Here is a 576,716-nt window from a genome sequence, read left to right as displayed (position 1 = left end):
TATTGTCCAGGTCTTGCTGCATGTGGGCACAGACTGCTTCATTATCTGAGGAGTTGCAGTAATGCCAACCCCACTGTCTAATAAATCATGAGATTTGGTAAGAAATCATGAGTTCTTATTTTTTGGTTTATAAAACTCATTAATGGCTTTATTTAATCTGTAACAGGTCATAGCTCTTTACAAAACTATTCTACTGCATCTGAAAATGCTTTACTAAAATCCTTTAAAAAATCCTACCTGTTCTCAACACGCAACGCAACGACCACGCAATGCAATCCCTGCAGCTGGGGAAAAAAATCCAAAATACCTTCCCATGGAATCAGGATTTGCGATCTCCCCCAGTGAATGCTAATGTGATTGGTGATGTGAAAACACTGAAAGATAACCGTACAGGTTCAGCAACATGCCTGTTGAATACTTCACTGCACGACACCTCCCTGCTTTTCCTGGAGTGGGATTAGGCTCGAAGGCTCCTGTTGGGGACACTGGCACCGTTTCAGGTGTAATTCTCCACTGCCGGCCTACTCACTGCATATTTGCTGAGTGTTTCAGGGTCTTTTTTCTCCCCCTCTGCTGTTCTCTGCCTGTCTGCGTGGACTCCGGTTTGAGAACTACCATTCACGACTGGATATGGCAGAGCCGCAGAGGTTTGATCTGAACCATTGGTTGTGGGATCGCCTAGTTTTCTCTATAGCATGCTGCTTCCGCTGTTTGGCATGCATTAGTCCTATGTTGTAGCTACACCAAGTTGGCACCTCCTGTATTGGTATGCCTGGTGCTGCACCTGGCATGCTCTTCTGCATTCCTTATTGAACCAGTGTTGCTCCCCTGATTTGATGGTAATAGTAGAGTGAATATGCTGGGCCATGAGGTTACAGATTGTAATGGAATACCCTTAAAACCTATCTCATTAAACCAAGCTTTTAATCACATGTCTCCTTTGACTCAGCATCCATTTGTCCTTCCACCACTGAAGCACCTTGGGATGTTTTGCGACATTGAAGTGCTATATCAGTGTAACTTTTGATCCAGATTTCTCAACAATTTTATTGTTTTGGCTCTTAAATAAGTGGGGGAAATTGTCAAAGAACTGGAGGGAAAATATAGGGAAAATGTGTAGTACACTAGAAATGTCTGCTCGCGAGCTGAAAACACTGGGCCGTAAATTGCGGCCTCTCCGGGTGCATACGATGTGCGCAAGTGTCCAAAGAGACCCCACAAGTTCCTTTGCACGCCTAAACCCGGCACTTCCAATCTGTCACATCTCCGGGAGAAGGGCCTTTGCGGGTGGAGATTTGGGCTATTTACCCAGCGTAAGGCCTGCTTTTACCAATGTAAGAGTTTTAAGAGATAGAAAAATTAAATTTTTATCACATTAAGGTAAGTTTATTTTTAAACCTATTAAAACATTTTTTAAACATTTTCAAAAAAATTATTGTTTTCCTGAAATATTTAATTTAATAAAATTTCAATTAATTTTAAATATGTGAGGTGTTTTTTTAAATTTATTTTGTTATGTTTCTGTGTTTTTGGGGGTATTCTCATTGCTAATAATGGGAGGTCGTGCAAACGGAACTTACAATTATTATCAATGAGAATATTACGTTGTGATTGGTGGTCCAGGCCCACGTGATCCCAGGATGCGCTTGCATTCCTGGAATGTGTGGGCCTCTGCGCTGGGCTGTGTATCTAGGCCTCGGACAAGAAGTATTCGTTCCTTCGGGACCACCAGGTACTTTCGTTAAAAAAAAAAAATTTGGTCTGAGGCATCTGCCCGCAGGAAGCCTCCAACTACAATTTTTGGCCCACTTTTTGTCAAGTTTCAGAATGTAAAATGAAAAAAAATGTTTCCATGTGACTGGATCTTGGATGTTTTTTGAGGTAGCTGAGGAAGTGGGAGACCACTGTATATCACGTAAATCGGTTTTCAATTTTTGAAATTGCCTTTGGATCAAAAAGTGAGGACACTTGGCAATCAGTCATTAACTATTACAAACTGAAATATGTTACAATTATTGAATTAGACTTTTACAAGCTAATGAATCTTTTTCACAAAACCAAACCACGATCCAGCAATCGAGGGAACTAACCACTGGAGGTTTTGCCAGCCTCATATTAACCCTTTCAACACTAAAGAAAAGTTCAGTTGAGAATAAAAATAAACTTAACAGGAATACATTTTTAAGAATGCTGTGAATTTAAGAGGTGCTCAGTCTTCTTGTAATTCTATTTTGAAATGTTTAGTATTAAAAAAGGTATTGAAAGCACTTTCTTGTGTATGCTACATTCCCAGAAAGCTTATTTAATTTCAAAGATGATAAAGGACTTTCAGTATTTGATGGGCTAAGATCTGTCCTTACTATTCTAGCAGTCAGTGATGTATTGGAGTCACTAATCTGACAGAATATCGGGCCTCAAAAGTCCAGACCAACTCCACAGTCTCCAAACTGGTGGAGAGCACAAAAGGATCGCTCGACAAAAACACCAAGCATGAGATCCGTCGTCAACTAGACTGGACAATGAGCTCAACCCCTCCAGAAGGCCCCACCGCCAGCAGCACAGGTGAAGTGAAGGAGAGTTTAGACGCAATAAAGAAAGGGAAAGAGGCCACGGAGATGGTATCCCACCTGTAATTTCTTAATCAACTAGGCCCCGGGGTACTTCCATGTCTGGCAAAACTGTCCACCAAAACCATGGAATCTGGGTGTATCCCAAAAGCATGGCGGGAGGAGATAGTCATTGCCATATTCAAACTGGACAAACTGACCGATGACCCGGGAAGCTATAGGCCTGTATCACTCCTGTGCACGACCTACAAACTCCTGGAATGTATCATTCTCAGGGGAATCAGTCCCCTTGCCGAGACAGTGATCTCCGAAGAACAAGCGGGATTCCGCCCAAAACACAGTTACTGCGACCAAGTTTTGGCCCTTACAATGCACATCTTCTGGTTTCCAGAAGAAATCCTGAGACGCAGCCTTTGTAGACCTGTCATCAGCCTATGACATGGTCTGGATTGAAGACCTGATATTGAAGCTCGTAAGGATCATCCCCTGCCTCAAAACACTATGCCTACTATGGATGTTGGTGAGCAATAGACGGCTACATGTCCATTTGGGTGACAAAGTTAGCTTGCCCTGGTTCCTCAACAACAGACTGTCACAAGATTCAGTACTCACACTGACGTTCTTCAATGTCTACATGGGTGACATGCCACCAACGAAGTTGCGTAAATTTGTATACGCAGATGACCTGGCCCTGGCAATGCAAGCAGCCACCTTCAATGACATCGAGTCCACCTTGAACGAGGACCTAAACACCATGGCAAAATATTTTCAGAAATGGAGGCTCAAGCCATAACTCCCCAAAACAACAGTCACTGCATTCCACTCTGAAAGTGACCTTCTGCCCAACACTCTGCAATATGACCCCACTCCGCCCTGTTTCAGGGTGAAGCTGGACCAGACGTTAACCTTCCACGACCATTTGAAGAAGGTAGCTGCCAGACAATTGTCAACCTGGTCCAGAAACTGGCGAGCACAAGCTGGGAGCATCAGCAATAAGTGCTACGGACATCAGCAATGGCCCTTGTGTACTCCGTAGCTGAGTACAGTACACTGGTATTGATCAGAAGTAGCCACACTCAACTTGTTGATGTCAACTGAACAATGCATTGTGGTATATCACTAGAATCCTCAAGTCGACCCCATGCTGTTGCACATCGCTGTTCCATCCATTTGCCACGATGTCGCAACCCTCCGGGAAGTCCAGTGAATCATGGAAAACGAACATCTCCCCATCCACCAAGATCTCAACAACGTCCCTTATCACCACTTGAAGTCGCCCAAGCCCTTTTGGACCTATGCGTTTAACCTTCGACAATGCGACTTCAACCCTGTTGATGCTTAGAAAATGAATGGAGTTCACAAGAAGTCACAAACAAACACCTTGTGAAAGACCCGACATGGAAGATCCCTGGCTTTGATCGTCCACAAAGCTTATGAGCAACCCTAAACCGCATCCGCACAAACCATGGCAGATGCAGATAGTTGATGTACAAGTGGAGAATTAAAAACTCTCCAGTGTGCGACTGTGGTCACCCAGAACAGACCATGGAATATATAACAACTCAATGCTCGATTCACAAATATGAAGGTGGCATGCATCACAGCAATACACTCTGCTACTCCTGCCGCAATTATCTGCTTTAACCACCTAAATATAAAATTATAGTTGTTGCATCTATATCAATATCTATATCTATATAAGCCATACGAAGTAACAGTGATGTATCAGCAGCTGTTAATCACACTGCACAAAAAATACAGGCATGAAATGCTCAGAAGGCCCTTTGGAAATGTGAACACCAAAAATCCAACCAGTCCTGGTTTATTTATCACTCAGTGAATGTATCGTAAATTAAATCTTAAACTATAGCAAGCTGCAAAGTTCCTGTTTTACTGGCCAACAACATAAAATTGCCAAGATGTGTCTAATGGCATTTTCCCTTTTTAATTTTTGTTTGTTGATTATGGTTATAATTATTTATAATTTTTAATTCTATGGTTTGATTTCACTAAATAAGTTCTTCTCTTTTGTAGTGCTAAGTGGTAGGATTCTAACATGTTCTTTGGAATAAAGTTTCCTCGGAGAAATTTGTGTCAGCATTGCCTCATAGCATTTGATGTTTTCTTCCAGCATGATTTAGAAGGTTACAATTGGATTCATTTAAATTATTACTGTAAACTTTTGTGTCACTATGGAGCATAACACTTGTACCACATTTTTCTCATTTTTGAGAAAATATTAGTAGCACTCTCACCATTCTAGATTTTACATTTATTCACTCTGGATAATGGTAAAAGAGAATAACTTGTCTCACATTGTGCACATTATTCTATTATATTTGGAAGGTAGTTGGATATTTTATGCTGAGACATTTAAGCTGAGAAGCTTAGTGGTTTCAACAGGATTCTAGAAATTATCTGTTAGCAGACTAATAAAATTGAATTTGGAATATAGCCTTTATCACAAAACATTGCTTTGTTAATTATTCACTACACTGAATCTAAAGCTATCTATACCTGTGGTTTAAAAGCCATAGAACAAAAGAAAGTTTTGCAGACTGAAATTATTTATATGTAAAGGCCACTTTCTCTCGAATGCAAACCTAATTTTTAGAATGTTATGCTATAATGCATTAAACAACAGAAAAGTCAGTGGTTTTCACATTTCAAATAAAGTTAAATTATTTGTGTACCAGGCTTGTAGTTTTGTTTTATATTCTATTTAAACAATTTTACAAAGCAGCGTTGAACTACAAAATCCTACTACTTAGATGTAAGACCTCAACAAATTAGTTTCTATGACATAAATTGGAATCTCACAGTAATTAAGTTGAATTATATAATTATGGGGCACTGTCTGACAGCTCAGTTAGATTAAAGCCAGAATACTATATAATTTCAGTAAGTGAGATGAAGAAATCAGATTATAATTAATTTCTTGACTACCCGTGCAATATTCTGCCAATATGTACCTAATGGATTTAAGCAGACACCATAGGTTCCTGTGATTTTGATTATATGTCTTGGCAGGAGATTTGGGGCTAGATTGATGGAAACCTATGCTACTGTGCTTGAATGACTTGATTTTAATATTGGAAGCAGACAACACAAAGAAATCATTCAACACTAAAGCTTTAAAAAATAGTATTTTGGGGTTTACTGGGTCAATAGTTTATGGATCCAGCATTTAGTAACTCTATGCTGTTGTATCTGTGCCAAATGATAAGATTTAACAGTATGCAAACCACTTGTTTATATACAGTCCCCACCACTTGCACTTTCCCCTGCTTATCCTGGGCAGTCACCTATATCAGGAAAATGGTGCTCACCATTTGCCACAACCCTAGGCGTCAATTACAAAGATGCTGCTTAAAGAGCACCAACTATTTCAGGCAGTTCAAGCAGCTGCAGTGCTATTCACAGTAAGGGGACACATTCCAGCTCAGATTTAAAATAAACATATTACAAACTTTTCTGTTACTAATGACAAAGGTGAGAGAGTGAACTCGACCCATTTAACTCAACCTCTTACAGACATCTTCCATCTGCTCATATCACTGTCTCACCATCTCTTGAATGGTCCCAGAGTTTGTAGAGAATGTAGAGTTCGGGTACACAAGGCATTGAGTAATGGCACTGAGATATTTCGGCAGTAAATGGAGAGACGGAGGATGAAGATTCCCTCCGTACTGTCAGTGCAGCTAAATTTCTTGCTGCCACCTCCAGGATCTTGACCATCGTATAGAGCAGGCAAATTGCATTGACGCCAACAACGTGCTTACTATATGCAGTGGAAACTGTATCTAGAGTCTATAAACGCTCTGAAAAACTCTTATGGAAAATGGTAAAACATTTCATTATGTACAGTATTTAAATTAATATATATTTGTTACAGTCAGAGCTGTCAAATTGCAACCCTACACAACTATTGCGTGTTTGTCTCCAAAAGAGAGATTATTTTAAAAACCTAAAACTTAAACATGATTTTCAAAATTGTTGTTTTAGTCTACTCACCGAACAGCTCAGCATTTTATCCTATTAGTGACTGAGCTGTCCAGACCAGGGAGGCCACAGGTTCCATCTGAGTCCATGCTAATTGACTACATACACATCTGCAGTAAGGAAGTGTACATGTGTGGATGTTAGATGAGGATGGCCTTGGCCTTAATTACTCCGCTTCTGTGGTGAAATAACCTGACAAACATTCACTGTTGAGGCTTATACGTGAGTAATAGCTACTTGAACAATGAGCTAGAAAACAACAAGCATCTTTGGAATGGTCTCCCTTTGGGGTACGTTGGAGTCCTATTTTCCAGAAAGTGGGTACCTGCTATCATATTATCCACCCCTATATAATAAAGAAAAAACTTGCATTTATATAGCACCTTTTATGTATGTTATATAAGTTAGCTTTAAAGACCATTTATTGTAAGCTATTCCTAATGAGAAGAGAACTATACAGCATAAAATAATTTAGTGCAGGTAAATAGGAATATAAAGTCTTTTTAAATAATCCAGATAGCAATCTGTGGTTGAATTTAAGAATAATGGCCTGGAATTGGCGGTCCGGATGACTGTGAACTGGCAGCGTTCGCCATCATTCCACCTTTGAAACTGATTGTAACTTCGGGATTTGGTTGCATGCATGGGCACATCCAGAAATCCTGAAGTTGCCATCTGTCATTCACTGCTTCGACACTGGCTGCGCTGTGCCCCACCCCACAGAGCCAGTAATCAGTGAAATCACTAAAATCATGGAAACTGACACAAAACTTTGGCTCTTCCACAGTAATAGTGCTGTTAAATTCCCCACTAAAAGTTAGATCCCAGAGAATTAGATGTAACTAGGGTTTTAACAGCATGTTATTGCTAAACAAATTTTAATATTGTGCATCTTTATTTCAGTTTTTGTTTTGTATTTATATAGCTCCTTTAATGTAGTAAAACATCCCAAGGCGCTTCAACGGAGTATTATGAGATAAAAAAGTTGACACTGAGCCACATAAGTAGAAATTAGCGCAGGTGATGAAAAGATTGGTCAAAGAGGTATGTTTTAAGGAGCATCTTGAAGGAGAAAAGAGAGGCGGTGAGGTTTAGGCAGGGAGTTCAAGAGCTTGGGATCTAGGCAACAGAAGGCACGGCCACCAATGGTTGAGTGATTATAATCAGGGATACTCATGAGGGCAGAATTAGAGGAGCACAGACATCTTTGGGGGGGTTGTGGGGCTGGAGGCAATTACAGAGATAGGGAGGGGCAAGGCCATGGAGGGGTTTGAAAATAAGGATGAGAATTTTGAAATCAAGGCATTGCTTAACCAGAAGCTAATGTAGGTCAGCAAGCAAGGGGAGATGGGTGAGCGAGATTTGATGTGAGTTAGGACACGGGCAGCCGAGTTTTGGATCAGCTCTAGTTTATGTAGGGTAGAATGTGGGAGGCTAGCCAGGAGTGTGTTGGAATAGTCAAGTCCAACACAGGTAACAAAGGCATGTATGAGGGCTTCAGCAGCGGATTCCCTATGTGAGAGCTCCAATCTTTGTTTTGCTCTCAAACATTTTTTAAAAGTTAGTATTTTAAGAGCTTACTCATTTCCTTGTTCGTCATTAGTGAGAATTCTGCCTTTTGATTGGCTATTTAGACGGTTTTTTGACATCATAATAGCTCACACAAAGGAATCCTCATTACAGTCCGTTGATTTGAATTGAATGTTGGAAAACCCAAACTTTCTCAACAGAGATCGCGCGATCTTTGTGCGAAACTTATGATGGGGTCAGCGACGAACACTTCGCTTTGCCTCTGACCGCAAATTCCAGGCCATTATCTCTTAATCCCATTAAGCTCCTCCATATCCATCCCATCCCAGAAAGATTCCTTTACCCGCATATTTTTCATTAGCAAATGACAGAAATCTAAATTGGGAGCTTTGGCCTGCTCAATACTGTAACTTCAGTGAGGTGGAATGACAAGCTGGAAAGAATGACGTAGAATCAAAGTACAAAGCAGGAGGCTTCATTTCTATTGAGTAACGTGTGACTTTTAACAGGAAACAGTTCTGACTTGAAGGATAGGAATTTTTGGACATACCATTTTATTTTATTTCTGTGATAATTGACTAGTTAACTGCAAATATTTTCAGAAATACATACAAGCATAATATATACAAACTATTGAATAAGCTGCATTATTTCACTGTAAAAAAACAGTCCTCTTTCAGATGATACATTACTATTTTACTTGGCTGCAACTGGCCATTAATGACAAAACTCAGTACTAGTTGTCCATAGCCTTGCAGGTTAGCCAACGTGCATTAACTACATCATATGGAAGAGCTCAGCCCAGAGAGCTAGAAAATGTCACAAAGGTTGCAAAGATAGTCATGACCACAACAAAAACAATTAAGCAAAACTTTCCTACTCTGCATCACCATTTCCTATCCTCCGCCCAAACTTACACTCTCGTTTCACCTAAATTGGACATATGGTAGCCTACATGCTCTTCCACCTCCCTGTAACCTCACTGTGTTGAAATACTTCTAATCTCCTAGTCTGACTCATTCTGTCTAAGGATCTCAAAACTGTAAACTCCTTTATTCCTTCCATTTTTGCTTCCTCCTATAAAACCCAAATTTAACAAACTAGTTACTGCATGATTTATCTCATCTCTCTTTTTTTCAGCCTTGTACTATAAGCTTTGGCCCTTCTTTATGTTTCAGTTAAAAAAGGATGTAGAATTTTAGTTTTGTGTGTTTAATAGGTGTATCATTGTCCCTATACAGGCCAACATAATTACATATTTTGTGAACTCCATTGTGTAAATTGATAGGCGTGTCTGCATCAAATATAAACTAAACTATTAGGTAAGAAATGGATAGAAACTACGGCAAATGATCAGCGTCTAGGATAAAGGAATAATATAAGATGGAATCTTTCCTATGTGTTACCAATAAGTGGAAAATGTTATCCTTTGATAGCTGAGGATGTTGAAGAGTTAACTGCATATTTGTTATTGAAAAGGTATTGGATACACTCGGTTAATAATGAACATTAAAACAAAGATTGTGGTAGATATCTCGGGTTCCATCAGATAGTAGGAGTAGAAATCGTTTTGTGCACTTGGTTAGCGTTGTGTATGCAATAACTCAATAGACTGAATACTGTAAACTCCGAACAGGTACAAACCTGGCTCTACTTTATTAGGGCCCAAAGTGATTACATTACAAGATGGCTGGCCTTTTATACCTGGGCCGCACACACGTACGCACAGCCCAATGACCTCCGACAGTGGCACCACCTGGTGGCTAGTAAACCCAAGCATACATACATGACAGTTAGAATATCAATAATAGTTGCAATCTGAATAATGAGAAGAAACAACTAAATTGTGCACCATTTGCTTTGAATAAGATGAACAGAGGATTATAGCAACAGCAAAACAGAATGCACTGAAAAACAAATTGATGGTTTACAGATACAATCATGTTTATAATCTGCACGGACTCCTAAATCCCACTCAAAGGCCTGGAATTGTTTCAAAATATCTGCCTTAATGTTCTTTGTGATGTCACCCTCTGAGACTGATTATACTTTAGTGTAACGTCTGTATTATAATGAGGTGCTAATTGAAGAGATCCTGTGGAGAAGCTGATTAAGGCAGTGGGGCACCTCTCACATTGACCAAACACTAATGGTGAAAGAGATCTTACTTGGCTCCGCTCCCAGTGCGCAATGACAGCGGTGACAAAGGAAATGCTGCAATGATCTAGTCGCCCTCTTCACAGCCGTCGCTCTCCTGCACCAGCATGCGCTGTACCTTGAAGTGGTATGCTCCACGCTGCTCTTCCTTTAAGGCCCCGACCTGCTGCTGATGGTCCTCGCAGATTGTCACCAAAATCCAGGTCACTGATTGGAGCGCTAGCAGGTACATCAGGACTGGCAAGGTCGGGGCGAAGGAGCGAACGTGTTCGGGGCCCAGAAGAGACAAGGGCTTAGGGGCAGCACGGGCCTGCCCACACTGCGATATGTGTGCTCATCATAGGCAGTCCCGCGGAATCGAGGATGATTTGCTTCCACTCCTAAAGTGAGTCCTTTGGTGGCTGAACAGTCCAATACGAGAGCCACAGACCCTGTCGCAGGTGAGACAGACATTTGTTGCGGGGTGGGGGGGGGTGGGTGGGTGTGGGACTGATTTGTCGCATGCTCCTTCCGCTGCCTGCGCCTTTTCACACTCACGGCGTTGAGATTCGAAGAGCTCAATGCCCTCCTGGATGCACTTTCTCCAGCTAGGGCGGTCTTTGGCCAGGGACTCCCAGGTGTCAGTGATGATGTCGGACTTTACCAGGGAGGCTTTGAGGGTGTCCTTGTAACGTTTCCGCTGCCCACCTTGGGCTTGTTTGCCGTGACGGAGCTCCGCAGAGAGCAATTGCTTAGAGAGTCTCTTGTCTGGCTTACAAACTATGTAGCCTGCCCAATGAAGCTGATCGAGTGTGGTCAATGCTTCAATGCTGGGGATGTTAGCCTGGGCGAAGACACATGTTGGTATGCCTGTCCTCCCAGGGAATTTGCAGGATCTTGCGGAGACATCGTTGGTGATATATCTGTACATCGTCTATGCCTCTGATCCATACAGGAGGACGGGTATTACTACAGCCCTGCAGACCATGAGCTTGGTGGTAGATTTGAGGGCCTGATCTTCAAACACACTTTTCCTCAGGCGGCCAAAGGCTGCACTGGCGCACTGGAGGCGATGTTGAATCTCCGCATCAATGTCTGCCTTTTTTGATAAGAGGCTCCCGAGGTATGGGAAGTGGTCCACGTTGTCGAGGGCCACGCCATGAATCTTGATGACTTGGGGGGCAATGCTGTGCGGCGAGGACAGGCTGGTGGAGGGCCTTTGTCTTATGGATGTTAAGCGTAAGGACCATGCTTTCATATGCCTCGGTGAATACATCCACAAATCCTGGAGTTCAGCCTCAGAATATGCACAGACGCAGGCGTCGCCCACGTACTGCAGCTCAATGACAGAGGTTGGGGTGATCTTGGACCTGGCCTGGAGGCGGCGTAGGTTAAACAGCTTCCCACTGGTTCTGTATAGTTCCACTCCAGTGGGGAGCTTGTTGACTGTGACTAGGTCCGTGTAGCAGAGCTGGTCTCCAGTCGTCTTGGATAATCCTTGCCACTGGATCAAGACCTAGCTCTGTCAAGCCCGTGTAGTGGCTGGTGTGTAACGGTCACCACACATTAAAAAAAATCCACACACAGGCATTTTCCACCCTTCAACATGTAATTCGGGACATGGAATATTGGGTCCTTCATTGAAACACCTGTGAACTCATCCCTTTTTAGCGTGGAAGCAAGTCATCCTCGATACGAGGGACTGCCTATGATGATGGCTGCAGTGAATTGGCCAAAGAGGCTTTCACAGCCACTTAAACGAAGATGTGTAATTACAGGTGGTCACATGCATTTCAAATCACATATGGGAGTATTTATAGAGCACAATTTTTTTTAAAACAATGCCAAACTAAGCAGAGCTCAATTTTATTTTCTGCATACATTATTGTACAGTTTGTATGGTTGTTTTTGCCCCTGTGCTAAACAACTCACCACTAATATTCTTATAGTTCTGAGTTTTATTGTAGTCTTCAATACAGTTCAACAACAACTTGTATTTATATAGCGCCTTTAATGTAGTAAAACATACCAAGGTGCTTCACAGGAGTGTTAAAAGACAAAAAAATAAATTTGACACCAAACCACACAAGAAGAGTGACCAAAATCTTGGTCAAGGAGATAGGTTTTAAGGAGGGTCTTGTAAGGACAGGATCACAGGTCACACACAGATAAGGGTCTTAGGATTTGTAAGATATTTTATTAAAGAGCTACAGTTTTTAAGCATAATCAGATACTACATATGGTTAAGGTAGGTATAGACATACAACCTGCGACAGTTGAGAGAGGTCTACGTGGAGTGAAGCGACCAGACACACAGATGCATGGTGAGGCAGAGCGGTGGTCTCGGATTGGTGGATCCCTGCAACCTGCAGCATTGGTCACCTCTGTTGGGCTGTTCCTGAAGTTATAGGAGGTGTTAGGCTGTCAGCCAGCATTGATCCACCTCAGAGGTTAAGACTTAACCAAGGTATTAGGCTATTCATCCATCCTAGGAAAACATCCACCCGTGACCGCCTGTTTGCCCCTCTCGGTCACCCATTTTTATACTTTATTTCGATGGGCTGGTGGATACCTGGCGTCAATCATCTTTTACCCATCCTATAGTCCAATTACAGGAGAAAGTGTACTTATGAGGTTATTTTCTTCCTTATCTCTGTCTGAATGTCTTGTTGCCCTTTCAAGAGACAGCTTGTTTATCTTTAACGCTCCTTGCAAAATCTTTTATCGCCATAGCTAGGCCTTGAAGGCCTGTTTTTCTGTCTTGTTTTGCTGTGACCTTAGCTCTCTGTGTTTGGCTGGCACAAGTATTTCTTTTATAAAATCATTATTTCTTTTATAATTTGCAATTTCTTGGGTTTAAAGATTTCTTACAGTCTTTAAGGAGGAAAGAAAGGTAGAGAGGCAAAGCTAGGAAATGCTGGCACTCCAATCGAGTGGTGTCGGCAAACTGTAAATGGGAGCCTCACATTAGCAGCTTTGTAAGGTTATTCAATTTCTTCCTACATTACTACAAGATCTGTGGTGTCAGATTCTTGGCATTTACGTGTTCCGGTTCTTATGCACACTGTTGCCAGACTGTCATTTGCACCGATCTGCGGCCATCTGCAGCAAGCAACACCTCTTCCTCCTTCCCCAAGAACTCCATGATTCTGTCCAAGAAAAGGAGAGGCCACTGGCAGTAGACATTTTGCTTGCAGGTTTGACATTGACCTCTCCCCTTGAGATGCAGACTGCATTAAATTGTCAGGGCTCCACCAGATTTGCTGCCGCCACTCTTACCCTCCCCCGCCCCGCCCCCCCCCCCCACCCCAGCCTCCCCAGCCATGGGACAACTACCAATTACAAGTGCGAGTAGCGCTGACAACTGTCCTTCATTTGAGGCACGCACCTCAAAATAGCACATGCATCATGATAGCTATTTTGGGTACCTGAGAGGGCAGATGGGGGTCTCAGTTTAATGTCTCATGCAAAAGACAGCATCTCCAACAATGCAGCGCTCCCTCAGTACAGCACTGAAGCGTCAGCTTGGATTATGTGCTGAAGTCCTGCAGTTGTGCTTGAACCCTCGGTCTTCTGACTAGAGACAAGAGTGCCAGAACTGAGCCAAACTAGCACTTAATAACTACAAATATAGAACCCCATTGTGCCTTCTTTAGAATTGTTGACGCAATGGGAATCGCACAGTAAAGCAAAAAATAGCATATGGTAGAGCAGTTACCACCAGCTGTAAAACAAAATCAAAAGATTAAAATTGGCACAGAGTTCCTGGGACTTTTAAATTAAGCTTTGCCTTTTCCTTAGCATTTAGCTAAGCTAGATATCTGTTGCATTTGGGCCTACAGTCAAGGTAAATGAGGTGCTAAGAACAGAAAATATAGTTGATAATGTCATCTCATTATTGCCGGCTCATTTAAATATGCATGCAAATTTTAAGGTGAGCGCCTCTGTCGAAGAGAAATTACAGCGAAAATTGGGCAGGGATCTGGGATAGCTAATTCCCACCACATTTCTTGTCCTGTCCCCACCTGGCACAATACCGAGCTGTACAAAGGAAATCTTGGCCATGTTAGGTTTTCTATCTTAAATTCACCTCATTGTGTTTCACCCAAAAGTTAGAACATCTCTGACCTGGTCTAACCACATATGATATTCTAACAGTGCATTTCTAAAAATGGTGTGCATATATTTCAGCAATTTATCAATATCTGTTTGGATGTATCATTTGAAATAATGGAGTTTGCATTATATCAATGTATGTCCAGATTAAATAGTAAATACAATTGTGCCTAAATATGAATTACAAAACATTGTATTCTGCCTTTGAGATAGAATTATCAAGAGTAAAGTCGTATGCCAACTCCTTTGTTGAAAACCCCAATAAGATTTACAAATTAAGGATTCTGTACTCATTACCTTTAACAGAAGATCACTCTTTTCCAATCAAGTAAAAATTATTCTTTGACAAAGAATCTAATTCTACTGGAGTCACTCTGTCTCCAAGCTTATCATTGAGACATTTAGAGCTCAGCCTATTAACAGGCAAAATCAGCAAGACCAAAATTCAAATCTGAATTAATTTGTGTGCATTGAAAACTCAAAAGCATATATTCCATTAACCAGCCCCACTGTTAAAGCTTCCATGTGCCTCTGTTATATTCCCAATGGTTTACATTGGAATTCACAATGCAGATCACTAGCAGGCATGGATTACTTGTCGTACAAGACAGCTAAACATTAAAACTCCCGAATAGTTTAAAGACTTCCCACTTTTTCAATTCTGTGACTATGCATTACTTGTTTTCCACTTAGCCTAACAATGTACGTGTGTCATCTTATTCTTAGGATAGGACTTTCACTAGTGTGTACTATCACCTACTTTATTATACTTCACATGTATCTGGCACTGAAGCCTGCTAGACTATTAAAACATGCTTGCCCTTGTCACAATTACATCATTAATCAATCTGGAAGGCTTGTACCTAGAGTCATCTATGAGTGATAATCCATATGATACAACTCAGAAATAAAGACATTAGGGCTGCTTTTGGAATTGAAGAAACTGGAAACAGATTAACCTTTGATCCACAAATCTTTACTTTTTCAGCTGACAGAACAGTTGCAATGTAATTTTAAAACAAACGTTAGACAACATGTTTTAATATTCCTTTTATGATGTATTTTGTGTATTTTTCTGCAACCATTTGTCGGACAATTTGTGAGATTCTCACAATATTTGATAGTATGAACTAGCTCAACAATGATTTTTCATTGATCACAGTCAAAGGGTGAAAATTACAGTGAATGCATTTCAGAGCTGTCCAGACCAAAGGCCTTTAATCTCTCTTCCTAAATGCAAGGTGCAGGTGAACAAGTCACTCTTTCTGTCAGCATTAGCGCAGACGTTTCTATCAGATGTTCCATGTTACATGATGGTTAGGGCCACTTGGTTTACATTGACATTGTTTTCCATTATATAGGATTCTGGGATTTCAACCAGTGGTTTTGGGAATTACAGTCCATGATTTTGTCTGTTTTCCCCTTTGCATTATCCCAGTGTGATATTTTAATTGCCAAAACCAGTCATCTTTGTCAATTCCTTAATTGAGATTACTAATTTCATTCAGTTAATTACAAATTATGGACAGCTTTGTGCTGTGGGCTTGTGCTTACCTGCCCATTGGATCGCACCAGGCCCAAACTCATTTAACTAGAATTCAGACAGGTGGTAGAAAATTACAACTTTCATCCCACCAGTCTGTGCTGGGGTCAAACCTACATTCCAGTGCTGGAAAGGACGGTACACTAACAGTCCCCATTAGCAACATTTTTGTATTTGTCTGTGTTATGCATTGCTCTGTTGAACCCGATTTATAACAGATTATTGCCGATATTCCTCCCAGCATTGTCCTGGAGCACATCGGGTACAGCGTGTCAGCAGGTCACTGCTTCGGGACGGACCACTTTCATGCCATGTGTAGATATCTATGGTGGAAGACCAAGATCTCAAACCCGGCACCAAGCTCATGGTCTACAGAGCAGTAGTGATTCCTACCCTCAAAGCCTCCCTGATAAAGTGCAACATCCCCACTAACACCTGGGTGTCCCTGGCTAAAGACCGCCTTAAGTGGAGGAAGTGCATCCAGGAGAGCGCTGAGCACCTTGAGTCTCATCACCAAGAGCATGCAGAAATCAAGTGCAGGCAGTGGAAAGAGCGTGCGGCAAACCAGTCCCACCCACCCCTTCCCTCAACGACTATCTGTCCCACCTGGGACAGAGACTGTGGTTCTCGTATTGGACTGTTCAGCCACCTAAGAACTCATTTTAAGATTGGAAGCAAGTCTTCCTCGATTCCGAGGGACTGCCTATGATAATGATGATATGCTTCGGAGACATGGGCTATGAACAGTAGACACCTCAAAGCACTGGAGAAGTACCACCAACGCTGCCTCCGCGAAATCCTGCAAATCCATTGGCAGGATAGGCGTACCAATGTCAGTGTCCTCTCTCAGGCCAACATCCCAGCATCAAGGCATTGATCACGCTCAACCAGCTCAGATACGGGCCACATTGTCTGCATGCCTGATACAAGACTCCTAAAGCAAGCACTCTACTCTGAGCTCTGCCACGGCAAGCGAGCCCCAGGAGGGCAGAGAAAACACTTGAAAGACACCCTCAAAACCTTCTTGAAAAAATGTAATATCCCCACAAACTCTTGGGAATCCTTAGCCCGAGACCGCCCAAAGTGGAGACGAAGCATTCGAGAAGGCGCCAAACACTTTGAGTGTCTTCGTCGGGAGCACGCGGAAGCCAAGTACAAACAGCGGAAGGAGCGAACAACAAATCAAGCACCCCACCCATCCGTCCCTTCAACTACCACCTGTCCCACCTGTGACAGAGTCTGTAGATCCCACATCGGACTCATCAGTCACCTTAGAACTCATATTCATGTGGAAGCAAGTCATCCTTGACTCCAGGGGACTGCCTCAGAAGATCTATGGCGGTGATAGTGGTGGAAGCGTCTAATTTAAATATTGTAGGTAAGTGCAGGGGCACTCTATTGGTGCATCAGGGAAGAAATCCAGGTATTGCCTGTGCTTTAAAGGAGCTGCAGCAGCCTTAAAGGGAATGGATGGAATTCCCTTGACAGAACCTGATTGGCGTTGAATTTTTCAGGTAACGATCGCAGGACTTTCATGTGGATAGATGACTAATGGTAATTTTTTTAATCCATATCGCAAAAGGTAGGGGTGGCAGTGTCAAACAAGGCCTTTATTATTAACTGTAAAAGACTAACGGCATTATGTAACAAGTACAGAAGTAACTAATGTGCTCAAAGCAAGTCCCACAAATAGCAATGAAATAATGACCAGATAATCTGGTTTTGTAATGTTGGTTGAGCGATAAATATTGGCCAGGATACCGGTAAGATACCTGCTCTTCTTCAAATAGTGCCAGGTGATCTTTTACATCCACCTGAAAGGACAGAAGGGGCCAGAAGTTTAACATCTCATCTGAAAGACTGCACCTCTGATAATGCTGCACTCCCCCGGTACTGCCCTTGTTGTGTATCTGTAAAGCATGCACTCCCATGTTCCGCCACCAGGGAGCACATCCCCTGAAGTCCCAAGGGATCCCAGCATCCCTTTGGAGCACTGTATATAAGCTGGCCCGTAAGGCCTGTTCCTACTCTGGAGTGTCTTAATAAAGACTGAGGTCACTGTTACTTGAACCTCCCTGTGTGCAGTCTCATCTGTGTTAGGAACACAATAACTGGCGACGAGTATATGAATCCAATGCAAATATACAGCAAACTGTGGGCACACTAGAGAAGTTCTCGGAGGGTGAGGACTGGGAAGCCTATGTCGAACGGCTAGACCAGTACTTTGTAGCCAACGAGCTGGACGGAGAAGGAAGCGCTGCAAAAAGGAGAGCGGTCCTCCTCACGGTCTGCGGAGCCTACAGCCTCATGAAGAATCTTCTGGCTCCGGTGAAACCGACATAAGTTGTATGAGGAGCTGTGTACACTGGTTTGGGAGCATCTTAGCCCTAGGGAGAGCGTGCTGATGGCGAGGTATCGGCTCTACACGTGCCAGCGATCTGAAGGTCAGGAAGTGGCGAGCTAAGGCGACTTGCAGGACAATGTGCGTTTGATGGCTACCTGGAGCAAATGCTCAGAGACTTTTTGGTACTGGGCATTGGCCACAAGACCATCCTACGAAAACTTTTGACTGTAGAGACACCGACCCTCAGTAAGGCTATTGCGATAGCACAGGTTTTTATGTCCACCAGTGATAACAGCTAACAAATCTCTCGGCACACAAGTGCTAGCAATGTTCATAAATTAACTGGAACTGTGTTTGCGAGCAGAAATGTACAGGGCAGAAACCACGTGTCTGCAATTGCCAGCGGCCTCAGGTGACCCAGATGACTCAGAGTCCGCAACAAAGGATGAATGCAAGGCAATTCACACCTTGTTGGCGTTGTGAAGGCTTCCATTCAGCCTATTCATGCCGCTTCAAAGGGTATGTTTGCAAGAGCTGTGGAACAATGGGGCACCTCCAACGAGCTAGCAGATGAGCTGCAAGCTCTGCAAAACCTGCTAACCACCACGTGGCAGAGGAAGATCGGTCCATGGTGGATCAAAGCAATTTCGAGCCTCAGAGAGAGGAGGCAGATGCTGAAATACATGGGGTGCACACATTTTCGACAAAATGTCCACCTATAATGCTAAATGTAAAATTGAATGGCTTACCTGTAGCTATGGAACTGGACACTGGCGCTAGCCAGTCCATCATGAGTAAAAAGATGTTTGAGAGACTGTGGTGCAACAAGGCACTCAAACCAACCCTGAGCCCCATCCACACGAAACTGAGAATGTACACCAAAGAGCTTATCACTATCCTGCGCAGCGCCATGGTCAAGGTCACCTACGAGGGCACAGTGCATGAACTGCCACTCTGGATTGTCCTGGGCGATGGCCCCACACTGCTTGGAAGGAGCTGGCTGGGCAAAATGCGCTGGAACTGGGATGACATCCAAGCGCTATCGCATGTCGACGAGGTCTCATGTACCCAAGTTCTTAACAAATTTCCTTCCCTTTTTGAGCCAGGCATTGGAAACTTTTCCGGGGCAAAGGTGCGGATCCACTTGGTCCAAGAGGCACGACCCATCCACCACAAGGCGCGAACGGTACCTCACATGATGAGGGAGAGAGTGGAAATCGAGCTGGACAGGCTGCAACATGAGGGCATCATCTCCCCAGTGGACGTCAGTGAGTGGGCCAGCCTGATTGTTCCAGTACTCAAAAGTGATGGCACGGTCAGGATTTGCGGCGATTATAAAGTAACTATTAATCGTTTCTCGCTACAGTACCAATACCCGCTACCTAAGGCAGACGACCTATTTACGATGCTGGCAGGAGGCAAACGTTCACCAAGCTCGACCTGACTTTGGCCTACATGACGCAGGAGCTGCAGGCCTCACCTGCATCAACACGCACAAGGGACTGTTCATCTACAACAGATGCCTGTTTGGAATTCGGTCGGCTGCAGCGATCTTCCACCGAAACATGGAGAGCCTACTCAAGTCGGTACCACGCATGGTGGTTTTTCAGGACGACATATTGGTCACGGGTCGGGACAACGTCGAGCATCTACAAAGCCTGGAGGAGTTCCTCCAGCGACTGGATCACGTAGGGCTATGGCTGAAGAGGTCGAATTGCGTCTTCATGGCAACAGAAGTGGAGTTTTTGGGGCAAAAGATCGCGGCGTAAAACATTCGGCCCACATACGCCAAGACAGAGGCTATCAGGAATGCGCCCAGGCCACACAACATTTTATGCTCCACCAACTGCTTGTATTGTATAACCCGTGTAAAAGACTTGTGCTAGCATGTGATGCGTCGTCGTATGGAGGCGGGTGTGTATTACAACAAGCTAACGTTGCAGGGAAGTTGCAACCTGTCGCTTATGCCTCCAGGAGCTTCTCTAAGGCCGAGAGCGCCTACAGCATGATTGAGAAAGAGGCATTAGCATGTGTGTTCGGGGTAAAGAAAATGCATCAGTCCCTGTTTGGCCTCAAATTTGAGCTTGAAACCGATCACAAGCCCCTCATATCCTTGTTTGCTGAAAACAAGGGGATAAATACTTAGCCCGCATACAAAGATGGGCACTCGCTCTATCAGCGTATAACTATACCATCTGCCACAGACCAGGCACCGAGAACTGTGCGGTTGCTCTCAGTCGGCTACCATTGCCCACCACGGGGGTGGAAATGGCGCAGCCTGCAAACTTGTTGATGGTGGCGCAGCCCACAGACTTGTTGATGGTCATGGAAGCGTTTGAAAATGATAAATCACCTGTCACGGTCCGCCAGATTAGGACTTGGACCAGCCAAGATCCTCTGCTGTCCTTAGTAAAAAAAACTGTGTCCTGCATTGGAACTGGGCCAGCATCCCCAATGAAATGCAAGAGCTAATCAAGCCGTTCCAGCGGCGAAAGGACGAGCTGTCCATTCAGGCAGACTGCCTGTTGTGGGGTAACCGCGTAGTGCTACCCAAAAAGGGCAGGGAGACGTTTATGTCGGATCTCCACAGCATACACCCAGGTATAGTAATGATGAAAGCGATAGCCAGATCCCACATGTGGTGGCCCGGTATCGACTCTGACTTAGAGTCCTGTGTACAGCAATGCAGCGTGTGTGCTCAGTTGAGCTATGCGTCCAAAGAGGCACCACTAAGTTTGTGGTCCTGGCCCTCCAGACTATGGTCAAGGATCCATGTCGACTATGCGGGCCTGTTTCTCGGTAAAATGTTCCTGGTGGTGGTGGATGCTTTTTCACAATGGATTGAACGTGAAATAATGTCGCACCGCCACTGCCACCATTGAAAGCCTGAGGGCCATGTTTGCCACCCACAGCCTGCCTGACATACTGCTCAGTGACAACGGGCCATGTTTCACCAGTGCTGAATTTAAAGAATTCATGACCCGCAATGGGATCAAACATGTCACCTCGGCCCCGTTTAAACCAGCCTCCAATGGGCAGGCAGAGCGGGCAGTACAAACAATCAAACAGAGCCTCAAACAAGTCACAGAAGGCTCACTCCAAACTCGCCTGTCCCGAGTACTGCTCAGCTACTGCACGAGAACCCATTCGCTCATAGGGGTGCCCCCGGCTGAGCTGCTCATGAAAAGGACACTTAAAACCAGACTCTCGCTGGTTCACCCCAACCTGCATGATCAGGTAGAGAGCAGGCAACAACAACAAAATGTAGACGATGGTCGCGCCACTGTGTCACGGAAAATTGATCTGAATGCCCCTGTGTATCTGCTAAACTATGGACATGGTCCCAAGTGGAACGCGGGCACGGTGATAGCTAAAGAAGGGAGTAGGGTGTTTGTCATCAAACTAGACAATGGACAAATTTGCAGAAAGCACCTGGATCAAACGAGGCTGCGGTTCACAGACTGCCCGGAACAACCCACAGCAGACACCACCTTTTCTGAGCTCACAACACACCCCCAAAGGATCAACGACACCACCCCGGACCAGGAAATCGAACCCATCACGCCCAACAGCCCAGCAAGGCCAGGCTCACCCAGCAGGGCCAACAACACGCCAACCCAGCGAGGGCACAGCCAACACACCAGAACAGACATTTGTACCGAGGCGGTCCACCAGGGAAAGAAAGGCGCCCGACCGCCTCATCTTGTAAATAGTTTTCACTTTGACTTTGGGGGGGAGTGATGTTGTGTATCTGTAAAGCATGCACTCCCATGTTCCGCCACCAGGGAGCGCATCCCCTGAAGTGTCAAGGGATCCCAGCATCCCTTGGGAGCACTGTATATAAGCCGGCCCCTAAAGCCTGTTCCTCACTCTGGAGTGTCTTAATAAAGACTGAGGTCACTGTTACTTGAACCTCCCTGTGTGCAGTCTCATCTGTGTTAGCAACACAATAGCCCTGAAGTGGCAGTCTGGATTACGTGCTTAAGTCTCTGGAGTGGGACTTGAACCCACAACCTTTTGACTCGGAGAGATGAGAGTGATACCCACTGAGCCACCTAATAAAAAGAAAGACTTGGATTTATATAGCGTCTTTCACGACCACCGGACGTCTCAAAGCACTTTACAGCCAATGAAGTACTTTTGGAGTGTAGTCACTGTTGTAATGTGGGAAATGTGGCAGCCAATTTGCGCACAAACAAGCTCCCACAAACAGCAATGTGATAATGATCAGATAATTTGTTTTTTTGTTATGTTGATAGAGCGATAAATATTGTACAAGACACCAGTGATAACTTCCTTGCTCTTCTTCGAAATAGTGCCATGGGATCTTTTACGTCTACTTGCGAGCTGACCGGACCTCAGTTTAACGTCTCATCTGAAAAACGGCACCTCCAACATTGCAGCGCTCCCTTATCACTTATCACTGCACTGGAATGGCAGCCTACATTTCTTTTGTGCTCAAGTCCCTAGAGTGGGACTTGAACCCATAACCTTCTGACTCAGAGGCGAGTGTGCTACACACTGAACCACAGCTGACACTGTAATGAAGAAGAAGAGAGTCGTCATGGTGTCATGGCCAATATTTATCCCTCAACCAACACAATGGACTCAAAATTGACCAGGAGTTGCTCCGTTTTTTTTGGAGCAACTTGATTTTTCTGGGGTATCTTAAAAATCACATTTTTCACATTCAATTTGCGCAGTGTTAGGATTTTTTTAGTTTAGTTTTTTTTTTCAAAAGGGGGCGTTACCAGCCACCTACGCCCATTTTGCCCGTTTAGGCCACTTTGGCCAGCTAATAGTTGCTCCAAACTAACTTAGGCCAGCGCATGTGGCCGCTTGTGAAAACCCTTGTGGAGAGTTAAGAAATCAGCGGAGAGTTAAGAAATCAGCGCAGGTAGGTACATCAGAGGCCAGCAGAACTTAATGACTTGACTAAAGAATGTGAATAGGATCAAACAGCTATTCAGGACATCATATGACAAACTTTGCAAAGTTAATTTACTATACAACTGAAGCATTCATGGAAGCTTAAACTACAAAAATAAAAGAAGTAAAAGATAGTTGAATTAAATTGCCCTAATCTCACAACTAATTTAAATAACTATTTGTTTGCAATGATTATACTGGGCCAAAATTTAGCCCATATTATTTAAATAAAGTCTACTTCAATAAATAAGATGTTCTCTCAGTGTTCCTCCGTCACTTATGTTCTTCTTTCACAATAGCACCAGGTAAATAGGCTTGACAAATGGTCACCACTATTCACAAGAGACAAAACATATTTAAATAATTTTTTCAAAATATCCAAATAAAAAATAGAAATAAGTACGTCCTACCCTCCCTTCATCTTCAGCCCTGGAAGGCAGCGGGCCGGCCTGTGCGGTAGGCCACTCGGCCTGGGATAGGGGCGGGACGCACCAGCAGCCAGTATGATGATGATGATCGGGTCCTATGCTGCAGCACGCATACTGAGAGGCTGGGGGCAGGAGCTACTGCGCATGCGTGCACACTCCAACGCGCATGTGCAGACGTCCCAGCACTGTTTTCAGCGCAGGATGCTGGCTCCGACCCGACTGGTCACGCTGCGCGAAGACCTGGGAGAGGCCAGACAACGTCCAAAGTGGGGACCCATTTTTTCGGAGCATTTTTCAATGCAGAAAAGCGGCGCATCTCCAGTGAGTGCGCCGAAAAAAGGGGTGGGCCAATTTTGAGCCCATTATGTGATAATTTGTCTTATTGCTGTTTGTGTGACCTTGTTGTGTACAGATTGGCTTCATGCTTCCCTACGTTACAGCAGTGACTGATACTTCAGAAGTACTTAATTGGCTTTGAACTTTTCAGTGCTTTTCGACATCTTGAGGCCACAAATGTGACGTGTTCTTTTGTTTGATCATTTCAGTACACTTCGCTGATGTAACATGTGTCCCACTTCCTTTTCCTTTGCAGTAGACACCATTTAATAGTAAAAATGGAGATGTGGTGGTGCGGGGGGTGGGGGGGGAATTAAAATTGACTGCAGTGAGCTATGAATTTATGATGTAGCTCATTAGTGCACTATGTTATTTTGTTCGCTAACTTTTTAGGGTTACCCATTGGCATAGTGCCAAATTTACGCTTAAGAACTTGGTCATTGCAGCTTGGAGACCCATAAATGTAGCAGTGGAAAGATTTAGAACAATGAATAACAAGCAGTGTCGTGCACTCAGCCAGCACTGAATTTTCCTGGCTCAAATGCCGTTGTGGGGATTTCCTACAGAGCTGTTGATTGACACTCCCATAGCTGACATATGTTGAGCAGCTCTCCGGTGTGAAGGGAGACCCCAAAATGCAAGATCTCCAGAGAGACAAAAAATAACAATGAATCTACTAATTAGGTGTTAGCCTTGACTCTGTGGTAGCAGTCTCGCCTCTGAATCAGAAGGTCGTGGAATCGAGCTTCTATACAGAGACTTGAGTACATAATGTAGGCTTACACCTCAGTCGAGTACTAATCAAGTGCTGCACTCTTGGAGGTGCCATCTTACAGTTGAGGCATTAAACTGAGGCCCCATGGATATAAGAGATCCCAAGGCACTATTTGAAGAACAGCGAGGAGTTCTACCAGTGTCCCAGCCATTTGGTCATTAATCTCATTGTTGTTTGTGGGTCCTTGCTGTGTGCAAAATTGCTGCCACATTTTCCTACATTATAACAGTGACTACGCTTATTGGTCATGAAACACTTTAGGACGTTCTTAGATTGTGAAAGGTACTATATCAATGCAAGTTCTTTCTCCGTTAACATAATAACAATTTGATTCATGTTTGTTTCATATTACTTTATGCTGAAAGTCCTTTGGCAAATATTTTCCTTCCTCTTTTACCAGTGTTCTAAATCTTTCTGCCTGAAACATGGCTTCCTTATGAATTTTAATGTTCAAGCCCTTTTACCAGTAGAAGATAAACCAAATTTAATGGAATGGAAGTACAGAGTAATTGTTTAAGGAGCAATTGCTGAAATTTTTTTCCATATTAACTTTATTTTTCGTTTTTTTAAAAGAGAACTGATGCCATTTATTTATGGTTGTTACGATGCATGATTTCATCTCCCTTACCAATGGGCAATTTAAGTTACTGGTAAAATACTGTAGAATCATAGAATGTTACAGCACAGAAGGCCCATCGTTCTTGTGCCAGCTCTGTGAAAGAGTGTAGAGAGTATGGGCCCAAGTTTCCACATGATTTGCTGATTTTTAGGAGCAACTGGTGGAGAACGGACTATCTTAGAAATCGCAATTCTCCACATTTTTTTTTCTGCAGTTCTAGTCAGTTAGAACAGTTTCACTTTGGAACAGAATTTTTTCTTCAAAAGGGGGCGTGTCTGGCCACTGACGCCTGATTTCAAAGTTTCCACAGTGAAAACGTACTCCAAACTAACTTAGAATGGAGCAAGTGAAGATTTTTGTAGAACTGAAAAAACCTTTTCTACACATTAAAAAATCAGGCGCAGGTTACAAATTAGGCGTCCAGAACGAGGTCGGGGGAGGGGGAAGGGAAGTCATTAAATTCTACAATAAATCCTTATTTATACTTATACAAATAGTATACAAATAAATCCAACCTGAATAAACATTTATAAGCAAAGAAAAGATTAAATAAACCATCTTCCTACCTGTGTGAAAGTGCTTCAGTCAGCTCAGCGGTGTGGCGTCGTTCCCGCAAACGGGAGGGAGGGAGGGGCAGTCGGGCAGTAAGCAAGCATTTGTGCAGCCTTCCACTTGAGGTGGAAGCCTTACAGTCAGCTCAGCAGTGTGGCGTCGTTCCCGTGAACGGGAGGGAGGGAGGAGGCAGCCGTTCCCGACGGCGGGCGGGGGGGGGAGGAGGCAGTGAGAAGGCTGCAGGAAGTCTCAGAAGTTGAGCAGACAATCCCGACGGCAGGGGTGGGAGAGGCCGTCGGGAAACGGCTGCCTCAACTTCTGAGGCTTCCTGCAGCCTTCTCACTGCTGCAAGAAGCCTCAGTGCTGATCATGGAAGGGCAATGTGCTTTTATTAAAAAATTTTCAAAAATTAAACAGCTACAAAGAACTACAAAAATAGGCGAGTGCCAATGTTTCCTTCACACTGCCCATGCGCGAACGCTCCAAAGCGCACGCGCAGCGTTGCCGGCACAAAAAAAACTAATTTAAATAGTACCCGCCCCCTCCCACTTACAAAATCGGCGCGAGTGGTAGGCTCCGCCCCCTGGGCGCCGCGCCAGGCAGACATGGAGCTGCAGGGCGCTCCAGAATCGCGCGTTTTTTTTCAGGCACTGTTTTTGGCGCGAAAAACGGGCGCCCAGCTCGGAAGGGCGCCCGTTTTGTAGCGTGTGGAAACTTGGGGCCTATAATCCTCACTTTAGCAGGAATATGTACTCTATGCAGATACTAACTATCAAATATATCTTCATGCTTCTGCACAAGATGATGCAGCTGTCACCCCTATATATCCAGTAATGTTTTTTTTCTATTTTCTCATCAATTTTGTCCCGTCTTCTCTTCTGAAGACTTGCTGGAATACATAATCACTGGCACCAGGTGCCATCCAGTTCCTGATTATTCATATGTGTGACTTGACAGTGAGTGTCAATGAACTATTCTAGCAGGCACACAGCAGGAACCCTGGCTGATTATCCTAAGGTCAGTTGTAGTGCCCCTACTGCCACACCAGCTAAGACCAGCTAATTCAGCACAGACCAGCAATTAAGCCTGGGACCAACCTATGGCTCGACATTTTTTGAAAGGTGCCATCATGTGAGTTCCTCTTGTAACATTAAAGAATTATCATAGAATCATACAGCACAGAAGGAGGCCATTCAGCCCCTCGTGTCTATGCCTCCTCTTTGAAAGAGCTGTCCAATTAGCCCCACTCCTGCTCTTTCCCCATAGCCCTGCAAATTTCTCCCTTTCAAGTATATATCCTATTCCCTTTTGCAAGTTACAATTTTTAATTATTCGTTCCTGGGCTATGTGTGTTGCTGGTAATGCCAGCATTTATTACCCATCCCTAATTGCCCTTCAGAAGGTGGTGGTGAGCCGCTTTCTTGAACCGCTGCAGTCAGCATTGAAGGAACTATGATATATTTCCAAGTCAGGATGGTGAGTGACTTGAAGGGGAAGTTGGAGGTGATGGTGTTCCCATGTGCCTGCTTCCCTTGTCTTTCTAGATGGTAAAGGTCACAGGTTTGTGAGGTGCTGTCAAAGAAGCTTTGGTGAGTTACTGCAGTGCATCTTGTAGATGGTACACACTGCAGCCACAGTAGGTGATGAAGGGAGTTAATGTTGAAGGTGGTGGATGGGATGCCAGTTAAGCGGGCTGCTTTGTCCTGGATGGTGTTGAGCTTGTTGAGTGTTGTTGGAACTGCACTCATCCAGGAAAGAGGAGAGTATTCCATTACACCTCTGACTTGTGCCTTGTAGATGGTGGAAAGGCTTTGGGGAATCAGGAGGTGAGACACTTGCCACAGTATACCCAGCCTCTGACCTGCTCTTGTAGCCACATTATGTATGTGCCTGGTGCAATTAAGTTTCTGGTCAGTGGTGACCCCCCCCAGGATGCTGATGGTGGGGTATTCAGTGATGGTATTGTCGTTGAATGTCATAGGGGGGTTGGTTATACTCTCGCTTGTGGAAATAGTCATTGTGTGGCGCAAATTTTACTTGCCACTTATCAGCCCAAGTCTGAATGATGTACAGGTCTTGCTACATGCATCATTACCTGAGGAGTTGCGAATGGAACATTGTGCAAACATTAGCGAACATCCCCACTTCTGACCTTATGATGGAGGGAAGGGCATTGATGAAGCAGCTGACTATGGCTGGGCTCACGGCATTGCCCTGAGGAACTCCTGCAGCAATAAGCCTTCAACAACCACAACCATCTTCCTTTGTGCTAGGCATGACTCCAGCCAGTGGAGAGATTTCCATTGACTTCAATTTTACTAGGGCTCCTTGATATTTACTTCAATTTGACTAGGCCTCATTGATGCCTTCCACGATCCTTCCAAGAACATTGTCCTGATTTTTAAAAAAACGTATATCACACTATATCTGCTAAAATATTTTTATTGCAAGGTTGTTCATTACCTTACTGAAAGTTACTTACAATACAGCCGTGGGGAGAAATTGGTCTCTGTAGCGTCCATGAAATAAGGGAGAACCAGTGGATGTAGTGAATTTGGATTTTCAGAAGGCCTTTTATAAAGTCCACATAAGAGGTTAGTGTGCAAAATTAAAGCACATAGGATTGGGGGTGATATATTGGCATGGATTGAAAATTGGTTAACTGACAGGAAATAGAGAGTAGGAATAAACGGGTCTTTTTCGGGGTGGCGGTCAGTGACTAGTGGGGTACCACAGGGATCAGTGCTATGGCTCCAGCTATTCACAATGTATATAAATGATTTGGATGAGGGAACCAAATTTAGTATTTCCAAGTTTGCTGACGACACAAAACTAGGTGGGATTGTGAGTTGTGAGGAGGATGCAAAGACGCTGCGAGACGATTTAGATAGGTTGAGTGAGTGGGCAAATACATGGCAGATGCAGTTTATCCACTTTGGTAGGAAAAACATAAGGACAAATTATTATTTAAATGGTGATGGCTTAGGAAGTGTCGATGTACAGAGGGGACCTGGGTGTTCTTGTACAGCAGTCATTGAAAGCAAACATGCAGGTTCAGCAAACAGTTAGGAACGCAAATGGTATGTTGGCCTTCATTGCAAGAGGATTTGAGTACCGTAGCAAGGATGTCTTACTACAGTTATACGGGGCCTTGGTGAGACCGCACCTGGGGTATTGTGTGCAGTTTTGGTCTCCCTACCTAAGAAAGGATATACTTGCCATAGAGGAAGTGCAGCGAAGGTTCACCAGACTGATTCCTGGGATGGCAGGACTGTCGTATGAAGAGAGATTGGGTCGACTATGCCTGTATTCACTAGAGTTTAGAAGAATGAGAGGGGATCTCATTGAAAGGAATAAAATTCTGACTGGGTTGAATAGACTGGATGTGGGGAGGATGTTTCCCCTGGCTGGGAAGTCTAGAACAAGGGGTCACAGTCTCAGGATACGGGTAGGAAATTTAGGACCGAGATGAGAAGAACTTTTTTCACTCAGAGGGTGGTGAACCTGTGGAATTCTCTACCACACAAGGCTGTGGAGGCCAAGTTACTGAATATATTTAAGAGGGAGATAGATAGATTTCTAGAAACAAAAGGCATCAAAGGGGTATGGGGAAAAAGTGGAAATATTGTGTTGAGATAGAGGATCAGCCATAATCATATTGAATGGCGATGCAGACTCGAAGGGCCGAATGGCCTACTACTGAAAAAATAGGAGTTGGGGACCAATCTCCGGGTACAAATTTTCCGCAACCGATCCCCACCTGGAAATTGGTAGCTACCAATTTGCCAGTCAATGACTTCTAAATGCCTAGGGCATCCACCTAAAACAGGAACTCAGCCCCTTGAATATGCTAATAATGGTCTTAAGTCTGTTTGATATTTAGTTGCCAAATTTGGCAAAAAAAGGGTAGGGCAAGCGCTGCATCTTAAATATACCACTGGAGACTGCCGAAGAAAAGTACGTTTTCATTTTCTTTACCTTTTACTGTGGAGCCAGGAGGAGCAGAAGAGCTCATACTGGCTTCACAGCAGTACTGAGGGCCGCTGCCAGTCCGCGCTTGCACCCTCCTGTTCACCTTGTCTGGTTCTCCCCCCACCACCCAGTACCACCTGTTGGCCAGTTTTGCATCCGAGTTGGCCAAATTTTCCAGGGACCCCACTGGCGAGCTGGAGCTTTTTAAAAAATTTGTTCTGGGATGTGGGTGTTCCTGCAAGGCCAGCATTTATTGCCCATCCCTAATTTCCCTTGAGAAGGCGGTGGTGAGCCGCCTTCTTGAACCGCTGCAGTCCTTGTGGTAAAGCTCGCCAGTATTATGTGGATGAAGGCCCAGGACTCAATTTCCAGCGAGCCTCAGGCCTTCATCTTCAGGCATGTGCTGTAGGTGCGCCGCCCACTTCTCACCGGTTTCTGTATTTGAACCATACGGTAGTACACACAGCCACTACTTTCTCTGTGCCATATAATTTTCTTTTAAAAAGTTTTAGTTTCTTTCCTGGCTTCGTTACTGTGCAGTCTGTATCAAAGTGTTTATTTGTTGCCATAACATAAATCCCTGAGCACTGCTGGCTGAGCTGTGAAAAGGGGCACTTTTGCTGCTTGTGTGCGCAACTGCTCCTATGAGCACTGCAAGAAGGCTAGAAAGAAGAACTCTCTTTGCCAGAAATTAAAAACAAAACAATTTATTACTATGCAACTGAAAATAATTACTAAAAACAGTGTCAAAACATGACTTGTGAGAGCTCTTTTCAGTAAGTACACAGACCTGATCAAATACAGCCAAGACTGCATTGCTATGAACTTATGCTGTGTCAATTTCTCACCAGGGAAGGTTCACATGGAAATCTGAGACCTTCCAAAGGAGTTTCTGCAGCAACAAGGGAAACATTGATTTTTAACGTGCTTTATAATTCTAATTTTTTTTCCTGCTGTGAAACAGCAGCAGATTGACATGCAAATAAATTCTCCTGAATTTGAGCTGCATCTATAAGCACTGGATATGTGGTAATCTCAAGATTTCCTTATCAAACACAGTACTGCATTGAAAAATATATGCCATTTTAAAAGGAATTTATCCCCATCCACTTGTTTTCAGACTCTTTGGTCAAATTGTGCTGTATTGTATTTTGTCATCACGGAGGAAAAAAAAACTCAATTCCCGAGCAATGTTCCCTGTAAGCTGGGCCTTGTTCTGCGCAGCTTGTTTCTTTTACTGCGCAGTCCCTTTAAATTTCTGCATATGCACAGTACTTACAATGGAAAAGCCGATGAGTGGCCTGTGCAGGACCTTTCCCATTACTGCGTGGCCGTGCAGCTTAGAGGGAACATTGTTCCTTAGTCACCGATTCCATCCCCCTTCTTGACTGAACCAGACTATTCGCAACCTCAGCGCCCAATTTGTCCCCCGAGCTGAACTTCCAACTCCATATCCTATCCATCACTAAGACCACCTACTTCCACCTCTGTAATATCGCCCATCTCCACACTGCCTGAGCCCATCTGTTGCTGAAACCCTCACCACACTTTTGTTACCTCCAGACTTGACTATTCCAATGCTCTCCTGGCGTACCCTCCCGTCTTGCACTCTCCATAGACTTGAGTTCATCCAAAACTCTACTGTCTGTAACCTGACTTGCATCAAGTCCCATGCATCCATCACCCCTGTGCTCGCTGACCTACATTGGCTCACTCAAATGTAAAATTCTAATCCTGGTGTTCAAATCCCTCCATGGTCTCACCCCTCCCTATCTCTGTAACCTCCTCCAGCCCTACAACCCTCCCGAGAATTCTGCATTTCTCCAATTCGGACCTCTTGTGCATCCCGGACTTCTATCACCCAACCATTGGTGGCCGTACCTTCAGCTTTCTAGAGCTTTAAGCTCTGGAATTCCCTCCCTAAACCTTTCCATCTATCTCTCCTCCTTTAACAGGCTCCTTAAAACCTACCTCTTTCACCAAGCTTTTGGTCACCTGTCCTAATGTCTCATTCTTTGGCTCAGTGTCAATTTTTTTGTCTGATTCCACTCCTGTGAAGTGCCTTGGGATGTTTTACTACATTAAAGGCTCTGTATAAATGCATGTTGTTGATCTTGCTACTTAAATCAAAACCATTTGGTAAAAAAGCCCATCTTTCCTCTCCACCCCTACTAACAGTAAAGAGCAAAATGCATCTGTATGAAGTAAAGTACAAAGAGCAGGAACTAGTATGTCAAAATAACTGTAAATTACAAGACTTAAATAGATGCAAAATCCACATGTTTAATATGGGTCTGACTGAAAAGCAAATCGACATTGATTCCATTGAACAAAGCACAATGACGCGTACTATATTATAATCAAAAGATAACCTGGTTTTAAGTAAAATATCAGCATTTTTATTCAATCATATAGAGCAAATTAATTAGATTACACTATCAGAACATTTGTCTTTTGATCATATTGAGATTGAGAGAGTATTTATAGTGCAGAAACAACATCCAATTATGGAAACCTGTACTTTGTTTCACTGGAATTATTGATGCAACATTTGCTGTACCAGTGACTATAAAGAGCTGTGACTATAAAGAGCTACTGAGTTTAACTGGAGAACGGAACTTGATCTGAACAGTGTGGCTCATCTTTGGCAGCTGTGAGCCATGTGGTTGCTGGCAGCTCTTGAGGTTGCAGAAGGGTCTAATATGACTCACCATCAGTACAGTTTCAATTCTGGAGAAGAAAGGTTTAGTAAATAGTTCTGATACATCTTGTGTAGGGAGTTGAAATAGTTGCTGCTTAGTTACCCATGTTAATCAGCAGTTTGGCTATATTGTCAACATCTTCTGGACATTTAATTGTAGATATGATTTTGAGTGGTCGAGGCCTATCATACCTCTCCTGTTTGTTTTTAATATTTATCCTCCACCTCTGTGGCTCAGTGGGTAGCACTCTCACCTCAGAGTGAGAAGGTTATGGGCTCAAGTTCAAGTTCTACACCAGATCACAATCCTGACTGATTTGTTCTCCTACCCAGCCCAGGAGTGTCGAGGCCAATTGTAGTGCTGTTAGTGAGTTAAGATGGCTGCCAGGGTGGCAGCTCCCCTGCCAAAACAACTTTACCCTTGCCGTCTTCCGCCATCCGACAACTTTTCACCCTCAACCTCCTCCCCTCCCACTGTCTAAACTTTCCCTAGCCTTAATAGACCCAAATAGGGTGTGCATTTTCAAAAACTTTGCTTTAAACCCTAATCCTACAATCCCCATAAATTCAGGCCTACCTCAGGCGCGAACCTTCCCTCCAAAACTCCACGCCACTCATCGACGACAACGACGACCAGACTACCAGCGACGACCGAGCCTCCTGCAGCAGTGGCCTGAACATGGACCTCTTCCCTCCTTCGGCGACCTTCTCCAGCGACCTTATCCTTCGACATCGACTCAGCTGCCCCACCCCATCCCCGATCCTCGACAACGCCAGGTGAGCCTCCGACCAGGCGATTGGGCCTCCACCACTCCAATGGCGATCAGGCCCCTCCAACGATGATCGGGCCCCCTCCAATGGCGATCGAACCCCTCCGACAATCGGGCCCCCTCCCATCAACAACCAGGCCCCCTACAACGACGATCGGGCCCCCTCCAACGGCGATCCAGGCCCCCTCCAACGGCGATCCAGGCCCCCTCCAACGACGATCGGGCCCCCTCCAATGGCGATCGAACCCCTCCGACGATCGGACCCCCTCCCATCAACAACCGGGCCCCCTACAACGATGATCGGGCCCCCTCCAATGGCGATCCAGGCCCCTCCCAACTGCGATCGGGCCCCCTCCAACGGCAATCGGGCCCCTCCCAACGACAACCGGGCCCCCTCCAGCGGAGATCGGGCCTCCTCCAGCGGCAGCGGCTGGGCCTCTCCTCCGCGGCGGTGATCGGGCTTCCTCCCCTTTGGCGATAGCGGTTGGCCTCACCTCCTCCTTCAACTTCGGCTGTACCTCAACTCCTCAACGGTGATCGGACCTCCTCCCCTTCAGCGACGACTGGGCCTCTCCTTCCTCACAGGTGACCTGGCCTCTCCTCCTCCAGCACATGGTGAGTACCATGGCTGTGACCACCCACACTGAACTCCAGCGGACTGCTGACCCTCTCAACGCCTGCCCCCAACCAAGCAGCAGACCACTTAACATCAAGGGCGCTACTCAGCGCTGAGCTTGCGGCCAACATCTCGCCGAAAGCAACTAGGCTCATACAGCAGTGCCTGGTCTCCAGTCGTCCTGGACCCCTTGCCACTGAACCAAGACTGTGCTCAGCAAAGTCCGTGTGGTAGCCGGTGTGCAACGGCCACCCCATGTTCAAAGAACTTACGCACAGGCATCTTCCACTCATTTAACATGAAATTCTGGACCTGGAACGTCAGGACCCTCATGGACAACTCCAAAAGCGACAGGCCGGAACGCCGCACTGCCATAATTGCCCGGGAACTTAGACGCTTTGATGTCGACATCGCTGCCCTAAGCAATACCCTGCGGGCAGGGGAAGGCCAGCTCAAGGAACAAGGTGGAGGTTACACCTTCTTCTGGACAGGGACACCAGAGGAAGAACAACGCCTCCACGGAGTCAGCTTCACCATCAAAAACAAGCTGGTCGACTGCCTCAAAGTCTCCCCTGCGGGGCTAACGAACGTCTCCTGATTCTCCGACTCAACCTATCCCGGAACCAATGCGCCACAGTCAGCAGTGCGTACGCCCCAACACTCGATGCAACAGATGAGACCAAAGAGGGTTTTTACTCCAACCTCGAAAAATCCCTGTCCCGTGTCCCCACGGACAACAAACTGATCCTCCTCAGTGACTTCAACGCCAGAGTCGGCAAGGACACAGCCCTCTGGGGAGTCGTGATCGGCAGAGAGAACGTCGGGAAAACTAACTCCAGCGGTACCCTACTCCTGACAAAATATCTAGAACAGGAACTTGTTATCACAAACACCTCGTTCCGTCAGAGGGACAAGTGCAAGGCATCGTGGCAACACCCTCGCTCCAAACACTGGCACCTGTGCGACTATTTCATTGTCCGAGCCAGGGATCGCAAGGATGTGCGCATCACCCACGCCGTGACAGGAACTGACGACTGCTGGACGGACCACCACCGAATCCGATCCATCATTGACATCAACATAACCCCAAAGCAGTGAGGGTAGCAGAAGCAGTGCTTCAAAAAAGTCATTGCCGGGGCACTTAAAGACCCAGCTAAGAGAGCCCTATAAGGTCAGCGCACTGCGTGCCTTGATGACCCCGAGACGCAGAATGCCTATAGCGCTTCATCTGCCCTCCAGGATGCCATAACCAGTGCCTGCGAAGAGACGCTCGGTCACTCAACCAGCGAACACCAGGACTGGTTTGATGAGAATGACCAGGAGATCCAAGAGCTAATAGATCGCATGCGCAGGGCATTTCTGAGTCTTAAACAACAACCCAACTCGGGAGCAGCAAGGCAGCATTACAGATGGCTTAAGGCTGAGGTCCAACAAAAATCTCGAATCTAAAGAATAGGTGGTGGATGGAGAAAGCACAGGAGATACAGCAACTGGCCGATAGAAACGTAGCAAATAGGTGCAGGAGTAGGCCATTCGGCCCTTCGAGCCTGAACTGCCATTCAATGAGTTCATGGCTGAACATGCAACTTCAGTACCCCATTCCTGCTTTCTCACCATACCCCTTGATCCCCCTAGTAGTAAGGACTACATCTAACTCCTTTTTGAATATATTTAGTGAATTGGCCTCAACAACTTTCTGTGGTAGAGAATTCCACAGGTTCACCACTCTCTGGGTGAAGACGTTTCTCCTCATCTCGGTCCTAAATGGCTTACACCTTATCCTTAGACTGTGAGCCGTGGTTCTGGACAACCCCTTAAGTATCATTTGCCAATGTGCCGTGATGTGCAAGGATTCTTCATCGCAGTCAATGCCACTTACGGCCCAAACATCCAAGGCCCCACATCACTGCTGGCCAAGAACGGGGAAACACTCATCAAGGACACTGAGGCAGTCAGGGCCTGCTGGAAGGAGCACTTCGAAGATCTCCTCAATTGAGACTCTGCCTTTGACTCGAGTGTCCTCGACTCCATCCCGCAGCATGCTACCCGCCACCACCTCAGTGAAACCCCAACACTGCACGAGGTAGAAAAAGCCATAAAACAGCTGAAGAACAACAAGGCTACGGGAGCGGATGGAACCCCTGCTGAGGCACTAAAGTAAGGCGGAGAGGCACTGCTGCCGCGAATACATGACCCCATCTCTCTCATCTGGAGGGAGAAGAGCATGCCGGGAGATCTCAGAGATGCAGTGATCGTGACCATCTTTAAAAAAGGGGACAAGTCCGACTGCGGGAACTACAGAGGAATCTCCCTGTTATCAGCCACTGGGAAAGTCGTCGCTAGAGTCCTCCTCAACCGTCTTCTCCCGGTGGCTGAGGAGCTCCTCCTGGAGTTACAGTGCGGATTTCGTTCCCTACGGGGCACAACAGACATGATTTTTACAGTGCGACAGCTGCAAGAAAAATGCAGGGATCAACACCAGCCCTGAAAGCTGGCCTTCTTCAACCTTACAAAGGCCTTTGACACTGTCAGCCGTGAGGGTCTATGGAGCGTCCTCCGTTTCGGATGCCCCTAAAAGTTCGTCACCATCTTCCGCCTGCTCCACGACGACATGCAGGGCGTGATCCTTACCAACGGATCCATTACAGACCAAATCCACGTCCGGACCGGAGTCAAGCAGAGCTGCATCATCGCCCCAAGTCTCTTCTCAATCTTCCTCGCTGCCATGCTCCACCTCACAGTCAACAAGCTCCTCGCTGGAGTGGAACTAAACTACAGAACCAGTGGGAACCTGTTCAACCTTCGTTGTCTCCAGGCCAGGTCCAAGACCACCCCAACTTCTGTTGTCGAGCTACAGTACGCGGACGACGCCTGCGTCTGCGCACATACAGAGGCTGAACTCCAGGACATAGTCAACATATTTACTGAGGCGTACGAAAGCATGGGCCTTACGCTAAACATCCGTAAGACAAAGGTCCTCCACCAACCTGTCCAGGCCGCACAGCACTGTCCCCCAGTCATCAAGATCCACGGCGCGGTCCTGAACAACGTGAGCCATTTCCCTTGGGAGCCTCTTACCAACAAGAGCAGACATTGACAGCACTGCCTCCAGTGCACCAGTGCCGCCTGAGGAAAAGAGTGTTTGAAGATCAGGCCCTCAAATCTGCCCCCAAGCTCATGGTCTACAGGGCTGTAGTAATACCTGCCCACCTGTATGGCTCAGAGACATGGACCACGTACAGTTGACGCCTTAAGTCGCTGGAGAAATACCAACAATGTTTCCGCAAGAACCTGAAAACCCCTTGGGAGGACAGACGCACCAACGTTAGCAACTTCGAGCAGGCCAACATCCCCAACATTGAAGCACTGACCACACTCGATCAGCTCCGCTGGGCAGGCCACATTATTCGCATGCCAGACACGAGACTCCGAAAGCAAGCGCTCTACTTGGAACTCCTTCACGGCAAACGAGCCAAAGGTGGGCAGAGGAATTATTACAAGGACACCCTCAAAGCCTCCCTGATAAAGTGCAACTTCCCCACTGACACCTGGGAGTCCCTGGCCAAAGACCACCCTAAGTGGAGGAAGTGCATCTGGGAGGGTGCTGAGCACCTCTCGTCTCATCGCCGAGAGCATGCAGAAATCAAGCGCAGGCAGCGGAAAGAGCATACGGCAAACCAGTCTCACCCACCCGTTCCCTCAGGGACTGTGGTTTTCGTATTGGACCGTTCAGCCACCTAAGGACTCATTTTTAGAGTGGAAGCAAGTATTCCTCGATTCCAAGGGACTGCCTATGATGATGATAGTGGGAGCTTGCTGTGCGCAAATTGACTGTTGTAGTTTCTACCTTACATTCAAAAGTAGAGGCTGTAAAGTGCTTTGTGACATCCTGTGGTCATGAAATGCAAGTCTTTCTGCCTGCTGACAGTAAAATTAAGAAAACCTGGCTAGTTCTAATGGTTTTAACTTTTGAGTGTGCATTTGTCTCATGCAGCCTTTAATCTGGTGCTGTTTTGATTTAATTGATACTGCACCAAGTATAAGCTGCTGATGCTGGTCTCTAGTAGTGTAAGCAAGAGATGGTCCCATGTTATTTTTGCTTCACATTAACATCAGTATTGAAAAGATCAGCCAGTCTTATCAGCTCTTTGTAATCTGTCGAAAACAAAATGGCAGTAGAAGGGTATTAAATAGCACATGGAGTCTACATTTGAGTATGCATTTGAAACTCTGTCACCTCCCTCAGTTGTGAGAACGCAACATGGCTGTGCACTCCCCGCTCACACCGATGTCAATTCTGCACTGTCAAGTCCAATATAACAAAAGCACAAGTGTCAGATAAATGCATCTGCTTCTTTCAAAATCCAGTTAACTAACAGTTACAGCTTTGTAGTATATGCAAGCACTCTAATAACGACTCCACGAGGTAAGGGTATAGTACTTGAACTGTAGTGACCTTAGTCCTTTATTGCAGCTCCTAGAGTGAGGACACCAAGAGGTGAGCTCTCTTTTATACTTGGTTACCTGCAGTGTACAGGTGACCCTTAGGTCTCTAGCAGTAGCACACTCTGGTGGTACAAGTATGGTGTATACAGGGTGAAGCTACATTCAGTGGTCTGGTGTTACAGTACATACATTAACATACATACATAACACTCCCTCCTAAGTCTTTCCCGAGTCCTTATTGTCATGACATGGGGAGGTGATCAGTAGTGTACAGTGGGAGGTTGTGGTGAGGGTTGAGTGGGTGCTGGGTGTGATCCATGTGTTCATGGCTGCACATATCCATTCTCCCCCCCCCCCCCCCCCCCATATATAGACCATGTGGGTATGTCACTGTTGGAGAATTACGCAGTGGTGGAAAAGTACATGTTGTTATGGGTAAGGTTGGTTGGGTGGATGAGGGCGATTAGTGGTGGGCAGAGCCACAGGGTGGTGTGGCCTCCTTGTCCTCCATTGGGGGCTGTAGGGTCGCCCTGCTGCCCTTCAAAGTGGTGGAAGTCTGGTCATCCCAGGTCCCGCCGGGAAAGCTGGAGGGTCCTGGCCTCTTGCTCCCGTGCTGGCCCTGGTGGCCAGGGTGGGTAGGGCCGATCTGGGGCAGGTTGCCAGTGGTGGTGGCTGTGCTGTCCATTGACCGCTGTCCCTGCAGTGGGTCTGCTCCCACTGGGTGTGTGTGTGTCCTTCCTGGGGCATCACATTGATCTCGGAAGCGCAGGGTATATGGTCAGGTAGCCCGCTGGACCTGGGTGTTTCCCACGGGGGGTTTCCTTTGGCATTGTCAGCATACATGTAGAACCCGGTATCAATTCTCATTCTATCATTAGCATACATGATACATTGGCTCCGATCACAACTAGCCGACTCGACATTGTTATTTCTCTTCACACTTTCACATTTGTCAGTTACAACGCTTTCTTGTGTACTATCAGTATCTCTGTACAAGGTTACACTTGGATACCTGCCTTTGTTAGTTACATTTGTCTCATTACATTACCGGCATCACCGTTCAACAGTACATTTATATACCAGCATTCATTAATTAGACTTTTATCCTTAATATCACCGGCATCGCTGTGCCAAGAGTAGAACTGTCCCTTTAATTGTTTTGGGTTGCCGGTCTCCTTTAAGAGGGCCTTGCAATCTTTACCCCAATCCGGTTCGCCGCTCAGTAACACGTGTTGCTCACTCAACACTGGTCTGCTCGCGGCCATCTTGATTTCAGGTGCTTCAACTCGTGGTGCGGGCACCATCTTCTTTCTCTCCCCAGGTTCTGCCACGGATGCCGGGAATCTACCTTCTGCGCCGATCCTCTTCCCTCAGAGTCCTGCCACCGGAGCCTGGAAGGTGAGGTCTGGTTGTTCAGGTTGGATCATCTCGCCGTTGAGTTGTGCAGTCTGTGTCGTCGCCACGCAGTCGAGTCAGACGGTAGGATTTTCAGATTCTGTGATGAATCCAAGTTTGGGGCCGCATAGGATGTCGATCGCCGGGGCCTGGAGGCCTTTGTCGCTCAACAGATTTGGATTTGCTTCATTCATCTTCTTCCCAGCAGTGTTGGACCATCACTGGCAACGATCCACAAAGGAAGCTTGTGCGTCGCGCCGCCATGGAACACCTGGACCTCCACACTGCCAACGACTGGGATGGTGCCTTTTGTGTAGGTGAGCAGCTTCGCCTGGATTGGGGACATTTTGGATCATTTGGCGGGATTGTCCCAGAGTTCCTCAAAGGCTGTCTGATTCATCAGCGACTAGCTCCCCCCTGTGTTGATCTCCATCGAGGCTGGAACAGCATTGATTTCTACTTCCATTTTCCACGGGGAGCTCTCGGTGGAGCAGGTATACACTCCGTACTCCTCTTCCAGGGGCTGAGCCGCTTCGTCTTCATCAGCGCTGGAGCCCGGGTGATCGGTGATTCAGCGACTCGGTGAGTAAAACTTCTACACATTCGCTGAAGGTAACCTTTAGTGTTGCAGCCTTTGCAGGTATAGTCTTTGTATCGGCACTGGTGGGCTCTGTGGTTTCCTCCACAGCGCCAGCATGGGGCTAGCTGGTTGGCCCCATGTGGCGGACTTAGGGTTGCGGGACTCGGGGCAGCAGTCTTGCCTCTGAAAGTCGCCATTCGGTTCACTGTACTCATCGGGTTAGAGTCCTGGGTGTGAGTCATCATCCTTTTGGAGTCGCAGACTGAAATCATGAATACCTGGCTCACTTTGATTGCCTTCTGCAGGGTGACCGTAGTGTCCGCAGAGAGCAGTTTATGGAGGAGGCCCTCGTGGCCGATTCCAATAACGAAGATGTCCCTTAGTGCTTCGGTGAGCTGGTCGCCAAAATCACATGGTGCAGCCAAACTTCTCAGATCTGCAGCATATTTAGTAATATCTTGGCCTTCAGGTCACCGGTGGGTGTAGAACCAGTGTCTGGCTGTGAGGATGTTCTTGTTAGGTTTGAGTTGTTCATGTATTAAAGTTACGAGTTCCGCATAAGTCTTGGTTGCCGTCTTTGCTGGGGCTAGCAGGTCCCTGAAGAGGCCGTGGACATTGGGCCCACAACTGCTGAGCAGGATGGCTCTGCGATTGTCCACCAGCGAGGTCGGTGAGTCCCCAGCCAGGTCGTTCGCAATGAAAAAGTGTTCTAGCCTTTCCACAAAGGCATCCTAATCTTGCCCATCAGCAAATTGTTGGAAGTTGCTTAGGTTAGACATATTGTGCATGGAAATTCATAACCTGATCGGCAGTTGTCGTATATGCAAGCACTCTAATAACAACTCCACGAGGTAAGGGTATAGTACTCGAACTGTAGTGACCTTAGTCCTTTATTGCAGCTCCTAGAGCGAAGTCACCAAGAGGTGAGCTCCCTTTTATACTTGGCTACCTGCAGTGTATAGGTGACCCTTAGGTCTCCAGCAATAGCACCCTCTGGTGGTACAGATATGGTGTATACAGGGTGAAGGTACATTCAGTGGTCTGGTGTTACAGTACATACATTAACATAATACATAACAGCTATAAAGTGATCTAATTCCGCTTTTTTTTAGAAGCAATTGGTGAGCACAAAATATTTTCGGGTGAAGATCAGTATTCTGGTCTATCGTAGTCCATTCTCCCAGAAATCTTCCCTCTATTTTAGTATCCAATTATTTCTTAGAAGATTGCAGTGGTTTCATGTCCACTACCCTTCCTGGAATCCTATTTCATATATCGATCACTCTTTGCGCAAAGAAGGACTTTCTGATATCAGTCTTAAATATTTTTATATTTTACTAGCATTAGTCCATTAATATAAAGTGATATTCCGGGTTTACATTTTCCATTCCCTTAACATTCTCTTCCATGCCTCATTAAGATAATCTCATCAATACCTCCTTTCTAGGAGGAAGCATTGACGTTTTTTCTTAAATCAGATCTTGGACACTAGCGTTCAGCCTTGTGGCTCTTTTCTGCACTGCCTTTAATGCTTGAATGCCCCCTTGTGTCTCAATGATGAGGACTGAATGCATTACTGAGGGTGTATTCCAATGAAAGCATAATACAATTTGGTCACAACTTCCTCTGGACTTGTATTCGACTGTTTTGTCAACATCCTATTGGCTTTTATTGATTGCTGCTCAGCAGTGATTGGACATGTTGAGCATCAAGTCTGCTCAGACTCCTAGGTCTCTTTGAGCTTCATCCTTAGCTGTTTCAACACCATGGAGTACGTGTCACTTACTTTTCAGTTGTCTACATTAAATTGCATCTGCCATTTTTCTGTCCACTCCCCACTTAGGCATTTTATTCAACTCATTCTGTAATTTCTAAGCTGCTTCCTCTGCTTCCAGTGTTTGGATGTCTCTCTCGGTGACCATGATTCTACACAGTATTCAAGCTGTGGTATAACCAAAGCACTGTACAGTTTGAATATGCCGCCTTCTGACCAGGACGCTAAATGTTTTGGCTGTAATGTTTAACATTCTATTTGCTTTTTTGATGAAGGTGCACCTCCTCTCTTGATCACTCCACTACCTCTGCTGCCAGATTGCTTCTTGAACATCCAATCTTGGATGAGCTGCAATTTCCTTCAGTTAGGTTTGGTCTTCCCGATACTTATCATCTTCTCCCCCTTTCGCAAACTCTACACTTGCTACTGATTCCTTATCTCTCCCCAGCTCTGTCTCAGGTTGGACCAGGCTGTTCCCAACCACACCATCCTATCTGACCCTGAGTTGAGTTTCCAAGCCATATCCTCTCCATCACAAATACCACCTACAACCACCTCTGTAACATTGCCTGTCTCTGCCCCTGCCTCAGCCCATCTCTTTCTGAAACTATTCTAATGCTCTCCTTGCCGGTCTTCCAACCTCCATAAACTTCAGCTCATCTCAAATTCTGTTTGATAATGTTCCTGTGAAGCGCCTTGGGGGGGTGACTACGTTAAAGGTGCTATATAAATACAAGTTGTTGTTGCTGCCACTAACCTATCCCATACTGAGTCCCACTCACCTACCACTTCTGTACTTGCTGATCTACATTGATTCCCGGTCCCTCAACACCCCAAATTTTGAATTCTCATCCTCATGTTCAAATCCCTCCATGACTTTACCGCGCCCCTTCTGTAACCTTCTGCAGCCCTACATCTCACCCAGAACTCTGAATTTCCACCAACTATGGACTTTTGTACATCCCAAAATCACTTCACCCTGTACTTTCAGCCATCTAGACCCGAAGCTCTGGAGTTCCCGCCCTAGACCTCTCCGCCTCCTTTAAGACCCTCCATAAAACCTATCTCTTGGATCATGCTTTTAATCACTCCTACTTGATATGACACTGGATTTCTTGTCTACATTTGATGTTTTATAGTAGAGGTAATAAACATTCTCTTTTGCCACTCCCACGTCCGTAGAACACAATGAAAACTTTGCATTAAGCACACAAATTGTGACGCCATATGTATATGATGTACTAGTAAACTTTCCTTGTGAATAATCCAATGTGCTGATCTCACCGAGCCATAAGTATGCTGCTTATTTTATGCAGCTTAACAAATGAATCTTACAATTAATTGTAAAAGATTATTAATAAAAAAGAAAAAAAGCAAGTGTTGCATATATATAGTGCCTTTCATGACCACCGTCCCAAAGCGCTTTACAGCTAATTAAGTACTTTTGATGTGTCGTCACTGTTGTAATGTAGGAAATAAATCAAGTTGGCTCTAATTAAGAGATTAAAAGGGAAATTGGAACCTTGGAAGTATGAAATGAAAATGAAAAAGCAGGAAATACATAAAGCTTTTCAGATAGTTTCTAATAAAGTATCCCAAACAAAACATTACACGTCTTTTTTTCTTTGATGTTGTTGCACCTGCTGTGGGCACTCATCATTTTCTGTCAAAACAAAAACAGACTGCATCTTTATGGTTGGGTTGAAGACTCGTCACACAGCTTACCACTCTAACTTATTGTATCCCAGGATCTCAAATGTCCCTCGGTCTTTTCTTCTTCCTACAATTAAGTTAAGCAAGGAGAGCTAGAATGGTTTTGTTTAAGGTAAATCGTGTCTGACTTACTTGATTGAATAATTTGATGAGGTAATAGAGAAGGTTGACCAAGGTAGTGCAGTAGATGTATATATGGACATTCTGAAGGTATTCAACAAAGTGCCACACTTATTAAAAAGTTGGAAGCCCATGGAGTTAAGTGGAAAATGGCGATATGGTTACAAAATTAGCTCAATGACTGGAGGTGGTTTGCAGTGGTGTTCCCCAAGGATCAGTTTTAGGTCCATTACATTTTGAAATTTTTATAAACGATCTAGACTATGGTGTAGGGAGCAGCATTATAAAGTTTGCAGATGATAAAAAACTTGGCTAAGTAGTAGATAATGATGAGAATAGTTATAGGCTTCAGGATGACATAGGCAGGATGGTTTAATGGGCTTTGACGCTGGGGATGTTGGCCTGAGCGAGAACACTGACTTTGGTGGGTCTGTCCTGCCAATGGATTTGCAGGATCTTGCGGAGGTAGCACTGGTGGTACTTCTCCAGCGTTTTGAGGTGTCTGCTATATATAATCCGCGTCTCTGAACCATATAGGAGGGCAGGTATCACTACTGCCCTGTAGATCATGATTTGAGGTCCTGGTCTTCAAACACTCTCTTCCTCAGGTGACCGAAGGCTGCGCTGGTGCACTGAAGGCAGTGTTGGACCTCGTCGTTAATGTTTGCTCTTGCTGACAGTAAGCTCCGGAGGTATGGAAAATGGTCCACATTGTCCAAGGCCTCGTCGTGGATTTTGATAATCGGGGGGGCAGTGCTGTATGGCGACATCATCCGCATGCCCGACACAAGACTCCCAAAGCAAGCACTCTACGTGGAGCGTCGACATGGCAAGCAAGCCCCACGTGGGCAGAGGAAACGCTTCAAGGACACCCTCAAAACCTCCTTGACAAAGTGCAACATCCCCACAGACTCCTGCGAGACCCTGGCCCACAACCGCCCAAAGTGAAGGCAGAAATCTGGGAGGGCGCTGAGCAACTCGAGTCACATCGTCGAGAACAAGCAGAAACCAAGAGTAGACAGCGGAAGGAATGTGCGTCAACCCAGGCTCCCCGACCACCCTTTCCTTCATTCACTGTCGTCCCCACCTGAGAACTCACTTTTAGAGTGGAAGCAAGCCATCCTCGACTCCGAGGAACTGCCTATGATGATATGGGTTTAATGAGCAAAAGCATGGCAGATGGAGTTCAATGCAGAGAAGTGTGAGGTGATGCACTTTGGGAGGGCTAAGATGGGAAGACAATATACCATAAATTACACGATCTTGAAAAGTGTAAAGGGGCGAAATTGGCCGTCCACCCATTTCTTAGTGGTATGCCGGTGGTCTGTTGTTTCATACTGCTGGGACGGAATGTGCGCGATTTTCATCACTTTTTTGTCAGCGGTATGCCGAGTGGAGTGCAACAGCCGAGTGGAGTACAGCCAGCGATGTGCATGTGGTGAGTCAGTTCGCGAGTTGTGCGCACGCGCATACTGCTGTGAAACTCCGCCCCCGAGAGGCACAGACAAGAATCCACAGAGACTACCGACCTGAGAGCGATGTGCAGATATGTGGGGAGATCACTGCTGGGGGGGAGATCGCTGCTTGGGGGGAGCTCGCTACTTGGAGGGAGATCGCTATGGGGGGGAAACAGATCGCTGTAGATGGGGGGGGGGGGCCGGGGGAAGATATTTGGGGGTGGGAGAGAAGGGGGGGTGAGAGATTTTTTTAAATTACAGGTAAAGATGAATACCGCTGATTGAAGAACAACTCAAAACCACCTTTTCCAGGGCAGTCTGCAGGGTCGGCGCTATGTCTTGGTAAGTGATCAATTTGGCGATTTTGGGTGGTATGTCGGCAGTGTGCATGGGCGGACGGTATACATAAGAATTTTCTGAATATACTGAAGAATTTTCCGCCGGGCGGTATGTTGGTATTTTTCGATCAATTTGGCGATTTTGGACGATATGTCGACGATCTGCGGGCGGTATGTTCACCAATTTCGGTCCCTCAATGAACAGAGAGACCTTGGCATCTATATACACACATCCTTAAAGGCGGTAGGGTACGTTGATAAGATGGTTAAAAAAGCATATGGATTACTTGGATTTATAACTAGAGAAATAGAATATTAAAGCAAAAAGATCATGCTAGAACTTTATAAATCACTGGGTAGGCCTCAGCTGGAGTATTATGGACAATTCTGGGCACATCATTTCAGGAAAGACGTAAAGGTCTCAGAAAGGGTACAGAGGAGGTTACCAGGATGTTACCAGGGATGAGGAGAGGTTGGAAAAGTTAGGACTGTTCTCCTTGAAACAGAGAAGGTTAAGAGATGACCCAATAGAGGTTTTCAAGATGATGAAGGGTTTTGAGTAAATAGGGGAAAAGTATTCCCTGTGGCGAGTGGGCATTAACTGCAGGTGATGGATTCAAAATTATTGGAAAAATCTAGAGGGGAGATGAAAATTTTTTTCACTCGAAGAGTTGTCGGGATCTGGCACGTTCTACCTGAAAAAGTGGTGGAAGCTGATTCCATAAATCATTTTAAAAGTGAGTTGGACAGGTACTTGAAGATGAGGAACTTACAGGGTTATGAACAAAAAAGCGGGGATGTGAGACTAAGCACGACTGCTCTTTCAAAGAACCAGCACAGGCACGACTCACTGAATGGTCTCCTTCTATGATTCCATAAATCTTCAGGCTTTTAAAGCCCAAACTTAGTGCCTTCTAATCACTATATTGTTATTTATCAAAGGGAGTCAATTTTCTAATACTGAGATTCAAAGTCTCAAAAAAGATTTCCAGGAATTGTAAATAAGATTACAGAAAGGACAGAAAGGGTGAATAAAGGGGAATCAGTGGCTGTATTGTATTTGGACTTCCAGGAGGCATTTGACAAGGTGCCACATAAAAGGTTACTGCACAAGTTAAAAGTTCACAGGGTTGGGGATAAAAATGAGCATGGATAGAGGATTGGCTAACTAACAGAAAAACAGAGTTGGGATAAATGATTCATTCTCAGGTTGGCAACCAGTAACTAGTGGGGTGTTGCAGGGATCAGTGCTGGGATCCCAACTATTTACAATCTATATTAATGATTTGGAAGCCGTGTGTGACGTAGCCAAGTTTGCTGACAATACAAAGATGGGAGGAAAAGCAATGTGTGAGGAGGACACAAAAATCTGCAAAAGGCCATAGACAGGCTAAGTGAGTGGGCAAAAAATTGGCAGATGGGGTATAATGTTGGAAAGTGTGAGGTTATGCACTTTGGCAGAAAAAAAATCAAACACCAAGTTATTATTTAAATGGAGGGAGATTGCAAAGTGCTGCAGTACAGCTGGACCTGGGGGTACTTGTGCATGAAACACAAAAGGTTAGTATGCAGGTATAGCAAGTGATCAGGAAGGCCGATGGTTTCTTGGCCTTTATTGCGAAGGGGATGGAGTATAAAAGCAGGGAAATCTTTGTACAGCTATACAGGGTATTGGTGAGGCCACACCTGAAATACTGCGTTCAGTTTTGGTTTCCATATTTAAGAAAGGATATACTTGCTTTGGAGGCAGTTCAGAGAAGGTTCACTAGGTTGATTCTGGAGATGAGGAGGTTGACTTATGAGAAAAGGTTGAGTAGTTTGGGCCTCTACTCATTGGAATTCAGAAGAATGAGAGATGATCTTATTGAACTGTATAAGATTATGAGGGGGCTTGACAAGGTGGATTCAGAGAGGATGTTTCCACTGATTGGGGAGACTAGAACTAGGGGGCATAATCTTAGAATAAGGGACCGCCCATTTAAAACTGAGATGAGGAGGAATTTCTTTTCTCTGAGGGTTGTAAATCTGCAGAATTTGCTGCCTCAGAGAGCTGTGGAAATTGGGACATTGAATACATTTAAGATAGAGATAGACAGTTTCTTAAATGATAAAGGAATAAGGGGTTATGGGGAGCGGGCAGGGAAGTGGACCTGAGTCCATGATCGGATCAACCATGATTGTATTGAATGGCGGAGCAGGCTCGAGGGGCCATATGGCCTACTCCTGCTCCTATTTCTGGAAAGCCTGGAAGTTTTGAGAAAACTTTTCCCCCAACTAATATTGTATTGTTATCCTAAACATACAACATAACTGAAAACCAGCTTCTCTCTTCCATAATTCCAAACTTCCACCCTTCTAAATGTGAATTACCACACTGAATCAGAGGATGAAAATTATTACTTTTATTCTGTAGTACAGTAGTGCAGAGATAACCATTAATATGAATCAAAGGTTAGAGTTCAGCAAGGTTCAGTTAGAAATTTTCATTTTTATTGTCTTGTTTTGGTTATTGTTGTATCCATCTGCCTGCTGAGGAATGGAACTTTTTAAAAACAATTTCTTTACTCCATGTCAGCTGAAAATACACACAATTCAGGTATAACATTGGTTACTTGCTAATTAGAGCTCCCACTACTTTTCTAATAAATAACCTAATCCCTATCTTCACCAGAGTAAAATATTCCTTTCGTAAACTATCTATCTTTGAGCCTTTAGGAGACAACCAACTTTCGTGCCACTTGGAAATTAGTATTTATTGCTAAAGCTCATTGTATTTAGGATCCTGAAAATTGTCAGAGAAATAGAAGACTTTTATCACATAAGTCTGGGGTGGATTCATAGAATCATACAGTATTGAAGGAGGCCAATCTGCTCATCTTTGCCAGAGCTACCCAATTCATCCCATTCCCTTGCTCTTTCCCCATAGCCCTGCAAATTTTTCCAATTCAAGTAATTATCTATTGCCCTTTTAAAAGTTATTATTGAATCTGCTTCCACACTACCCTTTGAGGCAGTGCATTCCAGATATTAGCAACTCACTGTGTAAAAAAGAAAAATCCTTATGTCGCCTCTAATTGTTTTGCAAATCATCTTAAACCTGTGTCCTGGGGTTACTGCACCTTCTACTACTGGAAACAGTTTCTCCTTATTTACTGTGTCAAAAACCTTCAAGATTTTAAACACCTTTATCAAATCTCCCATTAACCTTCTCTGCTCTAAGGAGAATAACCCCAGTTTCTTTACTCTTGCCATTTAGCTGAAGTCCCTCATCCCTGGTACAATTCTAGTAATTCTCCTCTGCACCCTCTCTAAGGCCTTGACATCCTTCCTAAAGTGTGGTGCCCAGAATTGGCCACAATACTCCAGCTAAGGGCTAACCAGTGATTTACAAAGGTTTAGCATAACTTCCTTGTTTTTGTACGATGTCTCTATTTATAAAGCCAAGGGGGCCATATGACATTTAACAGCTTTCTCCACTTGTTCTGCCACCTTCAAAGATGGTGTACTAACACATTAGAGGGAGCAACGTGTGGCGGTATACCACTGCAGGGAGCAGCACGTGCTGCTGCAGGAGGGCGACGGCTGCGAAGAGGGCGACTGGATTTGACGTCACCCAAATCCAGGTCACTGATTGCAGTGCGGACTGGCGCTGCTAGAGCAGCGAGGTCAGGCAAAGGAGCGGCAAGAGTTCGTAGAAGGATGTGATTGGAGCCCAGGAGAGGTGTGAGTTTGGGGCCCAGAAGAGGCAAGGGCCTGGGGCAGCACGGGCCAGCCCACACTGTGATATATGTGCACACTAGGTCCATGCAGCAGAGCTGGTCTCCAGTCACCTTGGTTAATCCTTGCCACTGGACCAAGATCTACCTCTGTCAAGCCCATGTGGTAGCTGGTGTACAACGGCCACCACACGTTAAAAAAAATCACGCACAGGTGTCTTCCACCCATCAACATATAGTTCGGGATCTGGAATATTAGGTCCTTCATTGAAACACCTGTGAACTCACCCCTTTTTGGCGTGAAAGCAAATCATCCTCATTTCGAGGAACTGCCTATGATGATGATGACATACACCCCCAGGTCTCTCTGTTCCTGCACCCCCTTTAAAATTGTACCATTTAGTTTATACAAATAGTTGCAGTTGCCGGAAATCTGAAATCGAAACAGAACATGTTGGAAATACTTAGCAGGTTAGCCAGCATCTGTGGGGAGAGAAACAGCTAACATTTCAGGTCGATGACCTTTCTGCAGAACAGATTTAGTTTATATTGCCTCTCTTCATTCTCCCTACCAAAATGAATCACATCACACTCCTCTCTTAAATTTCATCAACCATGTGTCTGCACATTTCACTAGTCTGCCAATGTCCTTCTGCAGTCTGTCACTATCCTTCTCACTGTTATTCAAAGGTTAAACTCCTGCCTCCAATTCAGGAACAATGCTTGCTCAAGCCTGCAGTGTCCCAGATGAATGAAATGAAACTCTTCTGCAGAAAAACCTGCCTTAATGGACAAAGAACAATTGAAATAGCGTTCAAATATAAAAGGCCATAAATCTGTTGGTTAGTTAATATAGATTTTTCTTTAAAGGAAACATTTTTATGTTAATATGCTTATAGTACTGCAGCAGGGATATTTCTACAGCTCAGTTAGAGATCCAGTGATTAGAATGTCTTGCCCTCTCGTGCGCTACCGATACACTGAGCCTGGCTGTTGGCTTTATTAACAGCTGCATATAATTCAGTTGTATGTTGTGCAGTAACTTGCACATCTCATAATGTGAGATATCGGTGTTAGTGTTGCCTGAGTGACTGTATGCAATAAACTTATGTACAAGATTGATGAAAGGTCCCATATTATACATAGGAGGCGTGTCAGAAATTGCATGACATTTAGATGTTAATGTTTCTAAGTAAAGTTGTTTTACTTGAATGGTCAAAGCCAGTGAGTCACAGATAAAATGTAAATATATAGCCATAAAAAAGCTCCGGGATACAGTCGTTTAAAAATAATAAATCTGTTGAGTAAAATTTGTTTTTCCAATTCTATCAAAGGGTTGTAAAACAAAAGATTCAATTACTTAAGAAAGTTCTCTTTAAATCAAACAAAAAGCCAATGAGAGAAAATGCTAAGTCAGATCGAAAGAGCGAAACCCTGTCGCCAAGTAATAGTTTCAGCTGAATTTTGATCAGTCACTCCATTGTAATACGTTGCTGCATGAATTTTAAATTACTCAATGGTTCATGGCATGTTTGATTTAATTATTCATTCTTTGTTTCACCAGTGATAGTGTGCAAAAGATCGTTTATTTTTTTAAAGGTAGGCAGGTGTTTTCACGTGTTGACCTATACAGATGATGTATTGATTTAATGGGCCTCCATATTTTGTCCTTCCTTCTTAACATTCTTAACTCCCCACTAATTCTTTTGTGACCATCTTAAATTTGTACCTTCATGTTGCGGTCTCATCGACCAGTGAGCAGTCTATCACTATTTGCCTTATCGCAACCCTTCCTAATCTTGAAAAAATCTTATCAGGTCATTTCCTGTCCAAAAAATCCTATTTTTTTTCCAGGTTATTTCATAACGGAAAATCTACATCTACAAAGGCCTTGAATCCACAGCTTTCTAAAGCAGAGGATTGAGTTACAGTGCTTCTGTTTGCTGGAACGTATTTATCAATTTCTGGCTTTACAAAATTTCTGGTTTAAATTTGGCCTCTCAAGTTTTAAACAGAGTGTGAATTGAATTCTCCTGTAAAAATTAATGTAATGTTATGCTGACAATACCACCTACAGAAACACTTCCAATGGAATGCTGTGACCATACACATTTTATATAAAATGTATACATGGATATGTTCATTAGAATAGATATTCCCATAGCTATTCATCTACTGCTGGGGAAAAAAGTATGTAATATAATACATGTGACGGGATGCTATTTATCTTCAGACATCACAACAACTTGTACATATCTAGTGACTTTAATGAAGCAAATCTTCAATAGTTGCCTTACAAGGTGGTGGTGGTGGTGATGGGCAGAGGATCGGCGGGGGGGAGGGAGGGAACGGGAAATAAGCTCAAGTCGGAAGTAACCAACCATGTTGTTGAAGAGATCATTTTGAGCAGGTTTAGAAGATGTAATAGATGTTGCAAGTCTGAGGGATTTGGATAGAAAAGTCTGTGCTGCAGCTAGGCAATGTTTTCAGGCTCTAGCACTGATAAAGCATGGAGGGTAGGCGAGCACAGTGGACTAAAGTCCAAAGAGTGAAGGCTGTGAGTTGCGATGTAAGCCAAGGAAGGATAAGTTAGGACGGGCATTCTGAAATTAAAGGGAACTAGAATGTATTGGCATTCAGAGCAGACGGAGTGGTATGTCAGATTTAGTAGGTTGTGAACAGCAAAGTAATAAATGAGTTTGAGTTTATATATGGTGCAGATCGTGAGACTGAAGAGGAGGACATCAGAAAACTAGCTTGGAGGTGATAAAAGGCATTGATAAGGGCTTTATTACCCTTGTTTGTTGTGTCAATTCTATTGTGCTTGATGTGACTGCCACAATAACAGTAAAACTAGAAAACAAACTTCCTTTAGTAATTATACATCATACAGACAATAGGAAGTGTCTGGTCATGAATTTAAAGCTTTATTTTAATCATGATGTTAAAATGACGTTCCTAAACTGCTTGTCTCACTTTGGTTTCATAGGAACCACTTTATTCAAATGCTTTTTGTTAGCCATTTTATTCCTCTTTTTAACTTCAGACATTGCTTCTAGTGAGGAATTAGTTTGTGGTTTACTATCGATGTAGATGCACATGACTTTATTGTGTTGGAGTGAATTCGCATTTTTGAGAAATAGGTAGCCAGTTCAAAAACTAGTCAGAAAAAAGTCAGACATTGCTGCTAAATGGAAGTAAATTAGATCTGTAGCAAAACACAAACCTTAGGAACTGCAATAAAAACCGAAGATGAGCTCCCCTGATGTGCAACTGAGCCATACAGACCAGAGTTCCCAGGTTCGATTGGCTCTGTGGTTACTTAGTCTATCTCAGCTACAACAGTATTTTATATTTGGCTGCAGCATCCCGCAGGCTATGCCTGCAAGATATGTATGGAATTGTTCTGGAAAACCAGAACATTTTGTGGGTGAGATTGCAGCAAAAACAGCTAAGAAATGTGAGCAGCAGGGCCTACTGCTACCCCGCCCCACCCCCATCCAAATGTTGAATATCCTCTGCCCCTCTGCCCAATTGACAACTGCCAACCCGTTCTGATCTGCCACATACAAATGCCGGCAGAGGTGCAGGGCCTGGGTCCCAAATTAAAGGTGGCCATAGGCTTGGGTAGTGGCAATAATGGTCTCAAATGTTGTAAATGGAGAGAGAGGGTCTAATGGTGGTCTCCTTTCCTTCTATTTCACCCTGATTACTTATCTTTGTAGACCATGGTCTCGGTAAAAGAATTACAGCAGTCTTCGGTGCCATATTGTTCCATTAATTTTGCCTCACACCTCTTCTGGTGCTGCAGAGGTGGTCCTCTTTTGTTCTTCTGGGGGAGCCACTGGAAGAATCCCACCAATCGCCCACGATGATACATAATGATGCCTTGACCCAGAAACATGGGTTGGTGTCATGGTGAGGTCAGACTGTTGGGCGAAAATCCCGCCCCAACCATTAGAGTTGGGAAAAAGAAAATCCAGCCTTGTATGTCTACAGGTTCTGCATTTTTTTTATTTGTGTAGGTTTGATAATTACCAGGCAGCATCATTGGGATACATTGATTGGAAATTGAGAAACTTATAAACAACATATACAGGTACTCTCAAATTCAGTGACATGTTTGTTATGCAGCTTTGCAAAAATATCTAATCTTGAGTGTTCTCCCTACTCTGCCTAATACATTAGCAATTTCTTTACAAATCCTGAAATGCAATTGAATAATGACTTTAGAGACTGGATTTGGAACAGATTTAAAATATTCACAGGAATAATCCATTTTAGAATTCAAATGGAAATCATTCAAGAGTAAAGTCCTGTTATCGCCATGACTAGTTTGTAAGCAGGGCTTCTGTCTGAGAAATCTCAATTCAGTGAGCTGTAAAACTGCTCTAATTGTTTGTGTGAAGTTTGGCAAGGCAAAAGCACTTGTGAATTATTGAAAAGCAGATAATAGGGTATTATGAGCAATTAAAAGGATCTTAATTAGTCTGGCTGTAATTCCTGATTTTGTTCAAAAAGAACTTATAGCCAGTAGTAAATCCAACGAGAAAGTCGAGCATGCTTAGGCTTTAGCCATTTCAGTACTTTTTGTTCTGAAGTAAAATGGAATCCTAAAAAGATAATTATTTCCAAGCAACAACTTATATTAAATAGAAAGTATTATTGCCTGAGATAAATATTATATTGATGGCTTGAGGCTATGGAAAGAATTATGTTAAAATTTACTCTCATTCATAGTCAGAGAGAAAATTACACCCTTGCGATTTAATATGATGTAAGCTTAAAGCAATAAAGCAACTGTTTTTCAAGACTTTAAAAAAAATCTGGATAGTTTATTTCTTAGTTAATTTTGTGATGAGTGATGTCAGTACTCCGCAATGGGATAGTTCCACTTTCAGCATTCACTGTTGGCATTAAGCAGTGCCAAATCAAACAGAGTAGGGGTCAAATACAGAATAAAGTTCCCATACTGTGCCCAAGAATCTGTCTTAATCTCAAAATGACTCCCGACCATACCAGTGCCACATTTCCATCTGGCACAGCCATCTTTGTGGCCTCTCTGAGCAAGATTATCAATTTAGTGTCAGTTAGTGGGAAGATTAATGTTGTGATTATGTGTCTAGTTGATAGTGGATCAATACTGCCCAATCTTTCTGTATTGGCACCATTCAAATTTCAAGAAGTAAGTTGACTGGGACAGACCAGTTAGTCTAACATCTGTCATTGGGAAAATGCTGGAGTCCATTATTAAGGAAGCAGTAGCAGTGCATTTCGAAAAGCATCATTCAATCAATCAGAGTCAGCATGGTTTTATGAAAGGGAAATCATGTTTGACAAATTTGCTGGAGTTCTTTGAGGATGTAACTAGCAGGGTGCATAAGGGGGAACCAGTGGATGTGGTGTATTTGGATTTCCAGAAGGTATTCGATAAGGTGCCACATAAAAGGTTACTGCACAAGATAAAAGTTCACGGGGTTTGAGGTAATATATTAGCAAGGATAGAGAACATAGGAACATAAGAAATAGGAGCAGGAGTAGGCCATTTGGCCCCTTTAGCCTGCTCCGCCATTCAATAAGATCATGGCTGATCTGATCATGGACTCGGCTCCACTTTCCTGCCCGCTCCCCATAAGCCTTTACTCCCTTATTACTCAAAAATCTGTCTATCTCCGCCTTAAATATATTCAATGACCCAGCCTCCACAGCTCTCTGGGACAGAGAATGCCATAGATTTACAACTCTCTGAGAGAAGAAATTTCACCTCATCTCAGAGGATTGGTTAACTAACAGAAAACAGAGAGTCGGGATAAATAGGTCATTTTCCGGTTGACAAACAGTGACTAGTGGGGTGCCGCAGGGATCGGTGCTGGGGCCCCAACTATTTACAATCTATATTAATGACTTGGATGAAGGGACCGAGTGTAATGTAGCCAAGTTTGCTGACATACAAAGATGGGAGGAAAAGCAAATTGTGAAGAGGACACAAAAAATCCGCAAAGGATATAGACAGGCTAAGTGAGTGGGCAAAAATTTGGCAGATGGAGTATAATGTGGTAAAGTGTGAGATTATCCACTTTGGCAGAAAAAATAAAAAAGCAAATTATTATTTAAATGGAGAAAAGTTACAAAATGCTGCAGCGTAGAGGGACCTGGGGGTCCTTGTGCAAGAAAGACAAAAAGTTAGTATGCAGGTACAGCAAGTAATCAGGAAGGCAAATGGAATGTTGGCCTTTATTGCAAGGGGGATAGAGTATAAAAGCAGAGCGTATTGGTGAGGCCACAGCTCAAGTACTGCGTACAGTTTTGGTCTCCGTATTTAAGGAAGGACATACTTGCATTGGAGGCTGTTCAGAGAAGGTTCACTAGGTTGATTCCGGAGATGAGGGGGTTGACTTATGAAGATAGGTTGACTATGTTGTGTCTCTGCTCATTGGTGTTCAGAAGAATGAGAGGTGATCTTATCGAAACATATAAGATAATGAGGAGACTCGACAAAGTGGATGCAGAGAAGATATTTCCACTCATAGGGGAAACTAAAACTAGGGGACATAGTCTCAGAATAAGGGGCCGCCCATTTAAAACTGAGATGAGGAGGAATTTCTTCTCTCAGAGGGTTGTAAATCTGTGGAATTCTCTTACCCAGAGAGTTGTGGAGGCTAGGTCATTAAATATATTTAAGGCAGAGCTAGGCAGATTTTTGAGTGAAATGGGAATAAAGGTTTATGGGGAGCGGGCAGGGAAGTAGAGCTGAGTCCATGATCAGATCAGCTATGATCTTATTAAATGCGGAGCAGGCTCGAAGGCCAAATGGCCTACTCCTGCCCATATTTCTTATGTTCTTATGACTCGCTCTCCAGAATTATTCCCAATTAAGTATTATACAGGCATTAGAAGGCAATTGGAGGAAGAAATCAGGCATAGTTATGGATAACAGAGGACGAGCAAATAAAATGCAAGGATACACAAAGATGTAAGAAATATAAGAACGAGTATGGTAGTTTATTGGTTATGTTACTGGACTCAGGAACCTATTATCAACAAGGGCAGACATCGACGACAAGATTCAACACCGCCTCCAGTGCGCCAGCGCAGTCTTCGGCCGCCTGAGGAAAAGAGTGTTCGAAGATCAGGCCCTCAAATCTGCCACCAAGCTCATCGTCTGCAGGGCTGTAGTGATATCCGCCCTCCTGTATGACTCAGAGACATGGACCATGTACAGTAGACACCTCAAATCACTGGAGAAATACCACCAACGATGACTCCAAGATCCTGAAAATCCCCTGGGAGGACAAATGCACCAACGTTAGCGTCCTCGACCAGGCCAACATCCCCAGCATTGAAGCATGGACCACACTCGACCAGCTCCACTGGGCGGACTACATTGTTCGCATGCCTGACACAAGACTCCCAAAGAAAACGCTCTACTCGGAACTCCTACACGGCAAGCAAGCCCAAGGGGGGCAGAGGAAATGTTTCAAGGACACCCTCAAGGCCTCCTTGATAAAATTCAACATCCCCACCGACACCTGGGAGTCCCTGGCCAAAGACCGCCCTAATTGGAGGAAGTGCATCCAGGAGGGCGCTGAGCACCTCGAGTCTCATCACCTAGAGCATGCAGAAACCACGCGCAGGCAGCGGAAGGACCGTGTGGCAAACCAGTCCCACGCACCCTTTCCTTTCCTTCAACGACTGTCTGTCCCACCTGTGACAGAGACTGTGATTCCCGTATTGGACTGTTCAGTCACCTAAGAACTCATTTTTAGAGTGGAAATCTTCCTCAATTTCGAGGGACTGCCTATGATGATGATGAATCTAAGTTCAAATTGCACTATGACAGTTTGAGATTTTGAGTTCAGTTTTTGTTAACAAGCTGGAAATAAAAGAAATCTGGTACCCTGTATATGTAAAAGTTACCATAAAGCTGTCGGATTTTTCATAACAACCCAATTAGGTCACTAATGTCTTTTAGAGAAGGCAACCCTTCCGTCCTTTCCTGGTCTGACCTATATGTGATGTGGTTGATTCTTAACTTTTTTTTATTTGTTCATGGGATGTGGGCGTCACTGGCTAATTGCCCTTCAGAAGATGGTGGTGAGCTGCCTTCTTGAACCGCTGCAGTCCGTGTGGAGAAGGCACTCCCACAGTGCTGTTGGGGAGGGAGTTCCAGGATTTTGACCCAGTGACGATGAAGGAACGGTGATATATTTCCAAGTCAGGATGATGTGTAACTTAGAGGGTAATTTGCAGGTCATCGTATTCCCATGTGCCTGCAGCCCTTGTCCTTCTAGGTGGCAGAGGTTGTGGGTTTGGGAGCTGCTGTCGAAGAAGCCTTGACGAGTTGCTGCAGTGCATCTTGTCGATGGTACACACTGCAGCCACGGTATGCCGATGGTGGAGGGAGTGAATGTTTAAGGTGGTGGATGGGGTCTGCCCTCTGAAGTGGGCGAGCAAGCCATTTAGTTACTCCAATTTCTCAGGGCAACTAGGGATGGACAATAAATGCCAGTCTTGCCAGCGACACCCACATCCCAAGAAAAAATATATAAAGTAGATACAGAACCAAACTCAATATGAGAGAAGATATTGCCGGTTATCAATAACTGCAACAAAAATGCAGTAAGTTTCAAAAAGTTTTTGTAATGAATGAGCTAAAATTATTTGCAGGACAGTGAAAGACAATGTGTAAAAATTAGTATTTTTTTCCCATTTAAAAATATGATCTACGTTTAAAGACCACACAACCTCCATGAATGAAATGATTCTCAATGCACTACCCTTTTCAGAGTGACACTAAACAATCTCACATGACATTGCATACAGGGAGTCAAAGTCAAATGTGGTCTTCAGGTGACATGTGGTTAGAGCGAGGTGGATAATTGGACCAGAGTGCACCGATGTAAGTCAGTCCCCATTTTAAAGTCATACGTTCTGCCCATATTTTTATATTTACTTTATAAATTCTTATGTCCACATTAATAATGGGAACTGCCGATGTCAACCTATCATGCTGCAATTACATCCTCCTGCCTCCACTGGAGGGAGCGTGTAATTACCGTGACAAGTTTACTTAGGATGTAGAAATTTATAATAGAAAAAGTTAACAGAAAGTATCATAGAATCATACCGCACAGAAGGAGGCCATTTGGCCCATTGTGCCTGTGCCGCTGTCTGAAAGAAAATTAGCCCCATTTCCTGCTCTTTCCCCATAGCCCTGCAAAATGTTACTTTTTAAGATGAGATCCAGTTCCCTTTTGAAAGCTATTATTGAATCTGCTTCCACCACCCTTTCAGGCAGTGCATTCCAGATCATAATAACTCGCTGCACAAAAAATATTCTCTTCATCTCCCTCTGGCTTTTGTGCCAATTATGTTAAATCTGTGACCTCTGGTTACTGACCCTACTGCCAACGGAAACAGTTTCTCCCTATCTACCCCATCAATACACCTCATAATTTTGAACATCTCTATTAAATCTCTCCTTAACCTTCTCTGCTCCAAGGAGAATAATCCCAGCTTCTCTTTTCGTTCCAAATAACTAAAACCCGTCATTCCTGGTACTATTCTAATAAGTCACTTCTGCGCCCTCTCCAATGTCTTGACATCTTTCCTAAAGTGTGGTGCCTAGAATTGGACACAATACTCGAGCTGAAGTCGAACCAGTGATACATAAAGGTTTAGCATAACCTCCTTGCTTTTGTACTCTGTGCTTCTATTTATAAAATCAAGGATCCCGTATGCTATTTTAACAATTTTATCAACTTGTCTTGCCACCTTCAAAGATTTGTGCCTGTGAACCCTCAGGCCTCTCTGTTCCTGCACCACCTTTAAAATTGTACTATTTAGTTTATACTGCCTCTCATAATTTTTCCTTCCAAAATGCATCACTTCACAACTCTATGTTAAATTTCATCTGCCATGTGTGTGTCTATTTCACTAGTCTGTCTATAGTCTGCTAATATCCTCCTCACTGTTTATTCCAAGCTTTATGTCATCAGCAAACTTAGAAATTATGCCTCCTACACCCAAGTCCAGGTCATTAATATGGGCGTGCTTATTTGTACTGCCAAAATGGCTACCATGCTCCACCCTTTATCTATGATTGGTCCCCTTGGAGGATAAGCCACACCCTGAAGTTTCACAGGAATGTGTAACTGGAACCGCCTATCCCAAGGTCTCACTGACTGCAAATTGCAACTTGATCCACTTTGACTTCCTGGAGCGACAGAGGACAGAGCTCCCCAGAAGGCAGCAAGGGCCAGCCAAAGTACCTTACCCCAGTCCAAGTGCATGCCTCCCCCAGCCAAAGTGCCTTACCCCAGTCCAAGTGCATGCCTCCCCCAACCAAAGTGCCTTACCCAAGTCTGTGCATGCCTCCCCCAGCCAAAGTGCCTTACCCCAGTCCAAGTGCATGCCTCCCCCAACCAAAGTGCCTTACCCAAGTCTGTGCATGCCTCCCCCAGCCAAAGTGCATCCCTCCCCCAGCTGAAGTGCCTTACCCCAGCGCAAGTGCATCCTGCCCCCCGCCCCACCATAGATGGGGCAGGCATTGTGTACGGATTGTTAACAGGTTTATTGGATATGAAATGAATAGTAACAGTCATGACTTCTGATATCATCCACTCCAACAATGTCCCTTGTAGGGGGTTGGAAGAACATGATCCGAATTCCCCCCACCCATGTCTGTGTCTCTCTGCCAGCCTCTCTCTCTCTCTCTCCGCCAGCCTCTCTTTCTCTCTCTCTCCGCCAGCCTCTCTCTTTCTCTCTCCGCCAGCCTCTCTCTCTCTCTCTCTCTCTCTCTCTCCGCCAGCCTCTCTCTCCCCAACCTCCCTCTCTCTCTCCCCCAGCCTCTCTCTCTCTCTCTCCCCCAGCCTCTCTCTCTTTCTCTCCCCTCAGCCTCTCTCTCTCTCCCCAGTCTCTCTCTCTCTCTTCCCGCCCCCCCCCCACCACCGCCTCTCTCTCCCGCAGCTCTCTCTCGGCTCCAGGCCGGCCACACTCGGCCCCAGGATTGCTGGGGGGTGGGGATTGTCGGAGCCTCAGGTTCTGCTTCTCAGCATCCCGTGGAGGGACAGGGATGGGGCTTGACGCATATCTGTCAAAAAAAGTGCAGTACAAATAGTTATATCGCATTAATATATATCAAAAATACCAGTGGTCCTAATAGCGACTCCTGTGAGACCCCACTATTCCTCCAGCCCCCGCCAAAGAAACATTCATCACTTCTTTCTGCTTTCTGTCTCTCAGCCACTTTTGTATCCACACTGCTCCGTCACTTTAATCTCAGGGGCTTCAGTTTTGTGAACATGTAGATGTAAGGTTTTAAAGTATTCTGAGTGGATCTCCTGTGGTGCTACTCATGGTGAGTCAGGATTTGCTATTTTATACTGTAAGGGATGTTTATGGATGTAGGGTAAAACATCAGGGCCACTGCTTTATAGTAACTAAATAAATTTTAATTTAAAAAAAAATGATATGGGGCGAGACTTTTCATCAGTTTTGCTTCGCTACCGCCCACTTACCATCCATTTTAATGTTGAGATGAAGTATAATGTCCATTTGTCGCCCATTTCACAAAAAAATAGAAACTAACGCCCATTTATCGCTCATTTATCACCCAGCGTTACTTTCGGCATCTAGGTAACGCCGAGAAATAATTAAACTAACCGCCCATATTTTTTTGCTGTAAAGGCTCAGAATAAACAAAACTAACGCTCAAAAACCGCCCATAATATTGCCAAGCGTTGCTTTCGGCAAACTGCCCATATATCAACGAAAATATCGCTCGCCCAAAAAAAACACTGAGAAAAAGTTGCACTCACCTGACCTTAACCCAGCGGTATGGATGCCATTTTGTAAATCGGAGGACTTTTCATTTAAAAGACTGCTTCAAGTTCTGGGGAGTTTTGATTAAATCTGTGAGTTCTTTTAAGTTGATTTGAAAATCTGAACAAACATCTTATATTGTGGACGAATTGAATTTATTTTATGAGTTTTAGTAGGAAAGTTTATTGTTTGTGAAGAATAGGTATAATAGTGATTGTTATTGTAATGGGGCCTGTAATTTCTCAGCCTGTATTGATGACTACTCACATGCTGCAGACTAGAGATGGGAGAAAATATATTGAAGAGCATTATGTGCCCAATCAAAGAGATGGCAGACTGAGGAGGAGGAGAACTTACACCCGACGAGCTTACAGGGAGAAGCGGTCTTACCTGGACTTGACCGCGAACAGCAGTTATCATGGGCAAATTTAATCTACATATAGATTGGGCTAACCAAACTAGTAGCAGTACGGTGGAGGAGGAGTTCCTGGAGTGTATAAGGGATGGTTTTCTAGACCAATATGTCGAGGAACCAACTAGAGGGCTGGCTATCCTATACTGGGTGATGTGTAATGAGAAAGGACTAATTAGTAATCTTGTTGTGCGGGGCCCCTTGGGGAAGAGTAACCATAATATGGTAGAATTTTTTATTAAGATGGAGAGTGACACAGTTAATTCCAAGACTAGGGTCCTGAACTTAAGGAAAGGTAACTTCGATGGTATGAGACGTGAATTGGCTAGAATAGACTGGCGAATGATAATTAAAGGGTTGATGGTTGATAGGCAATGGCAAACATTTAAAGATCACATGGATGAACTTCAACAAATGTACATTCCTGTCTGGAGTAAAAATAAAACAGAGAAGGTGGCTCAACCGTGGCTAACAAGGGAAATTAGGGATAGTGTTAAATCCAAGGAAGAGGCATATAAATTGGCCAGAAAAAGCAGCAAACCTGAGGGATTGGCAGAAATTTAGAATTCAGCAGAGGAGGACAAAAAGGGTTTAATTAGGAGGGGGAAAATAGAGTATGAGAGGAAGCTTGCTGGGAACATAAAAACTGACTGCAAAAGCTTCTATATATATGTGAAGAGAAAAAGATTAGTGAAGATAAACGTAGGTCCCTTGCAGTCAGAATCAGGTGAATTTATAATGGGGAACTAAGAAATGGCAGACCAATTGAACAAATACTTTGGTTCTGTCTTCACGAAGAAAGACACAAATAACGTTACGGAAATACTAGGGGACCGAGGTTCTAGCGAGAAGGAGGAACTGAAGGAAATCCTTATTAGGCAGGAAATTGTGTTAGGGAAATTGATGGGATTGAAGGCCGATAAATACCCGGGGCCTGATAGTCAGCATCCCAGAGTACTTAAGGAAGTGGCCCGAGAAATAGTGGATGCATTGGTGATCATTTTCCAACAGTCTATTGACTCTGGATCAGTTCCTATGGACTGGAGGGTAGCTAATGTAACGCCACTTTTTAAAAAAGGAGGGAGAGAGAAAACGGTTAATTATAGACCAGTTGGCCTGGCATCAGTAGTGGGGAAAATGTTGGAATCAATTATTAAAGATGAAATAGCAGCGCATTTGGAAAGCAGTGACAGGCTCGGTCCAAGTCAGCATGGATTTATGAAAGGGAAATCATGCTTGACAAATCTAGAATTTTTGGAGGATGTAACTAGTAGGGTGGACAAGGGAGAACCAGTGGATGTGGTGTATTTGGACTTTCAAAAGGCTTTTGACAAGGTCCCACACAAGAGATTGGTGTGCAAAATTAAAGCACATGGTATTGGGAGTAATGTATTGACGTGGCTAGAGAACTGGTTGGCAGACAGGAAGCAGAGAGTCGGGATAAATGGGTCCTTTTCAGAATGGCAGGCAGTGACTAGTGGGGTGCCGCAGGGCTCAGTGCTGGAACCCCAGCTATTATCAATGATTTAGATAAAGGAATTGAGAGTAATATCTCCAAGTTTACAGATGACACTAAATTGGGTGGCAGTGTGAGCTGTGAGAAGGATGCTAAGAGGCTGCAGGGTGATGTGGACAGGTTAGGTGAGTTGGCAAATGCATGGCAGATGCAATATAATGTAGATAAATGTGAGGTTATCCACTTTGGTGGCAAAAACACGAAGGCAAAATATTATCTGAATGGCGGCAGATTAGAAAAAGGGGAGGTGCAACGAGACCTGGGTGTCATGGTACATCAGTCATTGAAGGTTGGTATGCAGGTGCAGCAGGCGGTGAAGAAGGCAAATGGCATGTTGGCCTTCATAGCTTAGGGGATTTGAGTATAGGAGCAGGGAGGTCTTGCTGCAGCTGTACAGGGCCTTGGTGAGGCCCTACCTGGAATATTGTGTTCAGTTTTGGTCTCCTAATCTGAGGAAGGATGTTCTTGCTATTGAGGGAGTGCAGCGAAGGTTCACCAGACTGATTCCCGGGATGGCAGGACTGATATATGAGGAGAGACTGGATCGACTGGGCCTGTATTCACTGGAGTTTAGAAGAACGAGAGGGCATCTCATAGAAACATATAAAATTCTGATGGGACTGGACAGGTTAGATGCAGGAAGAATGTTCCCGATGTTGGGGGAGTCCAGAACCAGGGGTCACAGTCTAAGGATAAGGGGTAAGCCATTTAGGACCGAAATGAGGAGAAACTTCTTCACTCAGAGAGTTGTTAACCTGTGGAATTCTCTTCCGCAGAGAGTTGTTGATGCCAGTTCGTTAGATATATTCAAGAGGGAGTTAGATATGGCCCTTACGGCTAAAGGGATCAAGGGGTATGGAGAGAAAGCAGGAAAGGGGTACTGAGGTGAACGATCAGCCATGATCTTATTGAATGATGGTGCAGGCTCAAAGCGCCGAATGGCATACTCCTGCACCTATTTTCTATGTTTCTATGAACACGTGCCTTAGGAGACTGCGCTTCTGAAAGGAGGTCATCAGTTAGATATGCCAGCTCATTGGGAGATCTGCAGCCTAACAGCATCATCAGGACCGCACTGTCCGTTGAGGTCAAGGTAACTGCGGCACTTTCCTTCGATGCATCGGGCTCCTTTCAGGCCTCAGCTGGTGACATTGGCACTATCTCTCAGCATGCCACACATTGCTGCATTCCACAGTTGACTGAAGCCCTTTCTAAGCTTCCCTATGTCCAGGGAGGCACAGACTGAGAGGGCTCTAGGATTCTCGAGAATAGCAAACTTCATCAAGGTGCAGGGAACAATAGACTGTACGCACATCGCCATGCGGGCACCTTTTCAGGATGCAGAGGTTTTTCGGAACCGAAAGGGATTCCACTCCCTGAATGTGCAACTCGTTGTCGACTACAAGCAAATAATCATGGCAGTAATTACAAAATTTCCAGGCAGCATCAATGACGTGCACATCTTGTGTGAGAGCACTGTATCTGACATGTTTACCAGTCAGCCACAAGGTCAATGTTGGATGCTTGGTGACAAAGGATATGGCCTCGCCACCTGGCTGATGACCTCCCCCCTGCGTAAGACCCAGATAGAGGCCAAGAGACAATACAATGAGAGCCACATAGCCACACGCAATATCGTCGAAAAGATCATTGGAGTGCTTAAGCAGCGCTTTAGATGCCTGGACTACTCAGGAGGTGAATTACAATACCACCCTGAGCAGGTAGCTCAATTCATGGTGGTGTGCTGCATGCTGCATAACTTGGCTATCGGGAGGGGACAAGAATTGCCAGAAGGGACTGCTGGTCCACCTCAGGAGAGAGGAGAAGAGGAAGAAGATGAGGTGTACGATGATCTCGGGGCAGACAATCAGGCTGACGTTGAAACCATGCCCGCACCCGCTCTAGACGGCAGGAAAGGGCCAGTGGTGGTTACATAGCTGCAAGACTGTTACATCAGCAGCTCATACATGAATGGTGTACATTACCTTGGTGACAGTTACAGTTAAAGTTGATTTAAGTTAAATTTAATGATCCCCTTTCATGGTAAGGGCTCACCAGTTTTTAACTTAACAGTTATCTGAAAACAATGCACAACAATGTTATGTTAAATAATTTTTTCTTATTCAAAAAACATCAAAGAACATAACAGTACCCCCCTCCCTCACCCCCACAACAAATTTAGAACATTTTCAATAACAATAACAAATGCAACAAAGTATCCCCCACCCCCACAACAAATTTAGAACACTTTTAATAACAACAAAAACAAATACAACAAGGCAACCCCCTTCCCCAAACCATTCCAACATTGAACCACTTGATGATAACAACAACAACAAACAAATTTTAACAGAAAAAGTATAACAACTCCCTCCTTCATCCCTACCTGTGGCCATACACCTCCTTTCCTCTCCGCCCCCCCCCCTCCCCAGGGTCTTTACCCCACATCTTCCCCGTCCCCTACCAACTCCAAGCTGCTTTGCCGAAGTGCTCCTCAAATGCTGCTTCGTTGGGATGATGATGACAGATCCATTATTTGGTCGGATGCTGGAGAGGAAGCTTCCGAGGAAACGTCCAGAAGCCAGAAGCAACAGCTTCTTCCTGGCTTGCATGTGTCTCTGGCAATGGGGGTGCGGCACCTTGGGGTGCAGTGCCGGATTCCGGGAACACTGCAAGGAAGTGGTGTTGTTGCTGCTGCAGGCTCCTCAGTGGAGAGGATAGCCTGCAGCATGATGGGTGAGATTCGAGGCTCCTCACCTCCAGAAACACGATCCACCGCCGCCGGATCAATACCTTGCCTCGGTGCAACTGGAAGGACCTGCGCTTTTGGTTGATCTAGAAAACATAAATACGGTAATTAGAGGAGAAGGGGGGGTGCTACGGTCACAGGGGAATGCAAACACTACAGTCATATGCACAAGAGCAGCACTACTACTATAAAAATAATCACAGACATCACATTTAATGAACATCATGATACTACAAAATCTGCATTACAATGATTTTCACGAGCCCATCATTAATTACATAACATTTCATCAATAAAATACATCATATATCATCAATCATATTATATGGATATGAGTGGGTGTGGCATTTATTGACTTTACATCACGCAATGGTCTATACTATTCTCACGTGGAATGAGGACAGGTTCTGATGCTGCACGGGTGGGTGACCGGTTATGGATACCCATGCGAGCCAGCGCCCTTTCTTCAATATTGGTCAGCTCACAAATTATCTGCTGCTCGGCTCTATTCTTCGAAAGCTTCTTCTGCAGTTTTCTGTGCCTGGACTATGGCGGATGGCGTAGTTGTATGCGAACAATGTGAGCGCCCATCTCTGGATGCGGGCTGATGCATTCGTATTTATTCCATTTCGGAAAAAAGGTATATCAGTGGCTTATGGTCAGTTTCCAATTCAAATTTCAGCCCATCCAGATATTGATGCATTTTCTTTACCCCATGAACACACGTTAACACTTTTTCAATCATGCTGTATGCTCTCTCAGTCTTCGACAGACTTCTGGATGCATAAGCAACCGGTTGCAATTTCCCAGATTCATTAGCTTGTTGCAATACGCCATATGACGATGCATCACATGCTAGTACCAAACGCTTACATGGATCACACAACACAAGCAATTTGGTTGAGCATATCAATTTTCTAGCTTTTACAAAGGCATTTTCTTGGCTTTTGCCAATAACCATTCGTCTCCTTTACGCAGTAAGGCATGCAGTGGTTCTAACAGTGTGTTGAGACCCGGTAAGAAGTTACCAAAATAGTTCAGGAGTCCTAGAAACGACCGCAGCTTCATCACATTCTATGGCCTCGGTGCGTTCTCGATTGCCTCCGTCTTCGAATCGGTGGGCCTGATGCCGTCCGCCACGATTCTTCTCCCCAGGAACTCCACTTCAGGTGCCAGGAAACCACACTTCGAGCGTTTTAACCTGAGCCCCACGCGCTTGAGTCGACTAAGAACCTCCTCCAGGTTCTGCAGATGCTCGACTGTGTCCCAACCTGTAATAAGATGTCGTCGTGGAAGACCATGGTGCGCAGGACCGACTTCAGTAAGCTTTCCATGTTTCTCTGGAATATCGCCGCGGCTGATCGAATCCCAAACGGGCATCTGTTGTAGATGAAGAGACCTTTGTGCGCGTTGATGCAGGTGAGGCCCTTCGATGATTCCTCCAGCTCCTGCTTCATGTAGGCCGAGGTCAAGTCCAGCTTCGTGAACGTCTTTCCTCCTGCCAGCGTAGCAAAAAGGTCGTCAGCCTTTGGTAGTGGGTATTGATTCTGCAGGGAGAAACGATTGACAGTTACTTTGTAATCACCACAGATTCTGAAGGTGCTGATTCCCTTGAGGACTGGAACAATCGGACTGGCCCACTCGTTGAATTTGATCGGCAAAATGATGCCTTCTCATTGCAGCCGGTCTAGCTTCATCTCTACCCTTTCTCTCATCATATACGGTACTGCTCTCGCCTTGTGATGGATGGGTCGCGCCCCCGGAATTAGGTGGATCTGCACTTTTGCTCCTTGGTACTTCCCGATGCCTGGTTCGAACAGCGAAGGGAACTTGTTTATGACCTGGGCACACAAAGTGTCGTCAGCGGACGAGAATGCTCAGACGTCATCCCAGTTCCAGCGCATCTTTCTCAGCCAGCTCCTGTCGAGCAGTGTGGGACAATCACCTGGTACCATCCAGAGTGGTAGTTTGTGCACTGCTCCATCGTAGGAGACCTTTACAGTAGCACTGCCAATTACTGGAATCAGTTCCTTTGTGTAAGTTCTCAGTTTCGTGCGAATGGGAGTCAAGACTGACCTTGAGGTCTTGCTGCACCACAATTTATCGAAAGTATTTTTGCTCATAATGGACTGGCTTGCGCCCGTGTCCAGCTCCAGTGACACCGGGAGTCTATTTAATTCAATCTTCAGCATTATCGGGGGTCACTTTGTGGTAAATGTGTGCATCCTCTGCCTTCTCGGTCTGAGGCTCTGGTTCGTCGTGATCCGTCGTGGATCTGTCCTCCTCTGCAACATGGTGGTTTTCAGGGTTTGCAGCTTACCTGCACATTCGTTGGAGGTGTCCCATTGTTCCACATCCCTTGCAAACGTACCCTTTGAAGCGGCATGAATGGAAACATAGAAACATAGAAAATAGGTGCAGGAGTAGGCCATTCGGCCCTTCGATAAGATCATGGCTGATCATTCACCTCAGTACCCCTTTCCTGCTTTCTCTCCATACCCCTTGATCCCTTTAGCCGTAAAGGCCATATCTAACTCCCTCTTGAATATATCCAATGAACTGGCAACAACAACTCTCTGCGGTAGGGAATTCCACAAGTTAACAACTCTCTGAGTGAAGAAGTTTCTCCTCATCTCAGTCCTAAATGGCTTGCCCTTTATCCTTAGACTATGTCCCCTGGTCCTGGACTTCCCCAACATCGGGAACATTCTTCCTGCATCTGACCTGTCCAGTCTCGTCAGAATTTTATGTTTCTATGAGATCCCCCCTCATCCTTCTAAACTCCAGTGAATACAGGCCCAGTCGATCCAGTCTCTTCTCATTTGTCAGTCCTACCATCCCGGGAATCAGTCTGGTGAACTTTCGCTGCACTCCCTCAATCGCAAGAATGTCCTTCCTCAGATTAAGAGACCAAAACTGAACACACTGTTCCAGGTGAGGCCTCACTAAGGCCCTGTACAACTGTAGTAAGACCTCCCTGCTCCTATACTCAAATCCCCTAGCTATGAAGGCCAACATACCATTTACCTTCTTCACCATCTGCTGCACCTGCATGCCAACTTTCAATGACTGATGTACCATGACACCCAGGTCTCGTTGCAGCTCCCCTTTTCCTAATCTGCCACCATTCAGATAATATTCTGCCTTCGTGTTTTTACCACCAAAGTGGATAACCTCACATTTATCCACATTATACTGCATTTGCCACACATTTGCCCACTCACCTAACCTGTCCAAGTCACCCTGCAGCCTTTTAGCATCCTCCTCACTGCTCACACCACCACCCAGCTTAGTGTCATCTGCAAACTTGAAGATAATTACACTTAATTCCCTCATCCAAATCATTAATGTATATTGTAAATAGCTGGGGTCCCAGCACTGAGCCCTGCGATACCCCACTCGTCACTGCCTGCCATTCTGAAAAGGACCCATTTTACCCGACTCTCTGCTTCCTGTCTGCCAACTAAATCTCTATCCACGTCAGTACATTACCCCCAATACCATGTGCTTTAATTTTGCACACCAATCTCTTGTGCGGGACCTTGTCAAAAGTCTTTTGAAAGTCTAAATACAACACATCCACTGGTTCTCCCTTGTCCACTCTACTAGTTACATCCTCAAAAAATTGTAGATTTGTCAGGCAGGACCGATCCCGTCACTGCTTTCCAAAGGTGCTGCTATTTTATCTTTAATAATTGATTCCAACATTTTCCCCACTACTGATGTCAGGCTAACCGGTCTATAATTACCTGTTTTCTCTCTCCCTCCTTTCTTAAAAAGTGGTGTTAAATTAGCTACCCTCCACTCCATAGGAACTGATCCAGAGTCGATAGACTGTTGGAAAATGATCAGCAATGCATCCATTATTTCTAGGGCTACTTCCTTAAGTACTCTGGGATGCAGACTATCAGGCCCCGGGGATTTATCGGCCTTCAATCCCATCAATTTCCCTAACACAATTTCCTGCCTAATAAAGATTTCCTTCAGTTCCTCCTTCTCACTAGACCCTCAGTCCCCTAGTATTTCCGGAAGGTTATTTGTGTCTTCCTTCGTGAAGACAGAACCAAAGTATTTGTTTAACTGATCTGCCATTTCTTTGTTCCCCATTATAAATTCACCTGAATCTGACTGCAAGGGACCTATGTTTGTTTTCACTAATCTTTTTCTCTTCACCTATCTATAGAAGCTTTTGCAGTCAGTTTTTATGTTCCCAGCAAGCTTCCTCTCATACTCTATTTTCCCCCTCCTAATTAAACCCTTTGTCCTCTTCTGCTGTATTACAAAATTCTCTCAGTCCTCAGGTTTGCTGCTTTTTCTGGCCAATTTATATGCCTCTTCCTTGGATTTAACACTATTCTCAATTTCCCTTGTTAGCTACGGTTGAGTCACCTTCCCCATTTTATTTTTACTCCAGACAGGGATGTACAATTGTTGAAGTTCATCCATGTGATCTTTAAATGTTTGCCATTGCCTATCCACCATCAACCCTTTAAGTATCACTCGCCAGTCTATTCTAGCCAATTCACGATGATCACCCCCGCAGCGCCAACAAGGTGTTAATAGCCTTGCATTCATCACCCTTGATGGTGGACTCTGAGACATTTGCGGACGTGCAGCTGCAGGCATGTGGGGCCTGCCTGTACGTTGCGATTTGAAAACAACATCACTTTGTTCACAGTACCTGTAGCAGCACTCGTGCTGAGAGATTTGCTTAGTATTATCACTGGTGACAATGAACGCCTGGGCTATCGCTGTGGCTTTACTCAAAAGTTTGCGAAGTATCACTTCATGGCTAATGTCAAGTACGAAGAAGTCTCTGAGCATGTGCTCCAAATGTCCTGCAAGGCGTCTTAGCTCGGCGACATAACTCGCCACTTCCTGGCCTTCAGACCTTTTGTAGGTGTAGAACCGATACCTCGCTATCAGAACGCTTTCCTTCGGGTTCAGATGCTCCCGGACCAATGTGCACAAATCATTGCACGATTTGTCTGTGGGTTTCGCTGGAGCAAGCAGATTTTTCATGAGGCCATATGTTGGTGCCCCGCGGACGGTGAGGAGAATTGCCCTTTGTTTGGCAGCGTTCGCTTCTCCTTCCAGCTCGTTGGCCATGAAGTATTGGTCGAGTCGCTCCACGAAGTTTTCCCAATCATCTCCCTCCGAAAATTTCAACAGGATGCGCAGTGTTCTCTGCATCGTTGGGTTCGTCATCTGTATCTCGTCGCCAGTTGTTATGTATGACTAAAGAGTCTGACTAGGTACTGTGAGCTCAAAGTAAGGTATGACCATGGTCTTTTATTGCAGGTCTCCAGCGTACTTCTCCGGCCTGTGAGGCTTCCTTAAGTACCAGTGCTCCCAGGGGATTGTGGGATCCCTTGGGACTCCAAGGGATGAGCTCTCTAGTGACTGCACAAGGTATATACAGGTTTACACAAATATAACATTGCCCATGGGATTTTACTGCTGCTTTGGGGATTAAATGTCACAATTCTGCCCATTTTCTGTGAAAACTGTAAATCAGTGGCTTTTATATATTCCTTTACCTATGTATTTGATTTGTATCCCCTGCCATTTTTAAAGCTGAGAATATACAACAAGATTGTATGCGGAATGCACCAATTAGAGGTAGATACCTGGTATTTAGCAGTGTTGAGGAGGGGCAACCAGTTATAGCTGTACTTTAATAGCATTGGGGAAAGGTCCTCGCCCTTGGTAGCACTAGAGAGGGCTTCTGGCATTGGTAGAATTGATGTGGTGATTCTGGAGTTTGACAGTACTACAGTGCGGCTCCTGGGGTTTGGCAGCGTGAAGTGACCTATGATCTAGCATCATTGTGAAAGGAGAACGTGGGATTTGACAGGACTGTAGAAAGTGAACCTGAGGTTTGGGACACTGGTGGATCTGGGGGTGTGAGCCACATTCATCAAAAGTTATCTGGAGCCACAGGCCCCGATAATAACTCTGAGCCGGGAAGAGAACGGTGGGGTGGATTTGCAGGCAGGAAATAAGGGGTTCCCGCAGATTTTGGCGAATTTAACGGCAAGAACGATATAAAAAAAATTTTTAAACAGGTTTCCCGCCCGCCAGCCAGCCAAATTGACAGGCTGTCGGGCGGGAAAGCAGCTGGAAAGGAATCGGGATGGGTTGGGGAGTTATCTGGAACTTCGGGGGTTGGATCGCAGGGGGAATGGCCGATCAAGGGGTTTCAATCGCCATGGGTGGGAGGGCTGGCCGATTGGGGGGCAGAGGGACCAGGAAGCTTGGTAAGCTGAGGGAAACACTCCTGCAATTAAAGCACTTCCTGTCTCGCCTTCTTTAATCTGCCGCATTTCCCAAGGCCCGGGAAATCTGACCTGCAGTTGTTAAAAATAAAAGTGAAATTAAAATGGATGCAAGCAGCCTCATTAAAATATTTTAGTGACCAACCTGCCTCCTGAGACTGGATTGGTCGTCTGACCAGCGTCTGTTAAAGGTGGGTTGGAGACGTATTTCCCATTTGTTATATTTAACCACCCATTTACCCTGTGGGTTAACATTCACCAACCCCCACCCACCCCCCGCCCCCCAACCACCCTTCTTCAGAAATTCTGCCTCAGGAAATGGTTTCAATCACACAGCTATTTTATGCGCAATCATATAGCTTGGCTTAACAGCATCATCACTTGCGTAGTGAGCATTAGTAAACATTAATTGCTGCTTTTCAATGAATGTGCTGACTTAGAACATTTATTTTCACGTAACATTCCTGTCTACTTTCCATATTTCTCACCATGTATTGCTTCATAGTATCTTTAAATGTTGTATTCTTTCACCACAGCTAACTGCTTTCCATTCATCCCCACAAAAAAAAACGAGTACAAAAGTGACAACGAAGTCTATTCACACGGCTTAAGAAACAATTATTTTTGCTTTTGAAAAGACTCGATTTTCTTTTGTAACAAGGGTACTGAAACTGATAGGAATTGTTTTTCTCAAATGAATCAGTTGCATGGGTTCAGCTGAAGCAAAATCACTGCTTTACTTTTATATTAAATCACTGAAATAGATTCATTGCTACCATCAGTGAAATAAATGCATTCAAATAAAAGCATATCAATGGATTTCGGCACGGACACATCTGCCTCTCAAAGATTTATGGATTTGTATCATTAAAATCCTAGCCATCAGTATAGTCTCCCCCTCCAAACTCATCTTTCAACCATTCTCCTTTGTCAGACCCTAAGCTCGGGAATTTGGATCCGTTTGTGCTGTCCATTAAAACCAGTTTGGAAGAAAAATTGGCAGTCATCTCGCTTCCGCCCGCTTCCAGCAGGTCCTGCAGCAGCCGCCATTTTGAGCAGTCTGGCAGTGCTACGGTTGCCTGCAGTTGCTGCAGAAAAGGAAATGAGGCAGATTATGATGTCAATGAGTGTGCAATGCTGATTTGCTGCACGGTCTGCCATTTTGGACATCGCTGCTCCTTTTAACGCCCTCTCCAAATCACGAGCAGGTGAACATGTGTTCAGCAGCAGAAAGGACCCCCGTCCCCCCCTCACCAGCAACTTGCAGCTGACTTGCATTTTTATTTTTATTGGTTCTGTGTTAGTTTGTGCAACTGTTGGGAGCTTTCTACAGTTATTAAAAGTTGCTAAGGTGACGGGGAGCATTGCTTCTCACTTAAAGGATTCTGCTCACACCACTTGTTCCCAGTTATTGGGGCTCCACTTGCAGTCCCCCTCATGCTCGAGTATGACAGGAAGATGGAGCAAAGGCAGCAGAGAAGAGGACAGGTTGGTCACAGGAGGAGGGGTAGGAGGGCTCTCAGCAAGGGGCCTTATCCACCTTGGGTGTTCTAAGAGCATTTCTCCTACCTGCAGTTAAGCCAGGAGCAGTGTATTAGGAGGCTCTGCTTCACCAAGGAGGTGGTCACAAAATTCTTGCCACTTCTTTGTAGCAGACCTGCAGCCTCAGAGCAGGGCGATGACTGCACTGCCAGTGGCCCTCAACGTCACTGTGGCCCTCAATTTTTTCGCCACCGGATTCTTCCAATCTGGAGCAGGAGACATAGCGTACATCTCCCAGTTCATTGTCCGTCGCTGCATCTGGAATGTCACAGAGGCTCTGTACTCCAGTAGAAGGGACTTACTTCATTGTCTTCTCTCTGAACAAAGAGAAGCAGGAGGAGCGTGCATGTGACTTTGCTAGGATATTGGGCTTCCCCATAGTGCAGGGCGCCATCGACTGCACACATGTGGCTATGCAGATGCCGAATATCAATCCTGAGGTGTTCCGTGACCACAAAGGCTACTACTCACTTCATGTGCTATGGCTGTGCGACCATATCACGATAGTGAATGCCCGGTATCCTGGCAGCAGTCATGATGCTGTCATCCTATGCCAGTCCGGTGTGCCAGTAATCTTCCAGCCGCCACGTCAAACCTGAGGGTGGCTGCTCAGAGACAAAGGCCATCCACTCTACATCCGGCTGATGAACCCCACCACTCGTGGCCAGCAATCATATAATGGCAGCTATGCTGCCATGAGGAACTTCATTGAGCAGACCATCGAGGTGCTCAAGCAACAGTTCTGCCCCCCGAAACCGGTCGGGAGAAGCCCTCCAGTACTTGCCAGAGCAGGTGTCCCAATTTGTTGTGGTCTGCTGCATGCTCCACAACTTGGCTATCATGAGGGCACAGCCCTTAGCACCATGGGTTCTGGGACCATCTCATGCAGGAGGAGGCAGGAGATCCCTGTTCAGGATGGGCTGACCATGAGCGTCTTATCAAATATCAGTTCCAGTGAATGAAACTCCAAATCCCCATTGCTCACCACTTCCCCATCTCTTTATCACGGAACATCACAGTGTTCCCTGGGCACAATGTTGAAATCAGAGCCACCACAAAACAAACATTCCAAAGGTAATTTATACATTTATCAAATCCAAATCGCCCGTATGCATTCCCTTAGTGTCCCTCTTTCCTCTTCCTTTCCCTACACCAGTACTCCTATGAAGTGCTTTCCCAGTGGCTGTAGCATGGCTGGAGGAAGGCTGCTGACTTTCAGTGGGGGAGACTGCAGATGGCCTTGCAGGACCTCTGGGCCTAGAAGGTCCGGCTGTAGACAGCGCCACCTCAGCATGGGCGGCAGCTGTCTGGGTTGGCTGGATGATGGGCAGCAGTAAGGGCAGTGGTAGGAGTAGGAATGCTGTCATCCTGAGAGAGGATAGCATGTTCTTGCTCCATGGTGACACTGCCACTTCCCAAGGACAAAGCCGCAGCATTCCTAGTAATCTGTTGGAGCACAGATGGCTGGACTGCTGTGAGACCCGACAAGCCCCATTCCACACTCGTAAACCCAGCCACGATGGCAGCAGTCTGAGCTTCCACTGCAACACTGAGACATTGGGTCGCTTCCGCCTGTACTGCAATGGAAGCTGCGACATCGCTCCCATCACACACAGCATCACGGTTGAGTCCACAAGGTCTCACATGGAATTCCCCATCCTGGAAACCATGGGCTCCAAGCTTTGAGCAAAGCCCCATGCAATGTTGGAGCCAGACTCCCCTATGCTCCTTGACACTGAAAAGAGGCTCTCTGGCAGGCTTGCCATTGCACCAAGCATTTCTGTGTGCATGCCCAACACTATTCTTCTGGAGGCTGCCCCATCGAGGTCGTCACCTGAGTCCTGTGCAGCAGAATTGGTGCACGAACTCACCCTCCGGGAACTGCCACCTGAGTAACTCTTTTCCCCCAGGCCTGGCTGCAGCCCACTTGTGCCCACCACGTGCAGAACCCACCTCTATACAACCCTCTATAAAGTCCATGCAGTGTCATTGTCTGAGCTGGTGCCTGCGAGTGTCAGATGCAGTGATGGTGTCTCTTCTCCTTCACTCTCCTCCTCCATCACTTTGAGGACTGGCTCTGCTGGTGGGACTTCTTGGGTATTTGAAAGAAGAAAGGCACAAGGGTAGGGTTGTAGTGAGGGGAGGGGGGAAAGCGAGATATCTATGGATACACCATCACCAGCTTATGTGAAAAGAGATTATGGGATGAGGGGAAATGGGATGTGAGAATTAGGTATGAACATCCCGTCATCATCAGCAATGCTTTCAACTTCCCTGCTCGCCACGGACTCTGTGACGTCCTCTCCAATGATCTCCAGCACTGCTTCCTCCAGCTCTGTTAGGTTCTGCAGACGAGCTTTCCATCCACCTGTCTGCTGCTGCACTTGGTGGTTATGAGTGACCTTTGCCTGCATGAGAAAGTGAAGTATGTTGGTGAGTTTGGTGCAATGTCTTTGGATGATGTGCCTGCATGGTTGAATAGCTGCCAGTGTGTGCAAGGTGTGAAATGTGAGTGTGAATCTTGCAGCAGTGGTAAGTGTGTGAGAGTGAAGTAAAGCTATGAATGTAAGGTGTAAGTTGTGATTGCTAGAGATTGTTGGTGGGGGTGCGGTGCATTGAGAAGTATGTGATGCTCGTGGTGTAGATGGTAGGATATGGCATTTGAAGATACATTCACTCACCTTGACCACTCGTGTGAGGTCATTAAACTTTTTGCGGCACTGGATCAAGGTCCTGGGGACAACACTCGACGCACTTACACATTCAGCTATCTCCTCCCACAGACTTCTCTTGTTCTGCCTTAAAGGCCTCCTGCCCCTCTGCAGGTAGTTGATCTGATGGCATCTTTGAACCCCCAGGTCCAAGGCGTCCTGTGCCAGATCAGAAAACCTCCTTGCCCTCTCTCTCTTGGCTGTTGAGCCACAGCTTTCCCATACTGCCAATGAGGTGCTTCTGCAACAAAGAGTCTCCCCTTTAAGAAGTACAGAGTACTAAGGCCAAATTTTATTGGCCAGTAGACTGCACCCAATATTGGCTCCCCTGTTGAGTGCTAAACCGATCAGTAGCACGTTTAGTGCTGAGATCAGTGCTGCAACCATTATAATGAGCAGGCAGCACGAATTTTGCGAATACATGGAGGAGTTCTTCAGCAAATTATTACAAATGTGATACTCTGAAATACTTTTGAAAATTAATCCGTGCTACTAGGTCAGCTGGCTGTGTTCATGTCATTAACATCAATGAACTTGTTTTTTTTTTAAATGTGTACTATTAAATTAGGAAGTCAGTTCAGACTTCAGAACAAAGTCAGTGCCCCAATAGTTAACCTGAACCTGACTTTCCAAATGGGCAACCCACAACTCAACTGGGACTGCTTCTATTAAACGAGTCCTGTAGGAAATTACTTCCTGCCAATTTAGCTATTGTAAAATTGAACTATTTTGTAAACTGAGATGGTTACACAGACCCCTTGGTCACTTAATTATGCAGTATCTAGAATTTGCAGGAAATAAAATATCTGTTAACAGATGCCTGCTGCATAAATCTGCCTTCTTTTTTTTAAATGTTACTCAAGTCAAACAACAATAGAGAATTCTGTACCTCTGTCATGCGATTTGATTTATCTGCAGGGAAATAGTTACATATTAATACAGATGCATGTGCTTTGATGCAGAAGAAAGCACTGCATTTAGAAATGCAGATTATTTTCAAGAAAAACTTTGCATCAGTTTTGTATTCAGTCCCGTGTTTGAAGCCTTTGGTTATAACTTGGGTGTGCAACCAGATTGTATGAGCGTGCTGACAGTGTATATTCTGAGTTCAGGCACTTCGACAGCTATTCAGAACTGTGCAGAGAACACAATCACACACTGCACCCAAGTCATTTTGTATCTATTAGTGTTGGATATCTGGAGCTGAGGCTGATGCATTTTAGAAATATATATGGGAACATGCATATATAGCAATCCACTGCAATTAATGTTTTGTTATTAAAAACCTGGATGTTGCACAATAGTACAGTCTGCGATTTAATTGAAAAACTTTGTTGTGAGTGAGCAATCAAGGTTATATTTACTCCCATAATAATGTATTCTAACCACTGATTTTGAATAGATGAAAAATATAAAAACTAATCGGTGATACAAACTTTGTAATATATGCTATTCAGTGTAGTCATTTACATAAAATACCTATACTGTGCAGTAGCTCTTCTGCTTTTTAAAAGAGTAGTTTCTGTGGGCTCAATTTTGCCCAAAGCCTTTTTTTGGCATATTGCCAGAGTTAACGCCCATTTTTCTCGGCCAGAACTACTCCAAAAATAAGTGTGCCAAGTTTCCCCGCTGTATTTTTCAAAATTGGAGCCGTGCAGTCTGTCCAGTAGCCTAAGGGGCTGGAGCCTACTGTCTGCACCGAAAAAACGATGCCACCCCTTCTGCGCATGCGCAAAAAAAAAAGGTTTTTAGAAACATAGAAACATAGCATGCGTAGTACAGCTCCTGGTCTGCAATCAGCCATTTTTAAAGAACCAGTTGTGTGTGTGAGAACGTTGAGTGCTGTGTGAGAACTGTAATAATCATTCGAAAAATCGGAGCTGCAATACAAGATGCAACGCGGTGCCAGGACCAAGAATTTCTTACAGGATGAACTGGAGGCACTAGTTACTGTGATTGAGGGCAGATGGCACGAGATGGACACCAGCAGAGGTCACATAAAAGATCCACCCAAAGAAATGAAGAAACACTGGAACCAACTTGCACAAGATTACTGTGCAATGGTAACCACCCCGAGATCTGGAGGCCAGTGCAAAAAGAAGTGGCAGGACCTTGGTCAAGTATTTTGTGTAAGTAATATTTTCATTTATTCAACGGAATTGCAATTATAAATGTGACCAGCTGTATATGTTCCATCCAGCAGAAAGACACCCTCTCTAAAAAGTTATATTTTCACAGAGGAAAGTGGCACACAACAAACAGGAAAGAACTCGAACAGGAGGCCCGGAAAATTTGCACCCACTGGCACCCTTGGAAGAGACGGTCTTGCCTGGAGAAAAGCAATCAGCACTGCACAAGCTGGGCCCACACTCGAGGGAGAGGGTAAGTCCTGCAAATTCATAATTCTGGCTTTGCTAAATGTAAAGTACGGCATGGCTTAGCCATGCTTCAGTTTATGGGGATGTCTCTATAAGCTACGCTTTGGTTGATGCAATATGCTATCATTCATCGTGGTCCTTCAAATCAGCCTGCTACCTGCGCTGCATGTGCCTACTCATGCCACCCTACCCCCTCTGCTGCTAACCATTTGTCTGTTCTGTTATATTTTGCAGAACTTGAGGCCAATCCTGATGATGCAGAAGAAGATTCAGATGAGGACGAGCCTGAAGAGGAGAACATCTTCCAATCCCACCTTCCAGATCAAGAGCATGGTGGAAGGGGAGTGGGAGGAGATGGATGAAGCTCCCACTGTTATACTGACTTTGGAGGAGGTGCAGATGCCGCCCATTGAGGTGCCAGTCCCTTCCCTGGCTAGTGATTTGAGTGTTGGTGGGACATTCCATGGTTTCCCACTGTCCGAGGCTGGGGATTCCAGTGGGGTGCAGTGAGGCATACCCAGGGCCCCTCCGTCCGAGGTTGAGAGTCCCAGTGGTGGGGTGCAGCGAAGCACACCCAGGGCCCTACCGTCCGAGGCTGTAGATTCCACTGGAATGCTGCGAGCCACACCCAGGGTGAGGAGGGGAAGGAGAGCTCGACCACACTCTCTTGAGGTGCAGGATCTAACAGATGTGGTTCACATGATGGCAGTGAATGCGGAGAGCATTGACCTTACATGATCACTCCTGGACACCATCAGTGGGGTGGGTGATGAGGTATCGGGACTGTCGGGAGAAGTAACAACACTCTCACAAGAAATGGAAACACTGTCCGGGAACATGAGGGAGGAAATGTCTCAGTCAGCTGAAACCATGTTGGTGCACATGAGAGCGGAAATGTCGTAGGTAGCTGATGCGCTGTCAGTGAACATGAGGGAGGGAATGTCGCAGGTAGTTCAAACACGCTCAGTGAACATGAGGGAGGGAATGTTGGAGGTAGTTGAGACACTGTCAGAGCACATGAGGGAGGGAATTTTAGAGTTAGCTGCTGCAATAAGGGAACATGCCCAGACCCCGCGCCCATTGACAATCAACTGCCACTCCCACTCCAATCCCCACACCAGCCTCTAAAGAGCCCCAAGCCGGGCCTTCCATATTACCGGCTGTCCCTGCCCCCCCTCCCCGCCCCCCACCATCGACAGGTGCACATTACTTGAGATGTTCCAAAGAATAATCTTGGTACCAACTCGAGAAACACTGCACCACTGCCTGCAGGCAGGGGTGGTGGAATCACCAAGAACAAGCATGACGGGCGGTCTTAGAATAAAGTGGAGGAGAGATGGGTGCAGCCTTTCTTTGCTGCTGTTTTTGTTGTTATTGTTGTTACTGTTGTAACTGTTCTTCTCAAGTTAAAAGTTTTTTGTAAGTTATGTAAATTTACAAGTTTAAAAGTTAGTCAGTGATCTTAAAGTTTTTAAGTGATCTTAGAGTTTTCAAGTGATCTTAAGTGAAACCTTTAATGTTTGATACCAGAATATATTTATTAAAGTTAAGTACGAGCAAATATTTGTTAAACTTTTGAATAAAATATATTTTAAATTATAACTGAGTCATTTCCATTATTTGTTCGATTACTAACACAACTGTTTGAAGTAAACAAGAATTATTTCCATCATTTGTTCCATTAACACAACACAACATTACGGAACAGATCCAAACAGTAAACATGGTCCATGTGGAATAGTTGCCGCTGAAACTTCAGGCAGCAAAGCGTTCACGGATGAGCTGCTGGCACCAATCGGTTAAAGGGGCATGACGGCCTGCTCTCCTCCGCCGTCGTACTCCGCGTTTAGGTAATTGCATGGCTTCCTCGTCCTCGTCCTCCTCCTCCTCCTCCTCCTCTTCCTCTTCCTCTTCCTCTTCCTCTTCCTCTTCCTCTTCCTCTTCTTCTTCCTCTTCCTCTTCCTCTTCCTCCTCCTCCTCGTCATCTGCATCTTCCTCATCATTATCATCAGCCACTCTCACCTCAGGTGAGTCCAGGCATTGTAAACACTGTTTCAAGATGCTAATGGTCCTTTCTATTATGCTTCGCATCGCACTGTGCGATATGTGTTCCCAGTCAGCTTCCGTCCGGGTTACGTGTAGGGGCGTAATGAGCTAATTGGTGAAACCGTACCCTTTGTCTCCCAGTAGCCAGCTCTGCCCTTCTGGCTGCTGCTGAAACTTGGCAGATATAACGCTCTCGCGTAGGATGAACGCATCATGGGTGCTCCCAGAGTATCTTGCATCAACTGACATGATGCGATGCATGTCGTCACACACGAGCTGCACATTAATGGAGTGGAAGCCTTTTCCGTTCCTGTACATCTCGGAATCCTCCAAAGGTGCTCGCAAGGCGATGTGGGTGCAGTCAATGCGGCCTCTTACCTTGGGGAAGCCAGCAACCCTGGAGAAGCCCACAGCCCTGTCACGCAATCTCCTGGGCAATCATGGAGAACTTTACATAGTCATTCCTCCGGGCATATAGTGCAGCAGTCACCTGCCAAATGCAGATATGTGTTGCATGTTGAGAAATGACGCACACATCCCCAATTGTAGCTTGGAAAGATACGGATGCATAGAATGAAAGTGCAGCTGTAACCTTCACTTCAACTGACAAAGCAGTCCTCCTGATGCTTCTAGGTTGCAGGTCTGCATTGACCAACTCACAGATCTCAGTTACAGCTTCTTTGCAGAAGCACAGCCTTCTGACACAGTCTGCATCACTCAGGTGCAGGTACGAACGCCTGTCTCGATATACCCGACGTGGGTAAGGCCTCCTGCCCAGCACCCTACAGGCTCTGATGTTCCTCCTGTGATGATGTTGAATCAATTGCCTCCTCCACAGCACCATGATGCAAAAGGCTTGCACAAGGTATGGCATTGTCGGTATTAAATTTTACCTTTGCAAGAAGCTCAAAACAGCAGGCAGGCAGGACAAGGTTCTTTGTTCTCTCTACCCACAGGTCTGTATGGACCATACCCAGGTCTGAGCAGGCGCAGTGATCGGGAACCCAGCTCCCACCTCCCCAACCCCCCGGGTTACATTTGATGCGTAGTGTAGTCTTGTGATGCCTTCCGATCGCCTTCCACAGCCCCTCAGCCACCTGCGCTTGATTTGATGGCTAGTGCAGACTTCTGATGCCTTCCGATCGCCTCCCACTGCACCCCACCTCCCCGCCTCCCTCCGGGCTTCTCTTGCAGCCAAGCCCATGTGTCCGGGGGCGGGACCAATTCTGCCGGCCGATGCTCCAACTCTCGAGCCCTATTGCAGATGTTTGGTGGTGGCATATCAGTTGAAAGAATATGAAAAGTTACAGAATTCCATCAAACTTCCATTTACTGCGTTATACAGTCATAAAAATAAATTTTTATTATGTACATTTAAATCATCTTGACTCCCTCCAAAACTTCGCTGAAAAACAGAGTGGCGTCTTTCTGCGTCGATTTTTCAATGTCGCTGCTTTTTCTTAACTCACCAGAAGGTTTTTTGGGAATGGTCAGATACGCCGACCTCAGAGAAATTATTTGAGGCAAACTTCCATAATTGACAAAAACTGGCGCAGACATCGGGTTAAGCCCCATATGATGCCAAAAGAAAACTAACTTAAAAAAATCGTAACTAACACAGTTACGCTGGCGCACATTCCTTGGGGAAACTTTAATTTTTTAACTTACGCCAAAAAAAGTACCGCGCACCAAAAAAATGGCGCCAATCACTGGGGAAAATTGTGCCCTGTAAGTGTAATATTTTCGTATATGTCAGGATTTCATTCATTCATTTATTGACATAGTGAACGAGTACTTCTGCGCACATGCACGCGTCAGGGGAGCCTGAACACCATGAGCCCGTTGCGCCCGCGCATGTCACCCACTGTTCCACCGTGCATGTCACCTGATGTTGCGCCCACGCGTGTCACCCGATGTTGCACCCTTGCATGCACCCGGTGTTCCAACGCGCATGTCCCCCGATGTTCCACCATGCATGCGCCATTCAATTTACGTTGAATGACAAATACTTTTCACTTGTCCAGTGAATAAGTAGCTGCCAGAGTTGTAACTCACCATAACTTCATATGTGATTTTTAAAAAATACTGGTTGAACCTCTCTTATCCGGGACTCCCTTATTCTGCACCACCAACACCATTCCTGGCTACTGGGTGGCGCATGCGCAGAACTCTGCCGGTCAAAATCCTTCCGTCCCCGGTCACGGAACATACACCCAAAAAAAAATTGTACCACGTACTCACCAATGTAATCTTTCTCCTTAATGTCGGGGTTATCGGCTGCCCCTGCCTCGGCACCCTGCTGGAACTCCTGCAGCCACAGTCCTCGGGCCAGCTGCTCCTCCGCTCAGCGCTCCCTCCGGGAGGTCAGGCCAGTGGGCTGCGTCCTTGGGCCTGCTCGGGCCACATTGATTCTTCAGGCCACGCTGACTCCTTGGGCCCACTGACACTTCGGGGCCCGCCAGCCCGCCAACTCTTCATGCCCGTGCCGACTCTTCGGGGCCCGCTTGGGCCACCAACCTCCTCTTCCCCTCCCCTCATCCGGCAAAATCCCTCATCCAGCACAGGCCAGGTCTTAAGGTGCTGGATAATGGAGGTTCAACCTGTGCTTGGTGACCTAATATCTTTTTTTTAACTGTCATTACAAAGTTTATGGATATTAGGAGAACATTTCTCCAATTTTGTTCCCTCCTGAAAGCATGTGGTGGGGTATCGTACCATGGGTGCTAACTGCCACCTGCCCTCCGATACCTCATCCTAGATGGACATTCTTGTGTGAACCTAGACAGCGAGTGTCAGCAGGCTCTTTGACCATGAGCAGCATCACAGGCCCAAGGCCTATCATGTCCTCACCTTGTGTTTAGACAAAGGGACACCGAGGTCAGTTGCAATGCCCCGACTGTAACTCTGGTTCAAATTAGCTAACTCAGCTCAGGCAAGAGATCGAATCTGGGACATTCCTAATCTGTGGGAATCAGAAATCCTCTCTCAGAAATATACCACCTCTTAGTGTTGGTGCAAACAGTTAAGGTGATGTGGTCATCTTTGGCAGGAGGGGAAAAAAGTCACTTGAGCAGATCATGCTGACTTTTAACAACCATATGTACGCAATAAAAGTTGAACTTGTTTGAAAATGACCCAGTATCTTAATTTACATATATACTTGGAAAAATATGTATAATAAGATGGGCAAAGAAGATATCATATATCTTGCTCTTTCAAGTTTAACTCAAGCCACGTTTAATTTTCTTTCCAATTCAACCTTTGTTACCTGCATCAGTATCTTTCTTGCAGATCCTTTGATTTGACAACCTTTATCGCACTGAGGTCACAGTAGGTCAACTGGACACTTGAAGAGCTCAAAGAAAAATGCGAGAATGCCTATTTTTTCTTCTAACTGATGACCTGGTACAATAATAGGGAAAATCACCCTTTAAAGTTAAAAGCATTTCCATAAGTGAAGGATATGCACGACAGGAAAACTGGATCCCGTACAGTTAATTTTGATGAGATAGATAGCATTCTGTAAATAAGAACTTTAATAGCTTGAAAAATTGCGATTGTTGAAATTTTTGTCAAATTGATAACATGGACATTTTTAACATCTTATAATGCAGTCTGTAATTGCTCTGTATCTAGGATCACAGCCAAAATTTTTGTTTGCTGTGCTTATGGGCAACTCCATAAAAGTTATGGGGCAGAAATCCCGGCCTCCCCGGGTCCGTATAGAGTTTCTACGAACCCAGGAAGGCATGGAGTTGCCCATAAGCAGAGCAAACAAACATATTGGCTGTGATCCTAGATACAGAGCAATTACTCCAACTTACGGAGTTCGCATTAGTATGAATGAGAATATACTATACCTGCCCAGAGCCGTGTGACTCCAGCTCCAGGCCTGCGCACGTCCTGATGTGCACGTGCTGCGATGCGAAGTCAGGGGAGGCCTCAGGACCGGGATCTTGCGTGGATGCAGCAGCTTCAGGTAGGTGCGCTTCTTCCAGTCGAACTCCCGCGGGAAGGAGAAACCGGGATTTCGGCCAATATATTCTAAATCTGTACCTTTTCACATCGCTTCACAGATAACCAAAGAGGGGAAAAACATTGGTTCAAACATAAATTGTTGGTTTTATTATTCTGGATGAAAGTTTCTTAGTTAACTAGATTCATCTACAGTCAACTATTAGCACTTTTATGCAGTGTTCACCAATGTTCCCTGTAATTTTTTTGGAGCACGGGCCCTTTAACTGGCCGCGCAGCCCAGTCAAATTTTTTGTGCATGCACGGTTATTACCATTGTAAAGCAGGTGAGCGGCCTGCATGGGACCTCCAGATCTAACGGGAATGTTGGTGTTCATTATACTATGTAAAGACCCTATCAGTGAATATTGATTTATGTCCACCAACAGCTGCTGCATTTGATAAACAATGGTTGTAAACATTTCCTTGGTTCTTCCAGAGTGCCACTAATAACATGGGCATGGTTTATACTGCAAACTGTTGCCAGGAAAGTTTAGATTTGAAATACACTTGTACAGGTTGACAATTTGTGGTGGTTTAGTACTAGCATTAATACACTATGATTTTTCCATTCTTCTTTCAAAACGTGTTGATGACATTTAGTTCTTAACACACTTGGGAGCACTGGAAACCAAAGCTGGACATTTGATTCACTGATGCATTTTAAATAATTACTTAATAAATAATCATCTACATACAGCATGTCAATAGAGAACGCCTAGAGGTGCCTGCCCCTTGAATACTTTTCCAACAAAGACCAAATGAATCCTACCCAAAACCCAGTATGTGGACCATCCACATTCATCTCTTTTTCCCATTGCCAACATCAATTACATTTCTGATGAGTTCTGATGAAAGATCATCGACCTGAAACATTAACTCTGTTTCTCTCTCCACAGATGCTGCCTGACCTGCTGAGTATTTCCAGCATTTTCTGTTTTTATTTAGATTTCCAGCATTCGCAATATTTTGCTTTTGTATCAGTTACATTTCCATTGTTAGTGTGTGAGAAAGAAACTTTCTTGTGATCATTCTGTGTTTGTGTTTTGTACCAATATAAGTTATTTTGCAATAGCAATTGTATAACTCCAGTTTATCAAATATGGTTAGAAGAGTTCAATGGGGCTGCTGCTCACAGGAAAAGAATGACAAAAAGGAGCAGGGGATCTATCGATGGAGTACCTGTACAAGATTGCAGCAGAGCATATCCTCTAAAAATGTTTTACATGACTGCTCAAAATAGTAAGGAAAGAAACCCAGGAAACTGAGGTGGTGGCAGGTAGCATGCTGCGGGATGGAGTCAAGGAAACTTACGTCAAAGACAGAGTGCTAGATTTTCCAATATTTTTGCATGCATATTGCCCATTTAATGTCCATTTTAATGCTGAAATGAAGTGTAACAAAATGGAAAGTAACGCCCATTTCTCAGTCACTTATCGCTGAGCGTTACTTTCGCCATGTACGCAACGCTGATAAAAAATAATACCGCCCACCCACTTTTTTTGGGTGGAAAGATCAGAATGGGTGAAACCAACGCCCAGAAAATCACCCATCCTTACTTTCGGCACCTTGCACACATCTCGCCGACAGTATCGCTCGCCAAAAAAAAACGCTGTGAAAAAGTTGAACTAACCTGAACTAATCACAGCGGTATGGACGCCATTTTCTAAATTGCAGGGGCCGTATGGCCTACTCCCGTTCCTATTTCTTATGTTCTTATGTTCTTGGTGCTTAGTAGGCTTTTTGCTGCTGCTGAATCTCCCTCGTGCCTCCCACAACAGCCAGACAAGTACACAACATAGCCACACACACTTTCAGTGCCTCTGAGCGCTCGCTCTCTCTCTCCTCTTCTGCGCATGTCATGATCACCCTTGACCTCCTGAATCGCAGGAATCGGGCGTTGCCATGCCATTGCTAAGGACGGCCACACTTTACAGCAGAAGGTCAAAAAAATGTAACGCTACCGGCCATTTCATATCGCTCACGGTAACGGCCATTTTCAAAAATGGAGACTAGATGCTTTGAGAATGGGCAAGAAGCCGGCGATCTGAAACCCTTTTTTACCGCCCACGCTGGAAATAACGCCCATTTTTGGGTAATAAGCAAATACTAAGTTGGGTGGCAGTGTGAGCTGCGAGGAGGATGCTATTAGGCTGCAGAGTGACTTGGATAGGTTAGGGGAGTGGGCAAATGCATGGCAGATGAAGTATAATGTGGATAAATGTGAGGTTATCCACTTTGGTGGTAAAAACAGAGAGACAGACTATTATCTGAATGGTGACAGATTAGGAAAAGGGAAGGTGCAACGAGACCTGGGTGTCATGGTACATCAGTCATTGAAGGTTAGCATGCAGGTACAGCAGGCGGTTAAGAAAGCAAATGGCATGTTGGCCTTCATAGCGAGGGGATTTGAATACAGGGGCAGGGAGGTGTTGCTACAGTTGTACAGGGCCTTGGTGAGGCCACACCTGGAGTATTGTGTACAGTTTTGGTCTCCTAACTTGAGGAAGGACATTCTTGCTATTGAGGGAGTGCAGCGAAGGTTCACCAGACTGATTCCCGGGATGGCGGGACTGACCTATCAAGAAAGATTGGATCAACTGGGCTTGTATTCACTGGAGTTCAGAAGAATGAGAGGGGACCTCATAGAAACGTTTAAAATTCTGACGGGTTTAGACAGGTTAAATGCAGAAAGAATGTTCCCAATGTTGGGGAAGTCCAGAACCAGGGGTCACAGTCTGAGGATAAGGGGTGAGCCATTTAGGACCGAGATGAGGAGAAACTTCTTCACCCAGAGAGTGGTGAACCTGTGGAATTCTCTACCACAGAAAGTAGTTGAGGCCAATTCACTAAATATATTCAAAAGGGAGTTAGATGAAGTCCTTACTACTCGGGGGATCAAGGGTTATGGCGAGAAAGCAGGAAGGGGGTACTGAAGTTTCATGTTCAGCCATGAACTCATTGAATGGCGGTGCAGGCTAGAAGGGCTGAATGGCCTGCTCCTGCACCTATTTTCTATGTTTCTAAAGGTGGAGGTTCTAGCCCATGGTGTGGAAGCAAGTCATCTTCGACTCCAGGGGACTGCCTAAGAAGAAGAATTACTGTAACTGAAGCCATTTAAATTTAGGAGTAGCGTTAGCATTGCAGCATTCACCATAAACTACAAAGCTAGATAAAATGAAAATGTAATTGAAAAAAAATTCAACATTTTAATTCTGCTTGCCCTGTCAACCCCTTTAATTCCCTATTCTCATTTCCTTCTCTAATTTTTACTTTTTTACCACCTAATAGCGGAAGGCTATTTAGCTCATCTTAATTCCTCTACCCTGAAAGTCTCGCAGTATCTAATTGGTTCTTAGATGATAGTTTCTTGCTGATGGTTGGCTGCCCATTCCAACGGCAACGTTTCCCCCATGACTTTGAGGCCCAGTATCATTTAATTCTGGCTGAACAGGCATCCCAATGCAGCTTGCCGGATTGAGATCTCAAGCCCTCGAGCCATATATTGTGCCTGATGTCATATGTATATTATTATTTATGCATTACAAGTCTGGTACATTTTAGATTCATTCAAGATCATTTCCTGATTAAAGTCAGCTCATTTAATGCATGTGCTAATTGATTTTGCAGGATTTAGTGCTGTTTTGTGATTAATTATGACAGCCTTTTCCTAAACTAGACTAGTTTATTACATCTGCATAGTTCTGTTGAAGTCAACTACTGACAGAAATATTTAATATTCACTTTAAAAAAGGTTATTTTGATACGTTAGTATGTGTGACAAGGGTTTGGTTGCTCAAAAGAAACCTCAGTCTTCCATAGCATACTTTCTTTTCATTCTTGCCAGCAACTATTAATTGTGTGCCATATGGGGAGGCTCATTTGTACTGCACATTTGGGTTACACCCAGTTTCATGCTTACATTTTGTAAGATAGTATATTAAACGTGTCAGGAAAGTGACTTTCATGCTGATCCAGCGTCTGTTAGATGCAATTATTTCATCCTTTTGTACAAATTTTAAAAGACAGTATCAATGACTTTTGAGTTAATATCAGTTCTCTTTTAAGCTAATATTTTAATACAAGAATAAATTGCAACACTGTGCTTGTTTTTAATACTCATGCAGCACATGATATGGAAAGAGCAGTACATGCTGGTTATTTACCGCATTTCATTAAACATCATTTAACTGTTGCTGGATGGGTGGTAATTGCACATACTGACATGGTATTGCCCCTTAGAGACCAGAAAGGTCCCAGGTTCTTTGGTCTGTATGAAGTTAGCTAACCTTAGCTGAGGCAGCAATTGGGGTACTGCAACTAACCTCCACATCCCTTGGCAAGGGAAAGGAAGAAAACAAGTCTGTTCCTGCTCTTGATCACTATCCAGTTACCTGTGCTGTAAAGTGTGTGTATGTAGGGATATAGTGAAGCTTGGCAACACCTCAGTTTTAAAATTGTCATCCTTGTTTCCAAATTCCTCTGTGGCCTCGCCCTTCCCTATCTCTGTAATCTCCTTCAGCCCCACAACCCCACGAGAAATCTGTGCTCCAAAAGTTTAATTCTGGCCTCTTGAGCATCCCTGATTTTATTTGTTCAACCATTGGTGGCTGTGCCTTCAGCTGCCGAGGTCCTAAGCTCTTAAATTCCCTCCCGAAACCTCCCTGCCTTTCCTCTTTTAAGACATTCCTTAAAACCTACTTCTTTGACCAAGATTTAGGTTGTCTGCCCTAATATCTCCTTATATGACTTGGTGTCCAGTTTTGTTTTATAACACTCCTGTGAAACACCTTGAGACATTTTACTATGTTAAAGGCGCTATATAAATACAAGTTGTTGTTGTTTTTACACACTGTTGAACAGCCTGTTGACACTCATTGTCTAGCTTCATTAATGAAGAATGGGCACTGGAGTGAGGAAGCAGAGGACTGCCGACACCTGTGGAACCCTACCCTGGCATGAGTCAGTACAGGTTGAACCTCTCTTATCAGGGGCTCCCTTATCCGGCACCACCCCTCGTCCGGGACCATTCCCAGCCAGCAGGGTGGTGCTTGCGCAGAACGCACCCGTCAAAATCCTACCAATATAATCTTTCTCCTCAATCGGCTGCCTCCTGCTCATCACCCTGCTGGAACTTCTGCAGCCACAGTCCTCAGGCGGCCGCTCCTCACCACAGCGCTCCCTCCGGGGGGTCAGGCCGACTCTTCGAGACCCGCCGACTCTTCGGGGCCTGACAGCTCTTTGAGGCCCCCTGCACACTGGCTGACTAACTGAATGACAGTCGATCCAGCCAATCAGCGCATACACATACTTACCCCAGCAACAGCACTTAAAGGTACAGTCCACCCAAACACGTGACCACCCCTCATCTGGCAAAATCACTCGTTCGGGACAGGCCAGGTCCCGAGGGTGCTGGATAAGGGAGGTTCAACCTGTACCATCATGTCTGTTTTTGCACTTACCTGACTTCAGTTGTAGACAAAACTAATTATCAAATGCAAAAATGGTTCCAAAGAGCAACTGTTAAATAAGCATCCAGTACTCCAAATTCACAATCTTCAAACCTCATTATTCCGTTATTTTCAACAGTTCCAGTCTGTGCTTTCAATGGTCACTGGTGCTGCTGATGGTTTGGCTTTCTTCTGCCAGAAGGTCCATATCCACAAGGATTCCCATATTTACAGGGGGAAGAAAATCTTTCCTTGTAATAAATAGAAAATAGACAGAAAATAGCAAACTGGTATTTCTTACGGCCTCTTTTAAAATGGCTGCTTTCTCAGAATACATGTTTTCATCGAGAACTTCTGCAACCATTTTAAAATATAAAAATTGTGTTTCTCACTTATATGGGAGCAAGTGCTGAGAATGGCAGGAAACCAGGGGATTAAGAGGTGCTCCATTTAAAAATATTCCCACGGTCTTAAATAGGAAAGCAGACTGAGAGTGAGAAGAAACATGAGCAGAGACATTAAGGAGATTGGAACTCAAATATAGGGAATATTCAGTAGATTAGTCTCCATTTGGGTAAGCAGATATAAGCACGGATGACTAGAACTATGGATATCTCTGTGACCCAGACGGTTTGAGCTGAAACAGGAAGCATGATAGTTAAAGACAGACATAGGGATCATTAAAGGAGCCAGAATTCATAAATATAATTTAATCTTTAATCATATTATCTTATGTTTCATTGTTTCCTTGCTTTTCTGTCTGTGTTCTTACTCATTTGTACACATATGTATATCGGAAAAACAGCAAAGGAGTACAGTGAGGAAGATATGTAACGCAAATCTTGTATTGTATTGAAGTATTGTATTCAATTCTGGTCACCATGCTACAGAAACGTATACAATCATTTGACGGGTGTTGTAAAAGGCAACAAGACTGTTCTTTAATGTAAAGGGGGTCAGCAATGAGGAAATTTAAGTGAAACTGAAGCTCTACTGTCCAGAAAGAAGTCATTTAAAAGGGTGTTCATTGGGGTATATAAAATGTTATGGTATAATTAAACAAGATAAACCCTGAATATTACTTAAAATAACAGGAGATTAGGATTAAAGGGCATGCATTTAAATTAATGAAAAATAAATTTAAAATGAATAGTAGGAAGAACTTCTATATTCCAAGGATGATTAATGTTGGTATTAATTTGCCAGGCAGGGCATTGGAAGCAAAAACATTAGGGTGTTCGAAATGCAACTGGATGCTAGAATGGAAGGGTTGGGTGCTCGAGGGATGATTTTTGATAGTCCTTGACATTTATGTTCTTACAATCTTTTATAAGCTGGAGTGGGAAAGCTGTTTTTCCTTTTTACCATGATGGCATCATGGGCAATTTTTCATCATTACAATCTGTCTTCCTAAATTAGTGGGATTTGGTACACACTTTACGAAGCGTATGCGTATGCGTTACATATCAGTTCTCAGAACTGATGAAAAATGCTACTTTGACTGGGACTGCTGATTATCTAGGATATGACAACCGGCTGGTATGGTTGATTGTTTGAGACTGGACTGTTGCAGCAGCAAGAAGGATCAGGACCAAGAACAGAATGGCTGCCACACATGATCACGTAACTTGAAGGCATAGATGGGTATGCAGGAGAAATGCATGAAGTCCGTGGCCTGAAAATAATGGTGATCAACATGTAAGGGGAGTGTGCTGAGCAGATATTATGGTTTACCATGCTATGGGTGCAATGTGTCAGTGATCAGTTATCTTGCACTGAAAGTGCCAGACTCTTACATAGGGACCATTAATAATAAATAGATCCAACTGAGATGTTATTGAATGGATGTTATTCCACAGTTCTGCAGACCACACACTTGGTATAAAAAGGTTTGATTCTATGTCATTGTATTCTTTTCTCAAAATAAATTGTCTGACTGACAGGTTAACCCTATCCAGCCCATCGAGGTAACAACAAAATATATTTTTGAACCTAAAGATCAGTGAATCAAAGCATTTTTATTCTCCTCCGTATAAAACAGCTGAAAATAATGATAGAGTAATAAACAGATCAAAGTAATTGTAAACGTTTCAGGGTAAAGATGTCTAAATATACTGTTAGGTTTACATTGACCTTTTGACTCCCAAGTCAGTTAACTGGACATCAAAAGAGGCAGATGTTTGCTGCAAATGTTCCTGCCAGCCTGACCTTGTATTAATTTAAGATCAGAGCCGGAATGAGTTAAGGGCTCTGCTGCTTGCTCTCAATTCATATTTCGGTATGAACACTAGAACAAATAAGCTTGTAAGGGAATAGGTTTCCGAAGAGTTGATTATTTGAGGTCTTTGACTACCACATTGTAGTTAAGTGTGCTTTGCATGCTGCACAATCAAATAAAACATTTATACTTGTGACCAAATGACAGAAAATGCATTGCTCATCTGAAATATATTTGTTTTAACATTTCAAAAAGTTGAGTCTTTTATTAAAAGGAGTTTTAATGTGAAGATTTTTAATACCAGCGGTTAAATTCTGAAATTCATTTTGTTTTAAGAAAAAGGTTTTGGGCAATTATTCTCTTCTTTGAGCTAGGAAGGATAGGAGCTGCACATCATTTCCATGTCATGTGCACATGTCACAATGATGTGTTTCAACATGACTTATTACAAGAAGTAAAGGTTTGTCAAACACTTTTTCATCAAGACTGCCCCTTTACGATATGGTGCCAAGTTTCTGCTTATCCTTTTCAAAGAAAAAGTGTTCTGACTAGTTAACCAAATTCTTTAGTGTAACAGAAATGAAATGCTGAAATGTCTTCAAGACTTTCCTTGCCAATATATTTTAGAGCTCTAATAGTTTCCAGTATGTGGGAATGCTTTGTGCGGCTCTTTATTCTATGCATCTGGAGACAGATTTGCTTTCCACCCTTCTTACGTAAAGGAAATTGAAAAGTTTTCAGTTTGTTAATTTAATGCTGAGTAGACTGCAGCTGCATTAAACTATGAAACCAATTCCATCAACGATTTTGATATATTCAGTGTTTAGAAAATCTGAAGTAGGAGAATTAAAATATATATTTTTTACAAGACTTGCATTTATATAGCACCTTTCACGACCTCAGGATTTCCCAAAGTGATTTACAACCGATGAAATACTTTAGAAGTGCAGTCACGGTTCCAAGGCACCGTGGCAACCAATTTGCTGATAGCAAAGTCCCACAAACAGCAATGTGATAATGACCAGATAATCTGTTTTAGTACTGGCAAGGGTAAGTATTGGCCAGGACACCGGGAGAAAACTTTGCTGCTCTTCTTGATCTTTTACATCCATCAGTGAGGGCAGACAAGGCCTTGGTTTAATGTCTCAACTGAAAGATGGCACTTCTGACAATGCAGCACTCCCTCAGTACTGCACTGGTGTGTCAGCTTAAGTTATGTGTTCAAGTCTCTGGAGTGGGATTTGAACCCACAAACTTGTGACTTAGAGGTGAGAATGCTAGCACTGAGCCAAGGGTTGATGTTGGTAGATGCAGGCACTGCAGCTGGGGCTCTACACTTGGCCTCAACACTCCTGGGCTTATTAGGAAAATAAAACAATCAGGATTGTGATCTGTGATATTACATTTCTTTTTAAATATCAGCTATAGATAGACAGCTTCTTAACAGGGAATCTGTTTGATCTTCATTTGAGTGCCCCGTGGCTCAGTTGCTAGGTGTTCAGTGCTGTGACAGGAGTTGAGGCACCAGAACAGGCCACAGTGTCTTCAATTTGAAAGTGAAACTTCAGTCAGATTCTTCACTCCTGATTACTAACTAGCTCCTCTTGCTACAAAGTGTGTGTGTGCATGGACATTGGTGATGAAAGGATCAGGATCGCCTGTCGAAAAACCTGATGACAGTTACTGTCCGGGGCTTGCAGATGAAGAATTGCCACTTGAATGAGGTATTAGAGCCGGCACCAGATGAATCAAGCCCCAGCATGAATCAGTGTTTTCATAAAGTGGGGAATAGTAAACAGTGTGCTAAAGAGACAAAAACAATTCTTCAGTATTGTTACTTGTATGAACTAATTTTTTAAGAACACTATTTTAGTATAGGTTAGCTATTCAGATTGAGCAGTGTACCTTTTATTGTCAAATGGTGTACTAATTCTGTGAAAATTAAAGGGATCTGAATTTGCTACCATGGTTATAAAAGTACCATACCTTTAGATGTTGGTGCAAAGCAGAGATAAACTCTGTTTTGAACCAAAAATGACAATCAACCAGTAGTGCATGCGCTCAACCCATTTCAGCAGGAGTAGGGATAAAGCCTGCCGTTTAAAAGCACTGGCATAAAGAGTAGGATGACATCAGTGGCTAGAGAGGGTGAACTATCATTTTGGTACTTCAAAGGAAGTCCTGAAATATGAGCAATGTTATGGAGAGGGCCTTGAGCACTCTCCAGGAAGACTGCTCATTCTACTACAAGCAGAATTGGTCTTCATCCAGATCCTGTTGGCCATATTAGTCATGAAGCCATTACTAGGTGAGATGTTGCAGGAGGGTGACGGCAGTGAAGAGGAGGATTGGACGTCATCATAATCCAGGTCGCTGATTGGGAGCGTAGGCAGATACAGCAGGAGCGGCGAGGTCGAGGCGAAGGAGCTGCGTGAGATCGTGGAGCGACGTGATCGGGGCCCAGGAGAGGCGTGAGTTCGGGGCCCAGAAGAGTCGTGGGCCCAGGGGCAGCACGGGCCAGCCCACACTGCGATATGTGTGCGCAATAGATCTGTGCAGCAGAGCTAGTCTCCAGTCGTCTTGGTTAACCTTTGCCACTGGACCAAGACCTAGCTCTGTCAAGCCCGTGTGGTGGCTGATGTGCAACGGCCACCACACGTGAAAAAAAATCCACACACAGGCATCTTCCACCTTTCGACATGTAGTTCGGGACCTGAAATATTAGGTCCTTCATTGAAACACTTGTGAACTCATTAAACTCATCCCATTTTGGCATGGAAGCAAGTTATCCTCGATTCGAGGGACCACCTAAGAGAAGACTATGTGGCTATCAGGGATTACTTTTAACAACATAAATTGGTGAGGTCTACAAACAGAATAATAAACAGGATTGTGTTGGATAGATCAGTTTGTTCCATTACTGCAGATGATTCAGATTATATAATGGCTATACAAAACCTCAGTACATTCAATGTATAACCTTCAGTCAGTGGAATGACTTATATTCTCATTCTGTTCACAGATGAGATTGCACCACTATCAGGTATTGTCTGATGTGAAAGGTTCTGGTGGCAATATTCCTGGTAAATAAGCAAGCTATTCAATTTTGATCATCTTACTTCCCCGTATAAGTCATTGATGAGGTCTTTATAAGGGAAATACATACTTGGAAAATAAGAGTGTTAAAGAATATGAGGAAAGAGCATGGAATTTGGATTAAAAAATTAAAAGTTGCTGCAGCTAAATATGTCAAGACATGACACCACTGAGGTTGAACAGCATAGGAGAAAAAATGAAATGAATCAGAAAGTGGTGGCTAAATGTATATGAACAAGTCTGCTACATTTATCCAATACTACTGTTCTTATGTTCCAGTTGGAAAGATTCCCCTGAATACTCCTGCAATTTTCCTGAAGCTGGAAGCCAACATAATGGCTTATTTTCTCAACCTCATTTATACCACAGGTGCTTAACATTACTAAGATTGATGTATCTCTCCAGAGTGACTTGAAAACAAAATGATACAAACATTAACATGATTTAAAGAAAGATTTGCGTTTATATAATGCCTTTCACGGCCACCTGGATGTCTCAAAGGCTTTACAGCCAATGAAATACTTTTGGAGTGTAGTCACTGTTGTAATGTGGGAAACGCGGCAGCCAACTTGCTCACAGCAAACTCCCACAAACAGCAATGTGATAATGACCAGATAATCTCTCCAGAAGCAGTAGATCTTGAATCTTAAACAAAATCATGTCTGAGGCACTACGAGTCATTCAGTGCCACATCACTCAGATCTCTGTAAATGTTCCACTCATCCTTCAGTCTCTTCATCTGGGATGAACCTATATCAGCAACATTGTCATATTTCAGTATCAGTGTCTAAAACTGCCATAGAGATCCAGAATAGCATTATTAAAGCAGTTTTAGCATCTTAGATGGATGTAGCCGACTGGTTCATGTACATTTAGCCATCACTTCTTGATTTATCTCAACCCTTCACCTGGGTTCTCAAGAATAAAAAATAAAAATCTTCCACAGTATTCTAAGAATGACAATGTGCTGCTCGTGTGAGGAAATGAATTTTTTCTATGAACACATGGAAAACCATAATATGAAGTGAAGTATTGTCTACTTGGAGAAGGAGAGTTAAATCATAGCAGAGTTTTAACCTTAGGTAAAGATGTTTCTGAGTAAATGAAAACCACAAGAAAAAGCTCCTCCCCTCACATTTCCATGATGTGGGGGGAGGGTAAGGTAAGACAATTTACTGTACTAATACATTGAAGATAACAGTGCACTGAATCGTGAATTATCGCCACCAGGTAATATTTCCACCACAAGCCTAAGGGAAAGTTGTGCAAACACAACTTTTGTCCTTTTTGTTGTATGACTGAATGCTTGTTTACAGTATGAATGAATCAATGTCTCTTCATCTGTTGTTCCCACCAATTCCTAAATGAACCCAGATTTTTGGACTCGGCTGGAAGCCAAGTTAGTAAAGGAGAGTGCACGGCAGGTCAAACAAGCAGGTCTGTTTCACGCAGTGATTACTTCAAAAACATCCCAAGAAAACTTTATACAAATACAAAAAGTCACTGGAATTGATGTTTGCTATCAAATATATATTAGCTTGCACATATACTTGCCAATTTTGATTTATTAAAAGTCATTGCAGTAATGCTATTTAATAAATGTTTGAGTGGCAGTAATTAATAGCATAATTCATAAAGGGTCATGAGAAAAATAATATATTATCTAAATGCAAACCTGTTGACTTGGGATTCTAAGCTGCAAATGTGCTGAACAATTGAAAATTGTTCTTTCAAAAATCTTAAACACAGAACCTCAAAAGAGCTTTTGTGCTTACAAAGTTTTCAGTTGTAATGTTTCTGTTTCCATATAGTTTGGACTGGATTGCAACAGATGGAATAGAAAAAAAATGCCCAGACTAATAGCTAGGACTGATGGGTAATTAACTTCTCAATGATTCATCTGTGCAACACCCTGGGTTATTTTACAGAAGGAGCATCTGGTTCACATGTGTACAATAGTTTGCTCACTATGATTGACATCTGCAGTTTGCTCATAAAGAGCTGTTGTTGCAGATGTATGGCTCTGCCCCCTTCCTTTGTGTTCTTACACAGGCCATTTTTTCAACTAGCTCCAGTTCACAGGAAGGATTTAAATTGGGGGTAAATCTAGATTAAAGAATGGTCTCAACAAAAGTTCACTCTCTTAATTATGTAACATTTGACAATATTTATGTTGTGTGGCCTATACATTTGCAAAGCAAAATCATACTTATAACATATTAAGGCCATGCCATGTGATGGTAAATTTTACCGAGTTAAAGATCTCAGTTTTAAAAAAACAGAATATAAATCTGGGTTTCGTACCTTTTAATTATTACATAGGGTGCCTAGAGAGAGCACAATTTAGGATATTTTGTACATTTTATCAAACGTATCCTGTTGGAAATCATGGAATGTTACAGCACAGAAGGAGGCCATTCGGCCCATTATGCCTGTGCCGGCTCTTTGAAAGAGTTATTCAATTAATCCCACTCCCTTGCTTTTTCCCCATAGCCCTGTGAATTTTTTTTTCCTCTTCAAATATTTATCCAAATCCCTTCTGAAAGTTACTATTGAATTTGTTTGCACCACTCTTTCAGGCAATGCATTCCAGATCAGAATAACTTGCTGCAAAAAAAATGCTCATGTCTCCACTATCACTAAAAGTAGCGACGCGTTAATAAGGCCATAAAAAAGCAAGCAAAGCACTAGAGTTCATTTCTAGAGGGATAGAATTGAAAAGCAGAGAAGTTATGTTAAATTTGTATCGAACCTTGGTTAGAGCACACTTTGGAGTACTGTGCTCAGTTCTGGTCACCATCTTATAAAAAGGATGTAGAGGCACTGGAGAAGTTGCAAAAAAGATTTACTAGAATGATACCAGAACTGAGAGGTTATACTTATCAGGAAAGATTGAACAGGTTGGGGCTTTCTTCTCCAGAAAAGTGAAGACTGAGGGGTAACCTGATAGAAGTCTTTAAGATTATGAAAGGGTTTGATTGGGTAGACATAGAGAAAATGTTTCCATTTTCAGTGGAGACCAGAACTAGGGGCCATAAATATAAGTTAGTCATTACTAAATCCAATACGGAATTCAGGAGAAACTTCTTTACTCAGAAAGTGGTTAGAATCTGGAACTCGCTACTACAGGGAGTAGTTGAGGCAACTAGCATTGATGCATTTAAGGGGAAGCTAGATAAACACATGAAGGAGATATGTTGATGGGAGGAGACTCGTGTGGAGCATAAACACCGACATGGACCTATTGGGCCAACCCTTTTGCCACTGAAAACAGTTTCTCATTATTTACTCTATCAAAACCAAAACACTTCCATCAAATCTCCTCTTAATCTTCTCTGCTCTAAGGAAAACAACCCCAGCTTCTCCAGTCTCTCCATGTAACTAAAGTTCCTCAACCCTGATGCCATTCTAGTAAATCTCTTTTGCACTCTCAGGCCTTGAAATCCCTCCTAAAAGTGTGGAGCCCAGAATTGAACACAATACTCCAGCTGAGGCCTAACCAGTGTTTTATAAAGTTTTAGCATTTATACTCTATGCCTCTATTAATAAAGCCAAGGATCTTGTATGCATTTTTAACAGCCTTCTCAGCTTGTCCTGCCAAATAATAAAGGAAGACTTCCTGTATTAGGGTGGCAGTGGACAATAGATTTCCCATAGCTTTCCAATGTCCTGATGGCTCCACAAGTTTATGCATTGAGTAGCTGAGCCATACAGACTAGGAGGTCCCAGGCTCAATCTATAGGCTGTGCTGAATTAGATGATCTTAGCTGAGATAGCAGTGGTAGTACCCTTGGCCTTAGCACCCTGGGTTAGGGAGAGGAAATATCAGCTAAGGGTCACATCCTAATAAGTACCCAATGACCCTGTTGGAAGGGATGTGTGGCCATTGTTTGAGCACAAGATAATCTGGTTTGGCTATAATACCTCCGATAGTCAAATAGTCCACTGATGCTCACAAGGCTCACAATACTCACAGGTGCATATGGCTGCTTGGGCAAGGTACTGGAGGGAAAGTGACAACTTGTGGAACCAAATTCCAACAACAAGCTAATGCCTTCAGGGAGATCATTTGACAAGGGAGAAAAAAATCCCTCAGCTCAATGCACTCTTTGCCAGACTTGATTCAGCAAGTGATGGTTAACTTTGTATTTAAACTTTTTTTGTCTTTGTAAGAGTTCCAGACATTGCCGACATCTGGGAAAGAATTTTACATACAAAAGAAACAGTGTGTGAAGCTCCACCAGTGGTATTCTTTGAGAGATTCCTAAGTTGATACAGAACATTGAGGTGTAGCTTCAACAGCTATTGTGTTCTTCTCATTATCATCGGCAGTCCCTCGAACCAAGGATGACTTGCTTCCACGTCAAAAGGTTCACGGGTGTTTCAATGATGGACCTAAAATTCCAGGTCCGAACTAAATCTTGAAGGGTGGAAGATGCCTGTGTTTGGATTTTTTAACGTGTGGTGACCGTTGCACACCAGCCACCACACGGGCTTGACAGAGCTAGGTCTTGGTCCAGTAGCAAGGATTAACCGGGACCTGCTCTGCTGCACGGATCTAGTGCGCACACATATCACAGTGTGGGCTGGCCCATGCTGCCCCTGGGCCCTCACCTCTTCTGGGCCCTGAACTCGCGCCTCTCCTTGGCCCCGATCACATCCCTCTACAGTCTCTCGCCGCTCCTTCACCCCGATCTCGCCGCTCCTGATGTACCTGCCCACGCTCCAATCATCGACCTGGACCTTGGTGACGTCCCTTTCCACTGCCGTTGCTCTCCTGCTCCAGCACGTGCTGCTCCCTGGAGTGGTATGCCGCCACGCTGCTCCTTCTGCTTCCCAGCCTGCTCCGATGGTGCTCGCAGACCGGGGCTGCACAGTGTTGTAGCTTTTCCTCTCCTCCTCCTCTCTCAAGGTGTTGGGAGATGTGAGCCGGTGAAGGAAGTGTTGCAACAGCTTCCTGTCTGTCTGCAACCAGAGGGACTTTGAGTCTCCAGGAGAGGAGGAACAAGCCTGCTGACTCAACACATTGAGAGAGAGGAGAGGAAGAGCTTCTCATTAGCATAGAGGTTGAATCTAAAATACTTAAATGCCCTGCTCTGGTCATAAGTATGTAAAATACTGTCATCCCAACCACAGCTCTGCAAGGTTGGGGGATGAACTCTGAATTTGGATCTCATCATCAAATCCATTCTCTATAGCTTTGGACTAAATTGAGTCCAAGAGGAAGATATACATTTTCTCTACCAAATGGGCCTACAATATTCCAGATGTAAACTTGGTCAGATATGAACTGTGTATAACACAGAGATTGCTAACATGAATAGGGCTGAACTTTTGAGAATTTCCATTATTCTTGCATTTCCAGCCATGTTCATCACTTGCTTGCCACAGTGTATATCAAATGTCTTCACCAAATCAAGCAGCTGAAAGTTTGTAACTGAAAAGAGTTTTCAGGTATACTGCCATCAACATATAACAAGGGCGGCTTTCCATCTGGTCAGTGCACGATCTGTGTTTATGCAACTTCCCCAGGGTTCCCCAGTGGCTCAGATAGTTGACAAATGAATAGCTGAGCCATGCTGACCAGGAAGGTCCTACCTTTGATCTGGTCTGTGTGAAATCTATGCTGAGTTAGTTGATCTCAACCAGAGCAGCAGTAGAGCAGTAAGGTTGCTACAATTAGCTTCCGTGTCCCTGTGTAGGAAAGAAAAAAACTGGCCAGGATCCCTGCACCTAATTACTATGTAGTTAGCCCTACTGGAAATGCGGATGTGTGAATGTCAGATCAAGACAAGGTCAGCTTGACTGTGATGTATTTTTCTTCCCCTGTCCGCTCCCTGGTGGTTCAATAGACTGTCAACCTCCTTTAGGCTCCCATATGAAGATTTGCTACTTGGGCATGGTACCAGATGGAACCTGGTGCCCATGGAACCATACCCCAAAAAGAAGTCAATGTCTTCTGAGGAGGAGTGGTAAAAATTAGTGGGAAAAAAGAGAGGGGAGGTAACTGTCCTTTAGGTTGGCTACAGAGTAAGAATTTCAATGAATCTGTAGAAAATAAGCAACCTTATATTGTTAAATGGCAGTTAGCCACTCTACTACACCTATCTTGTTTCCCCCAACACCTTAGCTTAGCGATCACATCTGAAAAATACTGAGACAAACAAATCATGCAAGCAGCTAGAAAAGTCAGAAAAGGAATGGGAATCTTCAGGAAAGTTCAGTCCAATTTATTATTGTCAGCAATTTCAGTGCCTTTGGCATTATGCTTCCTTGCTGAAATACTTAAATTTATCTGTTAACACAAGCAGATTCACATCTTCCTCTTACTGTTCGTCTGGCTACATTAGTTTTGCTCTTGGTGACAGCCAGTGGCTCAGTGGGTAGCACCTTTGCCTCCGAGTCAGAAAGCTGTGGGTTCAAGCCCCACTCCAGGGACTTTAGCACATAAATCTAGGCTGACACTCCAGTGCAGTACCGAGGGAGTGCTGCACTGTCGGAGGTGCCGTCTTTTGGATAAGACGTTAAACCGAGGCCCGTCTGCTCTCTCAGGTGGATGTAGAAGAAGAGCAGGTGAATTCTGGCCAATATTTATTGCTCAATCAACATAACAAAAACAGATTATCTGGTCATTATCACATTGCTGTTTGTGAGAGCTTGCTGTGTGCAAATTGGCTGCCGCGTTTTCCACATTACAACAGTGACTACACTCCAAAAGTACTGTAAAGCTCTTTAGGATGTCCGGTGGTCATGAAAGGCGCTATATAAATGCAAGCCTTTTATCTTATTCTATCCACGTGCATGTTTATCAGGTGGGAAGTAAGAATAAGGAGGAACATTTGGTTAAATAAAAGGCAGAGCTGTCAGAGGGGATGGAGGGGAGACAGATAAAATTGGGTTTGAAGAGCAAGGGTTAATTATTTTCCTTTGGCACATCTAATGCCAATTAGTTCATGTACATATGAATCTTGTGATGTAAATACATCTTGTACTATTCTGTGGTAAAAATTCTGAATTCACCTCTCCAAAATTCACTCTTTGCTGTATAAAGGAGGAGATGACATGGGAATGCTTTTATTGAGATTAAAGTGATTTAAGTAGGATTTTCTTTCTTATGTAAATAAAATTACAAGAAATTCAAGATACATACTGTAGAATAAAGTCTGGTCACTGAGACACAAAGGAAGCATTCAAGCCCTGGAGGTAGTGCAGGGAAAAGCCACAAGATAAATCCCTAGTGTCAGAGGACCGAGTTATAGAGAAAGATTAGAAAAACCATTAAAGGAGATGGCTGAGAAGGGTCCTCGTGTAAATATATTTTTTTATTCGTTCATGGGATTTGGGCGTCACTGACAAGACCAGCATTTATTGCCCATCCCTAATTGCCCTTGAGAAGGTGGTGGTGAGCCACCACTTTGAACTGCTGCAGTCCATGGTGAAGATACCCCCACAGTGCTGTTAGGAAGGGAGTTCCAGGATTTTGACCCAGTGACGATAAAGGAACAGCGGTCTATTTCAAGTCAGGATGGTGTGTGACTTGGAGGGGAACTTGGACGCGATGCTGTTCCCAATAAATAATATATAAAATATTAAAGCGTATGGAAAAGTACTTCATATTAAATTGTGAAATAGGTTAAGGAGAGATGCTGATTCAAACTAGAACAAGGCAATTTCGGACTAATGTCAGGAAGATCTTCGCATAGAGAGTGAACAACACATCGTCAGAATGTGGAATTTTGAAGCAGAGACTATTAACTCTTTCAGACGAACATTAGAAATTTGCTTGAAAAAGAGAAATATGAAAGGGTACAGGGAGCAAGCAGAAAAGTTGAATTAGACTAAGGGACTCGAGGAGAAAAACATTGGTACAGTTTTTATGGGCTATATTACCTGTTTCTGTACTGTAACATTGTATGGTTCTAGGATATTTTTCAAACAGTAAAACAGTAAGTACACCTTAAATCATCGTTTCTGTAGCTCTGAGAACACATTCTCTAGCTCCTTATATCACTTTATCATTAATATAATTACGATAGTCCTGATTTAATTATTTCAGTATATTTACGAAAATGCTATATACATGGGGAAAATATAGAAAGTAATAATATCTTAGAACAATATCTAATTCCACTGGAAAAGTGAGAGACAAAAAAATTCTTTAAGCACAACTTTAGCCATTATATGTCCCATTACAAATCCACAAAAATTTGATCCAAGTCCAGTTCTATGTGTGAGGCAGACCATTCTGCATGTGTGAGCCTAGACAGCAAAAGGACCACAGACGAACCAATCCTGTCCTCAACTGACATCCACGTGCATACTTTCCAAATGGGAATATTGGATGACAACGATTATAATTAATGCATTTCTATGCACTTTTACTTTAGAATAGCGTCCCACAGCACTTGACAAGGGCACTGGGAAAACATATGCTGAACCAAAGAAGGAGAAATTAGGAGGACAGACAAAAGCTTGGCTAAAGAGTTGGGTTTTAAGGAGACTCCTAAAGGAGGACGAGGTGTTGGGGCAGTTTAGGGAGAGAATTGCAGAGAGTAGGAAGTAAGTGGCTTAAAGCATAGCCACCAATGATGGACCGAAGTGGGGAGAGGGGCACAAGAGGCCAGAGTCAGAGGACCGGAGAGGTCGGGGTGGGGGTGGCGGAGGAGAGGTTTATAGGACTAGAGGAGGTTCCCAAGCTGGGGAGAGGTGAGGCCACGGAGGGATTTAAGCAAAAGAACAAAGTTTGAGGCATTGGGGAATCAGGAGCCAAAATTGGTCAGCGACGACAGGTGTGATGGGAAGTGTTACGCGGTGCTGGCAGGATACGGGCAGCAGGATTTTGGGTAAGCTGAAGTTTATGCAGGAATGGAGGTCAGACAAAATAAAAATGAGAAACAGGAAACCTGGTTCATATTCTCTCATTTTAGTCCAGGGACACTGAGGTAGTTTTCCCATCCCTGTTCCAGTTAAGACAAGCTAACTGCACACAATCTGGTAACTAAACCTGGAAACTACCAATTCTGCATGTCAGTACTAGACCAGGTATTTATTCACCTATTGATCCATTTGGGGGGGCGGTGGGGGCTCTTTCTGGTTTAGATGTGATAACATTTGTAAAGCAATGTACTCCAGAACAATTAGTGCAACTTGGAACATTTAAAAAATATATGCTGTAGAACTATAAATTGTCTTTCAGTGGTAGGATCCATGCCAAGTACTGTACTTACCTGTCAGAGAGAATGGTAAAAGTTGAATAATACCATAGTGCAGAAAATTTGAAGGTAAGTTTTAGAGATCAAAGGTAACAGGCTATAGCAGCTGTTAGTGTTGAATAAGACTCTTATTAATGGTGGAATAAAAATAATAGGTATCTTCTATTTCTAAAACTAATCGGGAGCTCTGGTGACCTCCAGCAAATAATGTAAAGCTTTTGTACAACAGTCAAAAACAAGTGTCTGTCCTTTATAATGGGTATAATGTCTACCCACTAGGACCTATATACCAGTACATGTTTGAAACTCTACATGAGAGGATTTGTTTTATGATCTAATGGGCACTTGTACTAACACATAGACCTTTTTTTTTAAACACCTAAAAGAGCAGTGCAATTAAGAGCAGAGTCAGCACTCTCAGACTACCAGAGGGGTGCCTCACTCAACAGGATCAAAGGTCAGAGATTGGACTACAGCACTGTAGATCCAATTCTCCAACCCGCACTGCCATTGAGCAAAGTTTTAAAAATATGATTTGTTCTTCTTTTTCCTCGTCTTTAAAATCCATGTTTTCTATCTTCCCATCGTCCTGCAAGCCCCATCCTGAGTTTCTCCACGAGATATCTTCCCTCTTTTCCTCCCTCAGCCTCTGCATTGAGACACTGCTCATCCTCAGTGATTTCAATCTTTATCTTAGCTCTCCTTGTCCACTGTCCTCTGATTCAATTGCCCTTCTGTTCTCATTAAACCTCCGCCTAGCCCCGAACTCATATTTTAATTTAATTTCTCTCCTGTCTCCCTTCATGCTCTAGGCTCATATTATCCACAAGATCTACTTCCTGCTTCCTTGACCCCATTCCCACTAAACCCATACCACCCAACTTCCCTTTCAACTCGCATGCCAGTTGACATTGTAAATGGTTCCCTCTCCTCAGCCACTGTGCTCCTCCCTTTAAAATCACCATAAAAGAAACACCTTTGTCCCCTCTGTTCTTGCAAACTGCAATCTCCAAACTTCTTTCCCTCTTCAAAGTATTTTTTAAAATTCATTCATGGGATGTGGGTGTCACTGGCAAGGCCAACATTAATTGCCCCTGAGAAGATGGTGGGGTGCCACCTTCTTGAACCGCTTCAGTCCTTGTGGTGATGGTACTCCCACAGTGCTGTTAGGGTATTATGGAGTTCCAGGATTTTGACCCAGCGATAATGAAGGAACAGCAATGTATTTCCAAGTCAGGTAATTGCGTGAGTTGGATGGGATGTTGGAGGTAATGGGGTTCCAATGCGCTTGCTGACCTGGTCCTTCTAGTTGTAAAGGTTGCTGTCAAAGAAGCCTTGGCGAGTTCCTGCAGTGTATCTTGTAGATGGTACACACTGCAAGCCATGGTGTGCCAGTGGTGGAAGGAGTGAATGTTTAAGGTAGTGGATGAGATGCCAATCAAGCGGACTGCTTTGTTCTGGATGTGTCGAGCTTCTTGAGTGCTGTTGAAGCTGCACTCATCTAGGCAAGTGGAGAGTATTCCATCACTCCTGACTTGCGCTTTGCAGATAGTGGAAAGACTTTGGAGAGTCAAGAGGTGAGTCACCCATCGCAGAATACCCAGCCTCTAACCTGCTTTCGTAGCTGAAGTATTTATGTGGCTGGTTCAGTTAAGTTTCTGGTGAATGGTGACCACCAGGATGTTGATGGTAATGCTGTTGAATATCAAGGGGAGTAGGTTAGACTCTCTCTTGTTGCAGATGGTCATTGTCTGGCACTTGTATGACGCAGATGTTATTTGCCAATTATCAGCCCAAGCCTGAATGTTGTCCAGGTCTTGCTGCATGCGGGCACGGACTGCTTTAATATGAGGAGTTACGAATGGAACTGAACATTCTGGAATCATCAGCAAACATCCCCACTTCTGACCTTATGATGGAGGGAAGGTCATTGATGAAGCAGCTGAAGATGGTTGAGCCTAGGACACTGCCTTGAGGAACTCCTGCAGCAATGTCCTGGGGCTGAGATGATTGGCCTCCAACAACCACACCATCTTCCTTTGTGCTAGGTATGACTCCAGCCAGTGGAGAGTTTTCCCCCTGATTCCCATTGGCTTCAATTTATTTATGGCTCCTTAATGCCACACTCAGTCAAGAGCAGTCACTCGCACCTCACCTCTGGAATTCAGCTCTTTTATCCATGTTTTGACCAAGACTGTAATGAGGTCCGGAGATGTCGTCCTGGTGAAACCCAAACTGAGCATCGGTGAGCAAGTTAAGTTCCGCTTGATAACACTGTCAATTACCCCTTCCATCACTTTTCTGTTGATTGAGAAGTAGGTTGATGGGGTGGTAATTGGCTGGATTGGATTTGTCCTGCTTTTTATGGACAGGATATAGCTGGACAATTTTCCACTTTGTCAGAGAGTTGCCAGTGTTGTAACTGTACTGGGACAGGTTGGATAGTTCTGACAGACGGGATGTTGTCATTGCCTTTGCTATATCCATTGCACTCAGCCAATTCTTGATATCACGTGCAGTGAACAGAATTGGATGAAGACCGGCTTCTGTTATGGTGGTGACCTCAGAAGTCGGGCGAGATGGATCATCCATTTGGCTCTTCTGGCTGAGGATTGTTGCAAACGCTTCAGCCTTGTTTCTTGCGCACACGTGCTGGGCTCGGCCATCATTGAGGATGGGGATTTTCATGTGGCCTCCTCCTGCCGTTAGTTTCATTGTCCACAACCATTCATAACTGGATGTGGCAGGACTGCAGAGCTTTGATCTGATCCGTTGGTTGTAGGATCGCTTAGATCTGTCCATAGCATGCTGCTTAGCTTGCATGTAGTCCTGGGTTTTGCTTCACTGGGTTGACATCTCATTTTTAGGTACACCTGGTGCTGCTTCTGGCATGCTTTTCTGCACTCCTCATTGAACCGGGGGGATATGTCGGGCCATGAGGTTACAGATTGTGGTGAATCACAATTCTGCTGCTACTGATGGCCCACAGTGCCTCATGAATGCTCAGTTTTGAGCTGCTAGATCTGTTCTGAATCTATCCCATTTAACAGTGGTATTGCCATACAACATAGTGGAGGGTGGCCTCAGTGTGAAGATGGGACTTAGTCTCCACAAGGACTGTACGGTGGTCACACCTACCAGTTCTGTTATGGACAGATGCAACTGCAATGGGTAGATTGGTGAGAACGAGATCAAGTAAGTTTTTCACTCATGTTGGTTCTCTCACCACCAGCCCAGTCTGGCAGCTATGTCCTTCAGGATTCAACCAGCTCGGTTAGTGTGATGCTAACGAGCTACTCCTGGAGATGGACATTGAAGTCCCCCACCCAGAATACATTCTGTGCCATTGCTACCCTCAGTGCATCTTCCAAGTGATGTTGAACAAGGAGGTGTACTGATTCATCAGATGCTGGAGGGAGGAAGGTGGTAAATAGCAGGAGGTTTCTTTGACCATGAAACTTCATGGGGTCCTGAGTCAATGTTGAGGACTCTCAGGCCTCCTCTCTCTCCATTGTATACTACTGTGCCCCCACCTCTGGTGGGCAGGACATACCAATACTGTCATGGATAGATGCATCTGTGACAGGTAGATTTGTGAGGACGAGGCTGTAATTTCCTCGAGTTTAAAAATTAGGAAGACCAAAGCCATCATCTTTAGCCTGGTCACAAACCTCATACTGTTACCACCAGTTCCATCCTCTCTCTGGCTATTGTATCACACTAACAGCCTAACCCAGACTGTTTACAACCGTTGCATCTTATTCGACCTTAAGCTGAGCTTTTTACTTTATTGCTCTCCATCACAAAGACTGCCTACTTCTAAGTCTGTAACATCATATGCATCTGCACCTACCTTAGCCCATCTGCTTCTGAAAACCTCTTCCATACATTTGTCAGCTCCAGACTCGATTGTTCCAAGTCTCTCCTGGCTAGCCTCCCATCTTACACTCATCATAAATTTCAGTTCATCTAAAACTCCGCTGCCCATATCCTATCCAGCTCACCCATCACCCCCGTCCTTGCTAATCTATATTGGCTCCCAGTCCCATAATCCCTCAAATTTAAAATGTCCATCCTCATAGCCTTGCCCCTCTTTATCTCTGTATCCTCCTGCAGCCCTACAAACCACCCCACAACCCCAGAACTCTTACCTCCACCAACTCTAGCCTGTTGGGAATCACCGTTCCTTCGGCACATCATTGGATGCAATTCCATCAGTTGTCTGGGTATCATACTCTGGGATTCCCTTCCTAAACTCCTCCAGCTCTCTCTCAGCCTTTAAGACCTTAGCTGGCACCGGCATGATAGGCTAAATGGCCTACTTCTGTGCTGTATCATTCTATGATGAAAACCTACCTCTTTGCCTAAAGTTTTAGTCTCCTCTCCTAATATCTCCTTTGTTTCCTGATTACACCTCTGTAAAGCACTCTGGGATGTTTTCTACATTAAAAGGCTATGTAAATGCAAATTGTTGTTATTTCTATGATGTGGATGACACTGGCAAGTATTTATTGCCCCATGCCTAGTTGCCCTGGAGGCATTAAGGGGCCAAAATTGCCCCTCTGAGAAAGGCTCGTTAACACCTCCGGGAGATTGGCATGGGGTGGGACACAAGGTTATCGTGGGGCGATGCCACCCAACAGCTTCGTGGGGCGCCCCAGCTATCTTTTCTGTGTTGGCCAACTTTTTTGGCGGCTGCTAGTTCGTCTTGGCTGCCAACATGCAGTCCGGCATCCCTCTTGGGTGCCGGCCCATTGGCCTGGCCAACATCCTCCCTGGTGGCCCAGTGGTCGCCACTAAAGCGGCTGCAGAAGGGGAGGGACGTTGTGAACGTCAGTGCCGCATTGATGTGCTCAGCACCGCGCTGATATTCGCGCCCTGTTACCGACCCACACATTTTTGTTGCTCTAAGACCCCAATTCCACGCGATGTGGAGGTCCATCTCGCCGGGCGCTAAATTTTCTTTTAATTCAAATTATGCGCCCCAACCCCAGCGCAGGACAATTCCGGCCTCTAAGAGTCAATCAAGAGTCAGTAGGAGAGGATCTGGCAGGGGTGACTAAGAAATAAAAGCTCGGTATTCTGCTTTAAATATATTTTTTAAATATGGTAAGATGGGGGGGAGGGGGCAGGGGGGTGGGAATTGCGGTTGGAGTCTTCCTTCGGACGAACACCTCCGACCTGAAAAAAAATTACGAAAAACCCTGGTGGTCTCGGAGAAATATAGGATTCCGCTCGAAGGCCTTCATTCACTGCGCAGCGTACAGGACCTGTCCTCAAGATAAGTACATGTATCCTGGAGTCACGTGGGCCTGGACTACCAATCACTATCGAGTATTCTCATTCATAACAATGGGAGCTCTGATTTTACGAGCTCCCATTACTATCAATGAGAATACCCCTCTAAAACAAGAAGCATAACACAATAAATAAAAAAAACACCTCACATATTTAAAATTAATTGAAATTGAATGTAATTAAATGTTAGAAAAAAAAATTGATTTTTTTAAAATGTGTTTCAACGGGGTTAAAAATAAACTTACCTTAATGGACAGAGATTTTAATGTAAAAATGAATGATTAAATTAAATTTTTCTGTGTTTTAAACTCTTATGCTGGTAAAAGTAAGTTATATGCCTGCTTTTACCAGGCGTAAAACTTTGAAATACATTCGCTGGGCAAGAGTTGGGCAAATAACCCAATCGCTGTCCTGCGGATGTCCTTTCTGTGGGGATGAGTAGGATCTGTCAAGAGACACTTTGACAGAACGCAAAAGCCGGCACATGCACATCGCGCCCCGAGAACCGGCTTTTGCAAGGCCGCAATTCTCGGCCCTAAGGTCTTTAGAAAGATATACTTGAATTGAACAAATTATTATGTGTCGAATCTTATCAGGAGCAATTCTGCTGTTAACAAATAATGCTTGAGGGATACTTCTTCCACCATTACTTTTTATATTTTAATGAAAGCAACATTTTAACTGTGTACTGATTGATGCTGTCACTTCACATTTGGATGCATGCAAATCCTTACTGACGAGAATTGCGAGAATTAGCCTTGTGATAGCTGTCATTGGCTGTATAAGTTAATAAACCTTCAGCAAGCCAACTCATAAGGGTGCCAGAACATTATATAAACATTTATATACAATGATAGAAATGTCCAAACACATCCATAAATAATTAATTTGTGCTGTGCTAATGATCTCAAGATCATTCTCTGCTTTTTAGGGAAGTGCTGAAATGCAGAAATATAGAGTAAAGTTATATTCTAAAGAAACTGCTCCTAACCTGTCATGAGAGCGAACTATATTTTATTTTTTTAAATCTATGTGCACTTTGTTTTTACAATCTGTTCTTGGTTATATTGTCACATTTCAGTTTACCATCATACTGTCTCCAGCTGGTAAAACACGATGGTCTGAGCATGGCATTCTCATTGGCCGGTATTAATACCGTGATGATTTTGTTCTTTGCACCCCCTTCCCCTAACATGAATCATCCTTCCACTGCACAGATGCTCCATTTAGTAGCCCAGTAATTGCTATATTTGTCTGTTGGGGTTAAGATTCAGATTAAGTCTTTCTAAATGGAAGCACAATTCTTCACCAGGTAATCCTAGTTTTACATTTTGGCACATACTCACAAATATTAACAATGAAGATATATTATAATATTACATATAAATACATTTCACTGTTAAGAATTTGAAGTACCTTCTTGGTGAAGAATACCTGTGACTGGTATACTAGAATTAATTATCTTTAGTAGTAAATGTTCTCTTATTATTAAATGTTTTTCCTAATATGAACACACAAAATCACAGCATATTTCAGGAAGTCACAGCAATAGAAAATATTTTGTCCTGTTATCTCTGAATTTGACAGCGCTCTAAACCAAGAGCAAACCAATGCATGATGCTGCTGACATTGAAGGTTACATATAAGTCATCATCATAGGCAGTCCCTCAAAATCAAGGAATACTTGCTTCCACTCTAAAAATGAGTTCTCAGGCGACTGTACAGTCCAATACAGGAATTACAGTCTCTGTCACAGGTGGGACAGACAGTGGTTGAAGGAAAGGGTGGGTGGGGAGTCTGCTTTGCCGCATGCTCCTTCCGCTGCCTGCGCTTGATTTCTGCTTGCTCTCGGCGACGAGACTCGAGGTGCTCCGCGCCCTCCTGGATGCTCTTCCTCCACTTAGGGTGGTCTTTGGCCAAGGATTCCCAGGTGCCAGTGGGGATGTTGTATTTTATCAAGGTGGCTTCGAGGGTATCCTTGAAACGTTTCTTCTACCCACTTGGGGCTCACTTGCCGTGCAGAAGTTCCAAGTAGAGCGCTTGCTTTGGGAGTCTTGTGTCGGGCTTGCGGACAATGTGGCCTGCTCAACGGAGCTGGTCAAGTGAGGTCAGTGCTTCGATGCTGGAGATGTTGGCCTGGTCGAGAACACTGACGTTGGTGCGTCTATCCTTGCAGGGGATTTGCAGGATCTTGCATAGACATCGTTGGTAGTATTTCTCCAACGATTTGAGGTGTCTACTGTATATGGCCCACGTCTCTGAGCCATACAGGAGGGCGGGTATCACTACAGCCCTGTAGACCGCAAGCTTGGTGCCAGATTTGAGGACCTGATCTTCGAACACTCTCTTCTTCAGGCGATCGAAGGCTGCGATGGCCTACTGGAGGCGGTGTTGGTCTTCGTCGTCGCTGCCTGCCCTTGCTGATAGTAGGCTCCCGAGGTCTGGAAAGTGGTCCACGTTGTCCAAGGCCCATGCTTTCGTACGCCGCGGTGAACATGTTGACGATGGCTTGGAGTTCAGCCTCTGAATGTGCGCAGATGCAAGCGTTGTCCGCATACTGTAGTTTGACGACAGAGGATGGGACGGTCTTGGATCTAGCCTGGAGGCGACGAAGGTTGAACAGGTTCCCACTAGTTCTATCATTTAGTTCCACTCCAGCGGGGAGCTTGTTGAGCGTGAGATGGAGCATTGAAGCGAGGAAGATTGAGAAGAGAGTTGGTGCAATGACGCAGCCCTGTTTGACCCCGGTCCGGACGTGGATTTGTCTGTAGTGGATCCGTTGGTCAGGATCGCGGCTTGCATGTCGTTGTGAAGCAGGCGGAGGATGGCGACAAACTTTTGGGGGCAGCCGAAGCGGAGGAGAACGCTCCATAGTCCCTCGCATTAACAGTGTCAAAGGCCTTTGTGAGGTCAAAAAAGGCCATGTTCACGGATTGGTGCTATTCCCTGCATTTCTCTTGCAGTTGTTGCGCTGTGAAGATCATGTCCGTTGTACCCCGTAGTGAATGGAATCCGCACTGTGAATCCGGGAGGAGCTCGTCAGCCATAGGGAGAAGACGGTTGAGGAGGATTCTAGCGATGACTTTCCCAATGGCCGACAACAGGGAGATTCCTCTGTAGTTGCCGCAGTCGGACTTGTCCCCTTTTCAAAAGATGGTCACGATTACGGCATCTCTGAGATCTCCATGCACGCACTCCTCCTTCCAGATGACAGAGATCAGTTCATGCATTCGAGCCAATAGTGCCTCTCCATCATATTTTAGTGCTTCAGCGGGGATTCCATCTGCTCTCAATGCCTTGTTCTTGAGCTGATGGATGGCCTTTTCTACCTCGTGTAGTGCTGGGGTTTTGCTGAGATAGTGGCTGGTAGTATGCAGTGGGATGGAGTCGAGGACACGCGTGTCAAAGGCAGAGTCTCGATTAAGGAGATCTTTGAAGTGCTCCTTTCAGCGGGCCCTGACTGCCTCGGTGTCCTTGATGAGTGTCTCCCCATTCTTGGCCTGCACTGGGGTGGGGCCTTGGGTGCTTGGGCTGTAGGTGGACTTGACTGCAGTGAAGAATCCTTGCACGTCATGGCTGTCAGCCAGCTGCTGAATCTCCTGTGCTTTCTCCACCCACCATCCATTCTTTAAGTTTGCAGGATTTTTGTTGGGCCTCGGCCTTCAGCCATCTGTAGAGCTGCTTTGCTGCTCCCAAGTTGGGTTGTTGTTTTAAGTTCAGAAATGCCCTGCGCTTGAAGTTTATTAGCTCCTGGTCATACTCATCAAACCAGTCCTGGTGTTTCCTGGTTGAGTGACCGAGCGTCTCTTCACAGGCACTGGTTATGGTGGCCTGGAGGGCAGACCAAGCGCTGTGGGCACTCTGCATCTCGGGGTCATTGCGGGTTGCCAGGTTAGCAATGAGGCGCTGGCTGTATAGGGCACTCTTAGCTGGGTCTTTGAGTGCCCTGGCGTTGCTTTTTCTGTGGCATAGCTTCTGTTGCCGTCATGGCTTTGGGGCTACATTAATGTTGATGACGGAACGGATTAGGCGGTGGTCCGTCCAGCAGTCACCGGCTCCTGTCATGGCACGGGTGATGCGCACATCCTTGCAATCCCTTGCTCGAACGATGACTTATCTTACGATAGCTAATGCTATGATAGCTTATGATAGTTAGTCCAAAATGTTCTTTGTAATTTTTAAAAGGTAACTTTGAACTTTTGAAAGTACACAACACGGAGTAAATTCTATAGCCTCAAGCTATTGAGAACATCTGGATTGTGAACACAAGACTGAAAGTTTATAGGTGAATTTTTAGTCTCTATTTGACCAAGCGCCTCATCCAACTTGTCTCCTCTGGTGTAGCTCTTCATTGTTCTAATCTTGGTCATCAGTAATATAGTATGTTGTTAGTTAAAGGAGAGTTTTCTACAGGAAGTAAGCAGCAAGCAGTTTTTGGTGTCGTTCTGTGTCTCCACACTCTGCCCTTTTGAAGTATTCAGTACTTCATTGCAGATGCTCATTTCCCAATCTTTCATGGTAGTACAATACCACATTAAGGAATTAGAAACCATTTTATTTTAAAACATTCAACTTCATACTTGCACGTTATTGGATTTTTATGATCATTAAGGATAACATATTATTAATGTCCTTATTTTTTGAGTTTTCTACCATAAGCAGACATTTGTTTAAAATATAGAGAAAAGCTATCTGGTAAGTATGGTCAGTTTGATGCACCAGAAGTCTCATTAATAAATCCAACTTGAGCAAGAAAATGGCTGTAATATAAATAAAGTATTTTCAGTACTGTCCATATTTCCACAGTAGACAATAATTATTCATTTAAATAATTGTAGTTCGTCAAATAGAAATTAAACACATCGCTGATGTCCTGAAGTGTTGCATTGTAATTGGAATTGAGGCCACAATGAAAAAGGTCCATTGCGTTGGTCTCAACACATTGTTTGCATGTCTGATTATAAAATTCCCAAAGCTGTCGTCTATGGTGAGTTGCAGTCCAGCTTTCACAACAGAGGTAGGCAGGTGAAATGTTATAAAGAAACACTAAAGGCCACCTTGAAATCTTGCCAACACCTGGGAACACACAGCCACTGCCTGACCACGATGGCAACATGATTGCGAGGTCGGTCCGAGTTAATTTGAGTTTGCTGCGAAGCGCCTAGCTTGCAAGGCAAACCGTCTACCCACCTCATCTGGTTGTGAAGGTGATACGTGTGGCCATATATGTGTGTCCAGGATCAGGCTTTTCTCCCACCAGTGCACCCAAACCAACTGAGACTTAATCTGTTGATTCGACAGGAGACTCCATCAAACACATGTCTGTGAAAGTATTTTGTTCCGGTATCAAATTGATTCTGTGGGTTAAAGTTAAAGGAACGAATGAGCCTTCAGCTTCAAAGCAATTCCTAGAAGCTGCCAATTTTGCCTCAGTAGGGATCCTTAATGAATCATATTCTATAATATTTAAGTTATTATAATAATCAGTAACAAGCACTAGTAGTCAAGACTGTCCTTACAGTTTAGGAGATGTAGTCATTATGCAACTAAAGACCAAAAATGATTCAAAATGTAATGGAACCAATGGTTCAGTTTATACTTCTCATTTATTTGCCTTATTATTATTCTGCAGGTCGTGCCCGATGAAGTCTGCATCATCAGTTAGCCATCATCAAGGTGGGGAGGAAGAATCATTGAAAACTTTACCCAACACTGTTGAGCCAGATGATCTCTTCGACAATATCTAAACTATCTTCTCTCTATAAAGCATGATATACACAAAGAATAGCAAATAAACAAAGTGCATAGTATATCCTGTAATACAGTCATCCTGTGAAATATAATTAGTCATATAACATGCTATGTTGTAGGAACCACACAAAGTAAGAAAATCTACGTATGGAATTTCAACTACATACAACATCTGTTTAATATGGCATCCTTTCTGTCTTGGATTCTTTTAAAATATAAATACTCTTGTCTATGATCTATACAATGCTGTTAATTCTCCTGAAAATATGTCCTCTTGTGAATCACATGATACGAGCTTTCCTCGTTTGTTGAGGAAAATTATGAAATCAGGAAAATCCGTAGGATTCAAACTTTTCTACTGGGCCCCATATGATTTTTTTTTCAATTGCATCTGTTAAGAATATTACCTTCATATCATCTCCTGTGATCAGTTGCAGTTCCACTGCATGTTCCTCAAATACAAGTTTAACAAGAGATTAGTGGCTGAACTTGTCTGTACACAGAAAAAGCACATTTGATAAGAAGTGCAGATTTAACTGCAGGATAGCACAGATCTGCAGGATGATGCCACAGGTTGTCCATCCCTCTCAAAGTAACACACTATTAGGAATACTTATGTGTTGGATTCAAGGTTCAGTTTCTTAAGGATCATGGTCAAGGCTTATTGCTGCTGTGTCATCATTAATGTATTCTATGGTTACACAGGTGCAGCAAGTGAAGGAAGCACAACCAGCAAGTTTAATTCTACAGTTACCTCTCTTCTCAGCAGTGATGCCCCTCAGATTTCCAGAGAAAGGAATATAAAAACAATACCACTCAATATCCCAGCATTGAGATTCAGAGGAGTTGTAATGCCAATAGATAATTGTAATTCCGAACAAGCCACTGTCAGTAGCTGGCAAGAATCAACAAGTTATGTAAGCATAGAAGTTACTGTCGCTAATGCTAGCAAAAATACACTTGCTTGTATAACATTCCTTTGTCTGCTATTTTAGCAGAGGAGTTAAACCATAAATAAGTAGTAAGGTCTGCATTAAAATAGTGGACAAAGAAATGACAACCAAACACATTAAGCGTTCATCCACTAATATCACCAACAGTAATTTCTAGGCTGTAGATTCTAAGGTATCAGGGTTTAGTCAGCCTTTTTTTGGTTGAACCCCCTCACTTGGAGCATGCCTTGGTATCTCCTAACAACTATACCCATAAGGTCATAGCTTCAGAAAACAACAAATTACCACCTACAAGGTATATACTAACAAGTATTGGTTCATGTGCTCTTGCAAATCCCTGTTTCATCTCTGCTTTTGCTGGTAGGGGATTGGCTTACCTGTAGGATAGGCTTACCCAAACGGTCTCGTTTTCATGTTAGTCTAACCGATGTATAATAGAGATACATTCTTTGCTTCAATCTCATGGAGGCAGAATATTGATCAAGAAGACATAGCTCGATTAACACCCCACTATCTGACAGGAGGACATAAGGAGACTCCAGCAGTAGACCAAAGTGATATACTACTTAGGAGCAAAGCTTTTGCCTCCCCATTCGCAAACATAATTTGCCCCAGTTATTAGCATTTTGCTTTGCTATTAGCTAGAAGAGCACCATTTTTTAAAATCAGGGTTAAGGTGGCCTCTATTCAATAGTAGCTACCAGCTTAATTCCCGTGATGCACTAAGGTAACTAAAGAGGCATCATTACACATCTTTATCTTCATAATTTAGCTCTGACTGAACCTTTGTCTCAAAAAACTTTTTTCATCCAAAGATCTGAAGATCACCAAGTGAAAGAATTAGAGGATACAGCACAGCAGATTTGCCAGAGTCTAACTTAGGGGTCAATTGAAGGGAATGCACTTCTCTGATTCTTTCTAGTTGCATGAATTAGCTAACTGAATTTGAATAATGATGAGTAATTTACCCTCCATCAATAACAAGGTTTTTTATTTTGGACAGTGAATCTCCACAAAACAAATTTACTGGAGCAATATTTTTGATTCAATTTAGTACATTTTGTAACAGATAGTTGTGAGTGAAAGATTGGCACTTAACTGGGCATTCAGATTACCTCATGTACCTTGTGAGCTGTAATCTTGTGTTTTGTGACATGGTCTGAACCCTTGACATTACAATTTGAGATAGCTTCATTGGTTTAATTTCTGTACTGTATTTTTTCGTTCTGGTTTTTACATGCATTACTGTTGATGTGCTTGTATTTAATGCTGTTCCTCTACTGTGGAACAAGCACTACTATCAGAATTTATTTTGTACTGTACTACAGGTAACATTTTTGGTGTTTATTTTTTACCTTCTTTAAACTGGAGGGTTCTGCATTTAAACCACAACCAGAGGACAAAGGATATGAGTGAACAGATAGCTGTCACTCACAGCAGTTAAATGCTTCTTTGACACTGGTGTACAACTCTCAAATCGGATCCTGGGATTCACTGGCCATAAAAGTGATGAGTTAGTATTTCTCACCAGGTCATTTGATGATTCCATGTTGTACAGTAGGATATCATGTATCATGCCGCTACATGCAAATGAACGTCTCTTGCAGTCTCTTGAGTGGCATTGACATGGAAAATTATGAAAGACTCATTTGTTTATTCATCTTTCCAGCTGGGGACAACTACAACAGGGTGAGCAACAAAGACTGAGGGGGCATGGGGTGGTTAAGGAGAGAAATGTATATAAATGGTTTCCTTTGAATGGTGAGAGGGGCTGTTTAATTTTCTTTTGCCAATATTAAATGTTTTTCTTTGGTTGATTAAACACTTTTAGCAAATTTGATTTGTTCAGAGAATTTCTTTTTTCTCACCAATTCCCTCTCTGTTAACTTTCTTTCTTCCTCTTTTCTCTTTGTGGTATTAGCTCCGTGCTGGATATGGCCTGGGAACCCTCTGCTACCTTGCTCAAAGTCTGTTATTCATCCTTGAGCTTTATTACTAGCTTTGGGCAGGCTGTTAGACCATGAGGACATCACAGCTGTGTTCAATGTTGTCTTTGGCCAAAACCTATCAATGTGCATTTCTAAAAGGGGGAATGGGGGCGCATACGCTGAGTAATGGCCAGGAGTGGTGATTGGATGATTTCCTCTAACTATCCGAGAGTACTGAGGTCAATTGTAGCTCCACTACCACCATCCTGGTTCAACATGAACCAAGAATTAAACCTACAGATGTGAAGTTAGGCTGCTCAATGGATAAACTTCAAAGGAAGCCATCCATAAAAGTTACATAGGGATAATATTTTCAAACTTACACAATGTAACTAAGCAAAATATTTTCCATAGTTCACTAATAGAAATGGGTAGATTGAAAACCAATGACAATCTCGAATTATACAACCCTTCAAATGGAATTATATGAGATTAGCTGTGTGTGTTTATATTTACAAGTTACACAGTCTATGTTTGTAGATTACTAAGTAGTATTTTTACAATGTCAAACCCTTAGAATCATGAAAAGGTCTGGGAAATGCAAGGATGTCAAATAATGAGACTGAAAGAAATCAAAACTGAAGGAGGAGAAAATTCGAAGACAGCAAAAAAGAAAATGAGATCATGTTGCCTATTAAATAGTAATATTCCTTTCTAGCAATATTTCAAATTAGATATTTTAACATTTAGTTTACCCTCAAACATTTACAGATTTTTCTCGAGAACTCACTTGATCTTTTACAATTTGAACAGGCCATTCTCAACCTGCATTTAATTCCAAAATGCAAATAATTGAGACATTTTCAAATATTAAACCATTCAGTGTAAGATATATAAATTATGTTACATCATATATATTCTTGTGTTCTTCTGCAACCATAAAAACTCTACAAAATCTGTGGCTTTACCAGGAAAAATAACAATCGTATGTAATTAATCTGAGTTATATTTTACAGGGTTTTGCATTGTGACACTGCTCATATCTGTAAACAAGATAGACCCAGATTAATAATTGTTTTTCAAGGAGAATATTTGATCCCAGACTTGGGTATATTTCCATGGGTATCCCAGAAATCTTTTGATGCCAATTAAGTTCTATGTATTACAGTTGGTTGACAAACTAATATTTTATTTATGTGTATGCTATCCATTAGCTAAAGAATTAAAATTTAAAAATTGCTGTAGCCAGGTAGTCAAGCTATATTGCAGACTGATTTCAATAACTTTGCAGTGAACCCTTTTTATTTTTTCTCCCAATTACTACTTCTCAGTTATGGTTTATTTGGTATCAAATGCTAAATATTGGGAATTGCATTATCTGTGATATAAAAATGACGAGCTTTCCATGGGGAACTGAATTCCACAGGAATCTGTTCTGGGTCCCATGCTATTTATATTATGAATGCTAATCTGGAAGAAAGCACTTCTAGTTCTATAAAGTTAGCAGAAGACTGCAAGCTATGTGCCAAGATAACCAGTGCAGGGGAGAATTGTAGCAATGAAAGGAATCTGGACAAATTAAGTTAAGGACTAGAGTGTCAGAAAGGATTTCGTATGGAAAATGTGTGCAGTAAATGTCAACTATTCAAGTCTTGGGATCGTGGATGTTTAATTACAAGTCAAAGCAGGTTAGCCTATAACTCATTGATAAGGCCACTTTTAGAATACTCTACGTACAATTTTGCAAAGCTTACTAATACCCATTAAATGGACATTAATATGAGAGGGAGCTGAAGAAACCCATAAGGAGCTGAATGCCAAAATTTGAAAAAAGGCTGAGGGAACCGTGTTTATTTTCACAGAAGAACATAAGATTGAGGGGATTTAATGCTAGCCTTGAAAATGCTGAAAGAACTGGATCATTTAGGGTAGATTTTCTGATATGGTTTACCCAACTTACAAGCATAACTTGGGCTAAGCAGATAAAAGTAGGTATAGAGATCAGTTATTCCAAGGCCTTGATTTTAACCACCCCCCCTCCCCCCACAACGGGCAGGAAAGGAATGGGCGCTGGGTTAAAGTCCTAAGAAACAAGATCCCGCCTCCAAACCTACGAATTCCCAGCTGCTGCAATATTAACTGGCGATTCAAGGTCTGGACAAGCAGGCAGTGACCTACTTAAGATTCAAAAGTCGATGATGTCACAGCGCCACAATGAAATTTTATGTTCCACATGGGGAAAAGGAGGGGTTGACTGGCTGAATGAAGGCACGGTAACTTTGAAAACTATGCCTTTCTTTAAACTCCTTGTGGGCCAGGAGGAGCAAGGCAAGGAGTCATTGGCTTCCCAACACCGGCATTCCCCCGATTTTCAGGGATGCCCCAGCACCAACCATCCTGATTGATCACTGAAAAAACAACCTTCCAAAGAACCAGCCAGCAAATAGTATCAGAAAATCTACATTCGTGAATTGAACCATGTCCTTTAAACTATAGAACTATCGGAGATGAATACAAAGGCAGCAAAGCTTAGGAAAGATTAGAAAAACTTACCTTATTTTACATTGTGTATGTCTATCAAGGTACAGAAGATCAGTGTTGGGACTTGGATTACTTTCCTTTTGTATCCACATCCACATTGAACACTCCACATCAAATCCTATATTGACTAGATACAGAGTAATTCTTCCTCAGTATTTATACAGCACACACTATTCATGTTGCTTAGCTCAAACTACTAGACACTTCCTGAGCATTTCTTAAATATAATTTGATACTGTATTGGAGTTACACTTTCCCAATGTCAAACCCAGTCAGTTTGAGAAACCGTCCACTCCAAGGAGCCTCACATTGCTTGTTTCTGGAGTCTGGTTGATCCCTGGCTCTACATTTATACTGCAACTTAGCTTTGCAATCCTCCCAAAGTTGCGGTATAAAAAGACCCTTCATTCCAGAAGACTGCCCTGTACTGTAAGATGGCCTCCTCTAAGTGAAGCTGCCAATTTAGTTCCAATCAATTCGGAATTGGGAGCAGTATTGTTACTCGAAAGTTGGTTTGAGGCTGTCCAATGTCAACTGGTGGGAGGAAATTTTCATCCATCTATCTTGGCAAGATTCAAAATGACAGGTGAACAGTGTTGATATGAAAATTCCAACATGCAACTTGACATAAAAATGACAATGGGCCGTAATTTTCAGCCCCTATGGGCACATACGAGGTGCACACGTGCCCATAGGTGCCATGCAAGTTCTGGGTTTAGGCATGTGCTAAAACCCGGAACTTGCAATCTGTCAAGAATTCTCCTGACAGATCATCCGTATCCACAGGAAAAGAGCCTCCGCGGGTGGAAAGTTGCCCAGCAAATGCACGTGAAATTCTTACATTTGGTAAAGCAGGCACAGGGCCTGCTTTTACCAGTATAAGAGTTTAAAAAAACAAAAATAGCATTTCATCAATTATTTATACATTTAAAAACCTGTGAAATAAGGTGTTTATTTTTAGACCCTTTAAAACATGTACATTTATTTTTCAAAAGATTACATTTGTGTTTTAAATATTTAATTAAATGCCATTTTAATTTCTTTTTAAATATGATTTTTTTTAAATTTGAAGTGTAAAGGTATTTTTGGGGTATTCCTATTCATACTTATGAGGTTTCTATACATATGGAATCACCATATGCATGAATGGGGATTCCTTTCTGTAATTCGTTGGGCCGGCCCACGTGATCCCTGGGGCGCTTGCGATCCACGTGCACCCCAGAATATGTGGGCCTTTGCCCGCGCATACCCGGAGAGCCCCAGGACCACAAATCTCAGTACTTCCTGTTCCATCAGGTAAGTGCTTTATTTGCGGATCGGAGGCATTTATTTTTGTGGTTGGAAGCCTCCGACCACAAATTCAGGGCCTATATAAATCACTTCTTAATTCAAGTTATGCTCATGTGCACATACTTTTGGCATTTTGTTTTCTTTGCTGTGGTTTGTTGGTGAGGTTATCAATATTCTGACTGGCACCCAAAGCTAATTGTATTGGAACCACCACAGCACCAGTATAAACCAAACTATTCCCTTATTTTGCACCTTCTCACTGCAATTGATGAATTTAAGCTGATAAATCATAGAATTATACAGTAGAGAAGAAGGCCATTCATCCCATTGTGCCTGTGTCGGCTCTTTGAAAGAACTCTCCAATTAGTCCCAGTCCCTGCTCTTTCCCCAAAGCCCTGCAAATTTCTCCTTTACAAGTATTTATCCAAATCCCTTTTGAAAGTTACTATTGAATCTGTTTCCTCCACCCTTTTGAGTGGTGCATTCCAGACTGCATAAATAAATTCTATTTCCCCCCTAGATTTTTTGCCAATTATCTTAAATCGGTGTCTTCTGGTTGCTGAGCCTCCTGCCTGTCGAAACAGTTTCTCCCTATCCACTCTTATCAAAACCCCTCATAATTTTGAAGACCTCTTTTAAACCTATTTATTTATAAAGCCAAGGATCCCATATGCTTTTTTTAACAGCCATATCATCTTGTCCTACCATCTTCAAAGATTTGTCTATGTGAACCCTCAGTTCTTTCTGTTCCTGCTCTCTTTAAAATCGTACCGTTTAATTTATACTGCCACTCCTCATTTTTCCTTCCAAAATGCATCACTTCACACTTCTCTGCATTAAATGTCAACTGCCCATTTCACCAGTCTGTCTATGTTGTCCTGAAGTCTGTGACTATCATCCTCACATTAAAAACTTTAATTCATTTGACAATGAATTTCATATGTAATGATGATAGGAATTGCATGGAATGAAAATGAGAATTAATTAGTGCTGGGAATTATATATTAAAGAACTGGTCTCTCTTGATTAAGTGGATCTCATTTGCAGCTAAACTTTTCCATTCACTTGTGAAATAAAACTTAGAATTTTCACATATGAAATGTCCTATTTAAAGAGTTATCATTCAAAATATGGAGCAATAATTGGTAATTTTAAAAGTCAATTTTTTTGAACATATACTTTAATACAATCACTCACATGGATGGAACACAAAATCACAGTATCGCAACAGATTGGAAGACCATTCAGCCAATCATAACTCATCCTCCCAGAATGACCCAAAATTGCCCTGCTTGCTGGCATCTGTCCAGTGCACTTAGCATTCACCTTGCACTCGCCACAGCCTTGACTCTTCCCCCTGCCTGCAAGTAGCGAGAGGGTTTTCAGGCCTCTATAGGTGCATCAGAGAACCTGGGGGCCTGATCTATAACTCTTGCAGCCATTTTTCTCCTTCGGAAGCATTCCCTTCTGCCTGCATACAGAGTGCACCACCACTTTCAAAGGTACAGACTAACTTTAAGTGGCAGCAGAGGCACATGATTCCCCCCCAGCCCCACCCTAATAGGCATGCAGCTAATGAACATCATGTGCTGGCTGCATGTCGGTCTCGGTTTAATCAGCTCTGATGCGTTCATAATAAAGGATGAAACTGTATAGAAACATAGAAAATAGGTGCAGGAGTTGGCCATTCAGCCCTTCGAGCCTGCACCACCATTCAATAAGATCATGGCTGATCATTCACCTCAGTACCCGTTTCCTGCTTTCTCTTCATACCCCTTGATCCCTTTAGCCGTAAGGGCCATATCAAACTCTCTCTTGAATATATCCAATGAACTGGCATCAACACCTGTCAGTGGTAGGGAATTCCACAGGTTAACAACTCTCTGAGTGAAGAAGTTTCTCCTCATCTCAGTCCTAAATGGCTTACCCCTTATCCTTAGACTATGTCCCCTGGTTCTGGACTTCCCCAACATCGGGAACATTCTACCTGCATCTAACCTGTCTAGTCCCGTCAAAATCTTACAAGTTTCTATGAGATCCCCTCTCATCCTTCTAAACTCTAGTAAATAACGACCCAGTCGATCCACTCTCTCCTCATATGTCAGTGTTGCCATCCCGTGAATCAGTCTGGTGAACCTTTGCTGCACTCCATCGATAGCAAGAATGTTCAGCCATGAACTCATTGAATGGCAGTGCGGGCTAGAAGGGCCAAATGGCCTACTCCTGCACCTATTTTCTATGTTTCTATGTCATTCCTCAGATTAGGAGACCAAAACCGAACACAATATTCCAGGTGAGGCCTCACCAAGTCCCTGTATAACTGCAGTAAGACCGCCCTGCTCCTATACTCATCCCCTAGCTATGAAGGCCAACGTACCATTTGCCGCCTTCACCGCCTGCTGTACCTGCATTTCAACTTTCAATGACTGATGTACCATGACACCCAGGTCTCGTTGCACCTCCCCTTTTCCTAATCTGCCGCCATTCAGATAATATTATGCCTTCATGTTTTTGCCCCAAAGTGAATAACATCACATTTATCCACATTATAATGCACCTGCCATGCATTTGCCCACTCGCCTAACCTTTCCAAGTCACCCTGCAGCCTTTTAGCGTCCTCCTCACAGCTCACACCGCCACCCAGCTTAGTATCATTTGCAAACTTGGAGATATTACACTCAATTCCTTCATCTAAATCATTAATGTATATTGTAAAGAGCTGGCGTCCCAGCACTGAGCCCTGCGGCACTCCACTAGTTACTGCCTGCCATTCTGAAAAGGACCCATTTATCCTGGCTCTCTGCTTCCTGTCTACCAACCAGTTCTCTATCCACGTTAGTACATTACCCCCAAACCATGTGCTTTAATTTTGCACACCGATCTCTTGTGTGGGACCTTGTCAAATGCCTTTTGAAAGTCCAAATACACCACATCCACTAGTTCTTCCTTGTCCATTCTACTAGTTACATCCTCAACAAATTCCAGAAGATTTGTCAAGCATGATTTCCCTTTCATAAATCCATGCTGACTTGGACTGATTCTGTCACTGCTTTCCAAATGTGCTGCTATTTCATGTTTAATAATTGATTTCAACATTTTCCCCACTACTGATGTCAGGCTAACCGGTCTGCAATTACCCATTTTCTCTCTCCCTTTTTAAAAAGTTGTGTTACATTATCTACCCTCCAGTCCATAGGAACTGATCCAGAGTCGATAGACTGTTGGAAAATGATCACCAATGCATCCACTGTGTCCAGGGCCACTTCCTTAAGTACTCTGGGATGCAGACTATCAGGCCCTGGGGATTTATCGGCCTTCAATTCCATCAATTTCCCTAACACAATGTCCTGCCTAATAAGGATATCATTCAGTTCCTCCTTCTCATTAGACCCTCGGTCCCGTAGTATTTCCGGAAGGTTATTTGTGTCTTCCTTCGTGAAGACTGAATCGAAGTATTTGTTCAACTGGTCTGCCGTTTCTTTGTTCCCCATTATAAATTCACCTGAATCTGACTGCAAGGGACCTACGTTTGACTTCACTAATCTTTTTCTCTTCACATATCTATAGAAGCTTTTGTCGTCAGTTTTTATGTTCCCAGCAAGCTTCCTCTCATACTCTTATTTTCCCCTTCCTAATTAAACCTTTTGTCCTCCTCTGCTGAATTCTAAATTTCTCCCAGTCCTCAAGTTTGCTGCTTTTTCTGGCCAATTTATATGCCTCTTCCTTGGATTTAGCACTATCCTTAATTTCCCTTGTTAGCCATGGTTGAGCCATCTTCCCGTTTTATTTTTACTCCAGACAGGGATGTACAATTGTTGAAGTTCATCCATGTGATCTTTAAATGTTTGCCATTGCCTATCCACCGTCAACACTTTAAGTATCATTCGCCAGTCTATTCTAGCCAATTCACATCTCATACCATCGAAGTTACCTTTCCTTAAGTTCAGGACCCTAGTCTCTGAATTACCTCTGTCACTCTCCATCTTAATAAAGAATTCTATCATATTATGGTCACTCTTCCCCAAGGGGCCTTGCACAACAAGATTGCGAATTAGTCCTTTCTCGTTACACATCACCCAGTCTACGATGGCCAGCACTCTAGTTGGTTCCTCGACATATTGGTCTAAAAAACCATCCCTAATACACTCCAGGAAATCCTCATCCACCGTATTGCTACCAGTTTGGTTAGTCCAACTTATATGTAGATTAAAGGCATCCATGTTAACTGCTGTCCCTTTATTGCACGCATCCCTAATTTCTTGTTTGATGCTGTCCCCAACCTCTCTACTACTGTTTGGTGGTCTGTACACAACTCCCACTAGCGTTTTCTGCCCTTTGGTATTCCGCAGCTCCACCCATACAGATTCCACATCATCCAAGCTAATGTCCTTCCTTACTATTGCATTGATTTCCTCTTTAACCAGCAACGCTACCCCACCTCCTTTTCCTTTCTGTCTATCCTTCCTGAATGTTGAATACCCCTGGATGTTGAGACCCCAGCCTTGGTTACCCTGGAGCCATGTCTTCGTGATGCCAATTATATCATATTCATTAATTGTTGCCTGTGCAGTTAATTCGTCCACCTTATTACAAATACTCCTCGCATTGAGGCACAGAGCCTTCAGGCTTGTCTTTTTAACACACTTTGCCTCTTTAGAATTTTGCTATAATGTGGCCCTTTTGATTTTTGCCTTGGGTTTCTCTGCGCCCCACTTTTACTTTTCTTCTTTCTATCTTTTGCTTCTGCCCCCATTTTACTTTCCTCTGTCTCCCTGTATAGGTTCCCATCCCCCTGCCATATTAGTTTAACCCCTCCCCAACAGCGCGAGCAAACACTCCCCCTAGGACATTAGTTCTGGTCCTGCCCAGGTGCAGACCGTCCGGTTTGTACTGGTCCCATCTCCCCCAGAACCGGTTCCAATGTCCCAGGAATTTGAATCCCTCCCTTCTGCACCACTCCTCAAGCCACGTATTCATCTGAGCTATCCTGCAATTCCTACTCTTACCTAGCATGTGGCACTGGTAGCAATCCTGAGATTACTACCTTTGAGTTCCGACTTTCAGTTTAACTCCTAGCTTCCTAAATTCAGCTTGTAGGATCTCTTCCCATTTTTTATCTATATCGTTGGTACCTATATGCACCACGACAACTGGCTGTTCATCCTCACTCTCCAAAATGTCCTGCAGCTGCTCCAAGACATCCTTGACCTTTGCAGCAGGGAGGCAACATACCATCCTGGAGTCTCGATTGCGACCGCAGAAACGTCTATCTATTCCCCTTACAATAGAATCCCCTACCACTATAGCTCTCCCACTCTTTTTTCTGCCCTCCTGTGCAGCAGAGCCACCCACGGTGCCATGAACTTTGCTGCTGCTGCCCTCCCCTGATGAGTCATCCCCCCAACAGTACCCAAAATGGTGTATCTGTTTTGGAGGGGGATGACCGCAGGGGACCATTGCACTACCTTCCTTGCACTGCTCTTCCTGTTGGTCACCCATTCCCTACCTGTCTGTGTAACCTTTACCTGCAGTGTGACCAACTCACTAAACGTGCTATTCACGGCATCCTCAGCATCGTGTATGCTCCAGAGTGAATCTACCCGCAGCTCCAGTGCCGCAATGTGGTCTGTCAGGAGTTGCAGCAGGAGACACTTCCCGCACATGTAGTCGTCAGGGACACTGGAAGCATCCCTGAATTTCCACATAGCACAGGAGGAGCATGAGACATGTCCGAGCTCTCCTGCCATGACTTCACCCCTAGATTAACTTAATTTGGCAACAACAATGATAAAGATTACCTGCTGATGAAGGAAAAGAAAAAGAAAAACTACTCACCAATCACCAGCCAATCACTTACCCTCTTGGCTGTGATGTAACCCTTCAATTTCTTTGTACTTTTTTGCCTTCTTTCCCTGCAGCTGCAGCAGCTGGCCTCCCGACTCACCACGCCGCTCCCCGACTGTTGGGCCTTTTATAGGCCGCCTTCTCCGACTCCCGCTGCACATCCTCGACTCACCATGCTGCTCCCCGACTGTGTACAATGAGCAAGTGTGACCTTAGCTCCTTTAATAAGACTCCAGAGTGCAGGTACCTCGTGGGAGGCCTTCTTATATACAGTGCTCCCAAGGGATGCTGGGATCCCTTGAGACTCCATAAGGTGGGCCCTCTGGTGGTGGTGTGATACAGGTTGCCAAGGGTTACATACATAACATCACTCCCTTGTAAAGTCAATAGTACACTTACTTACAAGGTGAGACGATCTGGGATTTTCGCTCCCTTGTCGATCGTCTCGCTACAAATGCGGGTGTGGGTAAGTTGCTTCGTTCTTCATTGGGCTGCTGGGGATGGTGAGTTCGGCTTCGTGGTCAACCATGATGTCAGTTGCCACTTGCGTGTGTGTGTTGGAGGGTCAAAGTTGGTGGTGTCTTCTTCAGGTTGTTCGTAGCTGTTGGTGAACCGCAATTTCATTTGGTCCAAATGTTTTCTGCACGTTAGTCCATTGGCCAATTTGACCTGAAACACCCTCCTCCCCTCTTTGGCTGTGACCGTACCAGCGAGCCATTTGGGACCATGTCCATAATTGAGTAAAAACACAAGGTCCTTGACCTCAATATCGCGTGACAACTTTGTGCGGTCATGATACACACTTTGTTGATGCTGCCTGCCCTCCACGTGATCATGGAGATCAGGGTGGACAAGAGAGAGCCTTGTCTTGAGCAGTTCAGCTGGGGGAACCCCGGTGAGTGAGTGGGGTCAGGTGCGGTAGCTGAGCAGCACTCGGGATAGCCGGATCTGCAAGGAGCCTTCAGACACGCGTTTCAAGATTTGCATGATGGTCTGAACTGCCCGTTCTGCCTGGCCGCTGGATGCGGGCTTGAACGGGGCAGATGTGATGTGCTTGATCCCATTGCGGGTCTTGAATTCCTTGAATTCAGCACTGGTGAAACACGGCCCATTGTCGCTGACAAGAACATCAGGCAGGCCGTGCCTGGCAAACATGGCTCGTAGGCTTACAGACCTAGTGGCCGTGGACATGCTTACAGACATTATTGCAGATTCAATCCATTTTGAGTAAGCATCCATGACAACCAAGAAAATTTTGCCTTGGAATGGGCCCGCGTAGTCCACATGGATCCTCGACCACGGTTTGGAAAGCCATGACCACAAACTTAGCGGTGCCTCTCTGGGTGCATTGCTCAGCTGAGAGCATGTGTTGCACTGGCGCACGCGTGACTCTAAATCTGAGTCGCAGCCGGGCCACCACACATGGGATCTGGCTATGGCTTTCATCATTACCATGCCTGGGTGGGTGCTGTGCAGTTCACAAATGAACGTATCTCTGCATTTCTTGGCAAGACCACGCGATTGCCCCACAACAGACAGTCTGCCTGCAGGGACATTTCGTCTTTGTGCCTGTGGAACGGCTTGATTGCCTCCTGCATCTCCGCTGGGATGCTGGACCAGCTCCCATGGAGGACACAGTTTTTTACCAAGGGCAGTAAAGGATCCTGGCTGGTCCGGGTCCTGATCTGGCGGGCCGTAATGGGGGACTTTTCATTTTCGAATGCATCCATTACCATGGGCAAGTCCGCAGGCTGTGCCATTTCCACCCCGGTGGTGGGCAATGGCAGCTGACTGAGAGCATCAGCGCAGTTCTCTGTGCCCGGTCTGTGGCGGATTACATAGTTGCATGCCGACAGCGTGTGCGCCCATCTTTGGATGCGGGCAGAGGCATTGGTGTTAATCCCTTTGCTCTCAGAGAACAGAGATATGAGTGGTCAGTTTCAAGCTCAAACTTGAGGCCAAATAAATACTGGTGCATTTTCTTTACCCCATAAACGCACGCCAGAGCCTCTTTTTCCAGATTCTTCAAGTGCTCAATGGTGTCCCAACTTGTAACCAGTATGTCGTCCTGGAAAACCACGGTGCAAGGAACCGACTTTAGCAGGCTCTCCATTTTGCGTTGGAAGATTGCCGCGGCCGACCGAATCCCGAACGGGCACCGGTTATAGATGAACAGACCTTTGTGCGTGTTGATGCAGGTGAGGCCTTTTGAAGTCTCCTCCAACTCCTGCGTCATGTAGGCCGAGGTCAGGTCCAGCTTGGTGAACGTCTTCCCTCAAGCCAGGGTCGCAAATAGGTCGTCTGCCTTGGGTAGCAGGTACTGATCCTGTAGCAAAAAATGGTTAATCGTTACTGTATAGTCCCCACAAATTCTGACCTCTTTATGTACCGGGACAATCAGATTGGCCCAGTCATTGAATTCCACCGGCACGATGATGCCTTCTCGCTGCAGCCTGTCCAGCTCAATTTCCACTTTCTCACGCATCATATGTTACCGCCCGTGCCTTGTGGTGGATGGGTCGCATACCAAATGGATCTGCACTTTCGCCCCCGAGAAGCTTCCAATGCCTGGCTCGAACAACAATGGGAACTTGCTCAGAACTTGGGCACATGAGGCGTCGTCGACGGACGAAAGCACTCGGATGTCGTCCCAGTTCCAGCGGATTTTTCCCAGTGGGGCCATCCCCTGGCACAATCCACAGCGAGAGTTCGTGTACTGCCCCATCATAGGAGACTTTGACTTTTGCACTGCCAATTACAGGGATTAGTTCCTTGGTATAAGTCCTTAGTTTGGTGTCAATTGGGCTGAGCTTGGGCCTGTGTGCCTTGTTGCCCCACAGCCTATCGAAGGCCTTTTTACTCATTATGGACTGACTCGCACCCGTGTCCAGTTCCATAGATACTGGAATTCCGTTCAGTTCAGCTTTCAACATTATTGGTGGACATTTCATGGTGAAGGTGTGTACCCTGTACACTTCTGCTTCCTCGGTACGAGTCTCCAATTCAGCCTGATCCACAGTGGATCGATCTTCCTCTGCAACGTAGTGGTTTGCAGGGTTTGCAGCTCGCCTGCACATTCGCTGGAGGTGTCCCATTGTTCTGCAACCATTGCACGCATAGTGCTTGAAGCAGCATTGATGGGGCCGATGATCACCTCCACAATGCCTCACATTAACGATTGATGGCGGACTCTGGGTCATCTGAGGTCGGGCAGCAGCAGCCGGCGTGTACGTTTTGCCATGTATATTCCTGCTCGAAAACATTGTTACTTTGTGCACAATACTGGCCGAAACTTCTTTACTCTGCGAAATCTGTTTGGTGTTGACACTGGTGGACATAAATGCTGGGCTATTATTATGGCTTTACTTAGATTCGGAGTTTCAACAGTCAACAATTTGCGAAGGATTACCTCATGGCCAATGGCCAGTACAAAGAAGTCTCTCAGCATTTGTTCGAAGAATCCCTCAAATTCTCAATGTCCTGCGAGGCGCCTTAGTTCGGCGACATGGCTCGCCACTTCCTGGCCCTCCGACCGTTGACACGTGTAGAACCGATATCTCGCCATCAAAACGCTTTCCTTAGGATTTAGGTGCTCCCGGACCAGCGTACACAATTCTTCATAGGATTTAGCTGTTGGTTTTACCGGAGCTATGAGATTCTTCATGAGGCCATATGTTGCCCCACAAACAGTTCAGAGGATCGCCCTTCGTTTGGTTGCATTCTCATCCCCTTCCAGCTCGTTGGCCACAAAGTATTGGTCGAGTCTCTCCACGAAGGCCTCCCAATCATCCCCTTCTGAGAAGTTCTCCAGGATACCAACTGTTCTTTGCATTTTCGCGCGGTTGTTCATTACCTCGTCACCAATTGATGCGCTCATAATAAAGGATGAAACTGAGTACTGCATACAATGAGCAAGTGTGACCTTAGCTCCTTTAATAAGAGTCCAGAGTGCAGTTACCTCGTGGGTGGCCTGCTTATATACCATGCTCCAAAGGGATTCTGGGATCCCTTGGGACTCCAACAGGTTGGCCCTCTGGTAGTCGTGTAATACAGATTACAAGGAGTTAAATACATAACAAGCTCCATGACCAATTTCATGTAGTCCCTGTTCCCGGGTGAACAAGCACGTGCAGTGCTCCCGCTTTCAAATACAGTTGATTTTCCACATCTTTCTAGTCTGCCCTCATAATCCATACCTCTAACACTAGAAATCAATCTTCTGGTTCTTTGCACTACCTCCAACACTTGAATGTCTTGGTGACCAGAACTCTGAAGTTCGATATCTTTCCGTAATCTTTAACATTTCTACTGGTAATTTGAATTCCTCATCTAATCCACATCTCTATAGATATTATGATAACACTTCTGTTTAGCTTTCATCCAATGATAAACTTACATAGATTTATCATGCTTTCAGGATCATGTTACGGGTAATGTCATTCTGGCAGCAAGTACTTTGTGACTATTTTATGTGAATATTTTGTGCTTAAGATGCAAGATGTTAATGCTGGAACACTTTCTACTTTCGGCACACAGTGACAACATTGAGCATTCTCAGGTCAGTACAGCACAGTCAGATTCACTGTGGTACTCCTCTCCAACAGTATACTTCACTCCTAACTGCTACTGCACCATTTTCTATAAGCCGCCCTGTAGTTTCTCCAAGTAAGCTTGTCAATTAGTGTCAAATTAGGGTAAATTGTGAGCTGCCTGCCTGGGATGCTTACTTGGAATTGCATTGAGATTTGCCAAACTTATTTTGTCGTATAGGTGAGGTTTACTACAACAACAACAACTTGTATTTATACAGCACTTTAACATAGTATAACATCCTATGGTGCTTCACAGGAGTATTAAAAGACAAAAATTTGACACTGAACCACATAAGAAGAAGATGACCAAAAGCTTGGTCAAAGAGGTAGGTTTTAAGGAACATCTTAAAGGAGGATAGAGAGGCGGAGAGGTTTAGGCAGGAAATTCCAGAGCTTAGGGCCTAGGCAGCGGAAGGCATGGCCACCGACGGTTGAGCGATTATAATCAGGGATGCTCAAGAGGGCAGAATTTGAGGAGCTCAGGCATCTCTGGGTGCGGGGGGGAGCGGGGGAGGCGGGTTGTGAGGCTAAGGAGATTATAGAAAGGGAGGGGCGAGGCCATAGAGGGATTTGAAAACAAGGATGAGAATTTTGAAACTGGGGCATTGCTTAACTGGGAGCCAATGTAGGTCAGCGAGCAAAGGGTGATGGATGAACGGAATGGTGCAAGTTAGGACATAGGCTGCTTGAGTTTTGGATGACCTCAAGTTTACGTAGGGTAGAATGTGGAAGGCCATCCAGGAGTGCGTTGAAGTAGTCATGTCTAGACATGACATAAAGGCATGGATGAGGGCTTCAGCAGCAGATGAGCTGAAGCGGGGCGGAGACGGCAATGTTGCGGAGGTGGAAATAGGCGGTTTTAGTTATACTACGGATATGTGATCGGCAGCTTATTGCCGGGTCAAATATGACACCAAGCTTGCGAACAGTCTGGTTCAGCCTCAGATAGATGCTAGGGAGAGGGATGAAATCGGTGCCTAGGGAATGTTTTTTTTTGTGGCGGGGACCAAAGGCAATGGCTTCTGTCTTCCCAGTATTTAATTGGTGAAAATTTCTGCTCATCTGGTACTGTATGTCGGACAAGCAGTCAGACAATTTAGAGACCGTGGAAGGGGTTGAGAGAAGTGGTGGTGAGGTAGAGCTAGTGTCGTCAGTGTACGTGTGGAAACTGAAGCTGTGTTTTCGGATGATGTCACCAAGTGGCAGCATATAGGTGAGAAGTAGGAAGGGGCCAAGGATAGATCCTTGGGGGACACCAGAGGTAACGATGTGGGAGTGGAAAGAGAAGCCATTGCAGGTAATTTTCTGGCTATGATTAGATAGATAAGAATGGAACCAGTTGAGTGCAGTACCACCCAGCTGGACGATGGTGGAGTGGTGTTGGAGGAGGATGGAGTGGTTAACCACGTCAAAGCTGCAGATAGGTCAAGAAGGACGAGGAGGGATAGTTTATCTTTGTCATCATTTGTGACTTTGATGAGAGCTGTTTCAGTACTGTGGCAGGGGCGGAAACCAGATTGAAATGGTTCAAACATGGGGTTCCAGGAAAGATGGTCACATATTTGGGAGGTGACAACACATTCAAGGACTTTGAAGAGGGAAGGGAGTTTGGAGATGGGGCAGTAGCTTGCAAGCACAGTGGGGTCAAGGGTTTTTTTGAGGAGAGGGGTAATGACGGCAGATTTGAAGGAGAGGGGAACAGCACCTGAGTGCAGTGATAACAAAAGTAATAGTGGGGGACTTGGCCTATCATAAGCTTAACTGGGATAAAACAGAAGTTTGTGCACAAAATAGGAAGAAGTTTCTAAAATGCATTTAGTACTGTCTCCTTAAAGAAAAGAAAGAACTAACGCAGCCAAGTAATTGCTTTTTAAAATGTAGTCTCTGTTGTTGTATCGGCAAACTTGGCAGTCAATTAGTGCACATTATCATCATAGGCAGTCCCTCGGAGTCGAGGATCACTTGCTTCCACACGAGAAATGAGTTCTCAGGTGACTGAAGAGTCCAATGCGGGACCTACACTCTCTGTCCCAGTTGGGACAGACAGTGGTTGGAAGAACGGGAGATTAGGGTGCCTGGGTTGCCATACGCTCCTCCTGCTGTCGACGTTTGGCTTCAGCTTGCTCTCAGGAAAGAGACTCGATGTGTTCAGCGCCTTCCCAGATGCTTTTCTTTCACTTCATGCGCTCGTGAGCCAGGGATTCCCAGGTGTTGGTGGGGATGTTGCACTTTTTCAAGAAGGCTTTAAGGGTGTCCTTGAAGTCTTTCCTCTGCCCACCTGGGACTCGCTTGCTGTGTCGGAGCTCTAAGTAGAATGCTTGTTTTGGGAGTCTTGTGTCAGACATGCGGATGATGTGGCCTGTCCAGCAGAGCTGATCGAACGTGGTCAATGTTTCAATGCTGGGGGAGCCTACTGTCAACAAGGACAGACATCGACAATGAGGTGCAACACTACCTTCAGTGCGCCAGTGCAGCGTTAGGTCACCTGAGGAAGAAAGTGTTTGAAGACCACGACCTCAAACCCGGCACCAAGCTCATGGTCTACAGAGCAGTGGTAATACCCACCCTCCTATGTGACTCAGAAACATGGACTATGTACAGCAGGCACCTCAAAACACTGGAGAAGTGCACATCAAGGTCCCATGAACAGTAAATGAGAAGAACCTAAATACATTAATCTAAGTTGACAAACAAGGCCTTGGTTTATCACCTCATCCAAAAGATAGCATCTCCAACCATATAACAATCTGAGTACCGCACTAAGTGCCAGCCTAGATTATGTGCTCAAGTTCTGGAATGGGGCTTGAATCCACAACATTCTGATTTAGAGATGATAATATAACCATGAGACAAGTAGGCAATCAATATTTGTGTGTTTAACAATGTAAGAAATAGTACTTGATCTGGTCCTAGGCAATGGAATAGGACAAGTACAAATACAGAAAGAAACTATGCAAATTATTAATAAAGTATGAAAAGAAAGCAGAAAAAGATTGGGAAACTAAGAGGGAGTAAGAAGAATGGCAGTCAACGTAAAGGGAAACACCAGAGATTCCTCCAGAGATAAAAAGGGCCATTATTTATTTGAGGGTGAGTGAATGGCTGAAATGCTTAATAAGTATTTGTCATGGAAGGAGTATAGCAACAATTCAGTATAATTGAAGTCACTAATGAGAGGCTAGATTCGGCTTTTTCATTGGAACAGAGAAAGTTAAACGGATCTAATAGAGGTCTTCAAAATAGTGAAAGATTATTTCTACGAGTTAGCAAGATGGCATAGACTCCGGAATTTCATTAAATAAATGAAGGGGGAAGTTAAAACAAATTATTTTCACATAGTGACTTTGAAATATAAAGACCCAAACTCTTAGCAGTCCGGAGGTAGGTTCGTAAAGGTTTTGCGGGTTGGAGGCATACTCCAGAGGTACACCTCCGACTGCATTTTCTAGCCCTCTGCAAAAATTCCTTAATTTTTCTTATAAACAGAAAATGCAATGGTGTAACTCTTGTCAATATGTACCATCATGCCACTACTGTCGTTTAATGAAAATGACACAAAGCTTTTCTTCTTTTACTCTTTTCCACTCCCAGAAAAGCCTTTGCTAATAAAACTTAATGAGGATAGTCCTTTTTTAGCCTCTAGGTTGCTTAAAATGTATTTGAATACACAATAGAAATGAGTGAAGAACAGGTTAAAAACTAATTGTGCCCTGCTGGTCAAAGCAGCAGTGCTTGATTGAGAACTGATAAAAAGTGTTTGAGAACGAATGAAAAGTGTTTGCTTTTTAAATGTCCGTGTCCAACAATTATCTTGTTAAGTATCGCTTTGGGAGCGGTCGATCAATATACTTCCTGACTGAATAGGGGACCCAAAATGTCAGCAGTTGATAATGGTTACACTTCTCTGGTGAGGGCTCAGCAAGTTTATATAATGAATAGCTGAGCCATGTACCAATTACAGCACAGAAGGTGGTCCTTCAGCCCAATGCATCTGTGTTGGTGCTAGCTTCAACAGAGACTATTTACTCCAATAACTTTCCCTTGCTCTTCCTCCGTATCCTTTTATATTCTTCCTTTTTAAACACATATCCAATTTCCTTTTAACAATGTTATAGCTTCTGCCTCAATAGCCAGCCATGGTAAAACATTCTGTATTGGTGCTCCTTTAAAACAAAGAATATGTGAGACATTGTCTGAAAAGTCACAGGTTAAATGTCAATTCCAAAGTGTCACAAATAGTTATGACGTTTACAACACTTGAGCTGCCCACAATAAATATATGTTAAGGTCTAATACTTATGGTTTATGTAAAGCTGGGACCCGAACCTCACCATTTTAAAACAGAGTGCCCTAAACATCTAAAAGAGCTATTCAAGAAGTGGGTGGTTGGCACATAAATCTTTTTGTATATTAATTCTAAAATGCCAAATCATTATACATCAGTAGATGGTGAATTGTTACTCCCATTTTCAAATGGTAAAACATTAACCTTCTGTTCATCTTGTATCAGACTGTATAATTTATTTGTACAAATGTATTGAAGCTTACCACTTAAGTTTTTATGAAGCCCAGAAACATTGCATTTTGCATTTTAGAATGGCACCATCAAAATGGCTTTGTAAATTACCATAAAAGTTTGACTTTTAAGTCACCAAATGTTCTTTTGTCTTTCTATGTACTTAAACCACTTCATTGTTTTATTGGGATTCATGTTGATCACTTTTTAAACATTTTTGCTTGGACACATAAAATTGCACAAAATAAACATGTCTACACTCAATATTTATTTTAATTATAGCTGACAACCCTGATAGGCAAATTTTATGGGTATGACAGTAATTTTACAGCTCAGAAAACCATCCTAAATTTGGTATTTTTTGTGAGGATTTAGCACAAAATGTCCCATAATCCTTATTTTGAAAGGTGGCTAGCAGCCATATGGTAATATTCTTCAGCTTGTGCATTTGGCTTTTATTCTGTTTGTGGTCTATGGTCATTCTATAAGAAGCCTTGATGTTTTATAATACCTAACATTTCAATGAGTTAACTATCAAACTGACTGTTTAAGTGCAAAGCCTTAACTAAACATGGATGACATTGTGTTTGAACATTGTTAATTGTTATAGTCCTTTTGATCTCCACAATCTGATGATCTTTGGCACTGACCAGACTAGATATCTCCACTAACATTAATTTACTCCTGGGGCCTCTGAATGTGCCTTGATGATTAACTCAAGTCTATTGATTATAGCGGTTTAAAAAGAAGCATTGTTTCTTTCACTGTCTTCCGAAATCTGAAACCACACTGCCGAAAAAGAGGACTATTAAAAATATTAGAATATGAATAATAAATAAATGTTTGTAGACATACTGATTTTTCTAATGGACTCAAAACCACCACTTCTGTTAGACACTATAGATATTTTTATCGACGGGCTTGTTTAGTTCAGAATCAGAGAAGCTGGTGTTTGTGAGCATTTACACGACTCCCAACTCCCTTCATTTTCTGTTTTTCCTTGATTGTCTCCCTAAATTTCAATTCTTTGAAACTTTGGTACTATGAGCCTTAGCCATTTACCTCCTGTTTAATCTATATTTTTCCATACATGTATAATGTCTGTGGAAGCCTTCACTTTTGGAATAGTGCTCCAAGATGGTTTTGGGTGCTGATTTTTCTGATAAAGTGGCTAATTAGCCGAGCTGTAGTACCAATTCTTCTGAGTTACTTATTTCATGGCTAGCAATAAAGCTTCATTTTCTTATAAAATTCAGAAGAGTGCCCCAATTCTTCAAACTTTAACCAAAGCTTCTCAAATATAACAACTAAGATAAGTGATGTGATAGAAACTGACAATCAAGGAGAACCTGTAAGAGTCTTAAAAGTAACTTGCATCACCCTTTCCTAACACTGAATTAGACACAAGTCTCCAGAGTTCAAAAACATAATTGGCCAGATTTTGCAGTAGGGGGGAATGTAATGGCATCTGCCGTTAGTTAGACTTGCTCTTGCACGTTTAGGTTTTTAATTTTTTTGCAAGTTGCTGAAAGTGCAAACTGATAATGGCACAGTGAGGGAAACCGGGCATCTGGTGCTTGAGAGAACAGGACAACTAACAGTTTATCTCCTCAACCAATCAGATTGAGGGATTGTGAAATTAACAGCGCAAGGACTGAGATGGAAATGCGAATTAGAGTGGGTGAATTCAGTATCAAATCAGATACAAAAAGAGAGATAAACAGAGGCAAAGAGAAATTGGATTAAGAGAGAGAAAAAAGTTTTAAAAAAATTAATTTAAATTTGACATTTTAAGATCTCCTAACAATTGAAGCCCGAAGGAATGAGACTCCACACTTGTAATTGTTCATTTTCACTGCCAGAAAGGTTGACTGGCTGTAATCAACACTTATCACGTTGTTAAAAAGGTACTTGGACTGGAATAGACAAAACGTAACTTTCTGTGGTGAGTTTAGTTCGTATCTAGCATGCAATTACAGCGACTTCATGCTATTCAATGCATTTCAATGGTGAGCCAGACAGCGAAATGCCGTTATCATGAAGCTCACGGCAGAGCAGTGCAACTCGGAGAGCAACTTTTGGATACCCACATTTAACTGCGCATCTTCCCCTCGCCTGAAGTTACTGTGCCATTTGCACGTAAATAATGGAGAGTGCTACTAGCCTCACTGCTGTCAAAATAGTGCCAGGTACCACAAAGGAAATATTGTCTTGGAGTTGTTAGACAGCTAATTCCTTAAAAAAGATGTATTGACCAGATTTTCTTCATCAATTTTCAGGCAAGAAAATGCTATAATAGTAACAATTTGTAAAATCAAGCAGTTAATTTGGATAACATAGCTTACCCTGAAGGTGTGCAATATATATGTAGCCAAAATATGAAAAGAGTTATTTATCACACAAGCAAACTTTCTGTACTAATCCATCATGACATCTGCATAACGTGTCTCTAAATCTGATCTCCCCACAATGCCATCATCAGTTGAAATTCGGTATAGCAATTCTGTGACACTGCCAGAATTATGCACCAAGAAGCTAACCCTGACCATGTCCAGACTCAATCACCCATGTGTATATATACAAAGATCATGTCTTTGCTATAAAGTCAGCTCTTTCAGCCCCAGGGCTCCTACAGAGGATTTTTGTTAACTTGTTATTTTATTGCTAGTATAATTACTAAAATGTTTTCTCACTTCTGCCAAGAGAAAGATAACTTTAATCGCTCTTTATTCACAAAAGAGAAAGCACCAGAGTGATGAAATCCATTAATCTTTTTTGTGTTCAGATAGATAGCACCCTTCATGGTTACTGTCTGCTGAACTCTACATTTATCAGAAACTCACAGAGCTTCTCTGATAATCTTCTGGGTTTTAGATAATGACATAGAATGTTGGGAGTACCAAGAACAAGGCAAAAAGACAGTGAGCCAAGAATCAAAATGCAAGCTTGCCCATAAGCATAGGGAATGCTTGGGATAGAGTTCCAACTCAGTGATTAGCCCACAATAAAAAGGCCATAATAACCTGATCCAACCATAATGTACTGCCACAGTCCAGAGATCTACAGAACTAGTGGGAACCAGTTCAAACTTAGCCATCTCCAGGTCAGGTCCAAGACCACCCCAACATCTGTCGTCGAGCTACAGTACATGGACGACGCCTGCGCACATACAGAGGCTGAACTCCAGGATATAGTCGACGTATTTACTGTGGTGTACGAAAGCATGGGCCTTACGCTAAACATCAGCAAGACAAAGTTCCTCCACCAGCCTGACCTTACCACACAGCACTGTCCGCCAGTCATCAAGATCCACGGCACGGTCCTGGACAACGTGGACCACTTCCAATATCTCGGGGGCCTCCTATCAACAAGAGCAGGCATTGACAACGAGATCCAATACCGCCTCCAGTGTGCCAGTGCAGCCTTTGGCCACCTGAGGAAAAGAGTGTTTGAAGACCAGGCCCTCAAAGCTGCCACCAAGCTCATGGTCTACAGGGATGTAGTAATACCTGCCCTCCTGTATGGCTCAGAGTCATGGACCATGTACAGTAGACACCTCAAATCGCTGGAGAAATACCACCAACGATGTCTCCACAAGATCCTACAAATCCCCTGGAAGGACAGATGCACCAACATTAGCGTCCTCGACCAGACCAACATCCCCAGCATCGAAGCACTGACCACACTGGATCAGCTCCGCTGGGCAGGCTACTTAGTTCGTATGCCAGACACGAGACTCCCAAAGCAAGCGCTCTACTTGGAACTCCTTCGCGGCAAATAAGCCAAAGGTGGGCAGCGGAAACGTTACAAGGACACCCTCAAAGCCTCCCTGATAAAATGCAACATCCCCACTGACACCTGGGAGACCCTGGCCAAAGACCGCTCTAAGGAAGCGCATCTGGGAGGGCACTGAGCACCTCGAGTCTCAACGCCGAGAGCATGCAGAAATCAAGCGCAGGCAGCGGAAATAGCGTGCGACAAACCAGTCCCACCTACCCCTTCCCTCAACGACTATCTGCCCCACCTGTGACAGAGACTGTGGTTCTTGTATTGGACTGTTCAGCCACCTAAGAACTCATGTTAAGAGTGGAAGTAAGTTGTCCTCGATTCCGAGGGACTGCCTATGATGATGATGACTACCACAGTTCAGTGATCCAATGTGAATCCTACCACCTCAACTAAGTTATGTAGAAGCAACTACAACTTGCCTTTTCTTACTCCCTGTACTGCTTCACCCAATGGATAACCATTCAATCCTCAGTGCCTTATATTTGCTCATAGTTACGCTCCTCTGTGTCACCCGTTTTGTCCACATTACTGGTACCTACACATTAGACAAATCTAGCTCCATTGATGATCCCCTTTCTAGCCTCACCTGTCACTTCCTTTATTGTCTGCGATGGTCACCCAATCTCTCTTACCAGCTTCTCTGCTCCTAGTAACCTGTGGAGTGACCAACCTTAGGAATGTCTGCTCCAGAAAATGTTCTTCTTCCTTAATGTTGAAAAGTAAAGCCTGAATGGCCTGTCAAGATGGAAGCAACCATTTTCACAACTACTTAGCAATGGTTGCGGGGAGGTTTCTTCACAGGGTAGGGGTCAGCACAGAGCCAGGTATGGAGCTGTGCTATATATTGTATGGACACGTGCTTCTCACATGCACCACAAATATGGTGCAGACAGTAACAGATGCAATCAGCTGCAGCTTCAAGTCTGCACATGTGGGTTGATTTCCAATCATTTTTATGTTACTTTTTAATTCTCGGCCCCTTCAGTCTTGGCAAAGGCTGCTAATGGATTGGATTGCATTTTGAACCTTTTTAAAAATTTTCAGAATTGTTGTCTCCCATCGTGACAATTCACTTTAATTGTCTCTGTCCCTTTAAATTTCAAGTATATGCAATTTTCTATTCCCACCACGACCCTCCTCTCTCCACCTACTGTGAACAATTATATAAATGAGCTGGCCCAAGAAATTTGAGTGCTATTCGCACTGTAGCATTCTGGCACAATTACCTTTTGGACACCAGTAGAGGAAAACTGGCCTCAATATATCAACAGCAACTTGCATATATATATATATAGTGCCTTTAATACTGAAAATGTCTCAAGGTCAAGGGTGCAAAGAAAAATAAATAGGAATAGATAAGTGAGCAGACACTGAGCCCTGGAGGAAAATATTAGAAGAGATGACAGAAAGCTTGATAAATAGATTTTGAGAAGGTTTTTAAAGATGGAGAGAGACGAGCAGCAGTGAGTTTTAGGGAGGGAATTTGGGAGAGTAGGGCTGAGACTGCTGAGGGCTCTACCAGTCGTAGTGGGGCACAGAAGGGGGGAATTCACAAAAAGCCAGAGTTTGAAGGCTAGTGTGCGTCAGAAGATACAAGGCTGGAGGAGATTGCAGCGATATGTTGGGTTAAGGCCATGGAGGGATTTGAAGATGAGGATTTTACATTCAATGCTTTGGGGGAGGATGTCAGTACAGGTCAATAAGGATGGGACGATGGATAAACAAGACTTGATGTGGGACAGCATATGAGTGGCAGAGTCCAGGGCAAGTTGGAGTTAATGGAGGGTAGAGGATGGGAGGCCAGAAAGGAAGACATTGGAGAAGTTGAATCTAGAGGTGAAAAAGGGGTTCAGCATAAGAATGGCTTACTTAGGTGCAAAGGCAAGTAATGATGCAGAGATAGAAATAAATGGCCTTGATATCGATAGAATGCAAGGCTTAAAACTCAGCTCAGGGTCTAACACGATACCAAGTTTTCTCACGGACTGATTCAGCCTGTGAAAGGCCAGGGAGGGAAACTGAGTCAGTGGCAAGGAAGTGCAGTTTGTGGCAGGTGCCAAAAACATTGGCTTCAGTCTACTTGCTGTTAAAGTTGGAGGAAGTTGTAGCTTATCCAGAAATGATGTTGGACAGGCAGTCAAGCATCACAAAGATAGCCATGAAGAGGTAGAACTGGGTGTCATCAACAACAATTTGAATTTGTATAGCACCTTTAATATAGAAAAATGTCCTAATACGCTTCACAAAGGTGTAATCAGATAAAGAATCAATGTTGCGTCAAAGAGGAGATATTAGGAGGGATGACCAAAAGATTCATAAATGATCTGAAGCTAGGAGTCACAAGCACAAAGGCTAAATTTGTAAATGATACAAAACTAATGAAGGTGGAAGACTGCAAAGCTGAACAGAATAAGCTGCAGGAAGATTTAAATATACTTGGGAATTGGGCAGACAGGTGACAGATGAAATTCAGTGTAGAGAAATGGGGACAAAAAAAAAACAAAAGGAAGGGATTAGTACTTAACTGAAAGGGAAATAATGTGTATGGAAAATGAAAGCGATCTGGAGGTCCTGAAGTGACGTATGGCAAGTATAGAATGCTTGGAAGGAACAGATAACTTTAGATCTATTGACCCCAAAACGTTCCACCACTGGCCATTTCTTCTCCTCATGTCTGGGTCTGTTGTAGACTAAAGGATAGAGCTGGATTGCTATGATTAGTCAACAACTCCATTATTGTTGTATCATGCGACGAACAGGATGGGTAGAAGGAGAACTAGATGGACCTTGATCTTTTTAGGTCTAGTAATTCTTATGTCACAAAGTATTACAAGGTATTTACAGCACAGAAACAGGCCATTCGTCTTAACAGGTCCATGCCAGTGTTTATGCTCCACAAGAGCCTTACGACCCTATGCTTAGTAAATTAGATGGATTTTTAAAGGAGAGTATTAAAGGAAGAGAGAGCGGAAGCAGCAGAGGGGTTAAGGAAGAGAGTTCTAGAAGTTAGGTTCTAGGCGACTGATCACCAGTGGTGGGTCGAAGTGAAACTAGCACCGCACCTCTGAATGATGACTGAGGGGTAGCACGTAGAGGTGGATATTTTGTGTAATTCTAATGGGAGAACCTTTCTTAAAGCAGTTAATGGTTGTCCTGCAAAAAAATAATTAAAAAGACCAATGTGGGAAAAAGACAGAGTCATTCTATGAGGCCCAACAGCAAAAGCAGCTGTGCACTCTCCCAGGAGTACAGAGTTCTAAGGGACGCTTGTTATTCAAGCCCATTTTCTTTATTCGGGTGATTTTAGTCTGTTTTGAGCCTTTCTCCAAACAGTATACAGTGGAAGTGATGCAGAGTTTTGGAGACAAAGAAAACAGTTCTTGACACTACTGGAGTTGTCCCACTTTTTGTCAGGTCATCACAAAAATACACACTGGTCCAGACAGTGGTTCCACCAAGTAAAAATGGAGCTGTTTAACATCCCAGCACATGAGGAGAATGCATGGCAACAAGCAACAACAACCTTTTGAATTTGTGAAGCATCTTTAACAGTAAAACATTCAAGGCACTCTACATATGGACAAAATGGAACAATAGATTTAGGTGGATTGTCCATAGGATTTTGAAGAGCCTTTTAAAAAACGGAGGGAAGCAGCAAGGCAAAGATGTGTAGGGAAAAAGTTCCAAAAATCTAGAACCCAGATGGTTGAAAGCTCTGTCACTAAGTAAAGAAAGTCAGGTATGCATAGAAGTCCAGAAGCAGAGGACTATCGAACATGGACTAGCAAGTAAGGCTGGATAAGATTGTCAAGAAGCATTGTAAATTAGATTTTATTCAGTGCACTGGGAGACAGGAAGCTAGTGGATGTCAGTAAGGACAAAAGTGATGTGTACGCAAGGCTCAGTGCAAGACAGGCTGTGCACAGTGGTGTTTTGGGCACTTTGAAGTTTGTGTAGGGAGGAGCTCCGGAGGCTGGCTAGAATAGAACATAAGAACTAGGAGCAGGAGTAGGCCACTTGGCCCCTCGAGCCTGCTTCACCATTCAATAAGATCATGGGCTCAGCTCCACTTCCCTGCCCACTCCCCATAGCCCTTTATTCCTTTATCGCTCAAGCATCTGTCATCTCCGCCTTAAATATATTCAATGACCCAGCCTCCACAGCTCTCTCAGGCAGAGAATTCCAGATTTACAACCCTCTGAGAGAAGAAATTCCTCCTCATCTCAATTTTAAAAGGGCGGCCCCTTATTCTGAGACTGTCCCCTAGTTTTAGTTTCCCCATAAGTGGAAATATCCTCTCTGCATCCACCTTGTCGAGCCCCCTCATTATCTTACATGTTTCGATAAGATCACCTCTCATTCTTCTGAACTCCAATGAGTATAGGCCCAACATACTCAACCTATCTTCATAAGTCAACCCCCTCATCTCCGGAAACAACCTAATGAACAGCCTCCAATGAAAGTATATCCCTCCTTAAATACGGAGCATAAAACTGTACGCAGTACTATAGCCTCATCAATACCCTGTACAGTTGTAGCAGGACTTCTCTGCTTTTATACTCTATCCCCCTTGCAATAAAGGCCAACATTCTATTTGCCTTCCTGATTACTTGCTGTACCTGCATACTAACATTTTGTGTTTCATGCACAAGGACCCCCAGGTCGCTCTGCACTGCAGCACTTTGCAATTTTTCTCCATTTAAATTATAATTTGCTTTTCTATTTTTTCTGCCAAAGTAGATAACCTCACATTGCCCCACATTGTACTCCACCTGCCAAATATTTGCCCACACACTTAGCTTGTCTATATTATCCCTTTGCAGATTTTTTGTGTCCTCCTCACAATTTGCTTTCCCACCTATCTTTGTATTATCAGCGAACTTGGCTACATTACACTTGGTCCCTTCATCCAAGTCATTAACATAGATTGTAAATAGTTGAGGCCCCAGCACCGATTTCACTGGCACCCCACTATTTACTGTTTGCCAACCAGAAAATGAACCATTTATCCCGACTCTCTGTTTTCTGTTAGTTAGCCAATCCTCTATCCATGCTAATATATTACCCCCAACCCCAAACGGTCAGAAGTGAAAGTTCTACAAAAGGCTGCAAAGCTGGAGAGTCCCGAGAGCGGGAGAGTTCGGGAGCGGGAGAGTCCTGGAGAGTCCGAGAGCGGGAGAGTCCGAGAACGGGAGAGTCCGAGAGTGGGAGAGTTCGGGAGAGTCTGAGAGCGGGAGAGTCCGAGAGCAGGAGAGTCCTGGAGAGTCTGAGAACGGGAGAGTCCTGGAGAGTCTGAGAGCGGGAGAGTTCGGGAGAGTCTGAGAGCGGGAGAGTTCGGGAGAGTCTGAGAGCGGGAGAGTTCGGGAGAGTCCGAGAACGGGAGAGTCCTGGAGAGTCTCAGAACGGGAGAGTCCTGGAGAGTCCCGAGAGCGGGAGAGTCCTGGAGAGTCTGAGAGCGGGAGAGTCCTGGAGAGTCTGAGAGCGGGAGAGTTCGGGAGAGTCTGAGAGCCGGAGAGTCCCGAGAGCAGGAGAGTCCTGGAGAGTCCGAGAACGGGAGAGTCCTGGAGAGTCTGAGAGCAGGAGAGTCCCGAGAGCGGGAGAGTCCTGGAGAGTCCCGAGAGCGGGAGAGTCCTGGAGAGTCTGAGAGCGGGAGAGTCCTGGAGAGTCTGAGAACGGGAGAATCCTGGAGTGTCCGAGAACGGGAGAGTCCTGGAGAGTCTGAGAACGGGAGAGTCCTGGAGTGTCCGAGAACGGGAGAGTTCGGGAGGGACCGAGTGCGGGAGAGTCCTGGAGAGTCTGAGAACGGGAGAGTCCTGGAGTGTCCGAGAACGGGAGAGTTCGTGAGGGTCCGAGTGCGGGAGAGTCCTGGAGAGTCTGAGAACGGGAGAGTTCAGGAGAGTCTGAGAACGGGAGAGTCCTGGAGAGTTTGAGAGCGGGAGAGTCCTGGAGAGTCCGAGAACGGGAGAGTCCTGGAGAGTCCGAGAACGGGAGAGTTCGGGAGAGTCCGAGAACGGGAGAGTTCGGGAGAGTCTGAGAACGGGAAAGTTCGGGAGAGTCCTGGAGAGTCTGAGAATGGGAGAGTTCGGGAGAGTCCGAGAACGGGAGAGTTTGGGAGAGTCCGAGAATGGGAGAGTCCTGGAGAGTCCGAGAACGGGAGAGTTCGGGAGAGTCCGAGAACGGGAGAAGTTTGGGAGAGTCCGAGTGCGGGAGAGTCCTGGAGAGTCTGAGAACGGGAGAGTACTCGAGTGTCCGAGAACGGGAGAATTCGGGAGAGTCCGAGAGCGGGAGAGTTCGGGAGAGTCTGAGAACGGGAGAGTCTGAGAGTGGGAGAGTTCGGGAGAGTCTGAGAGCAGGAGAGTTCGGGAGAATCCCAAGAGTGGGAGAGTCCTGAGAACGGGAGAGTTCTGGAGAGTTCCGTGAGTTCAGGAGTACGAGGAGTGGGAGGGCCGGAGGTCGGCAAGGAGTTCACTTCTGATGAGGATCTCGCAGCCTTCATCTGGGTAGGTAAGTGGTTGGCTGTTTGATTGGTAAGTATCTCTCTTTATCTTTTTTCTTTTTAATCAGCTAAGTCTAACTAGAGAGATGGCAGGGGAGTTCAGTCCTGTGGAGTGCATGTCCTGTGACATGTGGGAATTCCTGGACACTTTGCGAAGCCTAGACAACCATGTGTGCAGGAGATGTCTCCAGCTTCAACTACTCCAGCTCCGCGTTTCAGAGCTTGAGCGGCGGTTGGAGTCAATACGGTGCATCAGCGAGGCTGAGAACTACGTGGATAGCATGTTTCAGGAGGTGGTCAGGCTGCAGCTTAAAAGCGTTCAGGCAGAGGGAAAGTGGGTGAACACCAGACGGAGGACGAACACTAGGTAGTGCAGGAGTCTCCCCTTGAGTCCATCTCACTTTCCAACCGATATTCACTTCTGAGTAACAGTGAGGGTGATGGTGCCTCTGGGGAGTGCAGTCAGAGCCAAGTCCAAGGCACCACAGGTGGCTCAGCTGCACAGAGGGGAGGGACGAAGTATAAGAGAGCTCTAGTGATAGGGAATTCAATAGTCAGGGGAACAGAGAAGCGTTTCTGCAGCCGCAGGCATGACTCCAGAATGGTGTGGTGCCTCCCTGGTGCCAGGGTCAAGGATGTCACAGAGCGGATGCAGGGCATTCTGGGGGGAGAAGGTAAACAGCTAGAGGTCGTGGTCCATATCAGGACCAACCATATAGGTAGAAAGAGGGAGAATTTAGGAAGCTAGGAAGCAAATTAAAAGGTAGGACATCAAAGGTAGTAATCTAGTAATCACCGGGTTATTACCGGTGTCACTTGCTAATGAGTACAAGAATAGAAGGATAGAGAGGATGAACGTGTTTCTGGAGAGTTGGTGTAGGATGGAGGGTTTTTAATTCCTGAGGCATTGGGACTACTTCTGGGGGAGATGGGACCCGTACAAACCAGACGGGTTGCACCTGAACAGCGCTGGGACCAATATCCTCGCGGGGAGTTTTGCTAGTGCTGTTGGGGACAGTTAAAACTAGCTTGGCAGGGGGATGGGAATCTGAGAATAAATTCAATAGGGAAGGAAGTAAAGCTGAAATTGGATAGCAAGAATGTAGAAAGTGAATCTGCAAGACAGAGGAAACAGGGGTTAGTAAGTAGTAATCAAGGAGGTCTTCCTGTGCTAAATGGTATATACTTCAATGCAAGGACTATAGCGAATAAGGCGGATGAGCTAAGAGCGCAGGTAGACACTTGGGAGTGATACGTCCTTACTATACAGTATAAATGCACACGAGGCCCATGCTTGAGAGAAGGTCAGTCTGTGACCTGTCCTTTATTCCTTAGCACTCAAGTGATGGAAGTGGGTGGAGCTTCCCCTTTTATATCTGAAGGTCTAGGTTAGGAGTGTCTCCCACAAGTTCACCACCTAGTGCTCATTGTTCTCATAGTGTACAACTTAGGTCAGATTATACATGGGTTACAATGCTGGTTGAATACATGACATCACCTCCCCCCCCAAAGTCTTATTGGGATCACAGGTTGAGTCTCTCTGGTGGTTTACGCTCCCTTGTTGAGCGCCTGAGTTGGGGCTCCGGTTGTTGGGCGCTGGCTTGAGTGTCTGCTGTTTGCGGTGCCTCAGGCCTGTCCGGACTGCCCACAGTGACTGGGCTCTCCTCCCTTTGGTTCCTGTGTTTGGTCACCTGTGGAGGAGTGAACTCTATATCGTATTCTTCCTCTGCTTCTTCTATGGGGTTGCTGAACCTCCTTTTTGTTTGATCCATATGTTTGCGGCCGATTTGTCCATTGGTAAGTTTAACTACCAGAATCCTATTTCCCTCTTCGGCAACCACAGTGCCTGCGAGCCATTTAGGCCCTGCAGCGTAGTTGAGGACAAAAACAGGGTCATTTACATCAATACATCGCGCCCTCGCATTCCTGTCATGGTAGTCATATTGTGACTGGCGTCTGCTCTCGACAATTTCTTTCATGGTGGGGTGTATAGGGATAACCTGGTTTTGAGCATCCTTATCATTAGCAGTTCTGCGGGTGGAACCCCTGTGAGCGAGTGTGGTCAGGATCTGTAGGCCAACAGGAGGCGTGATAAGCGGCATTGTAGGGAACCCCCTTGGATTCTGAGCATCCCCTGTTTGATTATCTGCACTGCTCGTTCTGCCTGGCCGTTTGAGGCCGGCTTGAACGGTGCCATTCTAACATGGTTAATTCAATTGCCTACCATGAAGTCCTGGAATTCAGTGCTTGTGAAGCATGGGCCATTGTCGCTGACCAAGACATCCGGTAGACCATGGGCGGCGAACATTGCCCGTAGACTTTCTACCGTGGCAGAGGATGTGCTTGAATTTAAAATGTCACACTCGATCCATTTTGAGTAGGGGTCTACTACAACCAAAAACATTTTTCCCATGAAAGGACCTGTGTAGTCCACATGGATGCATGACCAAGGCTTGGCGGGCCAGGGGCTAAGGGGGGCTTCCCTGGGCGCATTGCCCAGCTGGGCACACGTGTTGCACCTGCGAACACAAAGTTCCAGATCTGCGTCTATCCCTGGCCACGAAACGTGTGACCTGGCAATTGCCTTCATCGTGACAATGCCCGGGTGCTCATTGTGGAGTTTTCTGATGAACACCTCTCTGCCCATCTGGGACATGACTACGCGGTTTCCCCACAATAGGCAATTGGCCTGAATCGAGAGTTCATCCTTGCGCCTGTGAAATGGTTTAAATTTCTCAGGGCATGCCCTGTACGTGGCTGCCCAGTTTCCATTCAGGACACATTTCTTGACTAGAGACAATAGCGGGTCTCTATTTGTCCAGACTTTAATCTGACGGGCTGTCACGGGTGAGCCTTTGCTTCCGAAGGCTTCAACAGCCATGACCATCTCAGCAGCATGCTCGGTAGCCCCCTCAGTGGTGGCTAGTGGGAGCCTGCTGAGTGCATCGGCGCAGTTTTCGGCGCCTGGTCTGTGCCGAATTGTGTAGTCATAGGCGGCTAACGTGAGTGCCCACCTTTGTATGCGTTTGCATTTATGGCCTTGTTGTCAGCCAAAAGGGACATTAAGGGTTTGTGATCTGTCTCCAGCTCAAATTTCCTGCCATACAGGTACTGGTGCATTTCCTTTACCGCATATACACATGCGAGCGCGTCCTTTTCTACCATCCCGTAGCCCCTTTCTGCCTGGGACAGACTTCTGGAGGCATAAGCTACCGGCTGTAACTGACCCTTGGCATTGACATGCTGCAACACACACCCGACATCATAGGACGACGCATCGCACGTTAACACAAGTTTCTTACATGGGTCATATAGTGTTAACAGATTGTTGGAACATAACAAATTGCGTGCTCTATTCAAAGCCCTTTCCTGGCTGTCCCCCCAGACCCATTCGCGACCTTTGCATAGGAGCACGTGTAGCGGCTCTAGCAGCGTGCTCAATTTGGGAAGAAAGTTACCAAAATAGTTCAGGAGCCCCAGGAACGAACGCAGCTCCGTTGTGTTACGGGGCCTGGGTGCTCTCTGGATCGCTTCCGTCTTGGATGCAGTAGGGCTGATCCCGTCTGCTGCTACCCTCATCCCAAGGAATTCTACCTCTGGAGCTAGGAAGACGCACTTTGCCTTTTTCAGTTGCAGCCCTACCCGGTCCAGTCTGTATAGCACCTCCTCCAGGTTGTGGAGGTGTTCTTCAGTATCGTAACCCATGATGAGGATGTCGTCCTGAAAAACCACCGTCCCTGGAATCGACTTGAGGAGGCTTTCCATATTTCATTGGAAGATCGCGGCAGCCGAGCGAATCCCGAACATCTGTTGCACCTTGTGTGCTGTGATGGTGGTCAGCTTCTTCGACTCACTCGCCAGCTCCTGGGTCATGTAAGCTGAGGTCAGGTCCAATTTTGAAAAAAGTTTGCCACCGGATAGCGTCGCAAAGAGGTCCTCTGCTCTCGGTAGCGGGTACTGGTCTTGGAGTGACACCCGATTGATGGTGGCCTAGTAATCACCACATATCCTGACCGACCCATCCGCATTGAGCACCGGCACAATCGGGCTCGCCCAGTCACTGAATTCGACTGGCGAGATGATGCCTTCCCTCAATAGGCGGTCCAATTCGCCCTCTATCTTTTCTCGCATCATGTACGGCGCCGCTCTGGCCTTGTGGTGTACTGGCCTGGCATCCGGGTTGATGTGAATCACTACCTTGGCCCCCATGAAAGTGCCAATGCCGGGTTGAAATAATGAGTCAAATTTGTCCAGGATCTGTGAGCATGATACTCGCTCCACAGAGGAAATTGCATTGACATCACCCCATTTCCAGTTCATGACAGCAAGCCAACTCCTCCCCAGTAGTGCGGGACCGTCCCCTGGGACAATCCAGAGTGGCAGTCTGTTCTCCGAATCTTTGTGGGTCACGACTACCATGGCGCTGCCTAGCACCGGAATGATCTCCTTTGTGTATGTCCGTAGATGTGCGTCAATCGGCGATAATTTTGGCCTCCTGGCCTTGGACGCCCACAACTTTTCGAACTGTTTGATACCCATCAGGGACTGGCTGGCCCCCGTGTCTAGCTCCATTGATACTGGGATGCCATTGAGGAGCACTTTCATCATTATCGGTGGCGTCCTGGTGGAGAACTGTATACGTGCTCCACATGAACTCGCTGAACTTCAGCTTCCAGCGATTTCCCCCAGCGTTCATTTCTGCAATTTCTGCAGGTATTTTTCTCATCTCTGCAAACTCCGGCTGAGTGTGTACCTCCACGCCTCCAGCATGAGCTGCTGTTTGAAACAAAAGGTCCCTTGCCAGTTGATCGTCCCTGACTGCCCCTGTTATTGCCCTTGATGGCCCCATTACTGGCCGCATTGTCCCTTGCAATGGCGTGAATTGCCGTTCAGCTTGCCATTGTCTCTGTCGAACGCCCCCTCTGGGCTTGACTACATGTTGGGGCATGCCTGATTGCTCTTGTCTGCCTGGAGAACTGTGTGCTGCTTTAACAATGTTGAATCTCTGTCCCAACCATTCCTTAACACAGTCCCTCTCATCTGTTCTGCTCGTGGCCATGCTCGCGTGGTTTAAATCCCAGTTTCTCGTCGCCATTGATATGTCCTTACTATACAGTATAAATGCACACGAGGCCCATGCTTGAGAGAAGGTCAGTCTGTGACCTGTCCTTTATTCCATAGCACTCAAGTGATGGAAGTGGGTGGAGCTTCCCCTTTTATATCTGAAGGTCTAGGTTCGGAGTGTCTCCCACAAGTTCACCACCTAGTGCTCATTGTTCTCACAGTGTACAACTTAAGTCAGATTATACATGGGTTACAATGCTGGTTGAATACATGACAGGGAGTATGACATTATAGTCATTACAGAGACGTGGCTAAAAGAGGGGTAGGTTTGACAGCTCAATATTCCTGGTTACAGGATTTTTAGACAAGTCAAAGAGGGGGGTAAAAAGCGGGGGGGTGGTGGGGTTGCAGTATTGATTAAAGAAATTAGTACAGCTGTGAGGAGGGACGATATGTTAGAGGGCTCATCAAATGAGGCCATATGGGTCGAATTGAAAAATAAAAAAGGCCATGTATTATGGACCCCCAAACAGTGGGAGGGAGATAGAAGAGCAAATATGTAGGCAAATTTCTGTGAAGTCCAAAAACCATAGGGCAGTAATAGTAAGGGATTTTAACTATCCTAATATTGATTGGGACAAATATAGTGTGAAGGGTATAGAGGGTGCGGAATTCTTAAAATGCATTCAAGAGAACTTTTTTAGGCAGTATGTAACAAGCCCAACACGAGAGGGGACGGTTTTGGATTTGGTTTTGGGGAATGAAGCTGGGCAGGTAGAAGAGATATTAGTGGCAGAGCATCATCATCATTATAGGCAGTCCCTCGGAATCGAGGAAGACTTGCTTCCACTCTAAAAATGAGTCCTTTGGTGGCTGTAAAGGCCAATACGAGAACCACAGTCCCTGTCACTGGTGGGACAGATAGTCGTTGAGGGAAAGGGTGGGTGGGGCCGGTTTGCCACACGCTCTTTCCGCTGCCTGGGCTGGATTTCTGCATGCACTCAGCGATGAGACTCGAGATGCTCAGCGCCCCCCCGGATGCACTTCCTGCACTTAGGGCGGTCTTTGGCCAGGGACTCCCAGGTGTCAGTGGGGATGTTGCACTTTATCAGGGAGGCTTTGAGGGTGTCCTTGTAATGTTTCCTCTGCTCACCTTTGGCTCGTTTGGCGTGAAGGAGTTCCAAGTAGAGCGCTTGCTTTGGGAGTCTCGTGTCTGGCCTGCGAACAATGTAGCCTGCCCAGTGGAGCTGAAGAAGTGTGGTCAGTGCTTCAATGCTGGGGATGTTGGCCTGGTTGAGGACACTAACGTAGGGGATTTGCAGGATCTTGTGGAGACATTGTTGGTGGTATTTCTCCAGTGACTTGAGGTGTCTACTGTACATAGTCCATGTCTCTGAGCTGTACAGGAGAGCAGGTATTACTATAGCCCTGTAGACTTTGAGCTTGATGGCAGATTTGAGGGCCTGGTCTTCAAGCACTCTTTTCCTCAGGCGGGCGAAAGGCTGCACTGACGCACTGGAGGAGGTGTTGAATCTCATCGTCAATGTCTGCTCTTGTTGATAAGAGGCTCCCGAGGTATGGGAAATGGTCCATGTTATACAGGGCCGTGCCGTGGATCTTGATGACTGGGGGGCAGATTGGTGGGGGACCCTTGTCTTACGGATGTTTAGTGTAACGCCCATGCTTTTGTACGCCTCAGTAAATACATTGATTATGACTTGGAGTTCGGCCTCTGTGTGTGCGCAGGCGTCGTCCACGTAATGTAGCTCGGCGATAGAGATTGGCGTGGTCTTGGACCTGGTCTGGAGATGGCGAAGGTTGACCAGGTTCCCACTGATTCTGTAGTTTAGTTCCACTCCAATGGAGAGCTAGTTAGCTGTGAGGTGGAGCATGGCAGTGAACAAGATTGAGAAGAGGGTTGGGGTGATGACACAGCCCTGTTTGACCCCGGTCCAGATGTGGATCGGGTTTGTAATGGATCCATTGGTAAGGATCATGGCCTGCATGTCGTCGTGGAGCAGGCGGAGAATGGTGACGAACTTTTGAGGGCATCCGAAACTGAGGAGGATGCTCCATAGACCCTCGCGGTTGACAGTGGGAGAGCATGTGGGTGCCAGTGACCATAATTTAGTCAGATTCAAGATCGTTATGGATAAGGGCAAGGATAGACCATGAATAAATGTCCTAAATTGGGGAAAAGCTAATTTTGCTCAGTTGAGAAATGATTTGGCCACGGTGGACTGGAAACAACTACTTGTATCGGAACAGTGGGAAACATTCAAGGAGGAGATCCGGAGGGCTCAGGCCAAACATGTGCCCTTAAAGAAAAAGGGTGGGAATAACAATTCTAGAGCCCACTGGATGTCCAGAAACTTACAGGGTAGCATAAAGAAAAAAAGCGAAGCTTCTGTCATATACCGACGGCTAAATACTATAGAATCTTTGGAGGAATATAGAAAGTTCAGAGGTAAAATTAAAAAGGATATTAAGAATGCTGAGAGAGAGCATAAAACTTCTTGGCAAGTAAAATTAAGAAAAACCCAAAGATGTTCTATAAATATATTAAGAGCAAGAGGATAACTAAAGGATAACTAAAGAATGGTTAGGGTCTATTAGAGACCATGAGGGTAATCTCTGTGTCGAGGCGGAGGATGTTGGTATGGTTCTAAATGAATAATTTTGTGTCTGTTTTCACAAAGGAAAGGAAAGGAAAGGAATGCAGATACTGCTATCGAGAAGGAGTGTGAAATTCTGGATGAAATAAACATAGTGAGAGAGGAGGTATTAAGGGGTTTAGCAGCTTTGAAAGTAGATAAGTCCCCAGGACCAGATGAAATGCATCCCAGGTTGTTGAACATAAGAACATAGGAAATAGGAGCAGGAGTAGGCCATACGGCTCCTCGAGCCTGCTCCATTTAATACGATCATGGCTGATCCGATCATGGACTCAGGTCCACTTCCCCACCTGCTCCCCATAATCCCTTATTCCCTTATCGTTTAAGAAATTGTCAATTTCTGTTTTTTAAGAAATTGTCAATTTCTGTTTTAAATTTATTCAATGTCCCAGCTTCCACAGTTCTCTGAGACAGCGAGTTCCATAGATTTACAACCATCTGAGAGAAGAAATTTCTCCTCATCTCAGCTTTAAATGGGCGGCCCCTTATTCTAAGATCATGCCCTCTAGCTCTAGTCTCCCCTATCTGTGGAAACATCCTCTCTGCATCCACCTTGTCAAGCCCCCTCATAATCTTATAGGTTTCGATAAGATCACCTCTCATTCTTCTGAATTCCAATGAGTAGAGTCCCAACCTCCTCAACCTTTCCTCATAAGTCAACCCCCTCATCCCCGGAATCAACCTAGTGAACCTTCTCTGAACTGCCTCCAAAGCAAGTATATCCTTTCGAATATATGGAAACCAAAACTGCTCGCAGTATTCCAGGTGTGGTCTCACCAATACCCTGTATAACTATAGCAAGACTTCCCTGCTTTTATACTCCATCCCCTTTGCAATAAAGGCCAAGATTCCATTGGCCTTCGTGATCACTTGCTGTACCTGCATACTAACCTTTTGTGTTTTATGCACAAGTACCCCCAAGTCCCGCTATACTGCAGCACTTTGCAATCTTTCTCCATTTAAATAATAACTTGCTCTTTGATTTTTTTTCTGCCAATGTGCATAACCTCACACTTTCCAACATTATACTCCATCTGCCAAATTTTTGCCCATTCACTTAGTGTATCTATGTCCTTTTGCAGATGTTTTGTGTCCTCCTCACACATTGCTTTTCCTCCCATCTTTGTATCGTCAGCAAACTTGGCTACATTACTCAGTAATGTAGCCTTCTTCCAAGTCGGTAATATAGATTGTAAATAGTTGGGGTCCCAGCACTGATCCTTGCAACACTCCACTAGTTACTGATTGCCAACCTGAGAATGAACCATTTATCCCGACTCTCTGTTTTCTGATAGCCAATCCTCTATCCATGCTAATATATTACCCCCAACCCCATAAACTTTTATCTTATGCAGTAACCTTTTATGTGGTACCTTGTCAAATGCCTTCTGGAAATCCAAATTCACCACATCCACTGGTTCTCCTTTATCCACCCTGTTTGTTACATCCTCAAAGAATTTCAGCAAATTTGTCAAATATGATTTTCCCTTCATAAATCCATGCTGATTCTGCCTGAGCAAATTTTGCTTTTAATAATGGACTCCAACATTTTCTCAACCACAGATGTTAGGCTAACTGGTCTATAGTTTTCTGCTTTTTATCTGCCTTCTTTTTTAAATAGGGGCGTTACATTTGCTGTTTTCCAATCTGCTGGGACCTCCCTCAGAATCTTGGGAATGAGCAAAGTAAAAGAGGAAATAGCAGAAGCCTTGACCATCATTTTCCAGTCTTCTTTGGATTTGGGCATGGTGCCATAGGACTGGAGGACTGCTAATTTGGTACCCTTGTTTAAGAAGGGAGAAAGGAATAGGCCACGTAATTACAGGCCTGTCAACCTAACCTTGGTGGTGGGAAATTTATTGGAAAAAATCCTGAAAGACAGGATAAATCTACATTTAGAAAGGTAAAGATTAATTAGGGACAGTCAGCACTGATTTGTTCAGAGAAGATCATGTTTGACTAATCTGATTGAATTTTTCAAGGAGGTAACCAGGAGGATTGATGAGGGTAGTGTGTACGATGTAGTGGACTTTAGCAAAGCTTTTGATAAGGTCCCACATGGCAGATTAGTCACGAAGGTTAAAGCCCATGGGATCAAAGACAAAGTGGCAAATTGGATCCAAAACTGGCTTAGAGGTAAGAAGCAAAGGGTAATGGTTGATGGATGTTTTTGTGACTGAAAGGATGTTTCCAGTGGGGCTCCGCAGGGCTCAGTACTGGGTCCCTTGCTTTTTGTGGTATATATCAATGATCTAGATTTGAAAATAGGAAGTTTGCAGATGGCACTAAAATTGGCTGTGTGGTTGTTAATGAAGTGAACTGCAGGAGGATATCAATCTACTGGTCAGGTGGGCAGAACAGTGGGCAAATGGAATTTAATTCAGAGAAGTTTGAGGTAATGCACTTTGGGAGGGCTAATAAGGAAAAGGTATACAAATTAAATGATAGGCCATTTAGAAGTGTATATGAACAAAGGGACCTTGGAGTGCTTGTCCACAGATCCCTGAAAGTAATAGGCCAGGTGGATAAGTTGGTTAAGAAGGCATACGGCATGCTTGTCTTTATTGGCCGAGGCATAGAACACAAGAGCAGGGAGGTTATGCTTAAATTGTATAATTCTCTGGTTAGGACACAGTTGGATTACTGCGTGCAGTTCTCGTCGCTGTATTATAGATAGGACATGATTGCGCTGGAGAGGGTGCAGTGGAGATTTACGAGGATGCTGCCTGCAATGGAGAATCTTAGCTATAAGGACAAATTAGATCAGCTGGGTTTGTTCTCATTGGAACAGAGGAGGCTGAGAGGAGACCTCATTGAGGTGTATAAAATTCTGAGGGGCCTGGATAAAGTGGATAGCAAGGGCCTATTTCCCTTGGTGAAGTAGTCTATTATGAGGGAACATAATTTTAAGGTAGTTGGTGGAAGGTTTAGAGGGGATTTGATTGGAAGCTTCTTCACGCAGAGGGTTGTGATAGTCTGAAACTCACTGCCTGGAAGGGTGGTGAATGCAGAAACCCTCACCACATTTAAAAGGTGCTTGGAGGGGCATTTGAAGTGCCATAACCTGCAGGGTTACAGACCTAGAGTTGGTAAGTGAGATTAGACTGGATAACCTTTTGTTGGCTGGCACATATACGATGGTAGGTACTGCAGAGAATCGAATATGGCCAGGGTGATCTCCTGGACTAATTTCGATCACCTGGATGGGTTGGAGAGGAATTTTCCCAGATATTTTTCCCCAATTGGCCTGGGTTTTTTATCTTTTTTTGTCTTTCCCAGGAGATCGCATGGCTCAAGTTGGGGGTGGAGTGTAGAATGTTTCAGTGTAAGGGGTGTCGCAGTTGTGTGAGGTGGACTGGTTGGGCTGGGTGCTCTTTGCCTTCCCGCCATTATTCATAGGTTTATATGTAACCTTCAGGGCTGCTGACCAAGGGCCGTGTGGCTCTTTGTCAGCCGGCGCGGACATGATGGGCCAAAATGGCCTCCGTCTGCTCTGTAGATTTCTATGTTTCTAAAAGTCTGTCAAAACCTCTGAACAGCACTCAGCAAGTTTAATGAAGCTAAAACAATGAATACAACATTGCACTTTAAATTCAAATGAAAACTTTATGAAACTATTTTCTTAGCAAAGGGCCCCGATTGCGGCAACAATCCAGCGGTATTGTGTTCGAGCACCGACTTGAATATTTCGCGGGGGCACTGCCTGAAGAAGTCCTACCTTTTTATGGCTGAAAATGGCTGTGGTGGCCTTTTTCCAGGGGCCCGCCCGCTGCTTCCCTCACCGCAGAAAATCCTCCTTTACTTTGGCTTCACCCCGCCGTTTCCAGCTGAAGTGAGCATGGCCTAACCCCCCCCCAAGCTGAATATGGCTCGGGGAGGGAAAATCATCCGACCGCGGCAGCCGATCGATTTTTTTTCAATCGGCTGCCCAAACCCCACGGTAGCCGTCCCTTCGGGGACGGTGAATTTCTGTCCCATGGGGTTTGAAACTCAGTGCCAGGTAAAACAAGATATTGAACTTGTATACGGTCTGGTCCAATCTGGGTGAGCAGCCAGGGATGGAATGGAGTTGGGAGCAAGGGTACAGAATCTTTGTTGGGAGCTGAATAAGATAGCAATAATAAGCAACCTGCATAGATTGAAGGGAAAGATATTTTTTATTCACTCTGTAAAAGTTTTATTTGCTCCATAAAAGTCAAACTCAGAAGAAAACTCTTCATTTAATGCAACCTAAAGTCTTGTTAAAATGCACCATGACTAACTTCGATGAAGTTGACACTGCCCAGAATGTTTGGTGCACTGTGACATATAGGCATACTTTGTGAAAACAGCTGGTAATAATGCATGATGACACATCAGTTTTGTTAAAGCATACACTTTACATCTGGCAGAAACTCTCTGAAGGTAAACCATGGCATTTCTTCCCCACCTATGAAGCCGGCTTTGTAAAATCTGCATTGAATGTGTCTTCAAATCAGTCAGGCACAATGCAGTAATCCCAGTTACTGCTGAAGCATACAAGCCATTCCTTACACAATAGAAGGAGATATTTCACTATGTGAGGGTGTGATTTTGAACCTTTGCAGCCTGGAGGCATATATGATGTGACAAGAACAAATGTGACTTAAATAGCACCACAGAGTTTCTGGTGTTAATGCAGGGCTAGCGGGGGGGGGGGGCTTCTCAACATCAAGTGTCCCAGACTGTGTTGTGCTTTCAGTGAGCACTTCAGCCAGTTTCACCAAACACGTGCCTCATTTTGGTTGCTTGTGCTGTGTTGTTATACCATCTCACAATTTAAAAAAAGGCCTGAGTCCAGACAGAACTATCTAAAGATATAAAAGATTGTTTTTCCATTTAAAGTTATAGTTGGAAAGGAAAATTTTTCAACTGTAATAATGTGAGAAAAGCGAATTATGCTTTGACACTGACCATACGCCACAGGCTGCTCCTCTGGGCACTGTGGTACACTGCCAGCAGTCAAAGCTATATTTGTATCGTGCTCCTCACACAAAAGGACATTTCAAGGTATTTAATAAAGAGAAGAGATTGACACTAAGCAGGAAGTGGAGGAATTTAGGTGGTGAGATCAATGACAGTTAAGGAGTTTTAAGGAAGCTTTTGAAAGCACAAAGGGAAATAGCATGTATGTGGAAACGTTGCAGTTTATACCTACTGGTAACCAGACCTATGGTTGAGAACTGAGCTGAAACACTTCACTAACTTCGAATATAATTAACAATTTACTGAACCCTATCATTTAACAGGAAAGTGAACCTAATGGGAGTATGTTTGCTTTAGCACTGCAGTATCCATTTATCCCTCAGCTTTTTCTTATCTCAAAATAGACACCTGTGTTCTTAATCTATAATAAAAACATCTTCTAATTTACTATTGTCTAATACTTATACTTAAAGGTTACCTTCAAATGCTAAATTGTTTCACTTCAAAATATCACAAGTATCTTGAAAACAGTGTGGTAGATAATTGCTTGGTAAAGAATAACACAAATTGATATTTTCAATGCTGATCACATCAAACTAAAATAATGGGGACGTAGGTGACTGAGTAAGTGGAGGCTTCACTGTAGAATAAAGCCGGCAAGTCTTTGTGGAGGAGAGTTTTGAGCTGCTATTGTTTTGAATTAGTTTTATTCTTGACCACAAAAAGTCCACCATAAAATGAAAGAATATACCACATGTGTGGGCTTATTTTTCATGGTTTATTTCCTTGCATCTTCTGCTGCCCATCATGTATCCTATGTACACAGGGCCTCAATGGATTGTCAAACATTGCTGTGATGTGGTGCCAGTGGAGTTCAGCATTTCTGTTGTATACTTTATCTTTGTTTAATCTCAGTGGACTTTTTAAAGCAGTTATCTTACAATTTAAAAAGCCTTTTTAGACATAAAAATATGCCTGAAGGTAATTCTCACACATCTAGCTTTTACACAAAGTATCTTAACAATAGGCTTTAATTACCGAAGTGTGGGTTCACTTTTCAGAACTCAATAAAATATTGATGATGCAATTGTTCTCTTCTTTGACATTTAGTTACAAACATTGATGTATATGTAAACATAAGGAGGCATAAAACTGTCTGTGTGAACATAAAGGGCCACAACAACTGAGTTCCCAAGGATCACAGCTTCTCCAGACCTAGGGGCTGAAGTTCAGCCTCCTAAAAATGGCTCTTACTGGCGGAAAGTGGCGGCCACGCGGCGGAGTCAAATGGCCGCCGATTTGGGGTCGAATGGCCGCCGCTCGCGAAATTCTCCTTGGTAGTTTTTCCGGCGTCCCCACTTCCGCCTCACTGCTGCCAACCCCTCCTAAGTGCATCATCAAAGCGCGCACCACCGCTCTCCCGCACCTCCATCGAAATTCAGGGCAAAAACATCTTCGGGCCGCCGAGCGGTGCCCCTGGCAGCTATTTCTGTCAGCGCACTGTGTTCGAAGTATGTGCGACATGGCTGTGCAGTGGTTATTCAAGGGGAGGGCGCACTGCCGCGGCTGGCAGTTTATTTTTTTTGTCGGCCAACTGCCAGGTCGGCCGAACAATTATGCCCCCGGCTTTGGCCGGGCCGCCAACAGGCAGCCTGGCACCCGCTCTTGGGTGCCAGGCCGCTGGCCCGGCCGAAACCCTCCCTGGTGGCCCAGTGGACCGAACTGAAATAATCGCAGAGCTCGCAGCGGCTCTCCCCTTTAAGTGAAGGGGAGAGTTGTGGTGAAGCACACGTGGCATGACATCATCAGTGCCAGACTGATGACTGACAGCTGCGGAGACTCTGTCTCGCTTCCACTTCTGCCCCTCTAGAGTGCTTACCGCCCTTATTATGACCGACTGCCGGTCCGCTCGAAAAAAAATGACAAAGAGCTGAATTTCGCGCAAGAGCCCACCTCATCAACAGCAGTGGTGAAAACACATTAACAGCGGTAGGTGCGACCCGTTTCAGGCAGCGCTGAATTTCTGCCCCCTAATCTTTTGCTTTCATTGTCTCTGCTTTTCATTCAAGTATCATGAGCTCTTAATGCAACTGCTCCCTCAGTCTTCCTGTATTTTATTGGTCATTCAACAGTCCTAATATCAGGTCATTTGTCAGTGTGTTCAGCAAAACAAATACATCAGAATGAGTAAGTGGAATAAGCCAGACCCGAATATTAACCGCTGCTATATCAATTTTATAGCAGTCATTGTGGAACAGTCAGGACACTTGGCTAATTTTGCTTAAAATGTTTATCGGCTGAACTTCTTCGCCTCCCCATCAGAAATATCAAAAAAAAGTTTGGTGGAAAGTCTTAATTTGGATCTATCACTATATTCTCTGCACACGAGAGGGGGAAATAAATTAATTTAAAAAATACTAATATTCTGGGAAAATGTACCTAAAGTAAGTATTTAAATGTTTCCAATTGAAAGAATGCCAATAAAAAGACACTTTTCTTCACTGAAACAATATTTAACATTTAATGCCTTTGAATAAAAAATGAAAAAGTTACTTGCTGGATTCTTGTTGTGACAAAGATATGAGTCCATTTCTAATCTTTTTAAGGAACCAGATTTTAAAAATATGGAAAGAAACAGCTGACAAGATGGGCTCATCTGTATGCCGATCCAAAGATCTGCTTGTGGTAAGTGAAAGTTGTCCTGTTCACAATGACTCTCCACTTTAAGATTTGCCAGCCTACCTCTTCTGTGAACAGGCTGTCAAGCACCCGTGAGGGGAAGTGGAGGGGGAGGGGGAGGGAGAGGAAGGGGTAGAATAAAATGTGAAAGTTATGACCGGAGAGAAATAAATTTTGTGCCTGTGCCAGATGGAAAATGTATTTTCCTCAGTAGCAGGGGAAAAGAAAGGCCTTCGTATTTCTTCAGTAAAATAATACACAATTTGCATTGCAGAAATTGTACGCTGTATGTCTTCATTGTTAACTCATCACAAGAGTTAAGAAATTTTAAAAGACACTTAGGCCTCATTCAGTTATGGTCTAGATACAAATTTTCCACTTCAACGCTAACAACATATCAAGAAATTATGGACTCCAGAAATAAAATGAATGGTCGGAAAACCGTGAGCTGTGATGCAGAATTTCCAAATAAGTGCTCCTGGCATATGCCAGAATTGCTGATGTAAAACATTTTGGCCCAATCTCTGGATTTGGCCTACAACCAATCATTTCTATCTTAACCATATTGTATCAACTTAACATTCCCACTAATGGGAACCTTCTTTTCAAAGAAGGGTTAATAAATCTTTTTTTTAAACAGTCGCCTCTCAAAATGGTGCGTGGGCATATTTCCTCCAGTTGATTTTGGGAAACATGAATTCAATAGCAGGAGTGACTGAAAATTAATGAATCTGTGAGAACAACATGCCTTTCATACTTTTCAAGTAGCTAAATTGCAAGTTAAAGACACACAGATATGAAGTTTAGTCATTCAGCTGAGGTGCATAAAACGCACATATGATGTCGCCATAAAAATGTAGAGAATGACAAATTACACACATGGCTCAGTGTTCCTAATATGGAAGTTCTAATTCTAAAAGAGATCATGTTCTTCCAGTTCAAATTCGGCCCATCTTAGTTCATCTGACAAGAACATCCTATAGTTCCAATTTGCTCTTCACCAGAGTATAAAAGCAGGGAAGTCTTGCTACAGTTATACAGGGTATTGGTGAGGCCACACCTGGAATACTGCATGCAGTTTTGGTTTCCATATTAACGAAAGGATATACTTGCTTTGGAGGCAGTTTAAAGAAGGTTCACTAGGTTGATTCCGGAGATGAGGGGGTTGACTTATGAGGAAAGGTTGAGTAGGTTGGGCCTCTACTGATTGGAATTCAGAAGAATGAGAGGTGATCTTATCGAAACGTATAAGATTATGAGGGGGCTTGACAAGGTGAATGCAGAGAGATGTTTCCACTGATGGGGGAGACTAGAACTAGAGGACATGATATTAGAATAAGGGGCCGCCCATTTAAAACAGAGATGAAGAGAAATTTCTTCTCTCAGAGGATTGTAAATCTGTGGAATTCACTGCCTCAGAGAGCTATGGAAGCTGGGACATTGAATAAATTTAAGACAGAAATAGACAGTTTCTTAAATGATAAGGGGATAAGGGATTATGGGGAGCGGGCGGGAAAGTGGAGCTGAGTTCATGATCAGATCAGCCATGATCTTATTGAATGGCGGAGCAGGCTCGAGGGGCCGTATGGCCTACTCCTGCTCCTATTTCTTATGTTCTTATGTTCTTAACATCCTTGATCCCATAACTGTCCTGAAGTGAGCAGTAGACCGATACATATCAGATATAGATCCAGCAGCATTTCATTTAGCCTGTTGGTACACTTCTTATTTGATAATACAGAAACATTAGACTAAGATGGAGCATCACCATCTCCATGGCTTTCTCACTAGTAGAGCATTGGGTCAATGTCTATGAGACCTGTCTTTGAAGTTGTTCTCAGTATTAAATATTGACACTGTGTGTATCTATTAAGAGTGTCAAATATAGATTGGGCATTCTGTGCACAGCCTTGAACTCCTTTATAACTTGGGCCATGCGATCAAGGATTTTACAGGCCTACTGACAAGGTTTCTTGCAATGAGAGCTAGTCATATTCTGCGCCATCTTCATTCCAGTACATGGTCTAGTCCACGTGGATAACATGTTGTGCAGGAAGAACATTGATATCTTTTATTTAAGGAAGTTGTACCATTGACACTGATCCAGGTATTTCCTTTAAATTTATCTTTATTGTGGCAATTCTGGAGTTGTTTTAGGGAATGGTGCCATTATCAGTCTGCTGTAAAAATGTAAAATCCAAGCAAGCATACCTTTTAATCTGTCCCATAGTGTATCTAGTTGTGAGGGTATCCCACTAAAGAGCTTTCAATGTAATTTGACATGCACTAGTTATAGGGTTCGAAATATCAATTTCTGCTTATTTTCTTACAAAGACATAAGCTAACTCTTTGATATCATATCACTGAGTTAATATCTGGAGGGCATAAATTAAAAATCATCACCTAAAAAACAAAGGAAGTTTGGTAATTTTTTTAAAACAGAGTGTTGTGAAGATGAGCAATTTCCAACTAGAAACAATGGTGGAAGCAGATCGTTTTTTAAAGGGAAGTGGTTAAATAATTTAAAAATAAAAATGTTAAAGGTGAAGGCGGAAGGGCAGGAAATTGAGACTAAGTGGATAGGTATTTCAAATAACTGGCACATGCACAATTGGCTAAATGTCCTCTTTCTGTATTGTAAAATGATACGATTGTACTTGACCTAAGCCCTGAATCTATTTGATGCCTATAGCCTACCTTGCTGTGACGTAGACTTATTTCCTTGTTGAAAATATAGCTCAAATTTGGTTGCACAGATACAATTTTTGTTAAAGCTTAATTATTATTCTTATAAATCTAGTTCGACAAGGAAAAATAATTTCACCACTTGGCATTCTTGTCTATTCCCTCTGGGCAAAAGCATTGAAAATGGCCATGTGGGAACACTTGTATGTAAAATGACTATCAAGAATTAACAAAACAAACAGTAGTGTCACTCCCTATAAATGTTAAATATCTGTTTATTTGAGCAGCAGATGAAGTATACTGTTGTGTAGATTTTAATTTCTAAACCATAACATTTTAACAATTAGACCATGGGGCATGTTTGCTATAAATTATTATCTGGCAGTCAACACACAAGATATTCATGAAAAGAAATGGTTACTATCTTGTACTTGACATTACATTGCAGATTGAATTTTTAAAGATTTATTTTTTAAATTTCAAATCCAAGCAAAAATACCTTCTAATTTGTCCCAGGGAGTATCCAACGGTGGGGGTACAAAATTTTAAAGGAGTTTATGTTGGAAGTGATTAAATGCTTTAATGTTAACAATTCAAATAAGGTCAATTATGAGCATGTGTTACCTTGTATATTAGTTTATTGTAAGCCGCAATTTATGTTTTAAAGGGTAACGAAAAACTGTTTAGAAAATCTTTACTCATTTGTTTAAAAGTACATGACACAATGTAGTAAATCACATCTAACATATCTTTATTATACTTGCTTGTGATATTAAAATAGCACGCAACTCTTTTAAATCTTGGCTGTCCCCAAACAAAAGGAAACTGGAAAAGATCTTGGCCTAAAAATTTGACCACACAACGCCTATTTTTAGGGCGTTAAGCGGCCTATTATGCTCCCAATATGGCGGGCAGGAAACACGTGCACATTTCCAGCCAGAAGTGCATGCCGACAATATTTTGGTGCATAATAATTTATTTAACTTAAGGTCTGAGCAACTCGGAGGAGCCATTTGTGAATGCGCCTCTAGTCAAGCTGTTCCAGTACAGCTACAACACTGGCATCTTCCTGAAAATGTGGAAAACTGCCCAGGTATGTCCTGTCCACAAAAAACAGAACAAATCCAATCCATACAATTACCGCCCCATCAGTTTACTCTCAATCATCAGCAAAGTGATGAAAGGTGTCGTCGATAGTGCTATCAAGCAGCACTTACCAATAACCTGCTCACCGATGCTCAGTTTGGGTTCTGCCAGGACTACTCAGCTCTAGACCTCATTACAGCATTGGTCCAAACATGAATTTCAGAGGTGAGGTGAGAGTGGACTGCCCTTGACATCAAGGCAGCTGTTGACCGATTGTGATACCAAGGAGCCTTAGTAAAACTGAAGTCAATGGGAATCAGGGAGAAAATGCTCCACTAGCTGGAGTCACTAGCACAAAAGAAGATGAATGTGGTGGTTGGAAGTCAATCATCACAGCCCCAGGACATCGCTGCAGGAGTTCCTCAGGGCAGTGCCCTAGACCCAGCCATCTTCAGCTGCTTCATCAATGACCTTCCCTCCATCATAAGGTCAGAAGTGGGGATGCTCGCTGATGATTGCACAGTGTTCAGTTCAATTCGCAACTTATCAGATAATGGAGCATTCCAGGCCTGAATGCAGCAAGACCTGGACAACATTCAGGCTTGGGCTGATAAGTGGCAAGTAACATTCGTGCCATACAAGTGCCAGGCAATGACTAGCTCCAACAAGAGAGTCTAATCACCACCCCTTGAAATTTAATGGCATTACCATCACCGAATCCCCTACCATCAAGATCCTGGGGTTCACCATTGACCAGAAACTTAACTAGACCAGCCACATAAATACTGTGGCAACAAGAGCAAGTCAGAGGCTGGATATTCTGTGACAGGTGTCTCACCTCCTGACTCTCTAAAGCCTTGCCACCATCTACAAGGCACAAGTCAGGAGTGTGATGGAATACTCTCCACTTGCCTGGACAAGTGCAGCTCCAACAACACTCAAGCAGTTTAACACCATTCAGGACAAAGCAGCCTGCTTCATTAGCACCCCATCCACCACCTTAAACATTCATTCCCTCCACCACCAGCACACCGTGGCTGCAGTGTGTACTGAAGATGCACTGCAGCAACTCGCCATGGCTTCTTCGGCAGCACCTCCCAAACCCGCGACCCCTACCGCCTAGGAGGACAAGGGCAGCAGGCGGATGGGAACACCATCACCTGCAAGTTCCCCTCCAAATTACACCATCCTGACTTGAAAATATATCGCCGTTAATTCATCGTCGCTGGGTCAAAATCCTGGAACTCCCTCCATAACAGCACTGTGGGAGTACCTTCACCACACGGACTGCAGCAGTTCAAGGAGGTGACTCACCACCACCTTCTCAAAGACAATTAGGGATGGGTATTAATGCTGGCCTTGCCAGCAACGCCCACATCCCAGAATGAACTTTTAAAAAAGATCTAGCGTTTCACTTACCACGTGCTGAACTCACACATCGCAACGTGGTGCTAACCGGCAGAAAGGGCCCTATACTTTACTGAATGTGGAGCGGGGAGTGCAGGTCTCTTAACGGCTCGATTGGGGGTGCCTTGGGCCTCACTATTCAGGTGCAGGTATTTTACCAAAAATGAGCGTGCTCAAATTTCTCAGTCCATGTCTTAAAAACAATGGTTCTTAAAAAGTTAGTGATATTCTGCAAAAATTGTAATTGTAGATCAGTGAATTTGTTAAGATAAGCAACTTCCTGTAGAATTATACATGTTTCAGCTGACTGTTTTTCTGTTAGACTAGTGCTTAAATAGTTCTTACTTATAAAGCTATATGGTCCTAGTCCCCAACCTCTAAGATAATTACCCTTGCTGGAAAGAGAATCAGAGGTAGATTCTAAGCTTGCCACCTGCGCATAAAGCTGCTGTTGTAGATCGGCCACTCGTTTTCGCAACCACCCGAATTTTGGTTCTATAACGGGTGGCAAATCTGCAATGGCAGCTTCACACCCAGGTGGACAGTTGAAGATTTACCCCTCAGTCTTGATTGCACTATTGAGTCGAATAGAAGCCAAGAACACTCTCTCACACTCTCCCAAAGATTATATATTTCAAAGATAGTACTATTAATCCCAATTCCCATTTAACCTAAATACAACAAAGGGGAACTGTCTGTAAACTAAATGCTGTGTCTCAGTCTGCCATATCCCCATCTTTCAGACTACTCTTTTAAAACTGTTCTTCATGCACAGTTGGGATACAGATGTTTTGAGTAGAAAGGTCAGCTGTGGTGACATCATGAGGTTCTGTTCCAGATACATCATTATTAGGGAGTGAAATCCAGTCAGGAGACTGTGAGCTTTAGACAGCACTCATGATATCACCGAGGGGTGGGGAATTGGGGGAAGGGGAGGATGGTGGAGAGAGAATTCTCCACAAAATGACTTTCCCCAGACTGAGGCTGAATATTACAAGCTGCCATTTTCAGACCAATGCTGGGTTTTAATTTTCTTTCTTCGTGACAAGAGTTGATATAATGATGGATAAGAAATTCCAGCTGAAAACACTTTGTGGATTGGAAACAGTTGTCCACGACTGTATCATTTTTGAGCCTTTCTATTTTTGTACATACAGCTTAATGAGTAAGAAACATAAAGTGGAAAAGGCAATTACAATAAAGGATGACTGAAATGTTCAGGTTTGAATGGCCTTTGAAATGGCTGTCAGTCTTTTTATAAATCTCACACAAAGCTCTTATCGTCACTAAACTGGTAACACATTGTGGCACTCACTGCCCACTCCATTTGTTTTGGTTTCTTCAAGTGAAGGTTACTTTCCTTCATGCGAGGCATATGAGAACCCTTGTAAGATCAAAAGGAAATCTAAAAGAAACTTCAAAGGTCTTGACTCGTTTCTGCTGCAGGAAGTACTTCATTCAAGAGCTTCCTGTACTCAGCTTCACCATCACATCTCATCAAGAAGACATGATGGTGATGACCAGGTGCACTGCAAGTAGTTTTTTTAAAACTCCAACAGAGCATTACCTGCACAAATTTGACCACAATGGAATTGGTCAGTGACCTTCTGGCTCACCATGGTTACACTTTAAACTTCATTGCACCTTAAAGCAAACAAGGGCTTTGATTAGCTATATTATCTACTCACTTGCTTAACATTAATGCAAACCAAACAGGCCAACAATAATGATGTTAAAGTCAATAAGTAACAGGCACATTAATTCTATTTAACAAACAGGCCCCATATTGCCCTTTATCTGGAGGAATAAGGGTCTACAGGCACTTTTTGTACTACAAATTGGCTAAGAGTTAATTAAAGATGCATTTGCTGGCTAAGAAACACCAGTCCCAATTTTGGACTCTCTACTATATTTTCAGTGGAAATAAGGCAATAGTGAAACTAAAATTGCAAGAATTAATTTATCGCTGATATCCCAAAAGAAGCCTGCCCACTGTGATTTTCCAGTCAGCCTAAGTTTAGACAGTGCTGGAGCCTCATTATGCCATGTAAATCATGGTCATGTCATATAGTTAGGACTCCAATGTCACTTTGGTAAAGGATAATGCAGTGCTCACTAAGTGATGGGCCCACCCACTATACAGAATAGAAAAGGCCAGAACCAGCATCCCTCAAATGACTCTCCGGAAACAGGTTTGGCCAGAAAGAAAAACATTCCATATGGCACTTTCAGAGCTTCAGAATCAGTAAAGTTGCTTGGCCTGCTTCTCATTGATAATCCTTCATGCCTTTAATAATCCTGTCGCCTCCCCCCCGCCGCCCTCCTCTGAATGGTGCAGCCTGCCCCTTTAATATGATGCTGCAGGCCAACACTCAGCAGCTGACCTGCCACATTTCCCATGCCCTGAAAATGGCAAGCTTCCTATCAGTACTCCAATCATACAGATATCTTAACAATTACATTTGAATGTGGACTGATGAAAATGGTTCGAGCCTTTCACCAACTTCAGAAGAGTGTTGCGATCACTCCAGCCATCCAAAATATGCAACAATCCAAAGTCAAGACCACTTTCTATGGAAAGGTGCTCAGGTGAATCAATGCGCAAAAACACCACCAATTTCAATAAACTCTATTCTGTGATCATCGCTAAAATTGAGTTTAATTGGATAGCAATATTGTAACTAATGTGAAATGTTTAAAATTGTGTTTGAGATGTATGAGGAATGCGAACGTGAACAAGATTACGTAATTTATAACTCAAATTGTCAGTGTAGAGTGCCCTTGGGGAGTTCAAAAGCACAGGGGCCTCTTCAGATGATAATTGGTTATCATATGTAAAGTTAAAGCAGAAACTCAAATCACACAACCAAGTAGTGCAATCCTTCATTTTGTACATCAATTATTTATTACATTGGTAAACACGTGTATTAATCTCAACTCAAAATGAAGAATTGTTACATAGATCAATAAATTTATATTGTTTTAACTGGGAAAATTGTGAAATTATGACAATTTCAGATGTATTTTTACTCTATAAATTCAATTTTAAATTCCACACTGTCGTGTATGGAGAAAGAGTCAGACTGAACACTGTGAGCTCAAGGTAAAGTGTGACCTTAGTCTTTTATTGTAGGTCTCCAAAGTGCCTTTCCAACCTGTGAAGCACTCTTCAATACCTGTGCTCCCAAGGGATTATGGGATCCCTTCGGACTCCGGGGAATGAGCTCTCTGGTGGCTGTACAGAGTAAATACAAATCCACATAGAAACAACATTCCCCCCCAAAGTCAATAGTGTAACTATTTACAATGTGAGTCGATCTGGGACCCTTCTTGCCCTGGTTGATCGTCTCGGTGTGAAAGCTGGTGTTGTTGAATCATTTGTTGGGCCCTCGCTGGGCTGCTGTGCAGCTGGCCTTGCTGGGCTGCCTGGTGTGTTGGGCCCTGCAGGGCTGCTGTGGATGATGGGTTCTGCTTCGTGGTCAACCGTGGTGTTGGTTGCCACTGGTGTGTGTGTTGGGGGATCAAAAAAGGTAGGGTCCAAGGTGGGTTGCTCAGGGTAGTCCGTGAATCTGAGTTTGATTTGGTCCAAGTGTTTCCTGTGAATAAGTCCATTTGAAAGTTTGACCCAAAACACCCTGCTCCCCTCTTTGGCCACAACAATGCCAGGAAGCCACTTGGGACCTTGTCCATAAGTTAATACAAATACAGGATCATTGACTTCAATCTCGCATGACATATTTGCGTTATCATGGTATGCACTTTGTTGAAGCTGCCTGCTCTCTACCTGTTCATGTAGATCAGGGTGAACTAATGAGAGCCTTGTCTTAAGTGCTCTTTTCATGAGCAGTTCAGCAGGTGGGATCCCAGTGAGTGAGTGGGGTCTTGTGCGGTAGCTAAGCAGCACTCGGGATAGGCGAGTCTGCAGTGAGCCTTCAGTTACCCTCTTCAAGCCTTGCTTGATGGTTTGCACTGCTCTCTCTGCCTGACCATTGGACTCTGGTTTAAACGGGGCAGATGTGACATGTTTGATCCCGTTACGGGCCATGAATTCTTTGAACTCAGCACTGATAAAACATGGCCCGTTGTCACTCACCAGGATATCGGGTAGGCCGTGTGTGGCAAACATGGCCCGCAGGCTTTCAGTGGTGGTAGTGGACGTGCTAGCCGATATTATCTCACATTCAATCCATTTGGAGTACGCGTCCACAACCACATGGAACATTTTACCCAAGAAGGCCTGCATAGTCGACGTGTACCCTAGACCACGGTTTGGAGGGCCAAGACCATAAACTTAGTGGCGCCTCCCTGGGTACATTGCTTAAATGTGAGCATGTATTACATCTGTGAACGCAGGACTCTAAGTCCGCATCGATACCGGGCCACCACACGTGGGATCTGGCTATCGCTTTCATCATTACGATGCCTGGGTGGGTACTGTGGAGGTCATTGATGAAGGTATCTCTGCCCTTCTTGGGGACCACTACTCGATTGCCCCACAGAAGGCAGTCTGCCTGTATAGACATTTCATCTTTGCGCCGCTGGAACGGCTTTATCTCTTCCTGCATTTCCACTGGGACACTGGACCAGCTCTCGTGAAGCGCACAGCTTTTGACTAGATATAATAAGGGATCCTGCCTTGTCCAGGTTTTGATCTGCTGGTCAGTGACGGGTGATTGCTCAGTCTCAAATGCTTCCATAGCCATGGCTAGATCTGCGGGCTGCGCCATTTCCACCCCCGTGGTGGGCAATGGCAGCCTACTGAGAGCATCGGTGCAGTTTTCTGTGCCTGGCCTGTGGCGGATGGCATAGTTGTATGCAGACAACGTGAGCGCCCATCTCTGGATGCGGGCCGACACGTTGGTATTTATCCCTTTGCTCACGGAAAACAGGTCAGTTTCCAATTCGAATTTTAGCCCAAACAGGTATTGATGCATTTTCTTTACCCCATAGACATATGCTAACGCTTCTTTTTCAATCATGCTGTAGGCTCTCTTGGCCTTAGACAGACTCCTGGATGCATAAGCAACCAGTTGCAGTTTCCCGAAATCATTAGCTTGTTGCAATACACACCCGGCACCTTATGACAACGCATCACATGCTAGTACCAAACGCTTACATGGATCATACAACACAAGCAATTTGTTTGAGCATAACAATTTTCTCGTTTTTACAAAGGCATTTTCTTGGCTTTTGCCCCAAACCCATTCGCCCCCTTTTCGTAGTAAGACATGTCGCGGTTCTAGCAGTGTGCTGAGACCCGGTAAGAAGTTACCAAAGTAGTTCAAGAGTCCCAGGAATGACAGCAGCTCCGTCATGTTCTGTGGCCTCGGTGTGTTCTCAATTGCCTCCGTCTTTGTGTTGGTGGGCCTGATGCTGTCCGCCGCAATCCTTCTTCCCAAGAACTTCACTTCAGGCACCAGGAAAACGCACTTCAAACGTTTTAACCTGAGTCCTATGCGGTTGAGCTGACTAAGAACCTCCTCCAGGTTCTGCAGATGCTCGACTGTGTTCCGACCTGTGACCAAGATGTCTTCCTGGAAGACCACGGTGTGCGGGACTGACTTCAGTAAACTTTTCATATTTCTCTGGAATATCGCTGCCACTGATCGGATTCCAAACGGGCATCTGTTATAAACAAAAGGACCTTTGTGCGTGTTGATGCAGATGAGGGCCTTCGATGATTCCTCCAGTTCCTGTGTCCTGTAGGCTGAGATCAGATCCAGCTTCGTGAACGTCTTTCCTCCCGCCAGCGTTGCAAAGAGGTCGTCATCTTTTGGAAGTGGGTATTAGTCCTGCAGGGAGAAACGATTAATAGTTACTTTGTAATCGCCACAAATTCTGACGGTGCCGTATCCCTTGAGGACTGGGACAATAGGACTGGCCCACTTGCTGAACTCGATCGGTGAGATGGAGCCCTCTCTTTGTAGCCGGTCGAGCTCGATTTCTACCCTTTCTCTCATCATGTACGGTACTGCTCTCGCCTTGTGATGGATGGGTCGCATCCCCGGAATTAGGTGGATCTACACTTTTGCTCCTTGGAATTTCCTGATGCCTGGTTCGAACAGTGAAGGAAATTTGTTTAAGACCTGTGCACATGAAGTGTCGTCAGCGGGCGATAGCGCTTGGATGTTGTCCCAGTTCCAGCGTATCTTTCCCAGCCAGCTCCTGCCGAGCAGCGTGGGACCATCGCCCGGTACCACCCAGAGTGGTAGCTTGTGCACCGATCCATCGTAGGAGACCTTTACGGTGGCACTGCCGATTACAGGAATCAGTTTTTTTGTGTAAGTTCTTAGTTTCGTGCTAATTGGAGTTAAGACTGGCCTTGAGGCCTTGATGCACCACAACTTTGGAAAGCCTTTTTTCCCATGATGGACTGGCTCGCGCCCGTGTCCAGCTCCATTGACACTGGGAGTCCATTTAGTTCAACATTCAGCATTATCGGGGGACGATTCATGGTGAATGTGTGCACTCCATTTACCTCTGCCTCCTCTATCAGAGGTTCTGTTTCATCGTGATCCTCCGTGGATCTGTCCTCCTCTGCAACGTGGTGGTTTGCAGGTTTGGCAGCCCTAGCAGCTCGCCTGCACACTCGTTGGAGATGTCCCATTGTTCCACAGCCCTTACAAATGTATCTTTTGAATCGGCATGAATGGAAACGATGATCACCCCCGCAGCACCAACAAGGTGTTAATGGCCTTGCATTCATCAGCCTTGATGGTGGACTTTGAGACATCTGCGGACGGTAGTTGCAGGTATGTGTGACCTGCCCTGTCCATTACGATTCGAAAACAACATCACTTTGTTCACAGTACTTGCAGCAGCACTTGTGTGCTGAGAGATTTGCTTAGTATTGTCATTGGTGGCAATGAATGCCTGGGCTATCTCTATGGCCTTACTCAAGGTTGGGGTTTCAACAGTCAAAAGTTTACGAAGTATGGTTTCGTAGCCAATGCCAAGTACGAAAAAGTCTCTGAGCATGTGCTCCAAATGTCCTTCAAATTCACAATGTCCTGCAAGGCGTCTTAGCTCGGCGACATAACTCGCCACTTCCTGGCCTTCAGACCTTTTGTAGGTGTAGAACCTGTACCTCGCCATCAGAACGCTTTCCTTCGGGTTCAAATGCTCTCAGACCAGTGTGCACAACTCGTCGTATGATTTCTCCGTGGGTTTCACTGGAGTGAGCAGATTCTTCATGAGGCCATACATTGGTGCCCCACAGACGGTGAGGAGGATCGCTCTACGTTTGGCAGCGTTCTCTTCCCCATCTAGCTCGTTGGTCACGAAGTATTGGTCGAGTCACTCCACAAAAGTTTCCCAATCATCTCCCTCTGAGAATTTCTCCAGGATGCCCACTATTCTCTGCATCTTTGGGTTCGCTATCTGTATCTCGTCGCCAGTTGTAGTGTATGGAGAAAGAGTCAGACTGAACACTGTGAACTCAAAGTAAAGTGTGACCGTAGTCTTTTATTGCAGGTCTCCAGAGTGCCTCTCCAACTTGTGAAGCACTCTTAAATACCGTGTCCCAAGGGATTATGAGATCCCTTCGGTCTCCGGGGAATGAGCCCTCTGATGGCTGTACAGAGTATATACAAGTCCAGATACATAACATTCACGAAGGCCGAAATTTTTACCTTTGTGACGCAGGGGAGGCCGGGATCACTTTTCCCGTTCTCTCAGGGCCCAAGGAAGGCCGTATTCCCTGCTGACGGGCGGAAGGTGCCAGCTGCAGAGATTAAGAAGGCATGGCTGGAGATAATGACAGAAGTGAGCAGCTGGAGTGTGGTAGCCAGGTCATGGATACAGTGCAGGAAGCATTTTAATTACCTCATGAAGGCAGGAAAGGTGAGTGCAATGGCACATTCAACTACATCCTGATGTGCGTGTCACCCCAAACCCCTCACTCTCCCTTCCCAAGCCTACTCCTGCACATCACTCCTCACAGCAACATACCTTGCAGGTGCACCCATCCTTCACTGTCTATGCACTTACTCAAATTCCCATCTGAGCATCCATCACTGACACACACCCTCATCTTACACCTTTCCTTCATAGTCACTGACAGATGTTGCCCATCCATCCATTTCACTCATTCCAAGACTCTCACTCAAAAGTCTCTCGTTTCCCTCCTTGCAGGAAAAGAGAACACAGAACAGTCAGGAGAGGCAGAGAACCGGAGGTGGTCCTCCAGTCATAACACCACTGACTGCAGCGGTGGCACTGGTGATCTGCGGAATTGCTGGCGGTGGGAGATGGAGAGACGGGGACAGAATTAAATATCACACAGCCACATGGCATACAGCAGTCACTCATGTTGACCTGTTGCCAACAGCCTTTGACCATAATGGTCATTTAAAACTTTCTGATCGTAACAGTTCTAATTCATGTTGCTACTCTCTCACAGGCCCATCAAGTGTCCCGAGACAGTCCAGCCAGAGGAAGAAGAAGACTCCTCAGAGGAGGTCACGGGCTCTGAGGGTGCACTGTCATCCGATACATGCACAACAAGCACCAGCGCAGATATGCACACGTCAATGGGACCTGCAAGTCAGAAAGTAGTGTTGTTACCTGGTGTGTCTCACATCACGTGCGCAGGTGCAGATGGTGGAGACAGGGACAGCAGTGGAGGGTCCTCATCGGAGGGCACAGGACGCTCCAATCTCTGCTCAGTTGGATGAGGACGCTGAACCTTGGGGGCCATCGTGAAAGAGGATGATTCTGGAGGAGCAACAGAAAATGCGTGAGGCTCTGGCAAAATTTCCAGCCGCGATGTGCTCGCTTGCAGGGAGAATGGAGGTGTCAATCTCCAGCATGACCAGCATGATGTCACAGGCCATGGCTTCTGATCTGTTCATCCATGGAAAGGGTGGCCACCTGCTTGGAGCATCAAACACGGCATTCAAATGCGTGCATGCTTGCTCTCACCAACAGCTTGCAGACTCTGAATGCCACCTTATGTAGGATGGATAGAAACCTGGGACTCAATTTTCCCCAGTGATTTGCACCATTTTTTGGATGCATGCTGCTTTTTTTGGCCTGTTTAAAAATCCTAGTTTTCCAAAGATTGTGCGCCAGCGTAACTCAGTTAGTTACAATTTTTTTAGCTTAGTTTTTTTTTGCGTCATAAGGGGTGTAACCTGATGTCTGTGCCATTTTTTTTTTACAATTATGCAAGTTTGGCCAAATTGCAATTCTCCTCGGGTGCCGTATGTGATCACTCCCAAAAAACCTTCCGGGCACTTAAGAAAAACCAGCGCTCATCAAAATATCAGCGCAGAAAGACGCCATTGTTTTTAGGCAAAGTTTTGGAGGGAGTCAAGAACACATAAATATACATCATGAAGCTTACATTTTTCGAACTGATACTGCAGAAAATGGAAAGTTCATGCAATTCTTTAAGTTTGGATTTTTTTCAAAGTGCCATGCCACTACCGAATGTCTCCAAACCGGGCTTGAGAGTCGGAGTGTCGGCCGGCAGAATCGGTACCTCGCCCAGACACAGCGGCTCGGGGCTCGGCTTCAAAAAAAGCCTGAGGGGGTGGGGGGGGGGCGTGGGGGTTGTGGAAGCCGAACTGAAAGCATGAGAAGCCTTACACTATGCAGCAAGCTGCATCAAATGAAGCCCGGGGTGTGTTTCCCGATCTAAGCAAGCCATTGCACATACTCAGACATACGCCATACTAGGGCGTCGACCTTGGGGAGAGAGACAACAAAGAAGCTTGTCCTGTCTGCCATTTTGAGCTTCTTACAAAGGTACAATTTAATCATGGGGGGCAATACTGACAATGCCATACCTCGTACAAGCCTTCTGCATGATGGTGCTGTGGAGGAGACAAATGATTCGACGTCATCGCATGACGAACCTCAGAGCACGTAGCCTGATGGGCAGGAGGCCTTATCCGTGTCGGGTATATTGAGACAGGCGTTCATAGCTGCACCTGAGTGATGCAGACTGCGTTTCCGCAAAGAAGTTGCAACTGAGATCTGTGAGTTATTAAAAGCAGACCAGTAACCTCGAAGCGTCAGGAGGACTGCTTTGTCAGTTGAAGTGAAGGTTACAGCTGCACTTTCATTCTATGCATCTGGATCGTTCCAGGCCACAACTGGGGATGTGTGCGCCATTTCTCAACATGCAACATATGTCTGCATTTGGTAGGTGACTGCTGCACTATATGCCCAGAGGAATGACTACATAAAGTTCTCCATGTCTGCCCAGGCAATGCATGAAAGGGCTATGAGCTTCTCTAGGATTGTTGGCTCCGCAAGGGTACAGGGCTGCATTGATTGTTCCCACAATGCCTTGCGAGCACCTTTGAAGGATTCTGAGATGTACAGGAACAGAAAAGGCTTCCACTCCATTAATGTGCAGCTCGTATGTGACGACATGCATTGCATCATGTCATTTGATGCAAGATACCCTGGGAGCACCCATGATACATTCATCCTACGCGAGAGCGCTATATCTGCCATGTTTCAGCAGCAACCAGAAGGGCAGAGCTGGCTACTGGGAGACAAAGGGTACGGCCTCACCACCTGTCTCATGACGCCCCTACGTGTAATCCGGACAGAAGCTAACTGTCAATACAACATGTCGCACATTGCGAGTTGTAGCGTAATAGGGAGGACCATTGGCATCTTGAAGCAGCGTTTCTGATGCCTGGAGCATTCCGAAGGCTACTTGCAATTGTCGGTCAGTTCACTGTTGTGTGCTGCATGCTGCATAACTTAGCAGCAGCATATGGTAGTAGAAGACCAACCTGAGGTGAGAGTGGCTGATCATGATGAGGAAGATGGAGATGACGAGGAGGACGAGGACGAGGAAGCCATGCAACTAGCTGAACCCGGAGCATGACGGTGGAGGAGGGCGGGCCATCGTGCCCCTTTAACGATTGCTCGAACCTTGCGCCAACAGCTCATCCATGAATGCTTTGCTGCCTGAAGGCTCAGCGGCAACTATTCTGTCATGTATCCTACATGGCTACTGTTGCTACTATCACAAGGTGTGCCATCAGAGGGCACAGCAGTGGGAGACTTGTAGGTTACCTTTACAGGTGTGCCTGGCCTAGTATAAAAGGTAGGCCACCAGGTGTGATCTTCACTCTGGAGTTAACTAATAATGGACTAAGGTCACTGCAATTTATGTACAATACATTGCCTCATGGAATCATTACTAGAACATCTACGGACACAACAATTGGCGACGAGATTACGAACTTTCACGTGAAAATGGCTACCCTTGGTATGTTGCAGCAGTTTACCGATGGTGATGATTGGGACGCCTTTGTGGAGAGGCTCGAACATTTCTTCACAGCAAACGACTTGGCAGGAGATGACCCGGCCACACTGGCTGATAAGCGCGAGCTATCTTGCTAACCAGTTGTGGGCCCACCGTCTATGGCCTCGTCAGGGACTTGCTGGCACCAGCGAAGACAACGACCAAGATGTACAAGGAGCTCGTAATCCTGTTCCATGAGCAACACAAGCGCAAGGAAAGCATCCTCACAGCCAGACACCGGTTCTATACCCACCGACGGCCCGAAGGCCAGGATATTGCGAAATGCGCCGAGAACCTCAGGAGGCTGGCGGCACTGTGCGAGTTCGGCACCCACTTCAGCGAAGCGCTGCGGGACATTTTTGTCATTGGAATTGGCCATGAGGGCCTTCTTCACAAGCTACTGTCGGCGGATACCACAGTCACACTGCAGAAGGTCATCTCTGTGAGCCAGTCATTCATAACCTCGACCTGCGGTTCTAGGCAGATGACTCATTCTCAGGACTCAAACCTGGCAGATACTGTGCACAGGGTAGCACCCGTTTAGGGGCTGGACTCTTGAGCGCAAACCCTCTCCAGGAAGAGAGAACAGGCCCCCGAATCCCTTAACTCAGAGTCCGCCGAAGGAGGCTAATCGAGTAGCTCCATGCTGGTGTTGTGGAGGGAATCACAGGGCTCACCAGTGCCATTTTAAAGATTATGTTTGCAAAGGCTGCAGCACAAAGGGCCACATCCAGCGAATGTGTAAGAGAAATATGACTCACCGTGTCGATGAAGAGTCTGCAGATGGCCAGGAATCTAGCGCGAATTATGAATCGATAGGCAGAGAGGCAGCTCAGCCCCACGGGGAGGTACATAGCATGTTTACCTGCACCACCAAATGTTCCCCGCTGAAGATGGAAGTCGATATTGAGGGTGTTCCAGTCTTCATGGAAGTGGACACGGGGGCGAGCCAGTCGGTGATGAATCAAGAAGCCTTTGACAATCAAGCTGAATGACCCAAGTTGGTCCTGGTTTAGGCAAAGCTACGCACCTACACCGATGAAATCATCCCAGTCGTTGGTAGCGCGAATGTAAAGGCGTGATGGCACGGTGCACAAGTTACCTCTGTGGATTGTTGCAGAAGATGGACCAAATCTACTCGGCAGAAGGTGGATGGAGAAGATCCATTGGAAGTGGGAAGACTTCACCCCTCCAGCGATCGACGTCCTCTGCGTTCAGAGGCAAAGCAAGTCCTCACCTGAGGGTGGATCCGGCACCAGAGAGCAGACCAGCACAGCACCCGCTCAGTACGACTGCTTGGAGATAATCCAGCTTAGATGACCCGAACACACCATCCCGGCTCCAGTGGCAGGACTCCGGAGGAAGAAAATTGGATCCAGAGGCGACTTCCCAGTTTCGGAGGCAGAACCCGGGGAGAAGAGGATCACCTCAGTCGACATCGTGGATGGTGAAAAGATGGCGCCCAAACCACGAGGTGAGGCGCTGAAGACAAAGATGGCGGCGGCCAGACCACGAGGCGCAGCGCTGATGGAGCAACATGTGGCACCAAACGGAGAAGGGGATTGGGGTAAAGAAAGCAAGGCTCTTTTAAAGGAGACCTGCAACCCACCACAATTAATGGGACAGTTCCACACACTTAAGCAATGTAATAGTAATTATAAGTCAGAGACAAAAGGTGTAATTGATCATGTAAAATGTGCAACTGATAATCTGAATTGTGTACATGCAACCAGTGAGGAAATGTCGCATGGTTATGTAAAATGTGTAATTGATGATTTGAATTGTGCACATGCAACCAGCGAGAAAAAGTTGTGTGATGGCAATCGGACCCACAGTGTGTCCATCATAAGTAATGAAAAGTTGTGTGATGCAGGGTTTCAACTGCGTGTAGCCAATGCAGCGGGCAGACACCCATTGGGAGCACACAGGTCCAGCGAGCTACCCAGTGCTGTAGCCTGTGTCCCGGGGACCAGAGTTATGCACCAGGGAGTGTGGCCACAAGCAGCCAATACACATGAGCTGCAGAGTAAGCGATCTCAGCAGGACAACGGCACCGGTATCGATACCATGCCCCTGATCGGCTCCACCTCTCAGGCACCCGATGGCACCAACTGCCATGAGCCTGAAGGAGCAGACTGTACTAAGCTGCCGTCCTCAGACCCCATCGCCACCAAGGCCATACCCGTAAACGAAAGTTCACCCACCACAGGTCCCCCAAAGGAAACCAGGACTAGCTAGGATCCCAAACCAAACAACGCCCAGGCCAGCGAGTCAGCAGTTCCCTGTGCACTGCTAGACGATAGCTCCTCAGGAAGCAGCAGCGACCCAAGGTGCAAAGAAAGGACAGGGAGGTCACAGGCATCTGTGAACCGGCCCGACGCTAGGGACCACGGCAACAGCCCCGAGAGCAGGTAACTTGAGCCAACCGGGTTCCCACTGCCAGCACCGGGCACTGAGCTGCCACCAGACTGCAGGGACACAACCCAGTAGCTCTGGAGCTAGTTTGTCCTCACGCACCAGTCACTGCATTGATAAGGCATCCCACCAGTCTAACATACTTGGCTCACAACGGAACCACAAATGTAATGCAAACCTATTTTCCTGAACTTGAATGTACATGAATGCTAGGAGCCTCCGCCATAATCGATGGGGAGGAGAATGGAGTGGTCAGGGACACACACAAGCAGCAACCACCAGCACTCTACTGCACCAACCACTCACCCAAGATTGAAACGACCTGCCAAGGGTCAACCAGATAGAGCTAAGCCCACAGCGCAGTCAATACAGAGGCGATTTGCACGAAAGGCTCAGGGGAGAGTGATGTCATGTATCCTACATGGCTACTGTTTGTACTATCACAAGGTGTGCCACCAGAGGGCACAGCAGTGGGAGACTTGTAGGTTACCTGTACAGGTGTGCCTGGCCTAGTATTAAAAGGCAGGCCACCAGGTGTGATCCTCACTCTGGAGTTAACTAATAAAATACTAAGGTCACTACAGTTCAAGTACAACACATTGTCTCTAGGAGTCATTACTAGAGCATCTAAAGACACAACATATTCCACATGGACTTTGTTTAATGTTTGGACTGTTCTGTAATGTTATGTTGTGTTATTGGAACAAATAATGGAAATGATTCAGTTATAATTTAAAATATATTTTATTCAAAAGTTTAACAAACATTTGTTTGTACTTAACATAATTTTAATAAAAATATTCTTGTGTCAAACTTTAAAGCTTTCAGTTAAGATCACTTACAAATTAGAAGATCACTTAAAAATTTTAAGATCACTTACAAACTCTGAAACTTATAAATTTACATAACTTTCAAAAAACTTCTTAATTTGAGAACAGTTACAACAATAATAATAACAACAACAGCAAACAAAAGGCTGCACCCATCTCTCCTCCACCTTATTCTAAGCCCGCCCGCTGCGCTTGGTCTTGTTGACTCCACCCCTGCCGCAGGCGGTGGTGCAGCATTTAGGGTTGGTACCAAGCTTATTCTTTCGAACATCTCGGATAATGCGCGCTTCTTGATTGACAGGGGTGGGGTGGGGTGGGGGGGGAGGTGGGAGCAGCCGGTAATATGGAGGGCCCGGCTTGGGGCTCTTCAGAGGCTGGTGTGGGGATTAGAGTGGGAGTGGCAGTTGATTCTGTCAATGGGCGCGGGGTCTGGGCGTGTTCCCTTATTGCAGCAGCTAACTCCGACATTCCCTCCCTCATGTGTCCTGACAGTGTGTCAACTACCTGCAACATTCCCTCCCTCATGTGCTCCGACATTATATCTGCTGCCTGAGACATTCCCTCCCTCGTGTTCCTGGACAGTATTCCCATTTCTCATGAGAGCATTGTTACTTCTCCCGACAGTCCCGATACCTCATCACTCTCTGCACTGATGTTGTCCAGGAGTGATCACGTAAGGTCAATGCTCTCCGCATTCAATGCCATCATCTGAACCACATCTGTTAGATCCTGCACCTCAGGAGAGCGCTGTCGAGCTCTCCATCCCCTCCTCACCCTGGTTGTGCCTCACTGCATCCCACTAGAATCAGCAGCCTCAGACTGTCGGAAACCATGGAATGTCCCAACAACGCTCGTACCACTCAGGAAAGGGGCTGGCACCTCAATGGGTGTCACCTGCACCTGCTCCAAAGTCAGTATAACAGTGGGGGCTTCATCCATCCCCTTCCCCTCACCCCCATGCTCTTGGTCTGGAAGGTGGGATTGGAAGATGTTTTCCTGTTCAGGCTCGTCCGCGTCTGAATCTTCTTCTGCATCATCAGGGTTTGCCTCAAATCCTGTAAAATATAACAGAACAGACAAATGGTTAGCAGCAGAGGAGGGGGCAGGGTGGGTGGTATGAGTAGGCTCACACAGCACAGGCAGTAGGCTGATTTGAAGCACCATGATGAATGATAGCACATTGCATCAACCGAAGTGTAGCTGATGGAGACATCCCCATGAACCGAAGCATGGCTAGCCTGTGCAGTACTTAACATTTAGCAAAGCCTCAAATGTGTGCCCAGCTTGTGCAGTGGTGGTTGCTATTCTCCAGGCAGGATCCATCAAAGCAGCGAACCTTTCTTCCAAGGCTGTCAGTGGGTGCAGATTTGCCGGGCCTCCTCCTGTTCAAGTTCTTTCCCGTTTGGTGTGTGCCACCTTCCTCTGCAAAGATGAAAACATAAATTTTTAGAGAGGGTATCTTTCTGCTGGGTGGGACATATAAAGATGGTCACATTTACAATTGCAATTCCATGAATAAATGAAAATATTACTTACACTAACTACTTGACCAAGGTCCTGCCACTTCTTTTTGTACTGGCCTCCAGACCTCGGGGTGGTAATCTTCTGCAAGTTGGTTCCAGCGTTTCTTCATTTCTTTTGGTGAAACTTTTATGTGACCTCTGCTGGTGTCCAGCTCATGCCATCTGGCCTCAATTACAGTAATTCATCCACTTCATCCTTGGTCCTTGAGCCGCGTTGCATATTATATTGCAGCTCTGATTTTTCCAATGATAATTAAAATTCTCACACACAACTGCTACTTTAAAAATGGCCGAATGCAGACCGGGAGCTGTACTGGGCATGCGCACCCATAGCAATCATGTCAAAAACGTCTTTTTTTCCCCGTGCATGCGCAGAAGGCGGGGGGGCATCGATTTCTCGGTGCAGACATTAGGCTCCACTCCCACCCCCGAAGCTGCAGTACAGACTGCGCGGTGCCAATTTCAAAAAATAGAACGGGGAAACTTGGTAATTATTTTTTGGAGTTGTTGGGACCAGAAAAAAACAGGTGTAACTCTGGCAATACACCAAAAAACGGCATTGGGGAAAATTGAGCCCCCAGACTTGGCCATTCATCATCTCACAGATGTGCAGCAAAGTTCTCTCCAGTCCTTGCTAGCAGGGAAGTGCGTGTGGATCATGAGAGGGATGATGTTGAAAGGACACATGGAAGTGGGGACTCTGCTCAAAGCACTTCCACTTCCACAAGGTGACAACACGACAGATCCCGTTGATATGTGCATATCTGCGCTGGTGCTTGGTGTGTATGGGGCCTGTGACGGTGTACCCTCGGAGCCCATGACCTCCTCTGAGAAGTCTTCTTCCTCCTTGTTTGCATCCACCCTCCACCATACCCCCCACCCCCCGCAATCAGAGCCCTACATGCTGCCTCAACTCCCGATGACCGAGTCTCCCCCTGCACAGTTGCTCAAGGAGCAGTCTTTACCTGGATCCTCACAGGCTTCAAAACCCAGAGGACATCGGCCAAGAGCATCTGAACAGTCAGAGCAGGGAAATGAGCTGCCTGTCTCTACCTCTGGTGAAGCTGTAGGGCGTAGAAATGGTAGGAAGAGGAAGATGAAATAATTCTAGATCCACAAGGGTACACACATGGGTGTGTTAGGCAATAAGAACATAAGAAATAGAAGCAGGAGTAGGCTATTTGACCCCTCGAGCCTGGTCTGCCATTCAATAAGATCATGGCTGATCTGATCATGGACTCAGCTCCACTTCCCTGCCCACTCCCCATAACCGATATCTGCGGCACCCCACTAGTTACTGTTTGCTAACCAGAAAATGACCTGTTTATCTTGACTCTCTGGATAATATATTACCCCCAGCCCCGTGAATGTTTATCTGCGGCAACCTTTTATGTGGCACCTTATCGAATGCCTTCTGGAAATCCATATACACCACATCACTGGTTCCCCCTTATCCACCCTGCTTGTTACATCCTCAAAGAACTCCAGCAAATTTTTCAAACACAATTTCCCTTTCATAAAACCATGCTGACTCTGCTTGATTGAATTATGCTTTTCCAAATGTCCTGCTACTGCTTCCTCAATAATGGACTCCAGCATTTTCCTAACGACAGATGTTAGGCTAACTGGTCTATAGTTTCCTGCTTTCTGTCTGCTCCTTTTTTAAATAGGGGTGAGACATTTGCGATTTTCCAGTCTGCTGGGACCCCCAGAATGCAGGGAATTTTGGTTGATTACAACCAACGCAGCCACTATCTCTGCAGCCACTTCTTTTAGGACCCTAGGATGCAAGCCATCAGGTCCAGGGGACTTATCCGCCTTTAGTCCCATTATTTTACTGAGTACTACTTCTTTAGTGATAGTGATTGTATTAATTTCCTCCCTCCTGATAGCCCCTTGATTATCCATTATTGGGATGTATTTAGTGTCTTCTACCGTGAAGACCGATACAAAATATTTGTTCATTGTCTCTGCCATTTCCCTGTTCCCCATTATTAATTCCCCAGTCTCATCCTCCAGGGAACCAACATTTACTTTAGTCACTCTTTTCCTTTTTATGTACCTGTGGAAATTCTTTAAAAAAGGAGGGAGAGAGATAACAGGGAATTATAGACCAGTCAGTCTGACATCGGTAGTGGGTAAAATGATGGAATCAATTAGTAAGGATGTCATAGCAATGCATTTGGAAAGAGGTGACATGATAGGTCCAAGTCAGCATGGATTTGTGAAAGGGAAATCATGCTTGACAAACCTTCTGGAATTTTTTGAGGATGTTTCCAGTAAAGTGGACAAGGGAGAACCAGTTGATGTGGTATATTTGGACTTTCAGAAGGCTTTCAACAAGGTCCCACACAAGAGATTAATGTGCAAAGTTAAAGCACATGGGATTGGGGGTAGTGTGCTGACGTGGATTGAGAACTGGTTGTCAGACAGGAAGCAAAGAGTAGGAGTAAATGGGTACTTTTCAGAATGGCAGGCAGTGACTAGTGGGGTACCACAAGATTCTGTGCTGGGGCCCCAGCTGTTTACAGTGTACATTAATGATTTAGACGAGGGGATTAAATGTAGTATCTCCAAATTTGCGGATGACACTAAGTTGGGTGGCGGTGTGAGCTGCGAGGAGGATGCTATGAGGCTGCAGAGCGACTTGGATAGGTTAGGTGAGTGGGCAAATGCATGGCAGATGAAGTATAATGTGGATAAATGTGAGGTTATCCACTTTGGTGGTAAAAACAGAGAAACAGACTATTATCTGAATGGTGACAGATTAGGAAAATGGGAGGTGCAAAGAGACCTGGGTGTCATGGTTTATCAGTCATTGAAGGTTGGCATGCAGGTACAACAGGCAGTTAAGAAAGCAAATGGCATGTTGGCCTTCATAGCGAGGGGATTTGGTGTACAGGGGCAGGGAGGTGTTGCTACAGTTGTACAGGGCCTTGGTGAGGCCACACCTGGAGTATTGTGTACAGTTTTGGTCTCCTAACCTGAGGAAGGACATTCTTGCTATTGAGGGAGTGCAGCGAAGGTTCACCAGACTGATTCCCGGGATGGCGGGACTGACCTATCAAGAAAGACTGGATCAACTGGGCTTGTATTCACTGGAGTTCAGAAGAATGAGAGGGGACCTCATAGAAATGTTTAAAATCCTGACGGGGTAAGACAGGTTAGATGCAGGAAGAATGTTCCCAATGTTGGGGAAGTCCAGAACCAGGGGACATAGTCTAACGATAAGGGGGAAGCCATTTAGGACCGAGATGAGGAGGAATTTCTTCACCCAGAGAGTGGTGAACCTGTGGAATTCTCTACCACAGAAAGTTGTTGAGGCCAATTCACTAAATATATTCAAAAAGGAGTTAGATGAAGTCCTTACTACTAGGGGGATCAAGGGGTATGGTGAGAAAGCAGAAATGGGGTACTGAAGTTGCATGTTCAGCCATGAACTCATTGAATGGCGGTGCAGGCTAGAAAGGCCGAATGGCCTACTCCTGCACCTATTTTCTATGTTTCTATGTTTCTATCTGTTTTTATATTTTGTGCTAGTTTACTTTCATAATCTATCTGCCCTCTCTTTATTATTTTTTTAGTCGTTCTTTGCTGGCTTTTAAAAGTTTCGCAATCCTCTGGTCTTCCACTAGTCGTGGCCACATTGTATACCCTTGTTTTCAATTTGATACTATCCCTTATTTCCTTAGTTAGCCACGGATGGTTATCCCTTCTCTTACAGTCTTTCCTTCTCATTGGGATATATTTTTGTTGAGAGTTATGAAATATCTCCTTAAATGTCTGCCACTGCTCATCAACCGTCCCATACTTTAATCTATTTTCCCAGACCATTTTAGCCAACTCTATCTTCATACCTTTGTAATCTCCTTTGTTTAAACTTAGGACACTGGTTTGAGAACCAACTTTCTCACCCTCTAACTGAATTTGAAATTCAACCATGTTATGTTCACTCATTCGTAGAGGATCCTTTACTAGGAGAGCATTTATTAATCCTGTCTCATTACACAGTACCAGATCTCAGATAACCTGCTCCCTGGTTGGTTCCACAATGTACTGTTCAAGGAAACCATCCCAGATACACGTTGTGAACTCTTCCTCAAGGCTGCCCTGGCCAATTTGCTTTGTCCAATCAATATGAAGGTTAAAATCGCCCATGATTATTGCCATTCCTTTTTTACAAGCCTCCATTATTTCTTGATTTATACTCTGTCCAACAGTGTTACTATGGACCACGCCCACCAGCGACTTCTTCCCCTTTTTGTTCCTTATCTCCACCCAAACTGATTCAACAACTTGATCTTCTGAGCCAATATCGCTTCTCACTAACACACTGATTTCATCATTTATTAACAGAGGTACCCCATCTCCTTTTCCTTACTGTCTGTCTTTCCGAATTGTCAAATACTCCTGAATATTTAGTTCCCAGCCTTGGTCACCTTGCAACCACGTCTCTGTAATGGCTATCGGATAATACACATTTGTATCTATTTGTGCCGTCAAATCATCTATTTTGTTACGAATGCTGCGTGCATTCAGATAAAGAGCTTTTCATTTTGTTATTTTTACCATTATTTCTTGCTTTGACCCCACTTGCTGATTCATTTTTATGTTTATACATTCTGTCCCTTCCTGTCACATTCTAGTTTTCATTTCCCCCAGTGCTACCCTGCTCTTTTGCCTTCTCCTTATTCTTTGACTTTTTATATTTTCGCTCACCTGAACCCACCTCCCCACTAATTAGTTTAAAGCCCTCTCTACAGCCCTAGTTATTTGATTCGCCAGTAGCCTAGTCACAGCACAGTCTAAGTGGAGCCCGTCCCAATGGAACAGCTCCCTCTTACCCTTGTACTGGTGCCAATGTCCCACAAACCAAAACCCATTTCTCCCACACCAGTCTTTGATCCATGTGTTTAACTCTCTGATCTTATTTACCCTATGCAAATTTGCTCGTGGCTCAGGTAGTAATCCAGAGATTATTACCTTTGTGTTCTGCTTTTTAATTTGGCCCCTAGCTGCTCATACTCACAGTTAAGTTTACATTATTTGAAAGCACATAAATTTAGCGCTTTGCATCCCTTTCCTGTCTTGCCCATTTATTGCCTGCTGCCTGGCAAATGCCCATGTTTATCCCTCAATCAGCATCACTAAAACAGATTATCTGGTCATTATCACATTGCTGTTTGTGGGAAACTTGACTACACTTGGCTTAAAAGCGCTTTGGAACATCCGGTGGTCATGGAAGATACTACATAAATGCACATATCCTTGTCAGTTGGAATGAATGGTAAGACATGACTTAACTGCGAGCGAAGGGTGTGTGACAGAAATGGTTTGGTCATTTTAGGACTGCTTTCTGGTGAAGGTGGGTGGGGTGGGGTGGGGGAAGTAGAAGTTGGTTCAGCATGTGTGTGCCATATGGTTGTACTGGTGCAACCTATCAAAATCGTGCGATTATGAGGCTATCCCTGGTAGCAATGTGTGCCGCTGCTGATGCCATGTCCATATCAACTTCCTGTTCCTCCTCCTCCAAAGAGGCTCTGCGTCTTGCTCCTTCAGTAACTTCAATCCTTGCTGCTGCGCTGTGTTGTGCAGAGTGCAGCATATGATGATCATTCTGGAGACCCTGGCTGGTGCATGTTGAAGGGCTCCTCCGGATCTGTCCAGGCATCTGAAGCACATCTTCAGCATTCCGATTGCTTGCTCTATTACACATCTCGTCGTCATTTGTCTTTGATTGTAATGCTCTTCGGCTTCATTGGTTGGCCTCCTCAAGGGTGTCCAGCAATGTATTCAGTGGATACCCCTTGTCTCCAAGCAGCCAGCCGGTTGAGTCTGGTCTGAGGTGTGAAGGGCGGTGAGAGGGTGGACTGGTGCAGGATGAATGAATCATGACAGCCCCCTGGGAATCTGGTGCGTACATGCATAATTATCTTTTTGTGGTTGCAGATGAGTTGCAGACTGATGGAATGGAAGCCTTAAGGTTCACAAACACTCCTGGGTGATGTGGGGGTGCCTTGATGGCCACGTGTGCAGTCGATGACACCGTGCATCTGTGCCACAAAGCCGAGCACCCGACAGTGGCAAAGTTTACATAAGTACCTACCCTTGTAAACATGGCATCAGTCACCTGGGTGATGCATTTGTGGGCGGCGAAAGTGAAATCCTGCAAATGTCTGCTGCAGATCCCTGGAAGGAGCCTGTGGTGAAGAAGTTGACGGTGGTGGTCACTTGGACAGCCACTGGTAAGGTGTGTCTACCACGTCCATTTGGCAGCAGCTCTTCTCTCAGCAAGCTACAAATGTCTGCCATGACTTGACACGATAGCCTGAGCCTCCTGAAGCACTGCTGTGTTCAGTCGTGTCCAGGAAGCTCATCCTCTGCCGATATACACTGTGTTGGAGTATCGCCTCTTGCAAGGTGCACCCCTGCGTCCATCCCTATTCTCAGAAGCAGGTCAGTGAGAAGAAGGCTGCTGCTGCTCTTGTTCCTCCTAATGTTGTTGCTGTTGGTGCTCACCTGGGTCCTCATCTGAGATCCAAAATGAGCACCAGCAAACTGCAATGACTTCTCCTTGCACTCCTGCATTGTTACATCTGGGGTCCCCCCCAAGAATGTATCCTTGGCCCCCCCTATTTCTCATCTATATATTGCCCCTTAGCGACATCATCTGAAATTACGGCATCCGTTTCCACATGTACGCTGATTGACACCCAGCTCTACCTCACCAGCACTTATCTCGACCTCTCCATGGTCTCTAAATTGTAAGACTGCTTGTCCGACATTCAGTACTAGAAGAGCAGAAATGTTCTCCAATTAAATATTGGGAAGACCGAAGGCATTGTCTTCGATCCCCGCCACCGACTACATCCCTCTCCCTAGCATCTGTCTGAGGCTAAACCAGACTGTTCGCAACTTTGGTGAATATTTGACCCTGAAATGAGCTTCTGATCACATATCCGGGCCATAACTAAGACCAACTATTTCCACCTCCGTAACATCGCCCATCTCCACCCTTGCCCCAGCTCATCCATGCCTTTGTTACCTCTAGACTTGACTATTCCAACGCACTCTTGGCTGGCCTCCCACATTCTACCCTACGAAAACTCGGCTGCCTGTGTCCTGGGATAGACAAGATAGAGGCGGAGAGGTTGTTTCCACTGGTCGGGGAGACTAGAACTAGGGGGCACAGCCTCAAAATACGGGGGAGCCAATTTAAAACTGAGTTGAGAAGGAATTTCTTCTCCCAGAGGGTTGTGAATCTGTGGAATTCTCTGCCCAAGGAAGCAGCTGAGGCTAGCTCATTGAATGTATTCAAGTCACAGATAGATAGATTTTTAACCAATAAGGGAATTAAGGGTTACGGGGAGTGGGCGGGTAAGTGGAGCTGAGTCCACGGCCAGATCAGCCATGATCTTATTGAATGGCGGAGCAGGCTCGAGGGGCTAGATGGCCTACTCCTGTTCCTAATTCTTATGTTCTTATGTTCTTATAACTCGCACCAAGTCCCATTCACCCATCACCCCTTTGCTCGCCGATCTCCATTGGCTCCTGGTTAAGCAATGTCTTGATTTCAAAATTTTCATCCTTGTTTTCAAATCCCTCCATAGCTTCACCCCTCCTATCTTTGTAATCTCCTTCAGTCCCACAACCCCCCGACATATCTCTGCTCCTCAAATTCTTACCTCTTGAGCATCCTTGTTTATAATCGCTCAATCATTGGTGGCTGTGCCTTCATCTGTCTGGGCCCTAAGCTCAGGAACTTGCTGCCTAAACCTTTCCTCCTCTCTACCTCTCTTTCCTCCTCTCTACCTCTCTTTCCGCCTCTCTACCTCTCTTTCCTCCTTTAAGACACTCCTTAAAACCTATCTCTTTGACGAAGCTTTTGAACATCTGCCCTCATTTCTTCTTATGTGGCTCGGTGTCAAATATTTGACTTGTAACACCCCTGTGAAGCACCTTGAAATGTTTTAATACATTAAAGGCGTGATATTAATACAAGTTTTTGTTGTTGTTAAATAGGTCTCCTGCCTCTCCCGATTGTGTCTCTCGCTCACAGCCTAATGCACTCAAGTTAAATGCGGAAGTCGGCGGGTTGAAGTTTTTAACTACTCACTTGTTCCCAAACCCTTCACTCTTTAATATTAAAATTCAGACCTAAAAGTTGCAATGTACAACATCAATCTGAACAGAAGTTAATCTTTCTGAACAAGAGGTACATGCCAATTAATGAACTAGATTTACCATATTATAAATTTATCAACGTGTATTACACCATGATAATTGTCGGTTTACAGACAACAGTTTATTTTCAGTGAATTAACCTTTCTAATATCAAGATTATTACTGTGGTGATGCTGTAGCTTTACTTACCATTTCACTGCATAGACCACGATTAGAATATTTATTTAATACACATGTCCTCTGATACATCTTGTAAATGTAATTTTATCATTAATTTAATTGAATGAATTTCATTTTTAAAAGACTAATGACCGATGTTATGACACATTCAAGCATATGTTTCCATCGAAAAATGATGGGTTGTTGAGTGAGTGAGAGAACCCAATTTTACTCTTGCCAAGATCATTTTTTCTTGCACACTCATACACTCATAAAAGCAGAGAGTATTGATATAAGCCTTCTGTGCCACTTCACCTTTTGATAAAATTGCTGTGTTTAACTTAGATTATGGTCATTTTATATGAACAAATATTATATTTCATATGAAAAAAAAATGGTGAATTATAAAAAATGATACAGAATCTGTTTACCGCCATGTGGGTAAAGTTCTAGTAGTTTTACCATGACTTCCATGTATGACTTCTCACAATGGGAAAGGAAGAGGTGACATAGACCAAAACAAGTGTGCCTGCCAATTACAAAACATTTCTTCGAGATTTGGAAAAGCCCATGAGCTGTATATCTGCATCCTTCTGACAGAAGATCAAATGATGCCGATTAGTTTATGAAGAATAATAATTCAGGAACTAAAGTGTAAGCATTTTTCAACATAATTTTCATAGATTTTAAGCTTGCATAGGTCTGGGATGCAGGCATGGCATGCAACATTTTCAATGTAGTTGCAAAATACTATTGGTAACTTTTAACATTCCAACACTGCAATTATATTGCACTACTGGCCTGAAACCAGTAGCTGTAGAGTATGAAGTACAGCCAACAAGACTTATGTTGGAGTCCGTTATTAAAGTAGCAGGACATTTGGAAAAGCAAAATTCGGTCAGGCAGAGTCAGCATGGATTTATGAAGGGGAAGTCATGTTTGACAAATTTGCTGGAATTCTTTGAGGATGTAACGAGCAGGGTGGATAAAGGGGAACCACAGTGGATGAGGTGTATTTGGACTTCCAGAAGGCATTTGACAAGGTGCCACATAAAAGGTTACTGCACAATGTCATGTATGTAACCTTCATGTAACAACACTGCAATACTGTATATACTTGAGAAATGCACACATTGCCCACAGGGAGTGAACTTGTGGTAGATACTCCTCACCTGGTCATCCAGGTATATAAAGGGAGGTCCCACGCAGGGTCATCACTTCTTGGTCCTGTGAATAAAGGTGCAGGTCACAGAGTGACCTTGTCCATAGAATGTGCCTCATGTGGATTTGTGATATTGTGTAAGAACTTTACAGCGGCGACGAGAAACGGGAATCAACGACCCACGAGAATGGCCACCAGTAGCACAGAGGAATGGTACTGTGTTGATGAGGACTGGGACGATTTCATTGAGAGGCTCCAGCAGAGCTTTGTCATGAAGCACTGGCTGGGAGATGCAGCGGCCAACAAGCGAAGGGCTCATCTACTGACCAGCTGTGGATCTAAGACTTACGCGCTCATGAAAGACCTGCTAGCACCCGAGAAGCCGGCGGACAAAACCTTTGAAGAGCTCAGCAAGCTAATCAGTGAGCACCTCAAACTGGCGAGCAGCATACACATGGTCTGACACAGATTTTATACCCACCGACGTCGGGAAGGACAGAGCATACTGGACTTCGTTGCGGACCTCCGGCGCTTGGCCAGCCTCTGTAAGTTCACAGACGCCTGCAGGGAGGAGATGCTAAGGGATTTCTTTATTGAGGGCATCGGTCATGCCGGGATTTTCAGAAAGTTAATCGAGACCAAGGACTTGACCTTGGAAGCGACGGCGTTGCTGGCTCAGACTTTTATGGCGGGGGAGGAGGAAACCAAGATAATATACGCACGCAACCCTGACTCCAACGTGGCGATGGATCAGGGGATCAATATCATAAACGCGACTCAGAGCCCAGCAGGCAGGCAAGGGCAGTTCGACACACCCCAGGCAGCAATAGACCCCAGAACAAGTTTTCAACACAGACAATGGCAGGCTGAACGGACATTTACGCCATCCCAGTGGACAATGCATTCTGGGATGGGGCCATTGATACCCACTAACAGGGTGCTCAAGAGCAGTCAAAGGGGCAATCAGCGAGGAATGCCTGGTAATAGCTCTTTTGTTCACAACAATGGGAATCTCAATTCATGCTGGAGGTGTGGGGGCAGACATGCTGCTCGGATTTGCAGGTTTCAGCAGTTCGCCTGCAGAAATTGTAGCCTCACTGGCCATTTAGCCAGAATGTGCAGGAAGCCTGTAACCAGGCTAATTTACGAGGTGGATGGACCAGAAGAGGGGTCTGCGAGGCGGGATGACGCGTGGGGCAAATCAATGGACACTGAAGTTCAGCGGGTTCATGTGGCAAACATTCACAGCTCATATACCAAAACGCCACCTATGATGATGAAGATCCTATTAAATGGCATCCCAATACGCATGGAGCTGGACACGGGGGCCAGCCAGTCACTCATGAGCGTTCAACAATTCGAAAAGCTATGGCCACTCAAAGCCAGCAGACCCAAACTAGAATGCATTGAGACTCAATTACGGACGTACACCAAAGAAATCATTCCAGTGCTAGGCAGTGCAATGTTAGCTGTCACACACAATGGATCAGTGAACCGGCTGTCGCTCTGGATTGTCCCGGGCAATGGTCCCGCACTGTTGGGGAGGAGCTGGTTAGCTGAAATGAACTGGAAATGGGGGGATGTGCATGCAGTGTCATCTGTGGAGCAAAGTTCATGTTCACAGGTCCTACAGCAATTTGAGTCGCTATTCCAACCTGGTGTCGGGATGTTCAAAGGTACCAAATTAGTGATTTGCATCACCCCGGACGCCAGACCAGTGCACCACAAAGCCAGAGCTGTATGTGATGCGGGAGAAAATTGAAAGCGAATTGGACCGTTTGCTGAGAGAGGGCATCATCTCGCCCGTTGAATTCAGCGACTGGGCGAGCCCCATTGTTTCCGTCCTAAAAGCGGATGGCTCAGTCAGGATCTGTGGCGACTACAAGGCCACTGTCAACCGGGTGTCCCTGCAAGACCAATACCTGCTTCCGAGAGTGGAGGATCTTTTTGCCACGCTGGCAGGCGGCAAGCTGTTCACCAAGTTGGACCTCACTTCAGCCTACATGACCCAAGAACTGGCCGATGAATTCAAACTACTGACCACAATCACCACGCACAAGGGACTGTTTGTTTACAACAGGTGCCCGTTTGGCATTCGATCAGCGGCCGCGATCTTTCAAAGAAACATGGAAAGCCTGTTCATATTCATTCCTGGAACGATCGTATTCCAGGATGATATCCTCATCATAGGTTGGGACACCGAGGAACACCTCCACAACCTGGAAGAGGTGCTATGCCGACTGGATCGGGTAGGCCTGCGACTCAGGAAACTTAAGTGTGTGTTTTTGGTTCCCGAAGTCGAGTTTCTGGGCAGGAGGGTTGCTGCAGACGGGATTCGGCCTACCGAATCCAAAACAGAGGCGATTCGACGAGCGCAGAGGCCCTGCAACACATCAGAGTTGCGTTCATTTCTGGGACTCTTGAACTATTTCGGGAACTTTCTGCCGAACTTAAGCACATTGTTGGAGCCGCTACACATGCTCCTGCATAAGGGTTGCGATTGGTTTTGGCGAGACTGTCAAGAATGGGCTTTCAATCGGGTGCGGAACCTACTCTGTTCAAATAAGTTGTTGACCTTGTACAACCCCTGTAAGAAATTGGTTCTGACATGTGATGCATCATCCTATGGGGTTGGGTGCGTGTTGCAGCAGTACAATGCTGAGGAGCAACTCCAACCTGTGGCTTATGCCTCCAGGTCGCGTTCTCAAGCAGAACGTGGATATGGGATGGTTGAGAAGGAAGCACTCGCATGTGTCTATGGGGTGAAAAAGTTGCACCAGTACCTTTTTGGCAGGAATTAGAAACGGACCACAAGCCGTTAACAACCCTGCTGTCAGACAGCAAGGCTGTCAATGCCAATGTGTCAGCCCGCATACAACGATGGGCTCTCACGCTGGCTGCGTATGACTACACCATCCGGCACCGGCCGGGCACTGAAAATTGCGCTGATGCGCTCAGCAGGCTTCCACTGGCCACCACTGAGGGGGCAACGGAGCAAAGCGCTGAGATGGTCATGGCCGTTGATGCCTTTGACAGCGCAGGCTCCCCCATCACAGCCCGCCAGATCAAAATCTGGACCAACAGAGATCCCCTCCTATCTCTGATTAAGAAATATGTCCTGACTGGGGATTGGGCGCCCGCACACGGAGCATGCCCTGAGGAGGTCAGACAGTTTCACAGGCAGATGGGTGAGCTCTCCATCCAAGCCGACTGCCTACTATGGGGCAGCCGGGTAGTCATGCCCCAGTGGGGCAGGGAAGCTTTCATCAGGGAACTCTACAGCGAGCACCCAGGCATCGTGCTGATGAAGACCATTGCCCGGTCACACTTTTGGTGGCTGGGAATTGATTCAGACCTGGAACTCTGTGTTCGCAGGTGCACGACGTGTGCTCAGCTGGGAAATGCCCCCAGGGAGGCCCCGCTCAGCCCATGGCCCTGGCCCACCAGGCCATGGTCATGCATTCACGTAGACTACGCGGATCCGTTCATGGGGAAAATATTTCTCATCGTGATTGATGCGTACTCAAAATGGATCGAGTGCATCATTTTGAATTCGTGCACGACATCCACCACTGTGGAGAGCCTACGTGCGGTCTTTGTGACCCACGGTTTGCCGGACATCCTTGTTAGCGATAATGGCCAATGTTGCACGAGCTACGAATTCCAGGAGTTCATGTCGGGTAATGGCATCAACCATGTCAGGACAGCACCGTTCAAGCCGGCCTCCAATGGCCAGGCGGAACGTGCGGTCCAAATCATAAAACAAGGCATGCTCAGGATTCAAGGTCGCTCCCTTCAATGCCGCCTATCGCGCCTCCTGCTGGCCTATAGATCCCGACCGCACTTGCTCACGGGGGTCCTGCCCGCAGAGCTCCTTCTGAAATTGTACACTCATTCATCCTGTCTTGTCCGACATTGTTGCAGGCAAGCGCCAGTCCCAAAATGAGTACCATGACGGTAATTCAAGGGGGAGATGTATAGAAATTGGTGACCCCGTATTTGTTCTCAATCACGTTTTGGGGCCCAAATGGCTTGAAGGTACTGAAATAGACAAAGAGGGGAATAGGTTCATCGTTGTTAAACTTAACAATGGGCAGATATGCAGCAAGCATCTGGACTAAGTAAAAAAAGGTTCAGCATGGACTCTGAGGAACCTGAGGAAGATCATGAGATGGTATTCACACCACCGCCAGTGAACGAGCAACAAGAACGTTCAGCAGCATGCACAGTCCCTGCGGTCAGCCCGGACAGGCCGGAATCACCACAGGGGACAGACACGCAGGCCAAGGCTCAACAGCCAGAGCACCAACTGCGGCGCTCCACGAGGGAGCGCAGACCACCCGAAAGACTTAACCTGTGATCCCAATAAGACGTTGGGGGGGAGGTGATGTCATGTATGTAACCTTCATGTAACAACACTGCAATTCTGTATATACTTGAGAAATGCACACATTGACCACAGAGGGTAAACTTGTGGGAGACACTCCTCACCTGGTCATCCAGGTACATATAGGGAGGTCCCACGCAGGGTCATCACTTCTTGGTCCTGTGAATAAAGGTGCAGGTCACAGAGTGACCTTGTCCATAGAATGTGCCTCGTGTGGATTTGTGGTATTGTGTAAGGACTTTACACACAAGATAAAAGTTCATGGGGTTGGGGGTAATATATTAGCATGGATAGAGGATTGGCTAAAAACAGAAAACAGAGAGTCGGGATAAATGTTTCATTCTCGGGTTGGCAATCAGTAACTAGTGGTGTGCCGCAGGGATCAGTACTGGGACCCCAACTATTTACAATCTATATTAACGACTTGGAGGAAGGGACCGAGTGTAACATAGCCAAATTTGCTGATGATACAAAGATGGGAGGAAAAGCAATGTGTGAGGAGGACACAAAAAATCTGCAAAAGGAAATAGACAGGCTAAGTGAGTGGGCAAAAATTTGGCAGATGGAGTATAATGTTGGAAAGTGTGGGGTCATGCACTTTGGCAGAAAAAAATCAAAAAGCAGGTTATTATTTAAATGGAGAGAGATTGCAAAATGCTGCAGTACAGCAGGACCTGGGGGTACTTGTGCAAGAAACACAAAAGGTTAGTATGCAGGTACAGCAAGTGATCAGGAAGGCCAATTGAATCTTAGCCTTTATCGCAAATGGGATAGAGTATAAAAGCAGGGAAGTCTTGCTACAGTTGTACAGGGTATTGGTGAGGCCACACCTGGAATAGCGTGTGCAGTTTTGGTTTCCATATTTATGAAAGGATATACTTGCTTTGGAGGCAGTTCAGAGAAGGTTCACTAGGTTGATTCCAGAGATGAGAGGGTTGTCTTATGAGGAAAGGTTGAGTAGGTTGGGCCTCTACTCATTGGAATTCAGCAGAATGAGAGGTGATCTTATCAAAATGTATAAAATTATGAGGGGGCTTGACAAGGTGGATGCAGAGAGGATGTTTCCACTGATGGGGGAGACTAGAACTAGAGGGCAAATTTTAGAATAAGGGGCCGCACATTTAAAACTTAGATGAGGAGAAATTTCTTCTCTCAGAGGGTTGTGGATCTGTGGAACTCACTGTCTCAGAGAGCTGTGGGGGCTGGGACATTGAATAAATTTAAGACTGAAATAGACAGCTTCTTAAAAGATAAGGGAATAAGGGGTTATGGGGAGTGGGCGGGGAAGTGGAGCTGAGTCCATGGATCAGCCATGATCTTATTGAATGGCGGAGCAAGCTCGAGGGGCCGTGTGGCCTACTCTTGCTCCTATTTCTTATGTTCTTATATTAAAGGCTAAGAATTGCATTATGTCCATGGAGAGCACAATCTACTTCCCAGACAATAAAGTTAATATTTTCAAAGTGCAGGCATGAACATACACACTCTTAGAACATTAAAAGGTTTAAATAACGATTATGGAAGCTGGGAATGTTTACGCTAGAGAAAAGAAGTCTCAGGAGACATTATGGAAGTTTACAAGATTTAGTGGGGTATTAGATAAGCTAAAAGCTAAATTCTTTGACAAAACCACAATTTCCATGGCCAAGGGCATGGATTCAAGTTAAGAAGCAGGAAGGTGAAAACACAGTTTAGATTTAACTACTTTGTGCAGAGGGTAGTGAATGTGCAAGTCAGACTTCCTAGGGAAACCATGCAGGTTGATAGTGTTAGCAAATTCAAGATGGAGCTGGGTAGAATTTTGGTGAAAGAAACTATTGAGGGACATTAGAGATGAATTGCACCCAGCGGCAGTAGCAAAAAGAAAGTAGCTACTCGTCCTGCCCACTTACCACTGCTTTTGCAACTGCTCATATTTTTACGAGTGGACATCAAAGTATCCTCTAAGTTGCGTTTTATTGTGCGAGGCTTGTTTAGTTTAATGTGCGGTTCCTTTACTTTTCTGCACATATGCGGTATTTTGCAGATCACAGCACGGCCGTGCATAGCTTAGAGGAAACATCGGTGGACATTAATGCTGGCGGCCAGAGCTCCCATCTGAAACAGATGGGAGCCTCATGAATAAAGGCAAATAAGGATCAACTGACATCATTTAGACCCCAGCACAATTTTCCGTCCTCACCAGCTCCTGCTTCCATCCCCCAAACATGGGTAGCACAGGTCTGCAAGCAACCATTTGGAGCAGTATTTAAAGGACTCCTTAGCTGTTCCCATGCAAAGCTGTACAGAGCTTTTGCAGATATTTTTCTTGCAGTAGTTTCTGCATTTTTTGATGTTAAATGATTTGACAATGCTAACTTGCTCCAACAGAATTCCCACCGCTGCATCAGACAATCTCAGGGTCCGACTGAACTTATGTTGCGTGCTGCTTCACAGTCTTGCTTCTCTCTCTTCCTCACAAAAAATGTACTTCCCCTTAACGCTGCTGCAGGCCTTTCTGGGTCATCGCCACAACCCTCTTCTCAAACTTTATCGCCGCCATGCTCCAACTCGCAGTCAACAAGCTCCCCCGCTGGAGTGGAACTAAACTACAGAACCAGTGGGAACCTGTTCAACCTGCGCCGTCTCCAGGCCAGATCCAAGATCACCCCAATCTCTGTCGTCGAGCTACAGTACGTGGACGATGCCTGCGTCTGTGCACATACAGAGGTTGAACTCCAGGACATAGTCGACGTATTTACTGAGGCGTATGAAAGCATAGACCTTATGCTAAACATCAGTAAGACAAAGGTCTTCCACCAGCCTCTCCTCGCCGTACAGCATTGCCCCCCAGTCATCAAGATTCATGGTGCGGCCCTGGACACCGTGGACCACTTCCCATATCTCGGGAGCCTCCTATCAACAAGAGCAGGCATCGACGACGAGATCCAACACCGCCTCCGGTGCAGCCTTTGGCCGCCTGAGGAAAAGAGTGTTTGAAGACCAGGCCCTCAAAACTGCCACCAAGCTCATGGTCTACAGGGCTGTAGTAATACCCGCCCTCCTGTATGGCTCAGAGACATGGACCATGTACAGTAGACACCTCAAGTCGCTGGAAAAATATCACCAATAATGTCTCCGCAAGATCCTACAAATCCCCTGGGAGGACAGATGCACCAACATCAGCATCCTCGACCAGGCTAACATCCCCAGCATTGAAGCACTGACCACATGATCAGCTCCGCTGGGCAGGCCACATGGTTCGCATGCCAAACACTCGACTCCCAAAGCAAGTGCTCTACTCGAAGCTCCTTCATGGTAAATGAGCCAAAGGTGGGCAGCGGAAACGTTACAAGGACACCCTCCAAGCCTCCCAGATAAAGTGCGACATCCCCATTGACACCTGGGATTCCTGGCCAAAGACCACCCTAAGTGGAGGAAGTGCATTCGGGAGGGCGCTGAGCACCTCGAGTCTCAACGCCGAGAGCATGCAGAAATCAAGCACAGACAGCGTAAAGAGCATGTGGCAAATCTGTCCCACCCACCCTTACCCTCAATGACTATCTGTCCCACCTGTGACAAAGTCTGTGGCTCTCGTATTGGACTGTACAGCCACCAAAGAACTCACTTCAGGAGTGGAAGCAAGTCTTCCTCGATTCCGATGGGCTGCCTATGATGATGCAGGCCTTTAAGAATGTGTCCAGTGCCCAATTTCCCAGTTCCTAATCAGCACACTGCCGAGGGGGGAGTACGTTTTCCATTGACCGCTTGCCTCAATCACACTGCAATCCCCTGCCGAATCCACCGGGTGACCATTGCTCTTGCACCACCCGCTTGCCACATGTTTACCACTTGGAAACCAAAATCGCCCCCCGCAATTAGTAAATACTTTTTGGATTTAGCCAGATGGAACACAATGATTCTCTTCTAGTCCAGTACATTATTCTGTTCCTCAGTTTATAAAAGTGCTCAAGAGATCACTCGGTATTGCAGTTTTGTTTACAAAGTGCCAGATCAGGTAGTGTGAGATGGCCTCCCTGAGAGAGTCTACACCACTTGATTCCAGCCTGTTCAGGTGTAGCGAGATATATTGCAGAAATATTTTTGTAAAAGATTAATATATATAGAACATCTCTATTGTAGTCTGCTGGGAAACCAGATAGGGTTTTAAACTAAAAAATGGGGGGGCGGGGTTGGTGGGGGGGCTGTTGTCAGGTGAGGGGAAATTGAGATATCTAAAGAAAGCTCAGTGCAATAGAGCAGTGTAGCGATTTGGCTAAAAAAAATAAGCAAAATGTGACAGGAAGGGACAGAGAGTTTAATGGTAGCAGTGCAGAAGAGAATGTGGTCAAAGCAGGGAATAATGGCAAAAAAATTAAATTAAAGGCTCTTTATCTGGATGCCCGGAGCATTCATAACAAGATAGATGAACTAGTGGCACAAATAAAGACAAATGGGTTTGATCTAATAGCCATTACAGAGACGTGGTTGCAAGGTGACCAAGGTTGAGAACTAAATGTTTTGAAAAGACAGGCAGAATGGTAAAGGAGGGTGAGGGATGTCACCCTGATAATAAAGGATGACATAGGACAGTAGTGAGAAAGGATCTTGGCTCAGAATATCAGGAAGTAGAATCACTATGGGTGGAAATAAGGAATAACAAGGGGCAGAAAAAACTGGTGGGAGCAGTAGATAGGCCCCCTAACAGCAGCTATTCCATTGAACAGAATATTAATCAAGAAATAGCAGGAGCTTGTAACAAAGGTAATGCAATAATCGTGAGGGACTTTAATCTTCATATAGACTGGGCAAATCAAATTGCCAAAGGTAATCTGGGAGACGAGTTCATGGAATGCATTCAGGACAATTTCCTAGAACAATATGTCATGGAACTAACTGAGGAACAGGTTATTTTAGATCTTGTATTGTGTAATGAGACAGGGTTAATCAGCAATCTCATAGTAAAGGATTCTCTGGGGTAGAATGATCAGAATACGATAGAATTTCACATTATGTTTGAGATTGACTTGCCTAGATCCAAAACTAGAGACTTAAACTTAAATAAAGCCAATTACATAGGTATGAAGGGCGAGTTGGCTAAGGTAGATTGGAAAAATAGATTAAAAGGTATAGCAGTAGATAAGCAGTGGCTAGCATTTAAAAATAAGGAAGTGGTATCAGGGCACTTAGAAAATCATAACATGATTAGGCAGAGTCAACATGGTTTTATAAAAGGGAAATCTATTAGAGTTTTTTGAGGATGTAGCTAGCAGTGTAGCTAAAGGGGAACCAGTGGATGTAGTATATTTGGATTTTCAAAAGGCATTCGATAAGGTGTCACATAAAAGATTATTACACAAGATAAGGGCTTATGGGATTGGAGGTAATGTGTTCGAATGGATAGAGGATTGGTTAATGGACAGAAAACAGAGGGTAGGGATAAACGGGTCTTTTTCAGGTTGGCAGGCTGTAACTAGTGGGGTGCCGCAAGGATCAGTGCTGGGGCCTCAGCTATTTACAATCTATATTAATGACCTAGATGAAAGGACCAAGTGTAATGTGTCAAGGTTTACTGACGATGCAAAGCTAGGTGGGACAGTAAGCTGTGAGGAGAAGACAGTGTTTGCAAAGGATATAGATAGACTAAGTGAGTGGGCAGTAAGGTGGCAGATTGAGTATAATGTAGGGAAATGTGAGGTTATTCACTTTGGTAGGAAGAATAGAAAAAAAGAATATTTTTTAAATGGTGAGAAACTTTTAAATGTTGGTGTTCAAAGAAATTTGGGTGTCCTTGTGCAAAAAACACAAAGTTAGTGTTATGTATTTAACCCCTTGTAACCCATATTACACTACCACCAGAGGGCCTCCCTGTTGGAGTCCCAAGGGATCCCAGTATCACTTGGGAGCACGGTATATAAGCAGGCCACCCACGAGGTACCCGCGCTCTGGAGTCTTATTAAAGGAGCTAAAGTCACACTTGCTCATTGTACACAGTACTCAGTTTCATCCTTTATTATGAGCTTAGCAACAAGCATGCAGGTACAGCAAGCAATAAGGAAGGCAAATGGCATGTTGCCCTTTATTGCAAGAGATTTGGAGTATAAGAGCAAGGAAGCCTTGCTACAATTGTACAGGGTCTTGGTGAGACCATACCTGGAGTACTGTGCACAGTTTTGGTCTCCGTATCCAGGAAGGATCTTCTTCTTAGGCGGTCCCTCGTATCGAGGATGATTTGCTTCCACACCAAAAAGGGGATGAGTTCACAGGTGTTACAATGAGGGACCTGATATTCCAGGTCCCGAACTACATATTCTTTTATCGTGGAATTGGCGTTGCACACCAGCCATCACATGGACTTGACAGAGCTAGGTCTTGGTCCAGTGGCAAGGATTAACCAAGATGACTAGAGACCTGCTCTGCTGCACGGACCTAGTGCACACACACATCGCAGTGTGGGCTGGCCCGTGCTGCCCCAGGGCCCTCGCCTCTGCTGGGCCCCGAACTCACCCCTCTCCTTGACCCCGATCACGTCGCTCCACGATCACTCGCCGCTCCTTTGCCCCGACCTCACCGCTCCTGCTGTACCTGCCCATGCTCCAATCACTAACCTGGACCTTGGTGATATCCAATCCAGTCGCCCACTCCACTGCCGTTGCCCTCTTGCACCTGCGCGCGCTGCTTCCTGAAGTGGTACACTGCCACGCTGTCCAGGGGCCTCGCCTTTTATGGCCCCAACCTGCCGCTGGTGTTTCCTCGCAGGTCGGGGCCGCCATGCTGAAGGATATATCTGCCTTGAAGGCGGTGCAATAGAGGTTCACTAGATTTATTCCTAGGACGAGTGGGCTGTCTTATGATGAGAGATTGTGTAGAATGGGCCTATACTCTCTGGACTATAGAAGAATGAGAGATGATCTCATTGAAACATACAAGATTCTGAAGGGGATTGACAGGGTAGATGCTGAGAGGTTGTTTCCCCTGGCTTAGTGTCTAGAACCAGGGGTCACAGTTTCAGAATAAGGGGTAGGCCATTTAAGAAAGAGATGAGGAGGAATTTCTTCACTCAGAGGGTTGTGAATTTTTGGAATTCTCTGCCCCAGAGGGCTGTGAGTGCTGAGTCTCTGAATATATTCAGGGCTGAGATTGATAGATTTTGGAGTCTAGGGGAATCAAGTGATATGGAGATTGGGCGGGAAAGTGGAGATGAGTTCGATGATCAGCCATGATCTCATTGAATGGCGGAGCAGGCTTGCGAGGCAATATGGCCTACTCCTGCTCCTATTTATTATGTTCTTATGTTATTATATTATCCAGTTTATTTAATTTGTGCCATTTTAGTTTCTATTTTCTCTCCAGTGTCTGAGAAAACACTCGACGACCATTTTGTTTTCAAAATAAATTGAAAGGGGAATTTTGATGTGCCTACCATAATCAACATTTATTGCTAATTTAACTCTTGGGGTTAGACTTTCCCTAAAGCCCCACAGCACCTGATTGCTCCCCAGAAAAACTAACATCTGCAACTAACGCTGCTGAAAATGTACATAATTACGGTAAAAATTATCGCCCGGCGAGAAAATGGATTTTGCACCAATATTCTTGGTGGTTTCTCGGCGGTTAAAGGCGAAACTAGGTGAAACGGGCAGTTCTTAAAATTTTTTTAAAAATTTACTCCAAGGTTGCGGTTGGGCCTAGGGAGGGGGGAAAACTTTTTTAAAAATTCACTGAAAAGAAAGTTTAAAAACATTCCCAAGATAGTTTTACAGCTAATCACCATTTTACAATTAAAAAAAAAATAAAGAACCTTTAACTTAGCTTTCTTTGCAGGGTACTCACCTACCGCCCTGTTTAAGCAGCTTTCACAGGGCAGTTCCCTCAGCAATCTGGACGGGCTTCCGTTGAGGCCAAACTTATGCCCTGGCGATTCTCTCGGCAATGCACATTGGCGGTTTGCTCCCGGCAGGAGTTTCGAGATGTGGGCGGTTCCATTTAAAAAGTAAGGGGGAAACTTTCGCCGGGCGGTTTCTCTCACAAAAACATCTGTACTGCTGAGAAAACCACCGAAAATGAAGGCTAAAGTTTACCCCTTGATATTTTATAACATTACCACCTGTGTAGAAAGGGATACTGCAGCATCATGAGACACTGCAGTACATATATTCTGCTGTTTGAATGCATAATGAAATGCTGAGTAATTAAAAACACAGTCTACTAATAGACTTCATGTATTTGTAGCAAGCTGCCAAGTTAAGTATTATAAATTACATCTGTGATATGATTGATGTTGTTTCTTTTTGTTTTTCTTAACAGATGCATTTCGTTTCTGGTTCTATTTTATCTACCCACTCATTACATTACTTTAATCATTCACTTTTTTCTCCATTTGTTCCCATTGTGATACTGTGCTTTATTCTTCCAGTCAAAAGAAAGTTCTGCATTTAACTTATTTAGCCCCTTTGAGCTTCTATGGCAAGGTTTTTCTACATGGAAATGTGGGATGATGTCATTGAGAACAAGTATTTGTTTTACGTTAGTTCCCATTGACAACATTTAAAAAAACAAGCATCAACAGACGAAAAATCACAGGAAATAAATAGGAAAGTTCTGTAGCACAGAAGCCCTCACTTTGCTAATTTGGGTTTAAGTCTTAAATAATCTGTACAACTTCTACATTCAGCTTTTATATAGAACATATATATCTATATATATACATATATATATAAGAACATATAAGAATTAGGAACAGGAGTAGGCCATCTAGCCCCTCGAGCCTGCTCCGCCATTCAACAAGATCATGGCTGATTTTAAACCACAAAGCCCGTATTGATAAAGAAAACAACATTGTAGATTGGAACTATTTTGAAAAATAACATTGAAGAATAGTAATACAAGTAATAATAATCTAAGCAGTGGGAAATAATGCATAGGGAGATGTATTGCAGAAATACTTTTGTAAAAGATTAATGTGTTCAGAGCAGGCCTATGGAATTCTGTTGGGAAACGAATGGGGAAAGAAGTGAGGCAATTGGAGCATGTTTCAGTGGGAGGGCATTTGGAAGTAGTGATCACAATATCATTAGGTTTAGAGTAGTTACGGAAAAGGACAAAGATAAATCAAATGTGAAAATATTCAAATAGAGGAGGGCTAATTTCAGTGAGTTGGAAAGCAATCTGGCCCAGGTGGATTGGAGTCAAAGATAGGCAGGTAAAACAGTAAATAAGCAATGGGAGGCCTTCAAAGAGTAGATAGTTCACAGACTGGACACATTCCCACGAGGGGAAAAGGAAAGGCATCCAATCCTAGAACTCCCTGGTGACTAAAGATTTGGGACTAGACTTTCGGCATATATCCACCCATTTACCGCCCATTTAACGCCCATATAACCGGCGAGATTCTGTTTACCATCCATATTTGATTATAAATTGAAACTAATGCCCAATTATCACCCATTTATCACCGGCAGAACTTTTGGCATACAATTACCGCCGGGAATGAGCTGAACCGCCCGCCCATATTTTTTTAATGAAATCTGACGTCATCACTCGTGCACCGCTCAGAAGACTGTTTATAATGGAAACTATTGTGTATATAGGCACTCTGTTAATGACTCCACGAGGCAGGGGTATGGTACTTGAACTGTACAGACTGTAGTCCTTTACTGCAGCTCCTCGAGTGAGGATAGCAAGAGGTGAGCTCCCTTTTAAACTTGGTTACCTGCAGTGTAAAGGTGACCCTTAGGTCTCCAGTAGCAGCACCCTCTGGTGTACAGGTATGGTATATACAGGTGAAGGTACATTCAGGTCTAGTGTTACAGTACACCAGTACATCATTGGCATGCATACATAACAACACTCCCCCCTAAGCCTTTCCCAAGTCCTTATTGCCATGACATGAGGAGGTGATTAGTAATGGGCTGTGGGAGGTTGTGGTGAGGGTTGTGTGGGTGCCAGGTGTGATCCCTGTGCTTGAGGCTGCCCTCATTCATTCCCCCCCCCCTCACACAAAGACCATGTGGGTGTCACTGTTGGAGGATTCCGCAGTGGTGGAGCCAGTGCAGTGGGTAAGGTACATACATTGTAGAATGGGTAGGTGGTGGCGTTTGGTGGTGGGCAGGGCCACAGGGCTGTGCGGGCTCCTTGTCCTCCATTAGTGGTGGAAGTCTGGTCATCCCAGGTTCCGCCAGGAAAGCTGGAGGGTACTGGCCTCTTTCTCCCGGTGCTGACCCTGGTGGCCAGGGGATGTAGGGCTGATCTGGGGCTGGTTGCCAGTGGTGATGGCTGTGCTGCCCATTGGCCGCTGTCCCTGCAGTGGGTCTGCTCCCACTGGGTGTGTGTGAGCCCTTCCTGGGGCATCACATTTGTCCCAACAGCCCAGGCTACATGGTCAGGTAGCCCGCTGGACCTGGGGGTCTCCCACGGGGGGGATTCCTCTGGCATTTACAGTGTACCTGTAGAACCCGGTGTCCTTTAACAGTCTACTTTTTACATGCATGACACATTGGCTCCGATCGCAAGTAGTCGATTCTACACTGTTATCTCTCTTCACATTTAGCACTTACAACACTTTCTTGTGTATCGGTGTCTCCATACAGGGTTACATTTATCATATTAAAATTTCTAGCATCATCATTTAATGGTACAAACTTGTGGTTAACATCACTTTCACAAGCATTAATTACATTTTTTTCATTGGTTAATCCGGCATCACAATTTAACGTTACATTTGCATACCTGCATTCGCTTACTGCACTTTTAATTTTAATGTCCTTGGCATCGCTGTGCCTTGAGTGAAACTGTCCCTTTAATTTCCTTGGGTTGCCGGTCTCCTTTAAGGGGGCCTTCCAATCCGGTTCACCGCTCGGTGCCACGTGTTGCTCCTCCAACGCTGCCCCTTGTGGTCTGGTTGTGGCCATTTTGATTCCAGGTTCTTCGCCTCATGGTGCGGCCGCCATCTTCTCGCTCTCCTCAAGGTAGGCTGTGGTGATCTTTTTCTTCCCAGGTTCGGCCACGGACGTCGGGAATCCACTTTTTTCGCCGATCTGCTTCCCTTGGAGTCCTGCCATGGCCCGGAAGGTGAGATCTGGTCGTTCGGGTTGGGTGATCTCGCCACGGTGTTGTGCAGTCGTTGCCGCGCAGTCGAGCTGGATGGTAGGATTTCTAGGTGCTGCGATGGACCCAAGTTCGGGGCTGCGTCAGAGGCCGTCATTGCTCCGACCGATTTGGACTTGCTTCATCCAACTTCTTACCAGCAGCGTTTGACCATTGCCGGCAACGATCCACAAGGGGAGCTTGTTCATCGCGCCGCCCTGGGAGACCTGGACGTCCACGCTGCCAACAACTGGGATGGTGCCTTTGGTATAGGTGAGCAGCTTTGCCTCGATTGGAGACAGTTTTGATCATTCGGCGGGATTGTTCCAAAGTTTTTCGAAGGTCATCTGGCTCATCAAAGACTGGCTCGCCCCTGTGTCGATCTCCATCGAAACTGGAACCCTGTTGATGTCCATTTCCATCTTCCACGGTGAACTCTCGGTGGAGCAGCTATAAATTCCGTATTCTTCTTCCAGGGGTTGAGCAGCTTCGTCTTCATCAGTGTCGGAGCCCCGGTGATCGGCCGACTCTTCAGCGGCGCGGTGAGTAAAGCTTTTTCTGCACATTCTCTGAAGGTGACCTTTCGCGTTGCAGCCTTTGCAGGTATAGTCTTTGTATCGGCACTGGTGGGCCCTGTGGTTTCCTCCACAGCGCCAGCACGGGGCTAGCCGGTTGGCCCCATGTTGCAGACTCAGGGTTGCGGGACTCGGGGCAGCATTTCTGCCTTTGAAAGTCGCCATTCTGTTCACTGCGCTCGTCGGTTTAGAGTCCTGGGTGTGGGTCATCATTTGTTTGGAGTCACAGACCGAAATTCTGAAGGCCTGGCTCACTTTGATTGCCTTCTGCAGGGTGACTGTGATGTCCGCAGAGAGCAGTTTATGGAGGAGGCCCTCGTGGCCGATTCCAATAACAAAAATGTTCCTTAGTGCTTCGGTGAGGTGGTCACCAAAATCACATGGTGCAGCCAAACTTGTTAAATCTGCAGCATACTTAGCAATTTCTTGGCCTTTGGGCCGCCGGTGAGAGTAAAACCTATACCTGGCTGTGAGGATGCCCTCTTTGGGTTTCAGTTGCTCTTGTATTAAGGTTACGAACTCCTCATAGCTCTTGGTTGTTGTCTTCATTGGGGCTAGCAGGTCCCTGACGAGGGCTGTGGATAGTGGGCCACAACTGTTAAGCAGGATGGCCCTGTGCTTGTTTGCCAGTGTAGCTGGTGAGTCCCCATTCAGGTCGTTGGCGATGAAGAAGTGTTCTAACCTTTCCACGAAGGCGCCCCAATCTTCCCCATCAGTGAATTGTTGGAATTTGCTGAGATTAGACATGTTGTGCGTGGAATTCGTAACCTCGTCGCCAGGTTATTGTGTATGTAGGCACTCTATTAATGACTCCACGAGGCAGGGGTATGGCACTTGAACTGTACAGGCTGTTGTCCTTTATTCCAGCTCGTCGAGTGAGGACATCAAGAGGTGAGCTCCCTTTTATACTTGGTTACCTGCAATGTACAGGTGACCCTTAGGTCTCCAGCAGCAGCACTCTCTGGTGTACAGGTATGGTATATACAGGGTGAAGGTACATTCAGGTCTAGTGTTACAGTACATCAGTACATCATTGGCATGCATACATAACAGAAACTAATGCCAAACTCCGCCCAGATTATCGCCGAATGCTACTTTCGGCATTTTGCCCATATACCGCCCAAAAAGATGCTCAAGAAAAGCTGCACTCACCGGACCTTAACCCGGCAGTATGGATTCCATTTTGAAAATCAGAGGACTTTTAATAAAATGCTGCTTCAAGTTGATGGGAGCATTGAAGTAATTTGTGAGTGATTTTAAGGACGTTTTAAAATCTTGACAATCATCTAATCACATTGTAGTGAATTTTGAGTTTATATTGCATTTGTAGAGGACAATTTAATCATTTTGAAGACAGATGAGGGCATTTATAGTAATTGGGCCTGTAATTTCTCAGCCAATATTGATGACTATTCACATGCTGCAAAATAGAGATGGGAGAAGGTTCATTGAAGAGCATTAAGTGCCCAATCAAAGAGGTGGCAGACTGCTGAGGAGGAGGAGACCTTACACCCAAAGCATTTAAGGGATAAGCGATCATATCTGGACTTGTCCGATAACATGTGCATTAGAAGCCTGCAATTCCGAAACGAGGTCATCAGTGAGATATGCCAGCTAATTAAGGGAAATCTGCAGCCTACCAGCCTGATCAGGGTCGCACTGCCCGTAGAGGTTAAGGTTACTGCAGCACTTTCCTTCTATGCATCGGGCTCCTTTCAGGCCTCAGCTGGTGACATTTGCAGCATCTCTCAGCACGCCATACATTGCTGCATTCGACAGATGACTGAAGCCCTTTCGCTCGTAGGATGGACTTTATAAACTTCTCTATGACCAGGGAGGCACAGAGTGAGAGGGCTTTGGGGTTCTCGAGAATAGCCAACTTCCCCAAGACGCAGGCTGCAATAGATGTACGCACACCGCCCTGTGAGCACCTTTAGAGGATGCAGAGGTTTACCGTAACCAAAAGGGATTTCACCTCCTGAATGTGCAACTCATTGTCAACCATAAACAAATAATCATGGCTGTAAATACAAATTTTCCAGGTAGCATTCATGATGCACACATCTGGTGTGAGAGCACAGTCTCTGACCTGTTTAAGAGTCAGCCACAAGGTCATGGTTGGATGCTGGGGAATAAAGGATATGGCCTTGCCAGGTGGCTCATGACCCCCCTGCGAAAGACTCAGACAGAAGCACTACAACGAAAGCCATAATAGCCACACGCAATATCGTCGAAAAGACAATTGGAGTGCTTAGGCAGCGCTTCAGATGCCTGGACCACTCAGGAGGCAACCTACAATACCATGCTGAGCAGGTCGCTGAGTTCATTGTGGTGTGTTGCATGTTGCATAACTTAGCTATCAGGAGGGGACAAGAATTGCCAGATGGGACTGTCGGTCCACCTCAGGAGAGAGGGGAGGCAGAAGAGGAGTAGGAGGAGGAGGACGAGGACCTTGGGGAGGACAATCAGCCCGGCGATGAACCCATGTGCCCACCCCAACCTACACCGCAGGAAAAGCTGTGGTAGTTACGCAGCTGCAAGGCTGTTGCATTAGCAGCTCATAAATGACCGCTTTGCATGAAGTTACGTTGGTGACAGTTATAATTGCATTACATTACGTTTCATCCTTGCCTGGTCTGGCCATTGTTTGCAACCCTTGTATTGATGTTTAACCTTTCTGTTATTAGAAAACACTGCAGAACAATTGTAAGTTAAATAAAAATCTTTAATAATTATACATTTTTTAAAAACAGTTTTTAAACAAACTAAAGTGAAAAAAAACATATACATCAAAGAAATAATTGAATATAAATACCCATCCCCCCCCCAACAGTCAACACATTTTTAATAACAACAATAATTTTTCAAGAACAATTAAAATATAACAGGACACAAACACACACCCACCCACTCCCCCAACAGTCAACACATTTTTAATAAGAATAATAACTCCAACAACAACAACTCCCACCAACAGTCAACAATTTAATAACAAAACCAAGAATAAGCTCCCTCCTCACCCCCCACCCCCCCACCCCGGCCACACTACCCTCTGCCTCTATCCCCCCTGGTCTTAACACCCCCTTTCCCACCTACACTCCCCCTTCTACCCGCATTGACACCAAGCCATCTTGCAGCAGGGCACCTCGAGCGCTGCTCCTGTGCTGGGGGGGTGGGTGGTGACGGTGCAGAGTCACATTTTCTGGTGAAGCTGGAGAAGACATTTCCAAAGAAACATCTTCTGAGTCAGAAGCAATTGCTTCCCCCTGACTCACATCTGTCGGCATCGGTGTGTGCAGTGCTGTATCCTGAGACCACCGCCTGCCGCAAGGCATCTACGGAATTGCCGCAACCATCTGCGCCGTGTCCTCTGAAATACGTGCAGTCAGTGCGACAATGTTATAGGTCAATCCACCCATTGCCTGGAGGAGCTCTGGACCAATGTCGACAGTGAAACCATGTCCAGGTTGATATCTGCCTGTTGTTGCGCATGCCTACCTCACCGAACCAACCTCCGTGGAGTCGGCGTAGGCACTGGACCACACTGGGTGCCCTGCTGCAAGATGCTTGACCCCGCTACTTCCTCAGTTGATGAGAACGTGGCGGCAGGTACATTAGACCCTTGAGTTGAGCAGTACAGTTCATGCTCACCATACTCCTCAGTTGTCTCTTCTATGGTCAGCACGAGAAGAGGTGATGCTCCAGGGACCTCCACGTTCCTGCATTGCTCCTGGGGAGCGTGGGGAGTTAGAAAACATAATTGAGGTTAGTACAAGAGATGGGGATGCCAGGATGACAAGAGATTGCTTACGCTGCGCAAGCATATGTATAAGGAGCAACACTACTTCAATAAATATCACCGACAAACGTCACATATAATTAACAACATGAGAATACAGAAGCTGCATGGCATTACAATGAGATTTCATGATCCCATCATTAATTACATAACATTACATCATTCATATATTACACTCAAATGACAATAAATTACTTTAAATTACCAATGGTTTATACAGTACTCATGTGGTGCAACAACGGGATCAGAACTATCATGGGTGACCAAACGATTATGAGCACCAACAAGTGCCAATGCCTGCTTCTCCAGGTTGGTTAATTGATATAGGTCAGCAGGACCTGCTCCTGTCCGCTTGCGCTCGGCGCGATTCTTAGATATCTTCCTCTGTAAAGGTGACAAGAGCATGGCATAAGCTAATTGCCTAGATACTATTACAGATATTACTAGATACTATTACAGAACACACAGATATTGATATTCATCGTTAACATTATATACCACTACATTTTGTATGCAATTGATGCGTGGTTATATCTACGTTCAGAGAATAAATGCAATAAGCTTAATTACAATCCGACAAATTTACATTTTAATTAATGAGTCAGTGCATCATTATAATTATAAATTTAGTAATTTAGTACTTACTCTTGCAGATCCAACCAGGTCATTCCAGCGCTTGCAGCACTGGTTTGGCTCTCGAACATCGTGTGCCGTCGATGAAACAACTTTGGCAATCTCCACCCAGATTCTTCGGTATATGCGAGGGGGGGGTTCCCATGGCCACCCTGGGTTAATTGGCCCCACTGAGTCTCCACCTCATGGAGCAGGGCTGTGTTTGCCTCATCTGAAAAGCGTTTAGCTCTCCTTCTCCCTCCAACCTCTACCAAATCAATCTCTTCCTCACCCATATCTGCCACCTCACAAATATCACTCACTCCCGACTCCTCATAATCCATCTCCATTTTTTAATTAAGTATTTAGTTTTGCTAGCCTCAACACAACCTTCCTGCTCAGCTCTAAAGAAAAAAAGCGGTCTCTCTCTCTCTCCCTTTGTCTTCTGAGTATGTGGCAATGACCCCTGACTTCCTGAATCATGGGAAAAGTTAATTACCTGAAAGAAAGCCCATGCATGTGCAGAACAGCCGTTGCTATGGACGCCAGCCTGGTACGACTGAATACATCGCTATTGCCCATTTCACATCTCTACGGCTATCGCCCAAATTAAAAAGGCGAAACTAACAGTTTTTAAAATGGGCGCTATTCCGGCGATCCTGAAAAATAAAACAACCACTAAAGCTGGAAATATCGCACATTTTTGGGCGTTAGCGATGATAATGGCAAGTCTAGCCCATAGTGACTAAAATTGAAACAGAGGAAGGAGACTTATGATAAATGTCGGGTTCATAATTCAGTAGAGAACCAAGCTGAATACAAAAAGTACAGGGGCGAACTGAAAAAGAAAATAAGAGGGGCAAAGAGAATGTATGAGAATAGATTAGCGGGTTATGTAAAAGGGAAGCCAAAACTCTTTTATAAACATATAAATAGTAATATGGTAGTCAAAGGCAGGGTGAGGCCAATTAGGGACCAAAAAGGAAATCTTTTGGAGGCTGAATGATTTTAGAGACATTAAACTGTATCAAAATTAATTGGCACTTGGAAAAATATGGGCTAATAAATGAAAGCTGGCATGGGTTTGTTAAAGCAAATTCTGCTTGACTAACTTGATTGAGTTCTTTGATGAAGTAATGGAGAGGGTTGATGAGGGTAGAGTGGTTGATGTTGTCCATATGGACTTTCAAAAAACGTTCGATAAATTACCACATAATAGACTTAATAGCAAAATTGAAACCCATAGGATTAAAGGAGCCATGGCAGCATGGATACAAAATTGACTAAGGGGGGAAAAGTAGAGAGTAATGGTGAGCTGGAAGAATTGTGCACTGGTGTCCCTCAACAGATATGATTTTTACAGCGCGACAGCTGCAGGGAAAATACAGACAACAGCGCCAGCAGTTATGCATGGCTTTCTTCAACCTTACAAAGGCCTTTGACACTGTCAACCGCGAGGGTCTATGGAGCGTCCTCCGTTTCGGATGCCCCCAAAAGTTCGTCACCATCCTCCGCCTGCTCCACAATGACATGCAGGCCATGATCCTTACCAACGGATCAATTACAGACCCAATCCACGTCCGGACCAGGGTCAAGCAGGACTGTGTCATCGCTCCAACCCTCTTCTCAATCTTCCTCGCTGCCATGCTCCACCTCACAGTCAACAAGCTCCCCACTGGAGTGGAACTAAACTATAGAACCAGTGGGAACCTGTTCAACTTTCGTCGCCTCCAGGCCAGGTCCAAGACCACCCCAACATCTGTCGTCGAGCTACCATAAGCGGACGATGCCTGCACCTGTGCACACACAGAGGCTGAACTCCAGGACATAGTCAACATATTTACTGAGGCGTACGAAAGCATCCGTAACACAAAGGTCCTCCACCAACCTGTCCCCGCCGCACAGCACTGCCCCCAAGTCATCAAGATCCACGGCGCAGCCCTAGACAACGTGGACCATTTCCCATATCTTGGGAGCCTCTTATCAATAAGAGCAGACATTGATGACAAGATTCAACACTGCCTCCAGTGCGCCAGTGCGGCCTTCAGCCGCCTTCGGAAAAGAGTGTTCGAAGACCAGGCCCTCAAATCTGCCAAGCTCAAAGTCTACAGGGCTGTAGTAATACCCGCCCTCCTGTATGGCTCAGAGACATGGACCATGTACAGTAGACACCTCAAGTCGCTGGAGAAATACCACCATGATGTCGCCGCAAGATCCTGCAAATCCCCTGGGAGGACAGATGCACCAACATTAGCGTCCTCGACCAGGCCAACATCCGCAGCATTGAAGCACTCACCACACTTGATCAGCTCCGCTGGGCAGGCCACATTGTTCGCATGCCAGACACGAGACTCCCAAAGCAAGTGCTCTACTCGGAACTCCTTCATGGCAAATGAGCCAAAGGTGGGCAGAGGAAACGTTACAAGGACACCCTCAAAGCCTCGCTGATAAAGTGCAACATCCCCACTGACACCTGGGAGTCCCTGGCCAAAGACCATCCTAAGTGGAGGAAGTGCATCCGGGAAGGCGCTGAACACGTCGAGTCTCGTCGCCGAGAGCGTGCAGAAATCAAGCACAAGCAGCAGAAAGAGCGTGCAGTAAATCTGTCCCACCCTTTCTTACCCTCAACGACTATCTGTCCCACCTGTGACAGGGACTGTGGTTCTCGTATTGGACTGTTCAGCCACCTAAGGACTCATTTTTAGAGTGCAAGCAAGTCTTCCTTGATTCCGAGGGACTGCCTAGGATGATGGTGTTGGAACCACTGCTCTTTTTGATAAGAACATAAGAATTAGGAGCAGAAGTAGGCCACACGGCCCTTTGAGCCTGTTCACCATTCAGTATCATAGCTGATCATAAGATCATTTATATATATTAATGACCTGGACTGGGGTATACAAGGCGCAATTTCAAAGTTTGTAGATGACACAAAACTCAGAAATGTAGTAAATAGTGAGGAGGATTGTAACAGTAAGAAGGACATAGATGGACTGGTGAAATGGACAGACACATGGTAGATGAAATTTAACGCAGAGAAGTGTGAAATGATTCATTTTGGTGGGAAGAATGAGGAGAGGCAATATAAACAAAATGGTACAATTTTAATGGGGATGCAGGAACAGAGAGTCCTGGGTGTACTAATAGAAATCTTTGAAGGTGGCAGATCAAGTTGAAAAGGTTGTTGAAAAGGCATTCAAGCTTCTTAGCTTTATAAATAGAGCCATAGAGTATAAAAGCAAGGAAGTTATGCTAAACTTTTATGTAACACTGGTTAGGCCCCAGCTAGATTTTTGTGACCAATTCTGGGTACCACACTTTAGGAAGGATGTCAAGGCCTTAGAGAGGGTACAGAGGAGAATTACTAGAATTGTACCTGGAATGAAAGACCAGTTATGTGAAGAGACTAGAGAGGCAGGGGTTATTCTCCTTAGAGCAGCGAAGATTAAGGGAAGATTTAATAGAGGTGTTCAAACGCATGGTGTTTTGATAGAGTAAATAAAGAGAAACTGTTTCCAGTGGCAGAAGGGTCAGCAATCAAAGGACACAGATTTAAGATAATTGGCCAAAGAACCAGAGGCGACATGAAAAAAAAATGATGCATCAAGTTGTTATGATCTGGAATGCATTGCCTGAAAGAGTGGTGGAAGCAGATTCAATAATAACTTTCAAAGGGGAATTGGATAAATACTTGAAGTGGAAAATGTTGCAGTGCTAGGGGAAAGAGCAGGGAAATAGGACCAATTGTATAGCTCTTTCAAAGAGCTGGCACAGGTACAATGGGCCAAATGGCTTCCTTCTATGCTGTATCATTCTATGATTCTATGAAACCAGATGCTACAGACTACCAAACATCACACAGCTGGTTTTATATTAAAAAAATGAATGATTCTTACAGTGAATGGCCTTGTTGTTCATAAATAGAATTTGACAAAGGGTAGAACTATACTAAATGTTGTCATTCAATTTAAGTCTGCACACTGAAGATTCATCACTCCAAGAGTGAAAAATATAAGTGTTACACTCTTGGAGTGAAGGGAATATCTAAGATTAAAACAATAGTGCACTGAGAGATTAATCCACACCTTATCTGACTCAGTGATGCATTATATAATTAGCTCAAGTGGGGTGGGGGATAATGTTCCTTCACCAGGTTAAACTCTTTAATTTCCTCTCCTCTCCCTCCCAAGTGATTCCTAAACAATCAGGCCTTGGTAAGATTCACTTTTCCAAACTAGAGTGGGAGGGTAAATGGAAATTCACCCCACTGAATGAAATGTCCCATCACATCAAAAAGGTACATTTTTCTATCAGGTATTAGATCTGTATATCGCATGTGCGATAGATATGAACAAATTATGATCTTTCTCACCAATTAAAGAACATGCACTCTTCAATGTCAACAACTCTGAGATGTGTAATGGACTCTGGTTCTTAGATTAGATGTGGAAATAACAACAATTGCAAAACATTTTGGTTAGTGTATCAGCAATTGCCTTATAGTCATCCTTTCACAAGTGCAAAAGACCGAAGATTCGCAGAAGTAGCAAGTATCAGTTGTCACCTGGAAGTTCAGATTCACAGTAGACAAAGACTTGCAAAATATGAGTAGGGCATCTAAATTTCCATGGATCCAACTCCAGTTGGAATACAAAACTTTTTTTATAACCATATAAAAATCATTACTATCATAGTAAATGTCTGCTCTGATCTGCACATCCTAATCACAATGAAAAATCCCAGTAATTTTTGCAGCAGGGTGAGTCCATATTTCACATTTACACCAAGTGTGAGAGATTGCAGCCCGTTTCATTATGTGAAAGGGCTGCACCTCAACTTCTAGCTCTGCTTCAGTCCTAAGCTCCTGATCTCCGCGGAGTGTAAGGCGCGGGGGTGGGGTGGGGGGGGGGGTGAAACTCTGAGGACATCCTTGTGGGTCTTCTCCTGGGCCTAGCCAAGGTAGCCAGCTAAAGATTCAGGTTAGATACAGCCCGTGGGAATGGTTGCTCTGAATGCCTGCCTCTCTTCCATGGTCTTATCCACGCCCGTGTGGCCCTTGAGAAAGAACATGCAATGTCGGTTGGTACGCTTGAGGCCTTCGAACCCGGTGGGCAATGCAAGGACTGGAGTGCTGGGTGGACAAGGCTAATAATATTATTTAAGTTTTAAATTTCATTTTTTTTATGATCTAATTTTCTATTAGTTGTGCCCCTTTAAAAGGAGCACTTTTATTTGTTTTTGTTTGATGACACTGGGGCAACCCAATGTATCCTTATCGTACTAATTAGGAGAACGCACACACTGAAATATCTTACTTGTTTTGGACACAAGGAACTTCTTGACATACGCTATCTAGATGTGGCTACTTTTCACTTTCAAAGGGGCAAACTGGAACTAATTGTTGTAACTGAGGCTATCAGGTTTGATCTAATTTTATTGTTTTGTACCAGCTTTGTTAAGTGAGCAGCCTGAGCAGTCGCATTACACTTTAATAGGGAAAATAATGAATTACCATTGCTAGCTCAGAGAGATTCCTTTAATGCAGGTGAATGAAATTTAGTAATGTATTAGCTGTAACATATCAATTGATTTCAAGTGATTCCGTGTATTCTAGGCTGTAACCCGTGACCGCTGTCCAGGGGCTGCCTGTCTTTTACCAGGAACTCATCAGGGTCTGGAACAAAGTCTCCACCAAGCGCAGCTCTCCACCGGCTGGAGTAGGCGGCTGTCCTGCAGGAGCCGCTGCTCGGGAATCCGTACCTCCACGACCGAGGTTTCAGGTGGCAGTCGGACGAAAGGGCTGTGGCTGGCGCGGTGACCAGGGTCAGGGACCTGCTCGATAGCGGAGGAGCGGGCTGGATGATGCCAGACATGCTGGCACGGCGCCTAAATTTGGCCGACGTCCGCCGCGCGACCGATGCCATTGAGTCGCTAAAAACAGCTCCGGGCCCTGACTCCATTAGGTGTGTCGAGGAGGCTCAAGCACGTGGGGAAATCCCGTCCGAACTGACCCCCGTCCGGACGGAATTCCTCGTCGGCGCCAAACCCCGGAACCTCCCTTGGGAGCCGGCGCCTCATAACTTGAGCCGCCTCGGGGAAATCCCCTCCGTGCCTTTCAGTTCTGCGCGGAGGGGTTTCCTGTACGGGCTGCTCCTGCACACTCTCAACCTTGCCATCCTCGAATGCCGTCCGGACACGCCATGGCGTACCATCTTGCCGTCCGGAGGAGGCGGGGGTCCCCGATGGAGCGCACTCTACGCGGAAGTCCTCCCACAATTTATCGGGGACTTGGCCTGGATGGTGGTGCACGGAGCAGTCCCGTGCAACAAATTTTTAAGCCAGTTCATTGCAGGCCGCCTGCAATTTCTGCGGTCTGGAAGAGTCCGTGTTCCACGTTTTTATGGAGTGCACGAGGTTGCAGCCCCTGTTCCATTATTTAAAGGGGCTACTCCTCAATTTCTGGCTGCACTTCAGTCCCACACTCCTGATCTTTGGGCACCCTGTGCGGAGGGGAGCGGGTAGGTCTGAGGGCCTCCTCGTAGGACTGCTCCTGGACACGGCCAAGGGTGCCTTCAGCCGATCCAGGCAGCGGGCGGTCGAGGGGGTCGTTCAGCCTGACTGCTGCCTATCTTCCGTGCTTACATCCGGGCCAGGGTGTCCCTAGAGATGGAGCACGCGGTGTCCACTGGTACACTCGCGGCCTTCCACGAGAGGTGGGCGCCGGAGGGACTGGAGTGCATTATCACCCCCGGCAACCAAATTTTAATTTGATTTTATAAGTTTTAAAGTTTAATTTGTTTTAATTGCCGGGTTTTAGTGTCCTCCTCCCCTTTTATAGGGGGCACTTGTGTATGTTTTAGCGCCCAACAAAAAAACAAAAAAACTACAAAATAACCCCCAAAAAACAAAAAAGGGCCTGGAAAAATGGTTGGAGTGTCCCCTAGATTGGGGATCACTTGTTTTAACTGGTTAATTTTGTTTACCTCAAAAGAGTTATAACCCGTGGATTGGATCATTGACTGAAATTAAATGTTCGGTTTTGATCTCTAGAGTAAACAATCAGATTGTCTGCTAGAGAAATCCGCGTTCACCTGTTCATGAAACATAAACAAGCTAAGCAGCATAGAGGTAAGGATGTGGGTGATTGGCTTCAATCTTCCTCGGCTGAGGAGCAGCAAACTCAATCACATTTCCCTCCTGATCCAAATCCACTGACCACTCTTGGGAAGTGCCAACATGTGGATGTCGAGAGTGGGTATACTGTGATACCCTCCCCCACACTGTGCCAACATGTAGATTTTGGGTGTGGGTATGCTGCAATACCCTCCCCCACACTGTGCCAACATGTGGATGTCGGGTGTGGGTATACTGTGATACCCTCCCCCACACTGTGCGAACATGTGGATGTCGGGTGTAGATATACTGTGATACCCTCCCCCACAGTGTGCCAACATGTGGATGTCGGGTGTGGGTATACTGTGATACCCTCCCCCACAGTGTGCCAACATGTGAATGTTGGATGTGGGTATACTATGATACCCTCCCCCACACTGTGCGAACATGTGGATGTCGGGTGTGGGTATGCTGTGATACCCTTCCCCACAGTGTGCCAACATGTGGATGTCATGTGTGGGTATACTGTGATACCCTCCCCCACTGTATGCCAACATGTGGATGTCAGATACCCTCCCCCACACTGTGCCAACATGTGGATATCGGGAGTGGGTATGCTGTGATACCCTCCCCCACACTGTGCCATTCCCCCCATTCAGTTTCTAGATTCATACATAAAAGACACCATGACATTCAAGGGTTCCAGGCACTTCAGGAACAATTCCCAGCAAGCGGAAGAAAGCCAATTATAATTAAAACGTAGTTATTAGTATTGGAAATGTATCTGATGTTTTTATTTTCACCTTGTTTGTTTTGATACCTCTATTCCCTTATACCTTATCCCCACCACCCTCGCTTGCCCCTCTGCCTCCTCGCTTGGCTCTGTATCGCTCTTTCCTTCTCTTCCTCCCTTTAATGCAGTTCACTCCTCCCCGTCTCCCATGTCCGGCAATCCCAACCGCACGTCCTCACTTTCATTTGATAAGACTGGTTTCATACAGTTAGTGCGGCAGATCGATGACAGCTCGATTAGAATGGGATTAGCATGAGCTGTGGATGAGTGGTGGAGCTGCCGGGGAGGCCACCCACCCAGAGAGTAATGAGGGACAGAGGGGCAGTGACCGCAGCCAGTCCCCGAGGCCAACAGATGAGCAAACTCCAGGAAACACACATCATCGGGACATTTTAATAAATGCGCACTCAAAGCGGGTTACACATAAAGCTTTCACTGACAAATATGAGGTAACCATGGAGCGTGAACCAACAAAAATATTCTCCCTCCCCCCTGATCCGCCTTAAGACCAGCTCTCCTCCGTAAAGCCACGTTGCCTTTTGTCTCAAAACTTGGAGAAAATTAAGATTAAAAAAAAACTTTCCAGGAAGTGGACCTTTCAAGTTTGAGACCGCAGGAAGTTTGATGAAATGCGTCCATCAATTCACGAAACCTTTGTACAGTTGAGACAACCCAGTTAAAAATCTAGCCCAGTAACCGATAGCAGGAGTGAGAAAGATCGGCAAGGTGTCTTTTTTGAAAGATCCCCTGCGCCGACTATGAAGCGTCGCCAAGAACCCGGTGGAAGCCTCGTATCCGTTTCCAGCTGGTTAGAAAAAAAACTATTGGGAATTGAGAAACTCATAAACAGACATTTTAAAATATAAATGAAACTTGAGCTATCAGGACACTGGTGTTTGACATGGTTAGAACCACCACTAACGCTAAATTAGCGGCTCCCGGCTTCTCTGTTCTGCGCTGTATTCCTTCCATTACTTGTACCGCTAACCCGGCTCTGGGGAGAAATTTGGGATCTAATCCAATGGACGAAGGTCTGCCAACAACTCTCCAAATCACTTGCTTGGTCTTAAAGCTGTACCTGCTCCCTTACCTCTTCTCATTTAAATTTTTTTTTAGATTGTAAGGAAGTGCGATCGTTAGAAAATCAGCTGATATGCAACACATTTCTCACATTTGCTGCATAAAACAGGCCTTGGAGACGATTTAAAAAAATAGAAACTTAATTTGGGACGGGAGGTGCGGGGGCATTGGGCTGATGCAGCTTACTCTGAGCAGTAGCCTTATTTTTGAGCAGCAGCCTTGTGTTTGAGCAGGGCTCTGATTTCGGTCCGCATTGTATTCACGGTGCACTTCACACTGATTCATGAGACAGTGAGCAATGCCCAGGTTGTGGTGTGGTGATGTGCGGTTGCTGGGTTTTCTGAGGTTAATTCTTTTACAGCAGAGATTACGGCGGAGAAGATCTTGTTCGAGCTGGGACTTTTCCCTCACTGGTATTGGAGACTGAATGAACCGTTTAATGATAAAAGCTGCTGGTTCGAGGGCGAGTCATGCTTTCCAGAGAGGAGGGACCGATCAACACGCCCGCTCCCACCCCCACCCCAGACCGCATGTGTCCCCTGCAAAAATGCCCAGATGAGACTCTGCTCAAGTCACTTCTGTCCTAAAGTGAAGTTTGCGAAAGCCCAGCCGTTCACTGGTCGAAATGCCAGAGCTCAAAACATTGACACAAATAAAGCTGGGAGCGGAGGCACGGCTGTGCTGATAGTTAGACCAGATCATTCCCATTATTCACCCTAACCCAAGATTACTCCCTCTGTTGGGCCCAATTTTAGCCCTTTTTCCATTCTAAAGGAAGATCGCTGTTTCGGATAATCTTCCAAACGAAAGCGAGATTACAATTCATGCTAACCCCATTCCATCCTCAAATTCATTAAAACGGCTTTCCTCGAAGCACAGCTCTGCCAATATGCCTAAAAGAGTTGTGCTTTCTATCACAATACGGTGCTACATTACAAGGGAAGATACAACTTTAATCGGACATCTGATATTAAGGGTGGTGTACGGCTAGTCCAATTTACATTTCCCAATTGGTTAAAGTTGGATTGGCGCACTGGAAGCTGGTAGGTCCTGTAACTGGTGTGTGCTACCAGCTGGCTCTCAGACGGGACCGCAGTTTGAAACCCAAAGTGATGATAACGTCTTAATGAAATCCTTTGTGTTCACACTGATGACCGTGTTAATATTACTGCATTGGTGCTTCTTTAGTCTTGCTGTTTAGGAATAACCTCCTACTATGTGTTGGAAAATATAATGCTCATTCCAAAATCTCGGTTTTTACATCTCTTCACCGGAACATCATCGCTGAGCCGAGCCAGAAGTGGGGAGGTGTACACTGTAGCTGCCTTGTTGTGCTAGTTAGTGGGAAGGGCACGCTTCATTTTAACCTTGGAAATTATACATTGTGTTCTGCTAGTTTAATGAACCCAACCGAACTTTAATATTGTTTATGGGGACAGAAGCGATATTTGTGAGGTTTGGTTTGTATCAAACATTTCTCGCTAGATAACGCGAGTGTGGTGGCAGCGGGAACCCGTTCCAAAAGGAAGGGATGTGGAACCTATTGGCCGTTTACTTCTCAGTCCAAAACAGAGCTTATGCTGAATGGTTTCGTTCTTTCAGTGTAAATCAGCTCCGCCAGTCGCTCCCCATTGTTGTCACTCGATTGATGTATATAATAAGTGAAATGTTATATTTAAAGCCACAGGCTCCTTTTTGAAATTACCCTCCGTACTTTCGCAGTTTACCAAACACACTACACAATGTGGAAGATCGCGCCTTTCAGAAACACGAACGGAAATCAATGTTTTAAGAAACCCTTGTAATCGGTGGCTAATGATGTCTGGTCATATCAGGTGCTGTCTATTATCGTTTCACTCCATCGGTTCAGCGTCTCACTATCTGGCGGCACTTTCAATACTGCTTTGCACAGTTAACTCTTTATTACCGAGGAAATACACAGTTCAGACACGAAATCTTAATTTGCTATGTTTAACCAACAGTTTGACAATAGCTCGGCAACAGCCGGGTTCCACCCTCTCAATACCTGCTGGGCAACACCGGCTCCTTTGAACGAAATGAAAATCGAAGGAGGGGCGGTGAGAGCCTGATCCCTAAATGTTCATTAACTTACAGAAGATGTTCAGTGAAGCCATACACCGGGAAATCGGAACCGCTTCCTGTGCTACCTGCACTTCCCTGGCTATTTGCAGGCAGTCAGCCCTATCACGTCTCAGCATTGGCTATAAATAGTGCTGTTCTTTTTTTTCAATCATTTAAACACATCTTTGAGGAAATGATAAACCAGACGCATTTCATCAGAGATCAGATATATCAAAGAGATCTCTTCATGGGAAGACGTGGCCTGGTGGTTTAAAAAAAACAGCAGACTTTATCTAGTAGCCAATGTCCTTTTAAGGGTTAAAGGTGGTCGTGGGAGTCTTTTCATCAATTGGCTCTTTGTAATTCATCAGAGATTCAAATGTCCTTTTTCTCCCGGCAATCCAGCCCCAAAGACGTGGGGGCCCCTCCTCTGCAGTGCTGACGGAATAATGATAGGTGTCAAATCCCGCATTTGAACTTGCAGCAATTTAGATTTTTGCTTCTTTTCCCCCTCCGGCTGAGAGCAGGCACTGTTGCCCAAGATTAAACACTCTGCAGCGGGTCGAATCTTTAAAGAGCGATCGGGGAAGTAGAGCCCGGGCTCGGATCGATACGGTTAACATTTCTCCACGACCTGTTTCAGCAAGACCTACTGCAATATTGGCTCTAGGACTATAAATCATCTTTTTAAGGACTTCCTTGTATATTCGACCTCTGCGAGGTAAAGTCGATTTTTTTTGGAATAACCGTATTTGTAACACCATTTTAATACTGTGATCTGTGCACGGGTGATTAATGGGTGGAATTGACATAAAAGTTTAAATACGGTTGACAAAGACTGCAAATATTGGCGATAACGCTTATTAACAAGGAGAAATATTAGAAATTACGATTAAAAGAGAAAGTGAGCAGAAGCGATATGTGGAACGGAAGGAATAGAAGGAGAATAGTACAGGAGGTTGACAGAAAAGGGACCGATGAACGAAAGAGACGGGACAAGAACATATCAGAAGACTGAGGAGAAGTGATGCAAAACCTGAAAGCATAAGTGAGAAAAGTGAGAAGGCAGGAGTGTGCGTTGTGCGAGAATGCGATCGTGTCTGACTGTTTGTGAATTGAGTGTGAGGACGTGGTGTGTGCGTACATATGTATGTGGGGTGTGAGTAGTTCGCATGTGTCTGAGAGTATGTTGTGTGAATGTGGTGTGTGAGTGCAAGTGTGCATGTGATGTATGCGGTGTGAATATGTACATGTGGTGTGTGAATGTACATGAATGTGGTGAGTGTATGAATGCCTGAGTATGTATGCATGTACGTGGTGCGTGTGTGTGAAGGGGGTGCACGCATGTATGGTGTGTGGTTGAGGTTGTGGCGGGTGGGAATGTGAAGCCTTGACGAAAATATGAAAATAAAAGGGCAGAGTAAGACAAACACGGAAAAGAATGGCGATTGTATTGTTTAATTTTTCAATCTTGGTCCATTTCTTGTACCGTCTGATGTATGGAAAGGCGAGGACAGTTCCTGGATAGCGTTGGCTCAGTTCAGAGTCACTTAGGGAGGGGGAGGTAGAATGCAAATAGAAATGTGATGGATGCAAGGAGCGCCGAGTCCGGTAGAGAGTCTCTGTTCAGCAGAAGCTTTCAGAGAGGGTCACTGGAGCAAACGGACCCTTTGCAGCAACCAGCAAATTCTTTTGATCATAGGACAATAAAAGTCTCTTTCATTACTACTGCATTGTTTAACTTTGGCAAAACAAACCTCCGAAACACAGCCATGGGAAGAATAAAACATTTCGTATTAAATACGTTTCAGTCATCTGTTCACTTGGTAAATGACTATCTGTTGGTGCACACATGCGGTTCCTGGTGGCAACGGAAATTATAACTGAATAAATTATGCGAAAGTATAACTCCGTTTCAAATAAATCCATTTTGTTCAAATTCGGGCACGGTTCAGTGAACAAAAGACTGTTGGGCGGATTTATTTGATTTTTTTCCCTCCCTTAAATTTGAATCCAATATAGCCTCACAGAGCTCATTAAATGTGCGATTACAGCAGGATACTGGGCACGGGTTCAAGTCGTACAATAAAACATTATTTAGCATTATCTCGCGAAACTTTTCCAGACAGAACCTACGCATAATTAGCAGGACCTAGGGTTTTAAAAGGAAACGTGATTCCGCTGGAAGAGTTAGCATCCAATTGAAAATCTATCATCCATGAATGTCAGGGTTTGGGCTTGGAAATTATGTATTCTGACACAGTTCGGAAAAAAAGTATCATTACTCCCCAAATTTGCATTAATATCCAGATGTTTCTGTCTAGGGAGTCGGTGTTACTGCGTGAGCTAAGACCCTGTGTGTGTGTGTGTAACATCTGAGGAATGTAGTAACAATCTGAACCGTGTCCAGCTTCTTAAACTGCCTCTCATTCTGTGTAACATTGTCTTTCTGACACCTAGACAACACTGGGGGTGAATGATCAGCGAAAGCGGGTAAAATTCCCATTAGAATGCAAATCAACATTAAAAGAGCACAGGACGGCGTCTCATCGACAGCAATGGACAGGACTTTTAATAAGAAATCTCAGCATCCGAGAGGCTCATTAAAACGAAAACCAATTTCTTTGTGCAACTTCGTTACTAGCAGTCTCCCAAGATTCTCTCCGCAAGGTTTCGGCCGCTGCCATTCAGTGTGTCGGTGCTGGGCTGACACGAGTGTGGTAGTGTGTGTGACAGACTGATTGCCTTTTAATCACTCGCTTCAGACTGTGTCTCGGCATCGCTGTGGGGCGGCTTGTGGCGCCCCCTCATGACCAGTCCATTGCTGCACTCGGGGCTCGCACTGCCTGTAGATTAAAATACAGGCATGGTTTCAATATCGAAAGTCTCAATTATACTGTTTCCTCCCTTTTTTATAGATTAAATAAACATGTTAAAATTAAAAAAATGTAGTAATCCAGTCGCAAAGGACGAGATTTTCTCAGCACCTCGATATGACTGGATAATTTCGTTTTTTTTAAATAGCGACTTTTAACGAAATATTTTATTCTTAATGCTCAAAGGTGACACGAAACGTTAGAAAACTGCGAGTACGCCCGAGGGTTGGTAGTAGCGCGGTAAAACGCCTGGCAGCAGTGAGCCAAGCGCTGAGCAGAGCCTCTAAGCTGCCCTGCTATCTGGGGGTTTGGGAGGCGGGGGCGGGAAGGGAGAATGAATCAAATGCAATTGACCGTCTATTGCAGTCTTTGATCTAAACGAGCCGCGCCAAGGGAGAAATGCCGCAGCCTTGTGTTTGATGTGGACTTTCCACGTATCGCTTTCTTAATAAAAAAAATCTTATCAATGTTCAAAGAGTGACACCCGCGCCAAAAAAAATCACTGACCGACAATATCGCCCCTCCCCCCGTGCTTTTTCTTCCAAAAAGGAAGAACAACGTCTCTGTCGAGTGACAAAGCGATACATCACGGTGTCTATTCGATAACGTTTCAATCAATTGTGTCTGTTTCAGTCTTCTTCCCTAATCCGGTTGGCAACGCCAAACGTTTGAAGAAACTGGTGGTGCAACGAGAGGATCGCCCTGCAAGAAAGAGAGCCGGTTCGGGACAGGCGTGTAATCGCCTTGTCGGCGGTGTCTGGGGAAGAAAGAAGTTAGAAATCCCAACATTGGTTTCGGATCTGGTTTCAGGTAAGTGATTACAGATTTCAACATAACAAAACCCAGCTGTTAACCCGGTAAAACCTGTAACTATTCAATGCAAAATTCTGTGTGGGGGCAACCTTTGCAATTGCACATTAACATTTACAGTGGGAGCGTTGTATTATATTTAGGATAATGTGCACAGGGGTGTGCTACAAGCCAGTAAACGCACTGGGATTCTGGCGTCGCCATAAACCATGCGTAATGGCTTAAAGCAAACTCCACCGGTGTTATTCTACATATAGTTGATGTTCATTGTGGGGATGGACTTATTTTGGTTTTGTTAAGGTTTTCTCGTTTTGGTCTCCAGTCGCATGTGTTTTACTGAACTTCCATAATCAACTCACATGATAAACTTTGATGCTATGCGTTGATCTGAAGTGCTATTCCACCAAGTAACGTCAGACACAGCAATGCCAGGCATCTTGGTATTAATATTTAAACTGCAAGGGATCACCTACAGAAGGACAGTGAAAGACCAATGGCTGCTGAATCGATACTCTGGCTCCTTAGCTATGAGAATCAGTCATTCATAGCTACTGGGTAAGCTGCTTTTGGCAGGAGGTGTCAGAATATGGATTTCTGCTACAAGAATATGATGGCTTATAATAGAAGTATCACTACATGCTTTATAATTGTTGGATGTCAGCAAATGCTGGATGCCAGCACTCTGGCGAGTGGTTGGGCCATGTTCATTGACACGAGTAGACACTATAGATCTGTGATGAAAGTGCTATTAATTGGTTTCATGTTATCAGCCAATACAGATGGCCATTTCAGAGCTTCCTGCTAATTCAGCAGTCAATTTTTAATAGAGAAAGGGGTGATTAAAATGTATTCCATTGGTTTCCAAATGTTTTTATGGTAACCTGTCACTTTATGTCCTTTGATTATTATGATCTAGGAGACAAGAATTGCCTGATCCTACTATCCTCCACCTTTCCCCGGTGGTGCAGAATCTAGTCTATTATCCAATTTAACTGAATTTAGCTTCTGTATACTCCATTCAGTTAATGCTAGCATCTGCAGAGATATTTACTCCATACTAGGCTGATATGCAACTCCAGGAATCATCAGCTGCATTGTGCAAGTTACTTATTTTTAAGAATTATTTTTCCAATTTTCTTGCTTTTTAGTTTCTTCCATTCCAAACACTTGACCTGTGCTTTGTACAGTTCCATAGGTGCTGGATTACCTCTCATCAGAGTGGTCATTCTTCATGTGTGGACTTAAGGCAATGTGTGTTGGCAGGCTATTTGACTGTGCAGTGCATCACGATATTTGCCCCAGTTTGTCCTTATCTGATGTCTGCACATACACAGCAGGGGTTACCTGAAAGCAATCAGGATCAGGAGCCCTTGTTGATTTCTCTCCTGTATACCCAGGATCTGAAGCTAATTGTTGCCTTGGTTAACTCATCACACACACACCAAAAAATTGTGCCGGGGTATTTTTGTCTATATGACTTAATATCTGTGCCAACCCACGGTAACCTTGTATTCCCAGCTATGGACAAGAGGAATACCTACCTCGCTTAGCAAAGGGTTGGTGTATGTCGATGTTCCTCCTCTCAAGGTAGGTTGCTATATCAGGCCATATACGATCTGTAAAGGCTTGGCTAACTGTAATGTGGGATACTCAGAAGCACCCCATCACATTATGTTTTGCTTTAAATGCTACTACATGCCACTATGATCAAAAGCCAGCATGGCCCGATGGCTGCACCTGCCAAGATGCCACCAACCATATCTGCAGGTACTGCTGTACCTACCTGGCAGTGACCAAGGAGAAACCATCTTCACAGGCTCTGACCAACCAAGAGGCAGATGTACAATAATGCCATCTGCTTCAAGAACACCTGCAGCTAAAATGCAACATAGGGTTGGCACAACTAGTGAAGCTAACTGTCAACTGCAACCTCCAGTTTGTTTCCATTTTTTTTCAGGCATGCATAAATTTTGACCTACAGGGATGGTGCCCTGGACTGGAAAACAGAGCTACCCTCCTTACAGCCACTTCATGCCACACCAACTTCATTCAGGAACCATCAAAGAGGGGGTTGAGGGCTGGGCTATTCATGTCATTTGTCTGCTGACCCATGCATGCATATCGGGTTTCCTTGTCTTCCATTTTTCCTTGTGCATCTTAGCCATATCTCCCTTCAACTTTGGCAAAGCCTGCCAATGGGTTGGCCTTTGCAGTGACAACTTTCAACATTACAGAGTTGAGCGTTCAATGTAAGTTGCCAAATAGTGTGCCTATGATTTCCAAAGGAATCACTATTTGTGAGCGGATACTGAATACTCGGCTCCTTGACAGTGAAAATTGCTTCTTTTTGAAAAGTAAATAATCTAATTAAAAATGAAAGAAGTCCCTTCTGAGTACAGCAAGACTCTTTGATTTCAATACAGCTTCCTTTGTGATACATTTGAGGTAACATTTTGGGATACAGTATATGATTAATTTGAGACGTGATATGGTAAAGTATAGAATGGTTGGGAGGAAAAAGGCCCTATGGTTCCCAAAGCCCTCCTCCACTGCGGGTTTCCTCGTGTTATGTCTGGGTCTGTTGTAGAATAATTGATAGAGATTGATTGCAATGATTAGTCAGCAACTCCATTATCATTGTATCATGTGAACTAGTTGGACCGTGGTCTTTTTTCATCTAGCAATTCCTATGTTTCTGATTGCATTTTATTCCAGTGTGAAATCCCTAAACCTCACTGTGACTACTACAATTTGTAAGAAAAACACAAGGGGTGCATTCAGATTCAAATCAAAATGATTATAACTATATTGGCAGAATGAATTAAATTTGTAACACATATAAAAACACACATCGGTGGTACTCCGGGATTACTATAATCACAGTTGTGTTATAGCAACATTGTGGTGGGTGAAACAGGATGAGTTCATTGACCTATGTTCTATTGAGCAGCTGACTGCTCAAGAAACACAAAAGACTATTATATTAATAAAAATATAGGACTTCTCAGTCAAAATGATTGGATTTTATTGCATTTTACAGAATTTTCAGCTTATTTAATACCTGATACAAATCTTCAATGTTGTACTAATGCTGTAGCCACTCCATAAAATTAAACACCCCTTACTAACGAAATGCCAGCTTGGCTCAGTGGTCGAACCCTCACCTTTTGTGAGAGTTCCACTCCAGGACTTGCGCACATAAACTTTTGGCTAACATTTCATTGCAATACTGTTGGAGGTGCCATTTGGATGAGATGTTAAACCATGCCCCTTTACCTGTTCAAGTGGATACCAACATTCCTGTTAAATTTTTTTGAAGGAGAACAGGGAGTTCTTCCAATGTCCTGACCAACATTCATCCCTTAAAAGATGCTTCAAAGACAAATGATCTGGCCATTCATCTCCATGCTGATTGTAAGACCTTGCTGTGCAGAAATTGGCTCATGTGTTTGCCTATAAATTCGTGACTGCATTGAAATGCGTTGAGAATGTGAAAGGCACTATATAAATGGAAGTTCTTTTTCTTTTTAAATGGATTTATTTTTAATAAGAAAACTAGTTTTTGTCCCTTTGACCAATTTACTCAGCCAATTTCCCTCTCACCCTCCTGTCCTGTCCTTTGGTGCATGGTTCCAGGACAATGGGTGCCCTTCATTACCCTGCCAAGTGAGTATTATTTCTTTATTAGCCTTGGCACTGGGTGTGATGCTGCTGGCTCTTTAACTGCAGCGGGCGGGGTGGGGGGTGATCACCACAACTGAGCTCAATACTGTCCTTGTATGAACTTCAGCAGTGGTCACTGAAAATCAATCGGGGTGAAAACCTTGTGACAAATTCAGCAAATCTCCACTCCCAGTATGCAATCTCACTAAACAGGAAGTCAGGTCAGAGATTCTGGGCTTGGGTGTTATATCCTTATCTCCAGTTCAACAAGGCTTCATACCCAGAAATCAGCCTTGCTGGATTTTCCATTTGGGCTATTTTCCTATTGCTCGCCCAGGGAGAGAGTTCCATTCCAGGACTTGCGCACATAAATTTTTGTCTAACATTTCATTGCAGTACTGTTGGAGGTGCTGTTTTGGATGAGATGTTAAACCAAGGCCCCATCTACCTGTTCAAGTGGATATTAACATTCCTGTTAAATTTTTTTGAAGGAGAACAGGGGGCCAATTATATCTCTACTCCCAGATAAGATTAGCTATTTCAGCACAAATTGGGGAATAAATCTGCGACTTTCCCAGTTTATGTGGCTCCGCCACTCAAATGGATAAACTTGCTGAGCCACTGGAGAGCCTGATAATAGCTATTTGATATATAATGATATTAGCTCTGTTAAATTATCATTGTGATAATCTAATATTTCTTTGAAGCTGTTGCAGAGATTGGGGATTGTCCAGTGGTGAAATATTCCTGGATCCTTTGATGACTCAACCATCTAGGGTGCTATTGTGTCTTACAAACCAAGAGGTTTTCAGGTTTAAGCTGTGTGCTGTCAGTTGATCTTAGTTAGGATGGCAGTAGGAATGCTACAATTGGCTTGAATCTAGGGAGGGGAAAAATATCAGCCAGTGTTCCCATTTTTGATTGCTACCCAATGATCACTGCTGTAAAGTGTGGACACAATGGGAAAGAATTCTGCTTGCTTACACACGGCGAAATGGGCTAGATCAGTGCAAAAGAATGGTGAATTTTAAACTTAAGTGATTTATGCTGAAAACTATATGCATTTTCCGTTATCTTTTACATTGGTTAAATTTTCAATCCATTGTATCAAGCCCCGCCCACAAAACTGGCTATGCCCCCCAGGTTGAAATTGCGACATTGCAATGGTTTGAGAAGGCTCTTAAAATTGCGCTCATTTTCCTCGGTGCACAGGCATTAGTAGGCACATTTTAAACGTTTTTTCATATCAAAAAATATTTAATTTGCAAAGAAACTGACTAGTGTACATCATGGTTCAGTAGAGTTTTTTTAAAGTCATTGTCAGTTATTTTGAATGAGATTTCTCAATCCACTGTATCAAGCCCCCCTTAATGAGGGGCTTAATATCCTCTTATGGAAAATGTGGGCCCTTTTATGGAATCTGCTTATTTTTGGCGATAAACCCATTTTCAGCTGTATTAATCAAACTGCACCAGGTTACCACTCTTGACTACATCAAGGGCTACTTTTTAATGGAAAGAAAATAAACAATTGCGATCTATTATGCTGCCCAATTGCATTGGTTCATTGAAGATTTTATGTTTGTGATTATGCAAATGAGTTTTCGTGGAAATTTGAATTGTAATCTAACCAGTGCAATTTCCCAATTACGGCCAAAGCGGAAACTCTAACTCAAAGGAAATAAAAATCAGCTGAATCGGTGTAAATGGGTGATACCATCACACAAAGTCAAGTTCTACCTCTTGCTAAGGATACAATTAGGCTTGCTGTGAAATCCTACTTCCTCCATGACCTAATAGCCCACTATCTAGGATAACATTTGTAATTGCTATTGAGTTGAGAAGAACTGGAGAGTTGGTGGGACCAATGAAGCTATATACATGAGTCAGCACCTTCTGGATAGCAAGAGAGATAACATCATTTGATTAAAGTAATGATGCGATAATGGAGTTCTTGACCAATCATCACAATCAATCTCTCTCAATTAGTCTCGAACAGCCCCAGGCATGATGCGAGGAAAATCCCAGTGGTGGAGAGTTTTGGGAGCCTTAGGTCTAAAGTCACATGTTCTTTCCAAGCATGCTACACTTACCATGTCAAGTCTCAAATTGCTCATGTACTATCTCCCAAAATGTTGTTTTCTGATGCTCTTTAGATGTTTAGATTCTTGTAATATAAGTCTAGCTATTTATCACCCAGGTTTTTAGTTATTTAGTCAACTTTTATACCCATCCCTCCCCTGCACCACACATTTCCTGTCCAAAAGGATAGGAGCTGTGGAGGAACCAAGGGATTTGGGTGTCCATGTACACAAATGACTAAAAACTAGTGCACAGCTACAAGAAGCAATCAGAAAGGCTAATAGAATGTTGGCCTTTATCTCAAAGGATTTGGAATGCAAAAGTAAGGAAGTGATGGTTCAATTGTACAGAGCCTTGGTCAGACCCCATCTCGAGTACCATGTTCAGTTTTGGGCACCGCACCTCAAGATGGATATATTGGCCTTGGAGGGTGCTGCAGTGTAGATTCAGCAGAATGATAGCGGGGCTTAAAGGGTTAAATTTTGAGGAAAGATTGCATAAACTTGGTTTGTATTCCCTTGAGTTTCGAAGGTTGAGGAGTGATCTAATTGAGGTGTTCAAAAAGATAAATGGATTTGATAGAGTAGCTACAGAGAAACTACTTCCTCTGATGGAAGAAAGCAGAAAATGTATCAGAATCTTAAAATTAGAGCCAGGCCATTTAGGAGTAAAATCAGGAAGCACACTTTCCACACACAGAGTAGTAGAAATCTGAAACCTCTACTTCAAAAGGCTGTGGATGCTGGAACAGTTGAACTTTTCAAGACTGAGATTGATAGATTTTTGTTTGGTGAGGGTATTGAGAGATATGGAGCAGAGGCTGGTAAATGGAGTTGAGTTACAGACTAGCCATAATCTAATTGAATGGCAGAACATGATTGAGGGGCTGAAATGGCCTACTCCTATTCCTACGTTGCTGTCTTGAAGTGTTGACTCTTTGCTGCGGTACATGTCCACATTGTTCAGTCACCCTCTGATATTTCACTAAGTGGCCATTGTTTATGTGTAACTCTCAATAATAAGGTTTGGCAGTTCTATTTGATCATGGGAGGGGGGGAATCACAATGCAATGTGATTGTTTCCTCACCCATGTCTGTTGTCCACAGACATATATAATTTCAGGAGTGGGAACCTGACTGATTTCCCTCTCCCTAAACTAGGGGCTGTGGCAAATTGTACTTCTTCACCTCTGCCCTGGATGAGCAGGCCTACCTCAACACCAATCTCGCTTCCAACTTCAGAGCACTCACTGGATAAAGTTGTTGACTATTATGGAGGGCAGGAGATACAGCCGTTGAGAGTGGGTCTCTGATTTCCTCTTTCTTTCTGTCAGGAGAGACATAACATCCTTTCTTTGCTAACTATTCTGAATAGACCAATTGGGAACAGGAGCGTGGCACGTGAAGACTTTGGGTAAAAGCCCCAGGTTCATAAAGAGAAAGAGAACTTTCATTTATATTGTAATTTATCACGCTGTCTAACCAACTCAAAGTGTTTCATGCAACCAAGTAGAAAGAGAAAGAAAGACTTGTATTTATATAGCGCTTTCACAACTTCAGGATGTCCCAAAACGCTTTACAGTCAATGAAGTACTTTTGAAGTGTAGTCACAGTTGAAATGTAGTAATGTAGGAAATGTGGCAACCAATTGGGCACAGCAAGCTTCCACAAATAGCAATGTGATAATAACCAGATAATCTGATTTTTCTATGTTAATTGAGGCATAAATATTGGCCAGGAGACCAGGGATAACTCCCCTGCTCTTCGAAATAGTGCCATGGGATTTTTTTACATCCACCTGAGAGAGCAGACGGGCCTCAGTTTTAACTTCTCACCCGAAGGTCGACACCTGGACTGTCGGCTTAGATTTTTGTGCTCAAGTGTCTGGAGTGGGACTTTAACCCGCAATCTTCTGATTTGGAGGTGAGAGTGCTACCTGCTGAGCCATGGCTGACACTATCTCTTGATAATCTAATTATCTCTTGACTGTTGTGTGCTTTGTGATCCATGTGCACCAACCACAATATACCTTCCATACTATTTTCCGTAATTTCAAGTTTTGCACAATGGTAAACTTTTTAAGTTCAACATTTTCCAGAGATGTAAAATAATTCTTGGTTTTGGGAATTATATGTTCCTTTTGTCCGTTTCCATTCCCATAGTCTTCCTGCTTTATTCACTTTTCCAGCTGAGACAACAACCTGGAGATCTGTCAATGCTGCGCTCCAGACTGTTGCAAGGACGGCCCACATGCTGCACTACCGTATTACCCTGCTGTGGCCCAAGCCTTAAACATTTGAAATACTGTGTATCAACAGCTTTTAAAGTACCATTAAAACAACAGGAGGTTGATGCATTTATTGCTGTTAATATTTACTACAGTTATAGATGTAACTGGTAATTTCCCTACACAAAATATGGTAGTAATTGCAATAAACAATAAAAATAATGTTTTGTCGCAGCTGGTAATCGTTTAATTGCCTACGTCATGTGAAGTACAGTAGAATGTCTTTCCAAGCACACTCTTATAATAAATAAGACATCCTAATTACTGTTCCCATTATAGAGATTCTTTCAGCTGTATTAAAAAAAATCATAACTCACAAATGCCTTTTGCGTTCGTGACTTTCTGGCCTTCCACACTCATGAATGAGCTTCCACAACAGTGCCATTGGTATGGTGTCACAAATAAACTTCCCATTACATCTCGGTCGAAGTTCAAAGGTCAAATTACTGTTTCTTTTTTATCCCTTGGATAGCCCCATACTTTCTTTGTGCAGATGTATTGAGGGCATTTGATAAATCACTACTGGTCCGACATTAATGTGTTCCCATGTTCATTTTTCCTCCTGTTTCTAAAAGTGATAATATGGTGTATTCTGTAAAAGTTCAATAGATGGCTTTCAACATGTGAGTTCCTTTGGTGAGCTGGCATCATTGCAGCTGCTCTCAGACATTACACAGCAAACATAATTCAAGATACTGCAGTTTACTACAATGTTATGTTTGACATCAAATGTAACTTCAAACTTCAAAGCTTCTGAATGATGCAAAGGTTAACTTTCACACAAACACATGCATATACACACAAAAGAAAATGGCCGAGGTGAATTATAGAATTGCATATGAATCCTGATTATTTTGGGGCCTTTGTGTACCTGGAAGACAAACTCCAGTCCAATTATACCTTTTAGAATGGGGCCCGTTGTCCAGCAGGTAGACTACCTTTCAGTCAATTACTTCCTCTGGATATTGCATATCAAATTGAGGTGCCAAGCTCACTGTCATTATTGGTCATTAGCTTGATAGAGGAATTGGGTCTGCCTTGGGTTAGTTGGTGGAGCATATAGAAACATAGAAACATAAAAAATAGGTGCAGGAGTAGGCCATTCAGCCCTTCGAGCTTGCACCACCATTCAATAAAATCATGACTGATCATTCACCTCAGTACCCTTTCCTGCTTTCTCTCCATACCCCTAGTGCTGTTGGGGAGGGGTTAAACTAATATGGCAGGGGGATGGGAACCTATGCAGGGAGACACAGGGAAGTAGAATGAGGGCAGAAGCAAAAGATTGAAAGAAGAAAAGTAAAATTGAAGGGCAGAGAAACCCAAGGCAAAAAGCAAAAAGGGCCACATTACAGCAAAATTCTAAAGGGGCAAAGGGTGTTAATAAGACAAGTCTGAAGGCTCTGTGCCTCAATGCGAGGAGTATTCAGAATAAGGTGGACGAATTAACTGCGCAGGCAGCAATTAACGAATATGATGTAATTGGCATCACGCGACATGGCTCCAGGGTGACCAAGGCTGGGAACTCAACACCCACGGGTATTCAACATGCAGGAAGGACTGACAGAAAGGAAAAGGAGGTGGGGTGGTGTTGCTGGTTAAAGAGGAAGTTAATGCAGTAGCAAGGAAGGACATTAGCTTGGATGATATGGACTCGGTATAGGTGGAGCTACGGAATACCAAAGGGCAGAAAACGCGAGTGGGAGTTGTGTACAGACCACCAAACAGTAGTAGTGAGGTTGGGGACAGCATCAAACAAGAAATTAGGGATGCGTGCAATAAAGGTACAGCAGTTATCATGGGCGTCTTTAATCTAGATGTTGATTGGGCTAACCAAACTGGTAGCAATGTGGTGGAGGAGGATTTCCTGGAGTGTATTAGGGATGGTTTCCGAGACCAATATGTCGAGGAACCAACTAGAAGGCTGGGCATCCTAAACTGGGTGACGTGTAATGAGAAAGGACGAATTAACAGTCTGTTGTGCGAGGTCCCTTGGGGAAGAGTGACCATAATATGGTAGAATTTTTATTAAGATGGAGAGTGACACAGTTAATTCAGAGACTAGGGTTCTGAACTTAAGGAAAGGTAACTTCGATGGTATGAGATGTGAATGAGATGTGAATTGGCAAGAATAGATTGGCGAGTGATACTTAAAGGGTTGACGGTGGATAGGCAATGGCAAACATTCCTGTCTGGAGTAAAATTAAAACGGGGAAGGTGGCTCAACTGCAGCTAAGAAGGGAAATTAAGGATAGTGTTAAATCCAAGGAGGAAGCATATAAATTGGCCAGAAAAATAGCAAACCTGAGGACTGGGGGAATTTTGTAATACAGCAGAGGAGGACAAAGGATTTAATTAGGAGGGGGAAAATAGAGTATGAGAGGAAGCTTGCTGGGAACATAAAAACTGACTATAAAAGCGTCTATAGATATGTGAAGAGAAAAAGATTAGTGAAAACAAATGTAGGTCCCTTGCTGTCAGATTCAGGTGAATTTATAATGGGGAACAAAGAAATGGTGGACCAGCTAAACAAATACTTTGGTTCTGTCTTCATGAAGGAAGACACGAATAACCTTCTGGAAATACTAGGGGACCGAGGGTCGAGTGAGAAGGAGGAACTGAAGGAAATCCTTATTAGGCGGAAAATTGTGTTCGGGAAATTGATGGGATTGAAGGCCGATTAAATCCCCGGGGCCTGATAGTCTGCATCCCAGAGTACTTAAGGAAGTGGCCCTAGAAATAGTGGATACATTGGTGATCATTTTCCAACAGTCTATCGACTCTGGATCGGTTCCTACGGACTGGAGGGTAGCTTATGTAACACCACTTTTTAAGAAAGGAGGGAGAGAGAAAACGGTTAATTATAGACCGGTTAGCCTGACATCAGTAGTGGGGAAAATGTTGGAATCAATTATGAAAGATGAAATAGCAGCACATTTGGAAAGCAGTGACGGGATCGGTCCAAGTCAGCATGGATTTATGAAAGGGAAATCCTGCTTGACAAATCTTCGAGAATTTTTTGAGGATGTAACTGGAAGAGTGAACAAGGAAGAACCAGTGGATGTGGTGTATTTGGACTTTCAAAAACAAGGTCAACACAAGAGATTGGTGTGCAAAATTAAAGCACATGGTATTGGGGGTAATGTACTGTCATGGATAGCGAACTGCTGGCAGACAGGAAGCAGAGAGTCGGGATAAACGGGTCCTTTTCAGAATGGCAGGCAGTGACAAGTGGAGTGCCGCAGGGCTCAATGCTGGGACCCCAGCTATTTACAATATACATTAATGATTTGAATGAGGGAATTGAGTGTAATATCTCCAAGTTTGCAGATGACACTAAGCTGGGAGGTAGTGTGAGCTGTGAGGAGGACGCTAAAAGCTGCAGGGTGACTTGGACAGGTTAGGTGAGTGGGCAAACGTGTGGCAGATGCAGTATAATGTGGATAAATGTGAGGTTATCCACTTTGGTGGCAAAAACGCGATGGCAGAATATTATCTGAATGGCGGCAGATTAGGAAAAGGGGAGGTGCAACGAGACCTGGGTGTCATGGTACATCAGTCATTGAAAGTTGGCATGCAGGTACAGCAGGCGATGAAGAAGGCAAATGGTATGTTGGCCTTCATAGCTAGGGGATTTGAGCATAGGAGCAGGGTGGTCTTACTGCAGTTGTACAGGGCCTTAGTGAGGCCTCACCTGGAATATTGTGTTCAGTTTTGGTCTCCTAATCTGAGGAAGGACATTCTTGCTATTGAGAGAGTGCAGCGAAGGTTCACCAGACTGAATCCCGGGATGGCAGAACTGACATATGAGGAGAGACTGGATCGACTGGGCCTGTATTCAATGGAGTTGAGAAGGATTAGAGGGGATCTCATAGAAACATAACATTCTGACAGGACTGGACAGGTTAGATGCAGGAAGAATGTTCCCGATGTTGGAGAAGTCCAGAAGCAGGGGTGACAGTCTAAGGATAAGGGGTAAGCAATTTAGGACTGAGATGAGGAGAAACCTCTTCACTCAGAGAGTTGTTAATCTGTGGAATTCCCTACCGCAGAGAGTTGTTCATGCCAGTTCATTGGAAGTATTCAAGAGGGAGTTAGATATGGCCCTTATGGCTAAAGGGATCAAGGGGTATGGAGAGACAGCAGGAAAGGGGTACTGAGGTGAATGTTCAGCCATGATCTTATTGAATGGTGGTGCAGGCTCGAATGGTCGACTCCTGCAACTATTTTCTATGTTTCTATGATCCCTTTAGCCGTAAGGGCCATATCTAACTCTCTCTTGAATATATCCAATGAACTGGCATCAACACCTCTCAGCAGTCGGGAATTCTACAGGTTAACAACTCTGAGTGAAGAGGTTTCTCCTCATCTCAGTCATAAATGGCTTACCCCTTAACCTTAGACTGTGTTCCTTGGTTCTGGACTTCCCCAACATCGGGAACATTCTTCCTGCATCTAACCTGTCTCGTCCCATCAGAATTTTATATGTTTCTATCAGAATTTTATATGTTTCTATGAGATCCCCTCTCATCCTTCTAAACTCCAGTGAATACAGGCCCAGTCGATCCAGTCTCTCCTCATATATCAGTCCAGCCATCCCGGGCATCAGTCTGGTGAACCTTCACTGCACGCCCTCAATAGCAAGAACGTCCTTCCTCAGATTAGGAGACCAAAACTGAACACAATATTCCAGGTGAGGCCTCACCAAGGCCCTGTACAACTGCAGTAAGACCTCCATGCTCCTACACTCAAATCCCCTAGCTTTGAAGGCCAACATACCATTTGCCTTCTTCACCGCATGCTGAATTTGCATGCCAACTTTCAATGACTGATGAACCATGACACCTAGGTCACGTTGCACCTCCCCTTTTCCTAATCTGCTGCCATTCAGATAATATTCTGCCTTCGTGTTTTTGCCACCAAAGTGGAGAACCTCACATTTATCCACATTATATTGCATCTGCCATGCATTTTCCCACTCATCTAACTTGTTCAATTCACCCTGCAGCCTCTTAGCGTCCTCCTCACAGCTCACATCGCCACCCAGCTTAGTGTCATCTGCAAACTTGGAGATATTACACTCAATTCCTTCATCTAACTCAATAATGTGGATTGTAAATAGTTGGGGTCCCAGCACTGAGCCCTGCAGCACTCCACTAGTCACTGCCTGCCATTCTGAAAAGGACCCATTTATCCCGACTCTCTGCTTCCGGTCTGCCAACCAGTTCTCTATCCACGTCAGTACATTACCCCCAATACCATGTGCTTTAATTTTGCACACCAATCTCTTGTGTGGGACCTTGTCAAAAACCTTTTGAAAGTCCGAATACACCACATCCACTGGTTCTCCCTTGTCCACTCTACTAGTTACATCCTCAAAAAATTCCAAAAGATTTGTCAAGCATGATTTCCCTTTCATAAATCCATGCTGACTTGGACCGATCCTGTCACCGCTTTCCAAATGCGCTGCTATTTCATCTTTAATAATTGATTCCAACATTTTCGCCACTACTGATGTCAGGCTAACTGGCCTATACTTAACCGTTTTCTCTCCCCTTTTTTAAAAAGTGGTGTTACATTAGCTACCCTCCAGTCCATAGGAACTGATCCAGAGTCGATAGATTGTTGGAAAATGATCACCAATGCATCCACTATTTCTAGGGCCACTTCCTTAAGTACTCTGGGATGCAGACTATCAGACCCTGGGGATATATCGGCCTTCAATCCTATCAATTTCCCAAACATAATTTCCCGCCTAATAAGGATTTCCTTCAGTTCCTCCTTCTCACTAGACCGTCGGTCCCCTAGTATTTCCGGTAGGTTATTTGTGTCTTCCTTCATGAAGACAGAACCAAAGTATTTGTTCAACTGGTCTGCCATTTCTTTGTTCCCCATTATAAATTCACCTGAATCTGACTGCAAGGGACCTACGTTTGTCTTCACTAATTTTTTTCTCTTCACATATCTATAGAAGCTTTTGCAGTCAGTTTTTATGTTCCCAGCAAGCTTCCTCTCATACTCTATTTTCCCCCTCCTAATTAAACCCTTTGCCCTCCTCTGCTGAATTCTAAATTTCTCCCAGTCCTCAGGTTTGCTGTTTTTTCTGGCCAATTTATATGCCTCTTGGATTTAACACTATCAATAATTTCCCTTGTTTGCCATGGTTGAGCCACCTTCCCCGTTTTATTTTTACTCCAGACAGGGATGTACAGTTGTTGAAGTTCATCCATGTGATCTTTAAATGTTTGCCATTGCCTATCCACCATCAACCCTTTAAGTATCATTCGCCAGTCTATTCTAGCCAATTCATGTCTCATACCATCGAAGTTACCTTTACTTAAGTTCAGGACCCTCGTCTCTGAATTAACTGTGTCACTCTCCATCTTAATAAAGAATTCTACCATATTATGGTCACTCTTCCCCAAGGAGCCTCGCACAACAAGATTGTTAATTCGTCCTTTCTCATTACACATCACCCAGTCTAGAATGGCCAGCTCTCTGGTTGGTTCCTCGACATATTGATCTAGAAAACCATCCCTAATACACTCCAGGAAATCCTCCTCCACCGTATTGCTACCAGTTTGGTTAGCCCAATCTATATGTAGATTAAAGTTACCCATGATAACTGCTGTACCTTTATTGCACACATCCCTAATTTCTTGTTTGCATCTGTCCCCAACTTCACTACTACTGTTTGGTGGTATGTACACAACTCCCACTAGCGTTTTCCGCCCTTTGGTATTCCGCAGCTCCACCTATACAGATTCCACATTATGCAAGCTAATGTCCTTCCTTACTATTGCGTTAATTTCCTCTTTAACCAGCAAAGCCACCCCGCCTCCTTTTCCTTTCTGTCTATCCTTCCTGAATGTTGAATCCCCCTGGATGTTGAGTTCCCAGCTTTGGTCACCCTGGAGCCATGACTCCGTGATGCCAATTATATCATATTTGTTAATTGCTGCCTGCGCAGTTAATTCGTCCACCTTATTACGAATACTCCTCACATTGAGGCACAGAGCCTTCAGGCTTGTCTTTTTAACACACTTTGCCCCTTTAGAACATGATAGAAGTTATATATCACCAGGTTACCTTGCCAAATCTTTAATCGGGCTGCAGGCAACAAATTAAACATTAACTGGCTCATACCCACTCTTGCTTTTATATCTAAGGGGTCCAGGAGCATATTCGCCTGGAAAACTTTTGAACTTTACATTAAATATGTTGCTTTCTGGTTAATTTTTACTGCACAATTAATTTTAAAAGATTATAGAAAAATGAAATGTCGTTTGGATTGATCCATAATCAACAAAACATAAAGACCGTCACTTCCCCAAACGCTTTCATCCATCTCTCTCCCCCTTTTTACTCACTCTGCCCTCCAAAGAAGTTCTTCCATCGAATCACATAGGCAATCCCCTCCCTCCATCCATCTTCTCGATTAGCAAATCTATCACGGGAATTCTCAGCCGCAGCAATGTTTCATCACTGGGGGAGTACACAGTAGGAGCGGAGAGTGCTGCTGATCGTGTAAGGGGAGCTTGGGGTGTAGGTTCGAATCAACACTCCCCTGGGGTTCTGTACGTGCGATTTATGAGGATGGGTGAGTAATGAGGCACCAGACACAGTGGGTAAGAGTACAAAATGGCTAATGTTGTTTATTTAGAATAGTAAACACCAAGATAGAGGGCATAGGAAGAGGTCATAAATAGCAGTAATAGCACAATCTCACTCAACAACACGAAAAATCTCGCAACAGGAAGGGGAAAAATAAGAGGTTAAAACATTCCACTCGCACACAATCAAACCTCCCACTTCCACCCTTCTTACCAATTTCTATCCTAAATTGAGTCTGTGAGGGGGTTTGTGCGATACTCACAATCCTATCAACTCCGGGGTTCTGGGGGCACTTATTTCAGCTCTGGGGTGGGTTTTACGTTGTCGGTCGTTTCGGTTTTCCCTCTCGATGTTGCGTCGTTTTCTTCTCTTTGCCTTTTGGTTGGCTGGAGTTAAGCACACCTTCCCCAGAGCGAGGGCCCTGTGAAAAGCTGACTCAACTCCCAAAAGCTGACTCCAACCTCCAACATCTGGTTGGTTTCCTTGCTCAGCTCAGCTGTGGGAAGTCACTGCCACTGCCTGCTGGTTTTCAGTCTCGGTGGCTTCGTCTGAGGAACTGCTGCTTCTTCCTCTGGTGGAGTGAGAGTGAGAGAGAGCTCTCTCTGGATACAAGCTGCAAGCTGCAAGCTCCCCAACTGCCTCCACACCCTGCTGCTTCTACTCCCCCGGTGGTTCTGCACCCTGCTGCTTCTACACCTCCGGTGATTCTGTGGGTCCTATAACCAATTTAGTTCGGGCCTTTCCGCGCTCAAACTCAGTTGGTGGTCCATTGTGTAAGTTTGGGCCGGGAGATAGCTTTGAATATTTAATCAGAAGATGTCACAGGTACAGATAGGTGTGAGGGCAGGAGTATTGTTTCAGTGCACATTGGTGCCTCAACGACTCTTGGTCCATTGTAATGTCCCGGGAGTCAATTACCACAGTGATCTCCGGGCTATTGTCCATTGTCCATATTAATTAGGTAGATGATGGTCCACATTCATAATTTGATGAGAGGTGAGTCATATTTTCAAACTGGGCCGGGCAGTCCCTATTAGTTGAGGATTTCCCCGCTTCAAGCCTGACTCGACCCCTGATTGGCCTGCCACAATGCACTTTTCCCCCATTGGCCAGTGCCTCTGTCTCGCTTGTGAGCCAGACTCCACAACGTCTGTATCCGCCCACACGTTTCCCAGCCTGTCTGGTCAGAGGTTTTGGTGGCCAAAAAATGCTCATTTAAAATGAATAGAACGATCCCGTGTTAGTTTTCTTGTCCTTAGGATGTTTCAATAAAATGCGGCCATGGATTTTCGAACCTTGCAACAGGAGGGATGAGGATTAGTGCTCATTTTTGTCACCCATAGAAGTTAAAAATTGTAAACCAAGGTGTACACTTTGGAAGCCTGGCCACACCCATGTCTTTCAATGCACAAATTTGGGGGAAGAAGCAAAAATGAGAAGATAATTTGTGGTTAAGTATTTCTGCTAAATCTGTGTCTCCACGTCATATGATAAAGCTGATCTGACGTGATATAATGAAATGTATTACATACCGGAAATGGTGTCACATATACATTCCACCAGTGCTCTTTGAATTAGTTCCAGCTTGAAATAGTTCTCAGATTTTATAATTTGGAGCTGGTAAGCTACACATTAGGAGGAACATCTCCATTGATCCCTTTAAGTCCCATTATAAGATCTGCCAGAAGAGTTTTCTCTAATATCTGTCTAATCTCTCCTGTCGGAGATTATTAATACTGTAAGAAGAGTAATGGCCACAAGGTATGCCAGTTTGCTTCCCTTTGTTTTAGTATTGGAATCATCTGAATACATTTAACTTTACTCCAAGTAATTCAAGAACACCAGGAATCCTAATGATCTCTTGGGTATACCAGCATTGGTAAACTATTAAGATGTGCAGCACTCAAGGTATATGCAATTTTCACTATTAGATCACTAAATAGTATTTGTGGCTCATTAGACATCCTTGTTTCCTTCAACAAAAGTAAAACCCTGCACATGGCTGGAAATCTGAACTAAAAATGTATTTCTTGTTTCTTTCACTCTATTTCTGCAAACTCCTCTAGTCCTATATCCCAGTTTGCATACTTCACTCTTCCAACTCTGGTTTTCTGTCACCCTCCCTCCCTTAAGTCATCATGCCCTGTGCCCCTCCTAAAGCCGTCTATACTTTCAAAATCGGGCTCAAAATCTACCTCTTCTGCTTTGCCGTCAGTACTTGTGCCTCGGTGTCCGATCCCCAATTTGTTAAGAGGCTTGAGATCCTTTGCCACATTAAAAGCACTATATAAATGCAAGTTGTTTTTGGATTTGTGTCAGAAGTGAAATAGCCTTTGAAAGCCTATAATTTGGTCTGTCTGCCCTTGAGAATGTGGTTTTTGAGGTTTATAACCAGGCCTCCAGCAAATGTCATACGCTTCCTTTCCACTTTTAAGGTGAAACGTTCATGCTCATGCTTTTTTAAAAAAAACAACCAAGTGGCCAACACAATTGTATTATGTCTATATGGACAAACATATGTTTCTTTAGATAAATGCTACTTCAGGAACTTGTCTGTTAAAATAGTTTGTCATTATGATTTGTATTTCATCATTCTGTATATAGCCTTTAATACTGAGAAAAAGCATTTTGCCATTGGTCTGCTTGCTCCACTGTACTTGCTTAGAATGCATATAAAGTTGATTATAAGTTGACCTAACCATATGGTGGTTCCTAAAGCTCTAGCTAAATAAACTGGGGCGGTGGGGGGGGGGGGGGTCTATGACCTGCTTATAACATATAGTTCAACATTACTACAGAACACAAACAAAGAAATCAATATGTAGAATAGATTTTGATGTCTTCTACTTTGCTGGTTTAGGTTTCTGTATTTATAGTCTCATTCCCAGGAGTTGCTGTAGATTTGGCTGCCTTATTCATCTTGGTCCATGGACTTGAGAATTCCTGCTAGCTTTGTCTTAGAGTACTATAGGAAAACTGATATAATCGATCATCTAAAGTCATTAATGGCTTTGTTTTCCTTTCCTTCTTGCCTCTTGGAGATTTTCAGGCCACCGCTTGCAGATTGAGTTATGGGTTGGGGTGGACTTTGGGTTGAACTTTGGGTTGAGTGGGGATTGGGGAGCTTGTTATCTATTACAGTGCTGCAGCTGGTTCGACTGAATAGCTGTTGGTCCTGGTTGCCAATCTCGGCAGAAAATTCTAAAAAAAAGAATAAAATTAAAATATTTAAAAATTGAAATGGGTGAGAAACCAACCAGTAATGATTGCAATCCTTTCTCCTGCTTGACTCCCACCACTTCTGTCTTGCTACTTGATCTAAGATCTCTTAAGTAACTAGTTCCCAAGTTTCAACATTTGAATTTTGGCACCAGAAAATACTGCCAGCCATTACGTGGAGAGTACAAACAATTTAGGGGAATTTTAACATCAGATAAGAGTACTGTCTAAGCTGGGGGGCACTGAGGTCAATCTTAGCAGTTGTGAGATCAGCTAACACAACATAGCCTTGCAGTTGAAATTGGGATCTTCCCGTATGGCTCAGCTATTCACTGGTTAAACTTGCTGGGACAGATTTTCTTGTTCCTGCATTTGGCCATATTAGATAGCTTGGGCATAATGCATAGAGGGAAACTAGGTGGAGAGATTATTGTATGCTGGTAAGGAGGCTTGCCCGATTTCCATCCAATCAATCTCGTAGATACAATAGAAATATTGCTTCACTAACAGTTTACATTAAAATTCTAGCCAATCCTGATTATGTCTTTAGATTATGGAACCACAAGCTATATTTTTCAACTAGTTTTCTACACTTTTTCAGTACAACACTGAATATTGTTAGCAGAAATTTGGGTGTGTTTTTTGTTTATACTGCTTGACTAGATTGGAAATGAAAGCTGAAATGTTTACATAGAATACATAGAATATTTACTTTTTTAAAATTTGTGATGTTTGTGTTGTGAATAATGAGAGTGAGCACAGACTGGCCGAGATAGAAGGTCAAATTCATCAAGCACTTTTTATAATCTTCATTTTGGTAGGAATCTGCACACATTGCTATTCAATCAAATCTTAAAAACATGTACGTTTCAGATCACTTGTTCTCTTTCTTTCAAGATTAAAAAAAATTGGTTAAACATTTTTCTAACTAAGTAACCTGTCATTTTTGTGGCCGCTGCCTTATTGCCTGAAACCCTGTCTTGTTATGATAGCACTCTGTTGTCATCGGGGTATCTACACTGGAAACTTGGCTGTATTAAGTTAACAAGCGGGAATGCCTTTTAGCCAATTAGCTTTCAGTATTCAAATCAATTGTGGCTGAAGGAGGAATTGCTCGACTAGGTTGGGGGCCCCATGGAAACATACCTTCGATATTGGCCTACACAACAGAAGAACTGACTGTTCAATAATTTCTGTAAAGTACCTTCCAAGTGTATTCAATTATTTCCCATTTCTATCCGGTTCTGATTTATCTTGTACTTCAGCTACTTGTCCTCTATGACTAAACAGTTTTAAACTTATTTTTACTGCTTGTTATCTTAAGAGTTGGCAGTGTAGAGTGCTCACCTTTTATAGATCTTCGTTCCTTGAAAGCAAGTAGTCACACAACATGTTTAGTTGCTCAAGGCAGCAGATCATGTAGCTATCAACATTTTTCCAGAATTCATCTGATGTGTAATGTTCCTCTGTTACAATACTAATTATTTAGAAGGGAATTACGTGCAATCTGATGAACAATGTATTTTTTTTCTCTTTAGGTCAAGATGATATATTTAATACATATCCTGTGGATATGCTCCACATTGGTGCTAGCATCATCAGTGCACTCGGGTAAGTCTGCATTAGCTCAGCGTGCTTGTGTTCTGTCCTATATTTCTGCATTGTGTACATTACATTTAAAAGATCATTATGCAACCGGAGTGACTTTTTTTTCTTTTAAAAGGAAAAGTAATTCTGCATCTGCAGAAGTTCCAGCACACTTTGACATCTTTTCTCGATTGTAATCAGCTTCAATGACGAGCAAGAAACTTGGGACCCTTCACTGTATTTTATTAACTTAAGCGCCAAGATTTTCTCTGGTTTCTCTGTGTGAGGTTTCATTATGCTCAATCATCATCATCATCATAGGCAGTCCCTCGGAATCGAGGAAGACTTGCTTCCACTCTTAAAATGAATCCTTAGTTGGCTGAACAGTCCAATACAAGAGCCACAGTCCCTGTCACAGGTGGGACAGGTAGTCGTTGAGGGTAAGGGAGGCTGGGACAGATTTGCTGCATGCTCTTTCTGTTGCCTGCGCTTGATTTCTGTATGCTCTTTGCGATGAGACTCGAGGTGCTCAGGGCCCTCCCGGATGCACTTCCGCCACTTAGGGCGATCTTTGGCCAGGGACTCCCAGGTGTCAGTGGGGATGTTGCACTTTATCAGGGAGGCTTTGAGGGTATCCTTATAACGTTTCCACTGCCCACCTTTGGCTCGTTTGCCGTGAAGGAGTTCCAAGTAGAGTGCTTGCTTTGGGAGTCTCGTGTCTGGCATGCGATAATGTGGCCTGCCCAGTGGAGCTGATCAAGTGTGGTCAGTGCTTCAATGCTGGAGATGTTGGCCTGGTCGAGGACACTAATGTTGGTGCGTCTGTCCTCCCAGGGGATTTGCAGGATCTTGCGGAGATATTGTTGGTGGTATTTCTCCAGCGACTTGAGGTGTCTACATGGTCCATGTCTCTGAGCCATACAGGAGGGCGGGTATTACTCCAGCCCTGTAGACCATGAGCTTGGTGGCTGATTTGAGGGCCTGGTCTTCGAACACTCTTTTCCGAAGGCGGCCGAAGGCTGCACTGGCGCACTGGAGACGGTGTTGAATCTCATCATTAATGTCAGCTCTTATTGATAAGAGGCTCCCGAGATATGGGAAATGGTCCACGTTATCCAGGGCCGCACCGTTTCGTTCAGTTGAAACCTGAATAAAATCATTGATGATTCTAAATTCTTTAATGGTTTCCCTTCTCAGTTTTGTCACTTCCTGAAGGTGCTGACTCATGCATTGTAATTTGCTCAAATCACCATTTCTCATGTGAGTCTGAATAGTGGGTGGCAGCTGGCTGTTCACAGGAAGCATCACAGCCGAGCCCCATCCTGTCCTCCCTAACATCCACTGATGTCATTTTCCAGCAGGAATAGGACATTGGAATTGCTAAATGAGAAAAGACCCAGGTCCATCTAGTTCGCCTTCCAGCATCCTGGTAGTCACATGATACAATGATAATGGAGTTGTTGACTAATCATAGCAATCAATCTTTATCAATTAGTCTACAACAGACCCAGAAATGACACGACGAAACCCCCAGTGGTGGAGAGCTTTGGGAACATAGGGCCAAAGTCACCTTTTTTCTTCCAAGCATGCTACACTTACCATATGTCGTGTCTCAAATTACTCATACTATATCCCAAAATGTTATTTTGGGATCATCCAACACCAATCAAGAAAAGGAATCTTCATTGATTTCCTTGCTCTTCATGCTCCAAGGATGCTAAGATCAATTGTAATATCCTTGCTTCCACTTCAGCTTAAGAATTGTCTGGTCCCAGCGATCAAACCTTGGGCAATCTTGATTGCAGTGTCCTTTATTCCAATTCTGTAGTTAATATTAAAAGTCCACCTGTCTCCTTACTGGGAGTGGATACAAAATAGACAATTTGCTTCTGAGCAGCTTTGCTACAAAATTGGCAGCTGACAGCACTCTCCCAGTTATTGTTGTTTCTTTACTGCTTGTTTTTGTGAGCCTAGTTTTCCTCATCACAGTATTGTCCTTGTGCTATATTTGGCTTTTAAAACTCAGTTTGTTGTCCGCACAGCATTAGTTGTAATCGTACTGATTATTTAACTGCTAAGGATCTGTCCTTGTTAATGTTACTCATACGAACATATGAAATAGGAGCAGGAATAGGCCATTTGGCCCCTTGAGCCTGGTCCGCCATTCAATAAGATCATGGCTGATCTGATCTTGGCCTCAACTCTACTTCCCTACCCTCTCCCCATAACCCTTGACTCCTTTATCGTTCAGCAATCTGTCGATCTCCACCTTAAATATATTCAAAGACCCAGCCTTTGCAGCTCTTTGGGGCAGAGAATTCCAAAGATTCACGACCCTCTGAGAGAAGAAATTCTTCCTCATTTCTGTTTTAAATGGGCGACCGCTTATTCTGAAACTATGCCTCCTAGTTCTAGATTTCCCCACGAGGGGAAACATCCTCTCTGCATCTACCCTGTCAAGCTCTCTCAGAATCTGACTCGTTTCAATAAGATCACCTCTCAGTCTTCTAAACTCCAATGGGTCTCGGCCCAACCTGCTTAACCTTTCTTCATAAGACAACCCCTTCATCTCAGGAATCAACCTCATGAACCTTCTCTGAACTGTCTCCATTGCAAGTATATCCCTCCTTAAATAAGGAGACAAAAACTGTACACAGTACTCCAGGTGTGGTCTCACCAATACCCTGTACAGTTGTAGCAGGACTTCCTTACTTTTATACTCCATCCCCTTGCAATAAAGGCCAACATTTCATTTGCTTTCCTAATTACTTGTGTACCTGCATGCTAACATTTTGAGTTTCAAGAGCAAGTTATTATTTAAATGTAGAAAGATTGCAAAGTGCTGCAGTACAGCGGGACCTGGGGGTACTTGTGCATGAAACACAAAAGGATAGTATGCAGGTACAACAAGTGATCAGGAAGGCCAATGATATCTTAGCCTTTATTGCAAAGGGGATGGAGTATAAAAACAGGGAAGTCTTGCTACAGTTATACAGGGTATTGGTGAGGCCACACCTGGAATACTGCGTGCAGATTTGGTTTTCATATTTACGAAAGGATATACTTGCTTTGGAGGCAGTTCAGAGAAGGTTCACTAAGTTGATCCTGGGGATGAGTGGCTTGACTTATGAGGAAAGGTTGAGTAAGTTGGGCCTCTATTCATTGGAATTCAAAAGAATGAGAGGTGATCTTATCGAAACGTATAAGATTATGAGGGGGCTTGACAAGGTGGATGCAGAGAGGATGTTTCCACTAGTGGGGGAGACTAGAACTAGAGGGCATGGTCTGAGAATAAGGGGCCATCCATTTAACACTGAGACGAAGAGAAATTTCTTCTCTCAGAGGTTCGTGGATCTGTGGAATTCGGTGCCTCAGAGAGTTACGGAAACTGGGACATTGAATAAATTTAAGATAGAAATAGACAGTTTCTTAAACAATAAGGGGATAAGGGGTTATGGGAAGCGGGCGGGGAAGTGGAGCTGAGTCCATGATCAGATCAGCCATTATCTTATTGAATGGCGGAGCAGGCTCGAGGGGCTGTATGGCCTACTCCTGTTCCTATTTCTTATATACAAGGACCCCCAGATCCCTCTATATGGCAGCATTTTGTAATCTCTCCCCATTTAAATAATCATAGAAAATTCAACCGTACAAAAACCAGAACATTTCTTCAGAGTTGCCTTTATTAGCCGAGGCATAGAATACAAAAGGGGGGTTATGCTTGAACTGTATAAAACATGGTTTATACAGTGTTAGGCCACAGCTAGAGTACTACGTACAGTTCTGGTCACCACATTACAAGAAAGATGTGATTGCACGAGAGAGGGTACAGAGGAGATTTCTGAGGATGTTGCCTGGACTGGAGAATTTTAGCTATGAGGAAAGATTGGATAGGCTGGGTTTGTTTTCTTTGGAACAGAGGAGGCTGAGGGGAGATCTTATAGAGGTGTATAAAATTATGAGGGACCTACATAGAGTAGATAGGAAGGACCTATTTCCCTTAGCAGAGAGGTCAACAACCAGGGGGCATAGATTTAAAGTAATTGGTAGGAGGTTCAGAGGGGATTTGGGGGGGAATGTTTTCATCCAGAGGGTGGTGGGGGTTTGGAACTCACTACTTGAAAGGGTGGTAGAGACAGAAACACTCAGCACATTTAAAAAGTACTTGGATGTGCACTTAAATAGCTGTAACCTACAGGGCTACGGACCAAGAGCTGGAAAGTGGGATGAGGCTGGGTAGCTCTTTGTCGGGCAGTGTGGACACGATGAGCTGAAATAGCCTCCTTCTTTGCTGCAAATTTCTATGATTCTATGATTCTAAATGGTTCGGATGTTTCTCAGAAATAAAGGAATGCTTTTATAGTACCATTCGATAAAACAAACAGATCTGTATTACAACAGAGATAAAAATCTCTAAAGGCCAATAACTAAAACAATTGAGATTTTTTTCATTCATTCACGGGATGTGGATGTCGTTGGCAAGGCCAGAATTTATTGCCCATCCCTAACCGCCCTTGAGAGGTGGTGGTGAGCCGCCTTCTTGAACCGCTGCAGACCATGTGGTGAAGGTACTCCCACAGTGCTGTTAGAAAGGGACTTTCCAGGATTTTAACCCAGTGACGATGAAGGAACGGGGATATATTTCCAAGTCAGGTTGGTGTGAGACTTGGAGGGAAACTTGGAGGTGGTGGTGTTCCCATGCGCCTGCTGCCCTTGTCCTTCTAGGGTTTGGGAGATGCTGTCAAAGAAGCCTTGGCGAGTTGCTGCAGTGCATCTTGCAGATGGTACACACTACAGATATGGTGCACTGGTGGTGGAAGGAGTGAATGTTTAAGGTACTGGATGAGGTGCCAATCAAGTGGGCTGCTTTGTCCTGGATGGTGTTGAGTGTCTTGTGTTGTTGGAGCTGCACCCATCCAGGCAAGTGGAGAGTATTCCATCATACTCCTGACTTGTGCCTTGTAGATGATGGAAAGGCTTTGGGGAGTCAGGAAGTGAGTCACTCGCCGCAGAATACCCAGCTTCTGACCAGCATTTATGTGGCTGGTCCAGTTAAGTTTCTCGTCAATGGTGACCCCCCAGGGTGTTGATGGTAGGGGATTTGATGATGGTAATGCCGTTGAATGTCAAGGGGAGGTGGTTAGATTCTCTCTTGTTATAATACGGAACTGATTAAATATATAAATCTCGGGCCTCATTGGACCCTCCTTTGGCTTTAAATGAAATCTTGATGACATTTTGATAATATCTTGATAATAGGTTATTTGGTCAGATCAGAAATGTAGTGATGTTGATGATTATGGGACCATGTATCAGTGGAGAATTTGTTGCATACTCTGAGGTGTCTAGGGCCAGGTGACCTTGCATTGCCAGTATCATGCATCACCCAATTAAACTTTTAAAACTTTATCGGTTAGTATTTAAATAGAATTTAGGTGGGCTGCTTGCTGTACCACTAAGTTATAGGCCCCAAGTTTCCACACGATAAAAAACGGGCGCCCCTCCGAGCTGGGCGCCCGTTTTTAGCGGCGAAAACGGCGCCGGAAAAAAACCGCGCGATTCTGGAGCGCCCTGCAGCTCGATGTCTGCTTGGCGTGGCGTCCAGGGGGGGGGCGGAGCCTACCACTCGCGCCGATTTTGTAAGTGAGAGGGGGAGGGTACCATTTAAATTAGTTTTTTTCCTGCAGGCAACCCTGCGCGTGCGCATTGGAGCGTTCGCGCACGCGCAGTGTGAAGGAAACATTGGCACTCGGCCATTTTTGTAGTTCTTTGTAGCTGTTTAATTTTTGAACATTTTTTAATAAAAGCACATTGCCCTTCCATGATCAGCACTGAGGCTTCTTGCAGCAGTGAGAAGGCTGCAGGAAGCCTCAGAAGTTGAGGCAGCCGTTTCCTGACGGCCTCTCCCCCCCCCCTGCCGTCGGGGAATGGCTGCTGAACTTCTGAGGCTTCCTGCAGCCTTCTCACTGTCTCCTTCCCCCCACGCCCGCCGTCGGGAACGGCTTCCTCCCCCCCCGCGGCGGTCGGTCGGTCCCGAACTCCCTCCCTCCCCCCCCCCGCCCGCCCGCCCGCCGTCGGGAACGGCTTCCTCCCCCCCCGCGGCGGTCGGTCGGTCCCTCCCTCCCTCCCTCCCTCCCCCCCCCGCCCGCCGTCTGGAACGGCTTCCTCCCCCCCCCCGCTACGTTCGGTCGGTCGGGCCCGCACTCCCTCCCTCCCTCCCCCCGCCCGCCCGCCGTCGGGAACGGCTTCCTCCTCCCCCCCCCTGCCGTCGGGAACGAACGGCTGCCACAACTTGTGAGGCTTCCTGCAGCATTCTCCCTGGCTGAAGCACTTTCACACAGGTAGGTAGATGGTTTATTTAATCTTTTCTTTGCTGATAAATGTTTATTCAGGTTGGATTTATTTGTATAATATTTGTATAAGTATAAATAAGGATTTATTATAGAATTTAATGACTTCCCACCCCCCCTCCCCCTCCCCCCCCACCTCGGTCTGGACGCCTAATTTGTAACCTGCGCCTGATTTTTTTAATGTGTAGACAAGGTTTTTTCAGTTCTACAAAAATCTTCACTTGCTCCATTCTAAGTTAGTTTGGAGTACGTTTTCACTGTGGAAACTTTCAAATCGGGCGTCAGTGGCCGGACACGCCCCCTTTTGAAGAAAAAATTCTGTTCCAAAGTGAAACTGTTCTAACTGACTAGAACTGCAGAAAATAAAATGTGGAGAATTGCGATTTCTAAGATAGTCCGTTCTCCACCAGTTGCTCCTAAAAATCAGGCGCAAATCATGTGGAAACTTGGGCCCTATATAATGGCTGAAAAGAGCTGACCATCCTGCCTGCTTCTTTCAATTATTAGAAATCTCATTGTCAGTTGAGGGCTAATAATCGGTGTAATTGACGATACAAAGCACAGAGCTGTTTTCCCCAAATGGACGACAATACAAGCAAGTAGTGGAACTTCATTGCCCACTCGCATTACTGTTAAAGATGCAATCAGTAATGTGATGGTTGGTGCAGCATCACTGGGACATTAACAAAATTGACTGCAGATTTTAGAAAATCTGTTTGCCTAACTCATATGCTGTTTCCTGCTGCCTGTCTTAATTTTTTCCTGCCTTAAAACAGAGTAAAATCCCTCTTTTTGTCCATACACTTTTAAAAATAATTTGTCAGTTCAGTATTACACAATTACACTATGGGCCCAAGTTTCCACATGATTCGCGCCTGATTTTTAGGAGCAACTGGTGGAGAACGGACTATTTTAGAAATCACAATTCTCCACATTTTTTTTTCTGCAGTTCTAGTCAGGTAGAACAGTTCTAGTTTAGAACAGAATTTTTTCTTCAAAAGGGGGCGTGTCCGGCCACTGACGCCTGATTTGAAAGTTTCCACAGTGAAAATGTACTCCAAACTAAAGTAGAATGGAGCCAGTGAAGATTTTTGTAGAACTGAAAAAACCTGTTCTACACATTAAAAAATCAGGCGCAGGTTACAAATTAGGCGTCCAGAACGAGGTGGGGGGGGAAGGGAACTCATTAAATTCGACAATAAATCCTTATTTATATTTCTACAAATATTATACAAATAAATCCAACCTGAATAAACAGTTATAAGCCAAGAAAAGATTAAATAAACCATCTTCCTACCTGTGTGAAAGTGCTTCAGCCAGGGAGAATTCTGCAGCTGTTCGTGCCGCTGAGCGGGAGGGGGAGAGAGAGAGAGGGAGGGAGAGAGAGAGGGGGGGGGGAGGGGGAGGGAGGGAGGGGGAGAGAGAGGGAGGGAGGGGGAGAGAGAGGGAGGGAGAGAGAGAGAGGGGGGGGAGAGAGAGGGAGGGAGGGGGAGAGAGAAGGGGGGAGGGAGGGAGGGAGGGTGGGAGAGAGAGGGAGAGAGGGAGGGAGGGAGGGAGATAGAGAGAGAGGGGGGGAGGGAGAGAGAGAGAGGGGGGGAGGGAGAGAGAGAGGGGGGGGAGGGAGGGAGGGAGAGCGAGAGAGGGGAGGGAGAGAGAGGGAGGTAGGGGGAGAGAGGGGGGGGAGGGAGGGAGGGGGAGGGAGAGAGGGAGGGGGAAAGAGAGGGAGGGAGGGAGAGAGAGGGGGAGAGGGAGGGAGGGAGGGAGATAGAGAGAGAGGGGGGGAGGGAGAGAGAGAGAGGGGGGGAGGGAGAGAGAGAGGGGGGGGAGGGAGGGAGGGAGAGCGAGAGAGGGGAGGGAGAGAGAGGGAGGTAGGGGGAGAGAGGGGGGGGAGGGAGGGAGGGGGAGGGAGAGAGGGAGGGGGAAAGAGAGGGAGGGAGGGAGAGAGAGGGGGAGAGGGAGGGAGGGGGAGAGAGAGGGAGGGAGGGAGGAGGAGAGAGAGGGAGGGAGGGGGAGAGAGGGGGAAGGGAGGGAGGGGGAGAGAGAGAGTGGGGGGGGGGAGGGAGGGAGAGAGAGAGAGGGGAGGGAGAGAGAGGGAGGGAGGGAGAGGGAGGGAGGGAGAGAGAGAGAGAGGGGGGGGAGGGAGAGAGAGAGAGGGGGGGGGAGGGAGAGAGAGAGGGGGGAGGGGGGGAGGGAGGGAGAGAGAGAGAGGGGAGGGAGAGAGAGGGGGAGGGAGAGAGAGAGAGGGGGAGGGAGAGAGAGAGAGGGGGAGGGAGAGAGAGAGAGGGGGAGGGGGGAGGGAGGGAGGGAGAGAGAGAGATGGAGGGAGGGAGGGGGAGAGAGAGAGGGGGAGGGAGGGAGGGAGAGAGAGAGAGGGGGAGGGAGAGAGAGAAAGAGGGGGAGGGAGGGAGGGAGAGAGAGGGGGAGGGGGAGGGGGAGAGGGAGGGAGGGAGAGGGAGGGAGGGAGGGAAAGAGAGAGAGGGGGGGGCGACGGGTCGGGGAACAGGAGCGCGGGTCAGGTCAGTCGGGGGGGGGGAGCAGGTCTCGGGTCGGGGCGGGGGGGAGAGCGGGGTGGGGTCTCGGGTCGGGGCGGGGGTGGGGGAGCGGGTGTCGGGTTGGGGCGGGGGGGGAAGCGGGTCTCGGGTCTCGGGTCGGGGCGGGGGGTGGGGGGAGCGTGTCTCGGGTCCGGGGGTGGGGGGGAGCGGGTGTCGGGTTGGAGGGGAGCAGGTGTCGGGTCTCGGGTCGGGGGGAGCGGGTGTCTGGTCGGTGGGGGGGGGGGAGCGGGTGTCGGGTCTCGGGTCGGTGCGGGGGGGTGGGGAGCGGGTGTCGGGTCGGGGCGGGGGGGGGAGAGCGGGTCTCGGGTCGGGGGGGGGAGCGGGTGTCGGATCGGCGGGGGGGGGAGCGGGTGTCGGGTCTGGTCGGGGTGGGGTGGGGGAGCAGGAGCTGGCCGTGGGAGGAGCATCATTCACGCAGCCCCAGTGAGGCCATTGGGCCAGGGCCAGGGGCTGCGTGCTTCGGGCCCCTCCCACACAGTTCGGCGCCTGGAGCTACTGCACTTGCGTGCCCACTGTAGCGCGCATGTGCAGAGGTCCCGGCACTGTTTTCAGCGCCGGGACCTGGCTCCACTCCCCTACAGCTCGTGCTGGCTGCGCCGAGGGCCAGAGGACCTGTAAGTAGGTGGAGAATACCGAGGATTTTTTTAGCTCGGAGGGGCGCCCGTTTTTTTTCTTGTGGAAACTTGGGCCCATAATGTGGGTAACTTTCCTACTTCAAAAAAACTTGTCATAGTAGCGAGTATAAGGCAATTGTTGGAAGACTACATCATTTTTATATTCTAAATGGAACAATATCGAATGATGTTAAATATTTCAGTCTAGTAAAATGAATTTAAACATTAAGGGCTGTTTTTTCTTCATGGACAGAATTGCTGCTAGCAGTGCACTCGAATTATTCCTCAAGCTGCCAGTTTTGGATAGCTGAGAACTAGCCCAATTCTCCTTAGTGCAAATTCCTATTGGATTCTAGGTGCTATTCTTGCCCTTTCTAGACCGTCTGTCATGGGGATGGGGGAGACAAGTCCAGTGCTTCTGCTGCAGCTAAAAGGGTCAAGGTAGATATTCTGGGATGAGGCCGAAAAATGGCTGAAGAACCCAGCCAGAGATGTAAACGGCAGGACCTCATTAACATCATGTAACTCCGTCTCCTGCTCGACAGCTGGGCAAATGGATAGACGGGCCGGCAGGTGGAAGGGAACACTAGCAGCAGGAGGGCTCAGCCAGTGACCTTTGGGGACGGTCCCCGGAAATTGAGAAGGGGGAGTGGGGGGATCGGGATGGGGGTGAGTGAGGTGGGGTGTGGGTAGGAATGCTGGCAATATGGGCTGAACTTCCTTGAGGGGCCTGGGGAGCATTCCTGCTCTTCCTGGCTCACAAGGAATGCTGAAACAGCCACTAACCTTGGGGAGCCGGCAGCTCCCGCCTCCGTTTCACTGCCAAGCTCCCAATTGCACTGTAGGAGCCCGATTTAAATATGTTAATACGTGTCCCACTTCTCCATGGTGGGATACTCAGACGTCCCAATATTTGCCGCCGTAAAAATGACAGCGGAAACGTGCATGACAGGTTGGGGTCGCATTCTACACATTTTACTTTCTAACCCCCCCCCATCCGACCCGCTCCTGCTCATCATGGGGGGGTTTGGGGTGGGATTGATATTGAGTGCTTTGTTGCTCAATGTAGTATTTGAGACAGTTGCTTCTTTAAGGCATCAAACCTACAATTTTAAAGAGTTAACGTGTTACTGTCCGTAATCCAGCAAAGGAAGACTCGGCTTTTAGGTCCCAAAAGAAGGAGACCCACAGAAGGCTTGATCTAAACCTGTGGAAGGAGGTGGCCTTGACAGTGAGTGTATCAAACCCCATTGAAGAGAGCCTTCTGAAACCTGGGTTGCATTCCATATGCAGAGTGCCTTCATTCTTTCCACATTGTTTTTAAAGGGGAATTGGACCACAGCCAAAGATAAGGAAGTACACCTCAGTTCCTCAAGCCTCCTGCAAATCATTAGTCACTCATCTTAAAACCTCCTTTCACGTTCAGAGAAAAATGAGGCTAAGATTGAAAGGACACACCAGAGTAAGCACCAAGAAGAGGCATGGTGGTCTTAAACAGTAGAAAGAGCGTTGGATTTGCTCATTGACAGGAAAGGTGCAGAATGATTTTGGGCAGGGTTGGGGAATACCTGCAAAGAGTAGCAGAATAATCTCCAAAAGGTAACCTTGGAAGTTGTGCAGGAGAGGACTAAATCAGCAAGTGACTTGAGTTAAGATTTTGCCAAAGGCGACCGTGTTGGTAGGAGTCAAATGGCAGTGGGCTCAAATTTGATCAGGTGAAGGTCTCCCTTATGAGCTGTGCGTATAGCTATCATAACTCTTATTGCTTCATGAGGGAAGTGAAGCTTTCTCGTGTATTCCTGAGAATCCCAATGAAGTTGCTCACCTGGATCTGCAGAAGCACTCGTTGACAGTGGCCAGCGGCCATTTATGGTACTGGCCCAGCCTGGCATTCTTGCAATGCTTCTCCTGATCCTCTTATTCTTCCTCATCAAAGCAGATGAACAGGCCCTATTTGTAACCTTAAAAGAAAATGAAAAAAGCCTTTAAAGCTACTTAAAAATGAACTAAAACATTTAAATATATGTAAAGAAACTTTGAAAATAGTTTAAAAAAAAACTTAAAGAAGCTCTAAATAATTGGGGAAAAATGACAGAAATTAAAAAATATTAGACTTTTTCAAAGGAGTGAGGGAGAAAATAAGCGTGACAGGCTTTTGTTTTAAGGAAAATATTCTGCTTTTGTAAGGAATATTTTAATTATTTCAACTTGTTTCTAATTGACAGGTGATAATTCCTTTTTTCTTTGTTCTCAGCACATGACAGTGAGAAGATGATGAGAATGAAGATTAAGAGGAGCTCCAATGTGAAAGGCTCCCTTGCTAGCTTTGTGTCTCTTCCTTGCCACTATTCAATCCTTCCTTCAGCCTCCAACCATTCTTACCAGGAGTTTCCTCGCATCAAGTGGACAAAAATAGAGGAAGAAAAAGATGGAAAAGACAAGAAAGAAACCTTAATTCTGGTGGCCCAGAATAGCGTGATAAAAATTGCTGCTGAATATGATGGTAGAGTGGCCGTGCCCAAACATCCTGAGAGTCTGAATGATGCAACACTGACCATTTGTCGACTGCGAGCAAGTGATACCGGTCTTTACCGCTGTGAGGTAATGATCGGCATTGAAGATGAGCAAGACACTGTCTCATTAGATGTTACTGGTAAGTTTCCAAATGCCAAGTGATTATTGGGCTAATGGATTATCAGTTATAATGACATTGAAAACTGTCTAATGGTCAATTATTGAAGTAACATCTTGCTTTTATTGACAGCAGGTCTTGTGTTACAGGTTTAGCTGTGACACATTTATTCATTGTTCGGACTGATTTGAAATGACTACTACAGAAAACTGGTCTCTACAGCTGGTCAAGTTTCATTGTGTTTGTTTTAGATTTGGAGGTCTCTGCCTTAATTAAAAGGACCATATACCTGACCTAGGAGCGCAAAATTGTAGCATTTGTCACAATGATATCTCTTATCAATTTAATCATGATATGAGCACTACAGTTCAGTATTGACAAATGTTGTTGGAGATGTCATCCTTTGGATGAGACAGTAGCCCGAGATCCTGCCTGCTTATTATGGTGCTTAATTCCCATGAAACTAATCAAAGAAGAACAGGGGGTCATCCTGGTATCAATGTCCTCCCTCACCCAACACCGCCAAAAGTATTTGCTGCTTGTGAGATCTTGATATACACAAGAAAATAGCTGCCTCGTTTAACATCTTAATAGCAGTCACTAAACTATGTTGTAAATCATTGTTTATGAGGTGCTTTGAGACAGTTCTGAGATGTTAAGGTGCTATATAAAAGCAAACCTTCCTTTCTTTAATCTGTTACCATTGTCAAATGTTTCCTCCTCTTCAGTGCATTGTTTCTTTGGAAATTAGTTCTGCTGATGGCAAAGGCACAAACTTTAAAGATTATAAAAGAGACACAAGTTGGAAAGTGCTATATTTCAGTTTGGGAGGAGAAGAAAATTGAGTTTGCCTTGATCTCTATAGTACATTTTTAATCTGTGGGAAATGTGTAACTGGAAGAAAGGAAGGAAATGCAAACTGTCTTCCCAGTATTTACACAATAATAATTATACGGTGTAGTCAGGGATTCTTTTCCATTACAGTAACAACTAGCAGTTATATAGCAAAAGGGGGAGATATTAAGAAAGGTGACCAAAAACATGGTGAAAGAAATGGGTTTTAAGGAGGAATTTAAAGGAGGTTAGGGAGGTGGAGAGGCAGAGGAGCTTGTGGAGGAAATTATCCAGAATGTGAGGCCAAAGCAGCTGAAAGCACAGCCACCAGTGGAGAGTCAAAGGAAGGGCGGATGCATAAGAAACCAGAGTCAGAGGAACAAAGAGATGGAGGTTGGGGAGACGGCTGCTGAGGCAGGTGGTGGTTACAGAGTTAGGGAGGGGCAATGCCGTAGATGGATTTAAACATGTATGAGGATTTTTAATTTGAGGCATTGGGTAACTTGGAGCCAATTTAGGTCAATGAAGACAGGAGTGATAGATGAGCAGCACTTGATATTGGAAAGGATGCAGCCAGCAGAGTTTTGGAACTGAAGTTAATGGATGGTGGAGAGTAGGAAGCTGACCAGACAAGCATTGGAGGTGACAAAGACTTGAATGAGGGTTTCAGTGGCAGATGATCTGAGGTAGAGATAGAAGCGGGTAATGTTACAGAGGTTGAAGTAGACAGTCTTCGCGAGGGAGACGATTTGGGGTCAAAAACTGACCTTTGGATCAAATAAGATACCAAGGTTGCCTGAAACAGTGACAAGCTTTCTAGTGATTGTCCAGCTAGAGCCTCCCTACTTGTCAGAGCTTTTACCTGCAAAGTTATCTAGATCCAGTTGAAAAGAATCCCAGCCCCAGTGACATGCTCTTCACATTTTATTAGTGAGCTTGGTTGACTGCCTGGAGCACTGCAGATCTGCTTGGTTCGGTTATCAGATTATCAAGTCTAATATGTAGTGTTTACTTTATTCACCTCAATGAAATCCCACCTACCTCACTTCCAAGGAGGATTGGTACTCATTGATTTAAGAACTAGCAAGCTGAGCCCTTGCTCGGTAAACAGCAGGTCCTAGACGCTCCTCACAAGTAGCAAGGTGAGCGTCACAAATTGCCATATTATGTGAGTGCATTGTCACCACCCTCCTGACCATAGCATGAATGTAGTGTGTGGGTCTTCAGTAGCTACTGATTGCCTCTCTGCCACCTGATAATGGTGGGCAGCAAGTGCTAACTATGTGAGCGTGTGGTCTCATACCTATCTTTCCAAGTCTTAGAGTTTCCTCACCAATGCTGCTACAGCAACACTAGTTGCAAGGAAATGCTAGTATGTTAATGTTACGAGCATCCGTTGTTGCTATGGTGGGTGGGAGAGGATTTAAAATTGAAAGGACTCTTAAAAGATTGCAGTCTGTTATACTCCAGCATCCCTTGCTTAAATTAAAAGGAAATCCTCCTCTTCAGCTGCCCTGGAGCTGTGCTGCTGCAGGACCCCGAGACTGACAACAGCCATCTTCACAGCCTTGAGATGGGCTCCTTATTACAGATGGGAACCGCCCCCCACCCCTACTCCCAGGAGATGGCCAAAATTCTGATATTGAGGCTGACCCCAATTTTTTTTTAGTGTCAATGGCAGGGAGGTCGGACAGGCACGAAACATGTTGGCATTACGCTGGCTGAATGCCAAGCCAGAAAGTATTGCCTTCTTGCTCCAGAATCAAATATGAAGAATGGCCACTTCGGCAAAGTATCAGAGTGCTGCCAGAACCTGCAGTGACCACCAATGTGAGTCAGGAGATAAGGGAAGAAATGACTATTTACTTCTATTCATTTTCTTCTCTGTTTTCTTGCGCCATTCCTTGCCCAAGTGCCTACGGTACTTATGTGTGTCCTCAACAATGATTGATGGCAGTCAGTTGATCGTCCTATCACCCGACATCCAATGTGTTTATTTTGAAGCTACTTTTTGTAGAGGGTAGATCTGTACATTGTATTTGCATTTTTAAAGCACCTTATCACATCTTTCAGAAATATCCAAAGCACTTCACATACAACAAATTACTTTTAAGTGCAGTGACTATTGTTGGGAGACTTGTAAATTTATCACTGTTATGTAGGCAAATGTAGCAGCCATTTTATACAGAACAAAATTCCACAAACCATTAGTGTTTTTTTCTTGGTTCTTCATTGAAGAAACAATATTGGCCAGGACACCCGGAGAAGTCCCTGTTTTTTTTCATTGGATGTTTCCTATCTATCTGAACAGGTAGGCAGAAGCGCAGTTTAATGTCTCATCCATTGTCACTCAGTACTACACTGGAGTGTTAGCATAGATTTTATGTAGAATTCCTGGAGTAGGGTTTGGATCCACATCTTTGAGTTAGAAAAGAGTATTGCCAACTGAGCCAAACTGCATCTTAGTTTTTAATTTTTACAGGTAAAGGATCATCGTCTGTTTTAATAACTTTGTATAGTCCCCCTCCCCTCCACCCCACTGCCCCCCGACCTCCCAAAAAATATTTTATTTGGCTTGTTTATCTTCAAACTTCTTTGTCTTGTTAAACCTTCCAGCTCCTGAGATGGACTGAAAGGATGGCCAGGTGGAACTTTTGTCTGGCTGAATGGCCTGTCACTGACTCGGGTGAATTTCCCAGGGTTAGTTTCATGTAACTTTTTTAGGTGGGCATCTGGTGGTGTACTTGCTCGCCACTGGGGGTGGGGTAAATGGCTGGTGCTGTAGTAGTCAGATACCTGCAGCAGCTTAAAAGGCAAGTAGCTTGCAGCAAGCAAAAAATGTTGTTGCCTCCGACAACCAAAATAAAATGTGCTGCAGTAGATGAGTGTATCAATGGCTTGCATCGATTTCACTCACTACTGTGGGTATTTAAATTTATCAAGGCGTTCTGCTTTACTTAACAACTCTGGACACCTTATTTCGTGGTATTTGCAATCTCCAGTGTTGCCAGGGCTATAATGATGGTAAACGTGATGTAATTAGTAGGTGTTTTTATTGTCTGCTGTCACTTCTGGTGGAAAATATGTCAGACTGAAAACTTGGTGAGGATCTAGCATAACAAGTTCCGAGCCCATTTTCCACATCACCGAATAATTGTGGTAACTGCAGAGCAAAATCCTGCATCTTATGTCCTTGTTAATGCTGTAAGGCAGGGTTGGTACTGGTTACAGACATCCTAGCAATCACCTTCTGTAATCCTCTGTGAACAGTGAATAGAACTGATGAACATACATCAGAACTGTGCGAGGTTGATGCTGATGCAAATTCAGAACATGAACCCACCCCCATTTATTTGAGGCCATTTCTGAAGCTGCTAAGAAAACATTCTTTCTCAAAAGGAATGTAGTGCTACTAGGGATTAAATCGCATTTAAACCGTAGATTATAAGATGTACATAGTAACTGCAGCAGTTATGCGATTATCAGGACTGCTCAAATGTGCTTGCAACACCTGGGTAATTTATTATAGCTGCTGTTCATTTTACATAGTTACTGAAATTATTTATCAACTATTGCTATGTTTCCAGAGTTTCGGAACATTTTATTCAATTTCTGGTAAATGTCAAACATTAATCTCAAATGTTCTATATTTCCCTTTCCATGTTTCCTATAAGCACTGACTCACAGTTTCACTATAAATGCCCACTCTCCTTGCCCAGCTAAAGTGTAAGCCAGCAGGCTCTTCAAGCATGAGTGAGCAACACCAACAAAGCCAATCCCTATTCCCACGCCTGCACTTTCCAGCAGGAGTCATGGGATGATGAGTTGCATTTTCCTCTCCGTAGTCCAGGAGTGTTGAGGCTAATTATAGTTCCTGTACTGCAGCACATGGTTAAAATCAGCTGACTCAACATACAACAGGGATTGAATAGAGGCCAGTTCTTCACAGCTTCGGTTCCACATTTTGGCAGAGCATTTACCAACTGACTAATTTATCAATTATGACCAATAATCTTTGTCAACTCTAACCTGTTACAGACGTTTCTAACCTGCTGTCCAAAAATGCTAGCCAGGTGGCCTCCAGCTAGCTGAACACAATCTCAAAGACCCACTTTCAACTGTGCCTTCTACTGTTTGTGCCTCAGTAATACGAATGACATGGGAACCATTCTGATACTACTGTGTCATTTCCCCCCACAACTAAGGATATATGAATTGCAATGATTGTCGACATCTGGCATAACAGGTCTCCACTGAGAAAATAGAATCATAGAATTGAATCAAAGAAATTTACAGCACGGAAAGAGGCTATTTTGGCCCATCATGTCTGTGCTGGCTGACCAAGAGCTATCCAGTCTAATCCCACTTTCCAGCTCTTGGTCCATAGCCTTGTAGGTTACGGCACTTTAAGTGCACATCCAAGTATTTTTTAATGTGATGAGAGTTTCTGCCTCTACCACCCTTTCAGGCAGCGAATTTCGGACCCCCACTACCATCTGGGTGAAGAAATTTCCCCTCATATCTCCTCTAAATCTCCCCTCAATTACTTTAAATCTATGTTCCCTGGTTGTTGACCCCTCTGCCAAGGGAAACAGGTCCTTCCTATCCACTCTATCCGGGCCATTCATAATTTTATAAACCTCAATCAGGTCTCCCTGCGGCCTCCTCTGTTCCAAAGAAACCAGAGCCAGCATCTCCAATCTTTCCTTATAGTCAAAATTCTCCAGTCCAGGCAACATTCTTATAAATCTCCTCTGCACCCTTTCCAGTGTAATCACATCTTTCCTGTAATGTGGTGATCAGAACTGCACACTGTACTCCAGCTGTGGCCTAACCAGTGTTTTATACAGTTCAAGCATAACCTCCTTGCTCTTGTATTCCATGCCTCGACTAATAAAGGCAAATATTCCATATGCCTTCTTAACCACCTTATCTACCTGGCCTGCTACCTTCAGGGATCTGTGGACCTGCTCTCCAAGGTCCCTTTGTTCCTCTACGCTATTCAATGTCATACCATTTAATGTGTATTCCTTTGCCTTGTTAGACCTCCCCAAATGCATTACCTCACACTTATCCAGATTGAATTCCATTTGCCACTGTTCTGCCCACCTGACCAGTACATTGATATCTTCCTGCAATTCATGGCTTTCTTCTTCATTATCAACCACACAGCCTATTTTAGTGTCATCTGCAAACTTCTTAATCATACCCCTAACATTCAAGTCCAGGTCATTGATATATACCACAAAAAGCAAGGGACCCAGCACTGAGCCCTGCGGAACCCCACTGGATATAGCCTTCCAGTCACAAAAACACCCATTAACCATTATCCTTTGCTTCCTGCCTTTGAGCCAATTTTGGATCCAACTTGCCACTGGATCCCATGCGCTTTTACTTTCGTGACCAGTCTGCCATGTGGGACCTTATCAAAAGCTTTGATAAAATCCATGTAGACTACATCATACGCACTGCAGAGGAGAATTGGCTCCTCACTGCCTAGGTTCACTGACAATTATCCATTTCGATGAGGTTACAGAAGGTTGCAGGGAACTGTGATACTACACTCCAGCATGAATAGGGAAGGGAAGAAAACACACCCAATTACTTTTGATGCATTTATTCAGAAGTGCCATTCCATCCACAGGTGTTGTATTCCACTATCGGGCACCATCCAGCAGGTATTCACTGAACTTTGAGACGGCCAAACAAGCATGTCTGGATAACAGTGCCTCCATTGCAACCCCCGAACAGATTCAGTCCTCGTACGAAGATGGGTTTGATCAGTGTGATGCTGGCTGGCTTTCCGATCAAAGCGTCAGGTAAGCGATTGATCACTGCGCATACAACAAATGTTTGTTGTAAATTGTTAAAACCACAGTTTAGATCTATAGCTTGAAGTGCCTTTGGATATTTTACTATGTTAAAGGTGCTATATAAATGCAAGTTGTTTTTGGTGAGAGCAAATGTAGGTCCCATGCCATTGTAATCCTGATTGTCTACCATCTGTTTGTTGGTTTTGAGCTGGAGCCACTTCATTTGCCTTTATCTTGGTGTGTACCATTTAACTTGTCCCACATTGCGTTTATAGACGTTAAAATGATGAAATGTCTCTGACATATCAAAACAACCAGTTATTTCTCAGTTAAGGGATGTAGATGAAAACCAATGTTAGCTATTGATTTGATGATTCTGGCACTACTTCTATGCACGTGTCTACTTTGAGATGAGAGGGTACCTCAAAGAGCTTTTTGAATTAGTGTTGTAATACAGTTTGGCTTTAGAATAGTGCTGCTGTGAGATATTTTCTCACCAGCTGCAGATTGAGAACATGGAGACTTGTTTTAAGCTCATGCGCACAGTATAATGATGTAATTGTGGTTCTGCATTTCAATCCAAGCATCTTCATTCAGTAGTTTTGATGGTACTGATTTTATGATGATATTGATGATGTGATGTTAGATGAAAGAAACTGGCCGTACATATTTAGCGGGTCAGATTGGAACTAGTGGATCGAGTAGCAGCTCACAATACCCACCAAACAGTGTTCACTGCAGCCACTGGAACAGATATTTCAAACATAAGTTAGAAAAATTAATTAGTGCCTTGTGATATATTCACAGAACACAACACACACAGCTTCCTAACATGGCAGGCAGCTCTCTCGGAAGTCTCCGGAATTTGCCTGGTTCTGTTTAATCGTTAACTCTGCACTTGCAGTACACAATACATCCACATCCACAGCGTGGAGCTACAAACATTACAAGCTTACAGACATTAAACTTCTCCTTCCTTAATGAAGAAGCCATCATAACAACCATCATACATAACTTTCATGTTTATACATAACACAGGATATAAACTTTTTTTCCCCCCAATTTACAAATTTAACTTTACCACTTGTTTTCTGTTTTGAAGAGAATACCTTCGCTCTCGAACAGAGCCTTCCAAACATGGTGTTGAATCTAAACTCATTCGAGGCTCATCCTGAGGAACGTTTTCCTCCATGGAATTTCCTTGATTTTCATTTGAACTCACTCTAACTTCAGGCTCTTTGTTTTCCTGACTCGGACTCAGACTTTCATTCTGATTCTCTCCTGGATTTGTTTCCAGTACATTGGATTTAGGATTTGCTACTGGTGTATCAAAACTATCTGATGAGTCAGAAATAATTGAATCATTCTCACCTTCAACTCCTTCCATGTCTGAAGGTAAAATATGATCAATATGAACAAACCTAACCTGTCCATTATCAAACATCTTTACCAAATATGTGCGAGGACCACTTTTCTTCACCTCTCTTCCTGGTAACCACTTTAACCATTTATGGTGATGGTTCTTCACTCTCACCTTCTGCTTAATTTCACTCTTCCCTCTTTTACTCTACCTCTATCATGATTCTCTTTCTGTCTTAATTGTGTCTCTTCTACAGACTGTGCCAAATTTGGCTTTAACAACGAGAATCTGTTTCATGGCTGTCGTTTGAGAAACAACTCTACTGGTGTTCTACCAGTAGTTGTATGAAGAGTATTTCGATATGTAATCAAAAAATTAGCCAATTTGTGATCCAATGACAACTGTCATTTCCTTGGATTTGGATCTAACATTTGTTTTATGAATGCACATTTTACAATTTGTACAGTGCGCTCTGCTGCACCATTTGAAGCAGGGTGGTATGGTGGAACCTTGGTATGTTTCACACCATTTTTGCTCGAGAATTGTGCAAATTCTTCTGAACAAAATTGTGGTCCATTATCCAAAACAATTTCTTCAGGGAGGCCAAATGAAGAAAATAATTTTCGCAAAATGTCCAATGTTTTACTTGTTGTTATTTTCCACATTGGAAACACCTTAACCCACTTCGAATGGCTATCAATCGCAATGAACAATTGTTGTCCTTCTAACTCAGCAAAATCAATATTTAGCCTTTGCCACACCCTGGGAGGCCATTTCCATGGCTCTAATGGTACTGGTGGTGGTTGCTTGCTTACCGATTGACTCATCGACTGACTCACGATGTACTCTATATCTTCATCAAGACCTGGCCACCATAAATAACTGCATGCAAAACTCTTGGTCAAGCACATTCCCAGGTGCTGGTCATGGAGGTCTCCTAATAATTTGGACCTGAATTTATTTGGTATAATCACTCTTGCACCCCACATGATACAATCTTTATCGACTGATAATTCATTCCTACGAATGAAGAATGGATGTGTATCTTTGTCTGTTACCTGGTTTGGCCATCCATTTGCAATATACTCATACACCTTTGACATCACTGGGTCACATTTGGTTGCTCTACCAATCTCTTCAGCTGTGACTGGCAGTTCATCAATGTATGAAAAATAAAGCACTTCTTCCCTATCGGGTGTAACTTGTGATGGGGAAGGCAATCTAGACATTGTATCAGCATTACTGTGATCAGCTGATCGTCTGTATTCAATATCATATGTATATGCTGACAAAATCAAAGCCCATCTCTGCATTCGGGCTGCAGCTAATGTTGGAACTGGGGACTTTGGATGGAGGATTGCTGTTAGGGGCTTATGGTCCGTAACGATGGTAAACTTCCGACCATACAAGTATTTGTGAAACTTCTTGACCCCAAAAATTAATGCCAAAGCTTCCCTTTCAATTTGCGCATAATTACTCTCACTGGCACTGAGAGTGCGTGAAGCAAAAGCAATTGGTCTCTCCTCCCCACTACTTAATACATGAGAGATTACTGCCCCAATTCCATGCGGAGAGGTATCACATGCTAGCTTAATCTCCTTAGATATGTCATAGTGAACTAACATGATGCTCTCTACCAATTTGCTTTTACACTCCTTGAATGCTGTATCGCATTCTTTTGACTAACTCACACTTACGAGCAGACATTCGTACTCTATGTTTCTCTAGCCGTTTGAGGACTTCATTCAATATGTTATTATGAATTTGCCTATTTGGTGCTGAAATTAGTATGTCATCCAAATAACATACTACCCCTTCAATACCTTGCAAAATCTGGTTCATCACCCCATGGAACATGGCAGGGGCGGATGACACGCCAAACGGTAGCCTATTAAATTGATATAGGCCTAGATGAGTATTTATAGTCAAACATGACTTGGACTCCTCATCTAGTTCAAGCTGTAAGTAGGCATTCGTAAGATCCAGCTTTGAGAAGATCTGACCACCTGTCAGTGTTGTGAACAAATCTTCTATATTTGGCAATGTATTTGGGACATTACCCTCTAGAACCTGGTTTACAGTTACTTTATAATCACCACACAATCTTACCTTACCATCGGACTTAGGTACAACAACAATGGGTGTAGCCCAATTACATCGATCTATCTTACATATAATGTTCTCAGTCTCTAGTCTTTTGAGTTCTTGCTCAACTTTCTCCTTGAGTGCATATGGTACGGAATGTGGCTTGTAGTAAACTGATCTAGTGTCCTTCTGTATCCTGACACTCGCCTTGAAGCCTTGGATTGGACTGCCCATTTCGCAGAACACCTTCGGATACTTCTTGATAATCTCATCCGTTGATGAAAATCTCGCTTCCACACAGAAAATCTCACTCCAATCCAGCTTCAGTGAGCTCAACCAATTTCTTCCTAGTAAGGCAGGCTTGTCTCCTTTCACTACTATTAGAGGCAAGTTCTGAAATTGATCTTTATATTTCACCGGTACGGTGATACGACTACCCAATTTTCTCTCCCGAGTAGCCTCGCAGCTCTATCTTGGATTTCTCCAGTTCGAAATCACGCAATTTGTCGCGATATAGTGACTCCGGTACTACACTCACGGATGCACCCGTGTCAAATTTCCATTTGTATCTTGAATCTGCAACATCTATGTGGATTTTGATGCTTTCCGAATCGCTGTCCGTTAACCTCGTGCTCCTGATGACGTGTAACTCTAACATCTCGTCCTGTTGTTGTTCTTCCATGCTATGTAATCTCTTGGGATTTCTACTCATAGCTTTGAACGCTGGACTCATATCTTTAAAAACTGGTTTACCCTTCAGTCGGCATGCCTTCGCAATATGCCCAGTCTTTCTGCAGAAGAAACACTCTGCCTTCACGTATGGACAACTTTGAGCAATGTGTTGTCCCAGGCACCTATAGCACGACTTCGACGCTCTGTTAGAATTTCTAGTTTCTGAAACTTTCGGCCATGCCCATGTTTTACTTTGAATCTGCAGGTGATGTACCTCGGTTGACTGACGACCGTAATCATTATTTAATTCTCGGGAATATTGTTCGGCCGTGCCCATCAGCCTCGCTGTCTGACAAGCAATCTCAAAAGTCAAGTCATCCGTCGTCAATAACTTCCTTCTGATCGCATCGTTTTTCACCCCACAAACAAAACGATCCCATAATGCTCAGTTTTGAAAGTTTCCAAAATTACAGTGCATCGATAGCTTTTTTAATGCTATGATGTAATCAGTGATACTTTCATCAGCCTTTTGATTCCGAATCCCAAAACGATAGCTTTCAGCAATTTCTAACGATTTGGGGTTATAGTGCTTCTCCAGCTTCGTTAAAATCTCTTTAAGCGTTGTATCCTTTGACTCGTCAGGACAAGCAGATTTACAAGGGTTTCGTATAATGCCGGACCTGCCTCCGATAAGAAGATTACTTTCTTACGTTCCAACACAGCCCGGTTCTGGACTGCATTGTCTGGAACTTCGATTATGTTATTTGCAATGAAATACATTTCTAGCCGATCCACATACGCTTTAAAATGTTCCCGGTCGTGTCTATATTCACCCAAATATCCCAATACACCTGCCATTTTAATCTCTAGCTGTTCACGCCGTGTGCTGTATTTTACCTCGGATTTTTGTAGCTTTTTTCAAAGACAGAAACTTCCAAAGTCTCTCTGTCGGCTGGCTGAATCCTTCACCAACGAAATTTAAGCTTTAAATCATCCGAAAAATCCCATCTACCGTCGCCAAATGTGATATCTTCACAGAGCACAGCACACGCAGCTCCTAACATGGTAGGCAGCTCTCTCGGAAGTTTCCAGAATTTGCCTGGTTCTGTTTAATCATTAACTGTGAAATTTGCAATACACGATACGTCCACATCCACATTGTGGAACTACAAACATTACAAGCTTACAGACATTACATGCCTTATTTCATCTATCATGACATCAAAGTGCTTCATATCCAACAAATTAGCTCAAAGTGCAGGCAGTGTTACTATGTAGGCAAAGCACAGACATTTTGTGCGTAACAATGTTCCATAAACAGCAATGCGATGAATGATGAGGTAATTTATTATTGGTGCTATTGTTTGGTGTATGAACTTTGGCCACAATATTGGAAGAAGCTCCCTGCACTTCTTTCAATGGTGTAATAGTAAAAGTACCTTTGATATTCCCACTCTTGCCTCAGAAGGTTCAAGAGCCAGTTCACTAATTTGAGTATATAATTTAGGCTGATACTTTAGTCTGTTACGCCGTAACTTGCTGGAAATGCGAGATGATAACAGTATGGCGAGGGCACGGAGCATCTGAGACCTTGGTGACCGGTGGGACCAACAGTGGATCTTCTTAACCAATGAGACTTCAGGATTGAGAAAGAAACAGAGGAATGACAGAGAAGGAAGGTAAATTAAAGTGGGTGAATAGAGTCAAATCAGGTACAGGAAGATTAATAAAGGAAAAGAAAGATGGATTGAGATATAAAGAAAAAAAAGAGACAGAAAGAAAAAGTAAGAAAAAAATTACAATTTGACATTTTTTAAATTTCTATCAACAATTTACAATATGCAAGAATGAGATTGAACAGTTTAAATTGTTCCCTTTCTGGGCCAGAGAGGTTGATTGGCATTGCATTAACAGTTATCACGTTAAAAAGGTACTTACGCTGTTAAGTTTCAGCCTTAACTTTCTGCAGTGAGATTAATGGGCAATTAATGTACAAATCCATCATTACCACGCGTTATTTTTCCAACAAGGTCCGGCCCAATGTGTTTTACAACTAACTTTGATATTTGACCTGAAGGATAGATGCATGTGTGATACTAGAACACTTCGGGCCATAATTTTCGGCCCCTACATGTGTGTATGAGGTGCGCATGCCCCCATTGTGGCCTTGCAAGTTCCAGGTATAGGCATGCACTGCGCATGTGCTAAAATCGGGAACTTGTGATCTGTCAAGAATTCTCTTGATCGATCCAGCGAATCTCCGGGAAAGGGACATCCATGGGCGGAAAGTTGGGCTATTTGCCCAGCGAATGTCCATGAAATTCCTACATCTGGTAAAAGCAGGTTTAAGGCCTGCTTTTACCAGTGTAAGAGTTTTAAAAAAACAGAAAACTAAAATGTTATCAGTTATTTATACGTTTAGAAACCTGTGAAATAAGGTAAGTTTATTTTTAGCCCCTTTAAAACATGTAATTTATTTTTCAAAAGATTAAACTTTTGTTTTAAATATTTAATTAAATGCCATTTTTATTAATTTTAAATATGTGATGGTGTTTAAAAAAATATTTGATGTGTAGAGGTATTTTGGGGGGTATTCCCATTCATACTTATGAGGTTTCCATACATACGGAATCCCCATAAGCATGAATGGGGATTCCCTTTTGTCATTCGTTGGGCTGGCCCACGTGATCCCACGGGCGCTTGCCTCTACCCGCAGGTACCCAGAGAGCCCCAAGACTGTGAGTCTCTGCACCTCCCAGATGGGCATTTTATTTGCGGACCGGAGGCATTTCCACGCGGAAGCCTCTGACCTACGGCTTTCATTGGCTGTATTCCACCAATTTCTATATTTCTTTCTATACAATATATCAATAATTGATATTTAAGTAATAGTTTGAGTACCTATTATGCAGATGACTATCTCACAATCCAATATCAAGGTAGTAGACCATAAAATAAGGCAGTAAAACTTGAGTGACATATAGAACAGAGCTAGAAATAATAATGGTTCCAGGCTGTGAAATAGGTCACCATTATTTTAACTTGAACTGCCAAGTTCATTTTCTCCAGTTCAGCAGACACTAATAAGGCCATTTACAGATATAACTAGACTTGAATAGACAGACACAAAACAATCGTTTCCTCACCTCGGGCTAGGTTTGCAAGTCGGTAATTTACTTCCCTTTCTTTTCACTGAATTATCCCACTCAGCGTTTTGCTTCTGAGACTGGTAAAGATCAAATGGCACACTTTTAATATGTTACAACAGTGACTATACTTCAAAAGTAATTTATTGGCTGTAAAATGCTTTAGGACATCCTGAGGATGTGAAAGGCGCTATATAAATGTGAGTTTTTCTTCCATCCTTCAGTAAAGATCTAACTTCCACTTGATGCCTCACTCTGATGGCTCCATTAAGATTGCAGACTCACAGTATGAGCAATTATGGGTGTAAACCCACAGCTGACCACTGCATAATACTGTGCATTGCACTTCCCTACTGGGGCAATATGCAAGACTTTTAATTACCTTAGTATTATTTAGGTATGGCAGCATAGCCGTTAAGGTTGTGGACTATCCATCCTGAGATCATGAGTCCAGATCTCACCATCGCAACCTTTGAATTTGAATTCATCTAATCATTTGTGGACTAGTGTCAGAAAAATTAAAATGAAAGTTGTTGGATTGTTGTAAAAACCCAACTGGTTCACTCGTATTCTTCAGAGAAGGGGATCTCACACCCCTACCTGATCTCCCAAACTATGTGGTGAGCTTCTAATGCTCGCTAAAAACAATTCTTATTCAAGAAGGACCTTCTCAGGGCAACAAAAGTTGGGCAATATGTGGTTTTGCCAGTGCCACCCACACTCAGAGAATAAATGGGAAAAAATGGTTGACCTCATTTATTTGTGACTAATCCATAGTGATATCATAAAGTGATCTTTTTTTTTGTTTCTTAGATACCCAATCACCATGCCTAGACCTGGTTGCTATGCAGATAAAAAGGGTCAACCAGGTGTCCGAACATATGGAATACGAGACCCCTTTGAGACATATGATGTTTACTGTTATGTGGGAGACATAAATGGTAAGAAGCATTTGTGGTGGTTGGACCTTTATCAATCACATTGGTTTCTTGTTGGAAAGTTTGAAATATGACAGGTTGAACGTCCGAAATCCGGCGCTCCCAAATTCGCAACGTTCCGGAATCCAGATACCGGGCCGATCCGTGGTGGGGTTCTCCGGAAACCAGAAAATGTTCCGAAATCCGGATTCCCCCGCCTTGGCGGCCTGACCATGCCCCGGCTCTCGGCGGCCCAACCTCGCCCTGGCCCGACCTCGCACCCTTACCTTGGCGGCCTGACCTCGCCCGGCTCTCGGCGGCCCAACCTCGCCCTGGCCCGACCTCGCACCCTTACCTTGGCGGCCTGACCTCGCCCCGGCTCTCAGCGGCCCAACCTCGCCCTGGCCCGACCTCGCACCCTTACCTTGGCGGCCTGACCTCGCCCCGGCTCTCGGTAGCCCAACCTCGGCCTGGCCCGACCTCGCACCTTTACCTTGGCGGACTGACCTCGCCCCGGCTTTTGGCGGCCCAACCTCGCCCTGGCCCGACCTCGCACCCTTACCTTGGCGGCCTGACCTCGCCTCGGCGACCTGACCTCGCCTCGGCCCTCGGCAGCCCAAAGTTGCCATACCCCCCTTACCTCAGCCGCCCGACCTCGCCCCGGCTCTCGGCGACCCGACCTCGCCCCAGCCCTCGGCGGCCCAACTTCGCCTTCCCCTCCTTACCTTGGCCACCTGACCCCACCTACCTCGGCACAGGCAAAGACATTCCGAAATCCAGAAATATCCGAAATCCGGACCGGCCTCGGTCCTGGGGTTTCCGGATTTCGGATGTCACACCTGTACTTCAAAAAGGTACCGGAGGGCTCTCTGGAGTCAGTGGGGTAGATATTCATCCGGGCCCAATGAATTCGTAATTCATAATAAAATAGATGAGTTGTCGGCACGAATAGATACAAATGGGTATGATCTGATAGCCATTACAGAGACGTGATTGCAAGGCGACCAGGACTGGGAATTAAATATTCAGGGGTATTTGACAATCCGGAAGGCAGACAGAAAGGAAAATGAGGTGGGGTAGCTCTGTTGATAAAGGATGGAATCACTGCAATAGTGAGAAACGATATTGGCTCAAATGATCAGGATGTTGAAACAGTTTGGGTGTAGATAAGGAATAATAAGGGGAAAAAGTCACTGGTGGGCATAGTCTATAGGCCCTCAAACAGTAGCACCTCTGTTGGTCGGACAATAAACCAGGAAATAGTGGAGGCTTGTAAAAAGGGAACAGCAATAATCATGGGTGGTTTTAACCTCCATATTAATTGGACAAATCAAATTGGTCTGGGTAGCCTTGAGGAAGAGTTCATAGAGTGCATAAGGGATGGGTTCCTTGAGCAGTATGTAACGGAACCAACCAGGGGGCAGGCTATCTTAGACCTCGTCCTGTGTAATGAGACAAGATTAATAAACAATCTCCTAGTAAAGGATCCCCTTGGAATGAGTGATTTGCATGGTTGAATTGCAAATTCAGATGGAGGGTGAGAAAGTTGGATCTCAAACCAATGTACTAAGCTTAAATAAAGAAGACTACAAAGGTATAAGGGCAGAGTTGACTAAAGTGGACTGGGAAAATAGATTAAAGTGTAGGATGGTTGATAAAAAGTGGTGTACATTTAAGGAGATATTTCCCAACTCTCAAGAAAAATATATTCCAGTGAGGAGGAAAAGGTGTAAAAGAAAAGATAGCCATCAGCATGGATTTATGAAAGGGAAGTCATGTTTTACAAGCTAACTAAAGAAATAAAGGATGGTATCCAATTAAAAACAAGGGCACACAAAGTGGCCAAAACTAGTGGGAGGACAGAAGATTGGGAAGCTTTTAAAAGCCAGCAAAGAATGACTAAAAAAATGATTAAGAAAGGGAAGATAGCCTATGAAAATAAACTAGCACAAAATATAAAAACAGATAGCAAGAGCTTCTACAGGTATATAAAAAGGAAAAGAGTGGCTAAAGTAAATGTTGGTCCCTTGGAGGACAAGACCGAAGAATAAGTAATGAGGAACATGGAGATGGCAGAAACTCTGAACAAATATTTTGTATCAGTCTTTACGCTAGAGGACACTAACAATATCCCAGTAGTCACGGGGGAGGAACTTAACACAATCACAATCACTAAGGAGGTGGTACTCCGTAAGATAATGGGACTAAAGGCGGATAAATCCCCTGGAACTGATGGTTTATATCCTTGGGTCTCAAAAGAAGTAGCGGCAGGGATAGTGGATGCATTGGTTGTAATTTACCAAAATTCCCTGGATTCTGGGGAGGTCCCAGCAGATTGGAAAACTGCAAATGTAACGCCCCTATTTAAAAAAGGAGGCAGACAAAAAGCAGGAAACTATAGACCAATTAGCCTAACATCTGTGGTTGGGAAGATGTTGGAGTCCATTATTAAAGAAGCAGTAGCATGACATTTGGAAAAACATAATTCAGTCAGGCAGAGTCAGCATAGATTTATGAAAGGGAAGCCATGTTTGACAAATTTGCTGGAATTCTTTGAGGATGTAACCAACAGGGTGGATGAAGGGGAACCAGTGGATGTGGTGTATTTGGACTTACAGAAGGTATTTGACAAGGTGCCACATAAAAGGTTACTGCACAAGATAAAAGTTCACGGGTTTGGGGTTAATATATTAGCATGGATAGAGGATTGGTTAACAAATAGAAAACGGAGAGTCGGGATAAATGGTTCATTCTCTAGATGGCAACCAGTAACTAGTGGGGTGCCGCATGGATCAGTGCTGGGAACCCAACCATTTACAATCTATATTAATGACTTGGAAGAAGGGACAGAGTGTAACGTAGCCAAGTTTGCTACGATACAAAGATGGGAGGAAAAGCAATGTGTGAGGAGGACACACAAAATCTGCAAAAGGGCGGGCTAAGTGAATGGGCAAAAATTTGGCAGATGGAGTATAATGTTGGATAGTGTGAGGTTATGCACTTTGGCAGAAAAAAAATCAAAGAACAAGATATTATTTAACTGGAGAAAAATTGCAAAGTGCTGCAGTACAGCAGGACCTGGGGGTACTTGTGCAGGAAACAAAAGGTTAGTATGCAGGTACAGGAAGGCCAATGGAATCTTGGTGTTTATTGCAAAGGGGATAGAGTATAAAAGCAACAAAGTCTTGCTACAGTTATATAGGATATTGGTGAGGCCACACCTGGAATACTGCGTACAGTTTTGGTTTCCATATTTAAGAAAGGATATACTTACTTTGGAGGCAGTTCAGAGAAGGTTCACTAGGTTGATTCCGGAGATGAGGGGGTTGACTTGTGAGGAAAGCTTGGGCCTCTGCTCAGTGGAATTCAGAAGAACGAGAGGTGATCTTATCGAAATGTATAAGATTATGAGTGGGCTTGACAAGGTGGATACAGAGATGATGTTTCCACTGATGGGGGAGACTAGAACTAGGGGGCATAATCTTAGAATAAGGGGCCGCCCATTTAAAACTGAGATGAGGAGGAATTTCTTCTCTCAGAGGGTTGTGAATCTGTGGAATTCGTTGCCTCAGTGAGCTGTGGAAGCTGGATCATTGAATAAATTTAAGACAGAGATCGACAGTTTCTTAACCGATAAGGGGTTATGGGGAACGGGCAGGGAAGTGGACCTGAGTCCATGGTCGGATCAGCCATCATCGTATTAAATGGCGGAGCAGGCTCGAGGGGCCGTATGGCCTACTCCTGCTCCTATTTCTTATGTTCTTATGAATTGCTTTTGAAGTGTAGTCACCGTTTTGTCGGCAACCCTGTTCTTTGAAAAAGTGGACGGGAATTTTTGCAGCCTTCTTAACAGTCAGACAGGGCCTTGGGTCAGTTGCTCAGTTGAAAGATGGCATCTTCAACTCTCCCTCAGTACTGCATTAATGTAGTAAAACACTACCCCACTGGGGTAATATACAACACTTTGCCCTTTTGGACCTCGGGCCTCATCTAAATAATGTGGGTGAGCTTTGGGATCTGTCATACCTCCACAGGCAGCTAGCCCATTCTAGGAAACCAATTTATGGCCTCTTGCCTCGTTGGTGAGAGATTATTTCGTCTAGTACATGAAGATATGGGAGAGTGGCTTGCTATGTTTATGTTCTTGAAACAGGCACCCTTCTCTCGATAGGAAATTTGTAGAGCCACAGTTCATCGAGACAGTGGTGGATGAATGGGCGTCCGCATGCACCTTGCTAATTAAAAATAACTTGTGGTTTTGGTTTCACCTTGCTATATATCCTTTCTTTCTTTTAATTTCTCATTTCTTTCTTTCCCATTCTTTATTGTTTCTGATGCTTTCCCTTCCGGTTTCATTTTATGGAAATTCCTTAAAATAAGACCAGCAAAGCAGTTCTCTCTGATGCATATTGTCCAAATGTTAGGTAACTTTGGTGGATGACTGCTAGTTAAATTAAATGGGAACTGCTTAGAACTTTGTCTGGACAATCAGGGTTTGCTGTTGTATAAACTGAGTCATTCATTAAGCTTCCTTCTGCTCATATTATTGATTAAGCTAGAGTATTAGATATTCAGTTGCTTGCTATTGATTTTGGCCACTCATTCTTCCCAAAGTGCTGATTTAACAGAATCACATGTGCCATTTGTCATTTGGAATCAAGCACATGATTGCATCAAGCTGAAAGTAAATTAAAGCCAGCAATCTGGACCATAGCATTAGCTTGTGATCACTGTGCTGCAATCCACTTGGTTGCTAATTGCAACTGATGATGGATATAGTAATTTTGTTCAAATAAAATCTTACAGGGAAATTGTGAGAATAATGAAGGAAGACTTTCTTTTTGAACCTTGTAAATGGTACATGTTAGCTATGTTGCACATACTCATTATGCCTTGTGAAGAAAGTGGGGGATTCATATCACTTAATCTGTCATGACGCTGTTTTCAAATGCCAACATCTCTTTGGGCCTCTTTTTTGGTTGGATGTTAAATCTCCAGTTCCCTGAAACTGAAAACACTCTTGGTTTAAAAAAAAATTCAGCCATAAATATTCACAAGAATCAAAATGTGAAACAAGTATGACTGTTTTTCTGATCCTTCATCTCCTTTTAGTGAAACTTTATAAAACTGACACTTCTCACACTGATCAAAATAAATCTTTTCTCGTTTACATTACTGCTGTTGGGTTTGATCATCTCTATGGTCGTTGGGTTCATTAGTAAGTTTGGAACCTGGAATGCCTGAAGTAAAGAGCCATTTGGTTCAAATTTGCTACTTTATGCAGGATAATGTTTCATGAAAAAAATAGATTCCTCCACCTCCTCCACAATGCCAATGGCTCAGTGAGTAGTAAAACCATACAGGTCACTGAGTTCTCTGATTGTTCCCTGGTTCCACTGATGCCAGAGACTATCCAATACTTCATGCATGTGGGAACCTTAACAGTGACTGTCAGCAAGATGTTTGACCTCATTCTATTCTATTCTCGCATGCACACGTGCTTCTAGCAGGGGTTGTTTAATAGCGATCTACAGGGAAAATTCAGGCTGATGTTCCCCTCTTTAACCCAAGGGTACCATGCACAATTGTAGCACCCTTAGACTTCCAGTTGAGATCAATTAACTCGGCACAGCACATTGAATCAACCAAACCTACGAGCTTCCTGTTCTGTATAGCTCAGTTACTCACTGGATAACCTTGCTGACCCATTGGGAGAGAAAGCCAGACATTCTTCATGACAATGCCCACATAAAGTGGTGCAATATGTACACAACAGGAAAATACTTGAGATTCTTTCACTCGTTTGCTGATTATTGTGGGGGATACAATTTACATCTTTAGATAGGGAAAAGAGACTCTCTCAGCCAGAGTCAATATACAGCCCATTCATTGTTGGCAGCAAGTAAAAACATTGTCATGGTTTCCGTTTTCATTCACCATATAAGCTTAGTGAGGCAGAGAAAGTCCAGAGAAGATCCAGCAGGTGTGGGACTCTGACTATATTTCACATTTGCTGTCATAGACATTTGCTATCTAAGGGGGAGTAAAATACGTCTTATTTTTGGGATAAGTGAAGGGGGGCAGGGGAATTCACCATACATTGACTGTATAGCACAGAAACATTCACCCTTGAGCATCAAGTTACCCTCTTTAATTGAGTTGCAATATTTTACCAACTGCTATTTTCTCTTCCCACCCCCCCCCCACCAAAAGAAAATTACATTTCTTCAAAGGTTGTGAGAATTCTGCCTGAGCCAAATCAAACTCAAACTTTAATGAATCCTTTGCACACAAATTAAGAAAAGGTTCGTTAGATAACTTGCAAAACATTGGTGCTCCCGCTGATAACAGCATGTGGATAATGAAAGAATAAGATCAAGTGCTTATTATTCTGCGTTTTGAATTACTCACTGTGCTGTTCCAACTGAATGTACAATTTAAATATGAAAGAAACCCTTATGGAGCAATAATGTTTTATATTTATTTTGTTTCGGGTCAGTATGTTTTCACAAGTATTTATGATAAACTGGTCAATGAATGAAAATTCACCCCCACAGTCAATGTTTCATGCTAAGGCTTGTGAGGAAGCAGTATTCAGCATGTTTCTGCAGGCCACTCACACATTAAAATGCTTATTGGGGCTTTGGAAGGCTTTAAATTTGATCCCCGCTCTGTGCTATTCTTATCCAGTCTGACAGTTCAGCTAAAGTTGCCATCGAAAAATTCAGCCAAGGTTTCTGTTCCTGATCACTATACAATGAGCCCTGCTATAAAGTGTGCCCACATAAGGCGAGAAGATGATTGGACTCGCTTGTGTGGTTTTTTTTTGAGGATGTAACAAGCAGAGTGGATAAGGGGGAACCAGTGGATGTGTATTTGGATTTCCAGAAGGCATTCGATAAGGTGCCACATAAAAGATTACTGAACAAGATGAAAGTTCACGGGGTTGGGGGTAATATATTAGCATGGATAGAGGATTGGCTAACTAACAGAAAACAGAGAGTCGGAATAAATGGGTAATTTTCCGGTTGGCAAACAGTGACTAGTGGGGTGCCACAGGGATCGGTGCTGGGGCCTCAACTATTTACAATCTATATTAATGATTTGGATGAAGGGACTGAGTGTAATGTAGCCAAGTTTGCTGATGATACAAAGATGGGTGGGAAAGCAAATTGTGAAGAGGACACAAAAAATCCGCAAAGGATATAGACAGGCTAAGTGAGTGGGCAAAAATTTGGCAGATGGAGTATAATGTGGTAAAGTGTGAGATTATCCACTTTGGCAGAAAAAATAAAAAAGCAAATTATTATTTAAATGGAGAAAAGTTACAAAATGCTGCAGCGTAGAGGGACCTGGGGGTCCTTGTGCAAGAAAGACAAAAAGTTAGTATGCAGGTACAGCAAGTAATCAGGAAGGCAAATGGAATGTTGGCCTTTATTGCAAGGAGAATAGACTATAAAAGCAGAGAAGTCCTGCTACAACTAGACAGGATATTGGTGGGGCCACACCTGGAGTACTGTATACAGTTTTGGTCTCCTTATTTAAGGAGGGATATACTTGCATTGGAGGCAGTTCAGAGAAGGTTCACTAGGTTGATTCCTGAGATGAAGGGGTTGACTTATGAAGAAAGGTTGAGCAGGTTGGGCTTGTACTCATTGGCGTTCAGAAGAATGAGAGGTGATCTTATTGAGACATATAAGATAATGAGGGGTCTCGACAAAGTAGATGCAGAGAGGATGTTTTCACTCTTGGGGGAATCTAAAACTAGGGGTATAGTTTTAGAATAAGGGTCCGCCCATTTAAAACTGAGATGAGGAGGAATTACATCTCTGAGGGTTGTAAATCTGTGGAATTCTCTGTCCCAGAGAGCTGTGGAGGCTGGGCCATTGAATATATTTAAGGCGGAGATAGACAAATTTTTGAGCGAAAGAGGAGTAAAGGATTATGGGGAGCAGGAAGGGAAGTGGAGCTGAGCCCATGATCAGATCAGTCATGATTGTATTGAATGACGGAGCAGGCTCGAGGGGCCAAATGGCTTACTCCTGCTCCTATTTCTTATGTTCTTATGACCCTATAAGTTGAACATCCTCTGTGCAGACTCTCAAGTAACAAACGTGCCAGGTTGATGAGGTACCCGAGGTGGCTGCAATACTTGTGGAATTACACCCTGCCTAGCATGAGTCAGAACCTCGAGGAAGGGGGAACAGTGAAGAAAATAAAAGGCTTAAATTTCCCTGTCGGTGCTAAGGATTGAAGTTGAGTTTCTTAAAATTAAATGATGGTTATCACTTCTAATAAATAAAATGCATGGTTCAGTAGTAATTGGTACTATTGGTGAAAATAATGAGGCTGTGCAGCTGGGCCGTTTTTTGAATGGATATATTTTCTGTCTGAATTGGATGACAAATTTCCTTGAAGTATTTGACTCCTTTGATGATTGGAATAACAAGATTGTTATCATTAATTAGTTGTGGCTTCAAAGTTTGAGATTCGTCTTTATCACAGCAGGTTACTTTATGCATTTGTTTAAAGTTTTATTATTTGAATCTCTTTGTTGTATTCTGCCTCCTTAAGATCTGGTTATAAGTAGACCTGACTCCTCTCCATAAATCAAATGTTATTTCAGTGCAGATTTTCTTACATGGTTTGTACTGTGCTGTGCTTTGAGAGCTATGATGTTATGAGTTGAACACAGCAACAGACCAGCACAGTGGTTGTGATATGGCAAGAGGGAAGTGGGTGTGTGCTCCAGGGCAGGCTGAAACCTGTGGTTATCTACATAAGTCACTGGCTGGGGTTAGTTTTTAACTTGGTGCCCAGACGTAAAACTGCCATTGCGGATTAGCAGCCCATTATAGAAACGGCCCGATTTTTCATTTCTGTCGAAACCAATGTGGTAAGTTGAAAATCTACCCCACTGTATTTTGTTTGCAGCCTGGCTGTTACATGGAGCACTATTTGGAGATGAAGTGCCCTACCACTGGGGGAAAAAGAAGAGGGAGTGATCATGACAGGGTGGCGGAACCAACATTTCCCCAATACATATAAAAAGAAAAAAATCTGTAAATGTTGAAAATTTAAAACGAAAACAAAAAATGCAGGAAATGCAGTCAACAGTTGTAAAGGGAAAGACAGGATAATGTTTTAGCTACTGACCCTTCATTAGAATGTTCTGATGAAGGGTCAAAGCCCAAGATGTCAATCTGTTACCTCTTTACTGATCTCCCAGTATAGTGCGCCTCTTTAAACACATCCTGCCGACCAATCACAAAGCAAGTGACAGTGACCATTCATTGCTTCGCTTGGGAGGAGGACTATGATAGTTAACAGATAGCAAAGGGCAAAAAAATAGATATGAATTAACACTTTTAACAGGTACTGAGCAGATTTTCCTCTTTCTGAGCCTAGGCATTGTAGATCGCTTGGACTCAGCGTATAGTGGGCAGGGAGGATTGCACACCTATCAGCTCTTCCTCGTCTGATTTTTCTCTGTGCTGCATCCAGGTTATTCAATAAGCTAGATGCAAGAACTGGAAAATCTACCCCAATGTTTCTGAGGTAGTAACAAATACAGTGAATGAGATTTCTTTGCATATAGTTCCTGGGTACTGATGAGATACAATAGTGGTAAAACTGCTGCCTGACAATGCAGTAGGTAAACGCACTGCATGGTGTGGTACTGAGACATGCAGACAGGAAGATCCCAGTTTTGAACTCTGGATTCACAAGCATTCAACTTTTCCCTTTAAATACCAACGCTAGGTACAGTAACAAGCCAGAATTAAGGATAGGGGTTAGGCTAGACTATAAGGAGCAAAGAGAGACAAACTTAAATTGATCTTTTTTTAAACCTTCAAACATTAATAACTAGGGGTAAGCATAAAACCAGAAGAGGAAAAGAGAGCAACACAAATGTTCACCTATTTATTGACTAACAGTATTGGGAGTTCGGCAATTTAGATATCTGTTTGTTCAATTGTGTGATTTCTTGGGATGTGGTTACCCACTCAGACTGATTTTTCTCTCCTGTTTAACAATAGGGGATGTGTTCCATGTGTCAACACCAGGAAAGTTAACGTTTGCGGAATCGCAGTTGGAGTGCAACCGTAGGAACGCACAGTTAGCCACCACCGGCCAGTTACATGCTGCGTGGAAGAAAGGTCTGGATCGCTGTGACTACGGCTGGCTGGAAGACGGCAGTGTACGTTATCCAATTGTCTATGCCAGGAGTCAGTGTGGAGGGGGCCTTGTTGGAGTGAGAACCAAGTATCGATATGACAACAGGACGGGATTTCCAGATCCTAATACCAAATTCGATGCCTACTGCTTCCGAGGTAAATATACACTTGGAAATTTGTACTAACAAAGCTGATGGAATAGGAGGGTACATTTTATAAATTCACTTTCACTTATTGGGAGTGCCTATTGGAAATATGGACCTGATGATCAATAAGCCCCATCAGATTTGCTGTCCTATCAGCTCCTGATGTGCACTCCTGGTGGGCGAAGCTCCATGCTGGGAGTACAATTTTGTAAAGTTACCTCTCCATCATCATAGGCAATCCCTCGGAATCGAAGAAGACTTGCTTCCAATCTTAAAATGAGTCCTTAGGTGGCTGAACAGTCCAATACAAGAGCCACAGTCCCTGTCACAGGTGGGACAGATAGTCATTGAGGGTAAGGGAGGGTGGGACAGATTTGCCGCACGCTCTTTCCGCTGCCTCGCTTGATTTCTGCATGCTTTCGGCGAGAGCTCATCGCCGAGAGCGTGCAGAAAGTTACCTCTAGGATGCTAAGCAACATGCAGGAAAACAAAATGGAAATAATGTGAAAGTAACTGATCTCCTAAAGCAATGCCGATGGATGTACATGGAATTATCTCTTGCCTCTCCCCACTGCTTTAGTAAGTGGTGCTCAGGGTGTCGTGATTCTCTGAAGGGATTGTGGTCTCACTTTCTGCAATGTGATTGATGAAGGGACTCTACGTCACATGTTTACATAGGTACAAAGGGGACAATTTTCTTTCCGACCCCTACTGTGGAGCAACTTCAGCAGAGTGGAACTTCCACCTGCCTCATGCTTGCACCCCTGACCATGTCAATTTCCTGGCATAAGGCTCTTGTCTGTATCAGGAAGCCCACCTGCGGGGAGGGTTGCAGTAGGTGTGGCCCTTTACCTCCAGGGAAGGCAGATGATAATTTAAGGCTTTTTATTGTGAAACCTAAAAAACGGAGGCCAGCGGGAGTGTAATTGTTTGCCAGAAATACATTATATTTCTAGAATCCAGTGCTGCTATGGGAAAAGTGACCGAAACTATGAGGTATGATGTATCCCTATTACTTGTACTTTTTAATATACATGTCCAAATTTGGCAGATGTCTTTTACTCTCAACTTCCACTGGGAAATTGTGGGACTAACTTTGGTGATGAGATGGCAGAGTGGTTGCCTACTCTGTCCTACTTACGCCTTAAAATCGTTAATGTTTATTTGTTCTTCTTTGTGACCACATTATTTCATTCAAACACTAATGAAAAACATCAGAAGCAGCAAATTAATTTCACATGCTGTGTGAATCTCTGTCTCTGCCTTTATAATTTGTTTCTGTCTCAATGCTCCATTTTCTCTCTCTCCTCTGCTTTCCTCTTTCCTGATCTCTTCTCTTTATGCCTTTCCCTCCTATCTCACCAACTCTCTCTCACCTAACTGGCCTTCCTCTCTCTCCTGCCTACCATTGTCTTTCTCTCTCCTGTCTTCCTCTCCCTCTTGCACTCTCCTACCTTTCATGCTTTCCTGCCTTCTTGACACTCTTCTGCCCCTTTTCCTCCAAATTCACAGCGACATTTATACAAAGAGAAGAGCCTTTTTAAGATTAATTAAAACAGACCTTAAAGAGAATTTGATTGCAAAAGAAATGTAAATTTGTTTGGGGGAACAGTTTGCTTGTGCTAATTGCTCTTCCTGTGTTGTGGCCAGCAATTTTATAAATACTCAGTTGGGAAATGCATTTCCGAATGTGATCCTCAGCCATCCAGGCCAGATTTGATTCCTTGTCTGTGATGAATTGGTTCGTCTCAGTTTAGACAGTAGTTGAGAGACTGCAATTGATTTGAGTGCCCATAATCGGGAAGGCCAAAATCAGTCATTGTTATAGTTGGAATACATGCTAAACCTTTATAAATCATTGGTTAGACCTCAGTTGGAGTATTGTGTACAATTCTGGGCACCAAACTTTAGGAATGATGTCATGGCCTTGGAGAGGGTGCAGAGGAGATTTACGAGAATGCTACCATGGACGAGGGACTTCTGTTACATGGAGAGACTAGAGAAGTTGGGATTGTTCTTCATTGAGCAGAGAAAATTAAGGGGAGATTTAATAGACGCGTTCAAAATCTTAGAGTCATAGAATGATACTGTGCAGAAGGAGGCCATTCGACTCTTCGTGCCTGTGCCCTGCTCTTTCCCCACAGCCCGGTAAATGTTTTCCCTTCAAATGTTTATCCAATTCTCTTTTGAAAGTTGCTATTGAATATGCTTCCACCATCTTGAAGTGTTTAGATAGAGTAAGTAAGGAGAATCTGTTTCCACTGGCAGAAGGGTCAGCAACCAGAGGTCACAGATTTAAGGTAATTGGAAAAAGAACCAGAGGTGAGATGAGGAGATTTTTTTTTATACAGCGAATCTCCTCAACCCCCCTCTAATCCTTCTACCAATTACTTTAAATCTATCCCCCTCTGGTTATTGATCTCTCTGCTAAGGGAAATAGGTGCTTCTTATCCACTCTATCTAGGCCCCTCATAAGTTTAGACACCTCAATTAAGTCTCCCCTCAGCCTCCTCTTCGAAAGAAAACAACCCCAGCTTATCCAATCTTTCCACATAACTCTTTTTATGCAGCCGTATCCTACAGGGCTATGAACCAAGAGCTGTAAAGTGGGATTCGGCTGGATAGCTGCTTTTGGGCTGGCACAGACACGATGGGCTAAATGGCCTCCTTCTATGCTGTAAATTTCTATGAATCTATGAATTGTTATAATCTGGAATGCATTGCTTGAAAGGGTGGTGGAAGCAGATTGAATAATAACATTCAAAAGGCCATTGGATAATACTTGAAGGAGCATAATTTGCAAAGCTATGGGGAAAGGGCTGGGGAATGGGACTAATTGGTAGTTCTTTCAAAGAGCCGACACAGACATGATGGGCTAACTGGCCTGTCCCTGTGCTGTAAGATTCTATGGGGCTGAAATTGATGGACTTACCGTCGGCTGCCGCCGAGTTTTCTGGGCGTTCTCCCTTCCGAGCGAGTTTGGTGGAGGCCTCCCACCGGCGGGGAGAGAAGACCGCTGGGGACTGCCCGCTGACGTCTGCTGGCGTGCAACGCGGGCAAATGTTCTCCCGCCCGCTGAGCTGCCAGTTTGGTCCGGGCGGGAGTCCGCTGTAGCAGGGGAAAGGACTGCCGCGTGGAGGCAGGTCTAACCTCAACGGTAAGTATGAAGACCTGCAAAAAAAAAAGGTTAGTCCACTTCTTTTCTTTATTTGTTTTGCAGGGATTCAGGAAGATGGGTTCCCCTGAAGAATTTATAGTGTTTTTTTATTTTTTGAACATTTTTAATTTTATCAGTTCCCCCTCCCTGGGCCCAACTCAATCCTAGGCGGTACTTTGCCAAGGATTGCATTTACCGCCAAGAATGGGAGCTCCCACCCACTGCGGCCCAGATTCAGCATGTAAGTCCCATTTTTGCCGCTGGGTGGTCTTTCCGAGATTTTCCCATGAAACTTCCGCCCAAAGTACCGTCAGGATCTCAGCGGTTCTTTGGGCGACACTTGGATGGAACTTGACTTCCAGCAATTTCGGACCCTATGATCTGTACATGTCGGATTAGAATAGGATCAAGTTTGACTGTGATTCCTCCCATTATCATTTTACTTTCTGACACATATGCTGTAGACTAACACACAAAGAATGACTACTTGGCTGAAGCACCGGAGTCATTGGGCACCTGTGGAATTATAGGCTAGCACAAGGAAGTGCATTTAGGAGAGGAGCATAGAAAATTAGAGTGAAATAATAAAGCAAGTGACCTTGCAGTGAATGAAAATGGTAAATCTGAAGCAGAATTTGATCGTATTGACTTTCTCAAGTTGATTGATACGCTGGGCACACGTCCAAGGGTTAGAACCTCCATTTTTTTTGTATGCTTAATGCCCACTTGATGCTCATTTTACCGCTGAAATGACGTATAACGCCCAGATATCGCTCATTTAGCCACAAAATGGAAACTGACGGACATTTCTTGGAAACTTATCACCGAGCGTTACTTTCCCCATGTGCTTAACGCCGGGAAAAAATAATACAGCCCGCCCACTTTTTTTTGGCGGAATCATCAGAATGGGCGAAATCAACGTCCAGTGTTAATTTCCGCACTGATTTAATGCCGAGATTCAATAATACCGCCCACCCACTTTTTTTGTTGCAAAGAGCATATTTACCGAAACTAGCGGCCAAGGGATCGCCCAGCGTCACTTTCACCACATCGCACACATATCGCCCACGATATCGCTCGCCCAAAAAAAACGCCCAGAAAAAGTGGAACTAACCGGAACTAATCACAGCGTTATGGACGCCATGTTTTACATCACATGTCGCATCCTTTAAAAGGCTGCTGTGCTTCAACCTCGGGGGAGCTCGGATGTACTCTGGAGGTCGTTGGAGTTGATGTGAATATCTCTACAAATACCTTGACCGTGCTGTGACCGATTGAAATTTAATAGTTGTCTTCATCGGGACATTAATTGTTTGTGACCAATTGGTGGGAAACAGAGAGCTATTGCAATGGGGCCTGTCCTTTCTCACCCCTCTCTTGGTGACCAATTACATGCAGCAGACTCGGGATCGCTGAAGGTACGCTCCACTGCATTATGTGCCCAATGTAACACGTGCCAGACTGATGAGGAGGACCAGATGTTACACCCCCCGCAAGTACAGGGAGAATCAGTCTTACTTCGACTTGCCCGACACCACCTGCCTCCGGAGACAGTGCTTCCACAAACAGGTTATCACTGAGGTATGCCAGCTGATAAGGAGATCTGCAGCCTGCCAGCACCATCAGTATTGCATTGTCCGTCGAGCTCAAAGTCACTGCGGCACTGTCGTTCTATGCCTCGGGTTCTTTTCAGGCCACAGCTGGCGACATTTGCGGACTTTCTCAGCACGCCACACATTGCTGCATTAGACAGGTCACTGAAGTCTTGTACGCATGCAGAAGCGACTTGATCAGCTTTTGACCAGGGAGGCACAGAGTGAGAGGGCTCTACGATTCTCGAGAATTGCAAACTTCCCCAAGGTGCAGGGACCAATAGACTGCACGCACATCGCGATGCGGGCATCTTTTCAGGATGCAGAGGTTTTCAGGAACTGCAAGGAATTCCACTCCATGAATGTCCAACTGGTTGTCGACCACCAGCAAATTATATTGGCAGTGAATGCTCAATTTCCGGGCAGCATCCATGATGCTCACATCCTGCGTGGGAGCACTGTATCTGACTTGTTTAACAATCAGCTACAAGGTCAATGCTGGATGCCTGGTGACAAAGGATATGGCCTCGCCACCTGGCTGATGACCCCCCTGCGTGACGCCCATACCTAAGCCGAGAGGCGATACAACGAGAGCCACAGAGCCACTCGCAATATCGTGGAGAAAATCATTGGAGTGCTGAAGCAGCGCTTTAAATTTTAAATTTTTATATATAAATTTTTCGTAGCCAATCTTTCCAATTCTTTGTCAGATCACAAACGCCAGAGGTCACCTTGCACACATCAAAGATCACTCTGCGCCAATGCTCTTAGCCAAAAGGCCTAGAGCCACTGCACCGTTCCTGGAAGTACTGCAATACCAGGTTCGTGCCATGGAGGTGGATGGGTCAGCACCCCCACACAGCTCCGTGGAGGTGGATGGGTCAAACCACCCCACCCACCTCCTATTTCCAAAAAGCATAGGAGAACCACCTTCCTGATCCAGGGAGAACCACTTTGGGGTCATGGTTACTCCCCTGTCAGGTCAGTTACGCATGATCTTAGCCAAAAGGCGGGAAGCAGCGCTTTAAATGCCTGGACGACTCAGGAGGCGAGCTTCAATACCACCCTGAGCAGGTAGCTCAATTTGTGGTGGTGTGCTCCATGCTGCACAACTTAGTTATCAGGAGGGGACAAGAATTGTCTGCTGAGTCTGACAGTCCACCTCATCAGAGAGAGGAAGAGGAGGACAAGGAGGCGGACGCTGATGTCGGCCCAGACAATCAGGCTGACGCTGAAACCATGCCCCCGTACCCCTGTAGACCGCATGAAAGGGCGCCTGGTCGCATGATAGCTGCAAGAGCTTAATGTCAGTAACTCATAAATGATAGCTTTACCTGAAAAAATGTTGGTGTTATTTACAAGGTTGACACACTGCTGGGTGTGCAGGTGATACATCAATGGTGGGCATCACCTTGGTGACAGTTAAAGTTTAAGTTGATTGAAGTTAAGCATCATTATACCCTTTACATAAGAATTAGGAACAGGAGTAGGCCATCTAGCCCCTCGAGCCTGCTCCGCCATTCAACAAGATCATGGCTGATCTGGCCATGGACTCAGCTCCACTTACCCGCCCGCTCCCCATAACCCTTAATTCCCTTATTGGTTAAAAATCTATCTATCTGTGACTTGAATACATTCAATGAGCTAGCCTCAACTGCTGCCTTGGGCAGAGAATTCCACAGATTCACAACCCTCTGGGAGAAGAAATTCCTTCTCAACTCGGTTTTAAATTGGCTCCCCTGTATTTTGAGGTTGTGCCCCCTAGTTCTAGTCTCCCCGACCAGTGGAAACAACCTCTCTGCCTCTATCTTGTCTATCCCTTTCATTATTTTAAATGTTTCTATAAGATCCCCCCTCATCCTTCTGAACTCCAACGAGTAAAGACCCAGTCTACTCAATCTATCATCATAAGGTAACCCCCTCATCTCCGGAATCAGCCTCGTGAATCGTCTCTGTACCCCCTCCAAAGCTAGTATATCCTTCCTTAAGTAAGGTGACCAAAACTGCACGCAGTACTCCAGGTGCGGCCTCATCAATACCCTATACAGTTGCAGAAGGACCTCCCTGCTTTTGTACTCCATCCCTCTCGCAATGAAGGCCAACATTCCATTCGCCTTCCTGATTACCTGCTGCACCTGCAAACTAACTTTTTGGGATTCATGCACAAGGACCCCCAGATCCCTCTGCACCACAGCATGTTGTAATTTCTCCCCATTCAAATAATATTCCCTTTTACTGTTTTTTTTCCCAAGGTGGATGACCTCACACTTTCCGACATTGTATTCCATCTGCCAAACCTTAGCCCATTCGCTTAACCTATCTAAATCTCTTTGCAGCCTTTCTGTGTCCTCTACACAACCCGCTTTCCCACTAATCTTTGTTATCTGCAAATGTTGTTACACTACACTCTGTCCCCTCTTCCAGGTCATCTATGTATATTGTAAACAGTTGTGGTCCCAGCACCGATCCCTGTGGCACACCACTAACCACCGATTTCCAACCCGAAAAGGACCCATTTATCCCGACTCTCTGCTTTCTGTTCGCCAGCCAATTCTCTATCCATGCTAATACATTTCCTCTGACTCCGCGTACCCTTTGATGTTAAGGAATCACCAGCGTGTAACGATGCAGCTATCTGAGCCAATGCGCAACAAGGTTTTGTTAAATAAAAAACATTTAAACCAAACATTTGTCTGAACTCATCAGTATTTCTGTAAAAAAAACAACCTTCCCCACCACCCCTCCGCCCTGCTTCTCCTCCCCAACTCTACCCCTTCCCCTCTTGACTCCAAGCCTCCTGGCCGAGGAGCTCCTCAGGCGATGCTTGATTTGGGGGGGCGGGGGGGATGGTGGCCGAACAGGTGCTTGGACAGATACGGGAGAGGACGGTCCCGAGGTGGGAACATGCTCCGAGCCAGAAGCAAGATGTTGCTCCTGGCTCTCATGTGGTTGCTAAGGGGGGGGGGGGCCTTTGGGTGCAGTGCCGCGCTCCAGGACCACTGGGAGCCCTCTGCCACCTGTGTTCCTGGCTACTAGCTCCAGGGTCTCCACCATCCCTTCCATGCTAGATTTTATTTGTTGGATAAAAACTCGGTGCCAACTATGTTCTGGGTGCTTCCCACAACAGCCAAACAAGCACACACCACAGCCACACACACGCCTTCAGTCACTCTCAGCTTCCTCTCTCTCTCTCTCTCTCTCTCCTCTTCTGTGCATGTCATGATGACCCTTGACCTCCTGAATCGTGGGAATCGAGCATTGCCATGCCGTTGCTAAGGACGGCGACACTTTACGGCAGAAGGTCAAAAAAATGTAACACTACCGCCCATTTCATATCACTTGTGGTAATGCCCATTTTCAAACATGGAGACTAGGTGCTTTGAGAATGGGTGAGAAGCCGGCGATCTGAAAACCCTTTTTTACCGCCCATGCCGGAAATAACGTCCATTTTTGGGCGATAAGCACAAAAGTGGAAAATCTAGCCCCAAGTGCCTGAGATCACCAAGCTGTTCAAAAAAAATGCCACACAATGTGAAAAGTTGCAGAAGACTAATGGAGTGTTAATGGCTTCAGCAAAAAATCATCCTGTTGCAAGAAAGTAAGTCAGAATAAGGTCAAAAACTTTCATGCTGTTCAGATGTTATGGCTGTTACCAGCCCTGTGGGTGCCTGTTAGCAGACTAGGGACACTAATGATAATATCTTTTCAAATGAGGTGACTGCTTTATTACAATACAGAGGGCTAGTGCTGTGCAAAGTAAAACCCTGTACTAAAAATGAAAGTTGAAGATTAATGGTCTGGACGTATAATTTCAGAGAAAAAATTAGCAAGGGCCAAATGTTGGAAATCTGAATAAAACATGCCTGGGACGAAATTGCCCCTTTTGTTAGAGACCCGAACGGGGCAGAAGAGACTTTTTGCTCCGGGAGTGGGGGCGGGGGGCGAGGGAGTGGGGGGGGGGGGGAGCGCTACCGGCTCCCGGGAAATTGCCCTGGATTGTGCTGAGGTGCTGCTGCAGCAGCGACACACCCCACAGGTAGCACCCCGGGCTGCTGTGCAACCGCTGATGGCGTCATTGCCGTGCACGGTGACCCCGCGTTGACCCCTTACCGCCCAGCGGGGTAAATTGCCCCGCCGCCTGCGATGCTGGCACGAGCTGCCACCTTTACTGGTTTACCGACGCCCGGATCCCTGTGTGGTCCGGGCCGCCATCGTGCAGCCCGCCATCGTGCAGCCCAGCATCGTGCCGGGCTGCAGGTCCAGTCCCACACTGCCCTGGTGGCCAAGCAGAGGCCTTGCAGAGTGCGCAGCGGCCCTCTGCTTTAAGTGAAGGGGAGGGGCAATGAACATCCACGTAACGCTGCAGTCTTCGCTCAGTAGCATCCCAGGACCCATACCTAAAGGAAGTGGAGTGCGCGAGATTGTGCTCCACATCCTTTGAGGGCCGGTAAGTCGAATTCAGCGGCGGGGGCGGGACTTCTGCCCCGAGTGCAGGAAGTCCTGGCTCCAGCTGGTTATCGCTCCCAATTGGGGCACAGGGTAATTTCGCCCCCACTACGTTTGTGTTGCACAGCACCTGAAAGAAAAGATAGGTTAATATTTCAGCTGTAACCCTTCATCAGAACTATTATAGCTTCCAGTTTAATTTGATAGTGTAGTGCATGGCACTACTTTAATTAAACCGAATACATGTTTGAAAAATTATAGGGCAGATTTTCCTCTGCCTGTGCATGTTGGATTCCCTGGGTGCAATGCATAGAGAAAAATCATGTGGGGAGAAGCACACAACAGTATGGAGGGGGCCACCTGATATTTCTCTATGTGTTGCATCCAGGTGATCCAATACGTGCATGCTTGGGAACTAGAAATTTTTCCCATACATGTTACAGGGGTTCCATTTTCGTTAATAAAGAAAAAACTGCTTGCCCAAACCATTTTATATAAATCACATTGAAATTCATTAGCTTGCTTTTGAGCACAGCATTGTGACAAAAAAGACAAAAGGTGTTTCTGGCCCTTCACTCTCAACAAGCAAAAGGACTTGCTGAACAGATTTTCCTGAAGCCAACATCGTTTTTAAAGTTTGATAAAGTGACATTTAAGCTTTCAGATGAACTTCTTTAAGCTTTATCTTCCTGAACAAATGGAAATTTTGGCGAGTTTGCACACCAAATTTCTGTGTCTAGTTCTTTAACATTTAGGTTCAGTGGTAGATGTGTTGCTTTGCTATTTCAGGATCCCTTTGGAAAAAAGAGCAAGAGGATGTAAAAGTCATATTTGTTTTTAATTATCGCTGTCATAAATCAAAATGGTTGATCTACTTTCATGTAAGGTTCGGATTTGTTAAGATGGAACACAGAAGCACATTGCCAATGAACCCTTTCAAGTAGGCAGGTACGACTACACTGACCAGCGTCTGTGGAACACATGTTCTTCCTGTTATTCAATATTATGTCATTTCTCTTTAATATATCTCTACAGACTGTCGAATAATAGGGCTGTATGAAAGTTTCTTAAAAAAAATTAACAAGAAGTTCAGCTCCCATTTTCTGATTTGTTTTCTCACTATCTTAATTTTGTCCCTTTTCCACTTCACATGCCATCTGAGAGAGTGGGTACTGCGCACTTTATGGATTGCAACAATACTGCTCTGTAACTAGCCACTAGGAGGTGCACAATGTTATCCTGAGATGATTAAGTCGAGTCCTCTTATTTTTTTCAGAAAATGCAACTCCCTTCACACTGATAAGGCCACGATGAGCCACACAGATCAGGGATTGATTGCTGGTCTGTGTTCGATCAGGTGATCTCAGCCCGGACAGTGGTGGAGACCTGTGTGTGGGGGGGCAGTGGGGGAATGGAAAATAGTCAGCTGTCATGCTCCCCACCATCATTCATTGACCAATCCCAGTTGGGGTGTTCGTCAGTTGGTGTTAGGTATGGACAGGATTGGGCTGGGTTGCAAAAGGACATAGACAGGCTAAGTGAGTGGGCAAAAATTTGGCAGATGGAATATAATGTTGGAAAGTGTGAGGTTATGCACTTTGGCAGAAAAAAAATCAAAGAGCAAGTTATTATTTAAATGAAGAAAAATTGCAAAGTGCTGCAATACTTGTGCATGAAACAAAAGGATAGTATGCAGGTACGACAAGTGATCAGGAAGGCCAATGGAATCTTGGCCTTTATTGCAAAGGGGATGGAGTATAAAAGCAGGAAAGTCTTGCTACAGTTACACAGCGTATTGGTGAGGCCACATCTAGAATACTGTGTACAGTTTTGGTTTCCATATTTATGAAAGGATATACTTACTTTGGAGGCAGTTCAGAGAAAGTTCATTAGGTTGATTCCGGAGATGAGGGGGTTGACTTATGAGAAAAGGTTGAGTAAGTTGGGCCTCTACTGATTGGAATTCAGCAGAATGAGAGGTGATCTTATCGAAATTTATAAGATTATGGGCCCAAATTTGGCTCACCCATTTTTTTGCCGCACTCACATGAGATACGCCGACTTTCTAGGATCAAAACGGCGCCAAAAAGCTGTCCCCGGATTCTGGCCCCTCTGTCGACTCTCCCGGGGCTTGGCAGAGAGTTTTGATTGGGGGGAGGAAGGAAGAGAGATTTGATCCGGGGGGGGGAGAAGGAGAGAGGAGAGATTTGATGGGGGAGGGCGGGGGGAAGGAGGAGAGTTTTGATGGGGGGGGGAGGGGGGAGGAGGAGAGTTTTGATTTGGGGGGGGGGGGTGTGGAGGGTGTGATAACTGTGTAGCCAGTAATTTTAATGAGCTTACTCAAGACTTTCCTTAACCCTGTTGATTAAAATGCTTTCCTACGAGCAGAGGTACTTCTATTTTTATATTTGGATATTTTGAAAAAATTATGTAAATATGTTTTGTCTCATCACTTCTTTTATTTTTGTAGTTTAAGCTTCCATGAATGCTTCTGTTGTATAGTAAATTAACTTTGCGAAGTTTGTCATATGATGTCCTGTACAGCTGTTTGATCCTATTCACATTCTTTAGTCAAGTCATTAAGTACCTACCTGCACTGATTTCTTAACTCTCTGCAAGGGTTTTTTGTGCGGCCATGCTGGCCTAAGTTAGTTTGGAGCAACTATTAGCTGTCCAAACTGGCTAAAATGGCTAAAATGGGCATAGGTGGCTGGTAACACCCCTTTTTGAACAAAATGAAACTAAGCTAAAAAAAATCATAACTAACTCACTTACACTGGCTCAAATTGAATGTGCAAAATGGGGATTTTTTAAGATACTCCAGAAAAATCAAGTTGCTCCAAAAAAAACGGAGCAACTCTTGGGCAATTTTGGGACCAATGAGTGGGCTTGACAAGGTGGATGCAGAGAGGATGTTTCCACTGATAGGGCAGACTAGAACTAGGGGACATAATCTTAGAATAAAGAGCCGCCAATTTAAACTGAGATGAGGAAGAATTTCTTCTCTGAGGGTTGTAAATCTGTGGAATTTTCTGCCTCAGAGAGCTATGGAAGCTGGGATATTGAATAAGTTTAAGACAGAGATAGACAGTTTCTTAACCGATAAGGGAATAAGGGGTTATGGGGAGCAGGCAGGGAAGTGGACCCGAGTCCATGATCGGATCAGCCATGATCATATTGAATGGCGGAGCAGGCTCGAGGGGCCGTGTGGCCTACTCCTGTTCCTATTTCTTATGTTCTTCTGTTCTTATGTCCCCTTGCAGTCAAATAATCTGCCGACATTCGCTTGAAGTGTGGCTAGTTGGGCAAGGTACCAGAGGACAGCCTACACTAGTGGAATTGTACCCAATAAAATAAAATATACCCACATATATCTTGCTTAATACTTTCTGATGACTCTGGATTAGATCAGCAACTTACTTTTAATTTACTCAAGACAAAGCTCATAGTGTGCTAGTTTCTTATTGAATTTGTGAGAAAAGCACACATTTTTAAATATAGACTGACTGTGGAAAAAGTTATGAGCGAATGAAAAATTAGACATCCCAGCCCTTATAGACTAGCGTATATTTTCCCAGTGCTATTTTTTGTAAAGGTCTCTGTCATAGTTTGATTAATGAAACGTTTAAAAAAAAAATACAAAAAGGCTTTTCATGTAAACAGATGTTGGTGAGATAATTGGATGTGGAGAGTTAATAGATTCATGGGTTTTTATTGGGAAAATCTGTCTCACATCTTACATCACTGACTACTACTAGAAGATACCACAGAGGATGCAATACAGGGGGATGGGTTAAAATAATGAAAAGCAGCTGTATCTGGAAATGAGCAGCAAAAGCTGGAGATTGTCCTATTAAACACACAAAGAAAAGTTATTTACGTGGCCCTAGCGTAGATTAGTAACAACCCTACAGGATACGCTGTTTAATGTCATTGCCATAACAAACCTGTGCTTTATAGCTGTGCACTACACACACTTTGAACATTCCCACACTCCAGTTTTAAGGATATATATCTCATGGATTCAATGTGCCAACATCTTCAAATTGTTTCATGACTCATTGGTGAAGATGTTTCAAGTTACATTTTCTATTCTGCCCTGCACTTGGATATCTTCTTCAAGTCATTTGGATGACATTGTACCTCAAGGGAATGTGGACATTCGATTATAGAGTAAACATAGAGCAAAATAATAAAGGTAGCTGCCACAAAAATCTGTGGGCAACAATCATGGTAGTTAAGGAGTCCTTCCAGCGTTGACTGCGCCAGAGTTTGTGGGGTCAGAGGTGGGTGCATTATTTGCATGGTTCTTGCAGCTGCCATGCCACACTGTATACATCTTGTGTGCCTACCTTCCCCATTCTGCCAGAGGCTTCAGCACCCACTGCCATCCTCTGATGACCGGATGCAGTCCCCGCTGTGTAAGGAGTTGGGGGCGGGGGTGGGGGTGATTCCTAAAGCTTACCTCAGCTCTGTGAGTCCAAGCCACTTCCCTTGCCTGGGTTCTTCCTCTTTCCCCCATCCCCCCGGTGGGGTTGACTTCATTTGTATACTGGGTCCCTCATGGAAAGTCTCAGCAAAGGAAGACTCTGCTTCCTCTGACATTGGCTGAGGCTCTGCCCCTTACACAAATGCTTGGGATTTAACAACTACAGTTAGGATCCATTGTATCTGGTTCCCAACCATTTTCTAGATGATTCTGCTGGACCCCTGCCCAAGGTGCAGCAAGAATCAAGTGGAAGTGCCAGGGAAATGTGACCCCATCTAGTCTGTTGCTGAGATTACAGACTTGTTCATAAAATTATTCTGCAAGTATCAGTCACTTTTCGGCTATTGTTATAGTGTATATCATCATAGGCGATCCCTCGAACGAGGATGACTTGCTTCCACACCGAAAGGGATGAGTTCATAGATGTTTCAATGAAGGACCCGATATTCCAGTCCTGAACTCCAGGAGTGGAAGATGCCAGTGCATGGATTTTTTTAACATGTGGTGACTGTTGCACATCAGTCACCACACGGGCATGACCGAGCTAGGTCTTTATCCAGTGGCAAGGGTTAACTGGAGACCCGCTCTGCTGCACGGACCTAGTGCGCACACATAACGCAGTGTGGGCTGGCCCGTACTGCCCCTGGGCCCTTCTGTACCCTGAATCCTCATTTGCCGCACCTCTGCTACGAACTTCCCGCTCCTCCGCTGTGCCTGGGCCCCGCCGATGTTCCAGTCCACGCTGTAACCGGCGACCTGAGCCTTGATGATGTCACCCAGTCACCCACCTCAAAGTCATCACACACTTGGGACGACTCGCGCTGGAAGCTGTGGTGGCATGCTCCAGCTCTTTATACTCCCGACCTGCGGTGGTGTCCTCTCACAGGTCGGGGTGGCCCACAATGTTGCAATGCATGTCCCCATCATCATAGGCAATCCCTCAGAATCGAGGAAGACTTGCTTCCACTCTTAACATGAGTTCTTAGGTGGCTGTACAGTCCAATACGAGAACCATAGCCTCTGTCACAGGTGGGACAAATAGTTGAGGGAAGGGGTGGGTGGGACTGGTTTGCCGCATGCTCTTTCCGCTGCCTGCGCTTGATTTCTGCATGCTCTCGGCGACGAGACTCGAGGAGCTCAGTGCCCTCCTGGATGCACTTCCTCCACTTAGGGTGGTCTTTGGCCAGGGACTTCCAGGTGTCGGTGGGGATGTCGCACTTTTTCAGGGAGGCTTTGAGGGTGTCCTTGGAACGTTTCCATTGCCCACCTTTGGCTCGTTTGCCATGAAGGAGTTCCGAGTAGAGCGCTTGCTTTGGGAGTCTCGTGTCTGGCATATGGACAATGTGGCCTGCACAGCGGAGTTGATCAAGTGATGCAGTGCATGTATAGGTGTAAGGACAAGCACATGTTTAAAGTGATGTAGGGTAGGCAGACCCTCAGTATGTTACTGCTGCTGCTTTAATCCCCAACCAGATAAAGTGGAGTTGTGAATAATTGTAAGCAGATATATAAGGGGTTATTTTATAACTTCACCCTTCCAGCGGGGAACCTTGCCCCCCTGCCCCCTCCCCCCCAGAGAGAACACACACTGGAAGTTCGGACACGTGCTGCTCATGACTTTCCAACCATTTAAATTGGAAAATTGTCCCCAGAAGTAGTTTGCTCACTAACATCTGATTGCAGTTAATGTTAGCAGATTTTCCTGTTGGCTCCGTGCTCACAATAAAAAAAAAAATCAAAATGAAAGTTTAAAAAGTTCCCAGACTGCTTTATGGGAATGAGCTCACACTTTCTGCCTAAGTTCTCTGGGGCACCTCACACCCAAAAACACTACATTTCACTGCAGCCAAAACGGCTCTGCATTGACGATTCTGTGTAACAGGCCCATTACAAGCAACATGTCAGTGGCAATCCAAATGTATACTTGAAAGATAAATGAACAAAATTAATTTACTTATTTGGTGCACATGGAACTTTTTTCCTTTTTAAAAATAGCTCTTTTATGTAAGAACCGAGTAATAAAATATTTAAAATGTTTGACTGAGTTCCTGGCTGCAGCTTGCTACCTTAGCCTTGTAAATCTTGGTAAGCCTTTTGTATTAATTTTACCGTATTTATGCTAAAACAGTCAAAGGAATTTCTGTAAATGTAGTTTAACACTACAGGTATAAAAATTTTTATTTTCTCTAATATGATTCAGTCCCAATCTGAGTAACTATTACACGTGTATGCTGTACTTGACTAAAATATAAAAGCAAAATACTGCGGATGTTGGAATCTGAAATAACAACAGAAAATGCTGGAAATCTCAGCAGGTCAGGCAGCATCTGCGGAGAGAAAGCAGAAATAACGTTTCAGGTCGATGAAAAAAGGAAACAGGCTCTGGGTGGGGGGAAAAGAAGTCAAAGATTGGCAGCAGTTACGCTCTGAAATTGTTGAACTCAATGTTGAGTCCAGAGACTGTAAAGTGCCTAAACAAAAGATGAGGTGCTGTCTCTAATGGCAGCTGGTCATTATCCCGCCATTCACACCCTATCTTGACTAATGTTTTTATGACTCCTGCCATAACCATTTCAATTCGGCCCATCATCCCTTTTGTCTCTCTAATCTCACCTGGCTTCCATTCTATCACAGACCTTCCCTTTTGTTCTTTCTTCCCCTCCCCGTTCAGTGCTTCTTAAGAATGTGTTCTTTCCGAACACTCTCCATTTCCGACGAAGGGTCATCGACCCAAAACGTTAACTCTGCTTTCTCTCCACAGATGCTGCCTGACCTGCTGAGATTTCCAACTTTTTCTGTTTTGACTAAAATATAACTAGCCCGCCTCCTCCCTCCCACTTCTACTGGTATTGTGAGATTATTTCATTGCTTTATGTTGCTTGCCACAAAGAATGACTGTACTCCAATTTCAGTAACATTTAATTTAAATTTAATCAATATCAATTTGAAATTACTTTCTTATTTACAGTAACATTTTGTAATATAGGCTATCATTAGGGCGTCAGGAAAGCAGAATAGGACTCATTCTGTGATTGTGGATTCTGGAGGCACATTTCTCCAAATCACGCAACTAGGCCCAAACTTCCAATTTGTGAAGTGCCAAATTCAGTTGAAGCAAAATTTTCAATCACTTTGCCCCAAGTGTGTGTGAGCCTTATTATATTTCTTAATTTATTGTTCAAAACTAAGTTGGTCCCACGTTAAAATCAACATCCATTTAAAATCCATCTACATCTCACTTTTAAGAATGATTGACAAATGCAATGCAAAAGGTTTTGAGGTGATGCAGCCTACAATGGTAATGTATTACATTACAAGCATTTTTCAGTGCCAACCACAAAACTGAAGCATTATGGATGTAGAAGAGAAAATGTGAAAGATGCGAGAGGTTGTGCCAGTGCTTCCCATTCTTCATTGCCAATGCTGCATCATATTCAAGACATGCAGACTATGGGCATAGTCTTAATTTGAGAGGTCAATCTACAGGTACCCTTCTGTAAATACTCAGCACTTCGTCCTGCTCATCTTCTCCAATGATCTTTGGATGTGGGAGACAGCATTCATTTGATCAGCCACTTCCTATTGTGCTTGCTGCACACTGCAGTTCAGAGGTGGGTTTACCTTGGCTTTGGCTACCTTCATCTTTTGCCCTTCTTCCAGCACAATATCCAATATACCATCATGCAAGAGGTAGTTCTGCTATGTGTCCTTGAAGACCTTCTTTGGCACAGTTCAATCCTGCAGGGAGCTCATTTAAATGAAGACAATGAAATGAGCTTGCTGAATTTGGGAATACCAGCTCCCCTGTCTTATTGCCCACTGAATCATGAGGCAAAGCTATCCCAGTCCATTTCTGACAAGGTTGCTGAACTGACTATAATGATTGGTGTGCAAAATGTTAGTACAGGTACTGTGTCCATTTGAACTGTGAAAACACCCAGCAGTGCAATTAAAAATGTAATCCTTCCAAACTTGTCATTTGAGAGTATTTTGAGCTGGAGTGAAGTAAAACTAAAAACAAAGACTTGCATTTGTATAAGTGCCTTTCCCAATGTGCATTACATATAATGAAGTGTAGTCACTGTTATATTGCACTGGTGGATATATGCCTGTCGCTAGCAGTGGTAATTGTTGGAGAAATTTAAGGTCGTGAATTGAAACTATCACACATGAATGCAACAGTAAAGCACATTGAGATTCTTCCTGTAGTTATGCATCAGTTTGCCTAATGTCCATAAAAAGCTGCAAACCTGAGGACTGGGAGAAATTTAGAATTCAGCAGAGGAGGACAAAGGATTTAATTAGGAGGGGGGAAATAGAGTATGAGAGGAAGCTTGCCGGGAACATAAAAACTGACTGCAAAAGCTTCTATAGATATGTGAAGAGAAAAAGATTAGTGAAGACAAACTTGCAGTCAGATTCAGGTGAATTTATAATGGGAACAAAGAAATGGCAGACCAGTTGAATAAATACTTTGGTTCTGTCTTCACGAAAGAAGACACAAATAACCTTCTGGAAGTACTAGGGGACCGAGGGTCGAGTGAGAAGGAGGAACTGAAGGATATCCTTATTAGGCGGGAAATTGTGTAAGGGAAATTGATGGGATTGAAGGCCTGGGGCCTGATAGTCTGCATCCCAGAGTACTTAAGGAAGTGGCCCTAGAAATAGTAGATGCATTGGTGATCATTTTCCAACAGTCTACCGACTCTGGATCAGTTCCTATGGACTGGAGGGTAGCTAATGTAACACCACTTTTTAAAAAAGGAGGTAGAGAGAAAACGGGTAATTATAGCCTGACATCAGTAGTGGGGGAAATGTTGGAATCAATTATTAAAGATGAAATAACAGCGCATTTGGAAAGCAGTGACAGGATCGGTCCAAGTCAACATGGATTTATGAAAGGCAAATCATGCTTGACAAATCTGGAATTTTTTGAGGATGTAACTAATAGAGTGGACAAGGGAGAACCAGTGGATGTGGTGTATTTGGACTTTCAAAAGCTTTTTGACAAAGTCCCACACAAGAGATTGGTGTGCAAAATTAAAGCACATGGTATTGGGGGAAATTGACGTGGATAGAGAACTGGTTGGCAGACAGGAAGCAGAGAGTCGGGATAAACAGGTCCTTTTCAGAATGGCAGGCAGTGACTAGTGGGGTGCTGCAGGGCTCAGTGCTGGGACCCCAGCTGTTTACAATCTACATTAATGATTTGGATGAAAGAATTGAGTGTAATATCTCCAAGTTTGCAGATGACACTAAGCTGGGTGGCGGTGTGAGCTGTGAGGAGGACGCTAAGAGGCTACAGGGTGACTTGGGACAGGTTAGGTGAGTGGGCAAATGCATGGCAGATGCAGTATAATGTGGATAAATGTGTGGTTATCTACTTTGGGGGCAAAAACACAAAGGCAGAATATTATCTGAATGGCAGCAGATTAGGAAAAGGGGAGGTCCAACTAGACCTGGGTGTTATGGTACATCAGTCATTGAAAGTTGGCATGCAGGTACATCAGGCGGTGAAGAAGGCAAATGTTAAGTTGGCCTTCATAGCTAGGGGTTTTGAGTATAGGAGCAGAGAAGTCTTACTGAAGTTGTACAGGGCCTTGGTGAGGCCTCACCTGGGATATTGTGTTCACTTTTAGTTTCCTAATCCGAGGAAGGACGTTCTTGCTATTGAGGGAATGCAGCGAAGGTTCGCCAGACTGATTTCTGGGGTGGCTGGACTGATATATGAGGAGAGACTGGATCGACTGGGCCTTTATTCACTGGAGTTTAGAAGGCTGAGAGGGGATCTCCTAGAAACATATAAAATTCTGACGGGACTGGACAGGTTAGATGCAGGAAGAATGTTCCTGATGTTGGGGAAGTCCAGAACCACGGGACACAGTCTAAGGATAAGGGGTAAGCCATTTAGGACTGAGATGAGGAGAAACTTCTTCACTCAGAGAGTTGTTAACCTGTGGAATTCCCTACTGCAGAGTGTTGTTGATGCCAGTTCATTGGATATATTCAAGAGGGAGTTAGATATGGCTCTTATGGCTAAAGGGATCAAGGGGTATGGAGAGAAAGCAGGAAAGGGGTACTGAGGTGAATGATCAGCCATGATCCTATTAAGGGCCGAATGGCCTACTCCTGCACCTATTTTCTATGTTTCTATACTCCACAACATTATTATATACTTCCGTGCTGGGGGTGAGCCTCATTGAGATGTGAGAAAGGCACACCAGCCTAATTTAAGCAAATAATGTGAGCACCAAGCATGCTTCAAGTTGAACACAGCCAGAAGAATATAAAGGGGTTATTTCCAAGATTGAATGCTGCCAATGAGGATTGGTATTTGCAGTGAGCGCAGAACATAAAGTCTCAGACTGCAGGCAGATAATTTCCTGACCTGCACTCTGTGCGGGTGCAGCTCCTCACCAGAGGAGGCTAATTGCAGAGTAAGCTCCAATGTGTAATGATAAGCATGTGAAATTTCCACAAGGCTACACTAGCCATTTTGTCACGTGGTTTTCAGTAAATCATAATGATGGATATGTGAAATATTTCTACTCTGCTCCATTTGAACTTTGAAGAAACACCGAGCAACATAAGTCCAGGTTTTGTCATTCCAAACATGTTTTGGTTAGAAAGAGCATTTTGAATTATGTAACACTATGGTGAAGTATTTGCACTGGTGGTAGTTTGAGATGATCAACTAAGATGAGCAGACAAGCGTATTGGCATAAAGTTAAAGAATATTGACAATTGTAATTTTTCCTACTGCATATTGGTACTGAAGAAGCCAACTGGCATCACTGATCTGAAAGGGGGTAGGTGGGGAGGGACGAAAGCTTCATTGCAGCATGCCTCTAAAACTGGAAAGTCCCTATATCTTTTCTGTGTGCTTTTGTATCAATAATTTGACTGTAATAATGCCACAAGTTGCTGCAGCGATCCCGCTGAGGCTGTGGTTATCTGAAATGCACACTTGGCCTGGAAACATGCCTCCTCCTGCAGTTAGGGGTTGTCCGCACATTAACTTTCAATTATGAGAAGAAAAGTAAAAAGCAACTATCTCAGTTTAGCACCTACTTATAATGTCTTGCACAATGTAATATTATGAAAATATACAATGTTATTCAGAGGTGATGCTGGAAATGTTATTTTTGTGACGAATGATTCATTTTGACTTGTGCCTGATTATAAGTTAATATTCTGTGCCAAAAGCAGCTTTGTCTGACTTGAATTACGATTTTTAGTAGTTTTGGAGCCAGTCTAAAAAGTCAGGAAATGGCAGGTTTTAATATAAAAGGAAATGAGCCAACTCTCTGTTTTATGTGATTTTTAAAGAACTTCTAAAAATGAAAACTAATCATTATCATCAAGTAAATGTTCACACATGATCCATCTGAATGTTTTTATTAGAAACTCGTTAATGCAAAACATTACTTCACTGTACTGTCAAAGCTGCTAAAGTTTCATTTTAATGCTGTAAAGATTTACAATTATTCAAGCAAAAATTACATTCTCAAGCATGTTTCAAAATAACCCCTGCTTCCAAAACTCATTACTTATGAATAAAAATCACTTAGAGATTTATTTTTAATCTTGCTGACTATCAGCCAACCTTTTGGTGTGACCAGGACCTCTGGCTCTATTCTTCCTGGTTGCCAACAGCTTTAAAGATAATCATATAGACCATCAATGTATGTTCAAGAATGCCATACTCCATAATGGACTCCTTTGTTTGCATATAGATCCTTAATGAAGATTATCAAGTTTATAATGAGAAAATTAACATTCAACACATAATCCATTTAAAAAATATTTTGGGGAGCGAATTTCTTTGGATTTCTCCCATTGTGGGGCAAACCCCATTTACGTGCAATGGAAACGTCATCTGTTTTTTTCAAGTGATAGTTGGGAATCACTGGGAGTAGTTTTGTATACTTACTGTGCTGACCGCCAAAGTATTTGGCTTTGATCCCTGACAATTGCTGAGTGAGCGACCATGTAGAAAAAGCAGAAGTCAGTACCATGACTATACAACGGACACATTTCCTGTACTTGTCCCCAATATGGTGGATTGTTGTTGAAAGTGCTTGTTTTTTTTCTGGCCGGATTTAGTAGGAAGTGGAGGCTGATTTAATAACATTTAGTGGGCCTGAATTTCCTCGTGATCCTGGCACTTGCAATGGGATCGTCCCCTCCAGTACTGACCCCACCAGAGTGTGGGGTCGGGGAGGACACCCAAGTTACATGGGGCCTAAATAGCCTGCACCACTAATGGTGCATCTTAAGTTTTCACCTGCCGCATGCTGATGGGAATTCCAGCCTTTAACGTTGTGTCAGACTTCCGCTAAAGATTTGACGGAAGTCTGCCAGAACAACTGAGGAATTTCAGCATTTTTTTTTGTAGGATTAAATGAAAGAACTTAATGACTTTTGATGTTTTTACTGTTAGCCCTGTGTAAAATAGAATATAACCCCAAAGTAGCATGTTATAAGCAATCTGACAACATTCCAACATTTTCTTTTTATGTGTTTATAGGTAAGCCTGTAAAGAAAGTAACACCACGAATAGCTTGGGGCCCAAAGATAGTTCATGAAGCTGCAGCTAATCTAACTGTTCAGAAGGCAGAACCACCTGTCACATTCACCGATGGAGACTTTAACCAAAGCAGGAGCCTTGATTCAAAGCCTCTGCAAGAAGAAGGCCAGATAAGTGTCCATTTAGCCACTGAGTCTACACCAAGTGCTGTAGTGACAACTGGGATTCATCTTGTGAAAGCTGATATCGAAAAACTTGGAGAAGAAGTAGCCACACAAAGTCATAGCGTGGCTCCAAGTATTAAAGCAAGGCCCAGTGATGAAGCCACTGTAAAACTATCAATGGAACAAAGTACAAGCACTGAAATAGCTGCAGCTGTGAAAACTTCAGTTGGAGAAAGTGAAAGATATGTTGGACACGTTGAAGACCTGAACAGGGATATAGTCATAGAGACAACAGCTTTACCTGCCTCATTCAAACCATCAATCACACAAGAAATCCAAAGTACAAGTACACTTGCTAAAAAAGAAGAAAAAGTTCAACCCAGCATACAAACCACATTGTTAACAGAAATGTATATTGCAACAGATAAAGATGATAAATTGGAATTACCTGTATTGACCAGCACTGTGAGAATGGAAAGTTCAGAAAAAGATACCCAGACTGTTAGACAACAAGAGGTCACGGAAGAACCCACCAGTGGCACAACAATACCGACCGCCACTGATACTGCGAAAATAACAGTACAAGTAGAACATGCAAGTGAGAGTACTCAGCCAATGGAGGGAGAGGACCCCAAGACAGTGTTATTAGTGGAAACTACATCAACCACTGGTACACTGCAACTAACTGAAGAAACACACATCACTGGTGTTTCAGTGTCACATTCAGAGGTTGAGAGACAAAAGCTGGAACCTGAAAGAGTGACTGAGAAAATAACAGCAACCATTATCGTTACAGTGACTAGCATTAATGAAACTGCTTTGACACAACAGGATGAAGTTATGACTAAAGCCTATGAGAAAATAGAAGTTAAAGATGATGATAAATCCATTATGTCTCCAGTCATTCCAGTTTCAGTGGTATATGAAGCAGTGTCTGCAGAACATGATGCTGGAATAAACTTGACCCCTATGGTATCTGATGACCATAGTTATGAACCAAAGAAAGAGCAGGACAGCAAGAAAGAGGTGTTAATGCATTCAATGAGTACCTCCGCACCAGCCACTGGCATCATTACAATCCCATCTATAACAGCTGAAGAGAAAGAAGCCAAGCATATTGAAAAAGTTACATTGACAAAAAGTATATCGGAAATCAGCCCCCCAACTGCTGCATCTATAACTGGCACAGCGAGCACAGTAGTAGCCCCAGGAACTGGAAGAGCAATAACAATTGAGCCAGGAACCATTAAAGTCGAAGCAGCAACTATTTTACCATCTGCTTCTTCAACAATAAAACCAATAATTTCTGTACCTACACAAGTGAGCATCGCTGAACCTGAAGGAACTTCCGTTCCATTGCCACACACTGGTAAGATAGATAAGAAAGAACCACATTTGGAAGTTGAACCCTTTTCTTCTGAGATCGTGTCCAGTGGAGATTTTGAAGATGCAAGCATTAAGGCTATCCATACTAAGACAACTACGTATATTGAAAAATCAACAGTTCATTCAGTTACCTTAGACCCTCGACAGTTTACTTTACAGTCCACTTTTCACCACACACTTAGCACACCAGAAAGTACTATGAAAGTCTTATCGCCAAAATATATTGCTGAAGGTCCCGTGGATGAAAGTTGGATTACTAATCAAACGAAGGTTGTTCAGGCACCTGCCCAGTCAACAAAGCCTGGCCAGTTAGAAGAAACTACTGTCTCGGATATATTATCCTTGGGGGTTCCCATAAAGAAAGATTTACATGAGACCAGTACATATGAGGCCAGTGGACTTGGAGAGCCGACCATAACTGAAGGTCCCTTGATTCAGAAACTTCAGACAGTCACAGATGCAGATAGACAACCAGAAAATGGCACAAAATATATCGATCAAATAGTGTCTGTAAGTCAGCAAACAGATGCAGACAAAGAAAAGCAACCAGAATATGTTAACATTGGCATACATCAATCAGGGAAGGAGCAAAGTGTGGTGCATACTGTTACAAGCTCTGAAGTAGAACCAGATGTTTCTACCGTTGAACCTGATCGCAAAGTGGATGTGACAATTCAGTTACCACAGGATGAGTTCACAGCTTTGACTCCACCAGAGCCAACTACCACTGTTCTGAGTGCTCAAACAAAAGTTGTTGAAAGTCAAAAAATCCACTTCTCTGTATTTGATCATAAGATAACTTTTGAGACTCCATCACCAGCAATTGGGGAGAAAAATGCCACCTATGATATAATTGCAACCATACAAACATCAGAAGCAAAAAGTAAAGACTATATTACTACAGTAATAAGTCCTCAGGAAACTAGATTTGTGTCTGTGGATAAAACTCACCCAGTAGGACAAACACAAATAGATTATGAGGGAACAAAAGTTGTGCCCATAGCTACTCTCGCGAATGCATCATCACTTACTGAAAGTTCCACAGTAACAAGCCCCCAAGAAGAGCTAAAAGTTAGCACTGTCGAAAAAATTCAATTTGAACGTGTGAGCGAAGAAGGTAGTGCATTGGGCCAGGGCACTGAATTACATCCAACTTCCCCATCAATATCAACATTTCCTGCAAAGGTTGAGGGTGAGCTGGAGAAAGCAGTATCTCACCACCCTGTCTCAACACGGGACACCACCTCAACCCCTGAGATTGAAAGGACCACTTCTGTAAAATACTCCACTTCAGATGATATTAAGAAGACTCCTGATAAAGTAAGCTCTGTGATAATTACTGAAATATCTAAAATTACTGAAATGCCTGAATTGAAACAAGAGATTGCCACTTTCCAGACTGAATCAGTTGGCTCCCTATCCATACAGATGGAAGTGGCAGAGGGTTCAGACACCATGGAAGAATCTACAGCTATACAAGAAGCAAATACAACAAGGTATCAAACATCAGGACGCACTGACATCAAAATAGCAACCACTGCACCCATCCCCACAGCACAGGTTGTCGTAACCTCAACCATACCTAAAATATTGTCAACGGTAATGGCTCCTTCTGCTGAAATTAGGCCCAGCACGGGTGCTTCTGTGACAGAAAGTGAAATTAAAACTACAGTAAAACCTAGGCGTTTAGCAACGAGTGTAACTCCAATTATTATTGAAAATGAGCCTGGTGAGACTACAGCCGAAGAGACCGTAATTATTGGTGAATCAGTTACCCTGCCTCCCGCTATCTCAGAGGTTGATATGACCGTCAAAGTATCACAACTGGACATTGATCACGAATATTTCACAACACCATCATCTAGAACAAAACTGGTAACGGCAGCCTTTGAACCTTCTCTTGCGCACTCTAAAGTTACTCAAAAGGCTGAGGAAGACTCAGCATTTTCCACTGTTTCATCATCAGCCACAGCGACCCCAGCTGCAGTCGATACCGAGGAACAGCAGACGCCTGTGGTTAGTGAGGAAAAGCTGACTGCTAGCACTGCAATGCAGAAGAAAGCATCAACTGATCAAGGCAAGTTATTTTTATTTGATTTTTAAACAAATATATATATATTTTTGCTGTAGTTGAGGTAATCTGTTGTATCTATTGAGGGTCAGTTGTTTAAATGTTATTAGGGATTGGTGGCATTATGATTTTGCAGAATCTCAACCTCTTACCCAGGGATTATTATAGTGGTGGTAGATGCTATTTAAAATACCCAGAAGTCCAAGAGTGTTGGAAACCATTTTTACCATGACCGTTATGCAGGTGCTATGTTTGTTAGTGTGCCATTATGGTTTAAAATAGTTTTTTGTACTTTACGATCAGAGTCCTATGGCTTGTGTCTGGTTATTGTTCTGTTATTAAATGTTTAAAGACATTTCTTAAAGCTGATATAGGAGGAAAAATTCTGTTGCGCTCTGTTTAGTGGCGGTAACATCCGGGAGGCGGGACATTTTGCGGCAGGCGCGGAAGTCCCGCCCCGCTCGCTATCTTCGGGTTACCACCCCGAAAGGAAGTGGAGTGCAAAATAACGCGCTCCACTTTCTTTCTGGGGCGCAAGCGGGCGGACACTTCGGGAATGGGGCGCAGCGCTACGCACTGGGCTGTGTAGCACTGCCATGTAGGAGGGGTTCTTTCCTTAATTAATGGGAAGGGCCCAAGCTGCAAACTCTGCAGTATAAAAATGGGCCTCCCTGGACCACCGGGGAGCGGGGGTGCCGTGCCAACAACCCGGAACTCAAAGCAGAGTGCCGGGCTGACCGATCGTGGCACGGACCCCGAGTTCAAAGTGCCAACGGGGCTCGTCAAAATCAGCAGATTTTTTTTTCAATGGCCGCCACCTCCCCTTTAACTATCGCCTCGCGAGCAGCCTGCCGCCCGGTTCACGTCCCCTGAAGCTGTCGCTGGCATCACTCGGTGCAGCTTCAGGGGACGATACCCAAATTAAGGTCCAGGGCGATAATGGTGTGCTGCGCATGGTGGTGACGTTGTCATTGCCGCTGCAGCGGAGCGGGGCGCTACAGGTTATAGCTGCCGCTAAAGTCCCGTGGAATTTAGCGGAAAGCCATTTGCTCCCTGTTAGCGCCGCCCCCCCGGGGGGCTAATGGGAAGCGCAAATGACCTGATTTTCTAGGCCATAATCTTTAAATTGCAGTGAGTTACTTGTTTGCAGAGTGATGGAAGCAATTGCATTGGTTTCCGTCGTGTTATCTTTTCCATGTGGATTTCAAAACTTAATTTAAAGGCACGAATGCTGAACTATATCTTCTAGGCTTTTATTTAGCAATGTTTCCTCTTGTAAAAGGACAATGTTAAAGTAATATTCTAAACACCAACTTGACTCAGTAGTAGAATTCTTGAGCTCAGATTTCCCCAGGAGTTGCCCTGCTTTTTTTGGAGCAAGTAGCTTTTTTTGGAGTATCTTAAAAATTGCAAATTTCCCCATTTAACTTGCTCCAGTGTAAGTCAGTTAGTTATGTTTTTTTTCTCCAAAAGGGGGCGTGACCAGCCACTTACACCTGTTTTGGCCATAGAAGCAAATTTGACCAGCTGAAAGTTACTCCAAACTAACTTAGGCCAGTGTATGAGGCCACTTTTGTAGGCACAGAAAAACCTTACCTACATTTAAGAAATCAGCGCAGGTAGCCAGATATAGGGTGGAGGGGAGATAGAGGATTCCAAAGCTCTAAAGACCTTCACAATATCAGCACAACATTACAACATCTTCAGCATAACTGCTGCACAACATCACCACAAATAAATGAAAGATAAATCAGCTACAGAAAATAGAGCAGTCCTACCTTGCCGACTGCAGAACACACCGGCTAGCCCTCCCACCAGGGCTAGGGGCGGCAGGCACGCATGACTGTAGGGGTGAGGGATTTTTACTTTTTACAGTTGACCCTAAATGTTGCGTGGTCCTAATGGAGGATGATTCAGTTTTGATGCAAAATATCTTTTATTGTGAATTTTACAGTGCACTTCAACGATACAAACAACAACAACAACATCCACAGCAGGAAAGAAAGTCTGCACCCATCCCTCACCCACAACTGTGCACTTCCTTATTGGGTTGGTGATGGTGGTGGGGGGTTGGGGGCCCGGCTTGGGTCTGACCGGTGGCTGGTGCGTGGAGTGAAGTGGGAGTGAAATTTGAGTCTCCAGCCTTTGTGCCCTTTTTGCAGAAGCCAGTTCCCTCATGGCATCTGCCATCGTCTGCACACCCTCTGAAATGCCCGCCCTCAGTTCCCGTCTTCGTGCAGAGATTTCACCCGATATTGTGGCGACCTCATCAAGCACCCCAGTGACGGCCGCCACGAGTGATCTTGTGAGGGCATTGGTCTCCTCACCCAATGAAAAAACCTGATTTACTTCTGCTGAGGGCTGCCTCTCAGGAGAGACTGGTCGACTTCTCCTTCCCCTCGCCATGGGTCTACCTAGTGGCACCCTACCAATGCGAGGCACAGGCTGGGACGGTGGGGGACTGGGTGTCCCAATATGCATTTCCCAACCGTCACTTCGACCCGCGACCTCGGAAGGTGTGAACCCATGGAAGGTTGCCGAGGAGCTAATGGAGGGTTCTGGCTGTGTGATGCCCTGTGATATGTCATGATCGATATCGCTGTCAGCATTCCCCTGAGCACACATTTCCATGGACCCCTCCTCTCCCACCATCCGCTTTGGTCTGGAGCGCACGCATCTGGATCCTCAGGATCTTGAGGAGTGACGTCTTCTTCTGCAAAAGACAACACAACAGTCAAATGGTTAGCAGCACAGGAGGGGGCAAGATGGGTGGCATGAGTAGTCTCATGCGTAGCAGGCCAATCAGCAGGTTGATTTGAAGGGCCACTATGCATTTTAATGACTCACCCTCACACTCCCGTGTGGGTTCAGCTTGTGCAGAGCTTATTCTTTTTCTGCCAGTGCGAGTCAGCAAGGCAGCAGCCCTCTGTTCCAGGGGTGTCAGTTGGTGCATTACAGCAGACGAGGATGGCATGGTGGAGAGTGTGCAAGAGCAGCCCATACAGGAAACTCCTCTCAACAGCTCTACAACTCTTTTGTTGAGAACAAATAAACAATTAAATCAAGTGTTCCCTGATTAAAGGGAGAGACACTCCAAAACTTTCAAACAAGTGCCCTTTTTTTTTTTGTTTCTTTTTTGTTTTTTGGGGGGGGGGGGTGGGGGTTTTTGGGCAATAACACCACAAATTATACAAGTGCCCCCTGGCTAAAAGGGAGGGGACACTAAAACCTGGCAATAAAACAAATTAAACTTTAAAACTTTGCAAGTGTAGTCACTGTTGTAGGAAAGGTGCCAGCCAATTTGTGCACAGCAAGCTCCCACAAACAGCAATATGATTATGACCAGATAATCTGTTTTAGTGATGTTGATTGAGGACACAGGGATAACTCCCATGCTCTTCTTTGAGACAGTGCCATGGGATCTTTTATGTCCACCTGAGAAAGCAGACGGGGCCTCGGCTTAACGTCTCATCCGAAAGACGACACCTCTGACAATGCAGTACTCCCTCAGTATTGCACTGGCGTGTCAGCCTAGATTTTTGTGCTCAAGTCCCTGAAGTGTGACTTAAACGCACAACCTTCTGCTTCAGAGGCAAGAATGCTACCAACTGAGCTACAGCTGACATGGCTAATGTATAACTAGCAAGATATAAAATGTTTCTTTGGGTGTCCAGGCTGCTGAACCCGAGACCAGTACACCTCTCCATTCTTGGTGCTCCAGCCTCTGACAATGCATCAGGCCCCTTGAGAGGCCGAGGATGTGGGTTATCCCAGTATAGGGATTCCAAAGTTCTCGGTCTTGGCCTCTCCGCATAAGTGGTGGCCTTGTTTGGGGTGGGTGAGGCTATAGCAATTTTGAGTGTTATTATGGGACCCAGCATAGTCGGACCCGGCAGAGTTAACAGCCTTTGGGCTAGAAATTCGTTTTTTTGCTCATAGCAGTATTTTTTCGGTATTTTTCGATAAAAATGCCACTAATCACACTGCCATTTTTTAAAGGCCTAAGTTTCGTTACAAAATGTGCCCAGTGGCAAAAATCGGTGTTGCACAGCATTCGCATCGGAAACTGCGATCCTCGTCAACTTTAGTCCGAGGTTGTGAGAGAGGCCTTGGGAGGAGGGGGAAACACAAAAAAAATAGCAAAACACAAAAAAATAAAAAAATCACAAAACATTCACAAGACACTTAACTATTGAATCGCTGAAAAAGAATTAAAAAATAAAAACTTTAACTTACCTTTTTTGCAGGTCTTCATATGTACCGCTGTTCTTGGTGCTGCAACCCAGGTTTTTCTCGGGCTCTTTTTGTCGCCCAGAATACGGTGCGCCAAAAGTCAAAACTAAGGCAATAGCGGTATTTCCAGTCTTGCACCCCGGTGGTCCGCTTTTCAGCGGTATTAAAAAACCCCCGATGCAAGGCTTCAGTGTAACTATCGGATCAGTGTTTATTGCCAAAAATAGCAAAATATTGCCGAAAAAACAGGTGCAAGGTTGGTGAATTTCCAGCCCATTAAGTTCTTACTACTGCTAGAGTTCAAGCAGGACCCGACTGGAGGTGCTGAGAAATTTCAGGGCCAATGTCTTCGTGAAGTCTAGCCAGAAAATTAAAGTAAAATATGTTCCAGTTTTATTAATGCCAACCCATTCATATTAATCTGCACTTTTCAATGGGATTCTTGTGTTCCATTCCTGCGAGCAATATGTTCCATTTCTAATGTTACAATAACGTATCTTTTCAGTATAATATACTAGTTGCTTATAAAATTGTGATATTAATGTGACTGTATAATTTACCTTTTTGAGGCAGATATCTATCATTACTAAAACAATTTTACTCACGCAAAAAAAAATTACGATCAATTCTGTGTATTCCAATGAATTTTCAATGCGTCTCCTGTTAAGAAACCTATCTAGATCTATAGTGGTATATCACAGAATACATAGGATATACAGTACAGAAACAGGCCATTCGGCCCAACCAGTCCATGCCGACGATTATGCTCCACTCAAGCCTCCTCCCATCCTTCCTCATCTAACTATCAGCGTAACCCTCTATTCCTTTCTCTCTTAAATCTAGCCTCCCCTTAAATGCATCTATAGTATTCACCTCAACCACTCCCTATGGTAGCAACTTTCACATTCTCATCACTCTCTGGGTAAATAAGTTTCTCCTGAATTTGAAGGCCTCTAGTTTTGCTTTTCCCACAAGTGGAAGTGCTCTCTGTATCTACTGTATCAAAACTCTTTGTAATATTAAAGACCTCTATTTGGTCACCCCCCTAGCCTTCTCCTTTCAAGAGAAAAGAGGCCTTTCATCCTTTTCTGATCAGTATACCCTTGCATTTCTGGCATCATCCTTGTAAATCTGTTTTGCACCCTCTCCAGTGCCTCTATATCCTTTTTATAATATGACGACCAGAACTGTATACAGTCCTCCAAGTGTGCTCTAACCAAGGTTCGATACAAGTTTAGCATAACTTCTCTACTTTTCAATTCTGTTTCTCTAGAAATAAACCAGAGTGCTTGGTTTGCTTTTTTATGGCCTTATTAAGCTTTTCATGATTTGTGTATTTGTACTCCCAGATTCCTTTGCTTCTCTATCCCATTTAAATTCTTATTTTCCATGTAATAAATGATCTCATTATTTTTCTTACCAAAATGTAATACCTCACACTTATCAGTGTTGAAATTCATTTGCCAATTATATACCCATTCTATTATTAATATAATTCTTACAATTTGTTGCAATCCTCCTCAGTATTGATTATTCCATCCCCCACCCCCCCAATTTGATGTCATCCGCAAATTTAGAAATTATGTTTTTGACTCAAATCCAAATTGTTAATATAAATTATGTACAATAGTTGTCCCAGCACTAATCCTTGTGGGACCCCACTTTCTACCTTCTGCCACTCTGAATAGCTAGCTTTTACCCCCACTTTCTGCTTTCTGTCTTGCAGCCAGCTAACCATCCTTTCTGCTGCTTGTCCCTTGACTTTGCATGCTCTGACCTTATTCAATAGTCTATTATGTAGAACCTTATTGAAGGCCTTTTGAAAATCTAGAAAAATTACATCTACTACATTACCCTTACCTACTCTCTCTGTTACCTCTTCAAATAATTCGATGAGGTTGTTTTCCCTTTTGAAATCCATGTTGACTATTCATTATTATATTTTTGGTTTCTAGATGTTTTTCTATTTTCTCCTTTAGTAGGAATGTTATTATTTTTCCTACCGCTGATATTAAGCTGACTGGTTTATAGTTTCCTGGTCATGCGATACCTCCAATGTTCCCCCTAAGGTGTGCAACGATCGCGAGGTCCTGCATAGGCCGCTCACCAGCGCTGCCCAAAGATGATGCACAAATCCGTGAAATAAGAGAGAATAGAGTAGATCCAGACCATCGAAGATAAGGAAAGTTTATTAAAAAAATGTTTATTACTGAGCCACTTTGTAATAGGGTTGAAAGGGGTGTAAAAAACATTTATCTTATAAGGGGAGGGAGGGAGGAGGTGGGCCGGGCATTCCTCCCTCAGGTGGCAGGCAGGTGCCAAAGTGTCTCGTACCATATGGCTAGTGGGCACCAAAGCCACAAAGTTGCCATCTATAAAGAAGTATTTCATCAATCACCAGGTCTCCAGACATTGATCTTAACCAATGGATAGGTTTTACCTGCTCAAATATTTGAAGCACGTGAAATAGTAGTGACAAAGGCATCTGCCGGCCCCATGCAAGTGTGGTGCCCTCTCACTAACCCACATTCTGCCATGATTGTGGCTCGAGGATATTTAGGGCCAAATATTCAGGTAACGTTTGGCACCCTTATGTGCTCAGACTACTACCATAGAGGTTAGGGTGCTTCTTCTGGCCTAAAAAGGATCAGGGCTGGGTTGCAGGCAAGCATCTCATTAGTACCTTTTAGCTCTGCTTTTCCACAGATCAGTTGCCATGCTGAGTTAGTACCTAGTATCAGTACCATAGCAGGAATGTTTTCAGATACCACTGCTGTCTCTCAGAATAGCAGCATATGTGTGCCTTCCGCTTGCTCTCTCCAGTGCCTGCACACATGGCAGCGTGGACAGTGCCCATGTGGCATGAATAAATGTTTCAACCAACAAAGGGCTGCTTTCTGCCTCCTATTCAGACTGCAGCTGTTGTTCTTTGGGCAAACTAGGGTAGGAATGTCCCTACATTCTATCATAGATAGGCACTATGTGTAGCAAAAGTAGTGGGGAGTCCCCAATGTGTCTTATCTGAAAGTGATAGGGGATGACAGGCGGGTGGTGAGGGGGCGGGGGGCGGGGGGTGGAATGGCAGCCCCACAACAAATGCAGAAAGGCTGTATTAAAAAAAATGTTTGTTAAATAGACATTCATTATGTTTTATTCACGATAGAAGAGTCTCTGGTCTCCTATCTCATTCTCATACCTCATCCATGCCTTCATCACCTCAAAGGCTCAACTATTCAATTGCTCTCCTTAGTGGCCTCTTAACTTCTACGCTATGTATCTAGAACTTGCCTAAAACTTCCATCTCACATTAAATTCCACTTCCTCCATTGTCATCAAACTTTGGCTTCTCATCCCCCAATGCATTGAAAATCCTTATCCTCATCTGCAAGTCCCTCCACGACCTTGCTCCTCCCTATCTCTGCAATCCCTTGCAGCCCTTTGAGCTTTCAGCCATCTTAGCGCCACCCTCTGGAACGTTCTCCCTAAATCCCTCCACTTAGCTACCTCTTATCTCCTTCAAAAGCTTACTCAAATACTTACCTCCTTGACTATGCTTTCAGTCACCTCCCTTAACTTTACTCCCATCACTGCTTGACGGGTTTGAACTTGTTTTATTACCTTAGGGTGCTTTAGAAGTTGTTGATGTGTGTAGGCTTTTCACTTATTTCATTTTGTCATCATTCTCATGATTTAGCTTTCAGAAACCCATATTATATTATACATAATACAAAATATCTTGCTCTGTATTGCTGCTAAATTGACTGCAGTGTAAATGTTATTTGAACTTATAATTGTATCAAGGACTTGGAAACAAATACATTGAGTTGTTTTAATATGCAGTAATTAACACCACTTAAATCTGAGGAACAGTTTCAAGTTTCAGCTAATGATATCAAGACTTAAGTCAAAAGAGGATTATACGATCATGTGAACAGTACTTCTATTGAATTCTTATATCACACTATCATTAGTTTGTACTTCATATGAGATCTGTAATGTAATTTATCAATCTAACCTGTGCTATCTACTGAGACAGGTTATACCATGGAAAATAAGTGTTATATTGAAATTCTTCTAATTAGACTATTTAGTAACCAAAGAGCTAAGTTCTATTTAACATTAATGTGAAATCAATTGTACTTCAATTGAAAGTTCACAATGTAAGAGTGGCCCCCGCTCTTGGAATGTGACATTGAACAATGACTGTAGGAAACTTTTCCAAAACTGAGTTAATGCTGTACGAGGCATTTTGGGTTCTGTTTTTTGATCAGACTCTGAGGGGACTTAACAATAATGAAACTCAAATCAGATCAAGATATGGAGGGCAAATGATAAGAAACTGTTTGATTCTGTCATAGTTGATATTTCACATATGTGGCACTGCTAATAACTGAAATGTGGTCTTCCAATAGGTTGTGATCACCGACCTTTAACTTTAGAATTGAGTTCCAACTTTAATGGAAGAACCAAAAGATAAATTTTGTGTGCAAAGGAATCCTTTCCTTCTAAATTTGCATTGTTGAAAGGGATTCAGAATTTCATTGTCCCATAAAGAGGAAACTGTAACTTGGATTAGTTCACTCTGAAGTAGCAAAGCAAGGAAATCGAGACTTTTATTGGGACTACAGCAAAAATATATTAATTGAAAATTACAATGGCAGAGCTAAACAGTGGGTGAATTATCCCCTGAGAGTGATCTATCCACCCATCACAAATCAAACAATTCATCTAGACAAGAGCTGCCAGAGGAAATCTCGATCCTTTTGATATATACAGATTCATGCAGTACTTTGGCTAAGCTGGTTAAGACCAGCGACATGTTAACACAGCCAAGTCTTGAATATTTAATCTTTTTATTAGTGCAAATTGACAATTTAGGTTTGACCAACCCAGACCCCAGATGGCATTTACCATATATTTTTCTTTTCTTGGGAGTAGATTTTGCACATTTGTGATCCCAGCACAGAGCTTCAGCCATCAGAAGCCCATAATTGGAATTTACCGCTGATCTTCATATCCAAATTCCCAATAAGCGCTCCTGGTAGGTGAAGTTCCACAATGGGAGGGCAAGTTCATAAAATCCCAAACGTTTCTTTTTTTGGTTTAAATAGTACTGTTTTAAATCTGTATAAAATTCTGGGTTTGAAAAGAGCAGAAACTGTGTAACTCGTTGGGAAATTTATCAAGGTTATCAAATGACTAGCAAAATTTAACAGGCAAAAAAAAATGATTTTCAAAACTAAATCTGCAGACAGATTTTTCTGCCATTGTATATTATTACAACCTAGCTGGTAAAGGAGGTAATGACTAACACCATAGGGAAAGGGATTGTGACTTCTATTAGTTTAATTTATCTTGTAAATTAGGGAAATCTTCCATTAATTCGATGAAGCTTTTTTGTTGAGATATCTAGATAATGGGCCAAGGCTCATTGTGCAAGATACAATCAAGGCTGAAAATAAAAGACAGGAATTGTCGTAACTAGGTGACACCCAGCTTAGCTTTTAAAAACCTGTAAACTGAAGAAAGAAGGTAAGACTGAGGGAGATTTTAAAAGTTCCACAGTTTTAAAGTATGGGAAACAATGTGTAGATTAGGAAGTCTTGTAATATGTCTTGAATTCTGCAGTTCAGTGTGGGGGAAGGGGAGAGAGGAAAGAATGTGTAAGATGACTAATTTGGAGTATAGAAGGAAGAAGAATATTTCAATGAGTTATAACCTTAATACTAGCAATGAAATAGAGATCAGAGTATTGACTTTCTTAAATTGCAGCTGACTTGAGCAGTGCTCAGTCACTTGATAATAGATATAACTTGCTTAGTGATTTATACCAAACACTGGGGTATAGTTTCGACCATTATGTGAATGCAGTGCGCACCCGAACTGGGAGGCCCGAGGCTGGCCCAAAATTGGAGTAGAAAATCGGGTGCAGTGTAAAATGGGCTGCCAATTCGCTATGAACCCATTTTGGATTACTGGAATAGACTAATTTCTTCCCTCTTTTTTTTGTTCCCAGCTATCTAAAATTGTATCTTTTTTAAAAAAAAGCACTAGTACAATAAAACTGATGACCTTTGAGATGCGTATACCCTGTACAATAATTAAACTTTTCATGCTGTTGTATTACCGATACTGGTGTGTAGCACGACTAATACTTAGACTTTAGCTAGGACCTAAGTACAGTTGCTGTCAACTCTTGGCATCCAATGTTAACACTACTTGCTTTATATTAACTGGCAGAAACACACCACTAATATCACCATCTGTCAATGGACTAATGCTGATCCTACAATGTTTACTTATCAACCATTATGCTATTTTGGAAATGCTATTTGGCAACTCCCACAGCAACTGGTTAACCAGATACTTTTTATCCACCTACGCAGAATGGATGTATCTGCTAGCAATACCATGTGCTTGTCAGGCTGATTAAGAACTCCAGGTTCTTGGATGCACCAGCAGGATGTATCCTATGAGCCCCGTGTGCATTTATATTTCTTGTATTAAAGACCTGAAGGTCTGGTAAAGGCTGTTTTTGTCTCATTGATGAATAAATCCTCCATCAGAACGCTGAAATCTGTTGGTAGCGGCAACTTGAGATCTAGCCAAATCAACAGGAACATAGAAATAAACATAATTGTGGGCCCCGAGTTTCTGTAGTATGTACCTCTGTAGCCCACAGCTGTTGGGTACCCCTGCCCTCAGGTGGAGCTATAACTGTCCTTTTCACATTAATGCAACACAGTTTCAGGTCCATGTCAGTACAAAATTGGCAATAAAACTCGTGAATCGGGTAGTGTGAGATCCCCGTTAGTGGAGGCTTCCTCCAACATCTCTTTCCTCACGTAAATAGTTTGATAATTTCTCTCTAAGCAGATTGCATCTTCTACAAACTGAAACATGGATATTTATTTTCTGCTGCCCTGATTTATGTTAAAATGTTTACTTGCTTACAGAAGTTGTTGGACACCTACTACGTGTCCAGGCAGTTTGGATGACAGAATGTTAAACACCTTTAAGACCATCCTTTACGGGTTAAAACAAAACAATAAATACTTAGCAGTGTATGAGGGAACTAAAACCAGACCACAAAGGGTTAATGTACCTTTTCAGAATGCTGCCTCTTGCATTCTTCTGTCTCTTGGAATGGAACAGCTTCTTTAGAAACATCAAATGAGTCTTTTCTTGCTTTTGGTGAAGAGTTTACAGTCTTAAAGATCATCTTTTTGGTGCAAGATCTAAGTAAGGCCTGATTCACCCTCAGCAGAACTGCTGAACACTGAAAAATTCAAATATCTAAACATCTTTTCCTTTGAAGTCAATCAAATGTGATCAAAGGGAACAGTGTCATGAAGATGATTACATGGAATGTTAATGAGAAGCTAAGAACACAGTGTGTAAAACTTGAGCATTCAACACCTGTTATAGACCTCTATAATATAATTTAATCCATACCTAGATAAAAGCACCATTATCTTACCTAACTCCTCGCAGCTTGACTATCTCCCATTTTTTATTTTGTACTTAGCAAAGGAATAGCTTCCATTTTGCTATCAATTTGAATGATACCGAGTCAAACTCCGAAATTCTTGTTTTGTCACATCCTACGCCGAGATCCAGCCTGGTACAAAGTACCCAGGTGGCTAATTGGATCATTTGGACACTTTTAAAACATTTTTTTAATGTTAGTTGGAACCTGGCGCTCCAACCCTGTGCTCTCCTAACCGAAAAAAACTATCTGTCTGGCACGTGTGCACAGAATTCTTGTTGCTGAACCCAAAATGACCTACAGCAATATGCAGTATAACTGCAGCCTTATTTATCAATAAGATGAGTCATTGCAGTCTCACTCTTGTTCCCCCGGCACCATCGGAGCAGGCCGGGGAGCGGAAGGAACAGCCTGGTGGCATACCACTCCAGGGAGCAGCACGTGCTGGAGCAGGAGAGCAACGGCAGTGAAGAGGGACATTACCAAGATCCAGGTCGGTGATTGGAGCGTGGGCAGGTACAGCAGGAGCGACGAGGTCGGGCGAAGTCGCGGCGAGAGATTGTAGAGGGACGTGTTCGGGGCCCAGGAGAGGCGCGAGTTGGGGGCCCAAGAGAGGTGAGGGCTCAGGGGCAGTACGGACCAACCCACACTGCGATATGTGTGCACTAGGTCCGTGCAGCAGAGCTGGTCTCCAGTTGTCTTGGTTAATCCTTGCCACTGGACCAAGACCTAGCTCTGTCAAGCCCGCGTGGTGGCTGGTGTGCAATGACCACCACACGTTAAAAAAATCCAAGCACAGGCATCTTCCACCCTTCAAGCTTTAGTTCGGGATCTGGAATTTTAGGTCCTTCATTGAAACACCTGTGAACTTTTTGACGTGGAAGCAAGTCATCCTCGATTCGAGGGACTGCCTATGATGATGATGATGATGACTCTTGTTCTTGACTGATAACTATTCATCCATTCCTTTGTTATTTCTAGCCTCGGCTATTCCAATGCTCCCCTGGCTGGCCTCCCTCCTTGTAGCTTCTGTAAACATAAGCTCGTCCAAATCTTTGCTGCTCACATGCTAACACGCATCAAGTCCTGTTCACTCATCACTCCTCTGCTCGCTGACTTACAATGGCTCCCAAATGCATGTTGTTGTTATTGTGGTCTTGGTCACAAAACTGTAAGAATGTTTGGTACTGATTACCTTCGAATTGGCAAGCAGCCTCAGTGAGACCACCAGGACAGAGAACATAAAAATTAATTTATCCAGGTGCAGTAGGTGATGCTGTTCTGAAGTTTGCTTTTGAGGCCCTTTGTCCCCAACTATGTAGAAATGATTTTGTGTCTGCATTTGCTCAGTCTCTCAAAACCTGCAAGCATTCAGTGCTGATGCAAATAGAGTGCCAATAATAGTTCTGCTGTCGGTAGCGATGCAGAAGAATGAACAACGCCTTGTACACCCCATCAAAAGAGCCCGCTCTGTGAACACTTATAGATGCAGCACTGTTCAAAACGGCAACAGAAATAAAAATAAGCCGAGGGTAGAGCTGGCCATGTTATCTGACAGTATACTTGCATTGGACACAGTTCAGAGAAGGTTCACGAGGTTGATTCCTGGGATGAAAGGGTTGTCTTATGAAGAAAGGTTGAGCAGGTTGAGCCTATATTTATTGGAGTTTAGAAAAATAAGAGGTGATCTTATTGAAACATATAAGATTCTGAGGGGGCTTGACAGGGCAGATGCTGAGAGTATGTTTCCACTCAGGGGGGAAACTAGAACTAGTTTTAGAATAAGGGATCGCTCATTTAAGATGGAGATGAGGAGGAATTTCTTCTCTCAGAGGGTCGTGAATCTTTGGAATTCTCTACCCCAGTGAGCTATGGAGGCTGAGTCATTGACTATATTCAAGGCGGAGATCGACAGATTCTTGAACTACAGGGGAGTCAAGGGTTATGGGGAGCGGGCAGGAAGGTGGGGTTGAGGCCAAGATCAGATCAGCCATGATCTTATTGAATGATGGAGCATGATCGAGGGTCGAATGGCCTACTCCTGCTCCTATTTCTTACACTCTTATGTTCTTATATGAGGGGCCTTAGCGACTTAGCCTTTCCTACAGGCCAGTAATGCAGTTTTGCACTCGCTTGTCTACCTTACCCAGCTATGAAAAGATATACAATGAACAGATGTAAAGTTGCAAATGATAACTCTCAAGCAATTGCGTAGGTGCAACTCACAGCATCTGTTTTTATGAAGTTCGAGCTGTAGTTAAATCTGTCTGGCAATAGTAATTGTCATGTATCCTACATGGTTACTGCTTGCACTATTACAAGGTGTGCCACCGGAGGGCACCACAGTGGGAGATTTATAGGTTACCTGTACAGGTGTGCCTGGCCTAGTATAAAAGGCAGGCACCATGTATGATCCTCACTCTGGAGTTATCAATAAAGAACTAAGTTCAAGTACAACACATTGCCCCGTGGAGTCATTATCAGAACATCTAAAAAGATAATAATTGGTGACGAGATTATGGACCTTCATGCGAAAATGGCTACCCTTGGTACGTTGCAGCAATTCACCGATGGTGATGATTGGGATGCCTTTGTGGAGAGGCTCGACCATTTCTTCGCAGCAAACGACCTGACAGGCGACAACCCGGCCACACTGGCTGATAAGCGCAGAGCTACCCTGCTAACCAGTTGTGGGTCCACCGTCTATGGCCTCGTCAGGAACTTGCTGGCACCAACGAAGACAATGACCAGGACGTACGAGGACCTTGTAACCCTGATCCATGAGCAACTCAAGCCCAAGGAGACCATCCTCACAGCCAGACACCGGTTCTACACCCACCGACGGCCCGTAGGTCAGGAAATCACAAAATAAGCCGCAGACCTCAGGAGGCTGGCGGCACCGTGTGATTTCGGCAACCACCTCACCGAAGCGCTGCGGGACATTTTTGTCATTGGAATCAGCCATGAGGGCCTTCTTCATAAGCTACTGTCTGCGGATACCACAGTCACACTGCAGAAGGCCATCTCTGTGAGCCAGGCATTCATGACCTCGACCTGCGGCTCTAGGCAGATGACTCATCCTCAGGACTCAAACCCGGCAAGTACTGTGCACAGATTGGCGCCTTTTAGAGGCTGGACTGTAGAACGCAAACTTTCTCCGGGAAGAGAGAACAGGCCCCAGAGTCTCTTAACTCAGAGTCCGCCGAGGGGAGCTAGTTGAGTAGCTCCATGCTGGTGTTGTGGAGGGAATCACAGGGCTCACCAGTGCCGTTTTAAAGACTATGTGTGTAAAGGCTGCAGCACAAAGGGCCACCTCCAGCGAATGTGGAAGAGAAATATGACTCACTGTGTTGATGAAGAGTCTGCAGAGGGCCATGAATCCAGCGCGGATTATGAAATGATAGGCAGAGAGGCAGCTCAGCCCCACGATGAGATATATAGCATGTTTACGTGCACCACCGAGTGTTCCCTGTTGAGGATGGAAGTCGAGATAGATAGCATTCTAGTCTTCATGGAAGTGGACATGGGGGCAAGCCAGTCAGTAATGAATCAAGAAGCCTTTGAGAGGCTATGGGACAATCAAACTGAACGACCCAAGTTGGTCCCAGTTCAGGCAAAACTATGTACCTACACCGATGAACTTATCCCAGTCGTTGGTAGTGTGGATGTAAAGGTACTCCATGATGGTGCGGTGCACAAGTTACTTCTGTGGATTGTTGCAGGTGATGAACCAACGCTACTCGGAAGAAGGTGGATGGAGAAGATCCATTGAAAGTGAGAAGACTTAATCCCTCCAGCGATCGACATCCTCCGCGCTCGGAGGCAAAGCAAGCCCTCACTTGAGGGTGGGCCCGGCACCAGAGAGCAGACCAGCACAGCACCCGAGGCACAGACTGCTCAGCACGACTGCGTGGAGATGATCCAGCTGAGACGACCTGAACGCACCTTCCAGGCTCCAGTGGCAGGAATCCAGAGGAAGAAAATTGGATCCAAAGGCGACTTCCCAGCTTCGGTGGCAGAACCTGGGGAGAAGAGGATCCGTGGATGGGGGAAAGATGGCGCCCAAACCACGAGGTGATGCGCTGAAGAAAAAGATGTCGGCGGCCAGACCACAAGGTGCAGCGCTGATGGAGCAACACGTGGCACCAAACGGAGAAAAGGATTGGGGTAAAGATAGCAAGGCTCTCTCAAAGGAGGCCTGCAACCCACCACACTTAAAGGATAGTTCCACATTTTCAAACAATGTAAGAGCAACTGTGAGTTAGATGTAAAATGTGCAATTGATGATCAGAATTGTGTGCATGCAATAAGCAAAGAAGAGTCTAAATGTAATAGCAACTGTGAGCCAGATGTAAGATGTGAAATTGGTGATCAGCGTGTATACATGCAATAAGCAAAAAAAAGGCTCGCGATCGGAGCTACAGGTTATTTACAATGAGTAATGAAACGTTGTGCGATGTAGGATTTCAACTGCACTCTGTCAATGCAGCGGGCCGACACCCATCGGGAGCACATAGGTCCAGCGAGCTACCCAATGTAGTAGCCTGCATCGCTGGGACCAGAGTTATGCACCATGGAGTGTGGCCACAAGCAGCCAATACATACGAGCTGCAGAGCAAGCGATCTCAGGAGGGCAACGGCACCGGTATCGATAACCTGCCCCTGATCGGCTCCACCTCTCAGGCACCCGATGTCACCAACCGCCACGAGCCTGAAAGAGCAAACTATGCTAAGCCCGCAGCCCCCAGACCCCATCGCCACCAAGGCCATACCTCGGAACGAAGGGTCACCCGCAACAGTTCTCCCAAAGTGGACTGGGACCAGCCAGGATCCCAAATCAAACGACGTCCAGGCTAGCGAGTCAGCAGTTCCCTGTGCACTGCTAGATGACAGCTCCTCAGGGATCAGTAGTGACCCAGGGCGCAAAGAAAGGACAGGGAGGTCACAGGCATCTGTGAACCTGCCCGACACTAGGAGCAACGGCAACAGCCCCGAGAGCAGGTAACTTGAGCCAACCGGGTTCCCACTGCCAACACTGGGCACCGCACTGCCACCAGACTACCTGGACACCATCCAGCAGTTCTGGAACTAGTTTGTCCTTACGCACTGGTTACCGATCCCCAGTACGTATCGGTAATGTATCTCACCAGTTGAATATACTTGCCTCACAACTGAACCAGAAATGTAATGCAAACTTTTTTTCTGGACTTGTATGTATATGAATGTAATGAGCCTCCGGCATAATCTATATGTGGGGGGGAGAGAATGGAGTGGTCATGGACACACACAAACAGTAACCACCAGCACCTCTACTGCCAACGAAACACCAACCACTCACCCAAGATAGAAACGACCCACCAAGGGTCAACCAGATAGAGCTAAGCCCAGAGCACAGTCAATGCAGAGGCGATTTGTACTAAAGGCTTGGGGGAGAGTGTTGTCATGAATCCTACATGGTTACTGCTTGCACTATTACAAGGTGTGCCACAAGAGGGCACCGCAGTGGGAGACTTGCAGGTTACCTGTACAGGTGTGCCTGGCCTAGTATAAAAGGCAGGCCACCATGTGTGATCCTCACTCTGGAGTTATCAGTAAAGGACTAATGTCACGGCAGTTCAAGTACAGCACATTGCCTTGTGGAGTCATTATCAGAACATCTAAAGACATAACAGTAATGGGCTGGTTTCTACAATAACAGCTTGCATTTATGTATACATGGCCTTCTTACAAAGGCCTTTGACACTCTCAACCGCAAGGGTGTATGGAGCGTCCTCCTCCGTTTCGGATGCCCCCAAAAGTCCGTCACCATCCTCCGCCTGCTCCACAACGACATGCAGGCCGTGATCCTTACCAACGGATCCATTACAGACCCAATCCACGTCCGGACCGGGGTCAAACAGGACTGCGTCATCCCCCCAACCATCTTCTCAATCTTCCTCGCTGCCATGATCCACCTCACAGTCAACAAGCCCCCCGCTGGAGTGGAACTAAACTGCAGAACCAGTGGGAACCTGTTCAACCTTCGTCATCTCCAGGCCAGGTCCAAGACCACCCCAACCTCTGTCGTCGAGCTACAGTACACGGACGATGCCTGTGTCTGCGCACATACAGAGGCTGAACTCCAGAACATAGTTGACGTATTTACTGAGGCGTACGAAAGCATGGGCCTTACGCTAAAGATCCGTAAGACAAAGGTCCTCCACCAGCCTGTCCTCGCTGCACAGAACTGCCCCCCAGTCATCAAGATCCCTGGACAGCGTGGACCATTTCCCATACCTCGGGAGCCTCTTATCAACAAAAGCAGACATTGACGACGAGATTCAACACCGCCTCCAATGCGCCAGTGCAGCCTTTGGCCGCCTGAGGAAAAGAGTGTTTGAAGACCAGGCCCTCAAATCTGCTCCCAAACTCATGGTTTACAGGGCTGTAGTAATACCCGCCCTCTTGTATGGCTCAGAGACATGGACCATGTACGGTAGATACCTCAAGTCGCTGGAGATATACCAGAAAGCAGACCAGCACAGCATCCGCAAGATCCTACAAATCCCCTGGGAGGACAGGCGTACCAACATTAGCATCCTTGACCAGGCCAACATCCCCAGCATTGAAACACTAACCACACTTGATCAGCTCCGCTGGGCAGGCCGCATCGTTTGCATGCCAGACAGAGACTCCGAAAGCAAGCACTCTACTCGGAACTCCTTCACGGCAAACGAACCAAAGTTGGGCAGAGGAAACATTACAGGGACACCCTCAAAGCCTCACTGAAAAACTGCAACATCCTCACTGACACCTGGGAGTCCTTGGCCAAATACCGCCCTAAGTGGAGAAAGTGCATCCGGGAGGGCGCTGAGCACCTCGAGTCTCATCATCGAGAGCATGCAGAAATCAAGCGTAGGCAGTGGAAATAGCGTGCGGCAAACCTGTCCCACCTGTGACAGGGACTGTGGTTCTCGTATTGGACTGTTCAGCCACCTAAGGACTCATTTTAAGAGTGGAAGCAAGTCTTCCTTGATTCCAAGGGACTGCCTATGATGATGATGTGCCTTAACATAGTAAAATGCCCCAAGGCATTTCCCATTTCACAGGAGCATTATCAACAAAATTTGACACCGAGCCATATAAAGAGATATTAGAACAGGTGATGTGCTAGGTTTTAAGGAGCGTCTTAAAGGAGGAGAGAGGGGTAGAAGGCTTAGGGAGGGAATTCCAGAACTTGGGGCCATGGAGGTATTTGAAAACAATGATGAGAGTTTTAAAATCAAGGCATTGCTGGATTAGAAGCCAATATATGTCAGCAAGCGGAAGGGTGATGGATGAACAAAGAAATGGCAGACCAATTGAACAAGTACTTTGGTTCGATATTCACTAAGGAGGACACAAACAACCTTCCGGATATAAAAGGGGTCAGAGGGTCTAGTAAGGAGGAGGAACTGAGGGAAATCCTTATTAGTTGGGAAATTGTGTTGGGGAAATTGATGGGATTAAAGGCCGATAAATCCCCAGGGCCTGATGGACTGCATCCAGAGTACTTAAGGAGGTGGCCTTGGAAATAGCGGATGCATTGACAGTCCATTTCCAACATTCCATAGACTCTGGATCAGTTCCTATCGAGTGGAGGGTAGCCAATGTAACCCCACTTTTTAAAAAAGGAGGGAGAAAGAAAACAGGGAATTATAGAAGGTCAGCCTGACCTCAGTAGTGGGTAAAATGATGGAATCAATTATTAAGGATGTCACAGCAGCGCATTTGGAAAGAGGTGACATGATAGGTCCAAGTCAGCATGGATTTGTGAAAGGGAAATCATGCTTGACAAATCTTCTGGAATTTTTTGAGTATGTTTCCAGTCGAGTGGACAAGGGAGAACCAGTTGATGTGGTATATTTGGACTTTCAGAAGGCTTTCGACAAGGTCCCACACAAGAGATTAATGTGCAAAGTTAAAGCACATGGGATTGGGGGTAGTGTGCTGACATGGATTGAGAACTGGTTGTCAGACAGGAAGCAAAGAGTAGGAGTAAATAGGTACTTTTCGAAATGGCAGGCAGTGACTAGTGGGGTACCGCAAGGTTCTGTGCTGGGGCCCCAGCTGTTTAGACTGTACATTAATGATTTAGACAAGGGGATTAAATGTAGTATCTCCAAATTTGCGGATGACACTAAGTTGGGTGGCAGTGTGAGCTGCGAGGAGGATGCTACGAGGCTGCAGAGTGACTTGGATAGGTTAGGTGAGTGGGCAAATGCATGGCAGATGAAGTATAATGTGGATAAATGTGAGGTTATCCACTTTGGTGGTAAAAACAGAGAGACAGACTATTATCTGAATGGTGACAGATTAGGAAAAGGGGAGGTGCAACGAGACCTGGGTGTCATGGTACATCAATCATTGAAGGTTGGCATGCAGGTACAGCAGGCGGTTAAGAAAGCAAATAGCATGTTGGTCTTCATAGCGAGGGGATTTGAGTACAGGGGCAGGGAGGTGTTGCTACAGTTGTACAGGGCCTTGATGAGGCCACACCTGGAGTATTGTGTACAGTTTTGGTCTCCTAACTTGAGGAAGGACATTCTTGCTCTTGAGGGAGTGCAGCGAAGGTTCACCAGACTGATTCCCGGGATGGCGGGACTGACCTATCAAGAAAGACTGGACTTGTATTCACTGGAGTTCAGAAGAATGAGAGGGGACCTCATAGAAATGTTTAAAATTCTGATGGGTTCAGACAGGTTAGATGCAGGAAGAATGTTCCCAATGTTGGGGAAGTCCGGAACCAGGGGTTACAGTCTAAGGATAAGGGGTAAGCCATTTAGGACCGAGATGAGGAGAAACTTCTTCACCCAGAGAGTGGTGAACCTGTGGAATTCTCTACCACAGAAAGTTGTCGAGGCCAATTCACTAAATATATTCAAAAAGGAGTTAGATGTAGTCCTTACTACTCGGGGGATCAAGGGGTATGGCGAGAAAGCAGGAAAGGGGTACTGAAGTTGCATGTTCAGCCATGAACTCATTGAATGGCGGTGCAGGCTCGAAGGGCCGAATGGCCTACTCCTGCACCTATTTTCTATGTTTCTATGTTTCAATGTTTCCAGGACATAGTGCGAGTTAGGATATGGGCAGCAGAGTTTTGGGCTTAGGCCGTTGGTTTTGCAGAACTGCTTTCGAAAGCAAATTTGTAATAAGAATGCAGTTGAGAAACAAAGTTCCCATCTGGAACACACAGCAGTTGCTCACATTGATATGTTTTAAAAAAAAATCTGCCTTTCCCTTACTTCAAAAAGGATTTATTTAAGAAGTAGTTTTGTGGTTCATGCGATACTTATTTACTGAATAAATGAAATCATTTGACAATATGCACGCTAACAAAGATATAATACGAAATTCCATACGTATAATTCAGAAACTTTGTTTGGAATAAGAAATTAGGAAAAAGATAAAAATGTCTTAACACAACTGTCTCATGTCAGAAAATAAAGGCAACTTAGTCAGGCATTGATGAATAGTTTGTGAGAACTCCTGCTGACTTTTAAGTGCTCACACATATAGGCTCACTGTTTTATCAAGACCACATTTTTACTGTGAGAAGTTTCTTTAATGAGAATGATTGTGTTTTTTTAACTTGCTGTTTAAATTCAGCCTGTTCCATTTCAAAATTAAAAGAAATAATTTCTCCCAAGAAGGACTATAATAATCCTTGCCTATTAAACTAAGATAACAAATAGCTTCGATTTACTGGGCAAACTTCATGGACCTGTTTTGCTGTAGCATTATTTGCGGCAGTGTAATAGGAAATTAAAAGCAATTTACTGCTTTGCAATGTTATTATACTACATGAATGCACTAACTATTTGTTGTGTATCTCCCATCTTCCGCCACCAGGGAGCTCATCCCCTGAAGTCCCAAGGGATCCCAGCATCCCTTGGGAGCACTGTATATAAGCCGGCCCCGAAGGCATGATCCTCACTCTGGAGTGTCTTAATAAAGACTGAAGTCACTGTTACTTTAATTTCTTTGTGTGCAGTCTCATCTGTGTTAGGAACACAGTACTATTGAACATATTTTATCTGATATTAGGAGTGGATCGTTCTGCTTTGCAACCAATAGAAGTACCCAAATAAATTTGAGCAACTGTGGCATGATCTCTGGCAATGTAAAAGGCATTAGTAGCAGCCTTATGTAATGAACATGAAGATGGCCTTGGAAATAGCAGATGCATTGACAGTCATTTTCCAACATTCCATTGACTCTGGATCAGTTCCCATCGAGTCCCCACTTTTTAAAAAAGGAGGGAGAGAGAAAACAGAGAATTATAGACCGGTCAGCCTGACCTCAGTAGTGGGTAAAATGATGGAATCAATTATTAAGGATGTCATAGCAGCGCATTTGGAAAGGGGTGACATGATAGGTCCAAGTCAGCATGGATTTGTGAAAGGGAAATCATGCTTGACAAATCTTCTGGAATTTTTGAGTATGTTTCCAGTAGAGTGGACAAGGGAGAACCAGTTGATGTGGTATATTTGGACTTTCAGAAGGCTTTCGACAAGGTCCCACACAAGAGATTAATGTGCAAAGTTAAAGCACATGGGATTGGGGGTAGGGTGCTGACATGGATTGAGAACTGGTTGTCAGACAGGAAGCAAAGAGTAGGAGTAAATGGGTACTTTTCAGAATGGCAGGCAGTAACTAGTGGGGTACCGCAAGGTTCTGTGCTGGGGACCCAGCTGTTTACACTGTACATTAATGAATTAGACGAGGGGATTAAATGTAGTATCTCCAAATTTGCGGATGACACTAAGTTGGGTGGCAGTGTGAGCTGCGAGGAGGATGCTGTGAGGCTGCAGAGTGACTTGGATAGGTTAGGTGAGTGGGCAAATGCATGGCAGATGAAGTATAATGTGGATAAATGTGAGGTTATCCACTTTGGTGGTAAAAACAGAGAGACAGACTATTATCTGAATGGTGACAGATTAGGAAAAGGGGAGGTGCAACGAGACCTGGATGTCATGGTACATCAGTCATTGAAGGTTAGTGTGCAGGTACAGCAGGCGGTTAAGAAAGCAAATGGCATGTTGGCCTTCATAGCGAGGGGATTTGAGTACAGGGGCAGGGAGGTGATGCTACAGTTGTACAGGGCCTTGGTGAGGCCACACCTGGAGTATTGTGTACAGTTTTGGTCTCCTAACTTGAGGAAGGACATTCTTGCTATTGAGGGAGTGCAGCGAAGGTTCACCAGACTGATTCCCGGGATGGCGGGACTGACCTATCAAGAAAGACTGGATCAACTGGGCTTGTATTCACTGGAGTTCAGAAGAATGCGAGGGGACTTCATAGAAACGTTTAAAATTCTGATGGGTTCAGACAGGTTAGATGCAGGAAGAATGTTCCCAATGTTGGGGAAGTCCAGAACCAGGGGTCACAGTCTAAGGATAAGGGGTAAGCCATTTAGGACCGAGATGAGGAGAAACTTCTTCACCCAGAGAGTGGTGAACCTGTGGAATTCTCTACCACAGAAAGTTGTTGAGGCCAATTCACTAAATATATTCAAGAAGGAGTTCGATGAAGTCCTTACTACTAGGGGGATCAAGGGGTATGGCGAGAAAGCAGGAATGGGGTACTGAAGTTGCATGTTCAGCCATGAATTCATTGAATGGCGGTGCAGGCTAGAAGGGCAGAATAGCCTACTCCTGCACCTATTTTCTATGTTTCTATGATCAGTATGATGCCAACTCTCATAGGCCTGCAATTAATTTAACAACCAGCTTATTCTTTTTGTCTAATGCATATCACTAACATATTAAAAGTTTGCATTTGATGCACACTCCTAAGTAGAACATTTATTTCCTTTTGCACTTCTTTGTCACGTTATTTCTGTCACTTTTCTGTCCTGCCTGTCATCATGGTAAAACTGATCTACTTGTTACCCTTCTCTCTGATTGAGATCCTAGTTCCATCTCCTAGCTGGGTTGTGCTGTGCCATCCATCTGATATCAGTCGATGTCAGGGGGCCGAAATTCATCCGTGCCTGAAAGCTGGCACACCTACTATTATGCTCATAATAAAGGATGAAACTGAGTACTGTCTGCAATGAGTAAGTGTGACCTTAGCTCCTTTAATAAGACTCCAGAGTGCAGGTACAGAGTGGGAGGCCTGCTTATATACAATGCTCCCAAGGGATGCTGGGATCCCTTGAGATCTCATAAGGTGGGCCCTCTGGTGGTGGTGTGATACAGGTTGCCAAGGGTTACATACATAACATCACTCCCTCGTAAAGTCAATAGTACACTGATTTACAGGGTGAGACGATTTGGGGCTTTTCGCTCCTTTGTCGATCGTCTCGGTACAAATGCAGCTGTGGGTGAGTTGGTTGGTTCTTCACTGGGCTGCTGGGGATGGTGAGTTCAGCTTTGTGGTCAACCATGATGTCGGTTGCCACTTGTGTGTGTGTTTTGGAGGGTCGAAGTTAGTGGTGTCCTCTTTGGGTTGATCGTAGCTGTTAGTGAACCGCAATTTGGTTTGATCCAAATGCTTTCTGCACGTTAGTACATTGGCCAATTTGACTTGAAACACCCTACTCCCTTCTTTGGCTATGACTGTGCCAGCAAGCCATTTGGGACCATGCCCATAATTGAGTACAAACACAGGGTCATTGACCTCAATATCGCATGACAAGTTTGCGTGATCATGGCACATGCTTTGTTGATGCCGCCTGCCCTCGGCGTGATCATGGAGGTCAGGGTGGACAAGAGAAAACCTTGTTTTGAGCGCCCTTTTCATGAGCAGCTTAGCTGGGGGAACCCCGGTGAGCGAGTGGAGTCTGGTGCGGTAGCTGAGCAGGACTCGGGACAATCTGGTCTGCAGGGAGCCTCCCGACACGCGTTTCAAGCTTTGCTTGATGGTTTGAACTGCCGTTCTACCTGGTCGTTGCATGCGGGCTTGAACGGGGCAGAAGTGATGTGCTTGATCCCATTGTGGGTCATGAATTCCTTGAATTCAGCATTGGTGAAACACAGCCCATTGTCGCTGACAAAGGCATCAGGCAGGCCGTGTGTGGCCAACATGGCTCGTAGGCTTTCGATGGTGGCGGTGGATGTGCTTACAGACATTATTACACATTCAATCCATTTTGAATAAGCATACACAACAACCAAGAACATTTTGCCTAGAAATGGGCCCGCATAGTCAACGTGGATCCTAGACCACGGTTTGGAGGGCCACAACCACAAACTTAGCGGTGCTTCTCTGGGTGCTTTCTCAATTGAGAGCAAGTGTTGCACTGGCGCACGCATGACTCTAAATCTGAGTCGATGCCGGGATCTGGCTATGGCTTTCAGCATTACTGTGCCTGGGTGGGTGCTGTGTAGGTCGTGTATGAACGTTTTTCTGCCTTTCTTGGGCAAGACCACACGATTACCCCACAAAAGACAGTCCGCCCATAAGGACATTTCGTCTTTGCGCCTGTGGAACGGCTTAATCTCTTCCTGCATCTCCGCTGGGACACTGGACCAGCTCCCATGGAGGACACAGTTTTTTTTACCAAGGACAGCAAAGGATCCTGGCTGGTCCAGGTCCTGATCAGGCGGGCCGTAACGGGTGACCTTTCGTTTTCGAATGCATCCATCACCATGAGCAAGTCTGCAGGCTGTGCCATTTCCACCCCGGTGGTGGGCAATGGTAGCCGACTGAGAGCATCAGCACAGTTCTCTGTGCCCGGTCTGTGGCGGATGACATAGTTGTATGCCAACTGTGTGAGCGCCCATCTTTGGATCTGGGCAGAGGCATTGGTGTGAATCCCTTTGCTCTCAGAATAGCGATATGAGCAGTTTATGGTCAGTTTCTAGCTCAAACTTGAGACCAAACAAATACTGGTGCATTTTTTTCACCCCGTAAACGGACACCAGAGCTTCTTTTTCAATCGTGCTGTAGGCCCTTTTGGCCTTGGACAGACTCCTGGATGCATAGGCGACTGGTTGCAAAATCTCGATTCGTTAGCCTGTTGTAACACACACCCGACCCAGTATGACGACGCGTCGCAAGCTAGCACTAATCGTTTACATGGGTTGTACAGAACAAGCAGTTTGTTTGAATATAACAGATTTCTAGCTTTCTTAAAGGCAGCCTCTTGTGAATTCCCCCATACCCAGTCGTCTCTCTTGCGCAGTAGCACATGTAGGGGTTCTAGCAAGGTGCTTAACCCGGGTAGGAAATTACTGAAATAGTTGAGGAGTCCCAGGAACGACTGCAGCTCTGTCACGTTCTCTGGTCTCGGTGTGTTCTTGATGGCCTCCGTGTTGGCATCGGTGGGTCTGATGCCGTCTGCTGCGATTCTTCTTCCCAAGAACGCAACCTCTGGCGCCAGGAAAACACACTTCGAGCGTTTCAACCTGAGTCCCACACGATCTAGCCGACTAAGAACCTCTTCCAGATTCTTCAAGTGTTCGATGGTGTCCCGACCTGTAACCAGTATGTCGTCCTGGAAAACCACGGTGCATGGAACCGACTTTAGCAGGCTCTCCATGTTCCGTTGGAAAATTGCTCCGGCCGAACGAATCCCGAATGGGCATCTGTTATCGATGAACAGACCTTTGTGCGTGTTGATGCAGGTGAGGCCTTTCGAAGATTCCTCCAGCTCCTGCGTCATGTAGACTGAGGTCAGGTCCAACTTGATGAATGTCTTTCCTCCAGCTAGGGTTGCAAATAGGTCGTCTGCCTTGGGTAGTGGGTACTGGTCCTGTAGTGAAAAACGGTTAATCGTTACTTTATCGTCCCCACAAATTCTGACCGTGTGTTCACCTTTGAGTACCGATGATGCCTTCTCGCTGCAGCCTGTCCAGCTCAATTTCCACTTTCTGTCACATCATACACGGTACTGCCCGTGCCTTGTGGTGGATGGGTCGTGTACCGGGAACCAAGTGGATCTGCACTTTCGCCCCCGAGAAACTTCCAGTGCCTGGCTCGAACAACGATGGGAACTTGCTCAGAACCTGGGTACATGAGGCGTCGTCGACGGACGAAAGCGCTCGGATGTCATCTCAGTTCCAGCGGATTTTTCCCAGCCAGTTTCTGCCGAACAGTGTTGGGCCATCCCCTGGCACGATCCATATTGGGAGTTCGTGCACTGCTCCATCATAGGAGACTTTGACTACAGGGATCAGCTCTTTGGTGTAAGTTCTTAGCTTGGTGTGAATGGGGCTGAGCTTGGGCCTGTGTGCCTTGTTGCACCACAGCCTGTCGAAAGCCTTTTTGCTCATTATGGACTGACTCGCACTCATGTCCAGTTCCATGGATACTGGAATTCTGTTCAATTCAACTTTTAACATAATCAGTGGACATTTCGTGGTGAAGGTGTGTACCCCGTACACTTCTGCCTCCTCGGTTCAAGTCTCTAATTCAGCCTGATCCACCATGGATTGATCTTCCTCTGCAACGTGGTGGTTTGCAAGGTTTGCAGGGTTTGCAGCTCGCCTGCACATTCGCTGGAGGTGTCCCATTGTTCTGCAGCCGTTGCACACATAGTGCTTGAAGTGGCATTGATGGGCCCGATGATCACCTCCACAACGCCAACAGGGTGTCATCTGAGGTCGTGCAGCAGCCGGCGTGTACGTTCTGCCATGTATATTCCTGTTCGACACGACGTTACTTTGTGCACAGTACTAGCCGAAACCTCTTTATGCTGCAAAATGTGTTTGGTGTTATCGCTGGTGGACATAAATGCCTGGGCTGTCGTTATGGCTTTGCTCAGATTCGGTGTTTCAACCGTCAAATGTTGGCAAAGGATTACCTCATGGCCAGTGCCAAGCACAAAAAAGTCTCTTAGCATTTGTTCAACGAATCCATCAAATTCGCAATGTCCTGCAAGGTGTCTTAGTTCGGCGACGTAGCTCACCACTTCCTGGCCCTCTGACCGTTGACATGTGTAGAACCGGTACCTCGCCATCAAAACCCTTTCCTTGGGATTTAGGTACTCCTGGACCAGCGTACACAATTTTTCATAGGATTTGGTTGTTGGTTTTACCGGAGCTAGAAGATTCTTCATGAGGCCATATGTTGTTGCCCCACAAACGGTAAAGAGGATCGCCCTTCGTTTGGCAGCGTTCTCGTCATCTTCCAGCTCGTTTGCCATGAAGTATTGGTCAAGTCTCTCCACGAAGGCCTCTCAATTGTCCCCATCTGAAAACTTCTCCAGGATACCAACAGTTCTTTGCATTTTTGCGCGGTTTTTCGTTACCTCGTCGCCAATTATTATGCTCATCATAAAGGATGAAACTGAGTACTGTATGCAATGAGTAAGTGTGACCTTAGCTCCTTTAATTAGACTCCAGAGTTCAGGTACCGTGTGGGAGACCTGCTTATATACAGTGCTCCCAAGGGATGCTGGGATCACTTGGGACTCCAATACATGGGCCCTCTGGTGGTGGTGTGATACAAGTTGCCAAGGGTTACATGCATAACATCTACTGTTTTTTAAGTTTTTTTACCGCCGTTTCGTAAGAGGTCTCTTTCGCGAAATTCAGCTATGTCTTTTTTTTTCAATCGGCCAGGAGATCGATCATAATGGGGGTGGAAGTGAGGCTGTAAATACTGGTGAGGGGTGGAAGTGGAGGCGGGATGTATTCTCCGCCGCTGTCATTCAGCAGCGGAGCAGTGGTGATGTCATTGCATGTCTGTGTCACCACATATCTCGCCTCCGTTAAAGGGAAGAGAATTGGCCATCAGTCGTGATCGAACACTGGACCACCAGGGAGGGTTTTGACCGGGCCAGCAGCCTGGCACCCAAGAGGGGGTCCCAGGCTGCCTGTTGATGGCCCGGCCGAACCCAGGGGCACAATAGTCCAGCCGACATGGAAGTCGGCCGGCAAAAAAACAAAATACAAGCTGCGGCACTGGGCCCTCACCTTTATTGGCCGCCGCACAGCCAGGGCAGAGAGAGAGAGAGAGAGAGAGCATACAAATTGCACCGGCAGAAAAAGCTGTCGGGGGCACCGCTTGGCAGCAATAAGATTTTGCTCACTAAATTTCGCAGGAGGTGGAGTGTCCTGGCAGTGCGTGCACTGATGATGCATGCACGGCCAGTCGGCAGCAGTGGGGCGGAAGTGGGGACCGCCAGATAAAACCCGTGAGCTGAATTTAGCTTGCGGCGGCCATTCGACCAGAAATCAGCGGTCGCTCGACTCCGCCGCATGGTCGCCGCAAATGGGTGATAACGGGCTTTATTGGGGAGCTGAATTTCGGCTGGATTTTCGGCTTTGATGATTTTGGGGCGGTAATGACGGCGGGGTGGTAAAGTTTGCGCCAGGGAACAGATAGCGCCTCAAGTCATCAAAATTGGGCAGCTGGGCCCTGAGTCTGGGGCGCAGTGCTAATGGAGGCGTTAGCATGGCAACATCCCAAGCTAAAGAGCCAGGCTGGGAACGCTCCGAGAGAAGCCTGGGAAACATTCCAATGCATAGCCACAGAATAATTCGCAAAAAAAATTAAAAGAAAAAGCAATCACACTTACCTTAGGACTGCATTACTTACCTCTCTGCAGTTTGTGTAGGTTGGACCGCCCGATTTGTCAGGTATTCACTGCGGGGCACGCTGCGGGGCGTACGGGTCGGGCGGGAGTCAAAAAGCACGCCGATGTTGCAACCAGGGGTGTTGCACACCGGCGCAACTCTTCTGGGCGGTACTGCTCCGCGCCACCACAAAACTGGCCCCGGAAACCCCCGCGGGGCATTGGAGGCTGCCCACCCAGAGACCCCACCGCCACCATTGCTGCTGCTCTGGGACGACAAACAGAGCACAAAGGACTGGAAAATCTGCCCCATTATCTCTTCACATGCATCCTTAGCACGTCCTTTACAAAAAAAATGGCAACTGATATAAATATGTTCAAAGTCATCAGTTGCCCCTATAGTGCATGTGTTACTCTTTGACACATATACACACAAGATAATAAACATATTTAACATTATTATAAGTCATTGGTAATATTGCAATGTTCCACACCGGACTTTCCAGATCCCCTTCTTCTGAATTTTAATCATATTTTCTTGCATAGGCATTGGGTGGCAATTGAATATAATTTATTTTCATTTTGAATTGTTACTAAACTTCATAAGTAGACTCATTGAATTTATTTTATTTGATGTTCAAAGTAGGTCAGTTTCTGCTCATAAGCAACAGGAGCACCCAAATAAATAGAGCAGCTAGTAACAATAGCATATTAGAAGTAGAATAATAGTTGCCTCGGAGAATGTTACAATCAGTGTGTTCAGATGAAGCCATAAAACATAACAACACAGCAGTTTTGTAACACCCATCCAAGAAAGCTTTTTGTTTGTTGTAATGAACTACCTTCCAATTACCATTTGTGCCAATGTTTTCCTCCACCATTGCCAAGTTTTGCCAGTGGGACACCATCGTGTGACAGGAAGAAAAACTGGGACTTATTTATTACAGTATGTTATCAGAATATTAATTAACATCTTCTATACAGAGACCAGCATATGGTTGGGCGTATACTGTAATAGAGGAATATTTTTGAGTGTTTCGGATAATGTTATAAGCTGCAAGAGTGAGGAAGTTTGCGAATGTGATTCAAATCGTCCAGAATATGGTCTATCCTTGTTTGCTCTCCAGCTTTCTGTTACTGACTATTTTAGAGAAGTCATCAGGTGTTTTTAACTATTGGTGATTTTACAGTTTTAAGTTTTTTGCTTTTGTAGATTCCAGATCCACACACTGAACAACCTTGTTCCCATATCTCTTCAACCCTTTTTCCTTCATCCACAAGTCAGTCTGATCTTGAATGTAAACATAGTTTCTGCCTCAACCACTAGCCCCGGAAGTGAATTCCACAGCCTCAGAAATCTGTGTGAGAAGAAGTTTTTCCTGCCCCCTGTTCTAAATCTCTTGTATTTAAGCTCCTCTCTCTTGACCCTCAACTATTGTGAACAGTTTGATTCTATCTACCCTGCCCCATACTTTCCTAATTTTAAACACTTCTATTATATTGCCCCATAATCTGTGATATCCAAATGGGAAAAGACCCAATTGTTCAAGTTGTTCAATGTATTTGTATTTCCTCGTGCCAGGCAGCATCCTAGCGAATCGACATTGTACCCTTTCTAAAGCCTCAACATCTGATTTCTAAAAGGAGTGTTAAAAAAAACAAGCCTGAAAGCTCTGTGTCTCAATGTGAGGAGTTTTCTTAATAAGGTGGATGAATTAACTGCGCAGACAGCTGTTAACGGATATGATGTAATTGGGATTACGGAGAAATGGCTCCAGGGTGACCAAGGCTAGGAACTCAACATCCAGGGGTATTCAATATTCAGGAAGGATAGACAGAAAGGAAAAGGAGGTGGGGTAGCGTTGCTTGTTGAAGAGGAGATTAACGCAACAGCAAGGAAGGACATTAGCTTGGATGATCTGGAAACTATATAGGTAAAGCTGCAGAACACCAAAGGGCAGAAAACACAAGTGAGAGTTGTGTACAGACCACCAAACAGTAGTAGTGAGGTTGGAGATGGCATCAAACAGGAAAATAGGGATGCATGCAGTAAATGTACAGCAGTTATCAAGGGTGACATTAATCTACATATAGATTGGGCTAACCAAACTGGTAGCAATACGGTGGAGGAGGATTTCCTGGAGTGTATAAAGGATGGTTTGAGAGACCAAGATGTCGAGGAACCAACTAGAGAGCTGGCCATCCTAGACTGGGTGTTGTGTAATGAGAGAGGATTAATTAGCAATTTTGTTGTGTGAGGCCCTTAGAGGAAGAGTGACCATAATATGATAGAATTCTTCATTAAGATGGAGAGTGACACAGTTAATTCAGAGACTAGGGTCCTGAACTTAAAGAAAGGTAACTTCGATGGTATGAGACATGAATTGGCTAGGATAGACTAGCGAATGACACTTAAAGAGTTGACGGTGGATAGGCAATGGCAGACATTTAAAGATCACATGGATGAACTTCAACAATTATACATCCCTGTTTGGCATAAAAATAAAATGGGGAAAGTGGCTCAACCGTGGCTAACAAGGGAAATTAGGGATAGTGTTAAATCCAAGAAAGAGGCATATAAATTGGGCAGAAAAAGCAGCAAACCCGAGGACTGGGAGAAATTTAGAATTTAGCAGAGGAGGACAAAGAGTTTAATTAGGAGGGAGAAAATAGAGTTTGAGAGGAAGCTTGCAGGGAACATAAAAACTGACTGCAAAAGCTTCTATAGATATGTGAAGAGAAAAAAATTAGTGAAGACAAATGTATGTCCCTTGCAGTCAGAATCAGGTGAATTTATAATGGGGAACAAAGAAATGGCAGACCAATTGAACAAATACTTTGGCTCTGTCTTCACTAAGGAAGACACAAATAACCTTCTGGAAATACTAGGGGACCAAAGGTCTAGCAAGAAGGAGGAACTGAAGGAAATCCTTATTAGTCAGGAAATTGTGTTCGGGAAATTGATGGGATTAAAGGCCGATAAATCCCCAGGGCCTGGTAGTCTGCATCCCAGAGTAATTAAGGAAGTGACCCGAGAAATAGTGGATGCATTGGTGGCCATTTTACAACATTCTATCGACTCTGGATCAGTTCCTATGGATTGGAGGGTAGCTAATGTAACCCCACGTTTTAAAAAAGGAGGGAGAGAGAAAACAGGAAATTATAGACCGGTTAGCCTGACATCGGTAGTGGGGAAAATGTTGGAATCAATTATTAAAGATGTAATAGCAGCGCATTTGGAAAGCAGTGACAAGATTGGTCCAAGTCAGCATGGATTTATGAAAGGGAAATCATGCTTGACAAATCTTCTAGAATCTTTTGAGGATGTAACTAGTAGAGTGGACAAGGGAGAACCAGTGGGTGCGGTGTAATTGGACTTTCAAAAAGCTTTTGACAAGGTCCCACACAAGAGATTAGTGTGCAAAATTAAAGCACATGGTATTGGGGGTAATGTATTGACGTGGATAGAGAACTGCTTGGCAGACAGGAAGCAAAAACTGGGAATAAACGGGTCCTTTTCAGAAATGCAGGCAGTGACTAGTGGGGTACCACAAGGTTCAGTGCTGGGACCCCATCTATTTACAAAATACCCTAATGATTTAGACGAAGGAATTGAATGTAATATCTCCAAGTTTGCAGATGACACTAAGCTGGGTGGCAGTGTGAGCTATGAGGAGGATGCTAGGAGGCTACAGGGTGACTTGGACAGGTTAGGTGAGTGGGCAAATGCATGGCAGATGCAGTATAATGTAGATAAATGTGAGGTTATCCACTTTGGTGGCAAAAACAGGAAGGCAGAATATTATCTAAATGGTGACAGATTAGGAAAAGGGGAGGTGCAACGAGACCTGGGTGTCATAGTACATCAGTCATTGAAAGTTGGCATGCAGATACAGCAGGCGGTGAAGAAGGCAAATGGCATGTTGGCCTTCCTAGCGAGAGGAATTGAGTATAGGAGCAGGGAGGTCTTACTGCAGTTGTACAGGGCCTTGGTGAGGCTACACCTTCAATATTGTGTGCAGTTTTGGTCTCCTAATCTGAGGAAGGACATTTTTGCTATTGAGGGAGTGTCGCGAAGATTCACCAGACTGATGCCCGGGATGGCAGGACTGACATATGAAGAAAGACTGAATCGACTCGGCTTATATTCACTGGAATTTAGAAGAATGTGAGGGGATCTCATAGAAACATATACAATTCTGACCGGATTGGACAGGTTAGATGCAGGAAGAATGTTCCCAATGTTGGGGAAGTCCAGAACCAGGGGTCACAGTCTAAGGATAAGGGGTAAGCCATTTAGGACTGAGATAAGGAGAAACTTCTTCACCCAGAGAATTGTGAACCTGTGGAATTCTCTATCACAGAAAGTTGTTGAGGCCAGTTCGTTAGATATATTCAAAAGGGAGTTAGATGTGACCCTCGCGGCTAACGGGATCAAGAGGTATGGAGAGAAAGCAGGAATGGGGTACTGAAGTTGCATGATCAGCCATGATCATATTGAATGGCGGTGCAAGATCGAAGGGCCGAATGGGCTACTCCTGCACCTATTTGCCATGTTTCTATTTTTACTATCTTGTGGAGCCCAATACTGCACACACTAATCTAACCGCGATCTTATTAAGGTCTTGTATACTCATCATTACCTCTTTTCTATACCTTGTGATAAAACCCAGAATTCCATTAGCTTTTGTTTTTATAGCTGTATCAAGCCGAGGTGTTGCCTTTTAATATTGTGTGAACCTGCATCCCCAAGTCACTCTGCTCTTCCACAGAAACAAGCCTACTTGCATTCAAGTTCTAATTACTGCTGTTTTTTTAACCAAAATGCATCACCTCACACTTATTGACATTGCATCGCATCTGTCACTTTTTAGCCCAACCAACCCCCATTTTTATCAATATCACTCTGCAGGTTCCTTTGGTCTTCTAGATAATTAACTATGCCTCCTATTTCGGTATCATCTGCAAATTTTGCCTTGTTCTTAACTAGAAAAGAGATGATACGATTGCTGTTTTTAGGTTATGAAGGGACTAGATCATGTAGGTCATGCCCAGCTGTTGCACCTTGTCAAGAGCAGTAGAACCAGAGGATACGGCCTGCGCTTCAAGGGGGGTAAATTCAAAACTAATCTGCGGAAACATCATTTCAGTGAGCGACTGGTCAATCTATTGAGCAGATATCCTAGGGAGATGGTTGAAGCAGGTAATATTGATTCATTAAAATGCAAATTATTTCATGTCAGAATCCGTTGTAGACTGATTGATGGATTGCCACGATTATCAACAACTCCATTATTGTTGTTTCAAGCAACTACTGGGATGGTGGAAGGTAAACTAGATTGACCTTGATCTTTTTACGTCTACTGATTCCTATTTTCCTATGTTCATATATGATTCTTGACCATGTCACTGTATTGAGAATAATTTCTGAGGTAGGCTCCTGCAGTGTTTCAAGCTGCATGATACAAAGAGCAGTAATTATATGTTTTTGTATCTGTATCAATCAGAGACAGACAATCATAGATGTAGTATTGCAATTTGTTATATCTCTGGACATGGTAGATTGTGCTGCTGCAGCAATCGTTGTAACTGCTCTCTAGGGGTAACTCTGCTCTGAGTCCCCAAGCTAGCTGAAATTTTAAAAGGTTACCTCTCCACAAACACCACCCATCTCCCCGCAGTTATCAGCCCTCTCAATGCGCTCCATTTATCACTCCATCCCTAATCTCCCTTTCATCTCTAAATTTCAAACATGTTGTCTCTCCCAGCTTTTGTCCACCTAACCTGAAGCATCTGCTTTAAATCCTTCCAGTCTGGTGTCCACACTTCTTACAACACCAAGACAGTCAAAATAATACCTTCTGTGATTGTGACTGTAGTGCCTTATTATTCTTCGTCATCCTCAATCTCTCTGCAGCGTATGACAAGATTGACCACACCATTCTTCTCCAATGCCTCTCCTTCATTGCTCTGTGACTAACCTTGCACGTCCTACCTACCTGAAGCTAGCCAGTTCATTTCAAGCAACGTCTTCTCTTCCTTTATACTATTATCTTTAGAGTCCCACACAGATCTATCTTTGGCCCCATCTTCTTTATTTACATACTGTCTGTCAGTAACGTTCATCTCAGGAATAAGGTCAGCTTCCACATTTATGTTGATGACACTAAGCTCTACCTCTCCACCACCTTTCTCGACTCTCCTGACTGTCTTTATGCTGTCAGATCACTTGCCTGACATCCAGTTTTGGATAGATCATAACTTCCTCCAGCTCAACATTAGGAAGACCAAAGGCATTGTTTTCAGCCATTGCCACAATCACTCTCTTGCTGCTGATTCCTTCACCCTCCCCAGCCAGTGTCTCGGGCCAAATCGAATTGTTCAAAATCTTGCCGTCCTGTTTGATAATGTGCTGAGTTTCAGACTCTTTCCATCATAATGATCACTTACTACCTTCTCTGCAACATTGTCTGGCTCCATCCCTACCTTCCTTTCCTTGCTGCCCTTATACCTGCCTCTGTCACCTCCAGTCTGACTATGCCAATGCTTTCCTTGTTGCTTGTTTGCTTCCCATCCTCCATAAACTCCAACTTCTGAAACTCTGGTGCATTGCTCCTAGCCTTACTAAGCTATATTGGCTCCTCTTCCTCCAATGTAATAAATTTTAAATACTCATCTGCATTTTTAATTGTCTTCTTGGCCTAGCCCCGCTATATCTCTGTATTACCCCCGCCCACACTTCCTGAGCACTCCTTTTACTCCAGCCTTTCAACCAAGTTTTTGGTCACCTCTCTGAATCTCTTCCTTCTTGGGTCGGAATCCATTTTCCTTACACTTACCTGTGACGTGCCTCGAGTATTTGGCTGGGGCCCCAAAGATTCAGTCTGTTTATCTGTCCTTGAAATCTACCTTTCCTTACTATCCTATTATTCAACCCTGGCCACTTATTTTCAGAGGTGACATTTCCGTGATCCCAGCAGCATAGGGACTATTGTATTCTCTGTAGTACTCGAAGTTCGCTCTTGATCTTTATCTCTGTAATGTTCATTCCCATTCCTAATCAAATATTTGTTCAGCTCGTTTTTTGCAGGAGTTAATCACTGCAACTCCAACTGCTTTTGTTGGGTGTTTGTTTCAATTGTGCAAGGAAGCACTATTTAAAATAAAGATCAAAAGTGCACAGAGAAAATGCATTCCTTTCTGTTAAATCATCCCTTTCAACAAAGAGATGGACAACTGAAGACTGTGGAATATCTAGTAACTGGATTAACTGGTTATATCAAAGCTTAGACCTGAACCTATTTTAGCAGTAAATGCATTTCTGATTTTCTTATTTGTTCATTATTGTGGGACTGAACATATCTGACACCAAACTAAATCAATGCAAAAATATAAGTAGATAAATAAATATGCCAACAGCATTTTACACAGATCTGTATTTGTGAAGAGTCTTGTGTAAATGCACATTATTGCACACACAAATCTACAGACAAGGTGGAAAAGCGACTTAAAAAAAGAGAAAATATAAATCAGCCGACACAACGCTTCTTTAGCGACATGCATAATGAAGACGGAGTTTTGTGTCTAGAATTTGTAAGTTAATGCTTATGACTCAGAAAATTAGGAGTAAAATGCATTCTGCCTAGATGAACTCTTCAGCTTGGCCACCTGTTTAGTCTATAACTTAAGCACAGCACTTTCCCAGTTTTCATAGTGAGTCAGTAAATGTGTGTGTCCTCATACAGAAGGATACATCCCAGGGCACACAGGTTACTGCTTTCCACTGCAATCGTCAGGTTTGATTTGGCTGAAAATTCCAAGTCTGTGTCCCAGACAGCAGCTAGCTCCATATGTTCATTCTCAAACAGATGGGTTATTTTTTATTTAATGACAGTAATTTGTTGATGTAAACTAATCGCAAACTAAAGCATCCCAATGAGACAGATTTTGATTACAGCTACGGAAAATTTCTCATAGTTACGTCTCTCTTAAATGTGTTGCTAAGTTACTGTTTCTCCTCCCTGCCCAAGAAATGAAACATATTGCATCAGATTTTCAACATTACAAAAGAAAAGGATTCCTGCATTGTTAATTAAATAAACACCCAAGCTGTATGTCTGAGGGATCTGTACTGTCCTGGTTGGACTATGCTCAAAATGAATCCATTAAGAAATGGAACAACTTTCTTCTGTGGTAGAGACCGAACAGAATTGTAAGAGTGGAGATTAAGAGCTCATGTGTTGAAAGTGAGAGCCACTAATTATAAGACACTAATTACAGTCATTAAACTAGAATGCAGTTTCTAAAAGGAAACTCTGAGGCTTTGAACTATTTTATACATTTATTTTCTGTCATTTGTTCCTGTGTGATAAATTCTGTCAACCATTCTTAATGCTGTCAATGATGCATGAAGAATAACTGGAGAATTCATTTCACGGCAATAATGCAATGACGGGTTGAGATGCCCTTGAAAGATGCAGGAGAGGCTTTGAGTATTTTGTATGTGCTGTTTGAAATCTATTCTGTTCTGTTATAACATGTCTTTCTTGTGTACAGCACGTGTATTTTTATATTGAATGATCCATTTCTCCTTGTGCAAGCCATTGCCACATGGAAATATTTTCTCCCCAGTAGACTGCTCTGTTGCTCCCTTTATCTCCCTCTGACCTACTATTATTTTACTGTACATGTGATTTTCTTATTAGCGAGACACATAAATCCTCACTTACTGATTTTCAGAGCTGCTTTAGATCCCTGCAGAGCAATGTGATACATACTTGCTAATGAGGTTATATCACTTGTTGAACCAGGGTTTCCGGAACATACTTGCTGAGGTGAGGTATTCTTCTGACTGTTGATATCCAGGAACATTTCCCAAGTGTCTACATTCCCAGCAACCAAATGAAACCTGTGGCCCTGCTGCAGTTGTCTGTGCCTGAATTCTGTTGCTATACTACCTAATATAAAACAAAAAAGCACATGGTTTCCGTATCATGGATGGTGGAAGGGTGTTGCAACTTTTCCAAGTTAATTATTGCCTTGTGTATATTACAATATATTATTGAGACCTGTAGATGATGAGCCACAAAAAACAATCAGCAAAAACATCAGGGAAATTATATCTATAAATGTGATGCTCGTGTTCAACATGCTGAACTAGAAGTTCGATGGCACTGGCACCTAAGGGTCCAATTGGTTAGGAGTGCTCAGTAGGCATCGTGGGTGCTCGCCTAAAATTGGCATTAGGCCCATTGCATGCAAGTTGGGGTCTTAACGCCTGTTTCAGGCCCCTTTGCCAAGCATGTCCACTGGCAGCTGCCAATGAAGAGGTAAGTTTAAAATGTTTTTACTTGCTGAGCCTGGATGAGCAGGCATGCTCCTCCCAGCTCCACATTTAAACCACTGTAGGCCGCTTCAGGCCAGCATCCGATGCCTCCCCCCCCCCCCCACGCCCCGCCAAACCTCGCGATTTCCTTTCCCTGAACTCTCCTGAGGCCCTTGGCTGGCATGTGAGCCATCCGATTCTGCTCCTACCCCCGCAACTGCTAGCTGCCTCTGGGGCTGTGAAATGAGTCCGCACCTCGCCGGAACCATCTTAAATTTGTCGTGGCCCAGTAGGCATGTGCGGTGCACCGGGAACGTGCCTCGATTTGGGTGCAATCCAATTTCTTGACCAGTGTTTCTTTATTAACCCGCCAAGTGAGCTTTGCCACTGTTTTAAAAATCGAGTCTTCCTTTGCTGGCTAGGTACCAGGGGAGTATTGTGGCCCTCCCTCTCCAGCGGAAAGCGGGCAGGAGGGCAGTTAAAATGGAGCGGGGGATTTACTCACTCCGTTCCCATTCAATCTGGCTGACTGCAATTTGAAACAACCAACCAAAGCTTCTTCGGATCCCATAAAGAAAATATAAGCTTTCCGTGCCCGGGCTTTCCCTCCCCCGACCGCGATTCCCCTCCCCCCACCGCGATTCCCCTCCCCCGACCGCAATTCACCTCCCTGAGCCTTTTCACCTTGTGCAATGGTGTTGAGTTGTGTGATTTTAAACAGAGCAGGCCCAATGCCTGGAAAGTGTTTTACAGTCAGTGAAGTACTTTTTGAGTGTAGTCACTATTGTAATGCTCATCGCCAACAAATTTCTGGGAGAGGTTCTTAAACAGACCCTTTTTTAACATATTTAAGAGGGCTAACACCTGTCTGAGAGGCATGCAAAACGGATATTCCCAGTATGGCGGCACCCAATACACAGGTAAAGGACGTTGCACCCCAACCCTGATTGTTTTTGTCTCTGTTTTCCACATGGAAAACCGGTGCAATGGGGACCACTTTTTACTCCAGGCTGTTCATTGATCAACATTAACTAGCATTCCTCATTGCAAAACATAACATCATCACCTTATCGGTAGAGCTGGACTGTCAGCAGGAAACGGAAGGAATAGTTTGGGGAGGCAGGTTTGCAGTAATAAAACAAACACAGGAAGAGCTAGACTCTCTTCATTGCCATTTTGAATCTACCATTGCATAAATCTTGGGTTTTCAGTCAAAGAAAGACTGGGAGGATAAGAACATATCCCTGTGTAACCTCTTCAACATGAGCCTCGTAAATTAATTTAATAGCAAAAGTTGACCCTGCAGTAAAACCTTAAAATGCTTCAGTCAACAGATGGAACCTGATGAGTGTAAGACAACCATTGTAGAAAAGGGGACTGTGCAGGAATCCTGCAGATCATCCAGTGATTGCTTTAGGGGCTGCGTGGGTCAGTGGATTGAGTAACTACTTTTGTGCCCTGGGTTTGCCTTCCACTGGAGTGTAGCTACATTTTCATGCTTGAGGAGGCTGGAATTAGTGTAAATTTCCACATGACTCCTCTGGTTAATCGACTAAAAGAAGTGGACATTTTTTTTAGGGCTCAGAGCAACAAAAGGAACAGTATCCAGGAGTTCTGTGGCTACTGCTTTGAAGTGCTCAATTCTGACAAGCAAAACAGCGGCATTATACATTGCTGCTGGTCGTTTCACAGCTTTGTGGATAATTCAGCCCAGGTGTTGAATAAAAATTCCTGCTCCGGGCCAGACCACAGCAAAACTTCCTGCAATTTTAATTCATTGTGCTAATAAAAAGGAATGGGGTCACCAGTCAGTAATATTTCTTTAGTTTAAATATGTAAACCTTCACTCTCCGATCTAAGCTAATTACTGGTGGTCAACCTGACTGGAGGCAGTTATTAACTCCCTGGAGAGATTCCAGGTCTATCTTCTGCCTTAACACCCATCCTCCTGATGTGTCAGCTTATTTCATGCAATCAGCTTTCATTTCATTTTAAGTTCAAATTAGGCCCTGGTGAGAGCTAACCACATCACTTCAACAATGCCCCTTTGTTTCACTCCCAACGGAATACATTTTAGAAACCTCAATACGGTCAAAATATCCCATTCTGTTCTATGTCAAACTTGGCCTTTGCAAATCCCATACTCTATGGGGAGGCAAATATTCTGCAGGGTTACTGCAGGGTTACAAAAAAACTCGCATGTGAATCTCAGAATCATAGAAATTTACAGCTCGGAAGGAGGCCATTTCCGCCCATTGTATCCGCGTCGGCCGACAAAGAGCTATCCAGCCTAATCCCACTTTCCAGCTCTTGGTCCGTAGCCTTCAAGCGCGTATCTAAGCACTTTTAAAATGTGGTGAGGGTTTCTGCCTCTACCACCCTTTCAGGCAGTGAGTTCCAAATCTGCACCACCCTCTGGGTGAAAACTTTTCCCCTCAAATCCCCCTAACCATTACTTTAAATCTATTCCCCCTGGTTGTTGGCCCCTCTGCTAATCCACTCTATCTAGGCCCCTCAAAATTTTATACACCTCAATAAGGTCTCTCCTCAGCCTCCTCTATTCCAAAAAAAAAACAAACCCAGCTTATCCAATCTTTCTTCATAGCTAAAATTCTCCAGTCCAGGCAACATCCTTGTAAATCTCTTCTGTACCCTCTCTAGTGCAATCACATCTTTCCTGTAATGTGGAGACCAGAACTGCATGCAATACTCTAGTTGTGACCTAACTAGTGTTTTATACAGTTGAAGCATAATCCCCCTGCTCTTGTATTCTATGCCTCGGCTAATGAAGGCAACTTTACCGTATGCCTTCTTAACCACCTTGTCTACCTGGTCTGCTACTTCAGGATCTGTGGACAGGCACTCCAAGGCCCCTTTGTTCCTCTACACTCTCAGTGTTCTACCATTTAATGTGTATTCCCTTGCCTTGTTCGCCCTTCCCAAATGCATTGGGGTAATTGGGGTGGCATTGGGGGTAATTACAGACTCTCCAGAGTTCAAATATACATCAATAAGTGTCCAAAAACGTAAGAGTAATAATAGATGTTTAGAGATTCTGTTTCAGGCCTCTCATGAGCTTCTAAATTGTTTTGTGAAAAAAATTGAGTCAATGTCCTGACACTGATATTTTTAAATTTAGGAGCAGATCTTCATTCTGGAGCAGAGGTTAAAGAGAGAAATGGGATGTATGAGATACAGAGTGAGGGAGAAAAGTCAAGGTTTTACAGTACAAGTGATGGATTCTAAAGTCACATTATTTTAATTTTCTTATGTATCTTATTTATAGCGCTTTCGATTATATATTCTTCCCAGCTAGTGTCTATTTATAGTTTTAGCTGAGACTGAGCTGATCCAGGCTTTTTTGCTGCACTGAAGCCCAACTGGGTCGTCACCAAATATCTGAAGTGTGTTCGAACTCCTGGTGGAATGTGAAGTTCGCAGCAGTTGTTGCTCCTTTGCCTTTGTCAACGTTACCACCTCAAAACTCCCCCAGTATCTGCACCCCAGCACTTAAATCACTATAGCTCACAACAAATGGCAAATGCCTTTCAGCATCCAGAACTCCCGTATCAAACTGCATTGTGTTTTGACTAATTACTGTATAATTACATATGAAGAAATAGCACTTAGTTCTATTTAAAAGACTGGAATAAAGCTGCCCTCACATCCTGCCTTTCCCTAGGACTTTGAACAGTGCTCCTTGCAAATACAACAAGGTTGCTTACTTTGATAACAAAAGAACAATGTTGGACCACCTGTGGAACTTGAGTTACACAATGGTGACTGCAGACTAATCCTCCTTTGTGCCCTTAACACACACATCAATAGCAACATTATTATAGTGCTGATGTCATCAAGTATCTTCACAGCACCAGGTGGCTGCATCATAACTGATACAATATTCTTGTTCAGATTTCTTTCTGTACGAGTCGGTCAGATGCAGTACATTCGTGAAGTTTCTGTTGGCTGATGGTGACTTTCCTCAGTTATATGATCTGTTCTTTTTATGTTACCAGGTTAAAAAAATCAACAATATTTATTTTTGAGTATTTTATTCTTGGCTCCTATTGGCTTACAGCAAATAGGGGAAGCAACCCCCTAACTTCTGCAATAGAGTCCTGATTTGTCTTCTAGTAGTGTCAAGTCTTTGCTTGCTAAGATATAATTGTTGCTGTTTAGAGGGTTGGGCTCACACCTTCACTCGCTTTCAGACACTTTCCTCCCTGCATTTGTTCTTTGATGCCACTAGCACCTACACTGCATTTTTCTAGTTGGAAGTTATTGCAGTTTTTCAGGTGTAATTTGGCAGGTGAAGTGACGATAGTAAACTTTAATAATAGGCATGCATGAATAGCTTTACAAAATTAGTGCGCAATTTTTTGTAATTGCATATTTTGAATCTTCCAAACCGTATTTCAATGTATTTGCTCAGCAAATGAAGAAAATAATCTGAAGCAGACTGTTCTAACATTGTAGTTCAGAGTTTGATATATTTATATTCTGTATGTTGAAGAATGAGATATAACGATATGTGGATTGTGAAAAGTGTTTTTATTTATTGGCTCAAATTTCCTAGGAACCACCAAAAAAATGATAGGTTAGCTGGGCACATTTAAAGTGCAGTGTCTGCTATATGTAAGGCTTTCAGTATATTAATACACAGATAACAGGTGTACATAGATATATTAAACCATAGAGTACCAACATGGATCTATATATTTTGCAAATCTCAAAACAGGTAAAAAATGAAGTTAGCTAAAAAGTAAACTAGCTTATACAAAGCCTTAGTTAGACCACACCTGGAGTACTGTGCTCCGCACCTTAGGAAGGATATATTGGCCTTGGAAAGAGTGTAGCGTAGATTTATCAGAATGATACCTGGACTCTGAGGGTTAAATTATGAAGAGAGATTACATAAACTAGGGTTGTATTCTGAGGAATTTAGAAGATTAAGGGGGGATTTGATCAAAGTTTTCAAGATATTAAAGGGTCGATAAAAATAAACTATTTCTCTGGTTGAGGAGTCTAGGCCTAGGGGACATAGCCTAAAAACTAGGTGTGAAGTTAGGAAACACTTCTACATGCAAAGGAGGGTAAAAGTTTGGAACTCTCTTTCGCAAATGGCTGTTAATGCTGGGTCAATTGTTAATTTTATATCCGAGATTGATAGAATTTTATAAACCAAAGGCATTAAGGGATATGGGGCAAAGGTGAGTATATGGAGTTAAGTCACAGATCAGTCGTGATCTCATTGAATGATGGAACGGGCTCGAGGGGCTAAATGGCCTACTCATGTTCCTATGGGCCCAAATTTTCCTAACCTCTTTTTCTGGTGCCCTCACTCGATCTGCACCATTTTTGCCTGCCTCCAAGTGCACCGAAAAAAGACCTCCGTAAATTTGACTGCTCCCCAGCCTCTCCTCCGTCGTGGCGCAGCCTGGCCCAATGGATTGGGGGCGGAGCCAGGTCCCAGTGCTGAAAACAGTGCCGGGACCTCTGCACATGAGTGCTAGAGTCTGCGCACATGTGCAGTAGCTCCTGGCAGGCCGTTTCTGTAAACGTGCGCTGCAGGCTGTGTGGCCAGAATTTGGAGTGGAACCCAGTTCCCCAAGGATTTGCCCTGTTTTTTCTGATAGCTGGACCATGGACAGATTGTTCACCTGTCCCAATATGTCAAGGAGACCTTTCGGGGGAAGTTGCCAAACTACTGTGGGAATTTTACCCATTATCCCCTTAAAGGATCTCTGTTGAAGTCATGCCAGCTGAGAGCTAGCAGGAGTCCCTTCTGAGGCTTTTTGAATTGTATGAAATCTTACCCAGATTAAGGTAATTGTTTCCAGATGAGATCAATTACTTTCTGCCTCAGGGCAAAATGTCTCTTTACAGAGCCAAAGATACTCAAGTTGATTTTTATTTTTGGCCTGGATGGTCCATCTCGGGCAATGAGATGATGGGTCACTCCATCTTACAATTCCAGATCGAGGCAGGTGTCACTGAAGTGGCCATCTGACCCTGTCAATCACATAATCCCACAATTTAGGACAGGGTTTATTGCTTACTGCAAGGATGAATGGGAGTTCCACTCCACCACTCTTTGTCTGTTGAAGTGGTCCTGAGGAACTTTTGGCCCAGGATCTTTAACATCCACCTGAACAATCTTTCCGCTTAATATCTCATTTGGCAATGTATTATTGACAATAGCAACTGCCAACTGAGCCAAGCTGCTGCTTTTGATATGATGTGACACATATCAATGCTTGAAGCACCTTTCAACTGTCTTCAGAGCTGTTTGTCTGTCATGCATAAGCAGGTTTGGACAACTTACAAACGTAAGTTATTTGTATAGTTAGTTGCAGAAAGCGCTGAAAATACAATATAAAAATTTTGGAGAAAAATACAGAATTAGTTTTTTTCCATAGAATTTCTTTAAAACTAATGGATGGTGTGGTGCTATAGAAGTCTGTAGTTTATAAGCTGAATTTCCAGTCAGTTGGCTTGGTTATTGCAGGTCTCAGAAATCTCCATTTGCATGAAAGCTTCCATTGCTATGCATAGATATACACACAGTGTGATGCATCATCTATTTTTTTTTAAAAGCCTGACTGTCACAGCCACAAATTGTTACAATGTTATTCCATGTTTTGGGGGACACATGAAGGGTTAAGCATGTGTTAATGAACATTTTTCTTGGTCCCCTTCCTGTCCATTTACATAGGTTTACTGCAGCAAAATAAAAGATGTAAATTCAGTGCAACAATTTATTAGTGTGCAATATGTTTTGGAATCTTTTTACCATTTGGGAAGCAAAAGAAAACTGCATCAATTCTGTCACAATGACGTCATCTGCAAATGACCGTGTTTGTGACACAAATGATGCCAAATGTCAGAAAGCTGCGGCAATAAGATATAGTGGTGATAATCGCACTTTCAGAACCTTAATGGTGCTTTTAGAATGAGTAAAACATCCTCATGCTGGTGATTTGTTCCAAATGGTTTTTCACTGAGAAATACCTCAAAAGTCTCCCTTCAGCCTCTAGCGCTTGTATAACTTATAGATCTTTGACCCGAGAGAACAAACAGCTGTAATCTACCACCACAGGTGTGACTGTGCATATGCACTCCATTAAACCCTCAAATAAGCTTCTGCATCTTTTATGGTCGGAGGGCTGTAAGGGAATTACTGTTTACAACCGACAATTCCCACCCTATTTACCAGTCGGTGTGTGTGGAGCTCTAAGATCTCAGTATTGTTTTGGAGAAATGTTTTTCAAACTTCTAAATCAGTAATTGTTAGAAATAAGTAAACGGCTGTATAATAAACAGAGTACATATAAAAGCTGATCTTTGAGATTATACTGTTCAAAGTATTGATGCATTCATTAACCTAGAGGCAGTTCTGATGGGTTCAAAAACGGCTAGTAATGAATAGACAATAAAGTTATTGTTGAACCACAAATCTAATGTTTTTTATTTAACTAGTGTCTGAGAGCTCAGATATAATCTTGTTGAAACTTAGAAAATCAGTTGAAACCACAGGAAGTTTGCAGTTTTAAAAGAGGTCAGAGTTGGGTGAATCTTGGTTTTGCAATTAGTAAAAATGTTACTTGTTTAGTCTGCTTTCCATATGTCATACCAGTAATAAGAGATTTCTTGTTTCTTATGTACTTGTTGTTCCCCGGTCTGCCTCGTCTCTTATCCCTTGTGCCACAGATTTGGCTGAGGGTCCTTCAAACAGTTCGTAGTCCGAGTCCCTCTGGAGAACAGGTGTTCGCATCTGTGCAACATCTCCCATTACAGGTGCTCCTGGTAGGTGCCAGGAACGGGGTCAGTCTGGAGGTTATGTGAGCAAGGGAGCGCACTCTGAATTCCTAACAACAAATTCAAACTCTGCATGTTGGAGAAATATCACTGGGGATTTATACAGCTTCCGCTGCACAGTGTTTGACTGGTTGCCATAAAAACTGCCCACCCACTTTGAGATGGCTTAAAAGTTCCTAAAAACCAGTTGTACAACAATGGAATCCCCAAAAGGACCGGCAAGGAGGGGGAACTGTTCTACAAATTGTAACAGCTTTCATTTGAAGCAGTAATTCTACACAGATTGCAGTCTGTTAAATTTTATTAGTTGGTCCATAACCTGACATGGAGCCTAAAGCCTGGCCAAAAACTCAATGTAAAATGCTGAGCCCAGTTAAGAAGGGTTTCAGCTTTTTCTCAAGGCAGTTAGGGTCAGATTTACCCACAGGAGAGTGAGTGTTCAAATACAGAGTTCCCCAGTGGCAGTTTAGAAGGCTATATTTTGGGTTTTCTATAGACTGGGGTTGGCTGCAAAATATACTGGACACTGATCACAATTAGATTGATGATGCTGGAAAACCAACATTATTTTAGGGAGTCCAATTTCACAAGAACAATGTAAAAAACACTAAAATAAAACTCAAAAGAATTTTGAATGGAGAAAAAGAATTTCATGACAGTACCATCGATGCCACAATTTAATTGAATATGGCAATTTGTTTTTTTTGTTAGAATGGTCTTGTATTGTTCTCAAATTAAAATGTGCCTTATTTACTTATTTTTAAGTACCTGTAAATGTTTTATTTGAAGAAATGTCCTGATTTCAGGAAAATCTTAGCAAATAAATTTACCTGTACAGGTATTTACTGAAAGTTTCAGTTTGGTAAATGTATAATGATTTTATGGGTGTTGGCCACCCTCCAGTATTTTGCTCAAGCGACTGTTCTTCATGTTTGAGACCAGATGATGAGTTTTGACAGGTTATTCAGTTCTGGGAACATTTCAGCTGAGTCAGAATGTGAACTCACCCAGCATTTATACACATGTACTTTCCTGCAAAAAGCCATGGGATAGCAGGAAGCCTGGCTGGTTTGCTTTTTCTCCTACTTTCCCTATTGGTCTATTGTTGCACTCATACTGCTGCTCCAGGTAAGTTGAGCTCCCTCAGAATGGAGACCTTCCTGATTTGTAATGACTTTGATTCAGACCGGGCTCATTTACCAGCTGAGCTATGGAGAAACTTTTGGGAAGTGAGACTTTCATTTCTGATTACAGATGGTGATTCCATCTTCCTTCCAGGCTAGTTTGCTTAGACTGAATGGCATTCATTCTCAATGCTGTGTTGAGCTGCAAACCCCACATCTGGTCAATTACTAAGATACCTTACTTTAACCTCTGGACAACAGCCACCTATACTCTTACCTCACTTCCACAGAAACCTTAATAAATGCCTTCAACATCTCAGTTTCTCTGATGCTACCCTGACCAGTTTCCTGAGCTCGGCCCCGTCCCTCAGCCAACATTCTATCCTGCATAAAATATTGCTCACTCATTAGCTTTGTCTTACTGATCTCTGCTGGCTCAGTTACCCCAGGATATATTGATTTTAAATGGCCTCAATCTCTATATCACTGTGATCTACTCCATTCTTATAACCACAGCACATGCAGTCTGCTTTTCTGACTCTGGAAAATTGTGCGTTCCCAACCTCTTCTCCCATTGATGACCTTCAGCCATCGCACCCCTGTACTCTGGAACTTTCGCACTAACTCACTTTGCATTGCTACCTCACTCTTCAAAAGCCTTTGAAAACGTTATTCTTTGATTATATATTTGGCCATTTCCTAACTTTTTCCACTGCTCTTTAGTAAAAAACCTTGAGACGTTTTGTTACATGCAATATAAATATCAGTTTTTACTGTATAAGAGATCATTCCAAACAATGGTAGTGATCACTGACATCTATTTGAAGTCACCATTATGGGAACTGCATTGATTATTTCTACCCATGTAAAAATAATGAGTATGTTCCTTACGCATAGGTCTTTCCCATCACAATTTGGGTTTAAGTTAAAGTTTAATTTTAATGATTCATAGATAGATTTCTCTAGCTATATATGGGAAATCTGTTGCCAATCACAGTCCTGTCCAATATGAACCAAAGTGGTACATCTCCTAGCCCTGCATCCCCGCCACTGTTCCGGACACGTTACTGACAGATGGTGGGACAGATACTGAAGGATTTTACTTTGGTAGCCAATGGGCGAACAAAAGGGAGAAAAGTTTTTTACGGAGCACATTATGCACTTGCAAATGGCTGAATTTGATCCAGCTCTGCACTCCATGTCATAGAGCTTCATGGAATAAGAAAATGTTGCATGTTAAATCAAATTACAAAAAACACATAATCTGCAAAAGAAAGAGTCCAGTAATTTGGGATTTCTGTCACTCCTTTACGAGAAAAAAAAGTTATCCAAGATCTAGATCTATAAAACTTGATTTGTCCTATATGTCCATTTGTTATCTCAATGTTCTTTTATAAACGATGTCACTGTTAATGTAGTACAGTACCAATCACCTTGTTGCCAGCGAGCAATCCTTGCTATTCCATTGGAGACTCCAACCACTTTGTAATGAGCTTCTCTGGAATTCATCAGTCTTGCTCTGTGACCCTGGGGCTTGCTTCCTCTCACAAGTCTCTCTTGCTTTATTTCACTTTATCCCACTTCTTCCCTCTGGTCTCTTGGTGCAAGCCTCTGCATTGGCCTGGTACATCTCCTGCTGCTTACTGGCTTCAAACTCCACCATCAGCTTCAGCCGACCTCTCAGTTTTCAGCCTCAGTCTTGAGTAGATGTAGCTCACTCCCTGTTAAGCTCAGACATTTCATTATATGCGTGATGAGTGTTTAATTTATAAATTAAGTTACAGATGTGAAAACTATTTATATATTTTTGGATTAGCTTTATTAGGCTAGATGAGGGAGATTCAGACAAAGTATAGTTTAACTGATCTATATAAATTAATTTAAGATATAGCCTATACAGTGCAGAAGTTCCACTTTTAACTGAAAGGGTGTAATAATTAATTGTCTGGGAATATTTTGTAAGCAATTAAAAAAAACTTATTTTAGTGATAATTGTACACTTGGCATCTATATTATAAGAAAGTTATACTAGTTATCAGCCGTTAGTTATGAAAGCTTGTGGTGGCCCCAACCTGCGTGAGAACACCAGCAACAGGTCGGGGCCAGAACAGGAGCGGAGCTGCAGGCCCTGGAACCAGTGGTGGCGGCATACCACTTCAGGGAGCAGCATGAGCTGGTGCAGGGAAGCGATGTCTTGGAGGAGGGCGACTGGATTGGACGTCACCATAATCCAGGTCAGTGATCATGGGCAGGTATAGCAGGAGCAGCGAGGTCGGGGCGAAGGAACGGCGAGTGATTGTGGAGCAACATGATCAGTGCCCAGGCGAGGCGTGAGTTCGAGGCCCAGTTGAGGCGAGGGCTCTGGGGCAGCACGGGCCAGCCCACACAGCGATATGTGTGCGCATTAGGTCCGTGCAGCAGAGCTGGTCTCCAGTCGTCTTGGTTAACCCTTGCCACTGGATCAAGATCTAGCTCTGTCAAGCCCGTGTGATGGCTGGTGTGCAACAACCACAACACGTAAAAAAAATCCACACACAGGCATCTTCCACGCTTCAACATGTAGTTCGGGATCTGAAATATCAAATACGGTGGAGGAGAATTTCCTGGAGTCTATCAGTGGTGGCTTTCTAGATCAATATGTCGAGGAACCAACTAGAGGGCTGGCCATCCTAGACTGGGTGAGGTGTAATGAGAAAGGACTGATTAGCAATCTTCTTCTGCGAGGCCCTTTGGGAAAAGTGACCATAATATGGTAGAATTCTTAAGTAAGATGGAGAGTGACACAGTTAATTCAGAGACTAGGATCCTGAACTTAAGGAAAGGTAACTTCGATGGTATGTGACGTGAATTGGCTAGAACAGACTGGCGAATGATACTTAAAGGGTTGATGGTGGATAGGCAATGGCAAGCATTTAAAGGTCACATGGATGAACTTCAACAATTGTACATTCCTGTCTGGAGTAAAAACAAAACGGGGAAGGTGGCTCAACCGTGGCTAACAAGAGAAACTAGGGATAGTGTTAAATCCAAGGAAGAGGCATATAAATTGGCCAGAAAAAGCAGCAAACCTGAGGACTGGGAGAAATTTAGAATTCAGCACAGGAGGACAAAGGGTTTAATTCGCAGGGGGAAAATAGAATATGAGAGGAAGCTCGCTGGGAACATAAAAACTGACTGCAAATGCTTCTATAGATATGTGGAGAGAAAAAGATTAGTGAAGACAAACGTAGATCCCTTGCAGTCAGAATCAGGTGAATTTATAATGGGGAACAAAGAAATGGCAGACCAATTGAACAAATACTTTGGTTCTGTCTTCATGCAGGAAGACACATATAACCTTCCGGAAATACTGGGGGACCGAGAGTCTAGCGAGAAGGAGGAACTGAAGGAAATCCTTATTAGTCAAGAAATTGTGTTTGGGAAATTGATGGGATTGAAGGCCGATAAATCCCCAGGGCCTGATAGTCTGCATCCCAGAGTAATTAAGGAAGTGGCCCTAGAAATAATAGATGCATTGATGATCATTTTCTAACAGCCTATCGAATCTGGATCAGTTCCTATGGACTGGAGGGTAGCTAATGTAACACCACTTTTTAAAAAAGGAGGGAGTGAGAAAACGGAGAATTATAGACCGGTTAGCCTGATATCACTAGTGGGGAAAATGTTGGAATCAATTATTAAAGATGAAATAGCAGCGCATTTGGAAAGCAGTGACAGGATCGGTCCAAGTCAGCATGGATTTATGAAAGGGAAATCATGCTTGACAAATCTTCTAGAATTTTTTGAGGATGTAACTAGTAGAGTGGACAAGGGAGAACCAGTGGATGTGGTGTATTTAGACTTTCAAAAGGCTTTTGACAAGGTCCCACACAAGAGATTAGTGTGCAAAATTAAAGCACATGGTATTGGGGGTAATGTATTGACGTGGATAGAGAACTGGTTGGCAGACAGGAAGCAGAGAGTAGGGATAAATGGGTCCTTCTCAGAATGGCAGGCAGTGACTACTGGGGTGCTGCAGGGCTCAATGCTGGGACCCCAGCTATTTACAATATACAGCAATGATTTAGATGAAGGAATTGAATGTTATATCTCCAAGTTTGCAGATGACACTAATCTGGGTGGCGGTGTGAGCTGTGAGGAGGATGCTAAGAGGCTGCAGGGTGACTTGGACAGATTTGGTGAGTGGGCAAATGCATGGCAGATGCAGTATAATGTGGATAGATGTGTGGTTATCCACTTTGGTGGCAAAAACATGAAGGCAGAATATTATCTGAATGGCGGCAGATTAAGAAAAGGGGAGGTGCAACGAGACATGGGTGTCATGGTCCATCAGTCATTGAAAATTGGCAAGCAGGTACAGCAGGTGGTGAAGAAGGCAAATGGTATGTTGGCCTTCAAAGCTAGGGGATTTGAGTACAGGAGCAGGGAGGTCTTACTGCAGTTGTACAGGACCTTGGTGAGGCCTCACCTGGAATATTATGTTCAGTTTTGGTCTCCTAATCTGAGGAATGGCGTTCTTGCTATTGAGGGAGTGCAGCGAAGGTTCACCAGACTTATTCCCAGGATGGTGGAAGTGACATATGAGGAGAGACTGGATCAACTGGCCCTGCATTCACTGGAGTTTAGAAGAATGAGAGGGGATCTCATAGAACATATAAAATTCTGACAGGACTGGACAGGTTAGATGCAGGAAGAATGTTCCCGATGTTGGGGAAGTCCAGAACTAGGGCTCACAGTGTAAGGATAAGGGGTAGGCCATTTAGGACCGAGATGAGGAGAAACTTCTTCACTCACTTGTTAACCTCTGGAATTCCTGACTGCAGAGAGTTGTTGATGCCAGTTCATTGGATATATTCAAGAGGGAGTTAGATATGGCCCTTACGGCTAAAGGGATCAAGGGGTATGGAGAGAAAGCAGGAAAGGGGTACTGAGGGAATGATCAGCCATGATCTTATTGAATGATGGTGCAGGCTCGAAGCGCCGAATAGCCTACTCCTGCACCTATTTTCTTTGTTTCTATGTTTATTGAAACACCTGTGAACTCACCCCTTTTTGATGTGGAAGCAAGTCATCCTTGATACAAGGGACCGCCGAAGAGAAGAGATGAAAGCTTGTGGCCATTTTTGGATATCTCACTAATCTGAGGTAACTACGTAACTTTGAAAGTATTATTGGTCATATTGTCACCAGGGATCAGTCAACCACTCCATATCCCATATTCTTCTCTTGTCCAAGTCCAAGTCCAATTCCATCAAGCACATCTGGACTGTCCCTATCCCCAGGAGCTACTATCGTGGCCACACTCTTCTGAAGAATGTTTGAGGATTAGGCTGATGTTCAAGAGGAGAAGTTTTAACATTTGTAACTAAGGAAAGATATTATTATTTCTGCGTTACAGGAGTTGGAGCTCCTGAGCCTATAAACGGGCCTCAAGGGGACGTTATCGGAAATGGAGGGAGGCATAAAGAAAGAGAAGGTGAAATAGAGAGAGAAAGTGAGTAGGAGAAATGCAAACGAAGGAGGGAGCAATGTTCATATGTTGGCTCTCTGCGTTTACATTGAAAAAACTGGCTCCCTTATTTTGATGGCAAAATTGTAGACCCATACACACAGCACATTGGCTTCCCACAACCTGAAGCACTAAATGTAAAAGCACCTAAAGAATGTGAAAGGGTCAGAGAGGATAATGAGAAATATTGTGTGAGAAGCATTCAGAAAGAATGAGAGAAAAAGTGTGTGTTTATTTTGCAACCCCCGTCTTGGGAAACTAAGCTAACTGCCAAGCTCCTTAATTTGTCTCTGTAAAATACATTTGATGTTCCTGCAACCTGCAATGTGTGGTGCCCACCATTCTATGCATGCGCGAATTGTCTATGACATTTTGTCCAGAGTACTTGAACAATGTAGTGACATCAAAACCTCGCTGCAGAGAGAATAGCATGGGGGCATGACAATGCCATACTGTAACAATGGGCCCAAGTTTGCCCAGGAGTTGCTCCGTTTTTTTTGGAGCAACTAGATTTTTTTTTGGAGTATCTTAAAAATCACAATTCTGCTCAGTTAATTTGCTTCAGTATAAGTGAGTTAGTTAGATTTTTTTATTAGTTTTGGGTTTTTTTTCAAAAGGGGACGTTACTAGCCACTTACGCCTGTTTTGGCCAGTTAAGCCAGTTTAGACAGCTAAAAGTTACTCCAAACTAACTTAGGCCAGCGTATGTGGCCACTTGTACCCGCACAAAAAAACCTTGCGGTGAGCTAAGAAATCAGTGCAGGTAGCCTGAGATAGCAGGGGAAGGGAAGTGAGAGGACCTTGCAAAGCACTAAACACCTTCACAACAACATTAAAGAAGCACAAATACATTTAAAGCACCGAGCAGTAAACAAAGCACAAAAATAAGCATTCAATAACAAACAAAAAATACAAGGAAGCTGAGAGGACCTGTCCCTAACACCAGGACTAACAAAGCACTAAACAACTAGATTAAAAATGGATTGGTGACCTTGCAAATACATTATAGCAAGTCATGTAAATAAGAGTTTCAGCCAAACTATTTTACAGATTCCTTTTGAAAGTAGATGAAGAGTAAACTTGAATGTAAATCAAACAAGAATTTAGGACCACATAATCAATCAATCAATCAATAAATAAACAAATATAAAATAGAAGGCCTACCTTCAGCATAGCTTTACTGCAGAAAAACACTAGCAGCTGGTTAATGTTGCAGTCTCCTGCCCAGTTGCCAGCCAAATGGACAGTCCGGCTGGTGGGTGGGAGGGACCACCAGTGGCAGGAGACTGCAGCCTGGGATCCTTGGGTTTTGTCCCCGGTACTGGGAAGGGAGCATCAGCCCTGGTCAGCGATTAGAAAGGCAGGAGGGGTTGCCGTCGATTGGGAGACCTGGGTGGAGCGGGGGAAGCTACCGGTTGGATAGGGAGGCCTGTGAGCGGGCAGGGCCTCCAGTCCCTGGCCATACCAGGTTCTTTGACCGATTTTGGCCTCCGACGCACCTTCCCTGGCTGTCAGATGGATAGGCCTGCGGCTCAAGGCCACAGCTGACGTCCGCTATCGGGAGGGAAGCTGACATCAGGAAGGGTGGGGGGAGTCAGCTGATTACGGTGGTTTATAGGTAAGCTTGGTGGGCCGGGGGTAGCACTCCTGCTCCTCCTGACCCACAAGCAGTGCTGGAAAGTCACTTAACCTGTTTCATCCAGCCGATCTCATCTCCCTTCAGCAGCCGGGTTTCCCAGGTCAACGTGTATGTGGCTGCATAAGGCAGCGGGCCGCCGATGAGGGAGCCCATTCAGCCAGGGCTAGGGGCGGCATGCTTCGGGCTCCTCCCACACAGCCTGCAGAGATTGTGGGGGTGAGGAGCTACTGCACATACGCGCACACTCTAGCGCGCATATGCAGAGGCCCTGCCACTGTTTTCAGCGCCGGGACCTGGCTCCGCCCCACCACTGCTTGTGCTGCGCCACGCCAACAACCTACAACGTTCCAGCAGCGGGGAGAATACCAAGGTAAGTTTTAGGCGCAGTTTTTCTTCCACAAAGTTGCCGCACCTCATGGAGGTGCGCCGTTCTAAGCCAGGGGGCAGGGCGGGGCGGGGCGGGAGCAAACTTGGGCCCAATGTCACCACCACTTCTACTGAGGAAGACCAACTGCAATCAATAATAAACGTGTCCTCCAGGCTCCAGGTCACTGGTCTTAGAATATCCGACAGTGCTATGTCTAAAAGCCGCTAAAGACAAAGAGTGATGGGGAGACGGAAAGATTTAGAGAGTGAGAGGAAAGCATAGATCAACTACTGTAAAAAAAAAAATTAAAGTCCGTATTCCACACTGTTTCAGCAGATATAAAATAAATTAATTTTCAGGTTTATTAAAAAGATGTTTTACCTTTTTTGTCTCGACCAAGCTTTTTTAATTACTGAAGTGTTACTGGTTTGGTTTTTAACCTTTGACCTCTCCAGGATATGAGGCTACATGCTGTGAATTTTCTGCTAATTCAGCACTCACTTCCAGCGCAGGTACAGAATATAAAAGAGATGGGATATCCATTTTGTTTATAAAATCTCTGTGGTAGACAGCTCCAGGCACATTCTCTGCTGGAGTATATTAATCCTTTACTGTAAACAAACTTAAATATGAATGAATTAGGTCTTGCACAATGGCCTGTCAGGAGGCGAGGGGTAGTGGTAGCATGCCGTCATAGAGGAGGCCCCAAGCTTTAATTGCAGTATGAAACAAAAAACTTCTCTCTTTCCCAGCATCTCAGGACCAACAGAAAGAATTGCCCTCGGGCAAAAGAAGCCATGTCAATTAAACATCAATCAACAGGTTAATCAGCCAGTCTAAATTATCCTGTTCTTGACTTTTACTTTTGGAAGTCCCTTATTCATAGATTGTACTTGATGCAAATGAACCCTTTGTCTCATACAATGTGTGTATTTAAATAAAGTAAGCAATGTTAATTCATTACTGGCAACTTTACAACGGATAATTCAGCCAAACTAGGATGCAAATTGAAAAATCATTAACATATGCTATAGGTGGCCTTGTTCCCCCCCCCCTTTTTTTAAATCATTTCAGATGTTTTCAATTTTAGGTCTTGAGGGCTTAATAGTTGATTCTTTGGCTATCCTGACTGGTGTATTTGAGCTATACTTTGTTACTGATCTTTTGGTGTTGGCAGGCCTCCAACACATCAGTCTCAATGTACACTCCTCTGCTTATCTGTAATCCGTTTGGGCAAACCATGCAGGGTCTTTATGCAACTGAATCAACTTTACTTGGCCGTCAGCAAATAGTGCAGTCATTCTTTTAACAGAACCGGATTGTTTAATATATTTTATACACAATCCATTTACTATTCTGTTCGGAAGTGTTAGGCCCCTTTATGTGAAAGCTCATTATCTGACTTACCCCATTGACCACACTCAGCTTGTCTCCCACCTTCTCTACACTGACGCCATTGTAAATGGAAATCTTATTCCCAAGTATCCCAGCTTCACGAGTGTCTCCCAGGCAGCTTTGATATTGGTCCTAATATGTTGCAGTTTTCGTGGATTATATTTTGTTATTTAGGACCACTTTACTGAACTGAATCAATAGACCCACAATTGGCTAATCAGAGATACAGCTCAGTAAAACCTCTAACAAACGGCACATCACTGGGGGCACCTCTGTTTTGATGCATGCAATACTTTGCGTTTGCTTGATCTTTGTCTTTATCATTCTGATCAACTTACCAGCATGCCTGTATGACTCACCTCATTGAATTATTAATGAGCATTGATACCATTGGCTACAGAACATTTACTAAACAACTCTGTGCTACTGCATTAATAGTGTAACTACAAGCAGGGCTCTGTAACTGAATGACTTAGCTGAAGCTCATTTGTAGTTCTGGTTCTGGTTCTCTTCAAAGAAAATAGCGTGTGAAAATAATGTCCTGCAAAATACTACTTCAGTCTTCCATCTGCTTGCAGTAATAAAGGAATGCATAACTGTGTTTAGCTTTTCCTGTATGCCGACTGGCTTTCGAACTACACTGGAGTATTGTATGCTTTATTGTTCAAAAAAAAAGAAAATGATCAATACATTTGTGACCAAAAGACGATTGAACTGGACAGAGCTAGTAATTTCTAGGAAAGGGAAGGTTTTTCTCCAGTGTAATTCAAGTCTGCGGCTACTCTTTAAAGAATTCTCAAGAAATCAAAACAAATGTCCGGGAGAGTTAAATTATTTAATTGAGTTATTTGTATAATATATTTGTTCCTGCAAAGGAGCTTTATACTTACAATATATGCTTTTAATAGAGGACTAGGTGCTGCATTGGCTCCACACACTGTCGTTTAACGTCAATGGCTGGGCTTGAATCCAGATCAGACTGATCAGATGAAAGTCTCTTTTCTTCGTTGCATGTAAGGGTCCTAAGTGAAATATGTTTGGCCAGTCTTAACCTAGTTCCTGTGTGTTGGGATACACAGCATAAAATTTCCCATACGGCAACAATTTGGCAGCCATAGAGACCACAATGATAGTTGGCTTGGGAAATGGAAATAATTGCATTGGTGGTAGGGACTGCTCTTCTAAGGTTGGAGTTGAGCGTCGTTGTTCAGCAGAGTACAGGGATCTTTGCTCTATAGAACACTTTACCGGGAAGTGCTTACTCCTGACAATAGGTGCCCAATTGGAACAGTGCTCTTTCCCAGCGCTGGCTCCTAATCAAAAAGGGCTCAAGTTTCAGCCTGAGTTACTCCTATTTTTTTGGAGCAACTAGTTTAGAATGGAGCATCATAGAAATTGCAATTCTCGGCATTTAGTTTGCTCCAGTTCTAGTCAGTTAGAATAGTTTCATTTTAGAACAGATTTTTTTTTCAAAAGGGGGCGTGTCCAGCCACTTACGCCTGTTTTGCAAGTAAGCGAAAACTTACTCCAAACTAACTTAGAATGGAGTAAGTGTAGATTTTTGTTTGCTCAGAAAAACCTTGTCTACACTTATAAATCAGGCGTAGGGAACGAGAGATTGGGCGGGGGTGGGGGGACAGGAAGGGAAGTTTACAAACATTAAATACTTCACTTTTACAAATAAAGAGCCATCTTCAAAATAAATGATAAATAAATCAATAAATCAACCAATAAATCAATCCAAAAAAAATTAAAATATAAAATAAATAATAAAAAATCAATCAATAAATAAAAAAATATTTCTACTCACCTACTGCAGCACTGGGAGCCCTTCAACAGCGTGGGACGTTTCCCACCCCCCCCCCCCTCTCAGTGTCTCTCTTTCTCTGTCTCTGTCAGTGTCTCTGTGTTTCTGACAGTGAGCGTGGGGGGAGAGAGGAGGGAGAGGGAGAGAGGAGGCGGGTGGGAGGGAGAGAGAGAAGGGAGGGAGAAAGAGAGGAGAGAGGCAAAGGAGGGAGGGTGAGGAGGGAGGAAGGGAGAGAGGAGGGAGGGAGGGAGGGGGAGAGAGGAGGGGGGAGAGGCTGAACAGGCCAGTTCGGGCCGCCGTCGCCGACACTTCGGGCGAGGCCCGCCCCCAGCGAGATGCCGGGCGGGCCCCGCCAACGACATGGAGGGAGGGAGGGGGAGGAGAGGCTGAACGGGAGGGAATGGGGGGAGGAAGAGGCTGAATGGGAGGGAGGGGGTGGGGAGAGGCTGAACGGGCTGGGCCGGACTGCTGCCACCACTTCTGGCGGGACCTGCCGACGACGGGGAGGGAGGGGGGGGGGGAGAAGATAGAAGGGGGGGGAAGCTGAACGGAAGGGAGGGAGTGGGGGCGGGGGGGAGACAGCTGACCGGGAGGGAGGTCCAAGTCCCAATCTTCGCCCTGTGAGCCCATTCGGCCAAGGCTAGGGTCGGGCCCCTCCCACGCAGCCTCGGGGGCCTGGAGCTACTACACATGTGCGCACACTCTAGCGCGCATGTGCAGAGGTCCCGGCACTGTTTTCAGCGCCGGGACCTGGCTCCGCCCCCGACCCCTTGTGCTGCGCCACGCCGAGCACGAAGATGTCCTGAGGAGACTGGAGAATCACAAGGTAAGTTTTCGGCGCCCTTTTTGTTCCAGATAGTCGGCGCACCTTATCGAGATGCGCCGTTTTTCCAGAGGGTGGAAACTTGGGCCCAAAGTAACTGTAGTGGAAGAGGTCCTTATTTGTTGTTGACATAAGCATAGTGAGAGAAAAAAAACATTAAAAAAAACCTGTCTGTGGACTTGTGCCTTAAGGCAGCTTCCTTTCCAAAAACATGATAGTTGTTCTTCTGCAAAGGAAAAGAATCAGCCACTTATGCATTAGCTTCTCCCAGTAGTCCTGTGGCTAGTTCCTGCTCATCTTTCAACTTTCAAAAGCAACATTCGAAAATAAAAATTCTGCCAAATTGCAGTGCCTGCAACTCAGCAGCTATTTATCTTTGCCCCTGGTGGCAGCAAGATTGACATATATGAGGCGTTAACCATGATTTCCGTTGAATATTTCCGAATGAAGCTTGATATTTATGGGTCACTGCAAGTGCTCTGAAAATAGCAGTGTGGTATTATACAAGATATACATGACACCAGTGTATGAGTTTTGTTTCCATTACAAGTATCTTAAAAGTCAAGTTCTCTGTTGTTACTCAATTATTTGCAGAAAAAAAATCATAAATTTGATAGAGAAAGCCCATGGGAAGCAGGTTCTATGTTATCGCAGAAGGAATTAATGTCCACTTAAAACTGTAGGCCACTTCCTTTGAAATCTATAGCAGAGTGAATCAGGTCGCTTGTCTGTAACTTGTCATGATGAATCAGGAGGAGACTATACGGTCTGTGTGCTTCCGTCCCTAGCTGAAGTCCTTGGCCACTGCACAGCACTATCTCTAGAAACTTCACAAAGAAATAGGAAAATGTGTTGTGGACAGCTAAGGTTGAATGCTAGGGAGTTGAACTTTTGACTCTTTTGGGTTAAGAGTCTTGTGGCTCTGCCATTGGAGCCTCTGAAGCACCAAATATCCAGGCATTGTTTCCAGCCTGGCAACTGGTACCTCTTAAGGTTTCACCAAATTCAGATTTAATCAGAGCTGTCAACATTGGATGAATCCTATGTGTGAATATTTGCAGTCGTGAGCTGTAAACCAAGTGTCAATAGATTCTCTCCTTTGTTTAAAAATTACATTTAAAAAGACAAATGTTGAAATATTGAAATAAACACAGAAAATGCATGCAGAAAATAGCAAGGCATCAGAATATGACTGGAGAAAATATAAGTTCACATTTCGGGTAGAGATACTTTAAAAAAAGGTCTCATGGGGACCTCCTGTATGGTCGACAGTTTTCCTCATTGCAGTGAATGTTAGGATAGCCCCAGCTCCCTAGGAATCTCTTGCTTTCTACCATTTACCAATAAAAGAAAGAAAAATTAACATGTGAACTTCTTGCACAGTCCTTATATGCAGGAGCTGGAAATACTGAGTCGGTAAGGGAGAGCACAGAAGACATCGCAATCTCCCATGCGACAAACCTGCCAATAGCAGGATAATTGGTAGGCCTGGGTTTAATCAACCAGAGTAATTGTTACATACACTCGTATCATTACAAAGCTTTCCAAAATCAATGGGAACAGAATGAATATTTGCAGACTACTATCATGTGTGGTTTAGATATGATTTTTACAGTTGTTAAATATAATGTATGTGTTTTATTGGAAGATTATATCTTTTTTTATGAAGTTGCATTTTTAGAACTTTCCAAATTGTGCCACTCTGCCACTGTCTTTCATAATCCATTTACTTACAGGCAATAGATTCTAAATAATATGGCAGCTTTAATGAGTTAAAAATAAACTTTTTACCCCGCTTCAATTTTTTGCAGCATTTTTTCTGACTCCCCTTCTCCTTAAATTGGTGATTTCATGTTGGGTATGATTCCACAGACAACAGCAGCATTCTTGTACTATTCCTTATTTGGCCTCTTGTCATGAATGCGTCCAAACTGTGACTGCCAATAAGTGATAAGTGGGAGCATCGCAATTGACTCCAACCCAACGCTATCTTAAGAGAGTGTCCACGTAAAGCCACTTCTGGGATAGGTCACTGAATAACAATGAGATTTGGAACCTAAAAGCTATCAGTATTTGACAAACTTCCGAGAGCTGTGACCAAAAATCGACGGTGACGCATCAATTGCATCAATTTGGAGGGAATAGTAGATTGAGAGTCATTTGTTTTTGGGATTGGCCAGATGGACTGCAGAGCCTTTGCTGGTCTTCTGCTTTCTTATGTTCCTAAAAAAAAAGAAAATGAACTGACAGTTACCAGTAAATTCTCTGACAATCTCCCAACTGAGACTCCTGCCCAATCCTAAGCAAATTCTATGAGCAAAAACACTAGAGCCAATTGGAGCACTCCAAGGGGCTAGACTTTTGGCACATCATCGTCGATTTAGTGCCCATATCAGAGCTGAGATTCAAACTATCGCCCATATTTGATGAAAAATGGAAACTAGCGCCCGATTATAGCCCATTTATCACCAGCGCAACTTTCGGCATATAGGAATGAGCTGCATTGCCTGGCGTTTAAAAAAAAAAATATGATGTCATCCTCGCTCAAGGCCCAGAATACTGTTTATAGTGGGAACTAGCACCCAATTATCGCCCAGATTATCGCCCAACACTCCTTTTGGTATTTCGTCCATAATTCGCCCAAATGATCGCTGGCCCAAAAAGACGTTCAAGAAAAGCTGCATTCACCTGACCTTAACACGGCACTATGAACGCCATTTTGTAACTCGGAGGATCTTTAATAAAAGGCTGCTTGAAGTGGTTGGGAGGAGAAGCAATTTATGAGTGACTTTAAAGGCGTTTTTAAATCTTGACAATCATCTAATCACATTGTGGTTAATTTCCAGTTTATATTGTATTTGTTGAGGACAATTTAAGAAGACAGATTAGGGCATTTATAGTGATTTATAGTGATGGGGCCTGTAATTTCTCAACCAGTATTGATGACTACTCACATGCTGCAAAATAGAGATGGGAGAAGGTTCATTGAAGAGCATTATGTGCCCAATCAAAGAGGTGGGAGTCTGCTGAGGAGGAGGAGACCTTACTCCCAACGCATTTACAGGGATAAGCGATCATACCTGGACTTGTCCGATAACATGTGTGTTAGAAGGCTGCGATTCCGAAAGGAGGTCATCAGTGAGATATGCCAGCTAATTAAGGGAGATCTGCAGCCTACCAGCACTATCAGGACTGCACTGCCCGTTGAGGTTGAGGTTAATGCAGCACTTTCCTTCTATGCATCGGACTCCTTTCAGACCTCAACTGGTGACATTTGTGGTAGCTCTCAGCACACCACACATTGCTGCATTCAACAGATGACTGAAGCCCTTTACGCATGCAGGATGGATTTTATAAACTTTCCTATTGGAACAGAGGAGGTTGAGAAGAGACCTCATTGAGTTGTATAAAATATTGAGGGGCCAGGACATAGTGGATAGTAAGGAACTATTTCCATTGGTGGAGGAGTCTATTATGAGGGGGCATAGTTTTAAGTGGTTGGTGGAGGGTTTAGAGGGGATTTGAGGGGGGGCTTCTTTACGCAGAGGTTGTGGGGATCTGGAATTCGCTGCCTGGAAGAGTGGTGGATGCAGAAACCCTCACCACTTTTAAGAGATGGTTGGATGGGCACTTAAAGTGCTGTAACCTGCAACGTTACAAACCTAGAGCTGGTAATTGGGATTAGACTGAATAACCTTTTGTTGAACAGTGCAGATATAATGGTAGGTACTGTAGGGAATCGAATACAGCCAAGGTGATCTCCTGGACTAGTTTTGATCGCCTGGATGGGTCGGAGAGGAATTTTCCCAGATTTTTTCTCCCTAAATTGGCCTGGGTTTTTATCTGTTTTTTGCCTCTCCCAGGAGATCACATGGCTTCGGTTGGGGTGGAGTGTAGAATGTTTCAGAATAGGGGTGTCGCAGTTGTGTGAGGCAGACTGCTTGGGCTGGGTGCTCTTCGCCTTTCTGTCATTGTTCATAGGTTTATATGTAACCTTTAGGACTGCTGACCGAGGGTCGTGTAGCTCTTTGTCGGCCGGTGTGGCTACAATGGGGCAAAATGGCCTCCTTCTGTGCTGTAAATTTCTATGTTTCTATGACCAGGGAGACATAGAGTGAGAGGGCTTTGGGGTTCTCGAGAATAGCAAACTTCTCCAAGGTGCAGGGAGCAATATGCACATCGCCCTGCGAGCATCTTTACAGGATGCAGAGGTGTTTCGGAATCGAAAGGGATTCCACTCCTTGAATGTGCTGCTTATTGTCAACCACAAGCAAATAATCATGGCAGTAAATGCAAATTTTCCAGGGAGCATCCATGATGCGCACATCTTGCGTGAGAGCACTGTCTCTGACCTGTTTAAGAGTCAGCCACAAGGTCACGGTTGGATGCTGGGGGATAAAGGATATGGCCTTGCCAGCTGGCTCATGACCCCCCCCCCCAGATTGAAACCGAGAAGTGCTACAATGAAAGCCCTATAGCCACATGCAATATTGTTGAAAAGACAATTGGAGTTCTGAAGCAGCGCTTCAGATGCCTGGACCACTCGGGAGGCAACCTACAATACCACCCTGAGCAGGTCGCTGAGTTCATTGTGGTGTGCTGCATGTTGCATAACCTAGCTATCAGGAGAGGACAAAAATTTCCAGATGGGACTGCCGGTCCACCTCAGGAGAGAGGGGAGGTGGAAGAGGAGGACGAGGACCTCGTGGAGGACAATCAGCCTGCCGATGAACCCATGTCCTCACGCCTCCACCCCCCCACCCCCCCCACACCACTGGAAAAGCCCCGTGGTAGTTACGCAGCTGCCAAACTCTTGCATCAGCAGCTCATAAATGAACGCTTTGCGTGAAGTTACATTGATGATAGTTATAGTTGCGTTATGTTTCATCCTTGCTTGGCCTGGGTTGGCCATGGCCATCGTTTCCAACTATTGTATTGATGTTTTACCTTACATCATTAGAAGATACTTCACAACAATTGTAAAGTTAAATAAAAAATTTTAATAATCTAACAGCTGCTTTAAAACATTTTTAACAAACATATATAACAACACCACCCCCGCCGCCCCCCCCAACCCCGAACAGTGAACAACATTTTTAACACAACAATATAACAAGAACACCCTTCCACCATCCCCAACAGTCAACAACACATTTTTTTAATAAGAACAAAACAATAATATACGACCCCCCCCCGCACCTGCGGCCATGCTTCCCTCCTCTAACTTGACAGCCCTTGCTGTAACCCCCAGTTTCCCACATAATCCCCTAGTAATGGGACAAACACGTCTTGCAGCAGAGCACCTCAAGGGGGGGGGGGGGGCAGGGTGACATCGCTAGAATGACTTCAGTGGATCGAGGAGAAGACGTTTCTGAAGAAATGTCTTCCAAGTCAAAAGGAAGTTCTTCCTCTTGTCTTGCATCTGTCATGCTGGTTGGTGGTACAACACCTTGGGGTGCAGTGCCGTATCCCGAAACTATTGCGTGCCGCATGGCATTGACAGAGTCGGTCGGTCGCCCCATTGCCGCAGCTATCCGCTCCATGCCCTCCGATATTGTCGCAGGCAGTGTGGCAATGTTGCCGGTCAACCCACCAACCGCCCGGAGGAGCTCTCGGCCTATGTCAACGCTCGCCCTCGACAGTGACACCATGTCCTCATTTACATCTGCCCGTCGCAGCACGTGCCTACCTCGCCGACTCAATCTCCGCGGGGTCGGCATGGGCACTGGACGCCTTGGAGTGGCCTGCTGCAAGCCGCTTGGCCCCGCTACTTCATCCGTTGAGGGTGACGTGGCCGTAGGGACCACAAATGACAGTCTGGGCTCATCATCCTCCTCCTCCTCCTCCTCCTCTTCCTCCTCGGTTTGCTGTTCTCACCCATGGTGAGCACGACCTGCAGCGGTAGAGGTGATGCTTCAGGGGCCTCCCGTTGCACCTGAGGAGCCTGGGGAGCTGGAAAACATAATTGAGGTTAGTTGAAGCGAAGAGGAGACATGAGAATGCTTGCACTGTGCAGGCATATGTATGAGGAGCAACACTACTGCAATAAATGTGAACTGGAGATGTTACATATGATTAACATGAGAGGACAAAAGCTGCATGCATAACATTACATCATTCATATATTATGATCACATACCATTAAATTACTTTAAATTACCACTGATTTACCACTGCTTTACACATTACTCACGTGACGCAACAATGAGACCTACACCACCACGGGTGGCAGAACGATTATGGCTGCCCACTAAGGCTGCGGCACGCTCCTCCCGATCAATCAGAGGGTGCAGGCCAGCAGGCCCTCCTCTGGTCAGCCTCCGCTCCGCCTGATTCTTAGATATCTTTCTCTGCAAACGTGACAAGAGCATGGCATAAGCTAATTGACCAGGTACTATTACGGAAACACAACAGATATTGTAATTCACAATTAGTCACCCCACATGCTATTCATTGTTAACGTTAACGTTATATGCTAATACGCTTTGCATCCAATGGATGCATGGTTATAACATCTACGTTCAGAGAAAATATTTAATAAGATCGTGTTTATGAACTAATATTTGACACCAAACCTCTCGTGTACAATTTCCAGGAAAGGCCGCATCCATGGGCCATGCCATTCGGCACCTGAGGGGAGGGAGGCGGTTTATTGGAATCGATAGAGTTTCCCGAGGGGGGAATCAGGACCGCTGGTGAGCTTGGCAATGACAGGACTGTAATGGGAGGGGCACCGTGACCCTGGGCTGTGCTCAGAGACCTCTGTGTGGCCGGTACTAATGTTCCAAAGTGTCGCAGGGCAGACAGTGAGCCAGAGCAGCTCTCCCTCAGTCCAGACTGGGTCACTGTGTGATTGACAGCAGCTGGAGAGACTCACAGTCTGGGCAAAGCTGACCGGACCCCTCAGTGCTCAGTCGAGCCCCCATCCACCAACCTAATCAAAAAGGAGATGGTGTCCAAGTTAAAGAGTTGCTCACAGCACACAAGCAGCGATATAATTTAATAATTCTCCTTCTAAACTAAAGTGGTAGAAATACCGAATGTTTGCGGTCTGTCTGTTTCCAGTCATTCCTTTGGCCCCAATATTCAATCAAAGCCTTTAAATAATAATTAATACTGTCGATTAAGTTTAAGGCATCTCAGCAAAATTAGAGTTAAAGGGCGCAGATTCCGACCCAGTCCAAATCTTAACAGGGAAGCTAGCCAAGATTACCTAGCTTAATTACAATCCAGCAAATTTACATTCTAATTAATGAGTCAGTGCATCATTACAGCTTTAAATTTAATAATTTAATACTTACTCTTGCCGATGCACTGGTCTGCCTCACGCCTATCGTGGGCCACTGATAAAATGAGAGCGGCGATATCCGCCCATATTTTTTGATAAATCCGGGGTGGAGGTTTTCCACGGCTACCCTAGGTTAATTGGTCCCACCGAGTCTCGACCTCGTTGACTAAGGCCTCATTAGCCTCATCTGAGAAGGTTTTCACCGTCCTTCTCCCTGCAACCACCTGAAGGCTCTCTCCTGAATCCTCCTGGGACATCTCCATCATGTTATGTTCAGCACTCCTTCAAATTCCACCCTTGTTGAAAAGCTTCCTTCTCGCTCTTCCTCCCTTTGCCTTCTGAGTATGCGCAGATGACCCTTGACCTCCCAAATCGCGGGAAAAGTTCTTTGCCTGAAAAAAAAACACGCATGCACAGAACGGCCATCGCTATGGACGCCAGCCTTGTATAACTGAATACACCGCGAAGGCCCATTTCACATCGCTAAGGCTATCGTCCAAATTAAAAAGGCAAAACTAGTGGTTTTTAAAATGGGCGATCCTGAAAAGTAAAAAAAGCACTAAGGCCGGAAATATCGCCCACAGTGGAAAGTTTAGCCCCTGATTTGCTAAAATTGGCTAACTCAGTAAAAAAAAACAATGGACATCAAATGTGGGGTCTTACTAGTCGGTCCACTGAAATGTCATTAGCAACAAAAAGATTCTGTCACACGTCAACAATAATGGGTTAAACTTGCTTTGAACAGTGAGATTTATTGACAGGTTAAATCACTAGCCAGCCATTTCCTCCATCTGAATCAGAGCCTGAGGCACTGTGGAAAGAACTGATGTGATTATCTGGGAATTGAGAACCGCACAGTGGAGGCTTTTCTGATGTCAGGGCTTTGGCAGTGTCCTGTTACAGAGCAAACATGACTTTAAATTTAGTCTCAACCCATCTGCCACTGTGCATTGCATTACTTTTTCCTCCAGCCTGTATAGGCTTCCAAACATCAGGTTCAGATTTGCTCAGAGTTCAAGCGAATCTGTATAAATTGCTTACATCATTTGATTTTGCATGAGAGATGATTTTATCTTGTGTGCATTTTTGTCTCTTCAATTAATTAAGAATTAAACTATTGACCTGTATAGGTGGCTACATATAATTGAGGTCCCTTAGTTTGGAATAATGAGAATGAGCAACATTCTTCAGAGATGAAACCAAGGTCCGGAAGTTTTGAACAAGTCAGTAATGGATTTATACAGCAGCCTGCCCTGATTTATTAAAAGGTTGTTCTTTTATATGAAATCACTTATATTGTGATTCATCATAAGTTAATCTACTTGATTCATTATTTTCGTTCTTTGACATGATACATTATATCTGTAAAACATTCCAAACAGTTTGTTTTGTCAATCTCCATATTTATGGCTGAGTGATTATATACAGGAAGAGAGGAGGGATAAGAGAAACACAGAATTGTAGAAATTTACGGCACAGAACGAGGCTATTCGGCCCATCGTGTCTGTGCTGGCCGAAGAGGCTATCCAGCTTAATCCCACTTTCCAGCTTTTGATCCATAACCTTGTAGGTTACAACATTCAAGTGCATATCCAAGTACTTTTTAAATGTGATGAGGGTTTCTGCCTCTACCACCCTTTCAGGGTGAGTTCCAGACCCCCACCAACCTCTAGGTGAAACAAGTTTTCCTCAACTCCCCTCTAATCCTTCTATCAATTATTTTAAATCTATGTCCCCTGGTTATTGACCCCTCTGCTAAGGGAAATAGGTCCTTCCTATCCACTCTAGGCCCGTCATAATTTTATACACCTTAATGAAGTCTCCCCTCAGCCTCCTCTGCTCCAAAGAAAACAACCCTAGTTTATCCAATCTTTCCTCAAAGTTAAAATTCTCCAGTCCTGGCAACATCCTCGTAAATCTCCTCTGTACCCTCTCTAGTGCAATCACATCTTTCCTGTAATGTGGAGACCAGAACTGTACGCATTACTCTAGATGTGGCCTCACTGATGTTTTATACAGTTCAAGCATAACCTCCCTGCTCTTATATTCTGTGCCTCCTTTAATAAAGGAAAGTATCCCATATGCCTACTTAACCACCTGATCTACCTGTCCTGCTACCTTCAGGAATCTATGGACATGCACTCCAAGGTCCCTCTGTTCCTATACACCTCTAAGTATCCTGCCATTTATTGTGTATTCCCTTGCCTTGTTAGCCCTATCCAAATGCTTTATCTCTCATTTCTCCAGATTTAATTCCATTTGCTATTTTAAGCACGTGACAGAATCAAAATATCAGGCAAAAAGATCAATATATCCAACTGAACATTTTATTTTTGCCAAGTAAAACAAAACATTAAAAGCAGAATTAAAGAAATGTGGAGATATTTCCTAACTCACATCTTTTGAAATCTCACCGCTCTCTAGTCTACTGTGTGTTTAGCTGCCTAATGGACCACTGACATTCCAATGATATATCGAAAGATTCTGTACTCGCTCAGTTGAGTAGCCTGGAAATATAATGAAAAATAAAGATTCATGCATCATTGGTATTCTGCCCCTAAATGTCATCAGAATATTTAGTAAATGCTATGTCCTCTTCGCAAAGCATACTGAAGACATGTGCTGCACCACTTCACTTCAATTTTAAATTCTTGGAAAATGGAGTCTGAATAGATTACTTGTCAGAGATTCCTGCATTTAAAAACATGCTTCATGCTTCATATAATCTTGCTCATCAGACCAGTGGGCTTTTATTTTCATTTTCCTCCTTGTAAATATTCAGCCCCATTGCAGCACTTGCATTGTATATAGTCAGAACTTTCAACTGATCTACAATTGCCAGCTTTGATCTGCATTTTAGTCCTACAAATAGCATGCTTGCAATATAATGTGACAAAGCCAGTTAATCTGGAATCAAACTAAATCTTTCTCTACCCCCTCCTCCATCTGTTATTTTTCTCCTTTCCATTTCATTTTGAGTTGGTCATATTTTTCTCTCTGCCAGCTTTAGTAGGCATTTGCTTTAATATCAATATATAGTACTAATGAGCTATTTACCTGCAGTTTGTACTGCTCTGAGGATTCCGAAACCCCATGTAAAATGGATTAATTGGAGTCATTTTCCTACATCACACTCCCAGTCTTGTCTGCTGGGACTGTATAATCAGAAATCGTGATGTATTTACTGAAATGGTTAGAAAATCATGCATAGTCCTGCTTGAATTTCCAACATGTACTTTCGGCAGGCAAGATTTCACAACTGGAATGTAAAGTTGGAAAATTTGGCTCTAATGAACGATAGTGAAAGACAATTTTTGCTTAAGACCTTTTTAAACTGATAAAGAAATAATTTGCATTTATATAGTCCCTTTCACATTATGTCCCAAAGTGCTTCACACTCACTGAACAACTTTTGAAATTCAGTCACTATTGTACTATAGGGAAACACAGCAACCAAGTTGTGCACAGCAAAGTCCCACAGACAGCATAATGTTTTTGGTAGTGATGGTGCTTGAGGAGTGTTGACCAGGAGATTAAGAAAACTTCCGTCTCTTCTTCGAATAGTGCCGTGGGATCTTTTATGTTCACCTGAGAGGCCTTATTTTAACATCCCATCTGAAAGATGGTGCCTCCAACAGTGCAACACCCCCTCTGTGCTGCACTGGAGAGTTGGCCTTGTTTATTTGCACAGGACTCTGTCGTGGGCCTTGAACCCATAAACTTTTGTCTCCGAAGCTTTCATCTCCGAGGTGAGAGTGTTGCCAACTGGTCCAGAATACTGATTGTTGCAATAGACCTGCCGCTTGGAGTCGTACCTGCTGCAAATTGTCCACCTCTTACAATCCTCTGGCCCTCTACTCTTTATCCCGCTCCTGCCTCAAGCAATGTTACTAAGCAGCACGGTAGAAGTTTTGTACTGGAGGCCAGAACTAGCATGAAGTGAGCTTAACATACAAGATGTTTTCAAATCTTCATCACAGCAGAAAAAGAACTGAATAGTACTGAGGAGTTCTCTACCTGAAGCATGTGTGTAGTAGCCATTGGCAGGTGTATTGTAATGAGGCAGGAATGGTTGAGAGCACAGAGGGCATAGGAAGTGCACAATTTGCAGCAGATACTACTCTAGGCAGCAGGCCTCTGCAAAAATCAACAACCTGGGCTGGGAATTTCCTCAGGGCTTCTCCCGCTCCGCTGCCATAACTTCATCTTAGGTGGGGTGGAACCCCTGTTTACACGAGAGAAGCCCGAGGAAATTCTGGGCCCAGGACGTGACAGAGAATCAGTGAATGAAGAAACCGAAGGCTCAAGAGGCTATGAGTGGGTGGGTCACTTCAGCTACAAAGAGCTACAGGGACCGTCAATGATCTACCCAGCATTCCAAAGTTGCATGAGCAACACTTTCAAGATTTGTAGCAGTTAAGTCACTTATTAGCAGCTTTAGATGCGTTAAAGGTTAATTATTGTAGACACATTGGGAGTGTGTAGTGAAACGGCATTCTCAGGAATTGCATGTTGCCATAATTTAATTGGCAATTACAATGCAAAATGGACATTGCTTCTGTTTTTCAAACAAAAAGAGAAAATATGGCCCCTTATTTTTGTAGTGTGCACCAAAATCAAAAATATATGAGATTGTAATATTTTAGTTTATGGAAATTTCTTTCAGATCTGCAGCTTTTACTATTTTTATTTTACAATATAGAATAGAAATCTAGCATTGGAAATCTAAACAAAGCTGTAATGCTAATATCGTCTGATGCACAGTTGAGTTGAATGCTGATTAATGTACAACTAGGTTGCCAAGAAATGTTATCTCTGGATTCGGATTTAAATGAACTATCGGTGAGTTTTAGTATCACAGCCCATTTAGTCAGTCATTGAGGAATTCGATCCAAACTGCAGAAACCATTTAAAAGCACAGATTTGACATACATAGGATTTGATTTTTGAAATGCATAGCTGGCTCAAGGTAAAATTTGGGATTGTATTGATTGTACAGGCAACTCTCGATTATCCGTACATGGATCTAACGGAGAACCCTCTGCAACGGCACTTTTAAAAACCGTGATTCTGTCCCGTGTACAGCTGCACACGACTATTAAACCCACCCCACACACAGTCCTGCGCTGACCACTTTCTGCACCTGTCCGCCACTGAGGGTGCCGCCTGGCCTCGGGGGTAAGTAAAGTCGAGTCTCATTCGACCTCCAGCAGTTGAAGCCTTTAGACTGGCCATTTCACCTTTCAGCCACGCCGCTGGGACTGATCGCGGCACTAGCGGGGAATGAGCTTGGGTTTCTAGACAGGATCTGGGGACCCTGCATGCTGGCACTGTCCGGCTTGTCTGTGCTCTTTCTCCGCCGACCGATGACTGCCGAAGGATTGGGGGTTAGGCTAGTCGAGTTGGTGTTCTAACTAGTTTCAACATTGATTTGAGGGGGGGGGGGGGTGGGGGTCATTGACTCCAGCAAGTTAATCTAGCATTAAAGTATAAATTTGGGACCCAAACATTCTCGGCAAGTACGTGCACTCGCCCTAACAGCAAAATCGTTTACCCCGAATAGCCCGATCCCCGAGGGCCCCGGATAATCGAGAGTTGCCTGTATTTTTTGTTTTGAAGATACATTAGGGAATGTTTGTGCTTGGATTAGAAGCCAGTATTTATGGTGATGTGCTTGATTAGTAGTGGTCATAGTGAAAGTCACAGGAAGTTGAAATCACTGATATTAGTGATGAACGCATTTATAACATTCTTTTCTCTGCTTTTTTAACGAGGATTACTAGCTTCATCAAAATAGCAGACAAAAGAATTTCATATGAATCCAATGGCATACTAATATTGCACAACATGATTTCAATCCATTAGTTTGATGCATTGAAATGCTGGAGTTGGAGCAGCTGAACTGAGCTGATTGCATTTTAATTGTTTAAAAAGAAAAAAAAAATGGATAGTGATGAGAAATTTAAATGAAAATGCTGCCCTAGTTTTCAGTACCCTGGTGATGTCTGCCCCACCTGTGATAGAGACTGTAATTCCTGTATTGGACTGTACAGCCACCTGAGGACTCACTTTTAGAGTGGAAGCAAGTCTTCCTCGATTCCGAGGGACTGCCTATGATGATGATGATGGACAGTATCTGAATGGTAAATTATTGAGATCAGATATATTCTAAGGGGTACATTTTCACCTCCCCTGCACAGGCAGTGATGTGGTGGATTTGAATGGGATGAAATTGGGCAGGTTCTATAAAGGGTAGCTGATCTGCTCTCTTGAATCACCACCCATGTGGTGAAGGCGGAAGCTTGTGTGTATGTATATGTGTGTATATATATATATAATATATTTTTGTAATATATTTTACATTTTCCATTGCTCCTTTGGAAAGCAATCTATAAATGTAAATGATATTTTACAACTTATTGCTGATGTTTTACTACCATCACTATCATCAGATAAAAAAACTACTTCTCCCTTGCCCTCCCCCTCCCCCCTCCAAACAGCACTAACCAGATAACTGAGCTTCCACTACCCATGTAGACATCCCAGAAACTACATGCTGCCCAAGCATCACCCATACTCAGTGCTCAGGGAGCCATCAGATCCATCTCTTAATCTGAGCTTCCTCCATCCAACCAGGTTACGTCACTCAAAGGGCAGGGACGTAGCGAGGCCTGGTGAGGCCTCCTTGGCACCCACTGGGCCACCAGGAGTGGGTGCCGGGCTGCCTGTTGTCAGGCTGACTCCAGATATCCAGGACAATTAAAACAAAATGGTGGCCGCGGCAGTGCGCCCTCCTCTTTAAGGGCGGCCACACTGCCCAGCCACTGGCAGCTTCCCGTGGGGCAATGTCTCCCATGGAGCGGTAAAGGGGTCAGCGCGCAGCCAACAATGGGTCAGAGCGCTGGGCGGGTTGGAACGACAGGGCCTGACGGAACTCCGTTTCTGCCGCCCCCGGACCGGGGGCAATTGTGTATGGGTCGCACTCTCCGCAAACCCTCGGTCGGTAAGGCCTTATCACCTCTTATGGACCTTAAAAGTGGGGGCGGTTTCAACCCCATAGGACTAGATTTCCCATTATTTTTGCAAGCATATTGCCCACTTAACGTCCATTTTAACACTGAAATGAGGTGTAACGCCCAGATAGTACCCATTTAGCACAAAATGGAAACTGACGCCCAATTTTCAGACATTTATCACCGAGCGTTACTTTCCCCATGTATGTAACGGCGGGAAAAAATAATACCGTCCGCCCACTTTTTTTGGGCAGAATCATCAGAATGGGTGAAACTAATGCCCATAATATCGCCCAGCGTTACTTTCGGCACGTAATTAATGCCGAGATTCAATAATACCAACCGCTTTTTTTTTTGTCGTAAAGATCACATTTGCTGAAACTAGCGCCCAGTATATTGCCCAGTGTCAATTTCAACACCTTGCACACATCTCGCCCACAATATTGCTCGCCCAAAACAACGCTCTGAAAAAGTTGAACGGTTCTGAACAAATCACAGCAGTGTGGACGCCATTTTGAAAATCGCAGGTCGCTTCATTGAAAAGGCTGCTTCAACTTTGGATGAGTTTGGATTGACTCTGGAATTCTTCTCAGGTGAAGTGACCATCTGAACAGACATCTTTTCATACTGTGGATGATTGGGTTTTACTGTAGGTGTCTTTTAGTGTGGAAATTTATTGCTTGTGAACAATCGGCATTATACTTTTATTGGAATGGGGCCAGCCATTTCTCAGCCTGCATCGATTACTACGCAGATGCTGCAGAGTGAAAATGGCTCCATGTCTAATGCACAGTATTATGTGCCCAATCTATGACGTGCCAGACTGAGGAGGAGGTCCAGACCATACACCCTGCAATTACAGGGAGAAGCGGTCTTACCTCAACTTATCCGAGAACACCTGCCTTTGGAGACTGTGCTTCCACAAAGTGGTTATCAGTGAGATATGCCAGCTCATCAGGGCAGATCTGCAGTCTGCCAGCACCTTCAGGACATCACTGCCCGTCGAGGTCACAGTCAACCATGACACGGTTGCTCTACATGTTCGGTTCCTTTCGGGCCTCCGCGGTCGATATTTCCCCTCTGTCTCAGCATGCCACACATTGCTGCATTAGACAAGTCATGGAGGCCCTGTACGTGCGCAGGATGGACTTTATCAGCTTCCCTATGACCACGGAGGCTCAGACTGACAGGGCTGGAGCATCTACCGCATTGCTAAGTTCCCCAAGGTACAGGGAGCAGCAATACAGTGCACTCACATCGCCATGTGGGCACCTTCTTAGGACCCAGAGGTTTTTCGCTACAGAAAAGGATTTCACTCCCTGAAGGTCCACCTAGTTGTCAACCACAACTAGATATTTATGTCAAATGTCCGGGCAGCTTCGATGAGGCTCACATCCTGCGTGAGAGTGCTGTCTCTGACATGTTTACCAGTCAGCCATAAGGGCAATGCTGGATGCTTGGTGACAACTGATATGGCCTGGCCACCTGGTTTATGACCCCCACTGCGTGACACCCACACCTAGGCCGAAAAGAGATACGAGAGCCACAGAGCTACATGCAATGTGGTCCAGAAAACCATTAGTGTGCTTAAGCAGCGCTTTAGATGCCTGGAGCACTCAGGAGGGGAGCGACAATACAACCCTGAGCAAATAGCTCAATTCGTGGTCGTGTGCTCCATGCTGCACAACCTGGCTGTCAGGAGGGGACAAGAATTGCCAGAGGGACTGATGGTCCACCTCGAGAGAGAGAGGAACAGGAGGATGAGGGGCTGGATGCTGATCTCGGGCCAGACAATCAGGCTCACTATGCCCACGACCCCTCCAGACCGCAGAAATGGTGGCATCATAGCTGCAAGACTCTTACATCAGGAGCTCATAAATGAGCGATTTGCCTGAAAGAACGTTGCTATTATTGACAAAGCTGACACACTGCTGTGTGTGCAGCTCAGGCATCAATGGTGGGCATCACCTTGGTGCCAGTTAAAGTTTAAGTTGATTCAAGTTAAGTGTAATTATACCCTTTCATGTTAAGGAATCACCAGTGTGTAACGGTGCAGCTATCTGAGACAATGCGCAACAAGGTTATATTGAATAAAAAACATTTAATACCACCATTGGTCTGAAATCATAAGTATCATGGGCAAAAACACCCCATCCCCACCCCACTTTTTCGAACATTGACATCAATTAAATGGTCAACATGTCCAGCAACACAGAACACAAAAGCAAACCAACAGGGTGGCCCCCTCATCCCATACATTACAACAAATTGGATACACCCAGATGGAGATATAACAAAGTCATCACCTGCAGACATGCACCTCACTTTCCTTCCCCGCTCCCCTTCTTCTCCCCACCTCTACCCCTTCCTCTCCTCGCTCCACGCTGCCTGGCCGAGGAGCTCCTCAGCCAGTGCCTCATTGCGGGGGATGAAGGAAGATCCAGTGATTGCATGGATACGGGAGCGGGGAGGGTACGGAGATGGGAACACTTTCGGATCCAGAAGCAGGATCTTGCTCCTGTCTCGCATCTGTCATTGGCACTGGGGGTGCGGAACCTAGGGGTGGAGTGCCACGCTCCGGGACTACTGGGAGGTCTGTGCCAGCAGTGTTCCTGGCTATCACCTCCAGGACCTCTGCCATCCGCGGAACATACTCAGTCATGGTGCCGGAGATGCTGGCCAGCTGTCGGGATATGCCCCCCAATGCATTTAAGATCTGGTACCTGTGTCTACAGTTCTCCTGGACAACTGTACCATCTCTCCGCTCTCATCTGGCGCTCGTGGAGCAGACGTGCCGTGTCCACGAAACCTCTGCGGGGTCGGCGCTGTCCTGGGGTCACCTGGGATGCTCTGTGGCGAGGTGCTTGGGCCTGGTACCTCCAGAGTGGAGGTGGGAATGGTCGGAGGAGTACTAGATGGCCTTGTGATGGAATGCCTTCTGGAGCCTGGCAATGCAGACTCCTCATAGTCCGCGCTCTCATCCATGGAGAACAAACGCAGCTTGGACCTCCTCAGCAGCAGATGAAGGATCATCCGGAGAGTCCGGCCCCGCGCCCCCACCTTCTGGCCTCTGTGGTCTTGCCTTGGGACGCGCTGCTGGCTGAGCTGCAAAACACAAATGAGGTTATTAGAGGAGAAGAGGGTGCTAGGGTCACAAGGTGAGTCCAGCGCTACACACAGCATATGCACGACAAAAGCACCACCGCTCTCAAAATCATCACAGACATCACATTTCATGGTCATCAACACATTCTACATTGCAATGATTCTCATGAGGCCAGCATTATTTATAGGACAATTTTAGAAATCATCTATCATATATTATTGTTCGGATATGAGTGGGTGTGGCATCTATTGACTTTACATCACTCAATGGTGTATACTGTACTCACGTGGCATCACTTCAGGGTCTGCAGCTGCCTGCGTGGCCGACCGGGGGTGCCTCCCCATTAGTGCGAGCACCCGCTCCTCCATGTCATTGAGGTCGCTGGTGACTGGTGGCCCCCCACCCGTTCGCCTCTGCTCAGACTTATTCATCGAGTGTTTCTTTTGTAAAAGGTAACAGGACGACATGGCATGAGATCATTGCGTGAAATCATTGCTAGGTACTGTCACAGAGACTGATACAACACATAACTGACAGATGTAATCATAATTATTATGAGAATTTTCATTCTTTACCTAAAGACGTGCACCATGAGTGCACTTTGAGTACAACATTCCGGTAACGTGAAAGACCTCACATCTGATGATAGTCACTCATGATTTGACAAATCAAATTATATAAACACATAAGTACATGTAAATAAATGTAATACTTACTCTTGCGGATCCGACAAGGTTGTTCCATCGCTTGCGGCATTGGTTGCCCTCACACACCTCATTGGTCGCCGACGAGACCACCTCTGCTATCCCGGCCCATATCTTCTGGTAGGCTTTTGGGGTGGGCTTCCCACGCCCTCCCTGGGTCAAAACACCCCAGTGTGACTGGACTTCCTGCATGAAGGAGGCATTAGCCTCATCCGAGAACCTCCTCGCTCTTTTGCATCCTCCAATGTGTTCCTCTCCCAGCTCACTGCTCTCGCCAGTGTCAGTCTCCACAGCATGCTTTGTTGCCATCTCCTCTCCCTCCATTATAGACACCAAATTCGGGAAAATATCTGGCTGGGAACAGCAAATTTTTTTGGCACAATTTGCTATAAAGCTCAAAACTCTCCCTCCTTCCTCCCAAAGCAACCACACCACACCCACACATGCCTTCACTCCCTCTCAGCTCCCTCTCTCTGTCTCCTCTTATGCGCATGTAATGATGACCCTTGACCTCCTGAATCGCGGGAAACAAGCATTGCCATGCCGTTGCGGAGGACGGCAACACTTTACAGCAGACGGTCAGAGAGATTTAACCCTAATGCCTATTTCAGATTGCTCGCAGTAACGCCCAATTTTTAAATGGAGACTAGGGGTTTTGAAAATGGGCGCCAAACCAGCGATCTGAAAACCCATTTTTACCGCCCTTGCTGGAAATAATGCCCATTTTTGGGCGTTCTACACAAAAGTGTAAAATCTAGCCCATAGTCTCTTATCTCATCTTGTCTTGTCCCTCCTAGTCTGGAGTTAGTAGCTCATACACACCAAGATATCTTCAGTCAGAGGCCTCATTGTTCATAACTGCTTATTATCAGTTGTTTATGTTCATGCAGTTGGTCGTGTACACTAACTATTTCATTTCATTATCAGACTGTTGTACCATGAAATGAATCTTTAAATTCTAATACAAGTATTCCAGAAACAAAACTTACATAATTCTAGTAAGACACAACTTATTCATAAACCCCTTACTTTTCTTGAGCACTAATCATTTAAACACTGTTATTCGCACCACAGTTTCATTTGCATAATCATATACGTTTTTAGGCACCCCTAATTTCTAACACATCAGGAGTGTGATGGAATATTCTCCACTTGCCTGGATGAGTGCAGCTCTAACAACACACAAGAAGCTCGACACCATCCAGGACAAAGCAGCCTGCTTGATTGCTACCCCATCCGCCAACTTAAACATTCACTCCCTCCACCACCAACGCACCATAGCTGCAGCTGCAGTGTGTACCATCTATAAGATGCACTGCAGCAACTCGCCAAGGCTTCTTCGGCAGCAGCTCCCAAACCTGCGACCTTTACCATATAGAAGGACAAGGGCAGCAGGCGCATGGGAACACCATCACCTGAAAATTCCCCTCCAAGTCACACACCATCCTGACTTGGAAATATATCCCCGTTCCTTCATCGCCGCTGGGTCAAAATCCTGGAACTCCCACCGTAACAGCACTGTGGGAGTACCTTCGGCACACGGACTGCAGCGGTTCCAGAAGGCGGCTCACCACTATCTATTCAAGGGCAATTAGGGATGGGCAATAAAAGCTGGCCTTGCTAGTGATACCCACGAATAAATAAAATTAAAACATTTTCAACATGTAGTGCCAGAAAAATGTTAATAACTGTAAAATCAATGTGTATATATCTGGGAATGCCACGGAACATGATGCAAAATATATATTTTTAAGTTACTACTGTAAGGGATGGTACAGGTTATTAGGTTTACAGGAAGGATAGGGAATCTGGCAGAGGGGGTAGGGTAGTATTCGTGATTCAGGATGAAATTACTTCTATGCAAGGTAAGCAGGCAGTGGAGACTTTATGGGTAGAATTAAGAAATAGAAAATGATTTAAGATTGTCGTGGGAGTTATTTATAGGCCCCTTGCTAGCAGCAATGCAGAGATTAGACAAGCATGGAGTAAAGGTAGAGTGGCTTTAATGGGGGATTTTAACTTCCATATAGATTGGGAGAAGCAGATGTACGTGATCATGTCACAAAGGTAGTGAATTTCTTGAGTGGGTTCAGAATAGTTTTCTGCAACAATATGTCCTAAAACGAATTACGAGGCATGCCATATTAGACTTAATAATAAGCAATGAGCCAGATTTAGTTAACAGCCTAATGGTGCATGAACATTTATATAATAGCGACCATAATGGGCTGTAAATTGCGGCTGCTCCGGGTGCGTACGATGTGCGCTGGCACCCGATGAGGCATTGCAAGTGCTAATTCTTGGCGCGCAATGCGCATGTGCCGAGAACCGACATTTGCGAACCGTCAAAATGTCTTTTGACAGATTGCACGCATCCCGGGAGAAGGATATTCGGTGCAGAGATTTGGGCTATTTGCAAATGTCCTTCAAACTCTGACGCCTGGTAAAAGCTTAGCCTGCTTTTACCAGCGTAAGAGTTTTAAATGATAGAAAAATTTAATTTTATCACTAATTTTTATATTAAAAACCCTGTCCATTAAGGTAAGTTTATTTTTTACCCCTATTGAAACATATGAAAAAAAATGTTTTAATTGTTTTTGTCGAAAACAATTAATTAAATTCAATTTCAATTAATTTTAAATAATTGAGGTGTTTTTATTTATTGTGTTGTTGTTCCTGTGTTTTTGGGGGTATTCTCATTGATAATAATGGGAGCTCGTACAACCAGAGCTCCCATTATTATCAACGAGAATACTCCATGTTCATTGGTGGTCCTGGCCCTCGTGATCGCAGGTTGCGCCTACGTTCCTGGGATATGCGAGCCCATACTCTGGGCTGCAAATGGAGGCCTCGGACCGCAAGGGACAGGGACTCACCAAAATTAACGTAAGAAAATTAACAGCAATGAAGAAAATAATGGCACTAAAGAGTGACAAAATCCCAGGACCAGATGGTTTCCATCCCAGGGTTTTAAAGGAAGTTTATGTGGCTCGGTATCAAGTTTATAATACTCCTGGGAAGCGCCTTGGGAAGTTTCACTATGTTAAAGGTGCTATATAAATACAAGTTTTGTTGTTGAAGTAGGTGAGCACATTGCAGATGCCCTAACTATAATCTTCCAAAATTCTCTTGATTCAGGAACTGTTCCTTCAGATTGGAAAAATTGCACATGTCACTCCACTATTTAAGAAAGGTGATGGGAGGGAAACCAAGGAATTATAGACCAGTTAGCCTAACATCTGTTGTTACTAGAGTCTATAATTAAGGTTGAAGTGACTGAACACCTTGAAAATGTTCAGCTGGCCAGCATAAATTTGTAAAGGGTAGGTCATTCCTGACAAACTGATTGAATTTTTTGTAGCGGTGACTAAAGTCTTGGACAGGGGAATGTCTATGGATGTTATTTATATGGACCTCCAGAAGGCATTCGATAAAGTCCCTCGTAAGAGACTGTTAGCTAAGTTGAAGATCATGGAATTGAGGGCAAATTATTGACCTAGTTAGGACATTAGGTGAGCAGCAGGAGCGAGAGAGCAGGGATAATGGGCAGGTACTCTAATTGGCAGTATAGAACAGGAGTAGGCCATTGAGCCTCTCGAGCCTGGTCCGCCATTCATTGAGATCATGGCTCATCTGTGACCTAACTCCATATATGCCCTTTCACCCATATCTCATTAAAATTTGGTTATCTGAAATGTTATCAGTCTCCAAATTAAAATTAACAATTGATCTAGCATCAATTGCTGTTTGAGGAAGGAAGTTCCAAACTTCTACCACCCTTTGTGTGTAGAAATGTTTCCTAATTTCACTCCTGAAAGGTCTGGCTCTAATTTTTAGACTGTGCCCCTTAATACTAGACTCTCAACCCATGGAAATAGTTTCTCTCTATCTACCCTTTCAGTTCCCCTTAATATCTTGAAAACGTTGATCAAATCATCCTTAATCTTCTAAATTATAGGGAATGCAACCCTAATTTGTGTAATCTCTCCTCGTAATTTAACCCTTGGAATCAGGTATTGTTCTGGTAAATATACTTTGCACTCCCTCCAAGGCCAATATATCCTTCCTCAGGTGCGGAGGCCCGAACTGCTCACAGTACTCCAGGTGTGATCTAACCAGGACTTTGTATGGCTGCAGCATAAATTCTACACCTTGTATTCTAGTCCTCCAGATATAAAGGCCAGCATTCTGTCAGCATTTTTGATTATTTTCTGTACTTGTTCATGATATTTTAATGATCTCTGTACTTGGACCTCCATGTCTCTTTGGACCTCCACTGTTTTTAGCTTTTCATCATTTAGCAAATACCCTGTTCTATCCTTTTTTGTCCAAAGTAGATGACCTCACATTAATAATCACTTGCCACAATTTTGCCCATTCACTTAATCTATTAATATCCTTTTGTCATTTTATGCTTCCATCCACACTGCTTACAATGCAGCCTACCTTTGTGTCATCGGCAAATTTGGATATATAAGAACATAAGAACATAAGAAATAGGAACAGGAGTCGGCCATACGGCCCCTCGAGCCTGCTCTGCCATTCAATAAGATCATGGCTGATCTGATCATGGACTCAGTTCCACTTCCCCGCCCACTCCCCATAACCCAATATCCCCTTATCGTTTAAGAAACTGTCTATTTCTGTCAAAATATATTCAATGTCCCAGCTTCCACAGCACTCTGAGGCAGCAAATTCCACAGATTTACAACCCTCTGAGAGAAGAAATTTCTCCTCACCTCTGTTTTAAATGGGCGGCCCCTTATTCTAAGATCATGCCCTCTAGTTCTAGTCTCCCCCATATATGGTTTTCTATGACATCATCTAAGTCATTAATAAATATGGTGAATAGTTGAGGCCCCCACACAGATCCCTGTGGGACACCACTAGTCATGTGCTGTCAATTAGAGTACCTGCCCATTATTCCTACTCTCTGTCTCCTGCCGCTCAGCCAATTTCCTAACGAGCTCAGTAATTTGCCTTCAATTCCATGGGCTTCTACCTTAATTAACAGTCTCTTATGTGGGACTTTATCAAGTGCCTTCTGGAAGTCCATATAAATAACATCCATAGACATTCCCCTGTCCACTACTTTAGTGACCTCTTCAAAAAATTCAATTAGATTTGTCAGGCATGATCTACTTTTCACAAATCCATGCTGGCTCTCTCTGATCAACTGAAAATTTTCGAGGTGTCCAGTCACCCGTTCCTTCTTTAGAGACTCTAGCAATTTCCTGAACACAGTTGTTTGGCTAACTGTTCTATAATTCCCTGGTCTCCCTCTCTCACCATTCTTAAGTAGTGGGGTGACATGTGCAATTTTCCAATCTAAAGGAACAGTTCCTGAATTGAGAGAACTTTGGAAGATTATCGTTAGGGCATCTGCAATGTGCTCACCTACTTCCTTTAAAATCCTGGGATAGAAACCATGTGATCCTGGATTTGTCACTCTTTAGTGCCATCATTTTCTTCATTTCTGTTATTTTGCTTACACTCATTTTATTAAATCCCTGTCATTGATTCAATATTAGTTTCCTTGGGATTTTCAGCATGCTATTCTCTTCCTCTACTGTAAATACTGACATAAATTATTCAACATGTGCGTAACTTCCTTATTATCATTGACAAAATTCCCGATATCAGTTTTTAAGGGGCCAACATTATTCCTGACTGCCCTCTTTTTCCTAATATCATTGCAAAACATTCTTCGTATTGATTTTGATATTCCTTTCAAGTTTCTTTTCATACTCCTTTTTGTAGGTCTTACTGTCTGTTTTGTCATCCCTTGCTGTTTTTTGTATCTTTCTCATGTTTCCCACATTGCAACAGTGACTACACTCTAAAAGTAATTGATATGCTGTAAAGCACTTTGAGACGTCCGGTGGTCGTGAATCGCGCTATATAAATGTAAATCTTTTCTTTTATTCGCCAGTATCTGTGCTATTTTTTGCATTCTCTTATGTTTTTTCTTTTAGTTTTATGCTGTCCCTTACCTCTTTAGCTGTCCATGGCTGATTTATTTGGCAAGTAGTGCTTTTGCCCATCACGGGTATAAACTGGTTCAGTATCACGTTAAATTCTTTTTTGAACATCTCCCACTGATCTTCCGTCATTTTACCCATTAACAGATTTGCCCAGTTCACTGTGGACAGTCTCCGTCTCATTGCATTAAAGTCAGTCTTACCTAAATCTAGAATCTTAGTAGCTGTTTCGTGTTTCTCCCTTTCAAACACTGCGTTGAACTCGATCATATAGGCTGTTAACTAAATCTGGCTCATTACTCCTCATTACGAAATCTAATATGGCATGCCCCCTTGTTGCTTCTAGGACATAATGTTGTAGAATACTATAACGGACACACTCGAAAATTCCCAACCTTTCTGACAGGTGCTCGACTGTTTCTCCCAATCTACATAAAAGTTAAAATCCCCCATTATAACCACTCTACCTTTGCTCCATGCTTGACAGTCTCTGCATTTATACAATTTTGCACTTCACAGTTGCTACCAGGGGGCCTATAAACAACTCCCACTACAACCTTAAATCCTTTCCTATTTCTTAATTATAAAGTGCTCAATTTTCTCCAATGCCGTTTTTTTGGCGTATTTGAAGAGTTACATCCGTTTTTTTGGGGCCAAACTACGCAAAAAAAAATCATCCAACTTTCCCCGTTTGAATTGTTGATTTTGGCGCCGCGTAGCCTGTCCTTTAGCTTTGGGGGTGGAGCCTAAGATTTGCGCCAAAAAGATCGGGTTGCCAGGGTAACGAGGGACACACTGCGGGCTGAAGCTGGAAAGTGAAACTTACAACACATTTTGGCCAGCTCACAGCAACCTGCACAAGCACCTTGTACATCGCAGCTGCTTACCAGCATGAAATTATTAAAGAGTTTATGGCAAAAAATCTATCCCCTCCACCCCCCACCTGGATGCCGCTCCTAACCCTGGACAAAAGGCCTCCCTTGTCCCAATACCTGTGCCTTGTGCTGCTCCTAACCGTGGCCGAACGGCCTCCTTCCTCCGGGTGCCCTATCTCACCTGGGTTCTGCATACTATCGGTCACACCAGCCCCATTCTGAACCTGCACCTCTCTACGAGGTGTGACCGAGGTCTGGAGCAAACTGTCCAGATCCTCCTCCCCTTCCCTTATGTGTCAGAGTGTCTCCAACTCGCACTCCAGCTCAGTGACTCTGAGCTGGAGAGATTCGAGATTCCACAAGCTCCCACCTACTGCGATCCAGACACACAACCATATTTTAGTCTAAACTTGTTTTATTTATTTAATTAGTTAAAGTCTTTATTCAAATGATTATTTATAGTTATATTAATTTGTTTATCTAATTGTTATTTATTTAATGAAGTACATTATAGATTCCCAGCTCTTAGTTTAAACCACTGTCCTAACTTAGAGAAAAAAAATATTAATCCTCACCAACCAATCATCTACCTGCTCCTAGTTTTTTTGTTGTTTTTGAATTCGACGAGTATATTCTGCCTCCGCTGCTGCTGCCCAGGTCCGCGCTGCCTCAGCCTCCCGCTCCGTTTATATTCTTCCTTCACTGCTGCCGGCTCCGCTCAGGTCCACGCTGCCTCAGCTTCCTGCTCCAGTTATATTCTGCCTTCGCTGCTGCTGCCGCTCAGGTCCACCAAGGATGTGACTAGTGGCATGCCACAGGGATCTGCGTTGGGTTCTCAAATATTCAATGTATTTATTATCATCATCATAGGCAGTCCCTCGAAGCGAGGATGACTTGCTTCCACCTCAAAAAGGAATGAGTTCACAGGTGTTTCAATGAAGGAACTAATATTCCAGATCCCAAACTATATCTTGAAGGGTGGAAGATGCCTATGCGTGAATTTTTTTACCGTGTGGTGGCCGTTGCACACCAGCCACCACACGGGCTTGACAGAGCTAGGTCTTGGTCCTGTGGCAAGGCTTACCCAAGACGACTGGAGACCAGCTCTGCTGCACGGACCTAGTGCGCACACATATCACAGTGTGGGCTGGCCCGTGCTGCCCCTGGGCCCTCGCCTCTTCTGGCCCCGAACTCACGCCTCCTCTGGGCCCCGATCACTTCCTTCTACAAACTCTTGCTGCTCCTTCGCCCCTCCTGCTGTGCCTGCCCACACTGCAATCAGTGACCTGGCTTCGCAGCCGTCGCCCTCCTGCAGCAGCACGTGCTGCTCCCTGCAGTGGTATGCTGCCACATGCTGCTCTCTCTGACGGCTCCGGCCTGCTGATGGTCTTGCAGGCCATTGACTTAGTTGATGGGATAGAGAGCCACATATCCACGTTCTCTGATGACACAAAGATAGACAGCATTGTAAGCAGTGTAGATGGAAGCATAACATTACAAAGAGATAATAATAGATGTGAATGGACAAAACTGTGGCAAAGGGATTTCAATATAGGCAAGTGTGAGGTCATCAACTTTGGACCTTAAAAGGATAGATCAGAGTACTTTCTAAATGGTGAAAGGGTAGAAGCAGTGGAGGTCCAAAGAGACTTGAAGGGTCCATGTACATAGATCATTAAAATGTCATGGACAGGTACAGAAAATAATCAAAAATGTTGAGGAATGCTGGCCTTTATATCTAGAGGACTAGAATAAAAGGGGATAGGAGTTATGCTACAGTTATACAAAACCCTGGTTAGACCACACCTGGAATACTGTGAGCAGTTTTGGACACCACACCTAAGGAAGGATATATTGGCTTTGGAAGGAGTGCAGGGTAGGTTTACCAGAATGATACCCGGACTCCAAAGGTTAAATTACGAGGAGCGATTACACAATTTACTAAATTCCAGGAAATACAACCCTAGTTTCAGGGATGATTTGATCAAAGTTTGCAAGATATTAAGGGGAACTGATAGGGTGAGAGAGAGAAATATTCTGCTGGTGGGGAGTCTAGGACTAGAGGACAAAACCTAAAAATTAGAGCCAGGCCTTTCAGGAGTGAAGTTAGGAAAGTCTTCTACACACAAAGGGCGGTAGAAATTTGGAACTCTCTTCTGCAAATGGCAGTCAATTGTTAATTTTAATTCTAAGATTGATAGATTTCTGTGAACCAAAGATATTATGGTATATGGGTCAAAGGCAGGTATATGGAGTTAGGTCGCAAATCAGCCATGATCTCATTGAATGGAGGAACAGACTCGAGGCGTTAAATGGCCTACTCCTGTTCCTATGTTCTTACAAACCTTTAATACTTAGCAGCATTATCGAGTTGTGCCGACCCAGCTTGGAGTGCCTTGAGCTCTGCCTTGGGGAAATTTAGATGCATGCAGCGGAGTTGGTAAGTGCTCTGACCAGAAAGAAATTCCGATTGAAAATTACCTCCAATACGGTATAAAAACAGAAAATACTGGAAAACACTCAGTAGGTCAGGCAGCATCTGTGGAGAGAGAAACGAGAATTAACGTTTCCGGGTGATGATCTTTCGTCAGAAATCAATGTGGTGTAGTGGGACTGCTGGTGGGTAGGAATAATGCTGACCTACTGTGGCTGTGGTGTTGAATCAGCCAAGGAGTGGACATCCCGCTCTCGGAGAATCTTTTGAAAGGCTGCATTTACTGGAACTACTAGAGAATATTGAGGGCTATTAGCAGTGTTGTTAGTCTATATAGCTATAATTAAATAAAATGTTTTTAATGTAAAGTTTTTGATTGTATAAACCAAAAGTACCAATACTATCTTGGACTTCAATAAATAATTAAAAGCAATTTGTAGCCATTACTCTTTGCACAGCATTACAAAGCATGCCGATTATGCACTAAAATTATAGAGCTGAGAACTATAATTTCAGCTAGAGGTGCTTCTTTATCCTAGTGATCTGATGGTTTTTTTATACCACCTAATTTTCGGCACAGCTGTACGAAGGCCATTTATTTGGGACATCTGAAAGGAAAAGCTTAGCCAGATCAGCAATGTCCTAAGGCAGAATAGGAGAGGCAGGAATAAACAGGCCTGGCTCATAGGGTTTTTGTGTGGAACTATTTGAAGCACAGCGAATCAGCTCAATAAATGTGCCTTTTGATAACAAAGTTTGATTGACATGATTATTTTCAGTTGTGAAGAAAGGACCGCATCTGAAATGTTAAGTTTGTCTGTTCTCTCTACAATTGCTGACTAAACTGCTGTATGTTTCCAGCATTTTCTGTTTTTGTTTTGGATTTTCAGCATCTCCAATAATTTGCTGTTTATTTGTTCAGTTTAACTATTTTTAATCATCCATTATCGTATTATGACAAAAAAAGTGTATATGTGCCCGTGCTTTTAATCTGCGCACTGGAAGCAGGAACAACACCGAGAGGCTAATTGGAGTACTTGGTGCTATTTTCTTTATAATATGTCATTATTGGTAGGGGGGGTGCGGGGTGGGGGGGGGGGTTAATTGCTCTATTCAATGCTTTTGTTGCCTTTAACTGTTTGAGGAATATTTTGGCACAGCCTATTTTATAGGCATTCTTACACTTTCCTGCTTGGATGCATAAATTTGCATCAGTTTTTTTTTTACTTATAACTGACATTTGAAAAGGGTTTCCAGAGATATTTTAGGAACTTTTTTTCATATTCTTTGTGGTCGGAGTGGAAACACATTATTTCTCTGCTGCTGTGAACTGCTTGACACACATCTATTGTAATCCTTCTCATCCTTGTTTCAAATCCTCCCATGGCCTCGCCCCTCCCTGTCTCTGTAATCTCCTCCAGCCCCACAACCCCCTGAGATGTCTGCACTCCTTTAATTCTGCCCTCTTGAGCATCCCTGATTATAATCGCTCAACGATTGTGGCCGTGCCTTCTGTTGCCTAGGCCCCAAGCTCTGGAACTCCCTGCCTAAACCTCTCCGCCTCCCTCTCTTTCCTCCTTCAGGAAGCTCCTTCAAACCTACCTCTTTGACCAAGCTTTTGATCATCTGCGCTAATTTCTCCTTCTGCGGCTCGGTGTCAAATGTTTTATCTCCAAATACTCCTGTGAAGCGCCTTGGGACGTTTCACTACATTAAAGGCGCTATATAAATACAAGTTGTTGTTCTGACAGGTGGCGAAATTGAGTTAAACACAAACAGGTTCCCTAGAATTCGATAAGAGACTTCAAAACTGAAGATAGATTTCAGCATATTTTCTTCTTTATCCATTAGTTCATTATTGATACTTGAAACGGTCAGCATTCTCAACATTTGTGGGGTAATTTTACAGGCACACCTGCTTCACCTGCCGGTGACGTGTATCAGAAATGCTGGTAAGCGCTGTCCACGATTTTGCCACCATTACACTGTATTTATAGCACAGAAAGAGGACACAACAGGTCCATGCCGGTAAAATGAATGGTGGGAAAATCTGCTTCTCTGAAGGTTGTTGACTCCTTGCTGGAGAACAGTTCCACAAGCACTAGTTGACTACTGGTATTTAAGATGGCTGACAAGTTAGCAGGCTGTTTGACTGTAGGCAGCATCACAGACAAGACTGATCTCGTTCTCAACTGATAGCCACACATAAAATTCTGATACCGGATGGTAGATAGCAACCAGTATCAGTTGCCATGCAGCAGAATTGTAAATCCGTTCTTTAGGAATGGGTTAGATTTTACAGCACATGGTCTACAGAAGAGATATTTTCCCCCTTGTCCTGTGATTAACATGCATTTTGTTCATATGTGATTAATTTTATCAATTTCTATCAAAAGGGCTAAAAGGGTTACATTATGAGGACAGATTGCATAGACTAAGCTTGTATGGCCTTGAGTTTAGAAGATTAGGGGGTGATCTAATTAAGGTGTTTAAGATGATTAAAGGATTTGTTCGGATAGAGATAAACTATGTCCTCTGGTGGGGGAGTCCAAGACAAGGTGCCATAAACTTAAAATTAGATCGCATCCATTCAGAGATATGTCAGGAAGCACTTCTTCACACAAAAAGTAACATAAATTTGAAACTCTCGTCCCCAAAAAGCTGTTGAGGCTAGGTGAATTGAAAACTTCACAACTAAGCTTGATAGATTTTTGTTAGTTAAGGTTATCTAAGGATATGGAACCAAGGTGCGTACATGGAGTTAAGATACAGATCAGCCATGGTCTAATTGAATGACAGTACAGACTCAAGAGGCTGAATGGCCTACTCCTATTCCTATGTTTTTATGGCTGTAGCTGACGTGTATTTTTTTAAATTTAATTTCAGGGCTTGAACCAGAAGATATTGAAGCTGGCAAAATGACTTCTACCGAATCTATTTCATTACCATGCAATCAATCAACTGAAGAGGTGATACATGCAATAGGTTCCAAGATTCATGTAGTGCACATTCACATTGATGTGACAGGAAACGATGGAACAGAAGGCAGTGGAGACTTTGACTTGGATCAATTTCTATTTGAAACACAAGCACCAACAACAGCCACAATGGAGGATGTCCCTCCGTCACTCAGTTTTATTAATGGGAAGAGCCAGATGGAATTTGACCCCCCATATGGTAAATTAAATGGGGAGGAAGCAAGGGGAGACCAAGTAGAAAGTGTATCACCCACCATAAGTACAATACAAGATATGGATACTACAGAAAAACACAGTGAAAGCAAGGCTCATTTCACGATTGGCAGCGGAATTGCTGGAACGCAGGAACTAGGAATCTCCACTGAGAGACTGAAAATAGTTTTGACTGGCAAAGAACCTGAAATTCCAGGAGTTACAGAAGACCCAACAAAAATTAGTTCTGGGATAGAAGATAGTTTTGATGGGGAACGCTGGATCATCTCATCAGTCACACAGGCTGCCTATTCAACCAGTGCGACTCAAAAAAAACCCAGAGTAATTTCAGTGACAGAACCATTGGCAGAAAAGCATCAGCATCATGTGGTTGTTACAACTGCACCAAAGGACATTGGTTCACATACAATTGAAGTAAGGACTACAGCAGATGAAACAGTGGTCTTACTAACAGAAAAGACAGAAGTCTCCGTATCAGCAGAAATTGTTATTCCAACACACAAAGCAGAACTGCACCTGCATTCCACTGAGCCCGAGTATAGCACTTCACTAAAAGCATTTGGTAATGAAGAGGTCGAGAGTTCTGGTGAAGGCTATGAAACTATTAGTGGTTCTGTTTCAGATACTTTGAGGGGAACAACTACAGAAACAGTTATTGTAAAGAAACCTGAAACACATTCAGAAATTTCTGAGAAAACATCAATCCCAGAAACAGCAACACCGACTGAAAAACATACAGCTATTGCATTTACAGCTGAGGAGGGTTCTGGTGGAGAAATGGCTGGCTCTGTGTCTGATACTAAGTTAACTGTATCCAGCATCACTGTGTCATCGCTAACCGAGGGAGCTCATAGAGATATTGGATATCAGCATGCTGTTCAAGGGACTGTTCCAGAGAGTATGCAAAAAGAAACCAAAGATGTGCCAGTGACAGAATCATCTGGCGGTAAAGATAGCAAGACATCAAAACCAGAAGAAAGTATGGAGGAACAAAAACATGAAATAGATTTAATCACACCAACCAAATTGACGACTATTGGCAGTATAAGTGACAAACCTGATTTAGATACCCCTGCAGTGTCAAAACCTATAGATAAGAAAATAATCAAGGAGATTAAAGAAGGCACTAGCACAGTGATTACATTTATAAACTTAGAAGGTTCAGGTGAAGTTTCCAGCAGTGAGTCTATTAGTTTATCACGTGCAAGTGTGCCTACCTTGATTGGTGAGAAGGAAACCCCAAAAACCTTCACTTCAGTCACAACGGAAGCAGTGAATGAGGGTGTCACAGATGTTGTCACACCTGGAACTGCCAGACAGGCTGGAGTATCCACATCTGGATTAGCACAGACTATTATGGAAATGGAAAAAACATATACACAACTGGCAGACAAATCTCCAGCAACAATGTTGGTTGGTGAGAAGGAAATCAGTAAAACATTAGTGTCAGTCACAACCAAAGCAATGGATGAGGGAGTTCCCCAGGCTAAGGTTACTCCAACAATTGAACTGAAGTCACAAGAAGCAACATCAGAAGCAACAAAGGTGACCACAGAGATCGAAAAATCTCCACCAACTGAGGAAGAGAGTTTAACTCTTTCTTCACTTATAGAGAGTTCTGGAGAAGAAGCGCTAAGCATTACACAAGCTGTCCGGCTAGTTCCAGATATTTCTACTTTAGAAATGAGCAGCCAGGTAGTTCCTGTGATTAGAAGAACATCATTGGTTGGGGAAACTCTCCATACTGCTGTTACAGCTGCAACCGAGAGAGAGGCTGGAATATCCACATCTGGATTACCAATGACAATGTCAGAAATGGAAAAATTGCTGGTAAAAACACATACACAACTGGCAGACAAATCTCCAGCAACAATGTTGGCTGATGAGAAGGAAACCAGTAAAACATTAGTGTCAGTCACAACCAAAGCAATGGATGAGGGAGTTCCCCAGGCCACTGTTACTCTGACAATTGAACTGAAGTCACAAGAAGCAACATCAGAAGCAACAAAGGCGACCACAAAGATTGAAAAATCTCCACCAACTGAGGAAGAGGGTTCAGCTCTTTCTTCACTTATAGAGAGTTCTGGAGAAGAAGCGCTAAGCATTACACAAGCTGTCCGGCTAGTTCCAGATATTTCTACTTTAGAAATGAGCAGCCAGGTAGTTCCTGTGACTAGAAGAACATCATTGGTTGGGGAAACTCTCCATACTGCTGTTACAGCTGCAACCGAGAGAGAGGCTGGAATATCCACATCTGGATTCGCACAGACCATTACGGAAATGGAAAAAGCACATACACAACCGGCAGACAAATCTCCAGCAACAATGTTGGTTGGTGAGAAGGAAACCAGTAAAACATTAGTGTCAGTCACAACCAAAACAATGGATGAGGGAGTTCCCCAGGCCACTGTTACTCCAACAATTGAACTGAAGTCACAAGAAGCAACATCAGAAGCAACAAAGGCGACCACAGAGATCGAAAAACAGCCAGAAAAAGAGGCTACGGATTCTTCTGAGAAATCTCCACCAACTGAGGTAACCAGAAAAGTAGAGGAAGAGGGTTCAGCTCTTTCTTCACTTATAGAAAGTTCTGGAGAAGAAGCGCTAAGCATTACACAAGCTGTCCGGCTAGTTCCAGATATTTCTACTTTAGAAATAAGCAGCCAGGTAGTTCCTGTGACTAGAAGAACATCATTGGTTGGGGAAACTCTCCATACTGCTGTTACAGCTGCAACCGAGAGAGAGGCTGGAATATCCACATCTGGATTACCAATGACAATGTCAGAAATGGAAAAATTGCTGGTAAAAACACATACACAACTGGCAGACAAATCTCCAGCAACAATGTTGGCTGATGAGAAGGAAACCAGTAAAACATTAGTGTCAGTCACAACCAAAGCAATGGATGAGGGAGTTCCCCAGGCCACTGTTACTCTGACAATTGAACTGAAGTCACAAGAAGCAACATCAGAAGCAACAAAGGTGATAACAGAGATTGAAAAATCTCCACCAACTGAGGAAGAGGGTTCAACTCTTTTTTCAGAAATAGGAAGTTCTGGTGAAGAATCAGCTGACAAACTATTCACAGAGGTTTCCTTTTCAGAAATGAGTGGCAGTGTTACATTAATGACTACAAGAGTTCCAGTAGATGTGGGAGTTCCCCATGCTGCTGTTACACCTGCACATGAGGGAGTGACGTTTACAAAGGCAGAACTATCCATAAAATCCTCATCTGAAGAGTCCACTACATCAACAAAAGAGATAGCCGCAGAAATTCATTCTGGGGAAGTTGAAAGTTCAGGGGAAGATACTTTCAGCACTGCAACTGTTCTGAGATTAGTCACAGTTGCTTCTGGTTTAGATATTGAAAATAAGACTAGTATTTTCACATCGGAACCTGTCGAACAAGCCATGGTGAGCAAAGATCAAATAGGAGAACTATCCACTGAATCTTTAACTGGACTTGTAAGTGAAAGTAAGGAACTTGGGAAAATTGAGCAGAGGCCAGAGACAGGTACAGTGGCACAGCAACTGGAATTAGTCTCCGAAGAAAGTGCTGAAGATGAACAAAACCATACTTTAGGATTTGTTCACCCTCAAGATGGGGGAGACAGTGAAAGTGAAGTAGACTCAGGTGAGGGGACAACTGACAGCAAAATGCAGAGAGCTAACAAAACAATGGGATTAGGCTTAAGCACAACAGTTCCATTAAATGAGCAGGAAAGCTCTGGGGAAGGTACTCCTAGAGTAGAATTGCTACAAGAAGGGGAAGTTCAACCAACTACTGTGGCTGTACATGAGGAAAGAAGTGACGAGTCCACATCAGAAGCACTAGAGAAAATTGAGGTTACTGGTGAACCACAATCAAAACCAGCTGTAAAATACCCTAGGCAGTCACCGACTCCCTGGGAACATGTCATAGACGCTAGTGAAGGAGGCAGAAGAACAGTCATTCCTTTTACTGAAGAAGAAAGTTCTGATGATTTAACAGAGACTAAGCTTGACATCAAATTTACTACTACTGTTTCTGCTCTGACAAGTGAAGTGTTCTTCGGAAAAGAACCTCAAGTATTTGTTAGTAGTATTCATGTAAAAGAAATCTCACCAGTAACAACTGAAACTCCTGTTTCAACCGAAAGAGCAAAGGACATATTTCAGTCTAGGATAGTTCATAGGCCAAGTATCAAAGTAAGTGATGAAATAAATTACACACAACCAATAATTCATAGCACTGTAAGCAGTCCAGTGGATCATAAAACATTTGAAATATTGCTAAACACAGTTAAAACAGAGCTAAAAGAAACCCAAGAGGGAACTGTAAAACCTCATGGCAAGACATCAGGAACAGCAGCCATTGTTCTTGGGGAAGATGACCAACTGCCAGTAGATAAAATTACAGATAGTCCTCTTGTACCTCAAAATATTAGTGTAATTTACATTAATGGTAAGGAAAATGGAATCAGTATTATAGAGGAACAGAAATTTGGAACTACCACAGCATCAGATTTTATAATTGACGTTGACAATAACTTAAGAGACGGGAACGAAGAAATTGAAGTAAAAATTGGTGAGGCATCTCCAACTCATTTGCCAACTCATAATGCTACAAAAAGATTGGAAATTGTCCAAACTGAGGTAATGAAGTATATTGCCACTGAAGTCTTCAATAATATACTTCAGACAGATGTTGATGGATCTGGAGAATTGTCTTCACCTTTAATCACAGTAGCTCCAAAACAAAAAAGAATAATCAGCACAACTGGCACAAAAGTTTCCTTAGATAAAATTGGAAAAGACATCCATAAACCGCAGACAGAGAAGAACATATTGCCATTATTTACAAGTACAATTTTACCACAACAGGTTGAAAACACCTCTCTGGAAACTGTAACTATTTCAACCACTGAAGGCACCCAGGAGAACATGCCGCGAATAGTTCCAGGTAAAGAAGAGGGTGAGATATATACATCCACTGTGCAGATTCCTTTGAAGGATGTAGACGGCCCAAGTACATTTTCAGAAAAATCAATTACTTATCAAATGGTCAATGATTCAAAGGCCTATGCAAGTGTTCTATCCGTTGAAGGATACACTACTCCTGTGATAGAACATAAGAAGGACATCAAAGACTCACAAGTATCCAGTTTATTCCAAGAGGAATTTTCTGGAGATGGTATTAAAACATTTACCCGCTTGTCAGATAAGGCTGCCCCTTCTTCGCAGACATCATCTCAACTTGATTTTAAAATTACTCACACACAAAGTTTACCAACAAAAGCAACTTCTGTGTATTCTTCTGAAGAGCGGGCTCTAATTTTGACGCAAATACCTACAGAACATGCTGATGTATCTACCAATAACTTTCTCTCATCAGCTGTACAAGTTACTAAATATGCAGAAGAAAGTATATCAATGGTGCTGCCTGAAAAGAAGCATGATGAGGAATTTATAAAAATTGCGACAGCACAACCAACAACACGGAGAATTGAATTGGAAGAACTGGAAAGTTTGCCTTCACCGTCGACCTTTGCCATTGTTTCTACGAAAGAAGAGATTGGAGCAAGTCAGATAATTATACAACCAACTATTAGTTACAAAGCATTTTCACAGACAATGGACAAGAGCACTGAGGAGAGTGTAGCTAAAACAACATCTTCATTGGAACTCGGTGAGAAATTACAATTAGTAGAAAGTTCTGCAGCATATTCAATTCCCATCAAAACGCTTGAAACAGAATCACTCATACCACAAACAACTGCTTACCCAAGCACTGACCATAAAACTTCTTTATCTGAATTTGAAGGACATACTGAAGAACACATTATAGGAACAATACTGCCACCAGATCCACACAGTGCCACAATTGGAAAAGTAGAGGCTTCACCAGCACAAAATATTTATGTTGAAATTTCTAAAGGGACTATAGTCAGCACTGCTACACCTTTATGGCTATCTACAGAAGAAAAGGCTGAAAAGAATATTACAGAACCTGTCAGAGTCACAACAGTATCGTCCTCTTTACACGAGAGCTCTTCACAGGAGCTGAAATTATTTGTTAAGGAAGATTTCAAAGATACAACAGTAGTGTCACTTCAAACGGATACAAAATTAAAGGAAGTCAAGGCACCTCCTTCAATACCTACTTCATCTTCTGTAGGACAACCTTTAATAAGTCGTACTAACCTCCACACAGATGCTCCTTCATCATTATCATCTGACCGACCAGAAGACTGGAGGTCTACACAAACAGCTCAAGTATTGATACAGAGCACTGATGATTCTGGTAAAATTATCTTTGATTGGACACAAACTGACATCAAAGCAACTGAAACATCACTGGCATCGACAGCTCGATCGAAGACCACCTCTAAAATTGAGTTTTGGGAACATAGTGAAACTAGTGAACCCATAATTGATGGTGAGCCAGACGATGGTGAGACTGTTCATGTACCAGGTATGAAATATCAGTCAGAATACTTCTTTCTCCAGATTTTTAATATCACAAAGATGCAAAGATAAATACTGTGTTGAGCATATTTTGTGTGAATATCACATTACTTTTGGTAATTTATATTCCCAAATGTTTTTACTTAAAGGGATACTTTCTAAATGAGCATTCCTGGGCAGAGCCTCACCCATGGGAAGCATGGTATTGGGAAATGGATGGAAAATGGGAATTCCACCCATATTTTCCTGATAATGCTCCCAGCAGGCAAGGCTCTGCACCAGGAGTGATTCTTCATTCAAACTCTTTTATTTCCTTCAATGGAGAAATGTTAGTGCCTGTCTGGAAGGCTCTGCCAAATGAAATACTTAACAAAAATAGAGTTCAGGTAGAATTGGTCTTGTCCCACATAAGTACACCTAATATAGCCTAGGCGTGACATTGATGGAAACTGTAGAAAAGCCTATTAATTAGATCTGTCTTGTAGGAATAATAGTTTGAGCTTGAAGCTTGTTACCAGGTTTTTTTTTTACATGTGATGCCAAATTTGCCTTTTGAGTTGCCCTACATAAACCGATTGAATTTAACTATTGACTTACCAAGAAGATAGCTAGATCTCAACAAAAACAACAAAAAGCTAGAAATACACAGGTAGCACCTGTGGAGAAACAGAAGTTAGTCAGTCAATGTTTCAGGTCTAAGACCCTTTCTCAGAACTGCGAGGTATTACAGAGGAACAGCATTTAAAAAGGAACAGAACAAGGAAAAGGAAAAAGGAAAAAAAAAGCACACGCACAGAAAAATAAATAGAATGGGCTGTGAAGTGCTTAGATGGAGAACATAGAAACATAGAAACATAGAAAATAGGTGCAGGAGTAGGCCATTCGGCCCTTCTAGCCTGCACCGCCATTCAATGAGTTCATGGCTGAACATGCAACTTCAGTACCCCATTCCTGCTTTCTCACCATACCCCTTGATTCCCCTAGTAGTAAGGACTTCATCTAACTCCTTTTTGAATATATTTAGTGAATTGGCCTCAACAACTTTCTGTGGTAGAGAATTCCACAGGTTCACCACTCTCTGGGTGAAGAAATTCCTCCTCATCTCGGTCCTAAATGGCTTCCCCCTTATCCTTAGACTGTGTCCCCTGGTTCTGGACTTCCCCAACATTGGGAACATTCTTCCTGCATCTAACCTGTCTAACCCCGTCAGAATTTTAAACGTTTCTATGAGGTCCCCTCTCATTCTTCTGAACTCCAGTGAATACAAGCCCAGTTGATCCAGTCTTTCTTGATAGGTCAGTCCCGCCATCCCGGGAATCAGTCCGGTGAACCTTCGCTGCACCCCCTCAATAGCAAGAATGTCCTTCCTCAGGTTAGGAGACCAAAACTGTACACAATACTCCAGGTGTGGCCTCACAAAGGCCCTGTACAACTGCAGCAACACCTCCCTGCCCTTGTACTCAAATCCCCTCGCTATGAAGGCCAACATGCCATTTGCTTTCTTAACCGCCTGCTGTACCTGCATGCCAACCTTCAATGACTGATGTACCATGACACCCAGGTCTCTTTGCACCTGCCCTTTTCCTAATCTGTCACCATTCAGATAATAGTCTGTCTCTCTGTTTTTACCACCAAAGTGGATAACCTCACATTTATCCACATTATACTTCATCTGCCATGCATTTGCCCACTCACCTAACCTATCCAAGTCGCTCTGCAGCCTCATAGAATCCTCCTTGCAGCTCACACTGCCACCCAACTTAGTGTCATCCGCAAATTTGGAGATACTACATTTAATCCCCTCGTCTAAATCATTAATGTACAGTGTAAACAGCTGGGGCCCCAGCACAGAACCTTGCGGTACCCCACTAGTCACTGCCTGCCATTCTGAAAAGTCCCCATTTACTCCTACTCTTTGCTTCCTGTCTGACAACCAGTTCTCAATCCATGTCAGCACACTACCCCCAATCCCATGTGCTTTAACTTTGCACATTAATCTCTTGTGTGGGACCTTGTCGAAAGCCTTCTGAAAGTCCAAATATACCACATCAACTGGTTCTCCCTTGTCCACTCTACTGGAAACATCCTCAAAAAATTCCAGAAGATTTGTCAAGCATGATTTCCCTTTCACAAATCCATGCTGACTTGGACCTATCATATTACCTCTTCCAAATGCACTGCTATGCCTTAATAATTGATTCCATCATTTTACCCACTACCGATGTCAGGCTGACCGGTCTGTAATTCCCTGTTTTCTCTCTCCCTCCTTTTTTAAAAAGTGGGGTTACATTGGCTACCCTCCACTCCATAGGAACTGATCCAGAGTCAATGGAATGTTGGAAAATGACTGTCAATGCATCCACTATTTCCAAGGCCACCTCCTTAAGTACTCTGGGATGCAGTCCATCAGGCCCTGGGGATTTATCGGCCTTCAATCCCATCAATTTCCCCAACACAATTTCCCGACTAATAAGGATTTCCCTCAGTTCCTCCTCCTTACTAGACCCTCCGACCCCTTTTATATAACATGAGATGATTAAATGGAAGAAGTGATATTAGCAGGAGACAAAAGAAGGCATAATGAGAGAAATCAAAGAAATCAAAGTCGTATACAAGACACAGGGAGTGTTTGAACAGATAAAAGGGGGATTGATAGAAAGGGAAGCATGAAAAACCGGCAAGGCAAAGCGGGCTCCGGTGGCCCGGGATTCTGATGACAATAGTCACCACCAGTCATGTTTCAACAAGGGGTCCCCTAACCCAAGAACCAACCCATTCCCTTCCCCCATCCCCAGAAATGTCGGCACAACCTTCCACGTTGTCAGCACCTACTGCAATAGAGAAAATGGATGCTGTAGTTAAGGTCTGAAGTTGTTAAAGTCAGTGTTAAGAACAGACAGCTGCAAAGAGCATATTAGAAAGATGAGGTGCTGTTCCTCGACCTTACATTGAGCTTCATTAATATACAAGGCCAAAGACGGAGTGGAAGTGGGACAGAATTAAAATAGCAAGCAGCAGGGAGCTTGAGATTAAACTGTGCAGTCTCATTTCTTCAGGTGGTAAATTGTTCTTACAAATTTTAATTTTTTAATTTGCTTTCTTTTCCTATCTATCCCTGTTTTTCCTCTCTCTTAATCCACTGTTTCTTTCCCTCTCTTTGGGCTGAATTTTAATTGGGAAGGCGGGTTGGGAGCGTGGTGGTGGGTCTCCGAAGCGGCTGGGAAAACCAGGAAAACGGGTTTCCTGCAGGCCCTATCAAATTTAACAGCAGGGCCTGATTTGCGTGGGAAGCCTGATTTGAGGGGCTAGCTGGCTCCAGATGGGTAGGCCTGCGGCACTAGGCTGCAGAGAGGAGGGAGGGAGGAATCGCATGGGGGCCGGAGGGCGGCAAGTGGGCCGGAAGTGATTAAGGGACAGGATCAGCACCTGGAGGAGTTCTGAAGAGATCGGGGGCCAGGACCAGCAAAGGGAAGGAGTCGGATGAGTTTGGGGGCCAGGACCAGCACGGGGGCTGGCTGAGCAGGGTGGGTGGCGGGAGGCCTCGTGGAGGGATTGGAGGTGGGGGGGGGGGGGGGATCGGAGGCCTTGTGAGGGGTTCTCCGATCATGGAGATTGTGTTAGGCAGGGACCCTGGATCCAGGAGGTAGGTGTAAAGACACTTACCTCCTAGATTCAGCAGTCCTCGCCTTCCATTAGCTGGTGGGGTTCAGGAGGCTTGCAAAGCCTGACCAGTTAAGTGAAATTCAAAATGGAGGTTAAAGCAGAGGCTTCCAGCCTCATTATAATATTTAAATAGACGACCCATCTCCTGACAGCGGGTTGACTGCCCGCCCCCTGTCCCGCCTCTGTTAAAACCAGCGGTGGACGGGATGGAGGCGGGTTCTGGTCGGGATTTAGATTTTTAAGACTTTAACTTCCCACACAACCCCAACCCATTTGTTTTTTTAGGTTCAAATTCTCCCCTTTATTTCTCTTTCTGTGCCTGATTTGACTCTTAATTCACCTTTCTTCTCAGTTGTTCCAATGTTTTTTTTTCTCAATCCTTAAATCTCATTGGTTAAAGAGATAGACTGTTGGTCCCGCCATTGATTGTGGTCCCAGATGCCTCATTGCCCTCACTGCACCATTATTAGCTTGCACTTCCAGCAGTCATGATGCAAAACATTTTTGAGCTGAAGCATGCAGAAAAAAGTCTAATGGGGCACTTCACGAGATGCACCGCTCCAGCAAGATACGGCCCATTCAGTTTTGAGGATAACACTATATGCTTGATGGTTAGCCCTTTTAAGTAATTGGTAGAAATAACGTTCTTGTTCAAGCTATACTTGGGACTATATTTACATAAATACAATGGCCAGGTAGCAGTTTAACGACTAAAAAAGCAAAATATAGGTTGAACCTCCCTTTTCCGGCACCCTCGGGACCTGACCTGTGCCGAATAAGGGATTTTGCCAGACGACGGGCGGTCATGCAGACCCCCTTCTCTCCCTTCCCCCGGACTTACCGGGTACTGCTGACCTGCGGCACCAACAACACCCACGCTGTATCCTCAGGCCGACCTCCTCACCTCTCACTGCTCACCAACCTCTCCTGGGCCCCGACACCGCCGTTGGGCTCGACCTCGCACCAAGAGACCTGGCTACTTCCACCCAGAGCGGGTCTGCCGATGCCGGAATGTTGCAAAATGGCAGGCGCTGCGCAGCTCGATGGCTGCATTTGTCTGTGTGAGTGTCAGGCTGTCTTTCTCTCTCTCTGAGGCCGTGGGTGTGGATGTGGGGGGTCGGTGAGGGAGGGGGGAGGTCGGCACTGTTTCTACGGATCATCGGCCATCCCACATTCGACGCTGCAGCAGCTCCCGCCACTTTCACACACAGACCTGATCCCCTGCCGGGAATGGTGACGGACGAGGGGTGGTGCCGGATAAGGGAGTCCCGGATAAGAGAAGTTCAACCTGTACTGCGGATGCTGGAATCTGAAATAAAAACAGAAAATGCTGGAAATACTCAGCAGGTCAGGCAGCATCTGTGGAGAGAGAAACAGAGTTAATGTTTCAGGTAGTTGATCCTTCATCAGTTCTGATTAAGGTTCATCGACCTGAAACGTTAACTCTGTTTCTCTCTCCATAGATGCTGCCTGACCTGCTGAGTATTTCCAGCATTTTCTGTTTTTATTACAGCAGTTTCTCTACCTTGCTTTTGTATATTTGTTGTCGCAGTTTAACTGTTTAATGCAGTATCACAACTGTTCTTTTTTTGCAATATATTAGTTCAAGACTCAAGGACATTCCAATATGTCATTTTTTCTGGTTTGTTGTGTTCAACGAACACTTTTCAAATACTTATATACTGTCGCGGTATAAGATATTGCAAAGTGACTCGGTTAAATTCAAGAGTTTCAATATAAATCAATACTCCTGGTTACAGATATTTTTCTCTTTCAAACATTTCCTTACTTAATTCTCCTGCTCTTGTCTTCTAAAATGTATTTTCTTTGACTTTGCTCAAAATTCCTGACTGCTGAATTCTGGGGAAAGATCTTTTTTGAAATGGCAAAATTAAAATACTACTTCAGGCAATCTGACCCATAAAATCAGTCTCCAAAGTTGAGTTTCTGTGAAAGCTATGCAAGCACACTTGTCCAAATACTTTAGCACTCAGCTATTTTCAATAAACATTTGCTGTTAATAATTAACCAAATATGCAAAAAAAGGGTTCTTTATTGGATCAAACGCCTAATTATCAATGTCTCACAAGTTTCTGAAACTTGTAAAAGATTTGTAAAGATGTTAACCCTTTAATGGCAGGTTGACTGTAGCTTTTCCTACAGTTTGATGTCTGGCTCTCCTAACAGAAGGAAATGTGGTACTGATTTGCAGAATTGGGACTCCAATAAAAAGAAACTAAAATTAAAAAACGATCTTATAAAAAGTTCAGTATTCTGAATTCTATCCAATATATCATTGGAATAATAGTAGCATGTGGCTGTGATTATTCATGTGATTTTTATTAGGCCCTATCTGCAACATAAAAGCAATATTCACGGGCTAAAATGTAACTATGCTTTCATTTACCATAGCGCAAGTTAACCCATGTGACGAAAACCCTTGCCATCATGGAGGCAGTTGTTACCTGCGAGAAACTAGTTATATTTGCACCTGTGTGCCAGGATACACTGGGGAACACTGTGAAATAGGTAAGAGCAAAAGTAGACACTGCAACATTCAAGTGATGTACAATGCTTTCAACTGTTTTTATTGGAAAGCTTTTAGGGACATTTGTTTGGAATGTGAACATTATAGGAGGAGTGATGTTTTAATCTTAGTTTCAGTAGATGTGCTTCCACACGTAACATAAAAACATAAGAATTAGGAGCAGGAGTATGCCATTTGGCCCCTCAAGCCTGTTCCACTATTCAATAAGATCATGGCTGATTTTCTACCTCAACTCCTGCACCATCCCCATATCCCTTGTATCGCAGCAATCTGATTCTGTTTCCAATAAAACATGGAAAACTGCTCCAGTGCATTTCATGCACTGTCTACTAATGTTACCTGAAGTACACACTCCTATCTAGCCTTCAAATGCCTAACTAGATGATGATGTTATAACTGATGCTACAAACCTTGACCGTGGGAAACAATTCAATATATCCCCAAAAATTGTAAAGTTGTTTATGTCCTGGAATGTTCAACATTTTGTTTCATGAGTTTAGAACTCCGTCCCCCAACCTGTAGATGTTCCGCTTACTATCATAATGGTAATCCTCACAAATATAGATATTTTTAAGCAAGATTTTCTCATGTGTTTCTACCCATGTTCTGGTGGATCAGTGATGAATGGGGATGGGGAATCAGCTAAAGGTAACTACCACCACCTCACCACTGCTTGCTATCACTTCTGAGGTTTTCCACTAGAAGTGATATGTCATTGAATACAGCCTCCCCAATACTCAGATTGCACACCATCATCATCATCATAGGCAGTCCCTCGAAATCCAGGAAGACTTGCTTCCACTCTAAAAGTGAGTTCTCAGGTGACTGAACAGTCCAATGCGGGAATTACAGTCTCTGCCACAGGTGGGACAGACAGTTGTTGAAGGAAAGAGTAGGTGGGGAGCCTGGTTTGCCGCATGCTGCTTCCGCTGTCTGCGCTTGATTTCCACTTGCTCTCGGTGACGAGACTCGAGGTGCTCAGCGCCCTCCCGGATGCTCTTCCTCCACTTTGGCAGTCTTGGGCCAGAGATTCCCAGGTGCCGGTGGGGATGTTGCACTTTATCAAGGAGGCTTTGATACACACCAATGACACAGTGATGTCAGATGTCACATTTTCCATCTTTTTGCCACAGCAACGCAGGTCACAAGGAATGGCACAACACTTCTGATGTCGAGTGTTGTGTGGGGTGCAAATTAAAAAGGTTCACTAAAAGAGTGCAATTGATCACAGGGCAATAGATTGTGTTTTCACTCCCCCGGGAATTATAACAAACCGTAGACTCTTACACTTCCCCAGAGGCATCCAACCCCATTTCATCGCTGCAGTCACCAAAGGCTCGCAAGCCACCATTTTACACCCCTTTCAAGGCAGGCTGCTCAGCACAGGCACGGCTCCAATTGCGAATCCCCAAAATGTGATCATTTGTCTGGGACCCTGAAAATTCCACTAAGGTTCATCGTGGCACCCAGTTTGGACAGGGACACTGACCTTCCACCAAAATGCGAAACCCACTTTTGAAGTCTACTAATTCTCTCGATATAGAGAAGTTATATTAATTATGTAAAATATTCTGTAGGAGAATGAAGATATCTGTATTAATATCGCTGTAACAATGGAATAAAATCCTGTTTTTTATCAGGATGAATTTTATACTGAAAGTTCAATTGAATTTTCTTTCTCTTACTGATCAGTTGCATTATTTACGGTTAGTCAGAGGAACTAGCAACTTTTAGGTGTGTTGATTGTAACTGGCTGAGAAAGGTTAGGGCGGCTTGTCTGGACCAAACAAAAATTATAGAGGTAACAGCACCATCCTCTGGAAGAAACAAGAATAGCATTTTTAAAGATCCTGCTACTGTGGGAAGCAATGTGCTGGGAGTATTGAGAGTTACCCATTGATTTCAAAGGAACGTGGACATTACAGTGTTGCCAACTCAAAGATTTTATATATATATAAAATATAGATATCTTACAGATGCAAGGGAATGCAACTATATAGTTATACTATTTATATAAAAAGATCCAATACAGAATAAATACATACAAATATGAATTTCAGGATCCATTTCTAGATTGGGCCAGTGATTAAGTGCCTAAAGCATCCATTTAAGAATGGTCTTGGGGGCTCTGATGTGTCTCTTTTATGGGGGTGCGAAATATCCAATTGAAGGTCTGGTTATCTGAAAGAGGTTGTTCCTGGCATTTTGAATTTTATTAGTTATGATATTTGCTTTGGGATTCAGATATGTCCCAAATGAATCTGAACTCTCAATCTTTTGAATGCTATCAGTTAGACATAGCACTAATTTTGGAAGTACTTTGTAAGTGCTACTATTTGTTTTTATGAAGAGATAGGGAAATTCAGTAAAGTCTTGTAGAGCAATGCTATCCTGATTAATTAGGGCTGCTTCCAGTTTTTAGGAAATTGAGCCAAACCTTCAAACAAGCCACTTCCTGGTTTGCTCTTTGAAGAAGCATGTTCAATCCAAATGGTTTGCTTTAATTACTGGCTGCTTTAGTTCTAGTGGGCATAACAAGACATAGCAATTGTGAAAGCAATGCTTGGTTTAATTAACCACTAACCAAAATAACCCACTTATATTTCATTCAGATATTGATGAATGCCAATCTAACCCTTGCCGTAATGGAGCCACATGTATTGACGGTGCCAACTGTTTCAGTTGTGTCTGCTTACCAAGTTATGGTGGTGGTCTATGTGAACAAGGTAAGCCCAGCGATATATTAGTTAAACAACCTCATTGCTTGGAATGTTCAAATGAAGTAACCCGACCAGAATTTTTCACATCTGTCAAACTAATCCATTTTCCATCTGCAGTAGTGGGGTGATGGTGATTAATGACAATATTATATCGCTATGATGGGGACAATAGCCAAACAGTAATTCATCATTTTCCTTTTCATCATGATGTTTTTAACAACACCATGGCATATTTTTTGACACAAATTACAACATCCTGCCTAAGTGCTTGGCAAACAAGCTAAAGCAGCTTGCCAAATACTTTGCAATTACAGCTATGCCATTTTAAAGCCCGAGGTAGGTACAGATCATTAAGTAGGCAACACAAATGTGCAATGTGTGCCTTGCATAAAGCCTGATCTCTGACTCTTAAGAGTTTTTTAATTGAACTTTCCAACAGTTTAGTTGGTGAATGTACTTATAGCCAGTGTGGACTTGAACCATATAGACCCAGAAGGTCCCAGGTTTGATCCTCAGGCTGTGCTGAATTAGCTAATCTCAAGAGAGTGGCAGTAGAGTCCTATAATTTCCTCAGTGCACCTGAGTTTGGAAGGAAAAATAATCAGATTGGCTTCCTGCTCCTGATTGTTCGCTAGTGACATTTGCAGAAAAGTGGATGGAATTATGGACCGTGATCCTTAGAATGCTGTTAAAAATCCTGGAATTCTGTGTAATAAAAAACAAATTTGATTTATTCAGTCATCCAAAGCCAGTGGTTCTAATCACAAATGGACAGAATCAAGGAATGCCATCCCCAAATTTGTCTCCGTCACCAATTAGCACAAACCAAGCGCATTGGGACATTTTGCTATGGCCTGACCAATATTTATCTCTCAATCAACATCACTAAAACAGATTATCTAGTCATTAGCACATTTCTGTTTGTGGGAGCTTGCAGTGCGCAAATTGACTGCTGTGTTTCTGACATTACAACAGTGACTACTCTTTAAGAGCGCTTAGTTGGCTGTAAGCCACTTTGGGACGACGTGAGGTTGTGAAAAGCACAATATAAATGCAAGTCTTTTTTCTCTTGTGTAAAAGGCACTATATAAATGCAAGTTGTTATTGTTAATGATCAGTCCCAGTTGTGATAAGCCCCCACAAGCGAATTGTCTGCTGACACTCACTGTCTAGGCTTATGTTAGAAGAATGTCCATTTGGATGAGACCTTTAATGAGTGCCTGTGAAAACAGGGTAAAAGATATACTTAATAAATTACGTTCAAGACTGGGACATTTTACATTTGAATCTTAAGGTTTCTCCAATATTAACTGAGATCCAAACACCACTCTATAATCAGTCTCTCTGCATAATTTGTTAGCTGCAGGTGTACTGTTAAGCAATCTGTGAACTGTTAAATAAACTAATGTCAAATTTGCAGGCAGCAGTTGAAGTAATTCTCTTCAATGTAATTTAAATTTGAAAATATTATGTGGTGATGCCAACAGACGTGCTGCAATGCAGAGCAATTGCTTAAGCACCAAAATCCATTCTTGGCACTGGCATAAGAAGTGGTTATAGATTTAGATACAAGCTATGAAATGAGCTGCATTATTCAGGCAATATAATTTAGTTCAGTGACAGCGAATATGCAGCCAACAATTATATTGATAGCACATAACTTTTGCAGACAGGAAACTTGTTTCATTCTTCAAAAAAAAAGTATAAATAAGTCTCTTGCTTTTGAGGAAACCCATCTGTGTAGGTTATGGTTTTTGAACCTTTGAGTACAGAATTTCTGTTTGCATGTTTGCTTCACATTCACTATCACACACATTTTTAAAAACACATTTTCCCTGTCCTCAGAAGGTTAAATGCTCTGTTAATTCACTAAAGCCGTAGTTACAATGATAAATCAGGATTTCCATTTTCCCATAGGGTGAGGTTGCCAATACTAGTTTGATAGTCTCTAAAAGGGAGCAAGGCTCGCGAGGGAAGGAACCATTCCCACATTGCATAAGTGTGCTTCTTAGCCAAGGACTGACACTAGTATCCATGGATATTGGCTTCAAAATAAAACAGAAGAACTACAATGTCAGAAAACCTGTATTTTTGTTTTATATTTGCATGTTGATCTGTTCTTGTTGATCCAATTTTTTTTTTTAAACAGTAACTTCTCACCTGAGAAGTTGTCTGTTTTCTCAGCAGTAAATCAGGCGTGGGACTGTAAATTCCATTTATTGCCTGCCAGCTTTGGGATTTAAAATAGCTCAGACTTTAGGACCCAACGGAACTTTTCTGGGCAAAGCATTACATGCCAGATTTCTACCACATCAGACAAAAATGCATTTCAAAGCACAGACATAGCTGTCTGGTGTGAGGATACGACCACAGAAGTGGAAGTCATCACAAAATACAACAGAACCTATACGTCAGTGCCACATAGATTGTGATAAGTGACCTTTGGGAGGTTATGTTTCAGGGGAAAAGTAGGTTTCCAATGTGAATAGTGTCTGTAGATGCTGATCTAGGAAATGCATGCTACGTCTATTAGTCACATGTCATTCTGAATTGTAAGAGTTGTTCTAAATATGTAGGAGACCTTTTATGGCAGTGCTATGCAAAGGCATTAGTCCTGACTGCTGTTTTTCCCTTGTCCAATCTGTTGGTTCACTTACCTTAAAGGCGATGATAATGCTGCGGCTTAGGACTGCGCTGATAGTATTAAGCACTCCACTTGCAGTTCACCTCCACGAGTTAAAGTTTTTTGGTAAAATAAATATTATTATATTTCCAAATATCTGTATCCACAGAGTTCCTTTGTGGAGTCCTGTTAAATTAAAGAAATCTCCTCAAAAGAGTAGCCCCTACGTTACGTTGATGTCGGTGTATTGGTCTCTTTAGAGACTGATTACAGGTAGTGCCCTATCACTGCCTCGCTTTCATTAAAGCATAGCAAATCCTTTCCGGAGATGAGCAAAGGAAGAATAAAGCTTATAATTGCTCTCTAAACAAACCAATGCTATGGAGTAGACAAGTCCTAAGAATGAACTTACATTTATATAGCATATTATTTTTCCCTCAAGACATCCCAAAGGACTTCACATCCAATGATTACTTTTGAAGTTTAGTCACTCTTGTTAAGTAGACATGTAGGGGCCAAAGTTCATCTTGGATAGGAGCACAAAATGAGCGTTATTCACCAGCCGCCCACTTCAGGCCCCACCCAATCTTCAGTTCCATTGACTTCTGATACCAATTGGGTGGTTTGCCTCTGTACCCTCTGAATATCCTTCCTTTGATTAGGGGCCCGAATTTGACGAAGGCCTCCGCCCGCCCAAGTGCCGCCCAAAGAACCGCCGATGGCCGTGACGGTTCTTTGGGTGGGGTTTTCATCACCCAGGTCCCTCAAAGGTCGGCGGGCAGCAAATCTGCAATGTTTGCCGCCAATCTGGGTCGCAGGCGGCGGGAGCTCTCATTCTCGGCGGCAAAGGCGTTTGCCGCCCAAGTGCCATGAGTCAGGCCCATGGAGGGTCGAAGAACTAAAAATAAAAAGCATCAAAAACAAAAAAAAAACACCTGACAACCTTCAGGGAACTGCATCCAGGTAAGTACCTGAAAATAAATAATTTAGATAAACTTCACGAATCTTTTTTCCCCTATCTTCACACTTACCGTTGAGGACAGAGCAGCCTCCATGCAGCGGTCCACCGCCATCCTGCCGCCGATGCCAGCTGACTCCTACCCGCATGAATATGGCATCTCAGCGGGTGGGAGTCTACTTACACGCATCGGCCGTCCGCTGATGTCGGTAGGCGCTTCCCGGCGACTATCCCATCTCGCCCGCTCCAGGCCACAATGAAAGTGGCACTGGGCGGTTTGACCAGAGGAATGCCGGCGGCAGTGGACGGTAAGGCCATCAATTTCGGCCCCTGGGTGACTGAGTTGCACAACGTAATTCACAGTACGTTTCACTGTACTTACAGCTCTAATTGTACCCAGCATTCCATTGTAAACAGCTGCTCTGGTAATCACCTATTTGATTTCAACTAGAATATAGCAAACTAAGGCAATAATTATATAGCCTTGAATGCCCAGAAACCGTATGTTCCAATTTCAGGATAGGTAGGCCAGTGAGACTCCTGTTAAAAAATGTTTCAATTCTCAGCACACGCATGCCAAACAGCCTAAAATTCGCGATGCTACAATATGATTAGTTGATGCACATACGCAGACAGTTAAAAGGGATCTCGTTGAATATATAAAATATGTCAGGTAAAGATGAGATAAAACCAATTTATTAGTTCTAATTATGTCAAGAAAGTATGAAACAACCAAAAGCAACAATGGAAATGAGTGAAATGGATATTTAGGATAAACATCAGAGGTAGTAAGTATTTGGAATAATCTACCAAGCAAGGCAATGGAGTCCAAAACATTGGGGTTTCAAAATGAAATTAAACGCCTTAGTAGGAAAGATGATGGCCCGGAATTTGCAGCCGGGATGATCGCGAACAAGCAGCGTTTGCCGTCATTCCACCTTTGAAACTGACTGCAACTTTGGGATTTGGTGCATGCACAAATTCTGACGTCGCGGTCTGTCATTGACACCTCCGAAACAGGCTGCACTGTGCCCCCACCCCACAATCAATGAAATCAGCCAAATCAGGCCAGATAAAAGTTAGACCCCAAGGGATTAGGTGTAACTGGGATTTTAACTGCGCATTGACTGCTAAATAAATGTTAAGGGCCTGGAAAACAAATTTTAATTTTGTGCAGTGTGGAATTTGTCCATTTGCATAAAAATTAACATTTTTAAGAAACTTTTCATAGAAACATAGAAAATAGGTGCAGGAATAGACCATTTGGCCCTTCGAGCCTGCACCACCATTCAATAAGATCATGGCTGATCATTCCCTCAGTACCCCCTTCCCGCTTTCTCTCCATACCCCTTGATCCTGTTAGCCGTAAGGGCCATATCTAACTCCCTCTTGAATATATCCAATGAACTGGCATCAACAACTCTCTGCGGTAGGGAATTCCACAGGTTAACAACTCTCTGAGTGAAGAAGTTTCTCCTCATCTCAGTCCTAAATGACCTATCCCTTATCCTAAGACTGTGTCCCCTGGTTCTGGACTTCCCCAACATCGGGAACATTCTTCCCGCATCTAACCTGTCCAGTCCCGTCAGAATCTTATATGTTTCTATGAGATCCCCTCTCATCCTTCTAAACTCCAGTTGATCCAGTCTCTCCTCATATGTCGGTCCAGCCATCCCTGGAATCAGTCTGGTGAACCTTCGCTGCACTCCCTCAATAGCAAGAACGTCCTTCCTCAGATTAGGAAACCAAAACTGAACGCAATATTCCAGGTGAGGTCTCACCAAGGCCCTGTACAACTGCAGTAAGACCTCCCTGCTCCTATACTCAAATCCCCTAGCTATGAAGACCAACATACCATTTGCCTTCTTCACCTCCTGCTGTACCTGCATGCCAACTTTCAATGACTGATGAACCACGACACCCAGGTCTCATTGCACCTCCACTTTTCCTAATCTGCCACCATTCAGATAATATTCTGCCTTCTTGTTTTTGCCCCCAAAGTGGATAACCTCACATTTATCCACATTATACTGCATCTGCCATGCATTTGCCCACTCACCTAACCTGTCCAAGTCACCCTGCAGCCTCTTAGTGTCCTCCTCATAGCTCACACCACCACCCAGTTTAGTGTCATCTGCAAACTTGGAGATATTATACTCAATTCCTTCATCTAAATCATTAATGTATATTGTAAAGAGCTAGGGTCCCAGCACTGAGCCCTGCGGCACTCCACTAGTCACTGCCTGCAATTCTGAAAAGGACCCGTTTATCCCAACTCTCTGCTTCCTGTCTGCCAACCAGTTCTCTATCCACATCAGTACATTACCCCCAATACCATGTGCATTGATTTTGCACACCAATCTCTTGTGTGGGACCTTGTCAAAAGCCTTTTGAAAGTCAAAATACACCACATCCACTGGTTCTCCCTTGTCCACTCTACTAGTTACATCCTCAAAAAACTCCAGTAGATTCGTCAAGCATGATTTCCCTTTCATAAATCTATGCTGACTTGGACCGATCCTGTCACTGCTTTCCAAATGTGCTGCTATTTCATCCTTAATGATTGATTCCAACATTTTCCCCACTACTGATGTCAGGCTAACCGATCTATAATTACCCATTTTCTCTCTCCCTCCTTTTTTAAAAAGTGGTGTTACATTAGCTACCCTCCAGTCCATAGGAACTGATCCAGAGTCGATAGACTGTTGAAAAATGATCACCAATGCATCCACTATTTCTAGGGCCACTTCCTTAAGTACTCTGGGATGCAGACTATCAGGCCCTGGGGATTTATCGGCCTTCAATCCCATCAATTTCCCTAACACAATTTCCTGCCTAATAAGGATTTCCTTCAGTTCCTCCTTCTCACTAGACCCTCGGTCCCCAAGTACATCCGGAAGGTTATTTATGTCTTCCTTCGTGAAGGCAGAACCAAAGTATTTGTTCAATTGGTCCGCCATTTCTTTGTTCCCCATTATAAATTCACCTGAATACGACTGTAAGGGACCTACGTTTGTCTTCACTAATCTTTTTCTCTTCACATATCTGTCGAAGCTTTTGCAGTCAGTTTTTATGTTACCAGCAAGCTTCCTCTCCTACTCTATTTTCCTCCTCTTAATTAAACCCTTAGTCCTCTCCTGCTGAATTCTAAATTTCTCCCAGTCCTCAGGTTTGCTGCTTTTTCTGGCCAATTTATATGCCTCTTCCTTGGATTTAACACTATCCTTAATTTCCCTTGTTAACCACGGTTGAGCCACCTTCCCAGTTTTATTTTTACTCCAGACAGGGATGTATAATTGCTGAAGTTCATCCATGTGATCTTTAAGTGTTTGCCATTGCCTATCCACTGTCAACCCTTTAAGTATCATTTGCCAGTCTATTCTAGCCAATTCACGCCTCATACCACCGAAGTTATCTTTCCGTAAGTTCAGGACCCTATTTTCTGAATTAACTGTGTCACTCTCCACCTTAATAAAGAATTCTACCATATTATGGTCACTCTTCCCCAAGGGGCTGCGCACAACAATTAGTCTTTTCTCATTACACATCACCCAGTCTAGGATGGCCAGCCCTCTAGTTGGTTCCTCGACATATTGGTCCAGAAAACCATCCCTAATACACTCCAGGAAATCCTCCTCCGCTGCATTGCTACCGGGTTGGTTAGCCCAATCAATATGTCGATTAAAGTCGCCCATGATAATTGCTGTACCTTTATTTCACACATCCCTTATTTCTTGTTTGATGCTGTCCCCATCTACTACTACTGTTTGGTGGTCTGTACACAACTCCCAAAGCATCTTCTGCCCTTTGGTATTCCGCAGCTTCACCCATACCGATTCCACATCATCCAAGCTAATGTCCTTCCTTACTATTGCATTAATTTCCTCTTTAACCAGCAATGCCACCCCGCCTCCTTTTCCTTTCTGTCTATCCTTCCTAAATGTTGAATACCCCTGGATATTGAGTTCCCAGCCTTGGTCACCCTGGAGCCATGTTTCCGTGATGCCAATTACATCATGTACGTTAACTGCTATCTGCGCAATTAATTCGTCCACCTTATTCCGAATACTCCTTGCATTGAGGCACAGAGCCTTCAGGCTTGTCTTTTTAACACACTTTGCCCCTTTAGAATTTTTCTGTAATGTGGCCCTTTTTGTTTTTTGCCTTGGGTTTCTCTGCCCTCCACTTTTACTTTTCTCCTTTCTATCTTTTGCTTTTGCTCCCATTCTACTTCTCTCTGTCTCCCTGCATAGGTTCCCATCCCCCTGCCATATTAGTTTAACTCCTCCCCAACAGTACTAGCAAAGACTCCCCCTAGGACCCTTCCCAGGTGCAGACCGTCCGGTTTGTACTGGCCCTACCTCCCCCAGAACCGGTTCCAATGTCCCAGGAATTTGAATCCCTCCCTTCTGCACCACTCCTCAAGCCACGTATTCATCTGAGCTATCCTGCGATTCTTACTCTGACTAGCACATGGCACTGGTAGCAATCCTGAGATGTCCTTTTTAATTTAGCTCCTAGCTCCCTAGATTCGTCTCGTAGGACCTCATCTCCTTTTTTATCTCTATCGTTGATACCTATATGTACCACGACAACTGGCTGTTCACCCTCCCTTTTCAGAATATCCTGCACCCGCTCCGGGACATTCTTGACCCTTGCACCAAGGAGGCAACATACCATCCTGGAGTCTCGGTTGCGGCCGCTGAAACGCCTGTCTATTTCCCTTACAATCGAATCCCCTATCACTATAGCTCTCCCACTCTTTTTCCTGCCCTCATGTGCAGCAGAGCCACCCACGGTGCCATGAACTTGGCTGCTGCTGCTCTCCTCTGATGAGTCATCCCCCTCAACAGTACCCAAAGTGGTGTATCTGTTTTGTAGAGGAATGACTGCCGGGGACTCCTGCACTACCTTCCTTGCACTGCTCTTTCTGTTACTCACCCATTCCCTATCTGGCTGTGTACCCTTTACCTGCGGTAAGACCAACTTGCTAAATGTGCTATTCACGTCATTCTCAGCATCGTGGATGCTCCAGAGTAAATTCACCTGCAGCTCCAGTGCCGCAATGCGGTCTGTCAGGTGCTGCAGGCAGATGCACTTCCCGCACATGTAGACGTCAGGGACACTGGAAGCGTCCCTGACTTCCCACATATTACAGGAGGAGCATAACACGTGTCCGAGCTCTCCTGCCATGACTTAATCCTTAGATTAACTTAATTTGGCAAAGGTTAACTTAATTTGGTAAAGGTTACTGACTGATAAAGGAAAAGAAAAAGAAAAACTACTAATCCCCGGACTCCCGCTGGGCCTTTCAATAAAATATTTAAAACATTTTTTTAAAGTTTGCCCATCTTTTATTTCAGGTTTGTCATTTTCCAATATGAGAGCCCCAATCTTTCTTTTGCTCTCTCTAACATTTTTTACAAGTTAGAATTTTAAGACCTAACTCACTTCCTTGTTTGCTGTCTGAGAATTCTGCCTTTTGATTGGCTGCTTAGACAGCCTGTTGACGTCACAGCAGCTAGCAAAAGGGGATCCCCACTACAGTTCTTGATTTGAATTGAAGGTCGAAAAACCCGAATTTCTCGTCACAGGGCTAATAGCGAACATGTTCGCTTCGCTTCTGACCGCAAATTCTGGGTCAAAGAAACAGAGATATCAGCTTTGACAGGATGAATAGCCTTTTCTTGTCGCCCAGCTCAACATTACATGTAGTGTTCTTGAGCCTCTAAAAATGTAGCCATGAAGGAACACTGGTTTGACCTAGATCAGGAACATTTTGGAATAGTTACACTGTACATAACAGAAGAGATTTTGGTTGAACTCAGAACCACTCTGGCTTCCAGTGTATAGTTTAACTAAGATAATTTTTTTAAAGTATATTTATTACTATTTTTGTTCAATTATTTCGAAGAACATACCTAAAATTCATCATTGAACATATGTGCTAATTTTTGTTGGTGTGAATTCATGCCAGTTAAATATTTCACAAAATCAACAAAATGTGGTTGTTTGAGCTTAGAATGAACCCGATTTGAAAGGATTGTCAGGCGAAAGTTAAACAATAAACAGCTAACAAATGAGGGGATATCCATAATAATTTCAGAATGATGCAGGAAAATTCTACATGCTTCACCTGAGGGGAAGGGAGTTCCATGTTTAATTCTTTTTTTCAAAAACTCTGCCGGTACAATGGACTGCCTTTCAATATTTAATACCCTAATCACTAGAAAATGACCACTCTCGATTTGTGACTGCTAAGGGGTGCTGTGTGCATTTGTTTGAGTGAACATTAATGGAGCTCTGCATCCTTGCCAGTGTGAGCAGACAATGGAGCTTTGACTGCCCACTCGCACACTGCAAAAATGCTGTTGATACTGCCTTGGTAGGTCTGGTATAACACCATAAATGTGACCTGTCAAGTCATTTGCACCATGGTAACATTAGTGTGTAACTAGCTTGGATTGTTGAGTTAATCCTTTAATTCCCTCACACCTGTTTGGAACATTTAGCCTCTTTAGTCTCTTCACTTTTTAAAGATTTAAAGGCTGGATTTTCGGCTTTTAGGATTTCGGGTCGTTAATTACGGTGGGGCGGTCCTGATACCGCCTGGAAAAAGTTTGCGCCTCAGTCAGCAAAATTGGACAGCTGGGCCTTGAGTGTGGGGCTAGGCTAGCTGAGCCTGCGAAAATCCCAAACTAAAGAACCAGCCTGGGAGTACTCCCAAGAGAGGTCTGTGGAGAAAAAAAACCCAGAAAAAGCTCCTGCCGAAAACATATCCAATACATAGAAACATAGAAACACAGCTCACGCCACCACAACATAAATCATCAAAAAAAAACGATCACACTTATCTGAGTCAGCTTTACGTACCTCACTGCAGCCGCTACAGCTTGGAACATCCGCTTTCACACGCGTTCCCATGAGGGCGCGCTGCAGGGCGCTATGGTTCGGGCAGGAGTCAAAAATTGAGCTGGTGTCGAAACCAGGGGCGTTGCTCACCGGCTCGCCTCTTCCAGGCGGTAACGCTGTGCGCCCCGCCGAAATTGGCCCCGAAAACCCCAGTGGGGTGCTGGAAGCTGGCCCTCTGCCCAGAAGAGCTCACCGTCGTCTTTACCGCCCCTATGGGGCAAAAACAGGTGGACAGCGGCGGAAAATCCAGCCGAAAATGTCCTTACTTGCTCACCATTGCTTACTTTTCCTCGATCTCCCTTTTCTGTTTGATTTATATAATGATCACAATCCCTCAGAGTAAAATAAATTGCGCTGTGAAGGTACAGGTACTGCATTGGTAGAACCATAGACCAAAATGAACCACTGTCCTGAGGAGGAAAAGAATTGAAAAAAGGAAATGAAAGAGAGGACAAAACTCAGGCCAATTAAGGAAATCGGAATTCACTTTCGTGATCATGATCAAAGGATTGATTGTATACACTGTGAAATTTGTACCAGTGTTGATACAGTATAGCCTTTACTCCACAGCAAACTCAGTAATGCAATATCTCCTCTGTGAGTAAGAAACTAGTATTGGTTCAGTAAGTGTCTGGGCTGATGCTAGGGACACTACTCCCCCATGACTCTCCAGCCAGGAATGCCGGTGTGGCGACTTGCCATTACCAGGGTGGAGTCATTTCTTTGTGTGCTGCAGCCTTTGGTTCTGTTCACAGAGTGAATCAACTAGAGTTGCTCTTAGAACCAATATAAATGTCACATTCAGTGCTTGTGACTGCATAGGAAGAGCAGTTCACAGAACTTAAAAAGAAAAATCCAAGACGTTACCTTGTCAATTTTAATTTGTAACCAATCGTGCTTGGTCTTTTATTAGCAACCAGCCATATAGACTTGTGCTTAAAAGAACAGCATCACCTATGTGGATGTTACATCTACCCAGAAATAAGCTCCTGAACTGTGAAATGGAATAAATGGCTGAGGCCAGAGACTACAATGTATATAGTTCCTTTCTTCCATGGCATCACCGATAAATCTAGCTTAGGACACCTCATCATAATAGGCAGTCCCTCGGAATCAAGGAAGACTTGCTTCCACTCTTAACATGGGTTCTTAGCTGGCTGTACAGTCCAATATGAGAACCACAGTCTCTGTCACAGGTGGGATAGATAGTCGTTGAGGGAAGGGGTGGGTGGGACTAGTTTGCCGCATGCTCTTTCCGCTGCCTGTGCTTGATTTCTGCATGCTCTCGGCAACGAGACTCGAGGTGCTCAGCGCCCTCCCGGATACACTTCCTCCACTTAGGATGGTCTTTGACCAGGGACTCCCAGATGTCAATGGGAATGTTGCACTTTATCAGGGAGGCTTTGAGGGTGTCCTTGTGACATTTCCGCTACCCACATTTGGCTCGTTTGCCATGAAGGAGTTCCTAGTAGAGCACTTGCTTTGGGAGTTTTGTGTCTGGCATGCGAACTATGTGGCCTGCCCAATGGAGCTGATCAAGTGTGGTCAGTACTTCAATGCTGGGGATGTTGGCCTGGTTGGTGTGTCTGTCCTCCCAGGGGATTTGTAGGATCTTGCGGAGACATCGTTGGTGGTATTTCTCCAGCGACTTGAGCTGTCTACTGTACATGGTCCATGTCTCTGAGCCATACAGGAGGGCAGGTACTACAGCCCTGTAGACCATGAGCTTGGTGGCAGGTTTGAGGGCCTGGTCCTTCAAGCACTCTTTTCCTCAGGCGGTCGAAGGCTGCACTGGCGCACTGGAGGCGGTGTTGGATCTCGTCGTCAATGTCTGCTCTTGATGATAAGAGGCTCCCGAGATATGGGAAGTGGTCCACGTTGTCCAGGGCCGCGCCATGGATCTTGATGACTGGGAGACAGTGCTGTGCGGCGAGGACAGGCTGGTGGAGGACCTTTGTCTTACTGATTTTTAGCGTAAGGCCCATGCTTTCGTACGTCGACTATGTCCTGGAGTTCAGCCTCTGTATGTGCGCAGACGCAGGCGTCGTCCGCGTACTGTAGCTCGACGACAGAGGTTGGAGTGATCTTGGACCTGGTCTGGAGATGGCAAAGGTTGAACAGGTTCCCACTGGTTCTGTAGTTTAGTTCCACTCCAGCGGGGAGCTTGTCGACTGTAAGATGGAGAAGAGGGTTGGGGCGATGACGCAGCTCTGTTTGACCCCTGTCCGGACGTGGATTGGGTCTGTAATGGATCCATTGGTAAGGATCACGTCCTGCGTTTCATCATGGAGCAGGCAGAGGATGGTGACGAACTTTTGGGGGCATCCGAAACAGAGGAGGACGCTTCATAGACCCTCGCGGTTGACAGTGTCAAAGGTCTTTGTTAGGTCGAAGAAGGCCATGTATAAGGGTTGGAGCTGTTCCCTACATTTTTCCTGCAGCTGTCGCTCTGCAAAAATCATGTCCGTTGTGCCCCAGAGGGGACGAAATCCGCACTGCGACTCCTGGAGGAGCTCCTCAGCCACAGGGAGAAGACGGTTGAGTTGGACTCTAAGTGACGACTTTCCCAGTGGCTGATAACAGGATGATTCCTCTGTAGTTGCCGCAGTTGGACATCCCTTTTTTTAAAGATGGTCATGATCACTGCATCTCTGAGATCTCCCAGCATGCTCTCCTCCCTCCAGATGAGAGAGATGAAGCTATGTATTCATGCTAGTGGTGCCTCTCCGCCATACTTCAGTGCCTCAGCAGGGATTCCATCCGCTCCTGAAGCCTTGTTGTTCTTAAGCTGTCTTATGGCTTTTTCTACCTCGTGCAGTGTTGGGGTTTTACTAAGGTGGTGGCAAGTAACATGCTGCGGGATGGAGTTGAGAACACTCGAGTCAAAGGCAGAGTCTCGGCTGAGGAGATCTTCGACGTTCTCCTTCCAGTGGGCCCTGACTACCTCGGTGCTCTTGATGAGAGTTTCCCCGTTCTTGGCCAGCAGTGGGGTGGGGCCTTGGGTGTTTGCACTGTAGGTGGCCTTGACTGTGATGAAGCATCCTCACACATCATGGTTATCGGCCAGCTGCTGTATCTCCTGTGCTTTCTCTATCCACCACCTGTTCTTTAGTAAGGAAGGAAGGCACATGGTATTGGGTGTAATGTATTGACGTGGATAGAGAACTGGTTGGCAGACAGGAAGCAAAGAGTGGGACTAAACGGGTCCTTTTCAGATGGCAGGCAGTGACTAGTAGGGTACCACAAGGTTCAGTGATGGGACTCCAGCTATTTACAATATATATTAATGATTTAGACGAGGGAATTGAATGTAATATCTCCAAGTTTGCAGATGACACTAAACTGATTGGCAGGGTGAACTGTGAGGAGGATGCTAAGAGGTTGCAGGGTGACTTGGACAGGTTAGGTGAGTGGGCAAATGCATGGCAGTGCAAATGCAGTATAATGTTAATAAATGTGAGGTTAAAGGAACTCAGCACTAGTAAAACATGGCCTGTTGTCACTCACCAGGACATCGGGCATGCTGTGCGTGGCAAACACATGGCCCGCAGGCTTTCAGTGGTGACAGCGGACGTGCTTGGCGACATTATCTCACATTCAATTCATTTGGAGTGCGCATCTACAACCACAAGGAACATTTTACCCAAGAACGGGCCTGCATAGTCAACATGGACCCTAGACCACGGTGTGGAGGGCCAAGACCATAAGCTTAGTGGCGCCTTCCTGGGTGCATTGCTGAGCTGCGAGCATGTGTTACATCTGTACACGTAGGACTCATAAGTCCGCATCGACATCGGGCCACCACACGTGGGATCTGGCTATCGCTTTCATCATTACGATGCCTGGATGGGTACTGTGGAGGTCACTGATGAAGGTGTCTCTGCCCTTCTTTGGAACCACTACCCGATTACCCCACAGAAGGCAGTCTGCCTGTATGGACATTTCACCTTTGAGCCGCTGGAGCGGCTTTATCTCTTCCTGCATTTCCACTGGAACACTGGACCAACTCCCGTGAAGCACACAGCTTTTGACTCGAGATAATAAGGGGTCCTGGCTCGTCCAGGTTTTAATCTGCCGGGCTGTGACGGGTGATTGCTCACTCTCAAATGTTTCCATAACCATGGCTAGATCTGCGGGCTGCGCCATTTCCACCCCCGTTCTGGGCAATGGCAGCTTACTGAGAGCATCGGCACACTTTCCTGTGCCTGGCCTGTGGCGGATGTCGTAATTGTATGCGGACAATGAGAGCGCCCATCTCTGGATGCGGGCCAATGCATTAGTATTTATCCCCTTACTCTCGGAAAATAGGGATATAAGTGGCTTATGGTTAGTTTCCAAGTCGAATTTTAGCCCAAACAGATATTGATGCATTTTCTTTACCCCATAGACACATGCTATCGCTTCTTTTTCAATCATGCTGTAGGCTCTCTCAGCCTTAGACAGATTCCTGGATGCATAAGCAACCGGTTGCAATTTCCCAAAATCATTAGCTTGTTGCAATACACACCCGACGCCATATGATGACGCATCACATGCTCGTACCAAACACTTACATGGGTTGTACAACACAAGCAATTTATTTGAGCATAACAATTTTCTCGTTTTTACAAAGGCATTTTCTTAGCTTTTGCCCCATACCCACTGTCCCCTTTATGCAGTAAGGCGTGCAGTGGTTCTAACAGTGTGCTGAGACCCGGTAAGAAGTTACCAAAGTAATTCAGGAGTCCTCGAAACGACCGCAGCTCCGTCACGTTCTGTGGTCTCGGTGCATTCTCGATTGCCTCAGTCTTCGAATCGGTGGGCCTGATGTCGTCCGCCGCAATCCTCCTCCCCAGGAACTCCACTTCAGGCGCCAGGAAAATGCACTTCGAGCGTTTTAACCTGAGCCCCGCGACTAAGAACCTCCTCCAGGTTCTGCAGATCTCGACTATGTCCCGACCTGTAACCAAGATGTCGTCCTGGAAGACCACGGTGCACGGGACCGACTTCAGTAAGCTTTCCATGTTCCTCTGGAATATCGCCGAGGCTGACCAAATTTCAAACGGGTATCTGTTATAAATGAAGAGACCTTTGTGCGTGTTGATGCAGGTGAGGCCCTTCGATGATTCCTCCAGCTACTGCGTCATGTAGGCTGAAGTCAAATCCAGCTTCATGAACGTCTTTCCTCCCGCCAGCATTGCAAAGATGTCGTCGGTCTTTGGTAGTGGGTATTGGTCCTGCAGGGAGAAACAATTGATTGTTACTTTGTAATCACCATAGATTCTGACGGTGCCGTCTCCCTTGAGGACTGGGACAATCGGACTGGCCCACTCGTTGAATTCAATCGGTGAAATGATGCCTTCTCTTTATAGCCCGTCTGTCTCGATCTCTACCCTTTCTCTCATCATGTACGATACTGCCCTCGCCTTGTGATGAATGGGTCGCGCCCCCGGAATTAGGTGGATCTGCACTTTTACTCCTTGGAATTTCCCGATGCCTGGTTCGAACAACGAAGGGAACTTGTTTAAGACCTGGGCACACGAAGTGTCATCAGCGGGCGATAGTGCTCGGAAGTCGTCCCAGTTCCAGCGTATCTTTCCCAGCCAGCTCCTGCCGAACTGGTGGGACCATCGCCCGGTACCACCCAGAGTGGTAGCTTGTGCACCACTCCATCGTTGGAGAACTTTACAGCAGCACTGCTGATTACGGGAATCAGTTCCTTTGTATAAGTTCTTAGTTTTGTGTGAATTGGAGTTAAGACTGGCCTTGAGGCCTTGCTGCACCACAATTTTTTGAAAGTTTTTTTGCTCATGATGGACTGGCTCGCACCCATATCCAGCTCCATTGACATCGGGAGTCCATTTAGTTCAATGTTCAGCATTATCGGGTGACACTTTGTGGTAAATATGTGCACCCCATGTACCTCTGCCTCCTCGGTCTGAGGCTCTGGTTCATCGTGATCCGCCGTGGATCTGTCTTCCTCTGCAATGTGGTGTTTTGCAGAATTAACAGGATTTGCAGCTTGCCTGCACATACGTTGGCGGTGTCCCATTGTTCCACAGCCCTTGCAAACGTAGCCTTTGAAATGGCATGAATGGAAACGATGATACCCCCGCAGCGCCAACAAGGTGTTAATGGCCTTCCATTCATCACCCTTGATGGTGGACTCTGAGACGTCTGCGGACGTGCATCTGCAGGTATGCGTGATCTGCCCTGTACGTTACGATTGGAAAACAACATCACTTTGTTCACAGTACTTGTAGCACCACTTGTGTGTTGTGAGATTTGCTTAGTATTGTCACTGGTGGCAATGAACGCCTGGGCTATCGCTATGGCCTTATTCAAGGTTGGGGTATCTACAGTCAAAAGTTTGCGAAGTATAGTTTCATGGCCAAAGCCGAGTATGAAAAAGTCTCTGAGCATGTGCTCCAAATGTCGTTCAAATTCGCAATGTCCTGCAAGGCATCTTAGCTCGGTGACACAACTCACCACTTCCTGGCCTTCAGACCTTTTGTAGGTGTAGAACTGGTACCTCGCCATCAGAACGCTTTCCTTCGGGTTCAAATGCTCCCGGACCAGTGTGCACAAATCATCGTATGATTTCTCCGTGGGTTTTGCTGGAGCAAGCAGATTTTTCATGAGGCCATACGTTGGTGTCCCGCAGATGGTGAGGAGAATCATTGGCTACGAAGTATTGGTTGAGTCCACAGATGTTTCCCAATCATCTCCCTCCGAGAATTTCTCCAGGAATCCCACTGTTCTCTGCATTTTTGGGTTCGCTATCTGTATCTCGTTGCCAGTTGTTATGTATGAAGAAAGAGTCAGACTGAATACTGTGAGCTCAAAGTAAAGTGTGACCTTAGTCTTTTATTGCAGGTCTCCAGAGCGCCTCTCCAACCTTTGAGGCCTCCTTAAATACCTGTGCTCCCAAGGGATTATGGGATCGCTTGGGAGACCAGGGGATGAGCCCTCTGGTGGCTGTACAGAGTATCTACAAGTTTACATATGTAACAAGTTCTATGACACTGTGGTAACCTAAAATCTATGGGGAAATCATGCATTTACGCCAACCTTTAAAGGGTTATGCTCTGAGGATTATATCACTTAGTATGCTGCTCCTTGAAAGACGCTTTATTCACCAACCACATCTTTGCCTATATAAATTCATTTTTAAAATTAGTTGCTATAAGTAATGGGTTACTTTTAAACAATTGTTTCTTTCAACTATCATAATGAGTTTCCTGTCTGACTTGATTGGGCCCACATGCTCTCTCAGTCCACCTTAAATTAAATGCTGGCCAAGGTGACCTTCAGGCACTGCTCCATTACCTTAAACAAGCTTGTGTGTGTGACAGGTCTGACCAAACTTTATTAACGTTCACACAGCATCAAATCACACTAACTTGCACTAACCACACAGCTGCATACTTCGGACCCATTGCCAACAAACTGACATCTTGATTAAGCAAAGGCTTTCTCACAGCTGCACCTTACTTTCATCAAAGAAGGAGAACGTCTCCTCTTATTCTGGTATATAAAGGGATGGTTTCCTTTACATCTTTTTCTGATTGTGAATGGAACCAAATGGGTGAACCTCAGCAAAGTCTGCCTCATTAAATATTCTTGTTCTTTCACTTTGCAATGGGGGAGGTTTTCAAATCCCAGTGAAAAATCTTGGGCTATGTTGTAAAGTTGGACATCTGTTCAATCTTTGAAGAGAAGGAACGTCTGCCTATTTAAGCACACAGTTCATTGTAATTTTAAAAATCCTATAAAACTGACTTGGATATATTGGTCACCCTGCCCTAATAAATTAATAATTTGGTATTTCCAATGAATGCTGTAATTGTCCTTAACAATCAGTCCACTTTGCTTAAAAATTAAGAACTAAATATTGAATGTTATGCCAAATTAGTCATATGAACCTGATTCATAAAAAATCACTTGCTTTTGTTGAAATCTGCAGCAACTATTTCAGTGGGGCAGGCTCCCTTGGGAGACGGTGGAAGTAGTTAGTATTGATCCATTCAAATGAAAATGAGAAATTTCTTTCAGGAAATAATATTTTTGGGTACAATATATGAGTAATTTGAGACATGACATTGCTGCTCTTGTCTGTCCCGATGGTAAAGGTCACAGGATTGGGAGGTGCTCTCCAAGAAAGTTTGGTGAGGTGATGCAGTGCATGCTGTAGATAGTACATACTGCAATCACAGTGTGATGGTGTTGGATGGGGTGGATATTGAGTTCAGTGGCAGGAGCACCCATCAAGTGGATTGCTTTGTCCTAGAATATAAGGAACTTTTTGAGTGTTCCCGTGGCTACACCCATCAAGGCGAATGGTGAGTATTCCATTACACTCCTGTCAGGTGGAGGAAATGGGCCTTTTTCTGTTGGATGTGGTCATTGCCTGGCATCTGTGTGCTATGAATGTTACCTGCCACTTATCAACCTAAGCTTGGATGTTATCCAGGTTCTCCTATAAGCTGGCATGGGCTGCTCCATTATCAGAAGAGTTGTGAATGTAGCTGCACACTGTGGAATCATTAGCAATTGGCCTGACTTCTAACTTCACGATGGATTGATGAAGCAGCTGAAGATGGTTGGACTAAGAACACTGCCTTGAGGAACTCCTGAGTGATTTCCTGGAGCTGCAACAATTGATCTCCAACAATCATTACCCTCTTGTGTGATACGATTAACTCCAGCCATTGAAGGATTTTCCCATTAACCCCCACAGACCTAAGTTTTGCTAGAGTTTGTTGGTCAAATTACTCTCGCCTCTGCTTTTGCATTTAGCTCTTATGCCCATGGATCAAGGCAATGACAAGGAACGCAATGCCCATGAACTGACTTCACTGCCTTTACACTACTAAACCTGACCCGAATATTGAGTGGAGTTTAACTGGTATCCAGATCCACTAAATACTTGTACTTAGTGTATCTACAAGATATTTTTGTTAAAATTATCTATGTATGTGTGCATGTTAGAGTGTATATATAAAACTCCCAATGTTGGGCCAAAAATGGATTAGTGACATTATGTAAATTAAACTGACCATACAAAACAGTCAGGCAGGTTCTAATAACACAACACCCGACTAAAACCCAATTGAAGGAAAATGTGCTCCTCAACTGTCAAGGCTCATCCATGAATAATGGTCACTTAGACAAGGCAGTGGTGGAACTATATCCTAGCAAGTATTCAACACCTTCAGGAGAAGAGGGATGGAAACTAGCAAGAAAAAACAGTCCGTATATGTCTGAAACAGGACTATTATGAGGCATCTTGTTTACACTGCTACTCATAAAGCGCCTTGGGACGTTTTACCACGTTAAAAGCGCTATATAAATGCAAGTTGTTATTCTTCTTGACTCTTAACTAATGTGACAAATGGGTGCTGAGTTCTAGCCAAATTCAAGCCAAAACAAATTTGTTTGTTGGTACAAAGATATCATTAGCAGTCCACCAGCAAAACACCAATTTTATTCAAAAACAGGGAAGTTCCAGGTATTGGTAAGATTGAAATCACTGTATTCAGTAACGTTACAAAGTATTGCAATAGGTTAGGATAACTTACTGCATTATCAGGGATGAATTCCTCTGTGCACTCTGTAACAAAACTGTAAACCCGTTCTTTATAAACGTAGAAACATAGAAAATAGGTGCAGGAGTAGGCCATTTGGCCCTTCGAGCCTGCACCACCATTCAATAAGATCATGGCTGATCATTCACCTCAGTACCCCTTTCCTGCTTTCTCTCCATACCCCTTGATCCCTTTAGCTGTAAGGGTCATATCTAACTTCCTTTTGAATATATCCAATGAACTGGCATCAACAACTCTCTGCAGTAGGGAATTCCACAGGTTAACAACTCTCTGAGTGAAAAAGTTTCTCCTCATCTCAGTCCTAAATGGCTTACCCCTTATCCTTAGACTGTGTCACCTGGTTCTGGACTTCCCTAACATCGGGAACGTTCTTCCTGCATCTAACCTGTCCAGTCCCGTCAGAACTTTATATGTTTCTATGAGATCCCATCTCATCCTTCTAAACTCCAGTGAATACAGGCCCAGTCGATCCAGTCTCTTCTCATATGTCAGTCCTGCCATCCCGGGAATCAGTCTGGTGAACCTTCGCTGCACTCCCTCAATAGCAAGAACGTCCTTCTTCAGATTAACAGACCAAAAGTGAACACAATATTCCAGGTGAGGTCTCACCAAGGCCCTGTACAACTGCAGTAAGACCTCCCTGCTCCTATACTCAAACCCCCTAGCAATGAAGGCCAACATACCATTTGCCTTCTTCACGCCTGCTGTACCTGCATGCCAACTTTCAATGACTAATGTACCATGACACCCACGTCTCATTGCACGGGTTTACAGTTTCGATACACATAGCACTGAAGGAAATCTCCCCACTCCCTTCTTTTTGTAAGCAATATGAGTTTAATCTTTAAACTGCATTTGTTCTGACTGACATTACAGCACCAAAACTCTTCCCACAATGTTGTAATTTCTGTCTGATCTATTTATTTTTCATTTAAAAAAAACATGAACTGCTTATGCTAAAAAGTTTCAACATTTCTTGCAGACGCATTTAGCCTGCCTCTCTTCCCCAGTGCGTAGTTGGTAGCCTGCCCTCTTTAGACATGGCTTTTGGTTTCTCAGAGTTACCACAGGCTTTATTGTTACACTCCACTTCCTTCCTGTGAGATGATGAAGAGGTCCCTAAACAAGCTCAGGCAATAAATCTGAAACCTCCATTGGGGAGGGGAGAGTGCTTTCATAGGAATTACTTTGTGTTTTGAGATAAAAGAATGAGGCAGTCTCAAACTCATTGGAAAATATTTCATTTGGGCAGCAGAAAATTGTTTCTAAAATGTTCTTCTCTGAAAATGATATATGAGGGAAAACTGATGGAACATTTTATCAGCAGGAACAAAGCTTTAACATTTAGGGGCTGAAATTGGTGAAACACATGGTCCGCCTGTTTTTCGGCAGTCCGTGGGTAGCGTGGCATTTTTTACCGCCCGATACAACTGGGGCTGAGTGGACGGGAACTTCATTGATTTTTTTCTTGGCAGTAAGCGAAGCGGAATGCGGCAGGTGGGAGCGGAATCTACGACTCCCGAATTGTGCGCATGCGCATGCTGCTGTGAAGCTCCGCCCCCCGAGCGGCCAGAGACTGCCAGCCTGAGAGCGCTGTGGGGCCGGGAGGGGGGTGGGGTGATGGGGGAGAGGGGGAAGAGATAGCTGTGTGGGGGGGGGGGGTGGGGGTGGAACAGATAGGTGTGGGGGAGGGAAGAGATAGCTGTGTGGGGGGGGGGGGAAGAAGAGATAGCTGTAGGGGGGGTAGAAGAGATAGCTGTGTGGGGGGGGGGAAGAGATAGCTGTGTGGGGGGGGAAGAAGAGATAGCTGTAGGGGGGGGGAGAAGAGATAGCTGTGTGTGGGGGGGGGAAGAAGAGATAGCTGTAGGGGGGGTAGAAGAGATAGCTGTGTGGGGGGGGGGAAGAAGAGATAGCTGTGGGGGGGGGAAGAGATAGCTGTGAGGGGGGGAGAGATAGCTGTGGGGGGGAGAGATAGCTGTGAGGGGGGGAGAGATAGCCGTGGGGGGGGGAGAGATAGCTGTGAGGGGGGGGAGAGATAGCTGTGGGGGGGAGAGATAGCTGTGGGGGGGGGGGAGAGATAGCTGTGTGAGGGGGGGAGAGATAGCTGTGAGGGGGGGGAAGAGATAGCTGTGAGGGGGGGGAGAGATAGCTGTGAGGGGGGAGAGATGGCTGTGGGGGAGAGAAGAGATAGCTGTGAGGGTTGGGGAGATAGCTGTGGGGGGGGAAGAGATAGATGTGTGAGGGGGGGAGAGATAGCTGTGAAGGGGGGGGGGGAAGAGATAGCTGTGAGGGGGGGGGGGAAGAGATAGCTGTGAGGGGGGGGGAGAGATAGCTGTGAGGGGGGGGAGAGATAGCTGTCGGGAGGGAAGAGATTGCTGTGCGGGGGGGGGGGTAGAGATAGCTGTGGGGGGGTGGAGAGATAGCTGTGAGGGGGGGAGAGATAGCTGTGAGGGGGGGGGGGAGAGATAGCTGTCGGGGGGGAAGAGATTGCTGTGCGGGGGGGGGTAGAGATAGCTGTGAGGGGGGGAGAGATAGCTGTGGGGGGGGGAGAGATAGCTGTGAGGGGGGGGAGAGATAGCTGTGAGGGGGGGGAGAGATAGCTGTGAGGGGGGGAGAGATAGCTGTGGGGGGGAGGGAGAGATAGCTGTGAGGGGGGGGAGAGATAGCTGTGAGGGGGGGAGAGATAGCTGTCGGGGGGGGGGGGAAGAGATAGCTGTGGGGGGGTGGAGAGATAGCTGTGGGGGGGGGGAAAGAGATAGCTGTGAGGGGCGGGGTAAGAGATAGCTGTGGGGGGAGGGAAGAAATGGCTGTGAGGGGGTGGAAGAGATGGCTGTGGGGGGGGGGGGGTAAGAGATAGCTGTGGGGGGTGGAAGAGATAGCTGTGAGGGGGGGGAAGAGATAGCTGTGGGGGGCGGAGAGATAGCTGTGGGAGGGGGAAGGGATATCTGTGGGGGGGGAAGGGATTGCTGGGGGGGTGAGAGAGACTGGGGGCATGAGACAATAACATTTTTAATTATAGTTAATTAATAAAGGAGTAAATAAGGCTTTATTAGAACATTTATATTATTGCCTAGCACTAGAAAATACTACCATCCATTTAAAAATATATTAAACTGTGGAGAACTATAAAGATCAAACAAACCTGTCGGCTTTGTATACATACCGTCCACTTAAGATTGACTTAAAACCACCTTTTCCAGGACGGTATGCAGCTCCGCTGGTATGTCGGTGATAAGTCCCAAAGTTTGCACTTTTGGGCAGTATGTCGGCGGTCTGCATGGGCGGGTGGTGTGCATACTGCCCGGTGGTATGTCACTGATGAATTTTCTGCCGGGCAGTATGTCGGTGTTTTTTGATGAATTTAACATTTTTGGGTGGTACGCGGATGGTATGGGGCGGTGTGTCAACCAATTTCGGCCCCTAAATCTATGTCATAATTTCTTATTTTGTTTAAATAAAACTTCCCACTTTTGATAACTTTTTGGTAAATTTTACAGATTCGCATTAAATCTATTTGACAACAACCACTTTGCTAACTGCTGTTGAAATATTAGATGAATTAAATATCTTTATCGGTTGTAAACTGTATCCTCCCCCCTGCTAATTATTAAAGACTTGTGGCACCTTTTTTGTTTATATTTCAATTTTACTGCTGCTTCCAGAAGTGGAATTAGATTTATTTTTTATTAAAACCCTCCTGCTTTGAGAGCTTATTTTATATTTTATATGGGCTTGACTAGAGATGCAGCTCTTGACTTGGGTGTGAATACAGGGGTAGTTTTTGAACTTGCCACTCGATTGTAAATCTGGTGTTGCCGATCGGACGCCGATTACAGAACACCGGTTTCGCACTGGGATGGCAAGTTGAAAATCTCGCCCCCCCAGCCCCCGTCCCCCACCCCCCCTCCCCCCCCATGTTCAATCTGTGCACAATGTTGCCAGTTAATTTCCAAAAAATCACAATCATTCAACTGCTCTGACATGTAATCTTACAATTTCTTTCGGCGAGAGAGTTTTATGAAGAGTGTTAAATACCGCCAACAGAGAAATAGAGCGAGCTTACATTGCAATAAACACACTGACCTGTGATAAACACACATTAAATCGCCCTGGTCTCACATAGTTAAGATTTTTAAATTCATTCAAAATAAAATCACACATGGAAACCTTTTAATGGAACAGTAAAACTGTTTGAATTGACTTTAATCTGATATCAATAATGCCTTCACTCACATTGGTAGGATTGTAGCTGAGGAATCCAAAGGTGATATTAATGGGCGTGAAGTTGGCGGTACCTCCTCCCGAAGCCTTCTGTGGGAGGCCTGAACCATTTTCAGATTTGGGCCTGATTAGAATACAGTCAGCGAGCTGCCCAACACTCAGTATGCACCAGGAGGCTCATTGCGACTGCGACATACGGAATGAATTCTTTACAGAGGACCCCACAGTACAATCTGTAGGATCAAACCTTCCCCGCACACAGTGGACAACCATCAATCGCCTCAGAACTGGTCATGGTAGATGCTGCCACCTTCTCCATCGATGGAAGATTAAAGTATCCCCAACATGCGACTGTGGAGCTCCTAATCAGACTCTGGAGCACATCATTGAGCACTGCCCTCAGAGGAAATTTTCAGGCAGCCTACAAGATAGCCACGCTGTTACACCGGAAGCTTTGACTTGGATATCCAACTTGGATATTGACGTTTGATTAGCTTTGCTACTACCATACGAAAAAAGAAGAAGAGCACCAGGGGGCAGCCTGCCATATTGGGGGAGGGGTTGAAATTCAGCGGCTCCATGACTGAGCCAAGCAGGAGGGGGAGGGGAGCTGACCCAGCGGCCATCAATGGGCTGTAGTGCTTCTGTGGGGCCAGGACGAGCATTTCTGCTCCCACTGATCCCACAAAAATGACCCCAAGACATGTTGCAGGTGGTTTTGGAGCCACCTCCACCAGTGATCCCTTTAAGGACCGCTGGTTAGGCTGCTCACTGTCATTAGGAGAACCTGCAAAATCAATTCATTGTTTTTAAAAGGAGTTTGAAAAATAATTTTGAAAAAATCGACTTGCAGGTACATATTTGAAAGTGACAACTTGGATGTTTTCCCCGTAACATCCTCTTTTTTCGTGTCACAGATAAAATGACATCTGCATTTGTGCTGCACTGTGTGATGTTCCTCTTTGGCGGCCTAGTTTAGATGTATCTCGATAACTGTGTGGCAGAACTTGATAACAATGACCTAATACTCGCGCTGCTTGAAGCCCTGCACAGCACAAGTAGTGCACTCAAACTCACACATACCTCATAAGTAAGATTTAGCTCATTGCATTTTAAATCAGGTGTCTCAATTTTGTACTAAAGCTGACTCTCCTTGCAATTATGCAATGTGAATATTAATGTATAAATAAATAAATGGGTTAGCAGCCCAGTTAAATTAGCAGGGTAAATAATTGAATATGGATATGTTAAAGTATTCATACACAAGTGTTCACAGCATAATTTCAAAGCCAATAATGTGTTTTATGTATTCTCAAACTTGGTGTTTTACTTACTTTTCTTAATCAATATTTTAACTGCTTTGGTTAAAGTTGATAGTGATTAAATAATAAAGTAGCTATTTGTTGTGCTCTGCAAACATTTTATGATGTGGATCAGAAATGGGGCATATTGTCCCTCAAAAGCAACATTTGTCCCATTGACCCTTTCCTTTGAATGCTGCAAGGCTTCAAAGACTTGTGAGATTTCTCCTGACAACCAGAACATTGCATTTCTTTCATCATGTTTTAAAGTATGGGACTATGGGATATTTGAAGAAACCAAGTTAATTTATTTCACCATCTTAATTCCCTTTCGGTACTTGGATTATTTGCTTCTTTCTTCTGAACTGTTATCCTATGTACAATGCAAATGTGCGTTTGTTGCGCTTTGGGTTATAGGAAACATCTGGAAATATAATGCCCTGTTGATTGATGGGTCTGTTGATTTGATTGACAGATACGGAGACCTGTGATTTTGGCTGGCACAAATTCCAGGGACACTGCTACAAATACTTTGGCCACCGACGGGCTTGGGAAGACGCGGAAAAGGAATGTCGCCTGCAGGGTGCTCACTTGTCCAGCATCCTCACACATGAGGAGCAACTTTTTGTGAACCGTATGTACTATGACATTTCTGAAACGTTTCTTTCCAAAAAAGATATGTACAGGAGAGCTAAATGTGTTTTCACCCAGTAACAAACTTAACATGAGCCGGACTGCAAAGAGTCCTCAAAGAGTGAATACATAAATGTGGGTTTCTGTATCCATGTACCCAGCCATTAGTGTGAGTAATGGAAGCAATTAAATCTGGTGGTTAGACTTCAGCTGATCTCAGCTGTTTATCACAGAAGAAAGCAAGATTAAAAAAGAAAATTCTTAAATGCTGAAAATCTGATTTAAAAAGGGAAAATGCTGGAAATGCATTACAGATTGACTGACATCAGAAAGAAAAAGGATGGGTAATGTTTTGTGCAAATTCTGATGAAGGCTCATATCTAAAATATTGACCTTTTTCAGGTGCTAATCAACCTACTGGGCATTTACAGCATTTTCTCTCTTTCCCTCAGAGATCGGGGTTTTTATTTCCAGGTAAAATAATTCTGTGGTAGTAGTGAGAGCAACAATAAATAACTTTGACTGTTGTGAGTCTACTGTGCCTTCCAGGCAAAAGGGTTGAGCTAAGAGTTTTGATAAAGCTCAAACGTTGGAAGTACAAATAAAAGGTGCGAGGAAATACCTTGTAACATATCTTACAGATACAACTGTTTGGCTTTGTAAAGATTACATTTTATTCTTTCAGAGGTTGCTTGCCAGCACACCTCCCCTTTCATTTGCATGGATGCAGTGCTCTGGGTCACTGCCTTTCTGATGACTGCTGTCAATGCAGCTCCATTGTCAGCCAGCAGGAGGTGTGATCGAAGTAGGGCCAGCTGGAGCATGTCAGTGATCTTTACTCCCTCAGAGGGAGCATCACACTTCCACACATGCTCCATCTGGCAGCCCAGTGGAGATCTGACAAAACTCAAACTGACTGAGGTGAGCACATCTGAGTGGTCAGCAGCTCTGAGACTCACATCACCAGGGGACCATGGATCAGAATACATTTTATTTCAAGTGATTAACCAGTCCATGCTTTTGAGAGTATATTTTTGTATTTCATTATAAATCTAAAGAGGGTTGAAATTCCACTAAAATTCCCTCTTATTGCATAGGTAAATGCATGCAGAAAATTCTCAACAATCTTAACCTTAGTTCCCAGTACAGGCACCATTTGTGGGTGCAGTATGTCAGTAGGGCTGATATGAGTCATATACCCATGAGGTAAAGTGCAGGTGTTACATTCATTTCTTTTTGGAATCAGATTCCAAGCACAGATATTTATTTTAATTTCTTCCATGCCTGCAGTTGACAGAAGTCAGAAGTAATACTGAGTGTGACTAAGAGTAGACTGGACTCCACAAATATATGTTTTTTTTTAAAATTGAAGATCTAACAATTTCTAAGTCACTTCATACATTAAGGCTTTAACCAGTAGCTGTAGAACAGAGTTAGACAGGCCTGATAACCGGAAATGTGGAATAACCAAACTAGCACAATTGTAATAATTAGCAAGGAGTTTTTACCTTCAGGAGAGGGGGAGGGGAGAAAAGTGGCAAGAAAATAAACTATAAAGAAATTCACTGCTGTATTAAGATAGAAATCCCAGAAAGATTGGATGAAAGACATCCAGTAGTTTAGATTTTTGTTTGAGATCTACAGAACAGGAAATACAATTCATGTATATAAACTTCTTGATTTTGCTAGATTAATCATTGCCATACATGGAATTGCTGTTAAATACATTCTTCCTTGTTTTGTCTGCCCCATAGGTATTGGCCAGGACTACCAATGGATTGGCCTAAATGACAAAATGTTTGAACATGATTTCCGTTGGACTGATGGAAGCCCTCTGGTTAGTCTTTGAAAGATTTGTTCATTTTTATATCTTTCAGATGAGAAACCCCTAAGGAACCCATGAACAGGCAGTGTGGGCTAACCACAGTCTTCTAAACAAGTGTTACCACTGTTAAATACATACTTGTTATAAAAACTGTACTGCCAATTTTATACCACTGTACCAGATGGGCTAGTGCCTGCAATAAAAGAGCACAAAGTAATTTATTAGGAGTATGTAAAGCATTTGCATGGTAATATCACATAGTGTAATTGCTCGACTACAGTAACTAAGGAAGAGAGTTCATGCAAATTCCAACCTCTGGTTTGGATTGTACTTTATATGATCTGAAATTTGGGTCATCTAAATAAAGAGAAGTAATTTTTAAGATTGCATTAAGAAACAAATTTCTCTAGCACATCAAGAACTGGTACATGTCCCAACGGAGATAGCTCTTACTTGTGAATAAGGATATTCATTATTTGAATTTGTGAACTGCACGCTGTTTGGAACTGAAACTGCTATAGAGTGTTTTGGACACAGAAGCAAAAATAAGACGCTATGCATCTTCCTGCTAGACTGCAAAGGTTTAGGCAAACATACTCACTGCAATACTAATAATAACATCTTCCCCTCCCAACACAGACACATAACACACTAAATTCAGCAAAGGATGACCAAGAAATTGATTACTGCAATTATAGAGGACTTTGGTGGACCATACCTGGAGTCTTGTGTACAGTTTTGAGGGTGGAAATTCGGTTACGTCCCATTTGAGGGCAGTAACCGGGATGAGGCGGGACTTCTTTCACCTGGCGCGAAATTTCAGTTACTACCTCTCACAGGAAGCGGAGCACAATGTCACGCACTCCACTTGCTTTTGGGGTGGGATCGGGATGCTACACGGTGCATCACGTAAAGGGGAGGGAAACTGCGAACTCTGCAGACCCTTTCACTGGACCACCAGGGTTAAGGGGTGCCATGGCGGCAGCCCAGCACCGAAACGGAGTGCCGAGCTGCACGATCGCGTCTCGGACCCAGCAAAAGGAGCGGCGAATGGCCCAACCAGTAGGGGGGGGGGGGAAATAAAAGATGCGGTGTGCAGCGCAGCACAACCTCCCCTTTAAGGTTCTGCCCGCAATGGGTGGCCAGCCTGGGTTGTGACCCATGAGGCTAGCGTGGGCATCGCCCTCAGCGGCCTCACGGGATGCTGGCCAATTTCCGCCGCGGGGCAGGGATCTTATTGTATAGCGGAGCAGGCTCAAAAGGCTAAATGGGCTTCTCCTGCTCCTATTGCTTATGTTTATTACCAAAAATTGGTCAGATATATATCCACCAAGGCTTCTACTTTCTCATTAAAGTGCAAGGGCCATGTTCCCAGCATGAGGCCGTCTCTACCTTCACCTCCCAGACTGTTGAGGATTAAAGAAACATGAAAAGGCTCTAAGGGAGAGAGGAATTCTCGCAGCACTGATAACATGTGCACAGTGACACTAAGCTGGATACCTCTGAAAATAAATTGGCCAAAATCATTTTTTGAATTAATTTAGGAGGGCTCAGTTTGGTCTATATTTTTTGCATGTCCCTGCATTATTGGATCAGTACAGCAACATTATGAATAATATGGTCATCATGGCTGTTCATCCCAGAATTTGATTGTGAACCACTAATAACAAAATAAATGTAAATTAAAAGTTACACTTTTACTGAGTAATGAAGAGCCAAAAGAAACTCCACCGTTGACACTTTAACATATTGCTAAAAATTAGGGCTTCCTGTTACAGGGTGAAACATCAAACGATTCCCATTATTAAAAATTTGGCAGACATATGTTCAGAACATAATTCTTATCCTTAAAGATTCTTTGCACCTCCATGTAAAAGACTGACTTTACACATTATGTTGTTTGAATTGTTAGCATTGTTTGACTATATAAGGCATTTCAGTGTAGAAATGCTACTTTTACTTCAACTCTGTTCCTGAATACAACCCAAGAAAGGTTCAGTGCTTTGTGCCAAATGCTATTGGTGATCTGGCAGAGATATTTTTAGGTTTTCTGCACTAAACCATTCCCAGGGCCTGTTGCTGAGGTATACATGTGCTCCAGAAGCAGTTGCTGATATAATTGAGCTTTTGTGCAGAGGTGAGTCACCCCTGCATGTGGTAAAGTAGTTTAGATCACCAATATTGCAAGTGTAAGTTGAGACACTAAACTCCCTTGACATTGCACAGAACTGGGTTAACCTAGTGGGAGAAATTCTCAGTTGGTTTGTTCAGAGAAAAAAAAAATCTCCTTGATGGTATGTTTTCTTTAGATGCAGCATAATTGGTCTAGTGTGGTTGGCCAGTCTTAGCATGGTGTAATGATGATTGCATGGAAAATTAATAAAGAGACCCTCTGATTTGTGTTACATTACTAACAGTGATGGGCAGAAATACAAGAGTTTTTTACACTGACTGAAAACTGTTAAAAATCTTTGATAGAAGCACAGCTTATTTCTCTCTTTTAATAACATTTTATTATTTGGTGGCACAATCACTGCTGTGCGTATTACAGAAATTGTAGAATAGGTCCTTACAGGACAGGAGACAACCATTCGTTCTACTGCACCTGTGCTGCTCTCTGAACGAACTATTGAAGTCTCATTCCCTGTGCCTTCCCTGCATCCTTGTAAATACTGATTCTGCTTCCACCACTACTTCCAGTCGAACATACTCTCACAATCTTCCACATAACAAAATTAACTTAACCTCTCCTTTCATTCTTTTGGGTTATGATATTAAATTTATATCCTCTAATTGCTGACTAACTGATCAGTGGAAAGTGTTTTGCCTTATTTCTATTTTTTTTAAACCTGAATAATTTTAAACATATGTATAGGCTCTCCTCTTGACTTTCTCTGTTTGAATGAAAAGAGTCCCAGTTTCTCTAGTCTCTTCTCACAACTAAAACATATTATCATTGGTATTATCATAAATTATTATTAATAAAATAACAATAAATATATGACTTTTTCCCCCAGTTTTCTCCACTTTTATTCCCTGCAAACACTGACTTGTGTTGACGACACTTCAAAAAAGTATATAATTAGCTGTAATGCACTTTTGGACCTCTTGAGGTTGTAAAAGGCGCTATATAAATGCAAGTTCTTTCTAACAAAGAATCATAGAAATAGAATCACAGAAAATTACAGCACTGAAGGAGGCCATTCGGCCCATTGTGTCTATGCCGCCTGAAAAAGGGTTATATAATCTATTCCCATTTCCAGCTCTTGGTCTGTAGGCTTGTAGGTTGCAGAATTTTAAGTACATATCCAAGTACTTTTTAAATGTGTTGAGAATTTCTGCCTCGACTACGCTTTCAGGCAGTGAGCTCCAGACCACCGCGCCCCCCCGCCACCAACCCCTGCAGGAAAAAAGTTCTCCTCAATTCCCCTCTAATCCTTCTACCAATTACTTTAAGTCTATGCCTTTAAATACATAGAAACATAGAAAATAGGTGCAGGAGTAGGCCATTCGGCCTTTCAAGCCTGCACCACCATTCAATAACATCATGGCTGATCATTCCCTCAGTAACCCTTTCCTGCTTTTTCTCCATACCCCTTGATCCCTTTAGCCGTAGGGGCCATATCTAACTCCCTCTTGAATATATCCAATGAACTGGCATCAACAACTCTCTGCGGCAGGGAATTCCACAGATTAGCAATTCTCTGAGTGAAGAAGTTTCTCCTCATCTCAGTTCTAAATGGCCTACCCCTTATTCTTAGACTGTGTCCCCTGGTTCTGGACTTCCCCAACATCGGGAACATTCTTCCTGCATCTAACCTGTCCAGTCCCGTCAGAATCTTATATGTTTCTATGAGGTCCCCTCTCATCATTCTAAACTCCAGTGTATAAAGGCCCAGTTGATCCAGTCTCTCCTCGTATGTCAGTCTGGTGAACCTTCACTACACTCCCTTAATAGCAAGAACGTCCTTCCTCAGATTAGGAGACCAAAACTGAACACAATATTCCAGGTGAGGTCTCACCAAGGCCCTGTACAGCTGCAGTAAGACCTCCCTGCTCCTATACTCAAATCCCCTAGCTATGAAGGCCAATATACCATTTGCCTTCTTCACTGCCAGCTGTACCTGCATGCCAACTTTCAATGACTGATGAACCATGATACCAGGTCTCGTTGTACCTCCCCATTTCCTAATCTGCCACCATTCAGATAATATTCTGCCTTCATGTTTTTGCCCCCAAAATGGATAACCACACATTTATCCACATTATACTGCATCTGCCATGCATTTGCCCATTCACCTAACCTGTCCAAGTCACCCTGCAGCCTCTTAGTGTCCTCCTCACAGCTCACACCGCCACCCAGTTTAGTGTCATCTGCAAACTTGGAGATATTACACTCAATTCCTTCATCTAAATCATTAATGTATATTGTAAAGAGCTTGGGTCCCAGCACTGAGCCCTTGTCTTCGGTCCAATCACAAACTCCGTTCCCTAGCCACCGACTCCATCCCTCTCCTGGCAACTGTCTGAGGCTGAAACAGACTGTTCGCAACTTGGTGTCGTATTTGACCCTGAGATAAGCTTCTAACCACATGTCTGCGCCATCACTATGACCGCCTCTTTCCACCTCCGTAACATCGCCTGACTCCGCCCCTGTGTCAGCACATCTGCTGCTGAAAACCTCATCCATGCCTTTGTTACCTCCAGACTTGAATATTTCCGTGTTCTCCTGGCTGGCCTCCCATTTTCCACCCTCGATAGACTTAACGTCATCCAAAACTCTGCTGCCCGTATCTGAACTCGCACCAAGTCCTACTCCTTCATCACCCCTGTGCTTGCTGACCAACACTGATTCCCGGTTAAACAACGTCGCAATTTTAAAATTCTCATCCTTGCTTTCAAATCCCTCCATGGCCTCATAAGAACATCAGAACATAAGAATTAGGAACAGGAGTAGGCCATCTAGCCCCTCGAGCCTGCTCCGCCACTCAACAAGATCATGGCTGATCTGGCCGTGGACTCAGCACCACTTACCCGCCCGCTCCCCATAACCCTTAATTCACTTATTGGTTAAAAATCTATCTATCTGTGATTTGAATACATTCAATGAGCTAGCCTCAACTGCTTCCTTGGGCAGAGAATTCCACAGATTCACAACCCTCTGGGAGAAGAAATTCCTTCTCAACTCGGTTTTAAATTGGCTCCCCTGTATTTTGAGGCTGTGCCCCCTAGTTCTAGTCTCCCCTACCAGTGGAAACAACCTCTCTGCCTCTATCTTGTCTATCCCTTTCATTATTTTATATGTTTCTATAAGATCACCCCTCATCCTTCTGAACTCCAACAAGTAAAGACCCAGTCTACTCAATCTATCATCATAAGGTAACCCCCTCATCTCCGGAATCAGCCTAGTGAATCGTCTCTGTACCCCTTCCAAGGCTACTATATCCTTCCTTAAGTAAGGTGACCAAAACTGCACGCAGTACTCCAGGTGCGGCCTCACCAATACCCTGTACAGTTGCAGCAGGGCCTCGTGGTGCAACGGTAGTGTGTCTGATTCTAGATGAAGAAAGTTCTGTGTTCAAATCATGTCGGGGTCATTGTTCTTTACCAAAAAGAGTTTCATGCACAAGGACACCCAGGTCCCTCTGCACAGCAGTATGTTGTAATTTCTCCCCATTCAAATAATATTCCCTTTTATTGTTTTTTTTTTCCAAGGTAGATGACCTCACGTTTTCCGACATTGTATTCCATCTGCCAAACCTTAGCCCATTCGCTTAACCTTTCTAAATCTCTTTGCAGCCTCTTTGTGTCCTCTACACAATTTGCTTTCCCACTAATCTTTGTGTCATCTGCAAATTTTGTTACACTACACTCTGTCCCCTCTTCCAGGTCATCTATGTATATTGTAAACAGTTGTGGTCCCAGCACCGATCCCTGTGGCACACCACTAACCACCGATTTCCAAACCGAAAAGGACCCATTTATCCCGACTCTCTGCTTTCTGTTCGCCAGCCAATTCTCGATCCATGCTAATACATTTCCTCTGACTCCGCATACCTTTATCTTCTGCAGTAACCTTTTGTGTGGCACCTTATCGAATGCCTTTTGGAAATCTAAATACACCACATCCATCGGTACACCTCTATCCACCATGCTCGTTATATCCTCAAAGAATTCCAGTAAATTAGTTAAACATGATTTCCCCTTCATGAATCCATGTTGCGTCTGCTTGATTGCACTATTCCTATCTAGATGTCCCAGTATTTCTTCCTTAATGATAGCTTCAAGCATTTTCCCCACTACAGATGTTAAACTAACCGGCCTATAATTACCTGCCTTTTGTCTGCCCCCTTTTTTAAACAGAGGCGTTACATTAGCTGCTTTCCAATCCGATGGTACCTCCCCAGAGTCCAGAGAATTTTGGTAGATTATAACGAATGCATCTGCTATAACTTCCACCATCTCTTTTAATACCCTGGGATGCATTTCATCACGACCAGGGGACTTGTCTACCTTGAGTCCCATTAGCCTGTCCAGCACTACCTCTCTAGTGATAGTGATTGTCTCAAGGTCCTCTCTTCCCACATTCCCGTGACCAGCAATTTTTGGCATGGTTTTTGTGTCTTCCACTGTGAAGACCGAAGCAAAATAATTGTTTAAGGTCTCAGCTATTTCCACATTTCCCATTATTAAATCCCCCTTCTCATCTTCTAAGGGACCAATATTTACTTTAGTCACTCTCTTCCGTTTTATATATCGGCAAAAGCTTTTACTATCTGTTTTTATGTTCTGCGCAAGTTTACTTTCATAATCTATCTTTCCTTTCTTTATTGCTTTCTTAGTCATTCTTTGCTGTCGTTTAAAATTTTCCCAATCTTCTAGTTTCCCTCTAACCTTGGCCACCTTATACGCATTAGTCTTTGATTTGATACTTTCCTTTATTTCCTTGGTTATCCACGGCTGGTTATCCCTTCTCTTACCGCCCTTCTTTTTCACTGGAATATATTTTTGTTGAGCACTATGAAAGAGCTCCTTAAAAGTCCTCCATTGTTCCTCAATTGTGCCACCGTTTAGTCTGTGTTCCCAGTCTACTTTAGCTAATTCTGCCCTCATCCCACTGTAGTCCCCTTTGTTTAAGCATAGTACGCTCGTTTGAGACACTACTTCCTCACCCTCAATCTGTATTACAAATTCAACCATACTGTGATCACTCATTCCGAGAAGATCTTTTACTAGGAGATCGTTTATTATTCCTGTCTCATTACACAGGACCAGATCTAAGATAGCTTGGTCCCTTGTAGGTTCTGTAACATACTGTTCTAAGAAACAATCCCGTATGCATTCTATGAATTCCTCCTCAAGGCAACGCCGTGCGATTTGATTTGACCAATCGATATGTAGGTTAAAATCCCCCATGATTACTGCCGTTCCTTTTTCACATGCCTCTATTATTCCCTTGATTATTGTCCGCCCCACCGTGAAGTTATTATTTGCAGGCCTATAAACTACGCCGACCAGTGATTTTTTCCCCTTACTATCTCTAATCTCCACCCACAATGATTCAACAATTTGTTCATTAGAGCCAATATCCTCTCTCACAACTGACCTGATATCATCCTTTATTAACAGAGCTACCCCACCTCCTTTCCCTTCTTGTCTATCTTTCCGAATCGTCAGATACCCCTGTATGTTTAATTCCCAGTCTTGGCCACCCTGCAACCACGTTTCTGTAATGGCCACCACATCATACCCATTTGTAATGATTTGTGCCGTCAACTCATTTACTTTATTTTGAATGCTGGGTGCGTTTAGGTAGAGTGTTTTAATCCTAGTTTTTAAACCATGATTTTTAGTTTTGACCCCTCCTGCAGCCCCTTTATATTCATACATATTGTCCCTTCCTATCACCTTGTGGTTTGCACTTACCCCAGTGCTACTCTGCTCTGTTGCCTCCTGCCTCTCGCCTCTCCTTATCTTTGTAACCTCCTCCAGCTCTACAACCATCCAAGATCTCTATGCTTCTCCAATTCTGGCCTCGCATCCCCGATTTTTAATCGCTCCACCATTGGCGGCCGTGCCTTCAGTTGCCTAGACCCTAAGGTCTGGAATTCCCTCCCTAAACCTCTCTGTCCCTCTACCTCTCTTTCCTTCTTTAAGACACTCCATAAAACCTAACATTTTGGTCAATCTGCCCTAATATGTGGCTCGGTGTCAAATTTTGTTTGATAATGCTCCTGTGAAGCGCCTTGGGATGTTTTACTATGTTAAAGGCGCTATATAAATGCAAGTTACTCTTATTATGGACAGGCTATTTAGCCATTGGAGAAGTACCCATCCTGCTCTTATTCAACACCAATTATTTCAGTGGGCGTGGGGTGATTTACCCCTGTTAGTTTGCCACTTGTAGTATCGACACTGCTGACCAGTTGAGAACAGCCGACTTTGGGACTGTATAGCTCAGTGCCACATCAAGAAGTTAGGGATGCGTGCAATAAAGGTACAGCAGTTATCATGGGCAACTTTAATCTACATATAGATTGGGCTAACCAAACTGGTAGCAATACGGTGGTGGAGGATTTCCTGGAGTATGAGGGATGGTTTTCTCGACTCATATGTCGAGGAACCAACTAAAGGGCTGGCCATCCTAGACTGGGTGATGTGTAATGAGAAAAGACTAATTCGCAATCTTGTTGTGTGAGGCCTCTTGGGGAAGAGTGACCATAATATGGTAGAATTCTTCATTAAGATGGAGAGTGACACAGTTAATTCAGAGACGAGGGTCCTGAACTTAAGGAAAGGTAACTTCGATGGTATGAGACGTGAATTGGCTAAAATAGACTGGCGAATGATACTTTAGGGTTGACAGTGGATAGGCAATGGCAAACATTTAAAGATCACATGGATGAACTTCAACAATTATACATCCCTGTCTGGAGTAAAAATAAAACGGGGATGGTGGCTCAACCGTGGCTAACAAGAGAAATTAGGGATAGTGTTAAATCCAAGGAAGAGGCATATAAATTGGCCAGAGAAAGCAGCAAACCTGAGGACTGGGAGAAATTTAAAATTCAGCAAAGGAGGACAAAGGGTTTAATTAGGAGGGGGAAAATAGTGTATGAGAGGAAGCTTGCTGGGAACATAAAAACTGACTGCAAAAGCTTCTATAGATACGTAGGTCCCTTGCAGTCAGATTCAGGTGAATTTATAATGGGGAACAAAGAAATGGTGGACCAATTGAACAAATACTTTGGTTCTGTCTTCACGAAGGAGGACACATATAACCTTCCGGAAATACTAGGGGACCGAGGGTCTAGTGAGAAGGAGGAACTGAAGAAAATCCTTATTCGTCAGGAAATTGTTTTAGGGAAATTGATGGGATTGAAGGCCGATAAATCCCCAGGGCCTGATAGTCTGCACCCCAGAGTAACTAAGGAAGTGGCCCTCGAAATAGTGGATGCATTGGTGAGCATTTACCAACAGTCTATCGACTCTGGATCAGTACCTATGAACTGGAGGGTAGCTAATGTAACACCACTTTTTAAAAAAGGAAGCAGAGAGAAAAGGGGTAATTATCGGCGGTTAGCCTGACATCAGTAGTGGGGAAAATGTTGAAATCAATTATTAAAGATGAAATAGCAGCGCATTTGGAAAACAGTGACAGGATCAGTCCAAGTCAGCATGGTTTTATGAAAGGGAAATGATGCTTGACAAATCTTCTAGAATTTTTTGAGGATGTAACTAGTAGAGTGGACAAGGGAGAACCAGTGGATGTGGTGTATTTGGACTTTCAAAAGGCTTTTGACAAGGTCCCACACAAGAGATTGGTGTGCAAAATTAAAGCACATGGTATTGGGGGTAATGTATTGATGTGGATAGAGAACTGGTTGGCAGTCAGGAAGCAGAGAGTAGGGATAAACGGGTCCTTCTCAGAATGACAAGCAGTTGACTAGTGGGGTGTCGCAGGACTCAGTGCTGGGACCCCAGCTATTTACAATATACATCAATGATTTAGATGAAGGAATTGAGTGTAATATCTCCAAGTTTGCAGATGACACTAAACTGGGTGGCGGTGTGAGCTGTGAGGAGGATGCTAAGAGGCTGCAGGGTGACTTGGACAGGTTAGGTGAGTGGGCAAATGCATGGCAGATGCAGTATAATGTGGATAAATGTGAGGTTATCCACTTTGGGGGCAAAAACATGAAGGCAGAATATTATCTGAATGGCGGCAGATTAGGAAAAGGGGAGCTGCAACGAGACTTGGGTGTCACGTACATCAGTCATTGAAAGCTGGCATGCAGGTAAAGCAGGCGGTGAAGAAGGCAAATGGCATGTTGGCCTTTATAGCTAGGGGGATTTAAGTATAGGATCAGGGAGGTCTTACTGCAGTTGTACAGGGCCTTGGTGAGACCTCACCTGGAATATTGTGTTCAGTTTTGGTCTCCTAATCTGAGGAAAGACATTCTTGCTATTGAGGGAGTGCAGCGAAGGTTCATCAGACTGATTCCTGGGATAGCAGGACTGACATATGAGGAGAGACTGGATCGACTGGGCCTGTATTCACTCGAGTTTCGAAGAATGAGGGGATCTCATAGAAACATATAAAATTCTGAATGGACTAGACAGGTTAGATGCAGGAAGAATGTTCCCGCTGTTGAGGAAGTCTAGAACCAGGGGTCAGAGTCTAAGGATAAGGGGTAAGCCATTTAGGACTGAGATGAGGAGAAATTTCTTCACTCAGAGAGTTGTTAACCTGTGGAATTCTCTACCTCAGAGAGTTGTTGATGTCAGTTCGTTAGATATGTTCAAGAGGGAGTTAGATATGACCCTTACGGCTAAAGAGATCAAGGGGTATGGAGAGAGAGCAGGAAAGGGGTACTGAGGTGAATGATCAGCCAGGATCTTATTGAATGGTGGTGCAGGCCTGCTCCTGCACCTATTTTCTATGGTTCTATGTTTCTATCATGTAGTGCTTATATCAGCTGAACCAGAAGAGGAGTAATATAACCTTCTGACGAACATTAGTTAGTAAATAAGTAATTGTGAAAGCAAGCGTTGTCCAGACTTATGGCCAACAATAGCCTAATTAGCTCTGCCTTCTCTCATGGCGAAATCCATGATACAGTAATTGTATAAACACTCATTTAGCAATCAGTTCTCCAAGTACATCATGGTCCAACAGCATTGTCTTCTCCTTAAACTAGTGTCTCAGACATGCTAGCTAAAAATGCATTAACTGCGACAGGATGTTCCTCAGCAAATTTGGAAAAAAACCTGGCCCTGGAAATGAACAAAACTAATGTAAAAAGGACCTTTTGTGAACAATACGCCTGCTAAAGTTCAACTTTCACCAGTAGCCAGAATGTTAGTTTTTCTTTTAATTTCCAATCGTCATCCTATTTTTGTCTTCTGAGGACCTGACTCTGTTTCAGGGGTGCCAGCAAGTCTCTGTCATTTGGCTCAAGCAGCCAATTTTCATGCCTGGGCTTAAACAGTGAACGTCCAACAAACTTTTCAACCATTGAGGGCATCATAGCTGAGCTCACCGCATACACCTTCCAATGCTCCAATAACTAATACCATCCAGAAACAGGAACCCTTCCTAACCCAGCTGCCTAACTGCTGCCTGGTTGAGATCAAGTAACTCAGCATAGAAGAAGGATTGCACATGGGTACTTTTGGTCTATATGGTTCAGCATCATCCCGCAGTGCACCATAAGTTTTCATTTCCGTCTGTTCTATGAACCAAACCTGTCTGGGTAAAAAAAACTCCTCAGCCAGATGAGAATAGCCCTTTGAAATGCTGTCCATTCTTCAACAAGCTACATGTTAATTTTAAGCCCTTTTTAACCAGGCAGTTATGGCGAGGAGCCTGGGCTGTGGTAAAAGTATATTTGTCAGTAAATAAATCACTGTAATAAAATCATAATTAGATGGAAGTGACTTTTACAGGCAAGCAGTAACCTTGAACAGTTTTCACCAGGTAGTTGAGATACACCAGCTTTAGGCATGTATGAATCTACAGCATCCATTTTTCATGGCGTAATTATCTCCTGATCAGTTAGTGGTTAGTAGTAAATTGTAAATGACCTAAATGGTGTACGTTTTCTGGCTGTAGTTTCCAGCAATCATATGGTGCTGGTAAGCAGCTCCACATGGTGGAGCCCATCAGTAATGCATCACTGGAAAAGCTCAAATGTAGCTTGCAATACAATAAGGAAACTCTCTTAAGTCACTGCAATAACTTCATTTACTGGTCAGAAATGTAACAACGTAAAAGAATTAATAGAATGGAAGCACTTCCACATAGCAAAAGTGAGCCACACTTCTGACAACAGTGGGTTTTCTGTACAGTAATATTTGTTTGTCATATTATGAATGTTTGATAGAGTAGTCAGAGAATGTGTAGCATATCCGTTAAATGGTACATTCTATACACAAATCAATCCTTTATTGAAAAGCACCATATTGAATCATAATTGTAGGCAGACCTGTCATAACAACAAAAAATTTGGGGAGGCACTAATTCTGAGTCAGGGCCCGAACTTGGTCGAAGCCAAGGCCTACCCAAGGGCTCCCAAAGGACCGCCGATGGCCACCGAGAGACCGGGAGGTACTTTGCCAGGAAGATCCCTCTAAAAGAGGTGGCAGTACCGACCGGCGGCCAAACAACGGCTTACGCAATCTGGACGGCAGTAGGCGGGAGCTCTCAATCTGGGCAGCAAATGCGCTTGCTGCCCAAGTGCTGCCAAGGATAGAGTCGGGCCCAGGGAGGGTGGAGGAGCTGAAAATAAAAAAACATTTACCAACGAAAAAAATAAATACCGGAACACCTTCAGGCGACCCCATCCAGGTAAGACGCTGTAAAACAATTTTTTTTATAGTTGTTCACTAATCTTTTCTTGCAGGTCTTTGTATTTACTGTCGGAGTTAGACCTGCCTGCACGCAACGGTCCTTCCTCCTGCTGGCGCTGACTCCCGCCCGCACCAACCTGGCAGCTCGGTGGCCGAGGGGACATTTGCGCTACTTGGCCATCAGCGGGTGGTCCTTCCCCCTGCAGCCCAAATAGAAACTGGCACAGAGGGGAGACCGGCGGCAAAACTCGGCGGCAGTGGGCCGTAAGGCCACCAATATCGGGGCCTAAGTAACTATGCTCAATATCTCTCAAACAAAATAGTTTAATAGATTGCAGCAGTGCTCCAGCAGTTACAGTATTGTGAAAGGATCAGCATGAATTCCAGTTATCTTGTTCACTTCTACCACAATTATTTCCTTCCACATTCCACAGTGAACAGTGGGACAGTTTTCAGCCAAACCAAATTTCCTATGTTCCGTGGAGGGGGAGCAGAGCTAACGTGGCAGGGAGAACTCAGGGAGGCCAAAAGCCAGGAAGGCATGTAGCTTCCTGTGCCTGAGGCACAATGGCTGTGGCTGTAGGAAATTAGTTAGGAAACAAAGAATTTGCATGGAAATTAAATATTGATCAATTTTTTTTTAGGGGACTCTTCTTTAGTTTAGCTTTACTTCCCTCTTTTTGGGTGAATGGGGAAGATAGCTTCAGATTTCTCTGCAGCTGCTTTCAGTACCGTCCTGTGACCCAGTAGGAGCTGTATTTGCAGCAAAGACCTCGAATGGCATCAGTTTTCATCACCACTGATGGATCATCCCATGTTACCAGGGTATTGTCCAGCAGCCCAGCTGAGAACTCATGAGTTCCTCTCAATGGGGATAGGCAAACTCCTGCGATTGACAGCTCTGCGACTTGAACCTGTCAACATCGAGCTGGAAAGCAGGCAATCTGCATCAACATGGTCTCCCTAGTGGATATCACTCACAGTGAAGGAGGAGAGTGCACAATTAAATTGCGATAGGATCTCGGTGCCGAACAAAAAAAAATTATTGCTCCTAATTAATATTCATTCCCAAATAAGAACAGGTGTTGACGGTAGAGATATTTAGTGGCATGATTCTCATTATAACAGCAGGAGCCCTCTCTATCACACGATTGCTTATCAACTACACAATGCTATAGTTCACAGTAATTTAAATGAAACACTTTTCTGTAGTCTTCTGTTTGTTACCCAGAACAAGCTTTAATGTTTAATTACCAAACACACTGGGAATTTTTCAATAACTTCTTTCCAATTAAGATGAAGTTTCTTCACATTTTTCTGTCAATCACAACACAATTATCTGCCTTTATTAGAACTAAAGTAGGAGAAAAAACTATTTTATAAATGAAGCCATGCTGTTAAAGGTGAACATTTATAATCATTTTTAAGCATTATTAAAGAATACACATGCTCTCTCCTGAGCACTTTGTAAATTCTATGTGTGAAAATTTATGGATGACACCCAAAAACAGGCTGAAACTCAGAGTGCAGAACGCAAACCTTAATTAGTGACTGAGCAATGATAAATCCTTAATGAAACCAGCATCTGTTGTCTTTAGGAGCCCACTTATTATACTTCTCGGAAGTTAATACATTTAAGCTCGAGAGACACCAGATGGACTCAAATTTTCACGTTAGGTATCCTTAAGTAAGTGTAATGTATTTGCTTCATGGGTTCTTTGCTTAAGAATTCATAGCAACACATTGCTATTAAGAATGAGCTGATTTATTAACAAAGGTTTAACAATCACACTATACATTAGCAGTTCATCCACTAGGCTCACAACTGTATTCCTCATCGTGGATGACCTAGACCCAACTGACTGGGGCTTTATTGAGTCTTGTGAACATTACATGACTGGCTAAACCACTCAATGCAACAGCTCTACAACTCTTTTGGTTGTAAACAGAAAATCTAGTGCCCCCTGATTAAAGGGACACACACACCACAAAAACTTTTCAAGTGCCCCCTTTTTTTTTTAGGACACTAAAAACACAAATTATACAAGTGGACCCTGGCTAAAAGGGAGTGGGGTGGGGGGGGGGGGGGACTAAAACCGGAAATTAAACAAATTAAACTTTAAACAATAATAATCAAATTAAAATTTGGTTGCCGGGGGGTGATGGTGCACTCCAGTCCCTCCGGCGCCCACCTCTCGCAGCAGGCCGCGAGCGCACCAGTGGACACCGCGTGCTCCATCTCCAGGGACACCCTGGCTCAGATGTAAACGCGGAAGAGAGGCAGGCAGTCAGGCTGAACGACCCCCTCGACCGCCCCCTTGGCCGCGCCCAGGAGCAGTCCTACGAGGAGGCTCTCGGACCTGCCCACTCCCTTCCGCACAGGGTGCCCAAAGATCAGGAGTGTGGGACTGAAGTGCAACCAGAATTTGAGCAGCAGCCCCTTTAAATAGTGGAATGGGGCTGCAATCTCGTACATTCCATAAAAACATGGAACACGGACTCTTCCAGATCGCAGAAATTGCAGGCGGCCTGGGAGCCCGTGAACCGACTTCAAAATTTATTTCATGGGACTGCTCTGTGCACCACCCTCCAGGCCAAGTCCCCAATAAATGGTGGGAGGACTCCCGTGTAGAGTGCACTCCATCGGAGACCCCCGCCTCCTCCAGACGGCAAGATGGTATGCCATGGCGTGTCCGGACTGCACACGAGGATGGCAAAGCTGAGAGTGTGCAGGAGCAGCCCATACAGGAAACCCCTCCGCACAGAACTAAAAGGCACGGAGGGGATTTCCTTGAAGCGGCTCAAGTTGTGAGGCGCCGGCTCCCGAGGGAGGTTTCGGGGCTTGGTGCCGATGAGGAATTCCATCTGGACGGGGTCAGTTCGGATGGGATCTCCCCACGTGCTTGAGCCTCCTCGACACACCTAACGGAGTCAGTGCCCAGCGCTGTTTTTAGCGACTCGATGACATTGGCCGGACGTCGGCCAGTTTAGACGCCGTGCCAGCACAACTGACGCCATCCAGCCCGCTCCTCCGCCATCGAACAGATCCCTGACCCTGGTCACCTCGTCAGCCACAGCCCTCTCATCCGCCTGCCATCTAAAACTGCGGTCATGGAGGTACGGATTCCTGAGCAGCGGCTCCTGCAGGATAGCCGCCACTCCAGATGGTGGAGAGCTGCGCTTGGTGGCGACTCTGTTCCAGACCCTGATGAGTTCCTGGTAAAAGGCAGGCAGCCCCTGGACGGCGGTCCTGATGCCCCCCAAGCTCATAAACAGGACCTGCGTGTCGTAATTGAGGCCGTGCTGCTGGCGGAAGAAATACGTCGCCAGCGCACGCCACCTAGGAGGAGGCTTGACGTAAAGGTATCTCTGCAGGGTCTGAAGATGGAAAGTCGCTAGCTGGGTGCCGACGCACACCAACGCCTGACCGCCCTCCCTAAGCGGGCGACTCAAGACCGTAGCAGAGACCCAGTGCTTCCTGTTGTTCCAGAAGAAATCCACCAGCTTCTTCTGTACCTTGGCAACAAACGCAGGGGGAGGGGTCAAAGTGACCAGCCGGTACCAGAGCATAGCGGCCACCAGCTGGTTTATGACTAGCGCTCGACCCCTGCAGGAAAGCACTCGAGCAGTCCTGTCCAGCGCCCTAGGCGAGCGGCGACCTTGGCCTCCAGCTCCTGCCAGTTCGCCGGCCAGGCTCCCTCGTCGGGGCTAAGATAGACTCCCAGATAGAGGAGATGGGTCGTGCTCCAGGCAAAAGGCCTGAGCTCCTCCGGCAGGGAGTCCACCCGCCACTGACCCACCAGGAGTCCGGAACATTTCTCCCAGTTGATCCTGGCGGAAGATGCGGCCGAGTAAATCTCCTGGCACTCACGCCTCCTCCACAGGTCAACGGGATCCTCTACCGCGAGGAGCACGTCATCGGCGTAAGCCGAGAGGACGACCTCCATGCCCGGCCCTTTGAGAGCCAGTCCCGTCAACCTTGTCCACAGGACGCGCAGGAAAGGCTCTACGCAGATGGCATATAACTGGCTGGACATGGGGCATCCCTGGCACACCCCTCTCCCAAAGTGAAGGGGCGCCGTCAAAGATCCGTTAACCTTAATCAGACACTCCGCGGCGGCGTACAAAAGACAAATCCGGGCGACGAAATGCGTCCTGAACCCGAAAGTGCGCAGAATTCCGAACATATATTCGTGATCCACCCTGTCGAACGCCTTCTCTTGGTCTAGGGAAAGGAAGACAGACCAGCCTCTTGGGAATGGTGGATCAGGTCCCGGACCAGATGGATGTTATCGTGGATTGTCCGGCCCTGGACCGTGTAGGACTGGTCGGGGTGGATCATGTGGGCAACAGCTCGCCAACTCTTTTCATTGGAAACAAAATTAACCAGTTAAGTTAAGTGCCCCCCAATCTGAGGGACACTGCAGACATTTTTCAAGGCCCTTTTTTTTGGGGCACTAAAACCATAATTTGCAAGTGCCCCCTATAAAAGGGGAGGCAACAGCTCTACAAACCTGCGATCATACTCACAGGTGCATTTATTACAGCAAGAACCAATTTACTCACAGTCTGTTCAATGCTTAAAAGATATTCCGTTGTGCCAAGTCTTTGAAGATGGTTTGCACTAGGTGCAGAAAGAGCATGGAAACTTCTCGGCGTGGATGTTGGATCAAGGTCGAATTGAGGTACGATCCGGTGCAGTGCGCGCTGCATATGCCTAATGAGGCGTGCGGCGAGACTATAGCACATTGTTCCGCCAGTCACATTCCCTCAGAAAGATAGTACTGGCAAGTTGCTGGCACCATTTGCAGCCACAAAGGTCGGTTGCTGGTGAGGCAACAAAATTAGCCATCTCAGACACTGGCTAAGGGCTGCAGGAGAGTCCAGGGCAGGTTGGAATCATGAGCGGGACAAGCGGAGCCGGCAGAGGCCCGTGGTTTTAATGTGGAGCATTTAAACTTACCTTTGAGTGGCAACCTCCAGCTGTCCCTTTGTGGACCGTTGATTTGGCTGCTCAGCGCCTGACGAAACTGATTGCAGTACACACAGTGCATGCTGCGTTCATTCGCAAACTAGTTTCTGTCAGGGTCCTGAAAAAGGCATTCGGTTCCCAATTTGCATATGCAGTTGCCAAGCCACTGAAATTGGGAGGTGCGAGACCTGCCACTTCGGCTTCACACTGGGTGTCGTATAATACATTCTGGTGTCAATCCATGTTGTGAATCCAGTTGGTCCAGTTGGGGATTGTTTACATTTAGTACCACATCTTTTTAATGTTAGAAGATGAGCTTACTCACAAAACAAGCCTAGGTTGACATGTTATTTTCCTGTACCTTCTGGTAGTCTCAAGGTTAAAAGCTGTTATTAGTCGATTATTACATTAGAAGTGCAACATAAATGCATGCACCTTGTGTAAACCAGGTTGTTACTGAATGATTGGTACAATTGAATATGTTTGAATCTTTTGGTGTTTTCAAGACAGATTTCCAAATAAAGGAACAGTAGCTAAAATTGGACTTAAAGTTAAAACTTAACTATTCGCCATCGGATACCCATACATTACAATTTGAGAACACGCCTCTTTTGCCAAATTTATGGCGCTCATTTTAGTAATAAGGTGACTAAAAGACCTGTTGCATGCAATTCATCCATGCTCCATTTAAACTGAAATTGTGCTCACATGCTAATGAGTCATATTGTCAGCATGATCCAAAACCCTAGGTATGGAAGCTAATAAAACTGTTTTGTGCAGTGTGATTTCTGTATTGCTGCTGTAACATTTCATAGGATTACATGGAATATACAACACAGAAATTGGACATTCGGCCCAACAAGTCTATGTCAGTGTTTATGCTCATATGCTCCACACGAGATCCCTCCCACCTTACTTCATCTAACCCTATCAACATATCTTTTTATTCCTTTCTCCCGCATCTACTTATCTAGCTTCCCCTTAAATGCAATACATAAAATATAAATATAAACCAGCAATACTAGAAATCGTTCTATGAGTTGGTTATACTGTTGATTCACAGAGTAAGTCTTGCTTCATCATTACCAGTGGTCAAATATGGACATGTCACCCAATTTGACCCAGTCAAATGGTTTCGTTTGGCTTAATTTCACAGCTTGCATCATTTTAGGAAATAGCAAGGCTCATTAGGATATAGAATCTATGTTATTAGCTTTTTAAATGTTATGGTTGCAGACAGTACTTGCCAATTTTTCTTTCCTAAGGCCTAAAGCTAGAAATTGAATATCATGCATGTAAAGTTTGTGACTTTGACCGTTGCATATTTTATATTATTCCCAAATTTGGATGAATGAAACAGGGGGCATGAAAGTATAGTCAGTTCCAAAATATGAAGCCTTTATGAATGAAGCATTTCCAAAAACTGGAAGTAAGGTTTGGTGTAAAGATGTAATAGTTAACAGAAAATATTAGCCCTGAAATTGCCGTCTCCGTGACAGTACTCTGAGTACGCCGCTGTAATCCATTTGAAAGGCCCCGCTTGCGCACGTGCAAAATCTGGAACTTGCGATCTGTCAAGGTACGCCTTAACAGATCACCTGAACCACCTGAAAAATGAGTGTTGCTGGCACAGAGTTGGGCTATTTGCGTAGGGCCTGCTTTCATCAGCGTAAGGGTATATATAAGGCTTAAATAAAACATTTAAAAATCCAAAATTATGCACATACACTTTCGATGAGTTCATGCAAATATTGATCCGGGTTAAGATGTTTAAAACTATTTATCAAAAAATTAAATTTTTGTTGAGGTTGGTGCAATGAAGGAACTTATGAATAAACTGCAATTCAGTGCATTTATAATTATTAGAATTCTGTAAATTGTATCATTATTTGGGGATTCCATTGCATATCAGTAGGGGTTCCCTTCGTAAATGACTGCAATGGAATCCTCCTTTGTTATTGGAGGACCGGGCCCATGTGATCTCAGGGACACATCTGAACCGCCTGTGTCTCTGGTATCCATGGGCCTTTGCACTGCCATACGCCTGGAGGCCCAAGACTGCACGCTTCGCAGCCTAGGAGCCTGGAGGTAAATTCGTAAATGTTTCGCGGGCCATTATTTCTAGATCTCAAATGTTTAAGTTCTTCAGATAGGAATATGCTGAGGAAATTTTCAAACACTAAGGTTTTTGCAGTCCTCTGCATACTATGAAAATATTCAAAGTGCATTTTGCAGCAAATACAGATTTTACTTGCAAAGACAAAAGCAAAATACTGCGGATGCTGGAATCTGAAATAAAAACAGAAAATGCTGGTAATCTCAGCGGATGAGGCAGCTTCTGTGGAGAGAAACAGAGTTAACGTTTCGGATTGATGACCTTTCGTCAGAACTGGCGAATGTTCGAAAGAACAGATCTTACTTGCTCAGTTACTGAAGTAATGGTCAAATCTACATTTCAATCGGTGCTCTGTTACCGCAACCTCCTTATTCTTCTGTAAAATAGATTCTGGAGCGACAAATAAAATATGCGTGAAGTACTATATACTGCCCATGCTAACAAGCTGTTTAAACCACGATTTTGTTTGCTGTCTGCTTTAAGTGCAGTCCTGTTGAACTTTAAGAGGGTTTCTCTGTCTGATTCGATATGCCCAACTGTTCTTACCTACTCATGGGAATATTAATGGCAGAAATCCACTACTTGTGGGTGCAGGCAACAGCCTATCTGTTCCGATGATAAGGCTCATTATTGGCACAGATATATTTTATTTAATCATTTTAGAATGCATTTCACTGGCTAAATATTGCAAAGAAATACTTTGAGTTGCAGTACATTCCATTTATAGATATATAGATTGTATTGTATGAAATATATCCAGTGGAAAAAATGTACTTAAAAAGTGCAAATCTGTGAAGGGAAGTTACTGTTATGTAAAGAATCCTAAATTTTATCTATATAAATGATTCAGACAACATAATCTTGCTAACTTTAAGCAACTTGGCTGGAATAGCCTTTTAATGAGTCTCTTTATCAGATTTGGCTCACTTTTGACAAGGCGTTACAGTCTGATTCAATGTCCTGGCACTAAATACAGTCTAGTAATGGCCACACAAAGCACCACTGCCAAGACTATTCAGAACCCATGTTTGAAATATTACCGTAAAATCTCAAATGTTCTCAGAGACAATATCCTTATTTTAAGTTGCATGTCCACACAATGTTTATTTTTAAATAATTTTCTGCATGATTATTAAAATAAGGAGCTGCTGCAAATAAATTTTAAAAACTGTGATAGAAAAAAATTATTTGGCATTAGAGGATATTTTCATTGGGGAAACTAAAACTAGCGGACATAGTCTCAGCATAAGGGGCCGCCCATTTAAAACTGAGGTGAGGAGGAATTTCTTCTCTGAGAGTTGTAAATCTGTGGAATTCTCTGCCCCAGAGAGCTGTGGAGGCTGGGTCATTGAATATATTTAAGGTGGAGATAGACGGAGTTTTGAGCGATAAGGGAATAAAGGGTTATGGGGAGCGGGCAGGGGTGGAGCTGAGTCCATGATCACATCAGCCATGATCTTATTAAATGGCAGAGCAGGCACGAGGGGCCAGGTGACCTACTCCTGCTCCTATTTCTTATGTTCTTATGTTAGAGATTTGAACAGTAACAACTTTCACTTATATTATAGCATCTTTAATTTAACAACTGTCCCTAGGCATTTCATAGGGAGCAGAATCTTAAACAGAGATGGAGTTGGGATGATGTGGTGGAGAGGCGAGGTTCTAAAAAGGATTCTAAAGTTGTCTTTGATCAATTTAAACGTGCAATTTATCCAGAACATTACTTCCTGCATCATAATCCGTATGAAATTTAACTCATCTATTGCCCCTCTCCTTACCATTTGCCCATGATACTGATTTTAAAATTGTAATTCTCATCTAGAAATCTTCCCAACCTCATTTCATTCCACTTCTGCAACATAGCAAGGCAGATGGGTTTAGAAAGGGAATTCAATGCCGGGAGTGATGTCTGAAGACTTTTAACACTGATTATAGATTGGAAGGGAGGGGACTTTGTACAGTAAACTGGAGACCAAAGAGTGGAGGGATCAAGCAGGGTTGGAGGGCATTGCAGAAACAGGGTGGAGTGAGGCTGGAAGGATTTGCAGAGAATTAAGATTTTGGAATCAAAATGATGGGGGACAGTTGAGATTGGTGAGAATGAGGTGATAGATGCAGTCCTTAATACAGGTTGTTATGCAGACAACGATGTTCCAGATAATTTGCAACTTTAAATTGGTAAAACACAATTTATGATTGGATGCAAGATAACGGGATTTGAAATTGGCAGATCATAAATATATGTAGGGTCACATCTCATGATGCTAACATGTAAATCAATGCAACTACTTTGCCTTTCGTTTTGTAGTGTCACATGGGATGTTCTGCTGAAGTCCTTATTAGTACTGAGCGCTGATTCCAATGAGCTGTAATCTGATATTTTTATGATTAAAAAAAAAAATCAGCCTTAACTGTAAAGGAAATTGTTAAAGAAATTCGGCCTCTTTATAGTGAGGCTGAAAATTTGTATTTTGGTGAGAAAGGGTGGTGGGTACTGATTTTTGATCAGATTTGAGAATATTTATTCTGCAGCACAAAAAGATGCTTTGTGTGACCACGTCAAGCAGAAAACAGGCACCCATGCCAAAGCAAGCCAGAGGAATAGAATTCAGGCCAAAGTATTCATGTGGTAAATTGTTACCTCTTGGTACATTTGCACTTTGCCTATTCTATCAGTTCTCTTATTACATTGTACCACGTGTAAAGGTAAAAACTGTAACTTTTAACCAAAACCTAAAATAATGTAATTCTGCAATATTATTTTGAAGTTGTTAAAATAAAATTTTATTTTCAGAACTTCATTAATTTCATAAAATATATATTTCAGATTTTTTTTTAAAGCCTATGTGCACTGAGAAATAAAAAAGTCAGTTCTAGACTATGGCAAACATCCATTAAAAGCAAATGAGGAAAAGCATTCCTAAAAAATGTGATCACTTGCTTGAGGATAGAGGGCAGTTAGAAACTGAATCATATAGTACAAGATATGAGATAGACACTAAATCTTATTCCACAGGATATGAGTCAGGCCCCAAGTCGTTATAGAAGAACATGAGGCATCAGGCTCTGTATCCTTATAGCATGGAGCACAGGACTGTCAGGTAGTGAGGCATTGAACCTTAAAGCACAAGAGCATGGGCAGGTGGGCTCTGAATACCTGCAGCACAGGACAATGGAGCAATCAGACATTAAATCGAGAATGTTCCAGTTTGGCCAACTGTTTCTTATTATCCACATTACAATTCTAAATGAAATTACACTACCTTTCAAGACAACACTTTTGCATGTAGGCATCTATCTAATCTACGTCTACTTACTTTTCATTATTGCATTGAGTGCAACAGTTTGCTATAACTAGCATATAATTACACTGACATTAGGCATGTGAGTGATGCCAGTATCAACATCACAGCAATTATAATTCAGAAAAATATCTAAATATCCAATTGTAGTTTGTGACGTTAAAGCTTTAGATCGAATTCACTTCTGTACCACTGACAATGCTCAAAATGTTATGTCAGTTCTGAACACCCTGTTGCACAGTCATTCTGATTATGTGATGACTATAGTTACAGATAAAAAAATGAATCTGTTATTTCTGTTTCTTGTACAGCAATATGAAAACTGGCGACCACACCAGCCCGACAGTTTCTTTTCTTCTGGTGAAGACTGTGTTGTTATGATCTGGCATGAAGACGGCCAATGGAATGATGTTCCATGTAACTACCACCTTACCTACACCTGTAAAAAAGGCACAGGTGAGACCTGGCATTTACTGCATGCAGTTATCTCCATCAACGCCCCTCCCCTTCGATTTCTCACACGTCCTTGAACATTTCTGCAAAACCCATCAATGAAAACCCGTAGAAATAAAATATATAGGGCTAGAACCTCCACTTTTTTTGTCTGCTTAACGCCCACTTAATGGCCATTTAACCGCTGAAATGACGTATAACGCCCAGATATCGCCCATTTTGGCACAAAATGGAAACTGACGGGCATTTTTAGGAAACTTATCGCTGAGCGTTACTTTCCCCATGTGCTTAACGCCGAGAAAAAATATTACCGTCCGCCCACTGTTTTGGGGCAGAATCAGCAGAACGGGCGATTTTCAACGCCCATATTATCACCCAGCGTTACTTTCCTCACGGAATTAACGCCGAGATTCAATAATAACACCCGGCGACTGTTTTTAGTGGTAAGGAACAGATTTACCCAAACTAGCGGCCATGGAGATCGCCCACCGACAATTTCACCACCTCCCACACATATCGTCCAGAATAGTAGAACTAACCGGGACGGACGCCAGCGGTGTGGCTGGCAGTTGGCGAGAGGCGGGAGCAACGTCGGAGCAGCCTATAAAAGGCCCAGCGGGTGTTCCACAGGCAGCGGCAGTTGGCGAGAGGCGGGAGCAACGTCGGAGCGGCCTATAAAAGGCCCAGCGGGTGTTCCACAGGCAGCGGCAGTTGGCGAGAGGCGGGAGCAGTGTTGGAGCGGCCTATAAAAGGCCCAGCGGGTGTTCCACAGGCAGCGGCAGTTGGCGAGAGGCGGGAGCAGTGTCGGAGCAGCCTATAAAAGGTGTACTGCTGCAGCTACAGCAGGGAGAGAAGGCAAAAAAGAAGTAGAAAGGAATCAAAAGGTGATGTCACAGCCAAGGGGGTAAGTGATTGGCTGGTGATTGGTGAGTAGCTTTTCTTTTTCTTTTTTATATCAGTAAGTAAACTGTAACATTGTTGTGCCAATTTAAGGATATCTAAGGGTTAAGGCATGGCAGGAGAGCTCGGTCACGTGTTATGCTCCTCCTGTACCATGTGGGAACTCAGGGACACTTCCGGTGTCCCTGACGACTCCGTGTGTGAGAAGTGTATCCGCCTCCATCTCCTGACGGACCGCGTTGCGGAACTGGAGCTGAGGGTGGATTCACTCTGGAGCATCCACGATGCTGAGAATGACATAAGTGGCACGTGTAGCGAGTTGGTCTTACCGCATGAGAAGGATCCACAGCCAGCTAAGGAATGGAAGACCAGCAGGAAGAGTAGTACAAAGAAGGTAGTGCAGGGGTCCCATCTGGTCATCCCCCTGCAAAACAGATACACTGCTTTGAGTGCTGTTGAGGGAGATGACTCATCAGGGGAGAGCAGCAGCAGCCAAGTTCATGGCACTGTGGCTGGCTCTGTTGCACAGGAGGGCAGGAAAAAGAGTGGGAGAGCGATAGTGATAGGGGATTCAATCATAAGGGGAATAGATAGGTGTTTCTGCGGCCGCAACCGAGACTCCAGGATGGTATGTTGCTTCCCTGGTGCAAGAGTGAAGGATGTCTCCGAGCGAGTGCAGGACATTCTAAAAAGGGAGAGAGAACAGCCAGTTGTCGTGGTGCACATTGGTACCAACGACATAGGTTAAAAAAAGGGATGAGGTCCTACGAGACGAATTTGAGGAGCAAGGAGCTAAATTAAAAATTAGGACCTCAAAAGTAGTAATCTCGGGATTGCTACCAGTGCCATGTGCTAGTCAGAGTAGGAACCGCAGGATAGCACAGATGAATATGTGGCTTGAGCAGTGGTGCAGCAGGGAGGGATTCAAATTCGTGGGGCATTGGAACAGGTTCTGGGGGAGGTGGGACCAGTACAAACTGGACGGTCTGCACTTGGGCAGGACCGGAACCAATGTCCTCGGGGGAGTGTTTGCTAGTGCTGTTGGGGAGGAGTTAAACTAATATGGCAGGGGGATGGGAACCAATACAGGGAGACAGAGGGAAACAAAAAGGAGACAAAAACAAAAGGCAGAAAAGAGATGAGTAAAAGTGGAGGGCAGAGAAACCAAAGGCAAGAAACAAAAAGGGCCACTGAATATAAAAGGGCTGCAGGAGGGGTCAAAACTAAAAATCATGGTTTAAAAACTAGGATGAAAACACTCTACCTAAATACACGCAGCATTCGAAATAAAGTAAATGAGTTGACGGCACAAATCATTACAAATGGGTATGATTTGGTGGCCATTACAGAAACATGGTTGCATGGTGGCCAAGACTGGGAATTAAACATACAGGGGTATCTGACGATTCAGAAAGATAGGCAAGAAGGGAAAGGAGGTGGGGTAGCTCTGTTAATAAAAGATGATATCAGGGCAGTTGTGAGGGATGAACAAAATGTTGAATCATTGTGGGTGGAGATTAGAGATAGTAAGGGGAAAAAGTCACTGGTCGGCGTAGTTTATAGGCCCCCAAATAATAATTTCACGGTGGGGCGGGCAATAATCAAGGGAATAATGGAGGCATGTGAAAAAGAAACGGCAGTAGTCATGGGGGATTTTAACCTACATATCGATTGGTCAAATCAAATCGCACGGGGTAACCTGGAGGAGGAATTCATAGAATGCATACGGGATTGTTTCTTAGAACAGTATGTAACAGAACCTACAAGGGAGCAAGCCACCTTAGATCTGGTCCTGTGTAATGAGACAGGAAAAATAAACGATCTCCTAGTAAAAGGTCCCCTCGGAATGAGTGATCACAGTATGGTTGAATTTGTAATACAGATTGAGGATGAGGAAGTTGTGTCAGAAACGAGCGTACTATGCTTAAACAAAGGGGACTACAGTGGGATGAGGGCAGAGTTGGCTAAAGTAGACTGGAAACAAGGACTAAACGGTGGCACAATTGAGGAACAGTGGAGGACTTTTAAGGAGCTCTTTCACAGTGCGCAACAAAAATATATTCCAGTGAAAAAGAAGGGCGGCAAGAGAAGGGATAACCAGCCGTGGATAACCAAGGAAATAAAGGAAAGTATCAAATCAAAGACTAATGCGTATAAGGTGGCCAAGGTTAGTGGGAAACTAGAGGATTGGGAAAATTTTAAGCAACAGCAAAGAATGACTAAAAAAGCAATAAAGAAAGGGAAGATAGATTACGAAGATAAACTTGCGCAAAACATAAAAACAGATAGTAAAAGCTTTTACAGATATATAAAACCGAAAAGAGTGACTAAAGTAAATGTTGGTCTCTTAGAAGATGAAAAGGGGGATTTAGAAACATAGAAACATAGAAAATAGGTGCAGGAGTAGGCCATTCGGCCTTTCTAGCCTGCACCGCCATTCAATGAGTTCATGGCTGAACATGCAACTTCAGTACCCCATTCCTGCTTTCTCACCATACCCCTTGATTCCCCTAGTAGTAAGGACTTCATCTAACTCCTTTTTGAATATATTCAGTGAACTGGCCTCAACAACTTTCTGTGGTAGAGAATTCCACAGGTTCACCACTCTCTGGGTGAAGAAATTCCTCCTCATCTCGGTCCTAAATGGCTTCCCCCTTATCCTTAGACTGTGTCCCCTGGTTCTGGACTTCCCCAACATTGGGAACATTCTTCCTGCATCTAACCTGTCTAACCCCATCAGAATTTTAAACGTTTCTATGAGGTCCCCTCTCATTCTTCTGAACTCCAGTGAATACAAGCCCAGTTGATCCAGTCTTTCTTGATAGGTCAGTCCCGCCATCCCGGGAATCAGTCTGGTGAACCTTTGCTGCACTCCCTCAATAGCAAGAATGTCCTTCCTCAGGTTAGGAGACCAAAACTGTACACAATACTCCAGGTGTGGCCTCATCAAGGCCCTGTACAACTGTAGCAACACCTCCCTGCCCCTGTACTCAAATCCCCTCGCTATGAAGGCCAACATGCCATTTGCTTTCTTAACCGCCTGCTGTACCTGCATGCCAACCTTCAATGACTGATGTACCATGACACCCAGGTCTCTTTGCACCTCCCCTTTTCCTAATCTGTCACCATTCAGATAATAGTCTGCTTCTCTGTTTTTACCACCAAAGTGGATAACCTCACATTTATCCACATTATACTTCATCTGCCATGCATTTGCCCACTCACCTGACCTATCCAAGTCACTCTGCAGCCTCATAGCATCCTCCTCGCAGCTCACACTGCCACCCAACTTAGTGTCATCCGCAAATTTGGAGATACTACATTTAATCCCCTCATCTAAATCATTAATGTACAATGTAAACAGCTGGGGCCCCAGCACAGAACCTTGCGCTACCCCACTAGTCACTGCCTGCCATTCTGAAAAGTCCTCATTTACTCCTACTCTTTGCTTCCTGTCTGACAACCAGTTCTCAATCCATGTCAGCACACTACCCCCAATCCCATGTGCTTTAACTTTGCACATTAATCTCTTGTGTGGGACCTTGTCGAAAGCCTTCTGAAAGTCCAAATATACCACATCAACTGGTTCTCCCTTGTCCACTCGACTGGAAACATCCTCAAAAAATTCCAGAAGATTTGTCAAGCATGATTTCCCTTTCACAAATCCATGCTGACTTGGACCTATCATATCACCTCTTTCCAAATGCACTGCTATGACATCCTTAATAATTGATTCCATCATTTTACCCACTACCGATGTCAGGCTGACCGGTCTATAATTCCCTGTTTTCTCTCCCTCCTTTTTTAAAAAGTGGGGTTACATTGGCTACCCTCCACTCCATAGGAACTGATCCAGAGTCAATGGAATGTTGGAAAATGACTGTCAATGCATCCACTATTTCCAAGGCCATCTTCCTTAAGTACTCTGGGATGCAGTCCATCAGGCCCTGGGGATTTATCGGCCTTCAATCCCATCAGTTTCCCCAATACAATTTCCCGACTAATAAGGATTTCCCTCAGTTCCTCCTCCTTACTCGACCCTCCGACCCCTTTTATATCCGGAAGGTTGTTTGTGTCCTCCTCAGTGAATACTGAACCAAAGTACTTGTTCAATTGGTCCGCCATTTCTTTGTTCCCCGTTATGACTTCCCCTGATTCTGACTGCAGGGGACCTACGTTTGTCTTTACTAACCTTTTTCTCTTTACATATCTATAGAAACTTTTGCAATCCGTCTTAATGTTCCCTGCAAGCTTCTTCTCGTATTCCATTTTCCCTGCCCTAATTAAACCCTTTGTCCTCCTCTGTTGAGTTCTAAATTTCTCCCAGTCCCCGGGTTCGCTGCTATTTCTGGCCAATTTGTATGCCACTTCCTTGGCTTTAATGCTATCCCTGATTTCCCTTGATAGCCACGGTTGAGCCACCTTCCCTTTTTTATTTTTACGCCAGACAGGAATGTACAATTGTTGTAGTTCATCCATGCGGTCTCTAAATGTCTGCCATTGCCCATCCACAGTCGACCCCTTTAGTATCATTCGCCAACCTATCCTAGCCAATTCACGCCTCATACCTTCAAAGTTACCCTTCTTTAAGTTCTGGACCATGGTCTCTGAATTAACTGTTTCATTCTCCATCCTAATGCAGAATTCCACCATATTATGGTCACTCTTCCCCAAGGGGCCTCGCACAACGAGATTGCTAATTAATCCTCTCTCATTACACAACACCCAGTCTAAGATGGCCTCCCCCCTAGTTGGTTCCTCGACATATCAGTCTAAAAAACCATCCCTTATGCACTCCAGGAAATCCTCCTCCACCGTATTGCTTCCAGTTTGGTTAACCCAATCGATGTGCATATTAAAGTCACCCATTATAACTGCTGCACCTTTATTGCACGCACCCCTAATTTCATGTTTGATGCCCTCCCCAACATCACTACTACTGTTTGGAGGTCTGTACACAACTCCGATGGGAACTTAATAATGGGAAATGTGGAAATGGCTAAGACCTTAAACAATTATTTTGCTTCCGTCTTCACAGTGGAAGACACAAAAACCATGCCAAAATTTGCAGGCCACAGGAATGTGGGAAGGGAGGACCTTGAGACAATCACTATCACTAGGGGGGTAGTGCTGGACAGGCTAATGGGACTGAAGGTAGACAAGTCCCCTGATCCTGATGAAATGCATCCCAGGATATTAAAAGAGATGGTGGAAGTTATAGCAGATGCATTCGTTATAATCTACCAAAATTCTTTGGACTCTGGGGAGGTACCATCAGATTGGAAAGCAGCTAATGTAACGCCTCTGTTTAAAAAAGTGGGCAGGCAAAAGGCAGGTAACTATAGGCCGGTTAGTTTAACATCTGTAATGGGGAAAATGCTTGAAACTATCATTAAGGAAGAAATAGCGGGACATCTAGATAGGAATAGTGAAATCAAACAGATGCAGCATGGATTCATGAAGGGGAAATCATGTTTAACTAACTTACTGGAATTCTTTGAGGATATAACGAGCATGGTGGATAGAGGTGCACCGATGGATGTGGTGTATTAGGATTTCCAAAAGACATTCGATAAGGTGCCCACACAAAAGGTTACTGCAGAAGATAGGGGTACGCAGAGTCAGAGGAAATATATTAGCACGGATAGATAATTGGCTGGCGAACAGAAAGCAGAGAGTCGGGATAAATGGGTCCTTTTCGGGTTGGAAATCAGTGGTTAGTGATGTGCCACAGGGATCATTGCTGGGACCACAACTGTTTACAATATACATAGATGACCTGGAAGAGGGGACAGAGTGTAGTGCAACAAAATTTGCAGATGACACTAAGATTAGTGGAAAGCGGGTTGTGTAGAGGACTCAGAGAGGCTGCAAAGAGATTTAGATAGGTTAAGTGAATGGGCGAAGGTTTGGCAGATGGAATACAATGTCGGAAAGTGTGAGGTCATCCACCTTGGGGGAAAAAAAACAGTAAAAGGGAATATTATTTGAATGGGGAGAAATTACAACATGCTGTGGTGCAGAGGGACCTGGGGGTCCTTGTGCATGAATCCCAAAAGGTTAGTTTGCAGGTGCAGCAGGTAATCTGGAAGGCGAATGGAATGTTGGCCTTCATTGCCAGAGGGATGGAGTACAAAAGCAGGGAGGTCTTGCTGCAACTGTATAAGGTATTGGTAAGGCCGCACCTGGAGTACTGCATGCAGTTTTGGTCACCTTACTTAAGGAAGGATATACTAGCTTTGGAAGGGGTACAGAGACGATTCACTGGGCTGATTCCGGAGATGAGCGGGTTACCTTATGATGATAGATTGAGTAGACTGGGTCTTTACTCGTTGGAGTTCAGAAGGATGAGGGGTGATCTTATAGAAACATTTAAAATCATGAAAGGGATAGACAAGATAGAGGCAGAGAGGTTGTTTCCACTGGTAGGGGAGACGAGAACTAGGGGGCACAGCCTCAAAATACGGAGGAGCCAATTTAAAACCGAGTTGAGAAAGAATTTCTTCTCCCAGAGGGTTGTGAATCTGTGGAATTCTCTGCCCAAGGAAGCAGTTGAGGCTAGCTCATTGAATGTATTCAAGTCACAGATAGATAGATTTTTAACCAATAAGGGAATTAAGGGTTACGGGGAGAGGGCGGGTAAGTGGTGCTGAGACCACGGCCAGATCAGCCATGATCTTATTGAATGGCGGAGCAGGCTTGAGGGGCTAGATGGCCTACTCCTGTTCCTAATTCTTATGTTCTTATCTTGTTATTTGTTGAATCCCACTTTTAAGTGAGGAGCTGATATCTGAAAGATTTGCCTGAAAGAGCGCTGATGTGAGTGACAACACTGACACACTGCTGTGTGTGTGCAGCTCAGACATCAATGCTGCCCATCACCTTGGTGCCAGTAAAAGTTTACATTGATTGATGTTAAATTGTATTTAACCCTTTCATGGTAAGGAATCACCAGTGTGTAACAGTCCAGCTATCTGAGACAATGCGCAACAAGGTTATGTTCAGTAACAAAAGTTTAATACCAACATTGGTCTGAAATCATAAGTATCACAGCCAACAACACCCAACCCCTGCCCACATCCCACTTTTTCCACCATTGACATAAATCACATGTCACCATGTCCAGCAACACAGAATACAAAGGCAAAGCAGGAGCGTGGTCCCCAGCCCCCGTACATTGCAACAAATTGCATACACTCAGATGGAGATAGAACACAGCCATCACCTGCGCACATGCATCTCACTTTCCTCCCCCCGTCTCTTTCTTCTCCCCACCTATATCCCTTCCCCTTCTCACTCCACAGCGCCTAGCCGAAGAGCTCCTCGGGCGGAGCCTCATTGCGGGGGATAAAGGCAGATGCGTTGGTTGGACGAGTACGGGAGCGGGGGGTGCTGAGGGGGCAACATTCTCTGATGCAGAAGCAGGATCATGGTCCTTGCTCTCATGTGTTGTTCGCAGTGGTGGTGCGGAACCTTGGAGTGGAGTGCCGCGCTCGGGGACCACTGGGAGGGCTGTGGTAGCAGTGTTCCTGGCTATCGCATCCAGGGACTCCGCCATGCGCGGAATGTACTTGGACATGGTGGTCAGCTGTCGGGATATGCCCCCCAAAGCCTCGATGAGCTGGTCACCAATGTCTACAGTCCTCCTGAACCATCTCTCTGCTGTCATGTCGCGCTCCTGCCGCGTCCACAAAACCTCCGCGGGGTCGGCGCCGTCCTGGGGACAAATGGGGTGCCCTGTGGAGAGGTGCTTGTGGCCGGCACCTCCAGAGTGGAGGCTGGAGTGACCGGTGGGCCACTAGATGGCTTTGGGGTGGAATGGGTTCTGGAGCGTGGCAATGCAGGTTCTTCGATATCCGCATTCTCATCCATCGAGAACAGACCCAGCGGATTGACGGTGACAATCGGAGCTCCTCAGCACCAGATGTAGTAGGATCGTCCGCCGACTCCTGCCCCACGCCCCCACTTTCTGGCCTCTGTGGTCTTGCCTGGAGTCACGCTGCTGGCTGAGCTGCAAGACACAAATGAGGTTGTTGGAGGAGAAGGGGGTGCTAGGGTAACAAGGTGACTCCAGCGCTACACACAGCATATGCACGACAAAAGCACCACTGCTCTCAAAATCATCACAGACATCACATTTCATGACCATCAACACATTGTGCATTGCAATGATTTTCATTCGGCCAGCATTATTTCTATGACACTTTTAGAAATCATCTATCATATATGATTGTTCGGATATGAGTTGGTGTGGCATCTATTGACTTTACATCACGCAGTGGTGTAAGCTTTACTCATGTGGCATCACTTCAGTGCCTGCAGATGCGTCCTTGGCTGTCCGGGGGTGCTTCCCCACGAGTGCGAGCATTTGCTCTTCCATGTCAGTGATGTCACTGGGGACTGGTGGCACCCCCCAACCAATCGCCTCTGCACAGACCGCATCGTCAATAGCTTCTTCTGTAAAAGGTAACAGGACGACATGGCATGAGATCATTGCGTGATATCATTGCTAGGTACTGTCACAGACACTGATACAACACATAACCGACAGATGTAATCATGATTATTAGGATTGTTATCATTCTTTACCTAAAGACATACACCGTAACCTCAGATGTTGAGTAAAACATTCCCGGTAAAAGTGCAAGACCTCACACCTGCTGTTAGTCACTCATGACTATTACAAATCAAATTATATAAATACATAAGTACATGTAAATCAATGTAATACTTACTCTTACGGATCCCACAAGGTCGTTCCGTCGTTTGCGGCATTGGTCGCCCTCACGCATCTCGTTGGTCGCCGACGAGACCACCTCTGCTATCTTGGTCCATATCTTCTGTTAGGCCTTTGGGGTGGGCTTCCCATGCACTCGCTGTGTCAAATCATCCCTGCGTGACGATCTCCTGCAGGAGGGAGGCATTTGCCTCGTCCGAGAACCTCCTGGCTCTTGCGGCCTCCAATGTGCTCCTCTCCCAGCTCACTGCTTTCTCCAGCGTCAGTCTCCACAGCGAGCTGTGATGCCTCCTCCTCTCCCTCAATTATGGGAAAATTCGGCCAAATATGTGGCTGGTAACAGCTACTTTTTGTTTGCCTACTTGCTGTGAAGCACTAAAGTCTCCCTCCTTCCTCCCAAAGCAGCCACACCACACCCAGACACGCCTTCAGTCCCTCTGAGCTCCCTCTATGTTTCCTCTTTTGCGCATGTCATGGTGACCCTTGACCTCCAGAATCGCGGAAATCGAGCGTTGCCATGCCGTTGCGAAGGATGGGCACACTTTACGGCAGAAGGTCAGAAAAATTTAACGCTACCGCCCATTTGATATCGCTCACGGTAACGCACATTTTCAAAAATGTAAACGAGGTGTTTTGAGAATGAGCGAGAAGCCGGCGATCGGAAAACCCTTTTTTACCGCCCACGCTGGAAATAACGCCCATTTTTGGGCGATAAGCTCAAAAGTGGAGGTTCAAGCCCATAGTAACTGCGATAAGTAGTAAAGAGCTATAAGGATACATCTGCTTTTGCACTGCTGGTGTACAGCAGGAGCGTGTATCAGTGAACGACAAACCCCGAGCCTGTGACTCACCATTCATTCATTTTAATGGCTGGAAATTCATGGACTAGCTGTGTGTGATTTCCTGCTGTGCTCTTTGGGTACGCCCCAGAACGCTAAAGCAGAAAATTTACGTTGTATTCTGTTAACTATGTCCTAAATACCTTTCACACGGTAGCTCCACTTCACAAGATTTATCTCCTTCCTCGTGAAGGCATATTTACTTCTAATGCAGCATGGTTCCCTGCATCTCTGGCAGTCATTTCAACACTTCAACCAACTGTCTATTCTTTACGTGTTCCGCCTCAGCAGAGTGTTGGCAGGTTATTCAAATGTGGAGGGCATTACAGTTGAGTTGGTCATGTAATCATTTGACATTTATGCAGTTGTGATTACTGGATATTGATCAAGAGTAGGAACTGTGATTTTTTTTTTGGGGGGGGGTTCTTTTACTGTTTGTACTCTGGACAATTTCATTGTTAAGCATTAGCTCCATACGTCTCACAGAGTGTTTCCACATGCTGACATATTTCAGTAAAATATCGTAGTGTACCCAGGATAACAGAGAACCCCTTTTCTTTTTTAGATTACTTCAGCTGCTAGTCCTAGCCCATGTCTCCATGACTTCAAAATTAGCATAATAACACATATATTGGACCCTATATTTGGCGTTAACAGCCAAACAATTGCAGCTGAATTCCAGAGATGAGGTGCGAGTGTGACATCAAGGAGCCATAGTAAAATTGAAGTCAGGGGGAATCAGGGGGAAAACTCTCCACTGGCTGGAGTCATACCTGGCATAAAGGAAGATGGATGTGGTTGTTGAAGGTCAATCATCACAGTCCCTTCGCAACTCTTTAGATAATGAAGCAGTCCATGCCCACATGTAACAAGACCTGGACGACATTCAGGCTTGGGCTGATAAATGGCAAGTAACATTCGCGCCACACAAGTGCCTGGCAATGACTATCTCCAACAAGCAAGAGTCTAACCACCGCCCCGAATCTCCCACCATCAACATCCTGGGGGTCACCATTGAACAGAAACTTAACTGGACCAGCCACATAAATGCTGTGGCAACAGGAGCAAGTCAGAGGCTGGGTATTCTGTGGCGAGTATCTCTCCTCCTTACACCCCAAAGCCTTTCCACCATCTACAAGGCACAAGTCAGGAGTGTGATGGAATATTCTCCCCTTGCCTGGTTGAATGCAGCTCCAACAACACTCAAGTAGCTCAATACCATCCTGGTCAAAGCAGCCCACTTGATTGCCACCCCATCCATCACCTTAAACATTCACTCGCTGCACCAGCGGCGCACTGTGGCTGCAGTGTGTACCATCTACAAGATGCACTGGGAGTACCTTCACCACATGGACTGCAGCCGTTCAAGAAGGCGGCTCGCCACCACCTTCTCAAGGGCAATTAGGAATGGGCAATAAATGCTGGCCTTGCCAGCGAAGCTCACATCTCATTGAACGAATAAAAAAAAATAAATAGAAATAGAAGAAGCAAATTTTAGCAATAATTAAGCATTTCTACATTAATTGTTAACTCCTTGTATAGTAGAAAATAAAAAGTAGTTTGCAACTTTGTACCAAAACTATGTTATAAACACCTTTTTATATATTGATTCTTTGGTCACTTCCTCACTGTAATGTATGCACCTGTGAGTGCTCACAGGTTTGTAGAGTTGTTGAGTTGGGAGTGGCTTAGCCAGTCACATGATGTTCACAAGACGTCACAAGCTCCCCACTGGAGTGGAACTAAACTACAGAACCAGTGGGAACCTGTTCAACCTTCGCCGTCTCCAGGCCAGATCCAAGACCACCCCAACCTCTGTCGTCGAGCTACAGTACGCGGACGACGCCTGCGTCTGCGTACATACAGAGGCTGCACTTCAGGACATAGTCGACGTATTTACTGAGGCGTATGAACGCATGGGCCTTACGCTAAACATCCGTAAGACAAAGGTGCTCCACCAGCCTATCCTCACCGCACAGCACTGTCCCCTAGTCATCGAGCTCCACGGCACAGCCCTGGACACTATGGACCACATCCTATATCTCGGGAGCCTCCAATCAACAAGAGCAGGCATCGACGACGAGATCCAACACCACCTTCAAGTGCGCCAGTGCAGCCTTTGGCCACCTGAGGAAAAGAGTGTTTGAAGACCAGGCCCTCAAAACTGCCACCAAGCTCATGGTCTACAGGGCTGTAGTAATACCTGTCCTCCTGTATGGCTCAGAGACATGGACCATGTACAGTACACACCTCAAGTTGCTGGAGAAATATCACCAACGATGTATCCGCAAGATCCTACAAATCCCCTGGGAGGACAGATGCACTAATATCAGCGTCCTCATTCAGGCTAACATCCCCAGCATTGAAGCACTGACCATACTCGATCAACTCCGCTGGGCAGGCCACATAGTCCGCATGCCAGACACGAGACTCCCAAAGCAAGTGCTCTACTCGGAGCTCCCTCATGACAAAGGTGGGCAGCGGAAACGCTACAAGGACACCCTCAAAGCCTCCCTGATAAAGTGCGACATCCCCACTGACACCTGGGAGTCCCTGGTCCAAGACGGCACTAAGTGGAGGAAGTGCATCTGAGAGGGCGCTAAGCACCTTGAGTCTCAATGCCGAGAGCATGCAGAAATCAAGCGCAGACAGCGGAAATAGCGTGTGGCAAACCAGTCCCACCCACCCGTTCCCTCAACGACTATCTGTCCCACCCGTGACAGAGTCTGTAGCTCTCGTATTGGACTGTTGAGCCATCAAAGAACTCACTTCAGGAGTGAAAGCAAGTCTTCCTCGATTCCGAGGGACTGCCTATGATGATGATGTTGGCAAGGCTCAATAAAACCCCAGCCAGTTGGGTTCAGGGGATCCACGATGAAGAAGGTGGTTGTGAGCCTGGTGGATGAACTGGTGATGTGTAGTGTGACTGTTAAACCTTTTGGTAATATACCAACTAGTTCTTAATAGCAATGTGTTGCTATGAATTCTTAAGCAAAGATCCCATGAAGCAAATACATTACACTCACCAACTATGGAAGTTGTCTTGTGTTATCTAAGTTTCTTCTGACATTGCCCTTAGCCTATCTTTAAAGACTCCAGATCAAATTCATTGAAAAAGGCTTGCTGAGAAATGCCTCCGAAAGAAGGTTTGCGAATTGAAAGAATTATCTATTAAGATCAAAAAGCCTGAATTGGTTCCGTGCCTGATTCTCCGATTGGCTCTCATTAGATGCAAAGTCTTGGGGATACAATTTCCTATCAGCCCGCCAGCGCCTGATTGCCGCCCAAAAGACCGCTAATTTTCTCAACATTATCGCGGCGAAAAATTCCCCCCAAAAAAGAAAAAAATCCTGTAGTGTATGGAGAAAGAGTCAGACTGAACACTGTGAGCTCAAAGTAAAGTGTGACCTTAGTCTTTTATTGCAACCTTAAATACCTGTGCTCCTAAGGGATTATGGGATCCCTTGGGATTCCAGGGGATGAGCCCTCTGGTGGCTGTACAGAGTAAATACAAGTTTACATATATAACAACACTCCCGCCCCCCCACCCCCCCCCCACCACCCCCCAAAATCAATAGTGTAACCATTTACAATGTGAGTCGATCTGGGGCCCTTCTTACCCTGGTTGATCATCTTGGTGTGAAAGCTGGTGTTGTTGAATCATTTGTTGGGCCCTCACTGGGCTGCTGTGCAGCTGACTTTGCTGGGCTGCCTGGTGTGTTGGGCCCTGCTGGGCTGCTGTGGATGATGGGTTCTGCTTCGTGGTCAACCGTGGTGCCAGTTGCCACTAGTGTGTATGTTGAGGGATCAAAAAAGGTAGGGTCCAAGGTGGGTTGCTCAGGATAGTCCGTGAATCTGAGTTTGATTTGGTCCAAGTGTTTCCGGTGAATGAGTCCATTTGAAAGTTTGACCCAAAACAACCTGCTCTCCTCTTTGGCCATGACAGTGCCGGGAAGCCACTTGGGACCTTGTCCATAATTTAATACAAATACAGGATCATTGATTTCAATCTCGCGTGACACATTTGCGCTATCATGGTATGTACTTTGTTGAAGCCGCCTGCTCTCTACCTGTTCATGTAGATCAGGGTGAACTAACGAGAGCCTTGTGTTAAGTGCTCTTTTCATGAGCAGTTCAGCAGGTGGGATCCCAGTGAGTGAGTGGGGTCTCGTGCGGTAGCTAAGCAGGACTCGGGATAGGCGAGTCTGCAGTGAGCCTTCAGTTACCCTCTTCAAGCTTTGCTTGATGGTTTGCACTGCTTTCTCTGCCTGACCATTGGACGCTGGTTTAAACGGGGCAGATGTGACATGTTTGATCCTGTTACGGGTCATGAATTCTTTGAACTCAGCACTAGTAAAACATGGCCCATTGTCGCTCACCAGGACATCGGGTAGGCCGTTTGTGGAAAACATGGCCTGCAGGCTTTCAGTAGTGGCAGTGGACGTGCTAGCCAATATTATCTCACATTCAATCCACTTGGAGTACGCGTCTACAACCACAAGGAACATTTTACCCAAGAAGGGGCCTGCATAGTCGACGTGTACCCTAGACCACGGTTTGGAGGGCCAAGACCATAAACGTAGTGGCGCCTCCCTGGGCACATTGCTTAACTGCGAGCGTGTATTACATCTGTGAACGCAGGACTTTAAGTCCACATCGATACCAGCCCACCACACGTGGGATCTGGCTATCGCTTTCATCATTACAATGTCTGGGTGGGTACTGTGGAGGTCATTGATGAAGGTGCAACAGGGATAGATTCAAATTCCTGGGACATTGGAACCGGTTCTGGGGGAGGTGGGATCAGTACAAACCGGACGGTCTGCACCTGGGCAGGACCGGAACCAATGTCCTAGGGGGAGTGTTTGCTAGTGCTGTTGGGGAGGATTTAAACTGATATGGCAGGGAGATGGGAGCCAATGCAGGGAGACAGAGGGAAACAAAAAGGAGGCAAAAGCAAAAGACAGAAAGGAGATTAGGAAAAGTGGAGGGTAGAGAAACCCAAGGCAAAGAACAAAAAGGGCCACTGTACAGCAAAATTCTAAAAGGACAAAGGGTGTTAAAAGAACAAGCCTGAAGGCTTTGTGTCTTAATGCAAGGAGTATCCGCAATAAAGTGGATGAATTAACTGTGCAAATAGATGTTAACAAATATGATGTGATTGGGATTACGGAGACGTGGCTCCAGGATGATCAGGGCTGGGAACTCAACATCCAGGGGTATTCAACATTCAGGAAAGATAGAATAAAAGGAAAAGGAGGTGGGGTAGCATTGCTGGTTAAGAAGCAAATTAAGGCAATAGTTCGGAAGGACATTAGCTTGGATGATGTGGAATCTATATGGGTAGAGCTGCAGAATACCAAAGGACAAAAAACGTTAGTGGGAGTTGTGTACAGACCTCCAAACAGTAGTAGTGATGTTGGGGAGGGCATCAAACATGAAATTAGGGGTGCGTGCAATAAAGGTGCAGCAGTTATAATGGGTGACTTTAATATGCACATCGATTGGGTTAACCAAACTGGAAGCAATACGGTAGAGGAGGATTTCCTGGAGTGCATAAGGGATGGTTTTTTAGACCAATATGTCGAGGAACCAACTAGGGGGGAGGCCATCTGAGACTGGGTGTTGTGTAATGAGAGAGGATTAATTAGCAATCTCGTTGTGCGAGGCCCCTTGGGGAAGAGTGACCATAATATGGTGGAATTCTGCATTAGGATGGAGAATGAAATAGTTAATTCAGAGACCATGGTCCAGAACTTAAAGAAGGGTAACTTTGAAGGTATGAGGCGTGAATTGGCTAGGATAGATTGGCGAATGATACTGAAGGGGTTGACTGTGGATGGGCAATGGCAGACATTTAGAGACCGCATGGATGAACTACAACAATTGTACATTCCTGTCTGTCGTAAAAATAAAAAAGGGAAGGTGGCTCAACCGTGGCTATCAAGGGAAATCAGGGATAGCATTAAAGCCAAGGAAGTGGCATACAAATTGGCCAGAAATAGCAGCGAACCCGGGGACTGGGAGAAATTTAGAACTCAGCAGAGGAGGACAAAGGGTTTGATTAGGGCAGGGAAAATGGAGTACGAGAAGAAACTTGCAGGGAACATTAAGATGGATTGCAAAAGTTTCTATAGATATGTAAAGAGAAAAAGGTTAGTAAAGACAAACGTAGGTCCCCTGCAGTCAGAATCAGGGGAAGTCATAACGGGGAACAAAGAAATGGCGGACCAATTGAACAAGTACTTTGGTTCGGTATTCACTGAGGAGGACACAAACAACCTTCCGGATATAAAAGGGGTCGGAGGGTCTAGTAAGGAGGAGGAACTGAGGGAAATCCTTATTAGTCGGGAAATTGTGTTGGGGAAATTGATGGGATTGAAGGCCGATAAATCCCCAGGGCCTGATGGACTGCATCCCAGAGTACTTAAGGAGGTGGCCTTGGAAATAGTGGATGCATTGACAGTCATTTTCCAACATTCCATTGACTCTGGATCAGTTCCTATGGAGTGGAGGGTAGCCAATGTAACCCCACTTTTTAAAAAAGGAGGGAGAGAGAAAACAGGGAATTACAGACCGGTCAGCCTGACATCGGTAGTGGGTAAAATGATGGAATCAATTATTAAGGATGTCATAGCAGTGCATTTGGAAAGAGATAATATGATAGGTCCAAGTCAGCATGGATTTGTGAAAGGGAAATCATGCTTGACAAATCTTCTGGAATTTTTTGAGGATGTTTCCAGTCGAGTGGACAAGGGAGAACCAGTTGATGTGGTATATTTGGACTTTCAGAAGGCTTTCGACAAGGTCCCACACAAGAGATTAATGTGCAAAGTTAAAGCACATGGGATTGGGGGTAGTGTGCTGACATGGATTGAGAACTGGTTGTCAGACAGGAAGCAAAGAGTAGGAGTAAATGGGGACTTTTCAGAATGGCAGGCAGTGACTAGTGGGGTACCGCAAGGTTCTGTGCTGGGGCCCCAGCTGTTTACGCTGTACATTAATGATTTAGACGAGGGGATTAAATGTAGTATCTCCAAATTTGCGGATGACACTAAGTTGGGTGGCAGTGTGAGCTGCAAGGAGGATTCTATGAGGCTGCAGAGCGACTTGGATAGGTTAGGTGAGTGGGCAAATGCATGGCAGATGAAGTATAATGTGGATAAATGTGAGGTTATCCACTTTGGTGGTAAAAACAGAGAGACAGACTATTATCTGAATGGTGACAGATTAGGAAAAGGGGAGGTGCAAAGAGACCTGGGTGTCATGGTACATCAGTCATTGAAGGTTGGCATGCAGGTACAGCAGGCGGTTAAGAAAGCAAATGGCATGTTGGCCTTCATAGCGAGGGGATTTGAGTACTGGGGCAGGGAGGTGTTGCTACAGTTGTACAGGGCCTTGGTGAGGCCACACCTGGAGTATTGTGTACAGTTTTGGTCTCCTAACCTGAGGAAGGACATTCTTGCTATTGAGGGAGTGCAGCAAAGGTTCACCAGACTGATTCCCGGGATGGCGGGACTGACCTATCAAGAAAGACTGGATCAACTGGGCTTGTATTCACTGGAGTTCAGAAGAATGAGAGGGGACCTCATAGAAACGTTTAAAATTCTGACGGGGTTAGACAGGTTAGATGCAGGAAGAATGTTCCCAATGTTGGGGAAGTCCAGAACCAGGGGACATAGTCTAAGGATAAGGGGGAAGCCATTTAGGACCGAGATGAGGAGGAATTTCTTCACCCAGAGAGTGGTGAACCTGTGGAATTCTCTACCACAGAAAGTTGTTGAGGCCAATTCACTAAATATATTCAAAAAGGAGTTAGATGAAGTCCTTACTACTAGGGGAATCAAGGGGTATGGTGAGAAAGCAGGAATGGGGTACTGAAGTTGCATGTTCAGCCATGAACTCATTGAATGGCGGTGCAGGCTAGAAGGGCCGAATGGCCTACTCCTGCACCTATTTTCTATGTTTCTATGTTTCTATGTGTCTCTGTCCTTCTTGGGGACCACTACTCGATTGCCCCACAGAAGGCAGTCTGCCTGTACAGACATTTCATCTTTGCGCCGCTGGAACGGCTTTATCTCTTCCTACATTTCCACTGGGACACTGGACCAGCTCCTGTGAAGCACACAGCTTTTGACTAGAGGTAATAAGGGGTCCTGCCTTGTCCAGGTCTTGATCTGCCGGGCAGTGACGGGTGATTGCTCACTCTCAAATGCTTCCATAACCATGGCTAGATCTGCGGGCTGTGCCATTTCCACCCCCGTAGTGGGCAATGGCACCCTACTGAGAGTATCGGCGCAGTTTTCTGTGCCTGGCCTGTGGTGGATGGCGTAGTTGTATGCGGACAACGTGAGCGTTCATCTCTGGATGCGGGCTGATGCATTGGTATTTATGCCTTTACTCTCGGAGAAGAGGGCTATAAGTGGCTTATGGTCAGTTTCCAATTCGAATTTTAGCCCAAACAGGTATTGATGCATTTTCTTTACCCCATAGACACACGCTAACTCTTCTTTCTCAATCCTGCTGTAGGCTCTCTCAGCCTTCGACAGACTCCTGGATGCATAAGCAACCGGTTGCAGTTTCCCGAAATCATTCGCTTGTTGCAATACACATCCGATGCCATATGACGACGCAGTACATGCTAGTACCATGGATCATATAACACAAGCAATTTGTTTGAGCATAACAATTTTCTCGCTTTAACAAAGGCATTTTCTTGGCTTTTTCCCCAAACCCATTCGTCCCCTTTTCGTAGTAAGATATGCAGTGGTTCTAATGGAAAGCTGAGACCCGGTAAGAAGTTACCAAAGTTTTTCAGGAGTCCCAGAAACGACCGCAGCTCCGTCACATTCTGTGGTCTCGGTGCATTCTCGATTGCCTCCATCTTCAGGATGGTGAGCCTGATGCCGTCCGCCGCAATCCTCCTTCCCAGGAACTCCACTTCAGGCCCGAGGAAAACACACTTCGAGCGTTTTAACCTGAGCCCCACACGGTTGAGTCGAATAAGAACCTCCTCCAGGTTCTGCAGATTCTCAACTGTGTTCCGACCTGTGACCAAGATGTCGTCCTGGAAGACCACGGTGTGCGGGACCGACTTCAGTAAGTTTTCCATTTTTGTCTGGAATATCGCTGCCGCTGATCGGATTCCAAACGGGCACCTGTTATAAACAAAAAGACCGTTGTGCGTGTTGATGCAGGTCTTCGATGATTCCTCCAGTTCCTGTGTCATGTAGGCTGAAGTCAGATCCAGCTTCGTGAATGTCGTACGATTTCTCCATGGATTTTGCTGGAGCAAGCAGATTTTTCATGAGGCCATACGTTGGTGTCCCGCAGACGGTGAGGAGAATCGCCCTTCGTTTGGCAGCGTTCTCTTCTCCATCCAGCTCATTAGCTATGAAGTATTGGTCGAGTCGCTCCACAGATGTTTCCCAATCATCTCCCTCCGAGAATTTCTCCAGGATGCCCAAAGTTCTCAGCATCTTTGGGTTCGCTATCTGTATCTCGTCCCCAGTTGTAGTGTGTGGAGAAAGAGTCGGACTGAACACTGTGAGCTCAAAGTAAAGTGTGACCGTAGTCTTTTATTGCAGGTCTCCAGAGTGCCTCTCCAACCTGTGACGCCTACTTAAATACCTGTGCTCCCAAGGGATTATGGGATCCCTTGGGACTCCAGGGGATGAGCCCTCTGGTGGCTGTACAGAGTAAATACAAGTTTACATATATAACAAATCTGCCCAGTGAAAAAAATGGCCGCTGTACCCCGATTCTCGGCGAAAAAGTGGAATCTTGGGCCGATTGGGCGGTTCTTAAAGAAAAAGGGCAATAATTTTAAATTTACTCAAAATTTACACCGAGGCAGTGGGTTGGGCCTAGGAGGAGAAAAACACAAAAAATATTTTTTTTAAAGGTAAAATAAAAAATCATAATAACGTTCTCGGGACCCTTTTCACTTAAATCACTACAAGAACATTTTAAAATAATTATTAAAAAAAACAATGACTTACCTTTTTCTTGCAGGGCTACTCACCTACCGCCCAGCTCCGCTGATTCTCGTGGTCGTTTTTTTTAATACTTACCTACGGGTCACCGCTGAGCCAACTATCACGCCGTGGTGATCTGTGGACGGTGCACACCGCCGGTCCGCTTCCCAATCTACTTTGAAACCGCCGGCGGAATTCAGCTGAGAAATTTCTCACCAACACAATTCTCGCCCAAAACAGCGAATACCGCCGAGAAACCAGGCGGTGAACCATTGGAAATTCTAGCCCTTGGAATTTTCTCCCCGATATATATTTCACAGTACAAACGTAATTTTTTTATTTTAAGGAAAAAGCCAATCCTTTCCACAGAACAATCTTTGGGAGCTATGGAAAAGATATATATGCGTGAAATATCAGAGGTTGTGATATATTGAAGTGTTGTAGTTGAGTTACTCCTTTAAATTGTGCATAGAGATAAATCTTTTTTACTTTATATGAGGATATTTTTCTTTCCAGGAGGCATTTTTCTTTGTAATCGGTCTCTGCTTTTCATCTACTTGGCGTCACACCTTGTAGCTGAAAGGACTGTCATTCCTGACAATTTTCTCTGATTTTATCTCCTCAATGCTGCCACAATTTCTGTTAAGCTCCTCCATATCTGATGCAGTCTATGTCAGGAACTGAACAGAGCATGACTTGTACCTATGTATGTCCATGCTCTTTCGCACTGAAAATTAGTACATCAACGTTCGGTCCACAGTAATCAACTTTAATGGGCTATAATGTAGAGAGACTATCATTACTTTGCACAATAAGAAGCAAAATTATTCACATATATTATCACCATCATTGATGTTAACACGTAATGATGTTCTGCTTTTTTTTGATTAGTTGCCTGCGGTCAGCCTCCTATTGTGAAAAATGCTAGAACATTTGGAAAGATGAAGCCTCGATATGAAATAAATTCACTGGTCAGGTACCACTGCAGTGATGGCTTTATCCAACGCCACTTTCCAATCATTAAGTGTCGAACCAATGGATACTGGGATAAGCCAAAAGTTGCCTGCTTAACACGTAAGTTTTGCCAATATTTTGCAAAAGAAGCAGAAAAGGAAACGTCAAAAAGGGTTGTCTATGTGGTGTTTGAAATATTTGCACATACACGTGGGCTTTTTCCAGAAAAGATGATTTATCAGACTATCCTTGACTTTCTGGAGCAGTGTAAGCATTTTATAGAGATCAAATGCCAGATTTTTTCTTTATCTTTATCAATTCTTCTCTGTTATAACGCCATGACATTGTCACACTATTCTTCAGTGAGGTGTTCTTGGGTGTAACTTGTCCATGGTAGTACAGGTTGTACCTCTCCAGTCCGGCACCCTTGGGACCTGACCGCTGCGGACCAGAGAATTTTCTGGACCACGGGATGTCACGCCGACCCTAGACTTACCGGGTCCTGATGACAGCGCTCGGGCTCCTGAACGCCTCTGCCACGCTCCAGCTGCCAATCTCGAGCCTCGTTCCCTCTCCGTACCGACCCGACCTAGGAGGAAACACTGGAGGAGGAGTAGCCAGCCCCAGGACACAGCGCGCCGACCCGACCGAGGAAGAAACACCGGAGGCAATGGGGAGAGGAGGAGCAGCCAGTCCCAGGACACAGCGCGTCGACCCGACCGAGGAAGAAACACCGGAAGCAATGGGGAGAGGAGGAGCAGCCAGTCCCAGGACACAGCGCGTCGACCCGACCGAGGAAGAAACACCGGAAGCAATGGGGAGAGGAGGAGCAGCCAGTCCCAGGACACAGCGCGTCGACCCGACCGAGGAAGAAACACCGGAAGCAATGGGGAGAGGAGGAGCAGCCAGTCCCAGGACACAGCGCGTCGACCCGACCGAGGAAGAAACACCGGAAGCAATGGGGAGAGGAGGAGCAGCCAGTCTCAGGACACAGCGCACTGATCCGACCGAGGAGGGAATACCGGAGGCAATGGGGAGAGGAGGAGCAGCCAGCCCCAGGACACAGCTTGGGACGCCACCCCCGCCGGGAATGATGCCGGACCAGGAATGTTTCCAGACTAAAGAGTCCCAGACTGGAGAGGTAGTTAGTTCTGCTTTGTGATTAGTTGACAGTAGATATGTTTTCTCACAGCATACAGCTAGATTGTCCTTCTCCATGGACATCAAACTCTTCTTATCCCAGAGGTCCTACGTTGAGCAACCAGGTCAAAACTGGCCAATTCATACAGTAACCAATGTCATATTTGCGATTTGGGATTGGGCCATTAAAATGGCAATTCATTATTGTAGCAAAAGAGATACTATGCCACATTGAGAGATAAAATTTGCAATATTCAAACATCTGAAGCTTCTAGTTTCCTGAGATTGTTAAATCTCTTTCTGTTGTTGTCAATTAGTTCACAAAAGATGTTTTTTCTGAGTTGGCAGTAAAGAAACTATGGCCTAACAGAATGTCGATTTTTCAAACCACATACTTATTACTCAGGGCTGATGAAAGAAGAGCTCAGCTACATTGACCTGCATTTTCCTTTCATCGTGCTCATTTTAATCCTTGAAGTATAATTTGTAGCTGACTGCAAATGTTGGTTTGGAAACTTAACAGTGAAGTTTTGTACGGTTGAATGATTCTCGCTGCAGGGCTTCCAAATTTTGACATGAATAATCTGTCCTCAGTTAAACACATAAGATGACAATTACAAAAATAATTAAACAATACTATTGTATTTAATTATTTACATAAGTGTAACTAAAGTATTGTGGTAGGTTAAAATGTTCAAACAACAAATATTTTTTTGAAAATTTTCTCTGTAGCATTGATAAAAGTTAGTTGAAATATTACAATAAAGGTCTCTAAATATGTAGTTTATTATCATTTGCTTTTGACTAAAGTGACTTAGTTAAAACTAAGAAATACAAGAAAACTGTATAGTATTAAGTATTTAACGATAGCACTGTAGCATGCCTAAGAAGTTGTAGATTTCACTAGTAGAGATTTAAAAAACTGTAAAATATTAGTAATTTGAAATAAAACCCAAAATTTTGGAAATACATATCAGATCTGGCAGCATCTATAAAGAGAAATGATGGGTTAACTTTATGGGTGTAGGCCCTCTGACTTCAAAAAATTTCTAGTTTTATTATAGATTTCATTAACTTGCTCTCACTTTCTTCTCTTGAAAGCTCACAAGCTATTTGATGTACAGAATCCAACATGTACTATGCCATTTCTGTCACCTCCAGGGCTAAACCATTACACATCCTTTGCAATTTATTCTGGGAAAGTTAACCTCATTGAAGCCACAGCCACCAGTTTGTTGGGGCTTTAAAGTTTTTGCAATAATTCTAGCTCCTAAATAAAATTTATATTATTTTTCCAGGCCACAAATTACTGGACATTTATGTAGTATGTCTGTAGTTTTGAAGCTAAAGAACCTAAGTGTGTCACACGCCTATCCTCCTTGCCAGAAGGCACTTCACCAATAATAGTCCTTGTGGAAAAAATGTAACATGACAAATTGAATTCTCAGCCATGCAGCAAAACATGTTCAAAATGCGCGACAAAATATTTTGTTAGGAATAACCTATTAAAACTAACAATTTTAGAAATTACTGTTTTACTGTTAAATACATCCCACAGATCTCCAGCCCAACAAATGGCCACTTTCTTTTTAAGACTGATTTATAATTAGATTTTTCTTCCAATGGAAAGATCTATTTTATAAGGCTTGAAAAGAGCATAGCTAAAAATTATCAGTAGGAAAGCTGCAGTCCTATGTTCTTCTCCCGAAGGTGCTGATTCATGCTGGGATATGGTTCCATGGCCACCAATCCCCTATGGTACCTTCCCCTAGTAGGCATTCTTTGTAAATAGTGAGTGGCAACTATGGGTAGCATCACAGCAAAGCTCAATCCTATCTGAGTCCAATGCACATTTTCTAGCAGGAGTCACTGGATAGTGATCGGACGTAGAAATTTGGCTGATTATCCCTTGCTCAGAGGCACTGAGCCCGATTGGAGCATCCCAACTACTGTACAGGCACGTAGCGTTTGGCCTGTATGGCTCAGTACCGCAACAGGTGGTGTGTTTACTCTCGTAAGGCATGGGCAGAGTTGACTCTTAAGGATTTTAATCCCAGCTGTTGAGATGCATGGAAATGCTTTTCGGCCTTTCTGCCTACATGTGATTTTATTTTTGTAATGTATATTAATTTTCTATTTTCTTTCATGCTTGATAGCTTCCACATATCAACGAAACTTCCCAAGGTATATTCATGGATTGTATCGAACAGGAATGAAAAGTTCACAAGACCACGTCAGGCACCGTCACCGCTGGATCAGGAGATTGCGTTCCGGGCACTGACCACACCACTGAATGGTGGGAAACTGTTCCTTGCAATTAGAGCCAAATCTGTTCCAAACAGTGCCTGTACTTACAAATTGGGGTGGGGATATTGTGTAAAAAACAAAACATGTGGGGAGAGGTCAAACAGCAGTGTCTTCAAATGTGATAACTAAAAGGATTGCAAAACATTCTTTTCAAAATGATTTGAATAAGTTCAACTAAAAATAAACTGCCGCCGTGTTCATTCCATGGTTCAAGTACTGCAGCAGACATTTTACAGTTAGACAATTCTCATGCCATTCAGTAATATTGTCTTGCAAATATTGGGCAAACTGTTTATTTATATGTGCATAAACTGCACGTCTGTTTGCAGGATTATTTTAACCTTTTAAAGTCTACTAGAGCATTTTTGCACCTTTTCTCCATCTTTTGATGTCATTAGAGTTTTCCATTTTTTACAGCATATGCAAGTAGTTATATACCTTTCAGCAATTTCTGCAAATCGCCATTGGTCATACTTTTTCACAATGCCAAGCTAATTTTGAACTATATTGTTAAAATTAAAAAATACATTTCACTATTTATTGCATTCATTTCAGCGATATGGTAAACTGATCAGTTGTGCTTTCAGTGCCCCAGTGGATATTTTAACTTGCCACATTTTACATTGTTGTAAGTACCTGTATGGAGGGAAGTGAAGGTGTTGCTCGAGCACCATTTTGATTGCTGCTCCAGATGCACTATTCTGATCTCTATAGTAAGCAGTTGTAGGTGAGCAAAGAATGGAAAAGGTTATGGTGCATTAATGTGAGTGAAAACTATTTTTGAAGAGCCTGGATGGTTAATTGTCTGATTCCAAAACATTCAACAACTCTCTTCCTCAATCAATCTTTCACTTCTACAGCTACAAGACTCCTGTGTATTGTAATTCTAAGGATGCAAGGTGGGATCAAGCCCAGAGACTGCATTGTGAAGCTGCTCTTTAACTCACCTGGATACAAGCAATCAGAATAGCAAGTGCAAAAAGGACGCTACATGGCCTTTCCAAAAGCCAATTGGTTCTTTCTGAGGTCAAAGTGCTAATATATTAACTTTTTCAGATATGACAGCTTTTGCAGCCCTCACTAACCACACTACAATATGGAGCTGCCTTTTTCTAAGGGTGAATATAACCCTACTTTTTTTTGTAAAAAAAAATAAAAACAAAAAATAAATTAATTTTTGTATATATAACCATCTTAGTGCATTTTTTTAAATAAATGTTTATGTCTGAATGTGGCAGCTGTATAGCATATGTTGATGACGTATGGCCATTTAGTTTAATTCTTGGGATTTTATTCATTTGCTTTAAAAGAACGGGATAGAGAAGAATTGAACTATATATTTTTGTAACATTTCTGCTGTTAACCCTTGGGCATCTGTATAAAGCACACAGGCGGTTACAATTTGCACTGTGGGAAAAGATCCAAGTACTTCAATTTGACTTAAATTTCAAGGCAATATATTTTATATTCTCAAGATCTAGTTTTCATTCAAGTCTGTGGATATAGGTGGTAAGATTGCATAGAAACCATTTACAAATTATAATGAGAGGAGCCAAATATCATTGATTTAAATTCAATTATGAAGAGATTTGTGGGGGATAAAAGTCAATGAAATAATCTGTAAATCCAAGGGTTAACGTGTGATAAGAGCAAAAACAATGTCCGAAAATTAAACCTGGTCTGGTCAGCAGCACATTTTTCATTGCAGTAAATTCATTTCTAAAAAGAAAATATGCTGGTTGCTTCACCCATTTCTGTCTTCTCTTTCTTTTTATAAACAGCAACAAAAATCACTCTATGATTTTTTTCTTTACAATGCACATAGAACAATACTGTATTTATATTTTAACTTGTATAGAGTATAATGTGAACGTTTGGGTTTTTGTGAATGAAATACTGAAAAACTTTTGTTACTTTTTTACATGCTGTGGTTTACCAAAGAAACCAAAAACAAATCTTGATCATGCTGTTTCTATTTTCATGCATTAGTCCTACTGATAGAACTGACTTGAAGAGCATTATTAAAAAGACTGAAGCCTCTGGCGATACTGCAGTTTGGGGACACGGTGGAGCTCATTTATTTTCTTATATATTTATGTCCTAATCTACTTCAGGGTTGCCAACCCTCTAGGATTTTCCGGGAGTCTCCGGGAATGAAAGATTAATCTCAACTCGTCTGGGTATGAATTATACTCTCTGATCTTTCAGATCTTTGAGCTGAACATCAGATACCATTCCTTCGCTGTGAGCAACCTTGGGAGAAAAACAAGAGAATTTAAAAAAAAATCTTTTTTCATTTTCTTTGAACATTGACTCGCCATAAAAATATTGGAGATGGAAAACAGGCTGTTTGACAGTCAAGAATCCTCCAATCGGGTAATGAAGAATCAATCATTTTCCAATTAACGTGGGATGGTGGTGTCCTGTGAGGAGGGACTTACTCGCTGCCCAATGGTGGGCGAGAGCATTAGAGGTGGGAGGCCATGTGATGAAACCTCCAAGCTAACATCCAACCAGAGTTGGCAACCCTAATTTACTTGTATCATAAATTTGAAAAAAAAAACGCACACAAAACGTATATTTCATATGGTTTTATGATATAACACAGTCTGTTTTATAGTAGGACAAGAACTCTTAAATCCAACCAAATACAATGTCCTCAACTAGTCTGGGTATGAATTATACTCTAAGCTGATCTTTCAGATCTTTCAACTGAACATCAGATACCATTCCTTCGTGCAGTTTGCTTGCATTTGAAGTCCTTATACGATTGTCTCTTTTAAAGCAATGCTGTTCTAAAACATTCCTACTTCCTAACACACTCATACCACCCATATTATAATTTTCTTCTTTTTTTCCCCTTTCACTAGCTCAAATTATTCAAGCAATGTGGCCAGGAAACTAATTGGCCTTGATCATCCTCACTGAAGTTTATTTTGTGTGGTGTTTCACCTGCAATATGAAAAGTTCCAAGGTTTCTTGTTGAAGGTAGAAATGATCAATACAAGCTTGACTTTGGTTTTACCAAGTATTTCTGAAATGTCTGTTATTATAGCTCATCTGTGGCTGCAAGATCTGCCAGTAAGCCGCTTGAGCTATTATCCAACAAGTTTTCTCCATGTTTTAGAAATTGCGTTTACTTATCAATTACAAGAGATCTCTGATATCTTATTTTCAGAATTCTCTTGGAACTCTATCCTTGCTGACTGACCATTTCCTTGCATTACAAAGTTTAGTATCTTCTCGTTAGGGGAAAATCAAATTCAAGATGGATGATTGACCCAGCAACATAATATTCTGCAAGGCTCGCCACCATTGATTTTGGTGAATTCTGCTTCTCAGATGAGTTGGGAAGCAGCATATGCACTGTTCATGGACTGAAGGTGGAAGATCAGTACATTTGAATTCCATGTGCTGGACACAATGTTACAAGAATTTCAAACTCTGCCTTGAATAGATAATACCACAGTGACTTTTCTTGAGTAGTCTAAATAAAAAGGCAGAACAAAAAAAATAACATACCAAAGCAAACTTTTAACAGAAACATAGCAGCATTTTTTATTTCTAAAACCTATATGTAAAAATAGATATAGGATCATACCATAAAATCATAGAATGATCCAGCACAGAAGGAGGGCATTCGGCCCATTGTAGAGTTCTCCAATTAGTTCCACTTCCCTGCTCTTTCCCCATAGCCCTGTAAAATTTTTCCCATCAAGTATTTATCCAATTCCCTTTTGAAAGTTACTATTGAATCGAATAGGTAGTCTTTCATTTCTGATCATGAATATCTCCTGTCAATTAAAGCTGGTATGTGCCTCTGGATTTCTATCAGATATGCACCTCATGAATTTGCTAATCTCGCCTGGCTGAAATAGATCAATCAGGATGTGTCTGCATTGTTGAGTAGTTTTACACTTCTCAGTTAGCTAATGAACAGCTCAGTCACCATTTCTTATGAACGGTCTATAAATAGAGCTGTGCAGGGAGGAAATTCGAAAGCTCAAGCATTAGTTATATGAATTGTTCACAAACCCACTTTTTGACCTTATGCTGACTTCATTGATGGGCTCCATGAAAGGCAGGTTGACCTTTATGAGTCAAATGGATTGTCCATTAATCAAGCTCATTGCCAGGCTTCCTGGACATATTAATGATGGCTCAAAATCCTAAAGGAGATTATGGAATATTTCCATGACTTGAAAATAACTACAGCAATGTAAAAATGGAACTATAAACACTTTATGCTGGGAAAGTTCTGTTCTTCTTCAAATAGTGTCATGGGATTTTTTACACCCACTGGAACAGGCAGAGCGGATCTGGATTTAAAATCTCATCTGAAATGCAGCACTCTACTCATACAGCACTCCCTTGTTATTATATTGAAGTCTCAACCTAGATTACGTGCTTTTAAATCCCTGGAGTGGGTTTTAAACCCATGCCCTTCTGATTCCGAGGTGAGAGTGCGAACACTGGGCCAAGCTGACACTGTTACCAAGTCAAAAGCAAATTACTGCTCATGCTGGAAATCTGAAATAAAATTAGAAAATGCTGGAAATGCTCAGCAGGTCAGGCAGCAACTATGGAGAGAGAAACACAGTTAACGTTTCAGATCGATGGCCTTTCGTCAGAACTGGAAGCGGTGAGAGATATGACAGGTTTAAACAATTACAGAGGCAAGGAAAGGGGTAAGCAGCGGAAAGAACCCAAGGGAAGGTTTGTGATAGGGTGGAAGGTAGGAAAGATTAAATGACAAGAGAGGATGATGCAAGACGAATGGAGATGGTAATGGGATAAGTCAAGAAACAAAAGATGGGTCTGGAGGAGGTGTAAATGGAAATATCAGAATCACCAGCAACAGCTGCCATTTGAAAAAATAAGGAGAGGTTCTGATATGAAATTCTTTAACTCAATGTTGAGTCCGGAAGGCTCTAAAGTCCCTAATAAAAAGATAAGGTGCCGAGCTTATGTTGAGCTTCATTGGAACAGTGTAGGAGGCCAAGGACCGAGAGTGGGAGTGGTCCAGAGAATTAAAATGACAGGCAACCAGCAGCTCAGGTTCACGCTTGCAGACTGAATGGAGATGTTCCACAAAGCGGTCACCCAATCTGTTTGGTCGACCCAATATAGAGCAGACGGCATCGTGAGCAGCAAATACAGTACTATATTGAAAGAAGTACAAGTAAATCGCTGTTTCACCTGGAAAGAGTGCTTGGAGCCCTGCCCGGTGGGAAGGGAGCAGGTAAAAGATTAGGTGTTGCATCTCCTGTGCTTGCACGGGAAGTTGCCATTGGAAGGGGAGGAGGTATTGGGGGTGATAGAGGAGTGAACCGGGGTGATAGAGGAGTGAACTAGGGTGCCGTGGAGGGAACAGTCCCTTGGGCAGGGGAAGATGTGTTCAGTGGTGGGATCATGCAGGAGGTGGCGGAAATGTCAGAGGATGATCCGTTGAATGTGGAGGATGGAAGGTGAGGACAAGGAGAACCCTATTGTTGTGGGTGAGAGCAGAAGTGCGGGAAATGGAACAGACACAGTCAACCATGGTGGAGAGGAATCCTCGGTTGAGGAAAAAGGAAGACATACTGGAAGCACTGGTGTGGAATGTGGCATCGTTGGAACAGATGCGACCGAGTTGGAGAAACTGGGAGAATGGATTAGAGTCCTTACAGGAAGTGGGGTAGGAGAAAGTGTCGTCAAGGTAGCGAGCCAGTGGGCTTATAGTGAATGTTTGTCGATAGCCTATCCCCAGAAATTGAGACAGAGAAGTCGAAGGAGGGAAGGGAAGAGCTAGAGATGGACCATGTGAAAGCAAGGGCTAGGTGGAAATTGGAAGCAAAGTTGATTGCATTTTCCAATTTGGAATGAGAGCAGGAAACGGCATCAATACAATCATCAATGTACTGGAAAAAGAGGTGAGGGAGGTTTGAGCTTGGAAGGGGGTGTTCAGGATATGATGAGACATCTTTATCCCTTTGCTCACTCAGAGTTGACAGAAAAGGAATCAAGCAGCAATCAGACAGCAGAAAGGAGCCTTCAGAACTCCTTCAGAAGCAGAAGTAGTATTTAAGGGAGCGAAATCTCCCCTTTTTCAGAGGCCCGTTAGTGGCTCCGGGAAGCAAGACACTTTTTGGGGGTGGGGTGCTACTGGCTCCCGGGAAATTGCCCAGGAATTTGCGGAGGCACTGCCACGGTAGTGCCCCAGGCCACCATGCAACCGGCAATGACATCATCGCCGTGAGCAGTGACCCCTCAGCGCTGCGTGTCGACCCCTTGCCTCCTCATTTTGCCGACTCAGGTCGGCTCAACTGGTTCCCCCTTAGCGTGGTCCGGGCCGCCATCGTGTAGTCCGGCAGTCCTTTTTGGGTGCCAGGCTGTAGGCCCGGTCGCACGCTGCCCTGGTGGTGTAGTGGAGGCCATCAGAGGCCTTGCAGAGTGCGCAGCGGCTCTCCCCTTTAAGCGAAGGGGAGGGGCTTTGAACTGCATCAGCACTAAGCTACTCACCCCGTTAGCGCTGCTGGTCTCGCCCCGAAAGGAAGTGGAGCATGCGAGATTGCGATTCACTTCCTTTGAGGGGCAGTAAGCCCAATTCAGCGGCCGGGGCAGGCCCCCAATTGGGCTGCAGGTCAATTTCGCCCCCTAAGTGTTGTAATTATAAGGTTAACAGAGGTTCAGTGTTTAACAGGTAAAAATAAAACTTGTAAAGTGTATCATCACTATCATGAACTGCTCACATCTCTGAGCATAGTGTGAAAGCATGTTATATGGTGCAGCGCTATCGAGGAATACAAGTGTAAAGATTGCTGAAACAGGAAGAAAAGGAGATCAAATCACAAAGATAACCATAGAAATCGGAGCACAGTAGCCGAGAGATAATGAAACTGGACTAGTAACCCAGAGGTTATGAATTCAAATCCCACCATGGCAAGTTGATAAAATGAATTCAATAAAACTGGTAATTGGTGGATGACACCAGGAAAATTACCATAAAAACTGCCAGAATATTGTAAAAAATAATTTTCTGTAGCTCTTTTGCAAAAAGAACTAAACATGCTTATATGATCTCTACCGAAACCTCTGTCTGGCTGGTTAAACAACCAAAAAGACTGCACCCAAAATTGTCATGACCCAAGTATACCCAAGAAAGGAAGGTTTCTGATTGCATCACCGACTCAGAGTCTTAAGATCCTTTGATTCAGGCTTATGCTGAGTATTAGATTCCTCAAATTAACCCATACATTCAAATCTCATTGTCTTCATTTATACAGTGTAGATATATTTCGCACATTACAAAGCTTGTACATTTTTTCCAATTGTATGTAAGGCAAATGCTCACCAAAAATGATCTAACCAGAAAATACTAAAATCCATATTCACAGCAGCATGATTGGCTGTGACAGCAGGAGCAGGATCCATATTTGGGTTTGACAGTGAGGTCTATGACTGACCCCAGGGCCCATTACTGAGAGTGAGAGTTGAGTTGGAAAAGACAGCAAATCTTTAACTACACAGCACTGAAAACAGTAGTCGGACTGCTTTTAATAGTATTCCACTGAGATTTGTAACCTTAGCACTTCTGCTCAAAAACTAACACTAGGACTCCTTGAAAAATATCACCTTTTGCTAATCTATCCCGGGGAAAGCTCAAATTGTTACTCTCCAATGACTTCAACATTCCAGGCATTAAACAGTGAACCAAACCTTCAGCAAGCTTTTTTCTTACTGTTTCTGTTATTTGCCTGTCAGCATTTTACCCAGAGAAGGAAAGCACATATAAAGCTTTAAAAAACACATATTGCACCAATTTTACAAAAAATGATCTACATTCCTCACCAGCTTACTCATGTCTCCTTTTACGTGACACTTTACACCATTAGGAAAATAGAGGGTAACATTTTCCAATGTCCTGCGTCACTGGTGGAGCCTCGTGCACACCGATGAGCAGTTTGGTAAAGCGTACCTGCACTGCCACTAACTTCCATCCATTGAAATTAATGATTGAAAGAAGTATGGCAGCACACCCTGACTTTTTGCATTCAGCTGTCAGCTGAGGTTGAGGCATCACTAATGGCAATAGTGGCATGGGATCTCAGATCTCAGAAAATGTTGCCCATACGCCCTTGAGTTAATTTGCAGACTTCCGTACTTGGCACGTGTTTAAGTTAACTTTCTGTTCCCTGTTCCAGCACAAGCTCTGCTGAATCATTCAGTATTATCTTTTAATATTTTTTATTCATCATTGGTATTTGATGATAATCCCCTGTGCTGCTAAGCAAATGATACCACACCACCTCTAAGGATCTATCATCTGCTCTCTCTTTCCCATGTACATGCTTCTCTTCAGTAACATCATGCACAGACACAGACGCCAGCCCTTACCATGAAAAAGTAGTGAAAAGAGGGTGGCTGCTGCTCTTTCGCCAGCTGGTGGCGGGTCCTGCGACGTCCACCATTTTTCCAGGCCCGGCAAGGTGCTGATAAAAGCAATGGCCATGGAAAGATGACGTCAGTCAGTGTGCAACGTCGATTTAATGTCACCTCGGCGAACTTGGACCTTAGTGCTGTGTTCAGCGCTGAGTCCTAAGCTTGCCATGAAAACACAGACCGACAGACAGAGGCGCTGTCAGCACCTCTTAAAGGGACACACACATCTTTCAGATAAGTTGGCATTTAAGCTTCTGGACTGAATTTTTTTGATTTTATTGAAGTAGTGGCTTGGTGCAATACACTTTAAATGTTTTTTAAGTGAGTAGGGAGTGCTGCTGAATGCTTACAAGCCCTCGGATGGTAAAGAAAGTCCCCTGAGAAGACAGAAAATGCTGCAAATACTCAAGAGGTCAGGCAACATCTGTAGATAGAGAAACAGTTCACGTCTCAGGTTGAGATGCTGCCTGACCTGCTAAGTATTTCCAGCATTTTATGCTGTCATTTCAGATTTAAGCATCCACTCTCAGAGGGAAGAGGAAGATGCAAAAAAGGAAGAAGCAGAAGGAAGGATGCAACCCAGACAGCAGCCCCTTTGTGGCCGGGATATCTGGAATGGAATAATTCACCTGTGGTCCCAGTAAACACAACCCCAATTCGCCTTTCAACATTTGTCCCCCACTGTCCCTTCCCTCTGTTACTGACCATCACAGCGTCCTCTTGGCCACAATGCTGAAATAAAAGTCATCACAAAGCAAACTTTCCTATCCAACTATTCATCCAATATGACATCAAGAAAGCAACTCATCACCCTTATGCATTCTTTTAGTAATTGTCTTGGGTGTGCCTTTGCCTATCCTGGTGATGTCACACAGTGCTACGCCAGTGGCTGCAGCATAAAAACATAAGAATTAGGAGCAGGAGTAGGCCATTTGGCCCCTTGAGCTTGCTCTGCCATTCAATAAGATCTGCACTATCTCCATAGCCCTTGATTCCCTTAATATCAAAAAATCTATCGATCTCCGTCTTGAATGTACTCAAAGATGGAGCCTCCACAGCCCTCTGGGGTAGAGAATTCCAAAGATTCATCACTCTCTGAGTGAAGAAATTTCTCTTCATCTCAGTCCTTATTCTGAGACTGTGACCCCTGGTTCTAGACTCCCTAGCCAGAGGAAACATCCTCCCTGCATTACCCTGTCAAGCTCTGTAAGAATTTTGTGTGTTTCAATGAAATCACTTCTCATTGTTCTAAACTCTCGAGAATATAGGCCTAGTCTAGCATGGCTGATGGAAGACTGCTGACTTTCAGTGGGGGAAGCTGCAAGTGGCCTTGCTGATCGACCTGAAGGATCTGGTGCTGGGATTGTCAAATCAAGTGACGGTGTTTCTTCTTCTTTCTTCTTCTTCTCCTCCTTCTTGTCCTTGTTCTTTTTCTTCTTCCACTGGCTGGGCTGGCTGCATTCCTTGGGTATGTGAAATGAGGAAGGCACAAGGGTGGAGTTGTGGTAAGGGTAGGATGGGAAAGCAGGAGGTGCATGTGAGAACAAGAATAACATATGAGCATCTTATATCCTTTCTGCCTCGCCACTGGCCAATAGAATGGCCAGCTCCATTTCCTCCAAGGAGGCAAGATGAGGCTAGGAATGGGAGGTGTCCTTGTGATTAGTACAGATTGCTGGTAGGTGTACACTGTACACTCATGGTTCCTAGCTCTACATATCCACCTCTTGTCTCAACTCTTCCCTTCAACTGCCTCAATCCTGTCAGAATGCTTGTCCAACATCAAGATTTGAATGAGTCACAACTTTCTCGAGCTCAACATTGGGAAGACTAAAGACATCAGACCCAAAATTGGTTGGGCATAAACCTAGAGGATTTATCAGAATTAGGGGAGGAAGGATAGATCTGATGTTTTTACACCTCTCATACTGCCCTCAATTCCACTGGAAGTGAAAGAAAATGTAAGGTGTGACGACTCTAGCTAAGGTGCAGCCATTCAAATGATGGATTTAGGCCAAGGTGAGATCACAAGGCCTAAATTTTTGGTTATTTCAAACCTAAGATACGACCCCTAATCTATTTCACTATAAAACTGGTAACTTAGAACTGGTGCTGAGGAAAGCTGATGCTATGACTTAAAGATGAATTGCTGTGTTGCCTTGTGCTGTTTGATAAGAGACTCTGTACTGAAATCCCACTGGAGCAGCTGTGCTATAGAAGAGTGATGGAGCAGAACTCCTGCTTGCCCTAGCCCTGGGCAGGAGACTCCATCACAGATCCCAAGGACAGGATCATTTTCACGCTGCTGTCACCTACAGGTGTATTTTGGCAGCATCTACCCAATGTTGACCTTGGGAAGGGTATACTGTACAGAAGATTAAGGTGCCTAATTAAAATCAGGGAATTCCTCCAGTGGGCTCCCAATGTTGCCTTCATGAATTTTGTTGACAGCTGTGCCCTTCACAGTTTCTCTCTTCAGAAAGGCTTGGAAATTGGGATTCCTGATGAGGGGATTAACTCAGAAGCTGAACCACCTGAGAGAGAGAAACTCCGACATAAGGATGGCACAACAAGGTCAGAGACAGCTGCTGGGAGACAGCAATGATATAAACTCATCAGAGAGAATTTTAGTGCTCATAGTACAGCTGTACAACATTATAGTAGTCAGGATGCTCCACATAATTTAAAGGCGCAATCCTTCAGAACACTTCATTATCATTAATTATGAGAGTGGTCTGCACAGAGTGATCCTAAACGGAGTGTTTCTAAACAGAGTGCAAAAGTTGTGAATTTGGAGAGAGTGGGGGAAGGAAGAGTGAGCAAGAGGAGTGGCCAGAGATAAAGATAGACCCGGAACCCAGAGGGAGCATGAGCATCAGGGAGTGAGGTAAGTGACGTCAGCACAAGGGAAGGAGCTGAAAAGAAAAAAAAGTTGGTGAATAGCTGGTGATTGTTATTTTTTGTCTTGGAGTTTATTTTTGCTAAGTTAGTTAATAGTGTATTAAATAGAGGCATGGCAGGGCATCTCAGTCCCGTGGAATGCACGACTTGTGCCATGTGGATACTCCAGGATGCTTCCCGTGTCCTGGACAACCACATGTGCAGGAAGTGTCGTAGGCTGGAGGAGCTCGAGTTTAGGGTTTCGGAGCTTGAGCAGCAGCGGGTGTCACTGCAGTGCATCTGTGAAGCTGAGAGCTTTGTGGATAGCACATTTCAAGAGGTGGTCATGCCGCAGCGTCAGAGTGTGCAGGCAGAGAGGGAATGAGTGACCATTAGACAGACCAGGGGGACCAGGCAGGTAGTGCAGGAGTCTCCTGATTTTCTAATTTTATGCTTTCATCGTCACTGCCTACAATTCTGCCTAGCGTTGTGTCGTCTGCAAATTTGGATGCCATCATCTAAGTCGTTAATAAATACTGTGACTATTTGAGGCCTCAACACAGATCCCTGAGGGACACCATGAGTCATATCTTGCCAATTAGATTACCTGCCCATTATCCCTACTCTCTGTCTCCTGCCGCTCAGCCAATTTCCTAACCAGGTCAATAATTTGCCTTCAATTCCATGGGCTTCTACCTTAACAGTCTCTTATGAGGGACTTTATCAAATGCCTTCTGGAAGTCCATGTAAATAACATGTAGAGACATTTCCCAGGCCACTACTTTAGTCACCTCTTCAAAAAATGCAATCAGGTTTGTCAGGCATGATCTACCTTTCACAAATCCATGCTGGCTCTCTCTGATCAGCTGAACATTTTTGAGGTCTTCATCACCCTATCCTTCATTATAGACTCTAGCAATTTCCCTACACTGAAGTTAGACTAACTGGTCTATAATTCCCTGATATCCCTCTCTCACAATTCTTCAATAGCAGAGTCACGTATGCAATTTTCCAATCTAAAAGAACAGTTCCTAATTCAAGAGATTGTTGGAAGATTATCGTTAGGGCATCGGCAATGTGCTCACCTACTTTCTTAAAAACCCTGGGATGGAAACCATCTGGTCCTGGGGATTTGTCACTCTTCAGTGCCATTATTTTCTTCATTTCTGTTATATTACTTACGTTTCCTTGGGATTTCCGGCATGCGATCTTCTTCTCTACTGTAAATACTGAAGCAAAGTAATTATTCAACATATCTGCCAGTTCCTTATTATCATTGACAGTATCACCGCTTTCAGTTTTTAAGGGGCCAACATTGCTCCTGACTACCCTTTTTCTCCTAATGTAATTGTAAAAAATCTTTGTTTTGATGTTGATATCCCTTGCAAGTTTCTTTTCATACTCTCTTTTTGTAGCTCTTACTGTCTGTTTTGTGATTATTTGCTGTTCTTTGTATCTTTACTCTTCACCAGGATCTGTACTATTTTTTGCATTTTTATATGCTTTTTCTAGTAGTTTTATGTTGCCCTTACCTCTTGAGTCGTCCATGGCTGTTTTTTTTGGCAAGTAGAGCTCTTGCCCCTTGGGTATAAACTGGTTCAGTATCACATTAAATTCTTTTTTTGAACATCTCCCACTAATCTTCCATCATTTTACCCATTAACAGATTTGCCCAGTTTACTGTAAACAGTCTCTGCCTCATCCCATTGAAGTTGGCTTTACCTAAATCTGGAACCTTAGTAGCCGTTTCACATTTCTCCCTTTCAAGTGCTATGTTGAACTCGATCATATTCGGAAACTGATCGCCGAGCGTTACTTTCCCCCTGTACGTAACACCAGGAAAAAATAATACTGCCCGCTCACATTTTTTGGGTGGAATCATCAGAATGGGCGAAATCAACGCATAGTATCGCCCAGCGATAGTTTCCACACGTAATTAATGCCGAGATTCAATAATATCGCCTGCCCACTTTTTTTTGTCGTAAAGATCACATTTTCCGAAACTAACGGCCATGACATCGCCCAGCATCACTTTCACCACCTCGCACGCATATCGCCCACAATATCGCTCGCCCAAAAAACCGCCCAGAAAAAGTGGAACTAACTGGAACTAATCACAGCATTATGGACGCCATGCTCTACATCACATGTCGCATCCTTTAAAAGGCTGCTCTGCTTCAACCTCGGGGGAGTTCGGATGTACTCTGGAGGTCTTTGGAGGTGATGTGAACATCTGTACAAACATCTTTACCATACTGTGAACGATTGGAATTTAATAGGTGTCTTTGTCGGGACATTCATTCTTTGTGATCAATCGGTGCAAAACAGAGAGCTATTGCAATGGGTCCTGTCCTTTCTCACCCTCTCTTGATGAACAATTACACACTGCAGTCTCGAGATGGCCATCATGTGCCCAATGTAAGATGTGCCAGACTGATGAGGAGGACCAGATGTTACACCCCATGCAAGTACAGGGAGAAGCAGTCTTACCTCGACTTGCCCGACACCACCTGCCTTCAGAGACTGTGCTTCCACAAAGAGGTTATCACTGAGGTATGCCAGCTCATAAGGGGAGATCTGCAGCCTACCAGCACCATCAGTACTGCACTGTCCGTCGAGGTCAAAGTCATCGCGGCACTGTCATTCAACGCGTTGGGTGCTTTTCAGTCTCAGCTGGCGACATTTGCGGTCTGTCTCAGCATGCCACACATTGCTGCATTAGACAGGTCACAGAAGTCCTGTATGCATGCAGGAGGGAATTGGTCAGTTTCCCTATGACCAGGGAGGCACAGACTGAGAGGGCTCGAGGATTCTTCAGAATTGCAAACTTCCCCAAGGTGCAGGGAGCAATAAACTGTACGCACATTGCGATGTGGGCACCTTTTCAGGATGCAGAGGTTTTCAGGAACCGCAAGGGATTCCACTCCCTGAATGTCCAACTCGTTGTCGAGCACCAGCAAATTATAATGGCAGTGCATGCTCAATTTCCGGGCAGCATCCATGATGCTCACATCCTGTGTGAGAGCACTGTATCTGACTTGTTTAACAATCAGCCACAAGGTCAATGCTGGATACCTGGTGACAAAGGATATGGCATCGCCACCTGGCTGACGCCCACACCAAAGCCGAGAGGCGATACAACGAGAGCCACAGAGCAACTCGTAATATCGTGGAGAAAACCATTGGAGTGCTTAACCAGTGCTTTAGATGCCTGGACCACTCAGGAGGCGAGCTCCAATACCATCCTGAGCAGGTAGCTCAATTCGTGGTGGTGTGCTCCATGCTGCACAACTTGGCTATCAGGAGGGGACAAGAATTGCCTGAAGAGTCTGACAGATCACCTCACCACAGAGAGGAAGAGGAAGATGATGAGGCGGACATTGGCCCAGACAATCAGGCTGACACTGAAGCCGTGCCCCCACTCCCTTGTAGACCGCATGAAAATGCCCGTGGTGGCATGATAGCTCATCAATGAGTGCTTTGCCTGAAAGAATGTTGGTTGTATTTACAAGGCTGACACACTGCTAGGTGTGCAGGTCATACATCAATGGTGGACATCACCTTGGTGACAGTTAAAGTTTAAGTTAATTGAAGTTAAGTGTAATTATACTCTTTGATGTTTAAGCAATCGCCAGCATGTAACAGCTATCTGAGCCAATGCGCAACAAGGTTTTGTTGATCAAAAAACATTTAAACCAAATATTTGTCTGAAATCATCAGTATTTCTGTAAAAAACAACTCTTCCCCGCCCCCACCCCCGCTTTCCCTCCCCACCTCTACCCCTTCCCCTCCTGACTTCAAGCCGCCTGGCCAAGGAGCTCCTCAGGCGATGCTTCATTGAGGGGGGAGGACGGCAGAACCACTGCTTGGACGGATACGGGAAAGGACAGTCCCGAGGTGGGAACATGCTCCGAGCCAGAAGCAAGATGTTGCTCCTGGCTCTTGTGTGTGGTTGGCAATGGGGGTGCGGTACCTTGGGGTGCAATGCCGTGCTCCGGGACCACTGGGAGCCCTCTGCCACCAGTGTTCCTGGCTACCAGCTCCAGGGCCTCCACCATCCCTTCCATATTAGATCTTATTTGTTGGACAAAAACTCGGTGCCAACTATGTTCTTGGTGCTTAGTAGGCTTTTTGCTGCTGGTGAATCTCTGTCGTGCCTCCCACAACAGCCAAACAAGCACACACCACAGCCACATATGCCTTCAGTCCCTCTCAGCTCCCTCTCTCTCTGTCTTCTCTTCTGCGCATGCCATGATGACCCTTGACCTCCTGAATCGTGGGAATCGAGCATTGACATGTCGTTGCTAAGGACGGCGACACTTTATGGAAGTAGGTCAGAGATTTCATATCGCTCGTGGAAATGTCCAATTTCAAAAATGGAGACCAGGTGCTTTGCGAATGGGCGAGAAGCCGGCGATCTGAAAAACCATTTTTATCGCCCACGCCAGAAATAACAGCCATTTTTGGGCGATATGCATAAAAGTGTAAAATCTAGCCCCTAGCCTTTTAATTTTTTGTTTTTCCTTAGTCTTATTCCAACACTTCTAAATGCCAACTAAGGACCTGGGGTCTGAGATGTCAATTTAAAATGATCATATTAGAGTGAAGGGAAAGTTTAGGAAAAATGTTGTTATGCAGAGGCTTGGTGGAGCATGAAATGCTTTGCCACAAGGAGTCAAGATTGGTGCTGCTGTCTTGATGGAAGATGTTGTGTATGGAGAAAGAGTCAGACTGAAGACTGTGAGCTCAAAGTAAAGTGTGACCGTAGTCTTTTATTGCAAGTCTCCAGAGTGCCTCTCCAACTTGTGACGCCTCCTTAAATACCTGTGCTCCCAAGGGAGTATGGGATCCCTTGGGACTCCGGGGAATGAGCCCTCTGGTGACTGTACAGAGTAAATACAAGTCCACATATATAACAACATTCCCCCCAAAGTCAATAATGTAATTATTTACAATGTGAGTCAATCTGGGGCCCTTCTTGATCGTCTTGGTGTGAAAGCTGGTGTTGTTGAATCATTTGTTGGGCCCTGCAGGGCTGCTGTGGATGATGGGTTCTGCTTCGTGGTCAACTGTGGTGTTGGTTCCACTGATGTGTGTGTTGGGGGATCAAAAAAGGTAGGGTCCAAGGTGGGTTGCTCAGGGTAGTCTGTGAATCTGAGTTTGATTTGGTCCAAGTGTTTCCAGTGAATGAGTCCATTTGAAAATTTGACCCGAAACACCGTGCTTCCCTCTTTGGCCACGACAGTGCCAGAAAGCCACTTGGGACCTTGTCCATAATTTAATACAAATGCAGGATCATTGACTTCAATCTCGCATGACACATTTGCGCTATCATGGTATGCACTTTGTTGAAGCCGCCTGCTCTCTACCTGTTCAAGTAGATCAGGGTGAACTAACGAGAGCCTTGTCTTAAGTGCTCTTTTCATGAGCAGTTCAGCAGGTGGGATCCCAGTGAGTGAGTGTGGTCTCGTGCGGTAGCTAAGCAGGACTCTGGATAGGCGAGTCTGCAGTGAGCCTTCAGTTACCCTCTTCAAGCCTTGCTTGATGGTTTGCACTGCTCTCTCTGCCTGACCATTGAACGCTGGTTTAAACGGGGCAGATGTGACATGTTTGATCCCGTCACGGATCATGAATTCTTTGTACTCAGCACTGGTAAAATATGGCCCGTTGTCGCTCACCAGGACATTGGGTAAGTCGTGTGTGGCAAACATGGCCCGCAGGCTTTCAGTGGTGGCAGTGGACGTGCTAGCTGACATTATCTCACATTCAATCCACTTGGAGTACGTGTCTACAACCACAAGGAACATTTTACCCAAGAACGGGCCTGCAAAGTCGACGTGTACCCTAGACCACGGTTTGGAGGGCCAAGACCAGAAACTTAGCGGTGCCTCCCTGGGTACATTGCTTAACTGCGAGCATGTATTACATCTGTGAACGCAGGACTTTAAGTCCGCATTGATACCGGGCCACCACACGTGGGATCTGGCTATCGCTTTCATCATTACGATGCCTGGGTGGGTACTGTGGAGGTCAGTGATGAAGGTGTCTCTGCCCTTCTTGGGGACCAGTACTCGATTGCCCCACAGAAAACAGTCTGCCTTTATAGACATTTCATCTTTGCGCTGCTGGAACGGCTTCATCTCTTCCTGCATTTCCACTGGGACACTGGACCAGCTTCCATGAAGCACACAGCTTTTGACTAGAGATAATAAGAGGTCCTGGCTTGTCCAGGTTTTGATCTTCCGGGCAGTGACGGGTGATTGCTCACTCTCAAATGCTTCCATAACCATGGCTAGATCTGCGGGCTGCGCCGTTTCCACCCCCGTGGTGGGTAATGGCAGCCTACTGAGAGCACCGGTGCAGTTTTCTGTGCCTGGCCTGTCGCGGATGGCATAGTTGTATGCGGACAACGTGAGCGCTCATCTCTGGATGCGGGCCGACGCGTTGGTATTTATCCCTGTACTCTCGGAAAACAGGGATATAAGTGTCTTATGGTCAGTTTCCAATTCGAATTTTAGCCAAACAGGTGTTGATGCATTTTCTTTATACCATAGACACACGCTAACGCTTCTTTTTCAATTATGCTGTAGGCTCTCTCAGCCTTAGACAGACTCCTGGATGCATAGGCAACCGACTGCAGTTTCCTGAAATCATTAGCTTGTTGCTATACACACCCGACGCCATATGATGACGCATCACATGCTAGTACCAAACGCTTACATGGATCATACAACATAAGCAATTTGGTTGAGCATAACAATTTTCTCGCTTTTACAAAGGCATTTTCTTGGCTTTTACCCCAAACCCATTCGCCCCCTTATCATAGTAAGACATGTAGTGGTTCTAGCAGGGTGCTGAGACCCGGTAAGAAGTTACCAAAGTAGTTCAAGAGTCCCAGAAACGACCGCAGCTCCGTCATATTCTGTGGCCTCGGTGCATTCTCGATTGCCTCCGTCTTCACGTTGGTGGGCCTGATGCCGTCTGCTGCAACCCTCCTTCCCAGGAACTCCACTTCAGGTGCCAGGAAAATGCACTTCGAGCATTTTAACCTGAACCACACGCGGTTGAGTCAACTAAGAACCTCCTCCAAGTTCTGCAGGTGCTCGACTGTGTTCCGACCTGTGACTAAGATGTCATCCTGGAAGACCACAGTGTGCGGGACCGACTTCAGTAAACTTTCCATGTTTCTCTGGCACTGATCGGATTCCAAACAGGCATCTGTTATAAACAAAAAGACCTTTGTGTGTGTTGATGCCTCCAGTTCCTGCGTCATGTAGGCTGACGTCAGATCCAGCTTCGTGAACGTCTTTCCTCCCGCCAGCATTGCAAAGAGGTCGTCGGCTTTTGGTAGTGGGTATTGGTCCTGCAGGGAGGAACAATTGATAGTTACTTTGTAATCGCCACAGATTCTGATGGTGCCGCCTCCCTTGAGAACTGTGACAATAGGACTGACCCACTCGCTGAACTCGATCGGTGAGATGATGCCCTCTCTGTAGCCGGTCTCTCATCATGTATGGTACTGCTCTCGCCTTGTGATGGATGAGTCGCGCCACCGGAATTAGATGGATCTGCACTTTTGCTCCTTGGAATTTCCTGATGCCTGGTTCGAACAGCGAAGGAAATTTGTTTAAGACCTGGGCACACGAAGTGTCATCAGCGGGCGATAGCGCTCAGATGTCGTCCCAGTTCCAGCGTATCTTTCCCAGCCAGTTCCTGCCCAGCGTGGGACCATTACCCGGTACCACCCAGAGTGGTAGCTTGTGCACCGCTCCATCGGAGAAGACCTTTACAGTAGCACTGCCGTTTACAGGAATCAGTTATTTTGTGTAAGTTCTTAGTTTCGTGCGAATTGGAGTTAAGGCTGGCTTTGAGGCCTTGTTGCACCACAACCTTTCGAAAGTCTTTTTGCCCATGATGGACTGGCTTGCGCCCGTGTCCAGCTCCATTGACACCGGGAGTCCATTTCGTTCAACATTCAGCATTATCAGGGGACAATTTGTGGTGAATGTGTGTACCCCATGTACCTCTGCCTCCTCTATCTGAGGCTCTGTTTCGCCGTGATCCTCCTCTGCAACATGGTGGTTTGCAAGTTTAACAGGCTCAGCAGCTCGCCTGCACACTCGTTGGAGGTGTCCCATTGTTCCACAACCCTTACAAACGTCTCCTTTGAATTGGCATGAATGGAAACGATGATCACCTCCGCAGTGCCAACCAGGTGTTAATGGCCTTGCATTCATCACCCTTGACGGTGGACTCTGAGACATCTGCGGATGTATAGCTGCAGGTATGTGTAACCTGCCCTGTACGTTACGATTCAAAAACAACATCACTTTGTTCACAGTACTTGTAGCAGCAATTGTGTGCTGAGAGATTTGCTTCGTATTGTCACTGGTGGCAATGAACACCTGAGCTATCGCTATGGTCTTATTCAAGGTTGGGGTCGCTACAGTCAAAAGTTTGTGAAGTATGGTTTTGTGGCCAATGCCAAGTAACGAAAAAGTCTCTGAGCATGTGCTCCAAATGTCCTTCAAATTCACAACGTCCTGCAAGGTGTCTCAGCTCGGCGACATAACTCGCCACTTCCTGGCCTTCAGATCTTTTGTCGGCGTAGAACCGGTACCTCGCCATCAGAACGCTTTCCTTCTGGTTCAAATGCTCTCAGACCAGTGTGCACAAACCGTCGTACGATTTCTCCGTGGGTTTCGCTGGAGTGAGCAGATTCTTCATGAGGCCATACGTTGGTGCCCCACAGACGGTGAGGAGGATCGCTCTATGTTTGGCAGCGCTCTCTTCCCCATCTAGCTCGTTGGCCACGAAGTATTGGTCGAGTCACTCCACAAAAGTTTCCCAATCTTCTCCCTCCGAACATTTCTCCAGGGTGCCCACTGTTCTCTTCATCTTTGGGTTCGCTATCTGTATCTCGTCGCCAGTTGTTGTGTATGGAGAAAAAGTCAGACTGAACACTGTGAGCTCAAATAAAGTATGACCTTAGTCTTTTATTGCAGGTATCCGGAGTGCCTCTCCAAGCTGCGAAGCCTTCTTAAATACCTGTGCTCCCAAGGGATTATGGGATCCCTTGGGACTCCAGAGAATGAGCCCTCTGGTGGCTGTACAGAGTAAATACAAGTCCACATATATAACAGAAGGCATAACCTTTGGAGCCATTTCCTGCTCCGCTACCAGACAAGGGATCAAGATATTGGGTGCTAACGATTTTGGGAAAACAGATCTTACTAATATCCTATTATCTCTGGGAAAGCAAATACCAAATATCCTGCAAACCCTCTGAAATAATGGTCTGGAGATCAGAATCGAGTAGATATTGCTTTCTACTCACTCCACTCCATGACCCAAGGCCTGAATGTTACAAGTCAAAGTTTGCACACTGGAAGTGATGACCTCCCTCCAGGCCTCTGTGTTCTTTTGGACATAAGCAGAGGTTCCTACAGCTACCACCCATTCCAGGCTGCTTTGCAGTGTTGAGGATCCCACTCTGATCTTGCTGCAAAGGAAAGCGTCAAACTCTTCCACCAGCTCTGAAATCTGCTGTACATTTTTAGAGAGGCTTTTTAGTGCCTTGAGTTTGATGCTCCTACTGGCATACCATTTTTTGATGGCAGGACCCTTGTCCAAATGTTTATCAAGCAAGAGCTGCTACCTCCTTAGTCTACACCCAGAACCATCCTTCTCCATTTCCACTGCTGCTTCCTCTGGCTTCCTTATGTGTTGTGCAGTACCCAATGTCCACTCCTGATCCAAATTATCTATACTCCCCGAGTTACACTGTATGGGCTGGTGAGTGAGAATGAGAGGGTGAATGATAGTGTAGGTGAATTCCTGTTGGCTATCCATGCTGCTGAGGGTCATACCATTAAATCAGTTTTTCTTTCTCTACTTCTCTTCTTTCCAGCTCCTTTGGAGAGAAAAAGACAGAGAAATACTATGTGTTTCCTGCTATCCACTGTTTCCTATCATTCTGCTCTCGTGAAAACTTTTCAGAGTATGTACATCAGGAAACTGAAATATTTTTATAATCTCTGCACATTGTCACTTGTTCTGCACAAACTAACTGTTTGTGCAGGGCTTCCTGTGTCTCCTTTCCCTACCATTTCAGTCGAGTGGAATTCCAGTATCTCTATTGCCTCTAACTCCTGTTGGGTTACTGGATGAATCCTCCTGTAGCTTGTCATTCCTGCAAATTATGTGCATTTTTTTTCCTGCAAGAAAACGGAATGATTGATACTTTCAGTCACAGACTGGCTTATGTGACTATTGGAGAATTTGTATATCTTCTCTTAACGTGTTTCCTCAAGAAAATTATTCTTCAAAAGGCATGCATGCATTGCAGCATTCTCCAGTGATATAAATGTAATTGTTCCATGTGATTTCTTTGCACTTTTAGGTCTAATATCAGTTTTTAGTTTGTTCAAAATTGATATATAGATACATAACAGATTACAATTATCATACATACCTTTGCTGACCTTGTGGTTTTAAACTTCTCAATATACAAGAAAAAGTTCCTGGAGGTTAGGAAGTTGCTACCCACTGCCAGCTCCACCTCACTCTGCATGGTCCTGCTGTGCTAACAGGTCTCTTGCCATCCATGTACCCAAATTATTCACTTCGATTGGCCAGGAGACCTGAAATGGGACTTTGTCATACTTTAGGATATTTAGGCCTAGAAATTTGCCTCCTTAGCCCTCCCATTATCGCCTACAGGGGGAGATAATGGGGTGCTAACGGCTTACCGACTAGGCGCGGCGAGATGAACGACTCCCGCTAACTTGGGCGAGAGGTTTGTGGCAACAATAACACTTGAGCCACGATCTCCTATGGCCGGAGATCGTAACATAATTGCCGTGTGCATTGCCCCGGTAGCGTCTTGGACCTGAGCTTCGGTTCCACCCCTGCAGCATCGCCGGGCGACAACACCGACAGCTGCAGAAGGCGTTCATTGGGAGTCCGGGGGCTTCGGGGGGCGGAAGTTAAAGGGAAGGTGGCTGTGGTAAGTGCAAAAGTTGTTGAAATTATTATTTTACATTTTTTCACTTCCTCTTCAGCTGCGATCGATCAGCCCGACACTCTGCGGGAGTGCATGGGGCTGATCGGGCTGGATCGTGGCTGCCATCTGGGACCAGCTAATACAGAACTTTCAGCGATGGCCCTTCCCTTTAAGGAAGGGAAGGAGCCTCGGTTCGCAGCAGGACTGCACCACTACCACCCATCTGTGTCCTTTAGTGCTCCAGGCAGGAAGTGGAGCGCTTGATTTAGCATTACACTTCCTTCCTGGAGCGCTAACACCGAATTTCGAAAAAGCTAGGAATCATTAGTGCCTGGCGCTAATTTTTCCAGCTTTCAAAAGTTAGCACCCTGAATGGGACACTCCCGAATTTCTCCCCCTTATACTTAGACATTCATCTAAATTAAAAGCTTTTGGAGTTGCAGTCTTGAGAGTTTTTTTGAAGGTTTTAGAAAGATTTTGAAGGAGGTTAAACACCGCAGGCAGGTCTTTGAAAGAAGAGGTTTTAAGAATGTAAATTCAGAAGCTCTGAGATTCTATCACTGCTTTGGCACACTCCTGCTGTAACTTCGCTGCGAGTCCTGTCACAGGACAACATTTCTGGGATCGCCTTGACGGTTGGAGCTATTCGTAATCCTCTCCCCCAACTCCATGAGCTTCGCAGGGTTCAGCAATGGAGGCCATGGGAAGGCGGATCCAGGTAATTTTGCCAGCCTGTGGATCTCCAGGGCCAGAAAGTTTCAGGAAGATTAAATGGTTTTAAATCCAAGTAGAGAAAGTAACGTTTTTAGAAAATTCAATAGCTAAGTTTGTAAGCACAGAGAGAAAGTAAAGTACCACAGCCAACAGAACAAATACAATAGTGTAAGGTTATCCAACATTAAGAAGAGAAGATAACTGAAGTAAGAAAATGATGACTGTAGATGATAATTCGCTCCAGACATAATCCTGAAATAAAGCCAGAATATTCCAGAATTGCCATCAAAACAAATCTCCCTGTGCCCGAGCTCTGAATCCCTGCCTTATTCTAGTTTATCACCTATCTTCCTAATAATCTTTTTGCGCTGATCTAGTCCTCCTGCTCCCTTGACTACTTTCCTATTAAACTGTTGACCACCTAACCTCCCTTCATAGCCCCCACAGCAGTCGACATGGTAAATGGTTCCTTATCCTCAGACACTTCCCCCCCGTTTAAAACTACCTCATCACCCCACCCTCAAGCACTCACCCTCAGCTCTTCTCTCCTTGCAAACTACTGCCTCATTCCCTTGCTTTCCTCTCTTTCAATGTGTTATCGCCTCTCAAGTCTGTACCCATCTCTTCTAATTTGAATCTCTCGAATCAGGTTTCCGCCCCACCCATAGCTTCAAAAATAGCCCTAATGAAATCATTCACTACATTCTCTGTGACTGTTACAATAGTGCTTTATCCATTCTCTTATTCCTCTACCTCTCTCCAAACTTTAACACGGTTAACTTCACCATCTTCCTCCATTGCCTCTCCTCTATTGACCAACCCAATGGGACTGCCCTTGATTGGTTGCACTCTTACCTATCCGATTACAGCCAGAGGAGTTCCTGCACTGATCTTGCTCCCTATCCCCTCACTGTTGCTCTTATCCTTAAACTCATACTATTCCCTTGGTGACAGCATGCACAGCATGGAGTCAGCTTCTACATAAACACTGAGGACACTCATCTCTACCTCTTCATTCCTCTCTTGACCCCTCCACTGCCTCTGTGCTGTTAGATCGCTCATCTGACATCCTGTCTTGGATGAGCCACAGTTTGGTCCAGCTAAACATTGGGAAAATCAATACCATCAACCCCAACTCCTGCTACAAAGTTGTATCTTTGCCACCAACTACAGCCCACTTACTAGCCAGTGTCTCAGGCTGGGCCAGACTGCTTGCACCTTGTGTCCAATTCATTCCTAAGCTGAGCTTCTGACCACCACCCCCATCCTCTCCATCACAAAGAATGCCTACTCCCATCTCTACAGCATTTCTTGCCCCCATCCAGACCTCAGACCAACTGCCGGTCATCAAATGAGACACATGATAGCCAATGAAAATCACCAGCATGAAAGTTCCGAGTAGAAGTGTTGATTGTGTCTTTTTTAACAATTAGTACATTCGAAGAATATCAGTATTGCATTCATCACATGACACTGTTATTGGTGTCTGTATGAATACATCACAGCATGATTTTAACAGCACGTCCAATATTACAGATACACAAAGCACAAATTCAGACAATTAGAGAGCTAGCTAGTTAATTACAGGATGTATCCATCAGAAAGCTGATATTAGGCAATGTCCTAGATCGACTTGATTGTTTAAAAGGAAACAGTCCACTTCAAAAAAATTTGGCCAGCCTTTACAGTTCATTTGCCAAATGTATTGACACAATCCATGTTGAAACACATCGCTGAGTCACCAAAAAATTGTTATATCATTTGCGCATGATGCTAATGTGATGAACAAATTCACACCACTGAAGTAATGATTGGCCCAGAAACCCCGGTCGGCTGCTTCCCGCAGGCGTTTGGCTAAAAAAGTTAAAAAAGAATGGCTTATCTGAACCTGCTGCACCCACGCGAGTTCCTGGTCTTGAGGCCTCCACTGACTGCGCGTCGGAGCGCATGCACGTCGGGACATCCGCAGAGCTGGAGCTGCAGTCACATGGCTCTGGGAAGCCAATCCAGGTAAAGTATATACTCATTCATAATAATGGGAACTCTGTAAGTTGGAGTTCCCATTATTATGATTGAGAAACAGCCCCCAAACATCCAAACACAAATAAAAAATAGAAAAAATACACTACATATTTTTATTCATTTAAATTAGTTATTTATGTATTATAAAAAAAAATATTTTCCCAATTTTTAAAAAAGTTTTTAAAATTATGGTTTAAAATTAATTTACCGTAGTGAGGAGGGTTTTTATCAATAAAATGTGTTTGTTATATTTTATTTTGTTATGTTTTTGTGTATTTTAAAACTCTTACGCCTGTAAAAGTAGGCTATGCATCTGCTTTTATCAGGCGCAAGAGTTTTCAGGACATTTGCTGGGCAATAAATACAGCAATCCTGCTCATGCGAATGTCCTGGATGTGGGGATGCGTGCGATCTGTCAAGCTTGACAGATCATAAAAGCCGGTTTTCAGCGCATGCACATTGTGCGCTGATAACCGACTTTTGCGATGCTTTTCTGGGTCCGTACACACTCTGTATGGACCCGGGAGGCCAGAATTTCTGGGCCAATATCTTCAGCTGCTCAGCATGTGGTATTTTAAAATATATCTGGCAATATTATCACAATGCCTCCATCTAGTGGTCATTCTATGTGGAGGGATTTTCCTGTCGCTAGTGTTATAAGTATTTTGTTATTTGTTCTTGGATGTGGACAAGGCTTGCATGGCCACATTTATTACCTGCCACCAGTTTCCCTGAAAAGCTGGTTGTGGGCATTCTCATTGAACTACTAAAGTCCTTATGTTGATGATACTCTTACTGTGGTGTTGATAGGGAATTCCAGGATTCTGGCACAATGACAATGAAGGAACAACGATGTACGCCCAAGTCAGGATATGTAATTTGGATGCAACCTTGTTCTCACAACATTGCTGCTTTTGTCATTCTCAGTGGTACAGGGTGCAGGGGAGAGAAATGCTGTTGAGGTAACCTTGGTGAGTTGCTGCAGCACACCCTGTCGATTGTAGATCCAGCAACCACAGTTCAGCACCATAGAGGGGGTGCTATTGAGCTTGGTGATCGAGTGAACTGATCTTTCATGGCTGGTGTCAAGCTTCTTCAGTGTTGTTGCAGCCGCATCCATCCAGACGAATGGTGAATGTTCTATCACACTCTTGACTTGAACCCGGAAACTTTGAGGTTTCAGGAAGTGAGCCACTTGTCACAGACTACCTTGCCTCTACCCTGCTCTTGGGCCTATGGTATTGATATGGCTGGACAGTTCAGCTTTTGGCTAAAGTGTTGATGGTGGGGGACTGAGTGATGGTGGTGCCAAGGGGTGATAGATGAGCTTTCTCTTGTGTGAGATGGTCATTACCTGTCTCTTATGTAGCTGAATTGTTACCTGTCCCTTATCAGTGTAAGCTCAGATGTTATCCAGGTCCTGTTGTAGGCTGCTTCATAATTGGAGAAGTTGTAAATGGAGCTGAAAACTGTGGAATCAGCAGTGATTGCCCTTACTCCTGCCCTTATGATGGAAACATAGAAACATAGAAACATAGAAACTAGGTGCAGGAGCAGGCCATTCAGCCCTTCTAGCCTGCACCGCCATTCAATGAGTTCATGGCTGAACATGAAACTTCAGTACCCCCTTCCTGCTTTCTCGCCATACCCCTTGATCACCCGAGTAGTAAGGACTTCATCTAACTCCTTTTTGAATATATGGAGAGAATGATAATGGAGCTAAAGGTGTTAAATTATGAGGAGAGGTTACATAGAGTAACCTTGTATTTTCTTGAATAAAGAACATTAAGGTGTGATCTAATTGAAGTGTTTAAGACGATTAAAGGAATTAATAGAGTAGATAGAGAGAAACTATTTCCTCTGGTGGAGATTCCAGGACAAGGCATATAACCTTTAAATTAGAGCTAGGGCATCAGGAGTACTGTCATAAAGCATTTCTACATAAAAAGCATAGTGGAAATCTGGAACTCTCTCCCCCATAAAGCTTGAGGCTAGGTCAATTGAAAATTCCAAAATTGATATTGATAGATTTTTATTAGGCAAGGGTACTAAGAGTTTTGGAACCAAGGTAGATGGAGTTAAAAGACAGATCAGCCATGATCTAATTGAATGAGAAAACAGGCTCGAGGGGCTGAATGGCCTACTCCAGTTCCTATATTCCTAGAGAAGATTATTAATGATGCAGCTAAAGATGATTAGGCTGAGGATGCTTCTCTGAGGAACTCCTGCAATTATGTCCTGGAGCTGTGATACAGGTATCTGCAGTAGAATGAGATCTGCACATGCTCAGTTTGTGGCTACAAATTCTGCAAAGCTGGCGGGGGTGGGATTGCATTCTATTCCTAGAGAGGGCGCTAGCAGTCACGAGGAGAATGGTGACCAATCATAGAGGCATCAATTACCATTGATGAGACTTTTTCTAATCTCCTCTTTGGCCCATTTTGAGCCTCCTGTGCCCCTTTTGGCTCTGTCCAGAGCTGACAACCGCCTCTGCAGCAGGCTGGTGCCTCTAATTCATTATGGGGGTTAGCACCTGCCCCGAATATGTAAGTTTGGGGGTGGGGAGGGGAGGTCAAACGACAGGCCACAGTGACGAATAGAAGCCCCGTGCTGCTGTTCTTCCACCACCTTAGGGTGTCTGTGGAACTTTTAGCCTTATGACTCCGTTGCCCTGAAGAGAAGCAGTGGGGCCTTGAAATTACGCTGTGGAATACTAGCGTATGACCAGTTATAGGGACATTGGAATGATAGTAGGCCATTCAGCCCCTAGAGCCTATTCAATTAGATCATGGCTGATCTAAACCTCAAACCTATTTACCCACCTTTGCTCCATATCCCTTGATAGCCTTACCTGACAAAATGCATCGATCTCAGTCCTGAAAGCTTCAAACTCCCCTCTCCACTCATGGCAGTGAGACATTGGGGTGAATTTTCACACGGGTTCTCCTGCTCATTCATTTGGGAGGAAAAGTTGAAAAAATTCCAGTAAAAACAGTATTTATTAATCTGTAATGTGAGCTACTTCCTTAAAAATTATTTTGAATTGGGCAGCAGAAAAGATCATAAAACGATTAGACAAAATCCTTATATTTTTCATGAAGATGCTTGATTTGTAAGTGCTAAGAATTTTTTTTAATGCACAATGTAGACATACATCCTTATAGCTTGTTTTGTAATGTGGTAAGTACAGCACTTTCACCAGTGCGATACAACATGCCATTTTGAAAAAGATCTATAATTTATCTGCAAAACATTTTCTCAGATTCTCAGATTCCTAGACTTCTGGCCGCAGAAAATGCAAGCACATGAAGTCAATGTTGGTGCTTCTACATCATCTCCTTCTCTACCCGCAGGCAAAGAAAGTGAATAATTCACACCAGTGGATAATAGTTTCAGCATGTACCATGTACATAATAGAACTGATTTAATGTTAATATCTAGATGTGCTTACTATAGTTCAGTTTTCTCACTTCAATATGTTTACAGCCTCGGGTTAGAATATAAAGCAATCTTTCTCTCCGGGTGCAAGATTATCTTTGTGGCTTTGCTATTGAACTGGCCTCAATGGGACCTGTAATCAAGCATTTTGGCACACAGCTAATGCCAGAAAGGATTATAAACTATGCCCAGTTCTGGTATGACGTAGGGCATTGGAGGCCCACTTGTATTCTGGACCGCTTCAAGTTTAATATTTCAAGTCCCATAACATCTGTTGGTACCACTGAACTGGACCTATCTGTGATAAGGCCTGGAGTGAAAAACAAACCGTTGGCTTACATGAAATTTACACAATTTGGCTCTTTTCTTTTGAACTTCCTCTCAACTTCACAAAACAATGAACCAATTCAAGATAATCTGCTGAACATGAAACTGACCTTCTATAACATATTGACGAAATATAAAGAAACGTAAGCTGCACGGCCCAGCACAGTTATTCAATTAAACTGTAAAATTCCACTTTGACTGTATAATGATGTTAGAATGATCATCTATCCTAGGAACATAGGAACAGGAGTAGGCCACTCAGCCCTTGAGCCTGTTCTGCCATTCAATTAGATCATGGCTGATCTATGTCTTAACTACATCTACCCACTATCTTAGCTTTCTAGTATTAAGCATTGCAACGTTACAAACATTGCAGGGGTAGATTGTGGCTTTGTGTGATAATGTAAAACGAGTGATAGCGAATGGGTAGCCTGTTTTACATCACTCCTGATCTTTAGTTCCATTGAAGTCAAAATGGAAATGAAGTACAGTAAGGTCAGCGTTAGTGTGGTCAGGCAGGCGGAAATCCTGCCCTGCTGCACTGACAGTAGTAATCACGCCACTGAAGAAAATCAAGGCGCTAGTGTCTTATTTTCAATGCTGAGGAGACTGACTGAGGAATTGTTAAGAGAGATGTTGCTCCACTCATCTCTAGTTTGTACAAGAGATGTGAATTCGCTTTAGTTGTTGTTGTGGAGTAATCTTCCTTTCTCCCGAGCGGACCCACTGAATTAGAGGATCAATGCCCGATTGATGACAGACTCCAGAGATAGGTTCGAAACGATCTTTATTCCAGCATATGCAGGGGAAGCTCTCAGTCCGAGCAGCCTAAGACAGGATCTTCAAAGAACAAAGGTTACAGACATAGTTATACAGTTTTCGAGGTATGTTGGCCTTGTGAACACTAGACTACGACCATCGGTTGTTGGAGCGACATTGATTTGTTAACACTTATCAGACTGGCTGCTGAATGGTCTGCAACCTCTCCATCTCTCATAGCATATGGAACCGATCTCAGCCTTTTGGAATGTGTTGTTTCTACAGTTTTGACCTTGATCTGGCCTTTTCAGCCTGTTGTGCAATTTTTAAGAGGTAAGCACAAAAGCCTGATTCTATGTGTTCCCTCAAAATCCTGAATATCTAAAGTTTTCATTTTATGTTATACGGCCATTTTCTATCATTTATAATTGAGTTTTACATACAATCTGTCTGTATTTTTTACCCCCTTACAACCCCCCCTTATGACCCTTGGCTATAGACAAGCAAGCCATACTGTTGAGATTTGTTAAAGAATACCCTGGAATACCATCACGTGTCTCTCCAACCCTCAAACAGTACACCCCTTGTCCATCCTCTGTTCATAAAGATTTTCTTGTCCCGAGGTTGACCAAGTCTTAATTGCCCTTACCAGTAGTTGGGCCTTCCGTTTTCTTGCTGCAGCACATTGAAACACAACAAATATAGCACAATCAGTAATTGAATCATGATAAGTACATGGGATATTATCCTTATCCAAGGATGAATTTGAATGTTCAGTCCCAGTTCCATAGGTCATCCCACCATGTGGTGACCTTAATGTCCTCGATATCCTTCCGAATGTCCTGATTGTTCTGCCTGAGAGTATAGTAGACTCTCTGACTCTTGGCAACTGTTTCTCACAGTTTGACGAGGTGTTCTGGTAACGGGGGCACCTCATACCCAAACATGTTCACGTACTTGGCAAGCTCCTCCTTTATGTCCCCTGACACCTGTATCAATAATGACTCTCGTCGATGTATGTCTACCTATTGCTCCTTTATGATTCTCACAGGTTTTTCCGGAACAAAGCAGAATGTAGCAGTAGGGATCTGGCATTCCTGCTGATTGTACTTAAAGGATTTCTGATTAGTCGTTACACAGTATTCTCCGTTGCTTACATACGCCACGTGTGTCTTTCCCCATTGTGCGCCCACGGTTTCCATGGTGCAATTTACCTGCGTACTAGTAATATTAAATCCGCAAGCCGCCTCAGGATCATAACTAATTTTGTGAGGGAATATTGTGGTTCTCTGATGAGTAACACATCCTTCCAATTTTGTCCCTGTCAAACTGTCTCCGTAAGCTAAAACATATGATTGTGTCTCGTGACAAGCTATATGTTATATATATAAGTTAATGTATGTACTGTAACACTAGACCACTGAATGTACCTTCACCCTGTATACACCATACCTTTACCACCAGAGGGTGCTACTGGTGGAGACCTAAAGGTCATGTGTACACTGCAGGTAACCAAATATAAAAGGGAGCTCACCTCTTGGTGTCCTCACTCTAGGAGCTGCAATGAAGGACTACAGTCTGTACAGTTCAAGTAGTATACCCTTACCACTTGGAGTCGTTATTAGAGTGCTTGCATATACTACAACTGGCGACGAGGTTACAAATTTCCACGCACAATATGTCTAACCTAAGCAACTTCCAACAATTCGCTGATGAGGAAGATTGGGATGCTTTTGTGGAAAGGCTAGAATTCATCGCGAACGATCTGGCTAGGGACTCACCGACCTCATTGGTGGACAACCGCAGAGCCATCCTGCTCAGCAGTTGTGGGCCCAATGTTCATGACTTCGTCAGGGACCTGCAAGCCCCAGAAAAGACGACAACCATGACTTATGCGGAGCTTGTAACTTTAATACAAGAACAACTCAAACCTAAAGAGGGCATCCTCACAGCCAGACACCGGTTCTACACCCACCGGCGGCCCGAAGGCCAAGATATTACTAAATATGCTGCAGACCTGAGACGAATGGCTGCACCGTGTGATTTTGGCGACCACCTCACCGAAGCACTAAGGGACATCTTCATTATTGGAATCGGCCACGAGGGCCTCCTCCATAAACTGCTCTCTGCAGACACTACGGTCACCCTGCAGAAGGCAATCAAAGTGAGCCAGGCCTTCATGATTTCAGTCTGCGACTCCAAACGGATGATGACTCACACCCAGGACTCTAACCCGACGAGTACAGTGAACAGAATAGTGACTTTCAGAGGCAAGACTGCTGCCTCGAGTCCCGCAACCCTGAGTCTGCCACATGGGGCCAACCAGCTAGCCCCATGCTGACGCTGTGGAGGAAACCACAGGGCCCACCAGTGCCGATACAAAGAATATACCTGCAAAGGCTGCAACACTAAAGGTTACCTTCAGCGGATGTGTAGAAGTTTCACTCACCGAGTCGCTGAATCACCGATCACACGGGCTCCAGCGCTGATGAAGACGAAGCTGCTCAGCCCCTGGAAGAGGAGTACGGAGTGTATACCTGCTCCACCGAGAGCTCCCCGTGGAAAATGGAAGTAGAAATCAACGAGGTTCCAGTCTCAATGGAGATCGACACAGGGGCGAGCCAGTCGTTGATGAATCAGACGGCCTTTGAGAAACTCTGCGACAATCCCGCCGAATGACCCAAAATGTCCCCAATCCAGGCGAAGCTGCTCACTTACACAAAAGGCACCATCCCAGTCGTTGGCAGCGTGGAGGTCCAAGTGTCCCATGGTGGCGTGATGCACAAGCTCCCCTTGTGGATCGTTGCCAGTGATGGTCCAACGCTGCTGGGAAGAAGATGGATGAAGCAAATCCAAATCTGTCGGAGCAACAAAAGCCTCTAGGCCCCGGCGATCGACATCCTATGTGGCCCCAAACTTGGATCCATCGCAGCACCTGAAAATCCTACCGTCCAGCTCGACTGCATGGCGATGACACAGACTGCACAACTCAACGGCGAGATGATCCAACCTGAATGACCAGACCTCACCTTCCAGGCTCCAGTGGCAGGACTCCGAGGGAAGAAGATCGGCGCAGAAGGTAGATTCCCGGCATCCGTGGCAGAACCTGGGAAGAAAAGGATCACCGCAGCCTACCTCATGGAGAGAAAGAGGATGCCGCCCGCACCACGAGGTGAAACACCTGGAATCAAGATGGCCGCGACCAGACCACGAGGGGTAGCGTTGAGAGAGCAATACATGTTGCTGAGCGGCGAACCGGGGATTGGGGTAAAGATTGCAAGCCCCTCTGAAAGGAGACCGGCAACCCAAAATAATTAAAGGGACAGTTCCACTCTTGGCACAGTGATGCCGGTGATATTAAGGATAAAAATGTAATTAATGAATGCAGGTTTATAAATGTACTGTTGAATGGTGATGCCGGCAATGCTAATGGGAGAAATGTAATGAATACTTCAAAAAGTGATGTAAGTGATAAGTTTGTACTGTTGAACAGTGATGCCAGTAATGCTAACATGATAAATGTAACTAACAAAGGCAGGTATCCAAATGTAACCTTGTACAGAGATACTGATAGTACACAAGAAAGCATTGTAAGTGACAAATGTGAAAGTGTAAAGAGATATAACAATATCGAATCAGCTAGTTGCGGTCGGAGCCAATGTATCATGTATGCTAATGATAGAATGAGAAATGATACTGGGTTCTACATGTATACTGACAATGCCAAAGGTAATCCCCCGTGGGAAACACCCAGGTCCAGCGGGCTACATGATCATGTAGCCTGCGCTTCTGGGACCAATGTGATGACCCAGGAAGGGTTCACACACACTCAGTGGGAGCATACCCACTGCAGGGACAGCGGTCAATGGACAGCACAGCCACCACCACTGGCGACCTGCCCCAGATCGGCCCTACCCCCCCTGGCCACCAGGGCCAGCACCGGGAGCAAGAGGCCAGTGCCCTTCAGCTTTCCCGGTGGGATCTGGGATGACCAGACTTCCACCATCTTGAAGGGCAGCAGGGCGACCCTACAGCCCTCAATGGAGGACAAGGAGGCCACACTATCCTGTGGCTCTGCCCACCACTGAACGCCCTCACCCACCCAATCAACAATGTCTTTACCTTACACATAACAACATGTACTTGCTCCACCACTGCGGAATCCTCCAACAGTGACACCCACATAGTCTATGTGTGGGGGGGAGGGAGAAATGGATGTGTGCAGCCACAAAAACATGGATCACACCCGGCACCCACACAATCCTCACCACACAACCTCCCACCATCCACCACACATCACCTCCCTATGCCATGGCAATAAGGACTTGGGAAAGACTTAGGGGGGAATGTTGTTATGTATGTATGTTAATGTATATGCTCCAACATTAAACCACTGAAGGTACCTTCACCCTGTATACACCATACACTAAGGTCACTACAGTTCAAGTACTATACCCTTACCTCGTGGAGTCGTTATTAGAGTGCTTGTATATACTACACTATATACACACCTTCTCTAATAATCCGTATGTTTTGTACTTCATACATCTCCTTCCATAATTACTGGAATGGCCAGTACCAATCCTATTAGTCCCCCTTTATCATTATTACATTCCACTTGTGTGGAATATACGCGTATCATCCCCCTGAGTTGGCATCATTTTATTTCCTTCGAATGCACGGTCAAATTGACCAATTGGTCATTGCTGATCCACATCCCCTCTGTGGATCTGTGCCAAATTTTCCCTTGTCTGTTCTACTACCTAGGTCCCGATTGTACTGCAGACATCATTCTTAACTGCTTGATCAGAGGCTACATGCTCTTCCTTGATTAACTTATTAATGGTCCGTGCATGGACTTCAGGGACCGTTGCTCTGTCCTGTAATCTAATTGTCAGCACTTGGTCCTCTGTTAACTGTAAACCTTGATTCTGATTTTGTTCATGCAAAATTTCCTTAATACGAGAAGATAAATCTCGTACTTTATTATCCAACGTTGCCAAATCAATGGTGTTTGCCACCGAGGTTCCGGTGTTAAGGACCATAGCTGCATCATTTATCAGGCCTCGTTTATGTCGTCTATGAGAACGGGACCTAATTGGCCCCCCATTGCTATAGTTATTTTGTTTGAGGATTTGTTGTACCAATCTTCAGTATAACTGCTGTGTTCTTTTAGAACACCATTCAGGGAGTTCCAGATTAGTCAAATTTCATCACATCATCATAGGCAGTCCCTTGGAATCGAGGAAGACTTGCTTCCACTCTAAAAATGAGTTCTTAGGTGATTGAACAGTCCAATACGAGAACCATAGTCCCTGTCACAGGTGGGACAGACAGTCGGTGAGGGAAGGGGTGGGTGGGACTGGTTTGCTACACGCTCTTTCCACTGCCTGCGCTTGGTTTCTGCATGCTCTCAGCAATGAGTCAAATGTAACACAATGTGTAGCAACTCATGATGTACATTATCATATAATATTTCTTCACATTTTACTAACACTTATCCATTTTGTGGCCCAGGTGTGTGTTCTGGGCACTGAGCCCGCCCATCGGGCACTCACGGGTGTATATAGTTCAGCTGCCTGTGATGTGGTTGTTGGGGATGGTTGGTAGGCTCGTCCCTTGTTACCATTGTTATGCCTGGTGGTTGTGGGCACTGTTCCTGCTTTATGCACAGGACAATTCCCTCTTTCCCCTTTTGTATGCACCCTTGTGACGTTCTTGACAGTGTTATTCCGGTTATTTTAAACTTAGTCGGGGGACCCGCTTTGCCGTTCCCGGGTCACACTCTCCCTCGCTTGGTCCTTGCTGTCGTTTGGTATCATATGCCATTATGACTGGCATGTTACACATTCTGTTTTCTTACTATTTCTCCGCCATGACATCCCAACACCTCTATGTCTCTTGGTACAGTTTCTTATGGTCGTCTCTTGCTGTTTAGTTTGGCTATTCTATGCGTTAATGGGCGTATTATCATAATATGTACTTTCCCATGGCTTATTTGCCTCTTGTGCCAGCATTAATGTTTACTTCCCTTGTGGGTTAACACAGGATGAGGAGCCCGAAGCTGAATTCCTTTTATGGCATCCCATTGTGGTCTTAGGTTCGCATTTCACCCGGAGCTGACGAGTCTGTGCTGTCAGCGGGTGACTACTACCCATCGTGCTATAGGTCATTTGGCTGCCACCCTTGTTCCACCTCACCACAATGGATTCCCCATTGGTGTGGAGGAAGAGGCCGTGGGACCGATCTTTCCTTGAATATCGGGTCATTGGGCTTCACATGTCACCTGAAGTCCAGTATCAGCTGGCACGGATATGGTAGTATCATTGATGCAGCTCCCAACATCGGGGGTATAGTATATCTCCAAACTGGTACCCATGTTCCCGTGGAGGATCCCGATTACCAATGTTATCATTAACTGCATTTTATACTCGCACCAGTTCTAACTCCTGTCAGTGGTTGATGCCTCTCCCCTGTCGTCTTTCTATCCAGACCTTCCAAAACAGCACAATTATTACAGCTACCGTTATGGTCCCCACTATTGACCATATAGTTCTGTCAATGAGTTAATTTTCCCAATCCTGGTGTCTTATATAGTACTCCTCAGTTTCGTCATATGGAATGATAGCAGGATTGCCACTCATCTGTAAGAAAAGATAATCCAGTCGTCACTGGTTAATTATTTGTACAGTTTTAGCTGTATCCAATGCTTCCATCTTCCCTTCCCTCTCATGTCTACACATGCGCAGGTGTCACTGGTCATAAGCACCTCATATGGGCCCTGCCACTTTGGTGCAAATCCTGGTTTTTCAGGGGTTATCTTAACCATCACCACCTCACCCACCCCAGGGGTGTTTCCCTGTCACTTATCTGCATCCTGTTTGATATCATTAATTATTTATTGATCGTGCGCTTCTTGCTTTAAGGTATGCAATTGCTCGCATAATTGTTTAATAAATATCCTGACTCTTTCCCTTGCCAGTCCTACATCCTCCCCTCCTGTCATTATTCCCTTTGGTCGTCTCATAACTTTACCCGTCATCAATTCGAAGGGAGTCAGTCTTGTCGTTCTATTGAGGTGGACCTAAGTCTCATTAGAATACCAGAGAGCAAACCTGCCCATCCCTTCCCGGTCTTCTCTGTAGCTTGAGCTAAGGACAATTTAAAAGTTCGGTTCATTCTTTCCATCATCCCTGAGCTTTGCGGGTGGTATGGAATGTGGAATCGTTGCTTAATCCCTAGTAAGGCGCATGTATGTTGGATTACCTTCCCGGTGAAGTGTGTCCCCTGATCTGAGTCTAACTGGAGGGGAACACCGCAGCGAGGGATTATTTCTTCTGCAAATATTCTTGCTACGGTGGTAACGTGCAATCCGTTGTGGCAAAGGCTTCCACCCATCATGTAAATTGATCAATCACCACGAGACAATATATTTCTTCCCCGAGAATTCGGGAGGGGTCCAGTAAAATCTATCTGTAGGTTTTCCCACAGTTCTGTAGGCCTTAACTGGTGTCCCATTCATATCTGTATTGGCTTCCCAGCATTATAGTGGGCGCATATCATCATCATCATCATCATAGGCAGTCCCTCAGAGTCATGGAAGACTTGCTTCCACTCAACATAGAAACATGCCCTTTGAGCCTGCACCACCATTCAATATGATCATGGCTCATCATGCAACTTCAGTACCCCATTCCTGCTTTCTCTCCATACCCTCTGATCCCTTTAGCCATAAGGGCCACATCTAACTCTCTTTTGAATATATTCAACAAACTGGCCTCAACAACTTTCTGTGGTTGAAAATTCCATAAGTTCACAATTCTCTGGGTGAAAAAGTTTCTCCTCATCTCGGTCCTATATGGCTTACTCCTTATCCTGAGACTGTGACCCCTGGTTCTGGACTTACCCAACATCAGGAAAATTCTTCCTGCATCTAATCTGTTCAATCCCGTCAGAATTTTATATGCTTCTATGAGATCCCCTCTCATTCTTCTAAATTCCAGTGAATATAAGCCTAGTCGATCCAGTCTTTCTTCATATGTCAGTCCTGCCATCCCAGGAATCAGTCTGGTGAACCTTCGCTGCACTCCCTCAAAAGCAAGAATGTCCTTCCTCAGATTAGGAGACCAAAATTGTACACAATACTCAAGGTTTGGTCTCACCAAGGACCTGTACAACTGCTGCAAGACCTCCCTGCTCCTACACTCAAATCCTCTCACTATGAAGGCCAACATGCCATTTGTTTTCTTTACTGCCTGCTGTATCTGCATGCCTTCTTTCAATGATTAATGTACCATGATCATGGTTTAAAAACTAGTATTAAAACACTTTACCTAAACGCACGCAGCATTCGAAACAAAGTAAATGAGTTGACGGTACAAATCATTACAAATGGGTATGATTTGGTGGCCATTACTGAAACATGGTTGCAGGGTGGCCAAGACTGGGAATTAAACATATAGGGGTATCTGACAATTCAGAAAGATAGACAAGAAGGGAAAGGAGGTGGGGTAGCTCTGTTAATAAAGGATGATATCAGGGCAGTTGTGAGAGATGACATTGGCTCTAATGAACAAAATATTGAATCATTGTGGGTGGAGATTAGAGATAGTAAGGGGAAAAAGTCACTGGTGGGCGTAGTTTATCGGCCCCCAAATAATAACTTCACGGTGGGGCGGACAATAATCAAGGGAATAATGGAGGCACGTGAAAAAGGAATGGCAGTAATCATGGGGAATTTTAACCTACATATCGATTGGTCAAATCAAATCGCACGGGGTAGCCTTGAGGAGGAATTCATAGAATGCATACGGGATTGTTTCTTAGAACAGTATGTTACAGAACCTACAAGGGACCAAGCTATCTTAGATCTGGTCCTGTGTAATGAGACAGGAATAGTAAACGATCTCCTAGTAAAAGATCCTCTCGGAATGAGTGATCACAGTATGGTTGAATTTGTAATACAGATTGAGGGTGAGGAAGTAGTGTCTCAAACGAGCGTACTATGCTTAAACAAAGGGGACTACAGTGGGATGAGGGCAGAGTTGGTTAAAGTAGACCGGGAACACAGACTAAACGGTGGCACAATTGAGGAACAGTGGAGGACTTTTAAGGAGTTCTTTCATAGTGCTCAACAAAAATATATTCCAGTGAAAAAGAAGGGTGGTAAGAGAAGGGATAACCAAGGAAATAAAGGAGAGCATCAAATTAAAAACCAATGTGTATAAGGTGGCCAAGGTTATTGGGAATCTAGAAGATGGGAAAATTTTAAACGACAGCAAAGAATGACTAAGAAAGCAATAAAGAAAGGAAAGATAGATTACGAAAGTAAACTTGCGCAAAACATAAAAACAGATAGTAAAAGCTTTTACCGATATATAAAACGGAAAAGAGTGACTAAAGTAAATGTTGGTCCCTTAGAAGATGAGAAGGGGGATTTAATAACGGGAAATATGGAAATGGCTGAGACCTTAAACAATTATTTTGCTTCGGTCTTCACAGTGGAAGACACAAAAAGCATGCCAAAAATTGCTGGTCATGTGAATGTGGGAAGGGAGGACCTTGAGACAATCACTATCACTAGCGGGGTAGTGCTGGACAGGCTAATGGATCTCAAGGTAGACAAGTCCCCTTGTCCTGATGAAATGCATCCCAGGGTATTAAAAGAGATGGCGGAAGTTATAGCAGATGCATTGGTTATAATCTACCAAAATTCTCTGGACTCTGGGGAGGTACCATCGGATTGGAAAGCAGCTAATGTAACGCCTCTGTTTAAAAAAGGGGGCAGACAAAAGGCAGGTAACTATAGGCTGGTTAGTTTAACATCTGTAGTGGGGAAAATGCTTGAAGCTATCATTAAGGAAGAAATAGCGGGACATCTAGATAGGAATAGTGCAATCAAACAGATGCAACATGGATTCATGAAGGGGAAATCATGTTTAACTAATTTACTGGAATTCTTTGAGGATATAACGAGCATGGTGGATAGAGGTGTACCGATGGATGTGGTGTATTTAGATTTCCAAAAGGCATTCGATAAGGTGCCACACAAAAGGTTACTGCAGAAGATAAAGGTATGCGGAGTCAGAGGAAATGTATTAGTATGGATAGAGAATTGGCTGGCTAACAGAAAGCAGAGAGTCGGGATAAATGGGTCCTTTTCGGGTTGGAAATCGGTGGCTAGTGGTGTGCCACAGGGATCGGTGCTGGGACCACAACTGTTTACAATATACATAGATGACTTGGAAGAGGGGACAGAGTGTAGTTTAACAAAAGTTGCAGATGACACAAAGATTAGTGGGAAAGTGGGTTGTGTAGAGGACACAGAGATGATGCAAAGATATTTAGATAGGTTAAGCGAATGGGCTAAGGTTTGGCAGATGGAATACAATGTCGGAAAATGTGAGGTCATCCACCTTGGAAAAAAAAACAGTAAAAGGGAATATTATTTGAATGGGGAGAAATTACAACATGCTGCGGTGCAGAGGGATCTGGGGGTCCTTGTGCATGAATCCCAAAAAGTTAGTTTGCAGGTGCAGCAGGTAATCAGGAAGGCGAATGGAATGTTGGCCTTCATTGTGAGAGGGATGATGTACAAAAGCAGGGAGGTCCTGCTGCAACTGTACAGGGTATTGGTGAGGCCGCACCTGGAGTACTGCTTGCAGTTTTGGTCACCTTACTTAAGGAAGGATATACTAGCTTTGGAGGGGGTACAGAGACGATTCACTAGGCTGATTCCGGAGATGAGGGGGTTACCTTTTGATGATAGATTGAGTAGACTGGGTCTTTACTCGTTGGAGTTCAGAAGGATGAGGGTTGATCTTATAGAAACATTTAAAATAATGAAAGGGATAGACAATATAGAGGCAGAGAGGTTCCACTGGTCGGGGAGACTAGAACTAGGGGGCACAGCCTCAAAATACGGAGGAGAAAATTTAAAACCGAGTTGAGAAGGAATTTCTTCTCCCAGAGGGTTGTGAATCTGTGGAATTCTCTGCCCAGGGAAGCAGTTGAGGCTAGCTCATTGAATGTATTCAAATCACAGATAGATAGATTTTTAACCAATAAGGGAATTAAGGGTTATGGGGAGCGGGCAGGTAAGTGGAGCTGAGTCCACGGCCAGATCAGCCATGATCTTGTTGAGTGGCGGAGCAGGCTCAAGGGGCTAGATGGCCTACTCCTGTTCCTAATTCTTATGTTTTTATGTTCTTATGACACCCAGGTCTCATTGCACGTCCCCTTTTACTAATCTGTCACCATTCAGATAATCATCTGCCTTCCTGTTTTTGCCACCAAAGTGGATAACTTCATACTTATCCACATTATACTGCATCTGCCATGCATTTGCCACTCACCTAACCTGTCCAAGTCACCCTGCAGCCCCTTGGCATCCTCCTCACAGCTCACACTGCCACCCAGCTTAATGTCATCTGCAAACATGGAGATATTACATTCAATTCCTTCATCTAAATCATTAATATATATTGTAAATAGCTGGGGTCCCAGCACTGAACCTTGTGGTACCCTACTAGTTATTGCCTGCCATTCTGAAAAGGACCCATTTATTCCCACTCTTTGCTTCCTGTCTACCAACCAGTTCTCTATCCACATCATTACCCCCAATCCCATGTGCCTTAATTTTGCACACTAATCTCTTGTGTGGGACCTTGTGAAAAGCCTTTTGAAAGTCCAAATACACCACATCCACTGGTTCTCCCTTATCCACTCTACTAGTTACATCCTCAAAAAATTCTAGATTTGTCAAGCATGATTTCCCTTTCATAAATCCATGCTGACTTGGACCAATCCTGTCACTGCTTTCCAAATGCGCTACTATTACATCTTTAATAATTGATTCCAGCATTTTCCCCACTACCGATGTTAGGCTAACCGGTCTATAATTCCCTGTTTTCTCTCTCCCTCCTTTTTTAAAAAGTGGGTTTACATTAGCTACCCTCCAATCCATAGGAACTGATCCAGAGTCCATGAAAATGATCACCAATGCATTTACTATTTCTAGGGCCACTTCCTTAAGTACTCTGGGATGCAGACTATCAGGCCCTGGGGATTAATCGGCCTTCAATCGCATCAATTTCCCTAACACCATTTCTTGACTAATAAGGATTTCCCTTAGTTCCCTCAGTTCCTCCTTCTCGCGAGACCCTCGGTCCCCTAGTATTTTTGGGAGGTTATTTGTGGCTTCCTTTGTGAAGACAGAACCAAAGTATTTGTTCAATTGGTCTTCCATTTCCCTGTTCTCCATTATGAATTCACCTGATTCTGACTGCAATTGACCTGCATTAGTCTTCACTAATCTTTTTCTCTTCACATATCGATAGAAGCTATTGCAGTCAGTTTTTATGTTCCCTGTAAGCTTACTCTCATACTCTATTTTCCCCCTCCTAATTAAACCCTTAGTTCTCCTCTACTGAATTCTAAATTTCTCCCAGTCCTCAGGTTTGCTGTTTTTTCTGGCCAATTTATATGCCTCTTCCTTGGATTTAACACTATCCCTAATTCCCTTGTTAGCCACAGTTGAGCCATCTTCCCCATTTTATATTTACGCCAGACAGGGATGTACAATTGTTGTAGTTCATCCATGTGATCTTTAAATGTTTGCAATTGCCTACCTACCTACCACCCTTTAAGTATCATTCGCCAGTCTATTCTAGCCAATTAATGTCTCATACCATCGAAGTTACCTTTCTTTAAGTTCAGGACCCTAGTCTCTGAATTAACTGTGTCACTCTCCATCTTAATGAAGAATTCTACCATATTATGGTCACTCTTCCCCAAGGGGCCTCGCATGTCAAGATTGCTAATTAATCCTCTCTCATTACACAAGACCCAGTCTAGGATGGCCTGCTCTCTAGTTGGTTCCTTGACATATTGGTCGAGAAAACCATCCCTTATACATTCCAGGAAATCCTCCTCCACCACCTTGCTCCTAGTTTGATTAGCCCAATCTATATGTAGATTAAAGTGACCCATGATAACTGCTGTACCTTTATTGCACGCATCCCTAATTTCCTGTTTGATGTTATCCCCAACCTCAACTACTACTGTTTGGTGGTCTGTACACAACTCCCACTAATGTTTTCTGTCCTTTTGGTGTTTTGCAGCTCTACTCATATAAATTACATATCATCCAAGCTAATGTCCTTCCTTCCTATTGCATTAATCTCCTTTTTAACCAGTAACGCTGCCCTACCTCCTTTTCCTTTCTGTCTGTCCTTCCTGAATATTGAATACCCCTGGATGTTGAGTTCCCAGACTTGGTTACCCTGGAACCATGTCTCTGTAATCCCAATTACATCATATCCGTTAACAGCTATCTGTGCAGTTAATTCATCCACCTTATTACAAATACTCCTCGCATTGAGACTCAAAGCCTTCAGGCTTGGTTTTTTTTAACACTCTTTGTCCTTTTAGAATTATGGTGTAATGTGGCCTCTTTTTGATTTTTGCCCTTGATTTTTCTGCCCTCTATTCTTACTTTTCTCTTTCCTACCTTTTGCTTCTGTCCCCTTTTTACTTCTCTCTGCCTCTCTGCATAGACTCCCATCTCCCTGCCATATTAGTTTAAACCCTCCTCAACAACACTAGCAAACACTCCACCGAGGACATCGGTTCCGATCCTGCCCAGGTACAGACCGTCTGGTTTGTACCGGTCCCATCTCCCTCAGAACCGGTTCCAATGTCCCAGGAATTTGAATCCCTCCCCCTTGCACCATTCCTCAAGCCATGTATTCATCTGAACTATCCTGCTATTCCTACTCTGACTAGCACGTGGCACTGGTAGCAATCCTGAGATTACTACTTTTGAGGTCTTACTTTTAATTTAACTCCTAGCTCCCTAAATTCAGCTTGTAGGACCTCATCCCATTTTGTACCTATATCGTTGGTACCAATATGAACCACGACAGCTGGCTGTTCACCCTCCATCTCCAGAATGCCCTGCAGACGCTCCCAGACATCCTTGACCCTTGCACCAGGGAGGCAACATACCATCCTGGAGTCTCGTTTGTGGCCACAGAAACACCTATCATGAGTTCTTAGGTGGCTGAACAGTCCAATACAAGGACTACAGTCTCTGTCACAGATGAGGCAGATAGTCGTTGAGAGAAGGGCTGGATTGCCGCACGCTCTTTCCGCTGCCTGCGCTTGATTTCTGCACGCTCTCAGCGATGAGACTCCACGTGCTCAGCGCCCTCCCGGATGCGCTTCCTCCACTTTGAGCGGTCTTTGGCCAAGGTCTCCCAGATGTCAGTGGGAATGTTTCACTTCATCAGGAAGGCATTGAGTGTGTTCTTGTAACATTTCCTCTGCCCACCTTTGGCTCGTTTGCCATGAAGGAGTCCCGAGTAGAGCGCTTGCTTTGGAAGTCCCATGTCTGGCATGAGAACTATGTCGCCTGCCCAGCAGAGCTGATCAAGTGTGGTCAGTGCTTCGATGCTGGGGATGTCATCACGAACCACGGCGCAGCCCTGGACAACATGGACCACTGCCCATACCTTGGAGCCTCCTATCAACAAGAGCAGGCATTGACGACGAGATGCAATACTGCCTCCAGTGAGCCAGTGCAGCCTTCGGCCGCCTGAGGAAAAGAGTGTTTGAAGACCCGGCCCTCAAAACTGGCTGGAACGGCTTTATCTCTTCTTGCATTTCCACTGGGACACTGGATCAACTCCCGTGAAGCACACAGCTTTTGACTAGAGATAATAAGGGGTCCTGGCTTTGATCTGCTGGGCAGTGACGATGATTGCTCACTCTCAAATGCTTCCACAACCATGGCTAGATCTACGGGCTGCACCATTTCCACCCCCGTGATGGGCAATAGCAGCCTACTGAGAGCATCGGCGCAGTTTTCTGTGCCTGGCCTGTGGCGGATAGCATAGTTGTATGCGGACAACGCGAGCGCCCATCTCTGGATTTATCCCTTTACTCTCGGAAAACAGGGATATAAGTGGCTTATCGTCAGTTTCCAATTCGAATTTTAGCCCAAACAGGTATTGATGCATTTTCTTTACCCCATAGACACATGCTAACGCTTCTTTTTCAACCATGCTGTCGGCTCTCTTGGCCTTAGACAGACTCCTGGATGCATAAGCAACCGGTTGCAGTTTCCCGAAATCATTGCTTGTTGCAATACATACCCGACGCCATATGATGACGCATCACATGCTAGTACCAAACGTTTATATGGATCATACAACACAAGCAATTTGTTTGAGCATAGCAATTTTCTCGCTTTTACAAAGGCATTTTCTTGGCTTTTGCCCCAAACCCATTCGCCCGCTTTTTGTAGTAAGACATGTAGTGGTTCTAGCAGTGTGCTGAGACCCGGTAAGAAGTTACCAAAGTAGTTAAGAATCCCAGAAGCGACCGCAGTTCCGTCACGTTCTGTGGCCTCAGTGCGTTCTCGGTTGCCTCCGTCTTCGTGTTGGTGGGCCTGATGCCGTCCGCCACAATCCTCCTTCCCAGGAACTCCACTTCAGGTGCCAGGAAAACGCACTTCGAGCGTTTTAATCTGAGCCCCACACGGTTGAGTCGACTAAGCATTTCCTCCAGGTTATGCAGGTGCTCGACTATGTTCCGACCTGTGACCAAGATGTCGTCCTGAAAGACCACGGTGTGCGGGACCGACTTCAGTAAACTTTCCATGTTTCTCTGGAATATCGCCGCCGCTGATCGGATTCCAAATGGACATCTGTTATAAACAAAAAGACCTTTGTGCGTGTTGATGCAGGTGAGGGCCTTCGATGATTCCTCCAGTTCCTACGTCATGTAGGCTGAAGTCAGATGAAGCTTCGTGAACGTCTTTCCTCCCACCAGTGTTGCAAAGAGGTCGTCGGCTTTTGGTAGTAGGTATTGGTCCTGCAGGGAGAAACGATTGTAATCACCACAGATTCTGAGGGTGTCATCTCCCTTGAGGACTGGGACAATAGGACTGAGCCACTCGCTGAACTCGATCGGTGAGATGATGCCCTCTCTTTGTAGCCGGTCTAGCTTGATCTCTACTCCCCCGGAATTAGGTGGATCTGCACTTTTGCTCCTTGGAATTTCCAGATACCTGGTTCGAACAGCGAAGGAAATTTGTTTAAGACCTGGGCACACGAAGTGTCATCAGCGGGCGATAGTGCTCGGATGCCGTCCCAGTTCCAGCGTATCTTTCCCAGCCAGCTCCTGCCGAGCAGCGTGGGACCATTGCCCGGTACCACCCAGAGTGGTAGCTTGCGCACCGCTCCATTGTAGGAGACCTTTACGGTAGCACTGCCGTTTACAGGAATCAGTTCTTTTGTGTAAGTTTTGTGCGAGTTGGAGTTAAGACCTTGAGGCCTTGTTGCACCACAACCTTTCCAAAGTCTTTTTGCCCATGATGGACTGGCTTATGCCCATGTCCAGCTCTATTGACACTGAGAGTCCATTTCGTTCAAATTCAGCATTATCGGGGAACAATTTGTGGTGAATGTGTGTATCCCATGTACCTCTGCCTCCTCTATCTGAGGCTCTGTTTCGTCATGATCCTCCTCGGCAACTTGGTGGTTTGCAGGTTTATCAGACTTAGCAGCTTCCCTGCAAACTCGTTGGAGGTGTGGAGCTGTTTCACAGCTCTTGCAAACTTATCCTTTGAATTTGCATGAATGGAAACAATGATAACTCCCGCAACGCCAACAAGGTGTTAATGGCCTTGCATTCATCACCCTTGATGGTGGACTCTGAGACATCTGCGGACATGTAGCTGCAGGTATGTGTGACCTGCCCTGTACATTACGATTCGAAAACAACATCACTTTGTTCACAGTACTTGTAGCAGCACTTGTGTGCTGAGAGATTTGCTTCGTATTGTCACTGGTGGCAATGAACACCTGGGCTATCGTTATGGCCTTACTCAAGGTTGGGGTCTCTACAGTCAAAAGTTTGTGAAGTATGGTTTTATGGCCAATGCCAAGTATGAAAAAGTCTCTGAGCATGTGCTCCAAATGTCCTTCAAATTCGCAATGTCCTGCAAGGCTTCTTAGCTCGGCGACATAACTCGCCACTTCGTGGCCTTCAGATATTTTGTAGATGTAGAACCGGTACCTCGCCATCAGAACGCTTTCCTTCGGGTTCAAATGCTCTCAGACCAGTGTGCACAAATCGTCATACGATTTCTCCGTGGGTTTCGCTGGAGTGAGCAGATTCTTCATGAGGCCATATGTTGGTGCCCCACAGACGGGGAGGAGGATCGCCCTTCGTTTGGCAGCACTCTCTTCCCCATCTAGCTCGTTGGCCACGAAGTATTGGTCGAATCGCTCCACAAAAGTTTCCCAATCATCTCCCTCTGAAAATTTCTCCAGGATGCCCACTGTTCTCTGCATCTTTGGGTTCACTATCTGTATCTCGTTGCCAGTTGTAGTGTATGGAGAAAGAGTCAGACTGAACACTGTGAACTCAAAGTAAAATGTGACCTTAGTCTTTTATTGCAGGTCTCCAGAGTGCCTCTCCAACCCTTGAAGCCATCTTAAATACCTGTGCTCCCAAGGGATTATGGGAATCCTTGGGACTCCGGGGAATGAGCCCTCTAGTGGCTGTCGAGAGTAAATACAAGTCCACATATATAACACTATCTACATCCTCTTTATCCTCCTCATCCTTACACTGATGTTCCGTCCCTTTATTTTCCATCATGGCAGCTGAATTGTTATTTACATCTTGCACTTTCTGTATTGACTTATCCCAGGGAAGGAGCACTGCTTCCCAGGCTGCTCAGCGACTATCTGATACCATCTTCAGCCATCTACTTCAGCAATTCTACTAGGGTGTGTTGTGTGTAGTACAATATGTCCAATCCTAGAGATGGGCTCGCTACTTTTTACTGCCCAAGTGGCACAATCGATTGCCACTATGCATCGGAGCATTCCTGCCACCACTGGGGTTCTACGTGTGGAATAATAAGCTACTGATCTCATCTTCCCCCCGTGTTCCTGGGCTACTACCGAGCTATAGTCATGGTCGTGACAATAAATGTGAAAAGGTCTGCTCATATCGGGCATTCCTAATGCTGGGGCCCTGGTCAGAGCTTGTTTCAGGGAGCCAAATGCTTCCTCCTGGTCATTCGTCCTGTTCACTATTTCTTCCATGGGTTTCCCTCCCTTTGTAAGGTCATATAGGGGAGCAGCCATCTGTGAATACCCCTCAATAAAGTTGCGACTATAATTAAATAATCCAAACACCTTCCACACCCCCCTTACGGTGGTGGGTATGGGCATGTTCTGGATTGCCTCCTTCCGATCTGCTGGCATGGTTCATTTCCGCATGCTGATATCATATTCTAAATAGGTTACTTGGCCCCGCCCTAGCTGTGTCTTGGTGGGATTAGCTTTAAATCCATCTTTCTGGAGAACCTCCAGAACTGTCATTAGAGCTCCTACATGTCCCTTTTCCGTGGAAGAAGTGATTAACAAATCATCCACATACTGTAACACGGTGCTATCGTATTCTTCCAACCGTACATCCTCAAGGGCCTTGGCCATATGCCGGTGAAATATGGCCTGACTATTATGGAATCCTTGAGGTACTCTGGTCCAAGTATACTGTTTCCCTTCTATACTAAAAGCAAATTTCTCCTGTGACTTGGAATCCAACGGGATGGACCAGAATCCGTTGGCTATATTTAAGAGCCTAAATACTTTGTATTCAGGTTTTAGATTATTAAATATGGTGGCTGGGCTGACTACTATTAAATACTCCTTGATTGTTACTTTATTCAAGGCTGTATAAACTATTGCCGGACGATAAGATGCGACCGGCTTCCTTACCGGCCAGACTGGTGAATTGATGCCTGATATTGTCCTCTTAACTATTCCCTGTGGCTCTAGTTCCTCCACTATCTCTCTCACTGCTTTCCTGGCTTCGACTTTTATAGGGTATTGTTTGTGGGGTTTATGGAGGGGTCCTGGGATTTTTATGGCAGTCCTGTTTATGGGTGGCCATTACATCGGGGTACTGTTGGCATATCACCTCCCACACTCCGCTTCCCTTCCATTTGGGCTCTATGCGTCTTGTGGTTCCCACCCATTTGTGTTCTATCTCCTGGGGGGTAATAAACTCTATCTCTCTTATGTATTTTCGGCAAGGTGATTGTATTCTCCCAGGAGTTTATTAAAGCCCCCAATTGGCTCAGCAAATCTATTCCCATGATTGTTCCCTTGGGATCCTCGCATACCCATAGGTGGATAGGTATCATAAGATCCCCCACTTCTTTTTCACCCAGAGAATTGTGAACCTATAGAATTCTCTACCACAGAAAGTTGTTGAGTTCAGTTCGTTTGATATATTCAAAAGGGAGTTAGATGTGACCCTTACGGCTAAAGGGATCAGGGAGTATGGAGAGAAGGCAGGAGTGGGGTACTGAAGTTGAATGATCAGCCATGATCATATTGAATGGTGGTGCAGACTCGAAGGGCAAAATGGCCTACTCCTGCACCTATTTTCTATGTCTCTATGTTTCTAATAGGACAATTTCACTCATATGCCCGGAAGCCCTTTCCTTCCACCTCAGAAATAGTTATACTGTGTTTAGTTACAGTGAGAGGTAAATTGGTGAGTGATACAGAGGCTCCCGTATCTATTAGCATATCACACTGCCAGCCCCCTAACACTGCGCTAATAAACATTCGTGGGTCCCCCCGTGCATTCCTCACCGGGGGCCGGTGCATTCTATTTACCTGATGCTACCTTCAGTAACTTCATCAACTCTTCCCGGGTCACTCCACCTGTTGGGCACTGGTTGTGCTATAGCGCTCCCCGCCCCCCGACCCCGGGTTATCCCGTATTAGTTTCATAACTTCCACTCGGGTCAAGGTCTCCTGCATTTGTCGGGGTCCTTGTCCCTCTTTCCGCACCCCCACCCTCCTTTAGCCTAACAATCCTTCTTCTGGTGTCCAGTTCAAACACCTGCCTCTATCCGATATTCCTGGATTCTTGCAATTCCTTGCAAAATGTCTCTCTTTGTCACATTTGAAACAAGTGGGCGGGGTGGTCTCCCCTTGTACTGCAGCCACTCGCTGCGACTTTGTTGGGTTGGGTAATTGAACTCATAACGGTTCTAGGGTCAGACTTCAGTAGACTCTCCATGTTCCTCTGAAATATGGCTGTAGCCGAGCGAATTCCAAAAGGACACCTGTTGTAGATAAACAGTCCTTTATGAGTGTTGATGCACGTAAGTTTCTTCGATGTCTCGACCAGCTCCTGTGTCATGTAGGCTGATGTCAGATCCAGTTTAGTGAACGACTTCCCCCCGGCTAGCGTTGCAAACATGTCATCAGTCTTCGGTAATGGGTATTGATCCTGTTTTGTGCAGTAGTCAAGATGTCGTACAATGGTGCGGTTCATGATTTACCATTATGGATTGTTCCAGGCAATGGTCCAACGCTGTTCGGCAGGAATTGGCTAAAAACATCAAATAGAATTGGAACGATATCAAAGCATTGTCAGAGGAGGATGATACTTCAGGTGCTCAAGTGCTGAGCAAGTTCCCCTCACTGTTTGAACCAGACATCGGCAATTTCACGGGAGCCAAGGTGCAGATCTACGTGGACTCGGATACAAGACCCATCCATCATAAAGCTCAGACGGTTCCGTACATGATGAGGGAGAAGGTCAAAATCGAACTGGACAGACTCCAGTGTGAAGAGGTCATATCACCGGTTGAATTTAACGAATGGGCCAGCCCCATTGTTCCTGTGTTGAAGAGTGATGGCACTGTCAGGATTTGTGGAGACTACAAGGTTATGATCAACCGAGTTTCAAAACAGGATCATCTCAGGATTGCTACCAGTGCCACGTGCTAGTCAGAGTAGGAATAGCAGGATAGTTCAGATGAATACGTGGCTTGAGGAATGGTGCAAGGGGGAGGGATTCAAATTCCTGGGACATTGGAACCGGTTCTGGGGGAGGTGGGACCAGTACAAACCGGACAGTCTGCACCTGGGCAGGACCGGAACCAATATCCTAGGGGGTGTGTTTGCTCGTGCTGTTGGGGAGGAACTAAACTAATATGGCAGGGCGATGGGAACCAATGCAGAGAGACAGAGGGAAACAAAATGGAGTCAGAAGCAAAATATAGAAAGGAGAATAGTAAAAGTGGAGGGCAGAGAAACCCAAGGCAAAAAACAAAAAGGGGCATATTACAGCAAAATTCTAAAGGGGCAAAGTGTGTTAAAAAAAACAAGCCTGAAGGCTCTGTGCTTCAATGAGAGGAGTATTCGGAATAAGGTGGATGAATTAACTGCGCAGATAGCAGTTAACGGATACGATGTGATTGGCATCATGGAGACATGGTTCCAGGGTGACCAAGGCTGGGAACTCAACATCCAAGAGTATTCAGCATTTAGGAAGGTTAGACAGAAAGGAAAAGGAGATGGGGTGGCGTTGCTGGTTAAAGAAGAAATCAATGCAATTGTAAGGAAGGACATTGGCCTGGATGATGTGGAATCAGTATGGGTGGAGCTGCGGAATTCCAAAGGGCAGAAAACGCTAGTGGGAGTTGTGTATAGACCACCAAATAGTAGTAGTGAGGTTGGGGACAGCATCAAACAAGAAATAAGGGATGTGTGCAATAAAGATACAGTAGTAATCATGGGCGACTTTAATCTACACATTGATTGGGCTAACCGAGCTGGTAGCAATGTGGTGGAGGAGGATTTTCTGGAGTGTATTAGGGATGGTTTGCTAGATCAATATGTCGAGGAACCAACCAGGGAGCTGGCCATCCTAGACTGGGTGATGTGTAATGAGAAGGGACTAATTAGCAATCTTGTTATGCGAGGCCCCTTGGGGAAAAGTGACCATAATTTGATAGAATTCTTTATTAAGATGGAGAGTGACAAAGTTAATTCGGAAACTAGGGTCCTGAACTGAAGGAAAGGTAACTTCGATGGTATGAGGCCTGAATTGGCTAGAATAGACTGGCAAATGATACTCAAAGGGTTGATGGTGGATAAGCAGTGGCAAACATTTAAAGAGCACATGGATGAACTTCAGCAATTGTTCATCCATGTCTGGAGCAAAAATAAAATTGGGAAGGTGGCTCAACTATGGCTAACAAAGGAAATTAAGGATAGTGTTAAAGCCAAGGAAGAGGCATATAAATTGGCTAGAAAAAGCAACAAACCTGAGGACTGGGAGAAATTTAGAATTCAATAGAGGAGGACTAAGGGTTTAATTACAAGGGGGAAAATAGAGTACGAGACGAAGCTTGCAGGGAATATAAAAACTGACTGCAAAAGCTTCTATAAATATGTGAAGAGAAAAAGATGAGTAAAGACAAACGTAGGTCCCTTGCAGTCGGATTCAGGTGAAATTATAATGGGGAACAAAGAAATGGCAGACCAATTGAACCAATACTTTGGTTCTGTCTTCACAAAGGAAGATACAAATAACCTTCCGAAGTTACTAGGGGACAGTGGGTCTAGTGAGAAGGAGGAACTGAAGGATATCCTTATTAGACTAGAAATTGTGTCAGGGAAATTGATGGGATTGAAGTCTGATAAATCCCCGGGGCCTGATAGTCTGCATCGCAGAGTACTTAAGGAAGTGGCCATAGAAGTAGTGGATGCATTGGTGATCATTTTCCAACAGTCTTTATTGACTCTGGATCGGTTCCTATGGACCAGAGGGTAGCTAATGTAACACCACTTTTTAAAAAAGGAGGGAGAGAGAAAACGGGTAATTATAGACCAGTTCGCCTGACATCAGTAGTGGGGAAAATGTTGGAATCAATCATTAAGGATGAAATAGCAGCGCATTTGGAAAGCAGTGACAGGATCGGACCAAGTCAGCATGGATTTCTGAAAGGGAAATCATGCTTGACGAATCTTCTGGAATTTTTTGAGGATGTAACTAGCAGAGTGGATAAGGGAGAACCAGTAGATGTGGTGTATTTGGACTTTCAAAAGGCTTTTGACAAGGTCCCGCACAAGAGATTGGCGTGCAAAATCAAAGTACATGGTATTGGGGGTAATATACTGATGTGGATAGAGAACTGGTTGGCAGACAGGAAGCAGAGAGTCGGGATAAATGGGTCCTTTTCAGAATGGCAGGCAGTGACTCGTGGAGTGCCACAGGGCTCAGTGCTGGGACCCCAGCTCTTTACAATGTACATTAACGATTTAGATGAAGGAAAAGAGTGTAATATCTCCAAGTTTGCGGATATCACTAAACTGGGTGGCGGTGTGAGCTGTGAGCAGGACGCTAAGAGGCTGCAGGATGACTTGGACAGGTTAGGTGAGTGGGCAAATACATGGCAGATGCAGTATAATGTGGATAAATGTGAGGTTATCCATTTTGGGGGCAAAAACGTGAAGGCAGAATATTATCTGAATGGCGGCAGATTAGGAAAAGGGGAGGTGCAACGAGACCTGGGTGTCATGGTTCATCAGTCACTGAAAGTGGGCATGCAGGTACAGCAGGCGGTAAAGAAGACAAATGGTATGTTGGCCTTCATAGCTAGGGGATTTGAATATAGAAGCTGGGAGGTCTTAATGCAGCTGTACAGGGCCTTAGTGAGGCCTCACCTGGAATATTATGTTCAGTTTTGGTCTCCTAACTTGAGGAAAGACATTCTTGCTATTGAGGGAGTGCAGCGAAGATTCACCAGACTGATTCCCGGGATAGCGGGACTGACATATCAAGAAAGACTGGATCACCTGGGCTTGTATTCACTGGAGTTCAGAAGGATGAGAGGGGATCTCATAGAAACGTATAAGATTCTGACGGGACTGGACAGGATAGATGCGGGAAGAATGTTCCCGATGTTGGGGAAGTCCAGGACCAGGGGACATAGTCTAAGGATAAGGGGTAAGCCATTTAGGACTGAGATGAGGAGAAACTTCATCACTCAGAGAGTTGTTAACCTGTGGAATTCCCTGCCGCAGAGAGTTGTTGATGCCAGTTCACTGGATATATTCAAGAGGGAGTTAGATATGGCCCTTACGGTTAAGGGGATCAAAGGGTATGGAGAGAAAGCAGGAAAGGGGTACTGAAGGAATGATCAGCCATGATCTTGTTGAATGGCGGTGCAGGCTCGAAGGGCTGAATAACCTGCTCCTGCACCTATTTTCTATGTTTCTATGTGGTATCATGATCGCGCTGCTGTGTCATGTGACATTTCTGTTGACGATCCTGTGTATGTACTAAATTATGGTCAAGGTCCCAAGTGGATCGCCGGTACTGTTACGGCCAAGGAGGGTAACAGAGTGTTTATCATCAGGTTCAAGAATGGGCAAACATGCAGGAAACATGTTGATCAGATAAAGCTGCGGCACACGGATGAACCGGAACAGTCTGAGGAAGACACAATCAGTGACCAACCAACCTACCCTCAGTCATCAGAGGACTCCGCTGTCATCAATGAATCTGGACTTTCAATCCCTGACTTGATCATTGCCACTCGCATCAGATCAGCTACCCAGCCCCCAGTCATAACAGGTATAAAAGGCCATCCATCTTGTAAATCACTTTGGGCCCTAATAAAGCAGAGCCAGGTTTTTACCTGTGTTAGTTTACAGTATTCAGTCTATCGAGTTATTACATACACAACACCCTCCACCTCCTCTGCCCACTCCATTACCTCTTGAAAGTCATTCCCCACTGGGACCCCCATTTTAAATATCGGCACATGTTCCGGACTTAACCCTTCTTTCAACATCCTCAAAAACATGGCATCATCCTTATCTGCACCCAGTATTCCCGAGTAGTCCTTATAGGCTGCCCATTTTCTCTCAGCGTACTCACTTGGAGTTTCTCCTTCCTTTTGCTTAATTCCTACCAGTAAAGCCCAATTATATTTGGATTCCCCAATGTTCTCTTAATGGCGGCCTTAAAGGTTTGATATCTCTGATCGTTTGTTTGGCCCTGAGCATGCAGCCATCGCTTCCCCTGAATATTCTGGGGGGGGTCAGCTCTCACGTTTGTCATGTAAGTTTGGCTCTTACTAAGCCATGCAAATCTTCTAATGTTAAATCATGTGCATCTATCATTTCTTCCAATTTGTCCCAAAATTCAGAATTGGAATGGTTCAATTTAGGGACGGATAACTCACCCAACATCATTTGTTTATCAGCCGGGGTAAAAGGGACTTGGGTCATTGTTGTCGTCAAGGCCCCTTGTCCGATCTGACTATGGGTCACCCGTAACGGGGCTAGCTTTCATTTATCCTCTGGGGGGTGGGGGGGGCAGTAAGTCCCTCCTCTTGGTAGGGTAGTGGATTCCTTCCCTCCCTCTGTCATTCGTATTCATCCGTCTCACTCTTGAGCTGTTCCCAGTCTATGTCGTCATCATCCCCATCTGGAGCTACTAAGTTTGGCGGGTTCTTCCCTCTGCCCCCAAATTGTCCCTTCGGTCCTTGTCCCGCCACCTTGGCATCTGCTGCTTTCACAGCCACCACCTTGGCAACGTATTTTAACATAACCCTTTTCTGTCCAATGTAACAGGCTAGCACTATCACATATCCCTTTTCTTCCTTACTGTGGGTCTGGCCGGCCCACCAGGCTCTTTGTTGTTCTGGCATGTTGGTGGGTCTCCAGCCCTTTTTGGTCATTTTCTCTGTCAGTTTTTTATTTCTCTCGGCTAAGAACTTAGTAATCGACCCCTCAGGTCCCCAATCCATGGTTGTTTTGGCCATCCCTTTGAAATCGTAAGCCTAGCGGGTTTCTCCCTACCACTGCTTCCGCGTGGTTCTTGTGCGGCTTGTTTTTCTGCTCTTTAATAGATCTGACTCTCTGGTTCGCTTTATAGTTATGCAGCTTTACAAGTACGCTCCGACCTGATCGTACCTTCTCCTGGGTCTGTCTCAAATTTATTTGAATACTTTGGTTTTACCCGGCGACCAGCATTGGGTTGAACCCTAACTATTGGGTGGTAACTTAAAATACTCACCCCTTTTGGTTCGCCTCTGCTGGCCACACTTGGGTGCCACAGGATCCTGCCACGACTACGCCAATTGTTGTGCAGAAATCTTCCTTTCTCCCTAGTGGACCCACTAAAATAAAGGCTTGACGCCCGATTGATGACAGACTCCAGAAATAGGTTTGAAATGATCTTTATTCCAGCATATGCAAGGGAAGCTCTCAGTCCTAGCAGCCTAAGACAGGATCTTCAAAGAACAAAGGTTTCACATATGGTTATACAGTTTTCGAGGCATGGTGGCCTCGTGAACACTAGGCCACGATCACTGATTGGTCTACAACTAATCAATGGAGCGACATTGATTTGTTAACACTTATCAGACTGGCTGCTGATTGGTCTGCAATCTCTCCATCTCCCAAAGCATATGGAACCGATCTCAGCCTTTTGGAATGGGTTGTTTCCACAGTTTTGACCTTGCACTGGTCTTTTCAAGCTGTTCTGCATTTTTTTAAAGATAAGCACAGAAGCCTGATTCTATGTGTTCCCTCAAAATCTTGAATATCTAAAGTTTTCATTTTATGTTATACGCCCATTTTCTATCATTTATAAGCGAGTTTTACATACAATCTGTATATATTTTTCACCCCCTTACAGTTGTTAAATTCAGCTGTGTAGCTGAATCTCATCTGATCTACAAGGGGAAACGAGTGGAAATGGTGTTTGGAAAAGTATAGTTGACCCTAATTGCTGGAGACCAAGATTATCTGTCCAGTGATGGAATAGTACAGCCCTATCTAGAAAGCTTTAGAGAGAAGGACCCACAGCTCTCAATAATGTTTTGAAGTTGCCATGTTGGTTCCTGCGAGGGTGTACATTGTAGCATACTAATACAGAGAAATGTGCACTGTAGTATATATAATATGTGGATTTTGTAAATTGTTCCTTCTTTATTAAGATAGGTTTCTCCTTGCAAGGACAGTCAGTGATGCAGACAGTGTCTCTGCCACTGATGACCTCATATAGGTACCATTCAATGCATTTACCAAATTATTTTCATTGGCAACAAAACCCCTTTAAATGAGCTGAAATCCTGCACAATTTTAAAGTTTAAGTTTATTGTAAAATTGAGAAACCAAAATGAAGGACCCATAGTACAGGACACCATTAAGGTAGCGAAGTCACAGTGCACAGGAGAAGGTAGTACTGGCAGCAAAGGAGTGCAGGAACCCGCAGCCTGAATGGCCACATAGTTGATATCAATGAACCCTCTACTTTGGGAAATACAGCAATGCAGTAATATTGAGAAGCTGTGTCAAGGAAATGAAAGTGTTGGCTCTGCTGATCGTTATACAAATCACCTGTTTGATTCATGTGTGGCAGCACTTTGGTTGATACTTCAGATGATACATCTGCTAGCTTGGAAGGAGGCCTGGACACAAAGGTTGTAGGTGGTGGTGCCATTGGCAGTGCCATTGTTATGTTGGAAATTGACTACAGCAGTTCTACAACAGATGCAGACTTAGGGCATGAGGAACCAGTTGCTGTCAGTCACTGCCTAGTAGGTTTGCCAAGACCTGCAGGTATGTTTGGGTTTGGGTCATCTGACTGCGGGGATCTCGCATGCCTTCTTTCATCTTGCACTACTTCAACCATGTGATTCAGTCATTTTCAAAAGGAAAAAAAGAAAGACTTGCATTTATATAGTGCCTTTCATGACCTCAGGACTTCCTCAGCCAATGAAGTACTTTTGGAGTGGAGTCACTGTTGTAATGTAGGGAATGTGGCAGCCAATTTGCACCACAGCAAGGTCCCACAAACAGCAATGTGATAATGACCAGATAATTTGTTTTTTTTGTTATGTTGATCGAGGGACAAATATAGCTGCGTTTATTTGTACTAACTGAAATGCAGCCGTTTCTCTGATTGGCTCTCCATTTTCACATGGCTATTGCTGATTGGTGGATTACCCTTGGAGGATAAGCCACACCCTGAAGTTCCTCTGGAATGTGTAACTGGAACCGCCTAGCCCAAGTTCTGAGTGACTTTCCAATTTGTAATTCCAAATAATAACTTCACGGTGGGGCGGGCAATAATCAAGGGAATAATGGAGGCATGTGAAAAAGGAACAGCAGTAATCATGGGGGATTTTAACCTACATATCGATTGGTCAAATCAAATCGCACGGGGTAGCCTTGAGGAGGAATTCATAGAATGCATACGGGATTGTTTCTTAGAATAGTATGTTACAGAACCTACAAGGGAGCAAGCGAACTTAGATCTCGTCCTGTGTAATGAGACAGGAATAATAAACTATCTCCTAGTAAAAGATCCTCTCGGAATGAGTGATCACAGTATGGTTGAATTTGTAACACAGATTGTGGGTGAGGAAGTAGTGCCTCAAATGAGCGTACTATGCTTAAACAAAGGGGACTACAGTGGGATGAGGGCAGAGTTGGCTAAAGTAGACTGGAAACACAGACTAAATGTTGGCACAATTGAGGAACAGTGGAGGACTTTTAAGGAGCTCTTTCATAGTGCTCAACAAAAATATATTCCAGTGCAAAAGAAGGGCGGTAAGAGAAGGGATAACCAGCCGTGGATAACCAAGGAAATAAAGGAGAGTATCAAATTAAAAACCAATGCGTATAAGGTGGCCAAGGTTAGTGGGAAACTAGAAAATTGGGAAAATTTTAAATGACAGCAAAGAATGATTAAGGAAGCAATAAAGAAAGGAAAGATAGATTACGAAAGTAAACTTGCGCAAAACAAAAAACAGATAGTAAAAGCTTTTACAAATATATGAAACGGAAAAGAGTGACTAAAGTAAATGTTGGTCCCTTAGAAGATGAGAAGGGGGATTTAATAACGGGAAATATGGAAATGGCTGAGACCTTAAACAATTATTTTGCTTCGGTCTTCACAGTGGAAGACACAAAAACCATGCCAAAAATTGCTGATCATGGGAATGTGGGAAGGGAGGACCTTGAGACAATCACTATCACTAGGGGGGTAGTGCTGGACAGACTAATGGGACTCAAGGTAGACAAGCCCCCTGGTCCTGATGAAATGCATCCCAAGGTATTAAAAGAGATGGCGGAAGTTATAGCAGATGCATTCGTTATAATCTACCAAAATTCTCTCGACTCTGGGGAGGTACCAGCGTATTGAAAGCAGCTAATGTAACGCCTCTGTTTAAAAAAAGGAGCAGACAAAAGGCAGGTAACTATAGGCCGGTTAGTTTAACATCTGTAGTGGGGAAAATGCTTGAATCTATCTTTAAGGAAGAAATAGCGGGACATCTAGATAGGAATAGTGCAATCAAGCAGACGCAACATGGATACATGAAGGGGAAATCATGTTTAACCAATTTACTGGAATTCTTTGCGGATATAATGGGCATGGTGGATAGAGGTGTACTGATGGATGTGGTGTATTTAGATTTCCAAAAGGCATTCGATAAGATGCCACATAAAAGGTTACTGCAGAAGATAAAGGTACGCGGAGTCAGAGGAAATGTATTAGCATGGATAGAGAATTGGCTGGCGAACAGAAAGCAGAGAGTCGGGTTAAATGGGTCCTTTTCGGGTTGGAAATCGGTGGTTAGTGGTGTGCCACAGGGATCGGTGCTGGGACCACAACTGTTTACAATATACATAGATGACCTGGAAGAGGGGATAGAGTGTAGTGTAGCAAAATTTGCAGATGACACAAAGATTAGTGGGAAAGCGGGTTGTGTAGAGGACACAGAGAGGCTGCAAAGAGATTTAGATAGGTTAAGCGAATGGGCTAAAGTTTGGCAGATGGAATACAATGTCGGAAAGTGTGAGGTCATCTACCTTGGAAAAGAAAACTGTAAAAGGGAATATTATTTGAATGGGGAGAAATTACAACATGCTGCGGTGCAGAGGGACCTGGGTGTCCTTGTGCATGAATCCCAAAAAGTTAGTTTGCAGGTGCAGCAAGTAATCAGGAAGGCGAATGGAATGTTGGCCTTCATTGCGAGAGGGATGGAGTACAAAAGCAGGGAGGTCCTGCTGCAACTGTACAGGGTATTGGTGAGGCCGCACCTGGAGTACTGCTTGCAGTTTTGGTCACCTTACTTAAGGAAGGATATACTAGCTTTGGAGGGGGTACAGAGACGATTCACTAGGCTGATTCCGGAGATGAGGGGGTTACCTTATGATGATAGATTGAGTAGACTGGGTCTTTACTCGTTGGAGTTCAGAAGGATGAGGGGTGATCTTATAGAAACATTTAAAATAATGAAAGGGATAAATAAGATAGAGGCAGAGAGGTTGTTTCCACTGGTCAGGGAGACTAGAACTAGGGGGCACAGCCTCAAAATACGGGGGAGCCAATTTAAAATCGAGTTGAGAAGGAATTTCTTCTCCCAGAGGGTTGTGAATCTGTGGAATTCTCTGCCCAAGGAAGCAGTTGAGGCTAGCTCATTGAATGTATTCAAATCACAGATAGATAGATTTTTAACCAATAAGGGAATTAAGGGTTATGGGGAGCGGGCGGGTAAGTGAAGCTGAGTCCACGGCCAGATCAGCCATGATCTTGTTGAATGGCGGAGCAGGCTCGAGGGGCTAGATGGCCTACTCCTGTTCCTAATTCTTATGTTCTTATGTTCTTATGTATGTAATTTGATCCATTTTGACTTTAGAAACCACAAAGGATAGATCTCCCCAAAAGCCACCAAGTTCAAGCCAAAATCCCTTACCCCAGTGCAAGTGTATCCCTCCCCCAGCTGAAGACCCTTACCCAAGCACAAGTGCGTGACCTCCCCCCCCCACCCGCTGCACCGCCATAGATGGGGCATTGTGTGCGGATTGTTAACAGGTTTATTGGCTATGAAGTGAATAGTGACAGTGACTTGACTTCTGGATGTCATCCACCCCAACGATATCCTTTGTAACACACGCACTGAGCTTGCACACACCAGGGGGTTGGAAGAACGTGATCCGTCTCCGCTGAGTTCCCTCTCTCCTATCGCATCTGTGTCTCTCCCACCCCCCAGGCTCTCTCTCCCCCCACCCCCGTGTCTCTCTCTCTCTCTCTCTCTGTCTCTCCCCTCCCGCCCCCCCCGCCACCCAACCAAGCTCTCTCTCCCCCAAGTCTCTCCCCCCTGAGAAACGAACTGATCCTGGTCGCCCCGCTTTTCTCTCTCCCCATTTGCGGCTCAGCGGCCTGCGGCCCGCTTGGGGCTTGGGGCTTGGGAATGAATGGGGGGGAAGGGGGAATAGGAGGACACAAAGTGCAGAAAAGGGTTAGTGGGAATTGCGCTGGGGGGGGGGGGGTGGGGGGAAAGAGTCGGTGATATTTGTCGTAACTCTCACTTCTGCGCATGAGTTGAGAGACGCATGCACAGAAGGGAGACTGAGTACAAATAGTTACTCCAGATAAATATTAACCAGGACACCAGGGATAACTTCTCTGCTCTTCTTTGAAATAGCACCATGGGATCTTTTACGTCCACGTGAGAGAGCAAATGGGGCCTCAGTTTAACATCTCATCCGAAAGACGGCACCTCCGACACTGCAGCACTCCCTCAGCATTGCACTGAGTGTAGCCTAGATTTGTGTGCTCATGCCTCTGGAGCGGGCCTTCAAACCACTACCCTTTGGCTCAGAGGAAAGAGTGCTATGAACTGAGCCATGGCTGACAGCTAATTTAATAAAAGATTCATTTAAAACTGTCCTGCCAAGCAGCAGGTGACTCTGTAGCTTGAAGCTAGATGGCTTGTTGCACCATGAGCAGGATTGAATATTTATATTGTAACAGCACCTTTATATGGCTGCTCTTTTTCTTACCATTTTCTGTTACTGATGAACTGTTCTAAATGCTTCGATTCCTGTGGGCTACTGGGAACTTTTGCAAAAAGTATCGGATGTTTCTGTTTCCATAGAACCTGTCCGACCATATCCTGTTGCCAATATAAAAACCTAAGCTAAAACAATCCAAAAAAAGGATAAAGTGGAAAAAGCACAATAAACATATATTTAAAAACACAGCAGTAGAAAGCTACTGAAAGAAATAAAAATGTTGATTAAAAATACCCGTGTCCCTTACAGAGTTCTTCCACCCATGAGCTTCTGCTCACTCTTATTGTGGATGGATTGTCAGATACACAGCAAACCTGTCGTAAATCATGGGAATTTGTATGCACTTATATTTACATGAATATAATGGGCTGTTATAAATATTAAAATGGAATTATAAATATTAAAATGGAGCATAAAATGTTTGCAAGAGGAATCATTGAAGATGTTGAACCCAAACTGACAAATTTTGGACAGTGGAATTTCAATGGCAACTGGGCAGGATCACGCTCTGCCAAATCTGCTAATCTTTGTGTACTCATCAGTAAGAGCAAGCTCCCATGAACAAATTGGGATCTATTTTTGATTTGCAAAGAAGGTATGAAAGAAAAAAAGAAAGACTCGCATATATATATATATATATATAGTACCTTTCATGACCACTGGACGTCTCAAGCCAATGAAGTAATTTTGGAATGTAGTCACCGTTGTAATATGGTTCTAACCCAGATGCAAATCAGAAAAATAAAAGCGGTGGAGACATACAATGTCGGGTCTACTCCCTCTTTGCACTGCCAGTGGGTTTCTCCAAGGAGGACAGCATCAGCATGCTTCCTAACTTGTTTTCCTGGGCCTCAACATGGTGGAGACCCAAATGTAGAGACTCCCACATAATGGGCATTACTGCTAGCGGCCAGATCCGCTTAAATTGAAGGTTCTGAGAGATGATGGGCAGCAAAGTCTTGGAGGTAACCAAAAGATAAGGTTCTTTATTGTTTTATAGGGCCAACAGGATGGGCAACGAAGCTGGAAACTGCTGCACTGCCATTTCTGGAAAGGCTGAAACATTGCATGTTGCTCCTTGACTTCTGGACTCTGTCAAGGGATGTTTGTGCATTGGGTAATGTCAGGCTCATGCAAATGACCTGAACCTGGAAGTACAGTTGGATTAAGGTCAGGACAGGCAAAGGGCACTTAGGTATGCCTAAATAGGGGTCGAGGAAGAAAATAAGCTCCATTGCTTCTTTGATGAGCTGAAGGGACCATAGTTCCTTGGGATACAATCCTGGCAGTGCACCAGGATCATGCCTGCAGGTGCCTTCCGTCACGGATCAGCCAGAGTTTGCCGCTTCAGTGGGAGGACACTTAACTTGCATGGAACAGGCAAGCACAAGTGCACTGTGGTTGCACTTCCAGTGCCTGCCTGTGACATAGAGCCAGAAATGCCAGAAATGTCAGATCTTCCCAACCTCGATTCCCCTGGCTCCCTGAGCAAGGGGAATGAACAAGAAAGATATATCTCAAAAACTTCAATGTTCTTTGGGGACCAGGCTGCATCTCTGTCCTGGATGCCATTGGTGGGGCCCACTCCTGCCCATCAGGAGGCCAGTACACCTCAACTCACTCAGCCTGCCAACCTTCACAGATATATTTGGGTCTGATTGAGCTGGTGGCATGGAGATTCCGTCACACATCTGGCAATGTTACAGCAGTAGCAGCTCCAAGGATTTCCAGGCGTAGGCGCCTGCTATGTTCCGGGGCATTCCGCCAGTCTCCTGTCAGAGTTGCAGCAGGAGACTCACGGAACCCCCACAGCGAGGTTTTCTTTGCCCGGTTTAAGGGCAAGAAGAGATCAAGATGTCATGATTCAGTCATTGTAAAAGGGTTAGAGTTAATGTGCACTGAGGTTGTGCAATCTGAACTGGTTACTTCCACACCAGCATTTAGTTTTATAAACACCAGCTGTAGTCATTCCCATTGGAATGAAAGAAAACATGAAACTGACAGTGAAAGATTACAACGTTTTTGGAATTACTGTCTCAAATTGCTTGATTTGTGAAGGATTCAGTAAGTGTTCCAAAGTGGTTTGGATTTTATTTCTATAGTAATCATGGATAATGGAACATTTATGTTCGCTTCAATTAACTAAACTTTACCCAGTTCCTCACGTAGTATACTGCATGAGATTTATTCCATTTGCATCCATCTCCTCCACAGTAGTATGAAATCTGTAATGTTCTATGGGGTTGAAATTCGCTCCTGCCATTTTGATGTGGTGACACCGGCTGAGTGCTGATTTTAACTGCTGGTAGGTGCTGCCTCAAACTGCAAAATTCAGTTTTGCCACCTAAAGCTGAGATAGCAGCATTAAAAGTGGCATTGCACACTTACCTTTGGGTGCCAACGAAGCGGATCTCAGGAGGCCGACCGAATTTCCCGATGGTAAGCTGCCAGCATGCGAGATGAAATAAAGGAAAAAAAATGTTTCCGACAATTTCCCACACCCACACTTCCCACTGGTCCCGTTAAAACATAAATGCTTAAAAGAAATAAACATAACCACTTACCTTGATCCCTGGACGCTACCGCCCCCCTGATCCCTGATGTCCCACCACCTTTCCCAGGCTGTACAGATGCCTGCTGGTAAGGCCACCGTACTTACCTAATTTCCCAACAGTGGCGGTAAGGGGATGTTGCATGCTCGATGACGTCACCATGTGGGAGGCGGCAGAGTGTGCAGTGGTATGTCTTGGCGCTGCCCCCAACGCCCAACTAAATTTACAGTGAGCCCAGGAACCCAGTCGCTGCCGACGGTAAGTAGTTAGCCACCCGTTAGCCGCCCTCTCCGGCAGTAACAGGTAGCGTTAGAAACCGAAATTCGACCCCCATATTATGAAAAAAGGGGTATACCTAGTCTTGTCACAAGGGCATAAATAACATGAGAGTAAAATTATTTTGGATAGTACATCCAAGCGTTATTGAGGAGAGCAAAATGGTATATGACGAGACCCAACATACGCTGATGTCTACAGGAAGCATCCCGAATTTGTGGTGTTCTGAGCCCAGGAAAAATGAATGGAGAATCATTATGAAGTTTTTATGTCTCGATTGCACTAGGATGCTGCCTGGAATGGAGAATCTTAGTTATGAGGACAGATTGGATAGGCCGGGATTGTTCTCATTGGAACAGAGGAGGTTGAGAGGAGACCTCATTGAGGTGCACAAAATATTGAGGGGCCTGGACATAGTGGATTCCAAGAGCCTATTTCCATTGGTGGAGGGGTCTATTACAAGGGGGCATAGTTTTAAGGTGGTTGATGGAAGGTTTAGAGGGGATTTGAGGGGGGGCTTCTTCACTCAGAGGGTTGTGGGGATCTGGAACTCGCCGCCTGGAAGAGTGGTGGATGTAGAAATCCTCACCACTTTTAAGAGCTGGTTGGATGGGCACTTAAAGTGCAGTAACCTGCAGGGTTATGGACCTAGAGCTGGTAATTGGGATTAGACTGGATGACCTTTTGTTGGCCAGCACAGATATAATGGTAAGTACTGCAGGGAATAGAATACAGCCAGGGTGATCGCCTAGACTCGTTTCGATCGCCTGGATGGGTCGGAGAGGACATTTCCCAGGTATTTTTTCTCCCTAAATTGGCCTGGGTTTTTAATCTGGTTTTTGCCTCTCCCAGGAGATCAAATGGGTTGGAGTGTAGAATGTTTCAGTGTAAGAGGTGTCGCAGTTGTGTGAGGTAGACTGGTTGGGCTGGGTGCTCTTTGCCTTTATGCCATTGTTCATAGGTTTATATGTAACCTTCAGGGCTACTGACCGAGGGCTGTGCGGCTCTTTGTCGGCCGGCGTGGACACGATGGGCCGAAATGGCCTCCTTCTGCGCTGTAAATTTCTATGGGCTAGAACTTCCACTTTTGAGCTTAGTGCCCAAAAATGGGCGTTATTTCTGACGTGGGCATTAAAAAAAGGGTTTTCAGATTGCCGGCTTCTCGCCCATTCTCAAAACACCTAGTTTACATTTTTGAAAATGGGTATTACTGCGAGCGATATCAAATGGGTGGTAGTGTTAAATTTTTCTTGGTGTGGGTGTCATGCAGGGGTTCATCAGTCAGGTGGCAATGCCATATCTTTTGTCCCCAAGCATCCAGCATTGACCTTGTGGCTCATTGTTAAACAAGTCAGATACAGCGCTCTCATGCAGGATGTGCGCATCATGGATGCTGTCCAGAAATTGAGTATTCACAGGCAGTATAATTTGCTGGTGGTCAACAACCAGCTGGACATTCAGGTAGTGGAATCCCTTGTGGTTCCTGAAAACCTCAGCATCCTGAAAAGGTGCCCGCATCGTGATGTGTGTACAATCTATTGCTCCCTGCACCTTGGGGAAGTTTGCAATTCTGAAGAAACCTACAACCCTCTCACTCTGTGCCTCCCTGGTCATAGGGAAGCTGATCAAGTCCCTCCTGCGTGTGTACAGGGCTTCAGTGACCTGTCTAATGCAGCGATGCGTGGCATGCTGAGAAAGTTCGCAAATGTCGCCAGCTGTGGCCTGAAAAGAACCCGAGGCATAGAATGACAGTACCCCGCGGTGACTTTGACCTCGACGGACAGTGCAGTTCTGATGGTGCTGGCATGCTGCAGATCTGCCCTTATCAGCTGGCATACTTCAGTGATAACCTCTTTGTGGAAGCGCAGTCTCCGAAGGCAGGTGTTATCGGGCAAGTCGAGGTAAGAATGCTTCTCCTTGTATTTGCGGGGGATGTAACTTCTCTCTGTCTCCTCATCTCTCTGTCACTTTGTTCATTGGGCACATAATACAGTGCAGCATTCCTTCGGTGATGTCGAGTCTGCTGCATGTATTTGGTCACCAAGAGAGGGTGAGAAAGGACAGGTCTCATTGCAGTAGTTTCTGTTTTCCACCGATTGCCCACAAACAAGGAATGTTCCGATAAACACACCTCTTCAATTCCAATCGGTCACATTGTGGTCAAGATGTTTTTAGAGATGTTCTCATCAACTCCAACGACCTGCAGAGTACATCCGAACTCCGCCGAGGTTGAAGCACAGCAGCCTTTTAAAGGACACGATATGTGATCTTGAACATGGCGTCCATAACGCTGTGATTCGTCTCAGTTAGTTCCACTTTTTGTAGGCGGTTTTTTGAGCGAGCGATATTGTGGGTGAAATGTGTGTGAGGTGGTGAAATTGATGATGGGCAATCTCCATGGCTGCTAGTTTGGGTAAATATGCTCTTTATGACAAAAAACAGTCGGCGAGTGTTAATATTGAATCTCGGCGTTAATTTCGTGCGGAAAGTAACGCTGGCCGATATTATGGGCATTGATTTCGCCCATCCTGCTGATTTCGCCCCAAAAAGGTGAGCGGACGGTAATATTTTTTTTCGGCATTAAGTACATGGGGAAAGTAACGCTCGGCGATAAGTTTCCGAAAAATGCCCGCCAGTTTCCATTTTATGCCAAAATGGGCGATATATGGGCGTTTTACGTCATTTCAGTGGCAAAATGGACGTTAAGTGGGCGTTAAGCAGACAACAAAAGTGGAGGTTCTAGCCCATAGTTTCTATGTTCAATGCAGGGTGCCATCGACTGCACACACATGGCTTTGCGGCCACCCTATACCAATCCTAAGATGTTCCATAACTGCAGAGGCTACCATTCACTTAATGTGCAGTTGATATGCAACCACGGCCAGTGCAGCATGGTGGTGAATGCCCGCTATCTTGGCAGCAGTCATGATGCCTTCATCCTGCGCCAGTTTGGTGTGTCAGCAATCTTCCAGCCATCGTCAAACCCAAGGGTGGCTGCTTGCAAACAAGCGGCATCTGGCTGAGGACTCCCCTCCATAACCCCACCATTCGGGTTAAGATTCATATAATGACAGCCATGATACCTCGACGAACGTCATCAAGCACGGCTCCCATTTTGTGGTGGTCTACTGCATGCTCCACAATTTGGCCATCATGAAGGTGCAGCCCTTGCCACCAGGAGTTCCAGGACCACTTCTGGAGGAGGAAGCGAGGAGTCAGGCAGCAAATCCCCATTCTAGACAGGCTGTCCATGAGCGACTCATCAGAGTCCGAGTCCTGTGAATGAAACCCCAGATCCCCGTTGCTCACCACATCCCCATCTTACCATCCCTCTGTCACGGAACATCACAGTGTCTTCCTGGGCACAAAGCTGAAATGAGAGCCACCACAAAATTCATAAACTTATCAAAATCAAATTCAAATCAAAAGATTAAAGTCAACTAATCACCCTTGTGCATTACCTTAGTGTCTGCCTTTCGTGTGCTTTTTCCTACTCGAATGCTCCTATGAAGTGCTCCCCCAGTGGTTGCAGCATGGCTGGTGGAAAGCTGCTGACTTTCAGTGTGGCCTACAGATGGCCTTGTAATATAATGCATGCAGTCCATACAGTAATAATAAATACAAGAAAACCTGTATCCTACCAATATGATTAACGGTCCCGGCCGGTGGCCTCCTTCCCCCACTGCCGCCCCCCCCCCCCCACACCAGTGGTACTTCTATCCCTTGAATTGTCTGTAGTCTTTTGAATTTATTTGAGGAGCTAACAAGGAGGGTCAATGAGGGTACCAATGTTTAATATAGTCTATATGAATTTTAACAAGGTCCCATATGGCAGACTGGTCAGGAAAGTAAAAGCCCATGGGATCCAAGGGAAAGTGGCAATTTTAAATCCAAACCTGGCTCAGTAGCAGGAAGTAAAGGGTAATGGTCGACAGGTGTTGTTGTGACTGGAAGGATGTTTCCAGTGGGGTTCCACAGGGCTCAGCACTGGGTCACTTGCTTTTTGTGGTACATATATCAATGATCTAGACTTCAATGTAAGAGGTATGATTAAGAAGTTTGCAGATGATACAAAAATTGGCTGTGTGATTGATAGTGAGGAAGAAAGCTGTAGACTAGTAAAATATCAATGGACTGGTCAGGTGGGCAGAAAAGTGGCAAATGGAATTCAATCAAAGTGTGAGGTAATGCATTTGGAGAAAACTAACAAGATGAGGGAATGCACAATAAATGGTAGAATACTGAGAAGTGTAGAGGACCAGAGGGACCTTGGAGAGCACGTCCACAGATCCTTGAAGGTAGCAGGACATGTAGATAAGGCGGTTAAAAAAGCATATGGGATACTTTCCTTTATTAGTCGAGGCACAGAATATAAGAGAGAGGATATCTTTAAACTGTATAAAACATTAGTTGGACCACAGCTAGAGTACGGCTTCCAGTTCTGGTCACCACATTCCAAGAAAAATGCGATTGCATGAGAGAGGGTACAGAGGAGATTTACGAGGATGTTGCCAGGACTGGAGAATATTAGCTATGCGGAAAGATTGGATAGACTGGTGTCATTTTCTTTGGAACAGAGGAGACATAATTGAGATGTATAAAATGATGAAAGGCCGAGATAGAGTGGATAAGATGCATATTTTTACCTTAACAGAGAGGTCAATAACCAGGGGGACATAGATTTAAATTAATTGGTAGAACGATTACAGGGGAGTTGAGGAGAACTTTTTTCACCCAGAGGGTGGTGGGGGTCTGTAACTCACTGCCTGAAAATGTGCTAGTGGCAGAAATCCTCATCACATTTAAAAAGTACTTGTGTATGCCCTTGAAGTGCCGTAATTCACAGAGCTTTGGACCAAGAGCTGGAAATTGGGATTGGGCTGGATTGCTCTTTTTTGGCCGGCAGAGACACGGTGGGCTGAATGGCCTCCTTTTGTGCTGTAAATTTCCATGATTCTCTATGATTCGTTCCTTTTTTTTAAAGAGAACAGCAGAGTGTGAATGCACCTTCCCTGCCATTCACTAGCTGCAAGGTGTCAGCGAGAATTCATCAATGGGGATAACTTGGAGTGCTGCACTGCACCAAAACCATCGGTGGAACTTTCTTATCTTCTGAAGATGTAAAGTTGTGAGTTGAGGAACATTTGCAGAGAAAACAGGAAGGCATGAAGGGCCTCATGCTTCCTTGTGGAGATTTCAGGGAAGACATGAGCTCAGAATTTCTTCGGAGCTGCTTCTGTTCTGCCACTGTGACTTTGTCAGACGTGTGACAGAAACTTAGTTTCCACGTTCACGGGGTTTCCGTTGCACTTCCAGTGAAGTTACGGTTTTGGAGTCATTTGCTCTGATGATGCAGCCTGCATCATCGCACTGCTTCTTTTTCAACTTGACTTCTCTCAAAATGGGTGCAGTGGCCCTCCCGACCAGAGACTGGTGGTTAATGGCAAGCTAAAATAATACTGGGAACCCAACCACAATTGTGCATGCAGGAAAAATGGGTGGGTTCACAACGGGGTCACAAATGCCATTGAAAAGGCAGTCTTGGTGTTATTTTAATGCTAAATCCAATGCAGAAGAAAATTGAGGCCAGCATCTTTATATTAAGGGGGCAGTCACCATTTTGTTTAAGGGAGGGTGCTGTGTACAGCACACAAGTGGTGACACAAGTACAACCAATGGTATATTGTGCTTGGCAAATGCCACATAATATTTGTGAGTCCAAAACTAGGCAACTAGATAGTCACTAATAAATCCAATAATGAAATCAAGAGGAACTTCTTTACACAGAGAGTTGTTACAATGTGGAATTTACTGCCATAAGGAATAGTTGAAGTGAATAGCATAGCTGCATTTAAGGGGAAGCTAGATAAGCCCTCTTCTCAATCTTTCTCGCTGCCATGCTCCACCTCACAGGCAACAAGCTCCCCGATGGAGTGGAGCTAAACTACAGAACCAGTGGGAACCTGTTCAACCTGCGCCGTCTCCGGACCAGGTCCAAGATCACCCCAACCTCTGTCATCGAGCTACAGTGCACGGATGATGCCTGCGTCTGTGCACATACAGAGGCTGAAATCCAGGACATTGTTGATATATTTACTGAGGCGTACGAAAGCTTGGGCCTTACGTTAAACATCCGTAAGACAAAGGTCCTCCACCAGCTTGTCCTCATCGCACAGCACTGCCCCCCAGTCATCAAGATCCACGGCGCGGCCCTGGACACCGTGGACCACTTCCCATATCTCGGGAGCCTCCTATCAACAAGAGTAGGCATCGACGACGAGATCCAACACCACCTCCAATGCGCCAATGCAGCCTTTGGCTGTCTGAGGAAAAAGAGTGTTTGAAGACCAGGCCCGCAAAACTGCCACCAAGCTCATGGTCTACAGGGTTGTAGTAATACTCGCCCTCCTGTATGGCTCAGAGACATGGATCATGTACAGTAGACACCTCAAGTCGCTGGAAAAATATCACCAACGATGTCTCCGCAAGATCCACCAAATCCCCTGGGAGGATAGACGCACCAACATTAGCGTCCTCGTCCAGGCTAATATCCCCAGCATTGAAGCACTGACCACACTCGATCACCTCCGCTGGGCAGGCCACATAGTCCGCATGCCAGACACGAGACTCCCAAAGCAAGTGTTCTACTCGGAACTCCTTCATGGCAAACGAGCCAAAGGTGGGCAGCGGAAACTTTACAAGGACACCCTCAAAGCCTCCCTGATAAAGTGCGACATCCCCACTGGCACCTGGGAGTCCCTGGGCTAAGACCGCCCTAAGTGGAGGAAGTGCATCCGGGAGGGCGCTGAGCACCTCTAGTCTCAACGCCGAAAGCATGCAGAAATCAAGCGCAGGCAGCGGAAAGAGCATGTGGCAAACCAGTCCCACCCACCCCTTCCCTCAACGACTATCTGTCCCACCTGTGACAAAGTCTGTGGCTCTCGTATTGGACTGTTCAGCCACCTAAGGACTCAAAATGAGTGGAAGCAAGTCTTCTTCGATTCCGAGGGCCTGCCTATGATGATGATGAGATAAGTATATGAAGGGGAAAGGAATAGAATGATACTGTCAGCGGGATATACTGGGATACTATCAGTGTAAAAGGAACAGCGCGCACAGAATTCATAAATTGCATTCTGGAGAACTTTTTTAGCCAATACGTAGCAAGTCCAACAAGAGGGGGGAGGGGGGGAGTTCTAGATTAGTGTTAGGAAATGAAGCTGGGCAGGTGGAAGGAGTAGTAGTGGGAGAGCATTTTTGTTGTAGTGATCATAATTCAGTTAGTTTTAGCAAAATTATGGATAAGGACGAAGAAAAACAGGTGTAAGGGTTCTAAATTGGGCAAAGGCCAATTTTACTAGGCTGAGAAATGATTTTGCAAAAGTGGACTGGAGTTATTGAAGGTAAATCAGTGCCAGAGCAAGGTCCGTGGAGTTCAGGGCAAACATGTTCCCACAAAGAAAAAGGGTAGAACTGCCAAATGTAGAGCCCCCTAGATGACAAGGTGCATACAGGGTAAGATAAGGCAAAAAAGGGAAGTTAATGTCAGATATTGGGAGCTCAACACTGCAGAAAGCCTAGAAGAGTATAGAAAGTGCAGGAATGAAATTAAGAAGGAAATTAGGAAAGCAAGTATAATCAATCAAATAAAGCCCAAAGATGTTTTACAATTACATAAAGAGCAAGAGGATAATGGAGGAAAGAGTAAGGCCTATTCGGGACCAAAATGGTGATCTATGTGTGGAGGTGGAGGATGTGGGTAAGGTACTAAATGAATACTTTGCGGCTGTCTTCACGAAAAGGGGGATTGTGCCAACATTGAGGTTCAGGAGGAAGATAGTTTTTAGGGGTTTAGCATCCTTGAAAGTAGATAAATCGCCAGGACCAGATTAAATATATCCGAGGCTACTAAAAGAAGCAAGGGAGGAAATTGCGGAGGCTCTGACCATCATTTTACAATCCTCCCTGGTTACAGGAGTGGTGCCGGAGGATTGGAGAACTGCTAACATTATACCATTGTTTAAAAAGGGAGGAAGGAATAAACCGAGCAATTTCAGGCCAGTTGGTTTAAACTCGGTGGTGGGCAAATTCCTGGAATCATTTCTGAGGTACAGTATAAACCTTCATTTAGAAAGACACAGATTAATCAAGGTCAGTCAGCATGGATTTGTTAAGGGAAGGTCATGTCTGTCTAACTTCACTGAGTTCTTTGAGGAGGTAATAAGGAGGGTCGATGAGGGCAGTGCATTTGATGCAGTTTACATGGATTTTAGCAAGGCTTTTGACAAGATCCCACATGATGGGCTTTTACTTTTCTAATTGGCCTATGGGATCCAAGGGAGAGTGGCAAATTGGATCCAAAATTGGCTCAGTGGCAGGAAGCAAAGGGTAATGAGTGAGGGGAACTTTTGTGACTGGAAGGATGTATCTACTGGAGTTCCACAGGGCTCAGTACTCGGTCCTTTACTTTTTATAGTATATATTAATGATTTAAACTTAAATGTAGGGGGCATGATAAATAAATTTGCAGATGGTACAAAAATTGACCGTGTGGTTGACAGTGAGGAGGAAAGCTCTAGACTGCAGGAAGATATAGAAACATAGAAAAAACATAGAAAATAGGTGCAGGAGTAGACCATTCGGCTCTTCTGCCCTGCACCACATCGATAAACTTGTCAGTTGGGCAGAAAAGTGGCAAATGGATGTGCACTTAAAGAGCCGTAATGTACAGGGCTACGGACCTAGTACTGGAAGGTGGGATTAAGCTGGGTAGGTTTATTTGATTGGCACAGACACGACGAGCTGAATGACCTCCTTTTGTGTTGTAATTTTCTATGATTCTATGGGCTCAAGTTTTGGTCCCCTGCTAGAACGGCGCACATCAGAGAGGCCCACCTAATTTGTAGAACTGAAAAAGCGCCAAATACTTAACTCGCGATTCTCTGACATCTGTAGGACCGTTTCCAGCTTGGCGCGGCGCAACAGGTGCTGCTGGGGGCAGAGCTACAGTCCTGCGCCAAAAACAGTGCCAGCAGCTCTGCGCGTGCGCAGTGGAGGCTGCACACGTGCGCAGTAGCTCCCGGCCCTCCCAGTGTGTCCTGTCTCCGGGCGGCGACGACCCTATTCCAGGCCGAAGGGACGTCGTCCCTATCCCAGGCCGAGTGGACTGACAGTACTTACCACTTCCGCGGCGGCCTGCCCGACCAGTATCTCATTGGGGGTGGGCCCCGCCCGAAGTCCTCGGCGTTGCCGATGGGCCCCGCCCGAAGTGCTGGTCACCGGCAGGCCCTACCCGAAGTGCTGGTCGGTGGCAGGGCACACCCGAAGTCCTGATCGGCGGCGTGGCCCGCCCGAAGTGTTGGTCGGCGGTGGGCCCCGCCCAACATCTCCTGGGGGGGGGGGCCCCATCCCAGTACGCTGTTGGAGAGCTCCAGTAGGCGAGTAGAAACTTAATTTTTTATTTATTGATTGATTTTTTATTATTTTTAAATTTTTTTTATTTTTTTGCTTGATTTATTGGTTGATTTATTGATCATTTATTATTGATGATGGCTCTTTATTTGTAAAAGTGAAATGTTTAATGCTTGTAAACTTCCCCTCCCCTCCCCCCATCTCTCGTTCCCTGTGCCTAATTTCTAAAGTGTAGGCAAGGTTTTTCTGAGCGTACAAAAATCTATACTTACTCCATTCTAAGTTAGTTTGGAGTAAGTTTTCGCTGCTTAAACTTGCAAAACAGGCATAAATGGCTGATAACGTCTCCTTTTGAAAAAAAAACTGTTCTAAAATGAAACTATTCTAACTCACTAATTGGAGCAAACTAAATGCCGAGAATTGCAATTTCTAAGATACTCCATTCTAAACTAGTTGCTACAAAAAAAATAGGATCAACTCGAGCCGAAACTTGAGCCCTGTGATTCTAGGATACATTGATAGGGTTAGATGAAGAAGGGTGAGAGGAGGCTTGTGCTGAGCATAAACATTGGTATAGATCAATTATGCCGAATGGATTGTTTCTGGGCTGTAAATTCTATGTAATTCAAATGTAATAACTGAAAACGTTGGGTCTGCCGTTCCAGCCGCAACATATATTTTAATTGCTGACCTTGGGATATGCAGATGGGTGGCAAAGGAAAGCATATGTTCGCTCAGCGATGCAGTGGTGAGCTGCATACTGGCTGATCCAAGTGGTGGTGCCTCGAAGGATCCAATGGCATATAACGGTAGTGCAGTGGTCACTTTCATTTCTGCTGAGAGTGCGACATGGATGGTGCTTGTTAGTTGTAAGTCAGGTGCCATGAATTGAAACAGATCAGAGATCGTATGCCTGCTGAGGCACAGCTTCTTTGTACATTGTTTCTTCCTGAGGTCGAGGTCAGTGGGACGCTGCTTATTCTGCAATGGGAAGTACACAGTCCTAAAGGTCTGCCTTCAATGTCCTTGAACCTCCCGAGTCATCATCTTCTGCTGTTCATTCTCCTCCCCCCACCAAAGTGTCTAGCAAGAAGAGGCTATAAGTCTGTTCACTGAAAGACTCTAACTAATTCTATCTCACACTCTGCTGACTCCCAAATCTCTGCTGGCTCCCTCTGGTGCTCTGAATACCAGTTTTAATTGAACAACATTAATGCCATATGGGAATCAAATAAATCACGAGTAAATTTGTTGGTTCCCCTTTAATTATGGCTGAACAAATACTTTAGTCAAAACAAGTTAATGCTGGGTGAGTTCATTAATGTGCATTAGACTTTACTTTCAAGAGCAATGTAGGATTGTTCCATTAATGTTCACATATGATACTGCTATACCTTCAAAAACAATTAGCATATTTGATAACTAATAATGCTCAGAGCAAAATTAATGCCTACGGCTAGCTTTTTAAAAATCCTGTTTGCTCATTATGGACATCCACACTGTGTTGCTGTGCTTCTTTTTTATAATACAGGTAGTGCAATGTAATGCCTGACCAATGAGGTGCAAGATGGAAATCCAATGTAAATGACGCATTTACCAAAAGAGCCACTGCAGCAAAGCTTAACTGCAGTAAAAAGATCAAGCTTCATATTTAAACAGCACAACTGACAGCTCTGATAGTCAGATGAAATTTAAAAAGCCGATAGTGCTCTTTCCCTCCTAACAAAATCTTCAACTCGCTTCTTAAATTAATTTAAGCAACTTGTTTTGGTGTAATGTTCTTTCATTTATCAGATATAAAAGCTATTACATGTTTTAATACTTGTTTTACAACACTCTACCATGCCAATAAATTTAACACAAACAAAAAATATATAAATTAAATACCCTTACACAGAATGGCTTGTTCACCCTTTCGGGCTCAGCACTGGTCAAAACAATTTGGGGTAGATTGTGACTAATGTGCTGATCCCATTCTGGCGCTGTCATTTGGAGGCACCGGCCTCATTTAAATTCATCAGGGGAGCTGCAAGACCCCAAACAGGCATCCCAACATAGCTCGCCAAATTAAATACTGAAAATCGGCCCAGAGTTGCTGCCAGCATTGTAAGTAATGGTTTATGTCAATTTCCATGATAAAAGGGGCCTATCTCCACTTTGGACACCCGGTGATAGGGCCCTTTCAAACTGGAGCCGGCTGTATTGCTGCAGTGGGCAGTAAGTCCACTAAAGACAAGTTGAGGCCATTATCATCCCATTGACACCAGGCGAGAGCACAAAAATGGATCCTTTTCTGTGTGTGCATAAAATGAACAATTGAAAGCAGTGCACAAACACATTAAAACACCCGCACAAATAGCCTGAAATATATTAGAGTGCTAAGAGAGGGGCTTCATTTTTAAAGCAGAGATCATTACTTCATTTGATAAAATAGCATGATAATAAATCACAAAATAAAACTCAAGGAGAGGGTTAGTTTCATATTTTTATTAACATTGCTGTGCTCCTGTCACAAAATGCAAAAAAAAAGTTTTTTATATACTTGAAATAAATTCCTTCAAATATTGATCTTTGGGGTTGAGTTTTATCTAACGTTCCATGTTATACTACAATTTATATATCATTTTGTTAATGTATTCCAAGTAACTTTCCAGAAGACACATTAATAGTACTAACGCGGTACAGTGCAAATAGATGCAAGGATGGCATACAAACATAGAAGCACATTATAAATTCTATTTACATAGCAAGATAGTACAGGGCCCACTGAGTCCTGAAAGACTCTTTCTGCACCCAGCAGCATGCCAAATGTTTAGTGCCATTAAAACAAATTGTTCTATGTGCTTGTGCTCTAAAAATAAATGTGCATTTTCTTCCTCCATAACATTAGATTTCTGTAATGATGCCACCAGAATGCTGCAGGTTGTAAAAAAAAGTATTCAGTCCTCAGAGGGTTAAATTAGGAATAATAAAGTGTGACAAAATACTGCAGTATGTGAGAGCAGAAAAAATAGTAGTCAGCAAAGAAAACCCAGCAACTTTCCCTTGGGCAAGACCGATGCAGCAAACCTTGGTGCTATTTAAAACACAGTCAGCAACAAACTTTTACCGTGTCATTGTTCTACCAGCTGAAGCAGAGATTGCTTGCCAATAGGAAGTTGCATTTGAATGACCCATATGCTGGATTGTATGTTTACGTACATTCGAAAACTAACATTTGGCCACAAGAAAGATGTTTGAGGTGTGATGCTTAACTATTAAAGAATATATGGGGAGCATTATTACTATAAGAAAAGTGTGAATCTCTGCAGGAATCAGTGTCACAATCTTGAACTAGCTCCTTTTGTACAATCATCCACATTTCATATAATGCATGACTCAATAATCTTTATACATTGCATGGTATTCAAAAGGATTGCTGTGCATAGTCAGGTCTTGAGAAGAACAGTTTTCTTTTCACTTCCAGGATTTACTCATCTCACATATATAGTACATATATTTTTGCAAAAAGGTTACAAGATTGCTCTCTTGTTCCAATTCAAAACATTTGACATACAGTTTTAAAGAAATTATCAATATACAAAGAAATCTAATTGGAATTAAGCATGTATGTTCTAGTCAGCTAAATCTTCACCTATAATTAATAGCCTCACTTATTCATCGCCCTAATACAGTACAAGCTCAAACAGGTTAAAACACCAAAGGGGTTGAATTTGCCCCTTTGTATAGCCCCGTTAGCGCCTCCGGGGAGGGGACATTAATGGAGCGCAATGGCGTTTTCACCTGGGGAGGGGGCGCTATGGGGAAATTGCCCTGAAGGTTTGGGGGGGCACTGTCTTGGCACCGTCGTGCCCCGTGATTAGCACCCAGGCCGGCGCACAACCAAGCCATGACATCATCGCTGTGTGCGCTGACCCTTCACCGCACCGCGCTGACTCTTTTGCACCCCTAGGGGAAATTGCCCCTCAAGCCGCGAGGTTGGCATGGGCGGATGTCAACGAAGGGCCGCGAAGCTGGCGGACATCCGTCGTCGGGGCGCCCCTTAATGGGGAGGCCTTTAGCACCCCGGGCTGTCATTTTTATTTCTCGGCCGATGCTTGCTCAGGCCCAACAATGGCGGCCCTCGCGTCGACTGGACCACCAGCGTGCAGCCCGGCACTCCGCTTTGGGTGCCAGGCTGCTGGCCCAGTCAATCGCATAACTGGTGGCCCAGTGGTCCTGGTAGAGTGTGCAGCGGCCCTCCCCTTTAATTGAAGGGGAGGGGCGTTGTTGCGCATCAGCGCTGCGCTTGCACCCTGGGAGTGTACCTCCAAGGAAGCGGAGTGCCGGAGACAGCGCTCCGCTTCCTTTGAGCGCCGCACAGCCCAATTCCGCGTTAGGGATGGGTCTTCTGGGCCGGGCGCAGGAAGTCCTGGCTCCAGAAGGTTACCGCCCCCAACTTTTACATTCCACAGCAGCCAACAGATTAGAGATGAGATAAGGAAACATGACTTAATCACTGAAACATTTCAAACTGTTTCTTTGAACATTCGTTGCAGAAGCAAAATAACTGTCTTAGTAAATTCAAATTAATTTATTATGGCGTTTGTCCTATTAAATTCCTTAATATCATTTGTAGCTTCCTCTGTGACAAGCCACAATAGCAACTGCTAATTTAAAAATACTTTCTCCATATTTGTAACAGACAGCAATTTTTTTTAGTAACTTTTAGTTTCGTTCAGTCATAATCTCGCTATGTAGTTGAAGCTGCATAAGCATCATATATTAGGAATGTTACAATGACACAAATATTTTGAATGTAGCTAATCATATGGTTCCTCTGCCCTGCAGGTTTGTCAGATAACTATCCTGAGTTCTTATACAACTAATTTATCTCAGAATTACCAGAAATATTTCTATAAAGTCATACAATGTACAGTTGTACTTCCCAGGCAATGACTGCCAAACTCTAAACAAAGCATTCATATTGTCTCATTCGAAAAATTGTCTGCAGCATATAATATTTTGCAAAAAAAATGCATTGCCCAGTTAATGCCGCTGCATGCACATTCTAAGATACATATTGATTGGACACAAAAGCATAAATGGAGACTGCAGCCAGAAAAGTAATTGAACAGTACAGCGCAACTGAAGCTCAATTACCTACTGAAGGGACCTTTATACCATGCAATACTGCCCACTGCATACAACACGATCATAGAGTTAGAAAAACAAGTATGGCTAAAAAATAATCACTCCATTATAAACAGTTAAACACCCAAATGGCCCCATACCATTTCCAACCCCAGTCTACCATGTGCAACCGCTTCCAGAGACAAATTCCATCTACCTGATAAATTCCTCATTTTCCCTCTTGAGGTCCAAGGAGTATTTCTCCCAACTCGAGTCTTAGTCTTTCCAGAAAAAAATTCACTTTCTAATAGATGATCTGTACCTTCCTAACTGACACAGTCTTGCTATCAAAACTCAGCATGCTCTTGCTTCTAAACCACCACAACCATGACAGAGTTGTGTCATGAGAGGCAAAACCTCACTTCTCATTTAGCACAATGGTGCTCCTCAGCACAGCATAGATTCATTCCCTAACCCAACAAAATCTTTCCAATGGGGGTGATTTTCATCTGCACTACTGCCCAGTTCATGCTTAAAAAATGGAGTGGTAAGCAGACACTTTTTTGAAACTACTACTCACAGGCCTTCCGAGGCCCATCCAACTCGACTTTTGAGCAGGCCTCAAAATAGGTGGCCATCGCTCAAATTAAAATATTTAAATATGGGTCCTACACTGGTTGTAAGGCTCAGATGCAATTTTCAGGTGCCACTGGGTGGAGTGTGAATGACACAAGCTCTTCCCATTGGATGTAGAGAGGCATAAACAGCAGCTCTTCAAGGGACCGCCAGAGGCTGCTCTGGAAATATTGCAGGTAAGTTTTCCAAATGGTTTTTGTGGGGCCAAGAGGAGCATTCATGCTCCTTCTGGCCTCTCATAAATCTTCCAGCCTGCTGCTGATCCTTTTATGCACCCCCCCCCCCATCTGAATTGCCATCCCTGCCCACCTTTAAGCATGTACTTTCAGCTCAGTTTTGTGGAATAACTGCCAAATTTCCTGTCCTCTCCCAATCGGTGAGCTCCTGTCAGTGGTCATTAAACGCTGGTGATTTTATGCAGATGAAGCCTGAACATGAAAATGCCACCGCCCAGCTGATTTTCATGACTGTTGAAAATCCCCCCTAATTAGTTCCGTTTAGCATTCGGGATAATCATGCTAACACAGCCACTAATAAACTGACTCCATGTCAGGAACAGCTTTGAATGTAATCATGTCACAAGATTAGATATTAGTTAATATTCCACCACAAAGAAATAATCAGGTTAAAAACAGAAATAGAAATAAGTAATCAGAAAAAGATCAGGAAAATGCAAAAGCATTTATGGCATAATGGACTCATGACATGTTCCATTGGAAGACAACTGTTGTACAAGTGACAAATCCAGTATCATAACACACTTGCAATCACATTATACATTATGTAAAAGTTCATGCAATGGGAACCCACCATGTAACACTTGGTCCTTTATAATGCAGTACACTTTGATCTCACAATGGCTTGCAGTGAAATACCATTTTTCTTATGAATTAGTCAGATTAGATATTCTTATGTTTAGCAAAGTGTTGTGTCATTTCATGAAAGGAATCTAAGCATGTGAATCCATGGCAAAGTTTAGACTCCAGTTTAGACATTGAACAAGGTTCTCCATTAGCTGGTCTACAGTTGATGTATTCCTGCACTAAATCAGTAATGCATTCTGACACAATAGATGAATGGGATATATAATTATATTAAAACTATACCATGTTCTTATTCTCATTCACAGTCACTCCTATTCCAACTAGTAGCTGTTTTGGTGAGCAGATCTTATGGTCTTTAGTTAAGACCCAGAACTAGATAGTTTTTTTTTCATTCTGGAAATCTCTTTTCCATTGGAACAGAGTCACAAGTGAGTAGTGGTGGTGAGATATTTCAACATTTCATTACCAAAGGTAACAACCAGTGCACATTGTCAAAACTAAAGAGCACAAATAGTAATATGAAATTATAAAGCAACAGAATAGGACACCAGGCATTGTTAAACTAAAAGTACACCACGACCAATGTCCAATTTAAAAAAACTTCCAAACTTAGCAAGACAACCCAGTTGTAAATTCCATATAAGGATTGCCTGTTGTAATTTATGGACTTGCAAGTTGGCTGTTTGATCAGCCAAAAACATTTTTAAAAGTTTTTATTCTCTTTTTGTTAGTGATGAATGAATCCTTTATTTGCATGTATTATTCCTTGTTATGAAATTGGGATTGAAAATATGTTTTAACAACAGTTTGCTTTACAGATGATTCTTGGTTAGATGGAATAGTTCCATTAGTAACCTTTGACCTGTGCAGGATTTGAATGCTGCACATTGCACACTGTGAAACCATGGCCTAGCCAGCAAATATATCTATGATGGTCTTTCACCCAATATAAAATCTTCTATCACACTGATACTGGCACAATTTACACTTTATTCTGTGAGTTCATTCGTGACACTAACCTGTGATTGCACCACACCATTACATATTTTTTGGCCCCATAACTAATAACACAAGTTTCGTTTTGCAGTTTTACTGCTGACTTTAAGATTTTACTTGTGGATATATGCACAGTGAGACCTGCAAAGTACTTTTTAACTGCACCTAATTACTGTTTTGAGTTGCAACAGAATCACTAACACCCACAGAATAAAGTCTCTCTTCAAAGGCAGCTCATCTCCTATTTTTAAAAAAGCCCCACGTGACCTTCAGCTGATTTTGATGACATGAAGAGGTTGAAGATGGTGTTGCATTTCTCAGACAATTCATTAGTCAGCACAATAACCACAACAATTTGCCCAGGGAGAGAGAAAAAATACTATGTGTGCATCAAACATTGGCTTAACAAAAATCTGGATATTAATCGACAACAATTTATTGAAAGAAATTTCATCATAGCCAGAAGGAAATACATGTTGGGCCTGCTTTTACATTTTTTTTCTTGACACTAAACTGTGATTGCACCATACAATTATGTTTTTTTGGCCCCATAACTAATAACACAAGTTTAGTTTTGCAGTTTTAATGCTGACTTTTAGATTTTGCTTATGGTTACAATGACGATCACAGAATCCTATAAATGTGTTACTTTTTAGTGACCATTCTGTTACCTCATTTTCTTCTAGTTTTTTATATTTAAAGGATTCAGCAAAAGGCTTATGTCCTAAATACTGTTTCATAAAGCATTTTTGCATAACTTAAAAAATACATAAAATAGGTCTCTGATCAACGAGCGTTCCCTGTTCATCAAATTAGCATCTTAGTACAACACAGTACCATTTGCTGACTTTAAAGTTTTGCTACCAAATATGGTGCAAACCACATAGCACCATTGGAAAAAGTGGTACAAAATCATCTTTTAATTTTATTGAAAGCGATAATTGCTATCAAAGTTCAGGGATAAAACTAGCAAATTCATCAAGTATGACGTATCACCAAATCTGGCAAAATTAGAATAGTACAGGGTTTCTCTATATTGTTCAACATCTAATGATTTTGCAAAAGCATGCATCATAAGCATGGCAGCCAAATCAGATATATAAAATATTGGATGAATTATTAGACTGCTGGGAGAACTTAGTGTAGCATTAAATTTCTCCACTGTTTTAACCAGCTTTCTTGGAGGGGCAGAAACATACTACATTTCAGAAAGTTTACAAAACTAGATGAATCCTGAATATTTGTATAATTTCACAAAAG

At 44.4% G+C, this 576,716-nt stretch overlaps 2 protein-coding genes and 1 long non-coding RNA gene across 8 annotated transcripts in view; 2 read left to right on the top strand and 1 right to left on the bottom strand.

Moving 5' to 3' along the window:
- The window catches only part of xrcc4 (X-ray repair complementing defective repair in Chinese hamster cells 4), a 691,243-nt gene extending 572,534 nt beyond the window's left edge, over positions 1-118,709 (top strand). For 2 of the 3 annotated variants that reach the window (XM_070885488.1, XM_070885479.1), the window contains exon 8: positions 115,851-118,709. In XM_070885488.1, coding sequence (XP_070741589.1) covers positions 115,851-115,965 — 115 coding nt within the window. In that variant the 3' untranslated portion in view covers positions 115,966-118,709. Of the gene's footprint in view, positions 1-2,371; positions 2,602-115,850 lie in introns of those variants that run through there. The other variant, XM_070885499.1, reaches the window with a different exon arrangement.
- A 107,318-nt stretch (positions 118,710-226,027) lies between these two features.
- Positions 226,028-496,415, top strand: LOC139267315 (versican core protein-like). 4 transcript variants are annotated; one of them, XM_070885459.1, is made up of 17 exons: positions 226,028-226,226; positions 229,015-229,191; positions 249,593-249,665; positions 261,412-261,810; positions 268,268-268,442; positions 276,513-276,640; positions 286,657-286,950; positions 309,155-312,781; positions 402,077-408,835; positions 414,904-415,020; positions 417,652-417,765; positions 443,837-443,995; positions 445,749-445,831; positions 469,373-469,517; positions 490,859-491,041; positions 494,218-494,357; positions 495,229-496,415. In XM_070885459.1, the coding sequence occupies exons 3-16, from the start codon at positions 249,599-249,601 to the stop codon at positions 494,340-494,342; spliced, it is 12,375 nt and encodes a 4,124-aa protein (XP_070741560.1). In that variant the 5' UTR covers positions 226,028-226,226; positions 229,015-229,191; positions 249,593-249,598; the 3' UTR covers positions 494,343-494,357; positions 495,229-496,415. The 4 variants fall into 4 exon arrangements, with proteins under 4 accessions (XP_070741560.1, XP_070741532.1, XP_070741551.1 ...); XM_070885431.1 differs by having other exon boundaries at positions 494,218-496,415; XM_070885450.1 differs by lacking the exon at positions 226,028-226,226 and adding an exon at positions 228,520-228,567 and having other exon boundaries at positions 494,218-496,415.
- Positions 228,057-229,164, bottom strand: LOC139267328 (uncharacterized). Its single transcript, XR_011593889.1, has 2 exons — positions 228,889-229,164; positions 228,057-228,351 (listed from the first exon to the last, which is right to left on the bottom strand). It is a non-coding gene; the product is annotated as an uncharacterized lncRNA (long non-coding RNA).
- Positions 496,416-576,716: the final 80,301 nt, after the last annotated feature.

The sequence above is a fragment of the Pristiophorus japonicus genome, chromosome 1 (assembly GCF_044704955.1).
Source record: "Pristiophorus japonicus isolate sPriJap1 chromosome 1, sPriJap1.hap1, whole genome shotgun sequence".
Classification (NCBI taxonomy): Eukaryota; Metazoa; Chordata; class Chondrichthyes; family Pristiophoridae; genus Pristiophorus; species Pristiophorus japonicus.
The sequence above is the reverse complement of the archived record's forward strand: the minus strand, read 5'-3'. Positions and strand labels throughout refer to the sequence as shown.

Excerpts from the sequence above, each read along its gene's own strand:
- LOC139267315 (XM_070885459.1), top strand. The coding sequence starts at position 249,599 with ATGATATATTTAATACATATCCTGTGGATATGCTCCACATTGGTGCTA. Across the intron at positions 268,443-276,512 it reads CTTTCCGATCAAAGCGTCAG|ATACCCAATCACCATGCCTA; the intron begins GTAAGCGATTGA and ends TTTGTTTCTTAG. Across the intron at positions 312,782-402,076 it reads GAAAGCATCAACTGATCAAG|GGCTTGAACCAGAAGATATT; the intron begins GCAAGTTATTTT and ends ATTTAATTTCAG.